At 37.2% G+C, this 576,716-nt stretch overlaps 1 protein-coding gene across 5 annotated transcripts; it reads right to left on the minus strand.

Annotated features, from left to right (window-relative positions):
* Positions 1-250: 250 nt before the first annotated feature.
* SLIT2 (slit guidance ligand 2) lies at positions 251-271,072 on the minus strand. Of its 5 annotated transcripts, XM_075709777.1 has the most exons (38): positions 270,897-271,072; positions 268,952-269,023; positions 267,667-267,738; positions 250,638-250,709; positions 115,775-115,846; positions 101,559-101,630; positions 97,578-97,649; positions 94,653-94,847; positions 93,439-93,450; positions 92,202-92,309; positions 74,161-74,232; positions 73,445-73,516; positions 72,846-72,917; positions 70,787-70,930; positions 70,494-70,657; positions 69,722-69,745; positions 66,091-66,241; positions 60,053-60,127; positions 56,811-56,954; positions 55,072-55,215; positions 53,763-53,929; positions 52,788-52,920; positions 50,235-50,303; positions 47,706-47,777; positions 47,410-47,481; positions 46,003-46,074; positions 42,812-42,975; positions 37,383-37,507; positions 37,154-37,251; positions 35,605-35,744; positions 22,705-22,798; positions 20,327-20,464; positions 19,995-20,235; positions 19,534-19,664; positions 11,629-11,783; positions 6,244-6,532; positions 1,584-1,795; positions 251-492 (listed from the first exon to the last, which is right to left on the minus strand). In XM_075709777.1, exons 1-38 carry the CDS (start codon positions 271,070-271,072, stop codon positions 251-253), a joined length of 4,599 nt encoding a protein of 1,532 aa, XP_075565892.1. The 5 variants fall into 5 exon arrangements, with proteins under 5 accessions (XP_075565892.1, XP_075565894.1, XP_075565895.1 ...); XM_075709779.1 differs by lacking the exon at positions 93,439-93,450 and having other exon boundaries at positions 92,202-92,340; positions 94,684-94,847; XM_075709780.1 differs by lacking the exons at positions 69,722-69,745; positions 93,439-93,450 and adding an exon at positions 94,142-94,153 and having other exon boundaries at positions 92,202-92,340; positions 94,684-94,847.
* Between the last annotated feature and the right edge of the window lie 305,644 nt (positions 271,073-576,716).

The raw sequence follows: 576,716 nt of genomic DNA on the forward strand, positions 1-576,716 counted from the left end.
ATCTCTGTTGCAACGTTACCAGGTCTTTTTTTTTTTTTTTTTCTTCAAAGCTCCTCTTGGTTATGAGAAGTCTCAGTTCAAGCACTTGAATCTTTTTTCAAATGAAGAAAAAGTCTTTATTCTCATAATAAAAATAAGTCTGTTCTGTATTTTACAATATATTTCAAATATTTCCACTATGAAGCATTAATTAGTCCGACGCGGTCAATAAGTATACAACATTTTCAAAAGACAAGTGTGACAGGGACACTTAGGAGGGACAATTTGTACAGCCACACTTCACCACTTTTTCAACCTCGTCCACAAATGACGACCCGTCAGTGCATTCAAAAGAGTATTTCCGTCTCTTGCTTCTCAGTGGTCCACAGCACTGCCCGGTTGAACATCCTCCTTTACATTCTAGTCTCGATACCTTCTTGGTCGTCTGGCACGCAGCATACCCTTGCTGCTTTTGGTAGTAATCTCGGATTCGTTCCCCTCGACAAGAGATTTCTGTAGAAAACAACATTTAGGATAAGAGATACACTTTTGAGACACAGGTCAAAGAGTGGTTGACATTGCTAAGGAAGATGCTGTGTTTCTAATTGCAGTTGGGATTGACATTTTAAAGTTTGACTCAGACTGTATATTGGAAACTAGTGGTTCTACCAAATGTAATTTGATTAATGCTGAGTTTTGTTTCCTATACGTCCTATTTTCAGTAAAGTTTATATTGCGTATATGTAAACCATAAATACAAAGCTATTACAATGACAAGAAAATTGGAAGCTTAAATCTTTTCCTCTTTTATAAAAATACACATCTTCTGTTCCTACGTTGCTTGCAGCTGGTTCTATTTACCATAGGGAAATGTTTCACAGAGCATGCAATTTAATTTATTAGACCTGGAGTTTAATATTATTCAAACTGTTATTTAATACAAGTTACATTCCACTAACTTCATAAATTACTGAGGTATAAAACCAGCTAAAAATGAGACATCTGTTAAAAGTTCTACAACCATATTCTTCTATTCTATTCACATCTATGTACAATACAAAATAAATGCCATCTGGGGTAAGGGAAAGAGAGGGAGAGGGAGAGCTTTGATAGACAAAGGAAAAAGAAAAAGGTAGGGGGAAAAGTCATCCTGTTTTCATCCATCTCACCTGCATAATTCGCTGTGATAAATCAGTTGAAGCTGAGAGGTCAAAAGTAGAGTTTGTGATAAAACTAGGAGCAGAATCATTGGATTTGGCTTCTCAGTTGCAGAAGGCAGAGAAACAATAAATACAGAAAGATACAGCAGGTAAAAGGTAATAGTTAATATAGTAAAAATGTGTTTCTGAATGAAGGCAAAAAAGAGAAATGTTTTCACAGCAAAACATTTGATGAAAAAATCCTCAAAATGTAAACAAATTCATGGGAAAAGTTTGATTTTTCTCTCATCGAGATAAATTCTTATGGTAAAAAAAAAGGCAACAAATGTGTGTATTGTGGGGAAAAAAAAGTTGGTAATGTTTTTGGCTGTTCATGTTCATTTTAATAAAAACCCCCTCTTTTCTAAGACCAAAACAACAACATGATTTTAGATTTCTTTTTACCTTTATCACAGCTGTCCCCCGTGTATCCGCTGCTGCATTCGCAATATGGTTTCCCAAGTCCTGAAAGCCTGCATTTGCCATGTTTACACCTGATGGATTGGCAGGGGTTAAACAGCATTTCCTCTTCATCACAGAGGACTCCCCCATGTCCCTGCAGGCATTTACAACTGTATGAAAACGCATTGATCGGCAAGCAGGTACCATGCACACATCTACAGGGGAAACAAGCCCAAGAGAATAAAAATAAATTATTCATCAAAGTTCAGGCTAAGCAACATTAACTACAAATACTTTGGACTGTACTTAGAAGAAATTGCTTTTGTTTCTGATGGACTTTTTCAGTGAGATGCAGTGAAGTGATTTAGAATTGGTATGCAGGTTTACACAAAACAAGGTGCAGTACAGAACTCTGTCTCACCAGAAAACAGCCACTGTAGATGTGTTATGGAAGACTTTTACAGGCCACAGTTATTAAACCCAACATTTCCTGTCTACCTAAATTTTCAGCATGCTTTTGAGAACAACACAGCAAAAATCAAGCCCAAATTTAATTCACTAGAATTAAGTAGAGAAAAAGGATGCTCACCTGAAATTCTGGTTCTTGTATCATTTAAAAAAAACCCGTTTTGTCACTCATGAAGTACGGGGCTCCGAGCACAAAGAGAGATCAGGCGCTGCCTAACTGAGACTTTCCTGACCCAGCAATGGCAGTTTCAAAGCTGACCACATGCTCCTCCGTCAAATACATCAGTCTGCATTGCCAGCTGCCAGTACCGTGGTCATACAATGTATGAGGCAGGTCTTCACTGAAAGCCAACAGCACTCGTGTGGTACTCATGCAGTTACACTAGATGAGGTTGCATATTATCAAGTCTCACCCAAGTGGCTAAATAAACTAGCTACTGTCTTGGTTGAGCTTTGGCAAACATTTGTGGCAGGCTCAAATCTTGTCATTAGACAAAAAAAGGCTGTGATTAACCCATCTGCTGCATCTGCTAAGTTCTGATGTACAGTGAGGGAACACATAGCTGGTCTTACCTCTCTTCAGAGAGAGGTGGTGGTTCCCAAAGGGAGGATGTTTAATTACCTGTTCCTAGGTGTAAGCTGAAGATTAGGGGAGTTCATGTTCTGAAAACATCACCAATGACTTGGAATAAAATCACCTCCCTTTGTTCATTTGGTGGCACAGGGTCAATAACTTTCTTCCTAGAAATAATGTTATTTTAACTGTTGTCTTGATATACAAGTTTTCTATCTACATACTGTTTACTAGGGAGACCACAGTGAAGACTCCTCTGTAGAGGGGAATGCAATCCTGACATTCAAGGTCACAGTCACCCACCCTAATGTTTCTCCTCTCTAATGTTTTTCCTCTCTCTATCGTAAGATCCCTGAGCCCACAACCTCCTTAGTAGGTTGTGGCAGCCACCTAAATAAATATATAAATAAACAAAAAGCTTTAGATTAAAAAAAAAAATCCCATTCAATCTAAAATAAAATCCTTTGTTTCAATTTGAAGATGGCAAAAATTCATATGAAATTGCATTCCATATTAAAAGAAGAGTTCTGTTAAGAACAACATCTCATTTTGAAATTTTTTAGATAACATAGTCTGTGTATCTGGAAATTTTTTGCTTTGTACTCCTTTAGTACAGTAAGAAATTTGGTAAACTTGAAAAGAATGCACACCACTAACTTTGACAAACTTGCATTAACTATTTAAAACTGTTTTAGTTTATAAGTATCAACACGTGCCACTCATCAGTGAAATCTACATTAAAATTCTCCATCTGTACCCTTAATTCTGTGCAAGTCCTTTAGGCATGGTGTAACTTGGAGGAAAAAGAGTATGTGAAGTCATCCTCATCACAGGATATTTAAATGGAAGGCACAACACATAGCCTCCATTCACATATCCAGTTTGGGATTAAAAACTGCAAATATAAAACTTAACTAATAGCTTAAGCACCTCCAACTTCCCTGTTATGCAAGAGTCTATACTTTTGAAGCAACTATGTTCCCTAAAAAACTCCAAATTGTTCCTGTGGTTGAAGTCTGATATTCCAAGACTGTGAGATTAAGCAACTCAAAATTGCAGGCTTAGACAGTGTCACAAGGCAGATAGCTTTTGTTTCGTTTCATTATGTTTAGCATTTGATCTGTTCACTGTTTACAAAACAACCACTTTTAGGAAATCTCATGTATGAAGTTACTCAGGTGACACTGACATCATGATATATTCTATACAGGCTGTTTTAGATATCAAAGCAATCTGTGTCAGGCTCTTTGGTAAAGTTCTGCTTGACTTAGAAGACGATTAAATCTTAGCTAATGCCAACTCTCATACTTTTGCTTCCACCTGTTCTTTGAAGCCCTAAATTTCATCTTCAGACTGTACTGAAAGGAACGTCAAGCTAAGTGCAAACTCTCGGGCACAGTTTCATCTTATCTAATTTTAGGTACCTAGTCAGGCACCCAAGTTAGATATATAATTGCCATAAGCTCCCCACACAATCATGGAGAGAAATGAGCTTATCCAGAGGGTGATTAGACCACTTGAGGTCTAATTTACTCTTTAGAAATGTGTTTATTCCTTTACTGACTATAGAGCAAACTTTGGTCACTATGTTCGTAAGTCAAGCACTGAGATTTAGGTAAAATAAATCTAAACCTTAAGCCTTTTCATGGTTTGCAGGGATCTCTAAAAGATCCCCTACATTTTCAAAACAGAGATTACAGTGACAAGTCTGTTTCTCAGATAAAGTGCAATGTTATACTGTGTTAAACAGACAAAATGCATCTATTCAATAGACAGGATTTAGAGATGAATCAAGAAATACGGAATCAAATTCCCCAGGAACTAAAGAACCACGAAACCCTCTTTCACTCCAAATAAACAATTTTGGTTTGGCTTTCTCTCCTAAAAGCTCTCAGCAATGTACACAGCTGAAACAAACCCAATACTTTCAAGAGCTAACAAAATAGGAAGTGTTCAAAAAACGGGTAGACGTGGCACTCTGGGACATGGTTAAGTCTAGTCTACCCTTGATTGGTTTAGTGTGGACTTGGTAGTGTAGGTTAATGGTTGGACTGGATGATCTTAGAGGTCTTTTCCAACCTAAATGATTTGATGATTCTATGAAATACTAAAGTTATGCTCAATTCCGTCGTTGATACTGCCTGTATCCGATACTTGCCAAGTTTTGTAATTTATTGCAAAAAGAACTCAGCTTGGGTGTTGATGCGTATAGTTATAAGAACATATATAGAATCTAATTTTTCAAGGACACTTCAAGGAAATCCTTTGGTTTTTCTTATTATAGAACTTGATGGTTACAGTTCCATGTTATTTTTGACTCCTGAAGTATAAAATGGATGTGACAGACATCACATTTGTATTTTTTAACCTGCTGTGACTTCCTTTCTTTATCTCTTAAGTTACTATGAAAGAGGACAGGGTAAGAAAAAGACCCAAGAACAATGAAGTACTATGATGATATGCCTCAAAAATTAACTGCTGTGGCTTTGGGAAGAATTCAAAACTTAATAGTACTGAAAGAGTCCATAACCAATGTAAACAATGCTAACTGCATTGTAAAGCATGCTAACTGGTGTATAAAGCTTTAAAGGGTCAGACTCTCCACACACACCATGTGAAAAGATCACTTAAACATCATTTTATATGGGAGTTGAAAATCATCTTATTAGAATATCTTGGGAAACTCAGGCCACTGGTCCTCAAAAGTTATATAGGCCAGAGCTCTGAAAAAGCAGCAGCCAAAAGATCCAAGCAGGCTTACTTTAAAAAAAAAAACAAAAACCAAACCCAAACCTGATATGTTTGCCAAACTGTAGAAGAATAGTGGTAAGGGCAAACAGAATGACATCTTGTTGCCCATGACCAATAAATCCTGAAGAGCTTTGAACTTCTGAAGTTTCTTATCTTCTTGTGCTGGGAGACCATGAGCCAAAAAACTGAATCTGTCTCTATAGTAATTTTAAAAGATGGATATGCACAGATATCAATACTCTTATATACACATATATACGTATCTTTCGCTCGCTCTCTACACATATTATATACACAACCCTCTCTATAAACATACATAAAATGCCTAACCTAAAAAGTTCTAGTCAAATCACCAAAAAGAATTAGCACACACGGACTTAGAAGTTCCTGCTAAAACCTGGGGTACTGTGAAAATACAAAAATATTAGATATATCTATTGTATCAAGTTTTTAAAACACATTAGAGAATAATAATAACTGTAGTTCCTCATTCTATACAATTATAAATAGGCAAGTAGATTTTTTTTTTCTATTTGCAACTTCTTCTAAATGATTTTTGTAACAAATGTTATACCAACACTTGCATCAGTGTATCTCATTACAGTAGTCCATACAGAAGTATGTAAGAGCATATCCCAGGTTTTAGGCAGAACTTAGTGAGATGTATATATCTGCTCCCTTAAACTGGGGACTTTTCCTCATTAAGTTTATGGGAAGAATATACTATAACTGGGATGGTGTTTTCACTTTTACATGCCCAGGATATTTTGTTTCTTGCTGAAAAAAGTGTGAACTTGTATGAAAAAAATATATATAACAGGAGGCTTATATGCATATTATACTACTGTTCTGTCTTGAGGAAGGACATACTTATTTCCAAGACACGGGTCATTAGTTTGTTGATCACAGAGGGGTCCAGTCCATCCTCCTTCACACTCACAGGAAAAGCCTGACTGGCTGGTAGCATGGCATGTTCCATGCACACAAACTTTCTTATGACAAGGCTCGCAACCTGGCAGAATTCCCACTTGCAGTGGCACATTTCTGAAGTCCTGGAGTTCGCTGTTGATATACAGATTACGGATGCAACCATGGAAGCTGGTGCCGTTCTGTCCTGGAGATTGACGTAAAGCTGCTATGTTATTTTTCACAGGCATCCCTAGGAAATTAATAATAGCAAATAATCAATGTAGTCCTTGGTACAATTTTCTATACCATTTTCCCTATTTTTTAAACCTTTTTTAAAGAAATATTTATTCCTAATTAATTATTCTTAGATATTCAGCCTACAGCCATGAGCAATGATCTAGTATTTGTCAAGCATGCATGTAAACCAGCTCCAGACCCGTAAGTGTCTAGATCCAACTAAAAAGAGGTATGTAGGACTTCATACAGGAAGCTCGCAACGGTGAAAAAGTTCAGATACATGCCTGGTTTTGACCTAGTGAAATCAAGTCCAGGATAGTACATAGCTTCTGAATCTTGGAAAAACAAAAGTTGTTGAAATGTAGCAATTGATACATGATTTTTTTGTAAGCTGCTACTCAAATCCAGAAGAATTTAGTAGGACCAGCTCATCAATTTGGAGCTGGCATACACATTTCAAATGTGAAATTCTGCTAGTGAAAATTCTTGGAAAGAAAAGCTCAACAGGAGGAGGTTCCATTACTTTCAAAAATATTTTTGTTCAGTATGTCTCAAAAACAGATTAGTAAAAAAGCCACTCATAGTTTGCCATTACAGTTTTAAACAAAGATAGTCAGTAATAACAATAATTCAAAATACTTATGTGTAGATATTTCTAGATAGTGCAAATGTCCCTGATGCTGACCATTTTCAGAATAATTCCTCTGCTGTAGTCTGTAACTGTTACAGGTGTAATTGAAGCAGGAGGTATATGCGATGTAGTTATCCTGTTGTGATCAGTTAATCATTTAAGACTAATTCAGAAGGAACATTACTGTTAAACATTTTTTCCTTGTAAAAATGAAGTTTCTTCTACTCCTACCCCCTGCTTTTTTTCTTTTTTTTTTTTAACTTATTGCCAACATATTGGCCTATGTTAGTTAGTCCTTAAGATACTACATTCAAATAATTAATACAGAAATGCCTATATACCTCCTGAGACTAATAAGTAAAGGAAATCAAAGTGTACTGAGCATTAGAAAAAGATCTGTTTACCTGAAAATAAATATGCTTATTACCTGCACAGCTTTATTCATAGGCAAAATTAACAGTTTTCATTCTGGTACTTAGTAAGGTACACAGAAAAAGGCAATGTTCTGCATAGTTGCTCCTTAACCATATAAACTGATACTTCTAATGGTTTTATATAGTTCCTCTGAACATTTAAGAGTAATGCAGAAGTGCTACGCAACCTAATGAAGTAGACCTGCCTTTCATTTAGAGGTTATTGTAATTTCTTTTGTGCTAAGCTTCAGTGATTATAGAAATGAACAACATTGCATCTATACTGCTGAAGAGCCTAATCTTCTTTGATCTTAACAGTTAAGTAAAATAGGCTTGGGACTATTATATTAAAGGACTCAGACTGCAGACAATCATGTTTCCATTTCCTCAAAAGTGCCATATTCTCAAAATCCAGGGACAAGGCAGAGTCATCAAGGCCTCTTCACCCTGATGTCTCTTGAAAGCAACACTCAGCAAATGTTTAGGCATATGGCCTGAGGTATCCAATAGCAAAATAGATGCACTGAATTTATCCATTGTAAAAATAAAAGCTGCATAAAACTAAGTACATCAATGCAATACTAAACTATATGTTATACTTGTAAGCATCAGGAAATTTAGATATGATTTCTGGGAACCATATCAGCATGTATCACACCAGATAATATGAGGTATATCACATGTGATTCAGAGAATTTTTTGTCTATGATCTCTAATATGGGAGACATTTGGAAACACAATGCAAGCATATACACAAGCTTTTAGCGTATACACTTTTTGCTTCTTCTAGCAAGTTACCAAGTGTTAGAAGGCCAACGTGTGTGCAAAAGCCGCTCATATTCTTTAGCAATATTTCCTAGATAATTTTTAGGTAAAGGTTCTTTATAGTTAGGAAAGAACTGCCATAGAAACGATGCAGACAAATATTTCAGCCCTATTTTCCAAAAGGTAAGAAAGTAGTTCCTGTACCCCGTTACGCTTTTGATCACTGAACCTGACTACAGGCAAATTACCAAATTACTGCTCAAGGAGGCAAATTGTAAGACCCCTATTAAATAACACTCATTTTGACAGTGTTACTGTATGACTATCTCATTCAGAAGCTTCTAGAACAGAGCAGGCACAAGTGAAAAGCAGCTGATGCCCTACCTGTCTCAGAAATAGGGACTTCCATGAAACAAGGCGCTACTCTCAACTAGTAAAATATGCTCTAATTTCTGAGAGAAGAATATGAAGTAGAGGTGAAGTCTGTGACCCCTGTGAAGAGTTTTTGAGAAGAAACAGAATGTCCCTTAAGACTTTTTACAAAAAGCCATGGGCTTTCAATATGATTTACTGATATCTGTTATAGAAAGACTGAAAAATATCTAGCATGTGTATTCTGACCACACAAGAGAGCCATACAGTTGGAAAAAAGGTCAAAAAAAAAAAAAAGACTATAAGTCGATTAGCCCACTTTCTGTAAAAAAAATTGAATTACCCCTTCCAAACCAACCCAAATACTGTGACCCAAGATTAACTTTGTCAAAAAAAAGAAGGGGCGGGGGGGAGAGAGAGAATGAGAGAGAGAAAAAAACATACAAGGGCTTGCTGTCAAGTCTGAATTTCATCCTGCCAGCTGAGGTGATGCTTACCAGAAATGCCATTTTAACAGGAAGGTGATAAGAGTAAGTGTAAGCTACATGATGATATAGGTGTCAAACTAAGACTTTGGCAAAGATAAAAATACTGCATAAAATCCTAGTGAGAATTTGAGTTCTTAACTGATGGAAATGTGTGACTGAATTCTCTAAAAATTCTAGATACAGTTGGATAAGAAAAAATTGAATGAATCTCAAAAAGATGGGTAATATACACAAGTGAAAGTTAACTGTCTCAAGAGTTTTACAGATCATAAATAGATAAACATAGATAAAGAACAGAAAAGTTTAAGAGCTGAATATCAACCTAGATTCTAATAAGATTAAAATTAGGTTTTTTGCTTTACTTTGTAATAATGTGCTTCTAATGATGGTTTTCATTCTGTTTTGGACCAACATTTTCTATGACAGCAGAAATAATTGTCTGCTTGGAGCCTGAATGTGAAGAATAGAAATAGAAGTAACACAGGGCCTCTCTAAAGAATACGCACTAGGATGAAAAGACTCCTGCTTTTAGGAATCAAACCACTGAAGGAAAAGGTTACTTCCAAAAATTATGTCTTCTGATACTTCAAAATGATGATGCAGATTACTATGATTTTTGTAATTGAGACACAGATCTGCAAGGTGAAGAAGCAAGGAGGAGAACCACTGTGACAAATCAACAAGTTAAGTGTTAGCACAGCACAAAATAAATGTTTATAGTTGGCAGTCTAGCCTCATTTCATTAAAATGTGCCCATAACAGACAGAAGGATGATTCTGCACTAAGCTCAGTCTTCAAGAAGTAGTAAAATTGGCCTTAGCAGTCATTAAATAACAAGCTGATGTTGACAACAGAAGTAAGCAAGCACACAGTATCTTATTAGAATCTAGGACCATCTCTCCTTCCAAAAATCTGGCATAGGACACTATGTAAACAACACTGCAGAACTGCTACATATGAAAAAATGCAGATGTGCTTCCACAAGGCAATCCTCCTTCGAAGGTTCATGATATGAAGCAATTTTAAAGGCAGCTCATACATTTGATAATTTTAATTCTTTTCTTTGCTGGTCTGGGGAGTGATGACTAATGTTGAATTCTATCTTGTACTTCTTCCCATCTTACATGGAAGGAGGCAATCACAAAATCTGAAAAGATTTGACAACAAAGCTGAAGTGTTTCAAGGGAAGAATGGGGATTTTCAGAGACAAAAGTCAACTTACCCCTCATCACTTGCAACTGAGGCACTTGTTATACTGGTTTTATAGGAGAAATAGACGATTCTTGATCTGAATCAAAGCAGCTTCCTGTTTTTCTTTCCCATTAGAGATATATCTAAGCAGCTACCCTGAGCTTTTCTGTATATTTAGAAAGAGGATAAACAGTACCTTTGCTAGAGAAAATAGGCATCTCATGAATGTACTACTGGTAGCATAATTTTTTGCAAGGACGCAAGATGCTCAAGTCTAAAAACTTTATTCTCAGACACAAAACAAAATGAAAAAGAAAGAAGGTATTCTTTTCTTTTTACAGAAAGAACAGATCAGAAGACGACTCCTTGCATGTCTCCTATAAGAGCATACAGTTAAACTAAGTAGAAGATGAAGACTGGTAGAAGATCAGCAGTATTGAAAAACCATGCTGACTCTCTGATCACTAAGAACTTGGACTTCCTACGAAGGACAGTAGGAAGGCATGCAGTGGAGGCTGACGTTTCTGACTCTTTTACCTAGGTTATGCAGGCCCATCAGAAATTCAACAGAAACTGCTGGTTAAAACAATGGGCTTGAATCCATAGTTCTACAAAGTAAATTGCAGCAAATGATCAACAATGTTTCAAATAGTTTATTTCCACAAACACCTACAGCCAGTTTTACTGAAACAAACAATTCTTTCTTCTCAAAATAAAACAAAACCCAAACCCTGCCACACACTGTGAGGCAACTGTCCACTTGGTTCCCTTCTTACCTAATGTCATAACTCATATCAGCCCTAAGCAATAAGATGTCCAGACAGAAATTATACTTCATGGCTTTATACCTTGCTGTCATTTCCTGCAAATATTTGTACAGTGAAATAGAAATGTAAAACATCATCAAAACAGAATGCTACCATTCTACACTTTCTGAATAGGCATTACTGCATCTTCAGGTAGCTAAACAATGTTAAACACACTTCTTCAGTATAGTAAAAAGCTACATACCAGTAGAAAATTACAGATTTTTACAGTGGGCATAAAATATCCATACTGATAAAAAAGCAACAGGTGCAGTTTAAGGACATTCTATTTGTTAAAATTGAAACTATCAAGATTAACTGCTGGAGTTTCATCTTAAGGTGTTATCTCAGTGAATGAGTCTCTTACCGTGTGTTTATTAATGTATGTTACCAGAATAAATTAGCTATGATACTGTTAATAAGAAGCAGTAAGATACTCTTACCTCCTACATACAGTGGAGAATCAAAATTCAGAGTGGATTGCTTGGACAAATTGGTAATTATCTTGGGGCTTCCTCCATCAATAGATAAAGACAGAATCTGATCCATAGCTAGCAGCTCCACAATGTGGAAATTGCCATCATTAATAGTTTCCACACTGCAAAATAAACATTAATATTAACTTTACACAGTTGACGGTCTGGTTAGAACAGTTTTCGGTCTTCTTCCCCTTTAATAGTTAATACAGCTTCAGAACAGAACTTCTCCAGGACTGCAGTCTCCTGAAAACTAGATTTTAAGCAAGGACATGCACGTATGTTTAAGAGCTAATACAATATAATACCCCATCAACAACACTCTATTAATAATATGTATTGTAAATTAATAGCCCCTCTTCATTCAAAGTTATTCCTGTCTTCATCAAGTAATGAACTGTGTAAATATAGGTGATATTCTAAACATCAGTCAACATACATTACTAGGCAGGAAGCCAAACACAAAAAAAGGTTGGAGTTCTTCTGCAACAATGATCAGAGAGCTGGAACACCTCTCCTGCGAAGAAAGGCTAAGAAAGTTGGGGTTGCTCAGCCTGGAGAAGAGAAGGCTCCGGGGAGACCTTATTGCAGCCCTTCAATATTTAAGGGGGCTTCTAAGAAAGATGGAGAGAGACTTTTTACCAGGGCATGTAGTGATATGGCAAGAGGTAACCATTTTAAACTAAAAGAGGGTAGATTTAGATTAGATAGAAGCTATAAATAAAAGAAGGTAACGTAAAGAAGAAACTTTAATATGAGGGTGGTGAAACACTGGGACAGGTTGCCAGAGAAGTTGTGGATGTCCCATCCCTGGAAGTGTTCAAGGCCAGGTTGGATGGGCCTTTGAGCAACCTGGTCTGGTGGCAGGTGTCCCTGCCCATGGCAGGGGGGTTGGAACCAGATGATCGTTAAAGGTCCCTTCCAACCTAAACCATTCTATGATTCTAATGTTATTCCAAGATATTATTTGTGCGCACGTGTGTACGTGTTGTGTAGTATTGGGTTTACATATTTTGCAAGTCTGAACGACGGAGTTGACTCCAGTGATACATAAACCTACTATTTCATGGAATATGGAACTGCATCTAAGCTTAGTCCTGCCAGACAAAAATCACACCGTTAGTCCAGACAGCTCCACTGACGCTAGCAATAAAGTAATTTGTTATCTTTATTAGGCATGGTTATTTCCATGTGTTCAGCTTCTGGCTAGCACAGTGAATATTATATTCATTTTTTTTTCATGCCTACATATACCATTTCCTTCTGCTTACTAACAAGATATGAACCCACTAATAGGAGAATGCCCAAAAGGTGTCATGCAGAAAAGGCTTGTTTCAAGCACGGTGCTTATGCTGTGTAAGGACAAGCCTACACAGGTACAAGAAATGGCTGCCTATGCTTACCAGCCTCAATATCTACAAAGCAAATGTTTAAGTACAGGGTAATTACTCTGCACCTGAACACAGTTTAAGTACATCAGAGAAGAAAGAATATTATTACTCAATGCTGGGACTGAATATATCATTGTACTTACATTACTTCTAGCCTGTTTTCCACTGGAGAATTAAGAGCTGAATGTATGGCTGCATGGAAGTTATGACAATGAGCTGTAGTCCAGAGACCAGACATTACAACCATTCCCATGAGAGCCTTTATTTGCTTCAGGGCACCATCAAATAAGTAAGCGTAAGCCTTTGAAAAAGGTTATTTAAATGAACCAATTGTATGATAGCCTGAGATGGACTGAACAGTCAGTTAGCTCTTCTCATCAGGAAAGCAGCATAGCTGAAAGGGATTAGCTTCCTAAATCTCAAGGAAAAAATCAAGCAAATTACCTTATAACAGCCTTAGTGACATTTTAATTAACCTAACTGCTTTTGTCCTGGAACAGATCAGCAGCTTTCACATGGTTGTTTACAGCTGTGACACATCAAATAGTTTCTTAGCTATTTATTTCTAACTTGTGCTGGTTTTGGCTGGGATACAGTTAATTTTATTCATAGTAGCTACTATGGGGCTATGTTCTGGATTTGTGCTGGACACAGTATTGATAATACAGGGATGTTTTCATTATTGCTGAGCAGCGCTTACACAGAGTCAAGGCCTTTTCTGCTCCTCACCCCACCCCACCAGCAAGCAGGCTGGGGGTGCACAAGAAGCTGGGAGGGGACACAGCCAGGACAGCTGACCCCAACTGACCAAAGGGATATTCCACACCATATGATGTCACGCTCAGCAATAAAAGCTGGGGGAAGAAGAAGGAAGTAGGGGGGATGTTTGGAGTTATGGTGTTTGTCTTCCCAAGCAACTAGTACACATGATGGAGCCCTGCTTTCCTGGGGATGGCTCTAAACACCTACCTGCTGTTGGGAAAAAGTGAACGAATTTCTTGTTCTGCTCTGATTGCATGCATGGCTTGTGCTTTACCTATTAAACTGTCGTCTTCTCAACCCACAATTTTTCTCACTTTTACTATTCTGATTCTCTCCCCCATCCCACCGTGGGGGAGTGAGTGAGCAGCTGTGTGGGGCTTAGTTGCTGGCTGGGGTTAAACCATGACACAACTCTATGTGAAGAGGCTCAGCTCAACACAGATAAAAGATCTGCATGGTAACATGCATGCTTTACATAAACTCAGTTTTACGTGAAAGTGCAAACACATAACAGAGCAGACAGTGGCAGAATAAACACTTTTTGGGAGTGGGCAGGAGGGGGACTGCCAGGTTCTGTGTGGGGAAGGAAAAGGTCAGGGTTCATCATTCCTGAAGAGTAAGGCGTATTCAAGGTATTAAGAGGTTTTTTTGCTGTGATCAAGCAATAAGAAAAGTCCCAGCATTAATTTATTTAACACATTTCAATGAATCCAGGAAAAAAGTTGTGCTAAGAAATCAAAATGCATATGACTTCTTAAGTAAGCAAGAAACCCTAATATAATGTTCTTGTTCCAAGGAAACATGTTATTTTACAACTTACTAACCTTTCACACAATAGTATTTAAAAAGATGAGAGCAACACAGAACATGCATTTTTATAGCAAAAGGTCATTCCAGGGATGTATAAAACATAATGTGTAAAGGGAATGCGTCTCTGTTAAAAGTGATTATTAAAAGCTTCTAGTTTAAACTGTTTTACTGCTAAAAACTTACTGCAGAAAGAGGAGCCCTCCTAGGTAAGGGTGGTTTAAATTAAAGGGGAAATAAACACAAGGCATATCTGTGCAATATTTCCTGCCAATGCACTTACATTACTTCTAGCCCATTTCCCATTGGAGAAATGAGAGCTGAATGCATAGATCGTAATGAAAAGCTGTAAGAAAAACTGATTTAAAGCTTCTGGAACTCTATAGAAGAAGAATGACTTGGGGAGAAATATTCCCATATTTCCAATAAATATATGGTGAAAACTAGTTTACAGAATGAAAAGGTTTGGGGTTTTTTTTGTGTAAAGACATTTAACATTTAAAAATGGACGTCCAGACAGAACAAAATCCAAGTGGATCAACTGTTCCCAAATAACAATCTCCAATGAATTACTTTTCTTTATTGGTCTTGGCACTGCCATCATCCCATCTTGTTACTCAGATTGACTGATTAGTGCTTTTGGGATGATGGCTCTTTCTGCAGTCAAATCCCATTGGTAAATCAGTTCTCATTCGCTCTACGCAGCTAGACTGCTGTTATTGTTGATTCTCCATATTTATCACGATTAAATCATCTGTTTGCAACTTTGTTTTGTTGCTACTGCAAGCACCTCTGTAGGCTTTACAGCTCCCATTTGACCCATTTTCAACAGACCATTTCTTGATTGCTATTTATATTATAAAACTTATATTTGAATCACTCTATTGGCTGTTTTTTTTATTTTGGCCTCTGTTTCAGGCATCTCATCATTGTTCAGTGGAGTACGACTTGTCTTATTCTTTTTCCTATACTATCCATGAATCTTCAGTTCCTTAATGAAATCTGTAAATCTCTTGACAAACTTCTCAGTTTTTTAATTTCCTTTCTGTCCTTCTCACTGTAAGCAACTTGCCATCTTAGTCTGCAAACTATCTACCCTGTTACCAAATCATTCTGAAACCTCATTGTTCTTAAACATTATGAGTTAAAATGCTCTTTTGTCTTCTTCTGACAAAACATAATACATTAACTTGCTTTCTTTTATAATTCATCACCTATTTGTACTGGGTCTGGCTGCGATGGAGGAGTTATTCTTCATAATAGCTGATGTGGTGCTGTGTGTTAGATTTATGACCAAAACAATGCTGATAACGCACTAATGTTTTAGCTATTGCTGAATAATGTTTGCACAGTGTCAAGGCCTTCTCACTTTCGCCCCCAGTGAATAGATTAGGGGTGCGCATGAGGTTAGGAGGGAACACCACCAGGCAGATGACCCAAACTAACCAAAGAGATATTCCATGCCATAGAATGTCATGCTCAGCAGTAAAATGGAGAGGAAGGGGCGTTTAGCTAGGTTAGCCATCTTCTGCTTGGGAAGCAACTAAGCATCGGTCTACCCATGGGAGATGGTAAGTGATTGCAATTACAGCACTTGTTTTGTTTTCTTTCTTTCTTCCTCCACTTTTCCTTTGGTTATTAAACTATTTTTATCTCAACCCATGATTTTTCTGACTTTTACTCTCCCTTATCACTTCCCCTGTCCCACTGGGGGTGGAAGGGGAAGTGAGTGAGCAGCTGTGTGGCACTTAGCTGCCTACCGGGAATAACCCCTGACACTATTTCACAATATTATTTTAGCGATTTATAATTTTGGTGAACTTCAACTATTTCTTCTAAAATTTTACATGCTGAATTGTGCCTGGAACTGATTTTTATTTTTCTAAACAGACCAGATAGTTTCCCAAACTGAAGGGAACACACTCCTATCTTACACTTCTATTAACCCTGCTTTGCAGGTTGTGACATTTGGCACCATGTCTATCCATTTGTCATCTTTCTGAAAATTCACTGAGGCAAGGTGTTAAAATCTTGAAAACATGGAAGTCTCCAGAAATGGGAGGGCTAGATCCCCAAATTCTTTGTCCATGATAGCTATATTTCAACACACAGATGATTAGCACCTTCCCTCCTGCTGTACTTTTGGGCTGCAGTAGTACTTGCTGATCTGGGCTCGCCAACCCTTTCAAAGAGAAGGTATTGCCTTAGCTAGATCAAGGTTATGTGGACAGAGAAAGAAACTGTGTGGTTCTCACTGAGAAGCAGCAAAAATTAGGCCTACAGAGAAAGAAAAGAAAGAGGTAGGACTGGGCAAGAAATAGATGGAATAAAGCAAGAATCAGAGTAATGAATGGTAGTGGATTGTAAGAAAAACAGGACTGGAAATTGAGTCAAGGAGAAGACTGAGAAGGACGAAACAGAGAAAGGAAAAGTGAATCACTAGGTTAATGTAGATGTGTCTGTGAGCAGTTTTTGAGCAAAGTTGATCAGATCTAGCTGGCTTAGAAAAATGGAGGGAAGGGAGGAAAGAAACCAAAGGGAGGGACTGAAAGAAGGACAGGAAACATAATAGGACACAGCTTTAATAGCTAATGAAGGTACAGAAAGACAACATGCAATGAATGGGTGAAAGGAAGGTAAAGAGCTGAAAAAGGGCAGGAAATGTCACAAAGATCCTAGGAAGGTAAAACAGTAAGAACTGGAAACAGGGATGGCTAAAACCAGAAGTTAGAAAAACAGGAATAGGTTGGAAAGCATGAAGGGATTAGGGTATGTGTAAAAGATCCTGTGCTACACTATACTCCTTTCCAGAACCTGAAATAGGAAATAAATAATATCTAATTTGTACAGTGATCGCTGGATGCACAAACATATACGCATGTGGAAATGTATACATGGCTTCCACCATACGCACTTCCCTCGAGGACAAGAGACTTTATTACAACTGATCTCAGTACCACTGACAATTTTCAAGTATCTCCTAGAAACTCACCATGATTCTTATTTGAAATGAAAGGGAGGTTGTTAACAACAACAACAATAATAATAACAATAATATACAAGTGTGTATATGCTTCACTAAACAACTGTGTTAACCCTGTAACACTTCACTACATTTCCCATCCCTTTCTTCTGCATTTTTCACTGGTCACATAATTCAAAACAGCTGATCAACTATGTAGGGGAGATGCTTCTAATTGTTCTGTAACACTAACCTAATTGGACTGTTTGTTAATTGATTACTTTGTTATTAATCCCTTCTACATTTACGGTTTTTAGTTTTACCTGTATGAGTAATGTTTTCCAATCTTTTTCTACAAAACTAAAATGGGCCAGTGTGAATTACCAGTACTTCCAGTATATTCCAGTAATACTGAAGAAAGTGTTAAATTGATGAGAAGGAAATATATGTTTTAAATGGGAAGAAGTATTCTCGATAGATTAAACAAATGGGAGCAAAAATAACTTGAAATTACATATGATCCTGATTCCTATTCTCAGACAGCTGTACCTGTCAAAAAAAAATAATCAACAAAAATAATTAAAATCCTGACAAAACAATCTAAACTTCTTTAGCACTATCCCAGATAGAAAAGAAAAATCTTATTTTGAATTGTAGTCACTGAGAAAAGTTAATGTTTCATGCAGTTTCAAATTTGTGTGAAATACTTCAATCTCCTGTAAAGTCAAATCCTATTTTTAATATATGAAAAATTATACAATTAAAATATGTATACTATTTCCACATGTTAAACCATTTCATGGAATTGTAAAAAAACCTTAAGAAATACATATTGCATCAGAAAATAAAAGCAACCTTAAGATGCTTATTGTAAAAGGCTATGTTTTTACTAAACAGCTTTATATTGTAGTTTATAGGAATGAGTTTTTTTCTGTGGAATGGTTTTAGTAATCTACTAAAACCACAGTTCCCTTGGTGTTATTACCTAACAAAGTTTAGCATTGTTTCCCTGCTATATAAACTTAAGCTTTTGATTTTATATTGCCATTTGAGTACAAGCATTTCTAAAAATCATTTATTTTCAATGAAATGTCCCTAATAGAATGCAGAACAATGTCAGCTGCTATAAACTCTAGCAAGTAAATATACACTAGATATAATTTTGCAACACAAAAGGTGTAAACACAGCAAAAAGAAGATTCAAGGAAAACTCATTTAACACTTCCCCTTTACTTCTGAATGTATCTGTAGCAACAATAGGCAATCAAGGCCAAGAAGTGATGCCTGTTGTCTTTTTGCTCCCTCTTGCAATGTCTGTCTGCAAATTCTTGAGAAGTTACATAAAACCTCCCTGGAAATTCAGGTGGTAATTTTTCAGAGAATCAGAGAAATTTGACTTAAAAATCCCCTGAAAAATTATGCTCCAGAAATGGATGTGGATTCTGTCTCTTAATGACTTTCGAAGCACAAAACATTTATTTTTCAAGGGTAGTGCCTTTTTTCAGAATCAAGTTTTTAGCTTTCTCTTCACTTGCCAGGGAAAAAGTCCCACATTGTATGCCTGCCTAACACAGAAGAGAAGAGAAGCTTCAATTTCATTTCTGCTTATGCAGTATAGTTCTGCACTTTACCCTGCACACTAGGAAATTATTTGGCAGTAAGATCATGGAAAAAATTCCACTTCCACAAGTGGGCTTTACACAAATGTATAAATATTCTGCTGAAAGCTAACTCTTACTCAGTTTTAATGGGTCAAATATATATTATCTTTCTGACATATCTGCATTAGAGTTATTTCCTAAGCCAAATCGTGTTTTTTGGCAATGGTTTTTAAATGTCTGACAATACATTCATTTGCATATATTTCTTTTAACCATCTAAAAATGTGACTGATATAAGGAATTAACACATGTTTTGTTTCAGTTAGAAATTCGTTTCATCAGGGTTCACCTGTAAATAGCAGAGGCTGGATAAGATCCTGTGTCATAACTGACCCTCACTCTACCCCGGTACAGCTCTACCGCTATGTGATCTTTATCGCCTTTGTAGAGCAGGATCCCACTGTCTTCATCTGTTGCAATCTAGTTAAAAGAAAGAAACACTTAGAAAGTACTAAAAATAAATATTAAATCAAAATGCTGTATTAAGTGAATCTCTGAATTTACTGCTGTAGCCTATTACTTCACTACAAAATTCTTCCTTGAATGACAACCTGAGAAAATTCTTTCTCTTCCTATCAATGAGCCCATCTACTTCAATATGGAGTTATTTCAGTGACTCTTCTAGATTTTTAGCTCAAGCTGTGAAAAGCTCTTTCAGTGAGCCGATAACAACTTTGGCTAATTTTCCACACCATAAAAAGTCATTTACATTCTTTTCCAGATCAGAATCTGCAACACAAGCAATCTTACCTGTAGAGTGATATTGGTTTGGGGGCGTATCTTAGCTGAAGGGATTTGTAGATAGGATTCTTTGTTGACAAAATTTATACTGATCAGCTTTTCACATTTCTCACCCTGGTAGCCTGATAAACACTGACAGATTGGTTCACTCTCTTTTATGATACACTGGGCTCCATTTTGACATTCATAATTATCACAAGGGCTGGTGCGAGGCAGAACCATTGGTGGTGAAAACTCACAAAACAAGCCACTAAATACAAACAGAAAAAATTAGTATTTCCAGAAAAACCCAACTTTGACAAAAGACATACATGTTTATACTGTCTTCAGATCTTTCTCACCTGTATCCTTCTGGGCAAATACATGTATATCCATTAACTGCATCAGTACACTGTGCTCCATTTTTACATTTGTTGTCCTGGCAGTCATCAAAGTCAATATCACAATGCTCACCTACATATCCAGGTGTGCAATCACATCTGTGAAACAGGAAAGCAAGCGGGATAGCACAGTGCCTTTTAACAATACAGTGTACTTACGACAAAGTTAAGGAACTACTGAATTGTTTAAAACTCACGGAAAAAAATGCATTACTGTGACTTTGTGTGTAGAGACTACGCAGCTTAATCATGCTGTTATATGGGGAATCTACATATGTAATGGATACAGGTTTGCTAGTTACACACGGTTACTCATCTGCCATTATATTGAAGAATTGTGGTTTAAATCTAGAGAGCCCTCATGAATCATTTTGATAGTTGTTCTTGGAATTTATGAGTAATGCAGAATGTTACAGGATGTTGTAAGTGGCTGCGAACACTAAAAATAATCAATATGCTTAGTTGCTGAAACCAAGAAAAATAATCCAAGCCTTGTATTATACTGATGGATATTTTCTTTGTCAACTGAACAGCTATGAATGGACCAATGCTCCATTTATACAGTTCAAAGGTTATGCATAAATTTTTCCCCTTGAAGTTCCACCAGCCTGATAGACTATAAATAGTTCCATGGTTAGTGAACTAACAGAAGTCTCAAAACACATCCTCTTCCCTCCCTGAGCCCCCGCTGAACTAGAAACAGCATATCCTCAAGACAGTATGTAATGTTTTTCTGGTTTCCGCCCCCCCACCCCCCCCCCCCCATGCAACTCTCATTGTTAATGCTAGCGGCATTTCTTTAGGGAATTCTCATGTATTAGACTTAGTGAATACCCAGAACTCTGTGAAAAATGAATGGAAAAGATTACAAATTCATGCATCCTCACGATTTTATTTTTTTTTGAATTAAGATGTATGTAATTGATTTAATTAGATCTTGTGATTCCCTCCTTCGTGTTGTTTGTTTTAGTATCTAAAATTTGCTCTAAAGTGCCAGAAGTGATTTAAATAGCTGTGTAACATTAAATTAAGTATTTCAGTCAAATGTCTCAATTTTTATTCAACATATATCATAGAATCATAGAATGCTTTGGGTTGGAAGGGACCTTGAGAGATCATCTAGCCCAACCCCCCTGCAGTGAGCAGGGATTGAACCTGTGACCTTGGCGTTATTAGCACCACGCTCTAACCAACTGAGCTAACCTTGGATAAGAAAAGTGAAAAAAGAATATAAAGAATGCTATTAAAAAGCTGACTAAGTGAGATACATGCTTGACATTGCTATTTTCTGATTTACAATCTCAGAAAGTAACCTGGAAATTTGATCATAGAATCATAGAATGGTTTGAGTTGGAAGGGACCTTAAAGACCATCTAGTTTAAACCCCCCTGCCATGGGCAGGGACACCTTCCACCAGACCAGGTTGCTCAAAGCCCCATCCAACCTGGCTTTGAACACTTCCAGCAATGGGGCATCCACTTCTCTGGGCAACCTGCTCCAGTGCCTCACCACCCCCATAGTGGCAGTAAAGTATAAGATGCCAAACTAGGTTTACTGAAGCAGCATGAAGAAAATAAACGTAACACAACAATTTAAATCCAACAAATTTTCTATTTTTCCGTTGAAAACTATAATCTTCACTTCATGTTCATTTTAATACTTAGATATTTGACTATTTTTTGCCATATTTTAAATAAAATGTCATTACATAAGTAGTAGGAATGATAATAAATTATCTGATTTTAGCACAAGAGCATACTGTGCATAAAACAGGTGCTTTTGACAATTGAAAGCTGCAGGTTTCCTGTATTTATTAACTTAAAGCCTATTAAAAACACTCTAAAGAGTGTTAAATAGTGCATACTAATTAATTATGATAAGGTTATGGCATAATTAAAGATTAGTTTTCCTGGGGATGGACTCCTTTAGTTTGTACCTTCCAGTGTGCCTTCCTAATAATCTCTTTCACAATTACTTCTCAGAAAGCAGTATAATTATTCCACTTCAATTAAATGCAATTATTTTCCTACTGTCCAAGCTACTAAAAGGGTTTTGTATAGACTGTCACATAGACTAACTGCTCTAGCCTGTGTTCCTATTTAAAATCTGACTGGAATTAGAACTGTTAAGGATCCGTAAAATTCAGTAAAACATATTTAAGATAATAATGCAGAACTATATGAAAATAATGGCCTATTCTGCCATAAAGCTTGATAATAACTGAAATTAGTATTTGAGAACAGAACTTGCTTCCACTAAAACAAAAGGAAAAGAAGTTAAGCAGGATAAAACCCCAGAAATTTAGATTCAGTTGGACTGTGACAATATTTTAGACTTACTTGTATCCTTTGGGTGTCAAGATACACTTTGAGTCATGCTGGCAAGGATTCAGGTTTTGAGCACAGAAATCTAGTTTCTCCTCACAGAGCTCACCTGAAATATAATGTATGGTGTCAATTCAGTGAAAATATCCCAGTGACCTGAAAATAGCTGTTTCTATTTTAAAAGTAACTGCTACAATTTTGTTAAACTGAAAAATGCATACTTCATGATATAATAATAAATACTACCTTTATGATAAATACTAATAAATAAATACCAATAAATAAATAAACCAATAAATATTAATCTTTCTGATAACTCCTTTATAAAAAAAATTAGTTTAATGTCAATCATCTATCCATGGACATAAATGATGATTTTGTGAAAAAACATTTTTTTGTGTACAATGTTTATGTAGCTCTGCTGTACAGCGAAACTCTAGTGATTGAATTCCTTCTTGCCAGGACAAACAAGCCATCAATAAGCTTTTCTCGTATTTATTTCTAAGCTCATTACACACAGAAATACCCAGGTTTCCCCTATAAGTAATCTATTACCTGAAAAAACCCTGTTAATATCAGCGCATGTCAGTATAATTCCAATTATCCCAAAATGAAAACTTGCTTTCTACTTTTTCTTAAATATGACTCTCCAATTTTTGCATTTGTTAATGTACCATAATTATCTATCATCTGTTCTGTGAAAAGAAAAGAAAAAAAAAAAAATCTACGTCAAATGTCTACCCTTCCCTGCTGCTAGAAGCCTAACAGTGGATCTAATTTCCAACATGGGCTGTATAATCTATAAAATATTTTAATATGATTAAAATATTATTTCATTTGCAACTTTATGACAAGGAAATACAGGTGTGTAAACAGATCAACAGTCTATCTCCCTGACTGACTAATCAGAAGATATTACGAATAGTGCACTCGCAAAGTTTATCACTGGTTTGTAAGATAGATACACTTATTCCAGCATCCATATGAATAATATATGTATAATCAACAGGTATAAACCCTGTGTCTGCTGAATTTAGGGCCTTACAGGTCTATCAGGCCCTAAAACTTATGGGAAGGAGTAGGGTTGCCCCTTGTCATTTGTCAAGTAATAAAAGATGAGCTACTGAGCAAAGAGAAGTTGAACTAAACACCAAAATGAAGAGCAGAAGATAGTGGATGAGCAGATACTTTCGCTGCTCAAGTTGAACTTTCCTTCAAAGAGGCACAATATTTGGTATCCCTCAGTTTATTTATCTGAGTGTGGTAGTGGCCTGCAGTGTAGTTAGCTGAAGAATCAGTATCTGCTGGAGGGCAGCCTGAGATTAAAATAGCGTATAATGGCTTCACCTCTTTCCTGTAACTGTTAACACAGTACTGAGGATAAGGACAGCACCACCATGAATACGGTATGGGGAAAGAAGGACAGACCATTTAGGAACACAACTTGGGTAGAATCAGGAACAGGTAGATTGGAAAAAGGGAGAAAGGTATAGGATAACAACATTGGAGTGGAGATTTTGGAGAGAGTATATGAACGAAGATATCTTCCAGAATACATACACATGTGTGTACGTGTATCAGCTCATCAGCTCATCAGCTACTGCTGTCATTAAGCAATAAGGTTTCTGACATTATACACTGCTCCTTGCCAAATGCCTAGCACCACACAGAAGCTGCCTTCTTGCTTACATGGGCTTCTCTGGAATTATAGAAGTACACATCATAATAAACTGAAAGCAACAGTAGATGGTTAAAGGTCTATTTGTCTTTTTTTCTTTTTTTTACAGGTTCAACAGATCTCCAGAGAAATTTGTCCTTTCCACAGTAAGTGTGCTTACATACTAGTGTTTAAAATTGCATATTGTGAATATGAGTACTGACTACCCAGGACTTGAGACATTGTTTCCAGGACTTATCTTTTAGGTTATGTAGAACTTATTTCAAATGATGGACAAATAAACCAAAATTTAAAAGAGCTGAGGAACAGTCTACATTAAAGCAAGGACAGAGAAAAAGGCAAAACTGAACCAGAGCCAAATATGGTTATGCTGGATAAAAACACATCTGAAACATGTATGCTAAGTGTGATCAGACATGGGACCTTTACATCTTCAAAAATGAGAGAAGCCAAAACCAGCTGGACAAGTACTTTGCAGCCATCCAAAAGATCCAGACTGGTTCTACACAAAGATTTTTTAAAAAAAAAATAAAAAAATAATAGCACATTACCAATTTGCAAGTAGTGCATTTTCCCTACAAAACCAAACAGAACTTTGAGTGAACACAAGAAAATGGCCTTCAAGCACAGGCTACTTAACAGTCCTCAGGAAAACTGTCAGTAACAATGTGACTTAGTCAATATATATAGGAAACTGAATGAAGATCAAATGCAGGCCACTGAAGATGACTAATAAAAAGGATTTTAATTCTATCCTCAAAGCCTCTTCAAACTCTCAATGGACTTATTAGTCTGGAAATGTGCAACTGTTATGACTAGGTCAGTGCACAAAGAATCTTGAAATACCATGGATTCTTTGCATCCCATGACATATCAAACATGAAACAGATCCCTTTCTCTTTTCAAAGGGTTTTGTTCAAACATACGTATATAAGAGGAAGTAATTCTTCACATAGCATTTAGTCAATTTGCAGAATTTGTTGTAATAGCTGAAATCTGTTTAAAGACCAGCAACATTTAAGAGTGAGAGATAAATATGGGAACAGAGAATTCAGATTTTCAGGAACATGGAGTGGAATAATAAAAAATCACTGTTTTTTTAACCTAGTTTATACACATTCCTATGGCGTAGAAATGCATATATGTGCGTGCATATATGTGCGTACATATATGTATATATATGCATAGATGTACACACACCCCAATACAAACATCTTATTATGGCATATAGTCTATATTAAATTACATGCAGAACTGCAAATTATATGAAAACCCGATTACAAAGAATAAAAATATGGCTGTTCACTACTTACAACACTTGGACAAAAACACCTCTAAACATTCCCAAGATTATTAATTCTAGCAGTATATCAGAGACTTTCTGAAAGTGACATATTGAGCCTGTCTTTCAAGCAGGGCTGGAGGTTTGCTGTCCCTAGTTAGAATCACAGTAAAAGTTCAGTGGAAACCCCCCAAAATACCTAGAAAAAGGTAAATTAGGACTGGCATAATAGCAGCAAGCAATCTCACCATTGCTGTCAACTTTACTGAACTGGCATTGATTTTGATACAGGACACTAATTGGGCACAGACCTCTGAAATTTCTTGTGTGGCTAACAGCTTTATTGAGTAGTGTCTAAGCCTGCCCATTTTTTAAATTTTTCCACCCCCCTTCAAGGTACTTATAAAATACATGATTTCTTAGTTAAGAGTACATTGCATTTTAGTAGTCATAGGTTGATGGCCCTAATATCTTCTGAACTACACTGAAAGCTGAATCACCTCATGAAAAGCTCAGGGACACTTGAAAAGTCTTAATTCCCAAGTTGTAGCTGTGAATCCTGCATAGAGACTGAGGGTCAAACTGGAAGTTTAAGTTTGAAACAGGCTTAGAGTTTTGAAAAATGTCCACTTCAAATCGTAAGATCCATGTTACACTACCAGGCCTACTGCAGCCAAATGGCTTGCAAACATCATCAGGTATTTTTGAAATTATGGTCAGACTTTGATATTACTACTCTGTAGAAAAGTGCATAGACTGAAAAAGAAGAGAAACAATGATTCAAAAACTCACGTCTTTAAAAGACAGGTCTTTTTGTGCTGTGACAGCATAAGAGGAAGGGAAGTTTCCCCTTGCATTTGCAAATTGTATGCACTGTGAAATAAGTCAGAGTCATATCACTGGAGGGAGCTTTCAGTTAAACAGTCGGTTAGCAACTAGCCTAGGGAAGGAAACAGGAATCAAGGAAAGGACATGGTAAACATGGCGGTCCATGTAGTGAAATAATAATGTAAAAAACCCTATGAACAAAAAAGTCAGTTTTATGTAAAGTACAAAGTTCCATTATAAAGAAAGAGTAGAATTCATGACAGACTTGCACGCAGGATCAGTAAAAAGAAAAACAAGAAAAATTCAAGATGGAATCCAAAATATGTACATCAGATACTGAATTTCTGAATGAAAATAAAAATACCAGAAGAACAAACCAAAATAATCCAAGTGTGCGGTCTTCATTTGTACTGTTAACAGATTTATATTCTGAATGGAGCATTCCCATAACCAAAATATAACTGTTTGCAAGGAAGTTAATAGAGAAGGTAAGTAAAAATATGTGACATGGAATCTGAACCACTGAAGAATTGTTTCTGTAAAGCAACACCTCTTTTAGTGTAATGAATGTTATTCATGAATAATGTGTTATTCAGAATTTAACTGCGACAAGGTGAAGGGGAGAAAGTAATTTTGCTGAAATGAAAAGATAGTGATGGAAGTGAAACACTTCATTGAAGGAAATATCAGATTTACCAAGTTAGTCTCCTTAGCTTTACTGGAATGAAATGTTAGAGAGTTCCCTGATTTGGGAAGCATAACACAATGTTTTAAAAGCCATACTTCAAAAGAATGAAAAAAGATTGTGAAACAAATGTCAAGGAAGTTTAATACCAATGTGTGTGTACATACTTCTATTCATCTAATAATATTGTAATTGAGGCTTCTGTAAGAGCTTGGCTAAGTAATTATGTTTTTGAAAGATGGGAACATTTCTTTATGTAGGAAAATAAGCAACAGACTAGTTTGTTTAAAAATAAGCAGTGGATAAAGTGTCAAAAATCGTATGAAAAGCTTCCAAAGTTTAATTAGAACCAGCAGTAACTCTCCTCATAAGACATCTTGCTTAATTATTCTAGGGAGTCTGAATTCTGGTATGGAGTAGCACTGCAACCAGCTAACCAGCTGAACTCTGTGTGGTCAGCACAGCCCAAATGAACACAACCATCCAAGGTCAAGACTGGAATATTTACAGAGATTTTGTAGCTACATATAGAGGATGATGCAGACTTAAACAGCCAGGCAACTGTTCATAACTTAAATACTGATGCTGAATTGTGTGTAAACCTTGATTAACTAACCAAAGTTATAAGTTTGCTAGATTCACAGGTCAATTTAGTTTTCCTCTGTGTATATTAATTTGCTCTTATGACTTAGAATCATAGAATCATAGAATCATTTAGGTTGGAAAAGACCTTTAAGATCATCCAGTCCAACCATTAACCTACACTACCAAGTCCACACTAAACCAATCAAGGGTAGACTAGACTAGACTAAACTAGACTTGATGAGATTATAAATCACAGAAAAACTTAACTCTGGATTTTCCAATATATAAAGACACATAGTACAACAAATAATGAGGAACAATGCAATGATGTGAAAAAGGATTTACATCATTGTTCTTTTGAATAGTTGGGCAATAAGTTCAAAACACAGTCAAATAAAGCAATGTCAGACACTATTTCTGAATGAATAGGAGAGCTCTAACACAAATGGACATGGGTTTCTGAATATAATAGTACATTGCTAATTACAGGCAAGCTTACTGAAGAAACAAGCTTACAATCACTAGTGTATTAGCAAAGCTGAATAAGATATTAGAATAAAATCTACAGACAGAATGTGAAAGAAAGAATGGTCAGTTTTAATTATCAAAATCAGGTTTTTGCTAGAAGACTTATTCACTGTTCCAAAGCTAAAATAACAAATATATATTACATACTTACTGGTAATTGCTAGAATAGCAGGATTTTATATGTGTACATATATGTCCATTCCAGCTTCTGAGCTTGGTTGCAATGTATTGTGAGTCAGCTTCTGCAGTATTCACGTTCTATCAATTAGGTATTATTATCTGAGCCTTTGACTGGAGGTCTCTGTTTACTTCTGCCTCAAATAGCCAATAGAGTGTAGGGGTGGTTGGAAAATGTCAGTGCCATTTAACAAACTATATATAGAAAAGTGGTGAATTTTTATGAAGTCTTGAGTTTGATGAACAGTAGACAACATAAATTATTTAAAGTCTTGAGCTCACTACTCAGAAAAGACAAATAAAAATATCTACTGTATGAGGGACAACATTGCTTACAGCCCCAGTAGGATGCAGTTTATAACCAGAAATCTGAACATTTTGTTGGAATTTAATTTTAAAGTCAAATTCTAGATCCGATTCATTGCTGGACTGTTCCTATCTTTCACCATTGCTTAACTCTGTTCATCTAGGCACCATGCTTGTGGATCTCAGTGTAAGAAGGGGTGGGCTTACTTAGTTTAATATTTCTAGTTGTTTTGCATATGCTGTTTGGCAACAACAAAGAAATAGTAACTTTAAGGCAGGTAAGCTGTAAGACAATTAAGGAAAACAAAAGGATGGGTCATAGACCAGAATCAGTAACGGCACTGATCAGACTAGACTAGTAGCAGGTAGCTCAGCTTGCCAAGGATATCATGTATATTCCCCCTTTATGAAAATACAGTGAAACTACTTTAATACTCAAGCTTTTAATATAAAGTAGTCATTTGACATATATTAAGCTAGATGAGAGAGAAAATTTTACAGTAAGTGATGAAAAGCAAAAGCAGCAAAGGTATCTATTCTAAGAAGCTGTAACACTTATGTGTAGTTCTTACAAGAATGATGATTATGATCCTGATTTAATGAAATAATTAAAATTTTTATCAAGTTTGATATGACATGATTTGCATTTGATTACTTGCATGCTTAAATTTTAGTCAGGTACTTATTTGATTACCACGTGAATTGAAAGTAGTAACTCAACTCCTTTATTGTAGTAGCAAGAAGGCCATGTAATGAAGTTTTGAAACATATAGAAATATATATATCTGTGTCTAGGGCTTGTCTAAACTGAGACGATTACTTAAAATTATCTCTTTTTTTTCCTACTACTGTCACAATTCAAAAGATGACCAGCATGGTAAAACTGACTGATCCTCCACGCAACTTACAGACCATTCATAACTTTCATGTTCAGCTGGCAAGCTAATACAAGTGTGTATCACATACACATCTGCTTAATTTTGGTGCTGAAATTAGTTCACATCCCCTGGGTTTTTGATAATTTGTTTGTGAGAAATTTGTTCTTGATGTAATCAGTAATTTTAATATGTTATAGTTCACACTTGTGTAACACATTTACAGTGAGTACAGTTCTGTTCGGGATTCATTGCCTTTCTACCTTTAATCACATTTAAAGACATTTAAACTATCAGCAAGACTAATTGCACACAGGTAACAGCTGCTTCAACTTGAAATGGAGACTTGAGTCTCTTCATAGTAGCATCTTCCCTTTACATTCCATTTGAAAAACTATTTTTCATGATCATAGAAATTAAGCTTTTTTTAAAATTTCCGGAAGTCAGTCCTAAAATTCTGTAATTTGCGCTACTGGAAATCAGTTACAAAGCAAACTTTTATCCATGATTCACAGATTACAGCTAGTTATTGTAATCTGCTTGGGTTGGGTTTTTTTTTTGGGGGGGGGGGTTGTGGTTTTTTTTTTTTCCCCAATTAAAACCAAGAATAATAAAGTAACAAAGAACTCAACTTTTATATTTATTTATACTGAGCTTGCACTTTTTCTATTTTTTCTAGGGACGAGTACTCTTTTATAAAATCAACCAGTTTGATACTGGGGCAGTAACAGAACAATGTAGAAAAAAAACTTAGGAAGTGACAAGGGAAAAACAGGAGGCTATCTTTGCTGTCCAGTTAAGTAATAATAAAATGCAAATACGGAACATGTCTAAATGGAATACAGCTTTAAACATGGGACACCTGTGGATGGAATCACTTTCTGGACATGTCTGGTTCTCTTCATCAGTTACAGAGAGAATTTAGGCTCTGAGTTTAAATTGTAAGAATTATTTATCAGACGTCTAAAGTAATCAACATAGATGGTATAATTGTAGCCTTGCTCAACATGCTATTTCATAGATAATGAAAATATTTTTACTAGTGAAATATTATACTTCTTTACAGACTGCACAATATATTTCTGAAATTAATGGCAAATACACTATGAGATGATTCATTTTAAAACTAAATATGTAAGTTCATAAATATATCGTCATGATTATGTTAGCTCTCAGATTGTATAGATGATTCGATTGTACAGAAGATGGTTCATCTCTGTTAGTGAGATAGGTGTTAGGCAGAAACTTAAAAAAAAAAATTAAAAATCAGCAATACCCAAAGTTAGTGTCATAAATCCCTCCACTATTACCTTTCTTGTACCATAGCCTCAGCTTAATGCAGTCATTTCAGATTCTATAGATATTTACAGCACAAAAAGGTCACAGAAATGATGAGCAAGATTGCCATTTTATACTCCATCATATTTTCTAGTACCATAATCTAACAAAGAAATTAAAGCAAAACAGTGCTATAAACCAGAGAATACATTAGAATGGAACCAAGGTATGTCTTTAAGGTGATCAGAATAAAGATTTCAGAAGATCACCATGTAAACTTTTTTGTTAGTCCTATCAGTGGCTGCCCAAATTTCTAATACATCTGAAAAAAAGATAATGAAGGTAGTATTAAAGTATTCCTGCACAGCGATCTGCATCTCAACGACATTCTTCTGACATGTATACACAGCAAGAGCCAAGTGCCTGATTTGAGGATTTGCAGTGAGCTTTCTAAATTCTATCTGTATACGATTTATTTGGTCATTTGTAAGAACTGAAATCCATGCACCTTTAAGGAAAGGAAAGTGAGAAACCAAAGTAAGTGAAAATAGGCTTAAAAGACAACTGACCTTTTTCCACTTCATTCAGATTAGCAGCTTGCAGTGACAAAGACAGAAGAGACAAGAGACTTTTTACATTGTAATACAACAGCATAGCACATTAAGCTAATGCACAACTATAGCAGCAGAGAGGTTGATATAGCAAAATGAAGCAAGCTTCAGAGTCTCACCTACAGCAGAGCAAAACAAACAGAAAAAGTAAGAAGTACATGCCACTGGTGGCATAAGAAAGGTTTTACTTCTGGATCAGTTAGATCTATGATCTAATGACTGATGATAATGAGCAAGAGAAATGATCATCTGTAATCTATAGAATGTACATAAAATGACCTGAAGTTTACTGGACTGAGGTTAAAATAAAGGAGATGATAATGTTAAGAGAATAGCAAGGTTAAAGAGTGCAGGACATAGTGAGGTATTTGAAATGTTTTATTTCTCCAGGTTTCATCAGACACTTTGAGTGCTGATTCCATTTGCTTACTGCTGTTTCAGAGTTACAGTCTGTGATCTTAAGAAAGCTCATAGTATAGTGCAAATACCATTCTTTGTCTTTCCACCTGTAACTGTGGAGGTAATTGTAAAACTTAACTGAGGCAGAGAAAAATGGATTCCTGATTCTTAAGCAAAAAACTAATAAGCGTTTTTAATCGTTCGTTTTTAAATCAACACCGTGTACTTGAGAAGTGTCAATTTTCAAGGGATTGTTAGAAAAGTCAAAAAGTGACTTTTGGTTTTGCACTGCAACATTCTTTATAACACTTTTCATAGTTTTTGTGTGTATTTTCAGATTGAGATTCTAGTAAGCCTTCCACATGAAAATAAAACTTTAAAGAAGAATGATTTACATTTCATACCATCAAGTTTCAGCTGACTTCTTCCTTATACTGTGCTACTGAAATGTAAAGCATGTTTGCAGATAACCATTCACCCCCAAAAATATTCTGGGCTGGTGCACTTCCACATTCAGTACGTATATGCTGTGACATCTTCAACACAGACAATTTGAAGTATTGCCAACAGAATTAAAAGAGAACAGGACAAGCCTACAGTGGTATTTTCCCGGTATGTACACTGTCCCAGTCTCCAGCAACTTACAGCTCAGGGACTTTCTGAGCTAGAGAGAAGTATCTTTGTATTTAAAAATCTTTTTACCTACTGAATATATAGCCTGTTTTTCTGATTGTTAACCTACTTTTGCCCAGCTAGTACATTGATTAATTTAGTGAAAAATACCTTTCATAAAAAACCACATCAGCAATACGCATATCTGATTTTAACCTGTTAGAACAGATACCAAAATCCAAGTGTTTACAAAGTTCCTGATGAAAATCACTGTATCCATATTGGACAGGGATTCCATTAGTTATCTTTCAAATCAGGCTACAGGCCAGAGAAAAAATCCTTTAAATAATTTGGTACCTACTACAGAGCTGAGGCAACTGTAAGATTACTTTATATTCTGAACACTACCATTTCTAGATCCTGATGTGTCCAGAGTACTGTCAGTCTAATTCTTAATACTGAAGGTTATTTAATTATTATGAAAGAACAAGGATGATGGATGTGAAGACCCCTCGACTAGCTCAATGTTTTATATTTTCTCGTTACAATTAATCTCAAAAATGACTTAGAATCTCACACATTGTGTCCCATCCACAGATGCTTTGTAAGATAGATAGTATATTGTAGAATACTGTACTGTATCCTGTGGAATGAAAAACCCGAACTTTTGCTACAGTTTTTGCCCAATTTATCTATAAAATGAGTTGAGGCTCTGGTGTTGTATGTTTAAAAAACCACATGTGTCTTTGTTTTTGGTAAGGTGTTGAAAAAAATCGGATGAGATAGTGTAAATTCTCAACATTTTTAAAAAAACAGAACAGCTAAACTTACTGATTACAAGTAGATTGTTTTGATTTATTTTAGAGCTGGTGAGAAGATTCTCACCCACTCACATGACCTACTGACTTCAGTAGCGATTATGAGTAGGCATTGCATCTGTAAAAAACAAATCTTTTTCTGAAAGAATTACAGTTAGCAAACACTTGCCATGTAAACTCATAGTATTTTCCTTTTAGAATTATGCACAATTATGAATCAAATTAAAAAATATACTTTCTGTATTTTGACTGAAGAAGCACAACTGCAATACAAACATCAAAAATGTTACCAATGTTTATGCTCCCCTTTTTGCTCTAACTGTATAGGTGTATAGAGAAATGCTACAATTGCTGTTTCAGTTGTAAATGTAAAATGTACATTTCAATTACAATGCTACAGAAATGCAACAGGCACACTGAATCAAAGTTTTAGGCTAGCAAATATAAATAAGCCTTTGTATCCACTCCATGAATATTTAATACAAAACAGTCCTTCCCATGGCATCCTGTGAATACAGCAAGCTATTGACTCGAGCAGTTAAATGCATCTACAGCAATGTCAAAAATGAGGACACGAACGACACAGGTAAAAACACCTGCAAAGCTGCAGAGGAGGAATGCACATGCAAAATCGTCTACTACCTAACAGATACATGAAATATCTTAGCATGAAGCCACTGAACAGGAATACTGGACTGATGTGACCTTGGTTTGCTTTCTTCCAGCCTACAGTAAAATATCTGATCACATTTTTAAGGGAGGTAGCAATTGATCCCAGGGGAGTTGAAGCTTGACTTGCATATAGCTGAAATATAGTTATAGGAGAAATAGCAAACACCTGTCTCTACTTATTGATGCTGTTAGCTATTATTTGTTTCTAAGGCTTGAATTGTCAATTGCTGTTAGGTATTGAGGTATCAGTACCTGGCAAAACAGTATTTTGTCTAAGCAGATTATGTCTGTTCTTCCAGATGTGGACCATCCACTTATTATTAAATACCTTATTCTGCCTACTTACACTTTTAACCTGTACTGCTGTAAGTATTGTAGCTTATGCTGTGTGGGGAAATTTCTACCAAACATTTACCCAGCTGAAGTACTGGATGAATACATATATTAGATTATGAAGTTCTATTTCTTATACCTGTGTTCTATTGTCTTCACTCACTGTGGGTTTCCAAGATTTAAATATTGACTTTAAATTTGAATACCCTAAAACATTTGAGCAATCCAACAGGTTGTAGAACTAATCATGGAAATACCTTGGATTAAAAAGGAGTTAGCTGTGTTTCCAATAAATTAAATTAATTCAGGAGTTCACGTCTCCTCCCAGTTTTTCAGAGCTCAAATTTAGTGCCCCCTGAGGATAGTGACAAAGTCATCGGACAGAGGCAATAGGATTGATTAAAGTAAAGATACAGGATGACTGGGTAGAGTCAATTCCCAAGTTATGGTGGATTTTACATTTCTTTTTTATACATTTCAAATCACCATTTTGCGAATTTAAGCTCTGTGTTCTCCTAGTGGTCAACTAGCTAACAGAAAATAGATTTGTCTAGTTAGAAAAACTATAAAACAGATCAATGTAAGCAACAGATCATACTACTTGTTCTCCAGTGTTGCTGATCTAACTATCCTCCATTCCCACAGAGATGGTGACAGCAAGCAAGAGACCCTCTGTCTCAAAGAGAGGTGAATGCTTTGGCCTGGCTGTCAACTTGATAGAAACACATAATTAGATGCTCTCTAATGATTCTTGGGTTTTTTTTGTTTGGGTTTTTTTTGGTTTTTTTTTTGGTGCTAGAACAAAAAGTGTCACACTCTGCATTAATGTTTCTAATTTAGGGCAGGACAGCATTCAGGGGTGCCAAATTCAGTTCCCTAATGGCACAGACAGATCCTTTTCTGCCCTGTTAGTAACATGAAGTATACAGGATAAAAGCAAAATATTTTTCAGATCTCTACAGTTACAGAGGTTCTTTATTGGGGTGTCTGGGTTAGATAAACAGTAGGGAGTTACACATTTTGAATGATCTTTTAAATATCAAAATTCTGTAATTGCAAAACTAACAAAGGAATTAATGAGTGATCATTAAGTCTACTTTTGACTAAAAACAATACAGGAGAGAAATATGGAGGGAACCCTGGCTTTAAGTCAATTGTAGAGTAACTACTAATTCTCCTACAAACTGAAAAATACTACTGTTCTGCTAGGAATTCTTGAATTACCTGTACTTTCTCTTATACTCCTACCTGTATATTCCGGTGGACAAAGGCAAGTATAGTTATTAATTCCATCCACGCAAGTAGAATTATTCTCACAGTCATTGTCTTCACAGTCATCAACATTTACTTCACAGTTTTCACCTTCAAATCCATCTGCACAAGTGCACCTGTAATACAGAAAACAAAACTAATCACATGGACATTTTAGCTGGAGAGACCAGACAAGAAGTTCTGTAATTAACAGGTACAATAATTCATAATGACTATCCCATAAAGGAACATGGTTGATATAATGTAAAACACCATATAGTAAATGTTTATTTTTCATATTTTAAATTACAGAAAAAAGGCTTCTAAATTTGTGCCTTAATCTTTAGTTTAAGGAGCTTCTTTAATTAAATCACTGAACATTTCTTTTGAAAAGCGTGCTACCTTTATATTATAAGATTAGATTATATTTCTTACGGAAAGTGATCCTTTTTTTTTTTTTTTAAAGTTAAACACATGGAAAAGACTGTGGAATCAGGGATTAGTATGCAATAATAGTACTACACTATCGTTCAGTTAAATGCACCAATATAAAGCTCTGTTTAATGTTCCATGCACAATACGTGCATTAATATATAAAAACAAAGTCTGTATAAACTCTTCAAAGCAGTAATTTTTTTTTGCTTTTACATGTGTTTATACAAAACAAATACATCAAAATAGATAGTAAATGTAAAAGATCACTGAAACATGACTACACATATAGTTTCCTGTAATATTCACTATCTATAATTTCTGTGGCTTTGATTATAAGATTGCTTTGATTTTCAAAATATATAGTGTTTAAACAAATAAATGAAAAAAGTCAAATTCTGAGACGACTGTCACTTTAAATTCTAGAGGCATAGAATTAAGATGTATATGCTTAAATTTTAATAGAAAACTATTTAATCTTTGGGCAGAATTTGCATTAAAACATAAGAATAATGTCATGAATTGTAGGATAATGAATTGGATCTTTTTGAAGTATCATTTCTAACAGGCTTGAGGTGTAGATTGTTAAACGACTAATAATTTCACATAAGAATGCTAAAGAACTTTATTTCATAATTCATGAAGTACATCTGGAGTAATTGTACTGTGTGATTAAATAACTCAAGATTAAAAATGCTCACAGCATGTTTATCTGCTGGCATAGTGAGCTTCAAATGAATCATTAATTTTCTGTTTCACTGGGATTTACATTTTATCATTTACATGCTGTCTGTTGAAGCAATACACACGACAACAGATGAATTGCGAGATTTTTTTCAGCAGGGATCTAGCTAGCTATTAATTAGCATAACAGAGTCAATACTATGTTGTCTTGACCTGATATGCCTTAACTAATCACAATCATTTGTTATTAACAGTTTCAAAGCTTTAGAAGCTTTCCAAGGACGGCGACATGTTCTGAAAACTTCAGAAGCACTGAAAATCTGCCTTTGTGGTGCACTTACCAGCAAACAGAGAGAACCCAAAGATTAACACCGAAATTACTTCAGCTCAGTAGTTTTCCATCCTGTTATTACAATTGAAAACAACCTACCAGAAACCATCTTTTTCTCCTTCTTTCAAATGACAAGTTCCGCCATGGTGGCATGGGTTACTAATGCAAGCATGAATGGGAATATCACAGTCTTGACCCTATGCAGGGAACAACAATTATAATTTAAGAAGAAAATACAGACACTAGTGGAAAGGAGCTTAACAACTTAAAGGTTGTTAAGGAGAAGCTTACATTGCAGCAAGCTTTTTCCTGTTTATTCAGTGCCTACCTTGAAACCATATGGGCAAGTACATCTATAGAAGTCAACTGGATCATTGTTGCAGGTTCCATCGTTTTTACATGGATTTGATAAACAGGGGTTACACTTAGCAAGAATATTAACATCCACAGGCCCTTAAAAATACAAATGCGGTAGTCAGAAACAAACAAGTATTAATATATATTTGACAGGATGTATTTACCATGTTGCTTTAAATTTTAAAATGAAATTTGTACTTTAGACGTTGTGGTGTTTCTATATGAATGGAATGCTGGACTGTCCTTAAGTCTTTTGACGTGACCAAATAAATTTGGGATTGGATTTTTGGCTTAATTGTCAGTTTTTTTTTTAAAAGAAGCTGACCCCACAGTGATTTCTATACCCCCATTCTCTGAAATCTGTGCAGTTCTGATCCATGATTATTACCTTCCCTTTGTATTAACAAAATGAAGAAAACAACTTCAGCTTTTGTCTCTCTAGGGGATAAAAATTGCCTGAGAGAAAAAGGGCTATCACAGTTTGCAGTCCTGCCCTTGATGGTGTTACTGAGAACACTATTTTTAATGTATTTTTGTTTTAATTTATTTTTTATCTGCAGGGTCACAGAGATGGCAAAATGAACTGGTAAAATTATGTGTAAATTGGTTGAACATCTGTGAGCTGTAATGTAAATTGCATTGTCCAAGCTACCTCACTACAAATAGCTCTATATTGTGCCTTCCTCCCTTATGGAGTCAGCCATGGTTCTGTGAATTACTGCATTAGTTGAGCCCACAAATAATGCAAACTGTAGCATGAATCTATGTGCAAATGAGGGTTGTAATCCATGCTTGCAGTCTAGTTTCTTATATTAATGATTATAACTACAGAATTCAGAAATGAATATTGACAAAATCTTAAGTTTCAGAAGCCAGATGTAGAGCTGTGGCCTACATAAATATTATCCCTATTATATAAATGTCTTTTAGTTATTTATTTATTTTTCTGTTGTTTTACAATTTTAATACAGCCTTTTCATGGTGAATTTTCAAGTTAGGAACCATCAATTTTTAAAATTTTTTTTTTTTGTCAACCAACCAAAGAAATCACTGGTTATTCGTTAAAAATTAGAAATCACCTGTGTATAAATAATGACTCATTTTCATACACTGTGATAGACAAAAGATTGATTACTGTAAGAGAAAACAGGGATGACTTGGCCAAATGCCTATTAAAAGAATGAACATACATACTCTACTATCTCCAGCTCTATTGCTTGATGGTCTTACTGCCTCCAGCTTGATTTCAGATTTCAACTATGAAAAAAGCTTTTAGTTATCCACAGGTGATTTGTACATTTTAAGGAATAACCAGTGATTTCTTCTAACTAGACACAAAACCCAAACTCCTGAGATGTACTGGTAGAAATGCCTGATTGCTTCATAACAGGCTTTACTCAAAATGTGCCAGACTGCAAAGTTTTCCAAGCTAACAGGGCACTTCTACTGAGATATGGGGTTTTGTTTTTTTTTTTTTTTTAAACTTAGATTTCTTAACTTTCTTTACTTATGTTTCTTTGCAAAATTAGTCTCAGATAAGTCATTATAAAGCAGCTGGCATGGAAGGAAGCTATGTGATAATAAGGATTCAGTATGGGGTATGAGACAGGGAGAGACTGACTTCTTTAAAATTTTTTTTTAAAATCTGCAGTTGCTAGTATCCTTCTGTGTCACAGCTTGCAAACAAATACAGAGAGATGAACACGGTAATCTGTGATAAGATGCTTATTGCCAAAGCCACAATCTACATGGATCATTGACTATTCTTGTCTTCATTACCTTATTTTGAAAGAGAAATCTACTCCTGATTGAAGTTTCTGTTAGACCAGCAGAGAGCAGAGGTAGAAGAGTTGAAACAACCACCATAGAATTAACATCTAGAAAGTCTTACCTGTGTACTCTAGACTACTGCTGATTATTGCTAGAGTACATTAAGAGGGTCTGTGAAAAAAATAAGGCACATACTAAAAAAAATTAAAATTGTAACACTGCTGTTGCCTGGAAGTCTATGTTTCCTTGCCTCAACTGTTTATTCTGAACATCATATCCTCTTTTCTACTTCTTATGCAGTAAAATGCTAATTATTTGGCATGAATTAAAAAACATTCAGTAACTAAGGTTATTTTCCTAAATGGATTAGCAATCTAAATTTCACTTCTGAAACAGAGCCAGAAAATGGGAACCTACGTCTCAACAAGATAGTAAACAACACTGTATCTGATTTTGTGCTGTAAGTGTTTATTTTAAACTATTACACATGTAGTATCCAATAAAAATTAACATTTTGATTTATCATTCTTCGGTTGTAAGATCAAAAAATGGAAATGTTTCAGATATTTTTACTGAAGTCTAATGGAAAGGTAGTTCTGGAACCTATTTTCATTTGCACTATATTGTTCCTTTCCTTGTTCTGCTTGCATACGTTAATAGACTTGTATATGAAAAAGAACTGGGTTCATAACCTACTGTTAGTTTTTTCATATTGTAGACATATATATTCTTGAATAAGTCCTAACTGGAAAAAGATCCTCAAAATAAAATAAAAAATAAGCAGTGTTCTTTTGCAAACAGTGAAAAACTAACCATATTTTATTGACAAACATAGACACACACATGTAGCTATCTAATATTTTTGAAGAAAAACATGACACAAACCCTGTCAAAATCAGCTTCACGAGAAACCTGCTGCGGGAAAAACTTTAAGCTCTAACTTTTTATGACTCAGGAACTCCTATTCTCTCTTGCATATGGCCTCAAAATCAGTATCTACACTGAGTCACTTATATTAATGCTGCTAATGAAATCACTGATTGTAGAACAATGCAGTGGAAAAAACCATTTCAGTCAGACAATTTTCAGACCTCAAACCCAGGCTTCTAAAATAACAAAACTGTTCATACGACACGTGAAATGATATATCATGAAGAGTCAGCTGTAAATTCATCAAAGGGGAAAACAGACAGTAAACATGCGTGTCTTAGGAAAGAAGTCTGCTTGAGGTACACAAAAGGAAGGTCAGAAGGTCCATTCTTAATCAGATCACCCATTCCAGATCTACTTATAACCTTACCTGGTATCAGAAAACCACAAGGCCCTGGAATCTCTAGAGGCAGGGCATGGATGGTAAAGGGGTAAAAGTAAAAGATTGAGAATCTGTTAGAGGCCATATAGAAAAAGAAAAAAAAACCACCCATAAACCTAGAAAAACAACTGAAAGAAGAAAATACTACGAGATGATTCTTGGAGTAAAAGAATTCATAAAATTAGAGTAAGGTACAGTGATTTTATGGAGCTCTACAACTGAGATGAGACTTCATTTTAAAATGTTTATTTTCACTGGGAACTATTCATTTTGTAAGGCAAATTCAAGCACCCATTTCACTTTCAATTGAATCCAGAGATACTGATAAGAGGGAATTACACACTACTCTCTTCCTGTAAATATATACACAATAGCAGACCATGAACAGATATATCCGAAGAGTCCTCTCACTCATAGCCTAAAATTTTGGTTCTAATAGGAATATAGCATCTTCCTAATTTCTATTCAGCAGTTCATTTTTAAGCAAAAGATAAAATTATTTATCTTTGAGTAACAGACACGTAATGTCTTACAGGGCCATCATGTCATTGAAAAGCTGCTGATTTGCAATCTGTAATTATGAGCACCTTCATAGGACAGTGGCAGGAAAACTATTTTCTCTCAAAGGTATCTATAATACCAGATCTCCACTCTTGGAGGTGAAACAAATAGAGTTCTTACCCTGCATAATAATATAAAGGATATTTTCTGATGGGCAAGAGGGAGTAAGATATACTTTCTGGATTGTCTGACAGAAACACAACAATGATTGTAGGCAGGGGTGATATAGTTTTTAAAACTGACAGAGCTGGAAAATAACCAAACAAGTCCTCCACGTCCCTGCAAATATTCTTTCACTTACACCCCTACAACAGTGTGTAATAAGAGCATATCTGCAATAATGTTCAGTGGATGCTTGTAGAGAAAATGATCAGATTGGCCAGCAAATGTCCTATCTAAAACCAGACTAAGGGACGTTGCAACAGATGAGTGTCATATGCACTGAACAACAGCATGACCTCAGAGATGTACTGTTGAAAAATTGCAGGAAGGATTTGGAGGGAAAGACAATTCATTGGCATCACAGGCAACAAAATGGGTTCCAGTGGTTTTTGTTTACAAAAAAAGTTTTTTTGACAGAAAGCCTAAGGAGAGAAAACTAAATAGGATGAACATGCAGTAAAGAACAACTTTGGGTGAGACAAACCCTGAAGAAGTGCCATTGTTTTTTCAAGGAAGAAATTATGAAGGGATTAAGCTCACCTTTGAAGATACAATAACAGATGAATAAGTCAAAATAGCTGGGAGATTACATAGACTGTGACAATAAGTTACCTCTACAAGACTTAAGATCATACTTATCTGATGCCTCAGAAATAACTATAAGCTTAGTAATGTCTTACAAGTATAAGCATACAAATTTTGTTGTGGGTTTTTGTTTTCCAATTGGGGATTTCAAGGTTTCTGAATCAGGACCATGAAAAATGAAGCTACAGCAGAAGTTTTCTGTGTTTCCAAAATATTTAAGGAGGAAGAAATGGATGGAATAGAGGAAGATTAAATAGTAAAACAAACCAAGTTTTCTCTCACATGTGAGTAAAAAGGGTACTTTTCTAACAAAAAAATCGTAAGGTTCAGAAAAAGAACCTAGGAATTAACAGATAATAAGTTGTGATATAAATGCCAGCAACACTGGTACCAACATGGATAAACCTCCCCATATAACCATATTTTAGAATGAGACCTCTATAGAGGTAATCACATCCCTTTACCTACCTACCTACCTACCTACCTACCTATCTATCTATCTATCTATCTTTTTTTTTTAAAAAAAAAAATGCTTTCTTCTGAAATATCAGAGACAGAATTCTGGACATATTGCTGCAATTACGTACCACTGAGATAATGCAGACTGCAAGGATGATGGATGTATTTACAGTTTTTACTGTAAACAGTCTGAAGGAAAAGGATATTCTTTGGCTAAAAGAAGTGTAGATGTTTAAACTGTAGTTCATGACTGAGACAGTACCAAGTACCTATGTACATCCATATACTGAGGAATACTGTACTGCAAGTCCAAAGACTTTTTTTCTCCAGCTACTGTTTAAAAAGAAATAGGCATTGAAGTCTTTAAAATAAATACAGTTCCTGAACGGAACTGATGGCCACATCCCTCAGTATGAGGAGGAATGATGACAAGGCTGAGTGAAGATGCTATAATAAATACACTTAGAAGAGCACACAGGACTCTTATTTCACAGCTCAGCTATTTGTAAAAATTCAAAACTGACACTTCAAAGAGAAAAAAACAACAGTACCTTCGCAAGTAAATTTTTTAGAAGGAGTTGTGAGAAGAAGTTTATCTGCCATTTCTCCAGGACCAGCACAACGTGCAATACCAGGTTCTTTGTATTCTGATTTTACCCAGTCAGACAGCCACTGCATGTTACAGTCACAATAAAGAGGATTTGCTCCAATAGCCCTACGGAAAACAGACAAACAATAAGGGAATAAAATTTTAAACTGGCGCTTTTAAAAAGAGAACCCAGAAAACAGGCTGGCAAAAAAAACTTCAAACCACAAACCTGCCCTCCCTCCACCACGTTGACCCTCAGAGCATGAAGTATCTGGATTTGGGTTCTGAATCAAGAAGTGACAGTTGAAGCAGTAAACTTGGTCCAGAAACCTAGCTATGCTTAGCTGCATTACATGTGAACTTTGGAGAGCTAATACTAACTAGCTCTGTTTCACCGTCGGTATGTAATAGCCAAGATCAGCTGCATCAGCAGAATGAAACTGATACTGGGAAATTAAGTTAGCAAGAATAAAGTATTTCTTCCGAAGCAGCTAAGGCAACCCCACAGAGTTCCACCCAGATATTTTTCCTCTTCAGTTTATGACTCCCAGGCTGGTACAAACCATCTGTTTCTAAGCTTCCAAATTTGATTTAATTATTTCCTCTTTGGAGCTCTCCCACTGAACTCATGGCTATGTGCAGAATTCTGTAAGAGGTCTCTGCTGCGTAAGTAAATAGAACTGCATTATCCTAGCTTTGTGGTAGTTACGTAAGAATTGCCCCACTGTGAAAGCAAATCCATTTCTTTAAACAAATCTGATTTTTTTTTTAATTAAAGAACAATTTAGCTACAGATTTTCAGAATTAATTTCTGTAAAGGCTATTTAAGTGTCTATTTTCTCTGCTAGAAACTATAAATACTCTTAAAACTGTGAGAACAATGATAAGTTGTATAGTTAACTTGGAGGATAGAAGCATTGTGCTATTCTATAAAGATGTGCTCATATTCCTTTTAAGAAATGCAATAATCATAGAACTTTCAACAGATAATCTCGACATGTACACACAGTCAAATGGCAGTACTAGAACATCCTCCTTCTCCAGGTGTTTCAGTACTTTGTTTTAGATTGTTCCACAACCTTGGATCAGTGGGTCTTCTAGAGATACAACAAAATCTTTGGCAAGCAAAGGCAGTAGAAGCTACCACAGCTGAAACACTCTTTTCTGTCACACTGAGCAGGAAGCCCTCTCTTAGTTATTGCTACATACTTCCAGCTGAACACAAGAAATGATACATACTTGTTCAGTCAGGCTTAAGTCAGAGCAGTAACAAAAATCAGACCTAGTGACAGGGAACTTCCCGTGCAAGGAGAAATACCTAGAATTTGTCCACTCCATATCTGCAGGAGTGAATATCAGCATGAACTGAGATAACACAATTGCTCTGCTAAAATCGGAACGTTAGCAACTGTCCTGGTTTCGGCTGGGACAGAGTTAATTTTCTTCCTAGCAGCAGGCATAGTGCTGTGTTTTGGATTTAGTAGGAGAAGAATGTTGATAACACGCTGATGTTTTAGTTGTTACTAAGTACTGCTTATGCCAGTCAAGGACTTTTCAGCTTCCCATGCTCTGCCAGGTGCACAAGAAACTGGGAGGGGGCACAGCCAGGACAGCTGACCCAAACTGGCCAAAGGGCTATTCCATACCATATGACGTCATGCTCAGTATATAAACTGGGGGGGTTGGCCGGGGAGCAGCGATTGCTGCTTGGAAACTGGCTGGGTATCAGTCGGCGGGTGGTGAGCAATTGCATTGTGCATCACTTGCTTTGTATATTATTATTATTATCATCATTATTACATTGTTATTATTATCATTACTATTTTACTTCAATTATTAAACTGTTCTTATGTCAACCCAGGAGTGTTTCTCACTCTTACTCCTCCAATTCTCTCCCCCATCCCATCGGGGCAGGGGGAGTGAGCAAGGATAACTGGTAGCCATTAAGAAAAAAATAACAGCAACAACAATCAAATCTATGTAAGTTTTACTGATATTTCATACAGATAAGCTAGTGTAATAGTAGCATTTGAATCAGTATCATCAAATTTCTGAGAAATGGTAAATTAATGTAAATGTCCAATACTGAACTAGAAGCAGATAATAAAGTTTTTAACAACAGCAGCTGTTCAGAAACAAAAAAACCAGGTATATCTAAAGGCACTAGTCAGCTTACTCCTCAATTGCAAGCAAAGATTTAATAACTATCCATAAACACAACGAGGTTTACAGATAGGTAACTTGCTCTAATCTAGGTTCCCATTGCAAATTAAAACCAGGAGAAGTATTGCCTCAAATTATGTTCTGAAATCAGAATATTTAATGTCAACTTAACAGACACTGATACAGAATCATAGAATAATTTAGGGCACTCCGGAGGTCACCTAGTCTCACAAAGCAGGGCTCACTCCAAAGTCAGAGCAGGGTTGCTCAGGGCTGTGTCCAGCTGAGCTCTGAAAATCTCCAGGGATGGAGATTCTTCCGCTTCTTTGGGCAACCTGTTCCAAAGCTGAACCACCCTCACAGCAAAGAATTTTTCATTATGTTCAATCAAAGTTCCCTTGTTGCAGCTTGTGACTGTTGACTGTTATTCTTCACTGTGCACCTCTGAGGAAAACCTGTCCCCATCATTGCTATAATTCCCTTAGAGGCTTAAAGACTAGGAGTTCCCTCCTTGACATCTCCTTCTCCAGGCTAAATAAGCCCAGTTCCTTTAGCTTCTTCTCACAGCTCATATGATCCAGCCACCTCTCCACCTTCCCTGCCCCTATCCTGGATTTGCTCTGGTTCATACACATCTGCTTTGTACTGGAGAAACTGTGCACGTATTCCAGATGTGGCCTTCGGAGGGCCAAGCAGAAGGCAGTGACCACTATCCTCAACCACCTGGCTCCTTGCTTTTTAATTCAGCCCAGGGTGTCTTTAGCCTTCATTGCCGTAAGGGCACATGGCAGACGTTCAATTTGCTGCCCACCACAAGGCCCAGGATTTTTCTGCTGAGCTGCTAGCTGGCCAGTCCCCAGCCTGGACTGATACATGAGCTTATTCCAGAGCAGGCCTTTGCCTTTGTCTTTGATCAACTACACGAAATGTGCTAAATGTAACACAAAATGTAACATCAATGCAAAATACAGTTAGCATCTGAATACTCACAGGTGTGATAATGCAGAAAGATCATTAAAAGCTCCTTCAGGAACTACAGAAATATCATTTCCATGTAAAGACCTTAAAAAGAAAATAAACAGAATAATACGCATGCATAAAAATCATCAGGTTAACTGCAAATTTCATCTTTGGTAAACAGTTTTCAGCTTTTCACTTTTTTTTTCTTCTAGCTCCTCAGTGTTTCCAGCTGGTTTTTTTCTCTTTTTTTCCGCTCTCACTGGCAACCTACTCGTCACTTGATTTTTTTCATCCTGAATTTTCATAAGAAATGTTAATAATATGATTCTTTTTAAGTGCAAGAATAAAGGTCAGCAAAAGTAGGCACACTTCTGCAAGGTACTGATGGGATTTAGGGATAGCAGAAGAGTTATTATTCTGACGTTTTCAGCAATTCCCTGAAATTCCCATTAATTATGTTCATACATATTTTTAATCTTTCATGGACTCATGGCAAATACAGGCATTGACTGTTCATTAATGTAAGTATTAAGGTTGTTGCCCTAATTTGATATTAAAGAGCTAAAAACCTTATTAAGTATCAATACCGGGACTAGTGTGATCTCTCTTGTAGCAAACCTGCACAAAAATATCTCTCCTTTTCTATAAATTCATTGTTACATGTATATCTAACACGTACAGAATTATGGTTCTTGAAATTATCAATATTTATTTAAAATAATTGGCATTATGTGAGCACACTTAAATAATGCCATGCTTGAGACATTTAATCCAACTAAGCTATTAAATGGTTATAAACTACCCAAATGGAGGCAAAGATTACACGTTCTGCTGGGGACTTTGGAGAAAGAATTTTTGCAGTATCATGATTGGTTTTTTTCATAATGATAAACTGAAGCTGTAAACTAGACTGACTGTTCTTTATTTTCCTTTGTCCCTTTTTACGCCCTTTCAACCATGTTTTTCCTAGTGGTAAAATGGAAGTTTTCTTGGAACCAAAAAATAATTTTATTGATTTTCAATAGTAAACCATGATGCAAAGGTTTTGGAAATACTCTCATATTAAATGAAACAAAGAAAAAAATTTATTTTTGGAATAAAAATATTCAAAATTCAACTGCAACCCCCCCTCATATATACTAAGGAATTTATGGCTATGGCATATTTGTTAGACTTCAATGCTTATAACAAGGAAGAACATAACACAAAAAAGAAATACAGCCAAGATTAAAGAGCAGAAAAGAAAAAAGTGAGAGTATACTACTTTTGAGAATATACTACCCCAGAATGAAGCCACTTAGATTTTTAAGGCTACGAAATTATCACTTCTCAAATACTTGCTAGGTTTTAAAATCTAGTAACTTCCTACAGAATTGCTATCTGTTGTACAGAAATAAAAATTCTAGAAAAAAGCAATGGTTAAAAAATAATACTTACAACAACCTAAGTGATTTCAACCCATCAAAAGTCCGTGCAGGGATACACCTCAGGCGATTGTAACTGAGAATTCTGAAAATACATAAAATACTGTCAGCAAGTATATCAGCCATTCAGTAAACAATACAGAGCATGAGCAAAACCAGCTTTTGCACACATAGCTAGTTAGGAAACGAGTTATTTTACAGCCTCCACAACAAGCAAGCTTTAATATCAACTAAAAGCCCTTTCTTTCCAAGACAAAAAAACCCCACTGTAATACTTCCGAAGAGTCACTGTTACATGTTTAAACTTACAAGGTGAGCAGCTGAGTCATGTTGCTGAAGCTCTGATTAGAAAGAGTGCTGATTCTGTTGTTACTTAAATCTCTATAAAAAATAAATTCAGAAATTCAGACCTTAAAATGACTGCCCCAGTCCTGAAACACTGTAAGTTAAACTGACAGACACATTATTTTTATTAGTAGAAGTAGTATCATCATTGGTATCAATATTTAAAGCAGCACATAATTTTATTTTCACATGCCATATACAAGCCCAGCAAGTGTTTAGCTTGATCAATGAAAAGCATTTACATTTCAACACAGATGAAAAAGCAGCGCAATGCATTCTTATACAACAGCAATGTCCATCATGCTACTGAGTTAATAATGCAATCCTATATGAACCCAAGTATAGAAATTAAAGTGATGTTTTAAAGTGGAAATCATTCTAGTCATGTCCCTAATGACACCTAAGTATCATCTAATGCTCTACTTAACACTTACATGCTGAAGACATCAAAGCCCAGAGCTATTATTATAAAGAACACTACCTAAGATTTTTAGAGAAAGCCTTAACATCCTTCTTGTTGTTCAATATTCTAATGAATAAAATCTTAAGCGTAAGTATGATGGAAGCTGGAGTAGTATGCTGGTAGCTTCAAAGACACTAGCTTCAAAGAAGCTTTGAAGGAGCTGTATTAAATGTGAATACTGCTTGTTCTTTATTCTCATATCGTGCTTTAGTTTTCATTTTATGTTGACGATTTCACTATTGTTTACTGTATTTTGTGGTGAAATACAGCATTTGTTTCTGAGGGGACCTTGATATTTCAACTTAAGGGTACTGTTGAATAGCTATGCAACATATGTATCTCTCCCCTTGAAATTTCATGAAAGCATGTAAGACAATTGACTCCTAATAGTAAACATATTGGGCAAGTATAACAGAGCAATGTATTCAAAAGAGAAAGAAAAAGTTAGAAATAAACAATTTTCCTTGTTAATCTGGAACTCAGGAAACTCATATGTAATTCCTTGTTTGGCCACAGAAAAACTATGCAGCATTTTGGTTTTCCAAACACAGCTGAGGAACATTCTCAACTTCATAACAGCAGTATGAGGATACGTTCAGAAGAGATTACAATAATGTGCCCCACAGGTCTGATAAATAGAGACTGTTAATACTCATCTTATTTGCATTTTATTTACTGTTAATGTATAATTTATTGTATCATATTGTGTGTATTTTCTGATTAGGATGTAAAGTTATACAATTTCTGGCTGTGTTTGTCAAAAATAGACCATGTGTACTTAACCTCTGTGATGGAAGCCTTGTCCCTATTACTCTAATTAACCTCATCTCTAGACATATATTCAGTCTCCACTGATACTGTTACTGCACCCAGTCCAATCTATACACTTGATTCTTGTACTGAGGTTCCAAAGTTTGTATTTTCTGTGTGCTGCAAGTTAGATCTTGTATAATTTCCCTAAACAATCCATGAAGATTTCCTATAGCTTCTATGCTGTAGACATTTGAGAATATTCCAAGAGTTTTTCCTGATGTTATTTGCAAAATACAAAGTTTTGGAAACATGTTTTTTCTAAATTTGTGACCGTGACCACTTCTGTCTAGCATGAGGTAAATAAAGGAAATCATGTTCTTGTTTTTGAATGCCAAACCGTTTTAATTTTTGCAGCAAAGCTCTAAACCCAGTCAAAAAGAAATTTAAGGGATTTTGTTACTCCCTCCACGTTTTATTCTGATTATAATGAAACCACAAACTGCTTTCAGAATGTTACACAGTTCAACCTCAGCTGGTATAAATTTTTATATTCCTAACAAAGGCCATGGAATTACAGTCATTTAGTTCGACAGTCTTCCTGTTTCTCTCACTGTACTTTTACAAGGTACAGAAGTCATATTCAAATCATTCATGAAGTAGAGGTAATAAATTTTAGAGCAGCTAGTGATTTGCCTCAAATCACAGAGTGAGTCAGCAATAGAGTTGGGAGTAAGGCATTCTAGACAAGCTCTCTTCTTGAGTCATTAAACCATGTATTGTGGGAGAAACAGAAATATATTGTGCGAGAAACAGAAGGGGTTACATTCAAGTGTTACAACAGCTGTATGTGCTATTCCTATGTGAAGCATACCATGGAGTGAAGCGTATCACAGAGTGTTTCTTTTGTAGATGAAATAATTCTACTTCATTTATGGAGCTGCGTAACAAAATGCTGCGTTACCCTAACACATTTTGTAAGATCTTACATCTCTTTCAGGTTAACTATAATTTCTGCCTATTGACTTTGTGATGTAATCACTGGAATGAAGTACCCCTGTTTATAAAATGTGACTGAGTATATTATATGTAGGACGTGATAAGTAGAATAAAATATCCTCCATTACAAAATGTGGTTGGGTATTATATTTGCTAAAAGATATGATACATTTTATGTTTTTTTTTTTCTTATAACTAAACCCAGGTATAATGGAGTAGGATTTTTTGTTTTGGTTTGGGTTTTTTTCATTCCAGTAGAGTGTTGCTCTAAAACTACTTACATGAGTGTTAAATGCTTGTAGTTGGAAAGCTCTTTTGGAACAAGGGTAAACTGATTTCCATCCAAATAACTAGAATAGAAAAATAAAACAGAGCATTATTTTTTTGTCATTAAAACAGTAGCATCTTCATCCACTAATCTTAGACTCCAACAGTAAAGTTAGTAACAAATGAATACATAGTATTTCTGTTTTATAAGAAAACTTGCTTACAAATTTTGGTTTTTAGAGACACAACTGAGGACCTGTAGCCTACAATCCAAATGCTATTGTATCAGATATTATGAATATTATGAAGTAACAGTAATAACAACCAACTCTTGCACAGTCTTTCTATTATTTTGTAAAGACTTTGCAAAAGGAGGTCTTTATCATCTCCATTTCACACCCACCTACAGGTGAAAAGTAAATCTGACTTCTGCAAGTCACATTAAATGTGGATTTTGAGCCATCGTAAACAAAAGAGACCTTGACATTGCAGAGGTAGTCCTTTACAGTGGAAAGAGCAAGGGCTGGTCTCAGCTCTAACAGCATTTGTCATGCCTGCAGTTCAGGTCACCTTCCCTAATTTCTCCCTGTATATCTCATGATATATCAGGCATGACATACTACAAGCCTGTTCCTATGGAGTATGTTAGGGACTAAAGACAGTAATCAATTACCCTTCAGTAGAAAAGTTAGATTTTTTTTTTTTTTCCCCTCTTTGTAGGTTTACAGCTCCTGTATTATATTGCCTGCTCTTCTTCCATGCTCACAGTTCTCAATAACAGACTTGTTCATCCTTAGAGTTAACAGGTGCAGAGCCGTCAAACTGTATCAGCACCTGAGTTACAGGCAAAGGAAGGTGACAAGCCTTGCCTAAAAAGCTTCCAGTGTGCAGCCAGTCAGTACAAAGTGCAAGTGGAGGGGCTCTTCATGTAACCAGGGCAAGTAGTTTAGAGATGATAAGAAGTGTTGAATTTACCCGATTCTCTGAAAGGGAGCGGACAGTGGCAGGAAGATTAAAAGTCTTTAGTTTCTCAACTGGGGCAAATGACTTACTGATGGCAGTATTATGGTGGTATTATTTGTGTCTCCTGGAACCCAAGTGAAAACTATACCTTCATTATCCCTATATAAAGAAGATATTTTAGCCATCCAAATATTTGGAACACACTTGAGTTAAGAGCAGCTTCTGATAGAGACATTTTTAGATTAATTTTGAGCTTAATATCTTTAAGTATGCTGCAGCTACTGTGAAAACTTTTCTCTTGACTAAATGGATGGGCTGAAACACAGTTAAACTTAATGAAATAGCTATTTACATCTAATCAAAAAGCTTTTTTTTTTTCCTTTTTTTTTTTTTCTTCCCTTGGACCATGCCTTCCTTAGGGCTGCTTGCCAAATCCAAAATATGTGTCTCAAGAAGTTTTATGCTTACACTATATTAATGGAGTTACACAAACAGTGGTGAATGGGGCATGGGCTCATATACTTAACTATTAATAAAGAAACCAAAAACATTAAAACTTTTTGAAGGAGTAAGTATTCTAAGAAAATTCTTTTATTGACAGATAAATTAGGATATATTGCTTTAGCTTCATTAGAACTGAAGTACTACAAGTATCCACTTGGCTGATAAAAATTCCTCCGTGTTCAAATGAAGCAACTATTAAGATATTTTATAAAACACATGAAGAGTACATCTTGGAAGCGTTATGCATGCTTGAAGAATCAATCAGTATGCAACTGCTAACAGGAACCACCTCTATTATCCTTTTGAAATGCTGCAAAATTGCATGCTTAGACACTAATTAAAGCATACAAAATTGTACACAAATGAGTTTTCAGTCACAGTCAGGGTTCCACTTGCACTTCCAAAAGTATCTCTCTCTAGCTGCTTAATTTTACATTGCATTGATGCCTTCACATTGTCGAATTGTATTTATTAGGCCAGACTGTATTTAATTAAGTCATCTTCAAGAAAAAAAAACATGCACCAAAACCTAATGGAATAAGTTATAGGTTTATATAGCTGTGTGCTAATTTGAGTTCTTCATAATTTCTCTTCATTAATGACTAAAGCTTTTGGATGCTACTGGTGGACATTTCAGAATCTTCTATGTAATACCAAGTGGTAAAACAGTAAAACTTTTAGTGGCTTAAGGTACAGAGTTATGATATCGTCTGAAAAAGCACTACATTAATCAGTCATTATGAAGCATTAGTAATTTAATATTAAATACGTGCCATAGGTAACACAAACCCAACTTTTTTTCTTGTCAATAATTTCTATCTGTTTCTTTCAAACTTGTGACCTAATCTGATCAAGATTCAAAACGGATGAATAACCCAATTTTTAGGTTTATATTTTTCCCTTCATAATGCATAAAAATTGACTCATCTAGTCTTATGAGTAGCTTATTCAGTTATTATCTTCAAACAGTATGTGAGCTCTCTTTTTATGTCAATGTTACTGTCAATCTGCATATTCATTTTCTTCTCCCCTCATTCTTGAACGTGACAATATAAATCTGATATTGATTTTCATAAAAGGGGAAAAAATGTGCCACTTACAGTTCAGTTACATCTTTTGGGATGCCTTTAGGCAAAGCTTTCAGGCCTTTGTTGCTGCAGCGAACTACTGTGTCTAGACAAGTACATTCTGCAGGACAGCGGGACAGTGGAGAGCAGCTATTGTCATCATTTCCTGGTTAATAAAAACAAACAGATGCTAAGCTTGCTATACAAATGTCACTGTAGTATTGGCAATAATATCCCGCCTGGAATTCTTGTAAGCAAACATGATATTTCTACGTTACGATATCTGCAAGTAGGGAAAACTTTAAGTCATCTCTGTAAACCACCGTTCCAAGAATTTACATTTCAAGTGACATTTATGTAGTACAATGTTGTTTTACTAGGAAAAAATGCTATTATATGGAAAAAAAAAGATCATTAAAGAAAGAACAAAACTTAAAATGAAAGATAGTAAAGGAAAATACATGCTGATTTTCAAAATTAACAAATTATTAAAAATAAACAGTTCCTTTAAAGAAAAGTTACAGCCTTGAAAATTGACAAACTAATAATGCAATAAATGGAAGCAAGTATGAGAGAGATGCAAGAGAGCAGCCACCTTTTTTTTAAGCGTTGAGGGGAATTCTGACATTCAGGAAGTTACAAACTAAGCAAAATGGCATGTTATTTGAGCAAGTAGCCTGAAAGAGCACTTGATTCAAGCATCAGCATTTGAAAATATTCTCATCTGAATGACAACATTTGACCAATTTATTTGATTTTTATATTATCTCTAAATTATGATTTACAGTATTGAACACAGGCAAGAAAAACTTTTGAAAACATATATATAATAGCTGTGTGCTTGCTGATCATCCAAAAATGTGTGAAAGATTTTTAAACTGACGTAGAAACTGAGCATGAAGCACAGATGAAGTTATTTAAAGCATGACATTTGGGGATCTATGGGAATCATGCCACTATACATACGAAAGCTGGAATTATAAGAAGTTCGAGTATTGATTTTCTTACCATCATCACATGTAAAATCCTGAATTGCCACATCCTGGATGGGAATCTCTTTGAGGAAGTAGGGTTTTTGGCAGCGAGGGTTCCCCGTCACAATGCGTTTCTTCCTTAGCCAGTCTCCAAGCCACGCGAGATGGCAGTTGCAGTTGAAGGGATTGGCCAAGAGGTTTCTGAGAACCACAGGAAAGTTTACTTCAGATGACACCATTTTTTCATCCTAAGTATTCTATTTCTATTTTCAAAAAGCTAAGCTTAAATACCATTCTTCAAACAATACTATGTACACACCATAGGTGAAAGGTGTAATTTAGGCTCTGTGTGGTGAATCTTGATATAACTCGTTTAGAAATAATTTAAAACTGTCAAAGACCTGATTTGTTGTCAAGCCACTCTGTACTGATAATGCAATAATTTTGTATAGAGATGAAGTCTGATTACTTTACATTATTAGCTTTAACCTGACAACAGCTATTCCATTAATTTGTCATCTCAAGATTTCCATCTTTTATTTGCTCCAGAGAATAAGTTTCCTATCTGAAGTGACAGCTAAGTTGATTACATGCCAGTTATAAAAATGAATTTATTTCTAGAAGTCTCAGTACTTTTGGCATCTCCTTACTTCAGCACAAACCTATCGACAATTCCATTATTTATAAACATGCCATCCTTAATACGCACAAATTAGTCACTTGGTGCAAAGTGTCACTTTTTATGTAAAAAGGGATTAAGTATTTTCCTGAATGATGCTACCTAAACCAGCATTTCTTCAGTAAACTTGAGTGGCAGCTTTGCTCACCATTTTCCCTTCCCTTAAATTACATCATATTTAAATACAAAAGGGATGTTTCTTTTTATAGAAAATGAGACTGAAGCCTCATTAGAAAACATGTATGAATTAGGAATCTCAGTAGGCAGAGGAAATTTAAGATAGTAATTGGACGGCCCAGCACAGAAAGACAAACAACATGGCGATTCGACCGGCTGCGATCGTGTGATGCCTACCCAAATTGTGGGTTTCTACCCTGGCTCAGATCACTGGGCTTCTGCGAGGGGGATGACTAGGACTTTTTCCTGCCTTCTCAGGCCCTTCCGGAAACCAGTCTAACGCTGCATCAAAGGGCACCATGAAAACATACCCTTCATGCATCCAAGATGGTCCAGAAAATAAACTTTCTCAAATATCCCTCTGTGAACTCTTTTTTCCCTTAACTTTACCTTACGCCCTGAAATTATACAGTAAACCACTAACAGAAACGTCCCCAAAATGTCAGAGGTTTAAACTCGGGTAAGGTAAAACACGAACGTGACTTACAACGTAGAGAGCGAATGCAGGGTGTCGAAGGAGCCGGGTGCCACGGTGGTGATCTGGTTGTCATACAGCGAGAGCAGACGGACCGAGCTCAGGCCCGTGAAGCTGTCGTTTCCCACACAGCTCACGCGGTTGCTCCTCAGCATCCTGAGAAAGGAAGGATCAGCATTTCTTACCTTAGCCCGAGCAGGGGCAGGAGCTGAAGCGGCGTCCTGAGCAGGGGCCGAGAGGTGCGACCCTGAAAGGACTGCTGCCGCTGGAGGAACCGCCAGCGCAGTGACCCCCGCGCTGCCTGTCCCCCCACCGAAGGGGCTGAGTGTCCCCGTGTGCATGGAGGGGACTGCAAAACAGGAAGGGGGGTGGGTAGGTTTCACAGAGGCAAGGCGTGTTTCCCTTACGCATCTGTGGGTTTTTTTCTTTCAATACCAGAATCAGTAATTATAAGTTTGCTAACTGACAATAAATTAAATTGATTGAAATTCCCCAAATTAGAGACACATAGCAGTCCCCTCTTCATGTTTCCAAGCCTAATGACTCCAGAGCTGCCACTTCCATGGAGCAGAAGGTTGTACCAGCTGGCCTCCTCCTGAGGCCCCTTCAACCTGAATTTTCTTAGGATCAATTCTAGAAACCACTTCTACTACATTAAATCATAGAATCATAGAATGCTTTGGGTTGGAAGGGACCTTGAGAGATCATCGAGCCCAACCCCCCTGCAGTGAGCAGGGATTGAACCTGTGAACTTGGCGTTATTAGCACCATGCTCTAACCAACTGAGCTAACCTGGCATTCTCAAGCATTTCAGTTAAATGAAATCAGGATACCCTGACTCCTCCTCAGCATGACTCTTAAGATTTAGTAAAAATTTCAGAATACTAAGCAAGAAACACCTATTCTAAAATCTCTCGTATTTCTGTAAATCATATGAGCTTTGAAGTTTGCTGTTTTCCTACCTGTCCATCAATAAATGAGTATTTTTTTCCCCACACTCTTGACTAAGAATAGCTGCTCTGAAAAATTTTAGCACCTGTAAATGATAGGCCTGATTTATTAAAAATACCCAATGTCTATGGACAGCTGAAGCCCCAAAGACCATTTAATCTTGGCTTTGCTCTGCTGATCAGGACAGGCTGTCTGAAGAAGGCCAAGAAGCTGAGGATTGTATAAACATCTTTTTTTGAGCGGAAAGAGCTAAACTGCCTTCATGGAAAGAATGAAATGAGTTCAAGCTATAGTGCTTTTACTCCTCCCTTAACTGTTGCAATGACATTAAAGTTACTTAGGAGAGAATCATTTCCCACATTTCAATATCCACCAGAATAATTTTTTCCTCTAGCAAAATTCCCAGTAATGGTTGAGCTGAATTGAATCAGACTCCATTACGTAAAATGTGTAATTCCCATGCAAAATTCTGTTACTTTGAAGCAGATGATTATTCCCATTTCCATTTCTGCAGCTGGATGTTTACCCATTCTCAACCGCTTCATCATTTTAGAGGACTCATAATTTCTGTAGTCAAGTAAGCACAACGAAGAATTTCACCTACACTATAGCCATAATTAATAATTAATGAATCCATATAATGTATGATAACTTTTTGTAAAATAGGAACAAAAACTAAGATACGCTTGAATAATCCATAGCTAATCCTCCAAAATCAAAGTTTTTAGGACAGCTAGAATATTACTTCAAAAATACCTGGCAGAAAGAAAGAATAAAAACACCCACATAATTACACTTACAGTGTTTTGAGACTTTCTAGTCCTTTGAACATTTTGTGTCGAACACTTTCCAAGCGGTTGCTAGTAAGCAATAGCTCATTCACACCAGAGGCTCCGTCAAATGCTCCTTCTTCAATATCAGTAATCTTGTTATTGCTCAGGTTTCTATTACACATTAACAGAAACAGGGGAAAACACGTTTTCTTTTTTAAATAGCCTAAATTAAAGGTTAAATGCTGCAGACTACATAGACTTCAAGATACTGAGTTGTTGTGTAAAAGAAACAAATATATTCTTCAACTTCGAACCAATAAAAGCAAAATTCAATGCCCTGCTAACTAAAGAAGTAAAGATTTTTAAAGCAATCTTTGGAAGATGCTTTTAAATAATGGCAATTACCCGGTCCATGCTGCTGCCACACAAGAACATCTTTTCATAATTTTGAATGTTGTCAGTGACTGTGTATTTTTTTCATGTCTCTAGTCCTTGTAGCATTATTAGATGAATTAATAACAAAATGATACTGTATGAGTACCAGCACAACTAACCACTCTGATTTCTGTATTTCATCTTGGTAGACACAAATGTAAGAAAACAGTATAAACAGTGACATATGTAAATGGAATGTGTGAATGTAAACAGTAAATGAAATGTTAATCATTTATGACATTAGTTAAAAAGGAGGGTTTATAAGCGTGATAGTTCATTTATCTGCAATTCGCATGCAAAGCAGATCAAAATGTGGGAAAATGACCTAAAATACTGCCAAAATATTTAGTGTTTATGGTTTTTAGTTGAAATATGGAAATTACATCCCAAATGGGTATTATCTGTACTATATCTATACAAAAGCATACATGCTCAAAACCACACATTTTCTTAAAGATTTTTCATGTTACTCTTGCCTCCTTTTGTTTTGTCTCATACAACCATTTATACATATTACAGAAGTACATATCTACACACTGAACAGTGTTATAATACGCTAGTGATTCTTAAAAAGCTCTTAAAATGCTCTGAGACAGTGTAAAATGAAGTGAAGCTAAAAATTTTTTATTTGATGGAATTAATGGTGTTGGGAAGAAAATCAAACATGATTTGATGTAACTTCTAGAACAGCATTTTGATTGTTCAAATCATGGAAGATACTATTTGTTAGAACAAAAATTCATACACTTGCCAGAATGAACTGATGCCATTATCTAAGACACAGAAAACAAGGAGTTGTGGCTTAATCTTGAGTGCTGACTGCTTATCTCTAGCCTAGCTGTAATTTAACATACACCTTGCCTGTGATGAAGGATACAATCATCGCTTTCATTTAGTTTCACAGTGGAGCTCTTCAGTCTCCTGTAAGGTGCTGCACAAGACTGGAAGCAAGAAACTCATTATTTCTCATCTCAGCTGGCTTATCCATGTCAAGCCCTTAGTTTCCTAAAATCTTATTTGTTGCTGGTGTAACACGGATAGTACTTCACCCACTTCACAGGGATATTTTAAGGATTGATGTTGCATAGCTAATCAATGATGCAGTGCATACGTGTGCTTTATTACTGATGAACCATCAAATCAATTAAACATTTAGGACCTAATTTTTCAATGTCATCTGTGCAGAAAGACCTTTGCGCCTATTTGAACCTCCAGAAGAAATATGAGCCCCACAAAAATACAGAATTCACTCATATTGGTATCTCTGTAACATCACTACCTCACTGCTTTCCAGTCATGCTTAACCAGTCACTATTATTCTCTAAATTGAAGAATGTTGTAAAAACTGATAACTACATTAGGAAGTTATGGAGCAGTATTATTAAAAATGTTAACTTTTCATTAACATTTTCTCAATTTTGTTCCTCCTTAATTATCCAGATTTCAAAGCTCTCGGGAGTTCCAGCAGACAGCTACACTAAGACTGATTAATAATCTTCCTTCTCCTTCTTACGTCTTGAACACCTCCTCAACTAAAAAGCAGCAAACTAGCTTTAGATGACATGAAATGTTTACTCAGCTACCTTTATAGCCCGAAAATATGTAATTACTGACAGTATATTCCCTTTTTCCCATTTTTTTAAATATGAAGAACTGATATGTGTGTGCATGCCTGTGTGTGCTTGTGTATGTATGCCACATTATTTTATTTATTTTAAAGGCACTCTGTAGCTGTAAAAAGTGCTAATCTGAGATACTTGAGAAATAAAGAAAACTGGGTATCTACTGTATAGCACCAAAACACTGCTGCGCCAGACATTTCTACATTCTTTTTTAAAGTATCTCAGTCCAATCCAAAGTGGCAAGGTGTACTTAAGTGGATAGGTCAAAAGCGAAGTTGGTGTTTTGGGTTTTTTTTTTTTTTTTTAATCTTCGTCTACTAACTAAAAAAATCAGTAATAAGTATTTAACTAACTGTGATCATGACAGCTGCCAGCAAGGATCTGGATAAGGCTAACAATAGTTTAGATAATACTATTGCTCCGCTTGAGATTTTGGTCACTAGTAATCTAGACTGACCTTTTACAAATGGTAGCAATTTGGTGACTACATTCAAAAAGCAGTGCATCATTTTCATTAATCTGATGTATTTTTACTTGCATTTTTCTTCACTTACTATTTATGTTTGGAATTAATCCTGAAAAGATTGAGCACAGAGTCACTAAGTCTAACTAAATGATCTACCCTCAAATACGTCTTTTATATAAGCAAAAGAAAAGGTTTTCATAAATTTATTTTTAGTAATAACTGCAACTGGTTAGATTATAAACTCCCCTTAGAACATGAACTGTGAACATGGACTTACATGGATGAGCTATCAAACCATTTTTTTTCTCAGTCATTTAATTTTGGTATTCCCTTCATCTAATGACAATTTAATGAAGCACAGAATCAAAGGCATGTCTTGAATGTGCTGAAAGAGGCAAAATTTCCTGGTTAGGGAGTAGTACAGGAAGTTACAAAAGATTACTGGAACCTTTTTTAGCAGCTTATATGGTGAGGTCCCTGCTGCGGCTCCATAACAGACCAGCTGGCTGGACACTGCAGTGAATGTGCCGGAGCTATACGCCACGAGAAGTTGTTACTGGCAGTGCCTAGTCCCATAGAGAAGAGCTGCCAACTCTGATCTACCTCAGTGATTACTCTAAACCCATTCTTAATTTTTTATTAGAACATACTGCATCTTTTATAGGTAAGAACTAAGAAAGGTGAAGAAACACAGCAAAGAGCTAATGCGCTATCTGAATAGACAAGGTCCCTGAAGTTGCACTTACATTTTACGCAGCTGAGGAAGTTTCTTAAAGATTCCTGTAGCTTCCAGGACTGAAAATTCGTTGTTATTTAGTCGCCTACAAGAAGTGACATCAATTTCAGAAAAAAATATTCAGGCATTGGTACAGAAAGTTCCACACTAAGTAAGCTGTTCAGACTGGTTTAACTGAATAGCTGGTATTCAACTGGTAGCTAAAGAACAATTCCATATATACTGACATTTCTAATTCTGCTAATTCCTGTGAATGAACATTCTCGTTAGTTAAACTTAGGCATACATAAGACATGCAGAATCAAAACCAGATCACAAAATATCATACAACTAAAACTGCAGAGAAATATAAGAAGATGTTTTTAATTTTTCTTCTAAGGGAAGAAAAACAAAAATGTAACTAAGGAAGGATTCCATGGCAACTTATAAATAAAAATCTTTAAGAAGTACATAAAAGCACTGAAGATTAGTTTACTGTTCTTTAAAGGATATCAGGTGGGGTCTGCCAGACATCTGGAGGTGCTCACAGAACACTATTTACAAGAATGAAATAATTACTTTATGCTCAATGCTTCTTTTGAATAGGGACTGAAACACACTGCATAGGTATTCCCAAGAATTTAAAAACACTTCTCCGACCGTGATTTATCTTGAGACCGCTACAACTAACACACATAAATTGCATAAGGAAGCATTAAATGCTGCTTTGTAACACTACAAGAAGGTATACAATGAGCAACAAATACTAGCTGGATGCTGATCCTTCCTGCCCAGGTATCAAGGCTGTTGCAACATAGCAACCTTTAGCAGCTGCTAGGTTAGGGGACCGTCTATATTTCAAAAAATATTTGCACTGACCTGGCATTCCCTATTTCCACTCTTGAAAAGAAAATGGAAATTATGAGTCTTAGATTCTTTATATGTTTTAATGGAGTCATCGTATTAAGGAAGGGAGTCTGTCCAGCTTTTATTTAGAGATCTTAAATAGGTAGGAAAAGACATGACTGACAAGATCACTGTGAAATGGAATTCAGCACAATTCTAAATCTGGAATGCTTTTCAGAATTGCCTTATTGCAAGACAAGATTAAAAAACCCCTAGAAAATAAAAGCAAGCTGCTCGTTCATCCTTCCTTCCTGCTCATTCTCAATGATAGCCAGAAGGGAAATTAAGATTGTAAATCTGAAGGTATGTCTGTACAATGGCTTCAGCATGGAACCAAACTGAGAGAAGACAGGAAGAGTTTTTTGAATATACATGGATCGTTTGTATACCACACTGAAGTACAAGGAACATGAAATTCAAAAGATGCTACCACCTCTGAAAATCAGCTGGATGACTACATGTGATTTTTTAGTGGGACCATATCAAATGAATTTTTTCACAGTGTCAGTTAACAAAGTTACATCATCATTGTAAACAGCCTTTTTTTCCCTGTCCATCAACAACGGAAGCATCAAGCGTTCTGTAAATGCTGACATCTTCAAATACTTTTCAAGTGCTATATTATCTAGTAGAATGACTTGTTTGTGAAAACATTTATTGATTCTAATAATTCTAATTTTTCCTTGCTGTGCTCTACTGCAAACATTTCTAACCCCACTGAAAATGACAATTTGATCCTTTCTGCAACAACCTTTTATATATTAAAAATAATTTACTTTGTCTCTCCCTCAAGTTTCCTTCACACAAATGCATTCAATCTTTTCAGTTTTTCCTTGGAAGTCTTCTTTTCTAGATGATTCTTATTCTCCTTGAAATTTTTTCGAAGTGATCCATCTCCATCTTGAAAAGTTAAGTCCTTGACACATTGTTGCCACTGATATTTTACTATTGTAATGTACAGTAAAACAATCATTTCATATAAATTACATACTACACTCCTGTACATACATCCCAAAATGAAATTTGTAGCAGTGCCCAATGACACTCCTTCATCTTCAATATGTATGATAACACCACCATAGCCTTTTCTCTTGAACTACTTGCTGGTTATTCCTCAATCTTCCACTTGTGGTGCTAATTAGTCCTACCTAATGTCATAGAATCATAGAATGATAGAATGCTTTGGGTTGGAAGGGACCTTTAGAGGTCATCTAGCCCAACCCCCCTGCAGTGAGCAGGGACAGCTTTAACTAGATCAGGTTGCTCAGAGCCCCACCCAACCTGACCTTCTCATATGTAGAATTTGAATTTTTATTTTATTGAAATTGGTCTTAGTCTACTATCAATATTACAGAACAATTTTAAGAATTTACCATGTGTTTTGAAAATTTTCAGTGTTTGAGAAGTTTCTCCATACTTCTCTATGATGGAAAAGAAGCATGGGTTGAATCACTGTATTGTGTTTGGTTAAAGCTGTCGTACAAATCCTATCTTCTCTCTAACTTTGTGTATATGGTGATATCACATATCATGCATAATCATTGAGGGTAGATCCACAAATAAAGGGATATCAAGAGTTACAAATTAGGGGTTTGTGGTCAGAGGAATGACCACATGGATCACATGGCATTTTTATAGCTGGAGATTGCTGGCTTTAGAAGCAAGAAGTTTTCATTCTATTATCATGGTAAGTGATACCACACACAGAGGAATCAAAATTATTACAGATGACCGGAAAATTAATAGATGTGGTGGTATCTTCCTTCTGGATCTTAATATCATTATTTTTTGAGCCCAGTGCTCTTTACTGGTAAAGACAATAATGATAGTTGTTACCTGTCAATCACTGGATATATACTTGTATCTGGTTTATTCAAAGAAAAATACTGAAATGTCATTCTCAAAACAAAAAAGCAAAGAAGCATTTGATGATGATGTCTAAATATTCCATTTCTCTGTTCTATTTGATGCTTTTTCCTGTTTTATTGACACAATGGGTAAGATATTTGCATGTTTTGGTACAACAGCTGAACCTTCCTGGAAGGCTTTGTACCACAGTGATATTCATGCTTTTGAAAACTATCTTGTTAGGATCTGGTATTGTATCAGCTATTGTAAAATCATTACAAATATTGAATATATAAGACTGAAAATATTTAGCGTTCCTCCTGGGGAATCTTTGAGTGATTTATCAAATGCTTCCTGAATTTTCCTATGTATTAGTATGCTACCTGAAAAAATTTTTATTTCTGGGGTGCATTTACAGGCTTGTACTTTATCTCAAATACTTCAATGGCAGATTAGACAGATCTTTCACTCATTTTCTGGAAGACTGTGAGCGCGCGACAAAATAGAAACAGAACAGCACTTGGCTCATTTATAAATTTTTTCAGCTTTTATAATTAAATATCTGTCTTGAACTGTATTATTATTTTCAGATTTTTTTAAAAACAACTACTCTGAAGAAATAGGTTTTTTTGACATGATATTATTGTTGCAATCTACCCAATCGATACTCTTTTCCTCACTTTTGATCTTCATTTCCAAGATGAATCTCGGCTCCGAACAAGAGCCTGCAGAAAATAATCTAGCCTTCCTCATCACTGTTATAGAAGCATCAATGTCATTTGACTCTGACAAGTATCTTTATCTCAAATTTGGTGGGTAAAAGAAAAGAAAGGCTAGCTAGCTGCTCTTCTCGTATATGCCAGTAAATGTTGTGAACTGGAAAGCAGAGAGTGGCCCTACGACTAGACCGGGAAGTCCGAAGAGGAGCAACAAAGGCAGTGCATCAAAGACAGGGAATAACAGGAGGAAACAAGAGAAAGAGCTGTAACTTTTGTATCAGTGAGGCAAATACCAGAAGAGCTAGAGCAACTGGAATTTTAGAGTTAAAAAGTGAAGAAATAATTCCTCCATCCCCTCTAGAATAGTTGCAAGGCTGTTGAAATTTTTATTACATCAAAAGCCTTGAAGAACAATCTGTGCAGCTTATCAAGAAGAAGGTTGAATAGTGACTTTGTTACAGTTTAAGACCATCTTACTTGGATAAAGTGCTGGATAGAAAAGGGCTCTTTAATGGCAAAAAATATAAAAGAAGCCACTATCGAAACTGAAGAGAGGTGGATTCCACCTGGAAGTAAATGTTCCAATTTTAAAAGATTTTAACAGAAGTGAAGGAAAATGATTAATTTCTATAACGCACTCAGAATCTCTGGTGGATTTTTAATCCACGGATACCTTCAAACCAGACTGGATGTTTTCTGAAAGAAGTGCTGTAACTAAACATGAATTATGTTTTACTCAAACACAATTTTTTTGTTGACTGAAATTTGAGAGTTTAGGATACACAGCAGAAGAGGCTTGATGATTTAATTGTTTCTTCTGAATTTAATATGTATGAAACATAGAAAGAAAACACTTGACAGTTTATCTTCCATATGTAAAAAAATGAATATGAAAACCAATTAAAATACTAAATTAACATTATTATTCCTTCAGAGCAGAAAGAATTAAACAGAAGTCCTGCTAAGAATCAAGACAATGCATGCTTGTCACTTCAACAACTCCATTTCTCATCTCTTGGTTCAGTAACTATGATTTTTACAACCATTACTTTATGATCTTCTCTTACACTTTAACCTGTTACCCATTCCATCAGTTTTTATTCTTCAAGTAATTCTATCTCAAAGTATTACAGCATAACATTATATACATTTGATGAGTATTTTCTGTCTTCTTGTGGACCTTCCTCCACACTACAATCTTCTTCCTTTTTCTTTCCTTTCTTGTTCTTCACCCTCTATATAGTATCCCTAGCAAATCCCATATAAAAAAAAAAAAAAAAAAAAAAAAAAAAAAAAAGAGAAGTATTTCTCCACTGAAATCTATCTCCCTTTGCCTAAGACTGTGTATCAATTTTTTCTTCTCTGGCACTACTTGATGAACAGTAAATCAACAGTGTGAACATGGCCAAAAGCCGAGCTTTGCTTTTCCCACACATGCCACTTTTTCAATTGAATTTGCCATTATTCCGGGCACAACTAGAATTACCACTCAGATTTGTAATTGGAACATCGCTAAGTTCAAATCCTTCTCCCAGCTCAAAGACAGACAAAAATCTCCAGCTCTATTTACACAATATTTCAGTTTCAAATTCCTTTTCCTGTCCAGATATTCAAAATCCTTAACTATGGTCTCATTATTTCATACCTCTACTGCTGTGCTGTTGCTTTGATGCCAGCTGCAGACTGATTATCTTTTAAGAGATGTGCTGTGCTGTTGCTCATCTCACCCCTGTGGGTCACAACTTGATCACAGTACTCCTGTCTCCACACCTCTGTCCCTACTTTACTACATCAAATGGAAGTCCCTCTCTTTTGCCCCTCAACATTCTTCCTTCTTTACACTAACTCTCCTAGGAAAATCAGCTATTTCCTCTCGCCTTTGCTCTGCCAATGATGGCCACTTTCACCTCCTGCCTTTCTGCTGTCCTTTGAGCATCTCTGCATTCCCTTTCATACTACACTTTGTACATGGGAAAACCTTGTAAAGCTGTCTTAATTTCATCTTTCAATCCCTCCTTGAAGACCAGTTCAGTTGTAATGCCTACAAATCATTCCCATATGGCACTTATTAGGCAAGTAATAATCTGTGACTTCTTTTCTGCTCATCTCTGTTCATTATATTATTATCTCATCTTCATAACCCAACTCGGTCTTGTTTGTCTGCTTTATCTTCCTCTGGTCTCCAGCCTGACACATAATGTGTGCTCTGCATAAGATCAATCAGCTCTGTTTTATTAAACACCTAGGTAGCACTTTTTAAGACAGACCCCTGGTTACTGGATGTCCTACTTGCTCTTGTAGTTAAAATAAAAAGCAAAATAAACCCTACTGCCTTTCAAAAAAATCTGAGTGGGTAGCTCATGTACTGGAGAACTAGAAACACAGAATAGTTACCTTATTTATTTATAAGTTTTTAAGGCTACATGGTACTGAAATGATGCATAAATATTTTTTATTAATATCTAGTCCTTTGAAGTGCACCACAGAGGTTACATTTATTTTTGTTGTTCAAAAAAGTAAAGCTGTGGTTTTATATTTGAAAGTTTTAGTTAATTTTTCCATAAGTGAATAATGCTTTATTACGGGTTCAACTTACAACTCTGCTGTGTACTGGGGGATGTGATCAGGAATTTTGTTGAGTTTCTGATTGGAGCAGTCCACTGTGGTCCCTTCACAGCGACATTTCTCAGGGCAAGCCAAATCTGCAAAGCAGTCTCCACTTAATTTGGATCTGTAATCTTCAGTGCCTGTGGAAGAGTCAAGTCAAAATACAGATACTGAGTCAATAAAGTATAAGATTTGCTTCTTGTGAGAAGGTTGAAAAGATGTCTGCAATGCAGATAACGGGTGGGCAACTTGGGAAATGTATGATAAACTTTGTGATACTGAACAGACACAAGGGCTTCAAGAGAGGGTTAAATATAGGGGCTTAAGATATGCTGGAAAAAGAAACTGTGACCAACTTCACATAACAGGATAACGTTAACTTGAGCTTTTCACAGCTGTACTTTCTGCTGATTACGTTGTCAGCCAATCTAGCCTTGTTTATAGCTAATCACACAAATGCCACTGATTCTTTTAGAATTTATTTTCTTTCTCTCTATCAAGAATAAATAGATCCTGAATGCCACCTTTTCTCTTTCTCTTGTTACAAATTTGTATTGTTGACTGAACTTCATTAACCCCTGTAATAAATTTTTTTATAGTGCCGATACTCCACATCATCTCAAACGCATAAGATTGAAAGCCCTGTTTTCAGCTTTAATTTAAAAAATGTGTGATCCTGACTTAAGCCTCAGCAGCTTGCCATGCTGTAGAAAGCTGCGTGACGTTCCATGGTGCTTGACAGAACCATGTTTTACTCATACCTCACAACCACATGGTTAGATCAAGCACAACAGAAAATCTCGCTACATTATCAAAACTGCATCCATTAGGCCAAGGATAAGAGCAAGGGAAAAGAGGAAGGAGGAGGTGTAAGTTACAGAAGCATTTGAAGTTTAATACTTGCTTACATGACATGGCATTCTTATTACTGAATGTCCAGTGCCACAGTAACAGTATTACTGTCACAGATTAAATAAAAAGTACAAAAAAAAATGAACCACATTGAAAGCTTCCTCCACCATTTCCCAGTCAAAGAAAACGTCCTAAACATATCAGGAGAAAACATCCAATAAGGAACTGAGGGTGGGTGACAAAGAAAACAAAAAGAAGCTGAAAGGACCTGTGGGTTCTTCTTGGACAAAGGTGAAAAGACTGAGACTAGTAGAAGGTGCATCGGGGCTGGGAGGTACATTGTGATTAAGCTCAGACACTGAACTTTACTTACAGCCAAAATGGTGAACTCCTGCAAAAGTAAAGATAGCCAAGAAGGAAAGAAAGACAGAGTAATCCCAATTAAGACAAAACCATGAACTAAGCTCTCATGTTCTCTACTCAACTTTAGTTTTAATAGATCTTGCTAAGGGGCACCATCTTCAGCAGAGAGAGAATAATTCATTTTAAGTGGCATCAAAAAATGAAGAAAAGATTGGGGTTAATTACAGATTTCATATAGGATGATAATGCCTCCCCATGCATTATTCTTCACTGTTTTGAATGTATTCTTTCAAAGCTGCTCCCCTGGACATATCTACATGTTATGCCACTTAAAACCTTAATAAACCAAAGAAACATAGGAGAAACAGACTCCTCAGGGGAAGAAAAAAAAAACCAAACCAACAGTCATCACATATTATGTTATCTAGCTTTTGTAAATGTAACACATATGCTATAACTAGATGGAATATTCCTATGAGCTAGCAGACGAATGATATTTTTTAAAATTAATTAATACTTGTATAACCTTTAGTCTTCCAAATGACTATAATGAAATTCTACTAAGACTTCCTAGTGTCTGCAGAGCAAGATCTCCCAGTGACATATTTAAAACAAATATAAAAAATAGTTAAGTTTTTAAAGAAATGCTAACATTTTTACAGTATTTACTGAAGTGTAAAGAAGTGTTTTCAGCACTTTTAAATACCCAGTATCAAGGCTACAAATACACTATTTTTTCCTCCTGTGTCTAGAGTATATCACTGTTAGCAGTTCAAAGTAAACAGCTAAAATATTCAGGGACAAGGTCTTCAACAACTGAAATAATTTTATGCAGCATCTCCCTGACAACCTGATAGAAGAGAAAGCACAGAAGCTGTATTTCAAGAAGCAAGTCTGTAGCACTTTTTGATTAATTTAATTCTTTTTCTTCTTTTTTTTTTTTTTTTTCAGGAATCGCATTTTTTTAAAGGCTATGTAAACAAACCTAAACTGCATGTGTGGCCATATTATAAACAGGCTGTGAAGACATCTGCTGGCAAGAAAACACTTCTAACTCGGAGACAAAAGTTGTGCTGGCAAGGTTGAGTAGAAGTCACTCTGTGGCAGGAATACAGCTGTTCTACTCATTAAGGAATTGAGTGGTACTACAGGTTTGAGAAATTGAATCCCCCTCTGTTTTATGCTGCTTTAAACCACATTTTCGTGGCTGCCAATGCTGACAAATTGCTGCCTTATTTTGTTTTTCATTTTGTCTTTTTTTCATATTCAAACCAACATATTAGTACGAGGGCATGAAGAACTTCACATGATTGCTGCAAATTTAAGTGATACATCACACAGCATTAGGAGAAGAGCTGTTAAACCTACCAGCTTAAAAGACAAAGATTAAGACCACTGCAGAATGACAATATACCTGTAGTACTTGAAAGAACAAGTGCACTGGTGTCATAATCAATTATTGTAGATATTTTTCTAGATATTAAACTATGGTAGAAAACCCTGCTTGCAAATCACATACTGTAATTCATCAATAGATTCATTATTCCCTTGTTTATTTTGCCAATCAATCATTTATAATCTGTTAGGAACATAATGCAAGTGCATCGTTGTTTTTTTTTTTTTCTATTAAGAAATCAGTGCACACACCTGACAAGCAAGGTAAAATAAAGAAAGAAACTTATTTCAAAGAGCTAGGGCCAACATCAGTAAATCTTTTGTGAAAATATCATAGACTTATTGTAGCTTAAAGCGGTGTGTAAATTGCTGTTTCACCCCAAGTCTAAAGTTGTATTTTCTTTAATGGAAAGCATTTCTGATTCATTGTATGCGTGTGACCACAGAATGCCTTTAATGAAGAATATCAGCTTTCTTTTCCAAGCATTCCACTTTGATTTCGTAAACAAAAGGAGGGTGAGCAAGCAGTAGCTGCAGCCAGTGTAGACCATGAAAGCAAGGTAAGAAAATTTTCACTCGTAAAACATTTATTTTTTTAAAATTGTACTAGCTCTTTGATGGTAGCATGTTTTCCTGTATTTAAAAGCAGCTCAGGAGCTACATTTTAAAAACAGTAGTGGTGGAAAGGCAAGGTACAAGGTAAGTAAAGGTGTCAATTGAAATATGAACTAGCAGGTGCAACCTTCTAAATAATTTGAGAGGTATAATTTTGGTAGGTTGTATGCAAATTTGTGAGACAAAAAAAGTAAATGGAGCTGCATGCTAAGCTCTTATGTTCAGAAAACAGAACTACTAGTAATCTACAAAGGAAAACTATGTTGTAGCTACAGGTATTGACTAATGTTAATACACATGCATCAGTTTCCTAAAAGCTATAACAAACTTTGCTTTTTGGGGGAAAGGGAGAGAGTATCTGCAGTTAGTCAATCTTACTGCAGAGCCAAACCTACCTGGAATGAAATACTGTTCTTTAGCTAAATAAAGAGAAAAAAAATAGAAGATGCACCTGAATGTCAGCAAGCAAGGAATGAGTTTTATTAGATTAAGTATGGACTACAGTTAACTACAGATAATTAAGTGAAAAAATGTGTATTCACAATGAGAGCTGATAAACAACAAAGTGTGAATAGTCATAAATGTATCCGGAACATGGATAACAAACAGTTCTCATCTGGTATTTGCACTGGAGACTGAATAAATTGTAGAATGTGAAATGCACCTGGAACAGCTGGGTACCATATGACAAAAGTTAGGATTTAGAGAAATGTAAGTAGGAAATGGAATAAGATTAGAAAAAGAAAACAGTAAATTTCAGTATGAGGTAAGCTCCCTGTATAAAATGAATATGTCATGTTTCCATATTTAGCTAGAAATTTTTAGATCTTTCACATACTCCAGAGCCTTGTGGAAATTTTACAAAATGATTTATGTTAGTGATACTTGTAGTGAATAACTTTAGCATTTAATTCTGAAGTATTATATATTGCATTTCTTTTGTTAGATTTAATGCTACTCAGAAATAGTGCCAAATGCGTTAACTATAGTAATGTTCCGTGATCCAATAGTCTATGACTTCCATGATTTTCCCCCCTTAGTCAAAGAACTAAAAAAAATTCTGCAGTGTTTAATAATTCCGTAGAGAGCCAGCTGCCTTCATTAGAACTTCTATAACCACTGTTTTTGCCAATAAAAGAAAAATAGCAGCTGAACTAAGAAAATTACCTGAGCAGCGGAATTTCTTGCTTTTGATCTGGCCGATCCTTTTGTTTGCCAGACGGCGGGGGCTGGTGCAACGGGCACCACTGGTCTCAATGGGGTTTGTATGAAGATAATCCGCCAGCCACTTCAGATGGCAGTCACAGATAAATGGGTTCTGAGCCAAATGCCTTTCATGAAGAAAAAAATTATAATTTCACACATTATTTCCCTTTGGTCTCAGCAGTTCCCGGTATTTTTAGTACACTGTAGAACATGAAGTCATACTGAAAACCAGCCATAAACAAGAGCATACATACAAGGTCTGAATTGCACGTAGGGGTGAGAAAGTGCCTTTTGCAATGGTCTGAAGCTTGTTGTCATACAAAGAAAGAAGATTCAAGTTGTGCAGATCTTGAAAAGCATCAACTCGCAGGCAATTGATCTTGTTGGCGTTCAATAATCTGTTTAATGGAAGACAATTATAAAATTGAAAGAATTTGCTCAGTGTTACTGCAGATTCAGCATTTTTCACAGATAATTCTTTGTGTGCGTCTGTAACCAGAACAAGAGATGTAGTAACAAATATTAATTGACAGTGACATAGGGCATTTCAGTGAATTGAAATATCTTACTTGGGTGATCTGAAATTATTCCTAAATATTTGCACCTTGGAGTTGAAATGCGTGGGTTTATTCAGCTAAAATCACATTTCTCGTATGTGCTGGTAGAACGTGCGTGTGTGGTATTTGTCTGTGCAAAGAAACAAGCTTAAAAAATCAAGTATCTGCAAGGAAAACTAGTTCCTTTTGCCAAATAAATAAACAAACAAAAAAGGATCTGAACACTGTGTTCATTAGCTGGAAGAGATGTGCAGTGGCACTTTTAATTATATGTTACTAATCAGCATGCTGCCGCATTAACGGAGTTGTAGTAAAAACTGGTGGCATGGAATATATCCAAATCTGTCTTGGATCCTTTTTCCTCTCCATCTTCAAAAGGAACCTTTTCTTCCCTGTACCTCCCAGACTTCTAAAGTTCAAACAAACAAGCCAATCTAAACCAACTCCTTCATGCTTTTGAAGAGGAAAAAAAAAAATGTCATTCAACTAGATGCATTTTTATAACCAAATATGTTTTATTTTTTCCCATTTCCAGCCAGAAATGGAATGGAGTGGTGGATTTGAAAACTAATGCTCTGACAAAAAGTTTCACTGCGCAAGTAGAAATTTACTTAGACTGAAACGTATTGTCTATTCTTGTCTATGCAAAGCATATCAAGCTATGGACTTATTTTAATACAGAATAAACAGAAGTTCAGAGATGTTGCTTCTTTTTTTTTCTTTTTTTTTTACAAAATCTGAACCATGTTCTTATAACTAAAATCTCTTTAAAGGAAAACAGGAATGCCCCCCCCTCCCCCCCCGCTACTAATTTCTGACTAAAATAAATCAAATTGTAAACCTCTAGGTGGTGCTAGAACTTGCATTTTCTTTGTATTTACTTACTGTTTCGCCATCTTCAATGAGTTGTTAAAAACAAACATTTTGCCAATCACTACACTATGAAGTCTGGACATTAAATAATTCTAATCAAGTGGGAAGAAGTTTTTAATTCTTTAAGAAGCAGCTTTAAATCAACAAGTCAGTTATTCTGGGACAATTTCTTCCACAAACACCACTGTTGTTTTATGGCCTATTTCATAAATTTCTTTTACACAGTACAACTAGTGCACAGCCTCTTGTGCTAAATATTGACAATATTTGATAAACATATCACCACAACATTCTTCTTTATTCCCAGTATTAAATCTAAACAGAAATGGTTTATAAGATTACACACGGAAATTTCCAGTGTTAAAACGAAATAGCAGCTGGAGTTCACAGAGTCAAAGAATCGCACAGCGAAGAGTGTCAGAAAACATTAAAAACCATCAATGAAACTGTACTGCAACTCTGTTCTTCCGTGGGTACAACTAGAAATACAACTACATAGCATTTCCACTACGTACTTTCTCTGTATAAAACATACAGATATTCCTTCTATGGTTCCTACACAACTTTATACATACTATTTGCTGTTTACAGAGCAAGACAGTATCATATCTTATGTGTTTTATCCTTATAAATTCCACACAGGAGAATAGTTTGATTTTAATCATTTTAGACTGAGATATTAACTGAGGTATGATCAAATTTGTGGATGAATGGCAAGCTGGCCTACAACAGTCTTGACTCCTTTTTGGTTTTACTTTGTTTTTATTATACTCTGATCTTACGTATGGGATTTCCCACCAGTTCTTCTCCAGGCATAAATCTCTCACCATGTTTACCCTTCTGAGTTATCCCAAAATAGAACAAATATTAAAAAAATACTCACAGCAATTGCAGAGAAAAGAGTCCTTCAAATAGGCCCTTTGGAAGTTCTGTAATTTTATTGCCATAGAGGACACTGTACCAGGAAATAACAAAACAAAGCAAGCCGCCATTATGAAAGGCATATGCTATGTCATTTTGACTCTAAAAATAAAGAAATTTCAATTTTCCTGAAAGGAATTTAACAGCAACAACTTGGTACTTGCAAGATCCTTGTGGTCCTGTGAGGTAGCAGGATCACGCATTTTCCCAAAGCTGTGTTGCCCAAAGAGCTCTCAGCAGAATCAGCACCTCACTGTTTACAGCCTTACCATGGGACCTTGGTAAGGGGATTTGCTGTTTGTAAGAACAACTAACTGGGGAATAAAAGAAATGTCTGATTTTGTTCAACTCTTTGCCATGAACGTATTTATAAAAAAAACATACCTTTTTAGTGTCTAGATGTGATACAAGTTTCAATTATCACTCTAACATTCTGAAATTATTTTCACAGCTTTCAGAATTGATCAAGTTTATACGAAAATTCTGCAGAGAGCCAAAAATTCAAAATAATTTCACTGTAAGAAATTTGCTTCTGTCTTCACATGTCAAACAGATACCTACAGTGAATTGAGTGAACGTAAGCCCTGGAAAGCATCTGGAGCTGCTTCAGAGATCTGGTTATTGCTCAGGTCACTGAAATAAATGAAATTTTATTCAATTAATTCAAGCTATTTTCAAAATAGCAAACGTTGAAATAATATGTAATTAGAATTAGGCATGGAAGGGAGAGAGAAATGAAAATATTTATGTGAGAGACTGCCGAAGAATTTTAATATAAAACCACTAAAATTGCCAGTACACTGAAACAAAATGCATGGTTAAAAATAGACCTTTCAAATGCTTGAAAAAAAATGACAAAAAGATTTACTTTTCGTAATAGCTTAAGTACATCTTATAAAGAACTCTCTGTTTGCTATGGTCACAGGATTATACAGCCTCAAAGGTATTCTAAAATAACAGTGGCTTATCCCCATTAATTTATTTTTTTTATAGAATGTTCACTATAGTAACATATTGCTTCTATGCAGAACCATACTGAATAATTTCAGTACTTGGTAAAGAACCATTATTATTAACGTGAGAAATATGCTATATGGCCTTAATAATCAGGCTGCCATATCAGTTAATCTTCCAGCAGTCAAACTTTCTTAAATGATCACACATTGACTGCAGTTCCTCTGCACGACCTTGACTTGTTTTTTTATTTTTTTTATATATGTGTGTGTGTGTGTAAATATGAAAATAAAAAAATTAAATCTAAATTATTTGGTACGTACATTCTTCGAAGCTTTTTATATGGTGAGAAAGCTCCAGGAGGTATGACCTTGATTGAATTTTGTTCTAACCGACTGCAAAAGAATAGCAACAACATAAAAATACAAAACCCAAGCCAAAAAGCAATCTAAAGCCATAACAAACTAGAAGGAATAGACTTTAACAAAGGTGGCTGCTTTTGCTTTCTTTTTCAGTATAATTTTTATCTTGAGAAACAAGGTCATTTCAGTTTTCATTACCAAAAAATCAGCTTTTGTCTGTAAAATCAAACCTTTTAACCTATAGAGTGTAATGTTAGTTAAAACCCAATCTTGATTTTCCAGCTAAAGAAAACTTATTTTCAGAGCACACAAGATTTTTGTAAAATATAAGCTAGAATTGTCATTAAAAAATTCAAATTTGAGTCAGTATTAATTGACTCCCAGTGTATTATTCACATACAGCAATTTTTTATAGTAAGTTTTATTTGGGAATGTCTAAAGACTTCTGTGAGTTAATCATTCAAATATGCAAACCGTAAGAAAAGGGACAAGAATGTTCCTATAGAACAAATAACACACGTTGCTACCTGCAGTAAGGCAAATGCCATATTTTTAAACATGCATACGTGATTTCTTTAGATACAGGACGTAACACATTTTCTTTAAGATATAATACCAGTATTGCACAGCCACATTTCTAACTTCTTTAAGCAAGTATTTTTATCTAGAATTGTAGTTTATGTTACTGGCCACATTTGATTTGTATGTATAGTGACTGTGACTGAAACTTGCCATACTGCAAAGTGTGAATTTGCTGATGGAAACGTTTTTCCAAGAATTTTTTGAACTTCCAGAGTTTTGTATATAGGAAATCTATGCTGATACAGACCTATGGCCCACTTGCCAACAAGTCAAAACAGACTCAACAATAAGCACACTTAAAGTAGAAATTACCTCTTCACACACCACAGTATCTCACAGTTATGGCAGTGCAAAAATTTCTATTATGTAGACATAAGGAATGAAACTGTAGTAAAAAGTACAACAGGAAAAGGCAGTATTATTCAAACTACATACCATGGTCATCTAATAAGCTTTCTATTTCCCTCTTTCATGCACAGGTATCAACTCTTACTATGATCTATGTACATAAAGACAATGCCAAAAATCTATTTCATACAAGGAATCAAAATGCTGTAGAATTTACTGCACTATTTTAAATTACTCGGACATGGACTCAGAATCTAAGCTCAAAAAGCCTTTTTAAATCTACATGCAGGAATATTAGCCTACTCTTTTCCTTTTACCCTTGTCCTATTAACTCTCTTCTGTTCAATTCTGCTCTGATAGAGAGACATAGGAGTCTCTGTGTGTGCAGTGTAACTAATAAGCTCATATATTCACTTTGAGCAAGCCCTTCCAAGAAACTATACTTACAATTGTTTCTTTTTGTAAAGTTTCTCCAGAGATCACAGTACAGCTGAACTGAAGAAAGATTTTTTGCTGCCTTCGTGAAGTTTTGTTCAGATGGAGATATTTATACATTTAATACTCAAAATCTCTTAAGTCTCACAATGCTTTACCTTAGCAGCATTTGTTCTTGAATGGCTTATAAAGAAGCCAAGGAAAAAAAAAAAAGCCTCAAAAAATCTTCCTGACACACAGAGAAAATCTCACTTCATCAGAGCTGTTTTAGACAGGGTTCATGTTTTAAAAAAGTCCTTAACTAGGAAAATGTTGCCACCTTGCTACAGTGTTCAGGTGTATTTTAAACACTGCAGGGAATCCCATGGCACAAGACTGTTAACTTTTTCCATAAAGACGATATTCTTTCATATGCTTTCTTCACCTTGGCTGAGCCTCTTGGACCCATGAAACACATTTTGCATCAGACCAGAAGTACTGACTAGGCTATAAAGGAACAAGGTCACTCTTCTCCAGCACACTTGAGTAGATGCAGAAGGCAAACAGCCGAATAAGTAAAAACTTGCTTAAGTTAAAGGTCAACACCAAGTTAGGCCAAACCCAAGTATTTTCTGTTCTTACACTACATTTTTAGCTTAGTTTCCCCAGAAAATGAAGATTATACGTGCTCATCATCTAGATAGTTTTCTACCCAGCTGGCTAGGTCAAAGAGAGGTAAAACCTTCAGATAATAAGTTTCTAAAAATTTCCGTATTTTAGCAGTGGGAAGGAGCTGAGAAACCAAATTAACCCAGCCATGAAGGGAATGGCAGCCATCCATCCATTCCTGTTACACACTCTATTTGGCAGCAACCAACTGCCTAACCACCAGGGACAGCCTGACCAGACATTTATCAGATGTGTAGCTTTGAAAACGAGCCAAAGAATAGCTTGCACAGGGAAACACGTAGGGCATACGCAGAACTGGAGAGGGAAGGGGGGGCGTAAAAAGGACAGGGAAGGATTAGGCCATATTACAGAGGAGGACTTGAATTGCTGGAGACAGAGACACTGGGAAAAATGCCTCTGTGTATATGCGAAAGACAGATATTGCAGTGGCAATGCTCCCACATGAGGCTGTCACAAGCCTCATTTATAAATGCTGCTTATTAGCCCATGATGTAGAGATTTGTAACCTAGTGCTGGGGGGGATCCAGTCTACTTTCACCTATCTTTAAACATATAATGCTCTTAACTAGACACGATACGGCATGTAACTCGAGAAAGACAAGGTCTAGCATTAAATTAAGACACAAAGTATTTTCCAGTTCACTCTTTTACTTTAAAAATATATTAGTTGTATAAACTGAAGTACCTTACAGGATACATGTATGCCATTTTTTATGAGAAGATGGAATAGCAGATTTCATTTACTGCTGTCCAATTTGTCTACAAATTATATGGTCCAAAACCTGAAGAAGTCCTAGTACAGTATATTTCTGAAAGCTAATTTTCTAGCAGTTCTAATAGAGCAAACTACCAATTCACTGGTGGATACGTAAAATGAACTCCATGTCAACGTTACCTAACATTTCCTTTTAGTGAGAAATTTATAGTCTAATAGACAGACTGTGCAGTGCTGGGATAAATTTACAAGCTCTTCTGGATAAAGGATTTGTTATAGTAGGATCATCTAAGTATGCCTTTTCTTAACTCACGCCAAAGTGTACGTGCTAAAACATATCACATTTTAGAAAATGTGATTAGTATAAAAAAGGAAAAATAAGATTATATAAATACAGAAGAAAAATCTTTTATACCCCACTTTGTCTGTAAAGAAAGTAAATCAAATTCACATTTTCAGGCTTTGTTATCCTCTAATCTTCTGCTTTATCTTCCTAGAATCAGCTGAATTTCACAGAGTACAAATTTGCATCCACTATTCCAGAGAAAATCTAATTAGATATATTCCAGGGTCACAAAGCACAGATAGACTAATATCTAAAGGAAATTTGCATTCTACTGATAAAACCCATAGTAATTAAAAACTCCTTTATATTAATTCCTCATATTAAAAGAAACATTTTTAATTCTGGAATAGGATGGGTTGTAGCTATCTATTACTGAAAAAATCAGCTAAGTGCCCACAAATGACATGGCCAGAAGTACCATTATTTTACAGAAGAACGAAAAGCCAGTGTCAGTATTTTTCCATAGAACTTGTATTAAATTTTGTGCGCAACATCTCTTTTCAAAGTCATCCCAGAAGTCATTCTTTTTTATAAATGATCATCTATGTATCATAAACAGTGCCTTGGTGGTTTCTTTTTCAAAAGCCACAGTCAATTTTAGTAGCATATTTAATAAGATAAGATAATGGAGGAAGACAGTTAAGTACATGCTTCATCAAAGCTTGCCCTGCCTCATGTATAAGAAGTACTCTGCCCATCACCACACAAATGCTAATTAATGCTCTTAGTATTATGTCTCCTGCTCCTTTTAGAGTTTCACTTCAAAGAAGTCCTGAATCAATACATAAGTGTTTTACTGTCTTGTAACACTGCCAAACTGGTTGAAACCTTTTTTGAAGACCATTCCCTAATCTCTCCTATCCAGGAAATGTACTGTGAACATTTCTTTTTCTAAATCTTTCCCCCCTGCTAATCACTGCGGACGCTGTAATGTACAACCGCCTACTATTCTAACAAAGGTGCTTCTGCAGTTGTGACTTCCAACCTAATCAAATCAAATCATAGTAGGTCCCCAGCCAGTAGACGGATTCTTCCCGCCCTGGTCCCCAGAGAGCCCTGTGACATGTAAATCACTCGACGCTTCCGAGGAGGATGCTGTTCTCTACTACAAGCCTGCAGCACACCATTACTGATTACTACTTCTGCACTTACAGAGACAGACAACATGCTTATTTATACTGACACTTTTAAACTAGCTTATTTTCCCACTATAAAAAGTCATTTCTATGAAAGACTTCTGCACCAGGAAAGAGGGCAGACTGGGAATGAAGAACACCCTGTTCTCTACAGATCATTTTTATTTTAAATCATGCCGATGGGGTACAATATACTAAGCCTGCTTAGTAGAGAAAGGTAAAAAACACTGCACAGACATGTGCTGCACCTAAATGCATGTTAAGGGGTCAGAAATATATCTAAAAACCAGTATTTCGTAACAATAAAGTAAATTAAAACATCTTCCTTAAGAAAACACAAATTTTAATATGGAGCAGTGAATTAGCCAGATATTTTATAATTAAACAATCAGAACATAACATCTCGATTAAGTAAATTTGGTCAATACGATAGTGGCATTAGCAGTTAATTAATCTATACTTTTAATTCCAGTATCTACTCATTTACGAAAAGTCTGCAAGAAGCTTGTCAAGAAATCCCAAAAGAATTTTTACTACAGAGAAGAAAGTGTAAGCTGTGCAATGAGTCTGATGTATTGCACAGATGCTGATTATACATGGTAATAAAATTGACAGCTCTTCTTTGCATTTTCCCCATCTGCTTTTAAAGTAAATGGCAAAAACAGCTGTCAGAAAACAGAAAATAGATTTCAGTGATGGGATTCACTGCAGCTCCTGAATCTGAAGAACTGCAATACACAGCCAACGCATCTCTCATCATATGTAACATCTGCCAGGTTTTTGGGGTTTTTTTGTTTGTTTTTAAAATAAGGAAACAGTAACTATCTCCCTTTGTACAGGAATCCTTGAGGCTATTAAACAACATACCTTTTTTTCTTTCTCAACAACTGCACCTCCAGAGTGCTTATACCCACTAAATGTCACTTCTAACTTTAGCAGCAAAAGAATTCTGTTGAAATCTGTGATATCATCCATGTCTAACAAAACAAAAGATGTATTTTGAACGACTATATTACTTGCACTTTAGAATTTCAGGCTCTAATTCTGTGTACTAATAAATCTGGTTGACAGTTTCCTAAATATTTGCATATAAAGAATCACTGTCAATGTTGCCCTAAAGCTTGCCAAACTGTTCACATCCAGTCTAATTGTTCTATCAAGTATTTCCTCAGGGGATTGACTGTAAATGACAGATGACTCCTTAGTCTGCATTACATCAAAAAAGTAACAAGAATTGTCATTCTAAAGCTATTAAACAATTCATTGCATTTACTCAAAAGCAAGTCCCAAACCTGCATCTGTTTAATTTTTCATCACAGAAAAGGCCATCTCATGCTCTGAAATAATGATAGCCTTTACATTCCTTAATTGTTACAGATTCAGGTTGTAGGCAAAATGCAGCACTTTTTAAAGAACTATTAGCTCAATACTTTGGCATCTGTCAGACTGTGGCTCTCGTGCAATTACCCTGAGTCACCTAGAGTCCAGTTAAAGCCTCTCTAATTAGCCTATTTTTGATGAGAGTTGTTATAGCACAAAAACTACTTGAGCTGTTCAGGGTAACTGTATTAAGTTCACAAAAAATAAATGTAATCCTGCTATACTCTTGGCTTATCACAAGCAGTGACTTGTCAACCTGCTCTCATTGAGCAGAAACACTGCTAGCTTGAGAATCCCATCATCATGCAAGACCAACAGAGTGGCAGGAGTTAACTACCTGTTAAACAATACATGGACTTACACCATAAATTTGCCACAAAAATCTAAATGAAGTTTTTTTTAACTGAGAACACTTTTCACAAGTGTTTGCTGCTTACTGGACCATGTATTTAGCAACATGTAAATAACAAAGAAAGCATTTCATTGATGATGAAACACAAAATAGTGAAAAGTCAGTATCCATAGTTTCTTTTAGAGTAATTTCACTCACATTATTGCTGAGGAAAAGTTACCAGCAGTGAAGAGCCATATGTGAAAATAAAATCTAAGAGTAACAACACCTTTGGAGTGTGGCACAGCTGTCAGAGATCTACGAGGGTTTTTCTGGAAGAGCTAGATGGGCCTTCTCCAGCTTCCCTTCATGCTGTATAAAATATTCATTTATTCCATGCTTGAGTTATTTTCTTTCCCTTGGCAAAGTACAGAGAGGTCCCTCAAGGTGCCTCTTCTACTTCAATACCCACCAGAAACTTGCACAACCCCCCCCAGAGGTGGAACGGTGTTCATTCTGGCTAGTACCTACTTCCAGTGTCTCTGGAAACCAGCACTGGTTTCACATGTTTCTTGTCCAGTTGCATTCTGTGTCTCTATGTCCCCTGGACTGTTGAAATTATCCTCTGTCCCCTGAATTTAATTAGATTTTAAGATAGGACAACAGGGTATGAAGAAAGCCAAAGATATAAACAATGGCAGCATAGTACACATGCTAATAAAGAACAGATTAAATATTCTACCTACAAAAATGTCTGACAACTAAAATAAGAGAGTCATAAAAAAAAAAAGGCATAAAGCCACATGATTTACCAGTAATTTTCAGATTAGGAAGATACTTGAGTAAGAGCATGACAAATCATTTCTCTTGTGTGTGTTAAGCAGACAGGATTAGCTATCAAATTAGCAAAACCATCTATTTTTGAGGCAGTCAAATGAATATATTTTAAGTTTTGCCTGAGAAATATTAAGGTGGGAATCCCAAGGAGCAGGTAAATGTAATTCAGTGGAATCTGTATTGGCAAATTAAATTATTAAGGTAAAGAAGTTAATACCTCAATAGATTTCTTTGCCCAATTTTAATTTGTTTCATATTTACTCAATACACTGCCTCATGGATAATGCATTTTTCGTTACTCACATGTAATTATTGTGTGTTTATATGCATAACATCATATGAAAGATGTTAAGATTTTAGCAAATTTCTACATTTTTTGATAAAGCAAAGAAACCATTTTGTTTTATATTGCAATGGGCATAAATACTGGTTTTGCTAAGAAATAATGACCTTCCCACGATCAAAGAAAAGTATATAGAGACAACTGTGTTCACATCATTGATGCCACAGATGAACAGTCTAAATGGAGTGTCACTTATGACAGGGAGTAGCAAGTCATAAAACCTTTCTATTAAAACTATGAAGTAGTATTAGTTTTATTTTCATGTAAAGATTTTCAAAGTTAATGGCCGTATTTGCATTAGCAGACTAAACAGGGCCAGGGATGACCTGTAAAATTAGGTGCTGCAGAATGTGGAAAAGTTCAGTCACAGTGTATATTGATACTAAAATTTTAGTTTCATGTGAGCTGTTTTGCACCAGATATTCCATTTCATTGGGATTCTTCTTTGGTCCTCCTCCATATGTAAAGCCATACTCCTGTGAATTCTTTTGAACAAACTTCTAGGGAAAAGATAAGTGTATAACTAATACACTGTAACTACTAATAATGCATCTAAAAGTCATGTACCCTTATTTGATAGAAACTTCTGGACATACATATGCAGTAACTTTTAAGCAAAACAGAAGCAAAAGATCTATATTTCACTGAAAAATCAGAATGCCACCCCAGTCCACTGGTAAAAAATTTGAATGTTAATTCCAATGCATTAAACAGGATTGGTCTTAAAAACATTGGTCTTAAAAACCTTTGGGAAGAGAAGATGATGAGAGAAGATTTGAAGAAAGGTACACATGAAGTACAGTTGAAGAGAAGTATAAATGAAAACAGTTAATTTTAAAAGCATGGCAGCTATATGAAGTTGCTCAAAAGTTTGGAATATTAGATTAAGACCTGAGAAAATATTAGTCAGATCATGTGAATTTGTCAAAGGGGGATTTAGTAACACCTCCTTACTTAGTTATGTATCTTTTAATGCACTTCAATCTGGAAATTTCTGAAAATTCAAAAACTGGCACATTTTTCTGGCTTCCTACTGACCAAAGTATGTATCAGTATTCATAAGCAACTGAATACTATAATAATTATTTTAAGTTTTGTATTCATAAGTAGACATCATCTTTTCACTTGACACCTGCATGTACTGGCAGTATTGTACGAATTTGTTTCAGGAATTAAGAAAAGATTTTGATAAATCAGAAAAGTTTCAAAAAAAGCCGTAAGAATAATTAAATGGCTGTGAAACATTTGAACAGTAAGACCAAAGAGATCTATATATTTAGGATAGCATTGGAAAGTTAACACATTTTCTGGAAAAAGATAAATACGTTTATAGAGGATTCTTGCAACTAACTAAAAAACTTAATGATACACAGTGAAACAAGACCAATGACTATGTATACATATGTGTATTTACAGAAACCAACTTGGCAAAACCTTTCCAGAACTTCACTGGATGTGCAAGACTTCTGGCTGACAGCCTACCTGTTTAATAGGTAAAAGATACTTATGAGCTAACATTCTGTATAAGTCCTAAAAAGACCAATGTATTGAGTTAAACTAGAGAGCAGAAACAAATGCAGACACTGGAAAACAAACATCAATTTAATGTCTCGTAACTTATTGCATCTTCCCCTCAGTGTTCGGACCCATTGCTTTCAAGCTGCGCAGATGCAAGGTTTGCTTTCATTTCTGTCAGGCTACTGCAGACAGCCGAATCACACTTTAAGCTGCTAAAAATAGAGAAAGCTGCCTTATCTCTGACGTTTCAGAGTTTTCCTGCTATGTGTGTCTTTGAACTGTCTTCAGTAAATGTTCCTAAACCCTTGCCAAGTGACTTTTCTCTGCAAAAGGTCATCCTTAGAAGCATCTTTGCATCTCAGTGTAAAAATCTCTGTTCAATAGCTATTTATTTAAGGCTGTACTTTGGACTTTTAGCTAAAGATGAATTTTAAAAGACAACAGAAATGGTGAAACTGTACACATGCCAAGCTTAGCTTGTAAAAGATACATACGTAGAGCTCCCAGTTCTCAAATAAAATTCTGCATTTACGCAAAGCACCTCCCCAGTGTCTACAGTGTGATCAGGTCACCTGTCACTCTATCTTGGTTAAACTGTATCTGTCAAGTTCCATTCTGTCAGATCTCACTTCCTTTCCCCTCTTTTCCTTCTTCTTTTTCCCCTTTCTCCACTTTCCCTTTTTTTTTCCCCCCTTCTCCCTTAATATAATTTGAGTGGTACTGTGAGAAGCAATCTCAGGAGCTTTTAATCCTGCTTAATAACACACGGCTCACAAAGATGTAGTTAAGTGCTTGGCACAATACACAATCATTAATCAACAGACTTACAAAAACAAAGTATAAGGGGGAATGGGATGGAGAAAGATGAAAACATGAAGAAAAATAGTAGAAATCAGGAAGATAAGGTGAGACAAGACTGAGGAGACAAATTAGGAAACTATCATGGGAAATGTAAGTAAGGTTATCAAGAAACAACCGTACAGCTTCTAGTTTCGGCATTCAAACATTAGAAAGCTCCACTCACAAGAAAGAACAACTTTATCTTGAAGGCCATAGTAATTAAGAAGTCAGTGACTTTTTCACTACACTAGATTATGAAGGTGAATTGTTAAAACTCCTGACTCCTACATGTTTTTTTCATTTCATATATTATGTGGTTTAGGGTCTTTTCTGCCCCTTACAAAGACTAAAATTATTTATACAACTGTTGCTTGGTTAACAGTGGCAACACTCCAGTCACCCTCCCCTCCAGCAAACCTTCCTCTTCCCCAAAACACCAAGGTAGTGACTACTAGCCTTCTAAAAAAGCAGCAAATTTAATTAAGTCATTCCTTTGATTACTTAAATGTCTTTAATATCACAAAAATGAAGAAAAATTAATTTAATTCCATGCTTATTTGCTTAAATAATCATTTATACAAAGCTGTGGTCATTAGAGCAGGTAATTCCTCCCTTCCCATTGCACTTATTGCAATTGTATTTATTTTTTTTTATTCATAATACTACAGTAAGGAAAGAGGTTTGAGAACCACTTTGACTGGTAGTTCAAGCCACAGAAGAGAAGAAAAAATCAGAAGAATGATGTAAAAGCAGCATTTTCACGAAGCAGTCTAGCTCATTAATGGCTTTTTGGCCTCTTCTTTTGAAATAAGAGCCTGTCACTTACACCATTCTGAGAGAAGGTACCAGTACAATTAATAGAATTGCTGCTGGGTCACTATTTGTAAGGTTTCTGATAGTCTGTTTGAACACGTGCCAAAAAGTCTCTATTCGAAGGGAACCAGAGTTATTTCTGCCGATCATTCAAAGAATTTTCACGCAGAAGGTGAATTCTAAAATGCAACCAAGTGAAAAGAGATTAATGGTGCTGAAAAACTAAAATGTGGAAGGAATGCCTGCATAGAGGCTGATAAATGCTATCACCATTAGAAAGGCTATACTTTCCAAAACCAATTAAAGTAACAGTTTTCAACCTTAAGAACGACCTTTAATGCCCTTAATATATGAGCTGTATGACAAAGGAACAAAGCGCTAGGTGCATTAGACCACTGCAGTTGGTTAAGCTCAATAGACTGAACATGCCAATGAAAGAGCATCCCATAAAAATTTCTGGAAAAGGGAAGAGGTTTAAACAACAAACCCAAGTCAACTCAAATTATGATGTTTCTAATGAATGAATAATGTATCATGCTTTGCTTAAGTCAATGGAAAAAGGCTAAAATAAGGCACACTAAATAAGTTTGAAGACTATTAATACGTAACATTTATGGGCAATGTATTTTGCCTCACAACATTTACAATACAGACATTAAAATAATAGGGCTATTGTGAATTTTTTAAAGTACCCAAAATGTTTCCTGCAGGTCACTCATGGTTTGAAACCTTTGCATTTGGCCCAGAGGCAAAGATGCATCTGTGCACCTTTTTAATTCTGTGAATTCCTGCAGAATTAGTAGGTGCACTAAAACTGGGGGAGTCTTGGTGTGCAGCCAATTATTTTGTTTTTTAAAGTATATATGGAATATGAAGTATTTCTTTCTCAAATAATATTGCATTGATTGGATGGACCCTGAAAAGAAAAGCTTAGGTATTCTTATTTAGCTGTGTGTGAGTTTATTTAGATAATAAAGGGGAGAATTAAGTTTGTAGAAAGAGCGTAACTGGTACAGATACGATTGTACTAAGTCAATAAACATTAAGAATTACATTTACTGAGATGCTGAATACTTAATTTTGCTCTGAGCTTTACCACACCAGAAGGGAAAAAGAGAGGACACCACAGGCTTTATTCTCCTTCCATTTTCACTGGCAGCTACTTGGAGATAAGCAGTCCTGTTACTGAAGGCATCTTCCCAAGAGGCACTTGGCAGACAATGCATTGCCTGCTAATTGACTTCACACAACGGGAATTGCTAGTTTTAGCCAACTGATTTCTGTACCAACTGACAAGTCAGTCAGAGCAGTATGACAAGACCCTCTCGGCAACACCCTGACGGTCACCAGTAAATCCAACTGCATTGGAATGAAACAGCATTTCGGCAACTGGCTTCTGCCTCATCCCGGTCCTACCATCACAAAATGCCTGCTCGTTCCTCAACCACCTCAGCTACCAGTGCAAACTCATTTTCTCTCAGTGGTTTAGGCTATCACACCAAACTCAGAGACGTGAAGGCTGCAGCGCAGTACAAGCACATAGCTTCCTTGCCAGCGCTGCTACAGAAGCTGTAGCCATCAGCAGAGAAGACAGCTCCTACTGTCTGAAAATGTCATCCCAAAACAGTTGTCCAGAAGAACTATGAAGGCAATGCAAAGTCCCGACATCAGTATTAGACTCTGAACAGAAAGCCTTTTCTTTTACTTTTCCACAAAGAGCTAACTCAGAGCTTCAACATGCAAAATTTTACTCAACAGAAACTGTTGAGCCAATGTTTTAGACTTAAGAAATTCAATATTCCATTTAAAGGGGGTTTTAGCACATTATTTAGATACAGGTAATTTATGAACCCCCTGGGGAAAAAAAAAGCATAAAATTGTCCACATGGATTGCACGCTTTAAACCTGCAGTTTAATTATATACACCAGAAGGACAGAGAATAACAACATTATTAATACCACTTAGATTTTATGCAGCATTGTCCCAGATGGACTGACAATGTAACAAATATAAAGTATTTTTGTGCAGAAACAGATCAGACAACATTTTATTTAAAGGAAGTTTGTGTTGGGCAAAGAGAAAGAAATCAGTGCTTCATAGGGTACTGAGGAGTTGAATGAGGTCAGAGAGAAAGGATGGAAGAAATGGATGGAGAACATGGCAAAACATCACAAAACCACAAGTATGTGTTGAAGGCAAACTTCACAAGAACCTCAAACAAAAAAAAAGGGATTATGGACCTTCAAAAACTAAATATGGATTATATTCTTATTAAAAGTAACCTGCTATCCATATAAGAACAAAGAAATAAGAGGCAGAAATGGATGGAAACATGAAATCTCACAAAAATAAGTTGTCAAATTTTAAGCAACTCTATAAAGGAGGGATGACAAGGAAGTTTAATGTCAGCCTCACGGGAAAGGTTATTCACATGAGATACAACAAAGCAAAGACAAAAGGCAGGAAAGATGTAAGCACCAAAGGTGTTTGTAGACCATGAAGTTGGCTGAAGCGTAACATGACAGGCTGGTAGTAGTCTGCACTGGATTCTGCAAATACAGCCTATAAACAGGTGACAACACTGCAGGCCAGAGAAACTTGGGTTAGGGAATTCAAAAGTATTATGGATTTTTCAAACGTTCCTGCCAATGAAGTATGTTTAGAAGATCAGATGACAATGTTCAGTTGAAACTGCAGAAGAAGATTGACAAATATGGAAAAGTACTGAAAAGACTGGACAATATCTGGCGCATGTAAAATATTAGTATAATGCCAATTTTCTTGTGTTGTGCACAAGAATCTGGTGATGGTAGCATTATAAAGATGAGTGAATAAATAATTATTTGGCTGTTAAAGCCTGTACATCCTTCAGACAACAACAGGGAACTAGCACATTTCTCTTTCCCTCTCTCCCTGAGAACTAGGGAGCTCCTGCCAAAGCATGTGCTTAAAATGGTGATTAAGATAATACAGCCATGTGTGTGGGAACTGTATAATGATGGTGGAAATACAATGCTCACTATACCCTTCTGCCTTGCATTCAGCAGCTCCTCAGCATTCTCAACATTGCCGTGACAGCATGGTCTCATCTCTTCAAATGTTTACTGTCAGCTACCATTTTGGCATACTGACAACATTATCACATAAGGAGTAAGTGAAAAACCAGATTATTTTATGGGATACAATCATTCTTTCTAATCTAATCTCAAGAGGTTGCTATAAGCAACAGTTGCAAAGTACTTCTTTAAAAATGAAGCTTTAAAACACTTTTTATTGTATGATAACAATATAGGAATGTCACAATCTTTCTGCATGTTGAAGTTAGTTAAAAGCAGAGGACTGAAGTCTTTCATAGAGCAGCTTTAAAAAGTAACATACAACTGGATTCAATGTTCAGAAATGCCTATGGATGGAATAATAGGATTACATCTATGAACTTGTGGTTCCTGACAAAACTCTTAAGAGCTGAGAAAAAAGGCCTAGGACTCTTCATGACTAGTTCAATGGAAAATATGGTGCAATGTGTGCAGGCAGTTAAAGAAAGCAATTTAGGTATTGAGTATTAGGTTGCAAAAGGCAAATGAAAGAAAAATTCTGTTAATATGAAGTGATGGTTCACTATCATCTGGAATATTGTATTTGACTCTGGTCATTGCAGGTCAAAAAAATTTAGAAAACAAGGAGTTCAGAGCAAAAAGAGGTGATTAATAAGACATGGAAGGTTTTGGCATCCAAAAAGATTGAATGGAACAGTTAGTTTAGAGAAGAGATGAATGAGGGTGGCATGCAAAATAGAAGGTGGCAGGACAAATTATGAGCCTGAATGCATTTTCCCTCCCTCTACAAAGACAAAGTAATGAAATTTTAAAAGACTATATTTTAAACTGGAAGATTTAGAGTGCAACCCCTTCTCCCAGAATTTATTAGCTTAAAATAACATGAAGATTAAGAACATAGTAGGCTTTAAAGCAGATTGGATGTTTCAAAGAAAACCTTTTTTCCTGAAAGCTATGCAAATTTTCAAGTTTCAGAAAAAGAACCCCAACACACATTGGGAGCAAGGAAAATATCTGTCCTATTGGTGTTTTACTTCTGAAGTTGTATATTGCTGTTTCTAAACCATTCTTCAGGGACAACTGATGCGGGCCACTGGCCAGGATGGAGTGCTGGTTTGATCCAGTCTCATAGACTTCCCTCACTTCATTATCAGTAAACCCTTTTTTATGCCATAAACTACCCATTCTCCAACCTCTTCTCTCTCTCTCATTCTCTTCAATTCTAAGATTGTAAATATACCTGCACCCATGACAATCATAAAAGAACTATCACTAATTATTTTCCTCACATTAAAGCAATTAGTACAGTGTAAAGCTTTCCCCATACAACCATTGAAATACACTTATTTGTGAAAATTTCAACTCCACTTCAACCTGTTGACAAGGAAGCAGCAAAGGTCATGTGACTGTCATCAAATACTCACAAGATCCTCTACCCTAATTCTTCCACTCAGTTTATCCCTCAGTTTCAGAGCCTTTCATGTGCCTTATTTTCTTTCTTTCTTTTCCTGTACAGTTCTCTCCTTACCTTCTACTCAACTCTAAAGTTTTGTTCTCACTGCATGGCACGTGCAGCCTACCACTGGCTCAAATCATATCTCAATCCTTCTGTCTACTCTACTCAAAAACTAAGTCAATCATTGAAGTCCAGTTTTCTCATCACACTGGCATTCACTGGTACATATCTTTTTAACATAAAATAATTACTGAAGTATGGCTTTCTAATGTTCTATCTCTTCTTGCACCAGATTTTGAATAAATGTATGGTCACATGTCTTATGGCATGAATGATGTTATTTAACTGTGCAAAATACTGTGATCTGCTTTTCATTTAGCCAGCACTTACAAATTAGATACAATACAGACAGGTATCAGATAGCTTACACTGTATCACTATAAACAATATACACTGTAGGACAGTATATATACAGTACATATTTATATGAGCACGCACACATATTTATCTATATTAATGGATTATGGATCTCAGAACGTGCAAAGGTCTCACTCTGGGATTTGAACACTGCCCAGTCCAGCAGGAAACATTCAGCTTTGGTTAGCAATCAGTTAAATGCTTAGCCAAATGCTGGATGTATTGTTACATGGTTGCTTTTACTCTCCAGGCCAATAAACTGCTGAAGATCATACCAGTCCATGCTTAAAACTCAACAGCACTTCTTATATAGAAAGTATAGTGAACAGATCAGTGGAAAACACCTCTCCATCTGGTAAATTCCCACTTGCTTTTACCTTATACACGTTTCTTTTAACAGTGAATTCAGAGTCAACTAGTAACTTCTACATCCTATCATTTCTTAGGGAGTGATGACCCAGAAAATAAAGATTCAGGAACACCCTTTCAATCTCTAGTACCGAATTTCTCAAGGGAGTACAGATGTTAACAGCATGTACCTCCACTACACTATATAGGTCTAGAAGAGAGCGATACAGAAGTCAGTCTTCCAGTGTCTGTAATTGCCTTTCAGTGGTTAGCACTGGTTAGCAGCAGAAATATAGCGAGGAATGTTTGAGACATACTCCCTGCTTCTTTCTTGTAATATTTTTCCCCCTTCTCTATGCACACAGATGTACATATGCAAGTAAAAAGCCAGTATGCAACTAAATAATGAAAACAGTCTGCGCAGCCTTCCCCGGCACTGCACATGGATTTTCTGAAGTAGTCCCTTTATTTGCAAGCAGAGTGTTTTTTCTGAGAGGGGTGAAAGGTAGAAGTGTTGTATTATATAGCCAAATGACTGAATTGGGTCAGGTAGGGTCAGCCAGGTCAGTCTAACAGCAGTAACAATGAAATGACAGACATGATTATTATTCACATCCTAAGAAGAAACCACAGCACTTCCAATTCTGTGAAGTTCAAAAACACAGGTCAGATATCAACAAGCCATGAGATTGCCATGAAATTGTAAAATTCTACTTTATCTTTTAAAATGTTATTGTGGAAGCCTGTTTTTAAACTTTCAAGAAGATCTTATGTACAACAGATAGGTAGATGTATGTTCAGGAGACCTCTTCCCTTTCAATTCAGGCATCTGTTCCCCTCACATCCCTTACCCGAAATTCTTAACATCATCTTATATCATCAAGATGCTCACAAGGTTTTTATTCTGAATACTCTCTCTAACTCATTTACTTCTAGCCAGAACCTCCTTACCAGGCTGAGGGCACACCTACTATCACACTACTTCCCTAAAGGGAATTCCCAGTTTCCCTTCCAAAACACTGCCTCTGCCATCCCCAGCATAAAAAGATGCTCATGTGGCTGAGTCCCTGCCCATCTTGTCAGCAAGCTCACCTTTTGCTTTTGTTCCTCCTTGCCACAGAAGACAAAGTAGCAGTAACTTTCCTTCTGTGCCCACGCAACCTCTCAGCCACATCGCTCTTGAAGCCTACAAGCCCGATAGCACCTTTGCTATGACTCTGCTCTATGGTCAGGACATTGTTGTACTTTTTGTAAATGTTTCTGCTGTATATGACATGTCAAACAACCTTATCAGTATGCATACTCTTCTATCCACAAACAAATGGTATCAACATGATGACTATACCACAGATCCCATTCAACCACCTTACTTTTGCTTTCTCAGACTATCCTCTGAGGATACCACTTTAGCAGAATACTTATTGTGGGTGGTATAGGCTGCTGATCTTTCATGCAAAGATATGCTTCTCTAATAGGGAGTCTGATGAATACAGTGCCTGAAGGTAAGTGTTGTGGTTTAACGCTGGTAGGCAGCTCAGCCCCACACAGCCACTTGCTCACTCCCCCACAGTGGGATGGGGGAGAAAATCAGAAGGGTAAAAGTGAGAAAACTCACGGGTAGAGATAAAGACAGTTTAACAGGTAAAGCAAAAACTGTGCACGCAAGTAGAGCAAAACAAGGAATTCACTCCCTGCTTCCCATCAGCAGGCAGGTGTTCAGTCATCTCCAGGAAAGCAGGGCACAATTGTGCATACTAGTTACTTTGGACGACAAACACCGTAACTCCGAACATCCCCCTCTTCCTTCTTCCCCCAGCTTTTATTGCTAAGCACGACATCATATGGTATGGAATATCCCTTTGGTCAGTTGGGGTCAGCTGTCCCAGCCGTGTCCCCTCCCAGCTTCTTGTGCACCCCCAGCCTGCTCGCTGGTGGGGCGGTGTGAGGAGCAGACAAGGCCTTGACTCTGTGTAAGCGCTGCTCAGCAATAATGAAAACATCTCTGTATTATCAACACTGTTTCCAGCACATATCCAAAACATGGCCCCATACCAACTACTACGAAGAAACTTAACTCTATCCCAGCCAAAAGCAGCACAGCAAGAAGCTCTGAAGACAACGGGGTTTACAGCCTGCAGTGAAAAGCCACTTACTTGCAGAAAAGAAAATATTCCTAAACTCCTTTAAAACCAACTCAGAATGCAGTTTTAACTATGGATTGTGAATAGTACATACAAAACTAACTCATAAGAGACCATTAATGTCTTAAATATTTTCATATACCCGCATATTCCTTTTAGATCTGAATTTGAATATGCATTCCAAAATTCGTACCATGTATAATACATGAATTTATACAAGTAACAAAAATGAATACATAGGAAAGAACTGTTTTCTGCAAGCTCACAGGAAAAAAAGTCAGATTACGCACATTTCAGTAATGGTTTCTGGAAGGTTTGTTGGGATCTCAGTAAGGCCCTTCCCACGACAGTCCACAATGTTGTTACTACAGGTGCATGCAGTAGGACAATGCAAGACACTGCAAGAGGGAGCCATGAAGGATTGGTGACCTGCAAAGGAAAAGAGTTTCTCCTAAACTTGCACAATACTGTCAAACAGTAGTCCAGTTTACCTCAACAGTAAAACATCACATTTTACACTTCCTTGAAAAATGTAAGGCAGAACTTATAAAATAAACATTGTAGTACATCAATACTTTTGAACTGCATTAACTTAAATACCCAATTAATAGGAACATGTTGACACAATACTGAGAGATGAAAGACAAATGCTCAACTACTGTGCTAGCACTACATCATTTTTCAACTTCTTTAGCAACTTGCATTCAAAATCATCTTATTAAAGAAGACTAAGTCTGACCCATTTTTCAGGTGTATTTTATTTATTCTGTGGTTTTAAAAACCAATTATTGATTTATTTAGTTTTCAGAATTTTGTGTAGTATTAAAAATGCATGTAAACAGAAATGAATGAACTTTGCTACAAAAACTGAAGGTGTCCTGCTAGTTATGTTCTGTTTGGCAAATATTTGAGTATAGTCCTTCAGTTATGTATCACTCACAGCCAATTTTGGAGTTCTGATGTTTTCACTCAAACACATAAATAAATAAAAGCTTTGACTTCACAGCTCATATTCTCACTCTCTCTGTTAGCTCAACAGACTTCTTCCTCCCACAATCTAGCATTCTTACTTAGAAGGCTAATTTACACCACTTCCCCCCAACCCCCAAGTTGGTGGGCTTTATGTTAAACTTGGCATTTATAATTGCATTTAAACACAATCACTTCATATTTAGGTATGTTTTAGAAAGTAAACAACTTATTATATTTTCCCGGAAATAGAGAGACTGCACATTTCATATTAATGCACTCATTCTTGTATCAATTTAATGATACAGAATTGCTGTTTTTTAATGATACAGAAAGGCACAAAGAGATGAGAAAGGCATGAAACCCTCTTTTTCTTTCTTTTTTTATTAAGGTAAGAAAAGCTGGAGACTGTTTTGAGATTCTCAGCGAAAAAAACTTCTTGACTATGAAATCACAACTTAATCTAAGAACTTTCTCACTGTATTTAATGTCATATATTAACATAGGAAAGGTACATTGATAATATAAGTTGCAGCCAGTGCTGTTCCTACTTAATACTTCAAATAACAACTGCTCAAGTTTTAAATTACTGAAAAGGTTAGTCTTTTGAGACAGTAGTTTACAACATAATCATTTGATTTCACATTTTTGTATGTGCTGCAAAAGTACAAACAGCTGCCAAAACTAGTATCACGTACTACTTTTTTTATACTAACAGGCAGGAAATATTTCATCTGCTTTTATTAAACAAAAATACAGTGATCCAGGGAGAAAACATGGTTATTCCCTTCCTCAAAATCAGCATTATAATGACCAAGTTATAAAACTGTTCTTGACACTTGGGCTCTGCAGCCATACCATTTACAAATAAGTTACATGAAGTGATCTTGTTAGGAGCCCTTTTAAGTGTACATAAAGGCAGAATTAATGGTAAGAATACTGTCAGCATTTGCTGTGCGAAGATGGCAGTGCCTTACACTTTGATGTCAGAGGCTGTTTAATAAGGACAGAACACTGTGCTGTCCATAAAACTCTTTTAAAAGCATAGATCTGTGCAAATTTTGGCTTATTTGGCAATAAGCTTCTGGGGGTCTGCAGAAAATCAACCAGTAGAAACAACCCTTCTGAATCGCTGAAAAGACAGATAGCTGTATTCCAGCTGGTTTTTAATGTGTTTGAGGAAACTTGAAACAGTAGTCAAAGTTTACAAAAGACTTTCAATTAGAATCTAAAAATATTTAAGTAAGAAAGATAAACTTGCCTTCTTCCTCATCTAGAAGATATGAATAAAGGAAAAAAAAATGAATAGAGAAAATGCGATTAGTAACAAACCGTTAGTCATTTCATTCTTTCATATCAGAAAATAATCTGATGCACTAAAGCATACAAATAACAGTCAGAAAGTTACTTAGGGATTCAGAATATTATTTAAACTGCAGAAAATAACAACAAGAAAAAGCAACAACCTGTAAAGTTAAAAAAGAGTAATTCCTTATTACTAAAGGTCTTGTGTTCTCAGTCAGTGCACCTTTTATTTCATTTCCCGCATCTCTCCCCCGTAACTATACTTTTAGAAGGCCATATAGTCTATGTGAATGCAGCATTTACACAAAATTTGTAAGGACAGAAGCACCCCCACACAAGATACAAATAGCGACAAAAATGGTTAGTTTCTTTTTTAATGAACATTGAAGCTCGGATTATGCAAAAGCTAGCAAAAGTCAACACGCGAGCCTAGCAACCCTGAGCCGTTGGTAGGTGTGTTTTAAAACAGGACTCGGTGAGTGAATCCGTTTCCCTTACCGCTGCAGACAAACTCCCGTTTTTGGACTTCCGCTACGTTGTGTCCCCGGAGATGGGACGGCCCCATGCACTGGGTGTAGAGGCCCACCCGCGGCCGCTGCCGCAGCCAGTCGGACAGCCAGGCCAGGTGGCAATCGCAGTAGAGGTTGTTGGAATGAAGACGACTGCATGGAGAGAAACACGTCAATACCTTCAAATTAGGAACAACAAACAGAAAAGCAACCAATTTGCCCCCTTCAGCAAGCAACTATGCCAATTTATTAACAAAAATTGTTAATGAGGGATCAGGTTTTCACATCTTTCACTGTAAGTCTGGGAGTTAAATGATAATAAATAAAACTATACAAGCAGCAAAACTACTTTTTTATTTGTGGTCTAATTAATTGGAAGAAAAGAGGCAGCTTTCTAATAAAGTAACCTATCTGTAGTTTCTTTTCTCTTGTCTAAAAGAAAGAAGTAAACACACAAGAGCTTGAAAGCTGCCCTGGGACTCCTTAGTCCAGATCTGTACGAATAGTGAATAAGGCAAAAATGTCTCAAGTAAATTACCCTATAGTGATAATATACTGTCAGGAAAAAGAGTTAATAAAAGATGTGGTTTCCAATTAGATGTATCTGTAAGTCTGACCATTATTAGTCTCTATAGAAACAGCCTGCAAAATCCCTTTAACAGGTCATATTCATTTTCTGCTGAACAAGACAGAGTAATAACTCAATATAAAACACCTTCTTTCACATCCCTTTTCTGATTTCCTCTCTTTTTGTTTCATCACAGAAAGGGGGATTAGCTGCTTTTGGCTCCTAGGGACCTACGTTCTAAGCAATGCCTGAAATTAAAAGACCAAATGGCAGCAAGCGATGGAATTAAGTAAGTCGCCTCTGTTGGCAGGGTCCGACACAAGACCATGGCTCCTTGCCAAGTGGCAAAAAGCACTTTGCCATTGATAAAATATCAGACAAATGTATTCACTAAATTAGGTAAATTACTTTTCTCTGGCTCTTACATTTTCTCAAACTACAGAAAAGGACGTCCACAGCTATAAATCAAATCCTTACTCAGAATCATCCATAACAGAGTAATGTCATTTTGGTCCTTTTTAGCTGATGTGCTCAATCCTAACTAAATAACTGGAAAGGAAGTGGAAGAAAATCAGAATTTAGACAACGGGTCTAATTAAACCATTAAAAAGAAAATCTGTAAAGCAACACGAAATGTGTAACCAACATAAACAAAACGTTTTAACTAACTTACTTTTTTTTTCCCCCCCATAAATGACTAGAAATTAAAGGCAGTGTATTTTCTTGCACTAATTCTTGGGTGGGAGCTTTGCAAATATAGCTCACAGCACAGCACACTCATTCAGTACAATCTGTGGCCAGCTGTAGGCAAGAACACCATTGCAAATCAGAACTAATGCCGCTGAAACCAATACAGTTATATAAGCACGTTCTGACTGCAAATGGGCTGTTACAGCTATAATCTAGGACTCTGTGTGTCCATTTTCTTTTGTTTCTAAAATAAATTTTCAAAAGATGAAATATCCCACCAAAAAAATGTAAATGTTGCTAATTTGATTCACTGTAATTTGTGGTTCAGAATATAAACTGTATTTGAAGGTTTGAAAGAGGTACAGACATTCATGTTTCCAAGTCTCAGACCCGAAAGAATGGAAAGAAATTCTGTTCTCAAAATAGAACTGAGGCCACCAAAAGCCCATGGTCAGCACTGTTTAGGTACTCTTGTATTTGTCCAAGCAAGAATGGATAAATTCTGTTATGAAATCAACCGAACTACTCACCTGCGTGAAGTTTCTTCAGTTACAAATGGTATGTTAACTCGAGTGAATAGCCCTACCGATTTCAAAACAGTTGTGCAACCCAACGTGCGTAACAGAAAATGTTAAATGTTACTTTGTAAAAGTCGTTCTTTAACAGTAACAGCTACGCTCGAACTCTGATAGAAACATCCCATTCCTTTTTGATTCCCACTTCACTGGAAAATCCGTTTCAGGACTAAACCTTGATATATTCTGGTTTTGCCACTCAACACAATATACATTTATTCTTAGTTCAGTATAAACATACAGAAGAAATAACCCCAAACTGTACCACTTGCATACACACTCTTGTCACTGTGTTTTGTTTTAGAAGCCTGAAGTGTTCTTCTGTGAAAGTCATAACCTCTAAAAATGGGGACCTTATTGTAAATGCTGACACAACTTTAATTATAATAGCACTACCGGATGATGCTATAATTTTATGTTACAAAGAATGTTGGAGAGCCAGTTTAGTTTAATTAGGTCTGCTAGCAGTACAGTAATAAAAGCATAAAGATTTCCCATTTATCACATCTGACAGCCAATCAAAGATTCTTCCATGTTCCTAAATGAAATGTGACCCATTCAATAGCTCAAAGTAAAACAAATTTTTGACTTTCAAAAAACATCAATTTCTTTCTCTATACAGCTGTAACATACAAAAGAGAATCCCCCCTGCCCTCATCTTTCTTGTTAGAAAGTGAAGCTTTTCTGTGACTGAATACACGACTCTGGAAAATCCAGCTGGGAAAAGGCCATGAAACCATTTTCATAGACTTATCCATCCCACATCCTAAAAAAGCTGATGGAAAAGGATGCAACTGCTTCTTTATCTCCTGAGCCCCAAGCATCAGCTTTGGGGTCACTTGTTAGCTTTACCTTTCTGAATTAGCCACCCTACACACACACACACAGACTTCACACTCATCAACCTCATGATACCTCAGTTTTTTTTTAATGAGCTTATGCTTTCTTCGCCTGTATACGTATTTACAGACCACTGACAAAACTTGGTAGAGGTACAAGCGATATACTGGACTCACAAAAATGGCAGCCAGCTTCAGTGGGACTACTTACAATGTTCTGAGTTTGGGCATGTGGTTGAAACTTGCCACGGACAGTCGAGTGATGTTGTTATTGTTGAGAGTACTGCGAAGTCGAGAAGAAGCATATTAACATGTTACAGTTACGCCACATTTACTCCACTTTTAAAAAAGGCATAGCTAATGAAGATCACGGTGTACTGTTTTTAGGGATGGGTATCGGGAAAAAACCCATGCTTTTAGATACACCCTTCCTCCCTGTTCAATCCCTGGTAAAACACTGTGATTTGACTATTCCATTAATAATCCTAAGTAATTTGAGGTCCCAGTAACCTACAATGCACTCAAACGGAGCTTCCACCAATGTTGAGAACAAGCTAAGCTTGTCATCCTGATGTGAAAAAGAGGTTCTTGGAGAAAACGCCTCGATTCTAGGACCCTGGGGTCTTTTTTCTAGCTTCTGCGAGTCCGTATTTTTTGACAGAGGATACAAGTACAAGATCTGCCTGGTTTTTCAAGAATTTTAGGAAAAGATTAACTCTGAGCTGTAATTAGGTTTTACATGGAACAGAGTTGCTATAGATGATCCAGAGCTGCATGAACAGTAGGGGAGCTTCTGCCATACAATGGAAAGAGTCAGAAATCTTAATACTTTAGCAAATCGATAATTTAAATTTTAGACAAGGTGCCTGGAACTAGAGTTAGGAACTAGGAACAAATCTTAGCCAGTTGTTGGCTAGCACAGACCCATCATACTCAGTAAGCGTAGTTCGTAAAGATAATGAAACTTTATGAACGATTCTGCAGTTAAATATTGTCTTTAGGCTGCAAATAAAACGCAAACAAGCTTGACTCCAGAACAAGGAAACAAGAGATAGAATTTACAGTTTTGACTTAGAGATTACTCACTTGAGCAGAACAGAGAATGTGCTCTGGGATTTTAAACACGTAACTATGGCACTAATAAATAATAATGCCCACTGACCAACCCTTTTTTCCCTTTTGAAGTAAGAACTGGTTTTTCTTTTTTTGTTTTAAAGCACAAAGTGTAATTTGTGCTCATTTTGAGTAAATTTTTAAGTACTCTCTGATCCTGAAACACAGAAAGGTAAATTCACAGCACCTTGAACAGTATCAGGCTATACACCTCTACATTAACCAAACAATTAATTACTGGTGCAATGTGCTGTATTTTACCTTTGTGTGCTTACTCATTCCACGTCCTAAATGTTTTCTTCACTGTGCATAAGGGATCTCCCCTGTGTGCCCTTAAGGGTACATAAATGAAGAGGAGAATAATCAAAAGAGGAAGAAAAAGGGAGAATCATGCCCATTTTCAAAACAACAAAAATGAAACAACAAAAAATGGCCAAGTGGGTATATCCACAGAAGGTGCCTTAATGAGTAAATGACAATCAGTAAATCTTGGGAGGATTTTCTTACAATGTCCACATGGTAAATGACAGCTCCCATAGTTCTTTCTGCACGACTTCTCACAAGGTCTTGAAAGCATCTCTTTTCAATGATGGGAATGGAAATCAGTACATACTTCCATAGCTGTTATATCTACAAATGTTTTAATTTTCAATTTCAGATGTTTGATGTTTGATGTTTGCCTTGCTATTATGTATACGTGAGATATTAATTTATTTTTGCAAGGGTACTGAAAATTAACAGGAGTAGGCATAAGGGATACATAAGGAATTAAATAATTTTCCTAACTATTTCTATCTAATGGTGAAAATGCTTGCTTTCATTACAGAGATGTAATTAAAAAGAACAGTTGGCTCAATACTTTTACCTAAGCATTACATATTATTGCAAAGAGTGTGATGACTGAAAGACATTTTTTTTTAATTTCTTAGGTACTTGAATTTTTTTAATACGACAGCACTATGTATTTTCCCATAGTCACCGTTACCCCAGTACAGCAGATTTTCCCTTTTAAAAAAAAAAAAAAAAAAAGAGAAAAAGGAAAAATAAAATTTCACAGAAATTCACAGGGAGGATTACACCTATAATTGCTTTCGTCTTTCAGAATTGTCAAGATTTCAGGTTGATTTTGTATCTTTAACAGTAACAGCCTCTAAGATTCTGCAATTATTAAAGCAATATGTAAGACCTGTTACTTTGGTAAACATTTCAAACTGTCACTGAACAGGATTACAACCTAGGTAACTTTAAAGATTATTTAAAAGCTTTATCATATCCTTATAGTTTGAAGTAATAGACACATTCTGTGCTTAGATAGAATAATTAACTACAAATGAAAACAAAATATGTAGTCTTATACACTACTCTGCATATATAGTATGGTCTGATCTACGTATCTTTCATTCTTTAAGCTATATTGGAAAGGAAGCTGAATTAGATAAAAACCCTTCAGTACTGTTTGAAATATCTATCTCAATTTTTTAAAAACTTAATCTCTACATCATTGCTTATCACATAATTCAGATAGTGAACATTTAATTGTATATTTGAATAATGTTAATATTCTATGTATATTCATTCACAAAATTCTACCTACTTTTCCAGCAGACTATTATTTTAACAGGGTTTTTTTCCCTTTTTGCATTCATTGAAATTGATGTGAAAATTTTACCACTGACTTCAACTGGCAAGGATGACCTTTTTAGAACACTAAAAATTGCAAGCATTAAAAAATGCAGAAAATATTTGATTTTTTTTTTTTAAATATACATGTAACACTTTCACTTGTAAAGAAAGACTTGCATTAAAAAACATAATAACCAGATTAAGCCATCACTGGAAAAGTTATTCTGTCATATATATGAGTTCCAAAGATAAAAATCTCACAGAACATCAGGTTTACTGACAGAGAACCAACAATTCATGAACTTCACAATTAGGTGTAATATTGAACCTACAGTACATTTTACGTGGCTTTATACCAGCAAGTTAACAATGCGCTAAAATCAAATTTAGCTGTCAGATCCATTCACTCATAAGAAAGACCAAGTATTGCTTAATAATAAAAAACTTTACCACCAGCAGCTCACACACTCTTTAGTTTCTTAGACGTGCAGACGCTACCTATTGCCAAAGAAGCCTCTTTACTTCCGTCTTAAAAAAAAGCCCCCCAAACCAAACCCCTTCCTCACCCCTCAAGGTGCTGTGAATTACCAAGTGTGATTCAAACTACCACGAAGTAACTCACTCATACTCTTTCATTTCTCTTAACACAGAAAGCCCAGAAAAAATGTGACATCTTGACTGACAGAGCAAGTATTTCAGGAATGTGTCCTGTGCCTCAGATTCTTGGCGAACTGCGGCACTTTGCTCATTACAGTACCTATTTTCAGGTCAGAGGTCACTGATGATAATTTTGTTACCTTTATCCTCACTGATGGCCACTTTGAGACACTGAGAAAAAGTATGCAAAAGAGTATTGCAATACTAACCTCCAGCGACATAAAAAAGGTATTTTTCTACACAGATATGTATGTATACACATAAAATTGAAAATGTTAAAAAAAGCAGTTAACGTGGACATGCTAAACATCTTAGCACATGACAGTAGTGTTTGACAGAAAAACACCTCTTTGAAAACATCCAGCTTCTCAAATATATATAGCATATTGTTCCTTAAACAGTGTGTGGAAGACCAAATTGATGTCAGAGTATACAACAAAGGCGATCCTGAAAATGTTCAGCCCTTCAACAGTGATGGATAATTTACAAAATTAATTGGATTCATTAATACTGCCCCCCCAATTTTCAAAGGAAATAGATTCTTTTCTTACAGTATCTGCCATCTGCTTTTTTTTTTTTTTAAACTGTGTTTAATGGCTGGCTGGCTTGCAGAGTAAAGGAGTATCTCTGCCTCTCCACATCTTTTTTACCATTTTATAGCCCATCACAGCGGATTATTTTAAGACACCTTTTCACTAGACCATCCTGACACCAGGCTGCGGCTCGTAGATAAGCTTTTACATTAGCACTCCCCAGATACCGAGCTCTTGCTACAAGTAAGAGATACAGGAATACTTACAGCACTTCCAGGTCGCGCAGAGCCCTAAATGCCCCGTCTTCAATACAGCTGATCTGGTTGTAATCCAGTTGCCTGTGAAACAGATTAGGAAAGGTATTTGTAAGGGAGACGAGCGCTTAGGTGCAAAGACAGCCTCCTGACGGGCCGGCGGAGCCAGGCCACGCTAACTGAAACGCTCGCGCAAATACGCCCGTGCGCTTGAGCCTGTCACACGGCGCGCTGGCCTGCATGCTGCCACAGAAATCCCTTTTTGTTCTCAACTGCCTGCGCAAAACCAGCAGCGCTGGGAAAGCTCCAGTAAATAATAACTGCACCTTATATTAAATGCCAAAGGAATGCAATTTCATTACCTCAAGAAAAGCTATCCATTAAAAGCTCTCAGCGTCATCTTGCTGAAACAATTTCATTAAGGTAAAGGACGGTAAATCACTTAATGTCACACGCATCCCCTCGGTGACCTAACAGAATCCATTTATCAGAGCAGCCCAGCTGCATGTTAATTCCGCCCGCCGCAGCAGGGACCGGCAAGAGCCACCACTTTTAGGGGTCTCGCTGCGTGTCTGCATGCCTGGACTGGGTGGGAGGTGCGGGGGGGCGCGGGGGGGGGGTACCATAATTACCTTCTAGAATATTTCCGTAAGTAGAAATAATAGCGTCCAAGGTATTTACACACCCAGTTACTCATCTCCTTTAATTCTGCTCCAAATGAAACTAGCATTTCTGCTGTAACCTTCAGTATGTGGTTTTCTATGTACTTTGTGCTCTCTGCAATTATATGCAGATAGGATGTTGGACCGGAGCGCTCGAATTCTGGACATAAAACTCAGCAATCCATCCCATATATTATTAATCTTTAAGTATTAAGTTATGAAAAATTTACATTCATTTCTCTGAAGAACACTATTACCTTTTCAATTCAAAACATTGATACAGTACATACTGCCCAGTTTAAAAAGTCTGCTGAAATTAACAGCCATGCAAATACAAAACCCCAGTTTCTCTGCTGATAAAAGCTTTTCCTATAAATAGTGCCACACGTCTTGCGCATTTGAGGGCACGACTTGCAAAGCAAAGATGCTACAACCTCACTTTAAACAACCGGGAGATCTTCTCCAAGCCGGTAACTTGTCAGTGTCAGATAATATATATGAGTAAGTGTGTGTGAACAATACTAAGAAAATGAACAAAATACAAATGAACTCTGCCCTTCTGTCTTCAATTATATATTAGCTAGCAGAGCTAATGAGGCTTTTACTAAAGCATTTTCTGTGATTCTTCTGAATCTATGATAATGTTTTACTTTATTAATGAATCATCACACCCACTGTTGAGTGTAATGTACCAACTTCTATAAAGTTCTAGTTTCATCCACATTTTTCATCTGAATTACTACTACACAGGAATAAAATATTGTTGCAACCGTAACAGTGTCTGTGTTTCTGTGTACTGAAAGCTAAATGCAAACTATCATTTCCTGAATATGATCTTTGATCATTTTGGTGCAATGTTACAGCACTGGTGCTGCAGTGTTGGAATATTTAAGCCTCCTTTCTCAGACTCCTTCAATTTTTACTAACGAATTTCATTTAACAATTAAGTTAATAGCCCTTTTATTTTAAAGAGGTAAAATATATACACAGTACAATTCTCTAACCTCTTGAACAATTTATCAAAGCTATTTAAATTAGTACAATGGCATGAAATGTTACCCTTGACACAATACAAGAGAGAAATTGTTTCCAGACAAATTGGAAAAATCTTTTAATGCCATCAAATTTGCCTAATGCAGTCTGCAGGTTAATCTGTAAAAGGGTGAGCTGTATGTTTGCCCATATCTTATTATCCTTAGCTGTCAATGCATAAATCAGTGCTGACACAGCTTCTTCTAAATCATCCATATTATACACAAAGGAAAATCTTTTAACAGTAGAGAGAGCACTTGAGCAAATCTTGTCCTACACAAACTAAAAGGCAGATTTCTTCCACTAGACTGGCCGCAGTTGTGGTGCACCTGAAAACTTTTGGACTTCTTCCTTTAATGAGTCACCATGACCACTACCTTAGTGACGGGTGAGTTGTTTTCATTTAAATCTTCTTGCTAGAAAGATTAATTTGTTTGCACTGAACTAGTTAGTTGGTTTTGGTTTGGAGGAAGGGAATTTTGTGTGTAGGAGAGGAGAAATATTTCCTACTTTTACAAATTACTGTCTTTGAAAGATACTACCGTCTTTCTGCTTTAGATGATCTTCTATCAGTTACGACCGTGATATAAAACAATCAGACACACACCATGAAGAACAATTGGCATGATACATATTTTTTAAGCTATGAAAGGTACACGGTTTTGAAGACTGTGTGCCTGGCTTGAATAGCAATTTATGGTATTTGTGTTAAGGTAAAGATATCCAGGGCATACATAATCCAAACAGAAGACAATATTTCACAACCAGTATATCATTAACTTATGACGTCCCTCTAACGGATATACTGAAGCAGTCGGAAATTTTTTGGATAAGACCGGTTCCTGATAGCAAATTGTGTGAGTGCTATGACTTAAGACCAAAGCAAGAATAACAGAGAAAAAAAGCACATACTTCTCTAATTTTAAGTTATGTTTTATAATTTGGTTTTAGCGTAATGACTTTCAAAACCACACATAAAAATCTACAGTACTATAATGAAACTTTTCTCACCACTAAGTTATTGAGCATACCAATAATCCTAACTCCATTTCAGAAAGCTTTTTTTCCCCCTGTGAGTTTCTTTTCTTCTTTTCAAATTACTGAAACACCCTGAGAAAGAGAAGCTGATCAGACATGGACCAGCAACTCTGGCTCATCCTCATCCTTCCCCTCTTCCCACTCTCTCTTCATCATCTTTCCCCCCAGCCCATCTCCATGTTGGGTCTGTTCTATGTGGGATCTCTCCATCCCTTTGGAATGTCACCACTACTTTCTGCCCCCGCTTCCACAAAGCAGCCGATTACCTTCGGCAGTGTCATTCCTGTGAAGCTCATAAAATGCCAAATAACAGTTGTTGCATTCAAAATCTTTCCATTGTCACAGAGAATTAAATAGGTTTTGCACCCATATGCGCAGCATTACCTGGGTATTTCATATACTTACTAATCTTCTGCTATTTGAAATGTTAATGTTTATGTGAGTTCAACTATAAGAACTAGAAAGAACTAAATAAAAAGCATTCATCTAACAAGGAAACGTCTGCTTTAAAATGTTTTTTATTTATTGCTTTTGCTGATACATCTTACACTGCAGAAACATGTTGCTAACTTATATTTTCTTCCCTTTTAGCATATGTTGTCTACCAGATAATGATAAATGTCTAAAAATAAACCTTGTTATCCCACAAGAAGAACATCTAATGACTAACAGAAGATGTTGCATACATTTGAAAACTACCACCCTCATACAGAAAAAACTGTTTACCTGACTGACAGAAAACCTTCTTTCCTCATTCATGGAGGCTGCATTAAAAGTTGTGACAATTTCAGTCAGTCTGCCTGCTTCACTCCCCTGTTCTTCACAGCTTGAGGACACTCTGTGGTCTCATGCAAGAGACGCGCTGTGCAGCTTTACATTTTTCTTCTTTGTTCAGAAACTATTACATTCCTTTAGTGTATCAACTTAATGGTAAACATTGTTTAAAAAGTCATCAGAAAAAGTCAGAAGCCTTTCTAGATCCCTATGGTAGCTTCCTCCCCAGGAAAACAATTAGAAAATGTTTCTTGTTTTAGCACATTGTACACTGGATTTCACATCATCAAAATTTTTCCTTGGGAAAAGAACAGAGTGCACAATATTTATCACTGCAAGACAATTTTTGGAAACAGTCACTGTTTTTAATGTTTCCTTGTATTTTTTACAACAGAACTGAGTTATGTTTCCTATTTATCAATTGCCTTCCCAGTTTCAAGAGGAATCAATAATTTCAGAGGCATTAGTTGAGAAAGAGGTAACAAAATCATTGAAGAATTTATTCTAAGTTTTTATCAAACTTCAGAGAACTGCTTGGTTCCTGTGACTATTACTATTTATTGTGATTATTCTTTCATTTGGAAGCCAAGTGCTTTTTTTCTATTTGCTGTTTATTTTGCTAATGTAGTTCATTTTGTTCTTTGCTGAATTTTCCCTGTAAAACATTTTGAATGAATACTTTTTTCCCTAATATAAATAATATAGCAAATTATTAACCCTTTTCTTTTATCGCAAAATTAAAAAGCAAGACTTACAAATTCTTCCAAGTAAGGCAGACTTACTGAATGAACTAGAAGAAAGGGAGAACAGATCTCTAGTTCAAAAGCTCCATCCCCTTTACCTAGCATTCTACTTGGCTAAACCCACAAGCATCTTCCAGGAGCAAAATTTAAAAAAAAAAAAAAAAAAATGTCAAAATGAAACAGGAGAATGGCATGAAAAGGAGGATGAACACAGAATGAACAATCTATGTGTTATGTGATACAAAGATACTATCAGATCAGTATGACTTCACAGAAATAATGCAATTTAGCAATTAGATGTCAAACAGTATCAAGACTATTCCAATGTGGGGAGCAAATATATTCCTTTTCTAGCATGGAAACCATATTAAGCACACATCCCATGAAAGTTCTGTTAGAGTAGTTTATTTAAATATTAATTAGAGAAACTTTATCTGTTGAACCATTTCTACTTAGTTACTCTACAAACCAACAAACCTCCTTGCAAGTTTGCTCGACATAATTATGTCACCCTGTTTAGTAAAGCAGAGGCAGCCCGACTTTCCAAAGTAGCGTAGATACAAAAGGGCCTAAAGGCTCCTGACAGTCCAACTAACTTTTGCTTGAGACTTTAACACTAAACAGAAGCATAAACTACTTTTCTTTAAAATTCAAATCTTCAAGGAGGATTTGCATTATTCTCAGTACTTGACATAGCCAAATAAAATTTAACAATAAAATTGAATCCAAGTCTTCCTACAATAAAGTATCAGCTCAGTTCAAATTAATCTACCTCAATTTGCTTTGTATTATCACAGGAAAATCTATGGGAAACTACATAAACCACAGCAACATTTGGTACTTCTCCTAGTAAAAGCACAGGCCACATTTTTCATTGGGGTAAATTCAGATGCCATGTAAAATTTAGTGTAAGTATTGGTACTTATCTTAGCAGATGAAACCACACCTACTTCAGCTGCCTAGGTTTTATTCAACTAACATTTATTGTCTTTCAAATAAATTTCAGATAGATTTTTAGATTCTACGTATTTTAGACTTTTCCTCAGTGGTTCAAATGCCAAAAAAAGACTTGCAAGGAAGCTCTTGATTCACATTCAGAGATTTCTGATTTGAAACTCATCTTCAAAGCCAAATGCTCTGCTTGATTTGAAAACATAATTGACTTTAACATTTCATAAACTAATTTGTTGACAAAAAAGAAACTGTTTTCAGCAGGCCCAATTTTAGGAAAGTAGTCTGTAATGAAAATAACAACTTTAAAAATAGTATTGAAATGGTACTTATTTAAACAGTCTGAAAGACCAGCTCTTATCCCAAAGGCCACAAGATCACTGACGTGTTTGACAAGAGTTTTAGGAGGCACTAGAAAAGTGTATCGGTTCTTTTTGTCATTCCTCCAGAGCTATCTTTGACTAATAAAAAACCTAAGCATACACTCAGTATATTTCACTAACATCCTGTGAAAATCATTCTTGATGTATACCTGAAACACAGGTGGCTGAACAGACTAGTAGTTGAATTAAGATTCCCACTAAGAACAAGCATGAGCAATATGCCAATTCTAAATTATTAAAGCATGTCTTAGACAAGCAGTGCATTTGGATTAGCACTTATACAGATGGATAGACAAATATACTTCCAGTTGCAGTGGAATTCTGTGCATGATCTGAGAAGTAACTTTAGATTGGATATTAGGAAAAATTTCTTCATGGAAAGGGTAGTCAAGCATTGGAACAGGCTGCCCAGAGAGGTGGTGGAGTCACCATCCCTGGAAGCATTCAAAAAAGCGGGTGGACATGGCACTTTGGAACATGGTTTAGTCTAGTCTACCCTTGACTGGTTTAATGTGGACTTGGTAATGTTAGGTTAATGGTTGGACTGGATGATCTTAAAGGTCTTTTCCAACCTAAACGACTCTATGATTCTATGATTCTATGATTCAGCAGTACTTTGTGGTTTTCGACTGCTAATAAAATTAAACTTCAAAAAAATGCCCAATCATTGCCAATGAAGATTAATACAAAATTCAGTTATGCCGTTAGTCACAATGCCAGTTTTAAATCTCTCACAACAGGCATAAAAGAGGCATCAGGGCAACACCAAGTAATATTAATCAAGGTTTTGGACAAAAGTTAGCGTAATGGGAAAGACTTTGAATGGATGCTGGTGGCTGGCTGTCTCTCCACTAATTCTCCATTTTCCCAGCCATTTTAATCTGTCAAGCTACTACATTGCCCTGCAGCCTTTATCCTTAGGGTGACAACTACAGTGTCCCCCACTTGCTGGGAAAAAATGGAACTGAATGAACACAAAGGCACCAAAGAAGAGGGTAGTCAGAAGTAAGGCCAGACCATGGCAAGAAAAACGGGGCACAAGAAATTTGCAGGAGATACAATGAAAATCTTCCTTGGTATTTTTGGTATCATTTGATGTTGCACATATTTCGCATCACAAGTCTGCCATGATGTTGGTGGTGTATTCCTTTCCAACCTCTGCCAAATATTGATTACACAGCAGAAGAGGAAGTTGGAATCTTAGAAAATTTTATATACTTCAAACGGAAATACCATAAGATAGTTTGATCAAAATTATCAGAGTAGAGGTCAAAATCTACTTCGCAAAAACTGAGCATAGCACTACTGTTCTTTCAGTGGTGTTTCACATTTGCTTGTTTTTTAAGCCAAATTATTTTTCTTCCTAGTAACCAGATTCAAGAAACAACCCATCCAAACTTATAATCTGTGCAGCTAAAGCATTTTCTTACCATCTTACATACAAATAAAATTCCTGAGGTTGGGGAGATTTTAAACATCTTTCACATCCAGTGTGAGTACTGTATCACCAGGGATGGTTATGAAACCATTATTAACATGTATATTAAAAAATCTGTGTTTAATTTCCAATTTATATGATAATTTCGATTTATTTTTAAAAAACAGTGGGTGCCACTGTTCTCTGAAGAACCTAACTTCTTAGTGTATATTTTTCTCCCTGAAAAAGTAGCAAGTTAGGAGTAACTTTCAGAATTATATTTCCAGAATTTGCACCCTAATTTCTGTCAAGTCCCAGATAAGCAGCTATACTAAAAATGGATTATTCTTCAAGTCATTGCCCTTGAACAGGAAAATCAAGACTTTGAGATAGACCAGCTAGTGTTTTTCCTACATTTGAAATGCAAAAATACTGAATACCGGGCTTCCAGTCTGGGGAACCTGTACAAAATAACTTCCTTCATTTTTCATCACTTCTGAAGAACCTGATTCATTACCAACAATTGGTCTTTTGTGAGATGACATCTGATTTGTGCATCCGGTCTCAACGTCCCCAGCAGAAGACAGACACTGACATGCTGGGCTGAGTCCAAACAGGACCACCAAGATGGGAGGGCTGCAGCAGGTGACATTTGGGGAGAGGGTGAGAGAAATGCATTTGCTCAGCCCTAAGAAGAGAGGGCAAAGGGGGGATCTTACTGTTGCCTACAACTGCCTAAAAGGAAGGTATAGACACAGCTAGACTCTTCTCAGTTATAATACAAGAGACAAGAAACAAGTCGGAAAACAGGAAATTCCAATTAGATACAAAGTCAGTTTGCGGGGGCTGACGTTTTTTGGGGCTTTTTGGTTTTTTTCGTTATAAGGGTGTGGCAGGTTTCCTGGGCTGTCAATTCTCATAATACCTTGCCCATTTTGCTTTTATCTTCTACAGAATCTATACTGTGACTGTTATTAAGAAGATGGCCAGAAAGGAAATATCATGGCCACATTTTATGAAAATTAGACAGCTGCTTCTGAGAAACATCAAGAGAACTCTAGAGCTAACATATTAGCAGGAAATCAAAAGCTCATAGTGGTGTCACCAACCTTAAAGGAAGCAATTTCCTTCAGATAATCTGCGTTATCATCTAATTCCCTTTGCTCTCTGAAGACTAGAAGAACACACTTTGGATACGATAAAATGTTTTCCAAAATATTCCAACTCCTGATTTGGATGGAGAAATATTTAAGGGGAGTGACAGAATGCTGAGTGTCCATTCAGGAAAATAAAATATGTAATCAGGTTAACTTCCGTGAGATTTGTTAACTGCCTTTGAAACGGCTTACTAGAGCTACTGTATGGGATGGTTGCCACTCATTGCGTTTTAAAAAAGCCTCTGTAATTTAGATTGAAATTGATGTAATTAATGTTGGTACACAAAGTAAATCCTGAATTTACAACATGTTCTAACACAGGTTGTACCTTCACCTATCTCTTCCATAACTTTGGTAAACATCTTTAACGTTATGCTCAACTACTAGGCAACTACAGAAGAAGTGCTGAAATTAGAACAAATACTACATTCTGTTATGACAGTTCTCAGTAAGCATACACAAATATTTGGTTCCCGGACCTTAGGTTAATTGCCCAATAGATTGCTAAATTCCTTCATTTCATAGTTTCCTTTGTTTGCACAGTGACGCTTTCTACACGTATCACTCACCACTTATCTCCTTAATTTTCTTGAACAATGAAATAAAAATAGCACAATTCTTACCATCACCCTTCTCTTAAGTGTAATGTCCAAGGCTAGATGGAAGGCTAGGCTTCAAATCTCCTTCTTGCCTAAGCTTCTGGAAAGGCTCAATGGCCTGATCTAGTTACCTAAACGCTGTTCTAGAATCCACCCGACTCACCCCACAAACTCACTCGTCATTCTGATGCTTACATCTATACCTCAAATAATATAAGGTGCTCTTCTTGAATGACCAGGCACGTAGGTAGCATTTACAAGACAGAGAAATGTATTTCTTAGGACTTTCAATTGTAGTGGGATCATAAGATATCAGGGTTTTTTTTCCCTTTGTTTTTCCCTGGGACCACCAATAAAGGATGTATCTGTAGTATTTATGTTATCACAATAAACTATATGCCACAGATATGATTTGGACTTTGAGGCAATGCCACGACCCTTATGAATGTTTTTTTTTAGTTCCCTCTCAAAATAGAAAGGCTTTAAAGGGTGGATCTACTGTTTTATGCAAGTTTTAGACATAATTCAGGATCCTTACCTTCAAAATGCACACCAAGATATAAATATTATCTTAGCTAAAGATTAGCATTCTAATTAAGATGCTGACTGGAACTATCTCACAATGTATAAGTATATTTATTACATTCTAAAATACTGCCTTGTCACTAGAAAAGTCTCGATGATGCTGTTGTTCTTACGAGCAAAGATCCTTTCTGTAGCTGTATCAATTTTCAAATATAAAAGATCATGCAGAAAAATGCAGGCTTCTCCCTGTAGCCAAGCCTCTTTTAGACCATGAACAATGACCAGACCAGTTCTGAATAGAAGCTCATAAAACATCAATTAAACAAATTAACAAAGCTACTTTGAGAAGCATTTGCATGTTTTTGAACATTATAGATTTGAGCATGTGATTAACATGTGGCTCAGAGGCTGGTGCTGCCAGTGGAATTTTGGTTTTTTCGATCATGGGGAGGTTTACATGGCACCAGGCCTGCTGGTGACAGCAGCTATCTCCAAGGGGGAAAAGGATTCCTGCACATGAGTTGGCAGGGCTCATCGAGAGGACTTTCAACTAGGTTCGAAGGGGGAAGGGGACAGAAGGCTCACTAGAGAGGAGCCCAAGGGTGGCATGGTAATGTTGGGAGTGCATTGGGGGTGAAACTGATAGCCCAGCTCAAGTGCATCTACACCAATGCACGCAGCATGGGCAACAAACAGGAGGAGCTGGAAGCCATTGTGCAGCAGGATAGCTATGACTTAGTTGCCATCACAGAAACATGGTGGGATGACTCTTATGACTGGAGTGCTGCACTGGATGGCTATAAGCTCTTCAGAAGGGATAGGCAGGGAAGGAGAGGCGGTGGGGTGGCTCTGTATGTTAGGGAGTGCTTTGACTGTATAGAGCTTGACAGTGGTGATGATAAGGTTGAGTGCTTATGGGTAAGGATGAGGGGGAAGGCCAACAAGGCAGATGTCCTGTTGGGAGTCTGCTATAGACCACCCTACCAGGATGAAAAGGTAGATGAAGCATTCTACAAGTGGCTGGCAGAAGTCTCACAATCGCTAGCCCTTCTTCTCGTGGGGGACTTCAACTTACCAGACATCTGCTGGAAATACAACACAGCAGAGAGGAAACAGTCTAGGAGGTTCTTGGAGTGTGTGGAAGATAACTTCCTGACACAGCTGGTGAGTGAGCCTACCAGGGGAGGTGTCTCACTTGACCTGCTGTTTACAAACAGAGAAAGACTCATGGGAGATGTCATGGTTGGAGGCCATCTTGGGCTTAGCAACCATGATATGACAGAGTTTCTGATTCTTGGTGAAGTAAGGAGGGGGGCCAGCAAAACCACTACCATAGACTTCCAGAGGGCAGACTTTGACCTGTTCAGGACACTGGTTGGGAAAGTCCCTTGGGAGGCAGTCCTGATGGGGAAAGGGGTCCAGGAAGGCTGGACATTCTTCAAGAAGGAAGTCTTACAGGTGTAGGAGCAGGCTGTCCCCATGTGCCGTAAGACCAACTGGCGGGCAAGACGACCGGCCTGGCTGAACAGGGAGCTTTTGCTGGGACTCAGGGAAAAAAGGAGAGTCTACTGCCTTTGGAAGAAGGGGCAGGCAACTCAAGAAGAGTACAGGCAACTCGTTAGGTCATGCAGGGAGAGAATTAGAAAGGCAAAAAGCCAGCTAGAACTCAATCTGGCCACTGTTGTAAGAGAATACAAAATGTTTCTACAAATACATTAACAACAAAAAGAGAGCCAAGGAGAATCTCCATCCTTTATTGGATGCAGACGAAACATTGCCACCAAGGATGAGAAAAGGGCTGAAGTACTTAATGCCTTCTTTGCCTCAGTCTTTAATAGCCAGACCAGTTATTTGCAGGGTATTCAGCCCCCTGAGCTGGAAGACTGGGACAAAGAGCAGAATGAAGCCCCCATAATCCAGGAGGAAGCAGTTAATGACCTGCTACGCCACCTGGACACTCACAAGTCTATGGGGCCAGATGGGATCCACCCGAGAGTACTGAGGGAGCTGGCAAAGGAGCTTGCCAAGCCACTCTCCATCACCTATCAGCAGTCCTGGTTCACAGGGGAGGTCCCTGATGACTTGGAGGCTTGCCAATGTGACACCCATCTACAAGAAGGGCCAGAAGGAGGATCCAGAGAACCACAGGCTTGTCAGCCTGACCTCAGCGCTGGGGAAGATTATGGAGCAGATCATCTTGAGTATGCTCAACAGGCAGGTGCAGGTGAACCAGGGGATCGGGCCCAGTCAGCATGGGTTCACGAAAGGCACGTCCTGCTTGACCAAACTGATCTCCTTCTATGACCTGGTGACCTGCCTGGTGGACGAGGGAAAGACTGTGGATGTTTTCTACCTAGACTTTAGTAAAGCCTTTGACACCGTCTCCCACAGCATTCTCCTAGGGAAGCTGGCAGCTCATGGCCTAGGCAGGTGTACTTTTGATGGCTAAAAAACTGCCTGGATGGCTGAGCCCAGAGAGTTGTGGTGAATGGAGTTAAATCCAGTTGGTGACTGGTCACAAATGGTGTTCCCCAGGCTCAGTTTTGGGGCCAGTCTTAATATCTTTAGCTTTTAGATGAGGGGATTGAGTGTGCCCTGAGTAAGTTTGCAGATGACACCAAATTGGCTGGGAGTGTTGATCTGCTTGAGGGTAGGAAGACTCTACAGAGGGATCTGGACAGGCTGGATCGATGGGCCAAGGCCAACTATATGAGGTTCAACAAGGCCAAGTGCTGGGTACTGCACTTGGGTCACAACAACCCCATGCGACGCTACAGGCTTGGGGAAGAGTGGCTGGAAAGCTGCCCAGCAGAAAAGGACCTGGGGGTGTTGGCTGACAGCCAGCTGAACATGAGCCAGCAGTGTGCCCAGGTGGCCAAGAAGGCCAACAGCATCCTGGCTTATATCAGGAATAGCGTGGCCAGCAGGAGCAGGGAAGTGATATTCCCCTTGTACTCAGCACTGGTGAGGCTGCACCTGGAATACTGTGTCCAGTTTTGGGCCCCTCAGCACAAGAAGGACATTGAGGTGCTGAAGCGTGTCCAGAGAAGGGCAATGGAGCTGGTGAAGAGTCTGGAGCACAGGCGTTATGAGGAGCGGCTGAGGGAACTGGGGTTGTTTAGCCTGGAGAAGAGGAGGCTGAGGGGAGACCTTATTGCTCTCTACAACTACCTGAAAGGAGGTTGTAGTGAGGTGGGTGTTGGTCTCTTCTCCCAAGTAAGAAGTGATAGGACAAGAGGAAATGGGCTTAAGCTGCGCCAGGGGAGATTTAGATTGGATATTAGGAAAAAATTTCTTCACGGAAAGGGTAGTCAAGCATTGGAACAGGCTGCCCAGAGAGGTGGTGGAGTCACCATCCCTGGAGGTGTTCAAAAAATGTGTAGATGTGGCACTTTGGGATATGGTTTAGTAGGCATGTGTTGGTGTTGGGTTGACGTTTGGACTGGTGATCTTAGAGGTCCTGTCCAACCTTAATGATTCCTAGTTTTACTTTCATTAAAAATAATCCAGCCACCCGGCCAGGAAACATGCAATTAATTATTACTCTACCCTTAACTGGTTTATTGGTGGACTTGGTAGTGTTAGGTTAATGGTTGGACTGGATGATCTTAAGGTCTTTTCCAGCCTAAACGATTCTATGATTCTATGATTCCATGAACATAATAGTTTTTTCCATTGAGATGTGGTAAGACTGTGTTGCAGGGAAGAACCATATCACGAACATGGTTAAATAAAAAAAAAAAAAAAAAATTCTAAATATTATATCAACTAGGCCAAACTCTTGGGCATTCTGTTAAATCTGTGAAAAAACACCCTCCTAACTGATTTGTGTACAGTGCTGCAGGCAGCAGAATGAAGCGGAGTCCATCACAGGAAGACAAAAGCGCAAAGGGGTTCCTGTCCAGCCCCCTTCTACTGGCGATATGATATGATGTCGTTTCCTTTATAATCACAGAACACTCCATTTTCAAAGTTACACAACTAGAAAGTTCATCTTTCTTTAACAGTGGCAACTTCAATTAAGAAAAACTATTTCAATAGAAATTACATAAAAACCTCATATAATGGCTTAATACTTCCCTATTTTTATTGATGCCACATAAGATAGCAATTATATTTTTTCACAGCTGTATCACATTGAGAGCTCCCTAGTCTTTCTGGAACCCACTACTGTATGCCCCCTGTCTTTGTTGGTCGTTTTTAAGTGATGAGTCCTCAGCTTACAGCAGGCGTTATAGCTTTTGAGTGCATGACCCTGCATTTCCTACTATGTAAGTTCATCACAATCTTCAGGTCGTTCAGCTCTTTCAGTCCACTAAACTGATCTACCACTCTAAACAGGAAGTCGAAAAGTCACTGCTTTCCTTTGTCTTGAAACTCACATACTTCCACATTTAGAAGCCATAAGAATTCAAAACTTGCCCATGAACTTCAGGGTCACTATCTCCAGGAGACTGAGTATCTGTCTTTTAGAAAGGACTTATTTTACCACAGAAGAAAACTGTAAGAAAAGTAGTCACAAAAGTACAAAAATATATGCTAGCAAAACTAGATAATAGCATGATTTTTCTTTCTTTCTTTTATACAAGCTAACAAAAGGCAAACTCTTAGACCCAAGGCAAAACTAATTTTTCCACATGAAACAATGAGATGTTTAAAATAGCCTGACATTCAAATATTAAACTCAGGCTACCATAAGAAAATAGTTATAATGCCTTGTTGTATTCGACTCCATTTCAATGTTTTAGATTTCATATAAGCAATTTTAAGATGCTTAAGATACGTTAAAGTATTTTGCCAGAACAAACGGTACGTGGTTTTTTTTTGCAGAGATTCCTTAAGCAGCTATAGAAGTGCTTAGGAAAAAGAGATCTCGTACACCAGAAGGACACTGTATTGACAAAGCATTACTATCAGAATATATGTAAGAAGGAGGAAAATACTTACAGATTTTTTATGTCTACTGCTCCTCGGAATGCCTTCCTTGGTATCGCTTGAATCTGATTTTCACTAAGATCACTAAGGAAAAAAAAAAATCAAATTACACTTAAAACCTGCCACATATATTTCTTTCTGTGTATAACAATGTTTCCAATGAAGCTTATTTTATTACCTTAACTGATTTGCAACTGAAGAAAAAGAAGCAGCAATAATACTCAGTTTATCTGTGTTGCACTAAGTAGCTCCTTTACAAAACAACAATATATAGGCCAAACAAAAAGCAGAAGCATTACATAATTTAACAATGAAGGCCAAACTGATTTAGTTTTTAACTGATTGATTTTACTTTTCAATGCATTCCAAACACATGACATCAAACGTTTGATAGTATGTTCAACTTTATGCAAGGAAGACTGAAAACAAGCAAAAAGAACAAGTAGCTAGCTGTTGAGAAACAACACCACCCAAGCTGTATAACATCTGAGATTAATATATTTCTGAATTTTGTTTCAGATTGGCAAGCACCATATATTTTAAAAGAAGGAATTAAAAAACATCCTGCAGCAGATATCTAATGCTCCTCCCCCAAATCCCTGCATGACCAGCTGTACCACGCTATCTGAAACTAGTATCTTTTCCAGAGGAGAAATACTCATAAATAATTTTTTGCTACCAATATAAATAACTAACCCTTTTTTCTGAAATTTAGAAATACTTTTGGCCTTCACAGTTCCATACTGGAAATAAAACCTAGAGAACTGAAGTAAAGACAGGAGCAGAGGAGATGGGGTGGGGCGGAGAAACCAAAACCAAACTAGAATCCAGAGCTTTTCATGTATAAACAAGTAATTCAGTGCAACAGGAGACAATCAGGAGACTGAAGTCCTTAGTGCTCTGTCTACAATGTATGTAGTTTGAAGGTTTCACTTCAGACTATGGTTTGGCACCCTGGACAAAACATACCTACCATGCACATGGTTCACAAATGTCTGAAGGCTTTCAAAGGGACCTACCTACCTTGTAGCCTTAAGAACACAAGAAATTATATGAAGATGCTTGGTTGAGCATCTGAATGAAATTTAGAAACAAATCAGATGCATAAAAGCTGTGTCTACACTAGGAGTTTCAGTCAGTCTGCAGAGCAGAACCAAATTTCATTTTGCTAAAACCAAATCAGTACCTTCACTCCAGAAGCACATTAAATGCACTCCAAGCCCTAACAGGAGAAGTAAAATTGCACAACGTCTTGCTTTTTAGAGACATCTTTTCAATTACCTTTTCAGAGCTTTTAGGAGAAACATTGCAAAATGGTGCATAGAAATACGAGATCTAGCTCAGATGAAGTGAATAAACAAAAATCATTTAGTTGATTAGATATACACAGTCATGCTTTTGACATATTCTTTCCCTAAAAAATAATCTAGCATGAGCTCATGTTTCCAGTTATTAGTAATCACTCTTGGAGATCTCTTTCAGATTTATGAACTTAAAAAAAAAAAAAAAAAATTATTTGAGGACTTTATAAAACCCCATACTGACTGAGTCTAACAAAATTTGTATCAATATAATCCTTTTGAAAATAATTCTACATACATTGACAGCAACTTTGTTTTATCCAATTCACTGTCAATTTATGGAAAATCACATTCTATTTACTAAATCTTTCATAGTTCGTGCATCTAACTGCACTGCAATATCTTGCAAGTTATATTTAAAAGTAGACCCAATTTTACTATTATTAACTGTGTGTGAAAAAAGAGAATCTGTGAGCTGTGATTTAATTTTCAAGCCACCTAAGTAATCTTGAAATGGGATGTGACTGCACTGCTCTGACAATAAATTCAATGGCAATGAATGAAAAAGCGTCCTTCAGCATTTGTTACGGCAACATGATTTAATAGTCTACTTCCTTTAAAAAAATTCCATTATAAGTATAAACAGCAAATATCTATATTTACACTTCTGTTTAATTGACTAATACATTTTACCTATATAAAAATTGTGCATAAAGTGGTTAAGTTAGCAGTAGTGATTTGTATCATGATCAATGATTAGTTTATAATACAGATATATGTACATATTTATGTAAACCACTGCCATATGCATAAATATATACTGCAGGAGGTAATGGGTAACGGTGCATTACGCTTTTTATGACAGTTAATAGAGTATCATCATTCACCATTTGATATAACTTAAAAAAGTGGAAGATTAACAGTATTGAGAGAATATGTAGATTATTTTTAAAAATCTAATAAAAAATATCAGTGGTCAAAATCTTTCTTTCCTTGACTAAATGCAAATCTTAGCATGAATGCAAGGACTTACAAGTAACAGCTATGGAGCCACGTTCCTCAATAAACAGTACACTGAGACTGTATGTGTGCACATGTATGTCTGCGTGTATGCACATGTGAAATAGAGCAGACTAACAGCATACTAGATTTACTGCTGGGTGCACAGAGTTAACACCAATTCCACGTAGCACAGGCTCACGGAGACTAAAGTACGCTGTTCCCTGCTAATTTCAGCACATTTGAAATATGAACTACTTGACTGCAAAGGCTCCCCACCTTCCTGTGCAAGGCACTGTTTAAAGCATCCCTCTAAACGTGGAGAGGTAAGTCAGGTGGGCAAATGTCATTTTCCAAGAGAAATTTTTTTGCAATGCATCTGCTGGTTTGCAAAACTTTCTTGGAACTGTTTATATAACAAAAGTGTAAGTTACTCATTCATTCCTTCATTGCAAAATTCTACCTCTCTTATAAAAACAATGATTTTCAACACACAATTTATGCCTACTTGTAGCAGAAAAGTTTTTAGTAATTATTTATTGATTGTTTCAACTTTTCATCTGCTCAGTCTAAAAAGGTTTCTTTATAAAACCCTTGAGGGGCTTAAACAACCATTCAAGTTTTTCTTCTTGCATAAATTACACCCACATTTCACACTGCAGACCTAGGACTCAGTAAGAAGTTGCTATGTGGTCTTTTTTGATGTTTTAACTCATTCCACCACAACTGTTATATTACTGACAAAAAAGAAAGTCAAAAGCAGCACATGGTGCACTGTGACTTTCTGGGGAAACGGGGAAAAAATCTATTTTGCAGATAAAACCAGACAATTTTGCAGGCCATCATGTTACATTGATTTGACTTTGCAGTTTATATTTTGCACTGAAGAAAGGAGCAAACCTCCTTTTCAGACTGATGGACATTGTTTTCCTGCACTAATAACTGTGTGAACGTCACCTCCCATTTCAAAAAGAGGCAGCATTTGGATACCGAGTGTAATTTATGATGGTACTTGGTACCCCTGACATGAAAGAGGCCTTAAGCATTTCAGTAAAATTTAAGCCACTAAAGAACAGAACATCCTACTTTTACAGGAAAAAATCTGTATTTTTGAAAGAAAAGGCATGAACCTGTCTTCACATTTGAAACCAGCAATCTGACTGAGATACTTTCATCGGAACAAATTATTCTCCATTATTATTGCAGCCCAAGACCTTACATCAAAATCCAGCATACCTCTGTAACGGCACAATTGATTGAAAAATGTTTTGTATACAGCTAGAGTGAAAAAGCCAAGGCTATCCTACAGATTTTTTTTTTTTAAATACAGCACAATGGTCTAGTAAGATGTTTTGATGAATTCATCGTTATGCAGATTCTAGTTGTTTTACTGGCTTCTTTCAACTAAATTGTTCTTGACTTCATTATATCATTCCTAGCGATATATACTCCAAATTATTAAGTCTGAAGTGGAGTACCTTAGACATTGACCCTTCAAGAAAATTCCTTAGTGCAACTTTGTGGGCTTCATTCATTGCATTCACTAACCAGCAGAGCATCTTCAACCACCCAGCCTCCAACGCACCTCCCCACTCATAAACTACCAAACCACTGCTCGGGGCCAGAACTGCCATATCTAACTTCAGTCTCTTTTAGTTTGAGATGTCTTCAAGCCAAAAGGTGACTTAGTAATATTGGGGTTAAATAGATTTTCACAGAAAAAGCCATCTGGGCAAGTTAGGCTGGCAGCAGCTGAAAGTGGCTCTTCAGAGAAGGCGCAGATGAGCACCCGTGTTGCTCTAGATGCGACTGCACCATCCTGTTTCTAGTGGTTTGTTTCAGGTACGTTTAAGCTGAGTAGATGTCAATTCTTCTTCTGAGTTGTCGTATTCGGGCTGCAACCCCATGTTCTCAAAAGCAAAACAAGAAAACCAAATCCATATACCAAACCAAGCTGAAGATACAGAGGAGAATGCACAAAGATTTCTGAGTTTTTGCCCAACTATAGTGATTCTTTGGAAAACTTGCATACTTTTTTTTCCCCCACAGAAGATGAAGTGTGTGTTTCCAAGTCAGAGACTAAATAAGTTGCACCTAATTTTTTTTTTTCTTTTTAAATTAACATTATCTATCCAAGTATTCAAACTCAGCAATAAAACCAGAAATACTATAGCCTCTCTAAGATCTGTGATCAAGTAAGTCCTGGAATTATTGTGCTTACATAAAATATAATTTCTTTTCAAACAAACTGGGTCAAGGCAATTTACATGCAATGTATACTGATAATCACATACACCTCAGCTTTTAAACCAATTTCCAAAGATTAAAGGTTTAATTCTGGTATTTTCAATAACACTACAGTAGAACTTGTCTAATTTGAAATTATGCCTGAGAGAATGTAGATTTCTGTATTTCACAATATTAACAAAAAATAAAAAATATTAACAAAAAAAAAAAAAAAAAAAACCCAAACCTCTCCCCCCTTGCCCCCCCAAATCGGCATCATTTTATGTTTTGTTTTGTTTTGTTTTTTTTTTTCCCCCTGGGATACATTAGTAATCATAACGCATTACGCTTTGTGGAAATAGAAGACCTTGCCAAAACCTTGCTACTACTGAATCCTTCCTAAGAACAGGATGGAAATGGTACATTTCTATTTATCATATTTACTGGCTAGTAGATAGAAGTATATCAGTAGAAGTATATACCCCAACCTAGAATCCTGCTAACATCTGAAATACATACCAATAGAATATAATAACCTATTCCCACAGAAAACTTAAAAAACTTATATATGCTGTTGCTTTTTTATCTGAGGATAAAGCCCTCAGATAACCTGATGTTAATGAGCCTGATAGAGTGCTTCAGCTCTTAAAAAATGCAGACAGTACTGCATTGCAGCTATTTTATTACTCACCATGTATGGTTCCCAGTTGAATATTCCATTTACCCTTAAAAGGAGTGCTAAATTTTTAATTATATAAATTGAAACACTACATATAATATCTATATCATATGCTGTTAAGGCTGTATCACAGTTTTCTTGTGTGGCTAAAATCATTGTTTGTTCTGAAACAATAAATCTTCTGAAGATGGCAAACCTGCTTGTAAATTTAATTACTTGTAATTTTATTTTCCTCTATGGTTTAACCTCCCTCTGTGTCTGACCAGCGATATCATAAATCTATACTGTCATTCTCTACTTTGTAAAATACTGAGTACTGAGAATGAGTAATGCATCTTGACTTTTAAAGGAAAAGGCAGAAATACTGAGTCAAACTAAATATTGAATACTTATCACTCTGTTTACGCCAGTTCATAAAAACAGTTCAGAAAGTGGCTATTCCATGATCAGCATCCTTAATAATTACTTAAATATATCTGACACAAATAAAGTAAGCCTTGCCTAGTACTTCTTTCTTACTGGAAAACAACAGTTTTAACATTAGCTAACTATATTCTGTATGAAATCCCCCATGCCCGTACAGGGTAGCAAACAATCATAGATAATGAGACCACAGGGCATTCAAAGAAATAAACTGCATAAGAAGTTCTTTGAATTATTTGACTGGAAATCAAATATATGAATTTGGATGTGGGGATTTTCACTTGGAATACAATGGTGGTGAAAAAAAAAAAAATTTAGAATAGGATAGGATAGTCCAGTTGGAAGGGACCTACAATGATCATCTAGTCCAACCAGAAGATTTTTGTGGAACAAGTAACATCTTTTTTTAATGACTTTGATAAGTATCCATTAGATATTCATCCCAAAATAATAAAACTAACTAAAAAATTCATTTATGAATATCAAGCGGTCCTCTTCTTTTCAGCTGTTTTCATTACGATTTGCTTTTTCCTCAGTACTATTCAGTATTCCTACAACACACCTGTACCTGAGCACACCTTAAAAAGTACAGAAATTTAGGTGGCAGGGAGAAGACAGACACTACTTGTTCACTGAGGAGCTCTTTTCAGAGTGAGTCTGTGAAACCTGCTCCAGCACAGGCTACTCGCTGGATTCTGGACTTCATTAAGATGTCTGTGCATGGCCCGGGACACTTCTCCAGCCACAGTCACCTTAATAAGGGCATGCCATCTAAAATCTTGAACCTATTCCAGAGCAAGACTGAGGTTTGCAAGAGCTACTATGTATTCCCCTGTGTGGTGGGTTGACCCTGGCTGGATGCCAGGTGCCCACCAAAGCTGCTCTATCACTCCCCTTCTCAACTGGACAGGGGAGAGAAAATAAAACTAAAAGCTCGTGGGTCACGATAAGGACAGGGAGACCACTCAGCAATTACCGTCACGGGCAAAACAGACTTGACTTGGGGAAAATCAGTTTAATTTATGGCCAATCAAAACTGAGTAGGGTAACGAGAAATAAAATCAAATCTTAAAACACCTTCCCCCCAACCCCTCCCTTCTTCCCGGGCTCAACTTCACTCCCAATCTCTCTACCTCCTCCCCCCCAAGTGGTGCAGGGGGACAGGGAACAGGGGTTGCAGTCAGTTCATCACATGTCATCTCTGCCGTTCCTTCTTCCTCAGGGGGAGGACTCCTCACACTCTTCCCCAGTGTGGGGTCCCTCCCACAGGAGACAGTCCTCCATGAGCTTCTCCAACGTGGGTCCTTCCCATGGACTACAGTTCTTCATGAACTGCTCCAGTGTGGGTCCCTTCCACAGGGTGCAGTCCTTCAGGAGAAGCCTGCTCCAGCGTGGGTCCCCCATGGGGTCACAAGTCCTGCCAGCAAACCTGCTCCAGCGTGGGCTCCTCTCTCTTCATGGGTCCACAGGTCCTGCCAGGAGCCTGCTCCAGCACGGGCTTCCCATGGGGTCACAGCCTCCTTCAGGCACATCCACCTGCTGCAGTGTGGGGTCCTCCACGGGCTGCAGGTGGGTATCTGCTCCACTATGGACCTCCATGGGCTGCAGGTGGATATCTGCTCCACTATGGACCTCCATGGGTGCAGGGGCACAGCTGCCTCACCATGGACTCCACCACAGGCTGCAGGGGAATATCTGCTCTGGCGCCTGGAGCACCTCCTCCCCCTCCTTCTTCACTGACCCTGGTGTCTGCAGAGTTGTTCCTCACATATTCTCACTCCTCACTCCAGCTGCAGTTTGTGTCCCATTGTTTTTTTTTCTCCCCCTTCTTAAATATGTTATCCCAGAGGCACTACCACTGTTGCTGATGGGTTCGGCCTTGGCCAGCAGCAGGTCCATCTTGGAGCCGGCTGGAATTGGCTCTGTCGGACACAGGGGAGGTTTTTGGCAGCTTCTCACAGAAGCCACTCCTGTAGCCACCTGCCCCGCTACCAAAGCCTTGGTATGCAAACCCAACAGACCCTGTTTTTGATGTTACAGAAAATGAAGTACTCCGCCTCACTGGGAGGCAGTGAAGACAGCAAGCAGTAAAACCTGAGCTCCGGGAAGGCGAGAACATGCTGTGCTGTGACAGTGTAAGACAAGTGAGCCACAGCCCCAAGTTTCAACTGTGTCTTTGTATGTCTCCAGAGAAGGATGGAAAGAGATTATTTCATATTATCATTAACACCGGCAGCTGCCTCTATTTGCAAAAGCTGCTGTAGCAGTGTGCTTTCCAATGCAAAGAGTATAGAATGAAATGGCAAAGTAGCTTTTTGTGTTTTGCTGGATCTCTGATTTGGATTTTACTCCTAAAATGCCAGAGAGTTTTCCACTTCCTAAATTTGAGAAAGAAATATATATTTCTACTCCATGTTAGGTGGTTTGCGTTATCATGAAAAACTTTTGATCAGATTTTTTTCTGCTGCTCATGAACCTTCATTTATCATCACACAACCATACTCTTAAATTGCAAAGTTCCAATATGACTAGGAATTTAATCTAAGACCTTTTTTGAATGCTACAGAGGCACGCTTTGGCAAGCACCAGTTTTATTGTATTAGGATAAGGTATGTAAGCATGAAAATTATTCTCAGAACTATGTAACAAGAATCAAACCAACGTACAAAGTCTTCAAGAATACAGATGCTACTGAACTATTACATTATGATATAAATGCAGGGAGAGTATCCTGGAGAGATAGTTCCTCTAAAATTAATAGCTCAGGTGAACTGAACCTATTGAAGTATATTTGGAATTTCCTTGTGGTAGAAATGTATCACATTGTAGCATGAGCTTACTAAACAAACATGAATGTTTTAATCTATAACACAACAGGTTTTTATCCCATGTTCAGCAAGTATATGAATCTATACAAACAAGTAAGTACCTTTCCCATCAGTCAAGTGAGGCTTATCCAGTTAATTGTTACAATACTGACATATGTTTGGCTTTATAGAGTTACCATATACACATTACTGTACTGCATCACTTATTTATGAAGATATACCAAAATGGCTTCTCATGTTCTTTTAGCAAGGCATAGCTTTTTGGCTGGTCTACAGATCAATTAAGACAGACAGAATAAGGAAATGTTTAAAAAAATATATGCTTAACAGCTCAGTCTAAACTCTCGTTCTGAAAAAAAAAAAAAACAAACCCCAAATGCACCAATTCTGCTGTACCATTGTTCTTTGAAATGAAATGAAATAAACAATTTAGCCTCCTATTAATATCAATGATTTTTTTTATTGTTTTTATTCAGTAAAGCATCCAATGTAGCTATTCCTCTTCATAATGAGGATACAAAAGGAGTCCAACACTACTAGCAGTGGCCGATACGTCTCTAGGCACATATTTATCTCCTTGTGAAGATCAAAAATCTGAATTATAAATTCTAGCATTAGTTCTGTAAATCATTATTGTTGGTCATATCATAATTTCAACCTGCGTCCCATAAAGGGAATAAAATTTCACATCTGAGAAAGGTATTATTAACCTCCTTTTACAGATGGAGAAACCAAGGTAGTATACATCATTGTAGCATATATTAGTACCATGCTGGGGAGCACAAGGCAGATGAGAAAAATTTAGATCACAGAATTGCAGGTTCTCTCTGCATCACTAATTTCCATTTGCTCTGTTGACTCCCTAGACATTCAGATGCTGTACATAGTAGACACATAATCTATTCCCGTGCCAAAGCAGGATCACTCCCTATGCCACGGTGTGCTACATTGCCCAAGTGAGTATTTCATATTTCACAACATAGGGAAATCACCACTGCAATATGGACAGAATGATGAGAGTCACAGCAATTTCTATGGTAAGGAATGCATCTTCCACTTTTCTAAGAATATTCAGACTAAATTTCCCTGCTCACTTTCATCTCTCAGTTTTTAATGATACCACTTTTATTTGTATCACCGAAATTTCTTTCATTCTTAATGCTTCAGATTTTTAAACATTATCAATTTATAAATCTATAACTGAATGGAAGTGTACTTCTTATTATAGCTATTGGTATATTATTATTTGTATTATTTAAGCAGCAAATATCTTTACCCATTTTACCTATTTATTTATCAAAGCAGAGGTGCAGATCATTTATGCATACAGTATAGAATATATATACACAACAAAAGAGAAAAACTAACAAACTAAAGAATAGGAGTACTGGCAGCCTGATAATCTCAGAGTTTATCACTACCTTCAACCTTAACATTTAGGATAAGTAATGAAAAATTTAGATTATGACAATTAGTGCTAAACTTTTTTTGTTTGAGAAGCAGCCTGAATCTCCATACCTATCCAATATCATATGATACTGACTTCTTTATAATTTTGAGTATTAGTAATTGGTAACTTCTGCAGAATGAAAATAGCACAGAGTGCAAATACCAGGCCTGTCTTACTTCTTAATAGGATCACATTTTGGGTTTGGAACAAGCCAAAACCTCCAATCTCAGTCTTGGCATGAAAGTTAATCTATGGGCCACAAAATCAATTCTATTCTACAATGTCTCCAAAAGTGCACTTAAATCAATTTGTATACTCTGGTACCATTTGAAAATAATTGCTTAAGGAGCTTCACCATTTATTCTTTATTGCGCTAGAGTGTCCTAGTGTGGCAAATGCTGATTGTAAAATAAAATAGGAGTATTAGGACCACACATGTATTTTACTGGAGTCTTAGAAATTATTTTTGAAAAGGAAAGCAGTCTTCGTTAGTCTGTTCCACTAAATTAATATGTAATTCTCCTTTGCTTAGGACTATCAAAAAAAAAATAGAAATAATTACATGTTGTAGCTCCTAAAGAGGAAAGGACCACCCACAATTTCAAAGAGAGAGAATTGCAATACTACTTCAAATTTGGCTTCAATGTAATCCTTTTGATAGAAAGAGACCCTTGAAAGGAAAACCTGAAGCTCTTAAGAACACCCCCACCCCCCCAAAGAAAACCGTGCCGATTCTTTATCCCCCCTAGAGTCTCAAATTGGTCAAGCTGAAGAAAGATACTGAGCGACATTTACTGACTGCTGCTGGTCACGCATCTTTAATGGCAGTACTGTTCCCTTAACAGTGCCTGAGACAGCAGCACAGCTGTGAAGGGCGAGGGCACCGCTGAGCTACAACCCCACTTGGAGTTTGCAGAGTGGGAGACGACTTTAAGCCATACAGGTGTTTCAAAAATCATAATTTAGTCCAGCCAATAACTTGTAAAGCATATATGGGTATTGTTCATGCATTATTCCCTCCTTTTTATTTAACCAGGTTGCAACTGAAGACAAAATAGAAAATAACTTTAACCTTTATGTGTTAGAATTTCATACGAGTCCACAAAGACCATTTCTTTCTAAGGAAAGAGTGAACATTCTGCTATTTTAATTCCACCAGTCTCTGATAGGTGATTTCGTAATTAATTTTTAATCAACTACCACACTTGATAGACTTGAAAATGCACTACATGTTAAGGACTTAAAAAGGATAAAGCAAGATGCTGCCAGGTAACTTTTCCTTCTGGTACGTTACACACTCAGCATATGCATGGCTGAAACATCCATTTGGCTTGGTTTGGGGATCCGCTCACATTAAGAATAGATGAGATGGCATACTTAACTTTCCAAAAGACCTCTTCAACAGTATCTGAAAAATCTATCACTACTTTTCTCTGCAACAAAACTTCTTTTTTAGCAGGAGTTTACAGCTGTCAACATGTCTTTAATATTTAATATTGTTTCACCTGCTTTGGAATTGAAGCCATAAGCACTTTTAGAAACTGATTGAAAGGTTGTCTGGTATGTTGTCTAGTTTCACTACACAGTCTATAACCCCGTATATTCTCTTCTGAAATATCACTCAGCGAACCATGGCATTTCGCTCTTTGTTCAAAATGGAGCAGAGCGCGTTCCTGATCCAGCCTCATTACGGCATAGCTGCTATTCCAATACAGGTAAGTAATAATTACATCCCTGGACACAGACATTTTTCATCAAGTATAGTTCCAAACTGTTAGCCTACAGTTCCAAACTCAGCCAAGCTGAGTACTCCAAGTGTTTTCTAACAGTAAAACTAACCGTGAATAGTTTGTCAAGGGACAGCCAAAATTTGGAGAGTAAACTAGAAAAGGTCTTGCAGATCATTAATGTTGAATGGCACTGTGCTCATTCTTCCTTCACTTGAGTCGAATGATGCAATTTGGGGATTGTCTCTTGAGACGGGCTGATTGCTTAACAGACAGATTTACTGTGCACTCTCAGCTTTATGCAGTATGTGTGTAGTCACATAATATATGTGAAACACTGATGCTTCAGGCTTTGAGGCTGTTGCCTGTCAGTGCCAAAAAGCACGCTAAGAACAGTGAAAGAAACCAAAGCAAATCATAAAAGGATTACCATGGATGATTAAAAAAACTGACAACAGCTAAGCTACCGTCATAATTACTGCTTATCAAGATGACCAATATTATATCATTGTTTTCCTGGGCTTCACCCATCTGCTTATACCCATCTGTCATTTCTTATACTGTAATATCTTTCACAGAAACACTTTGTTTCATTTTACGGGGTGCTGGTTGGTGGTTTTTTTTTTTTTTACCCTTTCTTTGTACAGTGCCTAGCACCATTGGGTTTCTGGCCCAAAGAATGAGGACTTTAAGCTGTTATGAGAGTAAACTCATAATGGAAAGGATGACAGAAACATGTGTGTTCATATCATCCTCCACTGATAATGAAATACAGAACAGTAAGAACAATTATTGAGTAACTGGACAGTTTTTTTGGACTGGATTTTTTGTTTATTCTACGTCTTGTGTGTTGTGTATGTGCTGGTTAATACAAATCAATTAAAAGCTCTTAGGAAAAAAGGGAAAAGTAATTGTTGGGAAACTTCAGGGCAATTACTGATATGAATATTGAAGTATTCTGGAAGTAAAACTTCACACTGACCGGGATTAAACGACTTCAATACTCTAGCTGAGCATCTCAGAAGTCTCAAGTCTCAAGTTTCTGTTCAAGCACTGCAGGCTTTTCTTTCTTCTTGAGCCTGCTTTCTCTTCCTGTGGCTGTTCCAGCCAGTTCTCCCAAACTCCTTTCACCACAACCTCTTTCCAATGAATGCCATGCAAAGAATTGGAATTTCAAGAGATGGTTTCCTCCTATTGTAAAAGGAGCTAAGAATACAACAGAGGCAATACAATCAGTCTGCAAAACAAGAACAGTGTACCTTAGCTGAACACAGGGGCCATTTAGAATTGAAAACCCTTGTAAAAATGGCAAAAAATGTATGCAAGCAATAAAAAGTAAACTGGTAATTCCAGAATGAACTGATCACAACCAATTTCTTCATCAGTAGCAAACTAGAAAACACAACCCAGGAAAAAACCTGGATCAGAGTGCTCCCAAGTGTAAGAATGTAGAAAATCGCACTGCATGTTACAGCCCTGGCTGTACGCTATTGCCACAATACCAGTACGCAAATTACATTTAAATGTTCTAGGAAAACTCATCTATAAAATAATCCATGCAAAGCTGAATTTAATATTATTTTTTTAAAAGTTTAAATTTTATTGCTACTTCTGCCATATTTATCTCTTTTCCCCCCCCTCAAAGTTACAAAAAAGTTCAGCTGCTTGCACTAGTAATAGTTTTCATTCAGACTTTTTTTAAGCTTAAGGTCCACAAAGCTCAGATTTTCTGTTCCAGGACCACACTTTTCCACTGACACCATCAAAGAGTGGCTGCTCTTAATTGCACTTCATCTCCCCTCCTTCCTTCAGACTTTTTTCCTCTATCTGTACGTTTTCAAGTCTTTTTTCCAAATTGCTTCCATGCAAAATTCTTTCCCTTCAACCATTTTCCAGACTTTTCTAAGTAGCTGATGGAGCTTCTGCTCAAGTAAATATCCAGAAAATCCTACTGAGAAGCCCTAAAATTACGATAAAAAGTGACTGTGTGTGTGGTGTGGTCTTTTTAGGAGGGGGGTTGTTTTGTTTTGCTATTTGGGGGCACAAAGGCAGTTGGATGGGGTGGGTATCAGTTAAGTAATTGCCATCAAATGAGAGCACAGCATACCTAGGATGAAAAAGGGTGACACTGATGTCTCCATTCACAAGCTATTATACCCTCTTGTGGTGAATAAACAGATGACTTCAGGACAGAGAGGTGTAGGTAACCATACAGAGACTGAGGACAGTTATGGTAATGGGAAGAAAGAGCTATTAAATGTACTTTAAAAAAACCCAACAGACAATACATAAGCTTCGCTATTGCTTGAGGACTAATTCTGAAATATACCATGAAACATTTAAAGACTTAAAATTACTGCATTTTGTTTAAAGCATAAATTTAAAAAAAATGGGATTTAAGAAATAAGCCTAAATATAACAACACATGACACTGCACTAACATCTTGACCAGACCATCCTGAGTGCCACAACACACAGCACTTACAGGACAACCACCTGATCAGGCGCAGACAGCATGGGTTTACGAAAGGCACGTCCTGCTTGACCAACCCGATTTTCTTCTATCACAAGGTGACCCACGTAGTGGACGAGGGAAAGGCTGTGGATGTTGTCTACCTAGACTTCAGTAAAGCTTTTGACACCGTCTCCCACAGTATTCTCTTGGAGAAACTGGCTGCTCATGGCTTAGAGGGGTATACTCTTCGCTGTGTAAAAAGCTGGCTGGATGGCTGGGCCCAAAGAGTTGTGGTGAATGGAGTTAAATCCAGTTGGTGACTGGTCAAAAGTGGTGTTCCCCAGGGCTCAGTACTGGGGCCATTTCTGTTTGATATCTTTATCAATGATCTGGATGAGGGGATTGAGTGCGCCCTCAGTAAGTTTGCAGATGACACCAAACTGGGTGGGAGTGTTCATCTGCTCGAGGGTAGGAAGAATCTACAGAGGGATCTGGACAGGCTGGAACGATGGGCCGAGGCCAACTGTATGAGGTTCAACAAGGCCAAGTGCTGCGTCCTGCACTTGGGTCACAACAACCCCATGCAACGCTACAGGCTTGGGGAAGAGTGGCTGGAAAGCTGCCTGGCTGAAAAGGATCTGGGGGTGTTGGTAGACAGTCGGTTGAAAATGAGCCAGCAGTGTGCCCAGGTGGCCAAGAAGGCCAACAGCATCCTGGCTTGTGTCAGGAATAGTGTGGCCAGCAGGAGCAGGGAGGTGATTGTGCCCCTGTACTTGGCACTGGTGAGGCCGCACCTGGAATACTGTGTCCAGTTTTGGGCCCCTCAGCACAAGACAGACATGGAGGTGCTGGAGCGTGTCCAGAGAAGGGCAACAAGGCTGGTGAAGGGTCTGGAGCACAGGCGTTATGAGGAGCGGCTGAGGGAGCTGGGGTTGTTTAGCCTGGAGAAGAGGAGGCTGAGGGGAGACCTTATCACTCTCTACAACTACTTGAAAGGAGGCTGTAGGGAGGTGGGTGTTGGTCTCTTCTCCCAAGTAACAAGTGATAGGACAAGAGGAAATGGCCTCATGTTGTGTTAGGGGAGGTTTAGATTGGATATTAGGAAAAATTTCTTCACGGAAAGGGTAGTCAAGCACTGGAACAGGCTGCCCAGGGAAGTGGTTTGAGTCCCCATCCCTGGAAGTACTTAAAGGACATGTAGATGTGGTGCTTAGGGACATGGTTTAGTGGTGGACTTGGCAGTGCTAGGTTAACAATTGGACTCGATAATCTTAAAGATCTTTTCCAACCTAAACAATTCTATGATTCTGTCAATAATAGCCATTAAAGGGAACAACAACATCTCGGCCCTACATAGCCATGCTTTCTGCTAAAGCAGTCTGTGTAAATCCATTCATACTTGTAAGCAATTCATTAAGTGTTTCACCAGCTCAAAACTGCTAGGACATGTATCTTACAACAAGAAGTGCATGTATCTGTACTCACTCTTTTAGCCGAGTAAGAACAGACCTCCTCTGAGAACGGGACCCGCTCAGAGCTCTGAGGTGATTGAATTTAAACGATATTTATACAGATAGCTGAGAAGGTGTGAGGATTTGCTTCTACACAGGCTCCACTGCACTTGCTATCTATTGCCATATGGCTAATTCTCTCTCATGCTTATTCTTCTGTTGCAGTTCATATTACAGTATACTGTTTTACAGACCTGCAGCTTCCAACATCTGTAGCAAAGGTCCCAGAAATTGATTTAGAGGCTGAAATACAAGCGTATCCAATCCTGCTTCTCCAGAAGGCTATATATCTTTGTTGGAAGACTGACACATGGTCCCCATATGCACTGGTGATAACACAAGCCTGCCAGGCACAGATGTACTTATAGCTCCAGAGAGATGCAATCTAATGATGGATAGGAATAACCCAATCATATGAACATTTGTATTTGTAAACCCTACCTAGTGCTACAGACAATATGTCTACATTTCACTGCCACATTTCTTCAAGGATATCAAGATGTTCCTAAGGTATGACAAGCATATGATGAAACTTAATGGTATATAAGATAGAGAGACTGCTTTCTGAAGCACAACTTAATAGTTGGAAGTTTTAAAAATTAATTGCTCTTCTGGCAAAGCCAAAGAAAATTAAATTAAATTAGACACTGGAACTTTTTCATTAGAAGGCTCTGGCAAAATAAAGTTAATAGATGGAAAGCTTTCTGCAATTAAAAGTGACAGGTGCATTGCTTTCTCTAAGCTTTTAAATCACATCTGTCAAAAGGCCTACTAAAATGCATTTTTTAAGCCCCTTCCAATATACTCAACTTTTATGAATCAAAATACTGTAGAATTATTGCAGATATATCACTTAAGAAAGTCACGGCTTTATGGCAGTTAAGAGCTAAAATTTCTGTAGAGTTATACATCTAACGTATTTTGGACAATGTATTAAATCACAGAGTAACTCTGTATCCCATTCCCATTCACCTCATTTGTCAGCATGATATCCTGCTTTAATTCTTAACCAGTGCATGAGAAACACACAACTTGATTTCCCTAATTTAAAACGAAGATGTTTATAGTAAATTCAGGTCAGTCACAACTTTGTTTGAATTATCTATTCTACATGTTTAAGGTGATTTGGAGAGAGATGGACATGGTAAGTAGTTTCTATATACACCTACTATTTACCAGTATTTACACCTCCTTTGAAGAAACTTTTTCAAGACAGAAAGTGTCTGCCTTGAAAACAGGCAGAAAAGTTTGAGTTCACCTTCTGCTGTGACTCCTACAGAGTGAAACACTGTTTTCAGTGAACACATGTTCCAATAGTGTGAGCAAAACCACTTACTGCACATCTTCCCTGCCATCCCAGACATGCCTGAGCCAATCATAGAATCATAGAATCATTTAGGTTGGAAAAGACCTTTAAGATCATCCAGTCCAACAATTAACCTTTAATGGTTCCTCATACCTCACAAAAACAGGGAGTATTTAAACAGTATTAATATTTTTCGACCTTAAAAGAAACCCAGCAAACCCAAAACGTAAAAAATGATCATTTCTAGGGTTTTTTTGGTTTGGTTTTGGTTTTAATTTCGGGTTTTTTTGTTTGTTTTTTTTTTTTAAACTAATCAATAATGCTAATTTTGATAGGTTAGGAATGAAGTATATTTAAGGGAATGCTCCTCATCTCCACCAATTCTAAAAACAAACAAAAGCATTACTCTTCAAAGCTCTGAATTATCAACCAAATGAAAATCTATTACAGTCTTGTAAGATGGACTGTGACAACATGAAGTGTATAGGTTATGGTACAGCACCTTCGGAGATGTAGGATGGAAAATTACACTAATTCAGCTCAACATAGCTCTTATTAAACCGCAAACATATAAATAATCTCATCCCAATTCAGGAAAGCACTGAAGCATGTACAATTTAAAGTATGTACTTAAATCCCATTGAATTCATTGTAACTACTCACAAGCTTAGTGTTAAACATGTGATCAAATATATCTTTGAATCACAAACTACTTACTGAAAAATGGCAGTGAACATGACTTAATTACAGGTTTACCTAATTTAAGCATATATGAACAAAGACAAAATCCTCCTCAGACAGAGAGACAGAACAAGAAAGTAAGAAAATAGTTTCCTCTTCCATAATTACTCTATAAATTTCCATCTTACCCCATGACAAACTATCATTGTCACACCACAAATACTATTTAAGTCAACTGGACCATGTACGAGTCCTTAACAAAATAATCTTTTATTTTTAACAAAACCCAGGGTTTTTGTTCTGCTTTTTGTGTTTTCTTTGGGGGGTGGAGTGGATCTTGCCAAATTCTCAGTTATCCCCTGTAAAAAATGGGAATTTCTTTCTGAAATTGCAAAGGCATCACTTCTCCCTAGCACTCCTTATGACAATGTTTAAAGGATTTTTCTGAGACAGAAATCTCCTCCAGCTCCTGGCCAGGTAGAGAAAAGCTTTGGGGTAGAAGGTCAGTATTTCAGGAGGATTGACCATTCAAGATAATACTATACTTCAAAATTTTGTGCCAGGTCTGCATCCCTGCAGAATAACACAGGAACTGTGCTACCAAGGATAGGGTGGTAGGTGGTAGGTCTTCTGGGAAGAATCAAAAATAGTGAAAGCATACAGTGGAAGAGCTACAGTAAACACAGATAAGAATTCATCTCTGACTTACAACTGAGTACATCTGAGAGCTGGACTGCAGTGGTACTGAGTGCTTCAGATATGCGAACTAAAAATACACTAAAACCACCAAAGGAACCGAGGAGTCATGAGAATATGTCTACAAATGTTTGCTCCAAACAGGGATAAAAATATTCAAATATTTTCCCTTAGTATCAATTTCAAGTAGGCCGTGGGTGAGAATGAATGTCTGCAATCTGTGAAAACGAAAAGATCAAATTCAGCATTCAGTAGGGATACAGAATATCTAATTAAGCCCTGGATCTGCAGAATAAATTTTTTTTTTGCAGTTTCTTCTTCCGTATCTCTTTTGCCCTCTGTTAACCATCTTCCAATCCATGTCTATAAATAATGACAATAAGCCAAATTTTCCTCACTGATACCACATATTACACAAATATCTGAAGGGAAAATATGTCCAGAAATGTTTTGATGAGCTGTATTAATTGAACAGTTTAATCAAACATAAACAATCAAATAGAAATATAGACTTGAAAAGAGGTATTAGATAACCCTATCCTAAATAGAACTTAACATCCTGGTACCCCAAGGAAAAGGACTGACCAGATTCAAAGCCAGCATTCAAAACAGCATGACCATACAAAATAAACCATAAGTTTGTGTGTCAGTCATTAGATTTTATTCAGGTATTAAGTCCATGTTTAAAAATACATGCTCTGATGAACTTTAAGACACATATTTTATTCTCCTGAATCTCTGTTTTAACTTTCCTTTTCCTTTAACCTAGCTGAAATTTCATTATAGATACATATTATTTATAATACTGATTAACACCTCTTTTTATATAGAACAGGAAGAAGAGTCTTATATAGACTTCTGCATACCTATACCAATTTCTGCCTGTGGTGTTTTCTTGTTTTGTTTTGTTTTTTTAATTAGGGACACACTTGACTTCCAGTGGGAAATTACTCTCCACGTATGTAAGCGTATGTATGGTACAATGCCTGACCTGAAGAACAGGCAAACATCTCACCGGGTGTGTTTTCCACAGTATTTTCAATACTCACGATTCCCTTTTCCATACATACAATCTCTATTTTGTGTTGGTTATTATTCCCAGCTGAAGCAGAGATGACATCTTAGCTTGCGGTTGAACAGGGAATTGCAGAAAAAGCATTTAAATACCCAAGGAGAACTGCCACATTTTTTAAAAAATAAAACCAGGATAAACCTCTGGGGTAAATACGCTTAATGATGAAAATCACAACAGCTAGGATTACAGTATAAGGATTTCATGTTACTAACAGGTATGTGCATGTCTAATTGTGAACGTCTTTGTCTTCTTTACACTTATGAGCAGATAAAGTTTACAGTAATAAATCCCTATGCTGAAATACAAGTGAGCCTAAGCTTAAGATTAGGAATCTAATCTCCATCAGAAATAAGATATAGGTATTTAAAATGAATGGGAGGTCAATTTGCTATAGGCAACATGACATTCTGTATTGTACATAATGCATACTCCTGCACTGCAGCTGAAGTATTTCAAACTTGCAAGCTGACACAAAAAGCAACAGGTTGAAAGGAGAGTTTCGTTAAAAGAAACAGAAAATGTCAGCAACCATCTTTGACTTCAAGTTGAATTTTGGTCATACAACTCCCTGGTATTTTTCGCTTTGCTTTCTTAACTAGTTCCCCTATGGATTAACCTCTTCTCACCTCTGCTGCATCTACGCTGCAAGATGGAGCTGCTGGACAGTTCATTAGAGCAGCTCCTGCTGTTTCTTCCACCGAAGAGGAGGCACCTCTAAGTTACCATACCCAGGCAAGCCCAGGTCAACATGCCTCCTAACAGCTTCTGGCAGCTTTGATCAGGCTGGTGGTTCATACAAGTTTCACAGGCAAAGAAAAAAAAAAAATGGGCAGAACTTTGAAATATTTCCTGCTGCTCCTTTAGAAACCAAGTACCATCACTTAGTAATTCACACACTATACTGGTATCTCCGAGGGGGGACAGTGGGGGATGAGATTTGGGGCTTTTTCTGTGTGGCGTATCTTAAAAGAAGAAAAGATATATTTAAATGCAACGCTTCAACCCACTGCTAGAAAATTCGTTTTGAAGAACTCTGCTAGATAGAGATTCAAACGTAATATTAACCATAAAGGAAGTTCCCCGATTCGATATTTCAGCTGCCTGTCTCTTTCTGAGCGTGCAATCCAGCCCGAGGTTTAGAAGAAGCTTTGCTTTTACAGCCTCAGCTTTGTAAAGAACTTGAGGCTGCGCGCTTCGATTTTCCAGCATTGCTCTATGTGGCGTGGTGGCAAAGAATGTGAAACTGCATTTAGGCACTTGAAACGGCCTCCTTGGTGTCCAGCAACACTTCCCACTGCTCGGCTCGGTCTCTTTCCTTGACACCTCTGGTGGCCAAGCCAAAAAAGTCAACAGTCTGCAGTAATGAATGAATACTCCAGGCCCCTTTCATAATGGTAGAGCTGATTGAGGCCCTGTTTGAGAGGCCTTACCTCATTTCCCACACATTTTCTGACCCATTTTGTCTGCCTTTTCTCAGAGGGGCTTTGCCTGTTATATTGTGGGCTAAGCAGTAAACTAATTATCTTGTTCAAATCCCTTTGCAACGCTTCTAATCCTATTAGTTGTAAGAATGTGTGAATACTGATTGCACAACTTAAAAAAGGGCGAAACGGAAAAAGAGACAGACACAGAGGGAAAAAGCCAAAAGGCAGGATCCAGGAGGATCTGCTAGGCACTTCAGCCTTTCAAGACTTGTCAGGACGCCCAAGACTCCTGTCCATCACAAGACAGGACACTAAACGGGACAATTTGCAAGGTCCGTATTTCCATTTTCCGTCTGCCTGTCGCATCTGCCCCAGAGCCACCGCTATTATCCGAGGCAGCTCCGAGCCCTTTGCTCACAGCAGAACTTGCTGACCCCTGACTCCGGTTAACAGTTACATTTTCTCTCTTTCCCCTTTCATAATGAACATTTTAATGAAGGGGATGACAATATTACCATGTGTCAAAGAAGCCATATGAAGTACAGGAAATGAATGAATGTTCGTGCAGGAATCTATAGGCCCTATGAGTCCTATTTCTTTTCTTCAAAGAAGCCTCACAAGTCTTATTAAAGAGCCCTCTCGCCCTCTCCCTCAGCTGAAGATACAGGAGTGGTTGCCTCCTGCTGTCCAGTACTGAGTGAACTTTAATCACTTTTCCTATTTTGTTCACACTGGGGAAGGAGCCAGGCTTCAGTGAAAAGCCTGCAGTCACAGTCGATGTTAAAGAGCATGAAATTTATCTGACTTCCATAAAAGATGAGCTCTGCCCTTCCATTCCTGCTTTTGCTAAGCTGGCTGCTCCGGGGACAGCCATTCTCTCCTCCAAAAACAAATATTTGCTCTTAGCGTGGATGGATGCTGCTGCCTAGGAGCGCCTTTTCCCTTGCTTTTTAAACTGTAAACTCAGTTGTTTCCACCTACAAAGACGACTTGTGGTCTTGGGAAAGAAATTTAACTTTATCATTTAGACATGCTGTTTTGCAAATGAAGGTTTTAAAAATGCAAACAGTTCCTGTTTTACATGAGTAATAAGCTCTGGCTAATTGGTTACCATAGAAGCAAATTCACCAGAATTCACAGAAAGCAAGAGAAAGATTTACCTTTTTTTCCCCTCTTTCCCCACAGAAATGCCTATGTCAGTGCAAACCTAGCTTTTAGGACAAAATACAAAGTTTCTTTTCTCATATACTGTACTTAGAGATTTGAGACACCATTTATCTGATGAAGATTAAAATAAATTGTATTATTCCATCGTATTCCATTATTCGGTTTAAAAACCCTAACATATAAAATTGGCTCTACAATCTTTGGAAATCTTACTTCCATTATTTGTACAATGCTTGCTTCCCTTACAACGGCAAATCAACAACACATTTGTGTAGAAGTTGAAGGATAAGTCTTACAATGCATCTCTTCTCTAAGGATCAATGCATTATAAACGAGCATTTTCAAAACAACTGACTGTGTGACTTCAGAAATGCGTATTTTAGAAGTGGTACCACTTCTGTGTCATTTCATCACTTACATATTTCAAATACAGTAGAGAAATGGAATGCAAAGAACACAGAAAAAACTCCAGAAGCAATTTATCCCCAAAACATTTTATGCATATGAAAAACTGAAAAGCATTAACAAAATTGTATCAATGGGCTTGATAATAAAAAGATTGTGTTAAAAAGGAATGAAAAGTGGTACTGATCCACTGACCGTCCGCTCTGCATGCCATAACCCCATCTAATCCCCAATTGATACTGACAACTACAATGACAAGGGCTAAATTGGAGCCATAAGTGGGACTAATGACACACTGCCACTTCAGTATGTCAGCAATTTCCAGATTAAAATTAATACCACACAAACGTTCTTCTGTAAAGCAGAGACTTATGAAAGGAAAAGAAGCACTTCTTTAATAGTAATGCCTCCCAAAAATGTGCCACAGAGGCTGAGATCAGCTCCCAGTCCCCAGCAGAGGTTAGCTGTCCATCAGCAGGAACGAGATGAGCAGGGAAAAACTGCTCCTGCTGTACTTTTAGTTGTGACCACCTAGGGGCACTCAGCGTCCTAGAAATGTATCGCAAATCTCAGTTTTTGATCCAGCACCATTCTGGTGTAGAGCACAAAACATATTCTCTATCAAGCATCCTGCCTTATATTCTACTTGAACAACAATGATGAGTATTGTTTATTGATACTTTATTACTGGCAGATAACCAGCCAGACAGGCTTGTTCCCTCTAAATGCTTCTAAAGAGCTTTTTCTGATAAAGGCTTTAATATACCACGAAGGTTTTCAACCAACAGGCAAAAATATACAGACCATATCTTTTGAGAAAGTGATTTCACATTTTACGTCTGGACTTCTTCCAAACTGCAAAGCAACTACAAACTGCATGGAAAGCTGTCTGGAGGGAATTCTCTTAATTATAATTCACTACAGCTTTGAAAAGAACATAGCAAAAATGGAAATGAATATAAAACCGAGAAAGCAGCACAAGGTCAAGAGAATTGCAATTTTTTTCTTCTTCACATACATTCTTCCCTTTCTACTTCATATTTTCTATACACAAAATGTAAACACAGACAGAACTGTATTTCTATGTTTCGGGATTCTCTGAATTCTTTCAAAAAAAAGTACTTGGTATAATTAGTCTTCCAAATTTTCCTCAAAAAAACCTTAAATATGTTTGTTGAAGCAATTGGCAAAATAAAGTTTTCGACCGAAGCAAATGGTTCGTTTAGGCTAAAATGCAGCAGCCTACTAGCCAATCCTATCTGATATTTTATGGTCAAGTTTTATAGTATGAAAATTCTGACTTTCTGCCACATTTTTTTCTGTTCAAACAGGGTTCACTTAACAAGCAGAATGCAGACCTGCTGCTTTCCCTTGTGGCCAACTTCACTTGTTCAAAGTCTTTGAGAATCTTGGAACACGGCAATAGCTCTTAAAGGAACTTTGGCCTGCAGCTGTTATTAACTAGCTTTGGACGTATGGACCTCCGTTGACAAGCACCTCATGTAGAGAGGTTAAAAAATTGCTACCATATGCTTTCAGCTTTTTTAACCTACAATGTAAAGGCTTAAAAAAAAAAAAAGCAGCAAAACCCCCTTTCACTGCTTTAAAAATACAAATCAATTTACACATAAACTAACACTTCTTTCTATCTTATACTGCCTTACAGTTATGAAATATATATTTCATTTTTACAGTGGTACTGTAGTGTTCCAAAGGCAGGAGCTGATTTCAGTGAAAGGAACAACTGGTTATAGGTATAAAGATCTCAACAGGCTTTATTACTGGACACAAATTAAAAACCCCCACACTCCTAAAACCAGCATTAAAAAACAATAAAAATCTGTGTCATGAGAATGTTTCTATTGCACAGAAAAGCATTCTCTCCTTAATGAAAGCTAAAGCTAGCACTGCTTATTACACCTTTACTTTGGCCTTATGCGTGTATACATTATGTTAGTTTTCAACTATGCGATCCAGTTCAGATCTGAAGGAGGATCTGTATGCCCAACTCCTTGTCCCTTTTTTGTGGATAGATCAGCTGGTTTACTAAAAGATAGTATCTCTCTGGACAAGCACAGCCTCATCATGTGAGTAATACTTTCCAGAGAACCTTTCTTACTCACTCACTGAAGTACTTGTACCAGTCCTTATACCATACATAGCCTGAAATGGATATTCAATATTTTCAACCTTATTGAAATGAAAAAAACTCACAGTTGTTTGCTGAACTCTTATGTCTCTGTTCTATGGATTCCCATGGGATTCTCTAAAAATACCTTAACAGTGTTTAGTGAAGATCTTAGTGAGACTCAGTTCAGCATACATCAAAGCTGAGTTCACAGATTTCGGATTCTACAGCTACTGTACAGATTTCCTTAGTTACTGGAGGAATACCACTGAATATCAAAAGAAGTTTAGTTTTTAATTTGAAGTTATCAGTGGGTTAAAATGCCTATCCGGACTGGTAGATGAAAAAAAAAAAAATATTACCATGTAATCAATCACCTTATGCAAGACAGTTTTCCATTCACATTGTAGCCAAATATTCTAAGCAGTAATCAACAATAAACCAGAAATATGTTTACCTACCTGTTTCCCAAGAGATGGCTGGGGATGCTAAGTCCTGTAGCATTTGATACTATTTACCACCCAGACCTGCTCTTTAGTCACCAACACAGCCAAATTTGTCATTTAAATTAATAGCTGGATCAACAGTTAGTGCTTGAACTTGCAGATCTGCTTTACCACTTCAGGCTCAAAACCATTCATTTTCTACAAATGAATTCTACCCATATAACAACATGATGAGAAATTGCTAAGACTTAGGAAATACAATGCTATTGAATGTCCATGTACACTTTCACCTTAAGCTGGCCAGAAGGACTTCTTAATAAAGAGAACTTGTTATCTATTATTTATATTATATTGCAGCATTTGTCAACTTATGGAAACATTTCTTTCTGATGAAATTGCACTAAAATACCGGGGGCGGTGGTGCATTTGGTTGCTTTTGTGTGCTTGTGTAGTTGTGAGGCTTTTTTTAATCTGGCTTTTTGAGAAATTCCTAGACTTTCCATGTCTTCGGGATTGCACAGGTTTACCAGACAGGCACCTCTGAAGGGAGGGATCCCCATTCTCCACTAACGGCACGAAGACCTAACACAGAAGTTCATCCAAGTGTCCCATCTCTGCGACTGCAATATTCCCCGGCACACTGCCAGGAGCCTGACAGCCTTGGCCTGGGGGGGTTCTGGGGACCCTCCGTCGGAGCCCTCCCTGCCTCCAGCTACCCCAGCCATGCCGGCGCAGCCCAGGAAACCTGTTGGGAGCAGGGCAGCCCTGGGAGCCTCTGCTCACGTGCAAAGAAGTCAACCAGAAAAGTTTGAATTCTTTCAGTTTACAAAAATGTTCAGGGTGGACCTTCCAGGAGTAATTTAAATACCTCTAGCTTGTGTTTTCTCTTTGAGAAAAAAAAAATTTAAAATCTTTCAAAACACAAGACACAAGAAGATCCATTACTGTAAAGGTCCCAAAGTGAACTTTCACTTACTGGAACTTTCACAATATCCACTAGATAATACGCTATTTCTAACACACTTTTCCCCCTATTTTGGCTCTATGTACCATCAGCCCATTTAAAAATTAAAAACACATAATCAAGAAAGAAAAAGATGCATTTTTACTGAAAATATTGAAAGTATTTCAAACATGTATAGGCAACTATAACAGAAAAAACAGAGATGCTTTTCAAACCTTTCAATAAATCTCATGTCATTTTCCAAAAGCATTATCAGCCAACTAAAGCAACCAATTAAAATTTATCTACCATCCCATACTGATATATGCAGGCTACATTATCAGTAAAAATAGGATGGATATTCTGATTGGCTTTCCTCCCGATATACTATGACGATTTAGCCAGACGTACATGGTGTAAATTATCTCCCTTTACTTTTCTTAAACACTTCCTTGGTATTGGAAGTTTACTGCTTTTGGAATAGGGACCTTTGTTTTAACAAAAGCCAAAAAACAACAAAAAAACCCCTGTTGTATACTACTGTCTTCATTTGTTTCTCTATGTAACACTATTGAGTGACTCACAATTATTCTAGTCTAAAAAGTTGTCAGTACTTACAGTAAGTCCGTTACAATTTCTTCAGTATAAGTAACCCAAGGATTTTAATTAAGCTTGGTAAAAATAGGCCACAAGTCTTTACTTAAAATTCAAAGCATTTTGCCACTGGTGATGAGAGTGGGAGAGCCACAGAAGGGCAAAACAACATCTTGACTAGTTTAATAATATTTTTATATTTTAACTAAACATAGGTTTTAACTCTGTTTTAGAAGTTTCAATGATAAAAGTATTCTGGGTCTTAAACATACTTGCAGGCATGAAACAGAGTATTTAATAATTACATTGTACATAAAATATAAGATGCAATAAGCAAATAGCTTCTTCAGAAAACAGACCTTTTCATTGCAATGTGAAATCTAACATTATTTCCTGTATATGATGGTAAAATGTATATCTGAGCAGTAACAGAGCTAAATACAGGAGAAACCTGTAATTTAGGAGGAACATTTGCTTTATCTAAAGTTAATAAAGACACCATGGCCTAGATACAGCTCTGTTTTCATCACTGAAAGCCACAGTAAGTTTAAGTTCTTTTACTGTAAATTTGATTAATTCAATGAACTCATTCCATTACCTTAAAATATGGTATTCTTTACAAAAGCAAGCATGTTATATTTTATAAAGTTATTTTGGCTGTATCTACTAACTCTCATAATCTGGTTGAGGGGCCCAATTCGCCAGCTCCTGGAAAGCATCAGAGTCTTGATTAAGGTGGAAAAAAAGACAACAAAATGTCCTCAGACTAACAGGATTGTCAACATACGGCAATTTATTTCAACTTCTACCTTTCCATTCAGGTTTTGAAGTAGTAGTAGTACCATTTCTAATGAACGTATGAAAAATGCTTTAATTCCTTAATTCATGCATGATTTAACATCAGTACAGATTTGCCAATATAAGCAATTCTTGAATGAGAGGAGAAAATATAGTTCTTTAAAGAACAGGCATTCTTTAATGGATTATTCCTCTGTGTTGTTTCCTGGGTTTAGATTTAAATCAGGGCAACTATTGCAGCAGGCACTACCATTACCAGGGGTTGCTAATTCCATCTCACACAGCTAACCACCATGCAGGCTTAGCCTATTTATCTGAACGTCAATAGCACTGTACAGTGTCACACAACTGACTAAGCAAAGATTGAAAATCCACTAGTCAACAGGCATGTCTTCATGGTCACTTGCGCAAGTATTACGTTTCATGCCACAGATACCATGAAACAACTGTGCGAATATACTTTATGGGCAACCAACAGCTTTTTAGAGTAAATGCAACCCAATTTCCTGTTCCAACAAGCATTAGGAAGTTATTTCACAGAGAGGTGATAAGTAAATATCATTAAGAAAATTTATGAAGGTTTTTTTTCAATAATTATTGTTTTCCTATGTATAATTCTTTTGTTACTTATTACATGTTAGCAATCAACTTTTCAGGGATCCTGGCATGAAAGCTCTTTGGAGATTTCAGCAGTACTGCAAGGCATAATTATCCCTTGTATCTGCACAATCTTAAACTAATTGCCCTCACATTTCAAATGCAATATCAGAAGCCATGTGACGGTTTAAACTGAGCTCTGCCTTGTGACCAGAGCTCTATCCCAAGAGGCCGGCAACAGTGTGCATACATCTTACTCCTTCAAACTTGCTTTCATAGCTTCATACTGAAGCATGTTGATTGACTAGTTATGAGAGAGAAGGAAAAAGAAAGCAACAACCAGAGTCATGCTAACACCTTCAACAACTGTCAGGGATATTCTACTTCATAATAAAACATGTCTCATTTCGACACATGTGTCCAAGAGTTATTTCTAAAGAAAAACAACGGAATTGTTAGAGAAGTCATCATTCTGAAGTCGTCAGATAAATACAAATGACAAATGTGCATAAATGAAAATAATGAAACTCCAAATTCTGACTTTATCCTTTAACATGGTTCTTTGACAGCCACAGGCTTTGATGGGATACCAACAGCAAAACACTAAAACCAATTTCTGCTGGATTCTGATAAGAGTGATCTCTCCTGCATCTGAAAAGCAAAGCAATCATGAGTTTTGAAATGAGAGCAAAGATGTGTCATACATGCCATCAGGGCATGTGCAAGTTCTACAGAAACAGCAAAAGAAAAAGGAAACTAGGCCAAGAGGAATTTCAGATCACTTCATGTCAGTTTTTGTCTGTGGCAGATATGATATACTGCATTACTGAATCACAAGATGCTTATCAGCTTAAATCAGCTTTTCTCTTTCCTTTCCACAAGAAAAAAAAAAAATCTATCATTTTTATTTTTGAAATCTTTGGAAAAAATTACAAAACTTGAAACAAATGGAAAGCTAAATGATAAACTCAAAATTAATAGTTATTATTTCTGTATTTAGCATCTCTCTTCCCAATAAAGAGAATAGAGAGTCACAAACATTCCTTTAAGATTAACATAATTATAACCATTTCACATGCAGGGGCCTAGAGACAAACTGCAATCAGTACCAAGGTTTCTGAACTCACCTTTCTGTCCACTCTGTTACAACCTTGTTTCCCACATACGTCAACCCAAGAGTATTTCTTCTAAAACATTTTCAACTTAAAATTTAGTACAGAGTTGAGCAGCAGCAGCCAACCTAGCAAGCACTGACTTAAAGGATTCAATTTGTAGGAAGTGAAATACAGTTTAAACTGCGAGACATTAAGAAAAAAACTTCGATAGTGACTCCAAGGACAGCATGTAAGCATATGTAAAGAAGAAAAGTTTTTGAAATACTAAAAAAAAGTAGTTTCCAAACATTAATATCAAACTCTTTAAACCTCTGCAATCGAGCAAACTATAGAATGCTTCAGCAACTGATCTCTCAGCTTTGTTCTCATTTATTTAAAGAATATTATGAGATTACATATTATTAAGAAATTCCATGCAAATATATTCTAGATGATTGTGCTATGCTTCTCTACTTCACAAATTTAGGAAATACTAAAATCCACTCTGTAACTCTATTTTAAAGAGCACTGAAACACCAAGAAACATGGAGGTTTTGCAGTTGTAGTTGAGGGTGGAGGAGAGGAAGGAATAGCATGCATCTGCACCTCTGAAAAAAGGAATTCCCATTCAAGAATTTAATTCTTGACTCTCTGAAATGTAACATGGTGAGAGTATGAGTCACATGGGAATTTTTCATCATACAATTCTGTGCTTCATTTCTAGACACGAGGTACTATTTTACCAAACAATAACTTAAAAAAACCCAACCAAAACCTCTACTGCATGTAAAGCCATTGATAATTATCCTAATTACTTAGGTAGGACCCTTATTTGGTTGAATTATAATCATGGCTTATGGCAATATATAGATTTTCTTAATATTGACTGAACTGTTTTCCTCAATTTCATAAAAACTGGCTCAGAGACAGAAAATACAAAGTTAGACTGTAAAATATGTATTTCAAATCAATATGAAATAGTCCACCAGCTCTAACAATTAAGACAACGCAGAAAAAAGCAGAATCGAATACTGTTTTCAAAAGTTTTTAGTGTTTTAGTAACTTGTATAAAGCCTCAAATAGGGGAGATCCCCTCCCTCTCACAGGCTATAACAAGGGCTGAGCAAAAACCGTTGTAAGAAAACCAGAAGACTCAAGAAAACTACCTTTTTGGCAGATACTGTTAATGAAAGCCTGTGCCTACGATGCAAAATTTAGAAGCAGGTCTGGCCCCCAACATTCAAGTCTACTAGTTCTAGTGGTTAAAGTCTCTTCTACTTGGGAAATGATCTTGAATTGAAAGCATCTGAACCGACAGCCACCACATTAACTCTTGAAAGTACTGAATATCTAAATCAGAATCATATGGGCTCTTGGTTAAAGCAAGCTGTGCCTGAATCTGGCACCCAACATGGCAGAGATTAGACAATTATTGACCAGCTCAGAGAGTCTGAGAAAAACATTGAACAAAGTATGATTACGTGTCAACATGCAACCATAGTTAAAGTACCTACACATGCAATCAACAGGGACCATACACATCTTATTTGCATCAATTGTAACACAGAGACCTGTCCAAACTTGCACTCTTACAACATCCTGATCTATTACTAGTAACCTGCAGGAGTTACTCAAAGCATCAAGACATCACATGACTGCTATTGTCCCAATAAACCTTCAGGAAACAATCCGACTCCATTATTTTTATGAGGATGTGATCAAGGTCATTCATTGAAATGCCATTTCAGCAGAGCATTAGGGCTCCACTGACATCTTCTCCAGGAGCCCAAAGATTGCTAGGAAGCGGCAAGTATACCATATTTCAGTATTTTCTCCTTGAAGCCTAGATTACGTCTCCTGGAAGTGCCTAACTGAAAATACTTGTCTGAAGTAAATTCAAGTTTCCTGTATTTGTGTAAAGAAACCTAAAAGGGAAGCATGGGAAACAAATTCACAAACAAAACATGTCCAAGGGAGAGAGGCACAGTCTTACTCTGGAAGGGCTGCTGAGGACTACAAAACAGAGCAAAAAAGGAGTCTTTGAGCAGGGCTGTGGTTTTTAAGCTCCCAGAGAACTTCTCAGGCAAGAGATGGAAAACGCCAGGACCATGAATACCAGGTCCGCAGAAGTAACAGCTCTTTGGAGAATGCTTACAAGCCCTCAGCACTCTCTTCAAAACCTGAAGATAAGTGAAGAAAGTCTCATCAAATTCACATTGTTCCCTAAAACAAGCCACAATTTCAGATTTCACCATGCTGTTGAGATTTCCCTTCTCCCTTTCCCAAGGGTGAACAAGGAGGAAGGGAAAATGAGGAAAAGCACATGCATCCCCTTGCAAAACTTTCCATGGAAATCACTTAAGTGTAGCTGTCAGAGTGGCTCTCCGAGCTGTCAGAATGCCTCCTCGTATATCAAAGTGGGAATGAAAGCAGGTAGCAAGGAAATCTGTAACAAACTCCTACTGAGTCAAACTATAAATTTCCATACTAAATTACACAACATTTTAGTATTATTTTCCCTATTACAAACAGTGTCGTCCCTAAAAGTAACTGTAAGACTTTTGAAGTCCTTTCCTGGCCATTATTAACAGTCTTCACAGTTATTCTCCAAAAATAATATTCCACATGGATTTATTTTACTATTTAAAAGCAAAGTTTTTAATTCAGAAAGAGAATACTCACCAGATCCAACCTTAACTTAAAATTAAAAAATTTCATGCCAGTGCAGAATGGAAATGAGGATTAATTTCCCCATGGAAAATACTTAACATACATAGGATAGTTAATGGAAACAGAACTGCACTAATGTATTTTACATTATGAATACACATACATATGTTATTACTTCACACTTACATCGTGCCCCTTATCTGATAATCCTCCAATGTGTTTAAAATATTAATGACTTTATCCTCACTGAAGCTCTACTATTCTGGAAATATTTTCCTGTTGATCTACTTCCCTCATGCGAGCTCTCTAGGCACACACTACTGCATTGTATCTGTCTGGACAGTGCCTATCAATACCATGGAAAAACCATCATTAGCAAATTCACAATAATTAATAATTTACCCTGGAACACTGAAATTGCACACTGTGTATGCACCCAGAAATTACTTATACGCCACAGCTATTATACAACCATATCATATTCCTATTTCTATCTACTTATAACCCTTCATAACCCTAAAGCAAAGCTCTTTCTACTGTGTTACACACCACACAGAACTACCATGCAAAAGAACACGGCCACTATTTCAGAGAATTTGCAGCTGAATTTGAAGTAAAAAGAGTAGGTAAGAGAAGGAAGACAACAGAATGTGATTATAAAGCTGCAGGTTAGCAGTATTTATAAATAAAGCTATTAAGGCACTGGCAAGTTCTCTTCTGCCCCTCTTACAAAGATCAGTTATGTGTGAAAGCCACTTAACTTGGCCCAAATGGCTGACTAACAAAGGGGACTTTGAACAGGATAATAAAACCACTCTTCTTCACAGATAAAAACATGCTTTGGGATTACATACATTGTTTACTTATATATGGACTATTTATATGAACATTATATAGACTAGAAAACAGTTTTAAATATTAAAGTTTCCCAGCATATAAATAAGGCTTTTCTATAAATTATTAGGATATTTAAAAGTTACATTACTCTTCATAGGGTATCTACATAGGTAGAAAACACTGGAAAAGTTGGAACTGATGAACACAAAATAGTATTTCTTAAAAAATGCTGGACTGTCAGAATTTAAAATACCCACTGAGACAGGATTCATCCTCCTCTTAGACTGAAGAAAACTTGGCCTATGGATATATATATACTGGTAAATTCACAAAAGAGCTGTCCTTCCTTTACCATCAGACTTACATGCTTTGAGATATAAATAAATAAAAATTCACTTTTAAGATGCTATTTGTAGATCTTTTCTATAGGTTAAGTCAGAATTCTCATCTCACTAGACAATCCTAGTGAAATATTTCATGTACTACTTACAACAACAGATTACCAAGTAGCTGTAAAGACCTCAGTCTTTCAGCTACCTGAGAAAAAAGGTCACATGTGATTTTATTTCATTTGGTATTTGAAGCTGGTTTGTACAATATGTTCCCATCTTTATCTCTACCAATGCATACGCCAAAAGAAGATAAACAGCTATCTTATCATCCCCAAAAATGTCTATCTCTAGGAGGTTATCTTACATCTGGCTTTCTGTGCAATCCTTGGAAACTGGACATAAATGATTTCAAGCAGTGCTTGGAAGGCTTTGGTTGAGCAGCAGCTCTGGTCAGACTTTGTAACATAAGCCTTCATCCTTCACTTCTGGAATCACAGCGTTCAGCATCTGTATCCGGATGCCAAAAACTAAGAAGGCTGAGAATCCTCGGATTATAATAGGTTTGCATTACCACAGTTACCATGAGTATTGCTATGCCTTCAAAGAACAGGAAATAGTATTATGCCAAGTATTCAAAGCAAGCATTTCATTGCCAATCCCTGGAAGCTACAGCAGAGTTACTTCTCTGGCTCAGCAAACTTATATCATTTATACACATATGTGAATTAACTGGAGTAGTGCTCATTAGGTTATTTAGATTTGCGAGTGGACACACAAGCATTTAATGGAAGTAAGAAATAACATATCCATCTTATTAGTTTAAGATTAGGTAAACAACTTCTAAAGAGAAAATTCTTAATACTTTCTAATGCCTGGGCTGTGTATTGTCTTTGTGCTTCATTATCAATTCATGGAATGAAAGAAGCCTGCACTTTTGGTTTCAAAATTTTTCTCATTCCCTACTCTATAGCTTTACTATATCAATTCCAGTAGTACATATTTTGACAGATTTTAACCAGATTACGTTCCTTTTGCTATAAGCTTCATCAGTTTCTAAGATACAAACTGCAGCATCGCACTTCTCAAGCCATGGTCATTCAACGAGATTCGAAAGACCCTTCCTTGCTGAGGCACTGAATACATAATCAGTGTGAGCTAATGTAGGGAAAGCATTGTTGTAAGCCTGGAGGAGGCAACACTTGTATTGTCGTAAATTGACTAAGCAGTATCAGAAGACAAGAAAGAGACTTTGGGGGAAAAAATCCAAACCAATAATCAACCCAGAAACTCATTATTTAAGAATAATGATTCTGTACTGTAAAATACAGTGTTAAAGTTTGATACACTTTATATAAGATACCAAATAGCCTATACTGACAACAGTTCACAGACTGTGAATCATTATGGTATATTTTCCCACAAAGCAGCACACAGGCTTTCTAAGTTAATGTGGAAAGAAAAAGACTGAAGTGCTGAACTTGTTGACCACAGAAGTAGACCCACGACCAACTACATCTTAATCATATACAATATTTTGCTATATATGCAGATGCATTAGTATGTTTGTATTCAGCATGTCACAGCAAATGGGTATGCTTGCAATAGCTCTAAGATACCTTGCTCCAAAACCCTATGAGAACACACTTGAAAATTTACAATTCTTACTCTTTTGCTTTCTAATTCAAATCTTCCCACACAGAATTGTACTTAAAAAATTATTTCATCAAATGAATATTCTACAGTCCCTGCTAAGTCAGTCTTCAGCCATGAGTCCATTTGTTCCAATTTTCTTCAAGCCTGTTCTTGGCTTCAGGTGTTACATAATAAATTATTTATGTATTCCATAAAACTGCTTACCTATAAACACAGTTGCGTGGAGAGGGTTTAGTAAAGCCTCTGCAACTGCCCACAAATTGAATACAGTAGTAATAAAGGAGAACTGTGTATAAAATAATTTTCTGTGGAAGAAGAGCTGAAGAATCCTCTCAAAGAGTTAAAGCAGAGGCTCTGAAGCCAGAATGTTTGTATACAGAAACTACTTTGACAGCATTTGTAATCTTTAGAAAGTTACTTAATGTACGTTAACTTTGTACCTTAAGCAACTAAGATGCTTAAGTATTTGAGGCTTCAAGAGTGTGGTGGAAAATGGACAAGCAATACATACACAATGCTTTCTTCATTATATAGCTTGTCAATGTTATCCTGGAGAAGATTTACCTATCAAAGTCATAACAAATGCAGTATCTGTATATTCTGATGGTACTGAAAAACATCCCTTTAAAAAGGAACAACACAAGCAAGGATGTGACCATATGGGTTTCTGGCAATCACCTACAGAAAGAGAGGAGTTTTGGAAATACTAATGACCTAAGTGTCTTGTGAGATGTACACAGAAAATAGTTCTGATATAACATAAATACATTTCACCCTAGGATTTGTTATTTAAAATTAATTTCAGCAAAGAGAAGTCCTCACCTGGCAGTGAAATGAGTTAGATGACTTAACACATATTCTCCACTGCTGCTTTCTATTATTTTAGCTTACAGAAATAAAGAATAACTCTGGCAGGAAGGGACATTCAGAGGTCTGTGGTCCAACTCTGTGGTCAAAACAGGTCTAATCAGATCAGGTTGCTCAGGCCCATACCCACTGGGTCTTGAACACCTCCAAGGAAAGAGATCCCACAATCAGTCTGGGCACCTCCAGTGTTCAACCACCCTTCATCATGAATTTTCACCCCCTAATATCTCATCAGAATCACATGTATTCAACTTCTCTACTGCGTCTTGTTCTATCACTGTGCACATCTAAGAAGAGCATGGCTCCATCTTCTCTGCATCCTCTGATCAGCTTCCTGCAGGTAGCAATAAGGTCTGCCTTCATCTGCACTTCTCTAGGCTAAACAGACCCAATTCCCTCTGCCTCATGTGCTCCAGCTCCCAACTACTGCGGTGTGATCTTTTTTGAACAAGGAGCCCAAAACTGGACACAGTTTTCTGATTATTTGAGAATACACATCTGAAAAGACTGCTGACTGAAGTACAGCTTTAAAACACACCCTAAAAGGAAGACAGCATTAGTATCCTACAAAATTTTTGAAAATCTATATCATCTTTCAGATTGTATTTTCATAATTAAGTATTTTAAAGATTCAAAATTAATCTAAATAAAAATAAAATACTGATTAGAATTTTTGAATAAACTATTATGTATGGTCATAAAGAACACAGTTCCAAACAATGCTATGGATGGTAACATGCCAGCAGAATTCAAATAAATCCCAATTATACATCTTTCAGGCACTAGATAAGTAAGACATTAAGATGACCATTCCACAAGATATGTCAAATAGAATCTCTGTGGAGAACACTTCAAAGGCCAGTGTCCTGCATCCATAAAATCAAGTTTAAATTATGTTCTGTGTGGGTCTTTTACATGTGGTACTATTACCATGAACAACCAAATTCCATTAGGGATCTATGAGCAACTGTTTTCCATTTTTTATGAGAGTGAAAAAATATGCTCTTTAAATAGATTTTAATTTTTCTTTTGATTTTACAATATTAATACTGATAGACATTAAAGGTTAGCGGAAGAGAACTGATAGAGCATTTCTATGCACTTTTATCTCACCTCCAACTTAGGACATGATCTTTAATCCTGGTACATACAAAACTTACCTTGATGCAACTTGTTATTCTGTCAATGAACAAAAATTGTAGGATCAGGTCTATTTTGAATTTCTCTGCTTTTTTTTTTTTACTTGCTATATCCAGTTTCATAACTGTGAAGAATTGACTTTAAAGTGAATAGTGAAAGCAACGCATCTGAGCTGTCTCTTCCTTGGAAGTCAGCTTACATATTAACAGAAAATAAATTAAACTTATTTAATTACAAATTGCCTACTACCAACAACAAATTATTATCCTCTTGTTGAAAGAAGAATAAAGTAATGCTCAAGTCTCACCATCTGTACTTTTTGGGAATTGTTTTTAAACTGTTTCCTCTAACTATTACTCATCACGGGTCAACTTAAATGGAAGTACCTTCTCAGAACCACATCTACTCATGAAACAAGAGGGGAAAACTGAAAACGCATGGGACTTGCAAGGCCTTTCAGTACATTTCCACTTTTCTTTAGAATCATAGAATTGTTTGGTTTAGGTTGGAAAAGACCTTTAAGATCATTGAGTCCAACCATTAACCTAGCACTGCCAAGTCCACCACTAAACCATCTCCCTAAGCACCACATCTACCCGTTTTTTTTAACACCTCCAGGGATGGTGACTCCACCACCTCTCTGGGCAGCCTGTTCCAATGCTTGACTACCCTTTCCGTGAAGAAATTTTTCCTAATATCCAATCTAAACCTCCCCTGATGCAACTTGAGGCCATTTCCTCTTATCCTATCGGTAGTTACTTGGGAGAAGAGACCAACACCCACCTCACTACAACCTCCTTTCAGGTAGTTGTAGAGAGCGATAAGGTCTCTCCTCAGCCTCCTCTCCTCTAGGCTAAACAACGCCAGTTCCCTCAGCGCTCCTCATAAGAGTTGTGCTCTGGACACTTTAAGGCCCCCCTGAAGAAAATCAAGACTGCTCTTTGACAACATTACTTTATATGAACGTACACCATGAACTTTCAGCAAGAATTGTCAAATTTTGCAGATTTCCAGATGTCTTTCACCCCAAATGATGCATTTCTCCCATGCACCTGGAACCTGACCAGGATTTAGCTTTCAAGGTCGTTAAAGTTTTATACAACTTCAGTTAGGGCAGACAAGGAAAAATTAAAAACATTTATCTCTTTCTACCTTCAGTGGCAATTGGAGCTGGATTAAAATGTTTCCTGTTTGCAGCAGTATTAAGTACACCATTTTTCTAAGAGCAGAAGAGAAAAACTAGGCATTTCCAGTGAGTCTTGTAAAGAGACTGGTGAAGAGGCCAGATTTACTTGCCTGCTGCCAGGCTTGCCTGAGAAGTGACAAATTTTCCATGGGATACTTAAATTCGTTTGTATTTAAGTTTGGTAAATAAGAAAATCTTTGCTTGTCCTGCTCTTAATGGAATTGCTTTAACATTAATGTCCGGGCATAATTTAAGATTTCAATGAAGTACTGTAGAAATCCTATAGAAAATGATAAAGTGTGTTCATGAAACCAGAGTGTTTCTTTTAACTCCACAATCTTCAGTAGTTTAAAAGGGGTTTGTCCTTTTTTGTTTTTTTTCTTTTTTTTGGGGGGGGAAGTATTGTAGAAAAAGAAACTCGAACGTGTATTTACATTTTGTTAACTGGATTATTTCTTTACAAATGTTTACTCTAGAGAAGGCTGGACACACAGCTGCCCAGTTATGGCAGTCAATCACTCACCGAGTGTCTGAGACCTGTAGCTTTTCTCTGAAGTCAATAGGAACAGCGAGTGGTCAGTGCTCTGAAAATCAGGTCAGGTTTTTCTCCTTATTGTTTGACAGCTTTAAAAATGTTTGCTAGATGACAGATACGTACAACTTGATTTATAGCATCTTCTGCCCAACCATCCCCCTTTTTTTTTAGCAATTCTATTTTTTTTCTCTCCCCCACTCCCATCATCCTATACCCTTCCCCAGTAAACCAGTGATTTCAATATGCAGTTCTCAGAGCTACAGAAAATTGTTAACTTCCTTACAGTACTATGCTGAATATAAGCTACAGCAGATGAAGTAGACCTTGGTACAGTAAAACATTCAAATAAATGCTAATTTGACTTTCCGGAAGTATGTCATCAAATGAAACCTTACATATAGATGTTCAAATTTTCTAAATATTTTCTGAGTGTGCTAACCCTGGAAGCATGCACTCAACAGGACTGATATTACTGAACACAATAGAACCAAGATTTCATTCTCTGATTCACAGCAGCTACACTGGATTAATCACAGCAGTTAATTTTAGGCACCTACATATAACGTTGCAAGAACAATATACTCATTACTATTTATTAATGCAAATGCAAGTTTTTCTATAAAATTGTTCAAACTTTTTTTTTTTAAGCAGCAACAGAATGAGGAAAAAAACATTCACTCTCTTGCTTCCTCATTCAGTGGCTTTTTTCATTTCAGTCACAGAAATAAATTGTTTTCAGCAAAACTTGTGTGACTGCATTTGTGCAGGTGTAACAGGACACGACTTGCCATACCTCTATTACAGGAGAGGGTGAGAAGAAAATTTATAACATCTCTTTTGAAACTTAATTTAAATTTTCTAATCCTCATGATTTTGGAAACTGGTCTAAAAAGTAGAAACATAAGCACACAATACTTTTCCACCTCATTTTCCTTTCAAAACTAATGGAGTAGATTGCCTTTCCAGTCAACTGAGCTCTTTTCATCAAGTCATGTTGACTACTTCTTCCTTTTTTTTCCCCCAGAATAACGTTACTATCTTGTAGAACTCTATTTGCTAATATGCTCAGCTTAGTAAAATGCAAGTATTTCCTTTACAAAGGTAGTTTTCAGTCTTTCCACTGAACTGCTGTTCAGTGCATACATTAAGATTTGCAAAAATTTTATTTCCTGAAATCTAATAAGCTTATGATGTTAGTATTCTCCTAGCCAATTCCTTGGAATGCCAATTTTCAGCTACTAGATCCACATTTTCCTATTCTCACATTCTCAAGTTTTAGTAGTATGCAGAACTAAAAACTAACTTTAAGTTGCTATAGATCATCTCACCAAGTTTACACTTAAATCAACCTGTCAGTGGGCAACATTACTGAACTTCTTGACTTGCAGAATACATACTCTAAGTATTATTTCAATTATAAAGCTATTAATTTTGACACAGGTGGGCTATTCTTGGGCCAACATTTGTGGTAATCTCATTTGGTGTCATCTTGAGGGCTTCCCACTCAAGATGTAACTTTGCTTGCTCAACATATTCTTTCATGTTCCCTCAAGTGTTCGCAGCTCTCATTCTATCCAGTATCACTTCCAGGGCCAAATTTTTCACTCTACTAATACAACCATCTGCAAAATCTTACTGATACTTTCCTTTACCCTCTACGTATGTATGTAGACCTCAAACTGCTACTCTACTCACATGTGCCAAAACCCACATGAACTTTCCAGAATCTTCCTCCTGATCCTGTCACCATCTCCAGCTGCAGGTTAAATTAATCTCTTCACTACTAATATATGTTTCAGGAAAGAAGTGAGCAGTAAGCAAGCCTTTGAAAATCTGCATGAATAATAGGAATGTTATTTTCATTGGTTTTCGGCTGAACAACTGAAAAGAAATTTCTAAAATGCATTGGTAGTGTTCCAATTTCTCGCATACACAATGACTTGTACAGTCATACTCTTCTGAAATCACAGTACTATCATTTACAGGAGTAGATGCATATAAATATTCAAATGTGAAAAAATTGAATTTTTCAGTTTTTTAAAAATTTTTTTCGTAGAATATGAATATGTTCATTTTTTTCCCTCGAGTTAATTAGCTTTCTTATTTACAAGGAAACACCATGTTCTATTACCATGAAAAGATTGTTATTTGGGTAAAACGCCAAACAGAATATATTTGTAAAAGTGTTGTAAATAATTTCTGTAAAAATAACTTTGGATATGTTTATTTTGGATACAGCTAAAAGCTTACATGGACATTAAATTAACATTCTTTGAAGAGTTACACAAATGTTAAAATTTCTTTCAATTCCTGTGGGAAGCAAGAAAATAAGCACTGTTATTTCTATTTTATGGCTAAAGAAACACAGACAGAAGTTAAGTGACTTGCCCATAGCAATGCTGTGAATCAACGTCAGTGCCAGGACTAAAATTTATGAGTTCCTTTTTCCAACCAAGAATGCTAAGACACACACTGCTCTTTAAAATATATACTATTTAATATTTATTACTACAAAAATATGCAGTGTGCACCTGGAATTGGATTAGTATAAATATGAGTTAATGGTTTATAGTCCTTTGCTGTTAGGTGAGTTGGTGGATGGATAGAAATACTATTGGCTACTGAATTACAACTTTACAATTATGCATTTTAGGTCAAATTAGTATTCTGCTAATCATTTGCCTTGCCTTAAAGCTCCTCCTTCCTTAGTTGAATGAGGTCCAGTGACAATCACTGGCATTTGAAAATTGCTGCACTGGGTGGTCTTGATTCCTAATGTAGCTACACGTATACCGTGTATTTCGAATGTAACCCTGAGGTAGCTCACTTCTGCTAAGATCAATATTCCTATTTATAAATAATGTTGTTGGTTTTTCACCTGTATCCAGTAGTATCTGCTGTATCCAGTAGTATCTGGAGGCCACAACTGAAAGGAAGGCAGAACTGCCTGGCAGCACTTAGCAAGTGTGCAGCAAGAAACGGATTCAGGTAGATGAGAGAAAAAAAGTAAGGAGGAAGCAAGAGCGGAGACAATTGAAGTCGTTCATGCCAGAAGTCTCAAAGATAGTCAGGAATTCAACCTAAATTTATTGCTGCTACCATTGCCTAATAGACAGCTTTGCCCCTCAACTGGCATGCATTCTTCTCCCCTGAAGGCCCAGGTACAAAATTTTGCTTTCAACCTAGGATGACCCTCTCCATAGGGTAACATGCAAAAGTTCAAAATGCAGTTATCTGTCAAAGCTGTGCCTGAATAACTCTCGAGTGTTGGCCCAAAGTCTATGTGCCGTTTAATATATACATGACTAAAATTAGGCAACAAAACAAACTTCTTCAACAACTGAAAAAATGCAATTCCAGGTGAAGATGCAAAGGAGCCAACAAAATTCTACTGGTATAGAAAGAGGTAGCACAGATTACAATGTCTAAGATTAAATATACTTCACTTCATTATGCTCATAATACCTCCCTCAAACACATTCTTAAAACAAATTAATCTCAAACATAGAATTATTTCACATAGCAACTGGCACTTAATGGTGTATGAAAATGTAATTTGCAGTTTAAATTAAATCTTGTTAAAGTGCTTATCTGAGTGACCTACCCAATGAGCTTGAAACATCAGTTAATCAATGAAATAGCGATAACACTGTTCTAGAAGTACAGAACAACCTACGAAAAGTACAGAAAGTACAAGACGGAACAATCTGTGGGCACTACCTATTTCAGTATGAACAATGTATATATGTGCAGGAACTTGATCTTGCTACAGGGGATACTGCACATGACGTAATATATTCCTGCAGATCAGCTAAGGAGGATCTTCTCAGTACTGACTAGCCGTGGGACAGAACAGAAACACAACAGGAGCTGTTTAAGGGAGGCTGAAGGAAGAGACAGCAAAGAAATGTGTTCAGTTCAAGCCAAAACACGCAAGAAAATCACAACAAAAAAAGTCTCGAACAAAAGAACACACACGCTGAGTCACAAATTTCTTTCTTACAATTTAAAAATATTTGAGCAGTTTTGCCTGTCCATACTACTGTGCACGAACCCAGGAATATTTCCTGCTTAAGCACTATGCCTTCTTACACACTGCAAACTCTCAGTAATGACAGCAGTAGTATCTATTTGTATTAACAACAATGCAATTTAAACCAACAGCTGCTGCTAATTTAGTAAAACACGGATTTAAGCCCCTTTTGCCTTTGTATCTCTCTCCTCCACTTCTAAACCTATTATTTTTCAACCCTGCCAAAAATCAGTAGAAACCAACTTAATATAAATAAATAAATATGTAAGAATGAGTACTCTAAAAACTGTTTTCTCGTCATCTTTACATCAATAATGTCATTTTGATTCTTTGGTTTTATTTGTTTACGAAAGGTTAGCCAAAATGTCTATACATTAAGCATCTAAGCGCTAATACAAAACAATAAAATATCTTTGGGGTTTGGTGTATGAGGTTTGACTAAATACTTACAACGTTCATAGAAGTGAATAAAAATCAGCAGATCATTACACCTGAAAGGTTTCAAGATGTCCACTCAATTTGACAATAAAATAACATTAAAGCAGCACCTATAAAAGCCATAGATTATGAAGACTGTCCGCTCTGGTGTGGGGCTGATTCTGTGAGCCCAAAGCCTTCCAAGCAGCAGCAGTCAAAACACCTCAAGGAAAAAAACTTGTCACACTACAGAACGACTATATCTGAATGAAGACAACATGTCAGTGGTGGAGTTTTCTGACCAGTCTCAAAAGACTTCACAACTCTCGTGAATATTGTTAACTTCACAACACAGCTGTTTTATTATATATAAACGAATCACGATGTTGCTAACCTTCTTTGGCCAGTGAGGCAGGAGGGAACGTTCAAGGAAACAAGGAAGAAGAGAAGGAAATTCTAAACTCAGAAATAACTTGTAATTAATAAGGGAAGGGCAATTATTTGGGAATTCCCCTGGCTTGAAAAATTCTCTTATCTGCTGTATCAAATACAGGAAGAAACAATTATAGGAACTCTGCTAGCTCTGCATACAGATGACTCACTTCAGAATCACACAACTACGGCATTAGGATACAAGTTACTATTAATGCTCTCCATGCAAATATTTAAAAATTTCCTGAGGCAGAAAGCTGTAAAAACCAGAGCCCAGTAATGACAAGCTGCATTGTACAGATGGTTATGTAGTGTCTTAAAAGTCCTCTCAGGCACACTACCACTCACACAGTTTTAATTTTTTTTTTTTTTAAATTACATCCTATCTTTCTTTTAGCAGGAATGCAGTCCTGTTTTACAGATAAGTTGGTGAGGAATGTAAAATTACATTAAAAAGACTTTATAAGAAAGGAAGTTGCAATTTTAATACATTTTTATATGCATTATAAAGGATCCTCTCCTATTTGACTTTTCTTTTTCAAACTATCAGCATACCAATCCTCAACAACACTGTTATAAAAATAAAGAAAGAAAAGATTAAACATCTGAAACAAAAAAGAGTTGGCAACTTTTACTATTACTGACATTGACCTTACAGGAACACAAGTACCTGCCACAGAGGGCAATGCAAGTATCCCATGAACATTGATAATTCATTTCACAGCACCTCTGGAATACAGTTCCTTACCTCATTATGAGGTAATTCAAATTAATTACTTCACATTTTATATTATTTTTTCTGTTATAAGACAAAAAGCTATTTGGCAAGCCACCTGCTTTGATCAAAGTATCTGATTTAAAAGAAAATGAAAATTGAATATGAAATTCTTTGGCAAGAAAACCTCCTGTGTGCATAAACACTGGATTTCTTAATAGCATTATTTACATTAACATCTGTTCTTTTACAATAGCAAGTATTTGCCTTTACTTTTCCTTTGTAATTTTTTAAGCACCTCTTATCTTGCCACCTGAAAATTACTGGCATAAATTAAAACACAAGTACATCAGAATTTCAACTGCAGATTTCTTCCAAGCCAGTGAAAACAAAAAGCAACAACAGCAGCCGCAAAAAGAGAGAGTTTGGAAAATTCCCTCATACATGTAAACAATATTAATACTTCTCAAAACTCCCTATGTAAAGGTTTCTTGTAGTTTAGTATATGTTTATTCTGCACCTCTATTCAGCCATGCTGAATGCAGCATATAGACTGAACTAATTATCAAAAAGGAAAACGTCTTTGTGGCTCAATCAGGGTATCATGGAAGTGACATACAAGATTTTAATTAGAAACAGTGCAGTACTGCTAGCCAGATTCTCAATCTCATTTAAGATTTTCCAGCACAGAGAGACAGTTCTATTAGGAATACAGCTACTTGGAACAGGAGCACAGCCAACATAATGCTAAGCAATAGGATGGCTTCCCTAACTTTCACTAAGACCAGTCATGCCTCTCAGCACCCACCATCGAGGTTATAAAGACATCATTCCTCATTCAAATGTGTAACGGTTCTCCAACAGACTGAGCCTGACTATCTCAAAGGGGTATTTTGGATTGCTAATCTATTTGCCTGGAAACTGGGATCATTTATTTTATCTGGCAACACAAAACCTAGAGATAATGAAGTTTTTTTACGAAACTGATAAATAACTTGATATAGGTAGAAAGTCTTGCTCCACATGTTAGAAACGGTGTGCATATATATGTGCGTTTATATATATATAGATAGATACATGTGTATACACACACACAGACACACACACATATTCTCCTTCTCTGCAAAAAGTCTAGATTACCAACTTTCCTGAAATGAAGAAAGGAAATTCTCTGATACAAATGCTTTCTCAGTCTAGGACAGATCTGTTTACTAAGTTTCTAGACATGTTTGCTCAACTTTCCTGAAATTAAAATCTTAAAAGACATTCAATGAGTTGATCAAACAGGGGACTTGCTCAGTTTTGAAGCTGCATGAGAAGGGGATGATAACTAGATACCAATTTATAAGCGTGAAAACCCCTGCTAATATTTACAAAACTGAAGTGAATTTCCTCATACAAGAGATCCACTGGTTTCAGTAAGATTGCACTTATCAGTATAATTTTCTACATGCATAATTTCTGCAACACCTATTCCTCACATGGAAGCCAAAGAAATGTCGTATTTTATGTAATTCCATTCAAAGCTGAAGAAAATTGTAAGAAAATGTTTGTAAGTAAAGAACATGATTACTGTCCACATATAATACTGTGTAACTCAGGCATGGAAGAATTCTTTCATCGTGGCCAAAGATTACCTTCTTCAGATGTTTGCCTCCTTTGAAAAGAATGTTTGTCTGCGTGTTGTATTCGTGGATCTTTGTATATACCACAAATTGGAATGAAAATCTGTTTAACCAAAAGGTCCAAAAATAGAGGAACTGGCGTAACACTATGTCATGGTTTAGCCCCAGCCAGCAACTCAGCACCACGCAGCCGCTCGCTCACTCCCCCTGCCCCGGTGGGATGGCGGAGAGAATCGGAGTGAGAGTGAGAAACACTCCTGGGTTGACATAAGAACAGTTTAATAATTGAAATAAAGTAAAATAGTAATGATAATAATAACAATATAATAATAATAATAACAATATACAAAGCAAGTGATGCACAATGCAATTGCTCACCACTCACCAACCGATACCCAGCCAGTTCCCGAGCAGCGATCGCTGCCCCCCGGCCAACTCCCCCCAGTTTCTATACTGAGCATGATGCCATATGGTATGGAATAGCCCTTTGGCCAGTTTGGGTCAGCTGTCCTGGCTGTGCCCCCTCCCAGCTTCTTGTGCACCTGGCAGAGCATGGGAAGCTGAAAAGTCCTTGACTAGCATGAGCAGTACTCAGCAACAACTAAAACATCAGCGTGTTATCAACATTCTTCTCCTACTAAATCCAAAACACAGCACTATGACTGCTACTAGGAAGAAAATTAACTCTATTCCAGCCGAAACCAGGACAGACTAACAAAAAGCTGTCCACTACATTGTTGGAGGGTCTTTTGATAGGCATTGAAACTCAGCAGCACAGGCACATCCATTTGGAATAATAAACAAAAAAAAAAAAACAAACCCAAACACCATACACTACAGCCATCACTACGTTACACTCAACAAAATTCTAATCCCGTTTCTGCACTGCAGGCAGTTTTCCAGCCTTTTCAACCAGAGAAATTTTTCTGATATACCCCTGCTTTGAAGTATCTGTATACTTTATGGATGAAACCCAGGAATCCAAGGGAAAGAGAATGAACATGAAACCCACAGAATGGCTATCTACAAATTTCTGGAAATGGTACTCCTTAAGCTGTAACATCCAAATAAGCACATCTGATTTTGAGCCATGACCAATAAGCATGGCAAAATAATGCTGTGTTCTAGAATCTAACCTGTGGCTTTATTCTCTGCCTTTGAAGGAAGTTGTATTCCGTCTTCTCCAGGAATTCTAAAAAAATATGATCCTTTCAGACACAAAGATGAGGCTAGCCTTGCCGACCATCCTACCCCTTCCTCCCCTTTTGCTCACGCTGCTGCACTGCCCCATTTCCTAACTCCCAGCCCCACTGTCCTGCCTCTTCCCCTTTTCCTGCCTCACCACCTTTATGGTGATGGACAAGTCAGTTAAGTGGCCTCTGGAGACATTTCAGTATTTTCTGTGTGTGTTCTCATCTAACATTCAGAAATTATGTGGGAGGATTATAAAAAAGCATAGTGAGAATAAATGGGAAAAGAAAGGAGAATTCAGAGATGCTGTCTGTTTTTCAGTTTTCAGAGAAAAATGACAGCATTATGTCACTGCTGAACTCAACATCACATTAGCAAAGAGCAAATTCAGGCACAGGAGCAAACAAAATTAAGATGGCTGCTACTGTCTTTCTGTTGGCGGAGGAAGGATCTGCTCTCTTCCACGACAGCAAAGCCTTCCCTCAATGAGCTCCAGGGAATACTTTGCTATTCATAATAGTCTCAGTCCTAGAACCTCTAAAAATCAGCACAGAAGTCAAAATCACAAAATATCGTAAATTATTTTTACTTCGTAAGCTTAGCAATATGAACTTGTGTCAAACAAGCATAAAACTTGATTCCTCGCTGTGAATTGAATTTTATTATGAAGACAGATTTGTGTATCATAGATACGGTCTCTCTAATGCCACCTTTCCTTGGCCTTCACCTTCTTACAGTAAATCTACAGCTATTACTATTTCAAAGTTATGATTACTTCAAAATGCTAAATTTCACAACTGAGAATACAGAGAACATTTATGGTGGAGAAACTGCCTCCACACCAAGATAGCTTTCTGCATTATTATTTTTCCTATGCTTGTTGCTTTGGAACTCGGTACCCTGAAAAGGCTTGACAGCACTAAATTTTCAAAAAGGAGAATTTATTCACCTGTTTCCTTAAAGAAAACCTAGGAATTTTTACTTTTAGTGAACAGCTTCAAAATCACTCTTCTTCACCTGTACCCAAAAGTGAACTTGAAAAGACTGGGGAAAAGTAAGTGTAATAGTGCAAAGATAAAAAATTAAACAGATTTATTTTCAGCATATTTTAACAGAATATAGCTCAGGGCCAGGAAAAGAAAGAGATGGGCAAATGTGTGTCCTGTTAATAAAAAGCACCAGACAGCCTTTTTAATAATAAGATCACATCACTGTCTTACCATGTCAGAGCACAGAAAACTCTAAGGGCCGTATCTTTTCACAGATAAGTACAAACTGCTCAGAGCAATTAACGTTAATTAATGTTACTAATTAAAAGTCTAGACAAGCCAGGCCTCTCAGCCTGGAATGTTTTTGCCGGACACTTAATACCTGCAGACTTCAGCCGTGGTGATGGTCTAGTAACACTTGACGAGTTATCCTGAATACAGCCCTTGGAGCTTGTTGAAGCTTTGTGTTAACTTTGCACCTGCGCAGGGCCCCCAGCCTCCAGGAGGCCATGTGGATCAAGTGCTCCTCTAACTGGGGTTAGTCATCTGTATCAGAATCGCAGCAGACTCCCTCATAACAAAGTCTCTTTTTTGTTGTTAATTAAGACAGTACCAAAAAAAAATAAAGTTACTGATTCAGTCATGAGGGCTGAATGCTCCCAGTAGGTAGTCTTTTCACAATTCAGTTTCCCTGATGGGACCTGAAGAGGAAATGAAACAACAAATTGTACTCCTGATGATCTAAGCAGAAGCTGCAATTCCACAGGGAGTCCTGCTAGGTCAATTAGTTCATCATGCTAACAGAATAGCAATCCAAAAACCAGTGTCCCACCAACAAAGGTTTGAAAAAGTGAAGTTCAATGCCCAGTTGTAAGGCAGTCTCCAGTAGATATTATTGTTAGGTTCAGTAAAAGCACATTTACTGAGTATAAAAGTAGGGCAACGGGACTGAAAAGCCAGGGGGATATTCCCGTACTGCTAGATTCATTCATGTGAATGCAGCAGAAGCAGTCCACCTTTTTAAGATCTCTAATGAACGCTCCTTGTACAAAAGAAGTTCATCTCATCAAAATGTTTCCTTCTTAAATTAGTTATTGAAGAGGTAAGTACCTTTAAGCAAGCATTTCTCTGAAAAGTCAAAGTGCAGTGCTGCACCTGTTGTTTTTTTTCTTTTAAAGCATTTCGATATTCTGAAATCTTAGTATTATTTCATGTTCTGTGCTTATTGCATAATATTGTTTTACAAATATCTGGCAAAAAGAATTAACAGTACTTTTTTCTTACGATGCATCCAATAAAACTGTAACATAATAGATGGCATTTAAATTTCATTTTTAAAGCAGCACTTAGAAGAAATATATGCACCTGTGCTAAGTTTTTTCCCTTTATATTTTGAGTAAGAACTTGATACTTCAATGATAATTTTAGAAAAGGCAAGCACTGTTTTTGATGCCAGAAGTATAAGTCTCAAAAGAAAAGATGGCCTAATCTACTGTTTAAACCCTAAATTTTCACCTATAGTCCTGTGAATGTCACCAAAAGATTCAAGCACCCGTTTTGTTTTCTTAACCTATAGAATCTGAATTACAGAACTCATTTTTACCAACCTCACAGTGCGACTCTGGGATTAACAATTCTTCTGTGTTTGGGAACAGAAAGGACTGTAAATTCCAGGCAGCTGTACTCTTTCCATCTGCATATACTGATGCAAAATAGTAGTTTCACTCAAACAGGTCAAACATAAGATAGTTAAAGTGGCAGATTGTTGTCAATCCTGTTATGTTTACAAACAACTACTGCATTTCCTCCTGCAAAGCCACTTTAGATAGTCCAAGGTTTTAAAAAAAATTTTAAAAAATTACTTTTATACTTTTTTCCTATACACTGGTCACAGTTGTAAATGAGGAAGTTGCTTAAGGAAAAACAGATTATTCGGTTCTGGTTTACTTTATTGCTATCAACTACTACAATATTAGACCTTGGTGCTTTATTTACAGAACTCCCCACTGACAAGAGATAGCGCTGCATAATAAGCACACAAATGCATTGCAAGACCACATCTTGAAAGCTGTTTTTGTAAAACGCCTTCTGGCTGCAATATTTGAATGTACTGTACGCTGACAGTCAGTAGGGACAACAACACAGATGTGCTTTGTTTGGCTCCTAATGGATTCAATCCCAAAGAGCATTAAAAAGAGAGAGAGAGCAGAAAATTTAAGCTTTACCTTTTTACGAAACTCTGATCATGCACTCTCCTCTCTGGCCATGTGGGTTGGAATAGGACAGAACAGTCTATTTATGGGAGAAGGCATTCTTTTGAATGAATGATTAAAGCCATGTTTTATATTCACAGAAAATGATCTTTATTATATTTAATTTTATCGCCTTAAGAATAGATTTAATTTTAAAAAGCATGTACTGAAATGTTTAAGTGAAGACTATTTGTGTTGTCTGTCTAGAAATAATACTTTAATTGTTTATCAGGCCTGTAGAGGTTTCAGAATTGATTTAATTAGCTTATTGTAATTTAAAAAGCCATTATTTACTTGCAGTATCTTAAAATAATTGGAGCGTTTCTAAAGAGCAAACATATGTGACTGTTTAAACAAAGTCACAGAATTTGATGCATCCTAAACTCAGCGCTAGCAGTTAAGAGTATTAATGGTAATGCTGTTGCCAGTAGGATTGTCACATAGAAGATATCAAAGCAGCACCTTCGGATGTGATAGTCTCATTTTACTCTGGAAATCTGCATTTCGATCCAAACACAACCAGAATATCACTACAGAGATTTGATCAATTACACAGCTGTGCTGATACAAAACTGAAACTAGACAAGAAGATAACCTAATGGGAGCAACCGGTAACGACCACGTTCCATGAAAACCTGGTCTCTGTGAAGACATTTGCTGTTTAGAACAACTCTTACCTTTCAAAGATGAAATGATGCTGACGCCAGTCACTTTGCAGGGTGCTCTGGCAGGAGGACCCATGTGACAGTGCAAGCAAGATGATGAGCAGAAGGTAAACCTGAGCTAGACTACAAGGTTAGCTCCTAAACTTACATGCAGTAGCAATTTCTTTTACATTCCTAGGCACCATGCTCTGCTGTCAACTCTGAGACTGTGTCAGGTGGGACTCAGAATACAAGCCAGGAGTGCCTCACATGGATCGACAGAGAGTATGTAAATATAATACAAACATTGTAATCACGGTCTTAAAGTTTTCCAGATGCCAGCAAAGAAGCAGAAATAATGCCACAGACACTTGTGTGAAACACCTTGCTAACACCAGGTTATACCAATAATTCTTGTCAGATGACAGTTTAGTTTACACACATGAATATTGATATCTGATCTTTTTTCATACATTGCAGTAGAAAGGATGGAAAGTGGAGTCATAACCTTAGGTTGATTACATTCATCTTGACAGAACCAGTTCTTCACCTAAAAAAACATTCAGTACACAAAACCCACAACTTCTCTTCTTTACTAATTCTCTTAAACTTTCCTAGGAGAGACAGAGAGATTCTGTAAACTTACAAGAAGGACAGGCTGCTGTGTCCTTATTGTAAAGTGTCCTTTACAACTGATGATGCTTCCATATGACAGCTGTCAGGGGCACTAATTATTGCCCTACAGTCTTCACATTTGTGTGCCTATTAACAATTATTAGCTCACGGAACTTCAGATGATCGCTTTATTTCTATCTACAATAGATGCCACACTCAAAAGCTTGGTCTGAGAACTACTTAAACAATGGTTTGAAAGCATCGCTCATAAATTTCAGACCGTCATTCAATTGCATTTGGCATCATTTTAAATGACAGTTTAACCACACAAGTGGACAGTTGCTCTAAGTAACAAGATAGTCATATGATGTTGGCTACTTAATTGGAAAATGCTTTAGGTCCTAGACTCTCTATTGTTTAAAAATGACCATGATTTCACCTGATTGTGGACTTCAAATTCAGTCTAACATACAGAGAAATTGTATATAAAGAATGCAAACATCATGAATGGCCCTCATCAATGGACTTCTCTGGAAAACAGTTCTTGTCAAAACATCCTGTCTGATGGACTCATCAGATCAGTTGACAAAGATAACAGCATTAATACAAGAGACTTCTGTAAACTGTGTAACGCAGGCAGTGATATTGCTTTGACCTGGAGCATAAAAGAAACTCTTCTGCAAATGCACTACTTCTGGTTCCAACATTTCTAAATACTGTGTTGATAAAATGGGAAAGAGAAAACTAAATTAAATGAGACCTAGAAAGCAGGCTCTGTAACAACAATACTTTAGATGTCAAATTGCCTACTCAGCAGAAGTTTACAAGGTTGATTGAACACTGACACTATGAAAAATTTTAAGGAAGATCCTATACTTAGAATCTGAAGATAGATAACCCATAGAAAGCAAGGTACATTTTTAATACTAAACAATAAATAGAAATTGGAAAAGCCTACTGGGGAAAAAGCAGCTTTTCATGAAGTCTTTACATGAACAAATCTTCTCTTTTTATAAAATTTTCTTTTTAACATCCCTTTTGAAAACATGCTGAGAACCACTTAGGTACTTAAGAACACTCTACTAGCCAATTCTGAGATTTTATGCTTCTTGCCTAATATGTCCTGTGAAATTGCCTTGTGTAAGCAACCAGCAGTGGACATATAAGGAGAAATGCAATCAACTTCTTCAAAAAAATGTAAGCATTATGCCAAAATGTATTATTTGTCATATTTATTAATTTCTGGAGCAATGAGGCTAGTGGGATTTCACTTGGTGGTCTCAGCTCTTCTCTGTTTTCCTGTCTGCTACACGTCCATATCACACAGTGTTCCTATTGTTCACACAAGTCATTTCATGCATCAAGAATATTGTGATGGTTCTTGGATGAGTCAGTATATTATACTGATTTACTTTAAGAAAGGGCTGAAACATTGATGTAAATGACAGCTTGGAACACAGATATGATTTCATAATATAATGTAGAAATTATCTGCCCTTGCTACTAGTTAGTTACAAGTTACCCGATTATCATGCTACTTACATTTGCAAAAAAAATTTCAACAAAGGAGCTGGAATTAGAATTTTTTTTTTTTTAATTTATTTTGGCATTTTCAATTTTGAGCCGAAACTATCGCCACAAAATTAGGTGTGTCAGAAGCACAAAAAGCAATTTGCATAGACATATAAAACAATGTAAAACCTCAGTATCACCTACACTTTCTGCAGCTATCAATGAAGCAGAGTAACAACTGATGTCCTTTTTATGATTTCAATGCAAATAATCCGGGCCACTGGATATGCCACAGGCAAATTCCACACATCTTCCTCACGCCCATCTCAAACTGGATTTACGCAAAGTCTACGTGCAGTCAGTGACAGAAACACACAGCCATTCTGTCCCATGCAATCTTCAGAGCGCTTTACTGTATGGAATTGGTCTCCTTGCTTTTCATAACGTACTTATATTTTCCTTTTCCCTACAATATAATCAGAATTGTATTAAAAGAATGCAGAAGATCACTACTTTTCGGAGGCACCCACACTGCCTTTCAGGAAAGGAACCAGAGAATTTATCCAACACTTTTTACAAGATATTTTTAAAGATGCAGAAGAAAAAGGAAAGACATCTAATACTAAGTGTTTGACTTTGATTTTACTTTAAAAGAGTTAGAGCAAAATGCTAAGGACTAAGTAGTGTTTTAACACAGAAGTGTCAAAATACTTTTAGAATTCAGAAATGTTTGCGGGTGAAGAATTGCTGAACAGAACACTACACTAGTTCTTTTATTCTATGCATAAGTATCCCCTGCAGTGCCATAGCAACTTTTTGATGTATTTTTCAAAAGGTTTTTCAACTGAACCTACCAGGTGGTTTTAGGAACTCAAATTCATGTGCTGAAGCCGTGTGCCAGCAGTTATCAAAGAATGCGTGGCATGCATCCTAATATTCTTACTGTGAAATCAGTCTGTTTCTATATTTGTGTGCATATGTATGTGTATTTTCATATTCATGGTCCAAATCTTGTGACACTGCGAATGAAATGGTGTAGCATTTTACTACATTTATGTACACAGCAGTGTCTCACTGACTGAAGCTTTTAAAGGAAAAACATTAACTGAATCCACCAGAATGGTTTGAAAAGCAGGCTTTTCAGTTTCTACTAGTCTAATAATAATGCTTTTTCCAAAAGAGATGTAAAATTTGGTTTAACTCTAAAAGAATCAGTTCACGTAGTTAAACAGAACAATTGTCTCAGGTTTCTACTTCCAAACCACAGGAGGTTTGACTAAGTTAAGTATTTATTTACTTCAGGTATGTAATATATTGAGAAAAGTACCAGCAGACATGAGTATTTTTGTACAAAAACTACAGGAGATTCTCTAACTCTGTCTGGCTTTTCTTTCTATCAAGAAATGGAAAAGGGAGAGAGAAAAAATCCTAAAACTGCTTTTCTTCCAGTATGGGAAGTGGCTGGAAAATTATCTCTGCTCTCTAGTTTTAGATAGTCTGTTCTTAACCAGAAAAAAAGTTTGTTCTTTTCTTTCTCTGTGTCTGAAGTAGTCTTTGTAGCCAATGGCAACTCAGTGCCCTTCCTTTAAAAGAAGAAATCCTATTACTCATTTGAATTGGGTGGTCATGATGTATAATCACAGAAGGGCAGTACGAGAGCCAAACCAGAGCTCCAAGTGAGATGATGCGCTGAGACATAAGGAAGAACAGGCCTAACCTGTCCTTAGTGGGAATCCCCAAACAGAAAATTCAGCCAATTCCAAAACTGGATATACTTATCAGCAAAATTTATATTTACCCTAAAATAGGTTACAACACACATTGAGAAAGAGCATGTTAATATTAACTAAGGCTTAAGTGTATCCTTATTTAAATTATTAAAAGAAAAACATCAAGTAGTCTAGTATTTTATTCTTGAGTTCATGTAGTTACCTGAGCTTCCAATAAATGTATTTACAGACATTAAAACATTAAAGACACTAAACATTAAAGGAAACCTTGGTCTCTATGCTCTATTCACTGGCTACTGATCACGTTACAGAAAGTAATTATTACAACCTAATTGTAATAGGTTGTAGTATCTAGTTACAGCCAACAATCAAATCTGATACAAGAAATATCTAACTCTCCTCGACTTCAATCTGAATAGGAATGGGGATGGGGGAGAGCTCCATGGTGCCACCTCTGGGGCAGTGCAGGTTGTAAAGCTTCTTGTTGCTTGCTCTCCACAGATTCAAGAAACTGAAAAACTGGGTAAATTCTGAAATACTGCAACCTGTGGTATAGAATACAGCACCTCTACAAGCAAAAGCAACTGGACCAGGCAGCTTTCTGGAAAGTCCTTCTCCAGCAAAGGTAAGCTCAGCTCCTTGAATTTCTTAGAAAACAACTCTCAGTGAAGCTACACCAGAATACCTGCGTGTTTCCACTTGAAGTTTTAACTGTTGAAAACTATGGCTAAGCATCTGGGATCAAAATTTACGGCAGCACCAATGTATTGCTATATGCCAACTGTGTCTTTGCAGTTTCATCAATTCATACAAAATCTTTCATTTTAATTTATTTAAGTAATTTAGTTCAACAACCAGCTCATCTAAAGCTGAACAACTAGAAAATGATTCTTCACTTCCAAAACTGCATAAATTTGAGATGCTAGAGGACAGCACTTACTAGCTCTACAAGCTGACAGGACAGAGTATTCATTATTCAAACCACCTTTTTTTAATGGGTTGTGGGTTTTTTTGTAGAGCTAATATAGAAGTTTCTACTAATAAATACAATTTTAAAAAGCTAGTTTTCAGCATTTTAATACAAATAAAATTTTATCAAATATATGACATTCAGCTATATCTAATACTTAATGTCTGCAGAGTTAATGCATCGTTTTTGGCAAAATGTGTAAAACCGCAAAGATTAAATTCAGTACTAAATTCCAAATAAATGCGTTTGAACTACTACTATCAAGTAGTTTCAAGGGAGACAGACAAAATACACACACTAGAGAATAAAGCCTCCACCTGCAATCCCATCCACTTGCCAACCATGCCTTCTGCTGTTTCTGGCAATTGCCAGTATGAGTTCTACCTCTTGCCAAAGGTCACTAATTGTCTCCAAGCATTTTCTCCCACCACTGTAAGATACATTGTGATTTCAGACTAATGACAAAGACTGCATGAAAACTGGCTGAAGGCTGGAGTAGGTACACGTGGCTGACGCGGGGGAATGTCCACTTCTAACGCATAAAGGAATCTGCTTTGCACCACCACTGGTTTTTTGCCTGCAGTCAGCTCTTAAGAGCTGCAAAGCCAGAAGGCAGTTTGGAGGCCATACGTAGTGTAAGAATAATGATTTCTGTATAGATAATAATTTCAGGTACATGAAGGTGTACTCCAGAGCCAAGCTGAGTAATTAGATCCAAAAAACCAACCACCTTAAAGCCTCCTCACGGTGCTCTTATCTGCGTACAGTCATTGTGGCTTACAAAGCAGCATGGACAGGAAAATGGAAAAATCTAATGCAAACCATGACTAATACAATTCTTAACAAGTAAAAATCTAACTATGGTTAGCAGAAAGTTCTCTGAAGGCTTATGGGGAAGTGTAGGCAGAAATACAAAATTGAAAGTTGTGTGCAAGGTTGTTTGGACAATAAAAGCACATTAGTTTAGCAAAGAAACTCAAATAGGATTAAGTTAGAAATTATAGTGTTTAATTTCAATTTGTAGCAGGACAGAAGCAGGATGATTTTTTTCTTAATTTTTAGCAGCCTCTCCACCTTACAGCTCCCCCTAACTTAACACCAATCCTGGATGAGCACTTCCACAAGGAATTGTTTAATTCAAGTATTACAGCATACTGTGTAATACATGCTCTGAAACCAACCCACAAAAATTTAAGAAAAAATAAAACACATGTACATACTTCAAACACATGTTCTAAAACTAGAGGTGGAAAATTCTGTATCGCACTCCTCCTTTTTTGCTAATATATCAACTGAATACCTACAAATACACAACACTAATTAACATACAATTCAGAGCCATTTAGATGTGGCTCAAGCATTATCTCCTTCCAAATGTATAATATCATTTACCTTGCTCTTTAGGCAGTCTGAAGAACGAAACAGGCACATTAAAAATTCTCAGTATAAAAAGCAAGTTGTTGAAATACAATCTTTCAATATTTATGTTTCACTGTTATGCCACAACAGACTGTAGAAATACACATACATCTACAATAAAAATAGGAGTATGCAAAGTAATACTGACAAAATTCCATTAACTTCTGTTCAGAGAGTGCAAAAGACCCTAAGATCCATTTCAGCCTTATTTATATAGCAGTATATTAAAAAAAAAAAAGTCATGCTTATTTGAGCTCTCTGCATTGCATGAATTTCACAGCTATGCAATTTTTTCAAGTATCAATCTTGAAACCCTATTCTTACCTAAGTCATTGGAAATATATATAGATGTATACAGCATATATGTACAGCTGTGTATATAGATATCCACAATCACCATCAGTTCAGGTTTTACATCAGTAATGCAAAACTGCAGAAACAGACACAATGATGCACAAAACCAGCTTATCTGCATGTTTACAGAATACTAATAAAGGCAGTAATTGTTACACTGGGATCAAATTATTTGCAGCTTTTGTTTAATAACAAACAGAGAGCAAAGTTTCATGCTATGCTTAATCCAGTGTCACTGTGGACTGCTCCCTGCAGTGTCCACCCATGCATGTACAGCCATCTCCCCTGCATCAGATCTAGCAAACGTGTGGCCAGTCTGATCAGACTGCTGATCCAGAGAAAAACTAATCATGTTTTCTTTTTGGATTGTCTGCGGATCCAGCTCAGTCTGTGCTGCCTTCCGTGCACCAGCAGCACAGCCACAGGCTCAGGAAGCGAGAGGAACAGCACCTTTCAGAAGCAACATGCCTTTATTAGGCATCTGCCGCCATGGGAAGTTGCATCCCCTGCAAAACTGAACCAAACAGCAGACCAAATCTGGCCACAGGAATATGTGGTAGTAAATCACATGAACACAGGATCAACTTCAACGATGTGCTAATGCCCACTGTGCCTATGATGTTATCCACTAAAATGCTGTTCATAAAAACATGCATTAGAACAGCCTCATCCACTGTGCTTCAGGACCACACAGACTTACACCCTTTTCTTTCTGAAATCAACTGTAAACCCCATTATTCAGGTAACACCAGCAGACTTAATTCTCCAGTGAGTGCCTAACTTGATCCAGCTTTTTCCGTGCTTATGTTTTACTGTCAGAACCTCTAACAGATTTTAGTTTTTTTGCATGAGTACCTATAACGTATGTTGTGAACTGTTAATATCAATAAGCTAGAACAAAATACCACATTATCTTTGACCCCTGAGTGTCTGGATTTAAGCCAGTATACTCATGGGAAAGATTTTATGGAACAATCAATAAAGGAGTAAAAGACAGCACAGCATCTCCTCCAGAGGAGAAAACAGTGGGCACACAGCAATTTAAAAACCATGCCAATAACAAGAAAGGAAAAACTAAAGTGGAAAAGGAAACCCAAAACACAGCCTCTCAACAGAGCTCCCAGTGGAGTAGAAGACAAATTCACAGAGTCTCGTTTTTGGTATCCAGCTGAGATGCAGTAAGAGGCTCTCTCTAAGTGCTCAGCGCTCCCCATCAGCTAGCTAGAGAACAAACACAACTGTTCAAAATAATCCAAGATAGACCAAGTGAGTAGTAAACAAGTATCCAGTGCCCTGTAATGCGATCAGCTACCAGTCTCTCCTGTTTAAGGAGTAACCAGCATGTCCTGTCCTGACCTAGGCAGCTTAGCCCCCGAGAGCAGAACGACTCTTCCCCTTCTTAACAAACTGCACGGGAATTCTTAAGGTTTGTCTCTTGCACATCACGTTATTCTCAATGGAGCTGCTCCCAGCTCTAACACCTGCCCACAATCAAGGCACTGACGAAGTGTACACAAGCACACAATTACATTACTGCTGCTAGCACCCTACCTCTCAAAAATCACGAAACTACTCATGTAACATGCACACAAAACAAATCTGAGAAATGACAAGAAAGCTTATCAAATTATTCCGATTGCAGAAATACACAAGGATGGTAATAGTCATTAAAGACTTCTAAATATGGAGAGGATCACACCGCAGTGAAATAACTAACTTCAAAAACGTTAGGCTTGTTATCACATACTGTAGCGAGCTTATTCTGTTTTGCACTTGCAAAGTTGAAAAAAGGAAAGCCACAATGAGCTGTCAGAACCTAACAGCACACAGGCACGGGAGTGCTGCATCAGAGGCCTCATCCTTACTCCAGTTAAATTGTGACACAGCAACGCTGATTTTAATGGGCTCAGGGTGGGATCCCACGAAGAGTTTCTGTCACCATCAACCCAAATCAGAACTCAGTTGCTTTGCTTGAAGCAAAAAGCTGGTATTCACTAATCCCAGAAGCCTTCCTCCGCACAGTAATGAATCTTTCAGGGACATTTGCTGTGTAAATATACTGTTCAAGCTATACTCCTCTTCATAAGCCTTTAAAAAGATCAATAAACTTTCTGTATACATACAATGATAATCTTCCTACGCCTTTTGAAAAATATTAGTGTCTTACATATTGAAAATATTCTGCAGGATTTAAACATACATCATAAATTATTCAAGAGAACCCAATTCTAAAAATAAACACATTAACAAGACACTGCAGTCCATGTATACTTTCGTAATTTCTCCAGAGTTAAGCTTTCAATGCATACAACACCTACACAAGACGGGTGAATTAGAAAAAACCACAATACTCACTTCTCTGATTTTGGCCATATGTTTAAACAATCATTACCAATTTTTGTCATTTGAAGATCTAAACTCCTGAGGAGGTACAAGGCAAATATCCAGTACTCAAATGTAATCATCACCCAAGTAAGGATTTCACAAACTGTATTTCAATGATTTGAGGTCCCAGTACAATGAACAAAATTAAATTATTAACGGAGTTTTTCACAGTTATTTGTTAATTAATCATTGTATTCAGAGACGAAAACTAGTGCCACAGGACATTACCAGAATACTATATCTGATGCATATGCATCATTTTTTTCATAGATTCCTTGTGGCAGTGCTACCTTTTAAAATCCTGCTCATGTTTCATATCACTGCACACCAATGCACAACCACAATTGTACTATTCTTTGTACATACTAGAGGACATAGATAAAGTCTATACAGTAATCTTCTGGTATTTTTTAATATTACAAATTGTAGAAGGAAAAACCCCACTGTGATCACTGAACCATGTCATGATCCTTCCTAGAAAATCTCTGCAGAGATAAAGATAACACAAACTAACCTTTAGAAATCAGATGAGGGACACAGCTATCATAACAATGGTAGCTGAGTTCAAATGCTCAGTCTACAGGGAACAGGAATATAGCATACTCTACAAATAATTTTTATTTCTTTATTTAATCCAAGTGGAAATGGTCTTTTCAAGCCTCCACTTGCAAGCTGGAGCAAAAAAAGGTAGATATGCCCAATGGCTTTACTAACCTTTGCATTTTCTGACTTCTTTTAAATTTAAATCAAAAGACAGTTCTAAGATCATCCGAATTGAGAGATCATTGCTGTACTAACACACAACAGGTTTCATCAATGTCAACAGCAACTTAGGAGCAATTTGTACTTAAACATTATTATGTTGAAGACTAGCAGCTTCCAGCAGAAGCATAGGATTCTACCTTCTACATACTTTCGGAGGCCTGACGACACATCAGCATGTGTAGAAGCTCTGCCTGACTGCTTTTCTAAGCAAAAAGTGGAATAGAAAAAGCAGTCAATTGACTCTGATTTCCTAAGAGTAAGTGTTTTCTCCACAAGCTGATAACCTGAAAATGCAAGATCCCCAGAAAGAACATATAAAGTTGGCAATCTGAGACATTTTATATGACATGCTCAGGGGTGGGGTATTAAGCAACCATATAAATGTGTTTGTAGTACCCTTAGAGACAGACAGAATGAGTATATCCGTAAACATAAATTCCTGCATCTATGCTACTACTCTGAGTCGCATTGTGTATGCGTGTGCAATGAATGCAGTCCCAGAAGACATGACATAATAACATGCAAGTAGTGAAATAAATTTTATCTTCCTGTAAATATGCAAAAGTGTCTAATAATTACAATCGGGTTTTTGTTTATATGTGTTACCATAAATTAGAAATGCTTCGCCTTGTCTTAGCCATGATTGTATTGACTGTCTCTGATTCAAATCCAAAAACTACCCACAAACGTGTTTTAGTATCTCAACCTTTTACCTTTATTAATATGGAAATTTTGTTTATAGCAGTTGAAAATTTTTTTATGCATACCCATCAGCATATTGATAAGTGCCTAAATATAAGCAGCTTGAGGGTTTTTTTCCACAGCACCAACAAACTCCTCTGTAGGCAGCAAGAATTCAGTGCTTAAAAAATAAATAACTAAAACATACCTAAATTTGAGTTTGGAAATCACTTTCTTACTGAGAAAGTTGCATTATTCTACTTAGAAGCATGCATTTGAATAAACTTTTCAATTCGCTAACTGAAATGCTTCCCCTCTGCAATCTTCTCTAGTAAAGGATATAGATAGACCATGAGTAAAATGTGAGCTGCCTATTATGTGCCTGGGACTCCTACTGACTGACTCATGAATGACTGTACCTAAAGGAGCCCTCTTCAAAGACCAAAAGGAGATCATGTTCTTGAAGAAAAAAGTATCATTACCATAGAACAGAGAAGTTAGTACAAGTTTTAAGAACCTTTGGCAAGGAGAAGTGTATCTGTTATATCACATATGTGAATGCCTTGAGGAGAAAGATTAAAAAAAAATCTCAAATTATGTATGTGCAAGGTCTTTTGATTAAGCATTTCTATTTTCCTTCTGTCATCTTTCCTGAAATTACGAGGTCATGCGTTTGCAAATTGTCATAGAAGTCAAAGTGACTTATGTAATGGAGCAATATTGTAGAAAAAATCAGTTTTTTTCTTCATTTCTTTCTAAAATCTCCCTTGCACACTTACAAAGGAGTTTATGGGTGTCTCACAATGCTCCACAGCATTCATGAATACATAAACAACATATTTAAGATCTGAGTAGATGATCTGAGAAGAGCTAAAACAAAGCATGAAGCAGGAAAAAAAATAAATTGCATCTCATGTTACTGTGACGCTGAAGAGGCCTCTTGGCTATCTGAGGCATTCTGCACGTTATTAAATTTTAGGATGTTTTGTCAATACAGTTTGCTGATAACATGAAGGCAGTAGATGCTTGGTGAAAGGACTTATATTATGTTTTAAACAATTTAACTGATGCTGCTCTCTGAAGTATTGCAAATAATGAAATTTTCACTGCTGAAAATGCGTTGGGTTTTTTTCCTCAGGTCAGGCAAGAAGCTCAAGGCCTATAGGAAGACTTATCTTCATCTCATAGACTTTGCTGGAGCTATGTCAATTCATACAATCTAACGATCTGGGTTTTTGTCATTGCTTTTTTTTTCTCCCCCCCCTGTGGTGAAAGAGATTTCAGATACAAAATTGCTTTTAACTCTAAATTATATTTTTGGGTTAGAGCTTCTCTCTTCTGCCAAACTTTTCATCACATTGTTATAATGTTTTGTAAGGCTGCCAGATCCACAGAGAGATGAAGATCAGACAACCCTCAGACAATTAAGCATTCTTTGAAATACCATTAAATAAATTAACTTAAATTGACTTTGAGATAACTATAGGAGAGAGATCCACAAATTATTAGCAGGATAATTTGAGGTATCAGACCCTTTCTAATTCTCCTGTTCACTCCATCAGAATGAAAGAAGTTAATAATTAGTTTAAGTGCCTTCATTAAAAAAAACAAGTCTTCCATGTTCTTTCTGGGATCCTGAAACACAGCCTCACAGAGTATAAAGCCAAAAGGACCATGGGTCTCACCTCTCATTCCTTTCCATCACCATCCTCAGGATTTACCTGCAAACTGCATAATCCTAAGGAGAAAAGGCACTGTTGTGGTTTAACCCAGTAGACGGCGAAGCACCACACACCTCTGTTTGCTCACTCCCCACCCCCCCAGTGGGATGGGGGAGAGAATCGAAAAAAAAAAAAAGTAAAATTCATGGGTTGAGATAAAGACAGTTTAATAGGACAGAAAAGGAAGGGAAAATAATAATAATAATATATAAACCAAGTGATGCACAATGCAATTGCTCACCACCTGCCAACCGATACCCAGACAGTTCCCAAGCAGTGATCGCTGCCCCCCAGCCAACTCCCCCCAGTTTATATACTGAGCATGATGTCATATGGTATGGAATAGCCTTTTGGCCAGTTTGGATCAACTATTCTGGCTGTGCCCCCTCCCAGCTTCTTGTGCACCTGGCAGAGCATGGGAAGCTGAAAAAATCCTTGACTTGTGTAAGCACTACCTAGCAATAACTAAAACATGAGTGTCTTATCAGCGTTATTCTCAAACTAAATCCAAAACACAGCACTATGTCAGCTACTAGGAAGAAAATTAACTCTATCCCAGCTGAAACCAGGACACGCACTTATAAACTTGATTTTAAGTGCAAATCTATTTATCCTTTTAAAAATTAGCTTGCTTACTGCAACTTCCTAGTGTTTCATGATGTATCCAAAGGCAACAGAGCCCCTCAGTAAAGTACTAAAAAACTTAGATGCAAGTAATGTGTATTTGCAGATTAAAAATGCCTACTTTTAGCAGCTGTAGCTTACCACCATCCTCAGTTATCAATGAAATGAAAACCAGGTTGTGATAAACACTGATTTTTTGCTGTTTAATGAACAAAGAAAGACGTTCTCAGTTGCAAATTGGTAGTCAGTAGAAACCATGGACCACTGTCTAATATTACCCATAACCATTTAAAACACAGATTCTTACACTTTTGAAATCACTTGCTCCTGAACAGGGACTTGCAAAACATGCAATGTCATTTTAAATTTAGAAAGCTAATAGCTGTCTCTTTTGCTGACTCTGTTCTGGGTCTCTGTGAACCATGATCATTAAGTTTTGCTGGGACAGAAAGATCACTTACAAAGGAGTTGGGATGCGAGGAAGGTAGTCATCTTCTCTTTTTGTTTCTCCCCAAACCAGTCTTCAAAAGCAGAAGCAGCCAAAAACTCTTGCAGAGCAAGCTCCCATGAAATAGGCTCCTGGCCCCGTTACAGCGTTAAGAAGCGCAAAAGGTTGAAATTAATGCGTCTAGCCTCTGTAAGCTCTTTATCAACAGCATCAACCTACTCACTGTTGAGCAGGTCAATGACAACTAGGTGGAAATATAACAAAAGGTCAGTCATCCCTCCCAAACCTTCCCCCATCCCCAGAACTGCTGGCAAAGGCGTTTCCTAGATAAAAGGTATGAATCTCCTAACCAAACAAATGTTTTCAAAAACATAAATAAGAAAAATTAACATACAATAGCCATGAAATAGAACAGAAACAACATTAGGGTTAAAGAAAACTGGATTTTGTTGGCACAATATAGAGCACAGAACTAAGTAAAGATTAAGTAAATTAATCGCTTATGCAACCAAGTGGAACTTTAACTATAGAGCAGTAAAAACACCTCATATAAAGGCAAAGGCATTCGGGGTATCCACTAATTCAAAAGACTGTTAATCTTCAAACTTGATAGTTAGAATGAACCTCCCCTCTTTAAACCCTAGGGGTTAGATATAGCTCATATGAACTGCTGAAATGAGAAAATGCAAGGCATGTATTAAATATCCCAGAGGCAGCAGTACTTAGTCCTCTAACAGGCATTCAGACGAGCTCTTTATACCTGAATGCTCCAGTGAGCTCTTTGTGTGTGCTATACTAGATGGTATTTTTACCATGACATCAACAACTATATATCATCCCTCTTTTTCTCTTCTGCACTCAGTACAGATTAATCTGCAAACCTTCTTTTTCTAAAATGGTTTTTATTCTCTTCAGGAAGCAAAACAAGGAAGTATTAAGAGAGTGCACTTTTTATACATTCCAAAGAGAAAAGTTTAAAACAAACAAAAAGGATCAAGTTTATACAGAAACTGAAAAAACTGAAAAGTTTCACGTCTGAACAGAAAAAAAAAAAACAAACCACAAACCCACACAAATATTTATAGAGGGAAATACGACAGCTAAGTTCAATAAGATGTTTAGTTACGAAAACAAGGGAGCAGCAAAGGTATCTCACTGGGCTTCCAGTGTATGTGATGTGGACTTCTACAGGGTAACTAATCTAAACATAAACTTTCTTTTATATTCAGAGTGCAACAGAAATTTATTGGATGCAAATGATCAAAACAATTGTACATTTTCTCAGTATTAGGCAAATTATACCCATTATTCATGTATATCTTTGATTCCTTTTTTTCCCAATTGACTTAAAGAGAGCTTAGATGAATAGCTCTAAATCAGATGTCTTCATTGCAGAGAACACCACTGTTTCTTAGTCTTCATGGGAGCTTGCCTTTCCAATCCAGCAATTAAATTCAGTTGCAAAGTACAAAAACACTTAGTTATGGAACTTTTATTTTATTTCAATAGGACGTTGACATCTATGGGTCTTAGTGCAACCACACTTCAAGATCAATAGCTTTATCAGCTCTCGGATCTGTTCAGGGCCCTGCACATATAGAAACAAAGACAGTACTATTCAACTAGAGAAAAGTGGTAAGAAGAAAAAATAAAAAACCAAAACATGTTTATATCAGGTGTTACCTACTACTCATCTGGACTAAACAGAAGTTTTACATCTACTTTTAAGGGCAGATGAAAGGATATATCTAGAATGCATTAATGACCCCAGGTTCTTGTTTATAACCTGAAGATACAGAAATTCATTAAATATTCGAGTTCTGATGCACTAATCCTACTGAATTCTCAAATAACGTTAACACATTTAAGTTCATGGATATTTATCGCTATCATATTTTAAATCAGTAAAGAAAGTTAGGTCTTAATGCAACAAATTCTCACAGCTGTTTTAGCAGCAGCCAAATCTGAAAAGGAGCTAGAGAATTAAAAAAATGCCCTAACACTCTCCCAACAGATGTTTACTATTATCTCCTATATGAAAAAATAAACCACAAATACTTAAATCTGAAAATATAAAACCTTGGAAGATTTCAAGAGTAGAGGGAGACAGTCCTACATAATTTCTTGCTTAAAGTCAACTTCAGCTCATACAAATAAGTATCAGTGTAGCTGATACTTCCCTCATTACCTTCACAGGAGGTACAACATCCCCTGTCATGCACAACTTTCAGTACAAATAATTACTTATTACCTAACAGCAGATAAAGATGTCTTATTGTCTAAATACGGTATGGCACAGGCAATGGGATCTCACCCTGTAACTGTTACCTCAACTAGTTCCGTAAAACCTCTCTGTAAATTCACCAGAAAAGATGGGAGGAAAATGGTGGGAAGTAACAGTATTTCATTGAGAAACTCTAGAATTTCTAGTCACCAGCCATACATAGATACAAATCTGCAAGGATTAGTGAAACTAAAAATCACTTTTCACCAATGCTATTCATATTTCTTGTAATCCACAGATTAATCCATCAAATAAAACATTAGATGACCAATTTTTTCCCCATCAAAAAAAAACCTGTATGCCTAATCAAAACTTAAGTGAGCAAAACTAGAACCAAAATTTTCAGCAATATAGGGTGTGATCATAAGTGTCAATGAAAACAGATTTTAAAATTTTAACCTTAACTGAAACTGCTGTTTTTTCAATGTCACTTAAGTATATCACCCAAATGAGAATTAGTATGAATTTTAAAGATGACCATTGGCTTTTATGAAATGTTTCACTATCATTTGCAAATGCAAAAATATATCTGAAAGAAAAGCAAACTGAATAGCGATGTACAAAACAGAAAAAAATTGAAGTTTTCCATGTTACAGAAAATTTTGATATATCAACATTTTACATCTTCACATTTGTATTCAGGTAGAACTTCAGAATTCAAAAAAATCTGAAAACCCTTCACAAGTATTCTAATGTTCCCAGTTATTGAACATTTGCCAAGTCCTTTATTTCAACATGCAGAACTTCATGTCTTCCCAATTTGTGATTTTTTCATGAATGACTAATAGCAACAGCCAGTTCTGAGGCCAAGATACTTTCCTTCAACCATCCACTCGCCATTACTCATGGACACAAAATGGCATTATGAACTGAAATGAGTGAGATACACCAGCTGGCTGAAGCTAGTAACTCAGCAATTTCTAGTAGCTAGACTGCAGCTGCCACAATGTCCCATATCTCATCTGATGCAAAGACAAATCAAAAGGGGGCTTGTAAGAAAGATGGAGAGACACCTTTTACCAAGGCCTGTAGCAACAGGACAAGGGGTAATGGTTTTAAACTGAAAGAGGGTAGAGTTAGATCGGATATAAGGAAGAAATTTTTTTATGATGAGGGTGGTGAGACGCTTGAACAGGTTGTGCAGAGAAGTTGTGGATGCACTGTCATTGGAAGTGTTAGAAGTCAGGTTGGATGCGGCTTTGCACAACCTGATCTAGTGAATGATGCCCCTGCCCATGGCAGGGGGGTTGGACTAGATGATCTTTAAAGGTCCCTTCCAACCCAAACCATTCTATGATTCTACAGCATTACAGAAACTGTGATCCTCCAGGGAATGACAACTGTAGGAGAGAATGGGAACAAAAGCTGCAAAAATCCCCATAAGGCAAAGTTTCAATTTAAAAAGAATTTTCAAAAGTATAATTTCAAACTAAAACCAGCTTTATTTAAAATATTTGAGTGGTTTTGATGGATAACTCAGATTTTCAGTGAAATTTCAGGATAGTTTCATACCATGCCACTGATGCACTTCAAAGTTCTGTTTCATATGTGATATCATAGAATTATAGAATCATTTAGGTTGGAAAAGACCTTTAAGATCACCCAGTCCAACCATTAACCTAACACTACCAAGTCCACCAGTAAACCAATTAAGGGTAGAGCAGTAATTTCATGTTTCCTGGCTTGGTGGCTGGATTATTTTTAATGAAAGTAAAAACTAGGAATCATTAAGGTTGGAAAGGATCTCTAAGATCATCAGTCCAACCATCAATCCAACACTAAACTGTGTCCCAAAGTGCCACATCTATACGTTTGTTGAACACCTCCAGGGATGGTGACTCCACCACCTCTCTGGGCAGCCTGTTCCAATGCTTGACTACTCTTTCAGTAAAGAAATTTTTCCTAATATCCAATCTAAACCTCCCCTAACACAACATGAGGCCATTTCCTCTTGTCCTATCACTAGCTACTTGGGAGAAGAGACCAACACCCACCTCGCTACAGCCTCCTCTCAGGTAGTTGTAGAGAGCAATAAGGTCTCCCCTCAGCCTCCTCTTCTCCAGGCTAAACAACCCCAGCTCCCTCAGCCGCTCCTCATAACGCCTGTGCTCCAGACCCTTCACCAGCTTTGTTGCCCTTCTCTGGACACGCTCCAGCACCTCAATGTCTTTCTTGTGCTGAAGGGCCCGAAACTGGACACAGTATTCCAGGTGCAGCCTCACCAGTGCCAAGTACAGGGGCACAATCACCTCCCTGCTCCTGCTGGCCACACTATTCCCGATAGAAGCCAGGATGCTGTTGGCCTTCTTGGCCACCTGGGCACACTTCTGGCTCATGATCAGTCAGCTGTCAACCAGCACCCCCAGGTCCTTTTCGGCCAGGCAGCTTTCCAGCCACTCTGATGATCAATCAGAGTGATCAATTAGATGAATGATGATGATCAATCCTTCTCTTTTTAAGCCCAGTAATAACAACACTTTGAAAATGGTGTTATTCTTAACTCTAGGTGTCCTGGTTTCAGCTGGAATAGAGTTAATTTTCTTCCTAGTAGCAGGCATGGTGCTGTGTTTTGGATTTAGTATGAGAAGAATGCTGATAACACGCTGATGTTTTAGTTGTTGCTAAGTACTGCTTATGCTAGTCAAGGACTTTTCAGCTTCCCATGCTCTGCCAGGTGCACAAGAAACTGGGAGGGGGCACAGCCAGAATAGTTGATCCAAACTGCCCAAAGGGCTATTCCATACCATATGACATCATACTCAGTATATAAACTGGGGGGGGATGGCCAGGGAGCAGCAATCACTGCTCAGGAAACTGTCTGGGTATCGGTCAGTGGGTGGTGAGCAATTGCCTTATGCATCACTTGCTTTGTATATTATTATTATTATCATCATTATTGTATTATTATTATCATTACTATTTTCCTTTATTTCAATTATTAAACTGTCCTTATCTCAACCCAGGAGTGTTTCTCACTCTTACTCCTCCAATTCTCTCCCCCCATCCCATTGGGATAGGGGGAGTGAGTGAGCAGCTGTGTGGTGCTTAGTTGCTGGCTGGGGCTAAACCACGACACTAGGAAAAATATATTCTCTCTCAACTCACAGTAATTGATCTTTTTTCTACCTTTAACTCTTCCTGCCCTCACACTGTGACCCCCATGTTTGTTTCAGTGCTACCTGACTCCTTGAGCTTCTTTCTTGCATTTGAAAATTATGCCCACAGTATAGAACTATCCTGCAAAAAAGCAGAGCAAGAGACATGCATGCAGTTGACCTGGTGTATACATTGTTCCTCACATAAACATTACATGCACATAATTCCTCCTCCTTTTTATTTCCTCAAAAGAAAGGTTTCTGTTTCAGACTACCAAAATATCTTTTCAACAAGTTTGATTTACATACCCTTAAATTTTTCAATAAAGATATGGTCCTATATGAATACTTACATAGGTCATTTAAACTTCCTGGAAGCAGATTAAGTTCTTCCTTTTCATGAGTGGTTTTGTAGTAGACTCCCTTTCTTATGGAGACTTTGGGGGATGAGAAAGTTGTTTCTTCACTGGATTGGACAGGAGGAGCCTACAACCCATCCCACAGGGTGCCAAGGAAAGCCTTTTCCTGCACCCACTTGCAGCTCAGATGGCCTGAGCTGCAAATGCAAAGTGCCACACGATATACCAGGAATTCTTTGAATGTTATTTGCCCAGCCAACAGGATTTCCAAACAGCCAACTATTTTTCCCCAGCATCACCCCAAAATATACCCCATCGTCTTCAGCAACTCAAATACCCAATATGGGATTTTGGATGGGGGATTCCAAACCTCCTCCCCAAGCCATACCCCGATTCTCAAATCTTGCTGCTTTGGCAAGTTACGGAGGCCGAGTGCTTCACATTACACTCTTGGCAACATAAAAGCAAAAGAATTCAGGTTAGTAAAACAACATACTTTGATATAATTTTTAAAACACCCTGAATCTTTCATATGCCACTGAACAAGTTTCTTCCTGAAACATCACTGGCTTCCACCATAACGCAGCCATTTTTGTAGGGTTTTCCTTGCCACCTAGAAAGAAGAGTGGTTTATTTCATTTATTTATTTTTTATTAACTAACAACAGATTTCCCAAATAACTCTGATAGGAATACTTGCATGTTGTATTACAAACTTACAGAAACTAAAAAGGGCCCAGTGGAAAACAGGTGGCCCCAATTTTACTCATCACTCTGGGACACAACTAAAACTCAAGAGAAAAACAAAACAAAATTAAGAAAAGCAGATACAAACTCTTCCAAGTTTATTTTCTTTGCTAGCGTAAAATCTAAAGCAATGATGATACATATATGACCCCAATTCTTTCCTCATTTTCTTTGTACAGACTGGCAGATTACATATTTTTTCCTTTTTAAGCCTACAGAGTATGCTATACATTATGCAAGTGTTTTACATTATAAAAAAATTACCACACATATTGGATTCTGTTTTATGGTATCGTGATTGTTTAGTCTGTACAGCTAATAGTTCTCTAATACTTCTCTCTCACTTAATAAAAAACTTAATCCTAAAGATTTCCTTTTATTTTTAAGCGGAACGTTTCATACTCATATGAGACATCAGAGCAATAGCTATCCACAAAGTTTCACTTCATTTCAGTGTTCATAATATCCATTTTCTAGTTGTTTTACATTCACATGCATTTAAAGAAATTTTTTCCAACAAATCTGCACTGCTTCTATTAATCTCCATTGGAAAGCTTCCTTACCATACCAAAGCTGACAATAAAACCAGAAGTATGAGATTAAAAAATTCAAATAGGCTCCAGCTAATGGAGGCTAAATCCAAGAGCAAAATCCGTGGCTCAGTTTTCATTCACTGCTATTTGGAATCTATATGAATGTAGATTTTTTTTTCCCTTACATGTTTCAATTGCTGAGAATCTTGCTTCCCACTGTTTCAAACAATGGAGGCTTAGAGAGCAGAAACAGTTTCAAGGGGTGGTGCACATTTAACTACTACTTCCCAGCCCTAAAAGCACACAGTAGCTTTTCTCTTATTTGGACAAAAAGACAAGGAGGCTAATTGAAAACTCTTATCTTGGCCCATTTCTACTGCTTTATCTCAGTTAAGTACAAAATAGAGTTTAACGCAGGAATCACTTCATAAAATTCTGTCTCTGAATACAGTTTTACTTAGTAACAATTCTGTGATCTGGTTTTCGATAGCTATTACTCCAGTTAAAAATGAACCTTTTAGTTTGGCATACAATGAATCTGTAGCTGCAGTTGTATTTTAAAAACAGAGCTTTAATATAACTTCATGCACAACTAGACACAGTTATTATTGCCTTCCTTTAAACTGCTCTTCTCTCATAACAGTCCAGAAACTCTGGTTTTGGGTGCTGAGTGACTCATTTTTCTTGCACAAAGATTTCAAATTCATAATGAATAACGAACAGTTTGTAAGATTTTATTTCTGAAATGAAATCCATACATTATTCTATTTGATTTTTTTTGTGATAGTTTGATACTTTGAGATGTAATTTTTTGTGATAGTTTGATACTTTTATATGTAATTTTTTCCCCCATAGTGTTCGTACTAATCTGATTCTGTCTTGTAAGGATGTGAGAGAGATCCATTTAGAGTTCAAACTAGTCGTGCAGGTCAAGCTCACTAGTAAATTCAACAGCAAGCAAAACCAGAGGTAGACTCCTACTGACAGACCTCTCTGTGCTCTGGGTAATGACCCTGACACTTGTTCCAATCATTGCTGAAGTTAAGGACTGAAAACTGCTCATGTCTACTGTACTTCTTCAACTGCAGAGCAGGACATATCTATTCCCATGGGACTCTGTGGATGTCATGAAGCACATACCACATGAGAATTTCACAACTGTTTAAATAAAGTGTGATTGAAGCCTCCTTGCACATTGTTAAAACTTTCCTGCTATGTCTTGATAGATGATCAGAAACAAAGTTGGCTTGTATAAATATATACAGTACTGCTCAAAGTTTGTATTTGACAATAAATGTAAATTCATCTAGGGACTATATGTCATTTAAGACCCAATGCCAGAGAACTAAAGAACCTTTATGACAGGAAATTCTTAAGGAAACTCAGGAACACATATATATATGATCATATAATATATTACACATGACCGTGAGAATTATAGAATGACAGCATATATAATAGGTTGGGTTGATTAAAGGTCTGGGGATCTTCTCCCCCTCTTTCAGTTCTTGCATGTCTTTAAGAGTGAATTCTGTTGAACAAAGATACTTTACATATGCAAGTATAATGTTTTGAGTGACTCTGGAGGGAAGATATGCCATTTTCATACGGAATATCACAATTGCTGGTTTTATACAAAAGTCCAAATATAGCTCGTTTCCTGTACTGTATTTATTCTGAAAGCTAGTTTGTTGTGAAAAATCAGGTGTACAGCCCAACTTTTCTCACAGAGTACTTTTTTGGGAGGGAAAAAACCCCCACACTAAGAAAAGCTAAAAAGCCAAATGAACACTAAGATAGAAAAAGTTGCTGCAAAAAATTGAAACTATATTCTTATTATTTAGCTTTCCAAAGACTTTTAAATAAAATGGTATTAAGGCAACAAATACTTGTGGACAAAAATTTAATTTTAACAGAAGTGGATTTAATTTTTCTGAGGAAAAGAAACTTCTTTTGCAAATCAACCATCTATATCACCTTAAATATCTACTGCAAGAAACTGAAATTTATTTTATATTTCTGATTTTCCTTATGTATCTCTCAAGTCCCTCAAATTTAGAGGCATATTTAGCTATGTTTTGAGATCAGTAATTCTTCAACAGCTTCCTTGTTGGATCACATAATCCTCTGTATCCCCTAGTTTCACATCTTCTGTGTAGATTTATGTTACAGAATTATCTCCCTTGACCAGTGCGAACAGTACACATACATTATCCTCACTGATCCTTGGTGATCTTTCAAAATTCCTTGCCCATTCTCCACTAAAATTTCTATTTTCAAGGCAACTAATGGTCCAACCTCCGTAACTTCATTGAACAACTAATCCTGTAGGACTGACAGGATTATACTACAGTCTTTGCACTATACTATAGTCACTACAGTTCTCTGCACGGCCTCCAAAGCAGGAATAGAAATACAACAAATGAAGCTTCCATGAGGTCCCTGCAGCTCCTATTTCCCTCTCCCAATAAGCCCTGCCATGTCTACATTTCATGTGTTTTCCCCTCAAGAGTAAGCTCCTCATTCCCAGTAACGGAGTGGATCTTCCCCCATTTAGCCCAGCTTCTGCATGATGGTTCCTGGGTCCTAGAGCTACTGGTTTAACATTTTCTGTATTAAACTGCATTTAGCACCTGTGGGTTCATGCAGCTAGAGTGACTGAATCCCTCAGAGTTTGCTCACACTGTTTCTATTTTCCTGCACTCAAATTATTATCCAACTAATTCAGGAAAAAAAAATATGAAGAAGCTAATTTAGATACTTAAGTAAACATTGTTACATCCTATAAATGTACAAAACAAGCAGACAGAAATAGGTGACCTTTTAGAACTCTAACAGGCACTTCTTAAGAACAAAGAGGTCCCAAGTTTTATAACATCATAGTTGCTCTTTCCAGCTGAACATAACCTGCTTTATTCACAAAATCGTCTACTACACTACACTGACAAGTTGTTTTCACAGTGCCTAAAAGAAGAGTTTAAGGACTTGAGTAAAGATTTTGAAAGTATGGTTTTATCTACAGCAAAACAAAATACTAAGCTGCTACTGCAGTTATAAACTAATCATCTACACTCAAAGTCAGCAGAATTAAAAAGAGAAAAAAAAAAAGGGGGGGGGGGGGTTAACCAGAGAATGGCATTTTATCCATACACATTTACAGAAATTGCTGGTTATCCCAGTAACCTGGAGCTATGCTCCAGGCAATCTCCCAGGCAGCAGATAACAAAATCACTTTGGGATTCCTACTGACACAAAAGATGTTCTTTTAAGACAGCCTTTTGATTTGAGAAGTTAGAAGTATTTGATACAACAGCTGCGAATCTCATTCTGTGGCAAGACTGAATCTGCTCTGCTTATGGACCCCCATATATCTTATTAAATTGCATCAATGTGGAACCACAGGACGAAGTTTCCAGCACACTAGCAGTGGGACAGGTAACTATGCTGTAATTTTTTTTTTATCCTAAATTTTTTTAAAAACTTTTGTTTCTCTGTTATACAGCTATTGGCTTACATATGACTAGACGTTACATGTGACTATGTAAGCTTGGGGGTTAGTAACCCCAGGTCACAACCATTATTCTATTAGGGATGACGGAAAGAAACAAGTGCACCGTAAGTCTAATTACCTCTTTCATTTCACGCAGTGCTTACAACCAGGCTAGGAAGTCTCACAGTCACTCTGCTCTCTCTTCTTTCATACCCTGGAGAAGTCTTACTGTTGCAGTCCAACTTGCTATCTTATGTTTACATCTGGACTTAAAGTCTTTTGGGAAAAGACCTAAACCCTTTGCTTCTGTGAACAAATTAAAATGTTTGGATGCAGGTGAAAAGAGGCAATACATGTAATTTATCCTTTAGTTCCAACCCTTCAAGCATTTTATATCTTTTTTTTATTATTTCAGAACTCAGTGCACAGCATTATGCAGTGTTCCTAAAATATTAAGATTAGGGATGCATAACAAATACATATTTGCCACTTAGATTAGTAAAGGTTTAACCCTAAGAGGAAAGGAGAAGGTTGGGTGTCAGGGAGAAAGGCACAGGGCAAATACATTCCAAAGAAACCGAAGTGTCCTGAGGTCTGTGCCAGCACAAAATTATTCCTGAAACCTCATGGAGCCAAGTCAGCAGTGACATCCTGATACACAGGACAATGTATTTTTATAATCTAATACCTAAATCACTAACTCAAAATAGTGGCAAAGAGAGAACTGAAAACCACCAGAACAGAAAACATATTAAATTAATACATAGGAATAGCAATCTTTTTTTCCACAGATCTTTAGCTTGTGCTACTTGGAGAACAGCAATGGCAATATTCAGTTCTCCAGCAAGAAAATACAATACCAGCCAACGTTTCACCTAATAATATTACAACAGACTGTTTGTATTCTTTGTGTCAAGGGGATATCTACTACCAAGAAGCTGTCCATGCTCAGGTGGTGTGCGCCAGCATATATCATATATATAAATAACATGCTTATAAACCCATTGAAAAGATTTAGCGTACTAGCTGCTGAAAACAGTCATTGGTTTAACATAACAGACAAAGAGCAAGTGAGATTATTTAGATCACTTATTTAGAAAGGTGGGTCAAACTAAATGTTATAAATAAGCATGGGATTGGATCTGTCCTGTTGACCAGCTTGCTCAAGATAATAATGACTGATTCACTCTGAAATGCTGTATCAAAGACAATTGATTTCTGCAATGTGAGGAAAGGAAACAGCATGATAAAAGGAAATGCATGTTAGGGAACACCGAAGTTTATTGAGCGTCGGGGCCAGACTGTTGTTTTAGCATTAATTACATACCATGTAAGACAAATCACCTCAGCACAACTTAAAGGTAATGCTCTTCTCAATGGTATAAGCTGAAGCAGAACCTAATAGTTAGGCTTCCTCCTTATTCCACCATTTTTTTAAATCACCAGCTAACCACCTTTATGGGCATCCGATGACGTTACCTCCTGGCTGGTGTGGTGTTTGTTTTTTAGCTAGATAGTCGTGCACGCTACAATATGCAGCTACACTGCTGCATTTAAGAGGTCATTGGTTTAGCATCAAAAAGGTCACAAAAAGCTATCGCATTGACTGTGATCCTCCTCTGAATCCCTAAGCACTCGACTAGTATGACTTGGGAGGTAAAGAAAGTGACTGGAAGGTTTTACTCAGTAGAGGGTTTCCAAGCAACCTTGCACAGTTGAGCAGCCTCAAGCAATGGGAACAATGGCTATCTTTGGCAAGGATCCATTAAAGGGAAGCCTGCAGCAACACCATTGTATTCCCACCACCAGCAACTATAAATACAGGGCTACGTTAAATAGGATGAGAAATAAAAGAAAAACAAACCTGGGAGTGGGGTGAGCAGAGGACTGTGCAGACTGACTAATTTTTGGCATTGTTTTAGCTCCCGTTCTTGCAGAATACAGTAAAAGGATTAAAAAGCATTGCTTAAAACACAAAACTTTGTACTGTAATATTTCTAATAGATTTGGAGTTTTGGTCTAAGCACAGTCCTGGCACACAGCAAAGATAACTACGTGTTGTGAAATTGCCAGTCAGTCTTACAACACATTACTAGTTCAACCTCTTAAAGCTATAATTTAGAACCTTGCTGGGACATTTTAAGGTAGGTCAGGCTTGACCTTTTTCACATTCTCTTCTGATGCTTACAGAGGATTTCTCAAAATCTAAGAAATCCAGCCCACACATCTGAGTGAACTGGTGGTGGTTCTGAAGTGATGAAACTTGGATGCCAGACAGCTACTCAGTGGTTTTAGACTGCGAATTACAAGATAGGTAGAAGAATTAAGACTATGGTGAAATATTTTTTCTTACAGCCATGTTTTTAATGAAACTGCTAAAAAGCATTTCCTTTTAAACACTACATTCAAATTATTTATGTTCTATGCAGCAACCTGATATGAAATCCCACAATTTTCTACCATTAGCATTTATGATCAATTTACATAAGCCTTAAAGCTTGTCTCTTTCTTTTTAAAAAGAAGCCTGATGTTTTAATTGAAATGTTTGTAAAGGTAATTCAGTATGTAGAGAAATAATTTAGAAGATTTCATTAAGTAACTTAATCCAACCGGACTTCCTTTGAACTCTTGCAGCTTCTAAGCAACCGGTTTTCTTTACAGCAAATACCCAACCATAATTATGGATTTTTTTGAGCTTTGCAGAAAGACAGAATCTTGTAATAGGAAACAAATAACTGAAATTTTGAAATATGTTTGGTACTACTGTTGAGTTTGTATTTGGTACTAAACAGTGTAGTTTATTTCCTACAATGTCAAGAGAATTACATTTGCAAGAATAAGTCATCAAGTATATTCCCTGTTTTCAGCAAATATTTTTGTGGCACACCTTACCAGAGTGCCAAAATATCTTGGAAGAATAAAAGAGTTGAGAAAGGTAAAAATTGTAAAACTAAAACTATCACAGGTTCTCCTTTGAAAATAAAATACTGGACTATCTCTCATGCTCTGATAGACTTAGAAGAAAACATAAAGGAACAAATCTGTGCAGTAAAAATAATCTATAGATAAGTGAGGCCAATTTACAAGCCGCAGCTGAAGCACTGTTCTTGTACCAGGAGAGGTGTTGAGCAGTACAATTTAACATTCATTCAGCCAAAACAAATAAATAAAGATGTGTAATGCTGAATAATTACACCTGTTGCTTGAAAGTTCTTTTAAATTTCAGGAGGGAAAAAAATCAACTATTTTTAACCCCTATTTTCTTATTTTAATGAAATAAAAAAAAATAATTTATCAAATATGTCTTAGATCTTTAGAACCATATTGAGCAATGAAGAGCATAATTTCCAATGAGTTTGCCATTATGCAAACTAGCTCTCCTTGCATAACAAATGTAAACCAGTGATTTTTTCTTTTTTTGCGTTATTCCAAATAAAGGCAGAATATATCTTCCTGTACCTTTCTATTATCCTATTACAGCAGATGGTGATGATGCATAATCAGATTTAAGAGTCTCATTCAGATCAATTTCTGTATTTTCTACCATCATTTAACCATTTAGATTGTTTGCAAACTGTCTTTAATATACAGAAAAGACATTTGCATCAAGCTGTGCTCACTCAGGCACACACAGAAAAGCTTTACACAAACTGAAGTTATTGCACAGTGAGTCATTAAATTATTATACTTGAAAACTTAACTTGCATAAGTTTGTACATACATTGAATCTTTAGTCTAAACTTAGGATACAGGGCTTTTTTTAGTGTCTTTCATCAGCATAAATGGTTATTCCACAGTTGGATTTCCACCCCCTCCTTTTAAGCTCTTAGACATCTAATCAGCCCAGAACCCAGATTAGGACTGTCATGTTGCGTCAGGAGTTTGCAGTGAGTACTCACTAGAGTGCCTTTAATCCTCCAAGGTTTACTCAAATGTCACAACCATCTGGAGGAAAAGGAGACTCCTTGCTGGGTTCCACTGACCACAAATTATTTCCAAGGAGGAAAAAAGACAATGGAAAGCAAAACCAATGCTAAATATTTTCTCCCCTCCCCCTCAAACACACCAAAATTCACCCACAGAACTACTTTTGATATCTTGAACAAAATCGGGAACAACTTCAAAACTTCACTAGAACTACTAATATTTATTAGAAAGTCATGTGTAAGGTTATTTTTGTTTGACAGGCCCATAAGAGCAGATAAATGCAATATAATGAGAATACTTCAATGAAAACTCATCCTAAGTGTTTGTAATTATTTTTACAATATATATAAACATCTTGTTTGGACTAGAGAGACATTATATTGCATTCTTTTTCAAACACCCTAAAGACACATTCCATGTTCGGAAAAAAATCATAGATTCTTTACTCCAGACCTTTCATTCCTTTGTAACTCAGAGATACTCATAAAATCACTGTGACAAACTTAAAATGACATAAAATATATGTTAAGTAACAGGGAGCTCATATTGTCTTAATCAAATTATAATAATATAATGGCAGCTTTACCACAGCTTTTATTAGAAAGTGGAAATCTGGCAAAGAATAAAAATATATAGCATTATAGCTTTGCTCATAACTTTTACTTCAGAGCAGTGAGGGGTTTTTTTTTTGGTACACCCAGTGCAAGCTCTTCCTGTCTATACGAAAGAAATCTGGATCTAGTTTTCCTTTTCTTTTAGGAAATAAATTCCTGATCCTCTTCTCCAAGGAAAGCCACTTCTTTATCTGGCATGGACAAGACTGGGAAGCCAGCTGCATCCCATTTTTTAAAAAACTGCATCTGCAGCCGTACTATGCACCACTTAGAATTGCTTACCTGTGCTCAATCTTCCGTTTTAAAAATTAAGAAAAATAAGGAAAGAAAAAGATATTGTAGGCACTTTTGCTCCACCTTTGCTATACTTCTCAAAGTGTCTGGCATTCCTGTCATTACTGCCTGCTTCTTCTCTGCACAATATTTCATGGTTTAAAAGTTAAGGGAGTGTGAAAACACATAACAGAAGTGGGGAGCTTCCCATGGTCATCATCAGAACTGGAAGAGCTTTTTTCCAGTTAACAAGTCACTGTCCAAATTTTGCCTTTTCAGCCTAATAAGTTACTTTAAAAAAAAAAAACCAACTCTACACAAACATTTTCAGAAGTACAAAGTGTATGTCAACAACATCTTTGGCCATTCATTTTCTGTAAGCTCACTTTCATGATTGCTCATGTAGATGCCACGGTATTGTTTCAACTCCAGAACTGACCCACTAAACATTAGGGTTGATTACTCAAGGTGTCACTGGTTTACTTGTAATTGCAATGGAGTGCCCTATTAATATAATATTATTAATATACCTATTTAGTAAAATTTCAGCCAAACTATATACCTATTTGCAATATATTCATTAGTCATCGAAGCTTTTATCCTCTTAAGTGGAATCCTTGATCTCCAGTATTTACATTCATGAGCTTGTAAGTACTTGCAGTGGAAGTTAAAGGAAAAATAACTCTCATTTCAGAAATAATGACAGCTACATCTTACCAACTCTGTATCTGCTTTTGCTTCACAAGCTGTAGGTACTACTTGAAATTAATTTCTGATACCTCATGATGAACAGTCCTTATGTGCTATGTAGGGCGGAATGCACTATTTCTTTTCTCACAGACACATGGCATGTTCAGTTTTCATTATAAAAGAAAACATGACATTTTCATTCTTGTCCATACTATATTACTTTATTTACTCAAAAGGAAGTACCACCTTCAGAACTGGATTTGAATTAATCATTAAAGCCAAAAAATGTTTTCTTGTAAGAAATACGAAAATGTCAGCTGAATTCAAAACACAAGAAAAAACAGGCTAATATTTTCAATACTTTTCTTTGAACTGAAAATGGGACGATGACAATTCTATCCTCAGATCCTTCAAAACAAAGAAAATAGAGGCTTACTTTGAGTTTTAAATCCTATCTTGCAAAAGTCAGTTTTATTTATATTCCTTATGTTCTCCCCAGGAAAGAAGTGCAATCTTCACTTCCCTGCCTTATATCCACTTACCAAACATTGCCCATTGACAGCAATATCACTATTAAGATGTACTGTAATCCAAACTGTGTAGACAGAAATTACATCAAAAGCAATTTTTGTAGTAGGGCATTTTGCATATATAATACAAACACTGATTACAGGGATCTCAGTTTAAGCAGTCAGTATCTGCTTCATTGATGCTTTACCAGAACAAGGCGCTTCGAACTACCTCTGTGTGACAGAGTACAGGTGACTGTGAAGCCTCATCTCCCAGACTTTTTGTCATTCAGTCATGCACTGAGCCCACAAATGGGTAATCAGGAAACAAAGATCCCATCTTACACCACGTCCAAGTACTGATGCTTCAATACCAACTTAGATGCTGGGCAGAAGGGTCATGTTGAAGGGTAAGGTTGCATATGCACTCACTAAAAGGCAAAATACAAGCAACAAATATTACGGTTATTTTTCACAGGATAGATGACTTTGTGTTCTCCCTCATTTAAAATTTCAAGACAGAGAGATGGGGCAGATGAAACACAGACCGACCTTGTCTGTAGAAGTCAGAAAGCAACACTGCCAGGGAGCTACTAATACAACCCAGTAAAAGAGTATGCTTTTCAACAAGTTTCCATATGAAAATAACCAGTGATAATTAATAAGGTGATAGGATGCTTTAGAGGATGAAGCAGCACATTTCATGTTTAGGGCCTATGCTAATGAAGGCTCTTTATGAATGTAGCATGTAGAAAGAATGTGCATTCCCCAAACATGTACCAACAGCAGCAGAGAGGATCACTGCTCACAACCTCCATGACCCGAATAGAGACAGATAGAGCAGTCAAAAAATTTAGAGAAAGAGGCATGTACTGAATCCTCAAGAAACACTTGCTGGTTGGAGAGACTGGGAGAGAGGATGCAATTCGAATTACTAGATACAATTTAGGAAGCTTTGTAATATTTCCTTGAACAGTTGACGGGGAGGCATGCACTGTTCCTACCGTACTTTATGCTAATATAAATTGACTTCTGAAATCTATTCCAGGGACGGCATTTACCTGCATATCCTGGGTAAACCAACATGTTTCTACTGTAAAATTCTTGAATTTCTCAACAGTTGTTTTTCAATGACACATTTGCTTAATTTCTAGAGAATAAACTGTAACTATGATATGAACAAGCTATTACTGCTTCATGCACTGAAAGCAGATAATAGAAGCACAGAACAGTGCACACACATCTTAATATTTAAGATAATTAATACATAATATTGAACTATATCTTTTAAAAATACTTAGTGTTAGAAATGTTCAAACACTTTGCTAATGCATCCTGTTGGCTTTGAAAAAGAAGTAATCCCAGATGTTTATCTTTTGATAAAGTGCATCTGATATAAATGAAGATGAGCCTTAAATGTAATATTTTCATATGAATGGTATAATTAGATTTTTTTATAAATCTTTTGAAAAGGCTCAGATCAACAATCAGGTTCATATCATCAATCAGGTTCAGATCGTTACAGCATAAATATTTTTAAGTCTGTTTAGTCACCAGATTCATCATACAACTTATTTGTTTCTTCAGGTGTACAATAAAACACTCAATCATGTTAGCCCCAGCAATATGCAGTGCTCGCTTCTAGCTGTCTATATAAAAAGAAGGCATTTTAAATAACCAATGTATCAGTGTGAAGATATTTCTACAGATGTCTTAGAAGACAGCAAAGATGTAAAAAAATTAAACAATTAAGGCAAATAAGGATGAGTATACTTATGATCTACATGAATGCAGAAATAAAACAAATATAGTGGGCAAATATACCAACACACCAAGTACTATGCACTTTAACCAATTCCTCAAAGGAAACAATTTAGGATTCAAAAATTCTTAGATTCCACACTACAATTAAACAAAACCGATGCTAGCACAGACTTACTGTTTCTCTGATAAAATGAAAAGATACTGAGAGTCCTCTCACAGTAAGTTGTGTAGATATTTCCTATTTCCATCCCATTTATATGCATAATAAATATGTAAAACCTGTACAGGGATTTTTTTAAAAGAAGCATTAAAATGCTTACAAAAAGAGGTTGGTTTATTTAAAAAAAACTGGGCAAGAACACCAAGCAAAGATATTCAAGGCTCCTTGCTCAACCACTGGAGAGATATCACCTGGGGGCTCTATGGAGAAAAAACACATTCCCTCCCAAGTTTCTCCCAGAAAGAGTCGTCTGCTCTCCACTAACTGTTAGCCTGTGTTGCCAGTCAGGTCTACTCATTTAAACCAAATGATAGGTGAAGAGCAAAGGAAGTGCTTATGTAAGTTTTCTTTCTTTATACAACTTTTTAGTGTAATCTAAATCACATTACTTATATGTACATTTTTCATTTATCAAAGCTGTCAAATGTGGGGAAGAAAAATGTTATGGTCTAGGAAAGGCAGGCAAAATTGCCATCCAGCAAACAATTCCAGATGATACTTATCTATCACCGTTTAACCAGATCATCAGCAATTACTTTTGACATACAATGGCACTCAAACACAAGAAGGGGTGCTTTATCTTATGATTTTTGAGCCTGTGATAAGTTTGTGAATTAAGGGATATATATAAAGCTCTTTTCTTCTAAATGCAATTTGTCTCACTGAATTCACACCTCAGCGTGAAAAGCTTCTTTTGTAATCTAGAGTGCATTCCATCCTTGTATAAATTTCTTCTATTTTTTAGTAGAATAATCAGAACTTTCACAGAACAGAAAAACACCCTTCAATGTAAATAACCTTCCTTATGGACTACAAAAAAGGAAAATGCAAAAATGTACAGAGAAAATGGTTTTAATTTCATGAGCAGAAAGGAGCTTTGTTTCTTTAAGTATGTTAAACAAGAAGTGAATCCTGATTCTTTTAAATTACTCCTACTGACTGTGAAATCGTTGGATTTGGGCTTTTTTTCTTCATCTTAAGCATTACTTTATTGCAACAACAAGAGTAAGTAATGGATTCACTGATGTTACCTCCTTCTGGAATCACTTCACAGGTGCTAAATTCCTTGCACATTTTGATTTCAGGAAATAGAGACCGACAGCACAGAGCGAACTGGCCAAAAGACACATTATGCTGGGCTAAAATTAAGACGGCCCAGATGGGTAAACACTATCAACACAAAAGACTACAACAGGTACTCATAAATCATGCAACAGAAACAAAATATTGGATGGAAGAGGGAGAGGGAACAGAATAATGACACAGTTGGTTTTGATTAAAATGGAAAAAAGCCTGAAAATTCTGGGTGTTCAACACACTGGCATAATTTCAGAAATCTATGTGACATCAGTTGCTATAAACCATAACGGTTGCCCAGAGAGTATCAGATTCCACTAGGAACTTCAATTTTATTTTTAGAATAGTACAACACAAAGAGGGCCCAATTTTTGCAACAACAATCAACAAACCTTTATTTTATGGCAGCATGGCAGAAAGAAACAATATGCCTTCCCTAAATATTAGTAACCATGTCAAGTGAATACAATCAGTAGTGTTCCACTAGATTAAACTTTCAGCTGGATGAAAACAGCTCATTTTATCCACTTGCTATTCTACTGAGGTTAATTCCTGTCTAAATAAAGAATGACAAATACTGAGACAACTTCTTATTTTCCAAGCTCTCGCAAAGAAGTATATTAAAATACAAAGAAATCCAAACAAGGGAAGGTAATAATCAATTGGACAAAAGTTCACAATGTTGAATCTGAAGGCGAATAATGAATTTTAACTGGTAATATATTGATAGGGTTAGGGTTGAGTTAAAGACTTGGAAGTAGGAAAAAAGATGCAAGATCATGAACCATAAAGAGACATTTATTAGCCAGATTTTGAATGTGTTGCTTTATGAGTATAATAGATAAATATCGTATGAAAATTAATTTAAATATAATGTTATTTGTAGGGAGGTGGTACGAAGGGTTGAGATGGATGCGTCCTTACCCTTTATTTATATCTATATAAATATATAGCTATATTAATTTATATTTATATATTTACAGTATTTATACCTGGCAAACTAGACTAATAGTATGTACCTACTTCATGTCCTACTTCTCTACAAGAGTTAGTATCAAAGTGCAACAGTTCCCAGACCAGTAATGCTAGAACCTGCTAGGTGAGTACAAATGGCTGACACAGAAAACCTTCCCTGAATGCATTTTTTCAAATGTTCTATGAAATACAGCAGTGAAGTCTAGCTAAAGAAAAAAGTAAAAGAAATCAAAACACAGCAGTAAGAAGTTGTTAAAGTCAATGGTTTCCATGGGAAGCAGAGAGAGTAAGCTGGATGGCAGCCTTTCAGAAGGTATCTGTAAGATGTTTAAACAAATGTTTGGAAAATAGAAACTTTTGAAAGCAATCAATCAAGAACATTCAGAATTAGTGGGGTAGGTGTAGATGCTAAAATCAGCTATTTTCATCCCAGGTACACCACCAAATCACTACATGCAGTTGTTGTACAGATTTATTTATGTTGTTTATTTATTACAATTTTATACCTTTATGACTTAATTGTATTTTAAAGGCACAGATCTGCTTTATACAGTGAAAATTTGTTGGAACCGAGAACCCCAGAAGGCATTACCCCATGCAGTTCCCAAAGAGCTCACCTTGTAGAAATAGCTCTGCTATCCTCTAAATTGGGCTACTAGGCAGCCATGCCAGATGCTGATGAATGCTTGAAAGCATGAGTGTGTGATCAATACAAGAAAAGAGACTGCTCCTTCAGCCGAATGAGCTAATAATTTTGCCCATTTTCCATGCCATCTTTTCCAAGCAATAGGCTATGATGATGGGGAACATCAGAGTAGCCACCAGCATTCAGACAGATCGAAAGCCCCATTTAATTCCTTGCCCCATGGCCAACACCAAAGATACTTGCGCACCACCTCTGTGATCTGTCATACGAAGGCTCTAAGGCAATTTACCAAAAGACACTTCACTAAAAAAAGCAAAAAAACATTGATCTATTGAAAAAGACTATGCTTGAATGTTTTGTTGTCAGAAGCTGTTCTACCCTATGAAGTAATAAGGAACATTCGATCAAAGAGAAAAAACTAATGCAGTTCAGACCGAATCAAGAGAAATATTAACCTCACCAGGAGAACCTCACCCTTTCTTTCAAGTTAGGTGATTTTATAAAGTAAGAGTGCAAATGAAGGTTGTTAAAAGAAAACAAGTAAAAACAGCTGGGTACAAAATCGACATGATTTGGCTAAGAGTAAGAAGGCCATAGGGAAAGTTATAAACTTAACACCCGCTACTGGCATTCCGCAAATCCCTTAAGTTCTGCAGGAAGACAGCACTGGCAGCATCATTCTGACTAACTGCTGTCAATTGACAAGACAAAGTATTTATAGTTTGATCTGTTGCTCCCTAAATAAGAGCAATCAGAAAGTATTAATGCCACTGTTAGCACTTACTTAATTTAAACAGCAGTGGTAAGTTTTTTGTCTGTCTCTGGACATCATCTTCAAGAGGGTACCTTAAAAATAATTCAGGTCCTGAGATACACTCACTATTACTTCCACCTCCTAACCATTTTTCATCCTTCAAAAAATGCAAATGTTTAGATCCATTAAGAATGGCAAAGCTATTGTTAAGCACGGCATTGCTAATTGCAGAGATGAATACAAAACCACTCAAAAGGCAATTATAAATTTTCTTTAATCTGATAAATTAAAAGGGGGTAAATTCTGCCATATAGTGCCTTTCAACGGAAGCCTGCTTATTTAGCACTCCTTTACTGTGAAAAACCACGACTTTTTTCCAGCATTTATTTTTGTCTTCTTGTAATAAAGACTGATTACAATCAGTTTGTTCATGAAATTTCACAGCAAGCATACCAAATAAAAGCCTTGTTAAAGAGGTATACTGTTCAAGTATATTTTCTCAAGAAAAAGGATATGCTACAAAAAAAATTACCTAAGTACACAAATGTTTTAGTTAAAATTCCATAATTAGATAGTAAACCTCAGTTGGAACCATCAGGCTTTATCTGAGTAATACATTGAAAGTTTCGTGAATTTCTTTCAAAAAGGAAAGAAACATACTCAGGAAATGTCTTCACCTTCGGAATTAATAAATTACTAAATATTTGTTCAAAACAATTCTCATTTGTACCAGATTAAATTCTTACTGCTCTAAGAACCAAAGCATAGTTTTATATAGGCTAGCTTTTTTCTTGACCAGGTTGCTTCCCTGATTTTAAATTGAGGGAATTTTGACATACCCATCACAACCAGGACCTGTAAAAACAAATCTAAGGCAATAATACAGGCCACCCATGGCACTGAAAGCATATTTCACCTAAGCAAATGGAAAGTTGCTTGGATTGTTGTAATAGCCAATGTGAACATTAGCCTTAATTGGTTATTATAGGCTAACATGCTTTAAGTGACAGACAGAAAAATATGGCTGTTTCAGTGACACATTAAATTATAGTAATTCTAATAATCAGTAATGTTTTACATTAGCTTTTTCCATCTTGCACTGATGAGACCACTGGTAAAACCAGGTCTGTTCCTGAGTTCCTCAGAAGATCCTGCTAATTTTTTTTGTCCTGAATGTAAGCACAGTGGGAGATTAGGTTTGGTTAAATTATTTCCTGAATAAATTTGCTAGGAGCTAGATCCAAGAAGATAATCAGGAAGAAGACAGAAAATCAGAAAGTTTCCTTCCTCCATACAAGAAAAGAAGCACTAACACAGGGAGAGAAGAAAGAGTAAATGGCCAGTATGTATCACAAAAGAAAAGATGATGAAGAAAAGAGATCAGTGAGTCAGAATAAAAAGATTTAAAATAATAATGGAGTTGAGCATTGAGAGCCATGTCCCTAACCCGTACAGCTGGGATACAAAAAAAAAACCCTGTGACCATTAAAGAAAAGTTAGGAAAAGGAAAGAAAAGTAAATTCATTAAGGGTACTCTGTGTTAACAATATCTGCATTCCACAAACTCAGTCATTGAGATTTTATCAGTTGTGGGAGCCTAAAATCAGGCTCCTGTAAAATTATGTGATTAGAACGCAATGATCTCAAACATGCCAAACATCTAGAAAATCCCACTGAGCTGGGTGGGTTTGGTTGGTTGCTTTTACTTACTTATTTTTCCTTAACCTACATACTCACTACATCCAGATTTTTATTACTGTCAGCTCACGACATGGTCCTAAATATATTTTTGACAAACATCAGACCAACTTGACCAACCTGCTGCAAGTCAATGGCTTTTCTTCAAGTTGTAATAAAGACCACCTCCAACAGATGTTGCTGTCACTACTGGTTCACAAAAAATGTCAAAACATGAAGCATGCAGAAGGACAAAGATTAACATCTCAGAACACAGCCATATTCCAAGCTGCGTTTCCAAAGACAGATTAAAATGATAACCAACAACAAAAACAAAAAAAAAAATCTTAGAAAGCTTAGAAAGTCTCTATGGAGAGTAAAAAACAAGAACTGAGACAAAATACCTTTTCAACTAATGGATTAGGACATTCCAGGTGTCTTGAAAAATTGCAAATTCCCACCTCCAAAGCACCTTCTTGAAGAGAATAACAGTCCTTCAACTTTCCAAAATGTTCACAAACAAACTATATAGCTTTACTGTTTCCATTTGCATAGTTTTTTAGACCCTTAAGTTTCATCATGTCAGCAGAGCTGCATTATTTAAGTTCAAATAAATTGGTTTTAGCCTGAAAATCTGACAACACAGTAGACTGTCAGGGTAGTAAACTATGAAGAACATGAGTACTTGTGACTAGCATGAATGAGCGACATGACACTGAACAAATCAACACGTCTCCCTGGGCTCTTACTTCCCATATTATCTATGCATGCTCTTGAGATTGTGGACTGTCTCACTGTACAGTTGCCAAGTGCTCAGAAAAGTGGATTTCTGTGAAAACCCACTGGCGTCTCTAGCATAATACAAATAATATAGTAATGACTTGTGCTTAAAAGAGCAGAAGAAAACTGAGTTGCATTCTTGCAATGCAAGGGAGAGTTATTCCCAGTATCTCCAGACAAATTACATCTGACAAAGCAGTACTCATGCAAACACAAGTCACCGACACATAGTCTCTTCTGGTATGCCACTAAGACAGAAACATTTTTGGGTGGTGTCCAAATCATCCAGCTATTACAGTTATGGTGGTGTCACAGTTGAATTTCTTTCTTTGGGAAGTCTGCTCGCTAGCACAAAAAGTCGCCAGCTTTACAGTTTCACTCCTAATTTTTGAGACAGTAGAATCTAAGTGATGATTATACACACTGTCTAGCAATTCATAGCTGAAATTCTTCTGCATTTCATATAAATATGCAAAAACTTCCTAGCAACCTGACCTATATTATTGTCCTGGTTTCACCTGGGATAGAGGTAATTTTCTTCATAGTAGCTAGTATGGGGCTATGTTTTGGATTTGTGCTGGAAACAGTGTTGGTAACACAGGGATGTTTTTGTTATTGCTGAGCAGCGCTTACACAGAGTCAAGGCCTTTTCTGCTCCTCATCCCACCCCACCAGTGACCAGGCTGGGGGTGCACAAGAAGTTGGGAGGGGACACGGCTGGGACAGCCGACCCCAACTGGCCAAAGGGATATTCCACACCATGTGACATCATACTCAGTATATAAACTAGGGGAAAAGCTGGCCGGGGGTCCGCAGGTGGTGAGCAAGTGCATCACTTTTTTGGTATATTCTTTTATCATAATTATTATTTTCCCTTCCTTTTCTGTTCTACTAAATTGTCTTTAACTCAACCCATGAGTTTTACCTCCCCCCCCGCCCCCGCCCCCAATTCTCTCCCCCATCCTGCTGAGGGGGACTGAGTGAATGGCTGTGTGGTGTTCAGCTGCCTGCTGGTTCAAACACAAATATTATCAAAAGAACATCACAACATTGTTCTGAAAATATATTACGAAAATTTTGTATTTAGCATTTTTTCCCCTCATATTTATGTTTACTGCCAAATGTAGATCAGAGGACTGGATCAGAGGGATAAAGCACACTAAATAGGTTACTGTCTTACAGGTCTACACTTTCTAATAAAAAACACTGAAGCTACATTGTGACTGTTTAAGATTTATAAATGAGCAAAATGTCCTAGAAAAATAATGATTCTTTTTCAGGCCCACATATGCAATTACCCCTATAAATGAACTCTCACCCCTGGCAGATACAAGCACTCATGCATGTTTAAGAGATTCATTCTCTCTTCTATTTTTCTGAAACATCTTTGGTAGAGAGAGCTAAATTTCTGTTTAAAAACATAAACATGGAAGTCAGCTTTGGCAAGCCTTTGACGCTCATGCCTGTCTCTTCATTATGCATCAGGTACATATGCCACACATCTCATAAGGCTTTTCCTCATTTGTGAGCCCAGAAAATCTGCTTGACACTTCTGCCATGAAAATGATTAATTAATAGAGAATGCTAGGAGAAACTGTACTAACATGTTGCTATTCTGTAGTTTGCTAGTATTTATTTCTTCTTTAAGAATTATTGTAACATACACCATCTGACATTGAATTTTTCATAGGATTGTATTTCTTAGTGAAGACTTAACTGTCTTATGCGCTCATCCACTGAATACCACGTACTGATAGGGTCATTCATTGAGCTATATGTTTCTGCTGTACTAGATCACTGCTTCATCAGCTGCACTGATTCTTTGTCTAAAATTAGTTGGTTTGGTTTGGACAGAGATTAGAGTAGTGATCAAAACCTCTTCCTGTTGGATGAAAAATGAATGCCAAGCAATCTGGGACTTGTCCAAAATTGTTTAATTTCCAATAAACAAGAAGTGTTGAGTAGGCACATGACATTACTGGAAACTGTCATACTGATCCAGAAGAAAGGGTAGTAATTAATTTAATGGTTTGAAGCATAAATCAGTGAGATGCCATATTCCTCCGTTGAGTTTGTGCCACCTGAAGGAACTACTCTATCACGTTATCATAAAAAAAGACCTTTTCAACTTTACTAGAAGTTTGCTGTGATGCTTTTCATTCAGAAAATACAAATTGAAGTGATGATCATCCTTCCTAGTGGGCTTCTGGTCCATTTACCACTTTAATTACATTTATCATGTTTCAATGTATTAATACTGCTAACACACAATACTTTAGCACAGGAAATACACAGAAAAGTATTTTTTTTAAGCTTTGGCAATCTGTACCGCGTATAACAAAACCAAGTGCACAAAAAAAGACAAGACTTTTCAATGTATTGACATTTTCTCCACCTAATCTAAGGACAGCCATAAGCAAGAGTTCTTGCTATAATGCCTTACCAAAAATCAACAACCTCCCACATGTCCTATGCCACTCATACCTACCCCAAGATAAAGAATGGCAAATGAAACAAAACAGCAGCTTGCCAGCTTTTGACATAGACTATATAGCTCTGAGTAAGCTAAGTAGGTTATATTTACTTTTATACTTTTTGTTTTTTTAACTAATGCAATCTTATCTGGTCCATTTGGTATTTAACTTTGTCTGAAGATAGTGGATATACTATGCAATACCAGTGGCACATCAATACTTTCAACCAAGCTAAATTCCTGTCAATGGCGTACTATGATGGGCACCTATTTTGAACTGCTACAGTTCTCTATCCTTTCTACTGGAATATTGATCTCTACAGCATATGAAGAAAAAAAATCTATACTCAGGTAATGAACAGAGTAGCACCACAGAATACACAGCATTTAACTAAATTTACAGCATCTACACTCCAAAGTAAAACTTGAAAAGAAGCAGAGTGATAGCAGATAGGATCTCACAGTAGCCAAACAGACTGAAGCAACAAAAGGAAAAGGAGAAAGATTAAAAAACGTAAGTAGTTTGAGAGGAAAATCAATGGGAAAGTTCTAAAATCTAGGGCTGAAACATCCAGCCCATTACTTGTCCTGATGATTCCTGTTCCCTCAGATTCAGCATCATCCCATAGGTTCACAATCTTTTAAACTCCATCTGTTCCTCAAGGTGACAGTATTCCTCTGCTGCTTGTTCCTAGTGCTTCGTTCAGCAAAAAAGAAAGGGCACTGCGGATCAGCAGTCTCTGGACCGCTGGATCATGCAGGTACGAGCAGTTCACAATAACTATGCCAAGCTCCCAGCTGGACAAACACCAGGCACATTGAATCCATATGTTCTGTAGCAGAGAGCTTTGCAAGTGTTTCTAATACCATAATTCTTCTTCAGTGGTAGCTAAGAGGGCCTCTTTCCAATTTTCTCTAAAAACGTTCATATTTGTCTTGTGTAATATCTTTAAAATTCATTCTCTCCTACATAATATATATTCATATAACTAAAATTCATAATCTGAAATCATTACTGTAAGAGTCCTACAGCAGGATGCTGTTAAGTTATAATACAATATGAAAAATTATGCAAATTAAGGATTTGGAAGGAACTCAAGAGCATCCCAGTATATCCTACCCATTCTAGAGAATTTCTGTTTTCCTAACTTCTCTTCTAAGCTCAGCTCTACTGAGAGGGGCCACCTTCAGTGGTCTTGAGTAGGCACTCCTCACAAGCGGCTTATCTCAGCAATCAACTCTACTTGTTCTTATATTTAACTCAAATATCTTTCCTACTTCCTCTCCTGATCAAAGTACCAGCCTTCTCTCAAGCTTTCATGTTTGAAAGCTGCTATTATTACCACTGAATCTTCTCTTCTCTTTTCTAAACTAAACTCTTTCAAGTTTATCTCATTCACTGATTTTACTAAACCTCCAACTTATTTTGTTCTCCACCAGACCCCTCTTTTAATTTGGCCACATCTTTCTGCAAGAGAGGTGCACTGAAACTGGCTACAGCACTCTGACTGACATGCCTCCATTATCAACTTGACCAGAATAAATAGCCTGCTGTGTCTACACTATGTCTGAAATGCAAATACTCTACACTAGTCTTAAAATGCAATTTATAGAAGAAACATTGCACTTCTGTATAACACCCTGGCTGAATACTGAGCAAATATGCAGCAACGTACTAATATCCTGGATACTATACTGTTGCTTCATAGGCTATTATATCTTATTTTAAATGTATTTGACATTTCCCTCTTAAACATAGCATTTTTCATTGAATGCATTTCTTAATAGTATTTTTTCCCTCATTTATAAACATTACTGATAGTTTTAGTTTCATGAGATCATTTTGTACATAAGTACTGTCTCCTGAAGAATTTTAGGCAGCAGAAGAAACAGAGGTCTTTATCAACCAGCATAGCAGTTTTGTGGTTCTCTGACCCCTATCAAATCTCACTCTTTTCTTAATGCTTTGAGACAAATTTCCCAAAGTCCAGCATATCCTTTCTTATTTTACCCATCCTATACTTGGATTCAACTCAAAACTTAGGATCTCCTGCAGCTAGATTCCCTCTCTGGCTTCTTCTCCTGAAACAGCCAGTGATTATCCCTTTCTTTTAAAAACTCCAATAATTTTGACATTATGCAACCCCAGATCATCGCTTTCAGGTAATCAGATTTTCTCAGTGGGTAATTCTTGGCTTGTGTGGGATGACAACTACGCAGAGTAATCTGTCTAAGCAGTAACTAGAAAATCATATAAAACTGATGGATAAATGCTCTGAGGAATTACAATATAGAATGGACATTAAAAAAAAGCAGAGAAGCACCATATTAATTTGTAGTCTCCCTTGCACACAGAGTTTCTAACAAATATAGATACAAAATCAGAAACTATTCACAACTTATCACCCCTTGGCTATAATTTTCAGATACATCCCTATCGTCTCCATCCTTCACCAAAGGCAACAACAGCTTGTGAGACTTTACAAGACTAAAATCCATTTTGGAGAGGCACTCCATAAATCTTTATCCAGAATTCATACAGACTTCAGACACAGGATGGAGCATCAAGAGACAAAATATGCACAACACCCACATTTAAGGGGACAGTAAAATCAGAAATACTATCATACATATTCACACAGATCCACAAATTCCAAGTTTCAATCTTTCTCATATAGAAGCTGTTCTGAACTAGCACCACCCAGATCTGAAGTTCTTCAGTACTTCCAACTACTGAAAAGGTTGCCATAACCTATGTCAGAGAATCACAGAATCGTTTAGGTTGGAAAAGACCTTTAAGATCATCAAGTCCAACCATTAACCTAACACTACCAAGTCCACTACTAAACCAGTTAAGGGTAGAGTAATAATTAATTTCATGTTTTCTTGCTTGGTGGCTGGATTATTTTTTAATGAAAGTAAAACTAGGAACCATTAAGATTGGAAAGGACCTCTAAGATCATCAGCCCAACACCAACACGTCTACTAAACCATGTCCCAAAGTGCCACGTCTACCCATTTTTTGAACACCTCCAGGGATGGTGACTCCACCACCTCTCTGGGCAACCTGTTCCAATGCTTGACCACCCTTTCAGTAAAGAAATTTTCCCCAATATCCAATCTAAATCTCCCCTGACGCAACTTGAGGGCATTTCCTCTCATCCTATTGCTAACTACTTGGGAGAAGAGACCTTTCAGGTTACATTGTAAAACAGGCTTGGCACGTTTATCTTAACTGCCCTTCAAACTACACCTTCTTTCAGGAACAAGCCTTTTTTAAAAAAAAAAAAAAGCATCAAAAATGAACACTAGCAAAATGCTTAAAATATTCTCTTGTTTTATGAAGTTAAATAATGAGATTCAAACAAGTCAGAGCTGCCCGTCAACATTAATTACCGTATTTGGCTAACAGCCTAAAATTCGTACAATTAATCCAGTGACGTTTACTTTGACCATTTTATTTGTTGTCTTAGAACTAACAATTTTTAAAGAATAAGCAAAACCAAAATTATTTACTGACACACTGTAAGGATTCTTCCTTTTCCATAATCATCAGAGTGCTCAAGTTTCACCCAAGTGTGAAAGTGTACACAGTCCTAAACACAGAACTGACTTCTGGGTGCAGGGTGGAATCCTTCATTAAATCCTCATTGGTTTCCATTATGTTTATTTTTTAAAAATTCATTTGCCATGGGTATAACCACCACACAGAAACATCTAATGCAGCAGAACTTTGTTAAATGCACACAGAAGATTTTTTTCATACCTTTTCAGCTTCTACAACATAAGACAGCAGCTGTAAAATTATCCTGCCCAGGTATCTGAGAAATTGATTCTACCTTGAGATGTTTGAAGTTTTAGTATGTTGTTGAACGAGTTTTAAAAGCTGTTTAAATGTAATGCATATGTTTATCAGACAATTTTTGCTTTCTAAGCTGGATTCTGAAGATGCTGCTCCAAAGCAATGGGCCGCTGTTGCTTCTTTTTACAAAAAAATTCTCTATTATTCTAATACCTTCCAAAACCTACTCACTGAAGTCAGAAGTCAACATGTGGGTGTGTTAGCACACAATAATTGCTAATTGTGTGCTTGGCTGATTATTGCACATTTCCTCTAAGATTCCTCAGCTATAGTAATCCTATACAGTCTAGCTTAGTAAACCCAGATCTTTTAGTACCTTGTTCTAAAATGTTTGCCCTTTTCTTCAGGAGTTATTTTTTATTTTTATTATATATAAAAAACTAAGTTCTTGGTACTATAGCAGACAAAATTAACACATCTCAGAAAAATAAAGAAAAAGACGGTGTCCTGGTTTCAGCTGGGATAGAGTTAATTTTCTTCCTAGTAGCAGGCATGGTGCTGTGTTTTGGATTTAGTAGGAGAAGAATGTTGATAACACACTGATGTTTTAGTTGTTGCTCAGTACTGCTTATGCTAGTCAAGGATTTTTCAGCTTCCCATGCTCTGCCAGGTGCACAAGGAACTGGGAGGGGGCACAGCCAGGACAGCTGACCCAAACTGACCAAAGGGCTATTCCATACCATATGGCATCATGCTTAGTACAGAAACTGGGGGGAGTTGGCCGGGGGGCAGTGATCGCTGCTCAGGAACTGTCTGGGTATCGGTCGGAGGGTGGTAAGCAATTGCATTGTGCATCACTTGCTTTGTATATTATTATTACTATTATTGTTATTAGTAGTATTATTTTACTTTATTTCAATTATTAAACTGTTCTTATCTCAACCCAGGAGTTTTCTCACTCTTACTCCTTCAATTCTCTCCCCCATCCCACTGGGGTAGGGGGAGTGACCGAGTGGCTACGTAGTGCTTAGTTGCTGGCTGGGGTTAAACTACAACAGTTACTGTAATAATGTTTATTCTACAGCTCAATGATTGCCCCAAACCAACCCACACATAACAGCCTGCAATCAGTACATGAAATTGTGACTTTTCTAAGAGCTGAAATAGAATCTTATTGCTTTGCTTAGTTATAGAGTTTAACATTTGTGTTTATGATCACAGAAGTTAGAACAGACCGCTGGAGATCATCTAGTCAACCCCCCTCAAAATAGGGTCAACTAGAGCAGGTTGCTTAGAACTGGGCCCAGTCAGGCATTGAATAACCCCAAGGATGCAGATTCCAGTACTTCCCTGGGCAAATTGTTCCAGTGCTTATCACCCTTACCGTAAAGAACTTTTTAAACTTTAAATAGAGTTTCTCGTATTTTGATTTGTGCCTTTTAAAGAATTCATTTTTCTTCTTAAGTTCAGAAACAAATTTTAAGTATTACTCATTATGCAATAATGAGTAATTTCTACTATGTCTTGTGTATCTTGTCAGTTGTCTAGCTCTTTTCAGGTACTGTAAGAGTGGAGCTGCTTAGGCTGGCACTGTCTTTGGTAAGGATCTACATTCATTTCTAAAACCACTATGATAATGCTTTTTCTTAAAGTTTTTGAAGGTGCATGTTGTGTCGAGTTACTTTCCACACTGTAAGACCATAGTGAAAATCCATACTACATGAGTTTGTTTCTTGATGAATTAGTCTTCCCTCTTGCTCTTACCTTCCAAAACACCAAAAACATACTATTAACTGAGATGTTCAACAACACCACGTGGCTTTTTTTGATTGTGAGGTAGTTCAGCTCACAACACTGAGCTAGTAATTTTGCAGTGAGGATGCTAGCTAAGTTACTGACACTGTTACAGTCCTTCAGTGATTCCTCATAAAATCCAGGTCTCAATAAACATGGAGTAGTTTTCCCACAGTGCACTGAAACAGGTGAGAGCTCTTTATCTTACTGCATCACAAGAAATACCCAAAATAATCTAAGGGGAGACAGAAAGCACAGATTAACTTTGATAGGTCTTTGCAGTGGGACTATTGATACCCAGGGCAGTAACTCCGATTGCTGAAACACAAAATCCAATCTTCCATGTTCTTTTCATAAGAAAGGTCATACACAGTGTAATCAAGTCAGTTTTTATTTGGCTGATCAGCTTTCTCAAACAAGAACAGAGGTATGTAGGGAGAACAGTCAACAGGTAAGAATAAAAAAAAAAAAAAATGAGAGAAATGGCATTAAAAAAGCCACGTTATTAGGCATGAAGAAAATCTTTTTGATCTGCTCCTACAATGTAACAGGACTAATTAAAAGGAAAAAGAATGCCATAAGTATTTTTCCTATTTTTATACAAAAATCATTCTCAAATAGTTTGACAAATAAAAACATAACTGAATACTTCTTATATATCCTTTTTCAGCAGTACTTGTTTCTAGCTCAAAGAAAAAACAAGCATCCTGAGAAAAGTACACTACTGACCTAGTTAAATAGCAAACAAAAGCAAGGGAGAGAAGAGTCTTCAAGTAGCATTTAATTGCAAAGGACCTTTCAAAGAATTTTTCATATTTTCCCAAAGAAATCCCCTGCAAAGTTGTATTTCAGCATCAACTTTACAATCAACTATTTTATATTGAATACAGTACCAATCAAGTTCAACATCAGTTCCGCGATTCATTGTGACTAGACTAAGGAATGTAAATGCCGCTAAGTGTCCTTCAAGTCTTATGTTAAGCTTGAGCACCAAATTCCTTTGTAGTTCTTCTAGGGTATTACCATTAGTATAGAAGGGTTAATAGCAAAGGCTGGTGATTGTTTAAAAATTCACATTATCAAAGTGGATTACATTGCATCTACTGAAGGGATCAACAATGTAAGCCTACACTAAGCCATTACTGCAGAAACAAAGCTTGCATTTTAAGCTTTTGGAAACAAGCATAAAATGGACAAAAGAAAAAATTCTTCTGATGTAAGAACAAGGCAAACACTACATGCTTTTCATACAGACTCACATTTTCAGAGCCATACAGAATACATGAAAATGGACAAATAGCCTCCCCAAAAAGCTCATCATGAACTCCTGACAAGATCAGCAAACTTGGAGAACAGGACAAAACAGATAACTGTAAGTGGTCAAATGGTATAAAGGAGGTCTTGTCTTCTCTTTTATTCTAGACACAACCAATTTAATTATCTTGAATTTAGGAATGAAGACTGGAAGAATCAAACATGCTTGGGGTTTTACATCCTCAGTGAAGCTCTTAATGTTCAAAGGCACTGAACACTGCAAATTTCTATTAAAGTCAGTGAAATATGAGGCTTCTCAACACATATCCATTTAGCTGGCCAGTTAGAACCAAACCTCATTAATTCAAGTTTGAAAATATTAACTGAATCCTTTAGGATTGCTTCAACACTTCTTCTTATGCTCCCTGAATCCATCGCTAAAATTAAAAACCAACAAAAGAAAAAAAAAAAAACAAAACACAAACCACCAAACCCCAGGCTGAGCATCCTTTGTGATTTGGAATGCTATTGCAGATTGTTTGTAAGTACCTCTTCCCAAACACTCTCCTACGGATGAAGATGCTTATTACTACTTTAGCTGCAAATAAAAGAGTTCAAGTTTTCTGACGAAGTGCTTGGCACAGTGGAAAATTCTGATGTTACAAAAGTACATGAATATAACTTACTCAATCTAGTACTGACTCATGAGTAAATCATTGCACATGCTAGCTAAATCACAGAAAACATCCTACCCTTCTTCAGAAATCCTACTCTTCAGCAGTGAGGATTGTTTTATATTAATAGCACAAACCAGCTTATTTTAAGCACCATTCTAAGCTTCTTCAAGACACAACTAGTCAGCAACTGAAAAGTTGTGCAAGTCTAAGAGTTAACATTAATCATAGCTGAAGCGGACTACTGCAGACAGGTTCTGTTTTTCTGAAGTGTTTTTAAACTGTTAACATGAACAGGCCTTAAGACATTTGTCTTCTGTGTTTAAGAAGAGCATCATTATTTAAATGATGCTTTTATGACTGCACAAGTAATGAAGTTCACACATGGAACAATAACTTTCCTAGCACAAGAAAAATGAATTCAGTGAATTTTGTTAGTTAAAGAGGTTGGTTTTGCAAGACTCAGACTGAGTACTGAGAACTCACCGCAGTTTTGCAAATTGGGCAATTAATTTAAACAGAGGTAGAAGATCTTTATACCAACTCTGATTCCCAAACTTTTAAAATTACAATCTTCTTCATATCTCCTGTAACATTTTTCATCTCAAACTTCAGATCCTCTGAAGGATCCTCCTCCTTCCACACTGTCGCCCTACTCATATTTTAGCAAATCAGAACAGATTCAAGTTTCTAAAGTTTCTTCCTCCTCCCATCTCTGATAAGGCGGCATGGCCTCATTTTCTCCCATACTCAGCCCAAAAGCAGCTGAAATGCAGTTATTGGTATTTCAAGATATGTAACAAGGTTTACATTTTCTGCCTGAGGTTTTTTTCTTCCTTAAGGGAGTGGAAGGGATACAATTGCATTTATAAGCTTATGCTTTTCTCATTAATGATGTTCCAGTATTTTCTTAAAATGTTAGCTTTTCCCTAATTTTTAAAATGTATTTATCAGAACAGTCAAAAAAAGTTATGCAGAAAGATCATACACAACTAAATTTCTTTAAAATTGCATCCATGTGTGACAAATTACATGTTTGGCTACCCTGTCATGTAGTGATGAGACAAATATTGATTGTGAGTATAATCTGCTTAAGAAAATTGGAAACTCAGAATATTGCCTCTTCGATTTCGCTTCATCTCAGTGGCTTAAATTTCATGGCTCAGAATATAGTCTTTTTGCTAGCACTTCAAGTATAAATTAAGCAACATGGAAGACAAATTAAAAAACATTAAAAAAAAATAGGAGAAAAATTGCCATTCTTGAAAGCCAAAAAGTTTTTGACATGCAATACAAAAAAATTCCACACTGTATTGTTTTCCCTTTACTCTTTCTACATCTTCTAAAAAGCTGATCAGAACAGAACAAACTGGTTGCAGTAGCCAAAAGCATTTTTTCTGACATGTAATCAATTCTTTGCCATGTGGACCACTTTGACATCTCATATCTAGTACACACATAAATAGGCCAAGATATGTCACTGGCACTGACCTAATACCCTCATTTTTCTGATTACAGACCCACTCTCCATTGTGGAGCTACACAGCAGTTTTTGTAGACAAGTAACTCAGAAGAGTAACAAGGAAACAGAAATAAGGTGTCTGTATTCCAGTGGGTAGGAACTGGGAAGCAGAAATGCAGTATTGCTCTAAAAGAATACCTAAACTTGGTTTTCAAGGAGACTTTTTAGATACAATTATGCATCACAGATAAGAGATAATACAATTATTTTGTATTTTTCAGAGTTAACATATTAATAAAAAACAAATACAACAACTACAACAATTTTTCACAGGTATCTTATGAGGCTTACAAGCTGACACCCAGAGATCTTCAGCCATATCCCTGGGCTTTTGCTGCAGTGTCCCTATGAACAGAATGAGATGGGACTGAAAGAAAACTGGGGGACAGGGAAACACTCTGTAAAAAGGTACTGCCTGCCTCATTGGTACTCCCCTTTATACCGCTCCTCTTCCATATACATAAGGAGTCCCATTCTTTTGTCTTTAAGTAGCATATTAACCTTCTCAAAGAAACAAGGAAAAGGGCAAAAAACACATGAACTGATAAAAGTCTTTCTAGGAAATTTCTCTAATTAACTTTAGATTTACTAACTCTTCACTTCCTTGCCTCAATTCTATTGTATTCACTACTCTTTCAGTTATTCATTAACATTGAAAAAAATCAAGTTGTCTAAAAATAAAAGTAAGTATTAAAAAGGGAATTCTATACTAGAGCAATTTTCACTCATCTGAATTTAAAACAGAATTGTAGTAAGATGCATTTTTTTCCTCCAAATACTCCTACCATACTTTTAAAATATTTTCTTCAATACTCATGCGAATAAATGTACTTCTCTCTTGCAATCTCTTTCAATCAGAAATAAAACTGGGATGCAGCGGTAGTACAGACCCCTCTTTTGCACCTCAATAGAATCATTAATTGCTTGCAAGGGTGAGAAGAAAGGCCAAAATTAAAACATTTTCAACAATAGCAAGCGGAAGCAAAATTAAACTGGCCAATTCATGTTGGCATTTAGGGAAGCGTGACCTCATTTTAGTATGCTGATCTCTGAAGGAGGTGAGGGAGAGTACACTGAACTTACACACTAGAAAGGGATACAGGAAAAATGCTTCTGTTGGAAAATGCATATAACGTAACTGCCTGTTATTTTAGATTATCTATCAAATATCTGATATTAATTATTTGAAGTGGAGAAAGTTCTGTCCACTAAACTGGCAACAGTGTGAAAAGGAACCTACTGGGCTTTGTTAAATGCTCAGCACAGTAATTCATTCCTGACAAGAGCAGAAAGAGCAACAAGCTCCTCCATAGGCATTGGCATAGAGAAATACAAGAAGTTTTACATGAGAAAACTGTCTTTGAAATGAAGAACTGAATCGTGAAGACAGTAAACAATACAGGCACAAATCAATCATGATACATCGCAGGGCAGAAGAGCAAAAAGTCCTTGCAGCACTGATACATCCCTCGGCACAAGCCACCAAACCAGCTCAATAAAGATACTGAACAGAAAAAACTACTGCATGACTCCTCCCGGTACCCACAGAGCAAAGGGACAAGTTGGTAGGAGAAAGAATAGGATGAAAATAACCACACTATCCCGAAGTCTAAGGAGGCAGACCTGTTGATGCCAACTGGCACCTGACCATGAGTACAAGCAAGAACACACACCATCCTCTTGGATGAAGGTGAATCAGGAAGCCATCACTAAGTCAATGAAGAGTATCTTCTCCACTCTAAGCTCAGAATTTTGTTAAATGAAGACCCCAGCCCCACCCTGGCTGGTGTGCCCTGGCCAAAAATCTAAAGACAGCATTCAAAAAGTAGAGGTTTTCCTTACTACCTCATCTCAAATTCAGCCTACACATGCCTAAGTTTAGGATTTTGATACATGGTACATTCATGTATCGAAACAATGATTTACATGCACCATAGCAAATGATGCAATAAATGCAATTGATGAGCAAGTAATGAAGAAAATAGAAGCAATGCTAGCACATTTAATCCCTGATAAGGAACCCAGCCATGCCTCTGGTAAATTTGAATGATTTTATTTCAACATGCAGTTTAAAGCAAAGAAAAATTTGAAGGTAAAGGTACAAAGTCTTCTCAGTTCATTACAACTTTGAACGTTGTATCGGAACTGGAGTAGCAGTCCAAAGTGTTAAATGAACAAAAGACTCAAGCCATGTAGTTCCATACCAAGGAGCAGAAAAATAGCAGGAGAAAAATTTCTGAATAGATTTCATCCTCCTCAGTTCAGGTTTATTAAACTCTACACTATTTCAAATTGAGTGATATATTGATCAGTAAATATAAAATTCATGAATAAAGACATACTGCTGCTGCAGGGGAGGAAGCAAGTTCCCTGATCATGGTGTAGCAATTCATTTTACTGAATTATTACAAAGTTAAATGAAACACAGACATTAGCAGCTAGGCAGGTGAAATTAGGGCAAATCTTAAGCGGGGTATGTCACTCATGCACTATGACTTTCAATGATAAGTAGTTTCTTTAAAATCTGTGTAGGCAAAGCCTCTGGGGATGAGGCTGGTGAAGCACTGGCCCAGGCTGCCCCAGGAGGCTGTGGGATGGCCAGCCATGAAGGTCCTCAGCACCTGCCTGGACAAAGCCCTGAGCAACCTGCTCCAAATTCAATGTTTGCTCTGCTTTGGGCTAAAGGCCTGCCTGATTTATCCTATAAATTCTGTGACTGCTTTATGAGCAGGATTCATGCAACAGTTAATAAACCTAAACTCACTTGGTTTGGTTTGATTTTATATTCAGCTATTAGTCCTAAATATTACTTGGAACTTTTTTTTTTTGAAGAGCAGCAAAATGTATAATACAGAGACTATGCACAAACAGATTAAAAAGAAAAAAATGTACTTGATTACAACAGAAATGAGTAAATTCCAATTTACTTCACTATAATGCTACCTTTATTCTAATGATACTGTTCACTTCCTTCCTAAATTGGTATAATATCAAAATAAGATTATATTTTCTTTCATTCAATGATAAAATACTTACAGAGAACATTTTCTTCTAAAGTAATGTGAAGTATTACTCCTGAAATATGGTTCAGTCTGAATAACTAACGGTACACAGAGCACACTCCACAATGATGGTAAAGAAATAGTTACTGTGCTTGTTACTCTGCCTTCATATAAAGCAAGTCTTTATTACAAACATACTTTATAATGGCATTGTATAAGCCACAAATGAAATGTGGTTTTGCTTGATAAAAATGTAAACATTTAATTAAAATAGATAATGAGTTAATCACAAAACATGATTGCTTATCATGTAATGCAAAAAAGATAAAGCAAATCATTACTCTATAAATAAATGTGCATAAATTCACACACGTTTTATTCTCAGTGATTTCCATTTTAATGCTCATGCGCTAAAACTGATTCAATAAAAAAACTGAAGGTGTTCCATCTTCAACATTTACTGCTTTAAGACATTACACAAAGTAAAATGAATAGCTTAACATTTTAAAGTTTCCTCTTTGCTCACACTGAAATCCTCCAATTCTAAGCCATTCTAATTAGGCACCTACTATTTAATATAAAAGAATCTCTGAACTTCAAATGGAGGCATCTGTCAAAAAAATCTGATAGTGTTTAAAAGACCTAACTGCCTTTAAGTACTAGTGTTTCTAGAGCACTCCTTAGGTGGCTTTAATCAAAATGCTCACATGCCAGACTGAAAATGTGAATTTTTTCATATGTATATAGTGGAATTAATAATATTTTTTTTTCTTTTTTTCCTCATCCTTTGGTTCTTTTTCCCCTAATTGTTTTTGAGCTGCTTAGGCTCTGAACTTGAAGTGCGGTCTCATAACCTCCCTGCTTCCCATTTGTGTGTTCTCTTCAGTTTTGTCCTGGTTTCGGCCATATTGACTGAATATAAATTGACTTCTGGCAATATATCCAAGTCACTAATACTCCTGAAATTTTTGGTCACATGTTAACTGACTAATCAGAAAAAGGCACGTAAGAACACACTTGCTGTTAAGTCATGCTGTGTTTCCTGGAATGCAATGAACACTGTGTGGATACATGCACTTATATGCGTACAATTGTGAAGGCATTATTTTGATTATAATAGTGATTTTAGTCATGCAATGAACACTACAATTATCTTTTAAGTTCTCAACCTAGTAAGAAAAATTATCTGACTCTTCTAAGTAATTATGCACTACAACTGAGTCAATGCATTATCTGGCTGCTAGCCACACAGGCCAAGAGAAAGATTCTTATCCCAAAGTTACAGCAATTACTACACATCTCTTGATCTTCCAGTGTATCTGCACATGCACAGAGTGTACATGTCTGCACACATATCAGTACAGGCTGGGGGATGAAGGAATTGAGAGCAGCCCTGCGGAGAAGGACTTGGGGGTACCGGTAGATGAAAAGCTGGACATGAGCCAACAATGTGTGCTTACAGCCCAGAAAGCCAACCAAATCCTGGGCTGCATCAAAAGAAGCGTGGCCAGCAGGTCGAGGGAGGTGATTCTGCCCCTCTACTCCACTCTGGTGAGACCTCACCTGCAGTACTGCGTCCAGCTCTGGAGTCCTCAGCACAAGAAGGACATGGACCTGTTGGAGCAGGTCCAGAGGAGGGCCACAAAAATGATCCAAGGGATGGAACACCTCTCCTGTTGAGAAAAGGCTGAAAGAATTGGGGTTGTTCAGCCTGGAGAAGAGAAGGAGACCTGGAGAAGTACTTAAAGGGGGCTTATAAGAAAGATGGGGACAGACTTTTTAGTAGGGCCTGTTGTGATAGGACAAGGGGTAATGGTTTTAAACTAAAAGAGGGTAGATTCAGACTAGATATAAGGAAGACGTGTTTTATGATGAGGGTGGTGAAACACTGGAACAGGTTGCCCAGAGAAGTGGTAGATGCCCCATCCCTGTAAACATTCAAGGTCAGGTTGGACAGGGCTCTGAGCAACCTGATCTAGTTGAATATGTTCCTGCTCATTGCAGGGGGGTTGGACTAGATGACTTTTAAAAGGTCCCTTCCAAACCCAAGCTATTCTGTAATTCTACAATGGCCAGAGCCAAAAGCAAAGATTCAAGCCACATACATCCAGCAAGAACCTGGCCCTGAACATGCCAATAACAAATTATGTTCGTGTTCCATGCATGCAAATTAGCGCAGCCTACAAATGGTCAAAATGTAATTTTTGCATTACAACTCCATAAGAATTCCACCTGATGAACTGAATTTGTCAGTTATGAGTACAGAGAAAGGCCTCCTCTTCTGGTCTGGGGTACCTAGTGTCCAGACAGATCTTCAATATTTACAACTGTACAATCAAAACCACTATAAATAACTGTAATCACAGGAATCTGTTGAAGAAAAAGTCTGGAAGAAAAGACAACATGAATCACTTAATGTTCATCCAGACAGTATTTCCATTTTCTTTTTTTTTTTTTTTTTTAAAGAACTTCAACAGTTATATCATTGCACATGCTAGCTAAATTACAGAAAACAAAGATACATATCAATTTACAGGCTTCAACATTAAAATGATAAAACATCCACAGCTGTGGTCAGATACACAGAAATAATGCATTCCCATGTAAAACATAGGAAAAAAAGTAAAATTCAGGAATGACAGACAATCCCTTTTTCCATTCCCTTAAAACCTTTTTAAAATTTGTATTACTCTTCAAGTGTGGCCTTATTTGTATTGTGCTCTTGACAACACTATAGAAGTGAGGATTTTGAATCAAAATAATTTGAAGACAGCACTTTTAAACCCTATTGAATTAAAAATGCAAAAAGCATGCAAATTTCTGCAGGATCAGGTATTGAATCTCTAGCATGTAGTGGAACAGAAGGCTGGAAGCCAGACCAGACATATAACCTACTCCCAGAAAACTTCTAGACTTTGGCATTACTCATCTTGCTCATCCTGAAGTAGATCCAGATCAAAGATTCACCTGGCAAAAAAATGGCAAGTATTTACTGAGATCTACATGTATTCATCTACTTGCACAACCTCCTACTAATTGAACAATCTGAAATAATCTGACAGGGGGACACATATTCAGCTATAAGTAACTATATTAAGAATACTAAGTATTATGCAAGTTAGTATATCTATAGTTTCTCAGAATTCCATGCATTTTTTCTTAATCTAACCCAAGACTTTATATCAAAGACTCCAGTACATATGTTTTTTCAGTAGCAAATACAAGTGAAGGTGATCTCTGAAAAGTAAATGCATCTCTTACAATATTTCATTTAAACTAGGGTCCATCATGTCATGCTGAAAAGTTACAAATACCCAAAAATAATTTTGACAGCATTTTTGAATAAATAGTAGAAATTAAAAATTCTGAGTTAATTGTTTCATAGGAAGAGAAAGACAGACACGCCCTCAGACCAAAACCACTCATCTTTGACTAGAACCAGACACAGGCGTTTTCTCATATGGTTACCTCTGTAACATGATACTTGGATTTGAAGCACATCTTTTCTGCCTACTGTTCTTCTGCACTTAAATCACTCATTTTACCCCAAAATGCTCTGGGTATTGTGTTATTTTTTTGAGGGGGAGTCTTGCAGAGGACAGCTTTTTTTTTTTTTGTATCTTATGCTCCAGAGAAAGAAACAGAATCAGCCAAAATAATAGTATCCTATCAATGTATCATTACAGTTTCTTCCTACTGGAAAAAGTTTGGGGTTTTGGGGGGTGGTTTTTTTGGGTTTGGTTTTCTTTTGTTTGGTTGAGTCTTTTTGCAAACAATGAATTTGCAATGCAATTCCAATGAGGACAAGCACATTATTTAAGCCAAATTACCACAACTTCACAAGAAAACATAATCAGATAATACCTTAAGATACCTACCTGGAACCAGCAAAATGCTGAAGAGGCACTATCCTCAACCTTCCTATCAACTCAAATCTCTTAAAATGTGCAACTAATCTACATTCTAATGGCACTGAGAGGGGGATGTCAGTAAGAGTGACATTTACATTACATCTCTGCTGGCATAGGGAAATAGTACCAGAATGAACACCCACATTATTTATATAACACCTAAAAAATTCCTATTAAGATACCAAAATATGTTCAGTTCAAGTCAATGCAACATATCCAGAAATATCTATTGCAAAACACTACAGTTCAACCTAGAAAGCTGAATAAATCCTTGAACTAAATTAATTCTGAATTTTCAGGTGTGGCACTAACCACCATCTACTCATAGAAAAGCTCTTTTTTAGTGGGACCACTCCAGAGAACCAGTATTATGACAAGCTACCATTTGTCAAATCTTGCTAAGAGATGTATCCATCTTCCAGGCATGAACCCACTGGGACTGCTTGTTAAACGTGGCAACTCTGGTGGTCTAAGCAGGCAACATGTCAGCTGGCTTACTTCTTAAATTGGTTGCTTTTTTTTTAACAAATGCTTCCACTAACAAAAAAGCAGACTAAATCAATGCATCTGTGTGTAGTCTAACAGAGTTTTGCCACCACTGGAAGCTGAAGTGCCAGAAGCTGCACTTTCAATACCTGGGAAGCAGAGATACCCCAGAGTTTGTTGAGAACACAAAAGGAGATAACTTGGACTCTGAAAGTGCCAAAATCTTTCTTTGAGAACATATATTTCATGAAGTTATACAGATGGAAGCTGAGAATCAGGCCTGTATGCAGTTCTTGACCAGATGCTTAAGTCTTTATACTTTGGACAAGCCCATTTACCTACTTTACAAAAAAGTAAACCAAGCCTCAAAGTGATTTATTATTGTTACCTACATCAATGACATGGATGCTGTGAGGTTAATGTTGCCTCTACGCTTGAAAATCCCGGGATGAAAGGCACAGCGTAAGACCAAAGTAGTAGTAGCATAATTAACTGTTCAGTGTAAAAGCTATCTTGGGCTTTGAAAAGCTATCTTTTGCTTTGAAACATGTGAATATCAACCCATTTCTGGATTAACTGGCTCTGCACAGTTATCCCATACAACCATAAAAATTCCAGACATGATACAGTACTTTCATTCAGAAACATTATCCTTTGTCAAGAGAATGCTATTTCCAATTTTGGGAGGAAAAATTACATTGATACAAGACTGAATAGGACTGCTTGCATTAATAAAGAGAGTTATTATGTAAGAAGGCGGACACATATGGACCAACTCACTCACATAAGCAGAAGGAACTGCAATTTAAACACAAAACTTAATGGAGAGTTACACCAGGAGAACAGTTGGTGCTGAGTGAGGATGGGGGCTGCTGCCTACTTCTGAAGTCCCTCCAGATTAGGCCAGCTGTGAAATGCACAAATCAAGTGTCAGGACTGGTCCCTGTTTTTCTGATTTTTTTAGTGATGCTATTTAAAAAGTACTAAAAAGTTGTGAGGGGGAAGGAGGGAGGGAAACTCTATGCCTTTTCTGCAAGTCCTCAGACATAAAAAACTTCAGACACTTACTTTCATACAAGAGCTCAGATACTTAAAGTTATTTCTAATATATGTTTTAAAAAAACCCTTTCAATTCCTAAAAAATACTCTAAGACACTTTTGCTAGTGGTTCTATTTCTAACACTGCATCACAGATATTAGATCTTGGCCTGACTGTAACAAATTTCTCCTCATAAAATTCAAAATGGCCTTCTTCCAAAACTAGCCTTCAAAAAAAAAGGAAAGCTCTTAATAGATCTAGCACCTGAAAGCTCTCTGTCAAATACCAGCATTTTATTAGTAGTATAAAAACACAGAATAAACTATTATTATAAATAAGTTCTATGTTTTCTTTGAGAAATGTTCTTATTAAATATGGGGGGAAAAAAACTTATTCCTGCACAACAAATCTAGCTCTGAATTATTAGATTATGTGTTTTTTCTTTTTAAATATATTCTTCCACAAACTGATGAATGTATGGTAACATTTTAATAAGTCATGAACTGCATAGATACCAATGCCATTCCAGCTCAATAAATGAACATATGTATGATGGGAATCCAGGTATCTTAAAGCTATGATGTATTAAGATGGCATCATCTTTCAGTTTAGCCATTTAAAGCTTCTAACCTGACAAACTGCAAAAGTTCTTTTAATGTTAATAACCAGATAATGAAGACTCCCAACTGCTGGGCTTTAAAGAATAATGTCAATTAGTAAGAAACACCAAGAGCTAAATCCACAAAATTAGTTCCAGGTACCAATACTCAGATGTTACTGATATCCTCAAATTTCCTGCTCAACTGCAACCTGACCCTTTACACAGCCCAAACCTCCATGACAGGGGCATTTATGTACAAGACCACCTAAGTTCTAACATTCAGACACCTGCACCCATACTAATGCCTGACAAAATGAAGCAACTCCCTCCCCAAACTACTGATTTTGTGCAAAATATAGCTAGGCATAAGAAAATCACTCTGTTTCAAAGAACAGATGAGTATCCAGGCTGATTTTAGTGTCTGGAGAGGCCATGCAGTCATTCTCACACCACCATTTTTGAAAAGTTACTTAAAATTAGATGTTCTTCATCCCAGGAGGTTGCCCTAATCACCAGGCTGCTTCTGAGCTAAATTTCAGTCCTCTTGTACAAACTACTTTAGTCTGCAAGAGCAAGCAAATACTCAGTAGAAGGAATGGAGAAAAGGAGAGGGGTGTTACCAATGGTATTGCAACATCAGAAAGCAGGATTAAAACCATGCTGCAGCCACAGCCGCATTTTTGCTAAGAAGTGGAACTTTTTTGAAATGAAACATTAAGAGAACTTAGTTCCAAGCCATCGAGTACGCGCGTAGAATGGTGTCCTGGCACACATAGCGTGTCTCCAAGATACAGGAGCATCTGAAACAAGCCTTCAATGGGAATGTACTATTTGTCTAGCGAGTAAATGTAAGAAGCCATCTGTCCTCTTAAGATAACAGTTAGCTTTTTCTTGTTTCTTGTGAGAAAAGCCTGTCTATCCCAACATCAAGAGAAAGTACACTGGTAAGAAAGCAAAGGAGAGTCATCCAACTGGTTTGGAATGAGAAGGCTTAAGTCATGCTGCTGCCCTCAGCATTTCCTACTGTTTCCCTGCCAGTTTGCAAGCTCCTAAGAAACACGGGGACCTGGGCACCAACTCAAGACTAGTGAGAAGCTAAATCCATAAAAATATGGGATTTCAAGAAAAATTTAGGGACATAGGTGAAAACTGCAAACCTAAATCATTCTCAGTTGGCACTTCAACTCTGTAGGCTCCACACTACCTGTAATACATCATGCAACCAAACTCCTGCCTTTATTCATGCCAAGAATCATCCCAGTCTTGAAAAAAGCTGAGGAGCATTGACCCAATCTTGTAGACTACACACTAAAACATTGTGTTACATTCTTTGACTTAATTAGCTTCAGATTCTTTAGGTAGTGAAACACCTCAGAAAACCCTGCATCTTGACTGTTTTAGACAGCCTCCAAGAAGTTAAGAAACATTTAGTCTCCTTGCCTTAAGAAAGACCTGAAGATAGTCTACTTCTAAGAAAATCCTACAGTGTAGCATGTAAATAGTGACCTCTTTTTTTGCCATTTTAGACTAGAAACACAGGATCCTAGATGAGGGTATTCTGTTTCAGTTGCGCTATACCACCTCTGGTCTATTTACTCCATATCACAGATGACCACAAATTCTCTCTCACCTCTATGTTTCAGGGAAGTATAATTAAAATCCTAGAATTACACTGTAAATACATTCTAGCAATAGCCAACTACTTGACTAAAACACAAAACAACCCCTCCGATCATAATAACAGTCTCTCACAAGAAAGTAAAAACATTATTGCTAAAACAAGGTGCCGAGGAGATTACTTTATCTTTTCAGGTATTCTGTCGACTAAATGCAGAGATGAGATCATAACTCCAAATAGTTAATAAGAATTGAAAACAGGATTATTTCATATTAATACAGAAGATATCAGGATCACAATGCAAGAAAAACATCACAACTAAAGTGTTAAGTTTTGCCATGGTTGCTGTAAAAAAAGATGCTACTTGAAGCCCATGAGCAAGGTACGATACACCTCTCTGTCTCAGCATCCTAAGAACAATGAAACCAATCAGAAGAGAGGAAAGACAGTTGTAGAAGTGCTGAAGAAAGAAAAAGGAATAATGCATTTGTAAGAAAACAGAAGTAATTAAAGTAATTGAGTTCTCTGCTCTTCTGAAAACAGTCCTACATGTTGATCCATAAATAACCTGAAACAGATAACCAGTGATATGAAATATATCACTCTTCAAAACTACTTGGGGAAGAACATAATACACACGCCTGTCTTACAGTGAAATAAACTTAAGGATGGAAATAGAACACTCTAGACAAAAGAACAGGAGTTTTTGTTGGGGTTTTTTTTGTTTGTTTTCCAGATACAGAAACTGCCAGATCCTTCAGCTAACTAACAACAGTCCAAAAACTACCTGAAAATCCTCAGTGACACACACTGCATTATTTGGGAGTGAGATCTTAAAAATAAGAGGCCAGTAGATATGAAAACAACTGAATGGTTTTTTTTTTAGTTCTAATGTCAATCTAAATAATACATGTTTTTCCAGTCATCATAAAATGTAAAAGGCAATAGTAGAAAAATAAAAACTTCAGTAGAAATTTTTAAATAAGGAATAGCTGAGGAGTTTCAGGAAATAATTCTAAGCCTTTTTTTAATAAAGCCTTTCTTTCCACCTTCACACTCCTCTTCATTATAAAAGTATTTCAGAAGGTTTGTAGTTCTGCACTATGCTGAATACAAATACATTTTTCTTCATTAATGATGTTTTCTCTATCAAAAGCAGGAGCTTGATGAACAGGTTGAAAGGCCACCTAACCTCACTGTTGCTGCTGGAACACTACCTTTACCTTTTGTCAAAAGCCATCCTATAGCTTTTCATAGTCATAATCAACAAAAGAAATGTTCCACCTGTTTGACCAATTACGACTTCAGCAGGATAGTAGTTCATGTATCCAACAACAGAATTAAAATATGGCAGATCAGAGCACCTAATACAGTGATGCTGTAACTTATATGCAGATCAAAAGGAGAATAGTCCAATGAGGGGAAAAAAAAAAGGTTGGTTAAGACCCTCTCTTTAACAGCTCAAGAAATGAATGTGTTCTTCTGTTACATTATTAACAAGAGCAATAGGATTGAAGTCACAATAGCGTAAATAATTTAGTTTTTTCTATAACCTAGTTTGTGGCTTAGCAAGATGAAACTAAAAAGAAAGAAGAAAAACAGTTTATCATCTGAAAGATTTCATCTGTGCATTAACCAAGTTTGTGTAAGAAAGTATTTCATATTAAGTATGATTAAATATTTCATATTAAATATAGTCACATCAGCAATAATTATTAGAATTACTATAGTTTTCTTACAATTACAGAAAAAATATGTTGAAAAGAGCTCTCCTATTGCTTACCTTGGGAAAGCATCACTCTGCCTCAGAATTTCTTTATAGCTAAACCATCCACTACCAGATGCTTATTAACCCATTCTTTAAAATGTCCACTGAAGTATATTTTCCAAGATCCCTGGTAGTCTGTCACTAATTCAGACATTAGAAAGTATTTCCTAGTTTTCAACCCAACTTCATCACTCCAAATGAAGTTGCTGGTGAGGAATGGAAAAAACAATTAATTGTTAATAACTTTGTAACATCCTTCTCTTACTGTCCAGTCTTCTCCCCTCTATGACAAGCAAAACCAACTACTGCAAGATTTTCCTCACAAGATACTTTTCCTAAACTTTGTAGTACTTATGTTCTTTTGAGACTAATTTTTCTACAATCTTAAAAACAGTTCGCCAAAGTAGACAGAGGAGCACCAAACAGGAGAGGATAAATCACATCCAGTGTCTTACGTACAGCATAGTAGGTCATAGCATACAGTAGGTCATAGACAGTATATGCCTTTTTTTGCAACAGAACTATGACTCACGATTTATCCTGTGACCCCCAAACTACTCACAAGTTATATTTTGCCATGCTACCTGTCTATGCTTTCTCATTTAACTTCTCCTTCTGAACACCAGTCCCCACTGTATTCTATGAGTTGATTTCAGATCTATTCAATACATCACAAGCATCATGAACTCCAATTTCAACCAAGGTGTTTGCAGCATCAGCTCACCACCACATAGCCTCATCCTTGTATGTTACAAAGGTAAGCTAACTCCATTACCCAGGTAGTTAAAACATACGTAGATGTAGGACTGCACTTGAGATGCCCTCTAGGCCTAACAATGAGTGGTTGATAAGTGTTCCCGAGAGAGAAGTTTCAGCTGGGAAGGTAGCTGATAATGGTTTATCTAATCCTATTTCCTTACATCATTTATGAGAATGCCATGAGAAACATAACAAATGGTACACAGGTCACATCCATGGCTCTATCTTTATCTAGAAGGCCACTTTTCCTGTCCCATTCCCACACAACACACTTAAAGGGCATAAACCACTGATGCCAATGACTGTACATCAGTCTACTGGAGTGCAACATGGCCTCACGTTGTTAAGACAAACACGTGAAAAAAAATTATGCTGCATCTCACTGGAGAGAAAAACTGAGCAGCAACATAGGTTCTCAGCAGCCTTACCCTCATCCTGACTTAGCTTCAAGCAGAAATGCACACTTACATATAAACATTAGCAGACTAGAGCTACCAGACTCACCTGAACTATTTGAGTTCCACAATTTATTTTAAAAAATATGTCACCATCATTTAGATAGATAGTGGCAAAGACAGCTTGATCAAAGTAATGTACTTTAGGGGATAACCCATTTGTCTCCACTTTCATCTCCTTAAATCCATTTAAGGAGTCAGAAAGAAGCTTTTATGACATGACCCTGCCAGCCTTGCCTTTTTCATCTGGATCTGAGAACAGATTGCTCCCAGATAGGGCCAGATTTCACAAATACATACAGAAAATAGTTTAACTTCGTTAGCTAACTCAAAGCACAGACTGGCAGAAGATACCAGTAGCGGATGAAGAGATGGGGGTGAGGAAATCTAAATTTAGAGTGAGGTCTGCAAAGAGATTCTTTGCTACCAGGAAGCCCCTAGACTTCCAGAAAGGTGGCAGGTGTTATTAGCCTCTGGAATAGGCAAGAGGAAATGGCGAACCCTGAAGGCAGAAGGAAATGCAATGACTTTTTTTTAACTTTTTTTTTTCCCCCTTCAACTCTAGCTATTCCTTCAGTGGCAATTACAATAACCTGCTTTATTATCCACCTCTCTTTAGAATTCAGGACACTTTTTCCCCCAAAATCTGTGACCTACATATGAATCTTAGAATGCTCCACTGGAAAAAAAAATGCAGTTTTAAAGTCATGTTTTATTAAAGGTATTTTTACAGCACAAAGAATAAACTAACAGCAGATTAATGCAAGTCATCAGAAGATTAAATACTATTGTAATTACAGCTACCTTCCCACAAAACACCTAAAATAACTATTGCACAACAAAAGTACTTTCATTAGAAATCAGGCAGGTATTTACCTGAACATTAAGAGACAACATAATTTTACATTAATGCATGCAATTAACAGGACTGGTGATAAAGTACTAGGACAATTTTATTATTTTAGAGCAGAATACCAGTTATCACCTATTAGACCTTTTCCACAGGCAAAAATACAGACTACAAAAATAGCATTGAATAAGGAACACAGTCCTGAGGAACACTTTTTAGCTTACAAATTCTAGAACTAAAATATTCTGTAATCTAAAAGAAATAAAGCAAATTACTTCACTCAGAAAACAGCTTGTGGTGACAATGTATCAGGCAACCTGATTCTATTAAATAAAATAGTTTTGAAAGTATTTTTCAATTTCATCCAGTTTGTGAATTCTGAATTCATTTACCAATTAGATGCCCAACATAACCAACGCAATCAGAATCAAACAGTGTCAAGAATTAGTAGTTTTTTCAGCATCATTCTGACATGCAAGAAATTACCCATACTAATTCTATCTCCTGCATTCACATCCATTTTTTTAAAATGTTGCTAGTTCCTAAGTTTCTTTATTACAGGTTACAGATAACTGACTGCTTAGCGCCAAACCTTTTGGAAAATTCAGTTATTTTAATATTAAGTTATATGTTTGGATGGTAGAGGCATTACTGCACATAAAGCTGGAAAAGTTATATAAAAAATGTTTCTGGAATTTTCTCTTAATTTGGAATTTTCTTCATGAGGAATTTTTAGATTCTGGAAAAGGAACATTTACCTTTGCGAGTCAGGTTATTAGAGGAAACATAGTAATTTTGTCATTAAAATACTTGGGCTCCATTATGAAAGGTTTAAATAAACAATGCTTGAATAAAAATTCTACTACTATCTACTGCCGAAGTAAAAAGTACTCAAGATGCTGAGACTCTTGCCAAAGCATAAAAAATACACCCATAACTTAACTGCCACACATAAGTTAGTCAATTCTCAATTTAGTAATTTCTAGATGCAGTTTTATTGGTCTCTTCTATTTTATATCTCTTGTGAAAAGTCCCTTACCCTATTACCAATTAATTTATTCAGTCACCCGCTTCTTTCTTGGCATTTACAGCTACTAAAACCTTGTATCTGACAAAGCAGGAACAGTGGATCAAAAACATTCAAAGACAAGGCCCAACATGTCCAAAAGGCAATATATAAAAAAACGTATAGACGTGGTGCTTTGGGACATGGTTTAGTAGGCGTGATGGTGTTGGGTTGACAGTTGGACTGACAATCTTAGAGGTCCTTTCCAAACTTAGTGATTCGTAGTTTTACTCATTAAAAAAATAATCCAGCCACCAAGGCAGGAAACATCAAATTAATTATTACCCTACCTTTAATTGGTTTAGTGGTAGACTTAGTAGTGTTAGGTTAATGGTTGGACTTGATGACCTTAAAGGTCTTTTCTAACCTAAACAATTCCATGATTCTATAAATGAAAAAGCTAGTTTTCCCCAACAATGACCTTCAGGAAGGGAGCTAGTATTTCTCCTCAGCTGTCTCTAGAAAAGTCTTCTCTAAAAACTCTTTAAGAGCTAGTGAACTATTTGCAGCAGAGAAGTAATTGAAAAAAGGAGAGTTTGCCTTTCCTCTTCCAAGTTGCCAGAAGCAGCCTTGCTTCTTCAGGAGGGGAAAGGGCCTCAATAGTGTGCTCCTCTTTCACCTTCTACTTGGGTCCCCCATCCACTTGAGAGCTCCAGACATCTCCACTGTTGCTCAGCAATTTCTTAAAAGGCAGCAGAATGAGCCTGACCCAATTCTGTAGGTTTTGCTGCTACCTGACAAAGCACTTAGGGAAGGTAACAGACAGGTCCAATGGAAGGTAGTAGCATATACTGTGTAAAGAAAGTTTTGCTTTCATTCCCCAAATCCTTTTTCCCTTTAACTCAGCTGTAACATTTGCAGCTATAAGTTCTGCACTATGCACAGAGCTCCCCAGTCTATGCTGGCTCATTTAACACTTACAACCACAAAAGCTATACTTTTAGGGCAAAGTCCACTATGCAGGCCACTATCTAATCATCCACAATCAAAATCTCTTAAGTTATATGGCAAGGTTACAGCAGGACACTGACATTTTATGAAGAAGCAAAGTGAAAATAATCATATTTAACAAAGAGATGCTTAAGGGTAAAAAACTAAAGATACTGCTTTTTTTTAAAAGAACAGCAGGACCCTGAGAAGGCTCTATTCACTTGACATTTTGGCATCACTAACAAAAAAGTGAAGAGAAGTTTTCACCCCAACTACAATACTTCTTATCATACTCTTAGCATAGTGTAATACAGTTGGCCATGGCCCATTAAGTTCAGATTCAGCAGGAAAAGAAAAGGAGGTTGACAAACTGGATGAAATCTCCAGGCAACATGGAAAAGAGGGCTACTTGTTTGAAGTGAGAGCCTAGTCTAAAAACAGATATGGTTCACAGCAGAAGATCCAGTTAGCAAGATAACATCACTTAGCCCCCTTAACCTGAGATGTGAACGACGTGGTAGATGTGTGCCTATGATCCACATGTGACACCTCAAGATTAAGTTGCAGCATTGTCCCAAAATTTACAGAAGCTGCCTTCTGGTTCCCTAGAAGAAATATAGGTATTAAGTTAGAATTCCAAAGCCTTCAATATATGACACTTGAGCAAAGAAAGATAACGAGCAATAATCATCTTCAGCTGCAAAACACAGTATTTGTCATGATGATCCTCGGATCCTGGGACTTACCAATCTGGTCTTCATGCTACAAAGCAAAGATCTTCAAGGTGAACCAATGAAGCTACCTGCCTTACCAGAGGCTTTTTTTGTGGGGTCTGGGGTGGGCTTCCCCCCCCCCCGCCTCCTGTGTATGGCAGAGAGGGAGGCAGGGGGAAGGACAGGGTGAGAGGAGGGTGAAACTGTGCCTGGCTCTGACAGGGAATGTTAAGAACTACATAGGCTTGATAGTTATTTTCCAGGTGGGTCTTATTTTGGTGGCAGATTAGGACAATAGGTGCTACTCTACAGTTGTTATACCAAACCAGGCTTTTCTCATTTAATGATTTTTCACATGACAAGAACAGGAGGACGAAGTTATTAAAAACAAATATGGGAAAATGCAATGTCTGAACTTCCTCTTGCCAGCACTGCTTCTATTAATACAGACAAATAAATCACTATTAGGTTATATCATACTAAGGCTTTATAGGAATGCAACATAACAGTGAAGCTTTCTAAAGAAAGGAAAACGACAAACAGTGGTACGTTAAGTTTCCTAATAATCAGTAATGTCAAGATTCATTGGCACCAACAGTTTAATAAATATTGGATTGCATCTACTTCCTGAGGCTTATGTGGTATCTGTAGCATTGCACCATAGCATGGGATATCAGAACACAGTGGGACTGTTTACTCTGTCAATCACTTGTCAATCTATCCAGCTTTCTACAAATACCCCTTGTATTTGGGAACTGTTTAACAAACCTCAGTAATTAAAATTTTTAACACAATGATAGACACATTTAGCAAATCTACTAAATTAAAGCCACTAAGATGCACAAGGAACAAAAAGTAATGTCATGGTTACCTTTCTGCAATTAGGAAGGTTATATGTAAAAAATTTCCTTTAGTTATTTAAAATACATGTTTATTTTTCAGGTATTATTTCCATTTGTTTAAAAAAAAGATGTATTAATAACCGTGTGTGCCTTCAAAGTCAGCGGGTAATTTTTGTTTTTCTCCTCTACTGCATGCTTCCCATAGAGAAAAAGTAAGAAAATACTTTCTTTTATACAAAGCATCTTGGAATCATTTATGGTAAAGAAAGCTAACCAGATTTTCCATTAAGAATGCAGAAAATTGTTCAGGAGAAAGTCATGTCCAGAAAAGACAGAAATCCAGACATCACAATGTCTATAGCTGAGATCACAGCACAAGTCACCAACAAGTAACGTCACACCAGTGATGAGAAATACTATGCTGAAGAAACTGAGAAGACAAAAAGCTTTCACTGCACCCAAGAATTTGATGAAGTTGATAACTGAAGAATGGAAGAAGCATGACTAAACGTGATATCCCCTGAGCTCTGACAAGTTATACAAGTGTCAGCAGAAATTAGTGCTGATATCTTATCCATTAAATGATCCTCTATTTCTTTGCACACAGTTTTTTCTTTCATTGATCCCTGACGTTTAGAAAGTGGATTTGACTAGCATAAAGCTCCTCCTGACTGCCCAGGAAACTTAATCTGGAACACTGTCAAATTATGGATTTGACTGCAATAGCAGTCAGTTTGTACCAGTGAGGAAATACAAATTTCTGTACTGAAATATTCTCTGTCCTGTGACTCTGGGTTCAGGTTTGGCAAGCTTACATTTCCTTAAGAAACAAAAAGTCCTGCAACTTTAACAGCTGGCCAAACAAATATCTGTCCACAAAAACAGGAGAAACCATAGCATCTCTCCAAATATAAATCTGATGATGACTTTACAAGGCCTGTCAGAATTCAGACATGCAAGATGAATTCTTCATCTCTGGAACGTTTTACAAATATTTTATACCTAAACAACATTCCTGGGAATTATAATCTGCATTTTCAAGTGACCATCTACAAAGCAAGTTACATAATTTGCCAAATTTCTTGGTTCTAGTTCACTATGCAGGCTGCACTGTTTGCTGGTATTATCTGCCGCTTCCTTCTTACAGAGCCATATTACACATTTCACACTGAAAAATGTGTGAAACCAGCAAACAACTTAGGTAATGAGAACAATCTGAGGACAGGGCCAATTACAGAGTTTAGCTCCCTCAGCCAGGATCCCATACACGTACATTACAACAGTACTGGCTAGTGCTGTGATAGGAAAAAAAGAAACTGGAAGGACCAGAAGGATTCTGAATTTCAGAAGGCAAACATATTACCACCAGACTGTCATTCACTTCAGAAACAATGTCCAAATACTAGGACATTGCATTGATCGATTCATGAGCCCAATTAATTGTAGGCCATAAAGAAATCTTCAGGGCTAGAGCTGGCACTGATAGGAGTGGAAAAGTGGGGAAGATTGATTCCCTCGTCATTATGAAAAATGCACAACATCTTTCATCTACAGACACATCACTATTTTTCAAGATTCACATGCAATTCACAGTATTGTTTCCTACATTTTTCATATGCTTCCCTTGGCACCAGATTTCGTGAAGATGCTGGCAGTGCCATCTGCAGCTCCAAAAGCATCTCCTCTGTCAACAGCTTGATCTCAGATGAGTCACTCAGCTTGGGCTAGCGAGCAAGGAGAAAAGCCTCTTAAGCCCGTGTAAATAAGTCAACTCAGTGAGCTGCATTAAACACCTTGCAAGAAACAGTCAGCCAAGTGGAGAGCAGGAAAGTTGTCTTCACCAGTTTGCAATTTTGACCTTGAAATTCTCAATTTTAAATTCTGAAATTCTAAGTTCTGCCACGGCCCCGATTCCATTGCAAGATCCTGCATCACCATTCAAAACAAACAAAAGATGTCTCACTCCACTCGAGCAATACAGCTCTCCCTAATCTTTGGCAGAGGAATCTGGAGAACCTGACAGAAAACAATCTGCCAGCCGCCAGTGCTGATACTCACCACAGGTATCAGTACCATATGGTAGACATCCACTACAGGACATGAACCTATTTAGCAGAGAAGCTAAGCAGTACATTTAGGAAAAGCTAATATGGAGGGTTTATGTGGGAATTGTTTAGATCCAAAAGCAGCAGACTGGGCTGCATCAAAAACAGGAACAGCAAAAAAGCTGAGCTTTGTGTTCTGGCAGTATTTTTCCCACTTACAAATCTGCCTTCTGAGTTAAGAGTTTTCAGGCCAGTCTGGCTTGAAAACTACTTGAGGATAAAAAAAATTACTTCGGAATTATATACAGATATTAACTAAAAAAAAAATAGGGTGGAATTATATGTTAACTTAGTGCAGTGCTAGGAAGCTCATGGAAGGCTGGGAAGTAACCGGCTCAGCACCCACAAGGGGGAGCCTGCCCTTCTGAATAAATCTGAACTCTTTCACTTCATTAGACAGTTCATGGTTATCGGACAGCCCACCAGTCTACAATTCAGTACAGAAATTTTTCAACAGGCTTTAGGCTTTAATCAGGGCTGATGTTTGCATAAGAGGAGAGTCACAGGAGAAGAGCAGGAAGGAAGTTGGAAGAAATTAAGAAATTGGGATGTGACCTTTACAAAGGGAATACGTACAATCTGTCTTAATACACTGATTTTTAAAAGGAAGAACCAGCCCAGGGAAACAGGAATGGAACACACATACTCAGAAGATATATTTCCTATTTATCTTGGTTCCTATAGTATGCCTATTTTCACTTCTAATCTGCTTGGAAATGACTAAATATTTGTTAGTATTTCCACTTTGGAACTATTTATCTTCATAGCCATGGTAATACACTCATACAAAGGCATCAGAGCTGCCAAATTCCTTCGTTACAATTTGGATCATGGTGTAGAGGCTGGGGTGTTGGCACTTGCATCTCACTGGACCCGTAACAGCAGACACTCATCATCATCAAGTCATTATCACATTTTCCCTTCATGGCTGTGTTTATTTTAAGAAATTCCCATGTGTTCAAACACTACCTAGGCTTATTCCAGAGTACCAATTCTATATAAAACTTCAGCACAAATAGGAATTTCCTTACTTTCCCTTTACAGTTCATACCCTTCTGAAGCAGTTTCTACAGATGCGTGTCTCCAACCCAACACCCAAGAACAAAACAAAAAAGCATAAAACAGACCAAAACCACATTTATCATACATGCCTCAAACCCCCCAAAAAGCTTACCATGTTCCTTTTCAAAACTAGAGTTAATTCACACCACATTTCCTTTTTTTAGAAAAGTCTCATATTTGGAAAGTTTTACGTAGTGTAATCCTCTCTAAACATTACACAATCTCAAAAGCACTGCTGATAAAACTACACCCAGCAGGATATTGTAATTAAGGATAAAGCAAAACAAAGCATCAATTAAAATGTGATTTCTGGTTATACAATATTTTCCTCTGGTAAGGAACTGGAACCAAATTCAGAACATCCTTTCAATCTTCTTCTGGACCACCCAACTTAGACTGAAAAGTTTTCCTTGTTTGTTCCTTTTTTTTAATTACTGGTCATAGCTTTCTGTGTACACTGTTTCTTCTCCTATCTACATTCACAGAAAATAGACCCAGGGTTTCCATATCTTGATTTAGACGGAAAGAGATTCCTAGCAGATCGATGCAAATGCATTAACCATGGTGTACCAAAATGATGATGAGCAAACACTTGAGCACTACGGACAGATTGATTGTCTTCCATTTTTATCTTCCTTTGGGCATACCAAAACTACTCTGCCTTTTTGTTTAAATACTTGTCAAATTCATATCGGACCTGCACTATTACTGTGCAGAATGAGATGTTACACCATTAAAAAGTTTTCTGCAACATTCACATTTAGCAAACTAATTGGAAAGTCATCCCAAGTTCAGAAGCCAAAATAAAACAAAAAGGACAAAGACAGTCATACAGCCATAATTAAAAAATGCAAGTGAACAAAAAAAGACAGATTAAGAACAGCAGACTTTCTTACAAAACAATCCCACCCACAGCTAGATCATGCAAAAAAAGAGGCACTGAATACTGTTACAGGAATCTAGTTTAAGTTCCATTTTCAACAAAGTACGCAGTCGAATAGCTTTACATGTCTAAGGAACCATAAACTGGAACTATAGCATCACATTCTTATTCTCTGTATGAAGATATTAAGTTCCAAATGCATACCTCTAATTCATCAAATAGTAATGCAACATTTAATGGATACATAATATTTTTCTTAACTACTTTCTTTTGGACAAACAAAGAAATCTTTTCAAGGCAGTCATCTCCAGCTTTGTTGCATTTTCCCTTTGACTACTTCTCAAAGACTGGGGTTCCTAGTTGTTTCTGGGGGGTTATTTTTTCATTCGTTTTTTGTTTGTTTTAATATGTTAACATCTTAAACATCAATAATGAATGCCCAAAGAATTAACAGTGTGAATGCATTTGCATACCCACACATTGCACACTAAGGCCTTGCTGTATGCATGAGAGGCAGAGTTATGAACACTGAAATTCCTGTTTCAAGGAACACACAAAACTGAGTGGTTATGCTAATAGTGCTTTATTTCAGGAAACAAACTTTGAAGTCTTTTACAGCAACAATAACATAATGATATGATGCATTTTTTCCAATATAAAAAACTTCCTACTTTTGTTTATTAAAAGGTGCAACAATACTTTGTACCTTAATCTAAATTTCTTTAGAGTATACATGTGAAATAATATGCTGATGACACTTCAATACTTTTCTGCTAGCATTGAAAGGCTCTCTAGGCACAATCCTACATTACAAACGATCATGGTGATCTGCAGCACTTGTAAGACAAATAGTCTTCCCTGGAGGAAAAGGCAAATCAGAAATCAGCATATTCCTAATACAGTATTTGCCACTTTCTGGTAAATGTTAGCTTTTTCATGTTTCAGAAATTTCTCCCTATTACCAACTCACTGTCTAGGGTCTATCCAGGTATGAGAACGACCACTTGTCAGCAATGCTTGCTCCATCTGACTCCATTTCACCATCCTAGTCAAACACATTAAATGAAACACAATAGTGCAAGCTGTCATACTGCAAAACAGAATTAGGCTGTTCTCCCCATTTGGCACCTTTGTGCATAAAATCACTAGGCAGACAGCTTGTAACAGAGTGGTTAGGAGACCAGCAGTGAATAAAATTAATGGCAGAAAAAGCTTCAATTTTCTGCTGCTACAGTGAAAATCCAGCATCCACTGTTACTCCTAAATGTTAAATCTTGTGAATTTGTAATTCCAGCAGACTGTCCAGTTCCATTTCTGGAAACACTACGAGTATTTTAACTAGAGTACCAAATACATGCCAAATAATCATTCTTAGGTCACCCATCTCAAAGACTTGCAACCTGCTGCAGAAATCTTTTCTTGACCAATCAACCTCCTAATTCAATTACATTTCTCCCAGTTTTGCTCTTTGTTCCCCCCATATATGCGCAGACACAATACTGCTGTTCTTCCACTATTCTGCTCTTGTATATCTAAGCTAACAGCACACACTCATTTTAAAGCCTTCCCCATAACTCAAATCCAGTTCAGTTTTATTTCATTTGACTGAAGGAAAACAGAAAAACCCAAACACAATAGGTTTTGCAACCTGATTACAAGAACAGACAAAAGCTCAGTTTAGCCAAAACCCTAGTGTAATATTTTTAATGTCACAACAAAATGGAAAAAATGCATTTGAAGTGAACGTCCCACATCAGCTAGAAAAGCAACTCACCTTGCTGTTGGTTTTGCAAAACTACATAGCATCATTAAAAGTGTTTTCTTTTCCATTTCCTGCAGTCTTTGATACATATGCAAGAACTTGTACGATCTTATTGTTTCATGCTGCACTGTACATTTACGGCCATTATTATCATTAAGTTTTTTACAATAGTTTTCTCCCCAGTGATCACAATCTTGATTTTGCCGTATGTATTTTGCATTTTCCATATTCGCCAGTCCATATCCACAGGACAAACAATACTGGCATACTTGATTATTTAAATCCCTTAGTATTATTCCCTTTAACAAAATTTACTGGTGTGCTGTTTACACAGTTTAGATCAGTAATCAACAGGCTACAAAACAACAGACCCAATAATAAATATTTCACCCCAGTGCCTTATCTAAAACTTTAACAGTATGTGGCACAACTGGCCATACCCCAGCAGCTTTGAACCTAATTTAGTATGCGAGATTTCAAAATAAAGGTGACAGTATGCTGCATGCTGTAAAATTCTTTCATCTTAACAAGGCATGCTAGCTGAACAAGTTTAACTGAGAGTAATCTTTATTTTACATCCTAAAAAAGTTGAACAATTTTCTGATTATTTCCTAGCCCGAGAAGTCTTATAACATAGTGAAAGATTCTCTTCTTTTGCACAGATAAAGCCACTTTTACCAGCCAGAACGGTGAAGATGACCTACTTTGGCATTTAGACCCTCAAACCTGAACGTGTCTGGCTACCCTCATTGGTGAGCCAAAGAGCGAGCAACACTACGGTTATGATTCTTTTTCTAGATTAAATTTAAATTTGCCATGTGCCAAACCTACGTACAAAACTAAAATTTAGCTGTGTCATGTGAGTGAGAAGTTTTGGCTTCTGCACCTCTGACATGAATGCTGTAGTGGAGATCAAGCAGTAAAGCACTCCTACCTAGATTTAGTAGGCTCTCCACTTCATAAGAGTTCTGTTTTTTCATTTTTAAAAATCACTGACCTAAAAAAAAGAGATTATTTTGAGTGGTATTTTTATTTTGTTCCTGTGTTGTAGGGGCATAAATGATGAGGGGAGTACTGTTGCTATAACAAATTATAGCATAGGAGAGTTACGCAAAAGTATTCGCTCTATTGAATTTACAGACACATGACTAAAACCAAGGAGGGAAGTCAGTTTCTTGTCTTTTACAAAGAATGCACATTTCAAGAAAACAGAGTATGACAGAACCAATTAATCATGGACTAGATTTAACACTAATGTCTAAGTAGTAAGGATCAGACAGGAACTTTCTCCAGTCTCAGAAATGATCACTGCTTTCCTGCAACATACCCGAGTATGTGTTTAAGTGTGTCATTTTTTTAGTTCACACAAATAACTTTAGTTCTCCTAAGCTTTTCAGATTTTTTTCCTCCCACTTTAAGACACACATTCATGCTCTTTTCTCTCCATTTAGCCTTCCATATCTTTACACTCTGAGAAGCAGCTACTACAAATACCCCTTCATTACATTAGCTGTTATCCTATCTTTGCAACCCTTCCCTGTGGGCCTTATCAAACTTGAGATACAACCTTTTCTGTTTCGAGGTCAATCAACTATCTAAATCCCTTCTAGCTATCTACCACTCCTACAAAAATCCACAGAAGGGGGAAAAAAAAAAAAAGAGTTGATGTTTCTTCTATCTCCCCTGTATTGAACTACTAAAATCACTGAACAGCCACCGTCAAACCTCTCCTCATACGTGCTACCTTATAAAGTTATGAGCAGCCCTTCTTTACAACTGTACGGATTACACATTCACAGTAAAAATAAAAATGTCATTGAACTGTCTGGGCAGAAGGGGAAATGAAAAGAATGAGGCAAGATTTTGTCTCTTGTACGTATTACCCTGCAAATCCTCGAGGAGTACTTAACCAAGAGATTTAGCCCCCGCGTTTCAGCCCTTTTTTTCTTCCCCCTAAAGATTAAGGGCTATGGAAAGAAGCCTTCAGAGCGTGGTCCTTTAAACACTCTGAGGCAGGAAGGGCCTGCACCTGGGCTGGCTGTAAAGATGAAAAGGGTTGAGCAAGTCCCAGCTTTATTCCCCACGAGGTGGGTCTGAACAGCCATTAGCAGAGCAGGCCCCTCAAGCGTCTGAGGGAGAGAATAAACTCCGCTCAGCATTCATAAGCAGCCTTTCCCAAATAAAACCACCAGCCCCAGCTCTGGTATCCTTACAACAGCTACAAGGATCAGGACAGCAGTCTGGGTTGTTCATCGCGGCAGCCCTTGCTTCAGCTCTCCTCTGAGACCAAATACTGCACTTTGTATATTGGCCCTTTTCCTTACGGTAATCGGGGTCCCTGTAGTTGGTACTTAGTTAATCAATGTGACCTGCCCACCGGGACTCAGTCCCACACAGACCAGCGTAGTTTCAGCTGAAGGCTATCAGTCTGCGTGTGGAAAGTTTAGCCTATGTCTTCCTGCACGCACTACTCATCTTAACCACTCACCAGCTCAGCAAAACTAAGATCTCTACCAGGACTGTGAAGTGAAGAGCGTAATCTAAGCGTGGCACAGGGTAAGCCTCTCTTACCGACCCGAAGCGTGTCCCGAGTACTCCATCTGACATGACAATTCAAGAAATGGATATTGCAAAACTTTCTTTCAATTAAAAACACTGAAAAAGGTACTCAAATAGTGATACACTGCTTTAATTGGAAATGGTCAAATATGTCAGACAAAGGAAACTGCAAGTACCTCTGACAAGTTTCTATCTGAATATTAAATTTCAACATAATAAATATATTCAGAGAAGTTTGAAAAACATTGAGATCCCACTGGCAGACAGAACTGACACTGCAGCTGTAATATTTCATCAAGTGTTGGACGGTTTATGTCATTTGTGTGAAAAAAAGGAACTTTTACTGTATCAGCAGATTCCTAAGTTTTCCAGCTCAGTTATTGACATGTGTAAAGGATATGATTATCAGTAAAACCAAAAAATATACCAAAGAATTTCTGGGTCACTAATAATCGAGTTAAGCTATGCTGAGTTTTCTATTATTAATCTATTAACATGCTTTAAAGTTGGGGGTTTTTATCCCCTAAGCAGAGACTGATTAAAAACACACCCCTAAAAAAACCCACCACCCAACAATCTCTAAACCTAGCTGTAATTTCAGTTTTTACTACAGCATGTTTATAAAAACACATCAGTTGAAGAGCAGCTGCTCTTTAACAAAGAGCATTTCATCTGGCTTTAGCTCTAGGATGCAAAAAACTATTCAAACATGCTTTGTAGGGCAACATTATTGCAACAAGCATTTGTAGATCAACGTTACAACAAAAAGCATTATTAGGACCAAGAGCAAATTAAAGCTTTTACATAGCCTTGACTTTCTTTGATACAATGGAACATATGAAAGTAGATCTGTGCTGGCTAAAGTGGATATGCATTTTTGTAGTAATGTTGTTTCCCTTGCCAATTTCCTACTCCTTTTGAAGAATTCAGACAGTGGCTACTACAACCAGTGCACAATATGTTGTCTGTTTCAAACCTTTTTTTCTTATAAAAACTCGTATATTCTTATCGAGAACATAGAGACAAATCTGGCAAAACAACAATCTTAAATATTTTACAATAGTAAAAAAAAATATTGGTTGATTCGTTCTATATATATTAGTAATTTTCTAGGAAAAAGTATGCTCTTTATAAGAATGTACACTTCGGGAATATTTTTAAAAGGAAAAATACATGTGTTTGAATGCTGTGTGAGTAACTTTAGAGAAGCTTTAAAATTCAATGCATTTAAAATACTATATAAATCAACATTCAGGATGAAGGGTCAACAGGGGTTAAACTGTCTGTCCTTCTTGACTACGTTCATAAATGTCTTTTCTAGCTGTACTTACAGAAGCAACTGTGGTGTAACTTGGATATTAAAACCTCCAAGGAAACCAACAATAAAAGCTGCTAAGAATTTCACAAGGGTTTTTTTTTTTTCCTTAGGTGTTAATTAAATGATCATTTAACACTGAAATGTAAACACAACATTTTCATCTACTGACAGCATAGCCTATTATAAATCCAGGGTAATAAACGTCCTGGTGTTAATACTCTGAACCAAGTTCCCACAACACACTAAGATGCCTTGTCGTGTCTAAGGTTAAGCATCTAGACACAAAACAAAGATTGTGCCTACTCGACTTCCAGTTCAATTTTCCCATCGCCCAGTGACCTAGGTAACACTTTGAGCAATAAAGAATAAATTTAATTTCTCCAGCATTTTGTGAGGATTAGGAACAATTGTTGGCCTGCAATGACTTTTTATCCTTGGATTCTTTCTCTTCCAGAGCATTCCCCCAGTTCTAAAAGAAAATTCTGATGGTTTAAGACACAGAACAAACAGAACTTTAAATTAGGCTTTTTTCAATCAATTGGAACTGTTGGAGGGGAAGCAATCAACCTTTCTTTAGACTTTTCTCAGCTATTCAGTTACTTTAGGCTTTAATCTTCCACTTGCAGAAGAAACCTACCATCATAGGGACAAGCCTCTATACTTTCACATTTTCCCTTGGCCTGATTTATTCCTCTTTGTATTCTTTTTTTTTAATCAAGATGACACGGCTGCACTTAAATGTCCACTCAGTGGAAGCTGAGACTTACAGATGTCCTCTTTATAACATTTCACACCATATTTCTGCACCACATAATAATGCCATTTCCTCCGACATGCCTTTTTACTTTTCATTACTTCCTTCACTGAGATTCAGTTTCCTACTTAACTCCTGCCTAAAAGGTTTCCTGTATCACAATATCCAAAGCTTTCAAGGTTAACCCTCCAGGAACAACCCAGGGACCAATTCAGACTGGACAGGAATATGGTTACAGGTGACCCAAAACCAGTTACTTTAATTTTCATATTAAAAAGCAATTATCTCAGTTCTCTGCTTTGACCACTATCTTGTCAACAGAAATACAGAGGATAATTACTTATGCTTGGGGCCAAAGAGGTCAAGGTAACAAAGCCATAATAGCCAAAGTAGATCTCTCAGTTACTCTGAATACCACATTATTTTAAAAGTGCTATGGCTTGAGTAAATTAAGGAATTATTAATATGATTCATGTTTTCGCAATAGACATTTAAATAGCAACACCTAACAGCATAAAAGATTTTGAATGCCACAGATATTTATGTTGTTCCAGAAGAATTGCCTTAAGCCGTATTTTTGTCTGCTTGGTGTTTAACATGATTTTCAAATTCAAGTTAAAAGTGACTATAAGTAGTTTTGGAGTGTGTTCTAATGAAAAATCAATAGTTATAAGTATCTCTATAGATGCCTTTTGCTGAAATTAGTCAACTATATCACTTGGTAATGCAGATTACGTAAAGATTTAGTGATCTGCCCAGTAGCAGAATTAGCTTACAGCACCAGAAGTCCATCCAGTTTGCCATTTTATCCCACAGCAAAGGAAATATTGCTTGTAAAAAAAGACATGAAATTATGCTTTTATAATTAAAGAAAAAAAGGCCAATTTAACCGCAATTTAAAGACACCTCCCAATTATCTCAAAATTAAAAATATAAACACCCATCTTGAGAGAGCCATTTCACAAGAAAAAAGTTTGTTTCCAATTTTAAAAATCCTACACTATTACTTCAAGTAACAACATTTCATCAGATTTCTGTATATTTGATACACCATTTTTTTCCTGTACAGCATCATGGCAGGTGCTGTGAAAATACAAAAGAAGGCATAGCTCAGGAAAAGCGCACAGATTAAGAGATTCTAAAACAAAAGGCAGGAAAAGTAATGTAGTGAAGTTTGAAGTCCAGTAATTGCACAGAGTGATAATACATTTTACTACATTTGCCTGACTACATTTCAAAAGTTCATTCTGGTTCCACCAACACTTTCACTCAGCTAAATCTAAGGCTGAATGTTTGCTGTTGCTAGGATATAACTACTGCAAGTTGTACACCAAATGCATATATATAATTCTTGTTTCTGTGCTCAAAAAACAAGTCACTTGATCAATTGTACCAGTTTTTGCAGAACTTGCAAAATCTCTAAGAAGTCATCTTGCCATTTCCAACCCAACATAGTAGGGATTACGTCTGAAGCAAAGCTGCAGCGGTATTTTTGTTTTGCTCACTACATTGTAAAGGATGACTGAGTTTTCAATTTTGAAACGTTAGAGCAGAGAATGAGAACTGAAGGTAGAAGCAAGTGATGGTAGGACAAGAGAAAAGATGCACATGTGAGCCAAGTTGCATAAACTATTCAAGCTCCTAATTCGCTTTTCTCTCTAGATTAAAAGATGAGCAGGTGACAGAGAAGCATCAATCAGTCTTTCTAATGTCTTCAAATGTTTATCTCCTAGATCTTCCATACAGGAAGTGAATGCCAGAGTCAAGGCATTACAAACCTAGCATGGAGGCAACATGGTTTTAGTTACTTTAGTTTCTTCTTACACGTAATGAACCTCAAACATTTTTAATATCTATTTTCAGATAGTCCTATCTTTACCTATGGATTGCAACTATAGCAAAAATAAAATTCACAGAACTGACAGCGGACTTGCAGCATACAGGACCAAATTCACTCCAGAAACATCCTAGACTGAGGCAGTAAGACCTTGCATTAGTAACAATGCACTGACATAGCAAAGCTATAATAGTGGTGCTTCCACACTACTAATTACTCTATTTATTAAGGGATTTCTTTTTAGTTACTGGCTTACAATACCACAAAGCCAAAACTGTATACTCGTTTTATATATATACACACTATATGCAGTAGCTCTTCATTAATAATAGTAATTTTGAAAGATACTTATTTTCCAAGAACTACAGTCACTGTTCAAAACCAATGCTAATAAAATAATGCTGGTAACCAAAAACTAACTACTATTAGAATTGGTATGTTCTTACCAACTTTCCTGTTCATGAGCCTATTACTTATTTAGATAAAACAATTTAAACCCATTACTCTTATCCAACTGCAGATCTACTTGCAAAAGAGGAGATGTTCACCGATATTGCCTTTTGAAAAGGGGAAACTCATTCTTGCTCCTCACTGGATTTTTAACATCCACAGCCACCTGTTTGCAGTTGGAGTAAGATTTCAGAGGCTTTGGGATAATGAGCATTTCTCTAATGAGCGATTTCTCCAGAGCTGTTAAAACAGATTCAGACTGAAGATAAAAATCTTCTCTACAAAATCGTGACTCTAGTCTCACTTGCCATGATTACTGTTAAAAGGGACATGACAAAACCATAAATTAAGCTTTAAATGCAGCTACCATGACAATAAGGAGACCAGCATTTAAAAGATATTTTAAAAGTCGCTGTTTCAGCATCTTACATACACCATCTTTTTTTCTTTTTTTTTTTTCATTCCTATCTGATGATTTTTTTTTTTTTTTTTCCTCGTGGCCAAGGTAAAAACAAAACAACACCCAGAAAAAAGGTATAAGCACAAATGATGCAAATCACAGGTTCTCCTGCAGCAGCTCAAAAACCAGACCTGAGCGCTGCCTGGAGAACTTTCCTCCTCTTTGCGTCAGCCACCCGCAGCCTTCCCCGCGCCCGGAGCGGGCAGCAGCGCTCGGGGTAGCAGGCTGGATGAGTAATGATGTCGGTCCGACCGGACAACGGTAACCCTGGCAACTGTAACCTGCAATTCCTGCCTAACCATTGTGGGATTTATTGTGGCAGGGGCCAAAGAGGCCAAGAGTAAAATGAAGCAGAGAACTATGGTGTCTGACACATCTAGTACCACACACTTTAATCATAGCTGGCAGAAATTAATTCAGGAGGAATTTTTGCAAGGGCCCCCCATGCAGCATGTTTTGTTGTTGTTGCTGCTGCTGTTCTGGCCAAATTTTTTTGGTTTTTTGAAGGGGTTTTTTTGATGTTTAGTATTTTTTTCCTTTAATTATTAGCTGTTCGGAATTTTTTTTGAAGTGACTAATAGACATCTCAAAACTGTGTATTAATCAGACTGTATTAAGATTTTTTTTTCCTTTAAAGGAGAAACATCTTATTCATAATGTTTATCTTCTCAAGTACATATATTAGAAGGAAAACATATCTAATACCAGACCACATCCGCTAGAAAGGTTGTTTTTTCAAAACCAATATTGCCTAACTTATACAGCAAATATTGGTCAGTAAGGGAACTTAACCTCATTCCAAGCACAAGAAATGGATATCAAAAGGGACAAGCTCTGTGCATGGAATTCAATAACCTTTACTTGTCACCAATTAATAAAGGTATCTTTTAAAACTGAATTTTCAAACAGCTTTGGGTCCAGCAGCTGGTATCCTGCAGCAAACGGCAATCAATGAACTGTGATCTAACCAGCCAAAGTAAGCAGTCAAAATCTATTTGCCTCAGATAAGCACTCACGAGGCTGTAGGAGTTCTCTGTACTAAGGTACCACTGCCAGTGCTGGACAAGTTAGTGTGAGTGGGCATACGGGTCACTGAAAACAACACATCCCCTTCTTGCAGGAGAAATACTTGCTGAACAAGGACTTGCACTACCCCAGGGGATTTACAACAGCACCTTTATTTTAACAGTATTGGATCAAAACAGAGGTTCATGTACATTTTGCTTTGAAAGATACCTTGCAAGGCAAGATTAATATACCCTACAGCACTACGCATACTATTTTTAGCGTTAACTACTTCCTATTGAAATATTTATGTCAAAACACCTTTGCAGATAACTCTTAATGGGAAATTCAGTTTCTGCTTTGACTAAAATTATCCATTTTAACTAGTTCCAGGAGATTTCTTGGAAGGCTGCTAGATCTGAAAGAAAGTAACCTAAAAAGTAATTCATTTAATTACCTTTAAAAATCAAGTGTCTTTACACACAGAAAATAATGCACTGTCTCTTTTAAATTCTCAACCTATAGCTTTCCTTTACTTACACTTCCCATCTGTCAACAAGTGCTTGTAATTTTATTACACTGTCCTGTAGTTTATGCAGAGTTGGTATTATTTTACAGAGTTCTGTTAATGGACTGGATAAATGGTAATGCTATTTAAACTAGTCTCCTGCTCCAGCAAACACAGCTGCAACTGTACTACTATTTCTAGGCAAACATCTTGACCTGAACACGCAGTGCTCTCTCAACCCGTCCAAAGAGAAATTGGAGCAGACAGCAAAGGGAAAGCATAGCCGGCCGCTGGCGGCAACCAACTGTGTCTAATCATAATTCATATACAGTGTACCCTCTTTCTTTTATATTGCATTTAGGCTACGCAACAAGCATATGTGCTTCTTCACCTGGCATCTCATTTACAGCCAAGGGTCAAATGGTAATTATTATTCACAGAAGCTCAATAGCATGTTGAAAACTCGCAGTACACACACTGATTAGCTGTTAAATGCCAAAAATAAATACTAAAACCAAAGCATATTATACATTTTATTGATCATGTTTAGAGAACTTTAATGCTCCTTAGAAATGTATTTGGATGTAGATACATATAAGCATATACAACAATACATGCAAAAAACCAAATCACTTTATACTCTTCATAGCGATCAAGCTACATAGAATCTGAAAACCGACCAGGAGCATTTGACTAGCATCAACCCCTTTGTTGGCCTGACATTGTTTTAAATTACCAGTTTAGTGTTAAGCGACCGTAGATTTTCGGTATTGTTCATATTTTCTTTTAAACATGAATACATTATAAGCAGACATTCACTTTCATGGTCTGATCAACAATAACCCTGAGGCAGAGGAAACTTAATACTGTAGAGCCAGCAATCTCTTACTTTCCACCATATACACTATGAGCAGTTGTGTGCTTTATGTCAAAGAACATTATAGATTTAAGACTAGCATCAATCAAATATACAATTCTGAATTAAATATATTAAAGTATGGTTTTGCCTGAAGTACGCATCTATTTTCTGCCTGCAAATTACAGCTCATTTCTATTTTATATCAATTAGATAACAACCATTACACTATAGGTAGAATAATAAAATTATCATAAACCCCTTTCATTTTCCTTCCTGATTCAAGTAATCTCTTTGTCATTGCTGATGGAAATTATAAGACACTCAATTGTTAATATATAAACCCACATATGAATATATTATAATATTATAGCAGAGTAAAATATTTTTGTTTGTCAGAACAAAAGCCTTCAGGAGCTTTCTGGCCTAGTAATTTAACAACTCCTTGCATCTACAGGGAAGTTCTGGAAACAAAACGTACATCCAAAGCAAAGGAAAGAAACAAAAGTACACAGAACTAAATGTTTATACTAGTAATAGAGTCATTTTCAGTTTACCATTTAATATTACTATGAGAAGGAAAAAAGCCATTATTTCACAATATTAAACCAGCAATCAACTAAAAAGAAAAGCTTCATTATACCATTTGTTCTCAAGAATATTTCCATACACTAAAGTAGAAACAAATCAAAGGAACCCGACCTGCCTCCATCTTCACTCCTGGGTTTTTTTCCAAGCACACAAGGGGTGAAACTCAATAAAATCAGCAATTTCAATAGCAGAAATCTCACCTGAAGTCTAAAGAAATGTGTCAGATACATATCTAAAACAGGGCTGAATTTGTACAACCTTTTCAAAGCCTACTTAAGCATGTCATGTTGTATCCCTTCCACACTACACACTGTTAAGTTAGATACCTTAAAGTTTATTTTGTTACAACTGATCATGTAGATAAATACAGAAATCAGTATCTAAACTTCATTCCACACTTCTACTGCAAGAGAAATAAGTGGATTCTTAAAAGGGCCAACGGGTCAAAACATTAATTTAAAAATGTAGCCAAGACTCAAACATTATCAAACCAAAGAATACAATCAAACCAAAAACTCATTACCCAATTTGATACAGTTTTTATTTAAGGTAAAACATTTCATAGTTTTTTCTTCTCAGGAAGGACTTCTCCACAGACCTACCATTTGCCAGCGCTATGTTTTTTTCTGGTCAAGCATGTACAGCCACAAAAACAGAACATCACAAAATCAAAGTGCTTATACAGTGCTCTATCTCTGGGTCAGAATCTCCACAGGTATTTTTTTATTTCTTTTACCACAGAAACCAAAACAGGAGAAAAACCAAAACAAAACAGGAGAAAAGGAAAGCTAAACTATTCTTTCAGCAAAACTTCATGACAGAAGTGGGAATGGATGAAACAGCATTCTGTCTCACACAACTATCAGTATCTAACCTAGATTTAAAAAAAAAAAAATCTTGCAAAGCAAAGAAAGAACTCAGCTTAAACAAAACATCAATGTTCCTAGATGCATTTTAGCCCTGTTTGAGGCAAAAGACAAAAAAATTCAACGCAAGACAGAATAACAGACCAATTCCAAAATTTGCAGAATAATAGTTATTGGGTTCTGCCTACTTACAGCCTGTATAACTTCGGCGTCCCCAGAAAGAGCAGTTCAGAAAGCAACTGGAGGTTATTTCTGTTTAGGCGCCTTTAGAAAGAAAAAGAAAAAGTTGAGTTAAATTCCAAGTGCTATAGCAATGCAATGCAACCACTTTGAGCAGGCAGCCCAGTGCTGTAGCAAGCTGATTTTAAAGACCAGAAAGGCTATGCAATGCTGGTCCATTAGCGGAGACATGGTCCAGCAGTAAATTTACCATGGACTAATTACATTTTCTGGTTTCCCCAACAGACCATATTACCTATTTTATGAAAGATTTTGAATCTCTGTAGTGTGAATCAATCACTAAGTCAGGACTCTATCCTGCATAAACAACCAGAAAACTAAAAATACAAAATCAGCAGTGTAACTTCAATCCCCCACCAACTCCCTATAATGAAGTACATGAAGTGTATAGTATAATGAAGCAGAAAGACATTTTGTGACCATGAAAAGGTTCAAGGGAACATGTATCAAATGCATACACTTAGTTAAGTAATGAGATAATGTATCTAAAGATCCATATAACCTATTTAAATAAAAAAAAGCAAAGGAAGCTGTAAAAGAAACCCTGATCAAATGTAAGTCAGAAAAATCAAAGAGTCCCAGCTTATATTTGGCATTACAGGGTTTTTTCTGCATACTACAGGTTTCTTTTTTTCCTATAGCTGTAAAGACTCACCAAAAGCTTAATTAAAAAAATGAAACACAATCAGTTGCACGTAAGACAGTACAAAAGAAAAACTGCAACTGGAATCTGGAAGGTACCCATTTGTCTATGAAGTTTCTCACTGAACATGCTGACCATGGTCAAAACTGCTTAGTTTGAGGTGACAAGTTCAAAGCCCACCCTATTATAGCCATAGGCAACAGAACAACCACTAGCCAAGACAGGTATGTTCCATCTTCATGATCTTTTTTTAAACATACAATGCAGATTATTCTTTCTAATGTGCTTAAGCAACAGCCCCAGAGCATATAGTCATACCAGTCAAGAATTCAAGCCCAAAACAGGTTTTTGGTTGTTTTTAAGCAATGCACCACACATGCCACCTGCCATTCAAGCAAAGAAATACACTGAAAAAGCTGTTTTGTCCCATCAACCTCATCACAAGCCCCAGTTTGCAACGCACAGTGCTTCTCAATACAGTAATTCAAGGCATTCCTGGACACCAGACTGCATGGTATTATCCGATTTTTATTTTGTCCTTACAGTGGTTATATTACATATGTGAATAGACTGCTACCAAGACATTCCACAAGGTGAAAAAGATATTGGACAGCAGTTTTGCAAAATTAGTTTTTCTAATTTCATAAAGCTTCAGAATTTCTTGATTGTTAGTCTTAGGGCTGAATTCAAACAGTTAAGCCTGTTTAGCCTCTCAGGGCTCCTTTTTCATAAACACTGTTCCATCTAAAGGTCCTTCCAATTTAAAGGTTTTTCCATAAATTCCCATATGGATACACACACTTACACACTCAAGATCCAGTTTTACATAGCTCCAAGTTTAGTTCACTTAGTTATTGCTCCTTTGAAGTTCAATGTGACTACTGATGAGAGCAAAATAATCTGAGAAGTATTCTTATATACCCACAGGACTGCTCCCACATTTCAAACTATAAGCAAGCAGTCAGCTTTTTGAGATCTAGATATCCATAATTCTCCAGTTTTAATGTCAGGTTCCTTTTTGCCAGTCAAGCACCAGAAATCCTAATTTCTTTAAGGAGAAGAAATTTAACTCACACATTTAGAAGATTAAAAGAGAATTTAGAGTGAAAGAAAGATCCTGAAGAGGAAGGACTACAGTACTGGGATAATAAAAAGAGAAATAAAATTCATTCATCCCTTCTCATTGCTAAATAGATAGTTCAGATGTAGAAGTTTAAGTCCATGATAACAGATCAAAAAGTATATGGGAAAACATGCAGGGTAAAGACTTTGGGAAGTTAGTCTCTAATCAGAAGCTATTCAGGACAAAAATTTCTGTTTTTTTTTTTTTTTTTTTTTAAGGACTCTATTAGGTTCAGATACTAGATAATAATGGTGAGCTGTAACAGAAAGGGCAATGAAATCACTCAGTATCTGGTTTTTTGTAGAAGTTCCATCTAATACAAAAAAAGGCACTACAGTACAATGAAGTAATATTAACTGATGACAAAGTTCTTCAGGCAGGCTGTCTTTCACTAAATGCAACAGTCTTACAAGGACACACTTAGCATCACTTTAGAAGGATACTTCACATGTGAAATACTTGTGCTAGTACATAACCTTCTACACAGGCAGTTAATACCTTAGACCAGGAGTTTCTATTATTACCTGTAGTTCATATGACCCACACAACTGAGTATACTGTTAACATACTGATGCATGTGCTGCTGTGCAGACTTTAAAATCTAAGTTATAGACAATAAACCAAGGTCATGAATTAACCTAACAATAAATAGCACTACCTTCGTGACTCAACAGTTTCTACCAAGTGAGCTTGGCACTTAGAATTAGTGTTTCAGCCTACATTTTTACTTTGCCTTTCACAAAATTAAAACATTTGTTCTTTGTGCACTAAGTGGATTTAGTGGATTACACAAGTTAAAGAAATTACTGATCTTTAATGTATTTTGTAGCTTCTACTTTAGTAATTTCATCCAACTCACTGGAGTTTCTTTTAGAATTAAGCTTTCTCTACTAAAATTCTGACCATTCTTATTGACTGTGCCTCAGAATATCAAACATTACTAATTTTCATGAAGGCAATAGTGGAAAATATGTCCTTTATCATACTTCAGAAAGAGGCTTCAGCTACTCTTTACATCAAACAAGTTATAACAGATACTTTCAGAGGGGTCAATGTACTGTTCTTGAATTTTTCAAGACTACAATAGATAGTTCTGTTTAAAAAAAATGCTATGAATTCACACGTGAGTGTGAAAAAGGATGCAGGTCAAATCTGGAATACATACAGTAGTATCACAGTACACAACAGCTTCCAGTTCAATAGTCACTATGAAGAGTTTTCAGTCTTGGAGACAGAGCCACACAAAGAGTCCAGAAAACACACTCCTATTTTAAAACGGTTCCCTAATATACGTGGTTCTCCAATATTTCCACTTTTTCAGGTGACCTCATGCTAATTTTGTCTGAAATAGCAATACCTATCCAGAACACACAATGCAACAAGAGTGAGACAGACATGACCCCCTTTCTCCCTGGAGCTGAAACCTGAGGTAAGCACAGATGGATCACAGGATCCATGACTATAGATTGCAAAGAAGTACAGCTACTGCCGAGTAAAAACATCCAGAAAAACTCTACCACGTTGTCTTTCAATGTGTGTTGGCAGAGACCTCACTGCAGCTAGCTAGCAGGCAGCGTTTCCCCTGGGACAACATGAGAAGAGAAATTTCAGTTGCATCAACTGAACTGCTCTCCCAGAACTGGCACGAAGTTCAAGGTCAAGCACTGGAGAAACAGTGATGAGATATTCCATACTGCTACCATTCAGTTTCCCAGCTGAGCTATAAAAAGTTACATTTCTCAAGCAAAGGCAGAGCTCAGAAGAGATGAAGTGTTAGTGGTATAAGCAACAGAAAATGTACCGGAGAATCTCTTCTAACATTGCAGTACCTTGGACTGTCAAGTCCCTTGGTAGTGGCCAGAAATAAATGGATGAGGGTCCAACATCATTTAATTCTTTTAATTTAACAAAACAGAGGCACAGTTGCAATTAACACATATATACCTTCTTTTTCTTCTGTTACTGAATGCATCTTTAGGAGGAGATTGGGCAAACTGACAGACTGGCACAGATAAGTTTTTGAGCTCTTCATGATGAATTCAAGCAAAGTCCACATACTACCTAAAGTACACAAAGTATTTTAAATACTTCAGCTTAAAGCTCCCAGAGCTCAATCTTCTAAACACAGTAAAGACTAGAAAAGCATCTTCAAAGTGAAGTGATGGAAGTATACAGAAGGATCAATTTAAGGACAAAGAAGGAAAATCTTTGACAGATGAACAGGTGAAAATACTTTTTAAAGGAACCTCAATACCAATAGGTAGATAAAAGGTAGGTATAGACAAGCAACAGGTTGCACTGTGAAGCAGACAACAGTAAGGTAAGCAAAAAAAATTGGCTTGATTTTAGTTACTGGCTCTAGAGAACAGGCTAGCTTTGCAGAAGTGGGTGCATATCTGGGTTTTTACTCATCTTCCACATGCAGCCAGAGGATATGTAGAGGATGACAGAGTTAGAGGTAAACTGTGGGGAGAGCACATTATGCTCCCAGTGACATGTATCCTAACCCACTGAAGTCTGGCCATGCCACCAATCCATGCTGATGTCTCTCTCAAGTTTTCATCCCACAATAATTGTGATCCAGTATCAACCATGCATGGGGGAGGACAGGTGGAAAAACAAAAAATCTTAATTACACTGTCTGCAACGTAATCATCTGCAATTGCTATAATCCACAAGCAGGTCTGTATTTGTTTCCCACACTTGTTACAACCTTCACTGTAACTTGCTTCTAATCCCATTGTAATCAACTACATACAGCTGGAGAAGCTTTATGAGACTGCACAGCCTCTCTGGGCAACTGAGATGTTCCAGTGCTTGCCTGTCCTCACGGTGAAGTTTTGCCCTTATATCCAGTCATAACCTCTCATTTCAATTTATGCTTGCTGTCTCACCACAGCGATGAGCCTGGCTTGAGCTTTTTGATAACCACCTCACAGTTACTGGAAGGCTGCTATTTTGTCCCCCACAAGTCGTCTTCCAGTGGGTTTTAGTTCAAGTAGATGCAATTCTAGCCATAGGCCCTCTAAAACAACAGAAGCCCTCAAAGATAACTTGAGAACTGATCAAAGTTAAGAGCTGTTCCAAGTAAATTATAAATCGGCTGTACTCTTTAATTAGAAACAGCCTATCCCATTGGGTGCATAGAGACTGAGAGCCTTCCAAAAGTCTAAATACAAGGCACAGATGCATTTTATTCTACCACCATTGCTTCAGGAAGAAGGATAGAAGTCTTCCAACTCACACAAGGTTAATGACAGCAGAAGTCATTATTTTTCATTCCTCCTTTGAAGTTAGCTGAGAAGTAAATACACAGTATCTGCGCATAGTAACACACAGAACTATAGAGCTTAGAAATTGTACTCTTCAAAGGAGCACATCCACACCTACTGTTTGTCAGCAGAAGACATTACTATCACACCCATTTAAAAATACCATGTATCATCTCTTCACTGAAGCTTATTTGCAAAATATGCATAAACTTTAAAAGCACACAAACATTTTTTTCATTAACTTTCAATTTTAAATGAAAGAACATGTCAGTAAACAGACCTCTGAGCGTTCGTGCAACAGCACTTTCTATTCACAATGACTGAGCCCACCAGGCTCCTCAAGTAGTTCCAACAGGTTACACGGATATGTATCTGCTGGGAAGGTCCAATATCAGTTCAGGCTTTATGAGCTCACAAAATACAGGATCAACCTACAAAATTATCCAAGTATCTTAAAACAGAAAGCTAATACACAGCACCCAAATCATCTCCGTGACCTGGTTTAACCATTAAGTCCTAAAAACCTCACCCTAGATATACAGGGACAAAATAATAGACATCAGAATAAGTGATGCCTATTTCCTCACCAGAGAACTTTATACAGAGCTTGACTTAGGCTTACATCTGCAAGGAAGGCAAGCCTTATTACTTTTCTACAAAAAAAAAAAAGTGTTGTTATATCTGCCAGAGGCAGAGAACATCTGTGTATCCGTGTCCAAAGCCACAATCTACTGAACTTCAACACATCTGGCAACTGCTGTCTGTGAATGTGACTTCAGTGAACATGTTGAAGGCCCAAGAACTAAGAGCTAAGCAAAAGATTGTGCCAGTTTTTCCATTAAGAATTCTCTGCAAAGGTCTCTCATCTCTAGTTGAACTACTCATAATCTCATTAAACCCAGCAATATCAAGTTTACTGACCACATGAATAAAAATTGCAACTTGAGAAGTTCAGGGCTGATCTTACAGCATTTGGATGCCTAAGTCAAAATTTTCCCCAGGTCAAGAGCCACTTAATCAGGACTCCATTTTCCAGGCTAAATAGTGACTAGCTAAGATAGATATCTAAGTTAGTTTCAATTTAATATCAAATACCAATTAGATATTTGTTTTAGCAAAAAAAAATTTCTGAAAGGAAGCAGGACATAGACACTACTGCAAACTCAGTTTCTTACTTGTATAGGCAGTGGTGAAAGTTACTTTGAAAACTACAGTCCTACATTGTACTAGTGTACACTACTTGAATCATAACGTATTTTCTGTCCATTTTCTTCTCACACGGGGATGATATCAAGTCCAAAATAACCACATTCCTCCCCTACCCCAATCAATTCTCCATACATTATGCAGAACACTATTTTGCACAGAGAATCAGGAGTCTATACTTTGCTTCTTTTAAGAGGTTTTGCAATATAAGCAGAGCTAGGACAAGTTCTTTGTTTAGTTAGGTTTTGCTTTTTTCTTTTTTCGCTAAGAAAAGAGAGAAACTAAGGCTGTTTTCTTGAAGCTTCTGTATTCCTTACTGTTTCAACAGAAAGGATATTTCTATAAATAGCTGGTCATTACTCTTATTAATTCTGCCTTTGGCATTAAAAAAAAGTGTGAAAAACAAAGCAAAAGCCAGGAAACTACAGGCTGGGCAGCTTTACCTCCATGCCTGGGAAGGTGATAGAGCAAAGCAGAAGCTATTTCTAGACACAGTAAGGACAAGATGATGACTGGTAGTAGTCAGCATGGATTTACAACTGGGAAAATCATGCCTGACCAGCCTGATAGCCTCCTGCAATGAATAAGGAACTTGACAGATGAGGGGAAGGTAGTGGACATTGTTTATCTTTACTTCAGTAAAGCTTCTGACACTGTCTCTAAAACAGTTGTCCTCATAGACAAAATGATGAAGTACAGGCTACAAAAGCAGATGGTGAGGTGGACTGAAAATTGTCTGAAGTACCAAGTTCAAAGGGCTATGATCAGTGGCCCAAAGTCCAGCTGGAGAACAGTCGCTAGTGGTATACCACAGGGTCAGTACTAGAACCAGTACTGTTCAACATCTTTATCCACAACCTGGAAGACGTGACAAAGTACACCCTCAGCATGTTTGCAGATGATACAAAACTGGAAGGAATGACTGATGCATGAGGTGTACACGCTGCCAATCTGAGGAACCTGGACAGGCTGGAGAATTAGTCAAAAAGGAACTTCATGAAGCTCAACAAACAGGAAATGCAAAGTCCTGCACCTGGGGAGGAATAACCCCATGCACCAGCACACAGTGGAGAACAACCCATTGGAAATCAGCTTTACAGAGAAAGGCCTGGGGTGCTGGTGAACAAAACTTCAGTTAAACTGAAACCAGCAATGTGCCCTCGCAGCACAGGCCAGCAGCATCCTGGGCTGTATTAGGAAGAGTGTTGCCAGCAAATCAAGGCAGGTGATCCCTCCCCTCTGCTCAGCACTGGTGAGGCATCTGGAGAGCTGTGCCCAGTGCTGGACTCACCACTACAGATAGACATGGACATACTGGAGCAAGTCCAGAGAAGGGCCATGAAGATGATTAAGCAAACAGATTGGAGCACCTGTCACAGAAGGAGAGGTTGAGAGAGGGACTGTTTAGCCTGGGGAAGAGAAGGCTCAGAGGGATCTCAATGTGTATAAACACATCATGTGTATAAATAAGTGATGCACTTCCTTCCCAAGTAAGGAAGACTGAGCCAGACTCTTCTCAGGGGTGCACAGTGAAAGGACAAAAGGCAACCGGCACAAACCAAAATACAGGAAATTACATTTAAATGCAAGAAAAGTCTTCGACTGTGAGGGTGGACAAACATTGGACCAGGTTGCCCAGAGAGGCTGTAGGTTCTCCATCACTGGAGACATTCAAAACTCAACTGGAAACAGCCCTCAGCCACCTGCTCTGATCGACCTTGTGTTAATCAGTGGCATGGGACTAGACAATCTACAGAGGCTCCTTCAAACCACCGCAATCCTGTGACGCTAATTCATTAGATTTTATTCTATCAAGTATACCACAAAGAAGGAAACAGAAGTTATAAAACCTCCATAAAGCAATACAGGATCAAGTATCACATGAGGCAAGGATGATCTTTGACAACACCTGGGATTACTTCCAAGAAAAAAAAAAGGCAAAGAAAGAGGGGAGGGGAAGTTGATCTATTAGATGGAATTTAGCTGGAGTTTGGACAGGTTGTTTAGAAAGGCAAGAAGGGCCTGCAGATAGTCTAGATAGGCTCGTAACTGCCTTTCTGGCATCGAGTTACCACAGTAAGTCTTCACTCAAGTATTTTTCTGTAGCACCTGTACAGGCATCCTGCCAAACTAGTCAGAAAGGCTGGTGTGTCTTAAAAAAATTAAGGGAGACTTTGCCACATTGTATTTGATTATCAGTCTAGACTATTATTAAAGACAAGCCAGCACAATGCACTACATACTATGAAGGAAAATAAAACATTTCTTCTGATGAAGTTTCAACCAGACTCTTCAGAGTAAATGAGGTAATCTAACAGTATGAGTCAGTGGCAGCCATGCAGCCAGATCCCTCACACATTTTGGAGTTTAACTGTAAGATTCCAGACAGAACTGTCACTTCTGCAGTTAGAGTAAGGAGCATCTTAGATGTTCTTTGAAATATGCTATATTAAAATGTAATGACAGCTCAGTTTTCACCTGTGGCCATCTAACATTAAACCTGTTTTTTTTTTTAAAAATATTGAACTGGCTCTGCAACAGATAACTATGATTTTTACAGAGTAAAACTAAGATGTATAGCTTTAATATCAGTGTTCTATAGCATCAATTTAAAATAGCTTCCAAACACAAAACACTATTTGAAACAAAAACATTGACACAACAGTTCTGTAGAATCAGATTCTGTTTCAACGTTTTGCAACAGTGCAAATTACCCATTTCAGAGGAAGCAAGAAAGAAGAGCATCCAGCAAACAATGTCACAAAGGATGAGCACAAAACAGATGTGGGAAAAATAAACAGCCTTCCTGCCCTGGAATTTGTAAAAAGGTCTGCAAAGAGCAAACAGGACTTCTCACTGCAATTTGACTTCTAGACCTATAAAAGGAGTCCCATGAGAAAAGACACTCAGATGAATAAAATATACTAAAAATAATAGTGAACATTTACACGGCTTTTAAAAGAAGAACATTGGTCTTGGGCTTAAAGTTTTATCAAACACTGTAGTATTCTGCAATCAAAATACAGCCATAATCTGATTTTTAAAATTCCATTAGAACACTGCATCTTTTTAAATACTCTCTTCAAAGACAGCCTTCGTCTATTTCTGATTTAACAGACATTTTTAGAAAAGATATTTGAAGTTGCTTTGACAAAAGTGTGCTAATACAGAATAATTACTGTAGTATTTTTTATTTTTTTAAACTATAAATACAGGTGCCCCAGTACAATCCGTGTAAGATGGTCTCACATTCCTCTGTTAAGTGATTAGCACCGCAGGCTTCATGGTCTCCTCCTTGTTCTAGGATGAGGAATGCGCTACACATTGCCCTTAAACTATGTAGGATTAGCTAAGAGAAGGATTTTTCACATCCATGATTAACAAGGAATAACTGTTCACTCCCTTCAGGGCTGTTCAAAAACATATTCTCTACCTGAACTCATTATTCTTCCGCTACCTATCACACATGCGTGAAGGTATTAACCCTTCAAATGCTCATATACCCAGACTGAAGCCAGACAGGTGATTAAGTATCAACACTTCTAAGGGGGAGAAAATCAAAGCATCAAGCAGCCTTAAAAAACAAGCACATGCATTAGCACCTCAGGTTGTAAGCAGTCCAACCTAGACCTTCCTGGCTGCAATAGTCAGAAACTATTCAGAATGTACCCCACCTGAAAAAAGAACTCTCAGGCTTCAGTAATGAACTTGCACACCAAGATGAAGACCAGGATCCGGTGAGAAAAGAAACTGGAGACTAACTTCTAGCCAAAGAGCTAAGAACTCATTCTAAGAGCTCAGTTACAACTTCCATGCCATAAAATAAAAGGTCTTACCACCAAAAAAAAAGGCTTTCACTGAGACTACGTATAGTCAAGCACAACCAGATGAAAGATCGTTCATTTACTGCCTGCTTTTTAGCTATGCTAGTGATACAACGATTCCTGGAACAACAGTGGTGACTCCACTGCTAACAGTATTTTTCACTGGGGGTCCTAAAATTCCACATTAGCCTTTAAACTTCAAAGCTAAGCCTCTATACATTGGAAAAAAATAATCAGGTTTTGCTTCAGTTAAAACTGCAAAACCGCATCATAAAAATAGACATTTGGCATTTTTTCCAGAAGTCCCTGCTCCTGAACTTTGATCATGCAGCTCTGTAGAAGTGAAATCTGGGGGTTTTAACAGTTCTTTTCTGCAACTGAAAAGGCTATATTCTACCAGAGATTCAAAACCCAGAAAGAAAAAGTTCAGACCAAATCATTCCGTGATTAATTTATTGACGCAGCTCATTGAAAATGTTGCTACTCCTCTTTTCAAAGTTACTATTTTCCTACTTGGAATTTACATTTTATGGATAGAGCTAGTCACATAATTGGAATAAAACTGCAATCTCATGCTACACATCAATACATAATAAAAAGTTAGCACATAGGTTTATTTTAATCTCTGGAAAGCATGTTTTATGCCACCAGTGATACAGTAAGTCTGCACCCTAAGAAAAAACATACGCATAATATAGTGTGGCCCTTTCCTAAACTAGAGAAACAGAGCAGTACTAGTTTATCTAGTCTATTTTGAAACAGCTGCTAATTCCTTCGATAATTGCCCAGGCCTGGTGGGCAGCATCACCCAAGACAAGCTGTATTTGTTTTTATCCTGGATGAAACACTTTATTTCTCAGTCCATCCTGCTACGCAGGCCTTTGTAAGATGAGATGCTCTGTAAAACACCATACATTCAGACACGGTAACTCTTAAGTGAGTTTCTGTTTTATAATTTCAAAACCTGCTAATACAGATTAATAGTTTACCACATTTATCAGACTAGGTTAGAGCCCAAACAGATAACTCTAACCATTTAATATGTGAAATACAGCTAAAAACTACTCTATTATACTGAATCCCATTTAATATCTTTGACAAGATTGACTCCTATGTATTGAGGTTATAATTAAGCCCTTGCTGCAGAAGCTGCAAATGTTAACGGTTTCACATATAGAAATATATCCAGAAAAGAAATCCAAGTAGTACTTCAGTTTGTTTACTAAGTAGAAAAAAAAATTTCCTTGAAACTGTGTAGTTGAAATATAGTTTTCCTTCTGTGCTGTGACACATTTGTCAATTGTTCAACCACAGCATGAACAACACTTTAATAATTTTCAGTACTACTCAGTCAAACGTTCATAAGTACACTCTTAAGTAAATGCTCTCTTCATCTTAAGTTTTAATAACTTGGTTTAATGTACATGTGGAGATGGAGCCCCAATAAATAGCAAGTACAGACAATTCCTCAGAATGTTATTTTAGAACTGTGTTGTTGAAATTTAGAAAAATGCATGAACTATAACAAAACATTTAATTCTTGAAATTATTTCTTTCTCTATCATTCAGTAATACATTGTAAGAAGTGTGAAAATACAACATAGATAGCATTCAGTTTAAAAGCTATTTCAAGTACCAACTTGAAGTTCAACGCTTACAGCATTCTTTTCTTGAACTCAGGATTTCAGCTTACTCGCACCATGTAGCTCAGGGGGGCTGGTTTTTGGGGAAGTATGGGGGGGTAAATATTTAGCTCACACATTAACTCAGAAGTTGCAGTTGTTCTAGGGCCTGAGAGAGTAACATTTTACCTCCACACTAGTTTTCAGCAGAAACAGGTTTCATGAGGTTTGTGGGGGGAGGGTGGGGGCGGTTTGTTAGCTTGCTTTAAGTCTACATAAATAGCTCTTTAGAACTGTTAAGACAATGAACAGATATTTTAGAAATAAATTCTATTAATTCAAGTATCAGAAGTGTAGGGGCTTGGCCTGGAAACTTTTTAGGCCACAGAAGCAACCTTTCTCACAAGAGTAATCAGTGGGACTACTCATGCAAACCAAGTTATTCACGTGGTAAATGTCTGCAGAATCAGACTCCGAATTAGCATTTTAGGGGCATACTGCTGCCTCAATGGATTATTCACAAATACAGGAAGAAAAATGTGGGTAGTTTTCAAACGATTGCTGTAAACTCTTCCTATCCCGACATCTTTTGGATGTTTAGCATAGTCTTAGAATGGTCATAGCTGGCATCTGAACTGCTAGACATAGAAAAATTATTAGGAAATTATGATTAAAACCAATGTTCGTATCAGCCAAAAGACATTTTTTTCCTAAATGAAAGGGTAACTGCTCTGCTACATAAACAAGTGAAGAGTATATTTAGCCCTCAAAACCCGACTACATTGTATTTCTGGAGTACAAAGAACTGTAAGGAAATTTTAGACTTAAGTAGCTTATAATAGAACTGGTTCAACAGTCTATAGCAGCTGTCTTCAAACAAATTTTATACTTCCCTCCAGATGACATTAGCTTGTAAAAACACTGGGATACTTTGAGCAGTAGCTGCAACACCACAGAAGGTGGTGGTCTTGGGGATAAAAATTGACTACACTTTTTAAAAGTAATTTTTAAAGCTGTGTCTAATAATAGTATTAGTTTTCAGAAAGTGGAGGTTTTCAGTTCATCTTCATCTTGTTTTCTGAAGAGACTATTTCAAACTATTATAAACATCACACCCAAGATGACAGCTTTATAAAGAAAGAAGAAACAAGCGTTCCATTTCACATTCACATAAGGAATAGTTTCAAAGGGTTTTGTCACCCACAATAAGCAGTGGTCTCTGGAAGTTCTTAAGTGCTGTTAAAATTCTCCATACCATGACCCTCTGTGCCTTTCTGCTATGAAGCATACTTGAAAGCCACGACCGATGCATTACTGTGGTCTATGAAAGAGAGGTTCAGATGACTGAAGACATCACACCCCAATCTTTTCTTTATAAGACCTGCCATGTACTGAATGGCCTTAAACTCTTTAGAGACCTTACTCATAGGAACACGGGCTCATCATGCAGGTTACTAGTTGATACAGGAAGTCTTGCAGATGTTAAATACAGGACAGCCAAGATCATAATTAATCCAAGAGCTGTTGACACCGCTTCAGGATGCACACAAAGGTACAAGCTGTCCCACTGACTGAAAAACAGGCTGTACATATGGAAGTTCAAAGAGGGTTGTTTCAGCAGACAGACCATCTACACAACACAACAGCCCATGTGATTCACCCATTCAAGATACTGGCTGTAAAGAAAACCGTATTCATGGCAGACTTACTAGCTCAGGCAGTGTTGTACCAAATTAGTTCGGACCGGAGCTAGTACCCGCTTAAGAGCTGAGCCTTCAGACAAGACTGCCGGAGATTATAACTAAGTGAATACTGCAGTGTCTACCCATTTATTTGACCAAAGACTTCTCAAAGAAGTATCCAACTAAAAGGCTTATAGCAAAATCACCTTCAGCTTCACCATGGTCTCTCCAGCAACTCACATTTCTGCAAACCTAAAACCTAGCTGATCAAGTTGCTAGTTTCCATCTCGTTTCCCCTCCCAGTTCTTAGGTAGTATGCACTACTATACGACCATTTTTTGCTAACTGAACATTTTTACTTTAAAACTACCGCAGCCCTGCTGCAGTAACAATCAGTTGTTACAGCAGTATTTACTGTGGTTTTGGTTTCCACTGCGCTTCTACAATTACACTGGTGTGACACAAATTCCTGTTACGGAGCATACTAGGTCTAAATAGCTTTGTGTACATACTACTATCTAGTGTACTAGAGATTTGTTGTTGCTTAACTATAGGAGAAACATTTATATCTACCTGAGAGAGGTTATACACAGATTTAATCAAATCGTATCTTAAGTAGTTTTCTTCTGAAGAAAAGGTTGAGAGTTTCTTCCCTCAGAGATTAATTTTGCAAAGTGCTTCAGGTCTTCAATTCCCACTTCCCTTAGAGGAAGTTGAGGATATTCAGCGTTTTGCATGATCAGATCTACACATGAGTATTCATTACGACTACAACACTGATCAACCAAACAGTTCCTTGGAAATCAGAGTAACTGGTCTAAAAAGAAATTATTTTGTACCTGAAATTCCAGTTCAAAACCAAAAAACCCAAAAGCACCACTTAACCTAAAGAGATGAATTTGGTTTTGTTCCCCAAAGGGAAACTATTGTGAAGGTCTTTTCTTCACATTAAAGAGAACACTGAACTACAGGAAACACATTTTAAAATTCAAACTGTATGCAGTACCACAAGATATTCCAACATAAGAAATACTACATGTAAACAATCTTATAAACCAAACTGAGTTTGCTTAAGTTGTAGCAAGATTCACTTATACCTGCCATTGGCATGCTAAAAGGACTGCATCAGGTATTTTTTGACAGTAGCCTGGCACATTACACTTACAGTGGAAATGTGACATCCTACACTTACACATTAAAAAAAAAAACACGAAAAAAGCTTTAAAGTGCTTGCTATTCAATGCATAAAAGAAAATACTTGAAGAAGTAACCACAAGTTTCCTGAAAAATTGTTTTGAATTTCAGAATCCCAAGGAGATGAATTGGCTGTCAGATAACAATGCGCCTTCATCAGATAGACTTGGCAGTTGTAAACAAGAGGAATTTTCTCAGCTTTTCCTCACAAATATGAAATATTTGCTCTTAGCCAACAGCTGGGGCAGTTTAAAGATATCCTGCATATATATTTAAATTACAAATCACCCACACACCTAACACCGACTGAATTTCAGCAAATTGAGGAAACTCTGACAAGTGCTGGAGCAGATGCAAAATAACTCTGAAGACAAAACAGACTCTGACTTTGAAGGTCTAAGTGACTAAACTGTCAAATGTCATAGATTGCCTGCTGAAGAGGCAACAAACATAACCCACAAAAGTAGCCACAATTATCAGGATTTCTCTTCAGAACAAGTATCTTATATAACTGGAAAATACCTACTGTTTTCCAAAGATTTTACAGATTTATAGAGAGAAAAACAAAAACACAGAAGAAATTAAATGGCAAAATGTGAACGCTGTAGACAAGCAAGTTTTAATTACTAAAGCTCTTTTTTTTTTGTATTACAATTCTGTATTTCAGAAATCCTACAATTAAATGCCTCAAAATTATGACATAAGTTAAAATAATTTTAAAAACATTGGTAACAAATCACATAGGATCTCGCTTCAAGACAATTAAGAAATAAAGTTGACTATAGACTGTTTTAAAACTTCGCAATCATTTGGTATCTCAGTGTCAAACCACATTCACAGTGAAAGCATGGTTCTTTTAATGTTTATTAATGTTTCATGTATGTGTACTTACTTTTGCAATATGAACTACAGCCCTGTTTAATTTTTTAGCTAGACCCTATAAACCAAATTTAGGAATGTGTATATATTATTCCAATATACCCCTCAGCAGGAGAAGCTGTACTAAACCCCTACACTTTGTACAAAGTTTAAAACACATTGTAAAAAAGCATTGCATTAAGTCTGTTTTAATAGGACTTTGAAAAAATCTGACTATGCATTTCTAATAGCAATCAATCTCATTAAAATTTATTCAAAAAAGGTTGCACTATATAATGTCACTTTCAATTTTTAGGTCAAAAAGTTACTTTGGTTTATTTGAAAAAATGAGGTAATTATCTCAAGTACATGATATTTCAACTACTATAGAAATATCATAATTACGCTGGTGGTTACTAAGTCTTTTGAATAGCTTTGTCTATATGACCAACCAAACCATAATGGTTTGTGGGTTTTTTTGTTTTAAACACACAGCAGCTGTGGATACAGAGCACAACTATAAGACAAACAGGATGTTTAGACCGATGCTGCTTTTCGATGGAGTAAAGTAGAAATACCTTTGTGAAGTTAAAGCAGCAGCAAATGAAAAAATAAACAAGACCACAGAGGCATGCTTAAAGAAAAGGTGATAATGAAAATGCTGCAACTAAGATGCCTGATAATGAAGACAACTACTCTAAAGCTCTGCATGAATATATATTAACACAGTGGCATTCATATACTTTCCTAGCTCCAAACTCAAACTATATCCAACAATCAGCATCTTGCCTTTAACGAGCCGGATGTCTTAAGTTGAACAATACATTTTAAAAACTGTTTCCATTTGAAGAAATGCAGCAAAATAAGAAAGCACATAGCGAAAATTAAGCAGCTACTATAAAAAGCTAAACCAGTTTGGGAATTACTCATTTTCTATGTCCTACTGCAACCAAGCAGGTGTTTGCACTTCAACTCCACCAGACAAGATCCTCTCATCCCCACAGTACTCAATCTTTTTTTTTTAAAGTCCAAATGCAATTAATTTTTGAAAGCTAACAGTTCATATTTTTTCTAAGCTTTTGTAAAAGCTTTAAGCATAAAAACCAAAGTAGAATTCAACTACTGCTTCATACTATGTAACAAGACAACACTTTATAACTAGCAGTTACTTCCAATAAGACATCGTATAAAACATCCAACGTCTCCAAGACTAACATCTAACACTGTACCTCAGAGAACAGGCTTTTTTAGGTGTATTCATGTTTGAAAAAGTCCTTGTATATTCAAGGGAAAATATTTCATAGTATTCAAGCTATTTCCTACAAGACAATTGCAGTTTACACTTCAAATCCAGACTGCTCATGAAAGCTCCCACCCGCCCAAATCCCATACATACTGCTTGAGAATTTATCTCTCTTGTGTCTCAATAAGGACAGACGTCCCAAGTTTAAAAAAGTAATTAAAAAAAAAAAAAAAAAATCAGAGACCTGAGTACCTTAACACACAACTGATTTGATAAAAAAAAAATCTCATACATTTAGAATTAAAAATACTTACAGCCTCTCCAGTTCTTTTAAATCCTGGAATGCTCCTCTCTCAATAGTACTAATCTTGTTCTCCATGAGCTGACTGAAATATAGAAATTTTTATATGTAAGTTTTAATAGCTCCGAGATAACTTGTTGCATTAACAGCAGTCATTTAAATGTGACCACATGTTCATTAAAACAGTACAACAGTTATTCTAGAGTGACATCCACTTTAACTTTCCAGACTCCTGTCATCAACACTCCACATGAGCTTATATACCCAAAAGGGGAAAAATAATCCTCAGCAAAAGAAATAGGAATTCCATTTGCTCATTTACTTTAAGAGTCCCAAGTTAAGAAGTTACACGTATGTATACATGCTGCGTGCACACACGCACATACATTGCTCTTCGGCAAGTTACAGGACTACAGTTGAACAGTATGAAGGCATATTGCCTTCATATAGCCTCACATGAGAATAACAAAACAAAAACACTGAACTGTGGCGTTGGGAAAAAACATCAGTGAAAGATTAAACAACAATTGTAATCATAACAGTAGTTTTGTTTTGTAAAAAAATTAAAAATTACTATAACATGACATTCTGTTTCAGAGAGAAATGGAAAAGGATTTTATACGACTACTTGCTCAAATCAAATAGCCTTAACAAATAAGCTAAGTTAATTCTACAGTATTTTAAACTTGGTATTAGTTAGATTTTTCCCAAAAAAACCAAAACCCCACAGAGTTTTACAAGCTTCATAATGCTTGAAACAAAAGCATTTACAAAAAAACTAAACCAAATCATTCCTTCCTCAAATTCACTGTTTTAAAAGTGTTTCCTTTTCACCCAGAAGCTGTAGAAAAGCAGTAATCATCACCTGAGACTTGCTTTTAAATTCAGTAAAGAAATAACTTTTTTCCTTAATTAATTCCCTTGTACTTCATGTTGAGAGTACCCATTTTCAGTGTGAACTGTGAATTTCCTTAAACTGAAGCCACTCCAACAGTTACCCAACCAACTTTAGCAAGTCTCACTTTTAAGCTACATGCCAAATTAAATCCTCAAGTTCTCATAACCTTAAAGGGAGATTAAGAATTTTTAAATAAATGTTATTTAAGGGAATCGCTAATTTATTCATGTCAGTGTACAACACATGGGGGAGGGGCTGTAAGTTCAGATACAGCAGCACAACAGTTAAAAAGTGATAACTCATCCAGCTCATAAACTGGAAGATAACTAGTTCAGTGGTTTTTAAAACAAACTGTAGCATCAGTCCTAAAAGGTATCAGTGACAGAAAAAGAAAACTTACAGAACTCGAAGGTGCCTTAGACCTGCAAAGTCGGTCTTGGTGATTCTTGTGATGTTATTTCCATTAAGATCCCTAAGAAGAATAATTTATAAGCAGCAAAATTAAAAAATTCAGAAGGTACTTTTAAATGGTTTTGTTTGTTTTCATCGGCACAGCATTTTCAGCAATTAGATGTAAATGAACCCAACGAACCATTCCTACAACTAGCACTGTGCGAGTTCCTGATTTCCAAATGACTGAAAGGTTTATCTGGAAAGCAGTAGTTTCAAACTTTGTCGTAAAAGAGCCTTACAAAGTCAGTTCTGCCTGCCATTACAAAGCTCACATTCAGCTTTAACGATATAGAAGAGACAAAACCTGTCTCAACGTGGTTATAACAGCATTTTGAAACCCACTAAAGCTACTAAATATATATACACGCCACAGTATTTGTTTGACTGTTACTAAAACTGAGTGAATGGAATCCAAGACAATTTTCACCATTTTTATGCAACTTTCAGCTTTCGCAGTATTGCTACGAAGGCAGAACTGGGCTTAACCTCCTATAGCAAACGTTAGCTTTCAAACAAGCATAAGGTTGTTGGAGGATATGCGATGGGAAACACGATTTTATGAAAACTAAACTCTTCACTTGCTGCACAGGAAGCTGTAGTGACTGCAGAATGCAAAGTACGTTCAGAGGCAACAGAAAACTGTATCTAGGCCCTCGCATTTCTGTTCATACTTCAGCACTACTTTCTCTTCTGGAGCTATATGCCCCTTTTTCATAACATTTTGGGGTCAAGATACAAACTTCTCTCAATTCCAATTGCCACACATAAAACCAGACTTCACAATTCCTGAGGTAGAGCCATTAGGAAGTGGCATTACATGGAAACTACCCTAACAATTACAGCTCGTTCCCAACGTAGTTAGGAAAAAAAAAATATCTGGGTTTTTTTTTTTTAGCGTTTATACCACATGCGGCCAAAACACCACTGTAAAGAAGCCGCACCAGTCTCAGCAGAAATGCATCCCAGATACTGTTCCCGAGTGAAATTCATCACTCGAGACGTGTGTTCACACAGCCACATTTGAATGACTTGGGAAGAAATGATGTGCTCACCTCTTCCACTCCTCAGACCCTCCCGAACGGCAGCCTGATACGACTGATACCCGGCCCCATGCTCGCACCCTCTCAAGGCCAGCACCCACCCTAGCCGGAGGGTCCACGAACGGTCCCAAAAAGGGGATGGGGGAGGAGGGACCGCAGTCGAGGCACAACTCGGTGCCGTCTGAGTGGGAAGCAGAGCGAGCCACCCCAGCGCGCCCTCGCCCAAAGGCAGATGCGTGCCCGCGCCGGGGCAGAGCCCCGCCGGGCTGCAGCTTCGGGCCCGGGCTGCGGGCGGCAGCGCGCGCCGCCCGCCTCCCCGCGCGGAGCCCCCGCGGCAGCCCGCGGCCGGCGGGGCGGGGGCGAGCGCTGCGCGCCCGCGGAGCTCCGCCGCTCGCCCCGGGGCCTGCCTGCGCCCGCGGAGCGCGGCGGGGCGCCGCGGCCCGGCTCGCCCCCAGCGCCTCGGGGAAAGCAAGCCGCAATAGCGAAGTTTGCCGGGAAATGGGCGCCGGCCGGGGGAGAGGCCGCTGCGCCGCCGCGGTGCCCGCCGCCCCCGCTCCCCGCGGCGGCGGGAACCGCGCTCCTCACCGCGGCTTCCCGGGATGAAAGGCAGCGGCCGGGAGCAGCGTCCACCTCTCCCGTGTCTCCGCGCATCGCCGCGAAACGGGCACCGCCAGCAGCAGGGGAAAGGAACGGACACCCCCCGCCCCCCCCCCCCCCCCGCCCCCCGCAGGGCGTCGGGACCCCAAACCGGGCCGGCTGCGGGGGCCGACCTCCGCCCCGCCGGCCGGCGGGAGCCCTGACGGGCGCCGGCGGCCGAGGGGCGCTCGCCGCCGCCCCGGCCGGGTTACTTACAGCCTCTCGGTGTTGCGGGGGATGTTCCTCGGGACGCCGCGCAGCGCCAGCCCGTGACAGTCCACGGTGCTCCCCGAGCAGGAGCACTGCGCCGGGCACGGCTGCGGCGCCGCCTCGCCCGCCATCGCCAGCAGCAGCCCCAGGGACAGGGTGAGCTTCCCCCAGCCGCACATCATCACCGCCCGCTGCCACCCGGCCGGGGCCCGCCGGCCTCGGCCCCGGGGAGGCGCGGGGCGCCCGCCCTCCTCCTCGCCGCGGGGAGCGCTCGGGCAACTTTCAGGGTGCGCAGAAAGCGAAGTCCTTTCTATCCAAAGCCGAGCCAAGAAAACAACCCCGGCAAAGTGAGGTGGGTGGCACCGATCCGCGGCTGGCGGCGACCTCGCTGGGAAGGGGGCCGGGCCCGGGCCCTCCCTCGCTAGCCCGTCGGGTGGCGGGGAGAGGCGGCACTCGAGTCTCGTCTTCGCACGCTCCCGGCGAAGGCGAAGCAAACCCACGGGCTCGGGGTCCGGCGGAGTTGGGCTGGCTCCTTCTCTTCTTCCTCGCCCCTTCCGAAGCCGTGACTCCGCTCGCAGCCCCCGGCGAGAGGCCGCGGAGCCCCGTCCGCGCAAGCGGCGCGCTTCCTGCGCGGCGGCCCGCGCAGCGCAGCGCAGCAGCCGCTCCCACGCGCGTCCCCCGCCGCGGGCCGCTCACAGCCCCACGGGGGGCGGCGGCGGGGCTGACACCGCGCACACACCGCCCTGCCAGAGGCGCCTCAGCAAATCATACCCCTCTCGCAGGCATTCATCAAACTGTCTCACGGAAGGAGGAGGGAGGGGAAAAAAAAAAAAAAAAAAAAAAAAAAAGTCAAACACACAAGATGATGTTGGGCTTGGCTTTCCACCCCCCGCGCCCCCTCCTGCTGTAAGCTCCCAAGCCAAGTTTAGCAGGAAAGGGCTGGTCCTAGAGCACGATAATAATAAGCAGCTCGAGAAGTGATTCGTTGCCCTGCTGGAAGGGAGCTCATCCACGACCTCCTTCTCCTCGGTGACAGATCACAGCTATAGATCCTCCTGTGATCCCGGGAGCACGGCGAGACAGAGCAGATGACGAGCGATGTGCGGCGGGAGCGGGAGGGCTGGGGGGCGCGTCAGTCCGCTCCCCGCGGTCTCCCGGATACCGTGGCTTTGCTGCGGCAAAGGCACCTGATGGGAAAGGTAGGAACTGCTCAGTCCTTCCAGGTGAGGCCAGTTCGGCAGCTCCCGGGGTTGCTGCAGGAAAGGGAGCAACTTTCCTCCTCTCCCGGAGCCCGCCGAGGCACAGCGCCTCGGCGAGGGCTTGCGCCCCTTCCCCCGATCCCGCCGGTGCACCTGAGCTGTCGGTGCCGGTGCCGAACAGCCCGGCCCGGCCCTCGGCTCCCCGGCGGCGGCGCTCCTCCGGCGCACAGGGAAGCGGCGCAGAGGCCGGGGTTGGGGGGTGGAAGCGGGAGAAGGGAGGCGACGCGCCGGCTCCTTCCCTCGCACCCCGAGTCTCTCCGCTTGAACAATAGGATGGCACCGCGGCGCGCAGGCCGGCTCTCCTCCCCGCTGCAAGGTGCCTGCCGCCGCCCGCGGAAAGCGCTCCCGGAGCGCGCTCGCCCGCGGAAAGCGCTCCCGCAGCGCGGCCGCCAAAGCCGAACCGCCGCCGGCACCTCGCCGCGCAGCGCCCCTCGCCCGGCCCGTCCCCCCCCACCCCTCGCCTGGCCCGGCCCGGCCCGGCGCCCCTCGCCCGCTCCCACGGAGCCAGGAGCGCCCCACGCGCCGCCCTATATAGGGGCGGCGGGGCCGCGCCTCCCCGGCCCCGCCCGCAGCGCCCCGCGCCGCGCTCACTGGCTGCGCCGCCGCCCGCCCCGGCCGCCCCGGCCCGGCCCCGGCCCCGGCCCGCCGAGCGCGGGGGGGCCGCGCGGCGGCGCCGACAATGAATGAAAGTTGGGGGAGCGCGGAGGGGATGGGGGCGGCCCCCCGGGGAGCGCGGCGCGGCGCGGCTCCCCTCTCCGCCCCCGCCGCCGCACGGGGCGCGGAGTTGTGGCGCGGACTTTCCCAGGCAGCCGTGGCCTGCGGGCGTCAAGCGCCCCGCGAGGGGGCAAGGCGGGGAGCGGGGCCGGGGTCCGCCCTGCTCGCGTGTGGGGTTTGCCTGCAGAGGGAGGGGGCTGGAGCGGCGCCCGCCGCACTTGCGAAGAGCTCGGGCGTCTCACCGAGGGTCCTGTTCTCTGCTCTCTGCAGCAGGCGCTACGGAGGGAGAAAGAAGATTTTCTCGGCGTCTTCAGTTGCAGTTTTAGTGTGAAACACACCGGAATCGCTCACGAATTATTTTCGGAGAGGAAATAAAATGGGCGAGTGGTATTCTACACGTTAAGATATGCCGAGTAGCAGCGTTAACACTGCGGTGCTCGTGCAAAAAAACCCACCGTCCATCTTAAAAAAAACTGTATTCTAAATACACACGATGTTCCTGATAAATTTTCCTGAAGTGTTGGGTTTTGTCAGCGCGCCTTGAGCATTCTTAGGAAAACACTAAATACATCGGCCTCTTAGCTAAATTTTAACTGGCTTTAGTTTTCTTTGCTTGTGAATTCAGTTCCATGCGATTTATAACAGCTCTTGAGACCCCAGTAATAGGTGAAAGTGATTTGTCTTTCAGAGATGGCAACCCCCAGCAGGGGTGAGTGAGCCTTCAGCAAGGTGTAGTTTGGAAATGCTCAAGGGAGCCCATAGTTTCTTTCATATGGCTGGGTCCAGCTGAGTCTCTTCATCCCTGGGGTCTCTGCTGCACAGTCCCCGCAAGAGGCTTACTGCCGCTTTTTGCCTGTTACCAAGAGGACAAATTCTCTCCTCAGAAACGCTATTCTAGATCCGAGTTAATCTGCTGAACTGGAAGCCAGCAAAGTTACTCCTGGCTTCTCTTACCGTAGAACGCGAGCCAAAATGAAAATGCTAAAAATGTACGTACCTCCAAAAAACTTTTATTTTTTGATCCATTTGTTTAGACAACATCCAGTAAATATGATTGTTGCACTGTTTTCAAATGCTGCTAACGGCACCTTGGGTCTTACAGAGACGCAGAGATACTCCAACTTTAGACTGATGCAGGAAGGAGAATTCAGCGACTGTAAGGGGAATACGTCAGCTTCTATGTATAAATGCTTTCCCCTCTTTTCTCCCGTTTGATTGTTTTAGGTCTTTACAAAGGATTTAGAAATGATTTTGCAACTTTCTAGCAAGCAACAGAAAAGAAAAAAAGAACTTAATCTAACGTATTGCTTTCATGCCTCTACTAAAATCCTTTGTCTTATAACTCCAGGCAGAGAAAAAACAGAAAATACAAATGTTAACCATTCAGTATTTTTCATTATTTGTTTCAAGTACCAGCAATGTGCCTAGTGCTGCAGAGGACACAAAGAGAAGAAATAATAAATCTTTTTTAGATAGTAATTCTCAGAAAATCTGAATCAATTCTTAAAGTGTTAAACATTGCTAAACTACTCATTGCAGAGCTGATTCAAAATCTAAACTGGTCTTAATTTAATACACTTTGTTTGCAAATATAAGTATACCAAGTACAAGCAAGATCAATTTTTATTCCTGTTTGGGGGGTTAATTGATTTTTAACATGCCCACCTTTGAAGCATACCTTTCATTCATTCAGATTGATTTTCCTGAGTGTCTTGCCTGCCAGCGCATTGAAACTCTCTCTTTGTGATCCCAACTCTTTAATGGGAGAACTCCCAATGTCTGAAATTGTCTGAGGACGAGGCCTTCTGTCAGAAACAGTATAGTATCACTGCTGGATATAGACCTTGCCCCGCAGAGTGCCCTGTGGCTGCCACAGTTGCCTGAAAAATGAATTCTAAGTCACTTCCAAAGTTATAAGGGAAAATATTCTGACAGAGGAAGAAGCTGGGGAAAAATTATAACAACAAGATATGTTAAAAGAAAAGCAATTAGAAACATTCATCGGTGGAAGAGCAAAAATTTTCTTAGAGCCGTTTCAGAAAATACTGACAGCAGCTAAAAGCAGTTTTCTGTTCACCAGATTTCATTGTACAACATTCCACCCTTTGGAGGGTAATCTAAGGGGATACTCAAAAAGATAAGATGATCAGAACTATTAGCATAAGGAGATCAAAGTCAGTAATAATAGGTAACATCTTCAGAACAGGATCCAGAACATCAAAACAGAAAAAGCTGCTGCTTGCAATTGAGGTTGGTAACAGTGACTACGGCTGAGCACAACGCTGTGTAGATACATCTGAGTGAGCTCGGTGAACGTCAGATCTGTGAGCATCGCTAGAGCTTTATAAGGACAGTGTGCCTGATAGATACCGAACCAAATGACTCATCGATTTGTAAATAACTGGAGGCCAACAAAGTGGTAGAAAAATGGCCAATAGAGGTATATCAAAAATAAGCAGTATAAACTAATGCAGTTGCCTTCTTTGACAAGGTAACTAGCTTTGTGGGTAAAGGGAAAGCATGACAGACGGTGATATTAGCAGGTCATTTGCCACCATGTGGAGTAACATTCTTCTAAGCAATCTACTTAAATATAGTCAAAATCTAATTGCTGGAACATGGACACTTAACTGAGTAAAAAACCCCAAGCCCTGTATTCAGAGCATGGTTGATGGTCAGTCTGGGAGTGTATAGAAAGTAGACTCTTTTAAAAAGCTGTTAAGACTGTTATGCCACTGAATGATTCCATTAGTGACTGAAAATTATGTATAACTATTAACAGATGATACCAGAATGGAAAGGGATGTAAGGAGTTTGCAAGGCAGAACTGCAATTCAAAATTACTTTGACAAACTGGAGAAAACACATGAAATTAGTAAATTTTAAGGAAGACATGAACATAACACTACATTCAAAAAAGAAATTCAAATGCATAAGTACAAAATGACTAGCTGGGCAGCAGCATTCCAGAGAAGGATATGGAGATGAAAATATATCATCTTAAATTTGTGATAAAGGAGATTCCGTTACAAAAGGCAAACATCATTACAGTGAGGTATATATTACATAAGGGAGGTAAGCAGTCTTAAATGCTTACCAATTCCTAAAGCTTCATAAAAGCTTTTGTCAGCTTTTATGGGTAGGATAAAGTGTTCAATTTTGAACATCATTCCTAAAATACGCTGTAAATAAAACAGAGAGACTCCAGAGGACAAAACTAAGAATAAAGGTTTTAACAAATATGAACTATGAAAAAAGTTTGAAAAAATTGCATTTACCTGGTTTAAAAACAAACAAACAAACACCCCCCCCCAAAAAAAACCAACCCAGAAAAAGGAGAGACATAATAATACTTCCCAAAATTAAAACATGTTTGTAAGCAGCCCAGTGGTCAGTTAATATTCACAGCCAGTAAGGGGCTTCATTTTCAGGAAGGAAGGTTTATGAATCAGAAAAGCTGGCAGTAAAGAAGGCTGTGAAACCCAAAAGGCGATATTGGTCTTTGCTTCATCCCACCCAAGCCAAATTTTTACTGGAAATTTTAAAACAGATTAAATACATACTAGATAGGGATTATCCAGATGTACTACATACAGTGTCTAAGTAGTGATATTAGCTAACTGGCCTTTCAGGTTCTTTTTAGCTATGATTTTCCATGGGCTGTTAAATAAGTAGCCTTCCAGCATTGTCAAAGAGGACATCTGGCTGTGTGTATCAGTTGCTTATTATTTATTATCACATATTTATAATTCAGGATCATCCAGCACTTCCGATCAGAATTGTGCTAGGAAGTGGAGTAGTACAACAAAAATACGATCGCAACCCCCTATCTTTTCCTTTTTAAGTAGACATGATGTATGAAAGGTAGAGGGAAAGTAATACAATCGTTTAAAAACTGGCAACTATCAAGCTAATGTGAAGTTCATTGGCTATTTACCTGTAAGCAAGCATAAATCTTGTGGAACAAGCAGTGCAGAGATGATGCTAGCATTCAGATCAGAACAGAGGAGGAAGATTGTGCCATGATCAGTGCAAAAGAAGTCATGAGGAGAACCTGAGCAACAAGCTAACATCACATACATGACGAAAGAGGGATGGGGAAATAAAAAAATAATGTAGGAAAGAAAAAAGCAGCTGGAGAAAAATAGGGACATACAGTGAGAAAAAAAAAGCATGAACTTGCAACAGAAGCATAGGGAAACCATGTATTGCATTGCTGAATAAGCATGAAAGCAAAGGACTTTTCTGTAAGAATCTATTACAATACAGACTCAAAGGGATAGGTGCAACCCACTGGAAACTGTGGTTAAATATTATTTAAATAGTATTCTGCTTTTAATCCTTCCAAACATTTACTACTTGTGACAGTCTCATTGGACTAATCCTAGCCTGTATTTTCTGAGCTTTAACTGTTTTGGTATTTTACAGTGGACTACAGCCTAAAGAGCAAATTGGAAATCATAAGTGTATCCACACAATATTTTAGCTCAAAGAAGATTTTATTTAGTTGCTAGCTATCTTCTCCAGTTGTTAGCTAACCAAGTTTTGAACAGGTCTGAAATGCCTCCAAATTAAATACAAGATTAAAGCAAACTCTAGCTGGCAGGAAGGGGGTATAAGACCATGTCTATGTTTGTACAACTTCTCCAAGGGAGCTATGGATCAAACTTCTTGACTTCTCTGAAACAACACCCATAATAAACATTACAACTGGTAGTAAATATTTCAGAAATGTATCCTTAATCTAAAGCTGGTGACCTGAGGTTTATCCAATATCAAAGGGACACTATCAAATTTTTAAGGTCACGGATTTCACACACGTAAAACCTTTAGGCTCCCGTGGAGCTATCTAGAGTCTCACAATGCTTTACCATAAAGTATGGTTGGAAATTTATTTGAAAAATTTCCTGGGTTTTAGGAGCCGAAAATTAAAACCTTGAATCACTCCATTATCCTTCTAATGGAATGAAGTGGATTTATTCCAGTTTCTCAAATAAGTAGCACTTCAAGTACGCCGTGCAGATCTCTTGTATAGCAAGATTCTCATTATAGTTTACCCCTTTATGAAAAATATTTACAATAATTCATGGCTAGGTCTAGAAAAATCTGGGGAGGAAGGAAGGAAATGAAAGTGTCGGAGCTGTCGTATCGCACGACTCAGACTATACACACTACTTTATTCAGGTTCTGTTTGCTTCACTTATGCTTAGATTTTACATGGCAACATGGGATTATTTCAAGATAGGCTAAATTTTGTTTATGCTTTCTAGTAAATTAAGTATATGAAAGGCTGCCCAACCAGCAATAGTCATGTGACACTACATACATTGATGAATCTACCTAATCTGTATTAAGAAGATGAATTTCCAAAGAATAAACAATTAGGATCCTGAAACTTAAAGGGACAATACAAGAAGTGCTTCAGCAGAGAAAACCAACAGAAGATAAACTGGTCTAACATTGCCAGTCTTTTCCCTCAGTTCTTATGCAAAAGATAAATCAGTTCATTTCATTGTTTACCTGAAACCCAGATTTGAGTGTTTTATAGTCAGTAGTTCGTATGGTGTATCTTCACCTACTGGTAAAAGTCTCATAATTCGTGCTAGCAAAGTCTTTAACCCTTACCAGTGACCTCTCACGTGCTTTCAAATGTAGAAAATCTGATAGCTGTTGTATGTCCAATACTCCTGTGACATAGATTAATGAACACACTATATTACTTATCTTGCATGGGATGGCACAAGGGACCTCATCCACCTCATGCCATTTAGGAACTTTATCATTTCAACTAGAAAAAGCACTTTTGTGATTTATGAGGAATTTGTATTTGAGAATCCCAACTCCCAATTTAGTGTGTGCGAATTCTTAGGAATTCATTACACGTTAGTGTAAAAGGGATTACTTGAATTACCAGGTCTGACATTTTGCATGAGACAGACCACTGAATCTGATATTTCTGCATGAAGGCTGATAATTTGTGCTAAGCTAATCATATCCTTGGAGTTTGGAGAATCTAGTCTCTTACCATCAAAAGTAACCAGGAAAAGTCAATCTTTGAACAATTTGGTTTTGGCTTCATTTTGGCTATTTGCAAACGGAAACCTAATTTTCACAGCGAGCGTAGTCCTGCTACTTTACACTCCTTTGTTTCAGTGTTAATGTCTGGCCTTTAAGTTAAATCGTTATTTTCCTTCCCTGGGGATTCCCACCCTGATGTAGTTATAAACAGAGAGCATATCCTTTCTCACAACTTTCATTTTGTCAGGCTTCCTCTGTTGTAACTGAATCTGAGGATAAAATGGCATTACTTCTTGAGATTAACTGTTACCTATTCCATCAATGCAACTCGCAACTTGCTTTCACTGTCATCTAGCAGCAGAGGTAGAACACTTGTTCCTGGCACAAGGGAATAAGTTACAGCTGATTTTTCTAAACTTTTCCTAATGACCTTTCCAAGTCTTTCTCAGCTTCTCTTCAGACTTTTGTAGAAACATATTTGTCCCAATGTAATTGGAAAGGATTTCTCCAGGTTCACCTTGTGGTTGTTAATATCACTGAAGACTTAGAAAACAATAGATTTTAGATTTTATATAGTGTTTCCTTCCCTTTCAGGGTCCATATCAAATGGATGAATTTGATGATAATACAAAGGGTACTTTTTCTGTAATTTTAAATTGCGGTGGCTGGTTCTCTTAAAAAGGAAAAAGTGGAAAATATCGTGAATGGGCATGGGCAGTCTTTGTGTCATTCCCCCCTGCCTCTCTGTGAGGGAATATGGAGTCAGTTCACTGTTAACTCTTCTGTTGGCCATACCAAGGAAACCAGACCAGAGCTGCAGTGTTTTCTGTCGTCTCTCTGAAGACTCTATTCTTAAAAAAAAAAAAAAAAAAAAAAATCTGGTTTGAAATCTTCCAGTATGTGTTTCAGTTGAAATAACTCTATCCACTGGTCTTGCCATAACCTAACATCCACTGGACATTTCTGTGTTTGTTTGGTGTTTGTAAAATATATATCTTGTGAGAGGAGAGAAGAAGGTTGGGTTTGAGGAGGGGTTTTTTTGGAGAAAGGAAGGAGAGGCTGCTTGTAAAATGTCTGAGTTGATAAGGACACTTTGAATGCTGAGATCTCTCAAACCTTCTGGCAGTTTTCCTGGAAGAAAAAATTTTTATAACCTGCTTTTGTCTAAGCATACAAAAACTTCCTAGCATGTATTATTTTTATTATGTATGTGTTCTTTATTTTTGTGTCTTTATCACCACATAGGATGAGATAATGTATTTCAGTTGTAGCTGATTAGGATTGAAACTATATCAGTCCTAGAGAGAACATTGCTGAATCTTTGTTTTCCACTTACTGCTTAAAAATGAGTATGTGAGAGCATATTTTTCCTGAAAGGAAGTGGTTTCTCTCTGTAGATAACTTAAGAGACATTTTCTAGAGAAATAATATTCAGCTATAAAAGCTGGTAGGTATTTTCAGCTGGGTATATTCTGTTCATAAACAAATTTTGACTCATTAGCCACAACGTTTGTACAACAATGGTTTAATAGGAACATGAAATATATTCCTCCTAGTCATGTTGGTGACTCAGTGTTTTCACCAAAATATTTTGCCTCTCACCCTCCTGTTGTTTTTGTGTACCTGGCACTGCTCTGTTGTCTGAAAACACAACAGAGAAGCAACAAGGAAGACTTTATTGTGGAAGCGGTTCCAGTAGGAAAGGGTTCTCGAAAGGAGAAGATTCTTTAAACAGAGCAAGAGGGTGATCTGCAAATATTTATTTTAAAACAAGTAACATTAAGGATGCATGCCCTTTAATGCTTGCATCTTGGATTATTGAACAGCTTGTATTCGAGCGGAATGAAGCAGACTCAAATGTCCTGCAAAAGACAGTAAGATGCTCAAGAAGAGGAACTGCGAGTCAGGCATTCAGCACTTCTGAAACAATTGTGTGAGTATAAGAGAAAGGATCAAGGCCTTTTTTTTTTCTACTGCTCCCTCTCCATTATACCTGTTGGATAGAAGTGAAGACACTAGGAAACAAAGACTACAGGGGAGAAGAAAGGCAAAAATACATAGCTTCATTTCCCAATGGAAAGGGTAGAATTTGTATTTCTGAATTGTAGAATTTCTCACTACCCAAATCTCCATTGCTAACAGCATGTGTTAAGGGTATGGAGTACAAGTTTCACTGCAGACCTTTAGAAGAATACATAATAAAAGGTATTTAGTCTGTCCATATTGCATATTAACATTTTTCCACAGCTCTAGCAAGAATCGTGAAGCTAATTCTAAGAAAGTGGAGTAGTGTGAAGATGAAGAGAGACAAGGAAATTTTTTCAGATGAACAGTTCTCTCACTGAAAAATGCAGTTGATGATCAACAAATGGTATTTGGGAATTCAAGATGATTTTATAAGCAGTGTTGACTGAAATAACAAGTGATGCTTTATTTTAGTTGAATATTTTATTTTGACATGCTCAAACCTAAATATTTTGATTTTTCATTTGAAATGATGAATGGCTGCCTGATTTTTTTTTTTTTTTTTTAAACATAAAGAGAATCAGAAAGCAAAATCCTCACACTAACCCAAATTTTCATATGAAATATCTTCCCCAGGTTTGGTATAGTCACTGAACTTAAAATTAATTAGTCACATAAATCCAGTCTCCAGTTTCCTGAGGCATCTATAAGCAGAATCTTTGGATAATACCTGGGATAAGTATGTAAAGAAGGAGGTTTTTATTATGTTAATGGTGGGAGATTGTTACAGTCACTTAGGGTGGAAGTCAGAAATGGATAAAGATCTTCAGCATTACAAGAAAGTTTACTACTGAGAACTGTGTGATTCTAGTACAGAATTCCACTAGTACTGGGAAGAGCCAGATATTCCTGAATGCAATAGGCAGCAGATTTCATTATCAAACAATTCCTGAACCACCAAGCAGTGATTCTACTGGTTTAGATTTGTTTGCTATTTTATGAAATATTTCTAGAAAAAATAGTCATAAAAAATAACACCAGATTGAATGATTGATTCTTTTAAACTTAAATTAAGAGAAGCAAATGCATAAGATCATTTGATATATTCAGGAAACTAGTTTATGAACCAGGTTGATCTGAGAACTCTGATTCCTTAAAGAGAAGAAAGTTTGAAATTGTTTTAAGTGAACAGCTTAATCTTGATCTGTATTCCAAGGATGTAAGAATGAGTGAGGACAATGGTTTCAGATCCAGACTTATGAATAAGCACCTGAAAAAACATGAGATGAAAGATGAAAGCAGAGATGTCAGACTTGAGTGTGTTTTATAATTCTGAACTAAAAGCAAAATGTTTATATCAATAAAAATAAAGAACAGAGAAAGGAGTGGGGTTCCACTGAGAGTGAGGTGAAACAATGTATTCTAGACATACTTGAAAAAAGACCACATTGTCTATGCTTGTACAAGCTTGATCATAAAGAAGAGATTAACACAGGCATGAAACTAGACATTTAGGGACACTTAAGAATTTAGGATATAAGAAAAAGAACCAGAATGATTATGGAACCACAATTCACTGTGAAGAAAAAAGCAGGCAAGATTCAAAGATCCATTGGAAAAGGTTATTTGAAAAAATTCTTATACTCCTTGGATGAACAAGATTATCAGACTATTTCTGTACATTAACGTACTTTTAAGGATAACTTGCAGGTGTACCTAAAGAATAGTTAATTTTTGCCAATGTGGATTACAAGTAGTTTTAGCAATCTGGGATAAGAAAGTGAAGATTATTTCACCCACTTAAAATTGCAACTTTTCATTTACATTTTTTAGGTGAGAACGGAGGGTTTAAACAGATTTTCGTCAGTGTTTTGAAGACTAAGATACTTGTATAGCTCTAAACACAGGAATATTTTTGTTGAAATCTACAGAGATCCTACCTTTTTTGCTGAAAATATAGACAAATCTGATTCCTCTCATGTAGGATTAGAGATCATGGCATAATTTCACTCATCATTTGAAATACTCCAGTGTCCTGATAACATGGGTACTATTCACCAGAATTCAGTTATGCAGAAAAATGTCTCTCATCTGAAATATATCACTTCCACCAGCAAAGTGGGCCTGATACTAAGGCAGAATATTAATTCAATTCTGAATAAGAGGGTTGTCTTCTGGCTCTCCTGCTAAAATCCACAGAATCATAAATATTCGGCAATTGTCTTTCTAACAAATATGAACATAACTCATGGAAAGTACAAAAGAGGAGTTTAACAACTTGGAAAGAAATACTTCAGGTTTCTCTTGGTAAAAGTATAAAGATTGTACAATCTGTATAAAGACTGTACAACTGTACGTAACCATGCAGTTTGTTTGCAAAGAAATTCACGTTGTCTGTGGCATCAGTGCAGCATACTTCTTTGCCACATCAGAGAAGTGGTTAGCTCTCTATTAACACAGTGATGAGGAATGAAAAGAACTTCACACCTACATTTGAAGCAGGAAGAAAGTTACATGAAATACAAGACATCTTTTACTGTGTATAAACTGCAAATTAAACATTGCAAAGTATTTGCTCCCCTAATACCATTTTTAACCATTTCTGTGAATGTTGACTTCCCCAGAACCAGTCTTTCAACATCTACAAAACAAATAATTCCTTTGATCAGGACTTAGCTTATTAGAACAAGAGTGAGACAGACTTGAGAAATTATTTTCAAGCTGCTAAGAATCCCAGATTATTTCAGCCTGGAAACTCCATTTACCACCTCTCTCACTCTCATTTTGCAACCTCAGCTATACTAAATAATTTTCTCAAGCTAATAAATGCTGAATTTATATGGCAGTCTTCACCTTGATTCTCCTCTCAATACTGTAACTGCTGCTCTTGCAGGGGCCTGCTGGGTTGTTGTGGTTTCTCTATCCTACTGTGGGTTTTATGTATTTAAACATGCTGGTTTCTTGTATTATTAAAGTCTCTCATTGGGGCAATATTATTGTACAGGAGTGTTGATTTAAAGAGAAGCCTTGCCGAACACACAAATTCACTGTCAGTAGCCAGCAGAAGGCAGAACAAAATATTTGACGCTTTGTAGTCAATTTGAATGCAATAATCTGATATTCTATCTAGCCCAGAAAACCTCAGTGGGACCCATGAATTATAGATCACCAGTACAGAGGTTAACAGCTGGAAAAAAAATACATACTTGCAATCAGTAGTTTCTGAATCATCACATATATTTTTTTTGTTCAAAGCATAGGCAAAATCTCCAGTGCCTCTGTTACTTCAGTCCTTGGGGTATATGTATTGTGATAATAAAAGCAAAGACATTCTCCACAGGGCTCCACTTCTTTCAGTACACAGAATAAGTGGTATTTAGTTGCTAAACAGTATTTTGCTTTTCCCTTATTGTTTGCTGTGTGGTCAGCAGTATTTCTCAGCTCCCGTATTGTTTTTCTATGTACACTAATCATATCCTACGCTGAAATCCAAGAGTGTTGAATTTTGTCCTGAGTTTTTGCACGTTGCTTGTTTCTCTGGCATCTGATGCAATTCATAAATATTTACAACAACTTTATGAGAAGCTGTTATTTAATCACCATTCTATATGCACAAAGAAATTAAGGTCTGAAGTTTTCACTAAATCTTAGGTGCCCAACTTGAGATGCCTATGACCCAAAGTTTTAGTCATTAGTATTATACAGCTTCTGCTCCACATTGTACTTGGTTGCAGTCCCACACAAGACATCAGCCCCTCTTTTCATTTAGAGGTTCAGAATCTCAGTGGACAAGGTTTGCAGCAATCCAGTGCTGACTGAGGGATACAAAAGCAATTTTTCAATGATTTATCATGTCTGATTCCCATCCAGATTCAGACAGAAGAAGATATATATTCTTGGCTTACCTCTGACAAGGACTACTCCCACGAAGACTGAAATTCAAGACGACTCTTCAAATCGTGACAAAGGTTTTAAAAAGGGCTTTACTGCCCTCCCCCCCCAATGAAAAAAAAACAGAGGGAAAAGAAAAAAGGAAAGAAAAAAGCCACAACGCAAAATCCTGAACCACTTTGAAACCGTTCCTAAAAATGAAGTGTGAAATAGTCCCACAGAGTTTCAGTTTGGTGGATGGAGTCTGGCAAAGTTTATCAGGCAGTGTGAGGAAGACCTTGTAATGACGGATGGTACCACCATCCCTGCCTGTAATAGAAAAAGTATAGTTAACGTTCATTTCTCTTTATACAGGCAGCTCTTTTTCTTTTCCAGAAACTTCAACATGCCGTTCCTCAACCAATCATGGTACCCATCTATATCTCATTCCTATGGAGAAGTGACCTACCTCATTCTCTCTTCATCCACTCCTTTGGTTTCCTTTTGCAAGCGGTCCTGGTGGAGGAGTGTGGATACAGCTGGGGAGTCAAAAGGGCATCAAATTGCTGAACAGAAGGACGTAATTAGACTTCAAGTGCAGAGCTATGTAATTAGACTTCAAGTGAAAGAGGGTATATAGTGTAAAACAGATCATTGCTTTTGCTTATAAATATAAATTAACCGTTTTCCCTGTAGCTTCAAAACCAATGAGGACGACATTAAGTCTCATGAATAAAAGACCTCAGCTGTATGACTGATAAGCAAGGAGTGAGGTTAGAAGGACAGAAGAACAAAAATAAGAACTGAATAACTGGAGAAAGGTAAGGAAGAGAGACCGAAGAGGTAGCTGGAAGAGATGTGCAATTTTTTTTTGGACTCAGTCCTTTCAATGGAAAAAAAAAAATTAGGAACCGAATGCTCAGCTGAGGAACTGAGTAGCCCGAGGGAAGTAAAGAGCTGAGCCAAGTGTTATGTGGTTGTAGGAAGCACAGTGAATAGACTGCTCTCGTCCACTAGCTCTGCGTTGGCCTGTTCCAGTTATACTGCATACTGCCCATTTCGAACAAACCAAAGTCAGCAAACCATGTAAGCAAGTGCTTAAATTAATTTTTAGTCTTCATTTAATAAAGATTACACAACATTGAACAAATATTATGCAACACACTTCTATTTCTCATACTTAAATATAGTCCTTATCTGCTTGGCTTAACAGGAGTGTTTCAGGATTGTAACACAGAAGGATGTAAACTCATGGTAGAGTAAATTCTTGGCCTCACTGAAGCCAGTGGTAAAACTGTTGTCGTCTTTCATGGGAACAGGATTTCATCGAAGTACTTAGCTTAATTTCTAGCTGTTGTTTAAATTCATGTGCCTCACAGACATTTCACTAGTATAGAAATCTCCTATAAAACAATTGTATAGTAGTACATTTTTCACACTCGCAATCTTTGTTTCAGATGGAAACTTTATAAGAAACTACATTAATGCCATAAAGTAAAATTAAATGAAAAATTATACCTAAAAAGAAATACTGAAACGTGGAAAAATGTGAAAACATTTTAGTAATTTCAAAAGCCTCATGAAGGCCACAGCATAATTTTCAGCCAAAATATTTCTAAAACTGGCAGCCCACAAGAACCCTGGAACACCCACGTGGAAACATGTTTTTAATTTTGGAGTAAATATTTTTCCTCATACACAGAAGTCTTTTCTTTAAATAGTATAAGACAGCCCAAAACAGGGAGGAAGTTAAGCATTTTTCTTGTACAATTAAAAATGAATTATACATTGTTAAAATCAAAGTTATTTCTATGTTACTTTTGAAAAGTTTAGACAAATAAACATTTCGGAAAGTGAAGCTTATAAAGCGAGGCCTTGGAAATCTCTTAATGTAGGGGGTTTAGTTTTCCAAGTACCGTTCATCTGATCATTGTATGTTTGGGCACTTGGAGGTGTGAACCTACTGACTGTGGACCTTCAGAGTCCATGATTGCAAACTCACAGACAATAAAATGTGGGGACTTATCAGTGTTGTGTGTCATCAGGGATGTCACTGGGAGCAAAGCCTTAGAGCACCACAAAGGAGTTCTCTCTCAAACTACAAAAGCATCTTTAGAAGAACAGTTATTTTCTTTGAAAGTTGTAAGCTGTTCCTAATCTATATTTCCCTGCTGCAGCTTTAGCAAACATTAAGATTGGCTTTCAGTACTTTGTGTATACTCAGTGGTTGAAGAGGACAAATTAGAAGTCCTAAAGACCAAAGTTAGTTTCCAGAAATTAAATTCAGCATCAGAACACAGAAAAGCTAGTCAGTAATAGTCTCTTCTCATCTTTTTAGCTTCAAACACATAAAAGAACAGCACCTGTTTCACACATCCTTCCTGCCATTTACCTTTTGTACTCTGCACATCTTAGGTATGAAAGACATATCTCTGTCTTCTCACAGCCCTGAAAACCAGCATTTTCTATCCATGCGACAAGTAGAGCAAATCAATTAATAATATCAATTTTATCACGAAGCAGCAATATCAGTTACTGAATCTTATTTTTCGTCTTTCAAATGATCTGATTTCTATACCATGCTTTTCCTAGAGACAAAATGATGCACTTCTTATAAAATAATTTTTTCTCTGCTCAGTTACATGTGGGGTGCTGTGTTGGTTTTTGTGATAAGAATGTTTGGTCACAAGTTTCCCAACTATATGCCAGAAAAGGTTTAGAGAACAGTAGTGATTAAGAGTACGAAAAAATGTACATGAGGAATGGTTGAAAGGATTGCCTACATAGAAAATAGTGCATAAAAAGGCTATAATAAAGTAGAAAAAATAATGAGTAGTATGAAGAAAGGCATACTGGGAGCTTCTTTTCTAGTATAAGAAAATAGCATATTCAACTGAAGTTAAAGTTGTCAGATTAAAAATCAATGAGAAGTATTTTTGTGTAGTACATAATTATTCACCAGCACTGTTAGTCACAGAAAGTTCCAAGGACATGCAAGACTGAAAACTCTTCACATATTTACATATATATTTCAAGATTGTCCAGAATAAAATTTTACATAATAATTTTGGAAGGTATTTCAAATTGCTGGCTTAATATCTCTAACTATAGATCACATCTATTTCATAAGGAAGGTTTGTTTACATTTGCCTTCAGCAGAATTTTGCCGAACATTTTGGGCAGTTAATAAAACAGGGCAGTGATGAAGAAGAAATAGTGGTCTAAACTCTGTTAGTCTAACCCAGCACAGCTCTTTCTTGTTGTGCCACCAGCTGCCAATAGATACGGTGCCAGCATGGTAGGCTATGTGATAGAATGCTGAAGAAGAGCAGAGGCAACAGAGCAGGATTGGGGGAACCCCAATAACCGAAGCAGAGAAGCAAGCCCCAGCCCTACTTGGGCTGTCCCAGGAGAGCATCCGGGTGGGGGTGACACCCATCAGGATGAGTCAGTGGAAAGGTTCTCCAGAGCACCTTTTGGACTGAGGGAGGTTACTGCCTATGGGACTCATTATGGGATGCAGGGAGGGGCTTTTGGGGATTGTACAAGACAATATACAATGAGAGGTTTAGGGGAAGGATCAAAGCTGGGAAAAGGGAGGGATCATGGTGGTTTGGGGAGGAAAAAGCATGGAAAAAGAGGGAAAAGGGGATAAAAAGTATGCACAAACAGGTTGCTGGTCAGTACACTTGTATGGCCCATGCCCTGATCGCTGCAGTCTGTCCTGTCTTCTCATTAAACTCTATTTTCCTGGGTGAGGAGCTGCTTATCCTGTGTGCGTGTGTGTGTGTGTGTAGGCTTAAGTGCCAGCACCTGGACTGGGGACCACAGGTCACAGTGTCCCTGCACAACTGGAGATGCTGGAGTGCATGTGCTTTGCATGACTGTGTATCTCAGTGTGTGATTCCTAGTGAATATCAAGCCAGACTCAGCAGTGGATAGGATAAGAGGCTTGGGAGCCCAGTATTGGAGTGGCCACAAGTCCAAGCTGGATACTGGAGAGACAAGAGGGTCTGAGAGTTGTCCACTGGAGGGACTAGGATGTCCAAGCCAGTTACTGGAGAGACTGGCTTGGTGTCAGCTACCAGTGTGGTCTTAGGTCTAGACCAGCTATCAGGAAGACCCCTTTGCATCTGTGTGCTTGTGAGGCAACCATGAAGCTGCCCACTACTGACTGGAGCTGGGCACGTGGAGCTGTGGCAGCCTTGCCGCTGCTCAGCTGTGAGATTCAGTGACCGTTAGCAGGTTCAACAGCAGGTTTCACAGAGGCAGTAGAAAATCCAAAATAAATATAGTTTTCCCCAATGGTGTTCTGGACAAAATAATAAACACTGACCAACAAGTTAGACATGCTGTTCGTCATAATGATTGCATTCTGCTTTTGCTGTCTTTTTCGGCTACTGTACGTTCATATTATGCTGAATTAGCCTTTGGATGTCACTACTTGTTATAACATCTTTAGTTTCATAATGCTCTACCAACATGAAAAATACTATAATTGTTTCTGAAAAGAAACCTGTGTTTACCTCTTAATGCTGCTTTTATTTATGACCACTGTACCTGTCTCTGACATTCTGAATCTCTTCATGGCATAAATTAGCAATATAATTTTTAAAACTGAAAGCTGCTCTGGAGCTTTTGAGAGGAGATCACATTTACTTTACAGTTGCTTGTTAATTGCTTTAGTGCATAAGGATGTACAACATATGTCCTGCAAAGAGACACCCATATGGTTGTACAGTGTATGTCCTGGCACTCTGTTGCCACAGACTAGAAAACAGACTTCTTTTTAAAATGCATGGCCCATTACATGATTGAAGGTGTGACATATAAAGGATTATAACTGACAACATTGAAGCCCTACACCTGTCACAGTGCTGTGTTAGGAAGGATACGTACGCTGTTTTGCTGAGAAGGGAAGAGGAGAGAAGATTGCTTTCAGAGAAGAAACAATTAAAAGGTATTTTATAATTTTGTACAGGAGAGATTTTCTTTCTCAATTGTCTGTTTTATTCATGTCAGTGTGACTCAGCTATAGCTCAGTTTTGATTCAAAGGTTATAAAGTTAAAGAAGTTAGTAGAGGAAAAAGTATAAGGGCATTAACTGGCCACGTGGAACCAGATTTTAAAAGGTAATGAAGCTTTTAAGGCAGCAGAGAGGTGACTAAGGAAATCTTTTAACAGTATCTACATTTTTACAGGCCTAAACCCTTTAAATAGTCTAGCTTTTAGCCTTTCAGTTTTCTGGTGAGTATTATGGCCATATTTGAGTATTTAGAAAAATGCAAGAATATGCCCGACCCTCAGAAACTCAACAGTTGTTGTGGACGACCGTCTTAGACTAAGGCAAACCTATTCCAACAAAATAATTGCACTTTAGCACTCGTATTTTATTCGAGGTTCATCTCCCTTAGCTTTGTCTTTCTTAATGAAATACTTAGGTAAGGAACTAGTCTAAGGAAAAGGTTAGTCTCACCTAACTTTAGCTATTTAAAGTGTAGTATTACTAGAGTCTGAGCTAGTCATCTAGGCTTTCACTGCACTACTTCACAGAGATAAGCATCTCCAGAACATGAAACATCCTACGTGTCTTAGAGATCTCTCTTAGGGCAGAAGGAATAATCCTGTGGAGATGCTCAGCTCTTTTCACTGACTGACTAGACACTTAAGTGAGGGATTTCTCTCATCTAAATTTAGACAGCCAATTTACAAGCCTGATGTTTCTAAATAGTTAATAAAAAGTGAAAGACATCTCTTCAGAGTGAGTCATCCAATCTGAAACCTGAGTCATGCTTCAGCAGTGCCTTTCTCTCTTCATTGACTACAGAGGAAGTGTAGGAGTACTCCTACGCTGGAATCATCTCTTACCTCAGGTATTTCATTTAAGTGCTTAGGTTATATGAGATTAATTAAGGTTTATGTGACATTTGACAGCATCCTGAGTACTTTGCTGGAGTACCTCTTCCAGGTTACAGTATCTTCCACATTGTGATCCTTTCTGACTTTTTGCTCACAAAGAGAACAAGAGTATGTGACAGAATTAATTTATCCTGTTTAATTTTCCCCATTGGTGTAAATTTTCCAAGGTAGCTTGTAACTGTAATAAATTCATCCTACTACTTTCCATTTGAATTGGGACTGGGTAGCTAAAAATCACAATGTAACAATATCTCATGATGCAATAGTCAAGCAAGCCATTTCCAAATTCTCGTGTTGATCCAGAAAATGGTATGATTTTTTTTTTTTTTCTCTATTCTCCTCATGGTTATAGTAATTTGCTAATTGAAGAGCTGGAGCACAGCTGAATTAAAAAGGTTTCTTGTGAAAGGTTATTTTAAAATTACATGCAGAAAATTTAAGTACTCAAAAATGTTTTCATCTTCATTTTCCAGAATTTTAAAATACCAGGCCTGATAAAATTCAGAGAACTGTATCAGAAGACACAAGTCAAGTAAGAGGCATTTAAGAAAGCAATGAGTTAAACCATCAAGTAATTATCTTCTTAAGGTCTTTTGTAGTCTTCCTACATGAATGTTTATTAGAACAAACTAACTTTTCAGCTTTATTCAGATGCTGCAAATCAAAATGCATTTCTTTCTTTAAAAATATGCTCATATCTAATTATAGGTTATGTAAATGTTTTAATAGTCACACATAGACTAATAACATGGTCACTATACTGTGTGTGTCTAAGAATTTTTCCTCTTTCAGACCTACGACAGACAGAAGAATACTTCCGTACTTTATTGTTTATTGCTTTTACACAACATCTTTCTTTTCATTTCCTCTGTTACATATAAAAGCATAATTTCTCCCTTCAGGAAGCCTCATTTGTTTCTAGGTACAGTCATTTACTGATGTAATACCTTTCTGTAAAGGATTTTTGTTCTTATATTTTTTCCACTTCATGTAATTTGTGAAGCCTTTCTAGATGATGTCACTAAAATAAATTATTTAACAAAATTCATAGGAACTGGTACTAAGACCATCCTCTTGTAAATGCTCAGAGGAAGCTTCTCATATGAGCAGATTATTCCATCACTGCATTACTGAATTCTTGCACCTCACTCTGAGCCATATGGTAGTACCTACTGCTAGACATAAGGTTTCTAGGAATTTCATCTAGCTCAGTAAGGATGCTAGAAGCACATGGGGTTCAATGTTTGTTGGTTCAACACTTAGCTGGTGCAAAGCAAACTATCCTTATACCTTTCCTGTTGGGCGACCTGTTGTCACCCCAGGACCTTTCTTGGGCAGTGGGCTTAAATGGTTGGGAACCCTATTTCCTTCTCTTTATCCCAACGACATCCTGCACAAGGAGTTGGAAGAAAAGAGATGGGTGACTTAAAACGAGTGTTCCACCCATATTTTTCTTCTTGAAAAATATTTTATTTACTAATATTTCCTGTGAAATGCAACTTAATCATGTTTACAGAAACAGTGCTGCTTTGATCATGGAATCCTTGCAATGATCTCATGATATCAGTTTTAAAACCTCAGAATTCAGCATTTATGATTATTTCCATTTTAACAGAAAAACAGATTTTCAGTTAATCCGCTATGAAAGCCCACTCTCCTGGCAGTATTGCAGACTAACATTTTTGGCAAGGATCACCGTAAAGAGCAAAACAGGGTTTCACAACTGCTGGCTCCAAGGAAGGCCAGCAGTAAACAAACCAAACTTTACTCACTCAATATACATTTTTTAAAGATTTGAACTAAAGAACAGTGAAATACAGATGTGACAAAGTTCATACATGACAATGATATGAGATCTATGTCCACTTATTATCTAAGTATATGCATTCAGAATGGCTAAGTTTTACCTTGAAGGCCACTAACAGGTGGCCAGTTTACTTGACAAGAGATGTAGTGTTCTTTAGTTCAGGTCAGAGATTTAGTTTCAAAGCTGGTCTTGGGTAGTTTTCAGGAGAGAAATTCTGCATAAATGTGACTTCAGTGCAAGAGAAACATAGAAAGGGGAACCTTTCTCCAATTCTTTCTTCAGACAAAGTTGTTTTGACTGATTTAAAGCAAACACCTACACATAAAAACATATACATATAAATATATATAGGTAGCTCACAGTCAACTGGTTTGGTGACAAAAGTCATTACAGAAATTTGTCACCCATAATATTTTCCATTCATTTTATTTCCTCTTTAGTTTTTATTTAGCCAACCCAAGATGGCTTAGACTATCTATATTTTATTTTTATTTTTCTGTATTTTATCTGTTTTGATTACACTGTTTAGGGTGTTTATTAATAGATTACAATGTAGTACTTAAGTTAAAATTAGCTGCTAGGCTTAATTAGCTGCTAGACCTGACTGAAAAAGGATCTAAAACTATATACGGTTCTTGTAGAAATTTAAATTAGCTTATATGGCAAAAATATTTTGTTGTCAATGGAGCATATTAAAGTTGTGTAAGTTTGCACCATTAGTCTGTGATTTGCTTTTACACATAAAGAATAACACTCCTTACTGTAATTTTGAGCTCTACTATACTATAGAGCTAGAAGCTTTACACAGTATTTTATTTTAGAGCACATTACATATGGAGAACAAGGAGACAAGGGAAATAATCAGCTGCAACGACAAAATCTTAAATAATTGAGATGGGATTTTTATTAAAAGCCTACTTTTTAAAATCAGATTTATTGTATTTAAAATTGGCATGTATATTTGAAGAAAAGCGGTTTGGAATGATATATTAAAAAAATCTAGAATTTAATTTTTGAATTATTAGCAACAAGCTATTGTTTTGAAAGGAGAGAAAGAAATAGTAATTGTATACAGCAAGACATAAAGTGGAATATGATATATTTATGATTTTGAACAAGTTTCAGTTTATAAACATGCCTAGATGTGACTTTAATCAAGTAGACCAATATGAGCCAATGGAACTACTTCTCCTTCTTTAAATTATGCAGGTGCTTAATCTCTGCACACACTCTCTTAGGAATGAGAAATGTTTTGGTTGTGAAACAAAGCTAGACCCTTGCTTTATTTATATCTTGAGACACAGCCTCAAGTCATTCATGGTAACCCACATAATGCTTTGGTGAAAATACACTAAAGCCTGCTAATATTTATTGTATAGCTGCAATTGACACATTGTATTTTAGTTTATGGTTTCACAACTTTTTCAATACAGATCTTATATTCCATTTAATTCTCCTCATTTAAAGTAGGCTTTTTTTTTCCTGGAAAACCAAATATAATTTTTAGCAAATTTATCTCAGATCATGGGTTTGCAAAATATATTGAATGTCAAGACATATTTTCCCATTTTCTGCAAAGGATCAGTTTCACAAAGTCAACAAATGGTGGATGGTGAAAGATACCTCTGGGCACTGTCTAGTCCCTCTGCTCAAGCAGGGTCATCTAGAGCAGTTAGCTTGGGAACGTGCCCAGTTGGGTTTTGAATATGTGCAAGGATAGAAACTGCACAACTTCTCTGGGCAACCTGCTCCAGTGTTTTATCATCCTTATAATGAAAAAAAAAAAAAATTCTTCCATTTAAATGTCATTTCTTTTGCTTCAGTTTGTGCCCATTGCCTCTTGTCCATTCACTGGCTGCCACTGAGAAGCATCTGGCTCCATGTTCTTTTTTCACGCTATGAAGTATTTATACACACTGATGAGATTCCCTTGAGCTTGTTCTTCTCCAGGCTGTACAGTCCCAGTCCTCTCAGACTCTCCTTGAATGGCAGATGCTCCAAGCCCTTAATCATATCCATAGCTCTCCTCTGCACTTGCTCCAGTATGTCCATGTCTCTGCTGTTACGGGGAGCCCAGCACTGGGCGCAGCGCTCCAGATGTGAGTAGAGGGGAAGGATCATCTCCCTCACCTGCTGGCAACTCTCTTCCTCATGGAGCCCAGGATGCTGTTAGCCTTCTTTGGCACAAGGATGCATTGTTGGCTCATGATCAACTTCTTGTTCTCCAGAATCCCCAGATTATTTTCTGCAAAGCTGCTCTTGGCCCAGCATGTACTGGTGAAGAACTCCTGGATCGCTTGTGCTCTGTTGTGTTGCTGCTCCAGCAGATCTCCTGGTAGTTAAAGGCTCCCATGAGGACCAGGGCCTGTGAATGTGAGGCTTATTCCAGTTGTCTGAAGAAGACCTCACCTACTTCTTCCTGATCAAGCAGTTGGTAGCAGACACCCTCCACTCACACTGTTCTGCTTGCTAATCCTGATGCATAAGCTCTCAGCTGGCTCATCACCCTTCCCCAGGGAGAGCTCCATGCATCCCTGCTGCTTGCTTACATGAACAGTGAGTTCTCCTTCATGCCATCCTGGCCTGCCCTTCCTAGAGAGTCTATATCCAGCCATGGCAGCACACGTGAGCTATCCCATCATGTCTCTGTAATCCCAATGAGATCATAGCCCTGCAACTGCACACAGACCTCCAATTCCTCCTGTCTGTTGCCCATGCTGTGTGCATTAGTGTACAGGCACTTCAGATGGGCTCCAGTCATGCTGATTCCTGGGAAAAGGGGAAGCACATTTCCCACCATGCTGTCCTGTCTGTATTTCCTTATTTGTGTTGCAACATTAGGGATGGCCCACTTCTCAGTGTTATTTTCTTGATTATGAGGTTTCTCTTGTCGACCTTTGCACCCTTTGCTTGCCAACCCTATCTGCCACTTCCTTTCTGGACTGGGCATCATCATCTCTTTCTCCCTCCATTCCTAATTTAAAGCTCTCCTCACCAGGTGGGCCAGCCTATTGGCAAAGATGCTTTCACCTCACTTGGTCAGACAGATCCCTTCTCTTCCTAGCAGTCCTTGATCCTCAGAGATGTGAAAACTAAATCCGTGCTGTTGACATGAGTTGCACAACAACCACCAGTTATTGACCCACAAGATCCATCCACTCCTCCTCAAGCCATTCCCCTTCGCTGGCAGGAATGAGGTTAAGACCACCTGGGCCCTCTATTCTTGGCCATCACTCCCAGAGCCATGCAGTCACAGTTGATATGCTGCAGGTCTCCCCTAGCAGTATTGGTAGTGCCCAAGTGGAAAAACTGCAGGTGGTGATAGTCCATGGGCCAAACCAGCCTTGACAGCCTGTTCACCACATCCCAGATATGAGCCACTAGCAAGCAGCGAACCTCCCTAGATGATGGGTCAGATCAGCAGACAGGGACCTCCATCCCCCACAGCAGTAATTCTCCCACTGCAATCCCCCACCACTTCCTCCTGGCACTGCTGCGTGGCTCAGGCGCAGCTGGCTCGGAGGCTTTGTGGGACACAGCTCCCAGCCCCTCATCTACTACCAGGGCACTGACCTGTTCTGTAGTTATAGAGGTGGCGCAGGAGTCTCAGAGAAGATCCAGTCAATCAAACAGCCAGGTTAATTAAAAATAACCAGCCACCAATATCTCCCCAGATAAACTTAGGCTAGAACTCACACTGGAAGAAAAAGGAACAACTTCTGTTACCCATGCAATTGATTCTCAGCTCTGTCAAAGTGATGTGCTGCTCTAACACCACTGCTGTAAGCCTATGTTCATTTAATGATTTGAAGACTGAAGCAAATGAGTGGGAGATTGCATATGTGGAACCAAAAATGTAAATTATGTTCTTAGTAACAAGTAGCTTTTCCCAAAATGCGATACAATTTTAAACAGCTCTGCAATTCTATCACATTGCATATTTTAGCCCCTCCCGAGACATAAAAATGTGAATAGTAAGGGAAAAACCTAGATAATATCTGATAATATCCAAACTATTTTAAATTCCTTTTTAAAAATATGTAATCAGAAGCTAGGTATATCCAAGCACAGCCCATAAACTTTGTATTGAGTAGAGTTTTATTTTGACACTATTTACCATTCTCTTCTGACATCCTCCTAAAGGTGGACTACCATTCCTTGGAGGACCTTGAAATTACAATGTGTTGCAATGCATTGATAGTGAGCAATTGTTTGATCCACAGTCCTCATTTTCTTTTGTATTATAAAAGCCTAAAGCACATAATATCACTCAGGTATAGCATGTAAGATTTTTGTTTGTTTGGTTGGTTTTTCTTCTTTTATTTTCTCACAAGCATAAGAGTTAAAGGATTTGAAAGTTCTGGAAGTATCTTCACAAGAACTACTTTTCAGTTAAACATAAAATCGCATACCTACATTTTAATCAAACAATCCTGTTGTACACTCAAGAAAGAAGTCATGTCCCCCAGATGTAAACATTCCTTCAAAAGTCAATGCCATATTCTATCAGATTTATTGGAAATACATTGGTTTTCCATGTAGTGCAAATAGAAGACAGCCATATTAACTTTTCAGGAATTCTTGTTTTCAAAGTTAACTGAAGTAAGGGAACCTCAAGTCTCTTTCTGTCTGTTAGTCTCACACCACACTGCATATCAAAACACAGGTTTCTACTATGGGGACACATAAAACAAGAATCAGTATAAATAAATTGTCATTCCTTATGGGTGACATTTTTCCTTGGTGATGAATATTATTTGTGGCAATAGGCAAAAGTAGAAAATCTTTGTGAAACAACAGGAGATTTTCTTCTTGTGATCACCAGACAGAGAAACAAGTACAAAAGTAGAACATTTAATTGTGTTTCTTCAGTACAACTGCCCATGATAGTCTTAAAAAAAAGTATAGTTTGGAGTCTATACAGTCTCATGTGCTTTGATACTGTTTTGTTTCCAGGGGACTTCATTGCAAATTTGAACTTATTACCAAAGAAAGAATTTTTCACACAGTAAACAAGGGCCAGGTAAAAGAAAGGGAATTTGGGTTAGGAAAACAGATGGTTTACCATCCGCAGAGCATAATAATTCTGCACAAAGGGAAAATTTCCCAAGTAAGATAGTAAAAGAGTGTTTGCTCCTGCAAAACTCTGAAGACTTGAAATAAAAAATTAGCTCAGAATTGAAAACATAAAGTAGTAGGAAATCAAATGAAAATAATAATAAGAAAAGTTTTCCTGAGGTGAAGGGGCTAACTCACTAATCCCATAGAGAAGTATTTTATATTTCACTACATCTAAGAGCCATACTGTAGATTAAGTACTCCCTTCCTCATCTTATACGAAATTTATGGATAAATCACTGCACAAAATAGGGAAAATCAGTTATGGTCTAGGTAGCATTAGTTTACCCAAACCAAATGTGAACCCTGCTGCATGGAAAGAACCAGCATAGAAGTTGGTAATCTGAGGGAATTGAATGGCTTTCATAGTGTATCTAAGTAAGGCATATATAAATGTGATACAGTTGAAGCAACCAAAATCTATTCAATGTCTAGACAAACTGTTAGTCTAAGTCTTAAAAAACTGTATATAAAACAGTCAGGCAAATGTACCAGAACATATTATATTGTGAACTTGCAGCAAAGGCTGGTAATGGATAACATGACCAATTAACCCAAAGTGGAGCCAGTAAACAGTAATTCCCATGTAAAAACTCCCGGAGTACTTTATATCACTTACATAACATACCACTCAAATACAAACTCTTTGAACAAAGGCTGATACAGCACACCATTTGGAGGAGAGGAGACGTTAATCGACAGTTTTATTTTTAGGAATAGGCCACAGGACAAATTCAGGCATACATTGAAATGTTATTGTACTTTGAAAAGAGATTTTAAGAAATCAGTTTATAATTTCCAATATGTGCATACATTGTTCAAACTTTAGTTTAAGCACTTTTTAGGGCAGCAGAGCCCGTACTGCTAGTAAATGGATAAATAGCTTAATAGTGTAATTGTTAAGCCCATTGAGTTACAAATGAGCAAACACACTGAAGGAGGTCTTGTCTAAGTGTCAAAGCCTTCACAGGTAATAGTGATGGATGAAAAGCAAAGAATCCAGTCTGACTTTTCTAGCCTGCCTTGATTTGCCCTGAGGTACCAATTAGGGGAATTTTTTTGTTTTTCATGAAAATTTAAGTTATGTTACAAGGAAGCAGCAAGCTCTAATAAATGTTAAAGCACACAATACCATTTTACGTTCATGATATATCTTCAAGTCCTCCTGTGAAAGGCACCCTCAGACCAAATGGCCAACAATTCTTCTCAAAGACGTAGTTTAAGTTTAGATAGAACAAAGCAACAACGAGTGACACAGAAGCTGAAGCTGTTCATCCCAAGGCTGTCTGAGCCCTAAGGAGTGCAGAGACAATTAAAGACATTGCTCAGGTCAGTGAGTGAGGAAAGCTTGTACAAAGGAAAGGTTGTGATGGTAGAGGAGATTACTTTCCAGCTGAAAGAGAGGACAATAAAATATCTTTGGCAATAAAACATCTTTGGCTAAATAAGAAAGAAGTTAAAAAGAAAAAAGAAAAAAGAAAAAAAAAGAAAAAAAAGAAACAAACAAATAATCACATGCCTACAAAAATGTAATTGAAATCCTCAAAGGCAAACCACTAATAATGTTATCAAATGTAATGCCTATGTCAAGTAAAATGATATGAACACGGACTATCAGCAGGGTATTTTGGTATTGATACTGGGCCCCATTTTTTTCCAGCATTTTCATCAATTACCTGGATGATCACACAGAATGCAACCTATGAATGACTTTAATTTGAGGCAGCAGCTAACATTACAATTATGAGAGCCTCAGTTCAGAGTTACCCTGAGAAATCTGAGGTCTGCACCTGTGGAAACCTCCTGAAGTTTAACAAGATTTTCAAAGTCCTCCATCTAGCACAGAATAAATCCCATGCATCTGTGCATGTTTGAGAAGTGACTGGCTGAAAAGGAGCTTGCTGAAAAGGGCCTGGAGGATAATATGGCCTCCAGGTTGAGTATCATAAGGCAAGGATGAGCTCCCATTGCAAGTGAGGTGAATCACGTACTGGGCTATGTTAGGAGGCACATGGCCAGCAGATTGAGGAAAGTTATGGTCACATTGATGTGGCACTGGTGAAGCTCCATCTGGAAAAATGTGCCTAGTTTCCCCCCAGTCCCCTGCTCTGGAGTGTTTCTGAAAACTGGAGAGGGTCCAGCAGATGCCTACAAAGATGGTTAGGGTCTTAGACCACATGGGCTAAAAGAAGACATTGTGGAAGCTGGGCTTGCTTAGAAGAGGAGTAAGGGTGACCTAGTAGCTGCCTAGAACTACTTAAAGGGATGTTACTAACATGAGGGAGTCAAGCTCTTTAACGTTAATGTGTAATAAAGTTTTGATATAACAATGGGCAAAACTCACTTACTGAACCTTGGAAGTTCAGATAAGATACTGGGAAAAACTTTTTTTTAGAAGGGTAGTACAGCACGAGAAAAGCAATGGAACTAAATTCTTGATTTGAAAATGGGAAAGGGTTACCAAAGAAAACTGTACCTGAAACTAATCTTTTCTTCAAGCTATCATTTAGTGTTTTGAGACATCACTTAAATATATTTAACATTTATGGCAAAAGCTTTCTCCTAGAGAGATCTTCCAGTGGGTACTTTGAAACTGACAAGCTACTGCTTCCCATGCTGTAGCTACTTAACTGGAAGACTTAGATCTATTCCATTTATTTAAGAAGTTTTAAGTTCTCTTCTGATGAGATTTTTGTCTCAGCCCTAGTTTTCAAGAGTAGTGGAAATTTACTTCCCTGGAGTAAAACTAGGTTCTGATCTCAGGCTTAGGGCTGCTTACAAGTACGCATTCCCCCTGTCTGACACAGCTGTGCAGGGATTCAAATCAGGCAGTGCTTTCAGAAGAGAATACCTAGTACTTTGTCTTACAAAAAGTATACAAAAAACTGTACAGCTAGGCTTAATATTAGCATAGCTTGCATAACAAACTTAGAATATAGAGAATTTTGAGTAAGTCAAAATAGAAACAAAAAGATTCATACCCAAGTCTCCCTTTTACTTACCGTGACCTTTCCAGAAGATATACTATCATTCCAGAAAACCTTTCATTGGTTTCTAAGTTATAAAAAATTCCATGTCCTCTCTAGACTCCTAGAAAAACTTTTTCTATTCAGGTTGTGACTGTATAATCCCCAATCTTTTATTTTGCCAGCTTGCATGACACCAAGCTTTGGAAATTTCTTTACTCAAAGTAATTTGCTATGCTCATTTGCTCTCAACAGAGGACTAATCCCTCTCTTCCTTTCAGGGGGTTCTATCCTCCAGAGTGTTATAGAGTACAACATCCAAAAAATTCAACAGACAACTTTCCTCTCTGCTTCCCAGGTTCTCTCTTTAAACATAACAGACTTTACAAGCAGAATGATTATCATCCATCACAATATCTGAAAAATTAAATCAGATCTGGTAAAAAATCAGAAAACCTAAATATAAATAAGAAGAATCTTGCCTATTGTACATAGGTACTCATGCAGATGAGCTCATCTACACCATCACAGGTATGTACATGCACAAGTCAGTATGGATAGTTTATCTGGATTGCAGATTAATTACTCCATATGTACAGAAATCGCTACAAAAGGACTAACTTCATGCAAAACCATGCCATCTCCACTGAGGCTTTTTAGCTCAAGTACAGCACTGTACAAGCAACCAGAGCCATCTCAGATACCCTTCACTGGATGTTGAGTTTGGGACTGAGGTCAAGCACACTGAAGCATTGCCATTAATTCCACACACTGGTGTCCCAGCTGAGTTCCATACCTGATTACAGAAAGAGGAACTCCCCTCTTCCCCATCTGTTTCTGGTATCAGCTATGCAGCAGCAACTAACAGCTGAAAGGCAGTTAGGAACAGATGCAATTTTCTCACCATTAAAATTCATGATAAAAACAAGCCAACCCAATGCACCAAAGTCTGGCTTTGTGTCCAATGAGTGCTTCAAGATTATTGTTTGTGTTCAAATAGGTAAAAACATAGTATGCTCTGAATCAGACTTAATGTACAATATAGCATACATTATGTATGGATTTAAGGAGCCAGCTGTAGCCTGAGAGGTCTAGTACTGAGCCAGAGCTAATATGTTGAATATACAAAACCAGGAACTGGGTGGGAGGTAAGTAAATTAGGAATATAATGCAACATGTATGTTGCATCACCTTCTCTTCTTGTCTCACTAGTTGTATCAAAGCTATAATCGGATTATAAGTAGTTCCAGTGACTGAATATATTTTATTTCTTAAGGAAATGACTGGATTTCCTGTATTATAAGCTATATCTAACATTTTTCTCATTTGCATGAGAAAAATAAGAATTCTTCAGCATATTGTGATAGTATCTGTTATTCTCCTGGATACACCTGTTTCAGTGTTGAAGATCATAGCCTTAAGCCACCTCTGTTGTCTGGATAAATATAACCAGTTGGAGTGCTACTGTAAAATATCAGTTATATTATAATTTGATGATACTATTATGCAAACACTTCTAGAGAATATCTTATTTTGTAATTTTTCTTCCTAAATATCAGCTTTTCCTCCAAGAGAAATCATGAAAACTGAAAGTCTGTGGAACCACTTAGCAGTTTAACTAGAAGAAGAAAATATATTTTAGCCAGTAGAAAAATAGAGCCTTTAGGTCTGTGTAATTTGAGTTATGGTGAACTAATGTTGTCAATGTCTGATAAAAGTTTCTTTGATCTACTTTTTGACAGGTCCACAGGTTTGGACCAGCTGCATTTTAACAATGTTTCTATGGGTGCTTCTCCCATTGCTTCTTTTCATTCAAGAGCGTTGTGCCACTAGCAATCCAGTCTACGCGTACAGAGCAAACTTTTAACTATGAAATTGAGTCCAGCTTGCATATTTGTACTCTGTTTTAATCACATTTTTATTATTTGAATTTAGAAAGGTCACTGACATCTTAAAAAACAATCCTTAAGAAAAAATAAATGTGAAGTAATTATTCTTCCTCAGAAGAGATAAGCTCAGAGTCCTTCAGATCCTTTTTCCTTAATCATGTTGTTAAAGGGAATTTGCCATGCAATAGAATGAATAAGGATGAAAGGCTTCTGCCAACATTTAAAATTTTAAGGTTAGTTACTGTAAAATGCTCAAAGTTAGTGTGTGCTAGCAAGCTGTGTAGAGAGTCCATATGCTTCATTATTGCTAATTTTGAATAAGAATGCTTCACATAAAGCTATTACAAAAATGCGATAGTTCTTTGGGTTTAATACATGAATTGAGTACTAAATAAATGAGAAAGATGAACTACTTTTGTACATACTATGCTACATTTTTTTACTATGTACTTACGCATTTATTCAAATGTTTGAAAAAGAGCCCTATTTCCTTGAAGGAGTATGAAGTACATAGATTGCACAGGTAGTGAAAAGTGATAGATCATTCTTGCCTTTAATTATAAGGATTCTAAGTGAGTGAGAAGAAACAAGTGCCAGCCTTTTCCCCTTGTGTTTCAGATTCTTTGACCTAAGTAGTACAAAACTATAAACCAGAGAAGAAAAAGATAGCTGATACCCACAGCTGGGAAATGGTGCTTTTTGATAACATGAATTTTTCCTGAGCTCTCCATAGAGTTTGTATTTGCACCAAATGTCTAGAACACAACACCCTCTTGCTACTGCCTCTGCCATATTAGGCTATTCATATGCACAGATCAGCATCCCTTAGTGGCATATCTGGCCATACATATGACAAAATACTTGTTTGTTATGGACCCAGTCCAGCTCTGACTGAAATAAGTGGAAAGGCTCATGTGGACTTCAGTAAAAGTTGGTTCAGAGTCCTTGTGAACACTAAGATTTATGACATCCTTAACATTTCATTTCCTCAATTTTAAGCACTTGGGTTTTGTAAATGACATGCTGGATAAATACATTGTTGTCACTTAGCAGACTTAACTGGTGTGTGAAAAGAAGTCTTTTATTTCCAGATAAACTGAGGAACAGGGGATTAGGGTCAGTTGCTCAGCTGGCATAAACTTACACAGATCCATGAATTTCAACTGGCCTCCCAATATCTGATCTGTCAGCAAATGGAATGGAAGAAGAAAGTTCATATTTGTTTGAAGAGGACATGTATGGAGGTGCACGTCACTTACCTGAGGATATAGCCTGAGCAAGAGAATACTAGAATACAGGTTTCTAGTAAGGTAACTAGTTATTTGACCCAAGATTCTCCTCTCTAAAGAACAGAAATCACAAATATAAACATTATAGAGCAATTTTAAGAAGTTCATGAAACACTAATATTTATTGCAGGAAAAAAAAAACCCACAACTTTTGGCTAATATCCTAATGGAATGATTCTTACAAATCATAACATTTAAATGTTAGGGCATTATTGAAGTAGTTTCTGTGCTGTTGTTGTTTTCTTCATTCCAGAGAGTCATATCCCTGTTACATTCACCCCAAAAATAGAGTTATGTAATCACTTCCATTCAAAACTGAGGTTTTTAAGGTATCAAAGAAATCCAGATCTAAAACATAGTTTTGCAAGTCTGCAAGGAAATCTTCCTGAAAAAAGTTTTCAGCATAGTATTTTCAACAGCTTTTTGAGTTGCACGTCATTAAACAGACATAAGGAACATTTGCTTTATTGCATTTTTTTCTATAAAAGCTGATTTTAAAAGAAAAGTGGATGTTGCATGCTGCTGTTTCACAGTCAGGACTAGGACCCTTTGTTACAAGAAATTATTTGAAAAAAAAGAAGAACTGGAATTGAGTAATCTAACAGTTATTTCCTTCTTCCATTATTCGTCAAAGGAATTTTTTCATCACCTGCCTCCCTTGCTAGTTGCACAATAGAAAAGAATTAAAGAAGCCGATCTGACCTATCACATGGTGTAACAAAGTTACTGGCTTGGCTCAGTGGGAAAAAGTTTCCTTGAAAGACTCAGTCAACCAGCACAGCAACATTGTTACAAAAACAGACATTATTAAACTGCTTTTTTAGATTAACAGGTATTTAAATAATGCTAATATAGCAATGGCGGTCAGATAGCTATTTTTTAAAGTGTTGTACCTGTAAGGTTTAGATGTAATTAAATTAACTGTATGTTCTTAGAAAAATATTCAGGCTGTAATTTTTACTTCATTGCAACTACTTAACATAAGTTATTGGCAGGATTTGATCAACAGTGTATGCACATTTCAGAATCTAGGATCAGCAACTTTCCATTCAAAACAATTCTTTCTATGCTTTGTGTTCTCTCCTCCTTTTTTTTTTTTTTTTTTTTTTATTTTTTTAAGAGACAGGTTGATCAATACAGAACCATGAACAATAGTGACTATAATGGATAATATTTAGGGCTTGAGCCTGCTTCCCCACAACTTAGTAGAAGTTTCTTCACTGACTTCAGCAGCAGCAGGGACAGATGCTAGGATAGCTACCTACATTAATTTAATCTTTCATAAGGACACATGCAATGCTTATTGATATGAGACGAAGCAGCTGCCTAACTCTTTTCAAGTTGTAGGGCAGAATGTTATCAAGACATTTACATCTGGCTTTACACCCTCAGTTTTATTACCTGTACAGCCTGATAGAGCAAAGTGAGGCTCAGCTCAGTATAATTTCTATAACTTGTCTTGAAGTAGTGGGGTGCATTTTGTAAACGAATCAATTTTAAAGCTGCAGGGGATGTTCTAGACAGTGGGGGGAAAATCTAGTCAATTTTGGTGTAAACAGAAATGGAAAAGAAAAGAGGAATGTATGCAGCTCTTGCACATGACTACCACAGCCATCTGTTTCACTTACCTGCATAATTGTCAGCTAATCAATTGTTAATTGTAAATGTCCAGTTGCTTAACAGCATTGTACCTGCTATTGCAACTCATTATCCCAAACGCTTTACAGATCTTCAGTCTCTGAATTATTTATTTCCAGGAGGAAACAGTGAGAGGAAGATGTCAAAGGAAAGCAAGGAATGGAGATACAGGTAAAAAGGGAATCCAGAAGGTAAGTGTAGGGAATCCAGATGTGGGTAACTATAAGATGTGGGTATGTATAAGATATATGTGGGTGAGTAAAGCAACAATGGCATAGGCATTTGTATGATCCATTGATGGGGACAGGGATGTGAGGGAGAACGTGACAGATGGAAACTGGCAGAGGGAAACAGAGGGAAACAAGCTTCTAGCAAGTGTAGGCAAAAAAGCTGAGGGTTTAGTAAAAGAGAAATCGTGTACTCTAGCACACAGGGAGAATGGCTGCAGAACATGCAGTGAATGTGGTCAGTGCTGGCCAGATTGCCAATGCGATTATCACAACCACTTCTAACTAATTCTTTCAGAATCTTAAATTATAGAATTGGTTTCTCAAAGTCTTTTTGGTGTATAGATGGTATAGCATACATGATATAACAATACATTTCACTAGTATTATAAGACCAATGACCTTTGTGCCCCCAAAATATGTTCTTGATAGGTGCCATTATCTCAGCAATCTATGGTAATGAGATTCTGATCGTTAAAAGAAGAATTTTGACATTTTTACTCTTAAAGATAGAAGAAAGTAAAAAGTAGAAAGAATAAGAAGGTAATTTAATCTGTGCTTCACTATTTAAATGCAAGTTTATATTTGAAAATAAAGCTTAGGAAATAATAACGTGTCCATGATTATTCTGTAATACATTTGTTTATTTCAAGAGATGTCATTTTCTTTATCCTACCTCCTTTCTCTCAGGAATTTGCTTACAGTTTTAAGAGCATGGATAAAGCAAAGAAAACGGCAAGTCCATGTTAAGTTCATCAGAAAGATATTGGATGAAAATTTAAAGACAGTCCAGAAAGAAAGAGATGTATACATTGTTAGAAAACCAACTGATTCAGCTATGTTTGAATACAAAGGAAAACTTAAAGAAATCTTAGTAAGAGAGCAATAAAAAAAAAAAAATCTCATACTCTAGCAATTTTGTCAGACATTCTCATGATATTTGCCTCATTTTGGAGATAATCCATGAACTACTCTTCTGACTCATAATTTATTAGGACTTATTTGTATAGACAGAATGCTACAGATATGGTTCCATGGTACAAGGAATGAAATAATTGTATCATCTAGACAGTCACTTCCCTGACCAGCTTAAGCCTAAAACAAGAGATGGTAGTCTTCATGAACTGTGTCAGAAAGTTATGATATGGCAACATTCATGTGATAGGAAGTAGCCCTACCCTGAAAGCAGTCTAGCATTTGTTGAAACAGAAAGAATTATTTCTGTTATCTATAGCATTTCATATACGATACGTGAATGGGAGGTATGAGTTTAGGAAACTTTATTTAATTTCTAATCCTTATTAATTTTTTGGTCTTAATGACCCTTCTGATTTAGATTTATCTCAGCACATCCTACATTACCATGGCCAGCTTCTAGGAACACCTTCCTCAGAGACAGAGTATTTCTCCAAGAATCTATTCTTCATTCCTGAGATGAAGTATATTCTGGTTTCAAATATATGTAGGATGTATAGTTTGAATTTGCTGTGTGGAATTAAGTAGTCTTCTCTGGACAATGCCGGACATGGCAGATGTTGCCTAGCTTTAGCTTAGTTTTCACATTTGTGGAATGTTGCACTTGATTTTGTAAAATGATACGTGATTTCTTGCAGTTTATTTTGGTTTAGGAACAGAGAGTTGGTATTTAAAAACATTGCTTTGGGATAAATAGAAATGGCTAAGCAAATTTTGCCCCCTGTACTCATTCTAATTGTCTGGGGGTTTTTTACTAGCTATTGTGAAATCATGCTTTGGATACTTTAGTAGAAATGGTGTTCCTTAATGACTTAATTTGCTTAAGCTTTAAAGAGTCAATTCAAAGACAACAAGCATCTTTTCCTGTGATTCAGTTGGGCTAATCAAATTTAGGAAGATTAGAAAATATAAATGCATATTTCTCATCAGCTCTCTTATTTCTAGAAACTTTCACAGAAATATACATACATAATGTCCGCTGTTAATGATGTACAGTAAAAAAATTTTGCCACACTTCAACATCAACAATAATCAGAAATTGCTTAAGCTTCATTACTGAAGTGACCTTATGTTGGCTCTATAATGTGTCAGAGAAACTTTGTATCTATCTACAGATTATTCTTCTAAGTACTTGATGAAAGAACATTAACAGTAGAACTGAGCCAGTGGCCTTAAAAACAACCAACAGAAGCTATATGAGGTATGGATAAATGAGTGAAGACAACATGCATTCCAGAACATTTTTCTTTCCCCTTTCATGTTGAAGGCATTTTTGAAAAGGATTTTATAACTGAGATCATTCAAAGAAAGGAAGAAATCTATGAATATCAGTGTGAGAAGAGAGCTCACACAAGGAAGAAAAGATACAAAGGTATTTCTGAACTGGTTGTTCTACACAGCATTCAGTGTCTGACATGTTCAGCTGTATGCAGGTATGAATAGCCATCCCATAAGCTTGGAGCCTTCACAGCAAGGTTACCATCTCTGAGTCAGATCAGTGTCTCCCAGATGCAGAACTTGAGGATCAGTGGTCAAAATGGCGGTAAGTTACTTTTGCTTTCCTGATTCAAGAGGCCCTGGAACCATTTAATCTCCACAGTCTAAACTAAAGCAGCCTGGAAACTACTTTAGGTTATGCCGACTTTTAACAGTCTCTGAGGAACTATTTTGTTATCTTGGGTCAATGTAAGAAAGCAATCCAACCTCAGTATCTTATATCCAGCCATTCCTCCTTTGGATATGTATATGTCAAGAGAAATTATATTTGGGCCATTTGCCCTGAATACATTAATAACCTACTCAATGAGAAGTACTCCATAAAATGGAGTAATGATGTATAAGAGATCATTAACATTCATTCCTCCATAATCTATTAGTGACCTGTTGCAATTGTGCTCTAATTAGCTCTTGATTTTGTTGCTAAGTCTGTCTCTTTTTTTTTCTCTCTCTAGCTTTACTTATACCAACAATTTTGCTGATATTTAGTACAAGATTTTAAGAACTGCACAGATAATAGATAGACTGGATAATATCTACCATTATAGATCTGAATAGAAAGAATTAAAATTTACCATATTCATCACAGAGTTTAGGAGCTGTCCAGGCTAACTGAGAAGAGCTATGAAATTTTTGTTGGTGTGTTTTTGTTTTCCAAGATTAACCTGATGCCGCAAGGATTGGTTGCTAAATGCAAAATGACACCAAAAGAAAATAAACTTAGCCTAATCCTGTGCATTTAGTGCTTGAGAGTTATGTATTTATCTTTGGTCAATGAAGTAACAGAATCAACAAAGCAGACCCAGAGGACTCAGCTAGTGTTAGAACCGGAATGTTGTATTTTGTACGAGTTAGATGTGAGATAGCAACCTTGGGGAAAAAAGCATTTAATATTCATTTCCCTTCTACTTTGCAGAAGTAATTTAGTATCTCTTATTTCCTCATTAGAAATACTGAAAGTAATATAGCAAGAACAGTGAGACAGAGGAGATAAGACTCTGTGCGAATTAAATATTAACATTATAATGAGATTAGATCAATGGTAAGAGTTTGCTTTTTTTAAAAAATAATCTTAATGACCCCCATGCAAATCAGGTGAAATCACAAGAGAACATGGCTCTCTGCAGGTGTAATACATAGCTAGAACTTCTCTCTCCAAAATGGGTGAATCAGGTTAAATTCATAAGCCCAAATTTAGTGACAATGCCTGGCCTGATATGGAAAGGAGCCAAGTCTCCATACGTTCTATTAACCTCTGAAAGATATTGAAAAATCAAGTAATTTATTTAAGAGCTTAAATATTAATATGGGTGGCTAAAGTGCTAAGGGAAAGATGAAGAGGTTTGCAAGGGAGAAATATAGGAGGAAAGGAGACTGGAGAATCCTTTTTTTACAAAAGAAAAGTAAAGGAGCTGAAGTTTATCAAAGAAGTTTATAAGGTAGGTTGGTAGTGATGCAAAAATATTTAATGGGGAAGAGAATTTGATTAGAGTGTTCTTTATCAGATAAATGCATAAGAAATTCCTATGCCTAATAGTTTTAAATAGACAAGTTTAGACTAGAAAAAACATACTGTATTTTTTGTAGCACTAAGAGTAATTAAGAATTGGAACAGCTTATGTATGTGCATCTCTGCCACACATTTTAAAAAACAGATTGAAGCTTTTCCTTCTAAAAAGCATACAGTTAAAACATCAATTAATTAAAAAAAAAAAAAATCTTCCAGCTCTTGTCAAGCAACCAAAGATGATGTCAGACTGGATGACAACAAAGTTTTATTCAAGCCTTAGAATCTGTGACAGAATTTGAACCCTGACTTTCCTTTGTACAAACCCTCCTCTACTCCTCTTTTTCCAAATTAAATTTAAATTTAGTATTGATTTATTTTTTTTTTAGAACTAAATCATCTGGAAGTTATATTTTCACGTCATATTCACTAGTGTTCAAGTGTTATTTTTAGGTGAAACATTATACAAATTCCTAAAAAAAAAGGAAAAAAAAAAAGCATTATGTTGGAAAAAAGAAAACATGTACAAAGAGTGAGACCAGGACAAGGGATAAAATCAACAAAACAAATGGATAAAAACAACAGAATGGCTGGGATTGGCAAGCCAATGGCACTGATAGTGTGAAACTCTTTCTATAAATTGAATGTTTTGATTATAGTTTTCAGGAAGGGAAAAGAAGATGAATGTTAAAGAAGTGATCAGAATTGAAGTGAGAGGGGGAAAGATTAAGAGAATGAGGAGGGGGTTAGGAAAGGCATAAGAAACTGAGAAAAGAAAAGGGAGAAGGCCTCTGATGATAACAGAGGGCTAGTTACCAGTGGAAACAGAAATTAGGAAAAAATGTTAAAGCCATTGGGAAAAAATCCAAGAGCTGGATTCTACTAATGACGTTAAGAGATTACAGGTGCTTCTTGATTCCTGCTTTTCTCTGCACGGAAGCAGGACATCAAGCTAGTGGCCACAGTTATTAAGCAAGAGCCAGTAGTTTTCATGCCTGAAAGTTTCACAATTGCACTTTTGCAGTTTCACCCTTGGTCCGTTTTCAGAATTTGATACTGCCTCAGTTTTCTTTCAGCAAAAATTTCTTCCACCTGGTTGCCTGTTATGCATCCCATTTTAAAGCCATATGAGAGGAGTTCAGTTCAGGTATTAATCAGAATTGGGGGAAGCCTTTCTGTTAACTCCGTATCCCGTTCCTTGTCATTTCCTCTGGTGTTTTACCACTAAGACTCTCCTCCTGTCCCTTTACTGCCAGTAATTCCATCCAAGTACCTGCTAGTAAACACCAGTCACCTCCAACATTAGGCCTCATATAAATTTGTTTTCTAACTAAATTCTGTTGCTTGTTTTGTACCTGTAGGCTGATTCCTTCGATCTAAAACATTCAGCTGGGCCTATATTTCACTGTAACTGTATAACCTGTAATGGAGCTCATCTCCTTTACAGCATCATCAGAGCCTTTGATGTGTTTTCTTAGTTATAGAAACAAACTAATTCCTAATTAACTTATTGCTGTAGGATTTTGGGCACTATAAGACATCTTCATAGCAAATAGTAGCTATAACCATATATTTTATTACTTTTCAAGAATGCATTAATACATTTTTGTGATGTAACTACAACCCTGCTGCTAGCTTTATCATGCTTTTAAAGCATGTGAATTTATTTTATTCCCCTTTTGCCACAGGAAAAAAAAAAAAAAAAGCCTGCACTTTCCCATTATCATTGCTACTAGACAGCTGAAAATTCTGCATATTTATGAAAAATGGATCAATGAGTAAGATCAAAGCATCCCTGTATTGATCATAGGACACTCTCATCTATTACTGTAATTAAATTTTAAAAAGTCATAATACTTAAAAATCAGTGCTCACCAAAAGCAGGTGAGCATGCCTCTGGTATTGACTTTGGTATCCAAATATATCCTAAGGGCACACTGTTATCGGCCAGTATGGAATATTCCTCGTATGTAAATAGGTGGACTGATGCTATAGCACCTGAAAAGTAATGAAAATGCACCAAAAGATAATTGATACAACCAAAAACTAACTGAAAAAAAAAAGTTACAAGTGCATTCACTATCATTCTGAGAGTCTTGGGGATTGATATGAGTTCAGCATGAATTCAACGGCTGAATATTCTAGGCAGCATCAACAGAAATGCATCAGAAAATTCAATCTGTTTTTCAAAAAGGAAATATAAAGGTATTAAAAGTATTTAAAGAAATTAATGTAATAAATGCATGGGAAGATTGTCTACAGGGCAAGACTGGGTTAGATGGGATTCCAATGTGCCAGGAGAGTAAATAGAAAAAGGAAGTCATAAAGTCCTTCTTTCCACTTCATGTTCATAAAGTATGTAATTTGGCAGCAGTCTGTAGGTAGACAAACACCAGGTCTATGGCTGAGCTAACGAACACTCCCAATCTTGAAGTCATTTAAATGCAACCACTGGGGCTATTACTCATTCCGTTTCAAGAAACAGGATCCCCAAATTCCCATGTTTACTTACAGGTAGTCCTCTGTCAGCAACACCTAAACTGTGAGGACAGTATAATGTGTATTTGAACTGTTCTGATTTAATACTTCCTAGCTGTTTTGAGTAACAAAAGCTAAATTAGTGCTTGATGCTTTATATCTGAAATACCTGGAAGTGCTCCATCTGATTTCAGGAGAATCTGGCCTGGACTGCAAGGGAGGTGCTGTAAGATCACTCTTGGCACCTCTTTTCCATCGTTGCCCCATCCACATTGTCAATGGGGTGACGTACAACAGTATCATTCTTCCAGGGCATCATGAAAGAGCCCTGGCTGATTTTAGCTGGCACGGGAAGAAATCCTGAATGCATCCAATCCTTGATGAGCCCTTGGTGACATAAGCAAGTGACACAAACACTCCATTTCACAATGCCTCCTGCTTGATGTGCCTGGAATCTGCCACCACTTATCTCAGAGGCTCCCAGCACAGCCTGCATCTCTACACCATGCCACCAGCTTACCTTCATACCTGGGGAACCTCTTTGGAAACTCTGTAATACCATCCATGTGCTAATTCTTGGCTGGCAACCCCCCAGGTGGGCACACCTTACCACCATACCTCAGAGGAATGCCCTGTGCTACACAGTCAAGGGGCTACACCCCTGACAACAGCCAGGTCCCAATTTACCACTGCAATGACAAGTGCAGAATCGCCTAGAAGGATGAGCACAACAACAGTATCTGCCCTCCTCTTAGCCCATATCTGACAGCATGCTCAGCTGTTGGGGCCCCTGTTCCAAAGTCACAAAAAGCTCCAGCAGAGTTGCCAGGTGATCAAAATATGCTTAGCAGCTACTTGCATGTGAACCTAAAATGACACCCATCAATCACGGTAAATCTTTCTGTCCAATACTACTACCAGCTTTTGTTGTCTTTGACCCTAGCCTCTTCCATAAATGATAACAGTTGTTACCTACCACAGCTTGTTCCCCTCTCCCACTTACTGACATGGATCAGCCCAGTCACTGGCATGACATTGAAAAAGGTACCACCTTTACCTTATCCATCATGCAAAAGCATAGAGAAACACTGATAAGGGAAAAGACAACAAAAACCCCAAAACCCTGACATTAATTTAGTTGGTCCTTCTGCTGCCACACCATTTCAGTCTGTCCTACCAGGATTTATCATGCTTTATTTCTTCAAACTTTTTCACCCAGTTTGAAATGGGGTGGCCTGGAAAGAAGCAAGATGGTGTTCATATTCCTATGCAATTTAAAGAGCTTCCCAGTTACCAACTGGCCTGGCCTATGACTTAGATTAGAAACATAGTTCAAAGCAGTCTCAGTCATACTAACTTTGTAAGGTCATTTTTCCAGGTTAGATAAAATACTTGTAGTCTCACAGAATCACTGAATCACAGACTGGTTGAGGTTGGAAAGCACCTCTGGAGGTCATCTCGTTCAACCCCCTTGCTCAAGCAGGGTCACCTAGAACAGGTTGCCCAGGACCTTAATATCTTTCTGGCTCAACAAGATTCTGACTGAGTCACACCTCTCAGGTTCCTGTTTTTTCTACAGGTACAGCCTGATTTCAGCCATTTTGTCAGTCCACTCATATTCCATTCCTGATCCTAAGAAAGTGGACTTCTCAGGGACTCAGTCTGAGCTGTTGGAAATCTTCTGGGAAGCTGGCCAAGCTGCATTTTGATAAGCGTGGTACTGTCTTTACATTGAGAATGCCTCTTTCTACTCATAGTCACTGTTGTATGACAACATTTGGTATCTGTCAGGAGTGTGTCTAATGAGCCTAATGAAACAAACCTTTATTTACCTCTGGATTGGTTTATTAATAATATCGCCAAGCACCAGGTAAGCCTACCCCTACCCTACCCTAAGGTTAGCTCTGTCACAGGCTTGCTCTGCCATACCTTCTAAGATTAGCCAGATAGAAGGGAAAGCATCTCTAGCAGAAGCTTCACAAATATATTTGTCACTGTGTCACTCTTATGGTGAGCAAGGTCATGTTTCAGCTTAGGCAGCTTTCAAATTAACACATTGTCTTAGTAACACATTTCCAAGCCAAATGGATCAAAAAATCCCTCAGAAATAGCATTACATAAAGTACTGACTTATTCCTCAGGAGCTTGCTGAGGTTAGTTCCAGGTTTAATCTGTCCACAGCTGAGGTCTTCTCACTTTTATTTCTTTCTCCTATCCTCTTGTCATGAACAATTTGAGCTATTGGCAAAAATGCATATTGAATATTGCTGACTACAAGCAGCAGTTATCTATCCTGAAAGTTCTTTACCTTACCACATTTGCCCAGTCATCATGGTCAGATAGTCCTTAATATAGGAGAGCCAAAAAAATTGTGAGTTTGTTCTTGGCACCTAAAATGAAATGAGGAAAACATTGCTTCAGCCAGCTTTCAGAAAACTTCAGAGAATACTGTAGGAGCTGCTTTTCTTTTGGTCTCTACAATCCCTACACTCCTTTCTTGGAGTTAGTATCTCTCCCTGTCTGCTTTAATCCATCTCCAAGGCCAGCTCTGGCAGTCTGTCTATGCTGGTACTTACAGAACACACCTAGAAGCATCCCAAATCTTGGGCAAACTCCCGTACTCACCTGCAGTTGCTAGCATTGCCCTCATAGACATCCTGCATCTGGGTTGAATGAAGATTGTCAGCCAGCCTCATCTGCTGGCATTATTAGGATCCTTCTCAGAAACTCATCAAACCAAACCAAAACAAACAAAAAAATCAAACAAAAAAACCCCACAAATGTGGATTGCACCAATCCAGGTCCCCAGTTAGTCTGGACAACTAATTTTAACTTGGGACTCTGTGGTGGGTTAGCCTTGGAACACAGCCAGATTCCCACCCAGCTACTCACTCACTTACTCACTCACTCCTCATTTTAAGTGGGGAAGGGCAGAAAATAGGGTGAGAAAGCTCATGGGTTGAGATAAAGAGAGGGAGATTACTTACCAGTTACTATTGTGGGCAAGAGAGACTTGGCTTTGGGAAAATTAATGCAATTTATTGCCACTTAAAATAGATTTGGGTAGTGAGAAATGTAGACAAACGTTGAAACAAGAATTTTCCTCCCCTCTCTCCCAGACTCAGCTTCACTCCAGGTTTCTCTAGCTGGCCCCAAGTGGTGCAGGGAGAGTTGGGGGCTATGGCCACTATGTATCAGTTCCTCTCTGTAGCTTCTTCTTCCTCACACTTTTAACCTGCTCCAGTGTGGGCTCTCCGCAGGCTGCAGTTCCTTCAGGAAACATTCACATGTTCTGGTGTGGGGTCCTCCAAAGGCCACAGTGTGGATACCTACTCCGGAGTGGTCGTCTCCATGGGCTGCAAGGGAGTATCTGTTCCAGTGCCTGGAGTGCCTCCTTCCCTCCTCTCATTCTGGGGTGGTGTTGCTCACTCTTTCTTCCCTCCTCCTCTCTCCATCTGGTGTTTTTTGCCCTTTCTTAATTATTTTGCCTACAGTGGGTCCATTGCAGAGCTGGCTGGACCTGGCTGTGCCTGGTACAGGGCAGCCCCTGGTCCCTCCTCACAGAGGGCACCCCTGCAGCCCACCCCATGCCAACACCTCGCCACAGACACCCCGTTGAGACTGCCGTGGGGGACACCGCATGGCAGCATACCTGTAGGTTGGGAGCGTATGGCTGGATTGACAGATGTAAAAGATCAGGTAAAGGAATGTTTGAGGATGGTAATTTATCTTAATTGAAATTTTTAAATAATAGCAATTTAAATGAGTGTCCACATATTTTTACTCAGTATAGTAATGTTAATAATTACTGCTGCTGTAGTGGTGCTGTGTAGGCCTGCAGGGGAGCCCAGCTGCACCTCATGAAACATCTTCTCCTCACCGGTCTTTATGCAGGGTCACGAGTAGTGTATGGTGCAGGCAAGCCCCACACGGTGCCGGTGTTAAAGGCTATATCAGATGAAAATTTATGTGAAACTTATGGCTTAGCTGTCTTCACAGAACAACCTCATTTCTGCTGAATGACAAAGGCAACCAAAGGGCTCTAGTGGTGCTCTGAGGTTTTGAAGTGGGGACGCAGCTGAGGTAGTTCATCCCAGGACACTTCACAGGGACAACTTCTGAGGGAGCAAATAGACATAGCTCAAGTGCTGGCTATTGTTAAGCGGAAATCAAAGGCATTTTTCTGGCTGATTTCAATGGGAAAAGGAGAAAATCCTTAGATAACACTCAGGGCTTTATGGAAAAAAAGCGTTCAGAATGAATCAGTACAGAGAAGATTAAAAAAAAGTTCACAAATTCTGAATAAAATTCTTTTTTTAATACTACAGTAAGATAAGACTTTGGACCAAACAAAGGAAACATTTAAATAAAAGCTATGATGAATAAAGGATGATAAATATAACCTAAACCTGAAAAACAAAAGGCAGAAAGAAAGAACAGGTTTAAAAGTAGTTCTCTAATTTAAAACTGTATTTGTATAATTGTTAAGATTTCTACCCAATTCCTCTGTCAGAATACTACATTGGACACATATGTATGAAATGTATTTTCCAGTTTAACCAGTTTAGAATGACAACATTCATTTTCTAGTTCACTGCAAAGTTAACTAATACAGTAAGAACTCTCTAAATGTAATAATTCAGTGGAGTTATATTTGTTAACTAGCTGTTACCAGTTACATTCCATTGGTTTTTTTGATTCTTGATATTGAATATGCTAATTGGAATAACAACCTTTTGTAGTTTCAGATCAGAACATAACTTTTTTTCTTAGTTTAGAATAGCTTTTTTGCAAAAAAACTAAACCAGATACAAACTAGAGGTAATACAAATTTGTACAATGCACAGTGCCTAGGGAGCAATATTAAAAAAAAATAAATAACTGAAGGTAAGCAAATAAAATTAAAATAGTAGTGTATTTATAATTATCTTAGCTGATATGTTTAATAATTGGTGGAATGTTTTAAGAAAATTATAATTTCTTCCCTCATCAATTTTCCACTGACATGATGTGAATTCTTAGTCAGATAAAAGGGGAGAATTCATCTAGAATCAAACTTATAGTGATGTATACATAGAGAATGGGAAAGAGAGAAAGTGTATATGATGTGAAATAGTATTTTTTATATATATGTATAATTAGTCTGCCACAGATATCAAGGAGTTGCTTTTAAGTTGAACTATTCCAGTATCAGAAATTATATTCCATAAAGATGTGATTTGTCATGTCCTTAGGAGGTTTTTTTGGCTGCAGCTGAAGGAACCACTATTTTAAAAGGTAACAAACCTGAAAATAAACTTTGGTAAAAAGAAGTGTAAATCTCTTTTCCACAGGTTTCCTGTTTCATCTTTGATGTTTGTTTGAGTTTCAGGAGAGACAGGAATATGGAAAGGTAGTGAGTATGTTAACAGAGTTAAGTAGAGAACAGAGTAATTGATATTTTTTTCACTATTTTCAGGCTCAGGGCTTATCTGAATCAACTAAAATTACTAGAGACATTAAAATATACAGTAAAGAGGACATTGTCACTTGTTCTTAAATGGTACATCAGTAAACTCCTCAGTCTCAGGAAATGCTTAGTCCTATGCCCACTTCTTAAAGCTATTGTCTTATTTTCCATGGTGTTGAAACCAGATGAAACTTTCTTTTTCTGACCCTAAGGAACTATTCTCCTTGCCATTGTAATTGACTAATTCTGTATTTTTGCCTTGTTCCCTAGAGCTTCAGATTACTCTGCAAACTACTTCCCCAGACTAAAATGTGCACGCTGAACTGAAGTGTACACGTTTGTGCACATGTTGACCTTTTTTAGGTGTTTGACTTTGGGGTAAGAATTGACAAGAGCACAAGGAGTCATTACTATTACTGAACACTCTATCTTATTCAAGGTCTTTCTTCAGTTAATGTATATGTATATGAAAGTAAAAGCTTTCAGTAGATATCTTCATTCTATTAAATTCAATAGTTCCATCACAATCAATGAAACAGCAGTAGTTTAGAGATGCTGAGAATTACTGAAGTTGGGATAAAAAATAAAAAGAAAACACTCGTAGAAGTTCAGGGAAAAGCAACCAAGCATCATTTTGTTCTCTATATTGAGTTAGTATATCTGAGTCTGTATTGTGAGCACTGCTTGTCTCCATCAATCCCACTGTAGCTCTACATTTAATAAAAAATATGGTTCTGAAGGCTTCATTCCAGTTTGATGTTTTGCATAAAAAAGAGTATTTTTTAAGATGTCCGTAACAAATTAATATACAAAATTCTTTAATTGTGATTTTTCAGGAATCCTTCCCCATAAATATCCTAACTTTGTCAGAGTTCCCTGAAGTTCTACTGAAGTCAATAAAGCAAAGCTCATCCTACTCCACATTCAGTAGGGCACTAAGTAGTGGTTGTCTCAACAGGGAAGATTTTTAGTTTTATTTATTTAGTTTTCCTGTAGTCAGCTTCTCTGCTATTATCCTCCATCCCTGTTTAACACACAAGATAGCTTTAACTTACTCTATTTGTATTGGGATTTTAGGATATATAAATGTTCCCAAAGTAACATCTAAGCTAACAAAAAGTTATCATCATCTGTTTCTGCAGTTTGTGCAGTTTTATATAGTAGCATGAGTATTAGATTCAAATTGTCACAGCTGATCTTCTGTGGGTTTGCAAATGCTGGGGCTCATGTAGAAAAGGTGAGTCTTGGGGAATTTAGAGTTTAAAATCCTTTTCATAATGGGAAATTATGAAAGAAGGAATCCTAGCCCAGCTTCCTCAAACTTCTCAGGCCCAGCAGTGGCCAGTTTCTGTGATGTTGAATTTTGTAGCTTTGCAGTTTGGTAGACAATACTTGTAAGACCTTTGGTCCTGGTTCTGCTCTCATTTGTATTTGTGTAAACCAAGAGCAACCTCAAGTTATCCCTGCTTTACAGCATTTTCAAAGAGGGAAGAGATAAGCCCCTATATATCACTTACCAGGGATCTTAAAAGCAAAGAGATTGTTTGGTGCTATGAAGATATTGTGATAGCTGTTATGCATACCAATCTCAGGCTATTTTAAGTTGACTAATTAGGGAAAAGTTGAATACTAAAGAAATTCTCTAGGCCCTCCTAATCTGCAATAGTATCAGGCTGTGCTTTATCAACTCACTGGGGCCTGTTTGTGAACTTTATATGCATGCTCCTAACTGCTTTGGAGGCACAGCTAAGTCAGGGTGGGCTTCAGTGTAGTTGCAGGATAACAGAGTTACACTATCTGCTTTTTGGGTGAGCTGATTCAGATTCTTCTAATATGAAAAGGTCTATTTTTATATAAATACAAGGAGAAACATAGTCTGTCAAAATATCTGTTCCATCCCTATAGTATTTGTTTCTTGCTACTGTTCCAGCTCTGTGGAGGTATCTGGGAATTTTAGATTCTTACATATGATTTGTTAGTTGTCTGAATAAGTGTAAAACTGGAAAAAAGCTATTAGTACATTTTCTGTCTTGCTTCCTCTCACATCTGAAATGACAGTCTCATTTTTAAGAGCCTATAGACTTGACAAATCTGATACCAGACTTAATGTAAAGGACTCTTTGAAATGTAATATTTTAGGCATGGAACACATTCATATTACTTTGCTAACCTTCCAAAGGCATGAGTTGGTCTGGTTTTTGTTTGGATTCTGCAAAGTCTCACAGGAAGCAGTTGGAGAAGACTCTGCTGGAGGACACACATTCAAAAAATATATGCTGCTCTGAGATAAGTTCTCGGTTTCCCTATTCTTCCCCTTTAAAGCTTGTACATAAATGAGAAATACATTGTCATTCAGGACTGCCTCAACCCAACCACAAGTTCTATGACTGACATTTATGCAAAATGTTGATAGACAAATTCCTTAGTTATTTATCAACACTAAGCAGTCCCCACAGACATCACTCGGCAGCCAAATCCCATCATGCAAGCATTCCTATTTCCTTTCAAAGCATTCATCTGTATATGGGAGCTATTTAAACAAATAAACTTACCTAGATATGAAAACACCACATTTATTAAAAAAAAAGGGAATACTTCATTTAATAAAATACTTTCGTTTGGATATATGAGAAACACCCTGCAATATGCAAAGAACCAGAAAGATAAGAATACCTCCCTCCCATATACATCCTTTGACTTATACAGAGCACTGTTACAAGTTCAAAATGTTAGAATTTTTAACCTGTGCACATACAGCTTCATCTGTGTGTGAGACTTAGTCATAAGAAAAGTGCCTGATGACTTGTGTTGCCTATTTGCTTTTAAGAAAAAACTTTTTTTATTACCACAAATATGGTTTCAAAGCCAAAGTTCTGTCTGCCATGTATGGATTTGCTAGAAAAAACCCTCCCATTAATCTTCCTGTGAAGCAGTTAAAGACCAAGTTTTACAGGAGCAGGATTTTTTTTTTTTTTTCTGAGGAGTGAATAAGGATTTCAGATTTTGGACTAATTTTTAATGCTTGGAGTACTTAAGACTGAGCAGCACTACACTGTATGTCCCACCTATTTATTAAATTACAAAATAATATATTTTATGCGATGTTTTTTAGCACCATGAATTGGCACTTACATTTGGAAAATGTTCATCTGATGCTGATCATATGCTGATACCAAATGAAAAACCAACAACAAAGTTTTCCTGATCAATTACTTGCTGGCAAGCTGGACTTCTGCTTGTCCCAGTATTCTTCAAGAGAAGATTTTAATGTTCCTGGATGATGATTTTGTTCATTTATTTTTTATGAGATGATTCAATTCAGGATACATAAGATATTCCTTCACCATCTACTTTTAAGACTTAAAAAATGCTGACCTCAGTCTGAATCAGATACAGATATCCAGGGGCAGAATTTGTCCCAGACAGCTACATTGGGGGCCCCTATTTGAGCTTTCCAGTGTTAGAACAGCAACGGGAAGTAGCTTCTCAGGAAGGGTTCTGTGTTATTCTTTTTAAAAACAAGTGTGGGGGAATGTCCGGTACCATAGTCATTTACAGGGGGCACATTATAAGACCTTCCTTACGTCAGCTCAGCTCTAGCAGGCAGAACAGTAGGTGCTTGGCTGCTCCTCTAATGCGGTTAGAATGGCAACTGTGGGGCAATAGCTGCGATTTATCATTTCAGGTGTCCTTAAGTCCCTATATAGCCACCTGCAGCTGCGCATGCATCTTGCCTCTAGTAATCAGCCTTGCTATCAACTTTTTCATGGAGGGCATTTTTGACGATTATGGCCAGATGCCTGAAGTACAGAAATGAAGCCCTGACAGAATTTTGGAGAATTGTGAGAAGGAAATCTAATTGTATTGACCCTGGGGTGGACAATAGAAGTTTAAAGAACCTACCCAAAGAAACCAATCTATTCAAAATCAGTTAGCTTGAAAGAATTTTGCTAAAATCTTGAACAAGGAGCAATAAAATACAAATAACATTTAAAGAATACATGCAGTACAGTAATCAGGAACTTAACATGAGGAAACAATCCTTAAAATCTAAAATATCGAAGTCCTAATGTCCCACAAAATTCAGATGGTCAGCCTACTAAGAAAAGACAAGCTTCAGAGTCTTAACAAATTAAGCATTTTGTGATACCCGTAGATGGGAACATCTGCAAGCAAAGGCTATCAGTGCCAGAGAAACACAGTTTCAAGACAGAAACGTTGCTTTATCTTTTTGTCGTTGAAACTACACCACTACAAATATGTTGGGTAGTTGTACCAGTTTCATTACTTACTTCATGGTTAAAACTGGGTGCAGTTAGTCTCAGTTAGTTCCTTGTGATTAAAGAAGATCTGACATGGACAAGGGGTTTGCCACTTCTATGCCGGTTTTCATATCAGCATTTCTCTTGCTTCTGTTTCCCTGATATCTTCTTCTGGCTTGCCTTGTGATAAAAGTCTGAAGTTATACTTGGAAAATCTATACTTAGAAAGCCTATTAGAGGTCTACATCATTTTCACTGCCTTATGAATTAGAAGAGGTGCTGTAAATCACCAGCCTAGACATCAGTTTTTATCCCTCGTCTCTCATCATCGTTCATCAGTTATGATACATATAGCTTGGATAAGTTACCTGAGTTAAAACAGAGGAGTCAGTCCACTAATATAGCAGAACGCTATTTCAGTCACTTTGCCATGTGCAATGTATTTTACTTAGGAAACATACCAGATGATGTGGTTACTCAATCATTCTATGGGATATTTATCCTCAGCTGTGTAAAGGAAACATGCCCAAATTAGCCTGCAACTTCGTATGGCCAGCCAGTTAACGTGCACGTTGTTCCAGACCAATACTGCTGTTCCTTGCTCTGTGAAAGTTTCATAGGTGATAGAGTGGCAAGAGGTACTTACTGTAGTAGGCAAAGAGATGTATTTTAGGGGAAAAAGGACAGAGATATATTGGCTATCAGGCTTCACTAGTCCTGCTTTTGAGCGTACAACATATACACATATAACCATACATAGTCTTTTTGCTGGTACGAGGGCAACAAACTCAAACTGGAACACTGGTGCTTTATAATTTCTTATTACTCTGAAAGGTGTTGGTGCAATGTGTCTGTGTAAAGTGTCTTTTATTAACAGAAAAAACCTAGTGAGTCAGCTCTTTTAGTTTGATCATCAAAGAAAGAAACCCTGAAGCAGAGAGACACAATGTATTCTATATATATATGAGTAAGAACTGACATTATTCACATATATGTGTTGTATGAGAAAATATAAAGTGGAAGTCCACTGAGAAATTAGAAAACAGATCGATTCATAATAATCTTAATTATTAACATTTGTGATCTGTGGACGCAATGATTTTTGAAGTCTGGCTCATAGTTTTCAATTTTGTGCTGTCAATATACAAATATTTACTACATTGGTTAGCAAGCCAATAGTGTGATAGGCTTCCATCATAACAGGCTTGTTTTCATTCACTTTTCACTTTGTTTAGCAAAATTGCTAGCTCTCAGGTTGTGGATGAAACTCTCCGCTTTGGCTCACCTGATGTTTTATTTCCACCACAGGCAGGTGCAGTGCAGAGCTACTACTTCTTTCTTGTTATAGGATCTCACCTTTGAAATAAACCTGATGGGAAGTCTGCAAGTATAATGACTCTGTGCCTGATGAATTGGGTCCTGCTCCAAGGAGAGGCATTGCTGCTATGCTGCATTTGGGAAAATGTAATTCAGAAGGTAAATTTCCCAACAGCAAGCTAATTCTTGTGAGCTCTTCCTTTAGCACATGATTTAAGGCACCCGAGGCAGTGCCAATCTTATGACAGCACATTCAGATAGAAATTTTCCAGGAAAACCTTTTTGACTGTGTGCTTGGATTCATAAACCCCACTCTTTAGGTTGCTAGAACTTAATAAGTCTGAGTTTCTTGTACCTGCAATTATACATTTTAAAATGCAATGGTACGTGAAGTTATTTTCTTTCTCTACCTAAACTCTTCCCAGATTTCAGATAAAATCAAGTATAATAATTATAACTGTATATACTTATACCGCTGGAAAATATCTGATTCTCTCACACGTAAGAAATATGTGATTCACTCAGATCACATCGGTTCATTAAAAAGCATGTGAGTTTCACCCAGAGGGCAACAAATGATATGTTGATAAATCTAGTTATCATAATTTTGTTAGATTGACTGTCACAATGGGAAAATACCTTACTAAAAATACAAGACTTTAAAAGAGAAATATAAAGCCAGTCTGCTATAATGAGGCTATAAAATATGTATGTGCATTTTAAGAACCATCCATTGCCCCTGTGCAGACATGTAGTGTACTTGTTATTTCAGGAAGCTAGTGATGCATACATATGTCAGAGAAGCATGTCATGCCATCTTCTCATTTCAGTCCACAAGAGACAAAACCAATTCAGCACTAAGTGAAACAAATGACGTATTCACAGAGAGTGGATTTTTATCTGGATGGTACCACAGAGTACAGCAGGTCTCTGTGCAGCTCACAGCTCAGCTACCTCACAGGTAGCAGTAATTCCCACAGCAGCTTTACTCACAGATACCACTCTGAGTAATGTAGCACATTGCTCAGGATAATAGTGAATAAGTATTGCAAGTGGAAGTTGGCTATTTGTTAGCACAGCTGTCTAAACCTCAGTCATTCACTTTGAGGGATGGGACAAGTGGAGCCTTAAGGCAACCACAGTTTCCATTGTCCACCTCTGTCACATCTGCTGCCTGTGTAGCGTACATTTTCCTGGTGCATGAAATCCTGTCTTTGGGGCAGATTGAATGATGGAGGGAAGAAAGTTGGCTCTAAACTAGTGTTTTCCTCATCCTTGGTCAAGCTGGGACTTAATATCCATGAAATAATCTGAGTTGCTTAACATTCATTGTACAGCTTCCTGTTCAGTTAGAGTCATTTATTTACAGACCCTTTACAGAGCAAAGATTTGGTGGCAAACTTTGGTGGGAAGGTGTGTGCAAAAGCAATGGTCAGAAGTAGTGCAAGGGTAATATCAGTAAATGTCATTATTTTTATATCTTCATTTGTATTTGGATTAAAACCCAAGATGTTCCCATTCAGAAAAAGGTATGAATACATGTCAGTATGCCTCATGCATCTGTGTGGAATAAGGCATACTATGGTTTATATCCCTGTTGCAAATCATGAAGAGCTTAAACTGGTCTCCCCATTACTCTGTGCAAATTTCTGAATCATCAGGGTTTTGGTTATTCTAAGGTCTCACCATCCTGCACCTGAAAACCCTTCCTAAGAAAAGCAAGAGGCCTCTAATAAATGTTCTGGCTTTGACATTTCCAATTAAAAAAAAAAAAAAAAAAAAAAAAGCATTCCACTGGAAAATTTCCAGCTAGCTTGACACAGAAACCGAAGAAAGGCAAACTGTGGCTAAGTTCTTTAGGTTGTTTTTTCTTTTTTTCCCCCTTTCTTTATTTTTCTTTATTTTTCTTTTTTTTTTTTTTTTAATTATTTATTAACAATTAAGGATACTACCCTTTGGACTAAATTTAGATGAGGAGCACTGGATTCTTCATCACCTCAAGTCTTCTGTCCAGGACAGGAAGTTGTTTTGAAAACATGTTATATATCAAAATAGAAGATAAGGCCTTTAAGATTTTTCTCAGCAAGAATCAGATACTTCTATTGAACAAGAATTTGGACTGTAATCAAAATAGTTCTTTTTGGGTTTAATATAAATAAAAAATATTGCAAATTTATTTTGCTAAGTCTTTGGAAACTCTTATTTAAAAAAAAAAAAACAGAACAGGTTGTGCAGAAACTGCTGATTTTATAAGAAGTTGGGGCCAGTATGTCATGTATTTAATTTTACAAAAATAGCTGAATTTCACAATAATCCAGTTGACCATATAACCTGGTGAGAAATATTTGTCCATTCCAAAGCATTGCCATTCACCTGATAGCAAATTAAAGCCATGGTAGATTGTTACAATCCTCTTTAATATCGATTACTATGAAAACAACTGCTTTATTCTCTGCTTGTTGTACTGGCTGTTACAGTATCACACTCATAATTTTGAGGCTTGTTTTATGGTCTGGCTTGTAGAGATTGTAAGACCACCTAAAATAACACAGGAAAAGCCAAAGAGAAGCAATAGAAGAGTGGTGGATGCCAACTCACGTCCCTTGTCACAATGAGATTGTCCATCACATACCCAAAGATAATTTCTTGACATCCCACGAAGGATTATGGAAATAGTTTCTGTAAGATCTCAAACTACCATATGTTTCATTCATTGCCATTCTAAAGGGAGTGCTGCTTTGACCTTTCATCCCCCCCATATATTGGGACAATATATTTTCACATCTGATTTCTACTCTGTAGAGACAGAAGGAAACGAAAGAATGGCATTTGACAGATAAATATTATGTTTTAATTTGTGCTGCTAGAAAACATTCTTATACCATGCTCATAAGTATAATAACTTGAGTAGCACAGAAGTAAGTCAACAAAAGGCCAAATAAAAATCAAATGTGTGAATCTGACAACAATAATGTAGTGCTGGAAAGAAGATTCCAAGGTGAATCATTTAACCCTTGCAGTTTCCAAGCCTGTCCAGTGAATGGCCACACTGTTTGGTTTTACTGATAAAGGAGCCAAATGAAACCATACTCCTTACTGAGTAAAAGAGGGTAGATTTTAAGCATTTGTTCATGCTCTGTGGCATTTAAGTATTAATAAGCTTGTCATGCTCATGCTGTCTGCAAATATTGTGCATATCTATTAAATTAATAGGTGTCATAATTCACAGGTGGAGAGAGCGTCTATACAGCTCAACTTACTGCATTACTGTATTATTCACCTATATGGACTTTCTCTGCTTCATATGCCCTGTGAATATCAATTTCCTTACCAGAACATGTTTTCTAACTGTCTAAATTCCCAACAGCTTCAAGCAGTTTTCTTTTAAAAAATAATCAGTCTGCCACAGAGCCTCACGTCTCCTTGGTGCCCCATTAGGTACAGATCAGGGCCAGTGGGAGCTTTTATGGACATCGTGGCTGTATCATTTTAAAGTCCCATACCAGTTGCCCATGCTGGGTTTGAAAATGAAACTTAATTCAGTGACACAGAGGAGATTCCAGAAACTATCTTCCAGTCTGATCAGGTTTTTAAATTTTGAATTTAAGCCAAGGAAGAAAGTAGCTACTTCAGATCATTTAAAGAATTTTTATGTGCCCTTTGTGCCCTGCACAATTTTGGTTCATGTTAACAATTATAATATTGGGATTTACAGGCAGGACTGTCATTCCTGTCTTCCTTTCAGCATTTAAAAAACCTTATAAAACATTCTAGGATGTCATCTTTCTAGAATGTACATGGTATATTTGGAATATAAACTGGGCTGTTCCTATGTAACATGCTTTCTGATATTATTTTGGCATACCTGTTTAGCTTATTTTAGGCTCTTAAATAACCCTTTTGATAAAAACCACCACCCATCAGGTATTCATGCATACAGTGACATTGTTTTAAGTTTTTAACTATACATCCACACACACTCACACAACGTATATTCCATTATATGTAAATGTTAGCATTCAGTACACCAGTGCACCCAGTTTGCCTACTCCTGTCAGTTATAGTCATACTCCAAGCAGAGATTCCCAAAACTGAGGAAATTGAGAAAAGACCGCATAAAGTCCATTAGGATTGAATTATAAATCAATTAGATGTTTTATGAATGGAATGAGCATGGATAGGAAGAAAAAAATACCCGTGGTAGATATTTACTTATATATGCATTAGCTATCCCTTTTATTTTCAAAGATTTTCTTCATTTCAATTGTATTGCTCGTTATTATTCTGAAAAAAGCTACTGGAATCAATAATATAAATTGTAATGGAAACAGTAACTGGCCTATTAATGTTTCTTTCCCTCTTTCCCAAGCATTGTACTGAGGTTAACCAGAGAATTCTTTTTCTATGCAATTTGATCTTGGTCTATCACCAGGATCTAAACCCAGGATAGTTTTCAGGATTTTAAATAGCAAGCATATTTGACAGGATTTCTTTACAAAATAAAACTCAGTATCAATATTCCTTTACCTATGCTGCACTAGAGAAGACAATATGAAGGGCATAACACAGTACAGTATTTAAAATCACACAAAGCAGGAACTTCCTACAACTGGAAAGGGTAAGACACTCTAGCTCTCTAACAGAAAATTCTTGAGGCATCAGACCAGAGGTGTCATAATATTTTGTTTTCTAGAAAATTAATAAAAGATTGCAGGGGAGGAAGAGAGTGGAAACACTGTCCAGTGCCACTCGCTTTAGGCAGTATTGTAGTTTAGACACAATATTACAGCAAGTCCCAAGGAGCATGCTGTTAAATTGTCCTACTGAAAAAAGTTCACAATTTACCTTATTACCATTTGCTGTGGACTTCAGGGCTGGGCATACTCTAAACCAGAAGGCACATTTAGGACAATCAATAAATATTTAAGATAATGCTTAAACAGATTTGACTAATTGATGTAGAGCTGAAAAAAAATTTTCTCAAACTGCCAAGAATATTTTTTCCTTCTGTACTTGTTAGCATTAGTATGTGGCTAGTATATCTAGAGGATCTATCCCCATCAGAATGGGACAGTGGTCTGTAAAATAAGGAAATATTAGATCTTTTATGGGCAAAGAGACACAGCTGATGGACTCACCTCCTAGCATGCTATTGAGACAATGAATAAATGTTTGAACAAGATTAATATTCCATTTTTCCCTCTCTTGAAGCAAAGGACTCAGTAAGATCAGGAAATACCTCTTCCTTTTCTCAGATTCAGCCCTTATTCCACTGATTTCATCACAGTCATAGAATAATGAAAAGTATCCTCTAGAGGACACGTAGTCCAACCTCCTACCCAGAGCAGGACCTACATAGATCAGGTTGCTTAGGGCTTGGACAAGGCCAAGCCCAGTCAAGCTTTGAATATCTCCAGTTTCCACAACCTCTATGGACAACATTTCCCAAAGTTTGATTATCCTTACAGTGAAAAAATATGTCCTTATATTTAACCAGAATTCCCATCTTGCAACTTGTGACTGCTGCCTCGTGTCCTGTCACGGTGCATTTCTGAGGAAAGACTGGCTCTGCCTTTCCTTTACCCTCCATTAGGAGGGTGAAGTTCTCCTAGCCTCTCCTGGTACATGCTGTGCCAGTGCCTTCACCCTCTTGGGGGCCCTCATCTGCACTGACTGCAGTATGGAATGGTCTAGCTGGTGCTGGGGAGCCCAGAACTGGGTACAGGACTGCAGGTGCTTTCTCACAAGTGCCAAATGGAGGGGAGGGATCACTCCATTCCGCATGTTGGCTGCACTTTTGCCAATACGGACCAGTATGCTGCTGGCTGCCTTCACTGCGAAGGCAAACTGCTGACTTTCAACTGATTAAACCTCGGGATACCAGGTCAACCTATACCAATGTACTCTATACTCAATATACTTGGTTGATATATAATTAGGTGTACAAAAAAACACTTTGTCAATAACTGAGTGAAGTAACACAACTCTTTTGCTCCATAATAGTGCAGAGTATCTGAACGGCCCAGCTTATTTCCCACGCCTTGCTCTTGATGCACAAAGCTGCTGTTTGGGCTTGTGCTGTTTCCCTACTTTGTGCCTTTGAGTAGAATATGGATTTAAGGACACTCCAAAAGAAAAATTTCCCTGCTCCCTAATTTTAAGGAAAACAGAACCAGTCTTAATTGCTTTCAGGTCTGCAGGAGTCTTTCCACTGGCTTGGGATCAAGATCTACAGACTTAATAGGCATTTACCACAGATCCCCAGGCACAATCTGATATTAAGCTGTTACTAAATGAAATTGTTGTTCTTTTTTTATACAAAACTTTGGAAGAAACATGGATTAAAAAAATGTATGCTTCATTTTCTCAAAGAAACAAAGGAGTTATGGACTGCTTTGCTACTTGCCTTAGGCTTTCAAAATAGTCTATATTATATCCCTTCTACAATCTGAAGAAAGCAGAACAGAGGAAAGATTAGAAGTATCTCTAGGCATAAGCATTAATGAAGTACTGGTATCTAGAAATATTTTACCAAAGTTATGATAGAAGGAAAACCATGCCTAATGATTTTCAAAAGCTATTAACACTAGCCAAAAGTTGTTTGGTTTTCTTTTTATTTTTCTTTTACAGTGTTTTTAAAATGCTATCAAATTAGGAAAACACTAAGGAGCTTTTAAAATTCTACTTTAAGATACAAACCAAGAAAATATTCACTTCTGCATCTGCATAATTTAATTAAAATTTTACCAATAGTGACCAAAATCAATAATCATGCAGCTCCATAATTACACAGTACCAAACTAATTCCATCTTATTTTTATGAATCGTTAACAACAAAGTCAATATCAGACACCTAATCAAAATAGAGGACCATTTTCCATTCACTTATGTATTTGATGCAGCACTCTGTCCTTCTAGGTTTACTTTTCAAAAGTGCAACTGACTTTAATGCCATGTTTAACGGCAATGCAATGAGATGAGAATAGGAATTTGTCACTAAGTTGCCACATTTCAAAAGCTCTCACCGGTTACTGAAAAGTTCCAGAATGAAGACTTTTTTTAGATGAATTATCCTACCTACCAACGTGACAATGGCAGAGTGAGTAAGGGAAAGTTGCCCTTAATAAAGATCCATCAGATTATGTAATGTTAAACAGAATTTAAAGATATTTTTAGTCTTGGCTTAACCCTGATGAAAATGTTGGCCGCAACACAGTAAAAGCCTGCATAGAAATAAATAGAAATAGATGCATTAATTAGTCGATAGCGTAGTTTGACTCGTACATTGAAGAATCAGAGCTATACACTCCAAGGAGGCTGACTCATTCAGAACAGCTGAGAGTAGTCACACATCTCTGGGAAGGCAGTCACTGATCACTGTATCATCATACATTGAGGGCCACAATCATGGAGTAGGAGGAAATTCGTATAGACGGGTGTCCTTTAGCTTTGATTGTGAGACCTATCCTTGCAACGCTACCTGTGCATGAAGGAGTAGAATTTGGTGTAGCCTACACACTACAGAAACAGGAAAGGGAAATAATAGAATATAATAGGATTGAAGCTTTTGAGAAACTTTCTAAGAAGACATGCATGCTTCAAAAGGTAGCCAAAACAGTCAGCTCATTGAAAGGAAATGGGTCACAAACCAATGCAACCTAGACTAACAAACTGTAAACACTTGAAAAACATTTTAAATCTTTAGACTAGTGTCCTGGTTTCAGCTGGGATAGAGTTAATTTTCCTCCTAGTAGCTGGTATAGTGCTATGTTTTGGATTTAGTATGAGAATAATGCTGATAACACATTTAGTTGTTGACGGTGTTTTAGTTGTTGCTAAGTAGTGTTTATACTAGCCAAGGACTTTTTAGCTTCCTGTGCTCTGCCAGGTGCACAAGAAGCTGAGAGGGACCGTAGCCAGGACAGCTGACCCAAACTCGCCGAAGGATATTCCATACCATATGGCATCATGCTCAGTATAGAAACTGGGGGGAGTTGGCCAGGGGGCAGTGGTCGCTGCTCGGGGGCTGGCTGGGCATCAGTCAGTGGGTGGTGAGCAATTGCATTGTGCATCACTTGCTTTGTATATTCTTTTATCATTATTATTATTATTTTCTCTTCCTCTGCTGTCCTATTAAACTGCCTTTATCTCAACCCACGGGTTTGATTTTTTTTTTTTTCTGATTCTCTCTCCCATCTCACTGTGGGGTGGGAGAGTGGCTGCGTGGTGCTTAGTTGCTGACTGGGGTTAAACCGCGACAGCTAGACTACAGTGAAGATTTTCTTGTCTATTTATGTCTGAAAGTCTGGTCCCTCTCTACACAGTCTCTTAAACACTCTCTCACATGAGCCAGTCTCTTTTTCAAGACGTGCAAGTATATATTTTAAATCAACGAATAGAATTTAATTAAAGTTTGCTAGCTTTAAAATTTGTAATTTGTTGCAGTTCTGGGCAGCTAAACTCCAGCAGAACTGAAGTACCACTGTGCTTGTGACATGGACACTTTTTACATGGAAAGTTTATCTGTATGAGTAATATTTTCTGGAAACTAACTGAACTAAGACACTAGGCATCTTCAAAAGTGCCTTTGAAAACACAAGGAAAAGCACATGCTCAGTTCTTTTCATGATAGACATAGGTTTTGACATCTCGCAACCCTGTTCCATCCCTTGAGAGTTTTGAAACCATATATCCTACAATTTTGGAAAATACCTTATCACCAGATTAGAGTTTATTTTGCCTGTAGAAGAATATTCAACTGTTCTTCTTAGTGCTGTTAAAAAAAAAAAAAAAACCAAACAAACCATAAAAAATATAGTGAAAGATTAGCTGGATAATGGATGGATGAGCAGTTTCTAGTCTGTAAAAAGGGAAAGCAGTGGGATCTAGACCCTGTTCAAGGCCTGTGTATGAATTTCATGTAGTCACTGGAAAAATTGTAGAAGTGATTCTTACAGTATGAATCAGAACCAAAATTGTTCTTTCTTCTTCCTGTGCTATCCAAAGTACCCTCACCACTAGGCTAGACTAATGGTTCCTCTGACTAGGGATCCTCAGCTTCTCTTTTATAACACGGCACAGTTTTAACAGGTAGCATGAAGTTCATCAAAATAGTCTATAGTCAAGTATGTACTTAGGTATTTTCATGCTGGATGCATCCCTGAGAAATACCCAGTTTTTTAAATACCTAGTTTCTGACTTAAACTTTCCCAGTGCAAAGGTAGAATTCTAGGCATCTAGGTAGCTCAAAGTGAAAGAAAAAAAGGACAATAAACAAAAGGTAATAAGTAAATAAGCAATAAGCGAATAAGCCAAAGGGTAATTTCTGGACTTCTAGAGAGAAATGACAACTTCTAAGTTACTGAGAGCTAGTAAATGTTCACCTATGGAGACCTGGTATTAAATAGTTTGCTCAAGTTCAACCTTTATTTGGACACAGAAAGGAACTCAGGCCTCCAAAATCCCTCATGTTGTCTTAATACTTAACCCAACTTCCTCTGATCATCAAAAATTTGTGGATTAATATACACTGAGTAAGGTATCTGTACACCCTAACTGGCATATGCTTTTAAGCCTGTCAGAATGTACATTACGTGAGTAAACCATATCAGCTCTGATTCTGAGGTTGCATATTTCAGATTATACATATAAGTCATTAAAGATCCTTAAAAGGGTCAAGTATTATTTGGTTAAAATGTTGTTTTATTCATTCATCTTCTTAGCCTATCCAATTTCTCCTTAAAATATATTATATTACATTTATTGTTGTGATAAATTGTTGTGGTACTGTTGTGACCTTAAAGAAGCCTCACTTTTTTTTTAAACTTACGTATTACCTTAAAAATAAACCTGCAAATTTTATCTAGAGTAAAATTATAGAATAGCAAGAAATCAAGGAAGAGTATCACTGGAAAAGATTTTAAATAATTAATAAAGGTAGATAATAGAATTTGTCTTTCAAAACCAGCTCTCTATATGTTTGAAGATACTAAAATGTGTTACTTTTTCATTTCAGTAATAAATGTTGAAAGTTCATGTCACACAGATCTGTAAGGTTTCAAAGTAAACAATAAAATGCTGCGTTGATATTGGGCTTTTGAATTTCTCATTTTTGGATTATCTCCATCTACATCACTGCAACTTAAAGAGGTGCTTAGATGGGAAAATTAACATTTTAAGCTATTTGTGACAACAGATCTTTGGAATCTAAATGCCTCTTGAAGTTCTAATATGGACTTCAGAACCAGACTTTTAAGTATTAAGTTACTATTTTTCAGTGATCTGTGATGTCTGGGATACACTGCTGTATTGATACACTTTACATATTATAAATCATATACCATCCGTTCCATGTTTGGCTTAGTATATGGTATTTTTTTTTTTTGGTGGTGGTATAATTTTTATTCATTTTAAACACTTAACATTTTGGAGGTGCCTGCTATTGTCCATTTCACCCAGTTAAAGTAGAGGAATGCATAGTGACAACTAATCACGGCCCTTATATCTACCGCTGTGTTTATACCTGTAATAGAAACTATATGCTACTGCTTTCTCACATCTGTGTGAATATACTGAGGCAGGTTCTGATAATCTCGGGAGTGAAGTTGAGTAAGGGAATAAGGAAGGGGTGGGGGGAAGGTGTTTTAAGATTTTATTTTATTTCTCATTACCCTACTCAGTTTTGATTGGTAATAAATTAAACTGATTTTCCCCAAGTCAAGTCTGTTTTGCCCATGATGGTAATTGCTGAGTGATCTCCCTGTCCTTATCTCGACCCATGAGCTTTTCCTTATATATTTCTCCCCTCTGTCCACTTGAGGAGTGATAGAGCGTCTTGGTGGGTACCTGGCATCTAGTAACTTCTGTAGGGTTCATATGCAGAAAAAAAACTTTCAAATGTAAATAACAAAATCTCTTATCTGCAATTAGGGTCTTGTGCATGATAATCTGTTCTGATTATCAGAAAAGTACAGGGAAGGTCAAAAGATCTGACTCTCAAATTATCTTACTCAGTGCTTAGTGACAGAAAAATAAGCCACAGATCTTTCCAGGTTTGTAGCTTTGCTGCTTTAGTCCTCAAGAATGCAAACTGGCATCCCTCCACCCCTTACACTGATGATGGGAGCTACAATACTTAAAACTCCTCACGGATCTGGAGAATAGCAGTATCTTCTCATGCAGTTGGCCAATTTTAGAATCACTTCAATAAGCAGAGATTCTAGCCCTTCACAGAAGAGAAATATGGAATCTGTAATGTGTTTACTTAGATGAAGAATGAGATGTTTTTATTTGGATGAAAGTATTCAGAGGAAAGTTTATACAACCTATTTCCAAGGACAAGTTAAAAAGTGCCAACAAAATTATAGCAATACCTGGATAATCAGTGATACTGTAGGTGGTTTTAGAGAGTCTCAAAGTCCAGGAAAGATCACAGATAATTCTTTTTTGAGATTGTCTTGTTAGGAAAAATAAATGTTTTCTCCTCTTTTTAGGCAGTTGTTTTTTTTTTTTTTCTTCACTGCCTTTTTCTTCCTCTCCCCCCTCCAAACACACACAACCTCCACCCTCAAAACAGAAGAGAAATAGTCGTTTCTTCCTCAACCTCCACCAATTTTCCTGACATTGTAATTAAAGAGCTGACAGGGAAAGTGCAGTACTTGCTGTGAAATGAAATTGTTACACTAAAGAGAGTCCTAGACAGCTCAGTGATAAGATAATTTAGATGGCAAGGGAAGGCAGCTAATGTATATGTGGGTATAAATGACAAAGAGTGGAGATTCAAGCTTTTGAAAACGTGGTTCAGACATCTCCTCTTGAGACTGTGGGGAAGAAGGTGCAGAGCTGTACTTTAAGCTTTCCTGCCAGTCACAGGTAGAAGCTGAGAGCTATTGAACAGGAGCCGCATCTGAATGAGAAAGTAAGAGACAGAAGGAAATTGATGGCAGGTAAGTGTTGTTAAAGCAGAACTGTGTAATGAGGGAAAAAGTAACAAGTAGAAAGAAAAACATGGTGGTTTCCTAAAGAAAAGGAGCCAAAGCATTTTGAAATATTGTTTCTTTTCAGATACAAGAAGGGATAATGAGAACACAGTAGCTGAATTGTAGGTATAAAGTGAACATTTTTTTCTTCTCTTTTTTAAGCAAAACATGATGAATTACACAGAAATGACTTTTGGCTTAGTCTGAAAAGAGACCTAAAATATAAAGATATAAAGCCCATTAAAAAGGGTGATTCAGGAGGACTTGAGCATGTGGTATAACATATATAAAAGGAGAATATCAGAAGAAAGGAATGACATTTGCAAATTTCCTGCCAACATAAACCATTTGGACGGAAGTGAAAGATAGAAATGCCAAGAAAATAATTACAGGAAACTTTTGAAGACTTTGTAGGTCTGAATGACAATCTAAACCAGGAAGTATAAGCACTACAATACCTATAATAAAGGATCTCCATTACTCTGACATTTCAAAATATGAAAACTATGAAATGTTCATGAAAGGGGTTAATTTGAGAGTCACTGTAGTATGTACTACTTGAACAGCCAGAGAGACCCACAGTTTTATTTGTTTGCTTCAAAGAAAGGAGACATGTAGATAAGTTATTGGTATGTGAATAGTCAATGGTGATGAAAAATTAGACTTAAGATACCCTAAAAGGTTACTGGAGAAAACTAAATATTTGAAGTATTGAGAATTTGTAAAATGCTTAAAAGGTTACAATTTGAAAATGTACAGACGTGAGTGATGTGGTTAAAAGAGAAAGCTGACAAGAAGTATCAGCGACACTTTAAACCAAGCCTAAAAAAAATTTGAGAGCTTTTGCTTATTTTTTTCTTTTAATCAATATTTTAGTTTCACATCTTTGCATGACCAGAATACCAGATCACTAGCTGTAGAGTCAAATTACAGTTTTAAGGAGTATGGTTTTTTATATTAGAGCCAAAGTAAGGACACACACATCTTGTAAGAAATCTTACTCATGAGAGATTTCTCATCTATAATTTTGTAATACTGGCTTTGAATAAGGTTGAAAACCAGTTCTGAGAATCTTTTAGGTCATGTCCAAACTATGTATATAGATTTTAAAAAAATTGTCTTTAATGAAAGATGTTTACAAAAATCACAGCTGAAACATGACTTCCTTATCAAATGTAGCTAAATCTCAGTTCTGTATACAAATTATAGACCAGTAAGTGTGAATAAATGCAAGCAGCAAAAGTCAAGGCAGTATCTGTTGAACATTCATAAACAGCCGCTGGAGAACTGAAAGAGTATTAATGAACTTGCATGTGGAGAATGCTAGTCTAATATCCACAGGCTAATGAACAATGAAATGTTGTTGAAGCAATCTGTGAGTAAAGGATAAGTGAATTTCCACCACATCATTTTTTCTTGTTAATGGAAAAATGCTTGAAGACAGAATCATGGTTTGCTTCTTATGCTTGGTATCTATAATTTAATAATGTTTTCTATGTAGAATTTAGTGAAATAAATTTCAAAGTGCAATCAGTGCCTAACATCTTTGCTTTTTCACCCGTGTTTCTTTTCTTTTTCTTCTCTTTTTGTAATTTTAACTCATCATTGTATTTCTTTTCATTTGACTGTTGAAATTCATTGTACTTATTTGTTTAGAGTCTCTGCATTATTCTTTTGTTAACGTAGCACAATAATCCTGAAATATTCACTCATTATAGCTGATGGCATCAAATCAGAATACCTTACATAGCAACCGTTACCAAGAAAGTCAACATCTCAAGCTATATAATCTGTGTTAACATTGATAAATGCTTTTTTAAATTTTTTTTTTAGTCTCATCTAACCTTCTTTCTTCAATGGGATTTTTTTTTTCCATATAGTTATTTATGATCTCTTAGCAGTAGAAAGAAACACAGTCTTGATAAGTGAAACAAGTCTGAGTAGCAGTCAAAAGAGAGCAAAAGCATGTTTCATTGCTTTGTTTATTATCTCAGAGAATTGTAGGAGAAACTGATTTGTAAAGTGTTTACGATGTTTATAAGCAAATTTAGATAGATGTTTGGCATGGACAGTTCTGCACCTATAAAATAGCACCCACAGAGAAGACATAAAAGAAAGAGGAACTTGATTAATGAAAAAATTTCCTTTATGCCTGTCTCTTTAAGTACTCCTGAAAGATGTTGGACCAACAGCAATGGAAGCAGGCAGAAGAGAGGCAGCAACAAAGTTTTCTGACGCTAGCCTATGGGAGCATGTAATTGGCATATCAGAATTATAGTTCTCTGTTTAGGCTTTGACCTGTCTGCTGCAAGTCCCTCCCTTAAATCCAGCCAGCTGTGATAGCAGTTTTGAGACATCATTAAATCTATCTATAAATTCTTATTTTTTATTTCAGTTCTGTGTCTAGGGCTCTCCTAATTCCTGTGCCTGTCCAGGTTAGGCCTTGTCTAGTCTTTTTAAGAGTCTGCTTTTCCCTCATGCTGCTCACACAGGGAAGTAAACTTCATTATGGTTCCTGTCACCTAAAGCACATTTCTGTCTGCAGACTTAATCAGCGTAGGGACTTAGTATGGTTAATTCATTCAAAAGAAAAAGTAGACTAACTGAATTTCTCTAAACCTTGGCTTGATTATAGTTAGAAAGCCACCTTATTTAACACTGTATTATACTTACTAACCTTGTGATGGTGATCTTGAGCTACAGTTTTATTCAGGAATAGCCACCCCTCACACACACACACCACTCATCTGTCATTCCATGTAATTCCTTAAAAGGGTTGGTACTTTTTCACGGTTCTGTGTAATTATTTTTTCTGCAATAAGCAGAGGCAATATCTTTTAAAATTGTTTTATGGTGATCTCCAATTTTTTTCCAAGTGAATAAGGATCTTACTAGAATGAAGTGAAATATAGTGCATCATAAGCAATTTTATATCAAGAATGAGAAATATGGAAAAAGACAGCTGGATTCACCAGCAGATTTCAATATCATTCACAAAAAAAGTGGGAGGAGAGTGGCTACTTCCACCCACAGCATGTAAAGTTGCTAGAGCATTTATCTGCTGTGCTGAAGTGCTGGGACCAAAACTGTCTTTACACTTGATTTAGAGCAAAGACTTGAACTTGGCTCTTCCACATCTCAAGAGAGTATCATAACTCTTGGCTTGTAGGATACTCTGGAATGAGTAAATATCAATCTCCTTTTGAAGAGTCTCTACTTCATGTAACTAAATATGAATTCAGGAAAAGAATAAGAATGACATTGCATAGCATAATCATTAGAGTACTCAACTGGATAGAAAGACAGCTGGATTCCAGCCTGTTTCAGTGAGTGGCATCTGCTGCCCATTGCTTTGTTTCTACTCCATGTTGTATTTACAAAATACAAAATCTCTAATGCCTGAATCCCCTTGCCTCTTCAGAAACTTTTATTTAACATTCTGAAAAGAACTGCTTTGACATTACTGCTTTTTTCTCCATTTTTTTCTTTGCTAAAAATGTGAAAATCATATTTGAAATTGTTTTGACTGTTTCAGAGATGCAAATTTCAGCAATAAATGGATGCCCCAAAGTGTTAGTTCTTTGGGTATTTTTTCTTGTCAAAGTTTAGTGAACAGTTGAAGTACAAATCAGACTACAGATGTTTGCAATTAACTTGGCCAGAGTTTTTGTTATTGTTATTATTTTTGTTTTTCATTCTTAAACACCTTAGCCAGTAACTGTTTATTTAGCACAGGAAGTCTACATGGATTCCTTTAACAGGAGAGAAAAATTAAACCCATAGTTGTTTAGGTTTTCTAGCACTTTAAAAATAGTTGTTCCAGTTTAATTAAATGCAGATTAGATTCAGGACACAAGGTTTAAACTTGCCTATTCTAATTTGTTAGAAGACAGATAAATGTCCTAAACCTGGACTGGCAAGAAAAATTCATTCCTCTCCCAGATTATTAGTCATTTAATGAAATGTCGTTGCAGAATTTTAAAATCTTCTAGGCCAGATTAATCAAAACAATCCTTCCTGCCCTGGGATCCCCTCACAGTTAACTCCAACTTCTTTGCTCTGTGAAGTTGCACTTGACTGGTCTGAACACCACTTCCACTTATTTTGGGATATAAGGAGATTATTTAAATTTATGTCACTCTCAAGTGTCCCAATCCCTCTAAGGCCTTCTATGTCTTTTGGCACATCTTTTGGCAGCTACAGTGTTAAATATGGTAAGCAGATACAAAGATGATTAAGGACTGATTTGGCATTTGTACAAAATATTTGAAAATGTGTATTCATTTAATAGTGGTTCAAAATTTCTACTTTTACTGTATATGAGATAGCAGTTTCAATTTGAGTTAAGAGTAAAGATAAATCACTCTCTATGATGATGAATTTGTCTGCTGGAATACTTTTGCTGAAGAGTGAAAAAAAAGTACAGGAGAAACTCTGAAGAGATTAAGGAACTTCTGTGTCTGCAGTAGGGTTTGAATAAAATAGCAGTTAATAACCAGTTTTGTTGTGTCTCAGTTTCCTTTGACAGTGGTAATTTCCTGATGCTAACCCATAAGAGAAGGTAGGGATGGTCTTCCTTAACTATTAAATAATATTTTGAGTATTTTTTTCACGTTTCATCAACTATAATCTCTCATTCCACCACTTTCTCTATTCTAAGAATAGTGGCTATCTGAATAAAACATGTTTTTATGACTCAAAAAGATGTAACTTTTTAAATGCTACCTGTTAATAATATGATCATTGTGTAGTTACAGAAACTTTTAGTCCTTTCCTTGTTCCATGTAAACTCCCAGCACAGTTTGCAGAAACTCCTTGCACAGTTGAAGGATGTGGAATCACAAAACAAACACAAGCATTCTGTAACACTTAAATTCTATAAACACAGAGTTTCTGCAGACTTCAAAACCAGGCCCTAATTTCAAGTGCACTGAAGTCAGAGTGCACTTGACTTTAGAAATCTTTGGTTCCTTTTATATTTCCTAAGTAATTTTGGCAGTCTTTACTGGTTTTAAAAAGAAGGTTCTCATCTCTTAACCAGGGATAATTGTAAATAGTCATGCTGTAGTCTCACTTTTCACAACGTCTGGTATAAAGAAATAGAAGGAAAAATAGAAGTATTCAGTAACTTTGACTAAAAATAGGGCACTCTTCAAAGTTAGATTTATGGTTCTGGTTTTGAGAGGCATTTTAATATCTCTCTCTCTAAGAGGCTCAGCCTTGCTCTTCTGCTATCACCAATATTTCCAACCTTTCTGCTGGTCTTCCCAGAGTTTTCATTGTGTTGTAGCTGAGGAGTAACTTTAACATTTCCAAACCTGTGAATTACCAACATTTGCTAAACCACAAAGTTTTAGTCTTATCCTTTGGGTTCTTTTCCTCCCAGGGTCTGTTTCTCCAAACCCCTTTTCCATAGTTTCATGATAGCCATGGTAGCTTGCATGTGTCAGTAACAGTGCACTGTGCACTGTTAGAGAGAGAGGACGATTCAAGATATTTATCTTAGTATAACATTTCTAGTATCTCTAAATATTTTAATATTGTTTTCTCCTCAAAGTAGATGCCTTGGGTTAAAGTCAGAACCATTTGAAGCATTACTTGGCTCAAAAAAGTATTTTCTGAGAAATTATTTCATTTAGAAGGTAAAACAAATGTTTCTCTTCCGCATCTTTCCCATTCAGCTATGCCACCTTCTGCATGCTAATTTCCATTACCAAAAGCTTCCCTACAATTGATTTGACATTTTAGAAAACTGTCCTCACAAGAATGAAAAGAGATAACTGAGGAGTAGCAATGAAAACTAGGATTTCATCAGCATGTGGTCACACTCCTTAAAATCTTGTTTCTCATTTGCAGGACATAAGAATTTTTAAGAACTAATTTTATTATCATTAAAATCAACAGTTTCTTTGCTGTCAACCCCAAGGTGAACAAGATACCCACTGAGAACTAAAAAAAAAAAAAGATATTTTAGCTTACCTGATCAACATAAAACCAAAAATCCAAGACAATCCTAAGGCTTATTGGAAATTTTTGGGCAAGGACAGGTGAATATTTTTCTTCCTCTATTAAGTTACATGAATGCCATATTTTTTCACATAATATGGAGGTCAAACTAAAGTAAAACATTTAAAATGAAAGATTTTAATTTTAAATAGACATAGGCTTTACATGAATAGATGAGGTCATGATAATCTAATAAAATAGCTTAATTGGCTAGTACAGTGATATATGCTGAAAAATTATTACTGAAAGCCGATATTCACTGAAACAAGAACAGCACAGAGAGGGTCCTTGGAAAAATGACAAAAGATTTGCTAATTTTCATGATACTTTGCAAATGTTACGGCTGCAGCTGGACCCATTTGTTCATATCTAGATGCGGAAGAGAACAAGCCTCAGCCCCTCACTCCCTTTCTGACAGACATTTTAGTAAATATCTTCCTCAAATGTGCTCACACTTTTTCTACCAGCTGATATAAGTGTGCAAGAAGACACAACCACCGACTAGATAGTGAAGCAACAATAAGTATAAAGTAGAGAAAACATATAAAAACCCAAAGGAGTGGGTAAACAAAAGGGCAAGAAATGTAACTATAGATCTTAATTTTCTGTGTTGTTTTTCTTTTCTGCAAAAGACAGTGATGTTATTAAACTACTGATTAATTTTGTCACAAGTATGCTAGCCTTCAAATCATCTTAGTCTTCCGGTACATCATGTTATTTGCCAGAATTAATATGATACACAGGATCACAGAATTACAGAGTTGTTTGTAAGAAGTACTTGTAAAGTATTGAACATTATGCTGGGCAGTGACAACCAGGTGCCTCACTTTGAAAACTAGATAATTTTTTAAAATAATTGTTAAGAAAAAACATTATGAAAAAATGCCAGTTGAACTTTTCTTAACACTTTCAGAACTGTAATTTTTTGGTTTGTTGTTTTTTCTTTCCAAGATGAAGACATTTAGGCATCTGATTTTTAATATACTAAAGTTACTTTTAAGGTAAGTAGGATATGAATATTCAAATTTTTTAAAAAATCAAGGTGACTGAAGATTCTTGAGTTGAGCATCCAAGATCATTAATTATTTTGGAAAATGGAGGGGCAAAGCTAGTATATACTGAACAATATAGTATTTATAAATACTGAACCTCACAGTTATTTTTTATGTTTCCAATATCTTGGTAATATTTTGACTATGACAAATTTGACTTCATTCCATTTGAATAAAATTGAGGTAAATTAGGGGTGTTATTTAAAAAAAAAAAAGAACTTATTTTATGATAGAAGTATGAATACTCTATGAAAAATCTTCAAGTCCCTATGCCTTTAATACAGATGGATAGGAGAGGGAAAAGGAAAGGGAAAGGGAAAAATCTCCAATCACTGAGTGGCTATCCAAAAGCCACTGCATGGTTTGGTGATCCAATAAAGTCAATCCCTGATTACTAGGGATACTTAATCAGCTGCAAACCTCCCAGGACTGCACAAACTCTATAGGAACAGGTTAACAGACAATAATCAGAAACAGGGATAAGGGAAAGGAAGTACTCTAAAATTACACAAATTTTTGCATCCATAAGTGAAAGGTGGTTATATAAACTGCAGTGAGACAAGTGCAACAGCGGACACTGGTTACAAAGAAATCTGCACTGCTTTTTAAAAAGTTACAAATTAGATGAAAATAATTGTGGTTACCTTCATGTTGTTAAAGAACTATCAAGTAAAAACAAACTTTAAGCATTTAAAAGCTCTAGGGATAGAATAATAATTTAAAAAAAGATATATATGACATGATTTGCTTTGGTGATTCTCAGCTTCATTTTATATGTCAATTTTTATGGCTTTACAAGCTCATTAGTACACCCTCAATATTTCCTGATATTCATAACACAACTAAAAAACTCAGTGAAAAATTTGTTCCATTAATTCATAAGATGCTCTTAAAATGTTATTTCAGTTCTGGGAATAGAACTGTAGCAAATACTATGCAGTCTTTAATGTTCATTTCTGTACAATACAAACACTGTGCATTTATTGCAAAGGTAGTCAGAGAATCTATCTACTTTTCAGTTACTTTGAATTTAAATGGTATAGATCTCCAGATAGCTCTGCATATCTGTTTGCTTGGAATACCTTCCCAAGAGAAGTGGTAGAAATTCCATCAGTAATATCACCCAAAACTACAAGATCAAATACTATATAACTGGCCTTTAACTGGCTGAATGACTAACGTTAAGTGTATAGTTTCTACAGCAAAAAATTTCAAGAGATTTTGGAACACATTGCCTTCCTTTGAAAACCATTTTCTGAAATCCCCGAGACTACTACAAAGCTGTCTTTGCAATTTTAATGTGAAAATAGACACGCAATAGATTCAGTCTTTCTAAGATTGCAGGTCAGATCATGAACTATTCCTATCAGCAGCTTTTCTTTCCCATGTCTCCTTTTTGACAAGTTTCTTTTTACAATAAAATTAACTGCTTCCTACATGAGAAAGCATTTACAGCCATTGTTTTGCTAAGTTTCTCCACTTTCTTTATAGAGAAATGCTTTGCTTCTCCCCGCTTCAAATATTTTGGATTTTTTTCTTAATTCAACCTCATGTTTGATTTGGAGTAGAACTAACTAATTAGAATATGGTAAAATTACACACTGTAAATTTGTTTTTCTACTTGTTGATGGTGGGAAATGTTGCTCTGCTGTGTTTTTTCACAGCATTCTTCATTTTTTTTCTTTTTTTTTAATATTGAAGCCATGCTATTTTAAGTAAGAAATTATTAAATGTATTAATTTATTTACCAGAGATTTCTTTCCTGCAAAACAAGTAACATTTCCCTACAGTTACCATACAGCAGCATTTAAAATACCACACATCTTTCTCAGTGCTCACAACAGGAAATGACAATTTTGTCTCAAATACCTTTGTTTACCAACTATCAGCAATATGGACATAGAAAGATACCGCTCCACTGTCACATTTTGATTATTCATTTAAGCTTCAGAGAGATGTAATATCAGTAATATAAGTTTTAGTATCAGAATGGAATGAAATAATGCTTCTGTCTTTTATTTTCCCCCATCTTTTCTGTTTCCTCTCTCAACTTTGCCAAAGGAATATACCCAGGATATCACTACCTTAACAGTTAATCAATTTTTAGACTAATGGTTTTCATGTCCTTTTGTTAGAGGTTCCCCCTCCTTTTCCTTGAGCAGCTGCTGTTTTCTCTGAACCATAGCAACCAGTCAAGCAAGCAGAATTAGTAGCTCCCTCAGAAAGCAACACCAATTCTGCTCCATACATGATCTAGCGAAGAGTGCTTCATAGCAACCATTCCCGTCCTCCATTACTAGGCTTATAAATATTACTTCTCATGAATGAAGCATATTATCAAGGAGGGCAGTGATATCAATCCAACACTTCTCTGTGGTCTACAGGCAGATGTAGTTGAAAAGTTCTTTCAGTGGTGCTCTATGTAGTTTGGATCCTAATGCCATAAAAGTAATCCTTTTTGTGCTAGGAAGAGGCCAGCTTGTAGTAGCAAAGAGCTTTGGAAAATGCCATGTGGCTGGAAAAGAGTAGCCTAGCAGGGCTCCTCTTCTTTGGTAGCTTCCAATTGGTATTGCAGCAGCCTAGCAGAAATAGGAGCAATAGGAAGTGATTATTAGTAGTTACTTCACATGGCTTGGCACCAGAAGACATTTCCATACCTTTTCCACAGTCTGTTGAAGCTTACCTGTCCCACCTGGAGAAGATATTACTTTAGTTTCACACTTTCTATCAGAGGCCGGGTAAGAAGTACCAGTGACTTTCAGATTTTCCTGCCTTGTGAGGGCATGTTGATGTGTCAAAGTAATAGAAAATTCTTAAGAATATTTTTGGAAGAAAAGTAGGTAAAGATAAATCTGCTACTTTGTTACTATTCTTGCAAGAATAGTTGTTCTTCCTTAAGCAAGTGTTTTAAGAGCATGAGTCTTTAAAAAGCACAAGAATAGTAAAGTATCTTATAAATTTAGAACCAATAGTTAAGTAAAAAAGGGATGATAATTTACATATGCTTACAGAATGGTTAAAATAAAATTCTGATTATTTTTTTTACTACATATCATCACTTCTTTTTGTATTTCCTAAAATGATTAATGATACTGAAAAGACAGGTAGACATTTCCAGGACTTGGAATGAAATCAAGTAACTACCTCAACAGAACAAGTATTGCTTTGTCTTGTATTTTTATCCAAACTATGATTTAAAATTTATAAGAATAGTTATGTAGTTCATTTATACTGTTGACTGAACGTAAATGAAAGTCACTGCTCTGGGGTATGCCTTATATGCCTTATTATCTAACTTGCATTCACAGATCAATTGGGAGAATAACAAAAATGCCTATCTGTTTTAAAGACTCTCAAGGAACTCCATCATTAAAAATTCAAATACTGTCTGATTTAAGGTAGGAGACAGCTCAATTTTAAAATCATCTATCCAATGAACATCAAGTGAATATATCAAATTAGCAAAAATTCTGCAAATTCCCTCTGGTCAAACAAACTGGTGGTTTTATACTGGGAACTTTCAGCAACACTTCATTGAGGGAGCATTAATAGTTCGTCAAACTCAGGATTAAGGGTTAGAAGAGTTCACGAGATGTTTGAATTTGTACATTTATATTTTCCAGACTTTGTTTTCTCAGGCTGAAATCTTTTGGACACTGAATAAAATTGATTTTACCTTCTTCAGATACTGCATTTTAGATGTACTGATGTATTCTGTCAGTTTCAATGCAAGAGACTAATGAACCTTGGAGTAGAATATTATTTCTGAAATTAAAAAAGAAAAGGGAAAAAAAAAAAAGAGGGAGCTTCAAGGCCAGCACCATGATAAGAAAAACAAAGTTCAGGCTCCTAAGAATGAATTCCTTTTGCTGCCAAATCTCTCTAAAGAGACCTACCTGTTCTGGATAACTTTGCATAGTCTGAGGTGATCAAAGCCCTGTGCAAGGAATAATTAATTAGAGCAATTGCCAGTGAGATGTATCTTTGCTCCTTGGTCATCTGTTTGTGAAAATGTTGTTCCACTATCTGAAGGAAAGCAAGAAGGTAGTCTCCCCTGGGTTACTGCAGCTGAGAAAGATACAGTCATTCAGTGAGGAGTGTTGTTATAGGAAGTTTCAACAGAGTGCAGACATACTTTCAAAGCTGCAGTGAAACTACATGACCTTTCAATTAATACATAAGAGGATAGCTGGAATGAGAGATAAAAAGAATAAACAGTGCACTGAAGTATTTTATTCACATATGAAATGTTTTTTGCATTTACCTTAATTTTCGGACTAGAAAGTAATTGTGGCTCTTCAGTTTTCTTCCAAGATTTATTTTTCACTGATGTTTGTGTCTCAAGTTTAATTAAGCTTTATGAATTCCTGTAAAGCTGGAAGACTTAGCAAAGGCTTAGATATGCTTGCCAGGCAAGAACACTGTTATTTTCGGACTAGAGCTGGTTTTAATGGGATGGTGGAAAAAACAGTTTATTGCAATAAGTGAATCAAATTCATAGTAGAAGCTACTAAAATATTTACAGCATAAAGAAGAAATAAATGATCTGGTAAGATGCTATAGTACTTGCTATGGATGTAAGTCTTAATATGAGGGACAATGATTAAAAAAAAAAAAGGAAGTTAACTAACCCTTAAAATAGACTGTAGACCATCTATATTGTGCTGCCTTTAGTCAGTAAATTATGCATACCACCATGATGACATCACTTTAAGGTCCTCAATTAATCTACCCCTTTTTATGATCTTTCACACCTTTAGTTGTGGTCAAGAACTTTGTGAAGGATGAAGTGGATGCTAATATTTATACAGCACTTAATGTAATTGGGTCCTGACCTGGCTAGGCACAACAGTTATATAAACACATCTTAAAAAAAAGGACAATTGCTGCAGGGCTCAGCATGCATTGGTTCCTAGGCCTGAGTTTTTCTTGGTCCTCTGGGCACAGGAAATATCAGATATATTATGACACACTGAGTGTGGTCTGTCAATAAATTAATATTTAACAATCAACAGAGATTAGGAACTGAATGCTAGTGTTAGAAAAACACTCCAAAATTCCAAACTAAGCTGCTTCACCAAAAACAATAGGCAAAGCCCAACAAAAACCAATTAACTTGAAGGGTTAAACAGACATTTGCAGAAGCACTATACTTAAGGTTTGAAAAATACAGGTTTAGGAAGAGGAGTGACCTAATATAGAAATGTTAAACATATAGTTTGAAAAAGAACCTCAGCAGTTGAATGGTGAAGGTGTAGGAAGGGGTACTTTTTTCTCTCTAGATATAGAATGTAACTAGAATTCTGACAGAGCGCCAAGTCTTGATTTTACTTGGAAAAAAGTAAAAATGTAGGTTAATGAACAAGTATAGGTTAAAGTGCTATGTAGGTATCTCTTAAGAAAGTTGTTGTTCTTTTCCTAAAATAGTCTGTTTCAAGGAAGTGTGCAGCTCTTTGGGTGTTTCAAAAATTTTTCCCTAACCCTGCAGCACCACCATAGAAATTCATGTAGAATATAGAATCACAGAATCATAGAATCATTTAGGTTGGAAAAGACCTTTAAGATCATCCAGTCCAACCATTAACCTAACATTACCAAGTCCACCACTAAACCAGTTAAGGGTAGAGTAGCAATTTTGTGTTTCCTGGCTTGGTGGCTGGATCATTTATAATGAAAGTAAAAACTAGGAATCATTAAGATTGGAAAGGACCTCTAAGATCATCAGTCCAACCATCAACCCAACACCACCATGCCCACTAAATCATGTCACAAAGTGAACACTTCCAGGGATGGTGACTCCACCACCTCTCTGGGCTGCCTGTTCCAATGCTTGACCACCCTTTCCGTAAAGAAATTTTTCCTAATATCCAATCTAAACCTTCCCTGGCACAGCTTGAGCCCATTTCCTCTTGTCCTATCATTATCTACTTGGGAGAAGAGACCAACACCCACCTCACTACAACCTCCTTTCAGGTAGTTGTAGAGAGCGATAAGGTCTCCCCTCAACCTCCTCTTCTACAGACTAAACAACCCCAGTTCCCTCAGCCGCTCCTCATAAGGCCTGTGCTCCAGACCCTTCACCAGCTTTGTTGCCCTTCTCTGAACACGCTCCAGCACCTCAATGTCTTTCTTGTATTGAGGGCCCCAAAACTGGACACAGTATTCCAGGTATGGCCTCACCAACACAGTCTCGTCTGCCTCACTCAGAAGACTTTAACTTTTTTTTTTTCTGTCTGCCAGTAAGTCATATTAAAAAAAAAACAAACCCAGGCTGCAGCTGGCAAGTACAAGGAGAGAATGAGAGGTACAGGTCAAAGTGTACATGCACAAACACCTCAAATACAGTGCCTGAGGTGACCAAATATTTTTTTGGAATGATTCAAGAATCTTTCTATCTCCTCATCACTGCAAGTGATACATTTATCAGTATACAAGCGACTGCATTTCTATATTCTGTTCAAGAAACTTATCTTCTAACTGTTGTTCTGACCTTTTGTTTATATGTTTATAAATCTAAGATTGAGTGCATGCAGAATCAAAGATGAATTATTAAAAATGATAGAAGACTGCTGAATGTCTTACCTCTTGCTTTTCAAAACTTTTAGTATTTGCAGTTGTAATTTTTTATTAGAACAATGAAACTTTGTGTATTGTATTATCTGGACCTTTGTGGAATGCCAGCCTCATCTCATTTTTGTCAGTGTTCAATGTAGGAATATAGTAGTCTGTATTAGAAAATGTAGACCATTATAATAACACTTCAAGGTGACATTCTGCTAATTCTTTTCTGATTTTAAAGATAGGTTTCTCTCACTTGAGATTGTCCTACACTGCTGCCAGAAAACTGGCTTATGTTTGTCAATAAAAGCTGATGGTACGAGCTCCTCTTTTAATAAATACAATGCATTTTACTAGAGAAGTAATGCTCCACATTTTGGGGGCTTTAAAGACTGAGTATTCTATATCCTGTTTAGTCATAAAGATTGAAATATTCTGTCATTCTTCCTTCCTGTCCTAACTCTGTCTTTCTTCTTTGATCCCTAATAGATCATCAGGGCTTTCTCAAGGAGTGTGTCTCAGGTTTAACTGTATGCTCGTCAGTTGGTCCAGTCAAAACCCACTTTTGTGCCACACAGAGCCCACTCTTCCCATTCCCTAGAAGACATATGAACATTATTGTCTAGCAGGCTTGTGCAAAGGCCCATCATGTTCAGCCTCCATTGTATCAGCTAACATGGTAGACCAGGTTTCTGATCATGACTGTCTCAGCAACATCCAGCTGATGAAGAACTCCCCTAATAGCAGCTGAGAAGAAAATCCATGGACACCTGAGGATCAGCTGTCATTATCCTGAGTTCAGTGCTTTACATCCCTACCTAAAGGGCAAGCTCTACCAAATAAAAAATTTGCTGAAAGAACTCTTTGGAAAAGTGTAAAAGGACTTGTTACAAAATTTCCCCATGTTCCTCTTGCAACAGCTTTTGCACTGCTGGGGTATTTGTTTTGTATATTGTATGGAAAAGTTTTGGGGAAGCCGGAATACTGAAGAGAAACTTCTTGTAGTTAAATTCCTCATCTCCACGTAGGAACTCTTACAGTGGAAGGAGTTTGGAGAGATGGCAAATTCTGCAGTGTATGTTTACCTATGACTCCTTCATGCTAAGGTCCCAGCCATTCTATTCATCTGATTTTTCACTTGTGTTCAGTCATGTGATACTGGCTAGATATCTTCCTCTTGTGGAGACAAATTAAGAGGAGATTCAGAACAAAGGGGGAGAGTTGTGTTACCTGACAGCTGAATTTTCTGTGCTGAAATCTATGGGTGAAGGCACCCAGCCCTATCTATTCTTTGTCTCTGCTCCTCAGGAGAAGTGTAACCATCTGGAAAAAGGAAGGGGAAATTGTGCTTGCAGTGGAAACTTATTTTTCTAAAAGAATATTAGATCTGCAGAGGGATATTTTGAGACACACACACTAGTCTAAGCTTTAGTAAACAATCATATTTATATAAAATCTGCCTGTGAAAGTATTGCAGGGTATAAAAATCCCTAGAACAATAAATCTTCTTGTTTTTCCTGATGGAGATAGATTCTAAGGTCATCAACTATAAGGATCAGATGAGTCTCACATGAATGCTCTGGCCCAGAGCTGCACTGGTAATAAACAGGATTTTTATTACATTTCTAAGTGCTCCATGACATGTGTTAAATTACTGTAGGCTTCACAAACTGCAGCTCAGAAGTGTTGTACAATTGGATAGTTCAAATTTGTTCCCTTTGCTCCATTTCCACACAGTGCCTCAGCTTCTCTTACAGGAGAAAACGTGCCTTTTGGTTTTTTTTATTCACTGTCTGCTCAGACCTGTTCAACTTTTACATGATTATGGTAAAAGAACTTAAGAATTTTTCACGTTGTCATAGAGCGAAATACTTCCTCGCTTGTATTTTTTAACTGTGATGGACCCTTCCATTTTATAGCAGTTTGTCTTTCATGAATCTAAGTTTGCATCTAAAGTGCAGGATGTAGAAGCCCTTCTCAGCTTGTGATAGCTAGATACATCTCAGCTTTCTATCACTCAGGATGATGACATGTACCCACCTCCTCCTGGCCATTCTGTCTAGGCTAGATCAGGGCTTAGTGTACCAAGCAGCACATCTGCATTTACAATACACCCCTGTCCTAAATGACCTCTTCATTCAACAGAAACAGCAATAAGTTTAGAGATACTAATCCCATGATCCTTATTCTTTTAGTTTTTAATTTAGATTAAACTTTTGTTAAAATCAGTGAGTCTATCTTTCACAGGGTCTCATTATCTGGGGGATGCTTCAAAGCCTAGTGAATCGATGTGTGTATTTGAATCAATGTTGGGTCAGAATGTTAACTCCATTTCTGTGTTTGCACATGTTCACTCCATTGCAAAAACCAAGACTGAAAAAATTATTATGATTCATTACGAATCAGAGCTTCCACCTCTCAATCAAGCATCTCAAGGAAAGGACACACAACAATAAAGTGTTGTGGACAAATTTAGTGCCAAACTTAAGTAAATGAGGTTTTTTTGTACCACCACTACAGGCAGAGCTAGGGACATATTCAAGTCTCTGCTTTTAATGAAACAAGTATGTCTTGAGTTTCCTCAGCAGAGCTGATTGCCTAGTCCTCAGCTTATACTTCCATTTTATTCAGTGCTTGGAATGAATACTAATGAAAATAAAATTTAAAAATTCCTGCATTGTTGCATTTAAAATCAGATCTCTAAAAGTTAAAGCAGCAGTATTACGGGGTGAATATTTTGCAGGTGGATATTCTACCAGCAAAGAGAGAAGAAACTTAAAATGCAGAACCACAGCCAGCCAGTGCCACTCCCTATAACTGGAATACTGAGAAATATTCAAAAATATTTAGTTTTCTTCATTCATTCATTGCAGACATCTACCTTCCCACTCTTGTAGAAAGAATCCCAAAACATAATCTGACCTTGAGGTAGGTGGTGCCTTATTCTGGCTAAGCTATTCTTGTGTGACAGAGAGATGAATATGGACTTTACTAGTCTCATCTTTTAAGAATTTTTGAAAACAATTGCAGAGGAAACAACCTCTATAATTTTTATTCAGAATAGTAACTCAATAATTAAATGTTAACAGTTTAGGTAAATTAGAATAAAAAGCCTTAGCAAATTGTTAGTGAAATAACTCTATACTAAAGTGAGTCTTTTTATACTTAGTGCTTGTTTAAAAGGAGAAATCTTGGAAAGTTACTGAAAAATAACTAAGGGGAGAATTTACTCGCTGTTCTAATCTCTCTCTCTTTTTTTTTTTTTTTCCTGGAAGCAAGCTTTTAAGCTTAGCTGGCATCATGTTAGATAAGTTAATTTGGTGTTATTTATATCTGAAAATCTGTAATGTTATTTTTCATTTCATTCTGACAGTATTGCAAAAAATCATTTTGAGTGTTATTTTTAGCTATCAGTAGAGAAATTTTCTAGGTGAAAATTATAAAATACTATCATGTGATTTATCATCTACTTACGTTAGCTGCTTCATTTTTTTGAATTTTATCCTTATTTACTCATTTCTTCTATTTGAGCTGAACTGTTAGCTAGAATTAGATAAATTTGATCATCATGCTTCTGTATATTTTTTTTTCAGGAACAAAAAAGCAGGAAACTCTGTTTCTTTAGCATTTAAGTTTTTCTTTAAAGTTAGGGCTTAACTTACAAAGCTGCTGTAGTTTTTTCCTGAAAATCACAGTAGCTTCAAGGATGCTTCTGTGATAGTGTCCTTGGTAAAATTTATATTTCTTTCTACCAAACCATCTCTCCCATATATTGGCCATTTGACAGATGGTTTAGCTTCCATGGCAGTCTTCCCTTGTAGCCATATTTTGGTCATGGCTCATATTGTTTCAGCTATTTGTTTCCATTAAAGAGTTCAATATCTATTTACATTTATTCTAAGCAACAGCTATTATGCCTACCAGCTTCAAAGAGATTTAACCCAACTATTAGCACAAGGGGGTTTCATAACTACAGAATTATGTTTCATTAGTCCTATCCATCAAAACATGATTGTTGGCGTCATGGGGAAGTTAAGACACTCGACATATCAAGTTCTAAGGTCATGCAAATAGATTCTACTCCTGGAGCTTGTCAAGTGCATCCAGCTGGAACACCCAGGGGTCAGGGACAATACTATATTATACGTTGGAAAGAAATATCTGCTGTTGCATGGAGAAGGAGCATATATTTGGGAAAACAGAACAAGTATTTTTGGAAAGAAGGAGAAGCAAATTGCAAAGAAGTCCAAACATGATGGATATTTACCCAAGGTAAAAGTGTTCCTCTGTTATAGACCAAGCAGCCGGCAGGAGGCATTGCATTATCTGTGATAAAATTCAGTCCCATATTCTGAGTAAAAATCATATTATTTTTTTCCTTGTGATGATCAAAATCTTTTGTATTCTATGTGCTCTATGGCAGTTTTGTAAGCCCGAGACAGATTAATCTAGTCACCTGTATGGGACCACTTATTTTAATAAGAAAATTATAATTCAAGTCATACAATAATTCTCACAGCTTTTTATTGTAATGTTTAAAAAAAATCAGAGTCCACCAGTAACTAAATCCTAAGAGTATTAATAAGATCTTTCAAGCAGCAAATGTATGCTGCCAGACTAAATTTTCAAAGGCAGGCCATTAAATTGGTCTCTTGCATGCTTTTATATGCAATTTTAACTCATAAACAACCTCAACAGGTACATAGGAGTATTAAGTGTGAATTGAACCAAAACAGAATTGCACTGCTTTTACTGAAGAGGCTCAGGAAAAGGCGTTGCTATATAATTTTCAGCCAACTTCACACACACTTGTGTGCGTTCCAAACAAGAGCATTTCTAGCTGCCTGCCATGGGCAAACAGTTTATGATTAGTAGATGCATCATATTACTCATTACACTTTAAAGGCAGATGGAGTCCATATTTGCAGGATATTTTTGGTCAATTTGTTTGGAGTCTGGTATTTGATATGAACACTTTTTGACTGGAAACAACACAGAAATGACTGATAGGTCCTTGCTTATAGTCCTCACTGTATCAGCATAGTGATTTTTAGTCTCTGCTACACAGACAGAATCAATCCTCCACAAAAGCAGACTCTTTTCTAACACTGGATATACAATAGTAAGAATGACTGTAGAAATTGCTCTGAAAGGCCAACACCAAGTTCCTAGGTATTGCAAATATTGACAATTCTATCACCAAGCTCAGAATGGGCACCACATAGAAATTAAAATAATTAAATAAATATTTAATTCCCAAAAGCTGTTACTCCAAGGTGTATTGTTCAGACAGTACTGTGTCTCAGTTTACTGATACCATGACACATTTTTGGGTTTCTTCATCCTAATTGTTAGAAGTGTTTTATTTTTTCAAGGAAACCTGGTGGGGTGGACAGCCTCTTAGATGTCAACTTGAAGAGTTACATCGCTATGATGTGATGGCTAGAGTTTTTCCCTCATTTTCTTTCAGTAAGTGCTCAAAGTTAAATTTCAAACTAGAGATATCTTTTTAATTGTTTTCACATGTGGATGACTATTCCATCATCCCATCAAGAGGACTTTGTCAGGAGCCTGTAGCTTTCATTCTACTAAGCAACATATTTTTAAGGGTACTAAATATCACTCTGCAGATCTCATTTTCACACCTTTCTCACATAGTTTGAGTTCTTAGGGCCTACTAAGGCACAGTAGTCTTGAAATAGTTAATGACATCTGTACAAGTAAACAAGAATTGTTCCCAATGGAAACAAACCTCTATTTGTATAACAATTGCTGATTCTTCTAAATATAGCCAGTTCAGAGACAAACCCCAGGATTTACTTTTTCTCCACTCAGGATCAAAGACTGAGATATGAAATTTTAGTTCCAGATATCAGTGCAGGATTTTCAGGGGTATTTTTCAGAAAAGCTGTGTCATTGCGTAATAAAAAAACACCCTCATTCAAATCTGGGCACTTTGGCATACTACCTCAAATACGAAAATGTTCAGGCACTGTTATATGAAAATCTGGGATTATTACTTTGGATGATCCCCTGTTAAAGATCTAAGGAATAATTAAATATATTAATGAAATATTAGTGATAGAGCAGTCTTTGATGGTTTGTGTATTCTGATCTCTTTGAATTTGAATATTGTAAAGTTTCATGTTAAGTCTTGTTTCTGAAAAGGAACAAAATTATTCTAAGATGCATGCCAGACTCTCTTCCCATAGGACAGTTGTGTGTGTAGGTTTTCTGAAGAAACATGGTAATTATGCTATATTTACTATTATAACTGTTTATGATGTTACTGGTGGGTGGGTGTGAGGGGAGTAGCTCCATGTGAAAATGCCTGTATTTTTTTATATATTCAGCTTTTTGCAGTAGCAAGACATCTCCCTGTTATAAAAGGATATTAAAGTTATAATCTGTCAGTCAACATTAAATATCTGTAACTCTCAGCAGCTGAGTTTGTTATGGAAGTTGGTACCCTTCTAGGTCTCTGGTGAGGGCATACGCTGCACCATGATACACTGCTTATCTCCAGGCATAGCTGTGCAAACAGAGGCTTTGAGAAGGATTTGCTTCTCTGACTGGGAGAAGACTGAATTCAACAGTTATTTTGTGCTACACATTGCAAAACCTATTGTTGTTGAACACAGAGCAAAAGCTGAAAAGAAGATGATGTCTGGGTTCCTGCAGTGGTCCACAGTCCTGTTGGGGTGATGGCATAATTAGCCTGGGTAGATTATTTAAATTTTCTAGTCAAAGCAAACTTTCATCTTCCCAAATCAACAAAAAAATAAGCAACTTAAAAAAAGGTAAATGTCCTATCTTTTGGGGCTTCTCTTCATCCCCTGGTCACAGTGTTAGGACCTTTTTTTCAGCTTTACCTGGTGCAGGCAAAACCCCAGTGCGTCCAGATGCCCTCTGTTCCAGGCTGGAAGCAGAAGAGCAGCCATTCATTAGGACCTCAGATTTCTGCTCTGACCCTCTACTCCCCTGAGGCCCTACTCCACTACGTGGAGTACATTTCACTGAGTCTTGAGTTTTCTCATTTCATTGAACTTCAATGAGTCTTTCATATTCCTTCTACTAAATTATCCCCAATTACATGACTCTTTTCTGTTAGGTCCCAGGATAAGTAAAAAAAAAAAAACAAAATAGACCCATGCTCTTCTTAAAGACTACACTGATATTACTTGTGAATTAAGTATACTATTTTATGTATTTATGCTACTTCCGTTAATTAAAATGGTAACACATCTTTCCCTAGGAAGTCTACAATCTGTGCATTTTTTCCCCTAAATTTGAAGTTAAATTAAATTGCAAGCAGAGAACAGATGAACAGCTGTCTGTAATAATAGGTTTTTAAGTGTTTTTCTAGGCACATCAACAGTTTTTGGTATACAGATAGGGAAATGGGACATATGGCAATGGTGAAGAGCAATTACAACATTTTTTGAACATGCTAATAACACATACATGTAATCACAGTCACTTTAAAGCTTCCTTTATTTGAAGCTCCTCATCTTCAAGTTGTTTTTCTACAATTACTTCCTAGCAACAATGCAATATATTACCATGTGAAGTGTGACTACTATTGTACCTCTTAAATGTCTATCAGAGGCAGTGCTTTAATAATATAAATTACCTCAGGGTTGAAAGCATATTTTGCAATGACTCTGTCTAGCTGTCAAAATCTTTATTGCTACACATAAAAAACAATGGAATTATATTTGCAAGGCCATGGCACCTAGGAAGCCTTTGTAGTGTGTTCATTAAATTTTCTGCATCAAATATTTATTTTATTATCAGTTCTTACCTCATTTTCTGCCAATGCTATTCCCTTAAAGCTAACCATGTTAGATCTTGAGTCTTCCTTTATATTTTAGATTTCTGTACGTCTTGACTAAAAATATGGCAGGAAAGTATTATATGGGTTTCAGATTCATGTGTACTTGCCAGTGTTCTCACTAGACTGATTGTGCATTTTTTCTTGTGATTATCGCTGTAATGATTCCTCTTTGTTGCTGCCAGATAAAAGCTCGATCACAGTTCAGAAAAGACGGGTGAAAGAGTGATGGGCTGAGTTGCCTGCACATGAATTGTGACCATTCTTGACTCTGGGAAAACTAGATTGATTGTAAGCAGAAAACAATTGTGTCCTTGACAGTATGACACACTGAGTGAATGCATTATCATATTAGCCAAGCTGATTAATTTAAAATATAATATGCAGTGTCATATGTTTTCTAGCTGGTATCCCCTTTTAAAAGCCATTTTCTTTGTTGTGATCACAAGAAGAATGAAAAAGAAACTATTCTTCTTTATGAATTTATACATATATCTCTTTTAAAGAGATAAACTGTATGAAATAAACATGTTATTTCAATGATAATGTGTAATAATGATCAATTACAGCAGTGATAATTATCAATTACAATTGGTTGCATACATATTAGGCAGAGGTCCCTGCAAACAGATGAACTTCTTGCTGGTTTGTACACTGATTTAAAGAACTGACAATTTAAATACACAAGACAGACAAGCGATATCCTTTTTACTTACAAAGATTTTTTTAATATCCTGAAGCTTCATGTAGATTAATGAATTGGTGCCTGTGTGTCAAGGGAGCTTCTTCATTTATTTTATATCAACCTGTGATCTGGACCTATGTAGAAGTAATCTTATTTGATGGAGTTTCAGGCAGCTGATTGGTTTGGTAAATATTACCAAATGCTGTAAGAAATTATTTTGCCAGCAAGCTATAAAATCTGTTCTATTTTGTACTGTCAACCTGTGAAAGAAAAAAGTCCAGTTTTCCAGGGTACCAGTTCTCTTGCTACTGTACTCTTACAGAGCTCTGCTTCAACAGAACACTCCACTTTAGAATGGAAAACTGCAGGTAGGGGAAACGGCACTTTCTTTTCAGTTCAAGGATGTTTTGGGAAAAGGTAAAGTGGGGAAAGAAAAAAAATGTTTTCATGTCATTTTATATGGTTTCTATGTGATAGTAAGACTAGTATAAGAGTAAAAAAAAAACCCCAAAATATATCAAAAATTGGTCTGAAGGAAGACTGTAGCATATAAAAAATACAGTGTTACCAAAAATACAAATGAAAGAGCATTGCTGGTGCTCTGACAACTTTACATGCATCTAGTGCCTTTGAAAATTTGGAAATCTTTTCAAAATTAGCTTTCTGTAAAATGTTTACAGATTGGAGAATGCAAAGGTAACTCACTAGATCACAGAGTCATTGTAAAAAAAAGTTTTAAAAACCTACAGTGCAATGCATTAGCAGTTTTCATGGGTTCTTTCACAAGTGCTTTGCACTACTTAGGTGTCCAGAATAATAGGAGACAAGAAGTTCGGTTCCTTGGGTAGGAAAAGAAGCTAAGGACCTCCCATTTTTTTTTAGTATTAAAAAATGGTCATGGGAGAAAAATATTTTTTAAAAGTGTAAAACATTAAATTATTTTATTTAACTGAATCCTGAGCCATTTGGAATATATTATGTTTGTGTTTACCATAACAAAGTAGACTAACTGAGATTATGTTTATCTATGAAAGGCTGTGTGTAGAATTCATTCATGAAAAATCATGGCCATCATGGTTTCCCATAACTGGAAAATATAGTCTTGTTACATCCTTATTTAAGGAAGGTTGGAAGAAAGTCCACAAATAGGTGTATAAAAATATCTAGGTGTACAAAATATATAGTGTGTATTAAAAAGGAAAGGAAGTTGATGGTTTGTGAATGAGAATATTGGCCATATTCAGTGACAGTAGAAGGGGGCTGGATTCAATACCTCAGAAAGCTGTCTTTTCCTAATAGGCAATGCAAAAATTCTTAGCTAGTAAGAAGGCCCATAGTTAATTTTGTTATTTTCATTCTTGCAGTACAAATACATGAGTTATTCTTAACATTTCATCTGGAAAACATATATAAATCAAATGCTCTGTACTTTTCCTGGTGTACCTCTGGTATTTGTAACCCTAAGTCAACATTTCTGCTGTTCGGAGAAAGTAATAAGTAAACAAGTGACACACAGTATGCAGAGTCTTATCCAGCTACGAAGGTGGCATTAGATGTGCAATTGGAGGAATAGAAAATGAAGCTTCTTTTTCCCCAAATTATTCTGTCTATATTGCTGAAAATATTTTTTCTGAATTCCTAGGCCATGTGGATGGATTTTTTCTTTGCCCCCTGTAAATTTTCTACTCCAAATGACTATATTTGTAATCTTAAATCATGCTGAGCAACTATTATTTGTCATATAGACCTATATCTTTGTTTATAATTAATAAGCATGGTATTTTGAAATTCAAATGTGTTCATGTGGTTTCCTTACATTATAAGTGTTGTATACATCACAGATAAAGAAGGTGAGAATCTATTCTAGGAAGAGAGCAAAGAAAGAAACAAATGCAGAAGTGTAGGGCTAGAATTTATAAAACTATGTCATATAACATTTGAATACTTAGTGAAAAGCTTTAAACGTCTTTGCTGGGGGAACACTGGATTATTGGCAGCTGAGTGAAAGACTGGCCATTTATAATGAGAGGTTTGAACAATAATAGCTAATGAAATTACTGATTATATAAAAAGCAGGCAGATTCTGTTAGGGGCTAAAACCTATAATCAGGTACACATCTTAATGACTCAGTTAACCAAGAAAGCAGAATACTTTCAGAGGATGTAGGAATCCTGAAAAAAAAACCCCCTTGTCCCAAGCTACTAATGCCTGCAAAACTTTGTCATTTTTACAGATTGCATGGAGAAAAATGAAGCTATTACTTTACAGGATTCGATTGCAGAAAGTAATGAAATCAAGTCCATGACAGTTTAAAGCATTGTGCAGGCAAAAATGGTAAAATCTGGTTTAAATATATCAATTAAAAAGCAGGTGTTGGTGATTGAGACTGATTTGACCCTAAAGCAAGCATGAGATAATTACTTTTAACTAAATATATCAGAGAGCTACAACAGTGTCACGAAGCCTCCGCAGGAGAAACATTATGCTTTTACCAGAAAGCTTCCTGCAGAAAACACTCACTGACTGTGAATGTCAGGCATGGTTTCATCATGTATACAGTTCAAGACCAAAACTGTAAAAAATTAGGAGATAGAGAAAAAATACAACTCTCTGCAAATGCCCCTTGAGAACAATACTAGAGATTTGTAGATTCATCAGTTTGCAAATGACAATGTTGGGGCCCCTGAGAATACTACAGTCATCTAAACACTGGTGGAGCTGCTAGCTACATCAAGCATTAGCCTGTATATATCTCCATCTTGTTAATAAAACAGTATTTGGAATCCAGTTATTTCAGCCTGATTTTCTCACACTCTTGTTAACATATGCAAAGCAAATATGCATTGTTACAAGGATAATTTATGCACCATTTTTCATTCACTGGGGATGTCTATGATTGGTGATAGATGAAATTTCTACACTTCATCTACTAAAAGCCATAAGAAATCCTAATTGCAGAGAGTATTTCCCATAATTATATGTCATAAACCTTATCTTTCTAATAATGGCCTCCATCTGCCCTAGGAAATGTTTTTGGGTTCACAGATCAAAGATCATTGAGAATCACTGCCCAGTGATATAAGGTATTCCTGAATCTATTGATGATGTTTCCCTTAGGAAAGTGTAATGATCAGATAATGTTAATACTGTAACATGCTCTTTTGTCAAAAAAATAATTAGAGATTTCCATATCAATATCACGACTCTATGGCCAGTCACCAGGCAGAGATAGCTTATTTACTTTCTGAACAATTTTTCTCTAACTCCTAGACACACAAACATATCCTACCACCACTCCAATCTCAGTACTTTTTTTTACAGAAACCCCCTCTCTTCCAAAACACTCAACCTGAGGAGAGCAACCACCTGTCAGTCTTTGGTCTTGCATTTCCTCATAAGCTTTTATTGCCTCCCAGCCAAAGCATCATTTCCAAGCAGCTATTCACTGATTGACTGGAAGGAACAGTTTGGCTATTCTTGTTGCCTTTGGGTGTCTCTACTCAAGGCACACTCAAGCTTCTTGCCTTTATGGACAGATCTAGACTGTGAGCTACTACCTGTGTGTTCATGTTTCTTTTCCTTGAGAAAAGATGACCTGATGCATTCTGCAGGCAGAGTTTGAGCTGGTCACTAAGCAGCTTGAACAGCTATGGGAGTTTGGTTTAAGTAGCAGCATGTTAGTACAGACACAGGCATGCTGTACGGACAGATTTCATTCCATCACTAAAAGCAGTCAGTATCCTACTTTACATCTGCCTGTAACCTTTAGCTCCACCTTGTTATTTATGAAATCTCTCAAATACAAAGGTCCTGGTCTGAAAGACCTCTCTTCCTTTCCTGCCTATGGAAGAAAAATATGACAGAGCTGGAGGAAAGCAGCTTGCCTTACCACATGCAGTTTGATCTCATCATGGACAATCCAGAAAAAGGGCTCATAGAAGAAGATCTGTGGGAGGACCTATGCTCGGACAAGTGTTCTGAACTGATGTTTGAGGAAGGATTTAAGATTACAGTATGTATACCACAGGGAATTGCTGTTTTATCTGGAATGTTCATGTTCATGTCTTTACTTTCTTGAGAACATGGTATCAGTAAAATCCAGGAACATCTGTTTTCCTGCAGTCTTCTTATCCTCAGCCATCTAAGCTATTGATTTCAGTAAGAAGTAACAACAGTGCTCGCTGTAGGACATTCAGTGTACTGAAGGAGGATTTCTTCAGGACTGTGGATACAAATCATATGCACCAGGCTGTCACCATTTTATCTATTGTCTTCAGTAACATTATCACATGTGCTAGCAGATGGAGACTGTTTAGAAGGGATGAAATTAATTTAACATGTCTTTATTCTTTGATTCGGTAGTTACTCTTTGGCAGAATCTTTGCCGTTTTCTAAGATTTGATCAGAAGTTGATCAGAAGGTTGTCTGACACTACACTTTTGTGCATCAGGACTGAGATATTTTCCAGGCATACTAATGCACATATAAGGAAAAATTCTGGATGGAATTTAATTTTAGTCTGTATATGATGAAGGGCTTGTATGTGGCATTCTAACTTCAGAGTCTGCTGGGAGTATTTTTTTTCCATTTTTACTGTAAGTTACTGAACTTGCCTACGTTTTTGCATTCTGCATACAGAAGTGTCTTTTCAGATTTTTTGGATCTTTAGAGTTGCTAGGGCTGTCATTCAGAAAAACAACAACAACAACAAAAAACCCAAAACAGGGAATTGTAGCTACTGAGAGCTGCCCAGGAACACAGCTGCTCATCTTCTAAGCACATGGACCAACAAGCACAACATAGCTCCTGCTTCTGTACCTCCAGCTCAGAGTCCTGATACTTAGTTCTGAAGCTCATCATAATTCTATGATCCCAGTATCTCAGAGACTGGTTCTTTCTGTTGACACAATATGACTGTCAGGATTAAAAGGAATTCTTTAACTAAGTTCCTCTTGCTGAACAGGAAATGAAGATACACATGTAACCTAAATATTTGGCTCATGCAAACTAGGACCTTAATCTTTTCTTTCCCTTCCAAACCAGATTTTTTCAAACTAACATATGAAATTCTTCATATGGCATAAGTTGCTATTTGTTTGGAAAATGTATTTTCCCCTTTTATTTTTAGAGAAATATCTGCAGTCAAAATCTCATTTTGTATCAGAATTCTTAAAAATAATGGATGATAAATAAAGAATTAAAACTAATAGTTATAAATAAATAATTATAACAATAAGTAAATTTTAGTCAGATTTTTTCAGATGTCTCTGGTTTCAGTAAACTTCATTCTCTAGACTTTTTAGACTATCCTTTTAAAACCAAAGTATGTCCCTAAACACAGTGTCAAAGGAACCATAGAGTAGTTTGCAATTCTGCATCTGAGTATTTTCATTGCAATCTTACATCTTTGGATTAGGTATCAAATATTTTGTAGATTTTAGGGAACAGTTCAGTTTCTCGTTATTCATGAAGAGAGCAAAAGAGTGAAATGTAGATGGATGAACTGATTACTAATAATTATGCTAAATTAATTTTTCCTTCTAGAAAAATATGATAAATGTTAGTATTAGAGAAAATTATTTTCTAAATCCCAAACTAATTCATAGCAGACACTCCCATAATGTTTTCATATGCCTCATTTTCATAGGTTAGGTGAATAAAACAAATATAACTTTAAGTAAAAAACACTACATGTTTCTAATTTGACACTGTCTTCTAGTTCCGTGATATAGATGTAACATATTTGGAAAAGATTCCAGACTGTTCTGGTTTTCCTATCTCAGTTCATTTAAGTTCATTTTCTTGAATTATATAAAAATATATGTCAACTTGTCCTTCATGCTGGGTGTTCTGATCAGCATAAATGTATTTATGGGCCATAAACTTCTTTAGTGGAGAGTATTATTCAAGCAGTAATACAGAAGAAAATAAAATATTTTATTCCTCAGCTTTACTCACTTTTCAGCTTTTGAGTGTTTATTGATTAAGATGCTGTGCTTACAGTCCTGAGGGAAAATCCCTCTTTTCATCCGCTCAGCTTTATTAATTTTTCCATATTGTTTTGGGTAGGACGTAAATCTAGGAAAACACGTTAAACTTGTGAGTAGTCTCTTCTCAAATAGATTATTCATGTGCCTAAAATTCAGCAGTATAAAGGTTTCAGGCTTCAATTGTCTAAGGATTCCGGGCATGGAAAAGGAGAGGGAGTTTGATTTCAAATTCCCTCCAACAGGAATTGAGGTTTGATCAAAGTAGCTGCACACTCCTCTATGAGACCAGCGACACTAGCATCAGTTCTGCTGGCCACTCTGCTACTGACATCACATTCGCAGGTGTATATAACAATTAGGAAAACAGTAAAAGAAGGTATTAAAGGACTAAATACCCCTTATAAAGCCAAGTAATCCTGGGAATTTTTTTTCTATTAGTCTTTGTAATTATTTACCACAGGTCTTGTAGTGGTTTGTTAAGAAATTTGATAAGGAACTCAAAGGTCTTTTACTTCAAAGCAAAATAACAATCAAGTTTGTGATACAGCTACTTTGTGACTGATCTAATATAATTAATATCCAGTGCATATTAATGATTCGCATCTGTGACCAAATTGGCCATTAAGATTTATACAATGTAACTAGGGAAGGCACTGCAGCCCTTTATGACACCTCTGAGATGTCCTGCCCTCCATTTTGTTTCATATTCTATTCAAAACAGAGCTATCAGAGCATCTGACACTGGTACCCACATAATATGTCTGTCTGTCTATCTATCTGTCTGTCTGTCTATCTATTTCCATACTCAAATAAATAGACAAAAATCTACATATATTTGTGTGTGAATGTGTACATATATATTTATATAGAGATATATCTGGCAGATGCTAGGAGGCACTTTCAATTAATTAAAGGGCGTCAGAACTGGCCCAGTGTTTAGAGACTTTCTAACTCATGCCATTTCCTAGAAATCACAAGCCATAATGAGCACAGTGGAAGCACACTAAGTTTGCAAAGCTTTTCCTCTTCTTTTCTTTTCTCTCCTCTTTTGTGCATAGGTTGGGTTTTGGGAGTCTTTTCTTTTTCACTTTAATTGGCTATTTTCTAATCTGAAGAAAGATAACTGCCTTTAGAGAACATTAAAACCATCTGAAACATATTCCCATGGTCAAAACCTAAAAATATATTTACTGCTTGTAACTGAGCTACAGAATCCAACATGTGAGCTTTGTTATGGGTCTTACTGGAAAGTCTTGCTTCATTTTAGGCTGATACTCTGAAAAATGTTGTGAGGAGACTAAATTTACTCACAGTGAAGTGGCAGATCCAAATAATGTATGGAAAATTTTCCTTTCAGAATACAGAAAAGCTAAATTTACAATAAAAGGGTAGTAAGTGCATATATTTAAAAAAAATTGTCTGAGCAACACTTTTTAAGGGTGAGAGGTAAAGAAAACTTAGTCATACTTGAAATATCATGATCCCCTTTCTCTTTCTTATTCCCATTTTGCACTCACAGAGTGAATATTATACATCTTTGCAGCAACAAGAAAATGCTCACTTACCATATATTTTTGATTCAGGATCCATATATCCGACTTACATTCATGCTGTCATAGAAATAAATATAGAACTATGACACATTTGCTTTTGATTGTCACTTCAGTATCCTTTTCACTAGAAAGCTAATCCAGGTTTACCAAGAAACTCTAATTTTGGTTAGGCTGGGCTAACATTAGCATACCAGTAAATACCACGTGAACTGTACTTGCACGTTTTTTCTTAGCTTTCAGAATTTACTACTATGGTTTCTATTATTTCCAGATGACAGGACATGGTGCTGAAAAGTATGGGAAAATATGGTTAAATTAATGGGCTTCCTGCAAACTAAATCATTCTCAATCATTGAATGTGGCTTCTGCATTATTGCATTGTTGCTTAAAAGCAAAAAGGCAAATTACAGTGCTGGAATTTCCTTAAGCAGATTATCCGATGAACTGATTCCTGCAGAGGTGGAGAAATGTCACATATTCTTATGCTTAATGTACTGCCTTCTCCAGAAGATCTTTATATCTGTGACAAAGTCACGGGCAGTGAATTTATATTCCCACTGGATATGTTACCATTATCACAACACATGTGTATAGAGATTCTATCTAGACTGAATGTTGTTGTTCAGCTTTCTTAATTTAAAAGAGCTCAGATGTTCTTCCATAGATTAAAGCTCAAAATCAGAATACCTTGGAAAGAGAGGTTTATTTTCTTCACACAGGAAATTAAGACTGGCTGTTATTAATTTTCAGATATCAGAGGGATGTAAAGAAAAAGACATACTGGGGCTTGTTAATTACTAGATCTTAGAAGTGTACGCACACTAAATGGTAGCCTGCACAGATCTATCAAAAAAAGTCTTTAAAATACATTTTTAATGATCTGAATGCTTCTTGAGGAATATATCTCTCCTAATTGTGATAGATGAGTGGGTCTTTTCTTTTAGATTTGGCAAGCAAATCTGGTTTTTAAAAGAAATGCAAACACATTGCTATAATTTTTTTGCAGATGCTAAAAGCTATGGATGTTCTAATATCTTTAAAAGGTGCTTTGAAGGTTATAGAGATGCCAAGGAAAATACACGCTGTGCCTATGGGAACATTCTATCTATACCTGGATTGATTGAGAAAGCTCTGCATTTGCTGCAGTTTTGCTTTCATTACTATGTTCTTCTGTTTTCAGTTTTTGTATGGACCCTTGTATCTATGTGAACGTACCTAGCCAGGTTGCTGTATTTGGTGCTTGCAGGTACATTACAGAATCCCAAATGTAAAGCCATTACAAGCAAGTACTGCAGGCATCATCTGCTGATACCTATTGGCACTAGCTGTAGGGTGTCTCCTTATCAGCACTCTCCCTGTGCATATGGTTTATACAGAAGGAATGAAGTATACTTTAGAGCTGGCAGGAAGGAACTGTTGTCAATACTACTGTGAGAGAGTGGAGCATATGGTGATCCCGTCATGCATTCCTGCATCTCAGCTGGATTCTCATGTAGGAAAGCAGTATGCATTTGCCTCTTAGCTGCTGAAGGTGGCTGCAGTAGCTTCTGGGTAGACATAGAATCATGAAATTGTGGGGAAGCAACCCCAAGACATTACTCAGTCCATTGATTTATCCAAGGCAGAATTATATAGGTCAGTGATGACAGATGTTTGTCGAGACTGAAGACACTGTTGATGAAGTTGGGTAGATACAAACTTCTTAGACAAATGCTTTACTATTTATAGCTGTCTAAATCTCCTTTACTTTAACTCCTTTTCTATTTACAACAAACACAGAATACCATCAACTCTGCTGCTCCTTACGGCAAACTTCCATATATTTGAAAATGGTTGCAAACAGCTATTTACTGTTACTGCCTAGCTGATGTTTCCCACTTGCATTAATACCTTGCACTCATCATTATTAAATACCTTGTTTTTCTTTTGGATGGCACCTCCAATTTGTCTCGATTGTTTTGAGTTCTAGGTGTATCCTTGGCTATACTGGCAGTCTTCCCACCCATGTCCTATCTACACATTTAATAAACCTATACCACATAACTAATGAGAACACTGACTCAGGACAGACCCCAGCAGAATTTCACTAATTACATGCTTTGTTTTGACACAGGACTCATTATAACTGCTTTCAGAATGTGATACAACTAGCTTTGTATCTTTCTTCTGATATTTTCATTGCGGCCATGCTTTGCTCTTGAAGATTATACTAGTAGTGATGAAAACTTGCTGAAGTCAAGCTACGTATCAGCTGTTTCTCCTCTACCCATGTAGTTTGCTGTCCTGTGGGAGAGAGAAATTAAACTGATTTGGCATTATTTCTTGTTGATAACATGCCAGCTGTTACCCATTTTTCTGTTTCTTTCTAGGTTTTTAAAAACAATTTGAATAGCTCTTCCAGTATTTTTCTAGAAGCTGTTAAGCTGGTAGTCTGTTATTTTCTGCCTTCTCCTTTTCCCATTCCCATTTCTTCAAACTATATGTTTGCCTGTGTCCCCATTCTTGCTAGTTTCTCAGAGATAACAACTAATGATACTGCGATTTCATCAGCCAGCTTTTTAATTACACTGCAGTGAAGACCAGCTGTTTCAACTGTTTTGAGAACATCTAACATCTAGATATTGCCTGACCTGTTCCTTCCTTATTAGAGAAGGAGGTCTTACCCTCTGTGACTTGTATTAATTATGACAGCCCTATGACAATTTCAGTAATAACTTGCAAAAAAGTATTGAACTCCTCACTTTTCCTGGATCAGTCTGTAATAGCCCCCCACTACAATAAGTAGTCAACCAACTCTTTCCTTTTATGGAAAGATTTCTGGTTATAATTTAGCTTCTTAGCTAAAGACTCTTGGTTTTGTGTTGTATCTTCTTCTTACTGTCTCCCTATGTGCTCATTCTACTTTTTATATTTGACCTTAGTAACCAGACCTAGTTTCCACTTTCTTTTTATGTTTGAAATTCACAAAAAGCCCATGATTTCATCAAACTCATCTCTTACTGCACCTTTAATCTTTCCTCTGTAATAGTATATTTTGCACTCATGACCTTAATATTGTTTCTTTACAGAACTGACAGTTCACTTTAATTTCTTTTTTCTCTCCTAGGACTCCTTGTTTACCAGTTCTATGAATTTACTGAAGCCTACTTTCTATAAATGCCTTGGTTTTGTTTGGTTATAGTTCCTCATACTTTTCCTAAGGATCATGAACTCCATCATTTCACTCTCTCCCAAGATATTTTTTGTTTAGGTGCTTTTAACCATTTCCTACCTTTTGAGGCATTTTCTCTTCATAGAAGCCTCCAATTCTTATATTTAAAAGCTGTTACTGATGCATATCAGTTAACTGAGAGTCACCACCTTTGCTATTTTCCTTTTTTACAGACTTATGGGCTATTCAAATTCAACTTTATTTGTAATCCCAGTGTTTTGGATGACTTCTGTTGTTGCTCACAAATCCCCTCATTCACCACTTCTGGCTCTGGTGATATACAGGGGATGGTTCCATTACAGCAATACAGTACTTTCACCTTTGCCATGATCCATGATATTCTCTGCACTTAAGAGAAAACGTGCTCTTAAGAGATCACATATATTGCCCTGTCCCTAAGCCTTCCTTTTTCCCCTCTTCATCTTTGCAGGATAAGTTCCTCCCTTTTATATTACTATTGCAGTTGTCTTATTATACCAGCTCTCTATTATACCTAAATCCTCAGGCTCCATTTCCTTCTGCTATACCTGCCTGCTCATGGCAGACTTGAACAGGCAGGTTATGGCTGTGGATGGTTTCAGGGACAGGAGAAGCAGCACAAGATGCAGGTTTCTGTACTCCCCTCATATTTCTTTTCTTCTGCCCTGCTGATAACTGGCCCAGGCACTAGGCACAAAAGCCTAGCTGCTGTAACCTTGTTTCCCTTTCACCAGGAGTCTCACGCTTTAAATGAGTAGACTTTCAGTAGCTTTCTGCCATGTATTTCCAAGTCCTCTCCTGCTCATAGTGAGTTAACCTGCTCCTCAGCAGTCCTCGTATTGCCTAGTCTTACACTCACATTATTCACTGATGTGACTCAAGCTGCTGACTTTGCCACTGACCTTGCATGGTTGAACATGTACTTTAATTATTGCTAATGTTGTGGTCCTTCTGGAGAGGGAGTATTGATCATAAACTTAAACAAATGGTCATATGTAAATTAGCTCATTATCTTTGATTTTGGTCCTGATATCGTATATGTCTGTGTCAATGGCTCCAGGCTAGCTACTGAGCCTTGTGACGTGAATCCCCTGCTTATTCTTGCCTAGTAGTAGATGCATTCCTTGTAAATATCTTTTTCTTTTTCTCTTCTTTTCTCAGATCTTATCCTGGCTGATGGTTCTGGTGCTGTGTTCTTCCAGTCAGCTGCCTTCCTATTGACCCCTAGTTTTGTAGGGAATTACACAAACAAACCAACCCAAAGAGCAAGTCTAATGTTTGGTGGATTCATCATATTGTATTACATTCCTTGTCAGAACAATTCACTTCTGTGTCTCTCTTGGCCATCATGAAATAGAAGTGTTTTACTAAATAAAATAAATATACAAGTGAATCAGGGACAGTACTGTCTCTGGTAAATTTATAGAAGCAAATTTACATATGAAAGTGACATCATCCTCATGTGATGTGATCTTACCAGTTTGCACTGGAATCGAGAAGTCCTGTAAAAAATGAATTTTACATTATTATACATTTATATCTTTATTTAAAACTAAACCAAGGAATTGATATATATTAGGCTGTATTTCAAGTGAGTGGTTTTTAGTCGGATAGCAGTAAAATGTTCCGTCCCCTGTGGGTTTTGTTTTCCACCATCCGTTATAGATTTTCTAAGCACATGCTGCTTGTTAATACCCTCTTCCCCTCTTTTCCAGTGGTTTAGAATGGACATACTCTCCTCAGCTCACACAGACACTGCAGCAGGAATGATACAGAACTCGTCTCTATCCCAGAGACTGATTTATTAGAGGATTTAATCTGGGCAGAGGAGACCTTTGCTACTTCCCCAATGGGAAAAATCAAAGTTAGAGAGCTAAGAAGTTGTATGACCTGCTTTTTCTCTTCAAACTTGCCACTGGTAGATTGTACTGAAACTTGAGACATTGCACATACATACAGATACTATACTGGTAGAGAAATAGTAACCTCACAGCCTGAGCTTTTTGGAAGAACAGACTGAGTGCATAAAAATCTGAGCTCGTACTTTGAAGTTTTATATGGTAGGACTGTAGATGTGGCTAAGGGATGAAGAAAATAGGGACTCAAGGAAGGTTTAACATGGAGAGTATCTTTGAGCACCTTGAATGTGTTATCATCAACGACACTTCACTTGTGTCTGTGTGGCTGAGAGCTTTTAACAGACTTGTTTGTTGGATTTGTGCCAGTCTGAATTCTTATCTTCACAAAATCTACAGTAAGGCTTTATACTGGAGGGCAGAGGGAGTGTACAGTAGGGGAAACAGAGGAGGAAAGTATTCTATCTACTCTGGTTTTAGTTATTCTGAAGTATTCTTTCAATATCTCCTTTTGCATCTGTTTGATTTTCCATGAACATAAGATTACTGGATGGTTAGAGGAAGGAGATGATGGCACTAGGGGGTAGCCATATTCCACACAAAAACTGTGAGTAACTGACCGCTAGTGTTGTGATTTAACCCTGACTGGCAACTTAGCACCAAGCAGCTGCTCGCTCACCCTTCCTGCCCCCCGGTGGGATCGGGGCGAGAATCGGAAGAGCAAAAGTAAGAAAACTCGTGGGTTGAGATAAGAACAGTATAATAATTGAAATATAATAATAATAATTATTATTAATTATTTTTAAATGGTGAAAAAACAAGAAAAGGAACAAAACCAAGGAAGAAAAAGTGATGCAACTGCTAACCACCCACTGACTGATGCCCAGCCAGTCCCTGAGCAGTGATCACTGCCTCCCAGCCAACTCCTCCCAGTTTCTATACTGAGCGTGATATCATATGGTATGGAATAGCCCTTTGGCCAGTTTGGATCAACTACCTTGGTTGTGTCCCCTCCCAGTTTCTTGTGCACCTGGCAGAGCATGGGAATTCTTTGACTAGTGTCAGTACTACTTAGCAACAACTAAAACATCAGTGTGTTATCAACATTGTTCTCACACTAAATCCAAACCACAGCACTATGCCAGCTACTAGGAAGAAAGTTAACTCCTTCCCAGCCAAAACCAGGTCAACTAGCTTGCTTGCACCTGGCTTTGATGAAAGACTCCATCATGGATTCCACAAACCTTTTATGATTAAAGTTTTGAGGAAAAGAGTTCTTCTTAATTTTTTAAATTGATTGATCTCTTTATGACAAAGGTATTTAATCAAAAAGATTCTGCTTAGCTCCAAGAATAACTGTTGCTCTTCCAATTGCTCATGAGATCAAATTGCCACAGGCTTTGCACGTTAAGAGAACAATAGGAGACCTAGTGGAATAGCACATCTGATGGTCTGAGCATGTATATTTTTTTAACAAAATTTTGAATACTCTCAAACACATTGACCACTCCAATTTGTAGGTTAAAATGTTCTCTCTCTATTAAATTCCCCCAGGGATCAATTATATCCCTAATTAATAATATAACGATATGTGTAATTGAGACCGAGGTGAAATTGGCACACAATTTTGTTTGATAACAGAACTGTCCCCTTCCTTCCCTCTTTAAATTTGAACTTCTGTGATAATATTTAGTTTAATCCTGTTGTGAAACTGCTATTGAATTGCTATTTTGAAATAAACTTTTAAGGCTTCTGAGAACACATTGTGTATGAAAGATACTATATAAATATATAGATGAGACTACATTTCTTTCCATTCTTTTTCTTCAACAGGATAAAAACCTATACTCAAATTCACTGCTGCTGGAGCAAACTTAGACTTACATGTCTGCTACCGTAAGTCATGTAAGTCTCTTACTGCTGATTTACATTGAGATCATAGTCAAGTGACAAATCCTAATGACTTATATGTGGTGTTTCCTTCTACAGCTTAAACAAATAAAATCTTTCTGGGAATTCATTTTGTTCTTCACTTCATAATGAGATGCAGCAGTATCTAATGTCACCTGAACCTTAGGAAGGACCCAGAAATAAGTGTACCTGTTCTATACTGTAAAATATTGTTTCAGAAGTTATTGTGGATGATGTTTGAACATCTGAATACTGGTTAACCAACACTCGTCCTTCAAAAACAAAATAGACCATTTCGTTGTAGAATGTGGAAACTGGGACAAGTGGCAGTAATGTCTAATTCCTGTTTCCCAAGCACAATTTTGCAAGCCAGAATTTAAAAAGAAAAAAACTTGATTTCAGATTCTTTGCAAGCCTGATATAGTGGGTATAATAAATCTCACGCAACTCAGCAGGCATTCAAAGTTATTTATGCCTCATGTCCACTTATTAGCTCTACTGAATGTTCTATGTTTAATGTCATAAACTCATCTCTCTGATTTTGCATGAATTTGCATATTCCATAGAATAGCTTTGGCAGCTCAAAGCCATTGGCAATTCAAAGAGGGAGTCTTCCCCCACAAACCAGAATGAAGGCAAGTTAGCAGAAGAATGTCTCTGGGAACCTTGTCCACTGTCCCTCTACTTAAAAAAATCCTCAAGACAACATTAATTAGAAACATCCTCTAGATGAAGATTCCTGAGCTTGTAATGATGTACAAGCCTGCTCTGCAGAGCAGCGTGAAAGGACAGTCATTCAAGATTCTTCATGGGAATTTGTAAGACCAGTAACAAGACCAGTTAGAAGGTATAGTGATACGAAGAAATAGGCTGTATATTACAATGGTTTGGACACAAAATTATAAATACTACCTACACAATCTTCACAGGACATTCAAGAAATGTTTGGGTTTTTTTTTCCTTGTACCAGTAGCTATGATTTTCCATTTTCCCCCTGAGGTTTGAGATCTGCTCCATCTCTTGTCAAGGGCTGTGTTACAATCTGCAGCAATAAAACTAGGTAAATCAACATATGGAAATAGTTTAGTTAACATGTTTTCAACAACACAAAAGCACCATCTGTGTTACTAAGACCTACTTGCATGCTAAAACAATTGATTCACTTTCTAGCTTCCCTTAGTTATAACTTATCAGTCTTATGGACTGGATTCAGATATTGTTTGTATAAAACATAATACAGCTTCTGACGATGACAGCACCCCAATCTGTGGTAGTTACATGCAAAACTGCTCATTTCAGGTCCATACCAAATATGCTATGTCCTTGTTCTTATACATGAGTCTGCTATTTAAAAACCCACACCTGTGAGTGCTTAACTTTCATGAAATTAATTTCCGTTTTCTCTTTAAGGCTAAGATAGCCTACTAATAGGCAAGGAATCATTACAAAATTTATAGTAAGAAATTTATACTTCAGATGGATGAAGAGTAATGTGATGTGACCTTCAATCATATGTCTCTGTGAATCAGTTGTTCATATATTATTATAAAAGTTAAGAAAAAAGACAAGGATATAAACTGGAACACTGTGCTTAATTATTTTCATATTTATTCTTGAAACAAGGTGACAAACATTTAATGCATTACTGGTTTCTTTAATAATTTTAATAACTAATTTAATAATTAATTTTGAGAACTAATTTCTTTACTAATTTACAAAAGTTTTGTATTTTTAATGAAGTTTAAAATGTCTATTTTTATTTCTTTATACTATCTCACAATGCAAAAGCAAAATATTCAAAGGTCAAACCAGGTATGTAAAAGTCATAAAATTGTCTTAACATATATATCAAATGTTACTTTTATTTTTCTGTAGATTTTGGAGACTTTATACCTAATTAGATGATAGCAACTGAATCATAGTTAAAGTTGTGATATAAACTTTTTTTTTAGTTGGTAACTGTGATTCTTATGACATCACATGACATAAAAAATTCAAACTTTAAAACTCAGGTATTTTATTTTTTTGTAAAAAAAAAAAATGCTAACTATCAAATAAATACTAAAAAATTATAAAACCTTCAGTGCTGAGAGCACTGCTCATTAAAAAGATACTTATACATTTGTCATAAGTCTCTGTAAATTATTCCCTTCCTATGAACACTATGATAGTTTCAGATTATTTTAATTTACATTTGTTTGGAATAGAAGTCACTAGCCCAGTTGCTGTCTTGAAATCTGGGAAGCAGCCCCACATCTGCACATATGCAAAAATTTTTCATTTTTTACTTATCTTTCTGGTCCTTGTCCCCCCCCAGAACTGTAGCCTGTGCATACCTTAGTAAACTTTCTACCATATATTTACCCTAGAAGTAAGACTGACTTTTTTTATCTAATCTAAATGAAATTTATTTGGCTCACCATTTTTCACCAGTTAGAAAATTATAATATACTGGAAAAATGAATAGCAAGAGCATGACAAAAATCTTACACTTGATAATATTTCATTTTGAAGGCGTATGAGCAAAGGAAACTGTGACAAAAAACAACAAAGTTGCGCTGATTCTTCTAAGTAGCCCAATAGACTACATCAAGCCCACAAAGTAAAAAATTTCCATTATGTCATTCAAGTTAGATGTTGCGTGAGAATTTACATTGCAAATAATAAGAGTAATTTGTTCTTATAGCTGAGGGTGATTTGGGAATCTATAGTGTTAACTGAACCTTGTGAACCACAGCATTAACAGTTCTAGTAAGGGGCAGAGACCGCTTCCATCTGACCTAGTGTTGATCGGCATATACTGACAGAAGTGAGCTCCAGGGAAGATGCTCCTATAAAATGGACAGAAGATTTTCTTTTCAAGTAGTATGATCTTAAATGGTCTGACAGAAAGTGTCAAAAGCAGGGTCCCTCTGTCTCTTTCATAAAAGAAAATGTTTCCTACAAATTGTTGATTTAATTTTGTACCAAAGCTCTTCCAAGCACTTTGACAGAACAGTCACTAGAGATAGACCCACTACAGACAGTCTGGGAAGACAGCCTCTGGCGTTAGTGTACCAGTTCCTGAAGGAGTTTCTTATTTACCAGTGTCATCTTGAAGTCCATTTAAGGTAGCAACTAAATCTGGTGCTGCTAATTGTTTTTTATTTTACCTTTCATATCAAATGCATGGCCTGTTATATGCTAATGAGGCGTGCTGACTGAGATATAAGCAATGTGAAACCAGTGAAGTAATTCAAGAACAGAAAAGAAGTCAGGCAACTAGAGAAACATATCAGCTACATCTACACAAGATTGCTTTGATCTGTGACCTTGACGCCAGGTGTGCCAACCCATCACTCTCTAACTGCAGGATTGCCTGTGGGGTGGCCACTAAGATGGTTGGGCTGGTAAGTCTGGGGGGACAATATGGAAGGTACACTGGTCTTTGCAGCATAGAGCTGTGAAAGGAAGCGTGGATATGAAATGGCAAAAGTCAGACTCTGCCTCTACTAGAAGACCTTCAGGTACAGCCTTTAAGTCTTAACACATTTTGTCAACATGTCTTCTTGCAGCTTCAAAAAGGTAGCATCACTGTAGTTTTCTCCTATTAGCCAGGAAGGATGAACAGACTCAAGAGGCTTCCAATTCCTAAAGCTAGATTTTATTAGCTAAAATACTAAAAAATACTAATGTAGAACACAAAAACCTCTTAAGCAGCAAGAAACTCAAACCTTCTGGTTCAAATATATAAAATAAGAACCACTGTAAACAGACCTATGTCTTGTGCATTGTACCCTTGGAAGAGAATCCCTTTTCTTCTAGTCTGGCTTTCCAGCAGCTGCATGTGGCTTTCTGCAGGTATACACCTTAAACAGTCTGCTTGGGGTGTCTAAGAATGTGTCCTTCTCTCTTCCTGCACTGAGGCTTAGCTGTGGATTTATCGCAGGCAAGTCTACTACCAATGAACTCTAAACTGTGTCCTTTCATTTATCCTGCTTAGCAAATCTGCCTGGCCCATTCTCAAATTCAGCATCTCCCAGCTAAGCCCATTATTTGTTCTCAGGCAGAACCAATCTTCCTTCCTCCAAAAATGGCTGACCCGAACCAAAATGCAGCAGTCCAGGTCACATAATCAGTCAGCTTTTCTTATTGCTGCTCAGCACATCCTTATTTTACAAAATATAATAAGCTGGTGCTATATAGCGAACTGTATAAAAGAAATAATTCTACTGTCTGGAATGGCCGCTCATTTTTGCTTACTGTCATCCTGGTTTGGCATTGTAGCACGCAAAGGTACAGTGAAATGGTGGGCTCTTGTTGCTTTCAGAGAGCCACTTGACTCCACGTACAAGTTGTATATCTTGGATACGCAGAGAAAACAAAACAGCCATGTTTGCATCTTACCCTGCTCTTACCACGTTCCTGTGAACTCTTACCGCTTCTAAACTACTGAGCAACTGTTCCCATGAACCTTGGCTCTACTTCAATGTTTCTCCTTCCATGAAAACACCACATCCAGACAGACAGTCTAAATTAACTGTGAGAGGTATTTTCTGGGGATCTGCCCATGGTAGAGGAGATGGGAAGCCCTGTACTTGTCTCACAGTGCACCTGTCTGGCACTCAGACTGTAACTACCACTGCGTAACGGAGTTTGTGTCAGGTTGTCCTTTGAAGCAGGTTCCTCAAAAGTCTTCTGAGAAGTATGCCTTTGCTGGAACAGGCAGTTTCCAGCAATTCAAATATTCATCTATTTCTGAATGAGGATGTTAATAAAGCATTCATACAGCAGAATTACTAAGCAGACATTTTGACTGTGTTAATGTCCATGTCATTTTTAAATCTATGTAACACGCTCAGCCACTCTGGGGTTGGACTTGAAGGGGTAAGAGGTTTCTTGCAAGAGGTTCAGTGATAAAATAGTGGCTACTGAGGTAGCAAGCCAGGTCTCGTTTTCATTCTAGCACTTGTTCATTCCCAAGTGGGTGGCCTGGAAATACTGAGCAATGTCATGGCCATCTGCAGCATGACTCCAAAGGGACAGTTCTGGTGTGCTTGTCTCTGCTCCAGCCTGCTCACCTTTCTCCAGAATTCAGAGAGGCACATATGCCTGTGTGCTCAGGTTGCTGAGCCTGACCCTAATGAATTCAATGTGTGTAGGAATACACACATCCTTCTCACTTGCTTTTGCTTCTATAGCCAGGCTGTCAACAGAGCCATGGAATACATGATTCTTGTTGTGAAACTTGCAAGTTAATGCTTGTGAAAGAAGAAATCTGATAAAAGCTCCAAAATGTGGTTTATTAACTATACAGAATTCATTGCCTTAGGATGACCATCTTTTGACCTCCGTTTCACAATTCAGTTATTGTAAAGTCAATTCAGAATTTAAAACCATAGTATTGTCAGTTTAAATATTTAATACATTTTTGTTTCTGACAATAAAAGTGTAGTGGAAAGATCCGTTAATTTTTTTTCAGGTGGAAGGAAAATAACTTTAATTAAGAGTTTAGCCTCAACAGAATAAATATTTAGTAGGTTTCTGCAATCTCATCAGGTCTATTTATACAAGGAACATATGTATGTATGTGTATTTATTATATATATTCCACTGCTGCATTTGTGACAGCAGTGAATATAATAAATATCACAAGTTTTAAGGTGTTGAGAGAACATTTCTATCATTAAGCTGCTGAAGCATACACACATACATCCTTAAATCTTTCGTAACACAATATATTCCTCAAACATTCCATACTCAACTTTTTGTCAAGTTTCAACCTTTCTATAGTATTTATGATTTCTTGAAAAGTCACACTTTTTCAGAGGAAGTGGCTGAATCAGATAAAAATAATTTTGTTTGCTAAAATCAAAACATGAAGTCAGATATTTGGATGATATTATGTAATATTGAATGGAAATTCCTTATATCTTTCTGCTTTGACATTACATATCCTTAAATTAATAGTTATACTTACAATAAATCCTGAGTACATGCCGTCAATACTTTTTTGTAATGTTTTCCTTCTATGAAAAAAATCTCTACATACATTTCAGTGCATTCAGTATCAGATTTTTTATTTTAATTTCTAATAAACGAGCTTGTTAATGAAATACTAACCCCTGCAGATGTTTCTCTAGCATCCCCTTTTTTGTCATGCATAAGGAGTCCAAAGCTGCGCCTGAGAAATTCTTACCTTATATCCAAAAAATAATTCTAATAGCTGGAAAAGATTTTAGGATCCTTTCATCTGTAGGTTATGGAGGCATTGCTCAATGTTTCCACAGAAGCCTGACAAAATGCAATATAATTCCGAAACTTCTTTAGCATCTGAAGCAAAGAGAAGAAAACTGTTTTCCTCAGTCTTCAGATCAAACGATGATACAGCCATAGCATATGCTCCTATATTATGTATTCTAAGGGGCTTTTTATGCTTTGATATATTCCTAACACCATTGCTGTCAAGAAGGTAACCTGACAATAGATCTCCTGCAATGAATAGCTAGCAAAAATATGGTTTTATTTCCATTATTCGAGGCCACAGAAGAGAATTTCTCATATCTGTCTAGGTGATACCCTGTCTCTGATAGTGGTTGGTGGGGGATACTTGGGGAAACAGTTTAAGAACAGGGAAATAGAGTGATGCAGTGGAAATATGCAGTGTTTCTTCCAGTGTAGGTTCTGGCAGCTTGTGGCTAATGGATTTATTGAACTAGCACCTTTGTGTTTACTAGATAGACCCTCGATAGACCAGTCTTCCATGGATTTCTGTAATTGCTTTTGTACCCTTTTCTTTCTTCTGGTATCCATAAAATCCTGTAACAAGGAGCTTCACTTTAATTATGCTTTGTGGGAAGTGGGAATAGCACTTCCTGTCATTATAAAAATTCTGGTCTTATGGTATTTGTATGTTGCCTTTTCTTTCTTTTTCTCTCTTTCCTTGCTAGTGGTAGGGCACACCTAGGCTGATGATGCTGAAAACTCAGGGAATGCACAATGAAGCTGGTCATATTGATATGAATTGGCATGCAAGCTACTGGCAAATGAGGGCTGCCCTGAAGGACAGAAGGATCTGATGGCTGGGCAGCAAGGAGATGTAGCATCCCTGCACTCCTGAAGGTCATGATCTTATGAAGTGGAGGCATAAAGAATAACAAAGAAATTTGTGCTCTTAGTTGGAAACTATTTGTTAACAAAGAAATCTGTGTTATTATTTGGAAAGTGGAAACCTTGAGATAGATTGCCTTGATTCTGCAATAAATAGGGCATGCACTGTTGAAGCTGAATGCCTTTTGGGAGGCCTTGCTTACTGAGTGACTCCAGAAGACCCTCCACATGGGCATCAAAAGGGAGCAGTGCGATCATTAGTTATTACCGTACTAGGGAAGATGCAGTATCTTACACATGCTTATATCATTGAATAGTTTGGAACTGGGTGAGCTCTCTGCCTAAAAGATGGCTGGTGAGGCTGAATATTCTGACAATGAATGATATGAAGCTGGATCCTAATTTGTTCCAGTCTCTAATCGTCTATGGAGAGGGTGAAGTCATTCAAATAATAGTGTGACTGGAGGGAAAAATCTCCCAAAAACTAAATAGCAGTTTAGTATGGAGAGACTTATTTGGCATGGAAAATAATTCTTTTTTTCCAGCCTACTCTGCACTATGGCAACAATAAAAAGCTAAATCAAACTTTTTCAGTCCCATTCTCTAAGCTTTATCACAAATACATTCAATAAATGTTATTGTCCTTGTCTATTTTTTAAATCATTTCTCCAGATTAATGACTTTCTCAAAATAAAATACGATTTTAGGGAAAAGAAAACAAAGGAGCCCTGCCTTGTCCCTATGCTGAATATTATATTCCAAAAGTACTTAATGAAAATAAATATAAGGTTTGGCAGTGTTCTGATTAAGGGCAATGTTTTTCATGTGTTTAGATATATGATTAGATTATCATCAGGAAAGATGACATGACTATGTGAAGCTTTTAAAACAGCAAATTCTACAAAATACCTCATGATTAGTGAAAAGACCATCAGCTGAATTAAATAACAGTGATTAGGAAGGAGTAGTTTTCACATTGCTTTAGGAGCCAGCATATTTTTCATTCTGTTGATTCTGTAATGTGGTCCCTTCCCTCCCCTTCCCTTGCCTTTTCTCCCCTCCTCTCCCCTCCCTTTTTCCTCACCTCCCTCCCCTTGCCTGCCATTGGCATTGGCATTGGCATTGCCATTACCATTAGCAGTAAAATACTGAATTGTATCTATGTGAATACGACTGATAACAGCGTAATCACTGATGGAGTGTGACGTATTAAGACCATAATAATTAAATCCACAGGTACCAAGCTCCTGTTCATGCAAATCTACCATTTACATAACTTCAGAAAAGGGAAAGAATACTAATTCCCAAATTCTAATTCTTTTGGAAAAAGCAACACTACAGTTTTCAAAATCTAGATCTAGATATATGAAGCAACACAAACAAAATCACACCTTGAATGTGGAAGTCCTAAAACTTTTAATGGAAATGGAGAGCAAAAGAGGAGTGGAAATATCCTTCTTTACAAGTGAATGTTTCAGGAGCATCAGCTGGGAAAATACACAACCACCTTGTATTTAGAAGCTGGACAAATGCTTAGTTTCTTCCTCTTGTTTGCGAGAGAAAAAGATCTACCAGCTTGATGGTAGCCAGAATGAGGCTGCAAATCCCCAGCTGCCAGGAACTTCTTGCTGTGTCATGACTGGCTATATAACACTGTGAATTCACACTCCTCATGAAAATGTCCCTGGGGTTAATATTTTTCTTATCATCTTGTTATGTACATTTTGCTCTGCTCTAGTTGGTGACTTATGGCTAATGCTTATGACACATCAGTAAAATATCATTAACATTCAGTTAAATAAATTTTTTCTGTAGCCAAAAATTTCATGTAAGCTTATGGCAGATTATTTTGCTAAAGTGGACATTGTAGTCCTGAGACATTCTTTGCAGGGGATGGAAGATGACTAAAGAAAGCATTCACTGAATCAACTCTAACATTTAGGTTTGTTGCTCCCTTTAAATTATCAAGCATTCTGTGATTGGTTTGGAATGCAGAATCACTTTACCACCATTTTTACTCCAAGTGCTTAGGATGTGTTCCTTTGTCTTTATTGCAAGTCAATCCATAAATGTATTTTTTAATATTTTCCTTAAATTCATTTTTTTAATTGGATTTTTTCACATCTGTCTTGGATGCTTCCTGAAGTGGCATTAAATTAGTATCTAAATCTGTCTCTCTGAATTAATTGATAGGAAGAATTTGGAAAACTGAACTATTGTACAGACCAATTTAATAACACATATTAATCACTTTTTAGCTTTTTTATATAACATAAAAGCTTAATGACTTGCTAGAGATCAAATTCAATTCACTGTCTTAGAAGTATGATTATGGGAGTAGATAGTATCAAACACAGCACACTGTCTTTGGACTGACAGAGAACTTTGCTTTGATTTAGTCTTTAAACAGTATTGTCTTCCAGAAAATACATATCAGATCACTTTTCTGACAAGTTTTATTATTAGAATATTTGGTTGTTCTTCTATTTTAGCTCCAGTGAGAGATGGAAAGAGGACTGCATGAATTTGAAATAAAACAGAATATGTGCTTGTGAAACTTACACTTTCAAAAGCAATGAGATATATAAATATTTGTTATGTTAATCTACAAAATTACTTTTATTATTTGACCCATATGGCTATGTGAATACCAGTGTATATAATTCAATCACATATCCCAGCATTACAAAAAATGCGGCCTTAGAACTAAACACATTTTTCTCTTGTGTCAAAGGTGAATCATTTCCTTATGTCTGAGATATCAGGATATGAAGGAAGATTACTTTCACAGACAAACAAGAGACAGCTGCCCTTGATAATGTAAGATTTATTCTTAACACTCTTTTCAAAGGATCCATTTCTGTCCAAATTTTCATAATGAAACAGGACTTTTCAAAACTGTGTATGAGTATAAGAGGCAAGGCAACGCAAGAATATATTCTTTTTGCTCTCACTTTGATGAACTGAAATTCACTCATCACAAAGTGAATTCAGATACAGCCAAATGTAATACAGTTTAGAAAGGTGAAATTAACTTTCTCAGTTTAGGGCCAGAACATCTGCCTAAAGTGCTAAAGGTATATGTATACACAAGTTCAATTTTGCAAGAACTTGATGGGAGGATGCTGGCTGATAATCAATCTGCAGGAGTTTTGTTCAAGTACACACAAGAATTCTGTGGCAGAGATATTTATACAGATATATTTTCCCTCTAATGTGTGACATAAAGCAGAAATCCACATTTTCTAAGTTGCAGAAAATAAAATTGAGGTTTTACATCTTTTGTCTTGTTGTTCAATGATATTTGAACAAGCTCTAGATATATTGAATTAAGTGCTTACTTCTCAACACCAGTGTGATGAGAATGATCTGGAATCAGAGCTGAAAGGTTTATTTGTCCTATAAACTTTTATTTGAGAATAATGAAAGATTAAGAAGTTGCAATATCCCTCTAATAGGAACTGAATGATAGACAGTTATAAGATGCTTTTGTATTAATTTGTTTTTTAGCTACTTATGATTAGTCTGGGGACAGTTTATGTGTAACCATGTAACAACGTATAATTAAACAATGCGTAACAATGTGCAATTAAATCTGCATTGGTTTTGTGAATATTCATATTAAATAAACTTTTGAAATTGTCTTCTGACAGTTTGTCAATTTGTGCCATTATGTGAGAACCGTACACTGTCTCCGGCTATGGGGGAGCTGTACGTTGTCAACAGGAGCTTGCCACTGTGTTCTGTGGAGCTCACAAATGAATAAGGTGACTCAAGTGGTGTTCAAAATAGTGATGTTCTAAACTTTAAACTGTTTAATTTATTCTAAGCAAAGCCATTCATGACTTTTTTATTGCCTGAAAGAAGTCACTTCGGTTAAGTATCTTACCACTCCCCTCAATGGTTAACATTGCTAAAGGTGTCTGTGTGTTGTCCTTGCAACATCCTTACTGTTATTGATGGTTTCTTTCACTCCTTGATATTACAGTGGACCAACTGCCTGCCTTATGAACATTCTTGTTATCTGATTGCTTACACCATCATCATTATAATAATAATAACGTTTCAGATATACTTTTGGTTGATAAATATACTTTAATTAAAAAAAAACCCTAGAACACCTTCGACCATGTCCCTTACCTTTTGATGGGGATGTTTAAGAGCTTTTCCTCTTGAAGAAACTAGTCTGCCATGGGTTGAGAAAGAATGTAGTCACAAGGGAAAACAGCTGTTTAAAAGGAGGAAATAAAGAGTAGAAACAAAAGGGCAGTTTTCACACAGGAGAGAATGAAGTCCCACAGGAATCCGTGCTGGGTGGGTGCTCTTCAACATCTGGACAAGGGAATGAACAATGAGATAAAAATGATTGTCAGCATTATCAAGTTATCAGGATAATAAATTGAGGTATCATCAAAAAAATTGCAGGAGAGTCATGCAATTCTGAATGAGTCATAAAATGGAATAAAAAATAATGAATACATATAAATGCAAAGTAATAGAAAAAAATCTCAATATTATATACAGAGTAACAAGCTCAGAACTGATTGTTAACATTCAGGAATTAAATCTTGCATTTATAATAGACCGTTCTATGAAAAATTAGTACAATGAAAAATACTGATCATAATGCAAAATCAGTAATAATTTAAAAAATGACAAAAAACAGAATGGGAAACACTGTAATTTCACTGAGTACATTGATCAGTATCTTCCATACTATGCACAGTCTTCATCCCACATTTTAAAAAAGTAGGTGTGAGAATTGAAAAAGTCTGGACAAGGAAAATACAAATGATGAGAAGGAACAGCTGAGTGGGCTTGGGCTCTATGTAGATTGCCTGGATGTCCCATTTTAGATGGAAAAAGAAAAGACCAATGAAGAATTTAACAGAAGGATAAAATCAAAGTGGCATGGACAAAATGCATAGGGAAAGACTGCTCCTTGCAGCCTCCACTACAAGAGCTAGGGAAGCATCAAATGGAATCAGTAAACTGTTTAAGGCAAATAAAAAAAGGAGGTACTTTTTCATACTAACTTCACTCCAGGACAAGACATATGTTAAGAAGGTCGTATGGGTTCAAAAAGTGACCCAAAATTTTACAGAATAAGCATTCTTTTGCATCCCTCTTGCATCTGCAATTCACTAAAGTCTGGCAGAAAGCTCTGGGAACTTGTCCTGTTCTTATGCTCTTCCCTATGCAACCCTTACCAGTCACCTGCTACAGATATGCTTTGGGTTTGGTGTGACATAAAAATTTTGCAATAATTTTCTCAAACATTTATGGGATATATAGGTAAGTAATCATCCCATTTTAAAAATAAAGTGCAGAAGTGATCATATTTGGCCAAGGTCTGCAGGCCTGGAGAAAAGGACCACCTGATGACAACCTGCAGATTGACTGTTAGACATCATCAGTGTGTCTACCCATTATACCTCCACCCATATGTTCTCAGATGTACTTCTGCCTCTAACTTTCAAGTTTTAAGAATGAGTCATTTATTTTTTGTCTGTGGGCATGTCTGCTCTGCAGACCGCCACATAGCTTAAAGAGACAAGAAAAAATTTAGCCAAAGCAGCAAAGAACTCAGTGTGAGCTAATTTATTCTGCTTCTCATGTGGGCTGGGCATCTGGTTTTCAAGTCCGTGTTGCCTCAGCAAGCCTGCTTCTGGTATCTCAGCTAGCTAATTTGAAGATGGCTTGGCAGTATCCCTGCATCACAGTCAGCAGCACAGATGTAACATGTGTGCTTACTTTTATCCAAATCTTCCATCCAAACCCCAGAAGGACCAGTTTTCACTTCACTGGTTTGCACATCTTGGACTGTAGTTTGTAGCTGCAGTCATGGCTACACCTACTGTTTGGTCCTGGTGAGCCATAAACCTGTGTTTTGGGATCCAAACCAATGGAGCTCAAGCCTGTGTTTTCACAAAACGCTCAGGGCTGATGAAGTTAGATTAATTTGAATTCAAAGCTTTTCATGTTTTTCATAGTATCTCTTAGATTTTCCCGTGAACACAAGAAAGGTATTAGAAGAGAAAAGAAAATGACCACCTGCAGCTTTTCTTCATCTTATGAAGTACTTGAAAGAAGTAACTCCACTGTGAGGAAGTTGAAGTGACCCTGCTAGCAGCAGGGGGGAGCTTCAGGGCAAAAGATCCAGTGACTATTTTGACTACAGTTATCCCTGTATTACCCACTGCTGTTGGCCATATAATTTAAGAGAGTCAGTTTTTTATACAGTAAATATTGTTGGTTTAGAATTCTACTGCGCTGAATTTTCAGGCTATGCCTGGAAAGCCAGAAAGCCATGCTCCCTCTTTTAAAGTAGGTATTTCCTATATGGGTTGTCTGATCTCACAACACATAGCATTAGTTCTGTGACTGACTAAGGGATTCTACTTCAGTGCATCCTGTACCTCCTATGAAGTGAAAATATAATCCATATTCATAACTCAGATTGTTTTTCAATTGTTTTCCACTGTAAGGACCAGTAAAAAGTAATTAAAAGTAATTTCTTCCACTCTCATGCTTTATTCTCCCATCCTGTCTCATTTGTAAGTCTTTCTCACAGTGTTAGTTATATTAACAAAAATCACACGAAAATCATAGCTAAAGAATTCAGCCTGGTTTAGCAGCAGAGGAAGTTTCCCACTTGTTTTTTTTTTCCCCCATAAATACATTTAGATGATAAATTATTCAGTGAATGACACGATGAAAAGATAATTCTATATGGTAACTTCTTTTTTTGATACCTCATTCCTCTCTCAAATATCCTTTAATAAAAGGGTGGTAGAAAATATCTGGTATATTAAGTTATCGACTCCAATTTGCTGCCAGTACCAGAATTGTAGGTTTACTGCTGTTATCTTTTTCTTATCCAATCTAGATTGAAATTGCTATGTAATGTTTGAGGAATTTCCTATCAGATAATGAATATGATTGTCAGCAGTTTCTTTCTGATATATTGTAACATATTGTCATTATTTCTTATTATACGCTCTTCGATTATCCACACACACAACATTTTATCAAAGTTAATAAATTCTTTCACTCTGCAGTGATTACAAATGTAAAATACTTGCAGTTTGTTATCATGCTCCACATTAATATATTGCTTAGCTTTCCTATGCCTACTAATTCTGTGCTGTAAATTGTCTCACTGCTTCCAGAAAAATCCTTATTCATTTTGAGTGAGGATGACAGAATTTGGCCTTTTTAATTTTCCTTACACTATATTTTAATGTCAAATAAACAGTTTAGCAAATTGAATTGGTACAATACATAATATAAATAACATTCTTGTCTGGGCTGAACAGTGACTGCAGAACCTTGTCATGCCTTTGAATATTTTGTTCTTTGACAGATTTAATGAATCAATTTACCTGTAACTGGAAATGGCTTACACTTCTCTTTATTCTCGTATACATCTGCCTGATCAATAAGTCCGCAGTGAAGGGGGCATGATGAATGGTTGTAAAAGGCTGCTCTTTGTACAAAGCTCAGAAGAGTAACCTTCAGCTTCAGTGTACAACTTTGATGATTTTTCAATGTAAAGCTTACATGACATTTCAATATAAAACTTACATGACATTTCAATGTTTGCTCCTCAGTAGCAAAGAAACTACATGGGTACAGAGATATGGGAATGACAGGGAATGACATTGTCACTCTTGATCTGTTCCAGTAAACTCAAACAGAAAATACTTGTTCTTTGTGATCACAATTTCAGCTTCATACTCACAAATTACTTCTTTAATAAATGCCAGAAAACTATGTTCATGTTGCAGTTGTAATAAATATAGAAATTTTAGTTTCTGCAGATGTCTTACAGTAAAATTTAGTTCATTTGAAGCATTATTCTTTCTTATTCTTAAAAAGTTTTCAGTTGAACGAAAGGTGGAAATAGATGTCACTTTTATATGAAATGGTGTCGTGGTTTAGCCCTAGCCAGCAACTCAGCACCATGCAGCTGCTCTCTCACTCCCCTTACTCCGATGGGATGGGGGAGAGAATCGGAGGAGTAAGAGTGAGAAACACTCCTGGGTTGACATAAAAACAGTTTAATAATTGAAATAAAGTAAAATAGTAATGATAATAATAACAATATAATAATGATATTGTATAATCAGCGTATAATAACAATAATAATATACAAAGCAAGTGATGCACAATGCAATTGCTCACCACCCGTCGACTGATACCCAGACAGTTCCTGAGCAGCGATTGCTGCCCGCCGGCCAACCCCCCCCCAGTTTCTATACTGAGCATGATGCCGTATGGTATGGAATAGCCCTTTGGTGTTTTTGGATCAAATATTCTGGCTGTGCCCCCTCCCAGTTTCTTGTGCACCTGGCAGAGCATGGGAAGCTGAAAAATCCTTGACTAGCATAAGCAGTAGTTAGCAGCAACTAAGCCATCAGTGTGTTATCAGCATTCTTCTCCTACTAAATCCAAACCACAGCACTATGCCTGCTACTAGGAAGAAAATTAACTCTATCCCAGCCGAAACCAGGACAATGGAAAGAGTTTTTGGAAATGTGTTCTGTGCTAATGGTTTACTACTTTGTAACTTTGAGCGCTATACCTTCTGCACATCTGTTTTATGGCTTCTAGTAACTGCAGTCAGCAAGCAGAATAAAACATTTTGCCTAACGATATTCTACTGTCCAAAAAAATTAATAAAATGGCGTTAATTAAAAAAGGATTCAAAATCTATTTTTATTAATTTTTTTTGTCCCCTTTGCTTCCATTCACTTTGCCTAAAACACAGCAATTCAGCATCTAAGTTGCAGGAAGAAATGGATCACAGTCATAATATCAGATCCAAGCAAACATTGTTTGGGACATGTGGAACTTGATTTGGACTTCAGGTTTAGGTCTGTCTCTAGGGTTTGACTTGTCTTTAGGCTACTAGTCTTACGCCAGTCATTGTAAGGAAATATTTCTTTCTTAAACTGGTAACCATCAGGCTTAGAAACAGGCCTAAATGCAGGCCAGGACACAGCCTTGGTGTATGATGCCATGCAAACATTTACTTTTTCTGTCTATGCAGTTTTGTTTGACTGCAATGGATCTGTTTCTTTCTTGGTTTGTTCATTATCTCACTGTTTTTCCAGCTATTGCAGTTTTTGGCTGCTTTAACAGTGGAGAGGAGTTCAGGAAATAAGTCCACAGGTTCTGTGCTATAATATTCTTCTTTGAACCTATATATAGATATTTTCTTTTAAGAAAGTCACCCTGGTTATTTTTCAAATTAATACAGAAATAACCCATTAAAACAGAGAGGATGTTTTGGGTGAGGGATTTGCTATCCAGAAGATGTTAGTTTTGAATTATCCATGGGCAGTTTGATTCACTGAATAATTCACTAGCCATGCTGTACAAGGGCATTAAAAAATCAGCAACTCCTTGTACTATTATTCTGGCAAGCTTCTTACAGATAAATTCAGGTGCTTGCGGAGACCATGTGAATGCTTGTTCTTTCTCCAAACCCAAAGATACATAAATTCATGTTTTTCCAAGTGCATTTATTAGAACTGTATTTTAATTTGCACTGAGGCACATACCTAAAAATTACTTTTTCAGCACCAAAGTTTCTTCAAATCTATTATTTTTATGTGAAAATAGGATGAACATTGCTATTCACTCAGCATTAATATTTGTTTACACAACGTGTTCAAAATTATTTTTAATGAATATATTTGTTTACAACTAGTGATATACACATCTGTTTATATTTTATGAAGACCTGATATCTTTTCATATTATCTTCAGATTTCTCATAACATTAATTCTAAAAAATGGAAGTTGATGTACATACATTTTGGTTTACATTGTCAATGTCTGAAACTACATCTAGAAACATTTTTTTTTTATTATAGAGACCTTATCCAGGGTTACTAACTCAAGCTTAGCAACTTTTCTTGCTGGGATCTTTTGATTTCCAGGAATCTGCAGAACCAAAGTAGGATTCAAACCCAAAATTTCCTTTTTTCCTCCCTTATCAAACTCTGAAGTTGGAGTTCTTAGAACTGTGCATGCCTCAGTAAGATGAAGAATGTAAAATCAAAGAAATATCCAGGTGATGAAGACAACAGTGTTTTGATGTGGTTTGGTTTTCTTGTTTTGTTTTGTTTTGTTTTTTTAAACAAAACATACATAAAAACTTTGAGGAACTGAAAATGGTTAACTCACAGAAAAAAAAATTATGCTTTCTGCTGTTCTTTTGGTCAGAACAGATGATACATGACTGAGGCTACAACAATGGGACAGGCTTAGTATGACTTAAGGCAAACTAAGAAACAGCTTGTTATCTATTAGACAACAAGATTAGTGATTACCTGGTCAGAAATCTCTACCTCAGCAGATACTCAAATAACCTTTGGGAAATTTAGCTTTAGGTGATGCAGTAGGAGTTGTTGGATGCTGCAGCTGCATTACTTCAAAAATCTTATCTAGCTGTGAACACTGCATAGCTGTAACTCTGGTCCTTAATGACTTGGACTTTTTGCTTGGTTTTGCTCTCAAGAATAAAGCTGGGCAACCAAGAAGTCCTTGTTACTGAAATATTTGCTTAAACCTTCCTTGTTCCCTGAGGTTTCACTGGAATGATTCATGATCTTGTTGTTCTTTTGCTCCTTTTGGAGATGTTCCAAATGTTAACTTTTACTTCAGGGATGAGTGTCTCTGTGTCTAGGCTCGTGAATCACAGAAAGCATGTCATGCTTCCCACTGCTGCCTGTCTGCAATATGTAAAAATCTGGAATCCGAGGTAAGAGAGTGGGACCATGTGAGGCAACTGTGGGGTAGGGTCAGTGGCGTTTTGCTCAGTTATAAACTACGAGCCGTAGTGCAAGTCAACTGCACGTGGAAATCTGTCCCTCTTTTGCAGAAAGTCCTGGAGATGTAAAAGCTTGGGAAAGGTCTTGTAGGGTCTTCACAGTTAATAGACCACATAGAAGACAGCAGACTCATGGGGTAGGCCTTGGATGATCCATGGCTTTAGAGTACCAAGGTTTTTTCATAAAAGAAGAAGCCATATTGATGTTTTCAACAAATAATAAAGAAATGTAAGAAAAGCTGTGGTTTGTGCTATGAAAGTTTTACCCCTACTGCTGGCTGAATGAATGTTTGCAATCTGGCCTTTTTGTGATTCCAAATATATTGATTTTCTACTTTCCTTGCCTGTTCCTTCAGGCGAAAAACAAAGATCAAGTCCTTGCACGGAACCTTGCAGCAACCATCTGAGGACTCCTGAAGGTTTTGTTCATTACCAAATTTGCTTATTTGGTGCACTGCTCTCTACAGGTCTCGCACAAACTCATCAGACAGTATCACTCAGTGGAGTGTATTGGGTTATGAACTGTAATGTCACATTGAGTTATGTCAGATGTGACACAACATGACCCTAAAAATATGACAGATAATGATGAGCAGAAAAGGACATTTCAAAAACTTCTGCCAAAGTAACTTTTTTTGTATTATTTATTTTTAAAACTAACCTTGAAAAGAGTCATTTCTAGAAAACAAAATTTAAAAAAGGGAAAAGGATTTCCCCCACAGAGTAATTTTTAACATCTAATCTGATGTAAATCATTAGTGGAAAAGAAGTATTTCCCATCGTGGAATATATTCCATCCACAAATAACAGAACTTCTATGACTATGCATGTCCAGCTGCTCTGTCTTCTAGAGAAAACTAACTTCCCTTCAGCCTGATGTGTGGGGTTTTTTACAAATATGGGGAGATTATGCTAGATATACATCATATGTTCCCTCTAGCTGAGATTGTTTTATACATATACATGTATGCTTTTTCTTAAGTTCCTTTCTTCAAATTGATGGCTCCCTAGTGGGCTTTTTAACACTTATGTGGTGTTTACCATCTTTACAAGATCTTTTAAATATGTGTGATTGTACTTAGCTTCATGAGGTGAGAGTGAACTGAATGGACAACAGATCTGTCAGTGGCGTTTAAGGTTACTTTTACAGGTCTCAATTTTTGAATATGCAGTGAAACTTCCTACATGTTAACATCTGATATAAATCCCATGACACGTGTTTCAAGGTCAGGCTGTTGGATGATATAAATGCTGTATATGGAATCAATGGCTCTGAGAGAGGTAATGCTATTTGCCGTACAGTTGTTGCTCATAATGCCAAAGATTGAAAGGTGATTCATGGTGCTATAAGCATGTTAAACTGTATTTATTATTATGAAAATTACCTTTCTGCAGTCCCTATAAATGATTACATTCTTGAAATAGGAGTTAGAGCTATAACCTTTTGGCTCTAGACTTTTCTCTGTAAAGGTTTGTAACACTATAGTAGTAGATGAGGTGCATCCAGTGTAAGCCTCCTGTTTCATCCCAAGATGTGGAAAACCTGAAGTGAAGGAAAAAATAAAGGGGGGGGGGCGCAGCTCTGGAGAAGCTATGTAAGGAAAACAAGGGTCTGTCATGGGAATATGTGACTTGTGGAAGAATAAAAGGAATTATGTTACCAGAATATACCCTCCTGCTCTTACTTCCTTAAGGAATGTTTTTAACTTCAATATAATACAAATCCACCAATTTTATAACTTTGTTTTGTTCATTGCAAAGTAGATTCCATTTCTTCTCCAGTTTGTCCATATTTCAGATACATCTATTTCTTCAGGAAAGGAAATTATTATAGGAAGTTTTAATTGCCTTGGTAAAACCTCCGTGGCTTAAGATGTTTAACACTTTTTGGAAGTTTGAGGCTTTTTTTCTGTATTTACTTAAACATTTATGTTGGTCTTTGCTAGCAACAACTGATGAAAGATAAGTCAGAGATCAATCCAGTATAGAAAATTGTTGTTGCTTCCTTCATAATCAAGCACAGTAAGTTAGCAATGAGTAACAGAAAAAAGCTGCTTTCCTATTATCAAATTATTCATATTCCATTCAGAAATAGAAATGCTATATTTGACTTCACTGAGTTTTGGATCACTTTAAAAAAAAAGTTAAAACCTTAAGTTCACATAACTTTTACAGGGAGGTAGAGACTGTGTTTTCAGACACCGTATATTTTAGTATGAAGGGAGAACATTTCTTCAAATCTTAGTGTTGTCAGTGTCCTGAAACCAGTAAAGTCCTCTGATGTTTTAGCATATAGTATATATGCTGTGGGTATATTTTCCTCCTGGAAGGGAGGTCAAGAATTCCTGCATAACTTGATTGACATCTGTAGTGAAATTGGCATTGCTCATTCTAGTTCTGAGGTTAAAAAACATGAGTTTTGGGAAGCAAATGTGTATTTTGTACTTGGGGTTTAAATATCCTCAAAGGAATTCTCACTATTTAAATCTGAAATAATTTGTCAAATTAGCACATGACTGACATTGCATGAAACACATTCTGACATTCTACAATGTGGAGTACAACAGAGTCATTGAATTGAATTACTACTGCTAGGTGAGGCATGAAAAGGCTTGAACAACATTGCATGAGTGTGAAGTTGCTAACCTAATGGTAGAACATGAAGGAATTGTTTCAACATATTTTTTAATGAGAGAAAGGGGATTTAATTGGCATATTCCTCTTGCTGTAACTGAGTTTACAAAGTATTGCTTTCACATGTGCTTTTAAAAGATCCACAAACATATGAAAAATATGAAGGCTGTTTTTAATCTACTGTTTACTTTTTGTGAGTACAAATACAGTACTGGTTTAGCTTATACAGAATAATAAATTAGGTGTCTTTTGTGTTAGTGCTTGTACTAACAGATCTGGTGCTTGCACTAACAGTAAAAACAACTGCATAGTTTGATTTGACTGTCATGGACAATATATGGACAAAATGAATGGACAAAAAGAATGCTTTTCCTCTTTTCTTTTTTCAGTGAAGAAAATATGTGACCAGTGTCCTTCTATGCCTTTTTTATCTGGTCACCTACTGAGATTAAAATTCTTTCTTTCTAAAGAGAGAGAGTGATGCCGGTAACAGTGACAGCTCTAATGAGAATCAAGTTACTTTCCATATATATTATAAGATGATATGATAAAACATTACACTTGAACAATTTTTGGCCAAAGGGAATGAAACATGTTAAAGTGTCCGGACTTGATATGAAGCAAAGAACAAAAGAGGTGTCAACAAGAGAGCTAATGCTTCCCACAGAGGCCAGAATGAAATTCTGGCTCTTCTGGCTTTGGGGAGATAGGTTGTTCCATCTCCAGGAGATGAATGAAAGCTTTGTTACTTCTCTCTGGTCTATATGTTAGATACTATGTTTTGAATGACTAATAAATGGTGTCTTGTTTTGTAAAAGTATTTCTCAACTACCTGGCAGAGTGGCAAAATTTCTGGCAAATTCAAAGCAAAAAACCCTCACAATAAAAGCTGTGATACTGAATCCAGTAGTGACTCTGAGACTCTTCTGGAAATAATAGAACTGTGTCTCTCCTCCTTGCAAAAAGGGATTACCTTCAGACTAGTACACTCTGCAGATACCAAAATAGGTAGTCAGGTTTACATCTTCTACTTACTTTAGATTATGATCCATCTGTCAGATGACAAAAATCATCACTGTAGTTCTGTGAAGAGGTTTAAGAACATTTGGACCCATAGGACTGAACACTGAAAGCTGTTGCTCTTGATTAAACATGGTTTTCTGTCAAAGTGAATGATGCCTATAACCACTTGATGCAACAAAACTGGGTCCATAAGGATGGGTTCCAGTCAAAGGAGATTTCCAGCTTAGCTAGCTTTTACTGGCCTAAATTAAAGCAGCCTGATAAATTAAATACTCAAATTAAAAGTCACATCCATAATGTATTAAAAATTAAAGCTAGATTAAACTCAGGCACAGGACACTGCAGCAACCACCATTCCATATATGCTAGCGTGGAAGTACAAAATCAGCCACATTTTCTGGGTTCATCTCCTGATTCTCAAAACTTCTTATCAAGCCCTTTCAAAGCTCAAACTTCAGATGACCCAGTACCCATTTCAAGCTCAAACAAGCAGTCTGACTGTCAAAAGAACTCTTGACTTTCGGTATTAGTCTTCCTAAAAATTTGGCCTCAAGTATGTGTATTGTACATGTTTAAATCTGTCCTTCAGTAACACTGAACAGTGAACTGTCTTGAAACTGTACACTGTTGAAATTGAGAGTGATTGTTTATCTTGCAGGTAACCAGCAAGCATCTGATAATGTTTGTGAAATCACTGATTTGTTACAAATTTTATATAAAATGCTCCCTTTGAGTGAATGTGTTAGCTTTTAGACTGTAATGAGCAAAATTTGAAGAGACAGGTTGAAAACATTTTATTCACACTGATGAATAGTTACCACCATAAGCAGCTGCATTAGAAATCAAAATAGATGTCTAAATACATAAAATATCTCGTGAAGCCTCTGCACACATTATTAGCTAATAACTATCATGAAATTGTTCTATAACCCTCATTTTCAAAGAGAGTCTGTGAGGCTGGATGTCATGTTTTCCATTTTTAAATCAACTTTTTGTGTGTGTGTGTTTGACAAGTACTAGATTACATCATTGCTGAATAAATGTTTAATTTAGGTGTCCTCCTTAGTGTTGTAATCTTTTTAGTCCATTTGGTCCTGAATGTTTCATGTATGTACTCCAGATCCTCACACAGGTCCCTAGTGAATGTAAAAACAGAAACACGTTGAAAATGGATGTTCTTTAAAGAACTAAATATGCAGCTAACACAGAAAAAAAATCCATATTTGACTGAATTGTGAAAGGCACTGTGCTGAAACTTTAATGTGTTTATCATGCATCTTCCAAAATAAATTGTCCTACTTTAATGCTGGTTCCTTAAAATATACATTAGGAGTTTTACTGATTAAATGGACATTGTCAGCTAGGTAGCTATGCAGTTTACTACTCATCTTTTTTGTGTGCATTTTGCTATTTATTGGAGAGATTTTTCACCACAGTTACTACATGAAAGCCCCAACCAGGTTAATTGCCCTTCTAACACTACTGCAGGCTGCTGTTAGGAAAATGGTTACATACATAGGGGAAGAATATATACCCTCCAGAGTTTGCAAGTACTAGTCATAGAGTCCACCCAAGCGAGTGGATGGCACTACTCTTCCCTCAAATAAGCAGCTGGCGAGTGGTCGGTCAAATAGCTGGGCAAAACTTTGACTTTCGGTACTAGTCAGAGTTAACTGAGCCAACACAAGGAGTGATCATTCATTACTGCTAAAAGCCATCAGAAAATGACTGTTCCCTTTTACAGAGAGCAGGAAGAGTATTTCTCACTGACTTAGAAAACTTCATGGGGCCACGCCTGTGCAGGTGCTGCTTATTCAGACTGTGAAGTAACACCCAAATTAGACCCACAAGGATGCCAAATCCATAACATATAAAATCCTGCAGGTTTTACCCAAGACACATAGACTTGCAGCTATTGTTCTTTGCCACAAGTCTACTGCAGACACAGAGGGGTTGGGCCAACAAAGGTTATGGCCCAGTAGATTGAACCTTACTCCTCAGTAGTTTCTTTACATCAGTGACAACTGGACAGCAGAAACCACTGCTGTGATAACCAAATAATGAAACAAAGCAAAAAAATTTTGCTACCAACTCTTTCAGGCATGGTGATTTAAGTTAAGTAACCCACATTGTTCCATTTCAGGCCTTTAGTTGTAACTCCCATGCCTTACGGTACAGTTCTTCACAAAATTGGTGAGATTCAGACAGATAGGCTTTCAGCTTATTGTATGTGGGAGCAACAGTACAGATCTCTGAAGCTAGAGCGATTTCTATTGACTTTCTGTTCTTTAAGAGATGAAACTGGGCAAATATGCTAGAAATTAGGAAAGAATTTGAGTAAATTAATCATTTACTATTATTATGAAGGTAGGATTCATCAGACAAAACCCTTAATACTTTAAAATATCAGTTACTTTGTTGGCTTTCTCATCCTTACATTTTTTTTCCCCTTTAGACAGTTTAGTTAACATAAAACTGCCTTACCAGTCATTATTCTTTGCCAGCCTCCCTCAGAGGGAAAATTACTTGAAAAACAAAATATATGAGCTGAGGTCAATAAAAGAAGTGGGTTTGATCCCACTGGTTCTTCCTCTTTAGCCAGAACTTACTCCAAGGAGGAATAAACAGCTCTTATTGCTCATTTCGCCACTGGTGTCTTTTAAGTACGTCTTCAAGAACACCAACTATTTGTGCAAGCTGTGAAAATTCTGAAGAATAAAAGCGGTGCTGTATCCCTCCCTTCTCCCAGATGGGAAGTAGAATAAGACAAGGCCCTGCTACGAAAAAGGGGAATTACAGAGTAGTTGGGCATGTTATTTGTAGAATGACTAATATTATTGAATGTAAACTCAGGGAAAAAGATTCATATAATGAATCAGATACTCAGTGTGAGCTGGGTATACAGACTATACTGAATATGTGTCACAGTCTATAGTGTCGCAAAGCAGCAAAAGCTGCTTGTGCTACAGTGTATCTTGAGGCCTGAAGAACCGATCATTCCTCTTCATCGTTTTCCCACAACAACATAGAATATTGTATTGGGTCTGGCTGAGATGAAGTTAATCTTCCCCATAGCAGCCCTCATAGTGCTGTGCTTTGTATTCATAGATAGAAAGGTGTTGAAAACACACCAGTGTTTTGGCCTCTGTTGAGCAGTGCTCGCACAGCATCAAGGCTGTCTCTCCAACATTCCTCCCCACCCCCCCAAGTAGGCTGGGGTTGAGCAAGATCTTGGGAGGGGACATAGCCGGGACAGCTGACCCAAACTGACCAAAGGGATATTCCGTACCATATGGCATCAGCTCAGCAACAAAAGCTAAGAGAAAGGAGGGGCATTTGTTATTTACATTTGTCTTCCAGAGCAACTGCTACGGGTACCGAAGCCTTGCTTCCCAGGAAGTGGCTGGACATTGCCTGCTCATGGGAAGTAGAGAATAAAATCTTTGTTTTCTTTTTTTGCTTCTGTGTACAGCCTTTCCTTTTTCTTTTTTTATTAAACTGTCTTTATCTTGACCCACAAGGGTTTTTTTCCATCTCATTTTCTCCCCACCTATCCTGCTGAGGAGGGGAGTGATAGAACAGCTTGGTGGCACCTGGCATCCAGCCAAGGTCAACCCACCACAAATATATTATTCAATAGTGCCTAGAGGATTGCACACCTAACTCCCACTAACTCCTCTTCACTATCTTAAACTCTAACTCAGTTATGAAACACAATTTCAGTATTATTTCAATGCAAATATAAACATTATACGATTGGCAACACCATGCTAATTTATTAAGTATGGTCCACCAAAAAATGTATAAAAACCATCATGGACATACTCGAGTCCATAGATAGACCTCTCTTTCAAGATTGGTCAGTGGCCCAGGCAACTTTATCTCCACTATATGTTATAGTACAAAGGAAAGCATATTGATAGGAAAAGCTGCACTGTTCACATTAGAGACTGTAATGGGATGGCATGTCACTTCTTTCAAACACTCCATCTCATGTGCTGTGTCTTTGCTTTCCCAGGAAATACTGATGGTGTTTCCACAGACTACCTTTGTCTGGGGCTCTGTGTGCTGTGGTTTGATGCATTGGAGCAAGAGTACTTGCTCTTCTTTTCTTTCCTCTTCCCCAGCCCATGGCCTGGCTGCTTATTCTAATCTGTGCACCACCGTTGCCTTGCACCTGTGCCAAGCTAGCCTGAGCAGCTGACTGTAAAGAAAAATGCTCCAGCAAGAGGAACAAGCATCATGATACAGACTGGGAGAGGCGGAGGGCTTGCTCAAGCTGCTGATGCTGCTGACACCCATTTCATGCTGTCTGGTCATCATGGGCAGTGCTCCCAAAAGCAAAGTCTTTGAGAAGAAAAGACAGGACAAAACCATGTACTGAAAAGACAAGAGCCATCTCTGGAGCATATGACAAAGTAAATGCTCCCTTTCGTTAACTTACAGGTCAGGGCTAGTCAAACCACATTTTTCATTCTGTCTGTGATAGATGTCCTTTTTTTCTGCCAATCTTTTTATTTTTTTTTTCCCCTCCTGAATTTAAATTGAATTTTGACTATTATAGGTGTGCAAAGTTACTGCCTGCTCTCTCAAGGGAGTTAAACTGTCTAATTTAGCTTTCCAGAATAGTATAAATAGGGAAGCCTAGTTACTCTATGCATGGAGAGGATATGAAGATCATCACGTTATGACCCAGGTTTAGGAATCTTGGTCTAAATCTAACAGAATTATCCTTTAAAATGATTAATAGGAAAATATTTTGGTTTTCAGTCAAGGAAAGCTTTAAACTCCTTATGTGATGTTGAACACATAGGCAAAGGAGTCAATTATTTCTGAGATTTTATTGCAGTAAAGTCTAGTCAAGAAATTGAAAAAAAAAAATCTGGACAAAATTATTGCTGTTACACTCTGAGTTATTTTCAGAAAGGAAAACAAGAGGACACAGGGGACCACAGACCTGTAAATTGCATTGTCGTACTGAGCAAGCTGAGTGATTAATACACTGGTAGGTCAGTCTGTAAGCAATTAGAGGAGGATATGTTGATCAGTTCTAGGCACTGTGGATTTATGAAAAGTAAATACAATGCATAAATATAGCTCTCCTAACAGATCTGTCTTTAAGAATGGAATAGGCATATTCTTCTTAAACATAACAGCTTCTTAAAAAAGTGAACATTTGGGAACAGAACAGGTTGTAAGTTCAAACTTGTGTCCATTTTAACAAGTAGGATCTATGCTTGAAGGTGATAAAATGGTTATATTTTATCTCAAATGACTACTGGATGTGGGAAACCTATCAACATGTTGAATTACTTGAAAAGTTCATGTATGTCACATGCCCAGAAGGCAGTGATTTGTTGACAGGAAACCAAAAGGGGTCAAATTATTTTACCTTGATTTAAATTTCAATCAGGTTAAATTTTCATTGTTTATCGGGGCAAATTCCCACCATATACTATGTTTCTTTTCCTAGGGTCACATTGTTAATTGTGTTAACATCTACTGATAAAACACTGAAGGCAAAAAACCACAGTTTTGAGGCCCTTCTCCATGTTACATCTACTCTCTGACACTTTTCCTCTTCGTATGCTCTTTAAGAGAACATGGACTATTTTTCCCTTTCCATGTTCCTCATTTATGAGAATAGTTTTCTCTTCTCCCCACTCCCGCCTGTGGGATAGCTAAAGGAATTCTGCTCCTAATCTGCTTCTCATTGTACAGTCTGTAAAATCTGCGGGTTTATGTATATCATGGAACATGGGAAACTTTGCCACAAACAGCTCTTTACTCAGTCTGCGCTCAGTGCCGCCATTCTCAGCCTGATTTACTATTCCCAGTTCTTGTGACTTGCTTATGACATTTATCTCTTTCTGTAAGTAGTTTGGAAATATGTTGCAACTGAATTTCATGACTGAACTGGAGTAGCCTAGTGGTATTGTTCTCATTATGGTTTGTTACTATTACCTATTATTGGTATTGTTAGCATAATATAAAGAAAGAAGCATTTTTAATCAAAAGAAATATAACTACATGACTGGACACAGTAAAAAATCAGTGTTGGGGATGATTTAGAATTTTATTTTACTGTTTAATTACAGTCATAAAATCCACCAGTGCAGGCTGGATTTATCACATATCATTGCTAATTTATTTTTGCTGAGTATTGGATCACTGAAGCTTAAAATTTATTTTTGCCAGTAAATTCAGTCGCTAACATTTTAATGGAAAGTGAAGAGGAAAGGTCTGTGAACATGAACAAATTCAATGGTTTTGAAGTTTGAATATGTACACATAGAAAATGTTTATTTCTACTTTTCCAGGAGTACCTATTGCACAGTTCTGCCAAACTATGTGGTGGAATGAAGAGGCAAGGTTTGTTATAGAGTAACTGACAGTGCAGATATTGAAAACAGCACTGGAAACAAAATTATATGCAATGATTTTCTGAGTCAGAGCCATTCTTAATATAAACTTTATCAGCATAGGCCTATGCACTTCAGAGGACTTCGGCAGGGATTCATAATGCAGTGAGTGAGCCTGTAAGGATCTCTTCCAATCTAAAAGGTTCTGTGAATCTTGAGAAAGAGCTCAGTCTTCAGTGCAAGTCCCACTCTAATGACAAACATCCTGTTAGAGCAAAACCAGTTCAACATTAAGTGTTTGTCATCATCTAAATGGAAAGCTGAGGTTTGTTTAGACACTTTAGCACAAGCGGTAGAGGTTGTCAGGCTCACATAAACATTTACCTTTATTTAGTGATAAGCCCATAGCTGAGAAGCTTATGGGTATTCATACTTGGCTGTGGCAGTTTTGTAATTATTTAATAAGGCACACTGAAGATAAGGTTATCATGATATAAGTGCCTGTAATCCCTCTGGGGTGTAATTGCCTCATGATAACCTCATCTCTTGAAGTTGTCTCTATTGCTAATACAAAAAATGTTTGTTTTCAGTGGGAACATATATTCTCTGATGCAACAGCATTAAACTGTCAGATCAAAATGTTAAACAGCAGTTGGAAAAAGCAGAAGGGTTTAGATGGATTAACTCAGCCCTCATAGACGGTTCACCAGATGAACTGAAATGATCCAAAGCCTTTTTATAATGAGTCAGGTTTTAAGTCTGGAAGTATCTGAAGAGAAATAGCTGTTTGCCCAGAAACGTGCTTTAGGTTTCTTAGACTGTACTAGTGAAGCTTGAGATTCATGAGAATGAGGAAATATGTTTCAAAAGACATAGATTTTGTCATGGTAACATCTGTGTCTTTTCTTTGGAATTCAGCATTTTGAGTAACAGATCGCCCATCCGGTAACACAGCATTTTGTATTGCATTGTAAATCATGAGATAAGCATTAATAAAATGCACATGCTTTACAAATAGGTCCTGGAGGGCTTCTCTTATATTTGTTACTACAAGGGATTTTCAAAGCACAAAAGTACATTAACTCACTTGAAATGTACCACCTGAAAGCTAGGTGAGACTGTCATGAAGCCTCCAAAATATACAGACAGCACTTTCCTCAAAGTTAGAGAAGTGTATGGGTGTCCTGGTTTTGGCTGGGGTGAGAAAATTTTCTTTCTAGTAGCTGGTATAGTGCTGTGTTTTGGATTTAGGATGAGAATAATGTTGATGATAGCACACTGATGTCTTAGTTACTGCTGAGCAGTGCTTACACAGAGTCAAGGCCTTTTCTGCTCCTCACCCCACCCCACCAGCGAGCAGGCTGGGGGTGCACAAGAAGTTGGGAGGGGACACGGCTGGGACAGCTGACCCCAACTGACCAAAGGGATATCCCATACCTTATGACATCATACTCAGTATATAAACTAGGGGAAAAGCTGGCTGGGGGTCTGCTGCTCAGGAGCTGGCTGAGCATCGGTCAGCCGGTGGTGAGCAATGGCATTGTGTATCATTGGTTTGTATATTCTTTTATCATTATTATTATTTTCCCTTTAGTTGCTGTCCTATTAAATTGTCTTTAACTCAACCCACAAGTTTTACCTTCTTTTTTTCTTTTTCAATTCTTTCTCCCAGCCCACTGGTGGGGAGTGGACAAACAGCTGTGTGCTGTTTAGCTGCCTGCTGGGTTAAACCATAACAGTCTTCTTGGCGCCCAATATGGGGCCCAAAGGGTTGAGATAAAGACAGATCTGATCAAAGCATGTTAAAATAAATTTGTTGTAAGCATTCATTATTAGCTTAATAGTTGCTGGTCACAATGTTGATTTATCTGCTATCAGAGCTGTTCTGCTTGTTCTCAGAGTTGTGTTATGGAACACCTTACTTGCTGTATATGTTCCTTGTTGTGCTGTTTCTCATGTCTGAGGGCCAGATTAAGGTTACCATTTTGCTGTACTGCATAACACTGGTTTACGATATGATACAATTACTGGTTGAGAGACTAATCTGGTATTTGTACTCAGCATTGCCGTCATCTCTGTACTTTGGGAACCATCTCTTGAAAACTATTAATAATTACACTCTTTACCTTTTCTCCTTGGAGAGCCAATTTATGGGGAAGACATGGGGGGACACTTTCCCCCACTCCTTCACCTTCCTCTTCTCCTCCAGGCTAATTATGATAGCTCTTCAGAATTTTGAATATCCTTGGGATGTTCAAACCAGCATGTTCCTATTGCTAAGTCTCCTGAATGTGTTTCAGGTCTTGCTTAAGTTTAAACAGTTATTTAAGAATACCACCCAGAGATCCTGAAAAACTAGTAAAATATTTGGAAAAAGTATGCTGTCACCCTGGCAACTCCAGAGAGACACAAATCACTGCAACGTGCTGGGGCCTGGCCCATGCCTACCAAGCCCTGTTCAACACTATTCAGTACCCTCAAGGGAAAGAGAAGGTCTCTGGATCTGGTGACAAAATGACAGGCACTTCAGCTGAACCAGACAATCAACCCATGCCATTATCAGTTGCCCCTATACACAAGAAGAAATGTTGGAAGCAAAAGTCAGCTTGTTTAGTAAGGGAAGAAGCTCTTCCCCTACTAAGGGAAGAAGTGGGTGAGGCACAGTACTCTGGCAGGGCCATCATGAGAACAAGAGGAGGAAGAGGTAGAACTCATAAATGAGGTGGTAACCACCAGTTCTCTGTCCCTGAGTGAGCTGTGAGACATACAAAAAAGATTTCAGCTGTCGTCCAGAAGAGGACATTGTCACCTGGCTCCTCTGATGCTGGGACAATGGGGTAAGTAGTCTGGAATTAGAAGGTAGGGAAGCCAAGCAGCTGGGTTCCCTTTCTAGGGAAGGGGGCATTGACAAAGCAATTGGAAAAGGGGCACAAACCCTCAGCCTCTGGTGGTGACTCCTGTCAGGCGTGAAAGAAAGGTGTCCCTTCAAGGAAGATGTTACATATCACCCAGGCAAGTGGACCACCATGGAGAGAGGTATCCAGTACCTGAGAGAATTAGCCATGCTGGAGGTGATTTATGATGGCGTGGAAAATGAGCAGTTATGCAAAGATCCAGATGAAGTCAGGTGCGCTCGACCCATGTGGCGGAAGTTGGTACAGAGTGCACAATCGTCGTATGCCAACTCATTGGCAGTAATGACCTGGAAAGATGGAGAAGGACAAACAGTAGATGAATTGGCTGGCCAACTCAGACAATACGAAGAAAGTCTCTCTTCCAACCTATGGGCCTGTGTCTTGGCTATGGAGAAACTGTCCCAGCAGTTCAAGCAACTCAAAGAGGGTGTGTCTTACTCCCCACCTATACAGACCAGTATCTCAGCTATTAGGAGTAAGTGTTCCTCTCAAGAGAGAGGATATAGGGGGTACACACCATGAGGCACCCTGTGGTTTTACCTGTGTGACCACAGAGAGGACATGAAGTGGGATGGAAAATCTACCTCAACCCTAGAGGCACAGGTACGTGAGTTGCAAGGAAAAACTATTACAAAAAATGGTTCTTCCAGGAAAATTGTAGCTCCACTTCCCAGTGGGCAGTTCTCCAGACAGAGTAAAAGGGCTGATTTTACTTCCCATCTTAATCAAGGGACTCTTGATTCACATTTGCAAGAAGACCCATCCCACAGGGAAGTCTGCTGCCTCCTTGGGGCCCAGGTTAGGGGCACTACTAAGAAACTCCCTAAGCTGGTAAGGCCCTCCGATTACTACCCATTGCTGGTTGTACAGGTTGGCAGTGATGAGATTGCAGAGAGAAGTCCTAAAGCAATCAAAAGGAACTTTAGGGCACTGGGGTGATTGGTTGCAGGATCGGGAGCACAGGTAGTGTTTTCCTCAATCCCGTCAAAGGCAGGGAAGAATGCTGAAAGGAACGGGAAAACTCACCTGATTAACGAGTGGCTCAGAGGCTGGTGCCACCAGTGGAATTTTGGTTTTTTCAATCATGGGGAGGTTTACACGGCACCGGGCCTGCTGGTGGCACATGGAGATCAGCTGTCTCCAAAGGGGAAAAGGATTCTCGCTCATGAGTTGGTGGGACTCATTGAGAGGGCTTTAAACTAGGTTCAAAGCGGGAAGGGGATATAACCAGGCTCACTAGAGAGGAGCCCAGGGACAGCATGGCAACATTGGGGGCGAAATCCATAGCCCAGCTCAAGTGCATCTACACCAATGCACGCCTCATGGGCAACAAACAGGAGGAGCTGGAAGCCATTGTGCAGCAGGATAGCTATGACATAGTCACCATCACAGAAACATGGTGGGATGACTTTCATGACTGGAGTGCTGCACTGGATGGCTATAAACTCTTCAGAAGGGATAGGCAGGGAAGGAGAGGCAGTGGGGTGGCTCTGTATGTTAGGGAGTGTTTTGATTGTATAGAGCTCGACAGTGGTGATGATAAGGTCGAGTGCTTATGGGTAAGGATGAGGGGGAAGGCCAACAAGGCAGATGTCCTGTTGGGAGTCTGCTATAGACCACCCTACCAGGATGTAGAGATAGATGAAGCATTCTACAAGTGGCTGGCAGAAGTCTCTCAATCGCTAGCCCTTGTTCTCGTGGGGGAATTCAACTTGTCGGACATCTGCTGGAAATACAACACAGCAGAGAGGCAACAGTCTAGGAAGTTCCTAGAGTGTGTGGAGGATAACTTCCTCAATGCAGCTGGTGAGTGAGCCTACCAGGGGAGGTGCCTCGCTTGACCTGCTGTTTACAAACAGAGAAGGACTCATGGGAGATGTGGTGGTCGGAGGCTGTCTTGGGCTTAGCGACCATGATATGATAGAGTTCTCAGTTCTTGATGATGTAAAGAGGAGGGGCCAGCAAAACTTTTACCATGGACTTCCGGAGGGCAGACTTTGACCTGTTCAGGACGCTGGTTGGGAAAGTCACTTGGGAGGCAGTTCTGAAGGGCAAAGGGGTCCAGGAAAGCTGGGCCTTCTTCAAGAAGGAAGTCTTAAAGGCACAGGAGCCGGCTGTCCCCATGTGCCGTAAGACCAACTGGCAGGCAAGACGACCGGCCTGGCTGAACAGGGAGCTTTTGCTGTGACTCGGAAAAAAGGAGAGTCTACCGCCTTTGGCAGAAGGGGCAGGCAACTCAGAAAGAGTACAGGGATCTTGTTAGGTCGTGCAGGGAGGAAATTAGAAAAACAAAAACCCAGCTAGAACTCAATCTGGCCACTGTTGTAAAAGATAATAAAAAATGTTTTTATAAGTACATCAACAATAAAAAGAGAGCCAAGGAGAATCTCCATCCTTTTCTGGATGCGTGGGGGAACATTGTCACCAAGGATGAGGAAAAGGCTGAAGTACTTAATGCCTTCTTTGCCTCTGTCTTTAATAGCCAGACCAGTTATCCCCAGGGTACTCAGCCCCTTGAGCTGGAAGACAGGAACGGGGAGCAGAATGGAGCCCTCATAGTCCAGGAGGAAGCAGTTAATGACCTGCTATGCCACCTGGACACTCACAAGTCTATGGGGCCAGATGGGATCCACCCGAGAGTATTGAGGGAGCTGGCAGAGGAGCTCGCCAAGCCACTTTCCATCATCTATCAGCAGTCCTGATTAACGGGGGAGGTCCCTGATGACTGGAGCTTGCCAATGTGATGCCCATCTACAAGAAGGGCCGGAAGGAGGAGCCGGGGAACTACAGGCCCGTCAGCCTGACCTAGGTGCTGAGAAAGATTATGGAGCGGTTCATATTGAACGCACTCAACAGACATGTGCAGGTGAACCAGGGGATCAGGCCCAATCAGCATGGGTTCATGAAAGGCAGGTCCTGCTTCACGAACCTGATCTCCTTCTATGACCTGGTGACCCGCCTGGTGGACGAAGGAAAGGCTGTGGACATCATCTACCTGGATTTCAGTAAAGCCTTTGACACTGTCTCCCACAGCATTCTCCTTAGGAAGCTGGCAGCTCATGGCTTGGATAGGCATACACTTCGCTGGGTAAAAAACTGGCTGGATGGCCGAGTTCAGAGAGTTGTGGTGAATGGAGTTAAATCCAGCTGGTGACCAGTCACAAATGGTGTTCCCCAGGGCTCTGTTTTGGGGCCAGTCGTCTTTAATATCTTTATCAATGATCTGGATGAGGGGATTGAGTGCGTCCTCAGTAAGTTTGCAGATGACACCAAATTGGGTGGGAGTGTCAATCTGCTCAAGGGTAGGATGGTCCTGCAGAGGGACCTGTACAGGCTGGACCGATGGGCTGAGGCCAACTGTATGAGGTTCAACAAGGCCAAGTGCCAGGTCCTGCACTTGGGTCACAACAGCCCCTTGCAATACTACAGGCTTGGGGAAGAGTGGCTGGAAAGCAGCCTGGCCGGAAAGGACCTGGGGATGCTGGTTGACAGCCGGCTGAACATGAGCCAGCAGTGTGCCCAGGTGGCCAAGAAAGCCAACAGCATCCTGGCTTCTATCAGGAATAGTGTAGCCAGCAGGAGCAGGGAGGTGATTGTCGCCCTGTACTCGGTACTGGTGAGGCTGCACCCTGAATACTGTGTCCAGTTTTGGCCCCCTCAATACAAGGAGGACATTGAGGTGCTGGAGCGTGTCCAGAGAAGGGCAACAAAGCTGGTGAAGGGTCTGGAGCACAGGTCTTATGAGGAGCAGCTGAGGGAACTGGGGTTGTTTAGCCTAGAGAAGAGGAGGCTGAGAGGAGACCATATTGCTCTCTACAACTACCTGAAAGGAGGTTGTCGCGAGGTGGGTGTTGGGCTCTTCTCCCAAGTAGCTAGCTGTAGAACAAGAGGAAATGGGCTCAAGCTGCACCAGGGGATGTTTAGATTGGATATTAGGAAAAATTTCTTTACGGAAAGGGTAGTCAAGCATTGGAACAGGCTGCCCAGAGAGGTGGTGGAGTCACCATCCCTGGAAGTGTTCAAAAAATGGGTAGATGTGGCACTTTGGGACATGGTTTAGTCTAGTCTACCCTTGATTGGTTTAGAGTAGACTTGGTAGTGTAGGTTAATGGTTGGACTGGATGATCTTAAAGGTCTTTTCCAACCTAAACGATTCTATGATTCTATGATTCTATGAACTTTATACTGATTCATGGATGGTGGCAAATGCCCTGTGGGTGTGGTTACAGCAATGGAAGCAAAGCAACTGGAAGTGCAGAGGCAAACCCATCTGGGCTGCTGCATTGTGGCAAGATATTGCTGCCTGGGTAGAGAACCTGGTTGTAAAAGTATGTCATGTAGATGGTCACATACCCAAGAGTCAAGCCACTGAAGAACATCAAAACAAACAGCAGGTGGATCAGGCTGCTAAGATTGAAGTGGCTCAGCTGGATCTAGACTGGCAATATAAGGGTGAATATACATATATATATATATATATTTATAGTTCAGTGGGCCCATGAAACCTCAGGCCATCAGGGAAGAGGTGCAACATACAGATCGGCTTGTGATCAAGGGGTGGACTTGACTATGGACACTATTGCACAGGTTATCCATGAATGTGAAATACGTGCTGCAATCAAACAGGCCAAGTGGTTAAAGCCTCTTGATATGGAGGACAATGGCAGAAATATAAATATGGGGAGGCCTGGCAGATTGATTATATCACACTCTCACAAACCCACCAAGGCAAGTGCTATGTGCTTGCCATGGTGGAAGCAACAACTGGATGGCTGGAAACATATCCCGTGCCTCATGTTACTGCCCAGAACACTATCTTGGGCCTTGAAAATGCAAGTCTTATGGTGACATGGCACCCCAGAAAGAACTGAGTCAGACAACAGGACTCATTTCCAAAACAACCTCAGAGACACCTGGGCCAAAAAGCATGGCACTGAGTGGGTATATCACAGCTCCTACCATGCACCAGCCTGTGGGAAAACCGAATGATACAATGGATGATTAAAGACTACACTGAGAGCAATGGGTGGTGGGACATTTAAACATTGGGATACATATTTAGCAAAAGCCACCTGCTTAGTCAACACTAGGGGATCTGCCAATTAAGTTGGCCCTGCCCAGTCAAAACTTTTATATACTGTAGAAGGGGATAAAATCCCTGTAGTGCACATAAAAAATATGCTGGGGAAGACAGTCTGGGTTATTCCTGCTTTGTGCAAAGGCAAATCCATTTGTGGGATTGCTTTTGCTCAAGGACCTGGGTGGACTTGGTGGGTAATGCGGAAGGATGGGGAAGTCTGATGTGTACCTCAAGGGAATTTGATATTGTGTGAGAATAGCCAGTGATTTGAATTGTATGATGTTAATTGCTGTATAATACTGTATGTCATCACTACTACGGTTGCTATATGCCATATCAATGGTATTATGGTAAGAATCACCCAGATTGATAAAGAATTAATTTTTATGAAACTGAGCAAAGTGCAGCGATAACAGAATCAGACAAGTGCAGCAGTGGTGGAACCAGAACTAGCTTCAGCATGCAACAATCCAACACCACACACCATCTCTCCTGCCCTGAAGGACTGTTATGACAGATGGAGCCCAAAGTCATGGACTAAATGAACTCAATGGACATTTTAGAGGGATGGCCCATAGACTAGGGGAATGGTATCTGTGTGTATATATCAAAAGACAAGAAAGGTGGTGGTGATTAATTGGAATGTATTGGAAAGTGTGAGACCTGAGCATGTCATAGATGGTATAGAATAAGGGGTGGATATTGTCCTGGTTTTGGCTGGGGTACAGTTATTTTTCTTTCTAATAGCTGGTATAGTGCTATGTTTTGGATTTAGGATGAGAATAATGTTGATAATACAGGGATGTTTTAGCTACTGCTGAGCAGTACTTACACAGTCAAGGCCTTTTCTGCTCCTCACCCCACCCCACCAGCGAGTAGGCTGGGGATGCACAAGAAGTTGGGAGGGGACATGGCTGGGATAGCTGACCCAAACTGACAGCTTCCTGCTGGATTAAACCAGAACAATGGGCAAGAACACTTCTCAAAGACATAGAGAAATAATGTTCCTGAAGGATACAAATCTAGGTCAGGGACACTACCTTCCTCTTGCTTCAGGCATCAGCTGACATAAATTTGCACCTCTGAGCAGTTGCTCACAGACGAGTGTATGACAGGCATACACGTTGTGTGTCCCCATTTGCTTTAATAGGAAGTCGGGTGGCCTGCTTCTACAAGCTGCTAGGTACAATCTCATAATGAAGTCAATGTGAGGTCCAGCAGACAGACCCTGCAGCTCCAGAGGCTGGAGGGACTGCATGGGGAAACCTTTCCCATCACATGAAGGGTGTTACAAATGGGAGGTCAGCATGGCAGGCTTAATGTTTAGGTTTCCACGCTTTTTATAGGCTCTGGCTAGCTGTGTGCCTGAAGATGGAAAATATTTGGAACTAAATCAAAAATTTCAAAACTAACCTTATATTTCCTTAGGATTTTTGGCATCAGTGGCTCTTTTGGCTGTGTCTGAGTGGAATAAGCTGTGTCTTTGAGTTTAGTACATTACACAGTAACATATTACACCTCTCTATTTTTTGTGCCTGGGAATTTCACCTCATCCATCTTTCACAATGTTCAGCAGAGACTTTTAAAAATCCCTGAGCCAGCTTTACGCAATTAATTGGAGACAGGGCCAAACCCTAGATCCAGGTTTCAAACCTAAATCCTTGTTCGGCTTGAGTCTGATGCTGTGCTGGGCCTAAATGAAACAGAATCAAAACACTCAACATTTAAGAAAATTTGAATTTAAATCTTATTTGTTTGGCTGAGACAGTATATCCTAAGTGTAAATTCAGGCCATTCACTACCTACCCCTGAAACAAATCTTAAACTCAATAGTAGTAGAATTAGTGAAAAAAGATGGCATACTTTAAACGATTTAAAAGTATATCTCAATTAAAGCTATATCTCATTTAACTTTTTAAAACATTTAAAGATATATTTCATTTAAAGCCTTGTCTCAGCCATTATTTTGGTTTGGTCACTAGATAAAAACTATTCAAATATCTCATATGTGTAGCTGAATTCCTCTGTGTTCCCTCTTTCCAGTTGTTGAGGAGCGTAGACTACAGTCTAGTTATTTGCTACTGCCCTAGAAGAACTAGAACAGTTTCTGTTTGCACAGAAATGTATGGCTTAGGAAAATATATGGGGGACAATTGTTTTCTTATTCTGAAGTATGTAATTATTTTTTTATTATTTATATATTTATATTGTTGATATGTTTATATTATTTATATATGTAAATTATTTAAAAATAATGAGGGTTTATTATAATTTTATCCATTTTTTTCGTAAATACTTAGAATAGTTCTAAGTCAAAACATTAACACCCCATGTTAACTCACAGCGTTCATTTTTCTATCTTAGTGTAGGACACACTCAGCTTCTTAGACAGGGTTGAGAAAGATATGAGCCCTTTAATTAATTACTAATTAACTGTTTCTCAGAGTGGGACAGTGACAATCAGGCAGTTTCTCTGGAGTACTAGTGTTGCTTTGGAGCCCTCTCCTGGAAACTGTACTTGTGAATTATATCTTGGGAAGCAATTAATGAGTTGTTCTTCATTTGGATCTTGCTTCAAGAGAATGAATTGGAACGTTTACAGCTGTGTGAATAGTGGAATAAAGGCACCTTTACCTCAAGTTTGCTTATTTTCTTATCTCTTTCTAACTAAAACTGGGAACCCAATGATAAAGTCATGATTGTTAATGATATTAACTACATAGTTCCTTTTTTGATGCTTGGCCCACTTCTTTTGAGTTTCCTGATCTGCCCACAGAAACTCCAGGAATGTCAATTCTGGCAGATGCTTTGGCTTGATCCATTTCATCTCTAACTTTGACATCCTGAGTTCCAATACACTCAAGAAACCAGCTCAGTTTATAACCTTTTCCATCTAGTATTTCTAGTATTTGCTTTCCTCTGTTTCATCCTACTTGATTGTTTCTGTAACTGATCAGGTAATGTATTACTATTTTACCCTAGGCTTAAGATTCATTCTGTATACACAAGATTTATTACTGGTATCAGTTTACTCAGTGTTTAACTGCCTGTTCCCTGATTGCATATTTTCCCACACATGAAAACAACAGTGATTTTGAAAGAGAGATAGTGAAACTTTTTTTTTTGAAAGAGAGATAGTGAAACTTTTTTTTTAAAAAAAAGTTACCTTTCAGTGATAGCTAAAGAATTTATGATTTATCTTTCTTTCTAAACTAAACAGGGAAACCAGCAAAATTCACTGAACATTTAGATATCAAATTAACAATTCTTGAGGTTTACAGAATGAGAAGATTCAGGAATTAATGTGGAGAGGATATAACTAATCCTGTCATCTTGTTCCGTGTCATTGCCATGCACAAAGTAGTCATTGTGCTGTCTGCACCTCTCAAGTCTTAAAGCCTGTTCATACTATGTCATTGCATCTCTTTCCAGCCTCATGGAAAGCAGGGGAGGGTTAATTATTTTGTCCATTTTCCTACTTTCTTTGGGTCAAAATTGAGCAGAAACGTAGTTCCCATCAGGAAAATATGAACTGATTAGCGTTCCATCTGTGGCACGCCTTGACTGCCAACGGATTTTTTAATTATATTAAAATGATGTACTTTGTACTTCGATATGAGAAGTGAAATAGGAAGCTAATTTCTAATAATTGCTTTAAAATGTGCTTTGGAGGAAATATGGAGATATTAACATTACCAGTAATACAATCTGAATGAGCTAAATGGGAGGTGTGATGAGAAGTTCAGGGCAGGAGGGAGCAGGCAGAAAGGTTGAAAATGTCATTGAATGCTGGCTGAGGTATCATTTCCCAAATGATAGTTCGGCCTGCCCCTGCTGTATCTGAATACCAAATGAATGCCTCAGCAGTGAGTCTGTGGTAATACTGATTTACTCATCACCATTGCCCCTACTGGTACATGGCTATATCCTTGGTATGGGTTTGCAGACAATATCCACAGTATAATTACATTAATATCTAAAATAATACTGTTTCCTTGTCTGTTCTACCTTCAGGAGTGTTCTTTGCTCCTAGCTTTACTATTTGAACTCCACTGCAATGTACGGTGTATAGCCCATGTTATATGGCTCTAAACAGCCACAGTGACTACAAAAATACAGCTTAATTAACATTTTTGTCAAAATATGCCAGAGCAAGAAGAAGGAAGACCTGTTTGTTTATCTGTGGGATTAAGTCCTCCAATGTCAGGACAAATGCTGTACATCTGAGAGCCACAGGAGATTGCCTAGGCTGCTCTTTCAGCGGGGTTCTTTCCAGCATTTTAACATTTTCAGATTTTGCTTTTTACTTGAATATACCTTTGTGAAAAAACAGGAAATTTGTGTATTTCTTTTCCTTCCTGTTCCCTTGCTATGATCTTAACTCTAAACAAAGTACTGCAATTAGTCTGAATTATTTTAGCTGTTTAAAGAACACTAATCAAGGTACAGTGGTATGGCTGATTTGGAGAACCCAAAAGAGACTTAGGTATAATTATAAAAAACTACAATGAGTTAAAATTAGGGTCAGACATTTGGAGAATAAAAGTGTCTGATTATATGTAACAAAACTAAGTTGCTAAGGAATTGTCAGTTACTAAATTTGTGCTGTTTGCATGTTTGTGTGTGTGTGTGTGCATGTATGTGTGTGTAGGATTAAGTTCATGAAAGTACCCTGTGTTAAATGAACTCAAATAGTTTGTCAGACACGACAATTTGTGTGGGGAAAACTGCTGTGAACACTCAAATCTTGTCAGACAAAGGATAAGCGATCCATAAGATGTAAAGCTGCAGGAAACTTGGCTTTGTTAGTTTTGCTGCTCACAGAAATACTTGTAATTGTTATAAATTGTTAAAGTTCATAATCTTGTTTACTGTTTCTAGCTGTATCTTTGACAGCTAATTCTGAATTTTCAGTTTTCTGAAAACTACATTTTATTGATTCCACTGAAAACCAGACTTAAGACAAAAGCAAGGCTCTGAAATGGAGTTTAAGAAACAGCTACATTAAAAAAAAAATCTCACAATTAAAATGTTTTTGGTATTTAATACCTCTAGTACCACTACAATTCTTATTACTTTGGATAAACAAAATGCCTCTCCAAGAACCTACTTTATTTGGCTTTATATACCATCTTCACTAAAATCCCAAACCCAACTTTTCTGGCAAAGTCTATACCAACTGTCAGAGTTATTGACGTCTTTAATCCAGGTTTGGTTTTGTCAGCCTAATACTTAAAATCCCTGACTTTTTCAGAGGAGTTTTTGTAATTTTAATGGCCTCTACAATTTCTGCCATGAAGAAAAGACTTTGGAATGGAAATAATTAATTGACACAAAACCAAGACACGAATGGCATCTATCTTCAAATATCAGGAGGAAACTTCAACACACCATAGCTCTCCCAGGTTTTCTGATCATTTTCTAAAACTGGATAGTGAGCACTGCAGAACATAGATGGGTTTGTAGTGTTATTAGCCTTTGAATCCCTATAGTCCTGACTGGCCCATAGCCAATCTCAAGCCCCAATTAGCCAAGAACAGCATTCCATTCATGCTTAAAATTCATAAAACTTAGAGTACATATGTTGAAACTCAACTAGAATAGTGTGGCTTACTTTTATTACACCCTGACCTCGTTTTCTACCTTCTACTGGTGTCACTTAGTGCCTTTATGGATAAGTGACTTAATGATACTTTATCTGCAAACAGTTCTCTTGTGTCTTATTTTATTTTTACTAACACAAACTTTTCTGTAACTGTGGCTTTTCATTGTAGTGAAGACAATCCTACAGAACTGTCTGATTATATCACCTCATAATGCTGAAAAATTTTAGGGAGGACGATTGACTGTAAAGAGACCATGAAGGTTCTGTTTTATTGTATGAACATGGTGAACCCCATGTTAGTGCAATTCCCTATTTTATTACTCACACTAGTATCTATGTCATCACTGACATCAGCATTAAGTGTGATCTGAGTACTTCCGTAGGGATTGCATTTCCTAAGGCTAAAATCTGAAGAATCAGCAAAGGCCCTTGAAAATGTAATTACATGTTGCAAAACAGACAAAATTATGGCATTGTGAATTTTCAGCAGGAGAGTCAAAAATATATATTGAAAGAAAACAATGGGGGATGTTGTTTCTTCCTTAGTTTAGGATTGTCCTCTAAGGATGTGTCCCAGACGTCCATCAGACACTCCAGAAAGACATGGGTATCCTGAGGGGCCCATGCCCTATCTGCCAGCTCCTTGCAGATATTCTGGGTACCCTAGAGGGTAAAAATGGCATGAGATGCCTGCATTTAGGCAGCAGAATCTGATCCTTGATGAAGCCCATTAACATGATTTGATCTTGGGTCAACATTCCCCAAACAAAATTACCTGAGCAAATGCCAGAAAAGTGGCAACATGAAGCAGGAAGCCAAAAATACAAAAAAGAAAGAAATTCTCACACTCAACTCACAGTAGTCAATGAATGGAAAGGGAAAATTATGTGTAAAGAACCTTTTGCAGAATGATGGTGAAAGGATACAATTAAAATACACTTTTCAAATGTTGGTCTCAACATTTGAGAGTGTTGAGATTTTCAATCTATGCAGACATTCTCTATGGAGTTAGCAAATTGATACCTTCTGAAAGAAAGCATTTGTCAAAGGAACGCTTTCTCATCTATTGCATGTTACTGATGGAGCAGTTTATTCTAAGAAAAGTCTAGAAAACAGAGATAAAAGATTCACAGAAAATAGCCTAAGCTGTAAGATGCAAAATCATGGAAACAATACAAGATTTATGTTGTACCTTACAGAAAAACATATATTTTTAAAATTATATAAAGTCAATAAAAATTTCCTTGGTGAAACAAACACAGACATATTTAAGGCATAACAAACTGAAATTTATTTCATTTTTTAACCCTTTTGAAAATTAGCTTTAGGCAACCTTACCAATGAAGATATTATTTTAAAATCAAATGACAGAATAACATTTTCTGACAGATGTTCTTTTTTAGCCTAAGTTATTTGATAATTTTTACATAAATCTGTTGCTAATTTCAGCTGACTCAAAGCTGCAGTTTTCAGGAAATAAATTTATCTGTTAAAAAAATTGCATTAACTCAGATGCAATTGAGTTAACACTTCTGCTTGATATCATAAAAAGGGAGTATTATTTTAGAAGGCAGAAGCCAGTAGCCTTTTTTCAGCCAATCATACAACGTAAACATTTTTTCCAACTCATTAACATGTCTTGGGAAACCAGATGAATATTTGTAAATAATTATTTCAACAGAAATTAATGAGTTCACTGTTGCATATCTTTGTATACATTGCCTCACCAAATTAATTACATTTATTAATAATGTTTTTCTCTAGGGAGACTTATATCAACCACTGAAGTGATTTAGACTATGTTTAGGCAGTAAATGTATCACAATTTTAAAAATATCATTCCATATTTTAAGATCTTTGCTAATAAAGGTAGCTACAGCCCTGACAGTCTTTTGAGAGGGTGATGAAGACTTAAAATCTCAAAACTGACAAAATATTCTATATTCTCTATTTATAATTTTACCATTGGCACCCAAAAATACAGATGAGATTCTTGAAAAAGGAATATCAGACAGAAAGATTTCTAGATGCTGATGAGATACTTTTCTTTTGTCACAAGTTACTGTGTAAAGAGTGTGCTACTAGGGCAAAGTAAACGGAATTCTAGTTGATTAAATAATCCTGTACCTATAGTAAAATTGTTAAGAAAGCCAGAGTAGGTACTCCAGAGGTCTCCCCCTTTTCATTACCAGATGAAATTAGATCTTTTTATACAAATGCACCTATACTGTGTGCATGTGTGTGACAGGGAGCATGAGTATATATGTGTGAATGCAGGATGCTAATTGTAAAGCGTATATATGAACTGAACACTAAAAAAAAATAGTAATATCAAATAATTGCTGTAAGAAGTATTACACTAAGAAAGGGCTGTTCTAGAGAATGCAGACAAGAAAGGTGTTCAAAAGAGGGGGATTGTAAGCCTAACACACTATAAACCACCATTTCTCAATTCCTGTTCTGAGGAGTTGGGAGAGGATCTTGAGGTTGCTGAAAGGGCATAAACCCACTGCTGTGCCTAATGATTGAAAAAAATCAAAGTTTTTAGGAGGGAATCAGGAGCACTTTTTGTATTAGTAGTGTCATTAACAAATGCTGAAGATAAACTGTGAATAATATATTTACTAATGTTGTATGTCCATCTTTCCTATTCTACTTTTGTGCCCTGGGATAAAAAGAGATAAAATAATGGGCACTGCTTCCCAAACTGACCATCTCTAAACATCACTTCATAAACAGGAAAACTAAGTTATAGAGAGGGCAAGGGATTGTTTTTCAGAAATGGTGAGTGACCACATCCCAGATGAAGTCACTGGGATCCCTGGACACTTACCTTTCAAGAGCTGTAAGTCACCCATGGCTACTGAAGAAGCCAGTGCCCAGACCAAGAATAGAAAACACTTTTCCTGTATTCTAGGTCTATGTTTCAACCACAAGTCCCTTCCTTGCGCTTATCTGCCAAACCACTACTGTAGTGATTTCTGGTTATAATGTCTTAAATTACAGAGCAAGCCAGAATTGGATCATTTCGGTTTTGCTAAATGGTTTTTATATAGATTGTCAGATTGGCCAGACAATTCATGTCTTCTTTAGAAAGAACCTGCTTTTTACAGAGTTCCTGTGGATGCCACATTTAAGGTTGAAAATTGACCCAAAAGACACCTACTTTGAACAAAAATACATGTAAGATCAATCATGTTTTATTGCAGCTATTTCACATGTTTATATAGTAAGGGGGTTATTTCAGGTTAAAAATTAGCTGAAAATATATTTATTTCAACAAATTCAGAGATTCTGGCTAAGAAAATGATGCTGCTTTGGCTAAAGCAATAGCTTGTGATAAGCATAGTTAAGATTCAAATAGAGACAAATAAGCTTAAAATATGTAGAGTGGTGGCAGATTTATTACAGTTTTAGTAACATTATTCAAAAAATATTGTCACTTTTGTATGCAATCCACTGTACAACTCTCAATGAATGTGCCACCCACCTACTCTTGAGAATATTCATGACACTGCTGCTAGACTGTATAAAGTCACTGTCACTAAACTACACCGGGGAACAAAGAAGGTTGACATTCTCATGCGCAGCTCTGCAAATCACATCATATTTGACATAGGCTTCAGTTGATGCAATCATTTATACTTTGAGTCCAGCACAGTATTTAACTCTTTTCTTGCCAGATAGGATGTTTACAGTTGTCGTGCCTTCAGTAGATTTTTAAAAATGTTTACCCAGTCTTAAATCATATCAAATGAGCAATTTGAGATCTTAGACAGAATATCCAAAGCAGCCCAAGAAGGAGTAGAGGAGGACAGCAAGGAGTAACCTTTTCTTTTGAAATTAGAGTGACGATACAACGTAATATCATGACATTATAAGACTGACACAATGATGCATTTTAATATGCTTTCTAATAATGCAGGGTCTAATAAGACCCTTTTCTTAGGATCATTTTAAATACGAGTTTCGTCTAGCCAGACCTCAGTCCTTGTGCCAAGCAGGCCCTTGCTGGGGTGGGCAGAGCTGCACAGAAGTCCCCCAGTGCAGAAGTAAAGGCTCATACAGCACAGAGCGTGGAGGGGAAGGGGTGATGTGTGGCTGAAGCCCCTCTGCTGATGAGCACCCTGCAAATCCTCTCTGATGTAAACAAAGTCCTTTTAGAGGACATTAACATTTCACTAAGCTATTGCCCTCAACCAAAACCTGAACCTTATTTTTGGTTCATTTGTTTGTTTTGTTGTTTTAATTGAGGTTCAACAACAGTGTCAAATACAGGCTTGGGATTTAGTTATAGCTTGAAAAAACCCTGTTTGGAATAGGTTTTCAGGTAGCGTTGAGGTCCAGCGTGACTCACTGTAGCTCTATTTAAATGGGAACACTACTGAGGAAATGTATGTCTCACTTGAAATTCGGCTTTGAGTTTTCAGTTTGCCTTTGCCTACAGTTAAAGACACCGGTAATAATTAAAACAACCCCTTCCCTCAAAAAAAAAAAAAAAACCCAACAAACCAATCCCCAGTCTGGAATGCAGCTACCTGAGATGCAGTGAATTATCTTTCACCATGTCACAGCTTTGGGGAACTAAAGTTGTCTCGCATGATCTTGTCATGTGTGTCTGAAATTTAACTCTAGAATTACCAGTAGGGCAACTGAGGGATACCTGTCATCTTTGAAACTCACAAGAGGTTTCTCAAAATATAAAATATGTGTATTTAGATTAGCCTATGGTAAACTCAGAGTTTCTAGTCATCCTTGTGAAAAGAAAGAAATGCTCTGAATGAAGCATTAGTACTGATGTCTTGTTACGTAGTATGTTCTTAAAAATAATTGTGCATCACTAAACTTTCATATGAAGGCAACAGAAGTAATGAAAGTCTATACCTAACAAAACAGAACTACTGGAAAGAATGTGAATCCCCAGGCTCTGGATCTGTGAGAGAAACAGAACTTTTTGAAGAGCCGGAGAGAAAGAGAAGAAGTAGGAAAAAAAAAGTGATTCATGCAGTCTTGTCTAGAATGCAGAATAAGTCTGTAGCTTAGTCTCTGTGTACAAGAAACCTCTCCAGAAAGCATTTTCTTACATATCACTGACCAAAGTACCACAGTCAGTTGCAAAAAAATTGGATTGCTAGAGACAGAAGATTTTAAATCAGTATTCTACTATTCTTCAGAACATCAACTCAGACATAGCACAATATGGCTTTAATTTGTAGAGAATTTCAGAGACGATTACCTTGTTGTTTTCAAAAATGGTTTTTCTTTTGCACATCCAAAAAAAGAGATAAATTATTATCTGACAAATAATAGGAAAAAGTTACTAATATAATTTATTCTTGAGAAATATCAATCCAGGAAACATCTAATGGCAGAAGAGCCAGTCTTCAGCTAAGTAAGTTGTTTACCAAAGTCTTAGGACCTCGTTGTGCCCTATTAACCAGATGTCCTAACCTGTTTTCCAACCTGGTAATGGCATTTTTTCCAATGAAGAGCAAGGAAGAAAGGCTTTATTATATAGCTACATTTAAAGACTATTTGAAAAACATCCATGTTTCAGTAGGAAACTTGGGACAGGGACAGGCTTCATCCCACTTAACTCTTAAGCACTTAACTGAGGCAGCTGGAGTTGCTTCCAGTTATCCAAGGCTCCTTGAAAGAGATAGCCATCTCCAGAGGGCAATTCAATTGACTTAGGATCTCTCTCTATAGTTCCACTGTTATTATAGTGTTTTTAAACATTACATTATATTTATGTCTGTTTACATAAATTATCCAAATTGTTCTCTGTAGAGTTGGGTACCAAGTTCTCTTCCTTGTGAATTGGTCCAAAGTCACAGCCTGGGAAAAACAGAATGAGCATTGACAACTTTTCAGAGTTTTCAGAGGAAATGAGCTATGATATTTTTTTAAAACAAATATTAGTATGACTGAAAGTTTTAAAATAAAATATAGGAACTTTTAGACTAGAAGGAGTATAAAGGGGATTTGTTAACAGTAAAACATAAGAAAAAATGGAAGAAATGAACAACCATCTGCTGTGTGGAAAACAGAAGTTGCTCTCACTAGCACACGCAAGTGAAGGAATCTGTGGCCTTTGTGTCTTTTTATTTTCCTTTATATTTATAGTGAGGAAAAACCCTAGACTAAGAAATCTGAGTCTCTCATATATGACAATGACTGCAGTATTTTTCTTTCCCTTTCCCCCTTCTTTATCAGCCAAATCTGAACTCTAGATCAAAAAACTCAGAAAGGCTTTTGAAAATGAGTTGTATTCACATTTTGTAAATCAGTGATAAAAAGAAGTCAGACTTTCTCCTTCTGGTAAAGTAACTAGTTTGTTTGGGCATTCTGTCCTTCCTGTTCAGTTTGCTTCCCCATATATTTTTGACAATATTCTGGAAATAATTAGGAGGCCTTGGAACCCTTTGGATGCCAGGTTAAAATCCCTGGGACACCATCTTCCCAGTAAGCAGTGTAAGTAAATTACAGGGCTCAGTAGGTGGTTTATGGTTAAAGGTTCCCATAAAACAGCCTGCAGCTTCTTGCTTGAGAAATAGTCATTTTTTTTCTGTGTTATTTAATTTCACCTCCCAAACCATAGGAAGAGAACTGGAATCATGACAAAATGACTGTTTGGTTGGGTTTTATTATTATTATTATTATAGCAGATCTTGCTATTCAGTTAATTGGTAGTACGCAGACAGAATTGCCTCCTTCTGTATTAATTCTCTGATAGTGCCAACACATACAAATCCCAGTCACACTGTTTAGGTCAGGGTGACAGGTCAGTCACACATCAAAGTAGGTTAATAGGAGCTCCATTAAAAAAAAAAAATCTTCAAAATAAAATAACAGATAAGATATCTTAGCTGAGTTAACGAAACTACAGAGTTTTGCTCATGATCTGTGGAGAGTGAGCAACTGATGTTAGTTGTTATTTACATTACAAAGTGTTAGTAAACAGAAGGCATGGATGTCTTGTGAGAATAAAGAGTCATTGCTGATGACACAAACATCATTATTTTCAGGGTGTACTGTTGGCCTGGGCACCTAGGAAAAGTGAAGATCTATTTTCCATGCATAAGCAACATATCACGAGACACGTGGCACAAGCTTTTCAGGAGCAAGTACCCCCAAAGTGTAAATTTCATTTTTTTTACACTAATAGCTCAGGCAGTCCTGTCTGAGTAATGAGAGGTGTGGGGATAGATACTGAACATGAGCTGTTCACTGCTGTGTAAAGAGAAGGAAAAAGAAAAACCAAGCCAAGCCCCATGGGACTCCAGTTCTTGGGCTGTTATTGTAGTTGTCCATGAGTATCTGCAGTTTGCTAAGGCTAATCAGATGTTAGAGGGGCATCTGCAGTTCACGGTGAACTCCTAGAAGCTGAATAGAGCTTATTTCCTCATGCTTGTTCCTACCCTAACATTTGCGGGTTGGAGTGTTTGCACATTATTTCAATGTGGCATTTGAGTATGATTTCATAAGAAAATGAGTCTTGGGACACCATCATGTCTGTGTGTTTGAAACTGTTGACAGATTTAAACAAAATTTGTCAGACAAAGGTTTCAGATGTATTAGGTTTCTCCAAGTTTCTTAAAAAACTAGGTTAGATGGAGGAGGGAGACTCTTTGGGCATGATTTACTTGCCTGAGCATGGGCTGTACTAATATTTGTGCTATCCTAGAGTTTCCTGCCTAGCCTCCAGCTACCATAACAGAAGGGCCCTCTCTGACTCTATCAGATACAAGGATATCTCAGAAAGAATTAGATGCCTGTGTTTAGGCATACTCTCTAAATCTCCAACACAACTTTCCAAACTGATACAAAACCAACATCATAACTCAGATATTATTAAACACTAGAGAATCTACACAGAACAGACTCCTTAGAAGTGCTCCAACTACTCAGAAAACCTCTAGTTAGAATTTGCAGCTACCTAGAAGAAAAGTCTATAGGAATTCCTGCTTCATGCTTCATGTAGAACTTTGCCAAGGAGATTAATAAATTTAAAGATATTCTCTAGTTTACAAAAGAGGATTATCAAACACCATGAAATTTCCAGGTTCACAAATATATGTTGCTTCCTGGAATGGGTCATTCCCATAAAAAGGTTTAAATTAATTTATTTTCAATTTATTGCATAAAACTGCTCATGAAACTACTTTTTGCTTCTCAGTTTTGCTACTTGAGAACAGTATCTAACTAAATTTCTTCTATGCAAGCTCTTTTTGTTTGTGTTTTAATTGTGATTTACAGGCAGCATGCTACTTTTATATTTTTGTTTGAGTTGAGACTACCTTCTTTAAGGACTCCAGTTTCCCTGATTCCATTATGTTCAGTTCTCAGCAAGGACTGTCTGGATGTATAAAACTTTAACTCAACTGTTTGGTTTTTTTTTTTTTTACATTGTTCTGAACACATACACACATATACACATATGCATATATATATGTGTGAGATATATATATCACAAACACACACACATATATGTCTATAAAAAATGAAGATTTATAGACATATATGTCTATAAAAAATGAAGCTGGAGAGACTGACAGTGTGGATTCATTCCAGAGGAAGTCCAGTTTTCTCCATAACATCCGTTGTGAAGACTTCTTATAGAGAAGTCCTTCTATTCTAAGTTGAATTAAGAACAGTTAAGGTGAAACTTTCCAATATAAGACTTTTCAGTACGTATTATAGAACTTTCCCAATTTTTGCAGTGTTCTGTAAGATGTGGTGTTTTTTAATGAAACTGAGAAAAGTACTCTAGAGTAAGGTTTAGTGAAAAGATTTATGTGTTTTTTTCTAATTTAGTATTATTTATAAAATATTTATAAAATGTTTATTACATTATGTTGCTATTACTGCAACAGTTCTGCGGAGACATTCCAGCACCAATTTGTGCCACAGAACAGGGATTTGATACTGATGCCAGAGAACACTTTTGGCATTGTTACCACCTTCAAGAAAATGCAACAAAATTTTGCTGAAATGCAAGCCCCTGAGGAATCTCAGGTCACACTTAATAAGTGGATTTTTCTTCAACCCTGATGATTAATTTTTCCTCAGTGGAGTATTTACACTCCATATTCTCTATTGTGACTGATCCTATATGGCAATAAGACTGTAAATGTTTTCTTCTGGGAAATTTAGTGTGCTCTGTACCAGAAATGCAGGGTTTGGTCGGCACTTTCATTGCAATAATTTTTCTTGCTTTCTGGAGGCTGCTTTGGTTCTCGGTACAAGAAAGGAGATGTTTTCCTTGCATGTTTCAGTGCTCGTGCTGTTGCATTTAGGGAAAAGGGGAAAGAATAGGTTGTGTCCTACCTGGAATACAACAAAAGAAGAGGAAAAGTTGGGAAGCTAAAGCAGACTGATGAAAATGTGACTGATTTAAGACTAAAAGACACTCTACTCACTCTTTATACCTTTGAAGTTCCTCAGATATGCAGATCACATTGGCACCCACACTGACACACCACTGGGTTTCAAGAGAGGGGTGCCTGCAACTGGCATTGCTTTTTTTTTCTCACAGCAACAAAATAGACAGACAGAGCAGAAGGCCAGTGTGTCATGCCTGCGAACCAGATGAAATCGGTAGATCTAATTTTAAGCTTACCAGCCTTAACAGTGTCCCTTCAATATTTATAAGGCTGCTACAAGTTAGAACAAGTTAAAGAAAAAAAGATAGAGTGGAAATTTGTCCATCAAGCTGAGCTGGAAAAAGTCTTTTTATGTAACCCATATCTTTAGGGAGAGGAACAAGATCTTAGTGCAGTCATATCCTGAAATTCTTGCAGAGTGATAATGTTGTGACATGAAGCAAGAATTATTAACAGGACCTGTGAAAGCTGGTATCTTTCCAGTTCTCTGTACTTCAATCTTCTGTCTATTAGCTGCTGCAAATGTTACCTTGGCATACATTACAGCCACATATTAATTTCTCATTTTCTCTTTAGTACCACCCCCAGTGGGATATACTACAATATTGCTATTTTACCTGACTATGGCATATAATCATACCCTTCAGTTGCCTAAAAATCCTAAAATAATGAGCAAAAGAACATCAATAATTCATTGCTAAAGTATCCATAAAGAGGAAGCAGATTGGCTTGTTACACTGGATTACTTCTAGTTTAGTACCGAACAAAAAAAATGTACCTCAAGGATTCAGATTTGTTCTTTTTTTTCTTCTGCTTTGTGCACAATGTCTTCTTTGTTGCTGGCAAATGATACACCATTACTAGAAAAAATCACATGCTCTACAACTTGATCTTAATGAAGCACAGATTCGTGGTCAAGCAGTGAATTGTACAGCTAAAACACAAAGCAATATGACTTTCTTGGATCACCTAATGAACTAGATTCTTTCTTCAGTTATGTATTTACAGGTCAAGCTAAAGCCCAAACTGAATTACATTACCTGTACCTTAGTAATTTTAGAAGTTAAAGCAATTGGATTGATTTTTTTCTCTAAATCTTTGCATTGAATGAAACTTTCAGGTGATATTGGTAACAAATCAGCATTTCACTCAGCTGATTCTTTAATGATTTCTTCCTTGTAACATGTTAAAATCAAACCGGCTTTTCTTGCATACTAAGTGCATTGCGCTTATGAAAAGAAAGTTAGGAGACAGTTGTACACTCACGAAAGGAAAAGGTTCTAGGTGTGCTCAGAACATGCACACGCCCATTTTGAAGGTCTACCAATAACCATAACCAAAGTGACAGGATTCAGATAATGCTCTCTAATTCTGTAGTATAATGAAATGGTTTCAGTGAGGTTTTGTCTCATACTAGTGTTCAATGTTGATTTTAGGCAGAGATTATTCAGACTTGACAGTGAAGAAGGATCCAAAATTGGTATCTAGAGACTAGAGATGATGATCATGAATTTTCTGATGAGCTGTGAAAAGTGCTTTTATGTGTACATATCTATGCATGTGCTTGTGTGCACACAAATATATACACATACATTGTCTTGCTAGCCATATAGTATAGCAATTATGTGGGCATGATAATGTAAACTCTTATCTTTCAATATAGCAAGATATTATTGATATGGCATTTTTATGATCTATAATGTGGCTGATAGAGCTACCTATTATTATATTCCCTAATTTTGTGGGCCTCCTGAGTGACATAAGTAATAATTTAAATATGTTATTATGAATACTGTCAAAGCTAAGCTATGAATATATTGGAGCTGAAAAGAGTGGAATATTCCATATCCTGCATTGCATAGCTGTGACAGTTAGGGTATTCTAATCCTGTTGAGGACTTTTGTTTGTAAAAACTGCATATGTTAGCTGCGTTCTTTATTGGGTCTAGTTTAGGATGATATTTCAAATGAACAGATGAGGGCGTAGCAGGGAAAAATGAAGACATGAAAGAAATCAGTAGAACTATATGACTCAAGGAAGATAATGAGGAGTGTAAGATTTATAAACAAAATTAAATAGCATTGATTCAATATCAGTACTGCTATCTTTTTCCCTTGGAATGCCAGCATTAGTGGGAACATATATATTTCATTCTAAAAGTTCCATTTTTAGCCACAATTTCAGTCAGAAATTCACAGAAGTTGTACCTTAGGAAAGCCTTCCACTCAGGTTCATCAGCTTTATTTAAATTTAAATTGATCAACTATTTCAGTGTAAGGAACATTCTAAGCAGTTCTCCCAAAAATTAACTTCTGTGCTGTAATGCAACTTGTCCGGTTTTGGTTTCATTCAAAACAACTTCTGTAGGCATATATTTTGCTATAGACGTTCATTGCCTCAAACAGGCAGGGGTAGTGTCATTAGACACTACACAAACAATAGTAATAATGATGGTGATAGTAACAATAAAATTAGAAATGTGTGTTTCAGGATCTTGGTGGAGAGAAAAACAGATGCACAAATACAAACTGAAATCCTCTTGTTCAGACCTATTTGCACTGTTTGGAAAAACATTAAATATCTATTACCCTAAAATTAATAAATTAATAATTAATAAATTAATAATTAACATTTCAATCAAAAGGAGAGAGCAAAGTAATTAATTCCACCAAGGTAAATTATTATGTTTTGCTTTCAATAGCCCGGAGGAAGCCTTTTAACCACAAGCCATTTCTTTTTTTTTTCTATTACATTTGAACATTTTATAATGAACATTTATGTCTCCGTGGCCAGCATACTAATATGGTCGCTATTGTTTTTTCCAAGTTAGTAATTAAAGACACAGATGTGTTTTACAGACCAGTGACATCTCACTCGACTGGTGTGGCTTATATTGGGTTTGGGCTGAGTGGGCAAAGCCTGCTGACATGCTGGAGCAACCCTCCTCCCCCCGCTCCCATTAGTTATCATTCGGAGAATGGCAGCATGCCTTGGGGAAGGCAGCAGGCATGTCATTCTTGCTTGCCATGGTTAGGAGCACAGCAGCTGTTTACCCCGTAATTCGTTGTACTGGCTCTGGCAGGCTTTTCAGAACTGAAAATGAAAATTTGCGTTTGCACTCTGTGCATATGTAGGAATAGTGGGAGGATCCAGGGTGGCACTCAGCACAGGAGGGCCACTGAAGTCTCCATTTGGAATAGAGATGGGCTTGAGGTTCAAACTTCAAGGCTGAGTTTGAATCTGAATTTTCACCAGTGCTATCACCACCACTATCTTGTGGATTAGAACATTCAAGAAAAAGAAGAAGAAAAACTGTGTTTTGTCTGTTTTTCAAATTATTATTTTCCCATTTTCTTCCTGTCTTCCTTTTTTTTGTTAATGTTTTTCTTGTCCAACCTACTCCTCCTCCTGCCCTGCAGGGTAGCTTTAGGGAGCATTACACAAGTAAGACTTTTCAATGAGATACAGGTGAATATAGTGAATTGTACACTTTACCAGAAGTTTTGAATTTAGTCCAGGATATGGAATTTTTTTTGGTGGCTAAAAAGATTAAGAGGAGAAAGACAGCAAAGAAATTAACAGAAGTGCAGAGCTCCCTGAACTCAGGATAATGGAGAGTTCCCAGGATTCATGCTAATATTTTTCTAAGATCAGAAGCCCACAAGAAAGTGATCACATGGAAAGATTAGAAATTTTCTGCAGATTTCACTCTTCTTCTGATCAAGAAAAGATTGGTGTGATGTACTGCAATATCTTACTTTTGCTACCAAGCCATAACTAGAAAAATTCTTACAAATCATCTTATTATTCCAATGTTGTGCTTTTAATATTCTAATTACTTTGCTGCCTTAAACCAAGGACATACTTCCTGGCTCCCATCCAACTTTATTAATATTGTGCTGGGAAAGAACAAAATTGAGACATGGAAACAAAAGCTCAAATGAAGAGAGGCAAGCAACCACTTGGGAATCATAGAGGGTGTTATTTCAGAGAAAACTGCATTCAACCAAAACCTGTTTCCTGAGGGTTTAGGTAAAGAATATCCAAACCAGTGCATTTTCAAAATTAATACATTTTTCCTTTGGACTTACTATGATGGCACAAATAAGAAACTATATATTTTGGACAAGTATATTTTGTTATGCTGAAAGCTGTGGAAAACAAAAATCAATTTATCTAAAGAAATAAAAGTATTAAAGTAACACTTGAAGTTCTCAAGTTTTTCTCAGGGTGACAAAGGATTTGCTAACTGAGCATTTTTGCTTTTTGCCTCCCTGCATCTTTTTCGCTCAGCCTCTTGCCACACCTATGATGACATTATGGCTAAGGAGGGTTGTTATCATAATTTTTAGGTAATAAGCTGTGGGTCAGTGAAGACATCTTTTCTAATGAAGATGTCTAGGTGTTAATCAAATATGTGTATTTTTAACTTTATGCTTCATGGACAAGCACAATGTTTTCTGGGTCTACTCAGTACTAAACAAAAGACATTGAATTTGCTCTTATATACTGTTGCAGATTTGGGCCTAAGTGTGATTCACCTAAGTAAAAACAGTTCTCCCATTTACTTCAATAAGCAAAGGATCTACCTGCTGCTAAAAATAATCTTTGATTGCCATGTTTTTTTCCAAGAACATTTTAAATTTCTATATTTCTGTTTAAATACAGATTTACGTTGATTTAGGTTAAATCAGGGGTTTCTGTAGTACAAGTATGCATTTGCAGGTTCTTTTTAACTATACTGTGAGTGTGAATTTCTTATTTTAAGAACAGCATAATTGGAACAATCAATATCAGCATGTCTACTGTTCCACATTACAAGCAATTGAATATTGAATTGGCTATTGAATACTGTTGATAAACACTGGCATGTGAGTCCGGTGCAAGGTTTGCTAGATCTGTAGCGTTTAACACCTTTACAGTCTCCAATCTATCCAGCTTTCAGAAAAAACAAAACAAAACAAAGCAAACCCCCCCCCCCCAAAAAAAAAAAAAAACCAATACTTACAAGTTTCACAAATTATTAATACCTGAGTTTAAGTTTGTAGTAGGTTGACCTTGCCTGGCTGCCAGCTGCCCACCTAGCCACTCTCTCACTCCCCCTCCTCAATAGGACAGGGAGGGGAATAAGATGGAAAAGCTAGTGGGTCAGGATAAAAACAGGGAGATCACTTATCAATTATTGTCATGGGCAAACCAGACTTGCCTTGGGGGAAATCAATTTAATTTATTGCCAATTAAAATAGAGGTGGATAGTGAGAAACAAAGACAAAAATTAAAACCCCTTCCCCCATCCCTCGCCTTTTCCCCAGGCTCAGCTTCACTCCATTTCACATCTCCACTACTTCCCCCCTGCCCTGAGCAATGCAGCGAGACAGGGAATGGGGGTTGTAGTCAGTCCATAACAGTTCCTCTCTGCTGCTGCTTTCTCCTCACATCTTGCCCCTGCTCTAGCATGGGTCCTCCATACATCATAACTCCTGTCAGGAGAACCAGCTCCTGCATGGACTCTCCACTGGCTGCAGCCTTCTGCAGGGAATATCCATCTGCTCTGCTCTGGGGTCCTCCATGGACTGAGAGCGAATACCTCCTGCAGCATGGTCCTCTCCAGGCTCTGGCACCTGGAGCACCTTCTCTTCTTCCTTCTTCACTGACCTTAGTGCTCTCTCTATAATTCTCACACCTTTTTTTTCCTCACTCCTCACATTGCTGTGCAGTGTTTTTCCCTTTCTTAAATATGTTTTCCCAGAGGCGCCACCCACTTGGCTGATGGGCTCAGCTGTGCCCTGCGGTGGGTCTGTTGGTGTCAGCTGGAACCAGCTGTGTCCTGCACAAGGCAGCGCCTGGTTTCTTCTCACAGAGGCCACCCCAGCAACCCCCCTGCTGCCAGCACCTTGCCATGTAAGTCCAATGCAAATTTCCCCAAGAAACATGAGAAACCTAAAAAGATTGGTGCTGTTGACTCAGGAGGTTACATCATCTTATGTAGCCAGTGTAAGTCCAATGTCCCAGAAGGTCTTTTCACATTAGCCAAGCTGTGAAATCAGAGACCTTCAACATTTGTGGTCACTGATGAGCCTATATTATGTTAAAAATATTCCAGTTATATTATTATATTAGCTACTACACAGTGCTAACAATTTGCTGTCCAGCTCTAAATAGGGTGCTAATTCTGTCCTGCACTGACTTTGTGCTCTGATAGCTTTTACTACAGAAATGGCTCTTACTCATGCCAGGCACCAGGCAAGGTGGGAATTTCATGTCATAAGCTAGACCAGAAGGCAGATAATCTGTCTTCTAAAGCACAGACCTATAGCACTGGTCTCAGAAAATTTCAAACTATTGACAATCCTAAGACTTACACTTGAGCAGTCCTGAGAGCAGTAATGCATATGCTTACAAATTTAGTAAGTACTGTATAGCTGTTCAAGTATTCCTGCTGGATAGTAGATGTCTGAGGCAGCTTTTCTGTGAGCCCCAAATATTTTCCATCGTATCTTTGTGCTTATAAACAAAAAATTGTTGTGAAAAGTTTTAAAAATATGCTTAACTGCTAACAGATTTTTTTCATGGTTGTTTTCTGGTGTGGTTTCTTTTGCTTTGTGTTGTGTTTTGGTGTTTTTTTGGTTTGGTTGTTTTTTGTTTTTTTTTTGAGGTTGGTAACATTTAAAGGAGTATATATTTTATTTACCCTTTGCATTTGTGCAAAATGGAATACTGTAAGAATAACAAAGAAATCCAGAAAGGGTCAGTAAAGCTCTTTTCCATTTCAGCATAGCACTACAGGAGATATTTAGTTCTGTAAATGCCTCTGTAGCCATAAGGATGCACATTTTCCTTTTGTTGTCTCTCTTCAGCAGAGATTCTGACTTTGATATTAAGTTCAAGTAAGACAAACATGTTTCCTTATCTGCATGTAAATGTTGGCAAGAAGTATTCAATAAAATTGATAGCTTCTATATCTCAGAGATTATTTACCTTTTATGTATTTAAATATGTAACAATTCTGAGTGATTACAGCATTTTCAAAATTGTTTAGACTATGCGTAAAATCACCTGCTATTCTCAGACTCCAAAATCTACTTCCTCCTCAGGTAACATTTGGGTAAGGATTTCCAAAAATGCATCTATTCTGTGAAACATAAAATAAAACAAAACTGAACTAGACAATATCTCACAGTACCACTTCTTCAACTGCTTGTGTTCACATTTTGTATTTTTGTTAGAAATTCTTTTGAAAAAGTACTGGGTTTAGGTTAGGGTCTTAGACAATATGTAGTCAAAAGAACTCCTGATCCTTGCTCTCATCTCCTTAATACCATAGTACAAATAACAGATCACATCAATAAAGTATTGTATTGATGTGCATTTCATAAAATCTCATCTTGGATAAAAAGATGATATTTTTGTTCTCACGTGTGATTTCCTTGTAGCTGGGAAACAATTCCATCACATGACACTATTTTTGATAGATCATAAACTTGATAGAGTTTGATATAGTTGATAACCTTGGTGGTAAAAGGATACAAGAATGAAAGAGAGAACCTACGTTAATGAGCTTATCAGGCATAGGCCAACAAACATACAATATGTCTAGTTTAAAAAGAACCACAAAACATCTTCTTTATTTAGCATCTCACAAAAGTGGCCATGAAACACATCCCAATATCCTACAACAAATTTAAACCTGCAGTAGCAGACCAAAGTCACAACTCTAATGTATCATAGGAAGACAGAATGGATAAGTAATCATTAATGTCCTAGATCCCCACAAAGGTGAAGAATTTGCTGTCAAGTCTCCCAAACTAACTGAGGAAGTAGACCACGCTCTACACTCAAGTGAGATTACTACCATCTTCCAATTTTTCCTGACTTTAACACCAGTGTCCCAGTCTTTAAATCAAACCTCTTGATTTAGATTTGCTGTCTGAAGACTCACACTATATATTTAATTTCTTACATTTTTTCTCCCTTTTCATAAGCATATCAAACTCCATCTTGAAATCATTCAGATTTCTTTTATCTAATTGGAACAATTCCAGAATATCATTCTTCACATGGTCAGAACTGTCTTCTAATTTGCTGTCAAAATATATTCACGACTAATTTATAACTTTTTTGATCTTGTGCTAGTGTTATTTTGTAACCTAAAGTAGTTAATGTGTATCTTGATGTTTATCCTCCAAAAGTGTTTGAAATGCCATCATACTCTCTTCTTAAGGCCTTCAGTTGAAGAAACGAAGCCATGGGAGCCTGTAAATCTCTCTCCACAAAACAGAGAAAATGCATGACTTTTCACTTTGTACTATTAAATTTCATTCTATTTTGCACTAGCCAACACTGTCATTTAATTCCTCCTACACAATGATCCTGTCATCTTCTACATTAGTGGAAACTCCCAACTAGTGTAGTCCACAAATTATAAAGACTCTCACCTGTTTCCCTCTCTGGGTACCTTGTCTGTTTTCTAGCTCTCATATTAATCCTGACTTGAAATAAGAACCTCCTATGGGGCGCTATCTAATTTCTGTACCTGAATTTAAATGGATTAACTCCACAACATTAAGCCTTCTAACAAATCTTACCAGAGAAAATTATACTATTTGATAAAATATAGACTTCATAATATTCTGAAAATGTGTCATACTCTATTTGCCATCATATTATAAATTATTCTTTCCTTCAAAATTCATTGTATGATTTAAAATTGTATTGAAGTCAACCTAACAGACTGATAGTTGTTTGGAACACTCCCCCCCCCCCCCCCCCCCCCCCGTTTATGAATAGAAATATTGATCTTCTCCAGTCATAAGATATTTACAGATCAGTTAAAAATCATGTAACTTTGGCAGTCTGATCCTGGCCAACACCCGCCCAGCCTCACCATGCACCTCTCCTGCAGGACTGGAAGAAAATAGAAGGTAGGGGAGAAGATCTGTGGGTTGAGATAAAGACAGTTTAATAGGGAAAGCAGATATCAGAATATGTGTTACCAGCAGTATTTTAGTCTCAAATGGAAAACACAGCACCATACAGGTTGCTATGAAAGAAGTTAACTTAATCTCAGCCACACAGTTGCACAGAGTAAATCCTCCAGCAAGCACAGCCCTAAGAGGGCAATTTGTGTCAACAACCTTACAAACTGAGTGCTTGAACTAATTGCACATTCTGCAGTTAACTATAGACTGATGGTGGATTATATAAATGTATTTGTTCATTATTGTTAAAGAAAAATGTTCTTTGCCTGATAGGTAATCCACCTTTGAGTAGCTGGAATTCAAATTCAAAGGTTATGGTCAGTAATGAAAATTGTAAGCTTGGTCATATATTCACTGAGAAAGGGACTTAATCATTATAAAGAGAAATACAAGTGCAAGTTCATTAGAAAATGCAACACAGCAAGTGATAAGCAACACCTGGAACTATCAGAATATTTTAAACGTGTTCCTATCTTCCTTTGCTGAGACAGAAATATCTTACAATTGTATTCATGCATCACATTTAAATGCATCTGGATGCCTTCTCGATCAAGGCAAAGAGAAAGTCATCATTTATATTCAATTTGTATATTTTTCATTTTCAGTTTTATACAAGATATGCAAGTGAGTACATTCTACTATGAGTGCACATAGAAATGTACCAATTCATATATAAATACCATATATGAGCAAATGCAGCCTCTTTTGCAGACAATTTTGGAAAAACAAATCCTTTGCACAAATTTAACTTGTAATAAAGGATAACTTGTTCATAGTGAATACTTCATGAAATAAAATAGATCAGAAGAGCTGTTACTTTCACCTTTGTCATTCAGAGGAATACTTATTAATATCTTTCCTACTCTGCATTTCACTGACTCCTATTACATCAAACCATATTTCACAATTAGGATTTTGCACTACTTATTACTAACTCTTGCTTGGCTTCTGTTTCTTTTATGTTTCATCTGTGTTTGTGGAAAAAAAGTCTTAATGCTTACCTTTAATTCCCTTAGCTTAAGGTGTAGACAGGTCTAAAATTATCTAAAAATAAGGAAAAAGAAAACTGCATTTATGTGTGGATTATCTGTTGTTCAGAAAAGGACATTCTCAGGTGAACAGCCCTGACTACAACTTGCAAGAAAAGCCCTTTAAGCTTTGTCCTTCTTTGCCTGTAAAATTTCCTAACCTGATAGGCTACAGATACGGAATTCTGGATATAATTGGCTTTGCTTTCCTTCAGCTAAAAACTTAATCTTCTTCAACTGTATAGCACCAATAAAGTGATGAAATGTATTGCAGGTTTGTGTTGCATTAAAACACATGAATTTTATTTATTTTCTTCATAACTTTTATCACACAGCTTTGGGAATAGTGAACACCTGATGCATTATCTATTTAATTAGATTTCTGTCTCTAGGTTACTGAAGTTCTAGATTTCTTAAGGCAAGTACCCCATTCTGGCTCCTTTTATAACTATTCTTTCTCAACCAAGAATTTCTGAGGTTTGTATTAGAAATATTATATTGGAAGTGAATATGACAGTGGCAGATCAACAGAGTATCTATTTGACAATAATGTTTCTGTGGTAGATTATCATGAATAATACATATTTAACTTATTTAGCATAGTCTGAAAAGTTATGCAAATCACATTAGTAAATTGCCTACAATTTTAGTTGTTTTGACAGAGAAGGTAAACTGTCTTAGCTGATACCCCACAAAAGTGACATGCAGGTTACCCACAGTAAATCTTTATGATTATTTTTAATTGAAAGATCTGGATTTTCCTTATTAAAGCTGGTTTTCATATAAAATGTTTATATAGTTGGAAACTCCGTGCTCTTACCATTATGTTAACAGAGTATCAGAAAATTAGTAAGCCAAACTATATAAACCTTCTGTTACCTGGAAATCAGAATGGTAGCAGTGATGGGAAATGTGGACTTACAGTGTGGACATCTGTGGTGTGTTTACTCAGGCCAGCAGCTAAGCACACACAGCTGCTTGCTTGCTCCCCCCAGCCCCAGTGGGACAGGGGAGAGAACAGGAAGAGCAAAAGCATGAGTCAAGATAAAGATAGTTTAATAAGTGAAGAGGAAGGCAGCGGCGGCGGCGGGGGGGGGAGGGGGGAGGAAGTGATGCAAAGGTAGTCACTCATCACCTCCCACAAGCAGACTGATGACCAGACAGTCTCCAAGTAATGGCTACCTCCCCCAAAACCCTCTCCCCTCAGTTTTTATTGCTGAGCATGACATTGTATGGCATGGAATATTTTGGCAAATTTAGGTCAGCTCTCCACGTTGTGTCCCCTCCCAGCTTCTTGCCCACCCTCGGCCTACTTAGCTGGAGGGCAGAGTGGAAAAAAGAGAAAGCCTTGTTGCTGTACAATTACGGCTTGGAAATAACCAAAACCACTGATGTTTCCTTAATACTGTTTTAGTGACATATCCAAAACACAGCACCCTATGGGCTCCTAGGAAAAAAAAATTAACTCCATCCCAGCCAGACCCAGTACAACATCCTTACAACTTGACATATCTGTCTAGTCAGTTGCTACAGAGAGAGACATAAAACCCTGTAAAGATGATGCATCTATACCTCTTTAGATCTCCGTCTCAGGTTGAGATGAAAAATCTCTCCTAAGGAAAACTAGGTCGTCCATAGATGAGGAACCTATAGACCAGGTGGACAAGAAGTTGATCATGAGCCAACAATGCACCCTCGTGGCAAAAAAGGCCATCAGTATCCTGTGCTGCACGAGGAAGAAAGTTGTCAGCAGGTTGAGGGAGGTGATTCTGCCCCTCTGCTCAGCATTGCTGAGAAACATCTGGCGTGCAGTGCCCATTTCTGGGCTCCCCAGTACAAGAAAGATTTAAACTTACTGGAGTCCAGTGCAGGGCCACAAAGATGGTTAAGGAACTGGGGCATCTGTCATATGAGCAGAGGCTGAGAGATCTGGGACTGTTCAGCCTGGACTCTTCTCACTAGTGTCCACTGATGAGACAAGAAGCAAGAAGCACAAATTAAAATGCATGAAATTCCATCTGAACACAAGGAAACATTTTTTTATTGTGAAGGCTGTCAAACACTGGCACAAGTAACCCAGAGATGTGGAGATTCCATCCATGGAGATATTCATAATCCATCTGGACACAGTCCTGGACAGCCTGCTTTAGCTGACCCTGCTTGAGCAGGGGGATTAGACTAGATGATCTCAAGAGGTCACCAAACTAAATGATTCTCTGGTTTTATAAATTCAGGTATCATCAGGAATTCCAATAGACGTGTAATTGTTGCTCAGAACATCAATACAGAACATAAAAATACATTTTTTCATAAATTAATATTCAGATTTAATGTTTATGTTGCTGTTATTCTTGCTGTTCTCTAAAATCAAATAAATATGTCGGAGGTATATTAGTTTAAGGTGTTAGGAAACTTGCTTTAGATTTGAGACATTCTATGCGTAAATGATTTCTCTGTTATAATAATCTGAAGAAGAAAGAAAGGAAGGAAAAAAAAATTTACTTTTGTTATCAAGGAGAAAAAGTGACCACAATAAATTGCAAAACATAGTCAGAAATAACTCCTGCTGCAATTCATTTAACGCTATTGCATACACAAAAAAGAACCATAGGCTGAAATCACCTTTATTCTTGCTTACATAAAGAACTAGCTATTTTAAGTGGTGCTGAAATAAGCATAACCAGTTGCAGTGCCAAGTATTACAGCAGTGAATTTGGCATATAGAGTTATTGCGTGTGATACATAATCTAACAAATTTCCAAACAAACATTCTGGAAACAATTACAAGTAAGCAAGCAACCCTGAGCAAATAGCATTGAAGTTTTAAATTGCATTTTGGTCACTCACGACCATTTAAAAAAATGTTCCACAGAATTTTTATGCCTAGAGGAAAAAAAGAGAGTTTTTGCTGTCTTGCCAAGTGAGAGTTTAATGTTGTGAATCATTAGGAAGCACACACATTAGTCTCAAAAATAATTGTTTGGTTTATAGTCACTTGAGGCTATAGTCTCAATCAGACCTCAGCCGTGGTGGGCTAGGAGAACATACAATGCAGTATAAATATAGTTTGTTGATATATCACTGACAGAAGCATATGTTACACCATTAAATTCCAAAACAAAACACATGAAATTGTTACCAAAGAAGAACAAATGCTATAACTTTTTAAAAATGTATTTCAAGTTACTTTAAAAATAATCTGATAAATTCATAGATGCATCCAAGTGACTTAAAAGAATATCAATTAAACAATAAATATGTTAATGATAAATAATAACTGTCATAGAACGTAACCTAATAATTTTTACCAAGGTTGAGCATGTTCCTGGGAGGTCTAGAATGATGTCTGTTCTTATTTATTCAACACATAGCCCTTCAAATATATGCAAGGTTATTAGTAAAGAAAAATTAATAAAGAAAAAAAAAACCTAGTGATTTTTTGAGAAGGTATATTTTCTTTGCTGTTTAGAAAGAGCTTGCCTCTTTTTAAAGACATTAGGCTCAGAAGACTCTTTCATCATAGGAGATGTTGTGAAATCATGACATCAAGAGGACCAAGAACCTCAAAGTTGAATTCCAGGGTATAGGAAGAATCTTGGGCCACTGCATAAGCTGAACAACTAATAACCAAAGATTTGTTAAGTTTTAGTATCTTCAGCAGTACAGTTCTGAAAGAAGCCACTTTATCAAACTAGGGAGTATCAATATTAATAATAATATTTTTAAATGAATTCAGCAGTTCAACAAAAAAAAAAAACAACCTGGTACAGATCAAAAGATAATAGTGTCAAAGCCATAACTGGTAGAATGATTTTCAAATATAAATACACTCCCACTCTTGTGGAAGTAGCCATTAAGTTCAGTGGGAGTAGGACAAGGCAGTCATTTATGCTATAGCATTTTCTAATGATGAAAATCCCTCTCTGAAAAGGGACACTATCAACGAGTCTCCTAGTGAATTTAGTAGTAAGAATGACCTTGGGATGTAGTTGTAGCTATTTTGCAGAAGGAAGAATTTCTCTCCTCTGTGTGGATATTTTGGCTCTGTTAGAGTGTGCAATTGATATTGGTCTTAACAATAAATTCATAGTTAATTTCTATCAGAGGAACTTTTAAAATCTCTCTGTCAGTTCCTACTATGGAAGCAGAAAGACTAATATCAACTGAATTACACAATCATACTCCCCCCAAAATATTTAGTTACCTTATGAATTAATTTTTAATCTACATTGTCTTGAACAGGAAATGCAGTGTTTTCTTTCTGAGATGCATCAACAAATGAATGATTTTGTTCTCTTGACATTACACTTCAGTAAACCTGTCTCATCTATATTAGTGTACCAAAATAGTGAACAGAAGAACATAAGAATAGAAGGGAAAGTAGGGATATCAAACCTGGTTCCTTCATAGATGGAGGCAATCTCATAGTAGCCCCATTTAGTCTACTGTATTACATTAATAGTGCACAAAGATTCAAACAGTAACCATTTCATGTTCCATGCCTTACAGGCAACAGAACATTTCCTAATAATCTATAGCAAAGTCAAGTATATTAAAAGATATAACCACTAACAGGCACAGCTGTTAAGTCCACAGTTCTATCAATATTTAATATTCTGTTGTGAGTGTAAACCAACTGCTAGCAGTGCAAAGTATATTACACTACAAGCAGATGGCATTCATTTGCTCATTGTAAACTTCACCTTTGTATAGGAAAGAGTAGGCATAATATATTTTCCCTTCAGTGCAAGCAAGTATCTTGTGGAGTGAACTAGAAGTCAAAGCTGGTATCCATTGTTAGTGCAACAGATGTGTTTATATCTAAAATACTTCTTTAAAACTATACTTTATTAATAACAAACATGACTGGGTCACAAAACTGTAATATCATTCACTGTAATGCCAACAAGCTTTTTCACAGTTCTCAGCTTTCTTTTTCCCTTTTTATCTTGTTTACTTGTTCACATTCCTGTATAATAAAGCCAAGGTTTTGGTTCCTAAATCTTAGCACTAAGAGGGGAAAGGAAACATGTACAGGGGGTTCAGATGATCCCCCCTCCACTATTATCACCCTGCCAAACACATCATTTTATTGCTCTTTATTTTAAACCCTTGACATTAAATTTGCAGCTAAACTGATTTTTTTCAAGAACTAATGGAGAGAGTTTGGAGTAAAAGGAGTCAGCTAGACAAACACAAAACAAAAGTGGGGTTGCTGATGTAAAATGTTGTAGTTAAAATATGTGAGTTTTTGTCTGCATGTCCTATATTCTAGCCATTAAGAAAAAAAGGTATAGGGAGAAAGAGTGGGAGAAAGAAGCTCTGTGACAGTTGTAGAAAGATGCACCGACCCCTGAAACACAGAATCCTCACTGGCAGTGCCTGGACACTTGCCTCTACCTTTCTCAGTGACCCCTACTGCTGACCCAAAGGTGACAAAACAGTGGAGAAATATTCCCTCCTCAAAGTAGGAATGTCTTCTGTTCATCTCAGCGAGACTAATGGTATAGACGGCAGGTGAGGAGATGACCTGGCTTTTTTTTATAAGGTCTCATCCTAGCTCTTCAAAGTGAGAAGTTCCTTCTTTCTTCCATTCATTCAGCACAGTGGAAAGAACTCTTTTGGTGCTTAAGTATCCAGAATCTAATAATGCTGCTGTATGTTCTCTGTGTTATTCTTGGCTGCAGCGAAGCCTCGTTCAATCTTCTTTTCCAAGCCTCTCCTCTTTCTAGCCCTACAAAATATGCAGTCTGAGGGTTTGCTGAAGAACGGGGCTTCAGGGTGCTCATTGTTCAGCAGCTGCTGGAAGCCATTTGAAGTAATGTCATTCCTTTTTCTCTCATCGTTTCTTTGGCATACATTTGGACCTTTTATCAAGCAACACTTTTTACATCTAAGACTATTTATGAAGTAACAGTTCATCTTACTCATGTTGTAGTTTAACCCCATTTAAGAAAAGTATCCCACAAGGCTTCTCACAACTATAGCAGAAACACTTGCGACAAATATTTCCTGTTACTTCAGCAATCACATACCAATGGTAATAAGCTACCTTGTCAGATTGGTGTTTTTGCAGTTTATAATGTTTTTATTGTGAATTGTTGTGCAGAGAACATGCATATAGGGCGGAGGAGGGAGCACATTGTAAATAAAACAGTTTCCTAAAGCATAAATTCATTGATGAATCATAAGAAAAGTATTCAAAGTACCAAATTTTCCTACTTCCCTTTCTAACCAAAGAATTGGAAGTTAAAATGACCCCAGAAGATCAAAATGAAAATAAAAATCCTACAGGTGACTGAAGAGCTGTCTGAAATTTGATAAGTGTATACCCTATCCTGAACTCAACAGATTTTAATAAGTTCCCACAAAGGCAACTGGGATTCAAGTGGCTGAACACCTATGCTCCTGGTAACTTCAAAGGACCTGGACTAGTGTGCCAGGGAGCAATGAGTGCCAGGTTGCTCTGTGAGGGAGGATGAGGAGGAGCCAAGGGTGACCCAGCACAGGTTGTGCCCTCTCCAAGAAGCACCTGACCATGATAGGTAGAGAAGGGTGCCAGTGACAAAGACCCACAGCCAACACAACAAAGGGAGAAACCAGGCCCAGGGTCTGTCCAGGAGGAGCAGAAGACAAGAATCAGATACTGGCACTCCTCCAGCATCACTGGGGCAGGAACTGATGGCCCCGGTTAGGCTGAAATGGGGCCATGGACAGGGTGGGGGGAGGCCCAGGTGAGGCTGGGCAGGGACAGCTGTCCCGGAGGGTTTAAATGGGATTTGAGGACTACACTAAGGTGGTGTTGATTCTGTTGAATCCCATCCCTCAGCAGCTGGAGTAGTAATTATGCATTCTGTACAACTATTTTTAAATTAATTGTTTTTCTTCTTAACATAATAATACTTTAATGTAAACCATCTTTTAAGCTTGCAGTTATATGTGAATACATAGAATAATTAATTTGAAACAGACTATACAAACTTCAGCTGAGGATTTGCCACAAGCCTCAAAAGGGAGATCTTATATTCCTTAATAAATTGTGATAGTACAGAGCCACGCTACATTCATTTATACATAGATATGAGGTGTATATGTCACAACTTTACATCAAAAGCTCCTCCTTCATGTAACCTTGTTAAGACGTTGTATTCTTTGGGATATGGCCTGCCAGTCTGTTATCTTCTGTTATTTCCAGCCACATGTGGTGTGTTAAATGCATAAGAAATAGGTATCATGCATAAGAAATTTGTGTCTGTTTGTAATTTTACACCTTGTAAGTGCATACCAGATGAAAACTTGGGAGAGTAGAAGCCTTTTGTTTACCTTTGCATGGAGCTGTACTGGCTTACCTTGTCATCTCCTCATGTCAGGGATTGCTGGGACAAAGATCAATATAATCTCTCATTGGTGGTTCAAGAGGTGGGAGAAGAATGAGTTCAGCTTGACTTTTATAAGATTGACGTGATCAGGATGGGTTGGGGAAGTACATGGAGGATGTCAGACAGAATATCAATCATTTTACCAAATGTGTCGTCTTCATCAGTTTAAAGAATTTGAACTCAGGACAGCTCTTTGCCTTTGCTGCTTTGAGTGAAGGTATGTTGCAATACACCTAACTAGCTTTTGGAACTTCTAACTGTCAGATAACTTTGCCATATTATCTATGACTTTCTTACTGCAAGATCAGAAAAAAATAACATGTAGATACAGTTTTAAAGCGTTCCCAGCTTTATGCTGTTCCACAATCCAGCGTCCTGAGCTTGAATTAAGCATTCCTATGTAAGCATAGGAATGTATGTAACAATGTTTTGGTATCCAACCTGAATACCCTTTTGTCAACAGCTGTTTTCATTATGACCCATAAAGCATATGACCTGACTAAGGAGTAGTCTTTCTCCTGTTGCAGTATTACTGTAGCTGTATAGAGCCCAAACAGTCAAACTATATCACCTCTCCCTGAAGTTCAACATACTTGGGCTTTTATTTTTCCCATATATTACAAAAGGGCTCTTCTGGCGATAGTGCAAAACATGTGTGTTGTCTGGGAGTTTGGAAATGGATAAGAGTAAGTTTCCATTAAGTCTGAGGGAGGCAATGAACTGTGTTTGTTTGTTTGCAGGTGGTTGGTGAACGGAGTTTCTTTTTGAATCGTTGCTTAAGTGCTAGTGGGTGTTTTTTATACCACTGGCTGTATGGTAAAGAGCCTCAGGTTGTGTGTAGATGTATTTTTAACATTTTCTATATGGAGATAAATGTTTTATCATAAAAGTTACTAGGCTGGCCTTGTTATCTTAACAGAGAGGAAGCTGTATATTTGAAAGATACTCCAGGAAGATATCTGTGTATTTAGCAGATTTAGTTTCTCAGAATGGAGTCAATCACTATTTGCTGAAATTTGACAGTGATGTTTGCAGTAGGTTTCCTCTTTAGCTTGGCTTAATATCATGTATATAGTACGCTATTAAACTATGTTCTCCTTTTCTAGCTTAACAACTTAAACATTTAATTCCAGATTCTGATTATCATAATAGCAGTTTGTGACTCAAATTGTTTCAAAATGACACACACCAAGGTGGATTGCCACCTTTTCTCTAGGGGAAATGGAGAACAGCTGGACATCAAAAGCTCAGGATCAGAGTCTGCCTCTAAAATAGTACAACATGGTTCTGTGTTGATATTACCTAAGAAAATTAAATTTGGACACTATGCTCTAAGACAATATTTTCTCCTAGATCCTCTCTTTGGCTTTACTTGCATAAAGTAAAATCAGCCCCATCACAGCAAAAAGGAGAAAACAATGGAAATAAAGTTTGTGAGTGTGCATGGTGAAATGAGATAAAATCAAGGACAATTTTGGCCTGTAATTTTACTGTCTATATAGTCAAATCATATGTTTCAGGACTGTTAAGCTCACAAGGTCATGAGTCATTCCACCGCTTCCTGGAAATTATGATATAAATTCTGGATATTTTTGTGTGTTCAGAAAATATCCTTTGCTTAAATTTAGATACTAAGCCTTGTCATGAAAATTAAGAAACACAAGTTCAATTATTCAGCTCAATTACTCTATACAAATGTAAAGTGGTGCCAGATGTCAATTGCATTAGTCATTATTATTATGGATTTTCTAATATTATTTTACTTTTCCTATTTAATTATGCTCTTACATGTTTTTGTTCTCTTTACTGTCAATTATTACCATGAGACATCGATTCTGGGCCTACAGGGAAAACAGATGAGTGTGGGTCTCCTGGCCTCCCATTTCTTTCTGGGAGCAGTACTAGATCCTTTGTGGATCCCCTTGCACAAACAATGCAGTGTGATATAAGTAATGAGGACCTATCACATTTCTCCTCTGTTTCCCCTCTCTTGCCTTTTATCTTGGGGCAGAAAAGCCATGGTCCTTCAGTTCATTCTACATAAATATTTGCAAGCCTAACTGATTTCAATGGTGATCTATCAGGATACAGCTAGTCAGTTTAAGTCAATTAAAATGCAAGATTAGAGGCTATATTTCTAATCTGTGCTTAAGAAAACTATCCCCAAACTGAAGCAAAATTCTGTGGACCTTAATACAGCTGAAAAGTTCCTACTCACTTGAAAAATTAGTGTATCCACTCACTTACATAACCTGCCTAATATGAATGCATTTTTTATTTGAAAAACAACATGTTCATTGCATTTTTTACTCCTCCATTAAATACCTTTATTTTGGACTTGTCCTTGAATAGCAATGGATCCATTCTGGCACATTCTGGACATTTCTATGGACACATATTTTTGTCATTTTATTATTCCTGTTTGTGGTTTGTCATAACAAAGCACTAGAGGATAAAATATGATCTGTCCTCCAATGTGTCTTTCCACCTTTTTCAGTGGCCTTTCTGGATTTGCCCTTTTTTTTACCAACAGCAAAACCTGGTATTTCTTCTGTTCTATAATGAGGGCATCTCTCTAAGAAACTGTTTCTCTGTCTTTTACTTGCCACCGGGTGTTCATGCTAATTACTGATAACTGTAAAATTTTCATAACTGAGTCATTAGATTCCTCTAGACTTTTTAATGTAAAGGCCCATCATTAAACAAATGATATGAGATAAAACAGTCACAAGGTTTATAATTGAGTAATCTAAAAAATGTTCTTAGAATAATCTAAAAATAATACCTTATATCAAACATCTGACATAGTGATAAGTGAGGTATGAGATCTATCAACAGGAGGAAAAGAGATTAATTCATGACCAGTCAAATTACTGAGTGCTATTTAATATCCTATTAATCAAAGCTATATCCTGGCACCTCCGTAAGATCTTACAACCTTCTCCTCACAGTCGATTAGTTTCCACAAGTCTTTATGGGAAGTGGTTTAAACAAAATTTAACATTGATGTTTCTGTGTGGCAGATTACAGAGAAATTCACATCATTTGCTTCTATCAGACTTATACACTACCTTGGAAATCTGCAAACTTTAAAAAAAGTGTAATGACTAAAGTGTGTTTGGTCTGTGCTCTATAGCTTAGGTGACTATTGAAAGAATTGTTTCTTCCTTCATTTCCCGCCTCATGCAGACAGTTGTGCAAGACATTTTTCTGTTCCTGGACTCCCTAAGTTTCTTTGGATTTATTCTCTCTCTTAGTTTGTGATGGACAGCTTTTCTGGTTTTGTGTCATGCAAATTTTTACCTGCTTATTAAAACATATCCCAAACTCATTAGAATTAATCAAAAACCTCCTGATTATTTCAGCCAGGTGTGGGTCAATCTTAGTTTTTCAATCATAACTAGCTCAAGCCAACCAAACGTAGTTCTCATCTCGAGCAGCACCATCTTTTGGTTTCATTCCATATGCTCTCAAAAAATTTTCTGCTATCCTTCAGCCAGCTTTATTAAACAACATATTTTAGCAAATATTTCACCAACACAATAATTTTGTTAGTTTTAACAATTTCTGTGCTATAACAGACAAATTAATTTAAATCTTTAAGTATATGCCTATCCTACTTCATTCTATGCTCTGCCTAGTTTCTCCTTGACTCTGTTAGACTACAGCTTCCTGTGTAGGTCTGTTAGGTACATAGACCTAAACTTTCTGCACAGGTCTATAGGTATGTTATAACTTTTCACCCTTCTTTCTTTCTTACTCCTTTTTATTTGTATTCACCTGTGCTTGCTCAAAACTTCTCTTTTCGTTCTTATTTTCAATTGAATTTTGAAATCCTTGCTCAGGTGGACTGTTTTCCACGACTAATAAAACATGTCATACTTGTATATTTCCCAGGCATTGAGAATAAATTTTTTTCATTGGAAAAATAGGTTCTGGACACCATCTACTACCATCAGGAAGATATTTCTAACATGTCTTGTACTATGCAGCTTGTGGATTCCCTTGACTGCCAGTATTGACCTGTTTTCAAAAACTAGATGCAGAAATAGCTGGTTAATGTTTAGTAGAAAAATTCCTATCTACTCTGGCTTTTAATTCAAAGATGCTTTGCTTTCTTTCTTTAAGCAGCCTCAGTCGAATACCTCTCTTTCTTTTCACTTTTCAGTCAAAATAATTTCAAATACTCCTGGTTTTGGTAAATTCCATTAATTCCTTATTGTTTTATTATTCTGTTCACAGACTTTTTTTTTTTTTTAACCTTTGTATTTTCTAGGATCTTTTTCTTTTCCAATCCCATTTACTTTCACCTATAGTCTTTGCCTTAGTATTTCCCCTCTCTCTTGTTTTAGATAATGCCTGTCAGTTGAAGCACACTGAAGAAAGTTTGGCATATTTAAAAAGTTTTAGTTATATAAAATTAAGTTTAATATCATAACTATTTTTTAAAAATATAACACAGGTTTTTTAATTTTAATTAGTGTTGATTTGATAATACAATGCAAAGTATCATATGATAATGACATTATTCCAACTTTTCTTTACACCTTTATCTCACAACTCCCTATACCCCACAGACACATGAGTTTAAGATGAAAGTGTAACAATAATTCATTGAATGATCAGTACTACCATGTACTTTTGCACTGCAGTGGAATTGTCTACCGTTGAAGAAGCAAGTCCTCAGCATGTCCTCACCCCCTGCTTCTGCTCACGTTGATGCCTTGTGATCACTTGTGAATGTGATGGGCGATGCACCCAAGTATTCATATCTCAGCCTGCTCTGAGGGGCAGCCTAGGAGCAGTGACATTGAATGCTTCACAGATAGAGAGGTAAGTCTGGCACTTACCACACCCCTGCAACTGTGCTTTGTAGACAATATAGAGGCAGAGAATGGTAGACTTTTTTCACAGCTTAAAGTACCAACAATGGCAATTAAACTTGTTACTATTTAAAGTTCAGTAATTTGAAATTTTTTTGAATGAACATGGAGAATCCAGAAATCATCTTTCAAGGTATTTGTGTGCTCTAACACTGGATACTTAGTCTTCCCTTTATACTTAATGGTGAGATGTGAGCAATTTTGCCCAGATTCCTGATTTAATGTTATTTCCGAAATGCTACTTTATCAGTTCATAGCACTGATGGAGTATAAAGCTTTAAGGAAAGAGATATACCAGACAAGTATCAGTGAAACTTAACACTTACATACTCTTTCTTAGTGTTGCTATTAATGTACTAGATGTGCTTTCAGCTATGTACCTCTGTAGAATTAGCAACTACGTTTACTTATTTTTTCATACACATAAATTGCATAAACCTGCTTCCTACTCATTTGATTTTCATAATCTAAACTCTAGCAGATATACTAGAAATACATAAGCTGAAAAATCTGCATCCACTTTACCCACTCTGTTTGAAATAAAACAAGTTCTAAATGAGTTACAGAAATCTGACAACCTAACAAAACATGCAGTGAAGCAAGCATTACTGAAATGCTTGAGAGACTCTGACCAGCAAAAGAGAAAAAAAGTGCAGTCATGTGCAAATAAGCAGAAGATAAGAAAGACAGATGTTGCATTGACCTCCCACTCACTGGAATTAGGTTGCCAGTTTTCTTACTCCTCTGCAGCTGTTGGCAATGGTCAGGGGGGAAGTCAGTGCCTAATAGGCATCACAGTAGGTACTGCCATAAATCAGATAACATCTTTATGGAAGAAGTCCAAATATGATTTGAAAATGTAAGGAACATCACCCTAGTCGTGCAGTCATTCCACAAAAGGCAAAATATGTTGTATATTTGGCAGAGAAAAGTATATGCTCTCAGAATTTCATGTTTCATGACAGAAAAGAAAAATCAAAGGCATGTTTTTACCAGGTTCTGACAGTGGCTACTGAAAGACAAGTTCTCTGGTAAGGAGTTCATGAGCAAAAATCCTGTCTCCCTTTTCATGTCTACCTTCTTGTCCTCCTCATGCCCCCAGCCTCCTGTAAGCAACAGGCAAAAGCACACGAAGTATGTAGCAGGATAAGAAATCTTCTAATGCAGAATGCAAGTAATGCTTTACATATAAATACTCTAGATGATCCAGTAGCCTGGCAGTGGCCCTCAGGCACTGAACCCCACTCAACAGCATTTTTTCTTCTTTAAAGTGCTGGACATGGAAAATGGTGTATGTTAGTCCTGACGTCTAAGATTGGTCTTCAGAGTACTAGTTTTCCCTCTCCATATCTGGAGAACTTTAAAAGTTCTTTCTTTTTGTGTCTTGAGCTGTTGAATGGCTTTATTCGAGATGCTCTGCAAGACTTTTGACTTAAGTAAAACAGCCTCATCCTCCTACCTAGCAGAGGCTGGTCTTCATATCTTAAAGGTAGGCATTGCTACCACAGCATAGAGAAGGAATATTTTCAGGACAACCTCATTAATCTCACAGCTTTTGCTGTGGTTACTGTGGCATTCAAGCAGCATTATGCTATAAACTCCCTTTAATATCCACTAAGACCTAACTATTCACTACAAAATTATGAGGAAGGCAAGCAATGTACAAAGACTTGGAGCATCATGGACAATGAAGAACATAAAGAAAAAGGTGGTTTTCAGCCTCCAGATACTAGGAATCTGTGTAACAAGTGAGACAAACTGGAAATTCTTGTTGGTGAGAAAAAAGTTATGTGGCTGGAATCAGTGAAGCCAGTTGGGGTGACTCATATGATTGTTATCCTAAAATCATGGGCTGTAAGTTTTATAGAAAAAAAAAGAGCAGACAGAGGGCATAACAGGTGGCATTCTTTATGACAGGCATTACCTATTGTAAAACTAGGTTTTGTTACTAGTTGCTAGTTTGGATAGTTGGATCCTGGAATAGCTGCAGATAAGCATGCTCATGAACATTGTCCAGAAAGGGAGATCCATAGGAGTTTGCAACAGACCACAGACTCACACCAAAACCATGATGTGTTCATTGTCTGTCCTTAATATGCAGAAAGAAAAAAAATGTATATTGGAGGACTTGCATTCAGAGAAATGCTGAAGGTTTCAGGCAGGCAGTAGTAAAACAACATTCAAGTATTTAAGGAATCATCGAGGACAATTTTCTAACACAAAAGGTATTGTAATGTAAGGTATTTGCATGGTTCACACACTATTTTGAATTTCATCACAAGAGATAAAGACAATGTAATAATCACTGGGTTAGAAATTGATGGTTTGCTAGTGATCATAACTTCTATTCAATGTAAGTAAACAAAAGAAAATCAGCAGAAATAACAGAAACAGGCCATGATTCAAAGGAGGCAGTTTGTCACATCTGATGAAAATTAAGAATATAATTGATACAGAGGAACACCTAAATAGAAAAGCATGAATAAGAAGTAGGAATTTTTCAAGGTGAGTTTACTAAATGAATGCAAAGCTATAAAAACTGTAAGAAAGAAAAAGGGCAGGTTTGGTTATACAAGCAAAATTAGCTAAGAATGAAGAATGCAGTCCTACCTGCAGATGTAGGGAATATTAATTCTGAAAATACTTGGGGTCACAGCAGGCTGGGAGGTCTTGGGATGCTTGTGAAAATAAGGGATAATGGAAGCCTTGGAAGAATGAATTAGGAAAAATGAGCAGTAAGCAGCTTAGGACTTTTATACTAACCTGTGCATGGGTCTTATACTGGAAAATAAAACTGGCACCCAAACTTTTGAGGAAAATCTAAAAAAAAATTACTTGGAATTATTTACACTTTTGAAAAACAAATTGTCAAAAGAAAACTGCATTCTGCACTGGACTTCTTTACTGTCTTCAGATCAAGGCAGGATGTGTTTCTGGATGAGATGCTTTATGAAAACACACTTAAACTTTAGTTAAAGAGAAGTAGCAGGGTTCAAAATAGGGTAACTGTATGAAAAGTAATAGCTTATGATATAAAGCAGGTCAGGTCAGACAAGATGATCTCTTGATTCCTACTAGTATTAATCTCCATGAATCTTTGAAAAAAGTGAGGGAAATATAATAATGATCCACTTAATTACAACATTTCTCTGATATTGGGAAGCACAAGTTGCCAAAGGGGTGATAAGTCTGAACTGATGTCAGTGCTGCTGCAAACCTTGATTGCTAAAGCTGACAGGAAAAAGAGGAATTTTAATTGCTGGAGTGCTTCCACAAAGTCTGCTTCTTTTTTTTTTTTTTTTTTTTCTTTTTTTTTCCCCTTAAGAAATATTAAAGCAAAACTTAAAAGAAAATTGTATCTACAGGGAAACAACATGAAATGCTTAAGTACACTGGCCACTTGTTTCATTTTCCTCCCTGATATATTTCCTTGACATGAGGGTAATTTGTCTTTTGCTTAATAAATAAGACAGAAAGTGAAATTCTGCAGTGACTTGGAGCAGGCACAATGAAAACACTTTATGTCTTTGATACGTTTTCTTTCTAATCCCCTTTAACCCATGTATATTAATAATAAGCTTTTATTGCCTTTATATGCTTTCCCTATGGAATTCATGGACCTAAGACAGTAAGAGAGAAAGAAAATATTTATTTTAATTGTTTATTTAAGATGCTGATTACTTGTTATTAATTGATTAAATTACTGATTATTAACTTTTTACTTACAGTACTGTATTGAGAGCTCTGGACAGCAGAGTTCTCTATTTGATCAGACACTAAAATGACTACTTAGTCATTAAAGAAATGTTAATACTAAGTGCTCATATCATGATAGTGAGTGAGGACTGCAGTAAAACCTAGGTAACTAAGAGTTGGGTGACAAAATGTCCTCCACCTTGTGCAGTAAGAAGTTCAGAAGATACCAATGAAATAAAGGCTAGAGAATGAGGATATAAATAAATAAACAGAAATGAAGAAAACTAGGAACAGTCCCGTGTATACTTAGTGTTTTGTTTATATATTTTAGTTATTATTTATGTACTAATTTAATTTGAAGAAGATTCAAGAGCGTTAATAATTGTAACAGTAAGAAGAGTAAGGGAGACAAACACAGCAAAGGCAGATTGGTAGTTGATACTTACCAGTTGCTGAATAATAATCAATAATTACATTAGTCTTACAGAAAAGTCTTTAGGAAATATTTGAAGACTATAAGAGAGTGGGATACTTTTCCATATCATTTCTATGTGTGTGAGAAAATATCAAGTTGTGTAATGTTAAAAGATGGATTAATTAATTAAATACTGGAAACAAAGATGAAAGAAAGACAGAGATCATTGTCCTAAGAAATCGTTAATTATGTGTATAAAGTTGATAAGTATGTAAGTATTAACTTCATACTTATAATTAATGGAATTAAGCTTTGAGGAGCTTTAAAGGAAAAGTTAAATTTGGGGAGGGTATTGACATGAATGAAGAAGCAGGGAAGAAACTTGGAAAACAAGGAATTGCAGGGAATTAAGAGACTCAAGAATCATAGAAGTAACTCAGAGAAGAGGGCATTACAGTCTGAATGGCAAGCAGAGAGGAGAACTTGAGATTTTGTATCTTATAATTTTGGATGCTAAGATTTTGAGTTAGAGGAAACACTATGGCTTAGAGGAATGCTGTTGAAATAAGGTTCATCACTGAGAAAAACAATATTTATTCTAAAACAAAAATCCCCAGAAAATTGACTAATTTTTTTTCTGCAACATTTTTGTTTAGTTTTGATACAGCCTTTCCTAAGATCCACCTCTTATCTTTACATATTCATTTTCCATCTCCTATTACTGATAATCTTTTCCAATTCAAACCAGTTTTAGTCTATCTACAATATTTTTCTTATCACAAATATCATTACTTGAGTTTTCTAACTACATGCACTCTCATGTCTACTCCACATTTTGTTCTTGTTCCCAGTGCTCTGCATTTTAAGGACTACTTTAAAATGTTTTCTGTAAATGCTTAGATGTTGATAGATATAAAACCATATATCTTTCAATTGCCTATTCTAAACTGTTGACTAACAATTCATTACCGCCAACAGATAGGGACATATTACTATGACTTTGTCAAGTACTTTGCCTTTCTCCTTCATGATCTGCTTACAATAGTTACAACACTTTGTATGAATATCTCAACTGCTATTTTGGCATGGAAGTATTCCAATATGTCTCTTGCAAGCACTAAAAGACAGCTTACTTTTCTGCCAGCAACTAAATGAAATAACTTTCATTAGTTTTCACTGTACGGTTTTAGCTGACTAAAAACCACTCTAATCAGTACAATTCATTCATTTAGCTGAAAGGCCCATCTACCTTACCTTAGGAAGGTAGATGGGCCTTTCAGCTAAATGAAAGAATAATTGTTTCCAATTATTTCAAATGACATGGAAATCCTAAGATTCAATGATCCTCTCCTGTAAATCTTTTTGAAGTGCTATTAACCAATCAACCATGGAGAAGACCAAAGTAGGGAAAAGTTTGCCAGAATCAAACAATTGGAACTGAAGAGGGAAGATATTTTCTATATTGCTAAAATATTCCAGGAATAAGCCAGAATTTGAATGAAAAACAGTTTGTCTAAAAAGAATGGTTCTGTTCCTACTATGTAATTCCAATACTCTTCCAACACAGTCAGAGGCATCAGTTTCAGAGACCCATTAGTCTACATTTTTTCTTCCTCTTTTCTTAGCTTAGTCCTCAAGACTGAAGGTCTTTGGAGAGGGTGATTTTCCTTAAAAAATTTCTAACCTTCTTCATCACTGTCTTTCATCGTCATCTCCTTGGGAGGGCTACTGGGGACTCATCAAAGGCAGAATCAAAGAAAACTCCTGGAGTTCTTTTTAGCTGGAAAGAAATTCTCGAACCTGGAGCCAGACGTCTCTGTAACAATGCTTTGGGTAGTGATGAAGAGAAATCTGGCATCTCTCTCTAAAGTCCCCTTGTTAATATCTTCAGGCTGTGTGGACCACTGCCAAATGGAACTTTCACCTATAGTCATTATCTTCAATGTGTGTGTTTGTGTTCCTTCTGCTGGAGAAATCCTGGATGTTTGTATGCAGCACTTTTTGAGTAGCAACTATAGAGAGCCACATGTATAAATAAACATTTTTGTTCTCTCTGTGCATAGATAAAGACAAGGCTCCAATTGAAAAGCAACTTAAGGAACAGCCTTTCCTTTGTTACATTACAGTAATTTGTTTGATACACAAGGAGAAGACAGACGGGAATGGGAGTTACCCTTGTAAAATATTTATATCTGTGGTCTGTGCATATATGTTTTTGTTACATTTGTAATGTATTTTGTTAGGCAAGTATACAGGACCTCCTTGAGAAAAAACTTTAATTCACATGTTGGCTTTTCTCAGTGCATACAATGAACTGCAATGAACATGCTGTTCTAAACTGATAGAAATCCACAAAACACATTAGTTGCTTTGTATAAAAATGCACCTTTGAAGAATTGTAAGTAAATTCCCTTAAAGGAAGCAAAGAAGAAAAAAAACCTCACAATTGAGATAAGAATTTTTCTTTATAGTAGTGAAAGTACTCAATGCTCAAAGAATGGAGATTAAATGTATTTATTGACCTGTATATCATTGTTCCCAGAAGTACTCAAAGGAATTACAAAATTTATTTCACCTTGTGTTTGTATGTCATACAATTTTTGAAGGAGGCATAATTAACACATGTTTTCACAAGATGATACAATAGAAGTCTTTACAGAGCAATTTTGAAAGGTTTTATAGTTTTAGAAGTCATATAACCATCAAGCAAGAAAATGCCATGTGAAATGAGTGACCAAAACACCTGTGATGAAACTGGAAAACCAAGTTTTTAATGTAAGTGCTACAAATGGAAAGTAATTTAGGTGCTCAAAGTTGCACATGTGAGTACTCAGCACTTGCAGAACTGTGTATATAGAAAACAGTCTGTTTGGATACATAGCCTGAGATATATTTGAACTAAAAATAAGAAAATGTGATGTCTGTTTAGGGACAATTAACAAATAGAAAAAGAAAATTAGCTTGTACTTTTCTAACACTTTCCCCAGCTTCAATCTTTCTTAGAACTAGTGTCAAGCCAGGGACTAAGAAAGTGCATATATAAGAAATCACAATGGACAGTCAATATTCTGAGATCATCTTTCCTATAGAGAATGAAAAAGAAAATTCAAGAGGAAGGAGTGCATTTCTAGAGCAGAGTGCCTTTGACAGGGCCCAGCTCCTGAGTCATGACTTCATGTTTCTTAATCTTGGCAGTAGAATAAAGTCCTTAGCAGAAGAACATTTTAAAGTCCAGATACATGACACTTCAGAGTTCTTATCATAACTTCTCTTTCTATGTCTACACGATTTACAGTGTTTGCAGATGGAAGTAATTTAATGCCATGGTGATCTTCCATCTAGCCTGTTTCCTTTCAGTGACCTTATGTTTACTATAAGAAAACACCAACAAGGTGTCTGATTTCTCCATGAAAAAATGGTAACTATTTAAAACAAAAAGATTTTATCCAACAGAATCATAATTCTTCCACTATCCCCATGCTTTAACAAAAATGCTCATTTGTTTTTGGGGAGTGTTTTAGTAGGAGACAGAGCCAGCTTGGCTTTGCTGCAAAGGATGCATTTAAAATAAAAGAAAAAATAAAGCAATAGTGAGAACCACAGGTTTTATGTTTTAAATGGATAGAGTTCTAGTTGGAAAGGAGTTGATTACATATTTCATATCATGACCTCACATTCAACCAGGCCTTCTTCACATGCACCCTAAAAACATCCCGCTGTGGTTCCTGGCATCTATGAAAGGTTGGTTGAAAGTGCAAACTAAGCATATTTCCCAAGAGCTTGGCCAGAGAAAAGTGGAAATAGGATCTTAGAATCCTTTTAGCCATCCTGGAGCTGGGCTCCATTTGGTCCACAGGCTAAAATGAACCGATCTCAAGATTACAGTATGCAATTTTAGTAACATAGTAAGTTTTTGTGGGACGTCTCTAGAGTACCTCATTGTTGATAAGAGAGTGGAATCCTTTAGAAAAATATTTGTCAGCCTTTTTCTTAAACTAAAATAAGCCACAGTCTCACATTTAACATAAATGTAAATGTTTTGTAAATGAGACACATTGAAGGTCCACCTATGCATTCAAGTACAGTAGTTGGCTCAGAAATTAATACTGTAACTTGTTAAGGAAGAAATTTGGCAGGGGGGATTATATAACTGTGCAGAGACCCAGCTTTATGGCAGTGAGGCTGTAGGCATCTCAAATAATGCATAGGTGTCTCTGGAATTCAATGGGTAATTACATTGCTCAGAACTTTAGTAGGTACAAGTTACATCAGTGGCACTATAACATACTATATCAGCTGTGATAATTCCCTATATTTTAATAATATATACATAAAATAATAAATTATGAGAATACATTGGTGTTTTTTAAAGGAAAGTAAGTCTATATGTAGCAATTAGAAAAATATAGTGACTATAAAATAATATTACTCCTTTAAAGGTTTCCTTTTTTTGGAAGGTCTGTCTATCTCTTTTTTTCTTAATCTTTCTTTATTGGTCTTGGCCAAAAATGTTCTTGGGGTTTCTATGGCTTCAGCAGTATGAAGCTGAAGTATATGCTTAATGATTCTAGTTAGTGGAATAAAGTATTGAACTGAGGAGGCACCTGAGCTGAAGCAGCTGAAATTCTCATGGCCTTCATTCCAATGGTCTATGAAAGAGATGCCAGGTAATCCCAGAATGGCTACTGTATTTTCCCCACAATGCAGAGTAATTATGTGAGGCTGGTTTTAAAATTGTTATTCATATGCTTCCCTGGAGAGGCATGCTTTCTCTGGACATCCGAGATTTTAGCTACACTGACAGAGGCAAACTCAAGCTTTGTGTCATGAACATACTCACCCACTATTCAGTAAGTAAACTTTGGGCTTATTTCAAAAACTGCCTTACCCAAAGTTCGGCCTTCATCTGAAGGGAGTATTATCTCATTGCAGGACACTTAAACTGCCTAGCAAGACTGGGAAGATGGTGTTTTGTGATCCAGTCACTTGTGAACAGCTAGAGTTTAGGGATTCTCATGCCTGAGCTAGAGCATGTCTATGACAGTGACAAGGACAGGGAGCTCAGAAAGCTCCCAGTGTAGACATAGGATAGCATATCTTGACAGTTACATAGCTAAAGGCTGCGAAAAAATAAAAACATTGCCTGCTGTACCACAGTCATCATTTCCACAAATGATAAAATCGTGTATTTGTAATTTTTCATGAAAGGTGAAAAGAAACAGTGTGCATACTTTTTTTCGTAGAAGATAAAAACCTTTCACTTCCCTTTTCCTATTTTCCATTTTTCTTTCTCTCCACACTTTTAAATCAACACCATCATTCTTACAAGAAGAAAAATAAGTTGTATAAATAAGACAGTAAGGCCCTCATAATTCACTTGTAGCCTTTTCTCTGAGATTTATTGGGTTTTCTATCACAAGTTGAGATAAGAACCACATTCCACTTCTTGCTTTTTGCATGATACACTACAAGATCTGTGCTGCTAAGAGCAGGGATCCTGTAGTTTGACAGAGGAACCTAGAAAGTATTAAGAAATGTTTTCATATGACTTTTATAAACTGCTTGAGCATTTTCTTCTGCCAAACTATCTTTCAGTCTGTTGCTTTCAGTGGTCACTTCAGTGCTACTTATGTTTGTTTTAGAAGTTTTCATAATCTTGGTATAACTGATTTTTCTAGAATTCACCTACCCTCATGTTCTACTTCTTGAGAAATAGTCCTCACCTACCTGGCCTTTTTGGAAACATCTTGTGTGGGATCTGGAGAGTAACTAATTTTCATAGTCTCTAGTTTCAGTTCGTTTGTTTATAGTGATTTTGATTCCCTAGACTTTGGCAGTCTTGAAAGAAAAAAAGAAGGTCATAGGAAATTCAATACATTTTAGCATTAGACAGAGATGAGTTTGACCCAAATTACCAGATCCAAATGCTTTGAACAAGTTCATATCTGATTTTTAACTCCATTGTAAGAAGAGTTATCCCCCAGATTCAACTCTGGGAATGCTCAGATTCAGAAGTGTGGGGTAGGAACTACCCTTTAGCTTGTTTATCTTCCTCAGCATGAGTTGCACTGTGCTTTTTGGTAAATCAGACCAGGCCTGAAGTCCTCAAACAGGCAAAGCTCCCATTATTCATCTGCAAATTTTGCCTTAAGACTGGATATAGATTACAGTATTCCAGTGATTTGCCAAGGAACTGAACACAAAAATGGGGCCTTTCCCTTCTTATATCTTTTATTGCTCATATGTGAAAGATAATAATGGGCTTTTAATAAGCACCTCCAAAAACCTGCACTTTGTAAGCTGTTGTATAGTGCAGAACAAATGAGGGATTTGTTCAGTGAAGCTCTAGAACTTTAAATCCATCTTGGACTCAATCACCTTGGACACCAGAGACCCAGTTTAAAGATGATTTGGACAGAGTTTCTTACTAAGAAGCAGCATAAGAAACATAACTGAGGTTGCATACTGTTTCTTTAATATCCTTTCTCATATGCATGTGAGTAGTTTCCTGCACAATGGGTTTGTGAGTGCAGGGAGAGTCATATTTAGACATGGTACTCCCTGGATTTCATCTTAATCACAGTACGAGATTCACGTATATTTTACATACATCCATACAGAGATAGGTTTTTGCATATACAGATAAATACAGACTATTGATGAATTATATTTTCTCTCTTTCCTACACTTTCTGCCTTAATCAGAAACAAACAGCATATGTTCAGATTCACATATTGCAGTGTTTTGCTACTGATCTTATCAGTGCTAATCTCCCTGAGGAATAGGACAAAACCAGGCAAAGTATTTATATCTATTTCTTCCTATTAGTTGGAACCACCCACCAGTTAAGGCTAATACATTTCAGATGACCTCTGCTGTGCCTCATGATGCTTTTGTGACCTGTGAAGTTCTTACATGAAAGGAGATATGAAGGCTGGGTGGACAAATTAATGTAAGAAAAGGGTAATTATAATTGATGACATATAGGATCTAAATCAAAGGAAGGAACCTTTATTATAATAAAAAGTCTGAGCAACAATTAAAACCTTAGTTCATCATGCACCAAAACAGCTCTGTAATTAAATTGTATCTTGATGTTTTGAACAAACTGTATTTTAGTGATTCATGTTACCTATACAACTGATTCATGATATTATATGCAGAATACGAATCAGAGTTGAGTATCAGTCTACTAATTTTGCTCCCTTGATTGCATCTTTATTGAAAAATTCAAACACAAATTAAGCCTGACTACTGTTCATATGCTAGCTTTCTCCACAGTAGTTCTACATTATGTAATCCCACTGGTTTTATACTCCTTCAGTAGTTTATAAATAGATTACATGACATGGGAAAGACATAAGATCCCCAGTGTAAATTACATTTGATTAATTCAATGTGAATACTATGCTCTCATCCATAAATATATGCATAAATGCATGGAGAAAGGAAACACTTCCTTATTACACTTTTTTAAAATTTTATTAGTTGCATTTTCAGATGAGCATACTAATGAAACAGTTTCGTTATTCTCAGTGGTATTATGAACTAAATTTGACCACTTTGTATAGTAGTCAGAGACAGATAAACCCTCACTAGAAAATCTGACTTTCTGCTTATGGTGCTGGAATGGGAACTTCATGTGCTGAACCCTGTTGGAATGTACTCCTATATTTGATAATTTTTAGACTTTGAAATCATTGATGTTACCTAGCTAATATAAAATTAATCTTTCCTCCATTATTATAGACAATATAATATTTAATGGCAGGCTTATGACATTTATCTGATAATGTATTTAAATAAAACAATCTAAACCTATTTCCTTCACTATAATGTTTCATTTTATCTGTAGAGATACAAACAAAATAAAATCTGTCCAATTGTAAACAAAACAATATTATTCCACCAATTAGCTGCCAGCAGAGACCTTGGAAGAGACTGGTGTTTCTTTGGGGTAGGAAGCCTCCAGGGAAGCCTCTGCTATAGCCTTCTATTTTTCTGTAATTGTTGTGTCTTGTCAGCTTCAAACAAGGAGTCATCCTAGGACTGGGTAAGTAGATATCTCAACCTTGCCATTTGGAAGAATTCCACTGACTGCATGAGAGTTAGATCAGGAGCCATTCAGTTTTCATAAAGACTGAACAAGACCACAATATTTCCATCCTGGTGACCGCACGAGTCTTACACAGATTACATCACCACTCCTGTTACCATCACAAGTAAAGTTGAGAAACCACTGGAAGGAAGTGTGTAAAAATGAAATAATGGAGCAAAGTGTCCTTGTAAAATGTCTTTTGGACAAAATTCTTATTTTCTCTTCATGTCAGCACCATTACTCTCAAAGATTCCTTAACATAATTATTAACACCAAACATATTTTGATGTAATTTAAGCAAGAAGCATAATGGTTGTGCTTTCTGCTCAGAATCAAACTGAGAATTAAATCCATGGCTGAGAGACAATAGGCTAGTGAAACTTTGAGGGTTTTCAACACAGATGAGATTAACATATTAATATGCAGTGTCCTACAACCACACAGGTTGCTGTTGATGGATTTTAGCAAGCTCTCTCACATTCTGTGGTTTTGGTTAAAACAAAGACATACAGCTTTTTCTCAATATAATCCAATGACAAGACTCAGAATAGAAGATGCAATGATCAATACTAAGAAAATAAATTTCACAAGGCAGAACAATGTGAAACCAAAAACATCTAAAATGAGAAACAAATGTTTCCAGTAATATAAATGTTGTGGGTTTTGGTTGTTTTTTTTTTTTAAATAGGCATTCTTAATTATTTTTTTAGGATGAGAATTTACATCAACATTTGATCCAATAACTCCTAACCGTAATAAATGCTGCATGTTGCAAAGAATTCCCACCAGAAAGCAATGAGCCTATGGTATCTGGAACACACACACAGAGGTCAGTTTTGGCTCAGAACAGAAAACATTTGACTCCCAGAGGCAATATTTTTGCTTTGAACATGATTATGCTGTTCAAATTTTGTTAATAAATCTGAACTAAAAATGTGTGTCTTAAGTAAGAAATGTCTGTATCAGTTGAAAGTTTAAAATGTCTCATGGTTTCTATCAGAGTTTTGGGAAGCTGAGACATTTATATTTTCCTGTTTACTGGACACATAAAGGTCATGCAATTCTTTCCTGTGATCAGTTAGGCAAAACTTCAGCTGGTCAAATAGACATAGTTCCTCTCAACACCCTATCTTTCAGAACCATCAAAAAGAGGAAATACACTTCATTTTTGAAGCAATATTTTGAAGGAATGTCCTGTCATTATTACCTTAAAAGGATAATTTCTTTGAATTTGGAAAGGATGAAAACAAAAATTATATACTGCTACAACTGCACTTAAACTACATAAAAGATTTAATTTTGATGTAGAAGAAAGAATGGGAACAAAATAGTGATATATATCTTTATCCGGTGAGTATTAAATTGTGGGCAGACTTTTCTGAAAGTTACCTTATTCCCACTGGACTGAAAACCCGCAGTCTTTACAACCCAGGGCTGGTGCTTTCCGCCATCCTCAGAAGGAAGATAAGCCTTGAGCCAGCACCCAGCTGTGACCTTTCCAAGGTGTGAGATTTAGATCTCCAGCTGTGTTCGAAATTTAAAGAGGGCAATGCTGTTGCTTAAACTGGGGCATCTGGTGCCATTTGAGCTCGCAGGTACAACACAGCCCCTACCCAAGACCTGAGCTCTGCGCCAGCAGCTGGACGCTAGGTGGGATGCACTGGAGTATCTCAGATGACACAAACACACAAAACCACCCAAAAAGTTATTCTTCCCTGCTCACCCCTGCCCTTCTGCCTCGCTACAGTGTAAATATATGGTGATCTCCTACTTCCAGGAGGCCAACTCTTCCCTCATCAGCATACATGAGGTCAACATTAAACTGAACTGTGTCACTAGTCAGAACTGCCGAGGAAAATTACAAGCCTGTTCAGTCAGTGTTTGGGTGGTTTTATGTGTGTTTATGTATTTCTGTATAAATCAGCTAAACAAGTTTTCTCACATATATATCACATCAGTTTAAAACAAGATATTGGCTTTCTTCTCATTCATATTAACACATCAAAGTGAAAATATTACTAGATTTTTAGTGCACCCTTATTCCTGGGATGAAATAGGTGCTACCTTACTGCTATTTAATATATGTAAATATATTCCCTTAAAACATATTGCAATTAAAGATATACACATATGCATAGTAGAGCATTGTATTAAACTGTCCTCCCCCACATTTCCACTTGAAGACGAAGCAGAAGGAAAAGAGACTGTAGTACAATAAATGCTTCCTCTGGAAATTAGCAAGCAAGACAGAGCTTCTCTCAGACAAAACTCATTTGTGCAAGGTTTTCTTCTGAGGGAGGGAGTGCCACCTATCCTCCAGCTCTTCTTTCCAACTTTATCTCTGTAAGTTTATATCTCATACTACTCAGGAAATCAAGGTTTTTTACCAGTAAGGCTTGTTGATGTTTCTATGGTAAAAAAGGAAGACCTGCGTATCAGCACTGAATGTTGGTAATGCTTTTGTGTGTTACAGTGGCTTGGGATAGCTTTTTTTTTTTCCCCCAGAACATGTTACTTTGCTCTGGTGATATATTTATGAAGATTCAATTCCCACAAACTTTTAAGCAAGGCACACAGTTAAACCCATAGGCTATTATTTCTCATGGGATTAAAGAATATACTTTATGATGGTGAATTAGTGGTTGAAGAGAAGAGCTTTTCTCTTTCTTAGGGTAGAAGTCAGATGCACAAACTCACTGCTAATAATTTTAGTGGCTCTTGACAAATGCAAGAGCATAAGGTCAGCTACATTCTGTCCATGTCTGTGTAACTCACCGGTGAACATGTATTACAGGTCTCCATCTGTGCTTACTCTCCACAGGATGTGACTGTACTAATCTGTACCAGAAAGCTTGATTACAAGCTTCAGCAGGTTTTGCTCTGAGTGCTGGAGCTTCTGTTCCAGTCCCCCGTATGACAACCAGGATAGCAGCTGTCACAGTCTGCATGTAGTACCAGCAGATCTCTGCAGACCAGCTAGCAATTCTGATGAAATACCAGAGGTACTGTTTTCTCAGGTGTCCTGTGTCCCCCTGCATGAATCTGCACAGGAGAATTTGGAGAAAATCCACCTGTGTATTCTGCACCCACTCCTTTTGGGGGCCACTTGAACGTCCACCATTCTCTCTCAAAGGGCCGCCCTTTGACCTTTGTACTGACAGTACACGTCTGCTTCCAGGATTGTGCTTTTAATTTTATTCTCCCAGACCTTAAATCCCTTTAAAGCATTCCCACTGACTTCAGGGGGCTCTAGATTAGGCACTGAAACTGTCACCCAGCTATTTTCTCTTGCTGGACAATGCCCAGTGAACAATCTTTCTGCTCTCGAGCCATATTCTTTTCCATGATTTCCTCTTTGGCTACAGGTTTGGCCAAATTTCTATACCTTTACGTTAATTTAAAATGTTCAAATCAATTTTCTATACATTTGGGGCCTTATCACCACCACTTACCTAGGCAAGTTGTCACCAACTATCCTTAAGTTGCACCTGGCCAAGCTTGGGCAATATTAATCTTTTTGTCAAGACTTAGTGTTTTTTCCATGCACATTCCCACATCTCTCACAATCTCTCTACTCTTGCTTTTAACATTGTTTCCCTGAACTCAAGGCAACTAAGACATCAGAGAATTGATGCTATTCCTCTGCACCTGGAATAGGTTATACCAAAGGGTTGGATGTGGAATTTTTTGTGGTGATAACCTCCTGCTTCCAAACACAGGAACAAAAGGTAGAATCTTGTTACTGAATAGTAACTGCGGGCAACTCAAATTTTGTATGGCAAGTACTATGCAGGGAATTGCCAAAGATAACCCATCCTCATGAGATTTTTTGTTCAAATATGCAGATCCATTAAGTCTGGCTGCAATCTGAGTGATTTTCCTATGATAGTTTACATCTCAAAACATTTGAAATTCTATATGCAAGATAGAAATTACAATTCCATATTATATTACATTTTCCTTCTGAAAAATACCTTTTTTTTTTTGCAAAAAGTATCAGAATACTTGTTCTCATATTTATTTTGTCAATTGTGCTAGAGTGAGCAGATTATTCTGAAGTGCTAAGCTAAAGGTTACCAACGAAGAAAAAATTTTTTTTTTATTCTTGACAGTGCCTGGATAATTGCTATGATACTAGCACATGGATCAACTATAAATTAGAAATGAAAAATTGTAGGCGTTTTTTGTTTTGTTTTTCTGTTGAAGATAAGACAAATTGGCATTAAATTACTAATTTGATGCCATGGTTACTTCTAGTTATTCAGATTGTTTTAATGAACAAACATGTTGATTTTGCTTTAACCCATTCTTACTCTGCTACCACTGTAACTACAGATTTCAGGGATAGGTGAGAGTTGGAGTTTTGGTGTGGGTTTTTTCTAGCTTTAGTTCTTATATTTAAGATAATTTTCATGGCTCATATAGCATGTCAGCATTACAGAGATTACAGCAAGAATTGTTTACCAACCATGTAAAAGGTTGAAAATATATTTGGTATAGGGAGTAAAACCATATTTAAAAGTAATGATCAGAGGCTATAAGCTAAGGTCAACGTAATTTATTTTGATTTTCAGAAAGCCTTTTGCAAAATCCTTTGGAATAAAAAGCTATTCAGTATAATTCCATCAGCATAAAACTGATAAATGAAGAGGAGAATCAAGTTCACAGACTAAGAATATATTATTAATTTCCAGCATGGAAAATTGTCAACAGTAGGAAATCTCATGCTCCTGTATTACGTACAATGTTTTTTGTTATACTGAGCAATCATCAGGGGAAGATGGTGAATAGTATAATAGAAAATATCTCAAAACTATTTAAGCCTTAAGAGAAACTACATGGTTTCTGAGCATTTTGGCTATGGTCCAGTAAAGCTCTTAGCACTTGCTTAATTTTAAGCCCCTGAGTGGTCTCATTGCAAAAATGCTGGATATGCAGCATTCTGTTGTGTGCATGTTAGATGTTGTTAAAACTCCAGATTTTTTTTATAAAAGCTTGCTAACAATTTTTTTTGATAAAATGCAATTAGCTGTACTATTTAGTCAGATAATGATTTTTATTTCTTTGAAGATCCCTCTTTAAAAACATAACTGACCTAAAAGCTTCCTCAAAAGTTCATAGCATCAAAAGTTATAGGAATTAATTCATTCTTCCAAATCCCCTATTTTGGGAAGGAAAGAATGCTGATAACACTATCAGCAAAAGCCACAGTTTGAAACTGTCTTCCACATTAAGTGATTGTAGGAAAAGCATATACAGTGCAAACGATATCATCGTTGATCTGGAGGGCTCTGCAGCACTGTTGGTCTGTCACAGACCTAATTCCAGCCTCATTTACAGCAGCTTAACTCCACTGACATCAGTGCCAACAGCACCACTGGCATTACCAATGAGATTGTTTGTAACTGAAAACAGTAGAAAGACAAAGAGCACAAAGAAGAGGTTAAAAGTAAATGAGATGTCCATTATTACCTCATGAATAATATTGCTTCCAGAGGATAACCTTTTTCATTTACAATCCATGATTGCATACTAAGACAGCGACTCAGTGAAAAGTCTTCTCAAGTGCTGCTCAGTCCACGTGGTAATACATATTCTGTAATATGTATTCTGAAAGGCATCATAGGATTTGGTATACTAAGTATCCTGCCACAAATACTGTTTTTGGCCCCATGCATTGATGTGAGTTTGATTTGGAAATGTCTACGGTCAGTTGTTATTATTATTTTCTACTTTTAGTCCATTTATCTGCAATGCAAACACCTGAAGGGAAGCAAGGGCAAACACATGTAGCTTAATCTCCTACACAGCCTAATAAAAAAGTCTTTTGCTGTCACAGTTCTGTATGAGGCAGCCATAGAAGTGTTGGAGTAGTTCTTAGGAGCTTCTGCCCTTAGCATTGCTGAGCATGCTGCGTAGGTACAGCAAAGGATGCTGTCTGCCCTTTGTAACATCCTCTGAAGTTGCTGACATTTGCCCACTCATTGCCATGGAGTTCTTTGTGCGGATCGAACAAGACTCCATACTTGCATAGCCAAATTTGGACTTTAGTAAATATAGTGATAGTGTTACACTGTTGGTTTCCTAACAAGAAAAAGTGTGTATGTGTGTGTGTATGTTTGCAAGTATGAATGTTTTAACAGAATACATGTACATGTCTGTGTGTTTCACTGCTATGATAGTAAGTGAAATAAATGGGTGCTGAACCCAGAAAAATTGGAGGCCAGGTTCTCTGCATATTGGAGAGAGGGCTGTAAAAAAACCCTTGGTCTCCAGAGGATCCAGATAGGCTCCTTTGAAGTTTCACTTATTGCTAGCCTGAGGGTCCAATTTTTTATTTATTCTATTTTGGAAGGAGTTAACTTGGAATTATCATTCAATGTTAAAAGATCTTACAAAAAAGCTAGGGAACTTTATGCATACTCATTTTCCAGTAAAATTGTTTTCAGAGCTCACATACCTCGGTGCTAAATGCCATAACTTTTCACACATTTCTCTACTGTGAAATGGGATCTGAGATAGCTATAATTTTCTACTGCCACAGATTCATTTCTTGCATGAGATCCTTTGAATGCTACAGCTTTCTCATAACACTTAGAACTTTACATTTCAGTTGAGGCCCATTATTTTCATCAAGTAGTCAGGTACATTGCCATACAGCACATATTGTGTGTCTACAGATAAGGACTTATGAATTACAGTTCTTTAGGTCTCTCTCTGCCCTGGCCTTCTGTCTCAGCATTTGTAGTGTAGTGTTATGCTGTAGGTTATGATCATTCTACTACCTGTAGCAATTTACTTAACAAAACTCTTTTGTATTTGCATGTGCCTCTATTGTGTATGTTAACTAGTAGGTTTTCAGTCAATTAGAAAGATCAGCTATAATGATATAGATGATTTTAAAGGTATAAAAAGAAATCTTATTTAGCACCAATTAAATGAGTGTAAGGAAAAATGACAGCTAGATACATGAAACAGCACTTCCATGTGATCCTTATTAGCACTTTTTCACTAGCACTCAAGTGCTTGAACGATGATTATGGTCCAATTATAACAGTAGTTCTAGGATATAAGTTCCTTAAAATGCAGGCTGGAGACATTCCTCTTATTCACATAACTACTTGGTGATGCCTATGCTTTTAGAAGAGCAAATACTATAAAAGAGTCCTTTTAAAGACCTTCAAATGTTCACTTATGTAAATCTGTTACAGTATTTCACTGTACATGGCTGCCTTTTTGGTGTACATAACAGATACATAATTTCCAATGGGAGAAAAAAAAAAAATCAGTGGATGGAATCCAGTGAAGGTCACTACTTTTAATCACAATTTTAACATTTCATGAAACATGGCCTACTATTGAGCTAAAAGAGTAGATTCACAGTTTCACAACTGAACTAAACCTACCAGTGATTTTTTCACTCTACACAAATAATGTTAGAAGTTTTTTAGCATTTTCAAGATTTGGGCAGATAGTGTGGAAAATGCTGAAATTTTACTGGAGGAAGTTTATATAGACATTAAATAAATATTAATTGTATTTTTTTTTCCTTAACTGGTATTTGGTAATTCAGAATTTACATTTTCTCTGTTTCTTATTGAAATGTTTTTAAACACAACTGGAAAAACTCATTAGTTCAGCCTTCCTTTTCTGCTGAAAGATCTTGATACAGCCAGCAAGCACTTTAGTGTTCTTCCACTGGGCAATGGAAGTCAAATTTCAGGATGTTTCTCTCTTTCTTATGACGGAAGGTAAAAAGTCTTAAACACATAAAAAAGTCCCAAATTCAACATGTATAAAGTTCAGGAATCTCTCCTTCAGCAGATGGCTGAAAATTGGGAGTTCAGAAAATAAAGTTCCATTATTACCATTATATCCCAGGTAACACATAATCTCATGGATACCTTTTAACTTTTTCTTGATGTAATGCATTTATATTGTTGGTTAATGTTGATGCTCTGAAAAGAATTTTATCAGACATCCCATCAACAATTCATCTTCTTTTTTTGTAACTGTATGACACCTGAGAAAGACCATATGACAGTAATCAGAATAGCAATAGAATTATCATGAATGTGTATTTGATGTTTACCATTTATTCTTCTCTTTTCAGTTCTTTTTACAAGAATTAAATTAATTTTGTGTGATTTCCTGGCCTCAACACTGTCGTGAGAATCTTGAATCAAAACTGCAAGGCTTAGACGCTAACATTAACAAGTAATCTGGCAAAAAGAAATACATGAAATTTATTCACAAATTTTGGTTGATGTGCTCGGGGAGACAGCATATATATGAGCCAAAATCCCTGCTAATTTTTTGGTTGCATTCTCTTTCTCTCCTGATTTTGTTTTGATGATTATTCTTAGTACTTCTATTCATGGGTATATGGAATTGTAGCTGTTTAACAGTGTGAAAGGTCTCATACTAGTAATTATGAACCAAACCTGTATTTTGGCTCAACTTTGTGAAGTCATTTCTGTGCTGTTTTCTATCAATAACATGGGAACAACCCATGAAATACTAGGAAACTGCAATATATTTTAATGCCTCTTCCTGGTCAGCTGAAACTTCCTTGATATTCAGAATAACCTTGGCAACACTTTTACGCAGAATGATGGCTCTTCTAACAAAGAGATGATTTATATGTGGCGACCATGTAAAAGTGCATAACTTCACTAAAACCAGAAAAACTATCCTGATTTATACCAACTGAAGGTCCAGCTCAAAACAAAATCAAACACAAACACACACAACCCCAATCAGAAAGACAACTCCAAAATAAACTGAGAATCGATCTTTTTCATGCATAAGGTTGGTTTGTTTGTTTTAATTTCTCTGAAGTGGTAAGGCTCATTTTGTCTCAAATGACAATTTGAGCACTGAGCAAGTTTGACTGAAAACCAATCAGAAACTAGCTAAATGAGAATACTACTTGTCTTGGGCAGGATGTTGACAATTAATAACCAACTGATTAGAACATAGGTCATTCAAATGTCTGTCTTGAGGTTTTATATGTAAGTGTTCTTAATGGTTACCTCATATTTTTGGGACAAAGGACTGATTCATATTACTGATTTAAGTATTAATGTCATAAAAAAAAAAAGAAAAGTAAAAATCCAGTCTGTGTCATGGAAAACATAATACTTTACAGATTATTTTCTCTGCTTACATTATGAAGATAAAGCAGCCTCAGAGCCTACCTCTTCTTTCCTGACTCAGGGCCAAATTTTCAATGGTATCTCACCACCTAAAGTTTCAGACTGGCACTAAGATTTATTGTTTTCTCTTCTAGATCTACTCTTGTGGGAAAAAAAAGCATTTGAGGGGTCACTCCTCATGAAATTATTTCTTTAAGAGGCTAAGGATTTCCCAAATCAAAGAGGTTCTATGGTAGTTAGCTGACATCTGTACAAACCAAGTGTATTCAGATACATCAGTCTAGCTGAGCTGATTACAAGTCCAGGACATGCTAATATCAACTGTCTCTGTGTCTCCTATGATAATGTAATCAATATAAGGATATTATATATCTGTATAAGGATGAATTTCTACATTCAGGACAATGACAATTTCCTTTGAACTCAAAGGCTAAATGTGTGTTTTTCCTCTACTTGCAGCACAAGTACATTAAGACTGCCTAATGGGATTGGGAATCTGGTTCTTCTAATAGTCTCCCATAGGATACGTGGTGATAATAGTTGTAACAGACATAGCAGCCAAGGTGCTATACTGATAAATGAGTTTTAGATCTGTTTGCTTGCACTCAGTTCCTAGCCAATGTTCACCACCCATGTAACTGAAGTTTGGTTAATGTGAGTAGTTATGGCTTGCAGTTAAGAGTTATTTCATAAAGAAAATTTTGTTGCTTTCAGATTAAAAAAAAAAAAAGATTTTTTTTTGTTGCTTTCAGTTAAAACCAGAAGCAGTTTGTAAACTTAAGGGTCCTACATGATACATACATAAAGTTTACATCCTTAGTGTGGACAGAAGATGTGTTAAATAAGTTATAATAGAGAATGACGGAGAAACTTAGGTACATGCATACATTTGAGAACATGTTTTGGTGTTTTCTCAGTTAAAGAACAGTGATGAAAAAAAGAATGATTGTGCATCAATCACCTAAAAAAAAAAAAAATTAATTTAAATCATCATCTATGTGACTTAACTAGCCAGTGCCAACAATATATCTCCAATATGTTTACACAATTGATTTGTTAAACAGTTTTAACAAACACATATGAAAATCACTATGCAGAAAAAAAGAATATCTTCACCAAGTAAAGTGCTCTAAATCTCTTAATCAACGTTGATCAATAAAATACATCATTTTAGCAACTATCCCTTTCTTTGTCAGGAAAAGCCAATAGCTTATTAAGGACATAAATCAGTACGGATCTCTCCCTGCGCCACTACAATGTGGACCTTTAATAGAAAATGTTAAAATAAAATATTTACTGTCAGTGAAGGTACTTGCTTGTTATGGTGTATATGATTACTATCTTTCTGTTTATATTTGCTTTGCTGGTACCTGAAACAAATCAATAATTTGCAATACATTTTGAAACAAGTTTATCTATCACCCATTTTTTTATTTGCTGTCTGGTACAATGTTATCACAAAGCATACCTTTGTAAATAAATATCTTCCACATAAAGACATCTTCCACATAAAGCTTAGCAGCTAAATGCCTTGATTTCTAGTGTAATGGATTTCACTACAACCCTACAGTTCAAGTAATATTGGATTTTAATTCTAAATGATACAGAATGTTAAGAAAAAGAAAGAAAATATGTCCTGCCACTCTAATGCAAACCTCTCAGTCACTCAGCCAGATTTACCAAGTACTGTTGAGATGTATCTCCTGGCCCTCTTACATCACTGCAAGAGCTCAGAAACCAACAAATTAAAAACCAACAGGCCCTTAGTATTTTCTTCAACTTCCACTGCAAAAAGGAGATAATCCAAGAAAGGCATGGGGATAATAATCTGACAGAGAGCTTATTCCTTCCCACAGACAATGCAATGAGGAATGGGAAGACAGTGAAAATCTACTGGATTCTGTGAAACAGTATGCTATCACCTGGATTAAAAACGAAATCAGACCAAAAGAATTTCACTCTAAGAACATATCTACCCTGATGATCACCCAAGTCAAGGTAGTGTTTATAGCCTGTAGAGACATGTCTGAACTCTTGACTTTGAGTCGTATCAAATACTCAGGCTTGCTGAGACACTCAGCTGATGTTGCTCTCTATACTGTTATTGATACTCAAGCATTTTTTAAACTAACTCAGGTTTGTCTTCAAGCTACAACCAGATATCTCGGCTGCAGCAGAAGCAGAGAGACAACTAAAGAATGGAACATCTGTGAAAATTGAGTGTGGAGGCAGCCGTTTCTAATCAATCTCAGGGTATGTCTACACTGGCAAACTGCAGCATGATGAAGGGATACTGAAAATAACAAAAGTTCTGGAATGAGAATAATAACAGCATATGAGAGTATCTACATGGATGCTAACTGCCTAGTAATGTAGCATTTAATTCATGTTTTTAATATAATCTTAACTGTATTTTTCTGGGGATGATAAATCAGGAACAAATACTCCGGTGAGGAGAGTTTTAATAGCTACAAGGCAATGTCTGAGGAGAAAAAAGCTCTTGGGAAAAGAAGAATCTGAATGTGGGAGAATTTGGGCCAAGGAGAGCTGGGCCCTGGCGCCGTAAAAAGACTCTGAGCTCTCTACAGTGGAAGAAGACTAAATATGTTTTGCCAAACAGGCCTTATGGAGAAGTGGGATGAAAAATAAATGGGTGGGAAGGAGAAAGGGGAATATCATACATCTTTTCACCAACTACTATAGTCTTTATTTCTTCCTCCCCCTCATTGTTTCTGTGGTGACTGGGTCACTCTGGTCCACAGAGCAGTAACTTGATGACACTAACAATGTAGTGACAGCTTGCTCTGGAGCCTTTATCTGGTTCCCTCCAGTAAAACTTTCCATTGGAGGGCTGCCCTTTTGGCATTTCAGTTCAAAATGGTTTAAGTTTCTCAAAGACAGTTCATGAATTCACATGATTTAGTTGCATCCTGTAGGCTGAGGGAGTATTGTTTCTGAAGTATTCTTCCTCTTAAGCTCTGGAAGTTCAGTCATATTACTAGTGAAGTCAGGACTTTTGTGAAGTCCTGATAATCAGTGTGGGCAGCTGGGAACATGTTTGTAATAGTTTCTGAACTGTTGATAAATCATACTGGTACTCCAGGATCAGTGCATATTCTGAGCAGAGAGAAAAAATAGAGAATTTTCCAGGCAATTTCCATCATACATGCAGCAAATAATTTCATTTTGAATAATCAAGAAAACAGCTTGAAGGCTGACATATTGAGGCTTTTATTTTTGTAACTTTGAAGGAGTAAATGACTAAATAAATGTATTTTTTTTAAAATATAGCAACTTATCTATTTTGTCCTCCAAGTCTTCATTAACTTCCAGTGGAGTCACTAACCTCTTGCTGATCACCTTCATGAGAAAACAATGCAAAATTCCTCTGGCCAGAAAGTCCTATGAGACGTCAAATGGCCTAAAAGTGTCAGGAGGAGGTTCTAAACAGCCACAAGTCAGAATGTTATTTAAAAATACTTTCATTTTTCACGTCTGTCATGGTTTAGCCCCAGCCAGCAACTAAGCACCACGCAGCCGCTCACTCACTCCCCCTGCCCCAATGGGATGGGGGAGAGATTTGGAGGACTAAGACTGAGAAACACTCCTGGGCTGAGATAAGAATGGTTTAATAATTGAAATAAAGTAAACCAGTAATGATAATAATAACAATATAATAATGTTAATAATAATATACAAAGCAAGTGATGCACAATGCAATTGCTCACCACCCGACGACTGATACCCAGACAGCTCCCGAGCAGCAATCGCTGCTCCCTGGCCAATCCCCCCCCCAGTTTATATACTGAGCATGACGCCATATGGTATGGAATAGCCCTTTGGTGTGTTTGGATCAACTATTCTGGCTGTGCCCCCTCCCAGTTTCTTGTGCACCTGGTAGAGCATGGGAAGCTGAAAAGTCCTTGACTAGCAAGAGCAGTACTTAGCAACAACTAAAACATCAGTGTGTTATCAACATACTTCTCATCCTAAATCTAAAACACAGCACTATGCCTGGTACTAGGAAGAAAATTAACTCTATTCCAGCTGAAACCAGGACAATGTCCAAACATACTTACCAAGATCAATTGGAGAAGACAAAGTTCTGTCCTCTAAGCCACAAAGTCTTATTCAAATCAGTTCCATAGGACAACACACATATGTGAGACCATTCATTCATATGTGCTTAGAAGCTTAAAGACACCAACTACCAAGATCTAGGCATATTGTTTAACTTTACCCACCCCAATGTGTTTCCTCTGGATGAACTGCAACAAAACTATGTCATGAAAATTAGGTTAGGAACTAAAAAACTTAAAGTTTAATCCATTACTTTGGTTAGCATACTCTTATCTAGATGTACCACTTATGTTTTCAAGTAACTTTACAGGTGGGCAAACCATTTGCACTGTCACAGATTTAAGTATTTGCAACAGTGAATCCAGAAGGAGAAATTGTACTTCAGGTATGTCAATTAAGTAGTCTTGAGGTAATCTTTTCAAAGAAGAAAGACAACAAAAAGAAATTGCAGGTGATGTTTTAGGCTTCTGTTTCTTCTGTCTGAGACTTTTTCTTAGGTTCCCTCAGCTAGATCTTTCTGCATCATTAATTAATTTATCTTTGCCTGTAAGATTTTGCTCTCTTTCTGGGTCTACTGCAGCCCACAAGTGCTGCTTAAAAACTTCCCTATTGTCACTCCTTCTGCTACAGATGTAAAAAAATTGATCAATTATTTTTACTAGCTTAGCCACCTTTTAAGATATTTTGTTGAATGATGTTCTTTAACTCAGCTAAGGAAAACACGCAAAGAAAGTATTTTTCTGAAAACCGGTCTAGATTTGGTTTTGTTGCTGTTTTTGCACCATGTGTAGGTAGAGGTTGGCTAGAATATGACTGAAGTGGCAATCTGAGCATTTCTGTGATTTGCTCTTGCTTCCCTCAACATATTTTCTAAAATACTGGGAGCATGCTGGGGCTGTTAGCAAACAGGTTTTATGAATGGATGAATTCTGCTACGGTCTAGCAATCCTTAAATGTTACATCTTCAGGGAGTAAATCCACCTCTGCTATTATTTTATAAACCTCAGTCAAGCTGAACTTAATGACCTGGCCAGTTATTTCTATGCCCCAGAGGGGGAAAAAATAACAACCCAGAGATTGTTCATAGAAAAGGTTTTAACGTATCAAGGCATTGTATATTTTGCTCTACCTTGTTCTCATGCAGACACTACTGTAATCCATGTCTTTTATTACCTGATAAACTGGAATATGGTGCACAGCTCCCAAAACTTTGTGTAAAGCCCCCTGTGAAATCATGGTGGCACAGCAGAGCACTGGGATCAGTAGAGCTAAGTACACTGCCTTACAGCAATAGGATGTTTGTCCATCCACCACAGAGGACCCCTACACAAAACTGTCTATGAAACTCTCAGATATTCAGCCATGACCAGAGTCAGAGCCTGCCTCATCTTCACAAGGATTACTAGAGAACTGCCCAAATGATGAGCTGCACAGCTACAGCTCTCACAATGTGCTAGCCCTTTGGCTTTTCAGTCAGAGCTCCTTCTTTCACTTGGAGTCTTTCCTCTGACACTACTGGCAAAGCCTCCAGATGAGAACTGCCAGCAGATCCAAATCTCCGAGCTATAAGCCACAGGCTCTGCCAGGCATGGTGCTCCAGCTGGCTTCTCCACACACGTGAATGCTCCCGTCACCATCAGGCCACTTGGAAATCTACCCAGTGTGGCTATGCTTGCTCATTCAACCTATTCCTGCCCTTCCTCTCTTGCCACAGAGAAAACAGGCTACTTCAGACAGCAGCAATGTCTCCGAGCTACTAGTGCTAGAAGAACATGCTCAAAGAAAAGAATGAAGGGGATAAACAAAATAAAACAAACAAACAAACAAACAAAAAACACAGAAGGAAAAGTCTGTAAAGCTTACATGAGCTTCCCATTTTGTCTCTCCTGAATACAAAGCATTCCTCAGGCTGTTCTCCTCCAACACTGAGCACACACTCCTGACCTTGGTTACAGTTTCAGCAAGCTACAAGACAAGCAAGATAACTCCTGCAAGCTGGACCAGCCACTGTTCAGCCTTCGTTCTTGCACCGAAGAAACACAACTCACTGCAGCCTAGGTTGTCCCAGTAAGGCATAGTTTTAGGACATGGACAACCTTAGGGACAACTCCCTAATACCTTCTTACTTGTAAGAATGCTTTCCTATCTTCATGTTGTTGTTACATCCTTGATCCCTACTGTGAACACATCTGCTCATAGGCTGGTCCAGCTTTTACTTGTGTATTAGCCCATTGAAAGTAAACTTTTAAGGAAGAGATGGGGCAGTGATGTTGACCTGGTGTGAGGCAGGAAGAGGAGATACAGCACACGTCTTGTGCTGAGTTTTTCTCACTTTCTATGCTACAATAACAGGAACAACTGAACCTTTCCTTCCAGTTCATTCAGAAATATGCCTAACAGCTTGATAGGGGCACCAGGTCTATTGCCTACCCAGTGTCTCTCACTGTGAAAAGATATCTGCAAAGAGAGCAGGAATAACAAACTAACAGCTAGAAAGTGAGTGAGTTCTGGAGGAGAACAAAGTGTACCCTTCTAAAGGAAGGGTGGATGCACACAAACATTTCACTCAAAGGTTATCACAGCTACTCACATAGTTCTTATTTTCCCAGCATTCTCAAATTTAACATTTTTGAGTCTGATGCCCTCAGGGGCTAAACACATAGAGGACAGTGACAATTTCTCTGCAGGCAGCGATTCTGGCACTGCAATTTCTTTGTCCAAAGAACCTATTCTCTTTCATGATTCTCTTATTCTTTTTATGGACATAATCAGGCCACTTCCAAGCTAGTGATCTCCTGCCTATTCCTCCCCCAGTTTCCCTGTCCCAGGGCCTCATCATCAAGCTGCCATGTTGGAGAAAAAGAGCCAGGAGCAAGGTAGAGGTATTCAGTCACACCTTACAAGCTTGCTCTTCTCAAAAGAAGGGCAAAGTTTTTTTGACTCTGAAGAAAACAAAGAAATTCCTTAAAACTTTTAGCAATGATCAGGATGATCATAAAGAAAATTTCCAAAGCTACTTTCAAATGTTGTCAGCAAGTACAGGAACAGGGCTGGGATGACTCAGGAGCTTGAAAAAGAAGATTGAAAGGGGGTGAAGGCCAAGGCCAGTATTCCTCAAGGAGTGTTTGCTGGACTGCTGGACGCACATGCTCAATAGCAATTTGAAACTTAAGCTTGGCATCAAACATTTGGGTTTGCTTCTACAGGACCAGAATGCATAGATCCTACTGGAGCACCCATTCTTGATGACACTGAATACTCTTGCCAGAAATAAAGCAGTAGGTAGCTGATGTTTGCCTCCTGATTTGATTGCCTGGGGAAGGAACATTTTTTGTCCATCATACTCAGATGCAAGAAGGATCATTGTCCACCATCCTTGCTGTTGGGTGATTTGGGGACTGTTGTGGTTTAGGCCCTGTCGGTAGGGACATCTCCCAGTGGGATGGGAGAGAGAATCAGAAGGGCAAAAGTAAGAAAACTCGTGGTCTGAGATAAGAACAGTTTAATAATTGAAATAAAATAATAACAATTATTATAATAATAGTAATAGTAATAAAAATTGTAATGAAAATGAGAACAAAAGAGAGAGACACAAAACCCAGGAAAAAAACAAGTGATGCAACTGCTCACCACCCACTGACCAATGCCCAGACAGTCCCCAAGCAGTGATCGCTGCCCCCCACTCCCCTTCCCCCCAGTTATAAGCTGAGCATGACGCCATATGGTATGGAATAGCCTTTTGGTCAGTTTGGGTCAGCTGTCCTGGCTGTGTCTCCTCCCATTTGCTTGTGCACCTGGCAGAGCATGGGAAGCTGAAAAGTCCTTGACTAGCATAAGCAGTACTTAGCAACAGCTAAAACATCAGTGTGTTATCGGCATTATTCTCATACTAAATCCAAAGCACAGCACTATGCCTGCTACTAGGAATAAAATTAACTCTATCCCAGCCAAAACCAGGACAGGGACATGGAAAAGGCCTCTGAGACCTGGGATGAATGGTAAGGAGAAGTCAACAACAGAGCACAGGGTGTTTTGTGTGTGTACTGTGGCTGTGGACTTTCCTGGAAGAATGAAATGTTGTATTATGTCCTACCTGTTGTCTGTCCTCAGAGCCACCTGAGGAGTAGTGAGAGAGGCTGATGATCAAAATGTTTGAGTTTGGTCTCACTGCTAATTTTGAGAATGTGTCACAGGGCTTTCCTGTGTCACAGCCTGGGTTCTCTGTCTGACCAGGAACAATGTTGTTGAATCAGAAGGGCCCAATGAATCCCCGAAGGAGTGGAAGCACTGTATGCTGCCAAAAGGGGCTGAAGGTCTGCAGTGTGGATACAGATGCAAGCTGGGATTCCTCTGCTGGAAATTGTCTCAGAAAAAAAGTCACAGAGCAGTATGGCTATAACCATACTTCTTCCTATATTCTGGCTTGCACAAGGGATGGTCTTATCTGCAATACCTGACACTTTTTGAATGACTGAAAGGTGTAACTGTCTTAGGAAAGTTTCTCAAGTGATGAGGTTTTTGGTCCTTTTCCGAGTGTGCACAAATTTCAAACTCTGGCCATTTGGTCATTATTAATTACAAGAGTTTGTAAGGCAGTACAAACACTTAAGGTAATGCTAGTCAGTGATGGACAATACTATCAATAGGGATAATATTGTTTAGCAGCTAAATGCAATTTGATTCTGACAGGTAGTCAGTTATAATGTCAATTATAACTGTTTCAAAATGTCAAACATAAGTAAAGAAAACCCAAGCAGAACAGTTATCATTCTTGAAAACTGCATGGCATTTTTAAGGAGAGTGATTGCCTTTTTAAATTTCAGCAGCATTAAAGTACAGAACAGCTGCTCAGTCACAAAGTGTGCTGGTTTGTGAATATTCTTGACGGTTTTGAACTGTGGAGGTGTTTATCTGTCTATCTGGAGAATATCATAAAAAGTATTCTTCCAGTTAGTTGCTAAATACGGCATTTTGGAAGCACAATCTGAAAGTGAACTCACTAGAAGTAATCACCATCTGTATTTTCCCCTTACTTAAACAAAAAAAAATCCTTTCCATGTTGCAATTAAAATAATTCATTTTGCATAGTTGTAATGGATCCCTCTTGCACTTGCTTTTCAGTTTCCTCCTCTGCAAGCTATTACATTACTCAGAACAGAATCTACTGAAATGAAAATGCTAATTCACTTTATATGAAACCGCTGTTTACAAAAGTGATGCAAAGGTAACCTGCTTCCCATTTGCAAGCACTTTGACACAAAGCAGACAAACACAACACAAAGCTGATAATTCATCCAAAGGTACAGACTGAGCTGGCAGTACTGTTGCCAATACTGTGCTGTGCTTTGCAGAATACTGCCACTTTCTGTAGCCAGTTCACAAAAGTGGGTGAGAGAAGAATGGGATTATTATCTGGGTTTTTTTTTTTTTAGTAATGAAATGGGTCCTTGGCTTGTTGTAACATGTCAGCTGAAAGCTGCAAAGAAGGTGTGATGAAATGGACAATTTTCTTCCTATTAACATAAATGTTTTGCTTCTAAGAAGTATGTAATAATCAAAGCACATTACAACAAAAGAAAGATTTTCTGATGAGATCTAGGGCTTTGAAAGGTCTAAAAAGAAGGCAGCCGGCTAAATTGGGACTTGCACTGAAGTTCATTATCTTAGTCAAGAACCATGGCCTGGAAATTGTAGCTTTACATGTCTGTCTTTTTACATTTTTAAAGTCCTCAAGCACCCCAGTCTTGTCAGAGGCAAGCAGTTCGGTGCTTATCTGATACCCCAATTGCTCTAGTTCTGATCCTGATCCCTCAACCAGCTGCTTCTTTTGAGACATTCCTTGAGCAGGTGAGCTGTTTAAAGTACTGTTTTCTGGATTTAGCCTAATCCTACAGCTTTTGCATGCTGTTAGATTCAGCACTTATACAGGTGTGGAAGTTCCAGGTCATGTCTTATTTTGTTGCCTTAAAGGATTAAATGTCTGTTCAACACCTCCCTGAGGAAAATGGTACTCATCGTGATCCATTCTAAGCATGCGGTTCTCATGTTTTGGGTTTTTTTTTAAGTTTGGGTTCAGTGCAGAAAGGAATTCAAATTTGTGGGTTGAGAGGAAAGAATGAGAATACCCCTTTATGTAGCCTTCACCTTAGAGTATGTGGCTAGGGCTAGAATGGAAGTAAGGAATTTTACTGAAGGACTAGTTATGGACTTCCCTCAGTTCCAGGGTCTTTCTCCATCTACTAGGTTACCTGCAAGGAGTCCTGATAGTTCTTGTGTTGTTTCTGATGCAATGAATTTGTATAAGTTTTATCAGAATGGCAGAGCTCCACCATGAAAGTATTTTGCATTCACATTTACCTATAGATGTGACTAAGGCATACCTTCAAGGACATAAGAGATTAGTCTTAGTCCTTCAAGAAGAAAGGGAAATAAATTGCAATGAGAGTCAGTCAGAGCAAGCTGCTCTGGAAAGTAAGCAAAAACAATTATGCCATTCCAAAGATGGTAACTTTAGTCTCATTGCTTTGCAGCAACTTCCAGCGTTGTACCAGCAACAGAATGCTAATGAATTTATACATATTTTTTAAGCTGTGGTGTGATGGAAGTTAGCTGAAGTTAGGAGGAACCGGCAAAATTTCCACAACTGGTAGAGGTAGGAAAGCTAGATCAGGGACATTTTAGGGGGCAGTGAATCTCTCTTACTCAGCTACATTGCTCTTCTGTAGGCAGTTTGACCCCATTTGGTGGACACCTTCATTGGGGATATCATACCTGTGTAGTGGAGCAGGCAGTATTAGTGGATGTGGTGTTAGAGCACAAAAGTATTTTCCTACAGCCCTGAGCGCATCATCTAAATCTCACGGAGATGTGGATATAAGACACACCTGACTCCTCAGCACTTCTCTACTTCTTAACAGCAGGTTGCCCTCCTACTTTCTTGCTATTTTAGATCCTTTTTCTGAAGTGATTAACTCTCCACATTCACTGTGGAGAGAACCTTACACTAGATTCTATTACTGCCCTGAGACCCAAATATCCTTTCAGCATGTCTTTTACTTTACATGCTGTAGTATTCTAACGTAAAAAAAATTATGGTGTAAAGGGGTTTCTTTGTCCAGGTTCCTATGAAGTAATTAAGAAGATGTTGAAGAGTGTGAATTCCATCACGCTCAGTGATCTGCACATATTGACAGCGGAACTTACTTTCCGTCATTGCAAAAGAATCCTACCCCTAAAATATCTGTGAAGCCAGGAAAAGAAAATCCGCAGATTAACCTCTATTAGGATTGAGTAAAGTAGGCAGAAAACAAGTAGAGACAAAGCATTTTTCTGCACAATCTCTTAAAAAAGGAAAAGAATTCCCTTACAAAGAATGGAAAACTCCTTGTTAGAGTTTTCATTGATTCCCTCTTTGGCCTCTTATGGAAAGAAATTAATAGCATAGAATCTACACTTTGAGGGTCCCTATAGATCTTTTTACACATTGTTCTTTAGAAAATTTAAACTCAGCACTGTAATAAATTGATGTCTTCCTGTCATCTAGCCAGATGAAACTGACATAAATTCCCATTTTTCCAGTCAGAACGGTAGATCTGACTAAGATTTCCAGGGCAAATTACTTTAATACTGGCTATCACAGTGTAGCATTTTTTCCTGCATGACTGTTATTGTTTTCATTGAACTATTACAATACCTCTGGGTATCCATCTAGAAGAGCACAAATGCATACATACATGCAAAAAATACATATTTTTAAATACAACAATTCTGAAGATGCACATTTGGCTTTTAATGGCCAACTTGATCTCAAGTACTACAGTATGAACCTTATGTGGGGTACAACCTATCCAGACATGCTTTATTGGTAGTTGAAACTAAAATTTAATATTTTGGGCTTGTTTTCTTAATTGCAGGTGGTAAGGAGCTGAAGAAGTTAATACATTTTGTCATTCTAATGGTCTCTTCTGACCCAGAAATATACCCAATCTAACATTTGCATAACACGACTGCAGATTTTATCTAGAAATCCTTGCATCAAGCTTAGCTACTTTTGGATGAGTTCAGTCCAGAAGCTTTTTCTTTCTGCACATGAGTCTTCAGATCTGTGTTTAGTCCTCTTGTGTAAATAAGCTCATTGATATTATCTTGGCTTCTAGAGGACATTTATCTGTACTGCAAAACTTGGCATTGTAACATATGATTGGCAGCCTCATGAAGAGAAGCCCAGAGCAGGAACAGCAGGAGTGTTGGAAGGTCAGGATTTACACTGGCTGAGCTGTGCTGGAGAGCTTGTACAGCACATTTGCATGATTTGCTGTGGAAATTACTCAGTTCTCACAAATATTTTGAGAAGAAAAAGGATCTGGATATTAATGGATTTACAAGAAATATTCACTAATCTCATGCTTTGAGATTTAGGTTGTTCGCAAAATACTTGTTGAATAAAGGGATTTTACTCATGAAAACCAAGAAACAGACCTTGAATAGAAATGTAAGGTCTTTTTGTTCCCACTGTGTAAAATCAGAGTGAATGGGACATGCTTCCAACCTGAAATCATGTTGTGTGGAACACTATTATAAAATCAGGACCTTTTTTCAATAATTATTTTATTAAAAGAAGAATAACAAGGAAAAAAAACTCAGAAGGAATGAAAAATAGGAAGAACAGGAAAATAGCTTATAGCTTTTTGCTCCCACAGAGACTGCTTCTGGAAACTAAGGTTGATTTTTTTAAAGCTAGCACAGTGCCTTATTTGGTACACTCTTCAGGAACTAATCTGGGCACAACCGATACAGGGGATCATGAAGGACTGGGAAGGAATGGTCATTAAATTGGGGAATCTTTTGCCATAAGATGCTATGAAGGGCAAAATACAAATTAACTCAAAAAGGTGGTAGAGGAAACGATGGTAGAAAAGCACAGTGGAGATCTTAAATACCATGGTCTGGATGCAGACTCCAACTCAGGAAGTTCTTAAAACGGATGATTACCTGGAGGTCTAGCAACACTCATGGGGAATGGTTTTATTTCCTGTTTCTAATACATTTTTCCTAATAATTTGCTCCTGGTCACTATAAAAGAAAGGGTACTAGGCTATAAGGATCTTTGATGTGACCTAATATGATAGTTCTTATGCTGTCTGTAGCTTTTAACCCTCAAACCAGGGAGCTTCCTAGTTAAGCTAGTTTTGATTTCTTGTTTGTTTGTGAATATGTCTGCAGATATCTTTCAAGTCACATGTACCACAATGTATTCATATATTCAAGGCAATATACCCTGCTTATTTTTCCCCAAAAGAGCAGAATGAGTAGCAGGGAAAAAGGTTATTAACTCGAGGAGGATCTTAAAATTATTTTTATATAGTTTGCCATTATCTATCCCCAGCTCTGGATTCTAACCCACAGCAAGAAAAGGAGTTAAAAGTTGCTAACTATACAAAATGGTACCATCAGGTAAGCCCTAATAAGATTCATTGGTTCTGAGTTGATCTGTCCAAACAAGGGGAAGATCTTTGCCAAATGAAGCATGAACCCAGAGTTTGTTCTGCAGCAGAACTTGGAAAAGATGGGATAAACAATATGTTGGTGGTGGGATAGAAGATGCAATATGGGGAAGATTCTGGGTATTGTTTCAGTCTTTGTGACAACTTTTCTTCTACGGTTATATAATCTCCTGTGTGCTGAAGCAGGCTCAGCCTTGGTTTTTCTCCCTGGTTAGTTTCTCCATAAGTATTTAGAGATGCAACTTGGAATTTCAACCCATCATTTAGGAGAAAAAGTGAGCTGTAATTCTAACTAGCTTCTGTACAGATATTTGCTTGGAAAAACCTTTTAGAACATTCACTTTTCAAATCTAGTCTTTATTTATCACAGAGCAACCACCAAAGCCAATTAATTATGAGGTATTATAAAATAACATGTAGGACATCAGAAAAAAGAGAAATTGGAGCTACACCAAAGACACTATATGAGAAGCAGTGCCTTAAGGGCAGGTCTTTCCTTAGACTCAGTAACAGTGAGCATTCTACATTTGGCCATTTACTGAGGATTGTGAAATTGTTTCTGTGCAGCTGACTTTCACAAAAAGCTTTTTTCCAAGGAATTTTTTACTTTCTTCTACAGCCTTGAAAGTAGCTTGTCCAGATGATCCTAGCAGGCATCTCTCACCTAATCAATCCCCTCGCACTAGAACAGCCATGGCAATTAATGGCACTTTGGTCTACCCTGGGTTTGCCTGAGAAATATTTTCTAATATCTCCCAAGGACTGAAAATAGCTTTTGTCTACCCAAAATCTGATTCTGAATAGAGGTAAGTAAGGGAAATGTAACAGTCTGTGAAACAGGAAGTCAGATTTGTGGCCCTCAACCCTTTTGCAACCATGTTTTGGGGAAGAGTCAGAGCAAGCTTTTTGTTTGTTTATTCTCAGGCACAGATACTTTACACAAGAAAAAGCAAAAGTTGCTATTTTGGGGTAGGTAAAAAAGAAATAGAGCTGTGGGGCACCTGAAGTGTCAGCAGATGAAATCCTTCTGTTTATCGTGCAGATGGAGGAGTATAGTTTTAACTACTTGACCTTTTGGATTCTGGATCTGAGAGTTTGATAAACAGTCATCATAAGCAGAAAGTGCCTCTGAGAGCACATGGTGAAAATCACTGGTGAGACACAATATATTTATTTAATCATCATGGCTTATATTGGATATCTGGGCTGGAAACCATAGCTTGAAGAAATGCCAGAAGGAGAGAAGTATATTTATTTAAAATATTTATATATGCCAGGGGTTCACTGCAAGCATGAGATTCTTCTAAGGGAGTGGAAAGGCAAATTGTAAATTATATATTCTAACACTGTTACTCTGAAAAACCATAACCCCCTTTTAGCTCTCTGGCTTTAGAATAGGGAAACAATGAAGACAAGGCCTCCTTTGAAGATGACAGTGTGTCATGTTATGTAATGTCACAGGAAGGTTGCCTATCAGACAAATTTGTGTAAGCTCTGACTACTGGGAATATACAAAATATAGAAATTAAATACAAAGTTGTTTAATTTGAGGAATTTTTGTCCTTTTGTGTGATTTGCAAATGCACTTATTTTTTTATCCTGATGTTTTCCCTAAGTGTTGTAACAGTTTGAAACAAAAATAGCCCCCTAATTTCCTGAGAATACAGATTCATTTTCAAATAAAAATGCATCTAATTTTGAGCAAAAATAATCACTGCTTTGGGGCACTGAAAATTTGCCAATTTACCTAATCTTAGAGTAATAAAATTGTAATAAAACTCAGAAAGTTTGCAAATCATAGAACATCACATGGTATATTTTGCAAGACAAACTTCATAAAGAAAATATTGCACAGGTTTATTCATTACTTTATGTATAAGAGATCTGAAAACCAGACATGAAGTAGACCATGTCTGCTACACTGTACAAGAAGTAGACTATGCCTGGTGGTTTGGTTTATACATTCAAAAATCCAACAAGGCAGGTGATCACCTGTTGATTCTTTACAAAGACCCTCATTCAAAATACTTTACATCTGAGGTTTGTGTGCACACTTATGTTCAGAATGAGACTTATATTTGCAACTGCTATTTTTCCCGCCCCAGTTACCTGAAAATGATTCTATTCCACTTTAAAGTATTTCATGTCACATATTAGTACAAGATTTTATGTCCCATTGTTTTGTTCTTCAGCTTTATTTCTGTATGTACCATGTAAACAACCACGTGACTCACACAGTATAGTTAGCATTTTGAAATGGTGTATCATGAGTACTCATGTTTGGTTCTCATGAGTTTAATTGTATGTGTAGTAGAAATGCTTTTTTTACTTTCTTTGTGGAGACCGCAGTGATGAAGCAAGAGATTTTATGTTACTTGTGGAATGCTTTTTGCATCTTTTAAACAATGGTCATATGCATTACTGGAAGAGTTGTCATTTCCAGTTGTAATTGATTTGCATGGCTGCCATGGTGTAACATGTAAAATCACAACAGCAGGGAAATATGGGAACAGGCAAGTCACCACTGTGCTTAATCTGGGATTGTTCGTTCATCATATTTTAAAGCTTAAGTTGCACTTGTCAGTTGGGATCATGAACTGTCTGATCCATTAACTACCCCCAACCCTTTCACTTTCTAGAGGCTGGTGGTATTGGTGCAGTGCCATGAATTTACTGGAGGACATTCTTGCCCTTCAGAGTTATGAAGACTGCAGGAAACCCTCTCTTGATTATTCTTTTTGAGGGTTAAAGAAAAGTGAAGTTTCAGTGTATTTTAAATACTTTAAAAGAGAAGTGGGTGTGGATCATTGGCGATGTTGCTGCTGGTGACATGTCAGTCACTCCATGAAGTTTCCTGCCTTGTTTCAAAAATCACTGTATTTCCCACGCATTCTTAAATACTCAAACTGATCCTGCGCTTTTCAGTACTGAGTCAGCCTGACCCAGTTTTCTCTAAATACGCAGTCCTAATTTGTTTGACTCCCTGCTACATTAAATAACATTCTGGCATGTTAGCAAGAGACAGTAATATCAATCTACTTAGGGTCAATGTGTCACTAGTTGGTTCCATTTGTGGGGATGCATGACTAACAATAGCATTGGTAACAACAAGTTGCCGATGCAAGGCAGATTAAAGATGATGTAAACTATTTATATACATCTTCTATAGCTCTATGGTTTCTTACCAGGGAGATCAGAGCAATTCCTAGCCAGAACTCAGGCACTCGCAGTAGTTTGGCAGAAAAATGTGGAGGAAAAGGAGACAGATGAGTACTGTGAAACATCCTGTTGCACTAATTTTATTTAAATATAACAATTCTCTGAAGGAACAATAGAAGGAACAATTAAAATAGGGTGATCCAAGCCGTGCTGCAATGTTTATGAGTTAGTTATGCCTTTAACTAATGTTTTAGACAGCTCCCATGTCCTGTGGTGATGGACTTATTGGAAACACTTGCATAGATAACACAGCTTCAGCCAAGCACATCTTCATTGCCAGGTAGCGTTGACTTTCATTCCTCTCTAAGCAGCACGTTCACCTGTTTGTTGAAGTTTCTGCACTGCAGATGAAATCTTTTGATGCAACTTCATAGCTGGCTGTTTGGTGACAGTTTAGCCACCTCCCCACTGGCCAGAGAATCCACTGAGAAACCCTCTGGCAGCTGGCAGCCCTGCGCATGGGGAGAAGCACGTGCTGGGGACAGTGGGGGCTGCTGTGGGCCCTGGGTGACCCCGCCACGCTGCAGCCTGGGCTTGGCCCTGGCCTGCATTTAACCAGTGTCCCTGGTCCTACGGCAGCCACGTGGCCACTGTGAGCACACACAAAAGACGTGCCTCATGGGTCAGCCAGCCATTTTGGAGGCAGCTGGGGGAGAAGCAGCAGGAGGGTGACTTTATGCAGGCTTAGGATAAGCTGTTGTTCCCTTCTCCTGAACTTAACCTTTATGGGTCATATGATACAATCCAACGAAACCTAGCACCCACCTCTGGGAGGAGGACAGGGAGGCGACCAGGAGGAAATCAGAGCTGGCTGAGAGGTGACCAAGGCAGGAGGAAATGGCAATGGATGGTGGCTGATTTCCTAGCAATGGGAGGCTGTCCTTCCAAAACATTACGCACAATAAATGGAAATTAAAAGAAAATCCAAGAGCTATACATTCCCACTTTGCTAATTCACGCTTACTTTACTTTTGTCTTGCTCTGTGCCTGCTTATAAACAGAAAGAAATGCAGGGCATAAACTAATTTTTAATGTAGTAATCCAGTGCGGCTTTTTCTCATCTGGGTCTAATATTTTTAATGCAGATAAATGACAAATGAGTTGATGATGACATCCTTACTAGAAAAACAGTAAAAATCCAGAAGCACAGAGATGAAATACAAAATATCCTTCAGCGCAGGAGTTAAGGAAGGGAGAACAAATACCAATAAATAAGAAGTTTCTGTTTGTTATGAAAGGAAGACACAAACATAATATTTGAAAATATTTTTTTCTGTTTATTTCAATTTATTTAAAATTTTCAACAATTACATTGAATACTTTAAAAAAAATAGGTACAAAATATTAAAAATAAAAACAAATTTAAAATTAGTGTTGACTTATTAAACAAAGAGTTATGTTGTGCTCAAGGACAGTCATTACTGCAATACTAAAATCCCTGCATTTTGCAAACTCATCCATTACACAAGTCCCCACAAAATCAAAGCTGAACTGTGCAGCACATTTGCCAGGTTCAAGAAATCAAAAGATTTAGACCAGAAGCAAGTTCCAGAGTTGAGGACACCAAATGGAATTTCCTCTTCTGGCCTCCTCTGACAGGAGTACAGAATCACACAAAAAGAAGCATGGTCTCCCACATAAGCAGATATCAGAAGTACTGTGTCTCTGAAATTTAAAGTCAGCACTGTAAACTGCAACTAGAAAAATGAGTGGCATCCAGTGCAGAGCAGGTAAATTTGTTAGACATGGTGGGAAATACGACCTGCAGCTTCCAAATGACAGCAAGAGGTAATTGCATATAAAACACATTACAAACAGCTAATTACATGGTGACCAAGACATGGGTAGTTTGTATCTCAAAAAATAAGGTGCAGTTGTCTCACCCAACACAAGTGAACAAGCTTCTGGCTGAAAAAGCTACAGTAGCTGAACTTCCAGGAACAATTAGGGTCCTAACAGGAACCCTAAATTTACCTGGAACTTTTTAGTACAAAAGTATATCTTTGGTAGCCAATAGATACTATAAAAACTGTCACAGCTCTCTCTAACCCCTCTTCAGGTTTTGGTGGTGGGTTTTTTTTTTTCCGTTTTGTTTTCGTTTGATTTTTTTTTTTTTCAAATAAGACCTCAGTGTGAAAATCAGAAAAAGACTTCCAAAAGACCCAGTGGAAATTACTGGCTTCCCTTTCCTTTCCTGTCTCCTCCTTCCTCCAAACAAATGGCCAACCTTTTTAATAATCTCCCTTCCTGTGTGGGCTGTGTTTCTTTTCTGACTCATGTCTTTGTCTTTTTGTCTCATGCATATACTTTGTTGGTTTTCCCAATATGAGTTTTGATCCCATCCTGAGGACTGTGAAGGTGTACTTGGTCCTAAGGCAGTTGTGAAAGATGTGGATGATCTGAGTTACAGCAGACATTGTAACAAAATCCAGAAATGATTTAAAATAAAAGAAGTGAAAGAGATCTGGAAAGAAAAAAAAAAAAAAAAAGGAAAACCAGATTAAACATAAGTGCTGAGTAACTGCAAAAAATCCTTTTTGCCAAAATCTATATCCTTTCTGTCTAGTTTCAACATGAAACAACATGAACGAACCTCTCTCCGTTCTTCTTCCTCCTCCATTGCAGCTTGTTGTGCAAATCAATAACACACGCAGAGAAAAAAAATCCAGTTCTAGTTATAATTTCTTTAACTCCTTCTTTTATAATCTGTGCCTGCCTCCTTGCTCTTTTTTCTCTGGCAGATGCGGAAGTGACAACCAGCTAGAGAGCAGAACAGACTTTTTAATTAAGATTTGATACTGGTTTCCTCTGAATTTGTTTAGAAACAGAATTTTGTAAAAGATGCCTGTCTTTAAGAATAAATTATCTCAGGAGTTGAATTTTCATTATTTCTTGCTAACATGTCTTTATTTGTATAAACTCACATTATCAATACAAGTTATAGTGTGAGAGGACAATGAGACAGTCAAATGATACTTACCATGCTTGCTCTCAAAAAAATTGTTTTGAATATTAAGTTCACATGTTTATCCTCATTTGCAATGATATAAAAAAAACAGGTGTGATAAGAGTATTTCAAGTCACACGTACAGTCTTTCATTAAGAGTTTTGAGATGATTGAACAATTTAGATAGTTCTATGCAAGACAAACACAATCTATAATGGATCAAATGGACAACAGATAATGGATATTTTTTGGCTACGTTGTGCTATGAATTTGTCTTCCTTTTCTACAAATATTGGTGAAAAGATCACAATTATTTTTCAAAGTATTTGATAGCCAAGGTTATTCACTGAACTACTGAGCTTTTTAATGAAACATCTTTGAAACTTTCTTTTCTGTCAGTATTGCTTAACTGAGACTTCTCCTGAAGTTTTGTGCTGTTTCCTGGATAATTGCAATGAATAAACTTTTCCAGTGTGGATTTGAAAATGAGTAGTCAAAGTAAGTGGTGATGGAAAGTGACTGCATGAAATCAACATATTTCTGCCTATAAATTTTAACAGTAGAACTGTCCTGTTGTGTGAGGGACTGAAAGAGTTAATGTCTCAAACACTGTGGTGAGGCAAGTTAAAGTCTGCATAGAGACAAGTTAAGGTCTCCATAGCGATAAATTGGGGTCTGCATAGCACCACAGGTGAGAAGGATAGGTGGGGAGCCGGGAGGCATATCAGAGGATGTGCAGTTCTGCCTTCTGATGGCCAAAGGTCATGTAGAGTTCATTTGAGGAAGGGGCTCTCGACCACCCAAAAGACCCCTCGTGACCAAGCTCCCCACAGTAGACCCTGCGCAGAAGATGGAGAACATTCTGGAACAAGCCTCAAGGTGGGTGAGACCAGAGGTGGGGATTAGACTATAAAAGACACAACTTCGAAGAGCCATGTGCACATCCCCACCATTGGAGGACCCCATGCTGCTCTGCTGCCGCTCCTTCTCTAGACTGGCCTCTCCCACCAGCTGCAGCATGCCCACCACCGGAGGACTGTCGCATTTATCATCGAGATCGCAGGATCCAAGGGTGGTGATCTCTCTCTCCTCCTTCTTTTTCCTTTCCTCTTATAAGTATTTGAATTAGAAGCCATGTTGTCTCTCATTGTGCTTTCCTGGTTTGAGTTACCTACTGTTATGCTTTCCAAGTTTGCGTTTTCCAGGTTTGCGTTTGCCATCAATAAAGTGTTTAATCAATCATTAGGTGGTGTTTTACCTTAATTTAGCCCAAGGGAATCACAGAACTTCCATGATCCTCTCTGGACAGCCCAGTTTGGGTCGTGACACCTTTGGGGAAGATACTATAAGGGGAACAGGCAAACTAAGAATTTGGGGATCATATGGACTCTGCTTCTAAAGGCCAATGGTTTAGGCCCTTCAGAGGGTTACAAAAGGCACTTGGCATCTTGGAAAATCAGAAGTCTGGCTAGAGGAATCCCTATTCTGCTAACCACAGTCTTCTGACTTGGAAAAGCCAGTAAAACACTGAATGAACCTTTACATTTTCTGGCAATTACTGACATTCAAAAGTATGTAGGCTCAAAATTAGCAAAACAATACCCTGGACCCTCTTTCTTTTTTGCTACATGAAACTATCTGTTTTAAAAAGTATCAAAATTCTAGCATTGATCATTCTTGGACATAGGTCATAGCTGTGGTGGTCTAAAAATACTAAGAAGTACAGAGTGTAGGTAGAGATAACCTTGTCTTGGATGAACAGGTATATAGATAAACTCTTGGACTTATGCTCTTTTAATTAGGTACTCTAAATCCAAAAGCCTGCTTATTTTTTAAACTATATCAACTGATCAAATAATAGGCATCAAAATTACAATTTCAAATTGAGATAATGGAGTAAAAGCATAAAATATGCAAGTAATTTTTAAATGGATTACTTCCCAATTTTCTGATAAAGTATGGTAATGTGATGAGATTTCTTGAAGTATTAATTCTTAATGATAAGAGATTCAAACTAAAGGACTACAAAATGCAAATTAAAGATTAATTTTATAAATGTCTGAGAAAAGTACATGTATTATGAAAGTGAGATTGTTAGCCTGCTCAAGAGAGCTATTTCTGTTGAAAAAAGTGCCCATTTGAAATCACATTATCAATGAAATTAACTTTTTTAGTATCATTCCTACTTCTTATTCAATTTGCTTTAAAAATAATTTCAGAATATTGTAACTTCAAGAATTTTTGATTGATTTAAAAACCTCAAAATTTACTGATTCCCTTTTGAAAGTAGAATAAAATTGAAATGCACTTTTCAATGCACTTAAAGTATGTCTTTGATTTTTTTTTTTCTTTTTTACTGCTGTGTTTTGATACTGGCTTTTTATTGTGCCTTGAATGGGGAAAGTAATGGAAATTACTTCTTGTGTGAGAGAGCCTCTTTTGCTTTCTAAAATGGTACCAGGTAATGCAACTAGTTTCTAATGTATTAGGTTGTATTTGAATTTCTAACTGTCTGACGAGTGTTTCTCAAAGAAATAAATATGCACAATCTAATAAAATAATTAGGAATTATTATGTCCAGTATGAAAATGACTACTCGGGTGGTTCCCTGGTTTTCAGGATGAACTGTCATGTAAAGTTATTCTGAAGCAAGGTGTGTGAAGGTATTTTAAAAATACTGATTCTCAGACTTGTGTCTCTTAACAGCTTCAGCTTCATCAATCAAACAGTTATCTGAGGCCTGAACTCAGGCACCCTAACTTACACATAAATCCCTATGGGTAGTGTTTTCTAATGGCTAGGAGCCTCTTAAGGAATAAAATCTACCATTTAAATACTAATAGTAGGATTTTGGAGACTTTAGGCTGTGGGAATCTAAGCTGTAGGGTGTGGATGATACTGGGATATAGATAAAGGCCAACTGACTGACAAACAGGCCTTAAAAATAAAGAGGTAGAAATACAATGAAACAAGTGTTTGGTTGTGCTGGTAATATGTTGGTTGAGGCCTAACCCTTAGTTATTTTGAGTTGATGCTGAAATTTTCATAAAGTAATAATGTGGGAGAAATTGTGAGCTTCTTCCAAGGTCAGTGGTATTTGCCAACAGTTTGCCAGTACCTGTCACCATTCTAGTATTTCCCTTCATGACCTCCTTTCCCCTATCCCTCCTTGATGTTGGTGTCCTCCAGTTGCATGCATGAGTAAAATAACAACTCTGCATTTGCATTTGTTGTGATGGTTATAATTAGCTCTCTGGTGCACACCATTCCAAAGTTATCCTTGTCTTTGTAACCTCCAGATTCTGTTACTGTAATTCATTCAATGTGGGCTTACACTTGAAGGCCGCACAGAAGCTACAGCTGGTGTGCTATGCAGAGGCCAGGTTGCTTGGTGATGATAGCTATAGAGAGAATATTAAACTTCATTGGCTCCAGATTTGCTTTCAAGATGTTGCTGTGGTCTATAAATAGCTTCTTGGCTTGAGTGTGTAGTGTCTGAGAACCTTCACTCTGCCTTTGCACTGCTGTCACAATTAAGGACAGCTCTCTATGTTTGGGGACATAGTTTCATGCAGCTCTCCTTTAGCAGGGACCCCCCTTTGAACACTTTCTTTTTATACAGGTACCCTAATGAACCATACATGTTCCCTAAATGTTACCTACCCAGCTGATTTAGGAAAGCTTTATTTCTAGGAATTCCAAATTTTAGTAGTGCGAGTTCTAATTCTTGCTTGTGCAAATTAGGAATAATTTTTTTTCTTTGTTTTCTTTTTTTTCTTTTTTAAAATATCTCTGATTGTTAAACTATACCCTACTGGTGTTGGCATTATAATGTACTGAAGTATAAACTTGTTAAGGCTTATAAATAGGGAAACCTATGTTAGTACTCTTAATCTTCATGAACTTTGCACTCTACATAATCTTAAACATGGTGTTCTTAGTTTTACCAACAAGGGTCAAAGGAAGCAGCAGTAACTGGTGTAGACAAATTGCTGTATGGATATTACACTTGGCAACATGTTTCTGCATCATTGGATTATACCGATAATTAAAAAAAAAAAGTCCTCAGAACTTTAATATGATCAGGCAAGACATCAACTTCCAAATCGCATGTGGATATTGATTTCAAGTTTCAAACCAGTCCATGTTTTGAGACTAATTTAGGAACTATTACACTTGAAAAACAACAAATTGGGTAGAAGTACCCCTAAGTCCCAGTTTGCTTATTTATCTAGGCACTCATGCATTCCTGCCAAATCTGGTTTTCATGAAAGTCAATTTATTTGTTCATTATGTGACATTTGAAACCATTCAAGCAATTGTGAGATGGGATTAAAGTCTCTGCTGAAATGATTCACTGATTGGAATGTTTTGGCCATTTTTGGAGGCAACATAAGACATGGTGATAAGGTGTGAAAATGCACTGAAATATTAAAGCCCCTTTATTGATAACATTGTCATTTTCTTGTGTTTGTACATTGTAAGGATTTTTTTAGGCACAATGGCCCTGACTTACTTAGAACCTGTAGATCTGGAAGACTGAAATTTAAGCCATTTTCAAAAGAAAATTATCTGATAACATTAGCTCTGTTCCCCTGCCAAACAAAATTCCATTAACCAGCTGAAATGGGACTTAATAACAATCACGTAAACCAATTAGTCTCAATTTATAACTCCATTAGGAGTGTTATTCATCACCACATGGCTTTACAGAGCTGTGCTTCCTTCTGACATTAGGCAGATTAAATAACAAATATGGCCTGGGGTGCTAAACAAAAATGTGAATGCAGATTGCCTAAGAAAGATTTACATCTCTGAAAACAGATAATGTTGAAATCTCATACTTCTTACACATTCAAAAGAGATGCTCTAGTCTTGAAACCCGAAAGATATCTATCTCTAACAGTATAGACAGCAGCTGGATTAATAGTTTCACAATGTTTAAGATCAGAGGGATATCTAAATTATCTGAATGTTGTCTGAATCACAGGCCATTCACTCATCTACCAATACACTGGTCCTAACAATGTTAGTAAGAAGAAAACATTCACATCTTCAGTAGAATAAAGTTTTTTGTTTTGTGAGACAGTCACTACCGCTGCCCCTGGGAATTGATTAGTCTTATTCTGGGATGAGCCTACTTAATAGATTGTGATCCCTGTTACACTAGACAGTAATAAAATACTCTTTATGGATTCCTGCCAAACTAAGTTAAGGACCTGGCTTGATCTGGTGATTAGTTTGATTCTGACCATATGACTTAGACGGCTAGATGTAGATTTATTGGTACTAGCTTGGCCAGTTTTCCCATTCACTTTTCCATCTGTAGCCAATCACCAATGCTCCACAGAAGAAAATTAAAGAGAGAGGAAGAGAGTTTGAGAGCAGAATTCTTCATGGATGGGCAGTTGTTGCCCTGAAGCACAACAGTTATTCACAGTTATTTTCTAAACGCAGATACTAAGGGTATTTTGAATGCAAAGTAGAAATTTGTGTTCCATTCCTCCTTAACATTCCTTTCCTTTTTTTTTTTTTTAACGTGCCTAGTGAAGAAAGGAAAAGAGCAAAATCTTTCCTTTCTTTCAGTGTGAGGTCAAACGTTTTAGTATAATCTGCCATTGCTTTAAGGAAAGTTAAATGTACAGCTCTCATTTGTTATCTCCAAGTGAAAACAGGGCCTGATGACCTTTGAGTGCGGACATGGCAAAGATGGATCAGAAGAGGCTCAGAAGGCCAGAGCCCTGAACTCAGAACTGAACCAAATGTACAGCTGGCTGCTCAGACTTTAAGTTCACATCCTAAAGACTTCTTTTTCAGCCTAGTGATTATTTCTGTGAAGTTCTCCAGAATATATTTATATCTTTCTTTGACATATGGGTACAAGAAATGCACATAGTGTTTTGATTGAGTTGTTAGTAGCGCTTTGTACAGAATCAAGACTTTTTTTTTTCCCTGCTCCTATGCAATACTTTCTATAACTCAGTTAGCTCTTACTAGCACAGCTTTGCACTGAGTCCATGTTGTCATGTTTATCTGCAATGACCTATAAATCCTTTTCTGACTCAGTGTTTTTTCAGAAGAGTCTTTCACCATGTAGACATAGCCTGTATCTTTTGCTTTCAAATAATATGCCCTATTGTATTTGAACATATTAAATTTTGTTCTCTTGGCCTGTGACTAGTTATCTGAGCAATGAAGACCACAATATGAGTAAACTGTTTTCATTATTTACTACACCATCCAATTTTTGGTTATTTGCAAACTGTACCATTATTATCTAGATCAGGGAAACACTGAATCAGTCTTCAGTGGGATAAGGAACCTCACAGAGATTTTGCTGCCCTGTGTGAGATAAGTCTCTATTAACAATAAGATCTTCAGATCTATGAGTCAGGTTTTTTTTCCTGTGAGATCCATAGAATTAAATATTTCAGCTGCTCTGGTTCCTTTTGATTTTAATACTAAAGGTTTGAAACAAATTGTGAAAATAGTTCTGTCTGAAAATGTTTTTAAACCAAATGTTGTGTATACTGTATCAACTTCAGTGTTTTAGAGAAGATGTAAAGGACTGTGAAATTATTTACTTTCCTTCTGAGATAGTTATTTGTATTCAGAAATGTGTCAAAAATGTCAAAAAGTTTTCTGATTTATTAACATGAGATTTTTTTCATTTGAAACATGCATACAGAAGTATGTTTGGAAAATGTTTTTAAATTTGGGGGTTTTGTTTTAATCTAACACTTTTTTCTTCTAAAAACATCAGATTTTCACAAGACAGAAAACACTGTTAATGCAATAGTGGCATAGTTATTGCATCAAGAGGGCTTTGGAAGGTACCCAATTTATTGTTATGTCTGGTCGCATTCAGTGCACTGAACTATCATGATCACGGATGCACAAATAACATAGGCACCTTTCATCTAGCCATTTTGCATGAACTACCACGGCCACACTTAAAGCGTCTGGTTGCATGCAATGAGAACTATCATGGCTAGACCAATGAGTCAAAGCAATTTATTAAAGCAACAGACACACAAGTTCTTTGGATTACTGGCGATAAATTCACTGGCTGCAAGGCACATGCAAATACCAAAGCACGGATAACACAGATGCATCAAAAGATATAAAGTGACTCTATACAGAGGTTTCTAAGTTTCACGGGGAGGCACTTGGTATAACCAAGTGTTCAAATCTTACCCAAAGGCATCCCGATGGGGGGAAAGAGAAGCTCAGCCCATCAACTGATCACAGAAGTCAGAGTGGCACACAATGGTATCTTCCCTAACATCCCCTCTCTCTTAGGTTAATTTATACCATTTTTCACCTTTCAGGTGGAGCTTGAGTGACTCTAGTCATACATACTTTGTTATGATTGGTGTAAAACTTTCTCGCTTCACTTTAAAGGTATAGGCTAGGAAAAATTCAAAGCGCAAGCTCAGTGAGGAGTGGTCACACCTTAGAGGCAGGAAGGTTTTGGGGTGGAGGTGTGTTTTGGTATTATAATGATATTATAATGAACAAAGTTTACCAAAGGGCAGCATTTTATCAAAACCATGGCAGGTTGTTGGCCCAGGGTCTCATATTATACCCTTTCCTATTGTCCTTCTTCATTCATCCATTGTTTGCCAATGTTCTCGCAGTGTTCCATTATACTGCACTCTGTTCCTTTGGTAAGTACATCTACAATAAACTGTTTGCCATATTCTGGCACAGTCAGGACTATACAGGGACTAAAAGCACCAGCAATAAGGCAACAAATGCTTCGTCTTTTCATGTCCCTAGACAGACCAAGTCTCTGGGCTTGACAGAGTGTACTGGGGAATCCAGGGGCACAGGAGCTGCCCCGGCTGGGCAGAATGCTTCACAGCAGTCCAATCTGGGGTGCCACACAGAGCCTGGTCATGGTGTCTCCACACCACTCCACCCTCCAGGCAGTTCCTCTTAGAGCCAACACACCAAGTGTCCCTGGTGTTGCCGACGTCTAAGGTTGCAGGCCCAGGGAACGTCTGTGAAATGGATTCCTTGCATGCCAGCTGCACTCCACCCTGGAGGCTTCTTCAGTGCTGTGCCTTTCCTAAAATTGTGAATCTAAGTTTAATCTCTAAATCACCTCCAGCAATTACTCCACAATAGTATCAAAGAGTTTTGAATATAGACTTTAACATAAGCTTTGAGTGTTCCTTCAAAGTGATTCTGTATTTAAAAAGTACTGTTTCCTGAGTTTTAAAGGCATTAATGCCTGTGGTCTATAATTTAATCACTGTAATCTACTCCACCCAAAGCTTGTTGATGGTTGGACTGACAATCTTAGAGATCCTTTCCAACCTTAATGATTCCTAGTTTTTACTTTCATTAAAAAATAATCCAACCACCAAGCCAGGAAACATGAAATTGCTAGTCTACCCTTAACTGGTTTAGTGGTGGACTTGGTAGTGTTAGCTTAATGGTTGGACTGGATGATCTTAAAGGTCTTTTCCAACCTAAACGATTCTATGATTCTACGATGGCACTTATGAGGTAAATTGAAAGTTTCTAAATAGTTGTGATTGCAGTGGGAAGTCATATGCATGATGTTCTGAAGTGATCTATTCATGTGGAATAGAATCCACATAGCAATCACAGAATGCGTTGGATTGGAAGGGACCTTTAAAGATCATCTAGCCCAACCCCCCTGCAGTGAGCAGGGACAGCTTTAACTAGATCAGGTTGCTCAGAGCCCCAGCCAACCTGACCTTGAATGTTGCCAGGGATGGGGCCTCCACTACCTCTCTGGGTAACCTGCTCCATTGCTTGACCACCCTCACTGTAAAAAATTTCTTCCTTATGTCTAGTGTAAATCTATTCTTCTTTAGTTTAAAACCATTACTCCTTGTCCTGTCACAACAGGCCTTGCTAAAAAGATATAACTGAACAAGAATAACTGAAGGCTGTAGACATTTTTACTATTTTCCACTGGGAGTGTTGTTATATATTTGATAGATTCTTAGGATATCAATTTTAGTCTTAATTCCACCAATAAATATTACTTATATAAACAAACAGACAGTCTCAGATGAACAAATGGGAAACTAAAAACTAGAACAGTGAATACTGATGGTTTGAAAAAGTGAAAGTTAACTAAAGACTAGCATTTTAACTCAAATTTTCTGACTTTCATTACTATGTATTAGAGTGACATATGTAACAAACAACTGAAAACTTGTGAACTTTCTTTAAGCTTGAGACAAGCGGGCTTTAATAGATTTTTTACCTTTGTTGGTATAAAGCAGTAGAAGATACTTTGATTAATTCCCACCAGATGGCAAAAAACTCTAGCTGTAATTGTGTTTCTACTTTGGTGTCTTCTCAAATGGTACTCCTGAAAGACAAAAATGCATTTTTACTTTAAGAGACGTAAGATGCTGTAATAATTTAAAATACTACAAATGAGAAAGAAGGACCACCTCATCAGGAGTTACAATTTTACTCAGTGTTATGTCAAAGCTGCCTCATTTGATTCAGCTCATGGTTGACTGGAATGGAATGAAAATTAAATGACAGTATTTTTCACTAAATGGTCTGTGATATGTAGGGAAGGACACAGAGAACTTTACAGCCACCATGGCTGGAACAAGAGGAGAATATGAGGGCAGAATGGAAGGCAGCCGAAGATGTGGACACAGACAGCTGAATTGTTAGGGAGAATCTTGGGTGCTGGAGAGATTCCCAATAGCTCTGCTGTTCCTCATGCAGATTTTTTTATGAGGATATCACATCTTGCCCACACACAAATGTAGGTACAGACCATATATGACCTCCAACAGGGAAGTTCTTTCAGATGCATCAGTACTGATGTGTGTTTCAAACTTTGCACACAGAAAATATAAATCTGGAAACACCTGCTTTCCAAGACATGGAGAAAACTGCAGGCTCAGAGAGAAGAGAACATAACTGGGACTTTTCTGGGTATATTTTGGGGAGTTTACAGATTGTTTTAATGTCAAGTCTAACCACATCAAGAGAGATCATAGACTGACACATGCATTTCTCTGTGTACTAGTTAATACTCCAGCAATGCACAAAATACCTAAAATATCTTGAACTTAATATTTTGTAATCTGTATTTCACCCACCTGTGGTTTCAGACCTTGTAACTTAAGCAACTTTGGGTCTACTAGCCTGAGGTAAAATTACAGTGATAACAGTGCCTGGTGGATTCAAAACAGGTTGGAAGTGTGTATGATATTTCCTTTAACTGAGGTGTCCAATGATTTCTTTTTTTTTTTTTTTTTTTTTCTCCTTTGCATTGTATGTTTCCCTTCCATAATATTGAGCTCTTATTCCCTCCCTGTTCCTAAATAACTTTCTAACAGATAGTGAAATGTGAGAATCTTCCCAAAGAGCTATGCTTCCCAGTTTGCTATGTTATACAAATATGCATATATATGCGTGTACTACATAGGTGTTCCCTGAACATGTTCTTTTTCAAGCCAGAAATTTTGTCTTGATTTAATTCAAAGAGAGTATCTATTTGTCCATAATCTCAATCTGTTTGCATACATAATACAGACAAGGCAAGGATACTCATGTGTCTAGAGTATCAAGATATGCTGGATCTGTTTTACATGCCAGTTAAGTTTCACATTTGGCATGTAACAGATTTACTGCGTGAGAACTGACCATTTATCTACAATATCCTAAATAGAAATATGACACCTGTCCAAGCTTTTCCAAGCAGCTGTACATCCAGGAGCAGTATAAAGGCCTGAAAGAAATTTTCAGGGAGAAAGTTCCTTTGGAAGAGTTTGCATTTTGAGCTAAAAAGTAGACTTAGGGGAAAAGTGAGATTTCCAGTGAGAATAATAACCTTTAAGTCCTTTATAATGGAAAATAAATGAAGACATTGTTGACTAATTTTATTTTAGTTGAGGTCCAACAGCTCTTTCAACAGGACTGACCATGAACTGTTTGCTCTGTGGGAGATGCCCTCAACAAGAACTGGTTTTGCTAGTATTTCTCCAGGTTTCTCTTTCCAGTCTCCAGCCATAATTCAGCAATCTCTTGGACTGAGATGGAGTCAGCTACTTTTCAGGCAAAGGTCCTGCCGTCAGCGTAACTGATATGAAATATTTGGCTTTGACATTTAGAAGTGTGGGGAACTGATAGGAAATGTGAATGAATACATTTATAATCCTTAAACTCTTATTTGCATCCTCTCTACTGGTTTCCTTATAGACACTTAAATTAATGTTATCCGTAAAAGTCTGACTTTTTGTCAGGTGTAAATGGAAAATACAAGTTCACTGTCACACTTATCAAAATGCATGAACTTATTTCTCTGAATGGAGTCACTGTAGAGGAGTAAAATGTAGGCTTTTACCATCTTTCAAAGTCACGATGTATTGAGATATGACAAAGATCTCACAGCTTTATAAACATAGCTATGTAATTTAGAATACATTGTCATTATATCTTATAAAAAGACAGTGAGATGTAGCAATCTAATTGCTATAAAAATAAAGCACATTTAAATGAGACAAATTTATCCTTCCCATTTGGGCTGTGCAAGAGTCTTAAAAATGATGGGCAAATACCAGATACTGAAAGTATCCAAAATTATTATATTTTCAAGTTAAGCTTATACCAATTCTTAAGACATACTTGGGTGGTTCTTGTCGGTTCCATGATCCTCTCTTGTGCTCACCTGTGAACAACCAATCCTTTCTCAGACAAAGTAGATATATTCCTCTATAGACATTAATGATCATGGAACTGCTCTATAGAAACTTGTGTTAACTTCAATACATCATCTAATCTGATTTTGAAGAACAAATAAGTACTAATAAGATACAATGACAGACTTTCTTAGATTTATGGTACAACTGTGCACTTGTAGAGGAAGGGTGTCTTTATCCTCAATTTATTTCTTGCCTTCTGGGGAACAAATAGTCCAACATACCTCCTCTATTCCCCTCCTCCTGACGGCTCCCGTTCAGTTCTCATTTTAAACTATGATGAATTGAAGCCATAGTTGCAATTCTGTGTAAACATGTCATTTCTGAATGTGAAAATTAGGAATAATCCAAGAATATGATTCGTATTATTATTCAAATCTGAATTATTCACTTTATTTTTGACCGCATTCTGCAATATTACCCTTAATAAATATTTAATATTCTTTTGAAGTAATATAAGTTAGCCACCTTAATTAATAACTTCCTGGACTTTGTCAAGAAAAGCTAAGACAGTTCTGGTAAATCACCAGTTATTGTAACCAATAATAGCTTGAGCAGAATAAACTGCAACCCCAATATTTTTTCTAATGTTACCTAAGATACAGACATGAATAATGACACGCTTGAGGTGAAAACTACAGTTTGTTCTTTGGACTTGATGCCAAAGTGAATGACATCAATTAAAAGCCTCTTTTCCCTTATATTATGCTTTGGAGCAAGCCTAATGACATTAATTAAAAGCCTCTTTTCCCTTATATTATGCTTTGGAGCAAGTCTTAAATTATAAAAATGTAATTACTCCAGTTTTAATTTGACAATATTGAGATAAAAATCAGACCTAGCTTACTATCAAGCATTCTGCATTTCTGGACCTCAGAAATGGGTGGGCACATCCCAGCCATTCATTATCTCTGCCAAAAAGGTAAGTATTCTATTCATTATTATTTCTCACAGGACAATGAACAAAATAAAGAAACTTTATGTAAGGTGAGAATTATTAAATATTTTTTTAGAGATAAATCAAAGAAGATCAAATAAAAAAATGCTTTTTAACATGGTTGGACAGTTAACTGGATCATGGACACAAGCTGTTTAGTTTATTGTCAGTAGACTTGTCACTCAGTAAGTTTTTATTGCTTAGCCATGATGAATGGTCTGAAATTTACATGTATGACAATTTTATTTTTACATGATAATGCAGCAAGGTTTCCATGTCTCATTACTGGACAGATTATGGCAACTTTTTTTCTTTATAATACCTTTCTCATTCCTACAGAAATGGATAACACCTTTCTGCTGGGGTGCCTCATTTCCTTTTTGTTTGGTGATGGAAATGGGTGATGTAGACAGGATAACAGGAAATAGATGGCAAACCACTGATGTATCCGCGTGGGAGAGTGGGTGTATAAGCTACCTCCTCCCAGCTTTATGCTCTTTCATACACATAATATAGGGTCTTTGGGCCTTTTCTGGACATCACTAATTGCCTCTCCCTGGCACAAGGAAGGACCTATTTTCCCACACCACTGGGCAGCCGCCTTTGCAGCTGCCTGAACTCAATGTTACAGTCAGGAGATCCAGCTTCAAAAGGTGCCATTTTGTAAGTGGCAGGTGTGCAATTTGCACTTGCTCCATAAGTGTCTTTTTCCTTGACAATCTGAAATTAGTAGCACAGGCTCAGGTGAAAACAACCCCTAAAGAAAAGAGGGAATGAGCCTGGGGCTCCTGATGTGTAGAATGACAAGCAAATGCTTTTCCCTGTGTCTTCAGCCCATATAGGAATGGTGAGAAAGAAACAGGGGAGAAAGCAACAGGTTTGGGGACCAGTTGTAGAGTAACAGGGTTAGATGTGAGTCCAGCAGCTTGTGGAAATATTTAAGGAAGGAATCATGACCTGTACTGTACAGACTATTACTGCTTGTTCTCATAGCAGTTAAATTAATAAAGTTATATCTTAAACTCATACCTTGAATCTTAGCTTTCTTCCTGTGCATCTAGGACAATGAGGCATCTTGTGGAGCAATAAATCCATGTCTGACTGACTTGTCTCATGGGCTGAAATTTAAATTTAGAAAGACAGCTTGTCAAAAATAGCTTGCCTGCAAAACAAGGGGTTATTACACTTAGTTATGGTCAAACAATAAAGCAAGGGTGGAATGACAAACATAGGAATGTTTCCTTATTCTCGTGGTAAATATTCTCTGGTTCCTCTAGACCAGCCTGCTCCCAGACTCTGAGGCAGCAGCAACTGAAGTTCGTGGACCATCTCCACTGGAAGCTATTTTTCTGGGTTCTTGGAATGTTGCTACCTAATTCCTGTGGGTGTAAATGTAAAATATGCAGTAACAGCCACTGAGAAATTGAGCCAAGGCTGAAATACTACCTAAGGTAGCAGCAATAAAGACATATCTGACATCTACTTTATCCTGACAAATTCTGGGAAAATATTAGTAAGCACTTTTGTGGACACTAGTTTGAGGCAGTACTATTTCTTGGCACTTACATTGCTAGAAACAGAAAGGAATACTTTAATCCTAGGAATGACAAATAACCTGTTTGCTTGTGGTGAGCCTGAATTTTTAGCAACCAAGTTTAAAACAAACTCCTGTCTCCCATGCTTGCCACAAAGTTTGTGAATCTGGTGAACATCTTTGCTAAATATGACTCAAACATATAGAGCAGATAACATCCATCTACAGTGTTTTGTATGAGCTACTCAACTGTTTGGTTATGCTGACTTGTTATGTCTAGATTCCTTTGGTGGGAAAACCAAAAGCAAACAAAAAAAATCCCCCCAAAACCCAAAACGACAAACTTCCAAAGATGGTGTTAAGATGTGCTTTAATCCTTATTTAGATTACTTTTGTTGTGCTCAGTGAATTTCTTACAATTTGTATTCTCTAATAAGATGCTTTAAAACATTGAAGTTTAGTTATTAACTACATTTAAAACAAGTATTTTAATTTGCTTGGAAATGAGCACCTTAAATCCCTGAAGCCCAGGTCTCATCAAAATAATACTTACCCACTGTTGTTGGCTGGTGAATGACAGTACTGAGCATATTGTTCATAGAAGGTGGTCATACTTTGCTCTCCTTATTAGCTTCAGTTTTATCTTTTTAATTTCCTGTATGTGTAACAAAAGTCAGAGGATTTGGCAACCACTGATATAAAGGATTAAATCCTCAGTAGCTGTTGGAGATGATGCAGTTAGGAAAACTTCTAATGAGCAGAAACTCATTCTCACTGACAGCATTAATATTTGATTTTCTTTTTTAGGATACATTTGTGTGGTCTACAGCTGGAACTATTGCTGGAACTCATACAAATATCTTTACTAACTTTCACCTGGTTTGATCAGTAATGGTGAAAGTACAGTTATCAAACCCTCTATTTGTCCTGCAGGGCTCAGCAGACTGTATTCAACTTTGTTCTGCCATAACTGTAATGGTTGTGTTATTATTCCTATCCAAAACTCCTGGCTTGAACCGCACAAGACATGGTTACACTTCGGACTGCCATACACATATTTGTAATTAAAATGATCAGTAAAGAAGTTAATAGGAAAAAGGATGCTTATGCACTCTTTTTTTTTACTTCAAAGCGCTAATATATGATGACATTTATTTACTTAGCTGCAATTGGCAAAGCCATGCTGTAGTCATTTCATTCATTTATGACTTGCTGTAGAGAAAACAGAAACTAAAAATGATAATAAAGCAAGCCACATCTGTTGGAACTCATTCAAAACAAATTTGTTTTACAGACAGTTAATTATTCTTTTCAAACAAACTTTGGCAAAACTAAGTACTTCTGTTTATAAGAAAAATCAAATTAGAGGATAACAAATTAATAAACCAGATTTTGGTCAGGAAGGCCAACGAAGTAGTTTACCTGACTTACAACGTGAAACAAACCTATGTCTATATTCTTATTTGGTAGTCTACAATACATATAATATAGCTATAATATAACCATTCCCATGCTATCCTTATTGAAAGTGTATGATCTTGTATAATATTGCAGCAATTTTCAGTCCAGTCTTTCTGGACTTGGACTGATTCATAGTGACATGTTAATGATTTTTGTATTTATAGCAAAGAGCTAAAATAGAATACAGAAAAATTGTGATGGATTATCCTAGCATAATGGTAAAATATTAATTCCTGATTGAAAAGGGAGCTGCAGAAAAAAAAAGAAAGTTGAAAGAAGAAAGAAGACAGAAGAGAAAAGAAAACATGAAAAAGAATAAAGAAAAAAAAGAAAAAGAAAAAGGAAAAAGTAAAGGGAAAAGAAAAGAGAAAGGAAAAAGAAAAGGAAAAGGAAAAGAAGGAAAAAAGGAAAAGGAAAGGGAAAAAAGGAAAAACTGAAGTGAATAAAAAAATCAAAAGCTGAAGAAGAAACAAAAGCAAGACAAAAAGGAAGAGAAAACAAAAGAAAAAGAAAATTAAAACAAGGAAAAAGAAAAAGCAAATTGAAAAAAAGAATGGAATAAATAAATCTTTTAACTGGAAAGAAAAGATCCATGTAAATTGGCTTTTAAATTATTTGCCCAAAATTTGCTGTTTTTTTTTTTAAAAAAACCCAAAACCACAATACTTTAAATTTGACTATAAGAAATATACTTGTATTAATATGTCTGTGTCAGCCAAGTGCTGGGTCTTGGCTTCTCCTCAGTCAGTGAAGTAGAACAAAACTTCCTCCTCAGTTACTTAGGTAGAACAAACCTTCATATCCATTTCACAGGGACATGGATAAGAGATAACAGAATATGCCAGGGGGGCAGTAGCTGTAATCATGATCCAGTATTGCTGTTTAGTTGCTGGCCGGGATGGAGATTGCAATAGGGGAAATAGTACTGTGCTGCTTGGAGGAGCATATGTGTTGCCTTTCCACATGTCTTATCAGGACTTCACAGGAGCAGTAACAGGCAGATCCTCCTAAGATCTGTTACTGCATGGATGTTTCTTCATACATTGAAATCCAATTAGGCATTGTACAATCCTAAAGCTAAACAATTACAGTTCAAAAACAAATTCTGTGATTGGAAAATCTGAAAAGCTTTTCTTTTTGACTATGTAAACTGTCTGAAATATTTGCAACAAAACTGATCTAGTCTAAACTTGGCATTCAGACAAGGGTAATGCAAGCACTGGTGAAGGTCTAGGCAAGCCTGGAAGGTATTTACCATTTTAAAATCAAAGCTATATGGCCACATAAATTTTTATTGTTTTGACTCAAAACTAAGTGGAGCTTTCTAATGGTTACTGAATTTGATAAACCCACCAAACTCAAGGACATAAGTTGAACCTGAGTGCTTTTGAAAGTAACTAATTCTATTAATACTGAAACTAATCCAATTTTAAAAGGATTTGACACAGAAAGAGTTATACCTTCAATTGCATTAAAAGCAGCAAGTACAAAATCTGCAAGAATGAAGACACACCTTTAATTGACTATATGTTCTTCCACTTCTTCCTTGGAGAAATAAAAATATTATCCTAGTCAAATAATCATCCTGATCTCTTATTCTGCTCCTAAAGTGATACTTCACATACTATAATATAGATTTATACAGTGCTTTATATGATGGCAGTTTTGCCTGTCTAAGACAGTTACCAGTCTATTTGACACAGGAACTGATACCTAATGTATTTATTTTCACTGTATGTAACAATTTTTATAATGTACAGGCCTTCAAAAAAGTTTTTTAATCCTAAGCGATTTGTCTCAATAAAATACTGGTAAATCTACTTTCACAGATAAAATACAATAGGAGAATACAGTTAATTTGATCATTTAGACCAAAGTATTTGCAATTTTTATTCCATTAGACATTTTCTTTCTGGGGAGAGGAAGATAGAAAGTAAAATAGAACCATACAATAGATCTTGCCATCCATAATTACTAATAATAACTCCAAGTTATTACTGTTTAGTTCAGTATTATTCTTGATAAACGTTTCTTCAAATGGCACTCTTTCTACAAATATAATGTGTTTAAGTAATATGTTTCTTGTTCTTTCCTAGTTATCTGTTGGGGATCACTTAAATTTGGTATTTTCAAATTTCCATTAATTTGTGATTTTTTCCTGTTTCCTCCTTTTCCTCCTTTTTTTTTTTGGGGGGGGGGGCACTGAATCATTTTATTAAGACAATATGTCACTGAGCTACCCACAAAAAACTTTTTCTTTACTAGTTTAATATTTAAGCATAGTCAATTTAATTTAGGCTTTATCAATGTCAGAGCAGCTCAGTGTTTCCTTCCAGTGAACACTGATGACATTAATTCCATCCTTCTTAGCTCTCCTAATTAAGCAAAATTCTCTGAATTTTTCAGTCCTTGCCTTAAATATTGCAGTTCAGCTATGACTTTTGTTACCTTATGATCTCAATTTCTTGCATATACATACCTAATTACACAGTCTTGTCCCTATTACTGCCCAGTTGGTGCCCTTATATTTTTCACATTGAAAATTAATGATTTATCACCACATTCTTACTGTGTCTTAATGTTTCTAGTGCATAGCTAGAGTTTAATCTCTCCTTTTTGTGAAAATGTGATAGAGACATAACTGTGAGTGATTTTTGCAAAAGGATTTAAAGCACCTTAGCACATTGTAACTACTTAGTCTAATTATCCACTGTATTTTTTATTTCCTCAAAAGAGCTCACTGGAAAGAAATAGTTTTCCTCTGCAGTCTTTATACATGTCTTGGTGTTCTGTACATTTTCTTCTGAAGAATAATTTTTCCTCAGCAATTACTTCATTATGAAGCAAAGCTCATCAGTGAATAAGTTATTTGTCTTAGTGCAATTTTTCAGAGGTTCATGCAATGAAGGGGGATTCTTACCTTCCAACACAGCACTTGATCAGAGTATTTTACTTTAGCAACATCATTTATTATATCATGTTTCTGTTAATGTGTAGTAGCAAAGTCACTCATTATAAATGCCATGTCCTAAAGAGAGTATATAACATAAAAATATCCAAGAATGTAGTGAGGTAGTACCAAAAGGTGTGTGAGGTCAAAGCTCTCCATACAGTACAGTAGCTTGCAGAGTTAAATTAAGGGAACTCTTGAGTGAATGGTGTAATGTAGATAAACCTGACAAAGTTTCCTACATTCATCTTTGAGTTTGACGTTGTTGACTTCTGGCTTTGCATGTTTTAATGCTGCTATAGAAGACTTTGCTAACACAATTCTTTCTAATGTCAATCCAAAATGCAAACAAACACCAATTTAGAATTTAGAACAGAATAGACTATTTCAGTTGGAAGGGACCTACAACGATCATCTAGTCCAACTATCTGACCAATTCAAGGCTGACCAAATTAAAGCGTGTTGTTAAAAGCATTGTCCAAATGCCAGTTAAACACTGACAGGCTTGGGACATTGGCCACCTCTCTAGGAAACCTGTTCCAGTGTTTGAGACCAAAAGACTATCTGGCTTTGTAAAAGACATTGCTAGCAGTTAGATAAGGGAAAGAAAAAGAGGGGTGGAAGGAGCTAATGAAAATCCTGATAGCACACAATACAAACAGTATGTTAGAAGGTCAAAAAAATCACATACTTCAAAAATGACAGCAAGCAGTAAGGATGCTGAGGGTGAAATGCTGTCTTCAGATGGCAAAATTAAGGCTGATTTAACAGCTCGTAGCGGACTCAACCAACAAACCACTGAAACTATAGAAACTAAACTACCATGTTCTTGCAAATGTAAAGCCTGGAAACCAAAACCCAACTCAGAACCAATAAAACCTGGAAAAATAAAAGGCATTGAATGCCAGTAATGGGCAATTAATTTACCAGAGTTCAGCGACTTCCAGTTTCTATTTTTATTCCAAGAAGATAAGGGGCACATCAGGAATGTTTGCTAGGAAGGAACTCTCAGGGTGAATATGACCAGACAAAAAAGATTACTGAAAAACTGTCATCTGGAGGGATTCTTAGTCAAGGGACAGTCATACCACACAGCAGCTCTGACAACACATGTATGGCAGTCTGGGATACACAGACACTTGCTGACATTCACGACGTAAAATAAGGCAGGAAGGATTCGGAGTCAGCCTTTTCTCATCATCCCTGAAGCATCAGCCTATTTAATAAACAGTTGTAACTGTAGTGTTCCCATACCATCCCCTCATTTCTGACAAAGCCTCACTCTAAATACTTGCAAAAAATTGCTCAAGGATTTGTTAACAGCTCATCACGTTTTTGCTAAAGGCTGACATGAAGAAATAATCTTGTTGCTTAATAATGTTCTCATGTCCCTTGACAGTGCTGTCCTATACACTGCCCCATTATGTCTTAGGCCTCCTATGGAATATTAAAGTATTTTTAAAGTACCTCTGGTATTCCCTCTGGATTTTTATTTCATTCACTTTCCATAGCTTTATATTCTACCTGCTGTAACTTAGATTCCTTCTCACTTGTGCCTGTTTCTTTTCCCATTCTGTTCCTCACCAGTCAACCTTCTGGAAACATTTGTTTCATTTGTTTTTTTTTTTTTTTTCTTCAATATTATATTTTTAATTGCTGTATTGTCCTAGCTTTAAGTGTATAGGAGCGTTTTAGAATTTTGAATTCAATATTAATTTTTAGTAACATTCTTCGCAAACATAATCTGTTTGTCATTGAGTCTTTCTCCAAAGATGCAAGCTATGTCATAACTAGTTGTAAAATCATTGTGACATATTAGCCTCAGGTTGCTGAAAAGTCTCAAACTGTTCCCTTTGCTACCTAGTTACAATATATTGTCTACTGCTTGACTGAACACAGAATTTTTCACTAAGTAGATCAGCAAAACTGGTGAATAAGAAATTTGGTTCATGAATCTGAGTGACAAGATATTGTTAAAATAACTGATTTTGTTGATCATTTTCATGCCACTCCCGTACAGAAAGAAAAATTTGTGAACACGTTGGGGGGCAAATAAACCAACAAGTTCAGGAAGGCACCAGGAGAGTTAAAATGAAACCTTTTGGTCACAGCTAAATACAAGATCGCGCTACGGGAAGGAATAGCAGGTAATTGGAATGCCAACCACGCAGTTGGAAAGTGGCTGCATGGTCCATATTGACTGCGTGGGGGTGGGCAAACAGGACCTCGCAGCCCAGCGTGACTTCCAAGAAAAGCCCCGCAAGCTTTCTTAATAGGGACCCAGGGCCCCATTGGAAGATCAAGTTTTACAATGTTCTTCTATGAAACTCAGATGATCCTCAATGAGGAACTGAAATTCTGGCTCCCCAAACACACAGATTTTCATTTATACTCATCTCGCTACTCTGTATTTTTATTGTTCACTGATGGTGACTAGGCAATAGTAATCCCATCTGCATATAATAAGAAATGACTTGAACCTTTCCTCAAGTTCAAGATTTTTAGTTGTTTTTGTCAATTTGCATGAACTACAAGGTTTTGGCAGGGACGGTGTCAGAAATACCACAAAATATATTGCTTCCCACAGTATTGCCAGCCTAGTTTTCAAGCCAAATAGGTTTCTCTAAGTTGAAATAAATTTTGCATGACTGTTCTAATTTGCAGATGGGTATGATGAATGAAGAAGTACTGCTTAAACTTCTCAGGTTCACCCATCCTATATAGCTTTTATTGCAGTTTGTTTCTTGATATAGTAAGATACTAGAAAAGATGGTAAGACAAGTAGAGCTGATGTGAGAGATGGGTATTATTTACCCATTTGAACCTGACTTTGCAAAATGATATGGAGATAGATGCCTTGGCTTACACAGTCCAGCAGGAATTTATAGGGGGAGCAATAACTTTTCCATGCTGTAGCTCTCTTGCAGACACACAGGAATAAATGATAAGTATGAAAATGTTGTATGCACTGCATGTGGGCAATGGGGGATAGGATGATAAACTACAGTCCTGGCTTTCCCCTAACGTATTAGTATTATGACACCATGCTCAACAACAAAAGCTATATGCTTTTTCCTCAATATTAAGATGGAATGAGGACTTTAATCATACTGCTTTCATAAAACGTGCTTGGGATGACAAGGTTTTTGTTGCTTGGTGCAATAGATTTGTTGCCAAAGCAAATTTCAGTTTGTAAATGCGGAGACTAGGAAGTAATCAGTGGGTCCTTGCATGCACTTAGCATTCTGCCTACATGAGCAAAGACCTCCAGTGCAACTGGGAGAGAAACACGTGGCCAGATACTTGCAATCAGCTGCCATGGTTGATGCGTCCAACTTACCAAAACAATCATTTTTCCAAACCACTCCCTGAGTCAGTGCATATGGACTTACTTTGCGAATTGTGGTTACAAGGAGGTTTATGCACAAGGGTATGCGAGGGGAAAGAGCTATGAAAGCTGCCACGTGGGGACAAATAAGTGGAGCACACGTGGAGCCCTGAATCTCAGGGAAGGAGACCTGTTCACCACTGGGTGGCTGTTGAACATCAGTTGAGACAGGTGATTCACGCCCTTCAGGTAACCACTATGGAATCTTCAAATTCTAAAATTGCATCTGCGCCACACTGACCAAAAAGTCCCTTTTGTCTGGGCCTTGAACCATTCTGCATGTTCCTGTAACAGCAGTCTCAGTTACTGCTGTTTCCACCTCCAGGTCAGCCATGGTGGCCGTTGTACTAAGTGAATTTAAGGTGATCCAATCCCCATCATATTTTCAACCCAGGCACTCTCCTCCTTTACTACCACTTGGAGTTTTCCAAATTATAGATAGGAAAGAATCACAGGGTGCATTTGCTGTACTTATAAAAATGCTCATTGTGGTTCTGTTATATTTTAGTGTGTTTACCTCAGTCATAAGAAAATTGGAAAAATAAAGCAAAAATGAATTTATAGTCAAATGATAAACCAATTTAATTATTAACAAAAAAAGGAAAATGCCAAAATATAAGCAAGCAAACAAGCAAAATAAAACTTGTAATGTGTTTCTGTGGTTCAGACAGGAGACGGAGAGTTGTTCTTGGCACTGTTGTGATTTTTTTCTGAGAACTTGGTTGGGAAACTTATATTTCAACTATGCATTTAAGTCACAGTACATTGTAGAGGGTGCAGAGGCGAGTCATTTCTTCAGCTTCAGTCCTGGATTAAAGCAACCACATATGTTGGGTTTATGAGGTCAATTCCAGTTTTTTCTCATATCTCAGTGTCCCAGGAATGCCTGAAAACATCTTGTTTTTCATTTCATTGTTGAAAACATTTGGATTTTGCTAAAAAAACAAGCCATTTACTTAAGATATATTGCTACTTTGAGAATTTTCTTTGGCCAAGATTATGAAAAAATGGCTAGTGAATTCAGGCACTAGTTTTTAAGGGTCTTTTTTCTTTTTTTCCAGAACACATTTAGGTCTCTCTGAAGGATCTCAAGTGGGAAACCAAAGATCATTAGCTGGTTCTTAAGATCTTAGCATTGTTTTCACCAAGTGCAATAATCTCTGAGGAATAAATATGCACAGCAGTCAACACCTCTTGGTCTGGAAAAAAAAAAAAAAAAGAAAAAAAAGAATATACATGGATTCTTTTAAATATTTGGGGGGTTTTGGTTTTGTTTGGTTTTTCCTCACAAAACAAATGCAGGAGTAATGCATTAATTCATTGCATCCTAAAAAACTCATTGCTATTATTTTGACTGCTATTTATTTTTTATTGCAGCAGTGTCTAGAGGCCCTAATCAGGAATCAGTGTGGGATATAACAGGTGGCTACTAACAGATGGAGAAAATACAAAGTAGCAGCAAGACAATTAAGCCTGACATAGTAAGCTTCAGTCACAGCGCAAGGGATCAGCCATTGCCACCTAGAAATATGGTAACTTACCATAGTCTTTCCCTTCCTAAATTAAAGAGTGGTCTCTAACTATTCAGGAAACCACTTAGAATAAGTTAAGCATGTGCTCAAGGCTCAAATGGTTTAAAGAAACCAGGAATTAATAGAAAGTAAGTTAAGAACGTGCCAATGTGATTTCCTGATCTGCTTACAGTAAGGATTGGCCCCACTTCCCTCTCCTTGTGAGGGTCTGTACAGCACACACAAACTAACCTGAGTGCTTACAAATTTGCACAATTTATTGTAGCTTAACCAGTAACAGCACTTTTGCTGAGCCATGGGAAATGCCTGTTTGCACAGTTTTCGCCTGGAACAAAGGCAGGACAATATGACTTGGTGTAAATTTTTGTTTCTGAACTAAAATAATTTTAATTATTTCATAGTTTTTGTTGGTTGACAGAGCAAAGACACAGGTTACCAAGGCTACTTAAAGCTTGGCAATTTGGTAAACAACAGAAACTTAATAATTACTTTTGAACCCTTAGTTCAAATGAGTTCAGAAAGGATTGGCTCAATATTCCTGTGTGCATGCTTATTACTTTTTTTAACTGATAAACATCAGCTGTTAGCTTGCTTATCTCATCCTACTCATCCTATTCTGCTTTTTCTCATCCTACTCTGAGTTTCTTCTATCTAAACCACTCCTTGCAATGTATGATCAAGGTCAGTCTCTTTTTCTTCTCTGCTTCATGACTGGTTTTGGTGATCTTCAGCTTGTCCCTCTCAGCAGATCACAAGGTTGACTCTAATAGAAGAAAAACCCCAAATAAAGTGAAGAAAGCAAGCAGGATGGGTAAAACTGAAGTAGACCAGAGTATACCTCATCAAGATATCCGTTTCTGGAGAAGGAAAAGCAAGTATTTTCAAGGGGATACAGTGAAAGCAGAAAGATTATTTAAAGTTGCTTAAAAATGATTACCAGTGATAAATATTGTTAGCTAAGATAAAAGTCTATCTTAATCATTGACTTCCACTAAAAGTAAATTTCCAAGTCCAGTAAATGTATAGCAATAAGCAATGTCCATTTTCCAAGGTATTTGACAATTGAAATTTGACAAATGTATATTGAAATCCTGATGTGAGACATCTCAGAGAAAACCTGAGAATTAATTCAAGGTCTTTGGGTCACACCTAGAGTTTCTATGAGAATTCATCTATGTGACAATGACTAGAAGCTCAAGTACACAGCAAGATACTTTAATTATTATTGTGTTATTTTGTTTACAGATGATCATTTTGCTTGTCATTTCCCCACTCCCAAACTACTTGGAAGTCTTAAATCATATTATATAATGTTTTTCTCTATTAAAAAAGGAGTAGCTGTAGGGAGGTTGTATGTTCCATTATATTTACAACTGTATTTAGGACGTCAGTCACAGCACCAAATGTCAAACTGTGGAAGATATTTTTGCAGCAGCATCTGGTTCTTCACAGATCTCCAGATGCTGCTATATTGGTGGTTTTGGAGTTGTTTCTGGGTCAGTTATTTTGGGATAAGAATTGGCTGACTGTTTTGTCCTCTTAAAAACTGTTTTCTTTTGATTCAAGCTATAATACTTGAGATTTAGACATACAATTCCATATAGAATTGTTTTATACTACAAAAAGAACTTAGGAAGGTTCACAAAACAATGTAGTACACGTAACTCATGCAGAATCCTTTTTATGCATTTTATTTACAGATATGGCCCATCGTACTCCTGGAACAATTCAGAAAACAGGGATCTATAACTATTAAACAGCAGCAGCAAAGTGCTTAAACAGCAATGAGACTTAAACAGGAATTAGTGTAAAAGCCATTGTGGTCATGCTGCTGGCAAAAATAATGCTATTCTTAGTAATGGGAAAACAGATGATGCTTTAAAATCCAAACCACAAAAAATGTAAAATAAGGTATTTGGACTCATCTGTGGATTTGGCCCTCAGCAAGGGACTGTGGGCAATAGCATTTCATAAGGAAGAGGGCAGGGCAGGAACCTTCAGAGCAGGACTCATGGACAAGGGCAAACACAGCTAACGTAAGTCTTTGGCACTTGTGGTGCCATGATAATGCTGATGCCAACACGACTTTTGGTGCACAGGATATCTAACACAATGATGCACATCCTGCTTACAATTTTCATTTCACAGCTCATCAATAAGGCTATAGAATGTACCACATATGCTACAGAAAAGCTATCTTAGACTGAGAAAGTCTTTAAAAAGTATAAGGATTGTTTGATGTATCTTTCTGTCTGCAAAACCACATCCTTTTATTAGAGTGAGGACAACAGAAGAAGAATAAACGTGCTTTGTGACATAAAAGAGCTCCCAAATTATGCCAAACTAGATTTCTTGTCCTTATTAATGTTATGATTTAAAATACCCAATTTTGGACCTTTTCGGAAGTTAAATACAATCCTGGTTCACATCGGGAGGATTATAGTCTGTTGTTTCCCACAAAAAAACTTTTTTTCTGCTAGCAAGCCAATGTTTTAGGCTTTTTGACTCTAAAGTAAGGATTTCATGTATCCAAATGAACACACCTGTGTATGACTGTGTCACAGTTTAACCCCAGCTGGCAACCAAGCACCACACAGCCTCTCACTCACTCCCCCCTGCTGGGATGGGGGAGAGAATCGGAAGGGCAAAAGTGAGAAAACTCATGGGTTGAGATAAAGACAGTTTAATAGGTAAAGCAAAAGCGACGCACACAGGCAAAGCAAAACAAAGAATTCGTTCACTGCTACCCACCAGCAGGCAGGTGTTCAGCCATCTCCAGGAAAGCAGGGCTCCAGCACGTGTAACGGTTACTTGGGAAGACAAATGCCATCACTCTGAACGCAGCCCGCCCCCGCTTCCTTCTTCTTCCCCCAGCTTTATATGCTGAGCATGATGTCATATGGTGTGGAATATCCCTTTGGTCAGTTGGGGTCAGCTGTCCCTGTTGTGTCCCCTCCCAACTTCTTGTGCACCCCCAAACCTGCTCGCTGGTGGGGTGGGGTGAGAAGCAGAAAAGGCTTTGGCCCTGTGTAAGCACTGCTCAGCAATAGCTAAAACATCCCTGTGTTATCAACACTGTTTCCAGCACAAATCCAAAACATAGTCCTCTGCTAGCTACTATGAAGAAAATTAACTCTACCCCAGCCATAAGAAGCGCACACTGTCTTTCTGCCATCAGCAAGTATCGTACTGTGGTAAAAATTGTGGATTTCGAGTAAAGGAAGAAAAATTTCTTTGGAGTGTTAGTTGTTAGAAACAGTAATTTGTTCAGCAATGGTTAGAAATTTAAAGCATTAGAATTCTTCTCAGAGATTAATGCTCACAGAAAATTTAATTTAGTCAAAGGTATACGATGAACTGACCAAATGTTATCACGTGATCTTCTAGATCATCAAATGCTCCAGCAGTTCATCGCAGTGATGATTGGCGGAGCTCCATTTTTATGCTTGTAATTATTTCAAACTATGTCATCTCGAATCCTAACACAAATGCGGCTCCAACCCGTGGTATGTACTTGCATGTGTGTGTTCCCACATACGTGCATGTAGATACCATTTGATTATACTCACAGCTTGGAGGTTACTGTTTACCTCAAGGTCATTTTTTCTGCACTGAAGATTACAGGTGAAAGGAGACGTGGTGGCTCATGGCAATTAGTGTAAGAACATCCAATTATGCAGCAACAGAGCAACCCGAATGTCAAAAATAGACCCATTGCTCTGTAGCCTTTAACCACACAAAAGTATAATTCAAATTGCAATCATGAATGCACCACTCATATGTTATTTCCCATGAATGAAACAGTTTGAGGGGAGTGTAATAAGAAAGATATTTTCAGAATACCAGACAGAAATAGTACTGCAAACACTGTCTACTCGAGGTTTAATCAATAGCCATTAAAGTTACTGGACAGACTCCTACAGGTTTCTAATGGGCTTTGGATTAGGACATCAATGATAACCCAGTCAATGTAACATATTTTTAAGAGACATGATGATTAGAATCAGATTTTTTTTTCAAAGCAAAAGAAAAAATACATAACAACTTCTTTTCCTTCTTCCTCCTACAGCTTATCACCCAACATCATTTGCATAATACTGTCATCATGCAAAGTGCAGTCAGGAGTATTTAAGATAATGTTTCGTATTAGGTAGATTATTTCATTCCAAAGAGTAAAGCAGCAGACTATCTGATGATGGCTGAAAATTCATATTTAATGAAAATATTACTTGTGAGGAAAACAAACACGGAAGCACAAAATAATTCAGAAGAAAAGATAAAGTCAAAATATACATAGGGAAGGTGCATAGAAAGTGGTACAATGAATATTAACATACAGACAATAACAAAAGTGGAAACAAAACATTGCTATTTTAATTTATATCAGATAGCCATGCTTTTCTGATACCAAATATTTAAATTCCTCATGTCTGAAACCAACAAACTGTAGACACAGTAATTCTTTAGAAATAATTTGTGAAGGTATTCACAGACACAACTTTAGTCTGCAAGGATGCTAAACTGATAGTTTCACTGCTGGAATATGTTTAAAGGAAGAATTTGGAAGAAGAAAGTGGGGACGAGATTATCATTTCTACATGCATTCTTCATGTAAACTGCAAACCTGTAGCACTATTGTATATTCTATAAAACCACCTACACATATGCTTTAAGCTAAGAATGTATTTAAAATGTCTATAGTCATTGAGGCATAGGTGTGCATTTAATGTCTTTGCTGAACTGGGGGGCAGCAAAATGGATAGCAAAGTTATGTCACAAGTAGAAGAAAACTACAGAAATAATGGCTGATATATAGAATTTCTAAGTAAAAAAAAGTGAAAATGTACATTGAGGAAAACTAGTAAAGAACATGACAACATATTTGTTCTATTCTGTACCTCTAAATTCTGAAAATCCCTCAAATTAAAATTCTTTTAGGAATAAAAGATGTCTGTACTTCAGTTTGTTTTCTGAAGTGAGAAATAAGAAGATCTGCACAAGCAAAAAGGGAGGTCAGTTTGAGCCCTATGTATCTGATGCTTAAGGAAAATATATTTACAATACATTTTAAAAATAACGTGCATAATTTGCACCAAAAAAAAAAAAGTAGCAAATTTAATAGAGCTGGTTAGTAGGGATGACCTAATAAAAGCTGATGCTGAAGTAAATATAAAAGCATTTAAAACATCTAAATTAAAACAAATTATTAATGAAAGAGTTTCCATTTTTTTTTCTCCTGCTGCTTCCAACACTAGCCTAACAAGCAAGACACTTCATCTTTCTTTGCCTCAATTTCCCCATCTGTCCAATGAGTCCTGAGGTATTTATAACCCTGGAAAGTCCTTTACAGTCAGCTGACAACAAGATGTTAGATAGCTGCTAGACTTTCTCAGCATGGTTTCCCACTGTGCGATGCTCACTATGGAGAACATCTGTAGTCTTAATCATAATGATAAATGCAACATTTTGGGCTGCTGAGCAAAAGAAGTGCTACATACAATGAAAGCACAGTCATTTGTATTCCAGTGACACCCACAACGTGCTAGCCACTGTTCTTACACACACACATACAGTCAGACAGGCCCTGAAGACTGTGTTTTTAGGAAGTGACAGCAGTGCTTTAATGACACGTCAGTAATTATACAGCATCAGAGACAACAGCATGATACATGCTGTTAGGCATAATACATCCTAAGCATGCTGTATCTATTCAGATATATTTATTTCATTTTATTCATTTATTCAGATACATTTATGGCGATGCAGAATCTTAAGGATTGTGCTTAATTGGAAGTACGTGTAAATATATAATTGTAAAGACTGATGAATACTAATTAATAATACTGATCCCTAAAAAGCCTAACCATATCAAATCACCATTATATGAGATACCATATAAGCATATATAATCAAAGATGGTCAGAGTCTTAAAAATTCACCTGGTAAATGAAACTAATGGTGAAGAGGGAGAAATGGAGTTATAGTGACATAGCCTTGGTTTTTTCACATTTTCTTGGTTTAGATGGTCTGTGTAGACCAGTTTGCAGCAGAAATCTGTTTTGCTAAGGGGTGCAAAATCACACATTGGTAGCATTAGCTCAGCTATTGTCAGCTTACAGACAACATTTTGTGAACAACTTCAGTTCTAGTGATTTTTATAGGGGACTGCAAAGGCTTCTTGTTAAAGTTTACTTTCTATTGCTCACTCTTATTCTGTCTTTAAATCAAGGGCATGTTCTGCCTAAGGGGAAAACAGGCCTCGCGTATATACTGGCTTACATCGTCTCCATTATTAATTAGAAATCTGATGGAGTAGAATGCAACTTCCAAACACATGAAGGATTTTGTTGCTCTTTTAAAATGATATTAATAGAATCTGAAGGGAAAAAAAAAAAAAAAAAAAAAAAAGAAAAAGACTAGAATTTCCCATAGCTTAATGAAGCAACCAAAATGACACAGGAGCTTCAGTTTCTCAACACCAATTGCAAAATATTCTCTTAGACCTCATGGATGTATGAGGCATTGAGGAAGATATGGGATTCTTAATGCTGGACACCTTCAAGCAGAAACAGAAGAGTGTCTGGGGGGATAAAAGGTTGTCCGTAGGTGTGAAACACCCTTCTTTGACAATGTATTTTGAAGAAAAAAATATTGAGGGTAAACAGACATTCAGTAAAGTACATTTTTTTTGTGGGAGAAAAGTGTCAATATAGAGATTTATAAATTCTTTCTTAACCTTGATTTCTATATAACTTTTCTACCAGTAATTCCAATTTTTATTCTCCTGCATTTGCAAAATGGCAGGTTGCCTGTTAACTATAATTTCTTTTAAAATTGCAGCTGCAAGTACCTTACTGTTGCTTTTAATGTAACAGTTCCTTTTCTCTCTCTTTCACCTTTCCATTTCATACTGCACACAGAGATTTTCCCTTTATTTTGAGACTTATGTGGACTTTGGGTGCAGTATTAGTTGAAAACATAGCCTTTTTTAGTTTTGGGGTTTTTAATCTAGGTGTATTTAGATGCAGAATATAGTGGATGTTTGGTGGTTTTTATGTGAAAAAATGAGGAATAAGATTTTGGCTAGGTTTTTTTTTTTTAATTTTTATTGAAACTTTCTGTGGGATCAGAAATTTTCTACTCTTCTATTCCCACTAATAGTTTTAACAGTGAGTTATTGTATGGGAAACTTACAGTGGTTCACCACTGACCCTGAAGTAAATGGATTTTACTGTTGATTTAACTGAATTCATCTTTAACCTTTCTGCTTAAATTATTACAATCTCTCAATGGGTAATTTATCCTCCTTTGTGGCTATTAAGGTGTGAATCAGTTACATTTCTATGGAGAGGAGTGAGTCTTAACTTTGGAAGTGTCCAGTTAAACCTTAATCACGAATAAGCTAGTAGATGTCACATCAACCTCTTTGTAATAATGATGTCTTTTTCTCTATGTTTGTAAAGGGAGAATGGAAAGGTCCTGATCATGACTTGACATTAGCACCATAAAAAGAAATCATTTCTAAGTGAGATATCTATGAAAATGTATAGAAGAACCAAAGTATAAAAAATGAACTACAATGCAGTTCTCATATTTTTAATCAACAATCACACGTTTTCTTATGTCTGTTACATTAAATATCCTGTGGTCCTTAAATATACAGCAAAAGCAACTTCTAGACTCACTAAAATGGCAGTTGTAATATGGTTATCTACTGGTTAAACATGTTTTCTGGAAAAGAAAATTTTGGACTATTTTCCATTTAATGAACTAAGAATACTTAAGAAAAAAGGGTATAGTATAGCTTTCATTGATTATACAGACATACAGAGAGCAAGAGTGGGAGGGGAAGGACTTGTAAGACTCCATTGTTTTGCTTTTGAATATAAAATCTTATTCCCTTTTAGCTATATTGAGGCTTTTTTGGAAGTAGTATCAAAGCACTGACACTTTCCATGGTTTGAATGGAAATTATAAATCTGACTATTCACTTGGGTGTGCTCCAAAGTCCACTGAATAGGAATCCATCCGTTGAATTCTGTACGTGTTATCCTAGATCAGGCCATAGTAATGTGTTGGTTTAAATTCTCCTCAGATTTTGGACTACCGCATGAAAAACTAGATCTGCCTATAATCAGGGGAAAAAGCAAGGCACTTCTGACATATGTAAGGAATCAAATCAAAACAGGAAGAAGAGAAAAAAGATGCCTTGAAACCACCAATTTTGCATTGCCAAACATTAAATTCCACTCCTGACATTTTTTGTGTGGTCCAAGATAAAAGACCTGAGTTCCTGTCACCATTTCCTAAGCAGGAAACTTTCTCTAATCTCCTGTCACTTCTGTGATTTGGTCTAATATTTTCTGAATTATTCTGTCATCTTTGAAGAAAAGTTGCTATACACAGACAGAGGCCCACCAGCACGCCAAATCTGAAAGCACCAATTTTGATGCTTCCATTGTAAGCACAATTAAATCACTTTTACATTGTGTTCACTCTGAGTACACCATGTTCAGGGTATATTTGACTTTGGCTATATCCATTACTCACCTGGATCTGTATGTAAGCTATGGCTGTTTTCTGTACCTTCTGAGAAACCAAAGTGAAGGCCATTGGACTACATGCAAAATCAGTACAGCTCAGTTCTACCATTAATAATAACTACAGGCTTAAGAAAAGTTGGAATAGTTAATTCCTGCTGTGTGTGGATGGAAACCAAGCGCTGGAGTGAAAACAATGCAAGTATTTTAACACCTGACACATTTGGAAGACCCATTCAATGCTTCTCTTGCCAGAATATTGCTTTTGCTGGTGAGCAACTACCATAAATGAATCATTAAACTGGAATCAATTTGCTGAAACAAAATGAATGTGAAAAAAAAATAATTAAAAGTTGTAGAAGAATGCCTGGAGCAAAGATGCCTTTACCATCTCTCCTGCTGGGAATGAATCATTGGCCAAAGAAGACATGAATTTACATGTTATATTAAATTTCTTATAACTACTAGACTGGTGCCCAGCAAGGCATCATTCTCTTTTACCCTTGGCAATCTGATTTGGAACTGCTCTGCACAATGCTGCCCCAGTGTTGAGGAAAGAATATCCACAGCCCTAGATCTCCATTGCCTGGAGAACAGAGCATTTCTCACCTCTTATATGCTGCAGAAACTCTGGGGCACAAGGGGACTCCTCCTTATTTCTTTACTATATATACATTAGATTAGGAACTTTTTTCACCTCATTTTTTCAAAGAACTTCATTTAATGGTTCCTTTTATTGTAACTCTAGTTCCCTTTTCTCTCTGGTAAGACAAATGTCTATGCAGAACTTCTGCATTATATTTAGGTTATGACCACAGACTCAAAGGCTCCTGTCCTGTAATATCACTAGTGTCTACTTAAATTCCTGCCTTGCCTATCCTGTCTGTAATGTGGAGATTTAGAGTGTTTGCCAGTACAGGTGCAATTAGTCAATGTTTACAGAAAAAAAAAAATGAAACCCTCTTAACCTGTGTTTTTGAAGATGCCAGATTAACCATCCCTTTTCTTGCTGCTGCTTTATCCAAGACTCTTCATCTAGCCTGGGACTACTTTACACTGTATGCAAGTATAAGAAGTGACTCCTCATAGAATTTTCTCAAGAATTCTGACAAAAAAGCACTTTTGTTTGCTGTCCAATAACTGTACTTCATCTTCAAATAACGTACTGATTTTTCACTTGCAAATAATGAAAAATATATGGATGTGAAACACAACAAGACAAAAAGATAAAAACAGAAGCAATGCACTGGATGTGTTCCTCCTTCCATTTCCAGAGTGGTTGTTGACAGGAGCAGACCAGGGCGGGTTGTGAATGACAGTCCTTGCTGATAATTGAGGAATTCTGTAACAAGGCTAGCTCAAGGCTGGTGGCTATAATTTCAAAGGCTAGTGATGATATTTGCAGCCAGTTAAAAAAATCTCAGTAATTCTTTGTGAATCTGGCATGTATGCCAATTTCTAACTTGCGTGTCACTAGTGACAGTATTTTAATAGTTTTTCGCATGTGATTATTTTTTTTTAGTACAGGTTTGATGTTCCTGTTTCAATTGCTATTAATCATGTTAGTAAAAATACTTAAGACAATATCATGAAAAAGTACCAGGATCAGATGTTTTTTGAGATATAGGACCAGGCAAGGTGATCTTATGCGGATATATGAAGATCCTGTCTTTGACAAAAGCAAGACCCACTGAAATAAGCCGAAAGAATTTCTCTGACCTTAATCTTGGACCCAATTTCAAAAGAGAATCCTACATAAATGAATCAGTATAGTAAAGCACTCTGCAATCTGTAAGTCTCCTATTCTATGCAATCCCCTTAATACCTACAACATTTTTTTTATGTCACATCATTAACGTACACAAAACATGTTTTCTTATGGGTTTTTCATAAAAACGGTTACAGAAATGATTGTTAAGCAAAATTTACCTTACAGTAAGACTGTCTGCAAACTCCTCTGCATAATTCAGCAGTAGTTTACGGAGTGACAGTTGTAAGGTAGTCCCATAAGATGAAAAGACATCAGAGGAAATAGTTTTTCAAGAAGAAAAGCTTGTGCACTGGTGTGTGACTCGCATTATTAACAAGGCTATCTTGTAAGATGGTCTTGTTAATAATAAACATATCCAGATATTTCACACTGTGTTGGAATGTTGCTTCTTTACTTAGCCTCAGTCATGAAAAGAAAAATGATTAACAGACATGAAACTAACCTTTTTGAAAAATGCCTTAAAAGGACATTGCAACATAGATAAAATACAAAACCACAGACCTCACAGATTTTGAATGCTGGAAAGCCTGACCATTCAAGAGGAAGTTTCTACTTAAGTAAACAAATGTTGGAAACCAGGGAAATATAAAATTAATGGCATGCAGACAACGTACATCTGCTGTCGTAGGCCTTCCACAGCCAAAGAGAAGTGAGACAGCTTGCTACCTCTTTGCAACATTGAATCTCTGATTTTTTAACCTTATAGACTGCATAACAAAGGAATTTTGACTTGTTTTCCAGGTTAAATGCTGACTATTGACTGTCTTTCATCTTGGTTGACAGAATAGATCAGGAAGAAACTCCAAGACAGCATAACACAAGCATATTTGTACCAAGTTTCCAGAAGCAGCACGAAGGTCTAAGATTTTCTATTCTCTAGAGATGTGTAACTGAACAATATGCAGAGGATGTAGTCAAAACAACAGGACAAATGGAAGTTAGTGCCTAGTTGAACACTGATATCATATCATTATGACAAATATAAGATCTGAGATCTGGAATTCTGACAAACCATTTTGGAGTAAGTCAACACCCACAGACTACCAAAAAAAAAGAACTCATTAGGTAATAGTTGTGATTTTCTCATATAATTTTAGAGTAACACTGTTCAAAATGAGGAAAATGAATAGACAGCATACTGTCTGTCTTAGCCTGCAAAATTGTGCAGCTTGCTAGATTGGGTTCATGATGCAAATTATACTTGAAAGCCTTTGTAATGAAGAACACTTGTTTATGTCATGTGTGTTTGATTTACTATTCAGCTATAGTCCCAAGTGGAAACTTGTGATTTAGGATTAGTCCATAACTAATGGTTTTGGATACCAGTTGAATAAATAAAGTTTCTCACTTTTACAGAGCTAATTAAGTACTGAAGAAGAGAGAATACTTTCCCCAAATTTCTACATTAAAAATAAAAACACTACAGTTCTTCTGTCTACATAGGACATGTTGCTATCATTCCAGTGTTGTAATAATTTAAACGGGCGGTAAGGATGGTGAATACTGACAGCATGTTTTACTGTGTAAAATGAACAACTCCAATTTTTCTTTTCAAAGAAGAGCTGTAGATTTTCTGTGTGTCTTATCACTGGTAATAGGAGATTCATAGGGACATTTAGAAATCTTAAAGTTCACATTGACAACCAGACAGAAAAAAAAAAAAGAGAAACCTAAACAAAGTAGAACAATATGAAAGCTCACCATCCCTATGCACACACACACTTTCTGAACTGAATTTAAATTTGACATGTTATTGTCCCAGTCTGCTTGGAAGAACTCTGCACAATATCTAGACAAAGAGGTTGAAGCTGGTCTTGGGTTTGACTTGTGTCCAAAAGATGCAGGTATTTTATTCGTTCTTTTTGGGTTAATTTCAGCCTTTTGACTCATGACACATTTTTGTATAGCTGATTAATTTGGCATAGCTCTTCAGGAAAGCATGTTATCCCTGTGCTGCTGGCTGCATTTCTTTTGCGTTAATTTATTTCTTCCATCTTCCATAGCAGCAATTGACTGTGAAGATGGAACAGAATATGCACAGATTTTTAATATTGAAGAAGCAAGAGATGGAGGAGAGAAGGATGAAAGATAGCAATCTGAAAAGATGAAACATACAGAACTATATAGTACCACTAAACATTGTGGTGCATACAATCCTTCTCCCTACACCTTAGTTCTTGCCAATAAACAGGGTGTTTAAAGCATGCATTTCAAAAATAATTGCTTACTATTCCATGTAGACTTAATCGGTGAAGTGCTTTCTCTGTGTGCTTGTTCATGTTCTCTCCAGCTTGCTTTATGTGAGACACTTACTCTCTCACCATGCCTTTAGAAAAACCTTTATACAATATAGTTGGAAATACATGTTAAGTCAGGCCCATGTACCTTGTTCATGTCAGCTGAATCCCTTTGAATTCAACATAAAAGGTCCATTCTCCACAGAACATGCACATACAACATCCTTTTAATCCCTTTTAATCCTAGTGAGATACTACCTGTGTAAGAACACTTCTCTCTAATAAGAACTTGAAGACAGAAGCCAACAAGAAAAAATGCCCTGTTTTACACTAAAGCTGGAGAATGGCTCAACATGGTTGAGGAGACCTATTTATAGAAATCATTCTGAGGCTATAAAAATTCAAAAAAACCTTATTTTTCTGCTTTGTTTATGGCAGTGACCTAAAGAGGCTAAAGGTCCTGGAGATGCTGGGAAGCAAATACATTACCATAAAGAAATTCCTCCCTGCACTCTATGGATTGCTACACTAACCTGCTGCAGGAAAGGCCGTTGAATGGCTATGTAAGCAGCCAAAAGATAAGAACTGAAAAGTAGGAATAAAATCATCAAGGCAGGAGCTCACAAGTACCCTTAATTGGTTTAGTGTGGACTTGGTAATGTTAGGTTAATGGTTGGACTGGATGATCTTAAAGGTCTTTTCCAACCTAAATGATTCTATGATTCTATGATTCTATAAGTATCCTCTACAAATATCTGCCTTAAGGTCTGTAATTAGTCTTCCATGTCCATTAGTGCAAGATAGGAAGCGATGAGTTGAATTGTTGCAAGAGTGATTTTGTCCAGAAGTAGAAGGAAATGTCCTAACTGTAATAGCACTTAAGTCTTAGAATAGATTGTCTAATGCTTTGTTTTGTGTTTCTGTGCTTTCAGGTCAGAGAAAGATTGTATTAGAGTATGTGCTTTTTATTAAAACGTTTTACATTGAAATTTTCAAACTTTTTCTTCTTGTTCCATCAAGGACCTTTATTAGATTTCTCACTGATTAGCACCCACTGGTGTTCATAGATGACTTTGAGGTGACTACTGTCAAAGTAAACAAAAAGGTAGACAAAGACCAAACAGTTTGCGAATTGACACAGAGTCATAATCGGAATACAAAGTATATAACCTGATCCTTAAAACATCATCCTGGTGAGCTTAATGCATGCATTCAGGTTCTGTCACAACACAAAGAAATAGCAGCAACCATAACAGTAATGTGGCAATGTTTTGCTTCACATATCTAACTCAAATTACAAAAACTCATTGTTAAATTTACTCAGTGAGGTATCATAAGATTTAGGGAATGACCCCTATTTTCAAAGCAGATTACAGTCTCAGTACTAGAAATTTTTGTAGATTTGGGCTACAGGATATTTACACAGAGAAATGGTAATGCAATATGTAATCTTTAATGATGGTGAAATCAACCGGAAGTGAACATTCATCCATATTGCTTTGAAAACATGAATATAGCACTGGAACTATAGATATTCTCTTTTTTTTTAGCAGGGCATTATGAACTGCATTAAACACAAAAATCTCATTTTATTCTACAAATTATAGCATATGAAAACACTGGGAAGCTCAGCAAACAGGGCCTTTGAAGTCTTAAACAGAGGAAAGTTATAAAACTTCCATGGGAAAATGACAAACTATTTACTGTAGGGTATTGCTCAAACTTCCATTATTTTTACAGGCCAGAAGGCAACAGTAATTTTTTAAAGCTCTTGTTGCAGTAGCAGAACATGCTCTTGCTTTCATAGCCTCCTTTCTCAGGTGGTTGCCACATGTTTGGCTTCTGTGCAAAGGTATATTATTTCATGACTTACCTCTCTAGCACACAGTTTGGTTGAGAATGTGGAAATTTCTTTTAGAATTAGAATGTTTAGCCAGTATGCAGAATAAATATAAACCAGCACAACAGACGCTAAACTGTGGATTGCAGAAGAGGGAGTAAACAACTGAAGAATTAGTTCAGATATAAATTCTGGCCACTGCTCAGAAGCTTTATAGCAGGCTGGAAGCATAGAAGCAACTATCAAAATGCACTGAGGGACTGTCCCAAAATTACTTTCCTAGAAGGGGAATTTTTAGTTGTAAAGAAGTCTGTTAAAAAACTCAGAAACTCATGCAAGTGATTTACAAGACCCAGTACTGGCTAACCCCAAGCCTTCAGAACCAGCCTTAGAACTGCAAAAGTACATGATTTGTCCTTTCCACCACGAGTAAATATTAGAGCCAAAATAGCAACCCACCCTCCACCCACCAAATATCTCTTCTAAGTTAATCTCATGGAAATCTTCCCTGAGGTCTAAAAATTTCAGTCAGCTTGTTTATTCATTTTGCTCTTTTGGGAGTTCTCTGGGACCACAAGCAAGCAAGGCCAGAAAAACACTGTGAGAGGCTGTTTTTATGGTATTTACCATCTGACCAGAAAGAATTATAGAAATCTCCCAGAGATGTTTACAAGCAAGAGCTTTGCATAGCAAGAGAACTTATGAGTGCTTTCACTACAACAGTTCATTTGCCAACCTTTTTAAGTTTCCCCTCACTAGAGCTGAAATTATCTCAACTCATGCTGAGGACAAAACTAAAGGCACTAGTGTAAAAATAAATGCCTACTGCTATATGGAAATGCGGCAAGGTTGAAAAGTGCTCATGTTCATGCTTTCAGTGCATGAGCACGTAGAGACTGAGGTAATATTTTCTTCAGTAACATAAGCACAGTTGCCTCTTTATTTTTTCCAGCCCTATATTTTGAGCAGTTTTCTTGTTTCACCCACCACTGAGTAACGCAAAGACAATATATTAAAGCTGTGTAAACTGTGTTACTCTTTTCTTCTGCAATTCCTAGTCATGCTGCTGTTTAAATTAAATTATTTTTTTATTGTCCCATTCAGGAGGAAGGAATCAGAAACTTGAGAGAAGACTGGCAATATGCACCATGTCATCTGCTGGGTTTGACTGTTGCTGCTAGACCAGCTTCCTCTGATGGTTTCACCACTGAGGTCTGTGAGCCACACACACACTGAGGTCACTTGTGCTAACCTCCATGGGACAGATTTTATCTGGTATGGCAGTGCAGACTCCAAAGCAGCTGCTAGTTCATGTCATAGCACATCTGGCTCTATATATCCTGAATTTTCCTTTTAGCAGCACAGCTGGCTGGGTGTATAGGCAAGACTGAGCATGGGGTCATCTGCTCATGAGGTATTAGCTATACCCTTCATACCCTTAACGTAAGTCTCAGAAATATTTTCCCTATTTTCTTGTCCCAGAGGCAGGACTTTAGTCTGTCTGGGGATGCAGTTTTTCATCCAGGGCGAAATTCTGTCTCCAGTGCTAGCAATTAGTATTTTCCTATTGATTTCAATTTATTGAATTTTTTCCTAGATATGCAGTGTAGGAAGCTGGGAAACACTAAGAAAATTAATCTTGTGGCCATTGCAAGCTTAATATTTCTGGTAGGAAATACATAATTTATCCTTAATTTATAATGATTCAAAAGCTTTCTTGACTCTGTCAATATTGCCATCTGTAAGAGGCAGGGACATGCCATCTTCTTGGAGTTTATTTTCTGCCTTTCTCATTAACATTTTTCTGACAAACAGTCATTCTTTATAGAATTAGTTGTAATACTTAAACAGAGTACCAGTCTCTTTTTGTACAGTCAAATTTTAACTCCCTATGTGGATTTCCATCTTTATCCTTCAAATATGCTTAAACAAGTAATTTCTTATACTAATTTAGATGCATACTTTTATTGATTTGCAAAAAGTACTCATGTAAGGATATATTATCAAGTAATTAAGTATTTATGAAAGGAGGGCCATAGGCCCTATTATAAAAAGTCTAAAAATAAACCCCTAGCATCAAATCTGGTTATCAGCACTTCTTTCTTCAAAAATGTAGAAAGTAAACAGATAAACTTATTATTTATCACCTTGTTCAATAGAACAGGATTCTGCATTATGCTGTAAGCTAACTTTAGCTCACCAAAGAATTTAAAATTAGTTGAATTTATGCTGAAATACTTTGCTGAGTCAAGGCCTAGATGGATAATCCATAATTCACAGATACAGTGAAAGGTTAGGTCTTTGAGGTCAGATTGATCTCTGGACTTCGGAATTTCATGCAAAAAAATTCCTTACAAGACATAACAGAGAGTGTTAAGTATTCAAAAGAGTATTTCTTTATACAGTTTCACTTCTCTATGTACTGTATTCACTAGAGATTCATATTCTCCTCATAGACCCTGTAATAAATTTTTACTTCTGATTTCAAATGCTGTGATACTTTTTGTAATAATAAACGTTGTCCCAAAGGGACTGTGAATATGCTGATCACAAAAAGCATCTCATGGGAGCTTCCATAACAATGAAATAAAGACCTTCTGGCTTCTCACAAGAAAGCGAAGAGAATCTCTCTTTAATATCTTTGTCTACTGTCCATTTTTCACACAACATAGTGACTTATTTACCTTCATGAAAGAGTTTTTTCTATTATATACAGAAAAATCCAGCTTGCTTTGTGTACCGGTTTAATGGCAGAGAGTATATTAATGAATTAGGTAATTTAGGAGCATTTTATTTTTAAATACAGTGCAACACTGCTTCTAAATATTCTTCCTTCAACTCATCCCTCAAATGAAGAATCTTGAATAACCTAAGTATTGTTCTAGATAAAATTTTAAGTTACTGTCTCACTCCTGTACCATGTCTGATCTTTTTGGCCAAATTTAGCTTCTTATATATTTCAGTCCAATATTACCCAAACAGACTCAGCTGCACTGCTAAATTTGGCTTGGAAATAGAGATCTGCAAGTTGGATTTCACTTCAAGCTCTGCTGATGGATCTCTTTCTTTCTCCTGTGCATATAAGTTACTCATATTGTCCCTACTATTAGAGTATCTGTCTGCCTTACAGTCTTCAGCTTATTTATCCTCACAGTCCTGCAGAGAGATTTGCTTGCACAAAGAAATGCATCACAAAGAAATCAAACAATTAATCTAAGGTCACAATAGTGATCCTCCACTACAGTGGAGGGAAATGACATCTAACTCTTCCCTTCTGTATTACTGAAGACTACCATTATCATTACACTGTTTTGGTATTCTCCCTTTGCTTTCTGTACGCCATTCTTAATTTAACTCCTGAAATTTTTCAGCCTTTACTTTTCCTTTCTTCATCTCAATTACGTACCCCATCTGGCAATGTGCCCTGCCTCTGAAACCAGAACTCTTCTTGCCTCAGTGTGCACTTGGCTTAATCCTTTCCTATAACTAAAAGCACCTGCCATTCCTTTTCCTTGTTCTGGACAGTATTTTGTAAGGTCTAAATACAGCTCTGCTTTGTCCCAGGGTGTTGCTTGCTTTTCATAAGATACCATTTCACTTCAAGATAGGTTGTAAGAGGACCCTGTTTAATAAAAATGAATAGCAAGAAGGCTGTTTTAGAAGAACATTTAGGTTATTCTTCACACATCAGAAGAAGAAAAGGAATTGAAGGTCCCTTTCTTTCTAAAAATCTTCAACCCCAGCCCACATAATACTCAGTAGTGATCTGGATGGCCATAGACTCAAAGGGATTTAGTATGTTTCTTGTCATTTTGCTGATCAGTGCTGCAGTGGTTTCATGACCATGCGCATTGGTGCAATGCAGGGGAAGGTATGCTGCCTTTGGGGTGGCCAGGTGAGATGGCAACGCAGAGAAGGGAACAGCATGAACAACTACAGCAACAACAAATCTGTGGAGACTGATGATGAGAGGCAAATTTTCAACCCACATGTTAGAGAGTGGGGTTTAGTGAATAGATGGATAGTTAAACCTGCAGCATTGAGGGGAAAGTAACTTCTGTCTTAACCCAGATCTGCTGCAGCCAGAATCATTTCTCTGGCCATGCCCTAATTGGATGCACAGGGAATAACACCTATGAGTCTCTAAAGACTGAAATAGAAAAATGCTCCCAGCATTTTGGAATTTTAGCCTTAGTTGTGTTCTTATCAATGTGCAAACTACATTTATCTAAAAGCTGTTATTTCAGGATCACAGTCTCCTTTCCTGTGATACCCGTGTATTATAAACTCCAAAGTTGTATATGCTCTGTGTTAGAATAGAGTCACCTATGCTCAGATAAGCCATTTTTAGGTACTGCAGGACAGAGAAAAAATGCCTACGGCAAGTCATGAAGGAATTCTCACAATCAGAATTGATCTTTCCTTGGGTAAAATTGCAATTACTGTTGACTGGAATTTAAATAGAGAAAAAGACTGAATCAAGCAAAATCTTAATAAACATTTCAGAAATGTGGTCCCATACACTCAAGTCTACTAAAAAAATAAACTGTGTTCTTACTCAGGTACAGCCATTCAAATTATGTTATAAATATATTAGTGATAATATATTTTGGCAAGGTTTTCCAGAAAGGAGCATAAGGACCTAAAGAGATTCTGGACCTCTAGGTCATTATTTTACATGGAAAATGTTATTTGGTTAAACAGCATTATAGGATTAGATTCTAAAGCATAGAATTGCCAGAAACATTGTTTATTTAAAGAGGTTTGTATTTCCTTTAATAACAATCATGGGATATTACTGTAGCCAACTCATATCATTGTTTTATGGCTCTAGACTTCAAAAATATCCTAGAGTTATCTTCAGCTAATGACTCCTCTGAGTTTATTGATTAAATTTATTTATATTGCATAGATCCATTGGGATTCAACCATCTCATCGTGTGATTGGAAAAGAGTTGAAGGAAGAAGCAAAAAAATCATCATTTTAAACCTTTGAAAGTGTGATGAATGAACAAATTATGAGCTTTTTTTTGCAATTACTAAGAGTGAATCAAAACCTGATTTTGAACAGAAATATTGGGACATTATTAAAACCTAAACTATAGGTATTTATTTTACTAAATAGTAGACATCGTTCTTACAAATCAGAAATATTAGAAGGGCAATTACAAGCACTTAATGGATTTTTTTTTTTCTTAGACTTTCACATACAACAGCAGTGTTTGGCCTACCCAACTTTGCAAAGGTGAATACCGAAAACACTTTTGCACAACCAGGTGCAGTAATTTGTTTGGGTCGGTGGCTTCTTTCCTCACACTCATCACAAGATTAAGAAAACAATGGTAAGATCAGTCATCAGAGTCTCTTCTTTCTGATGGACATGGAAGAACCACTTATTTTCTTTATTCTTTCTACACATCCATTCTGAGTGTTTTAAATACTAGTGAAAAAGGAGGTTGTCTGAAGGACTGAAGAAAAGCAAGACAGGACAACTCAGAGTTTAAAAAGAAAAAGAAAATGGCAATGGTACTTATACAGAGTTTCTAACAATTCTAGAATAAAACCTAACAGTGGAACAAGACACTAACAAATTGCTGTTTGCTCCTATGTATGGATTTTTTCCACTTAATGGATATTTATGTGTCTCTTATTAATTTCTTCCCTTCTATTACTTTCCTAGTCCTCTTCTTCCAATAATGATTCTCTGTCTCTTGCTATTCTTCTTGGGATTCCTAATTTCTCCGCCTGTTTTCAAAACCCGCTTTTTTAGGTTTTTTGAGTTTTCTGAAATTCTCTCTCTTCTTTTTTTTTCCCCCAAGAATTGGAAAAATGGTGCCAATTGCATCTTCTCCCTTGTTTTCATGAGGAGCAGCTAAGACCAGAGGAAGAGCTCTTATGAAAAGTTCTGAAAAGTTGGTAAAAGGGTAAACGTTTGCCCAAAGAAGCCTAGTCATTGTCAGAGCAAAAATAACTGACAGATGAAAAAACTGTAGAGACCATACACCCTTCTACATTTGGTAAGTCTGAGCTAAATCCAAACAGTTAGATATTATGAATTCTAAGAGGACATAACATCTCCTTGTTGATTTCTCCTCATTAGAAATGTATATGTATTTATTTCAACACAAGCCAGACTTTGTCATTAATAAAAATATGTTTCTTCCTAATTTTTCTTTCTCTAATAGTATAGTCAGTCAATTGTGAACTAGAATTAATATTCTAAAGAAAACAGCCAAAATATTCAATATCCTTTTTTTTTTTTCATAGTTGTGTTGCTAGCAGTCTTGCATATAGTTGATACTAGTCACATATTTTATTTTGTCGCTTCTGAAAGGTTTCCATAAACTTTGTATCTCAAACTGAGCTTCTAGGCATACCCAAATCAGGCAACAATAATAATTTTAACATAAGAAATAAAAATTAAATGCATTGACTTGGATATTTGGGTAATATTTCTATTATTTACAAATCACAACTAAATATATAATTATACTTTATGTTTAAACTACTTGAAATTACAGACACCTTATCAATTCTTTGTATAGCTGACATCTCTGAGTAGCTTCTTACATATCCCTTTATTGTATTAGAAATTTTCTAATTAGTTTTTAATATATTCACTTACTCATACACATGTGCACACATCAGTCTGATTCTCCAGTCCAGCGCAACAATGAAAGACCAGTTTTCACAGTGTCATCCTTACTGGCTTTGCTGAACTAATATTTGCTACATTTGTTATAACACGACTGTGTAGTGGGTGAGTATGTACATATCCACTAAACATACATAGTAGTTTATATTATGCAAGTACTAAAGAAACAAATATATCTTCAAGGTGGCTATGAAGCAGGAAGCCAAGCAAACTGGAAGGAGAAAACATTATTTATAACAAAGGAAAGCAAATTGTCAGTACTGTTATCTTTTCTCAGGATCTCTATTTAGTAAGTTGGTAATATAACAGAGACCCTAGGCTTAAATGGAGTATGTGTTGTTTACTATGTTTTGTTAATATTCCACAGTCTATTTATATGTACAGAATTAAACAGATCAGACTGGATAGGGTTAGTTAGCCCATGCACTGACTAAGGAACTTAGGCTGCCTAAGGCATTAGGCACAGGGGAATAGTTCTAAAGCATTTACATATATTTTATACCCACTAACTGATTAGATGAAATATTATAAGAGCCAAAGGTATCTGTCTCTGAGCAGAACCATCAAGAGTATTTGCATATAAAGTGTCATTTCAAAAGACAGACAAGCTGATTTGTGGTTGCTGCGTAGTTAGGTAGTAGGAAACCAGGACAAAATAGAGGAACAGAGAGGAGATGGGACTAAGGGCTCCTATGATGAAAGTACTCCTAGAAAATGTTGTCACTAGCTGTCAAATCCAGCATGTCCTAAACACAGTGAAATCCAGAACTGAGGATAAGACTGGGAGAAGGGAATGCTGAAATCAATAGTGTGTCCTTAAACCTCTCAGGATCAGTCCTGGGAACCATCAGCAGACTCTGATTTCACAACAGCCTGAATTATGTAGGTGTCCTCCTGGTTCCATCCCTTCCCTTGCACAGCAGCTCACTGCACCCTGATGGGAACCAGTTCAACACGCCCAGAGCAAGCTTTCTCAGCATACTTTCTGCATGGAAAAGTCTATCTTTTTTTCTTCCCCATCTGTTGTCAATACTTTCCAGATTCACCTGTTAAGTTCTGCTGAATAAACCTCTCTCTTTTTTATGCTCCAGTGAGTCTGATGGAGACCTTCACAATGATTTCAAAATGTAATTAAATTTTCTGATAATTTTTCAATAGACGTGAAAAGATAACAACACGTTCATAAGTGTAATGCAGATACATGATTAAGAGCAGCCATTCTTGTCATGCCTATGAAGTCGACTGCAGTGCACTGTAATACCTTTATTGTACCTGTTAATTTACTGACAGAGCAACACAAATGTGAATGAGACAGGAGCTCAGCTGATCATGTTTCTGAGCAAAGATGAAGGTTACAAATCATTTGGGATTTCAGCAACCAACCTCAGTGCAGTGCAGGTCACTGGAAGACAACAGGACACTGGTAGGTTAGCACTGGTCAGTGAACACTGAAGAAAGTATTTCAAATATATTACCTAAAGTCAGATCTATAATACCACCTTGAAGATATTTGCAAAATTTTTTATTTTGAGAGATGTTTGTGCTTTTGAATTTTTTTTTTTTATTCTGCAAAGATTTGCAAAAGAAGCAATGTGTCCAGAAAGTTTCATGACTATGAATCTGCTGGAAGTTTCAGGCTAATACTGTTCGGATTTGTCTGTTTAGGGATAGTCTACCTCTACTTAGGAAGCAAAAGTTATTACACATCAAAAAAACATAGCACTCACTTTTAGCAGATTATAAAAGATCGTCAAACACACAATTTAGAAAAGCAATTAGTGAACAACAAAGCTGGTAAAGAAATAGGGGAGGGGAGGGGGAAAGAAATGCAGGCATTAAATATCAGTGAAACAGGTTTCAGGTATCTGTAGTGGGGAAAGGTCTTCATTTCAATACAACTGTCACATCTAACTGACAAATTGTTTGAAGTTCAATCCAAATAGATACTTTGTGAAGAAGTGGTCTTTTGGAGTTGAAGTGTCCAGCACCTATAGGCTGTTAGCAAATTTGGCCATATTTTTTAGTGGCTGGACTAAGGAAATGAACAGTTTAAATATCATGCTAAGATCCTCAAAACATTTCTCAAGCTGATGCCTACATTTCAAGCTCCTAAATTCCTCTGCTAATAAAGTCCAAATGGCATGCCAGTGAACTTGCAGCTTTCCATCAGCTAACATTTCTTAGGTGCCTAATTCTCCTCCTACACTGTGTATGGAGTGAAAATCCCACTCCCAGCTGTTCCTGCTGGGGTAAAAGACAACTGAAGGCAAGGAATTGATAAACCAAACCCCAATCTTGCTTTATTATCTACATAAGGCTTTAGTGTTACTGCTTTTCTTTTCCCATGCCTGAAGATTTGGCTAAAGGATTTTTAAGTTTGCTTAATAATAATCAGGGTATTTATTTTAATAATATGTGAGCTTACAGCTTTTATGAATAATTCTCACCACTGCAAATTTCAGGTCAACATTGATTTTACTGTCTACATTCCCAGAAGTTGTTTAATTCTCCAAATAATATAAAGGCATGCTCATGGATTTACTTTGTTACCCCTTTGAAAACTTCATTTTTATGTTTGTTTTTGACACAAATGATCCATTTTTAAGCAGCAAATATCAGCTTGATAATAGTGCATAAAGTAAACTCACATTAATTGACCTACAGGGCATTAATTAGGCACAGATTATTTTAGTAAACATAAAAATCCCTTTGGCTTAGTTTGGCCTAAGTGAAACAGTCCAGCATACACCCATCTAAACAGGGACATGTGAGAGAGACATTCAGGATTACAGAGCTCTTCTTTCCACTTCCTCTGCCTCTCTCCCTTAGCTGATAGCACTTGCAGGATATGCTAATGTTGTCATCATTACACAGCCCCTGAATCTGCCTTTAGGGAAGAAAAAACACAAGCTGGAGTGAAAGATTTCTCTCCGAAAGCCCACTTGAGAGGTCACCTGAGAGTAACAAACAGAACTCCACTGTGTTTTCTGTCTTGGAGTATTTGTGAACTTATGAAAGAACCACGGAGATGTAAAGCAGCATATAGCTGAGCCATATCATTTCCATTAGAAAACATAGGGGGGTCTGCGGAGTTAAAATTCAAGGGCTGAATACAAGTCGGTCAAAGCTGTGAGAGAGGGGCCAGGAAAGCAAAAGGCAGCTGGAGCTGGGCTAGCTTCCAAAAGCAAAGCAGTAGTGATTGATGATTAAGACGAAGACCATATAGTATCCTTGTATTTGTTTGAGGATTTTGTTATAGGATATTAATTAACTCTTTATTGTGTATGGAGTCTACCTGTTAAAAAAAGCTTAGGAAGCATTAGGTTATTATTCATTATACATCAAACAGCTTCCCAGGTTGTTACTGGGTGATGACTTTTCAACATTCTCCCAAACACCAGATGTACTCCTAAAAGGCAAGATGTCAGTAACATTGACAAAATGCCCTGCACAGAAGTTAGGCTTGTCAGCATTTCAGTGTTGGGCAGCAGGGATCCCTCCTGCGGTGTAACGTATTGATGCCTGGGAGCCAGCTACCTGCCCTCTCGTTAGCACAAGGGCACTCACTAGCACTGTCAACAGTAATGAACATGACAGGGGACTGCCTGGGGGATACACGCCATTGACAAGGTGCCCTTCCTTACCAAACAGTTTGCAACCACTGGGTGATCCAATGACTGTGGTAGGGGCAACCTCTGACTTCAGACTGCCTAGAGCTATTATTCTTGTTCCTGTCTTGGAACATCACAGGTGTGATGTCTCAAGACATTTCACTGCATATGCTGTACCTTCTTACAAATGCAGTTCTGGCCCTAAAACCATTAATCGAACTATCTCTCAGTAGTGATTAATGAGAAGGCTCCTTCCCCGTAACTCAATGTGTTCAGTTCATTTTGTAAACACATCATCTCTTTATAGCTTCATTTGACATTAACAAAAGTGTATTTGTGACAAGGATTGCATTGCAAGCAAAACCACCTTTCCAATTAAGTACAAATTTGGAGAACAGAATGGAGTGAATAGAATAGTATTCTTAACATAATGCCCTTGTGCCATTGCAATGGATTTTTAAACACTCTCCTAGCATTACAATGCTGTCAGCTCAATGGATTTATAGCATACTGGAATGTGAGACACCGGAACAAACACTTAAAGCATGCAGATAGGTTTCAAATGATTCACATTTTGCAGTGTTTTGAGATGATTTGTCAAATTCTTTTCCATATTACCTGTACTCTCCTATTTTAGATTCAGCTCAAAAAGGTCTTCTGTATGTTCTTGACAGCCTCCTCTGCTTCAAAACAGGCATAGGCTAGAGCATTTGCTGAATTGCATCCAATATTTTGCAGAAGAGAAATAGTTTTGTCTTGTGGTTACTCCTTTCCAAAGAGGAGTTTTCAGGTTTCAGGCTTTTTTTTTTTTTTTTTTTAGTTCAGGGAGAATGAAAGCAAACACACAAAAATGTCCCAAGTTTGCAGGCTTGGCTGTGTCACTAACTCAATGTGTGGCCTTTGGCATATCATTTTGCATAAAAGCTGCTAGTGGCTTTTCTAGAGTCAGGAAGAAGGGCTGGCCCTGCAGGATTGTTGTTTTGGAGGAAGACTCTCTGCAAAGCACCTTTCCCAGGGAAACAAACAAACACTTAAGCAAATCACTCTATTAAATAGGATGAACTTTATACCCAAAACTCAAGTGTATTTGAAATTTGCTTGAAGCAAATATAATTCAAAACTTCAAGGTATAATTAAATGGCTTTGGTTGGGATGAATATGTGCTCATGGTAATTCTACTATTAATGAATTTTACTAACCCCTGATGATTTTCACATCAGAGCTGGGTCAGCTGATCTAGTTGGGATCATTTCTTTTCATTTCTTTTCTTAATTGTTTTGTCAGGTGGAAGAAACTCTACAGAAAACATTATATGCCTATTACTTCAAGGAAATTGTTAACATTCTGAACACTTTCCAAATTTAATAGATCTCTCTACAAATTGGTATCCATTCACAATGTCTTTTGAGGGTACTGCATTCACAACAGCACGTAATTGAAAACAACCCTTCCTGGTGAGGAATCACATCACATGATGTAATGACATTCAGAAGATATTCATTAGGAAAGGAAATGGTGGAACAAATATGCGACACTGTATCTTGCATTTATGGTTATATTTAGTCTTTTACCAAACCTTGTATTTCAAGGTGGAAAAAAAAAAAACAAAAAAAAAGTTTACAAAGGAACTTTCATTCACCAATTTCCACTATGAAATTGATCAAACACTAAGCAACCACTGACAAATATGGTGTAAAAGGGACATGATCAAGTGACGCAGCTGGATTGAGAATGTATAGGAGGTCAAAGATAGAAGTTAAAACAGGATCCAGTACAAAGTAGGGTGCCTGGCAGTTTCACAGTTGCCTTCTATTTTCTGGAATTTCACTTTAACAATCTAACATTTATTTAGATTGGGATGACTTAATCTCCTGCTAGTCTTCAGCAAGAGATAGTCACCCTAAGATTTCTGCTTTCAAGTGCCAGCTGTCTTTTAGACAGTAGGTTATAGAGGGTAACCTAGAATGAGAATTTAATCCATAATCAAACCTCCTGAGCCCTGTTGTGCTCAGGGAGCATTACATCCCCTCCATTAACAGTGGTGATACTCATGTAGAAAGCCTCCCACCTTCTCTGCATCTCAGGGAAGCCAGGTCCTATTCTAAGACAATTTAATTCTATTACCTTTCTTTTATGCCAGGAAGAGAGCTTCCTGAACCTCTTAAGTGTGACAGAGAAAATATAGTATTGTAACTAGAAAGGTTTGGTAATGATGTTTTGGTAATTTGTACATTTTTTATTAGAAAGGTTGCATCTGGTTCTGCCGTTGGGTCACGTAAGTAAAATGTGAAGATTAAACGCTTTTTTCCCCCCCTTCTAAAAGCACAGCATTAGAAAAGGATAATGTGAATTAGTTTCATAAAATGAGGGTGTATTTTTATATATGTGTAGATTTATACTCCAATTCTTCTGCTTAATCATTGAAACTCATTTTTCTGTCTTTAAGATAGGTAAAGTAAAAGTTTAGTCTCAATCTGGGAATGAACTTTCCAGCCTTCCTTGACAATTTCCTGAGATTTTGGAAAAATATTTGTTTCCAACTTCTGGCAAACTGTTAACAACAATGAGGAGAAGGCTGAGATACTGAAGATCTTTTTTGCCTCAGTCTTCACTGGCAACCAAGTTTGCCAGTGTTGTTCATCAGGCAGGTACACTTTCTTTGATCTTCCTTTTCTGTCTGACATAGCTGTAGAAGCCCATCTTATTATTCTTTGCGTCCCTTGCCAAGTTCAGCTCCAGCTGTGCCTTGGCATTCCTATCATCAAGTGCAAGTCTTGCCTGACCAACCTATTGGTCTTCTATTATGGAGTGACTACATCAGTGGACAAGGGAAGAGCTATGGATGTCATCTATCTGGACTTCTGTAAGGCCTTTGACACGATACCCCACAACATTCTTCTCTCTAAATTAGAGAGATATGGATTTGATGGGTGGACTGTTCAATGGATGAGGAACTGGTTAGATGGTCACATCCAGAGCATAGTGGTCAATGGCTCAATGTCCAGATGGAGAGCAGTGATGAGTGGTGTCCCTCAGGGGTCCGTATTGGGGCCAGTACTGTTTATTATCTTCATCAATGACATAGACAGTGGGATCAAGTGCACCCTCAGCACGTTTTCAGACAACACCTAGATGTGTGGTCTTGGAGGGAAGGTATGCCACCCAGAGGGACCTTGACAGGCTTGAGAAGTGGGTCCATGTGAACCTCATGAGGTTCAACAAGGCCAAGTGCAAGGTCCTGCACCTGGGTTGGGGCAATGCCCACTATCAATACAGGCTGGGGGATGAAGGAATTGAGAGCAGCCCTGCGGAGAAGGACTTGGGGGTACCGATGGATGAAAAGCTGGACATGAGCCGTCAATGTGCGCTTGCAGCCCAGAAAGCCAACCGTATCCTGGGCTGCATCAAAAGAAGCTTGGCCAGCAAGTCAAGGGAGGTGATTCTGCCCCTCTGCTCCACTCTTGTGAGACCCCGCCTGGAGTACTGCGTCCAGCTCTGGGGCCCTCAGCACAGGAAAGACATGGACCTGTTGGAGCAGGTCCAGAGGAGGGCCACAAAAATGATCAGAGGGATAAACACCCTTCTATGAAGAAAGGCTGAGAGAGCTGGGGTTGTTCAGCCTGGAGAAGAGAAGGCTGCGGGGAGACCTTATTGTGGCCTTTCAGTACTTAAAGGGGGCTTATAAAGATGGGCACAGACTTTTTAGTAGGGCCTGTTGCAATAGGACAGGGGGTAATGGTTTTAAACTAAAGGAGGGTAGATTCAGACTAGATATAAGGAAGAAATTTTTTTTAAAATGAGGGTGATGAAACACTGGAACAAGTTGCCCAGAGAAGTGGTAGATGCCCCACCCCTGGAAACATTCAAGATCAGGCTGGATGGGGCTCTGAGCAACCCGATCTAGTTGAAGATGTCCCTGCTCATTGCAGGGGGGTTGGGCTAGATGACCTTTAAAGGTCCCTTCCAACCAAAACAATTCTATGATTCTGTGATTCTATGGTACCATGCTTTTCCCACACTGTCCCTGATAGAGAGATAGCTCAAAATATTTGCATCTTAAGCAGTGCCAGCTCTAAGGCTTTTAGCTGCTGGTGATCTCAACAGAAGATTTTTGGAGCAGAGCTCTGAGTGTCTGTGTGTGTCTGTGTGTGTTTATAACACAATGGAGGTTTAAGAAAACAGTACTGTAAAAATCAAGGACAGTGTATGTTATTCCTTATCAAGAAAAATATCAAGAAAATACTGACAACATAGAGCATTTTGTTGTTACACACTGGAAAAGAGGAGAAAATGGCCAATAACTAAAGGACTGGTTTTTGCAGTGTCACATGACAGTCTGCAGTTTTGGTGACATCCAGGGAAATTCTCTGTGTGCTATTGCGTGCGCACAAGATACTTCCCGTTCAGGGCTGAGCTGTGGGATAGGGTACTGTTGGTCCACCCATTGCTAGCATGGCTATGAAGGACGCCAAAATTGAAAAGTATGGATTAATGCTGTAGATAATAATTATTGTTCTGTTGTCTGGCATGTTGTGCTTTCAATTATATAGTGCTGTACTTCTCCAAGTAAACTGGATACTGCTGGCTGGATAGTGGGTTTTTTTTTGCTTTTCTGAAATAACTGGGATTTCTGAAATCAATATTTTGTGAGAAAGGCTCTAGTCTTAGCAATGGGTTCTTTGATCTCATAACATATTTAGTGAGATACTGTGCACAGGCTGTTTCAAGCAGGGTATCGGGTCCATTCAGAAGTGAAGGTGCTGAGCCTATTGCCTGAGAAGGCTTAGTTCAAGCCAATGCTATGTGACCTTAGATAAGTCACCAGTCCTCCGAGTCCTGTTTCCTCATCTCATAAAATAGGAATAAGTGGTCTTTTTCTGTCTCATAAAGTAATTGAGCAGCTAAATACATAAGAAATGGTTGAGAGAGCTATAATAATAGGGGCCACGTAAGTACATAATGCTTCAGTAGGGAAATAGAAATGTTAGCACTGAGAAGTACTGTGCTAAAGTAATGATTGTTTGGAGTTAATGTACCTACTTCATGTCTTTTTCAGTAGAGAAAGAACTGTGTAATGTTATAGTGACAAAGTTCTGTTTTAAATTCCATGTGCCCAAGGCTTAAACTGTGAAATTACTGTAGCCACATCTGTAGTGCATTTAACCTAAAAAAAGTCACTGAATATCTGCTGTTCTAAAATAATGTTTTAAGAATTTACATGGATGTAAAAGGATTTACGCAATGCCATTGATGTCCAACTTTTAATACCCACTTTTCATTTCACAAACATTCATATACTGTTACTTTTGGTTTATTTGAACTGGGTTAGACAGGACTGAAAAATGCTTAAACGTGTGTATGTTGGTCTCAGCTTGTGTTTCTGTGCTTGGCTATTTGCTTCACCTTTTTTTCACCTCTTCCCAACTTTTTAAATTTTAAATATTTTGCTGAAGAACAGGGCTTTGCCAATTTTAGTCAGGTGAGGATCTCACCATTTTCTCTTTAGCTCAGCTCTCTAAATCTCCCTAAATCTTTTTAGGGACTCTGTTGAGGGCAACATCCTGGCTCCAGAGGCATGTCCCATTCTAGCTCCTGTTACACGAGACTCTTAAGTAAGGGTAAGTCATTTAAAAGCAGCAGCCAGATAGGACATTAAAAGAACTCCATGAATCTAAATGAACAAAACAAGGTCATGCGTATTCACAAATTTTCTTTAAGGACAAAACAAGCTATGGGCTGTTCTTCTCTGTCCCTGTTTATGTGCTATGTCCCCAGTTGCATTTAAGAAGCATTTTAGTCTGGTACTAAGGATATGTTTATGGGAATGTAAATTTTGTGGACAGAAAACATTGCAGTGCTTGAATGGTCTAATAATGTATATCCAGAGAGCAATGTGTTAACAGGAACTTTTCTTCCAGAACTTTCTTCTTAATGTGTGATATAATCCTGCATAGAAAGAGACATTACCTAAATATTGTTAAGTCAAAATTTCTGTTGTTGTTGTTTCCTTAGTTACGGAAGACACCAAAACTGCAATGAAGAGACACAACTAGGAAAAGCAGGATACTGACATATTCTTTGTTCTCATACAGGTTATATTTATGCTGGCAGGTTTTTAAGTAAATGTCTTTAATTCTTAAGGGGATCTGCCATTTTTTTGAACTAAAGTTTTTATTGAGAAGGGGAATTCATAAAGAGCCCTATTTTCATCACAAAATGAATTTTGCTTTAAAAATTGAAAAAAAAACCATTGAAAATGGCAAAGAGCTTTTCTGCATTTCTTTAAAAGTCTTACTGCTCCTTTTGCTGAAAAGGTGAAGAAAATAATTTATGAAATAATAATTTCATTTTTTACTGCATTTTTAACTTTTTCGTATTAGAGAAAGTAAGCAAATATGAATGTGGGGAGGGAAGTGTTCATCACTATCATAAATTTGTGGCTAACCAATATGGGGCATAGAAAATTGTATATGTGTACATAAACAGCAATACAAGAGATTAAGAAAATAATTTTCATATACAAAAAATTTATAACAAGGTTATAGAATTGCCTTCCAAAGGATTGGGCCCATTACTCTGAAATGTTGAAAGAAGATGAGAAAGGAAACAAATGAACCTGAGATCGCAGTACCTTCCTCCCCTCTGTGACAAGATGGATGGGATGACCTAATATGCCTTTTTCATTTCTGAATTCAATTACTCTGACACGAACTGTCCCCCTGAGGTAGGTGACTGTCTCCTCATAGCCATTTTACTTTCCAAATAGTTTCTCTGATACACCCTGGAAAGGTCTAAATGCCTCTGAAGCAGAGACATCAGGACTGCAAATCCAAGGAACTTTTGTTTTCTGGGCAGCAGCCAGATTTGATTCCTGGTAATTTTTCAGCAACTCTGGCTCTTGAGAATTGTTTTCACCAAATCAACTTATGCTGCTAACAGCTCTCTGTTCTATACCATAGTCAGCATGTCGTCTAAACAGACTATTATCCCAAGCCCTTGCTCACAGAAGGCTGCTACCATGGAGCTGACAAGAGGCCAAATGGTAGGCTGGAGAACTGCCAAAGTTCTCCTTCCCAGCAAAGCCTGGAGGAACCTTTGACATTTTTTCACCAGCAGGATAGTAAGACGTCCTTCAGGTCTAATCTCACCACCCAGTTGTCCCATGTTGAGGTGTCTCTTAGGAGATGGAGCCCTTCATCTTGCAATGCATGTACTGGTATAGTACTCCAGCACTCAGTCTTCTCAGATTTATCACAGATTAATACTCCTTCCTCTGTTCTTTTAGGCATCAGGAAAAAATTGTTTGCAAATGTTGTTTGGGCTGAGAGAATTTTTACAGTTATTTGCTTTCTCATAAGGGAAATCACCTTTTTCTTGTATCAGACATTTGTTTGAACTATGGGAAGGGATCTGGGAAGTAAGAAAGTATCTGCCAAATCTGTCAATGTTGAAATTGTAGACTAAATTTTACCAAGTTTTTTTGCTTCTGTGTACTCAGTTGTTGAAACATCATTCTTTTTTTCTCCTTGGTTATCTGAGGGGCAGGCCATCTAGGCTTCCTGTGAATTTCATACTTTGAAGAGAGAAATTGCCTATACTAACCAGAAAGCTTGGCACTGCATTGGCCACAACATTGAAATGTGATCACATTGAAATGTGAAATGAGTTTGATACAGAGCAGAATGTTTGTCCTAGTGGGAAAAGGAGAAATCAGCTTCTTGGGTGAGAATTTTGGCATTATTCAGTGCAATGAAAAATCTGTCTGTAGGTTTTTCACTTTACTGAAACTGAAGGGTCAAACAGGAAAAGAGAGGTTTGCAAAATTGATTTTCCGTCCCATAAAATAGATTTGTTTTAAAGAAAAAGGTCCAAAAACAGGACAAAATGTTTATATACAGTATTTTGCATGTGATTGTACTCAAATAACCCAATTGTTTGGGGTCAAGCTTTAAGCCTATTTACTTTTTATTATAAAAGAAAGTAGGTAGTTGTATATATTTTTGGATACTAAATTTGAAGTCAGTTCCAAAACCCACTCTGGGATTTGATTCATAGAAAACGTTAATTAGGGATCTTTTCCAATGTGACATGGTCTTCACTTAGAGTTTTTGATCAATTTTGCTATGAAGTGATTTGATAGACCCCGTTTGATTTGATAGACTGTTAGTTGCATCTGTAAGATCTGTGTGGCTTTTTTTTTTTACATGGACTACAAAACAATTTCATAAATATGGCACTTGATAACGTATTAAGCATTATTAAGTCATTCCAAGACTTTTTGCCCACCATACATCAGACAAGGTTCATGACGAGGTGAAAATCCATTGTGCGCTCTTTTTCTTTCCAGTCGGTCTGAACTGTGCTATTAATCTTACATTACTGGATATTTGAGAAAGCCAATACTTCGCAGCTGAACCATGCTGCTGTTAGTATCTGCTATTTCCCTTACTTCCTACACTTCAGATGCAAACATACTTTCATAGTTGTTATCTGCCCAGATTTTAATTCCATGTAGCAGATGATACAGAAAAGCATTTCCCCTCTCCTGTTCACTGAAAAACAGGGTAGGACTACCATTTTCAGCAGCTACCTTTTGGGACTTTTTTTTCTCTTTTGCAGAAAGTGATTCAGTTATAGTTTGCTTGAAGAGCAGCAATAAATAAAGATCATTTTTTATTGTCTAACTGGAGTGCACAGTAAGTGTAAGCACATTCCCATGCTAAGTATTTATACTTGCAGCTTATCAGTGTCTGAAATTGCACATCCAACTTTTTGTAAAACAGGACTGTGAAGACATATTGACTTGCACATGAGTCTGATTAAAGGTACTGTATAATAAATGAAGATTATTTTTACTTCTGCTTTCAAGTCCTGTTGTTGTTTTCTCTCATCCCTTTATGACCCCTCTGTTATCTTTAACATCCTGCAAGAAATAAACATGATCTTTGCCTGATTTGTAGGATGTTTTGTATTTTCAGTACATCTGGGTTCTCAATTTTTTTTTTTTTTTTTTTTTTTCCAGATCTGGAAAAAAGATGATGGTGTTGGAATTGCTCCATGACTCCCTTCTCTGATCCATTGTTTGAACTATCATTTTTATCAGACAGTTTCTATTCAATAAATCTACTGCGTCAGCCATCCCCAACTCTGATTTTTTTGGACACAATCCACAATTTTGGACACAATTTGGACACAATTCTTCTATTTTTCACAACAGAGAACTCTGAATAATATGAGAAGTTTACCTAACAGAATTGATTATCTCAGAGGTCTGCTTTCCTAAACACAGCTGCAGTTCCCAGTCCTGTCTGAAACATAGTCTGACGACAGCAAAGCAGACCATGAACTTATAGTACCTGGTTACCACATGTGCAGAGATTCTGATCTCCACAGAGAAAGTTCTGTTGTTAACATGGAGAAAATTTTCATGTCCTCTGTATGATTTTACATTCTATTGATATGACCAACCTTGTCTAGTTTGCAAATGAAGTATATCTTCATAAAGGTAAAATAACATGTGGCTTCCATTTTTTTTTTTAAGTTTTCTTTTTATTGCCTGTATATTTCATGACTTTTCCAAAGATTACATCTACTACATGTAAAAAGTTGTTCCTTCTACAATGGTCTTACGAAATAATCTAATTTGCAGTAATCAGAAGTAGTTTTATTCCTCCTGCATATGGTCAGTCTTCTTTGCCCATGGGCTGTTGTTTGGTAACTAAACTAAGCTTACTGTGCTTACCAGAACAGCCTCTACCTGTACCAGATGGATCCCACAAAGGCTCATTATCTCCAATACAGAACCAGAAGACATAGATAAGCTCCTCCCAGGGCCAGCTCAGTTTTGGCAGTAAGTCAGTTATGTTAGTGTAGCTCTTTACCCAATTTAGTTAAATGGCTCTACACCACATTCCCAGAAGAAAAAAAAACAGCAAACAAGCAAACAAAAGTTTAAGCAAAACCAGTTTGTGAAAGTAATTGTTCTGTAGGATAAGAATCTTTGAACATTATAAGAAGATACTTTTAGCATTGGCTTTTGAGCCACAAAGTAGAGACTTTTCTCAAGACATGGAAAAAATGCTCCTGCTAAGTATTGCTGCCGCTGCCATCTCCCTCAATCTGGGCGTGGTGAGGTTTGTAGAGTGGCCGCCTATTACAGCACTGGCTCTATGCAAACCTTTATTCTCTCCTTGCTGAGATCCAATCCCCCTGGCTCACATTCCCAGACAGAGCATATGCCTGCTCCCCATGGTGGTCCTTCTGCCCACTAACATTCTCCAGTTCCCATCCAGTGTGCTCATGCTTGTCTTTGCTGAAACGGGTCCTCAGGGACTATCCACACTTCTTAAGTTTATGTCTTTAACTCAGCTAATGGTTTTGCTTCCTTCAGAGGGCAATGGCAAGCTCTTGCTTTCTCTGCTATGACTATTAGAAACCTAGACTTTTGCCTAAAGCTCCTATATTAGAAATGTTCAGTTAGATGAAGTGAATAATGAATGTTCAAACATTTCTTGTTTTCGGCAAAAATTTAAGAATATATGTTAAGTGCTTACCTTCCAATTACTAAATAAATTCCACACTTTAATAAGGCTTTTATTTTATATGCTTGATGTGAAATTTGTCTCAGATAAGTTTTACACTTCACTACTTTTTGTGACTGATGCGCCAGAAGACTATCGCAGGTTACTTGTGACAGTTAAAATATAAAATAGAACTTCTGATCTTACTCTATTACTTTGTGTCATCCCTGAAATCAGAGTTCCATTTCTGAAAACATTACATCAAAGTCACTTGGCATACACCTTATTTATTCATTTTAGTAAATAAGCAATATATAATTTAAAACCAGATTATATCTTAGAATGTTATACCTTAAAAGCTGAAGTGTAAAATGCTTGCTCCCACTGGAGATTCATGACTGGCAAATCAGTACAGTTTATGACAGCCAAACTTTCTGAACAGTGTTAAAAAGAAACCACAACGTGAGTCTGAATTTGTGAATCCAACTCTAGAATTCACTTCAGGTGCTTTAAAACTCTCCTGCCTGTACTCTTTTTGTCAGACTAATGTTATAGTAATAATTTCCACAACTGCGGTTAGTACAGCAAAAAAATAGCCTGTTTTTTACTAAAAGCAATGAATTGGAGGGAGCTAGAAAGATATTGTGGATTTCAGTCATGGTCAGAGAAGAGGCTTCTCATCCGTCTTGTGGGAGCTATTACAGGATGCTGAAGGTGGGGCTAAGCAGACAGCAGAACAGGGCTCATGGTCCTTTAGAATAGGTCAGTTTAGAAGCAGAAATTCTGGAAGGAAAATAGAAGTGAGGGGAAATAGGGAAAGAGAGAAAGTCTCAGGGAGAAATTAAAATGTAGGGAAGGAAGTTCTGTTATTTTTTATGCACACTATAATGATGCTAGGGCTCTAGACAGGAGCAGGTATCTTGCAAATGAAAAGGTGGATATAGCAGTTGCCCTGAGAAGCTTAAACATATGGGGATAAAAAACATGATACTGAAGACAGTGGTTTGAAACACAATAGCCTGAACGTGTGGGAATGGTAAAAGATGTGTCACTGAGTTCAATAATAGAGGGGAGCTGAGGTGCATCATATATCAAATTCACATGTATCTGAGGTTCAAAGTATCACTATGCTCTGCAAAGGTCTTTCTCACCTCAGAACTGTAGAAAGAACAAAGACACAGGCAGAGGACATACTGTAGAGAAAGGAATATTACTGAAATCTCCGAGAGAAAAAAGTAGGAAACAATCTCCACTGGCATTTCTCTTTTAATCTGCAATTACTTTTATCTTACAGTTAAGCTGGTGATGTGAAACATGTCCTGCTTTACTGATGTAAAAGAACACAACAGCTGATTTACTTTTCATTCCCACATTCATTTTCATTCCAAGTGAATGATCAGTCTCCTCTCAACCCAAATCTAACTTAAAATGCTATCAGAAAGCATTATTTGGTAAATTAAACTAATTTGCATGTCTGTTTTTCATTTGTACTCCAACTGCAGCTACATTTTATGAGCACAGTACAAGGATACATATCCATCTCTATCAAATTCCTGACCAGTAAGTAGCTCTTGAAGACATTATTTGTGGTTGTTTCCATTTTTCACAAAAGTAAGGGCAGTTTTCACAATAAAATTGTCACACCAAAACCATTCCTTTTATGAAAACCCCACAACTTTCTAGCATTCAGAATAGTGAGGATACAGAGCCACCTGACAGCATGAAAGAGGGGTTGTACAGCAAACCATCACCCAGGACTTTCAGATTTTATATGAAAGAGTGAAACAATCATTTCACAAAGTGGTTTCACAGTGTACCTGCAATTGTTTATATAATTTCGTAATATTTTCAGATACAATTGAGGATGTTTTTTTCTTTTTATTCATACACTTACCTTGTCTTTTCCTGTAATCTGTTACATTGTTGTCCTCAATAACATCTTGTGCTACTAGTTACACAGGCAAATTATATATTGTATAAAGTTCTCTTTTATCAGTTTTATGTTTGCTGTCTTCCAGTTCTATTGAATGTCTTCATTGCTCTTCTGTAGAAAAGGTCTAGAAAGCATCTGAATGAATCCCTAATAATTCTCTGTATTTAATACCTCATTACACTGAGCACTACAAAGCTTGAATTACGGACTACAGAATACCATAATGAAATTCATGTATGTAATCTTCCAAATTATCTACTTCTTATATTCCAATAGGCATCTGGAAAAAATGTTAGTATTATTCACATCTGTCAAATAATGGGTTTTTTTCTTAGTAATAACAAATACTTGCCTTTTCTGCATTTTCCAGCTGAAAGGATTAAGCACCTTGAAACTGAAGATCTTTGAAACCTATGGGAGTTACAGTTGAGTAAAGGGAAAGTACAAATGTATCAAGTTCCTGCTACTTAAACCCTGTTTATTACATTACCTGGGGGGAGTGAGAGAGTGGCTTTGTGTTGCTTAGTTGCTGGCTAGGGTTAAACCATGAAATACATGTACTTAATTACCCTATAAATTAAGGAATTTGAGGGCTCATTCTTGAAATCTGTTAATCCATTGTGCATTGAAAACTGTGAGACTACAAACAGATATAAAGACTACTAATAAAGAAATAGATTGCTGGATATGTACCTGTGGTGTAGGGGGGAAAGGAAAAAAAAAAAAAGAGAGAGAGAGAGAGATTAGGAAAAGCTAAGTCATAATTTATGTAATTACTAATAATTGAGAGTCTGACATTTCAGCTAACCCAACATTAAACAATTTACATGCTATGATTTACCACAGAACACTTTGAAGAAAATATTTTTAAGATAATTGGCAGTGATTTCTTAGAGATTTTAAATCATACAAATGTTTTTTCTTTAGTGTTTGTAAAGGAATTCCATGAGATGCTTTCCAGTGCTAGATAGGCCATACAATGAAAAAGTTGGTATGGATGATGTTCACTACACTGAAGGGAGTTTAATTTTTATATTCTTCACAACAGACAGTGCTAGAATGTTTTACAATATGTTCTTGGTAATAATTTAGGGGATAAGGGAAGCCAGCAGTTGGCAACAACTTCTGAAGGCAACAATTTTGCATTGATATAACCTATGTGTGCGCTTTTTTTTAGGTTATTAATCTACCTTTCTCAAAATCAGTCATGTTGAGAAGGGTTTAAATTGGCCAAGAACTTGGACATGTTGCACTGTTAGTTAGTGTTGCCTGAGGTTTAAAAGAAAATTTAGAATAAAAATTAGATAATACTGACAAACAGAGGAAATGTTAGAAACACAATAGGTATTAGGAAGATACCTTGGCAAAACCAGGATAAACATATTGACTGATATTAACATACATAGAATTAAGTGGATTTTCTAGTAAAAGAAAGCATAGAATCAATGGTTAGCAGTTTGGTTTTTTGTCCAACAGACAATCAGTTATGAGTCACAACAAATACAATAAGAAATACAAATTTCAATTTAATAGCAATTAAGATATTTACTCTAAAAGGTAATAAAACATAGGAAGACTATCACTGTTTCATTTGTAACTACTCTCCAAGACAGAAAACATTTTAAGTAGAATCCCAAGGATTTAAAGCAGGGTTTGGTATTGACTGCGTGTGTCCAGATCCAGAAGACACCTCTTTTTCTCATGGCCAGTGGCCACATTATGTAGGTTTTCTATACTGTCTGAACTTGTAGCAACTTTCCTTTACCTGTATGGATTTTTTTGAACTTTTTTTGCTTTGTCTTAATAAATAAATAAATAAAATTAAATATTTTCCTTCAGAAAAGAGCAAGTATGACTCAAAATATTTTTAATGTAGTATAGCCTCTAAACACGCCATAGATATTTTTTTGCTAATTTGGAAAGGAGAAGGAGCAAAAAAATTTTGCTGACATACAAAGGAGCTTGAAATTGGTTAGTCATTTCTTTTCTTTTTCCCTCTTATGTCGTCCTAGCATTATACAGGAGGATTCTCTGGGATTGTACTCTGGTCACAATGCTGCAACCACAGCAATAATGAACAGGGAAAACTGGAGAGAATGGTGAAGTTGTTAAAACAGGTTACATCAAACCTGGGTGAAAGTAAAAGCAAAGTCTTCTGTGTCCTGGTGAGAGACCAGAGCTCCATCTCTGCCATTGAAGAGATCTTTTGTCCTTAGAGAAAGAGCATCCCAGAGTGCAAGCCTGTTTGGCCCCTGAGGCATGTCCTCTTCATGTTTCTAGTTCTGTGACAGATACAGGAAATCAAAAGGTGGGATTCAGTGAATTGTTACAAAGATCCTTAGACAATAGATGCCTGGCAGACAGAGGATATGAAAATTGTATTGCATTAAATGACTTAATAACAGTGAAAGTATTTCTTAAGGAAGTCCAACAGATCAATGGCCTTGCAGTTAAGTGGCCTTTTCTGAGAACAAACCATATATCATTTGAATGCCTTTCTCTAATCAAATCTGCAGAGACCATAAACCCTGGATAGAAGGACAGAGGAACTTGATATGACAGTGCTCACAAGTCATGCAGTCCTACCCAGGATAAATTTTCAGCTGAGTGCAGACCTTCTCTTTTTTCAAAGCTGTGTGTGTTTCCAGAAGAAACAAGTTTAGGAATTCTCCTAATCACTTTCTGACCTCAATAGAATGATTCCTACTGACTTTACACTGTACTCTATCAGCTCATAATTAACACGAGCAATACAGAAAACAGTAGATAATGCATGTATAGGAACAGAAGGCAGATGCAAATTTGCCCTTTCTTTACAGTCATCGCTTTAAGAAGAAATACTTTAAATTATATATTTTCATGTCCTAAGAACTCAGATGATGAGTAGAGTTGGAACATATCAGCATATAAAACCACTATACAAATGAATGTTAAAAATTTAAAATATAGTACACTCCCTCTTAAGACTTTATTGTGTATCCTTATGGGTTTGGGCATCAGCACACAAAAAGAGCAAATCTCTTGCTGTATTTCTTTTTATATGGCTAATAAAACAAAGATTAAAAAAAAAAAGTTGCATTAAATGTGTTAGAATTGCTTTTTCACAGATAGACTGCTATTTCCAGTCTCTAGTATAAATGAATCACCTTGGACTAAAAAAATCCATTTTTAGATCTGCTTCTTGTTTAGGCTTCTAGATAAACATAAGAGTAAGAAAATCTGTAGAGAGAGCAAACGGTCAGATACAAACATGGCCTAGAATAATGTTTCCATCTTTGCATGAGATTTACAGCATACTCGTACTGCTCTATGCTGTGACTAATACTGTAAACCAAACACTTTCTTTTTGATAAGACATTGTATTTTTCTTTAAATCTTGGACACTGTGGTAATAAAATAGGAGGTCATATGTCAGCAGTGAGTGAAAAGATATGTAATGACCATTACTGTATCATATTTGGCAGCCATACTGAGGTGTACATTGTGTACCTGGACCATTTTATACCGCTCTAAGGGCCTCTCTGGAGTGCACTGGTGAATATATATTTCTGCAGGAAGAGATCTGAGCTATGTACTAACCTTTTCACACTTGAATCCTATTATCAAGGTAAGAGCCGGTACATCAGAGAGCAGAGTCTTCCTGGGTACCAATTTCAGGCAATGGGGGTGGGGGAGGAAAGTGTCACTCAATAGCAAAGTTTGGCGAAGAGTCACGTGGCAGTATAAATTCACAAGTAATGTGGGGTCTAATCCTATTGTGTTCTCAGCAACTTTTCATCACTAGTAGTCCAAATTTGTGAATACAGTCATATTTACTTCCGTCAGTGACTTCTCACAGTACAGATTTGCACAGTATGCATTTGAAATTGAGCACATATACAAGCATTGTATGACCATGGTCATAACTTTTTTCTTCACAGTATTTAAAATAATTTAAAATTATTTGTTTAGTTTTTAAAGGCCTCAAGATGACATAGCTGGAAACAAGTGTTCCTGCACTTGTTCCTGAAAATGTGCAGGTATTGACTTAACAGTTGTGACCTCAAATTCCAGGAGATACTTAATGCCAGTGTCAGAGTATACAACTTCTTTTTAAAGAGAATAAACATATTTGTTAGAAATAGAATATATCTAAACACGAGAGATACACTTTTCAGGTGGAAATGGATGCTGCGGTTTCATGTGCAGTGAGCTATTTATTGCCAAAGGTGTTACCTGGATTTCAGAATTATTTCTACATCTCTTTTCACAATAAATAGCTCCCATGTGCCACTTAAAAAGACCATGGCATTCAGTTCATTTCATGCAGAATGAGCAGCTTGTTACTTAGATGGGATAGAATTTATTCCCATGCATCAATTTTTTCTTTCCATTTATGAAATATTTTAAGATGCCTGAGAAAAGATTTTTTATGCAATATGTTAATGAGTTTTAAATGGGCTGGACAAACTTTTTTCTAAAATAAAAAAAGAAATGTTTCCCATTAACTCATTTCCAGATTTGTTTTTGCTGTTATAAAAGCCATGCTTAATTTTTTTTTTTTTTCTTGACAAATGTTCTGCTCTGAGATCCTGATCTTTTGCAAGTGTTTGGACATATTTATTCAAATTTTAGGACGGACCAGACTCTAGTGCTGTAGAGAGACATATAAGGCTGGATCTGGATCTCTGTTCTTTATCATTAGCAGTGTATCCTTCAATCACTGACATGTGGTGACAACATAAAGGTAAAATGTTTGATTTTATCTAATAGTACATCTTCCTGGTTTTAACTTTCAATAGTTTGTGTCATTTTCCATATTTTGAATAGAAATCTAACAGGCACCTCTGAACCTGACACTTACAAAATTAAAATCTAGGCAAGTCCTTATGTAGCTGAAGGAACTTGTCTGAGACATCCTAGAGCAGAAATCTGCTTTCAGATCTGTGAAAGAAGTAGCAGTCATGACGTTAAAGTAGTCATGATAACAGGAAAAAGAAACCAAGCCAAAACAATAACTGACTGACAAAGTACATTCCTTGAGGGACCTTCTGCTGCTATTCTTGCACCTTCTAATAATCCGAAGGATGGAAAACAAAAGACTTAGCAAAACTTGTATTGAGCAATGAAAATAAATCTAGTATTGAAAAGTTCATAGCTTGAAAAATTGCTGAATACAGCACTAAAATAAACCTTCCTAAATTCAAGCAGCTGCTATTTGCAACCAGTCATATTTAAAATGAGTGAATATGCTTCTAGAAGGAATACACTGTTTTAAAGAGGTTGTTGACCTCCTGATGGCTGGGTACAGGAAAACCATGCACAAAATAAAGTGTTGAATGTTAAATAATGATGCTTCTGAACTCATATAATAAGCTTGCTACCTCATTCTTTATTGTATACTCGACAGCCTTTCTCCCAGAAATATCTGCAAAATAAGTAGCAAAACAAAACCGTATCCATCTGTAATTTCAATAGGTATGGTGCATACTGTTGCCACTTAGAATCTTCAGACTGCTTGAACTAACAGGTGAAGGAAAACAGATATTTTCTGAAATATGTAGCGTTAGTGTTAGATATTTCACTAACACTACATATTTCAGCCAAGATTGTGCTTGATCCTGCATATAGATAGTATGAATTTTGAATTTATTGTTCAACACCAACGGATTTCCAAGCACTTTAGATAAAAGTTCCTATTCTTTACAGACAGGAATCTGAGGCACATCACTGGTGCAAACTTTCCTGAGGTAACACAACAGGACACTGGCAGAGCAGAATCCCAGCCGGATATGTAGTCTTCAGCTCAGTGAGCCTATCACAGCAGTAGATAATGCAAATTTTACATTGTATTTTAATACTTTATGTTATATATTTATACATTTATTTATATAAATAAAGCTTTTCAGGGTCTCTTACTATTCAGATGTACTTAAGTTAGACAGGCAGTGCAGTTACACAGTTCTGAACCTAAGGAAGCAATAGGAAGCATAAGATAGCCTAGATTATTACAGTAACATTGAATACTATGCTTTTTTCCCCTGCTTCTGTAATTAGCAGAATGCTCATGATAAAACACATTTTTGTGCATGGATTTAGGGTACCTGTGAGTTGTTGTTAACCCTGCCACTACAAGAGACAGAGACAATGGTGAAGTTTGGCAGTTTACAGCTGACGTCTATGTAACAAGAGGAAATCAGTATTAAAGCTCTGCCTGTGAGTACAATAAAATGCATCAGAAAAAGGGAAATCACTTTTCCTCCCATGTTATTTTTCTAGATAACTGTTGCTAAGATGTTCTGAAACAGATAAAGTGATTTTTATTTTTCTCTTGGTTCATCAGGAAAGTTATATCTGCATAATTTTGTTTTTCCAAATCCCTCCTTTCATTGGGAAATAAAAACAACTGTATAAGGCCATACTAAATATCCATCTCTCCAATGGTGAGCAGTGATGGATGCCTGGGGAAGAGCAATGAGGAGAGGGTGAGCAGTCTGCAAGACTTCCCCAGGATGTTTCTACAGCTCTCTTCCCCTGTTGGTGATGTTACAGTGGCTGCCCCTGAGGAATGAACACATTAGCTTGCTTTCATATGAGCAGCTCTATAACCAAACTTTAAGGATACCCTCTTCAAAAGTCTTAGGTGCAAGAATTCACCAGAAAATACCACAGCTCTCTGGACATGTGTTTGCCTTAAGATAGAACTAAACTTTGTGGATGACCTCATGGACCAAGAAGCTGAAGAAATGGATTGTAAGGCATAATCTAAATTATAGGTGCCAACGTGGGACTTCATAACTCCATTTGCATCCTGTGCTCCACAGAGAGCACAAGTGACAGGATCACACCAAGAAGAAGTTTTTTGATAGCACGGTGTGTTAAGGTGGTGGAGCTGGAAGCTGACTTCTGCACTGCAGCAGAGGGTGGAGGACAGAGGCATTCACAGTGGGAGATGGCTTGTCCTCACCCCTGCACTGGCAATACTGTGGTGGTTCCACTTGCATGGAGAGCCGAAGGATCTTGGCGGCAGCTCTCCTGAGTCCTTTTTCTGTAGGAATGCAGGCAATGTGGAACAGACCACAGCAAAAGGGAGCAGTGAATCTACAGCTGTGGGCCGGGGTCTTAGTGGGGAGACTAGGAAGTGGTTGGGTGGTTTGGAGTATTCAGAATAAAACAGCAGTCAGAGATCCTCCTTGGGAGGACTTCAGTCAGTTGAACAGTGGGATTGGAAATGAAAGGAACATGTGGAAAAGAGTGTGAATGAGTCTCTTTCCCCATGTGAGTATCGTTTGAAGGGGGAAAGAAAAATGAAAGGCAGGAGAGGTTAAACTGACTGTTAAATAGAAGCACATTTCTTGCATATAAAGTTTTATTGTGAGGGTTGTGTTTATGGGCCTAGTGAGAAGGGCTGATTAAATGGCAGGTTAATAAAGGGACAGCATGTGGTTTCTGACCTAGGTGGAGAAAAGTTATAAGGTGGGAGAGAAAAAAGTCTGACTGAGGGCCAAGTATCGAAAGAGGAAATCTTACATCGACACAGCTCGTAATCAGTGCTCCTTGTTTAATATGGAGGAAGCTGTTGCAGAGAGGAAAAAGAAATGTGGCGTGTTCCATTGCCTTACCTTCAAGGCTAGTAAATTCATGACTGTTATCAGACTATAGTCAATACCCCAATACGCAGTGGCTATGACTTCTGTGTCCCTAAGTTTCAAAACTTCTAGCCCAGCACAAAGAAAATGTCTTACGGTATCATCAAAGACAAATATAAGGCTATAAAGAACTGAAAGTTTTGTAGGTAACCTTGTATGTTAAAAGTGATTCTTTTACATAGGTAAGTGGCCAAATATTGAAGAAAGAAACCAGCAAACAATTTACAGTGATGGTTTTAGTACAAAACTGTACAATGATACAATTATAATATCACTGGGTGGTAGAACTATAGACAATGTGAGCTTGATGTGATAGCTACTGTAGCATTTGGTCAAAACATGGTCACATCTCCAAGCATGTAAGACCTGGCATTTTATGTGTAATTTTCATACATCTACACTTACAAGAGTACTGAAGAACCCAACTAACTGAACTGGTTCCTTTTATTGTATTGGCTCGGCCTAGTGTCTTATTCAGTTTGAAACCCCTGCCATCATTGTCACTACTGAAAGCTCAAATATACATAAATTAGCAAGAATGGAGGTAAATCCATTTGCTGTCTGTGCATGCAACCACAGGTCAAACTGTCTGACGTAACCATGTTTTGCCAAAGCTTCTACATGTCTGTGAAGTCTGCGTTGGTGTCTGCCAGGCAAATTCCATCTACTTGCATCCGTGGTACTTCTCCTTCTCTGTTGACTTAGCATTTCATTAAATAAAACACTGTTTGACCTACAGTCTTGGAAATGTCTATTTAGTATGGCAAATTATAATTTCCAGTGCTTCATCAGCACTTTTGGCAAATACCACTGTTTCGGCAGAAATCCATTATTTTTATGGAAATTTAGACATGCTGCTCTATTACGGAACACAATGACAGGATGCCCTCAAGTGGCAAAATATAAACTCCACCCAGTAAAAATGAAAGTGGTTAATATATAGACATTCCCTACTAGAAGACACCCTGTTGGTTCACATATTGACACTCTAGATGTACTGAAATATCTCTTAGTCCTAAAATGATATAAGGAAATGAATTAAAATCACGTAACATAACCTTTGCAAGACAAGAATTGGGGCAAGAAAGAAGTTCCCAAACATGAAAGGTTGTCTAGCTTTTAGCCTATGTGGATTGATTAATTTCTTGCTTACAGTATTAACTTCTAGTTCACAAGACTAGCAAAATCTTCATATAATTTCTAGTATTCCTAGATGGGGACTAATAACTGACAGAGTAATTGCATGAAGTCTCATATATCTGCATTAGTTCAGGCATGAGTTTTCTATTTCAAAACAATACTGTACCAAGCCCTACGAAAGTGAGGTATATTAACATATTCATAAAGAATCACAGATGAAGTTTGATAGGTTCACTGTTCTTTGGCAATACAGCACACATTCACAGAAATCATTTTCTGAATTCATAGGAAGTCGGCTTGCACTGAACGACAAACCTCGCAACAACAACAAAAAGAAATATTCAGGAGTTGGTATAAATTTATGTTTTAGAAGTTCTTCAATTCTTAATAAAAATTTTAATTCTCCCCCCCTCCCCTTAAAAAAAAAAACAACGGAAGATTTGACTAACCTAACTTTTTTTTTTTTTTTTCCCCAGTAACCCAAAAGAGGCTTTGCAATGAACAGCATTACTACTTTGGTAATATAGTTAGTTTGTCTTATGTGAGAGAAAAACAATAGGTTTCATAAGCAAGCCAGAATATGCAACATTGGAATATTCATTAATAATTCAAATACTTCTATGATTACTCAGCTAAATAAAATAGAGCAGAACTTTGTGGTTGCTATTGCTTTCCCTTTAAAACTGTGGTTTTTAACTAAACAGATCTCATCTAAAAAAATACTGGAAAATAAGTGATAAGTGGCTCAGCTAATCCTAAACTCTTCCTCTTTAAAGTCACTATTTTATCTAAGATCTGAGGTTTCTCTTCATTAGGTCTCTAATCTTCTTAAAACCTCCTATTTCCATGAGAGCCACAAGTATTTCCACATAAGTTTTTTTAAGTAGGTAATTCTACATACATTCATGAGGCTGATGTGACATCATCCACACTGCTCAAGGACAAAAGACTTGTCTTTATTAAAACATTGTTCCTTTCAGTCGTCTTTTGCTAGGCTAAGGCCTATAGTATTTCTAAAAGTACCACACCGAACATTTTGCATGAAGGCTAAGAGGTTTTAAAACAATGTAGAAAACCTTATTCTGATCTTTGAAAAAAACCAGAAAATCTGTGAAAATTCATTAATGTTACCACAGGTGTGGGAAATGATGCTGGAATAATTCCCTTTTTGCACAACACTTATTTCCCTGACTCCCTGCTCAGGCGGCTACGTGCCCACATAATGTGGTCCTTGCCCTCTTACTCTCCCCTTCTGACTGCCTGGGTCAGTCTTTACATAAAAGAACCCAAGTTCCACCTACAAAGCCGTCTCTCTGTCTTTATTTTCATGGCAGACACTTTTATATCAGAGTACTTTCATCACAGTGGCACCCATACCAGAGCCACAATACTGTAGTTAAGGGTCTGTTCTTTGGCATTTCTATTCTAAAGCACTATTGTATGAGGTTGCTCAGCAGCTAAAATTCCTTCCATGCTGAGACTTGGCATACAAGTGCTTAGCTCAAAAGCAATTTAATTTTTTTAAAATTTTGTTTTTAACTCTCGGGTGTCCCTTTGGAAAATGTAAAGGTGAAAAACAATAAATGCTGGCTGTCTTTGAGTGATTACTGGCTTTGTGATGGTGTATGTGATTTTTACAAGGAAATATTGCATGCTGTTTGTCAGTAACGTAGATTAAATAGTTTTCAGGGACTATGTGAAATCCTTGAATTGCCCTTTATGAAAAGAGTAAAACAAGATACAGTAATAATTTTGTCTTCCGAATGGATGCTACACTTGCTAGAGTCTGAAGGTGCTCTCCTATAATGATAATTTTTAAACATTATAGTGATGGATATTTTAGAAGTATAGGTAAAAAGGAAGTTGATAAAAATCAGAATACCTTTAATATCAGAATAGCTTTAACCAGGAGATTTAGGAGATAAAATAGTAGCTACGTGGAATGAAACAGAATTCTGGCCTTCTCCTCTCCTTGATGAAACAGTCTATCTAGCAAGGTTCACTCTGAGGATTCCACACCATCCTTTGAAGCCGTTGTTAGGGGTTGCTCATAGTGGCAAGGTGTCAGGCTGATGGACTTTTGGTCTGTTCTCGTGTGGTTAAGAATGGAAAGGGTGCCGAGCAGCTTAATGTGGATTAATGGTGCCACTTTAAATTATATCACTGTTATTTCAGAAAAGGCAGGAAAACACTGAACCATGTTACATCAGCATATTGATTTACAGTTCTTATACACCCACAGATGTTACTAGTAATAGAAAAAACAGATTAAACACAAAGGGATTTGGGGTTGTTTTCCTCCAGCTTTTAAGAAGTGACCAAAACCTGGGGGTTTTGTTTTAAGAGTTGCTGGCAGATTATATAGTTTTCCAGGAATAGACACAGACATTAACTGACAGTGATAATTTTCTATTTAAAGAGGTTAGATGATGCAACTTGAGTATTTATTCCCACACTAGAGACAAGGTGAAGCTGAAACATCCCAGCAGGACACTCTCCTTGTGTACAAAACTTGACTGAGGGCAGAACTTACCCACTGCAGGAAGGGGTAACATGGGAAGCCATAACATTTATTTTGGACATCACAGTTTTGCTTGAAATCTGACACTAGGACACAATTTGCTGAAGGCATACTGGCCAGAATATTTTATTTATTCCCAAGTGTTAAATGCAAAGATAAATGATGGACACATTTTCCAGAAGTTACCTCATTGATCATATCTGAGCTATCTAGACTGCCTTAAGATGTGTGTTAGCCAGTTTGCATACTGGAAGAATGATATACAAGCATATGTGGCCCTCAGTCCTTGGTTTCCCAGTAAATCCTGTGATCCAGTAAACTAAGCTGTCCTGAAAAACCTGTTCATGCTCTGAAACTACTTTTTTACGTGTTTTCTTCTGAATAATACTCTTGTATTTACTGTCCCTTATGGCTTTGCTTATATAATCCAACATACCTCTAAAGATACAAGGAAAGCATTAGGTACCAAACGTTGTCTATTCTGAAAAATGCTTGTATTTATATGACACTTTTCTTTCCCAATTTTTCAGTATAAGCCCAAGGAATGTTGGGTGTATACCTTTGAAGGCATCTGTTTCTCCTGCTGGGAAAACAAACTGACAAATTCAAATTTGATGCTGCAGTTCCTTTGTGAGGATTAGAGGTAGGTGGAAAAACTGTGGGCATGCATAAGACTTGAGAATTGAAGAGTGGCTTCTTCTCAGAATCAGGCTGTGACCACTAAGCAGCTGGTTCCTCTAAGCTTCTCCTTCTGGGAATATCTAGCATTAATAACACCCCCAAAAATATGGAGGCAAGATACTGGTGGTCCAAGAAAAAAAACATGTGAGAGAGAAAGTCCGAAACCCATGTATCTATATTGGTAAAAACATACTCAGTTCCACTACCTTCCATTTACTAGAAAATCAAACAGAGAAATATAATTGGAATAGCAGCAGAACTCTAAAATCAATTGTCTGCAGGAACAGTAAAGGAAACCTTTTTGAATATCAGCCATCTATGCTTTTCTTTTTGTGTAAATACCCTCTTTTTCAAGCTTAGTCTAGTGTGATAATCAGCTCTCTTTTTTAACAAAATGTACAAAATATCTAAGGCAATTAGACTGCATTACTGTCTAATTATACCAAATGGTAATTTTCAAATCAGAGCTACTGTATTTTCTGTGGCTATACAATCACAAATTAGTAAGCCCTTAAATTAGTGGGCTTCTGCTGGAATCACTGGCAAGGTCTTTAAGCACAGTACAGCAGTGTGAACACACTTCTGTAATACACCCAATTAGTAAATCATTCTGTTACTTATTACCCAATTAAAGATTGGTTTTCTTTTTACACATTTTTACACATGTTTGTGTGAGTTTGGGTGTTTATGAATATGTATAGCCTATAGAAGTAAAACAAGAAGTACTCGTTTATAGAGTATTATTTCTGAATTATGAAACTAAAAAGCTCTTCTTCACACAGTGGATATTTATGAGGTTCTTAATTGTGTGGCAAATGCAGGTGATGGATGTGTAGAGATTAAAACCAGATGTCTTAGTCTCTTGATCTTTAAATCGTCAGCTAGTGGCACTCTTTTTTTTAACTAAGTCTGTTTAATCATTTCTTCTTTCAAAAGAATGTTCCATGTTTTTCTTTAATGATGGACTTTATTTCCTGCCTTACAAGCTGTGAAGATTGATGAGAAATTTTAACAAATTAAAAAAGAGATAAGGAACATTTTGATTAAACATCCTAATTGTTCGAAGAAGAGTGAATAAATACATCACAAAATGACAGGATAGGGCCACTGTATGAAAGGCTGAGAAAAAAAAACAGTAATGACATTTTTGTAAAGAAGTAATTACACTAAATGAGTCATTAAGAACATTCAAATTCATATGAATTATTGTAAGCACAGAGAAAAGTAGAGAAGCAAATCCATATAAGAAATTTGGTATAATGTATGTTTTTAATCTTTGGGTATGTTTTATGTCAATAAACCCCCAATTTCAATTTCAGTTTCAGTAACTTTTCAGTAACTTCGTAAAAATGCCATAGAATACACAGAACTATATCCTGATTTAGTTTCTTTCTAAATAAATAAATAATACTCTGAAGGTAAAATTATTAATACTAGTTATTTATTAGTTTTTTATCTTTTCATTGTAAAAATCACACTTTTCTCCCTCAAAAAAAGGTGAAAGCCTGTTTCTTCATGTTCTAGCCATAGGAAATGTACGCAAAATTATTGAAGATTCTCATCAGTTGACAACAGGGAGGAATATTTGGGAATATTAATTGATTGTAAGACTATTGTGAGCCAGTAACAGGCTGTGGCTGCAAAATAAAGATGAATGATATCCTAAGTGTTTCAAGAATGCATAGTGAAGTATCAGTGCTATAGTACTGATTCCTCATCTGGAATTCTGTGGGCAGTGATGATGGATGCTACATAACAAATATAAACCCAAACCTGAGTGAATTCAGAAAAGGGTCATTAAGATAACCAGGTGAATAAATTATTTACCTTATGAGAAGAGAATTAAAAAATCAAAGCATACTTAGTCTAGTAGATAGAAGACTGGGAGGGATTGCATTGCTATCTGCCAGTGTCACAGAGCTGTACTGGGAGCAAAGCCCATCTTCAGTGGAAGTAAAAGTAAGCCCAGAATCAAAATGGCTCTCTTAATTGGGAAATTAAAAAGTTTTTAAGAAAACACTTCAGTATGATTTAAAGGGAAGTATCGCAGTATGTTTATGTGGAACTTGGAGTTATGAATAGCGTATAGTGTATGTCATGGTTTCTTGTGCTGGGAAGGCAATGCATCCGGTGACACTGAGGTAAGCATGGCAATTGGCAGAGAAGTTGTGTTGAGGTCCTGGTCCCAAATCTGTTAGCTTAGCATCAACTGACTTGAAAAGACCCTACCATGTAGCAATTAATTTTCTGCTTTTGGTCCAAATAGTATCCATGCCCATGAAGATGCTTCCAGTGCTATGTTCTCTATAGATAACTACTATCTCAATTTCAGTATAAAGAACGCAAAAACTCTGTATGTGTTTTCAAAATTTTTCAATGTGTTTGGTGTACAAATCTGGACTGAAACAAGAATGAAAATATAGTCTCCTGTTCTTGGGTGGCTTCTCTCATTTACTGCCTCTTCTCCAGCCAGGTGCAGCCTGGCTCCTGCAGCATTACAGTACACCTAGGCTGATCTACTCACCGTTGAAGTGAGTATATGAAGAGCGAAGATAATGTAGTGCGGTGGCTGAAACTGATAGACCTTTATACATGTAAATCCAACATACAGTAATCAAGAGAAGGTTCATTTTGTGTTTGCATTCCAAACACAGCAACTCGAGTTTCTCTAGAGTCAAACTGTCTGCCATATCTATCTGTACTGTTCTTTCCTCCCCTGTGATAGGAGGGGAAGAACATGTTATTACCATTTACCTCTAGCATGGATGTATCCCTGACCCTTTTATTTCCAGCATACTAGTCACTGTACAGGCGGGGGGGGGGGGAAAATACTCCTTTGCTCATGGGTTTTGAAATCTAAGGAGTCCTTTTAATGTGTGAAATCTAGATGAGGGTTGCTTGAACTGCTCACAGCTCATGTACAATTTACAAGGCAACAGCAGGGACGTAAGCATGCCTGAATCTCCAGAGGGAGGTAAAGGAATGGATGGGTAACATCACACTCCTGAAATCTCACTTTGGACCTAAAAGTGTGCCCTCCTGGGTAATGGTATGTATAGGGTTGATAAAGAACGATAAAGTGTTTGCACTTCTCTAATGACTTGTGTGAGAAAACTTTTTACACCTGAAGTTTGGGAATGCTGGATTTCAGTTCAGACATGCAATCCTTTTTAGCACTTGTAGCTAGGGCTCTTACCTGTTACAAGCTGCCTGGCAGCAGCTGATAAACTGGGAGATACGGGTCATCTTTCCAGCTAAGCCACCCATCTAATGTTTGGCAAGAAATCTCAGGGGAAAAGGGCAATATTACAAATATATTTATGGGGATCGTCTAATCATTTATGCGTCAAGCTAGCCCTGGAAAATAAATAAGGATGCTTGGTTGTTTTCTCATGTGTCATCACAGCTCATACAGGGTAAGTGTTTAGTGGCTGAGCCTTTAACATTGGCAACAGAACAGGAGAAGCCATGTGAAAAGGTTAGCCAAAAATGTCAGCTTTAACTTTAGAGGGCTAATGCATTCACTCAGAACAGATAATCCATAGAACAGATATAGGACTAAAATGAAACCAGTAGGCCAGCTAGAAAATTTCCTGCATAGAGTTCATAAAGTTCCGACTCATTCCATATCAAAATATACCTGTTTCATAGCCACATATTATCTGGAAAGTAAAGCAGTCTGATTTGCCTTCTGCAGATGCTGGGTAATGCTGAAAAAGTCAAGCTGTTTAGGTGCCTGAATATGAAGAGTAAAGCTTTCCTTTAGGTACCTCTGTTTCACACATTTTGCCTAACTTAAAATGTCACAAAGCAATGGACATAAAGGACCTTTTCTGCACTGAGATTTTATGCACCTGCTCAGTCAAAGATGGGTCACCAGAATAGGAAACATTAGTATTTGGCAATTCAAATCAGGGACCAGAGCTGCTGCTCTCCTTGTATTCTGTCAGACAGATGGACTTGCAAACTACTGAGCTATGCAGACCCTGTGTTCTTCAGAGATGCTCCCCTTAAGGAAAACAATTGATTTTTTTTTTTTTTCCATCAGACAGCACAGTGAATGATGTTCAAACATGCCAATTATATATAACCTATTCATTTTCTTACCTTCTATCCTTCAGGTTGCTTTTTATAAGGTACAGATTTGAAAGTTCTCAGGGAAGAACAGAAGAATATTTTTTATTTACTTCTTGTTCATGCCCACTAACTTATATTACAGCAAGCTTCATTCCTTTATAGTAAATTAAACCTATTCACATTACAGACAGAATACCAGGTGTGATTAGACAAGTCATTTGAATAAACTAATACAATTCTTGTATTATTTGATGCAAAGTGCAATTTCACTGTATTAAAATATGGCTGAAACATATACTATACTATTATAATTCTCTAAATTTTTGACCATGCTCTTTAATTTAAAAATCCATTATGGTGCTTTTGAGTTGGACACCAGGAATATTAGGGTTTTTAAGCCTGTCTTTAAAATCATGAGGGCTAAACAGTTAAATGAAAGCTATTTTATGTATTTTCTTACGGCCTTGAAAGTGGTAGCAAGCTCCTGGCATGTCTGGGACAAAGGCTGATTTATCCAACTCTGACACTAGGAGAGGCTTTTCTGTCTAGGTACAATGGGGTTTTCCTCTTCAGCCAAACCATTCAAGGTCCTCTGCAAATGGCTGCAGCTGTCAGAAGCCAGGATTCCTGAACACCTCTGTGATGCCTCACAAACTCGGTTTGGGCAGACCATAAGTGTGGGATATTTGTACTTGTTACTCAGCAGAGTGGCAACCGTGTTTAGCTATCACTACTTTTCTGCCTCATCCAGGCAGGTCTAGTAAGGTGCCCTCTCTCACTGTCCTTGCTGCAGCACATCTTACTCAGGCATAAAGCATCAGCTGGAATTTTCTTCAGTTTATATAAATAAGTAAAGTCTTAATAAATGGTGCTGAAAACCCACAGTGCATATTCCTTTAGTATTAAAAAAATAGCAAATATCTATTAGGTGGAAACATTTTGATTTCCTTTTACTTTAGATCACACTGTAACATAATTTATTGCATTTAAATAAGCAATACTTATTCCTCTAACCTTGTTCCAACATGACCAGCATCAGTGCTACAGTTCTCATTAAAAAATATCATAGGTAACCAGTATGAATTTCTAAAAGTTCAGGAAGTGTGGTTTAAAACACATGTTGTCAGTTTGAAATTTAGTCACTGTAAAATAGTCAAGACAGTAGTAACTTCTGATACATCATGTCTTTTTGAATTGCTTTGCCACTACTTGATGGTTTTGCAAACATACACATCTTTTATACATTTTTTTCTCTTCTTTGTGAAAATACCACTGAAATTATACTAGAAGATAGAGTTTAATGGAAAGAACTGCAGAAATTACTAGCAAATACACCAAAAAAAGTAAAGTAAATAATAGATTTGAATTTCCTTCAGACAGCAATCCTAGGTTTTACTTATTACCACTTTTTCGTCTATAAGGGTTATGAAGGTTGTTCTATCCTTTATATAATCTCATTTGAAGTAAAATTGACTACAATATTAATCACTGGCAATTCAATTATTTCCATGTGTAGCTTTCAGGGTGGTGCCACAAAGGAATTAAAACTTACTTAAATTACTCATCTTTCCTGTTAGTAATTTGGGATTCTATGACATTGCCACATGATACTAGGGGAGAAGGACACTCAGTCAAAGAAGTGAAGAAGAACATACAGAAGTGGAAGATCACTTTACAAAATTTAGCCCAAAACTGAGCCATGCTTTATGGAGTAGACTTTGTGCTTCACTTAGTGTGAAATATAGAGGATTTCTTTTTCACTTTACCTATGACAATCATTCTAGAAATATCTTTATCATATGTAATTTCAGCAAGAAATTCAGGTATGGAAAAAAGCTGGTTTGTAAGCTGATGTGGCCCAACAATGATTATGGCTGACCCTTCCAATGACCATTTATTGAGCAAACAGGCTGTCCCTGTCCCTGAGGCTTCCCATGCTCCTGGGTGCTCTGAGAGGCACTGCAGAGGGGCAGGTGGATCTCTGAATTTCGGGCAGTGTGGATGTAAACAGCTGTGATGAAACTACAGCTTAACAAATGATCATCCCACTTGCCTGTAGGTAGTAGAATAATTTTCAAATGACAATAAAAAATAATTGTGATCTGATGTAAACATCCCTGGGGAGAAGCAAAAGGAAAGACCACAGTCAGAGCCAGCCATTCAAGCCAACCTGTGATTTTGCAGTGCTACAAATCTGATAAAAGTAATCTTTCTGAAAGATTCAGTTAAAACAATTATTGTTGAAGTATCAAATGTAGGAACAACTCTTTTTTTCTTATCTTTTTTTTTTTTCCCTAGTGCACGTTGCCCCATTGTCAAAGTCTCTTAGCATTCAGATAGTTTTAAGGCAGTGGAACAACTAATATTACCAACATTGAGCATTGGCAATGATCATACTTCATTAGCTAACCCTTAAACACGTTCAGTGAAAAGAATTGTCTAACAATAGGTAAGGTTTTCAGCTAACCTGGGTGAAAAGATGAGACTTACATGATTCTTTCCTGAGTGTTTAACAGAGGAAAGGCTCACTGGCATGATGCTAACTTTGAAGCTAAGGAGAATTAGATGAAAACCATCAGCCTCTGTTTTTCACATCATGGGTTTCAAGTTTTAAATGAAAGGTCCCTGTGACAGACACGTGAATACTTCTATTGAGTCAGGATTATTTTGCATGAGTGTCTATGAACACCAGATCTATAAGCCAGGGTAAGACTGCTATCAGGTCAGTACTAAAACCACAGCAGCACAGAGTTTCGTACAAGGACAGTGAATTAGGTTTTGCTAAAATCTATCATTCCATGATTGGACTATGACTAATTCCCATGCTTACTATCCAGTAAACTGTGCCAACTCTGTAGACACAACTCACAGATAAAGGGCAACAGACTGCAGTTTAGCATGACTGTTAGAAACTTCATCACCCTAGTATACTTAGAGGATACTCTCAGGCTGCCTTATGCCCACTATCAATTATCTTTAAGAAGGTACTCATGAGGGACAGATCTTTTTAAAAGGAGAAACTGGTGAATTATAGAGTAGTTTAATTTTAATTCCTGGAAAAAAATATTTAATCAAACAGATTATTTCTAACTACCTATAAGATAACAAGGAAATAAGTAAGACCCACCAAGCATTTTTTATAATCAAGTGTTGTCATTTTTCTTTTAATGGGCTTATGTATAGTGTCATATATATTGATGTCACTAAGATTTCTAAAAATATCTCTTATGGCTAGTTGAAACTGCTGTAAGATGAGCATGCAGATGGATAAAAGCAATTTCTGAATTTCATTGTCAACTTAGAAGGATGTTTTAAGTAGGATTTCACAAAGATCTAGAAGGAAGTTATTCAAGAATGTAATTAGTAGCTGTTTCATAGAATATAGACCCTGCTTACGCAGGCTTCACCAGTGGGAGTGACTGCAGGCACATATGAGTACTGTGCTGGGATTCCATGTGATCCTAACATTGGAGAAATAATCCTTGGAAAGATGGATACTGTTCAGCAAGGACAAATGCAGAGTTCAACAGGTAGAAATAATCAGCTGTCTCTCATAGGAGTGGAAGGGTCTAAATTGCAGTTATGCAGAAGAGGACATACAATTTTTAGCAGATCAAAGGCTGACTGTGAACCGCGGATGCAGCACTGCTAAGGAAAGGCAAATAATACCAGCATGTATAAATAATGTAACTGCAAGACAAATGAAGTGGCCCTTTCAAACTATGTAGTGCTGGCCAGGCCAATACTTGTCCTATCTTGGACGTAACAGTTCAAAAAACATTTTGACTAGCAGGGGCAAATCTAAAGGAGAGCAAAGAAAAGGATCAAAGATCACAGTGATGGCCCTGTTTGAACCTTTGAGTTGTCAGACAAGCTGCAAAGAGGAAGAAAACCATTCTCATGTCTGCTGTGGATGGAGTGCCTCAGTATCACAGAATCAGAGTTGAAAGGAGCTTTGAAATGTTCTTGCAGGCAACATCATCCCTTCTAAATATATTCCGTGTTAGACCTTGAGTCATTAGTCTGAGCAGAAAACTATCGTAAGAGTGGCTACTCTGATATTTAGAAACCTCCTTCTTAAGGAATCAGTCATAGAAAACTCAGATGGCAGAATAAATTCTCATACAAAATGAATATATCCTACAGCATACTGTGTGAGGATTGTTAGTGTTCCTTGTTTTGAATATCACTTGTACATAAAATCCAACACTTGGATATTGGCAGGCTAAGAGTGTAGGCAAACCAAGAGAATTTTCAAGAATCTTTCAAGAAAATAAATTTTTCCAGTCACGGTTTCTCTTAGAAAAGATGCATATAAGCACTATCTCTACTCAACAGCCACTTATTACTTATTATTATTAAAAATGTGGCAATTTTAATTTAGTCTAAAATCAGAAAAGAAAGGTAAATATTACTTTGTACAAATCCTTAAAAGAAAATATAACCATTTAGACTACTTCTGATAAAATTAGGCCCAGCTAGTTAACCTTTAAACACAGAGAACAAGATAAACAACCTTTTCACGACAGCTTGCCAAGCAGGCACAATTTATTCTTACAATATTATCCTTATTACCAATGTAGCTAGACAGAATCTGATCTGATATTTGTTCTATACTCTGTGGAAAAAGTGTTACTTTATACAAGATCATAAAAATTATGCCTTTTAAATTACAGAAGAAAATGAACAGACAAATGAAGAACTGTGAATGAAGCAAATAAAGAAAATACCAAGTAGGCTAGAAAATATATTTCCCCTATTTAAACTCTGAATCTTATACAACAAATTGCACATTTTTTTATCCTAAAACAGGTTTTGCAAATAGGCTATAGTTGGTCCATCCTTTGCGTTTAGCCCCTTGTATTTTTGCCTTCTTATAGAGAAGGAAATTAGGAAAGTATCCTTATCTGAGTTTACTAAATGTATTAAAAAAAAAAAAAAATAGAAGCAAAGCATGGTCTCTCACCTTTTGTAAAATAGGCAGGAAACCCTTACATGCTCAATACCAACTGCCCATGACCATCTAACATCAACTGCAGACAGTCGAGACAACTCTTAAATCAAAAGGATGGTTTGGTCCACCATGCAATAACAAGCAATCTTTTGCTTTTTAAAAAGTCCTAATTTTCTTTCAAATTTTATTATATTTTTTAACAATCTTAAAGTTCAGTAGAATTTACAGCCTTCTAAGATTGTCCCCTTCCTCCTAAAACAGTGAGTTTAATATCCTCTGAAAGGGATAAATCCATCATTCTTGTCAGCCTCAATAATAAGTTTTCATTGAAAAAAGCAACTTGATAAAATAAAGAAGAGCAATAGTAACATGTCAGGCAACCTAAGAGAAAACATATATTGCAAAGTCTACTCTGTGCTCTTTTGAACCTTTGTAAGAAGTGATCTTGAAACAAGTGCTGCACTTTCCTTAAAGATCTGAACTGCAGAGAAAGGGTTCCTTTAGGATAAAATCTTTTGAACTTTATATATTTGAATCAGGTGTTTTATCTGGAAAACCCATAAGAGCACTTTTGCTACATGAATTTAGAACAAAACCAGTATATTTAATTTTGTGCATTTTCATTGTTGTTGGAGGATTTCTGAAATTTCTTAATTTTCTTAAGCTCTCTCTAAGCTTTCAAATCTTACAGGACTTCAAAAAATAGTTCACATTCCTGAAGTTTTAATTGAGCTGTATGCAGTTTTATGGAAAAGGAGCACTTCTAAAAGACATTTAAGTGTCCAACATTTCACAGGTAGTTTGGTAAAATTTTGTTTAAGGTTAACAAGCAATAATTCACATATTATCCTAACTAGAGAGAGAAACCAACAGATAACATTTTTTCTATTGAGAAAACAGTTCTGTATCACATTCACAAATAACTGTCATTTGAACATTTCTTTGCACCTGTGCTATATCCAGAATTTTTTAACACACTTATTTAAATTGTGTACTAGGTGAGATTACTCAGCCAGAAGAGAACACTCAGTCATGTAGTCCACCTTCCTTCATGGTACAGGCCCCTGGTCCTCCCTGAAGTAATTACTGTTTTAACTAGTGGATGACTTCTAAAAGCAAAGCATTTTAAGAGATGGAGAACTCACAATACTCCCAGTAGTCTGTCCCAGTGGCTAATAATTTTTACTATTTAAAATTCCTATCATATTGCCAGTTTTAATTTTTCTAGCAGTAATGTCTAGCTCTTGTTACATATTTAGGTGAAGTGTTGAAGAGCTTTTTATTAAGAAATTTGTCAGTCCCTTGAGATTCACTGTGATCAAATCTCTCCATAAGCTTTTATTTGATACTCTAAACAGATAGATTTTGAGTCTGTGACTATAAGGCATGCTTTCCAATACTTTGATCATCTTCCTGGCTCCATTTTTAATCATTTTTCTTTGGTGTATTTACAATCACTTTAGAGAATTGGGTTTACTCTAAAACAAGCATGCCTGATGCTTTACTTACACTACAAATTATGTCTATGATGTGCTCTTCATTCTGGCTACACCAGTGAATATTGTTTGTCAGTTTGATGACAGTGCTAGTCTTCAGTTTTATAGAAAGAAAGAGTCTGCTGGAATCTCTTTTCAGTGGAATTTGTTCTAATATGCATTTCGTACTGTTTTTCTGTCCATTCTTTACCAATTAGTCTCTCATTGCTTCCCTTCGTTGACTAATTTATGTTCCAGTACCTCTGGGATACATTTTCCAAAGTATCATGCCTTGGTGTGGTGCTCATCTCCCTTACAAATAATGGTAAAGGTCCTCCAGCAGAGAGGAGGAAGTGCCAAAATTTCTGAAAGAACTTAGCCTAATTTATTTCTTCTTGATACTTCATAATACATTTATTGAAATCTGCCTTTAAAACATGGTGCCACCAAAGTATTGATATATTTCTGTCTGCAAAGCATTCACTGAGTTAGTAGACAGCTCAGGAAGCAACCATGATATATATATCAAGATTATTGAAGTAGCAGCCTTTAAACTCTTAAAATCACCCTACAATTTAAATCACTCTGTGATTTTAAGCCCTCTATCTTGCTAGGGGCAATTGAAGTTTCAAATTTGCTTTGGAACTTTTCAGAAGTTACTTCTATGGGAGATTGGACAATGTAAGGAATTTAGAATAGAGATTAAATTTGCTATTAATTCAAAGCAGTTTTTCATAAGTTGTGTCAGTTATCCACAGTTCATGGTTATGCCTTTAAATTTCCTCTTGCCTCCTCATTAACTAGAGACAAACCTATTCACCATGTAGAATGGAGAGAAGACATTGTCCTTTAAATATTCTAATCTCACACTAGAAAATTAGGCATCTGGTCACTGTAAATGCACCTTTCTTATGGAAACAAGTAAAAGATGAAAACTTCTACAGAGGCCAGCATGATTCTAACTTCAGTTTCTCTGGATTACCAGATTAGGAAACAGGTAACAGTCATGTGTTATTGAGGAAGCAGTCAGATAAGTCTGATAGATATTCATGTGCATGATAGCATGATTTACAACTCTTACATGATTTTGTAGGGAAAATATTCAGAGGATGTAATGATAATGAGGAACAATCTGTCATCTTGTTAATTGCCTTTCAAACAGCTGTAGGCTGCCATTAGGCTACCCTGAGCCTCCTCTTAACCTGACTAAACAAGCCCAGCTCTCTCATGGTCTCTTCACAGGTCCCATGCTCTAGGCTCCTGGCCATCTAGCATGACTCTAAACTAGGGGGTCCAAACATAGATGCAGTAATCCATACCAGTGTGGATTTACTCACAGTGTCTTATTCACAATGAGAACACAGCTGGCTCATATGCTACCTGGTGTCCATCATAGTCTCTAGGTACTTCTCAGAAGGGCACTTACCAGCCAGGCTCTTGACTATTTCTTTGTTTATAGATGTCGTGGTTTAGCCCCTGTTGGCAACTGAGCACCACACACACACTCGCTCACCCTCCCAGTTTCTTGTGCACCTGGCAGAGCATGGGAAGCTGAAAAGTCCTTGACTAGCATAAGCAGTACTCTAGCAACAACTAAAAACATCAGTGTGTTATCAGCATTATTCTCATACTAAATCCAAAACACAGCACTATGCCAGCTACTATGAAGAAAAGTAATTCTATCCCAGCCAAAACTAGAACAAGGGAAGTTTAAGGTATTAACATGACTTCCATGAATTGCAAATATTTATTTCTAGATGCTTCTTCTTCCAGTCATACATTCCAGCACAGAAATTTTTAAAATAGAAATCTTAAACAACTGAGTTCCAGAAAAATATAAATAAATAAATAAATAAATATATACCCTGTGCCATTCTTTGTTGACAAAACTGTATTGACTACACTGCTATTAAGGGAGGTGGTGGCTGACGATGGCACAGCAAAATGCATCTTTTGAAATTCTTCATTCTTCCATGTGTCATTAAGTAGCAAGATGGGAAGTGAGGAGCAGGAAGGGAAAATGAAAGACTGCAGAGAGCTTATAGGAAGTCTAAAATGTAAGTAGGGATTGTTTTCTCCTGATACAGGGTCTTCATACTGTGCAGGTATGGACATCTTACTGAAAATCTTGACTTTTTTACTCTAGCTGGTGAGTTTTAAGTGAGATTCCAGATTTCATAGCTGAATATTTTTAGTACTGCTTGAGCCATAGTTTAAAGACATACACAGTTCTTTTGAGTCATTTCCTTTGCTATTTTGGAACTACCCCAATCCAACAGCCCTGTGATGATGTCTAGACAAGTAGGGGAGCTAGGAAGCCTGAGCTGTGCCTTTTAAATGACTGAAGAAGCTTGTAAGAAGCCCAAGTGGACTCTGATATGAAGACTAGAGGCAGGATACAATGACTGCCTCTGCTGGTGTATGTCCTTAGGGGGTGATCTAATCTCCTGGGCAAGTGAGATAAGTAAGCCAGTAGAGGTCTCTAATATGCAACATGTACGTTTTACACACTGCACCAATGGAACTTCTTGGAAGCCTTTGCCATCTGTCACCTATGAACATTCTCTTCCCAAAGACCCCCAAGGTACGTGATATGAGTCTTGGGACTATTGACAATATGAGGTCTTTGATATGCATCTCACAAGATCAAAAAGGTTTTTTCTCAGATATACTCTGGTGAATATCACTTGTGTTTTTCAGAGGAGAGAAAATAATGAGAACAGACATTTACAGGAAAGAGAATTTTGTCACGTGGCACATGTCCCCATCTTATAAAGGAATTTTGAGAAAACTGTAGGGTTTTCTTAGTGTTTCAAAGTCAATATGTTTTGTAGCAGAATGTTTTCCTTTCGTTTTTAATTTCTAAGTCTCTTTGATGTCAATTCTGCATGCTTCCATTTCTTTGAATTAAAGATGGTATTGGTCTGTTTTATTCTGTATTTCAAGGGTTTCTATTCTGAAGTGTTACTTCTTTTTACTTTGCTGCAGGTTACTTCAACACAGTATTTAATAGATTGTGCCCTTCAAGTGACTATCCACATTTCAGATTACACTTCCTTGAATTGTTAAACCAAAGTTTTGCAAGATAAGTTTGATATTAGAACCTATAATAATTCTTAACATCAACTTAATTATTTCTCTATACTTGCTGATTCTCCATAAGTTACAGCATATTATTAACTTAGAATCAGGAAGCATCCCACCATCCACCATTGAAATAGCCTCACTTGAGAGCAACTATATAATAACTTATTATTATTCAGCTATCCCACACTCTCTCACATAGTATTACTTGGAATATTCATTCCAGAATTCTTTGTAGGCTATGGATCATGAAATGACTAAAAAACTCACAAACATCAAAAGCCACAAAACAGTGATGTAGTTTGATGGTTACCACAGGGTTTGAAACGCCAGGGTTGCTCCACTTTTATTTTGGTGTCACTTCATTTGAATCAATGGTGTGATATCCTGGAGAATAAGGATGCAAAGGGTTAGTGCAGAATCCAGCTTTATTTAATCTTCATTAGTGATCTGGAGGTGGAAGTAAACAGCTCATTAATGGAATTTGCAGATGCTAATAAATTGAGAGAAGTTATGTACCTGAGGGAAGACTGCAAAATAATAAAAGGGCATCCAACAGGGGTTTAAAATGTGGACAGAAAATAACAATTTAGCTCAGGAGAGCTTATATTCATACAACTCAGAAAATAATTAAAAACACAAATAAGAATCCAAATTAATTCCATACCTTAAAGTAGAGAATGAGGCATTGCATCAGCAAAAGAATGGCTTTTCTCCTAAGTATTTGAGAAGAAAACCAGGAAACTACTTAGAATTAAAGCCTGTCATCAATGCTACACAAAACAGGTAGGCAAAATAAGTAGATAGAGGCATGATGCAAGATGTTTCTGCTTTAGGGTTTTCAGTAAGCTGATGATGTCTCTAACTCACTATAGATGCTCAGTGAATTCCAGCAGTGGATTTTCCACAACTTTGGTTGTCTGAATGTTCTGATTCTTTGATCAGTCTGGCAGGAAGGTAACTGGATTTAACCTTGATCAAAATTTATATGATAATATGCAGTTTGGAGTTTGCAGATGTACCGATTGTGTGTGCCTTTTGACCTTTATTAATTTTTATGCAATAGTAACGATTAAGAATTTTATTAAAATAAATAAATACAGGAATTGCTGTTAATAAATAAACAGCAAGTATTACATCCCTTTGGCCTACCAGGAAATCCTCACAAAGCTATTTCAGTCTTTTAGTAATTTTATTTACAGAAAAAATAACAATATTATTATGTTTTAAACTACCTGATTGGATAAAATAATTCATTTGAATTTCTGGCCTTGGACCTCAGCACCTGAAGACGTTTACATGTCAAAAAAAATTCAGCAAGATCAATGATTATGGTTGTTTATACATCACTTTTCTTCCTACATTAGGTTCTGTGTTTCCTCACTGTAGGGAATAATATCTCAGACACACAGAGAAATAAAAATTGTACTGCTTGCTTTGGCTAGCTGTAAAAACACAGTCATGAGCTCATCAGGACATAATGCCATTCAGATGTGAGCCTGAGGTTTGCTAAACATTGCCAATGATTTTGAAAGTTAATCCCTATGTCTTTTATATTTAGAAAGTTAAAAGCATAATTAAAAACTTCAGTTTGTTTAGCTCATTGTCCAAACATAATACAGGTCACTGTATACCTAACATGTTTTGCAGCAGCATCTTCCTTCCAGTAATTTCATACCCAGGGCACTTTTCTGCTTGTAATGTTTTCTCCTTGCTTATTTGTTCAATGTTCATATCAAACCAGAAAATGTTCCTTTTCTATTCCCAATACAACCATTCTTCTTTCTCTTCCGCCCGCCTTTTATTAGAATGATGTTTACTGCAGTAGCCCTTCCTCTGCTTTTCCCTTCCTCCACTAATTGCATTGAGGACTATTTGGAATGATTCCTTCTGTCTCTAAAGACTCTTTAAGATCAGATTAGTTGATCGTCTCATCATTTTTGCAGTCCCTTAGTTGGAGGTGGCCTAGAGCTTCTCATTTCGAGCTTGACTTAATATGATGTTCTCCTGTCATTGCTACTCAAGCATATGTATCACAGCTGTGAAGCTACAGAACATGCAAGTTTTGGCAGTTATCAAGCTTGCTTTGCATTTGAGGATGATGAGATAAAAAAGAGCTATAGCACCCTGAGACACGAATGATCACATATGGGGGAGAAGGAAAGAAAATAAAGATTGTGCAGGCTTTGACCTCAAGTGCACATTTTTGTGTGTCTGGTTGCCTAACGATACACATCTGTGAAATCAGCATTGTATGCCCTCTAAAAAAGGGCAGTTTAATTTGTTGATGTTATTGTGGAATGACAGAGCATGATTTGATCAGCATTTGTACAGTACAATTGAACTCAAGAAAAATGAGGAATACTGAAAATATGTAGGCTTTGCAGACAGGCAGAGGAGGATGAGCAATGGAATGGAATTTCAGCTAATGTGTGTGGTATGTCCGGAATCTTTATCTGAGATATAGTATTAAAATTGAATTTCTCAGAAGAAATATAGGACTGTCAGAGAAACACCACTGGCAGCATGAGAAAAAATAGTCATTGCTTTCATTCTGTTATTTATCTGCTTTACAAGCATAAATCAGTCATTATGCTTTAACACAAAATACTTAATATGTCACTTTCCCCCTATGCAATTCCACAGGTATCCAGTGAAACAATCTTCTTGGCTGTCAAATACACGTACCTTGGAATTGCACACCCATACATTTAGGGCCAGGTTCGCTGTCTTTCACCAACTGGAGTCCTCTCATTCATCACACTAGGTCAGGTCACTAAAGTAGCGCTGGTGGGCTTGCTTGGCTGGCTTCCCTGCATGGCAGCTGCAGAGTGCTGACCGTGATTAATTGTGTTGCATTTACAGTGCTATATTAATTGTTTTGCTTCACAGAAAAAAAAAACAACAAAAAAAAACCCCAAAAAAACCCCACACAAACCACCAAAAAACCTCAAACCCCAAACTTTCAAAACTGTTAGGTTTCTAAAAAGACACAGTTGCTGATTTAGTTTCTTTGTATCAGGAACCAAAATGTGTCAAGCAGTAACACTGCGTATATTGTAGCTGATGTGATACTCTAAACTGATCAAAAATTCATATTTATAGTTCAATATTGGTGTTATAACAGTGTTATAGCACTGAGAAATGGTATTACTCTCTTATTTTCTCCTATGATTATGACTCAGGATGCTGAGGATCATGAAGTATTTTCCAGCCAAATAAGCTAACAGTGTTTTGAAGATTTTATAATAAATGAATAATTAGGAAATATCAAGATTTATATTTCATTTAAGGTTTCGTATTTTCTCTAGAAAATGGTTTTTATCTTTTAAGTTCCCATGGTCAATAGCTTTGCATTTGTACAAAACCTGAAAGCTGAAGCCAAATTGGCTGAATGCCTCTTCCCCCCCCACCCCCCCACCCCCACCCCTTTTGGCTGTAATTGAAAAAAAAAACCATACTTTTTACAGTTTTAAATAAAAATATAGTCTTGGATTTGAATAGGAGCCTACAGGATTTATTTCCTTTCCATCACAAATGCTGAGTCTAATATGGTGCTCCTTAAAGCTAAACACAGGGTGGCGTCTTTGGCTGTTTTATGGCCAGAGTGCTTGGTACCATTCTGTTGTATCAAGTCCTACCTTGTTTATTCTTGTCAAAATCCATCCTAAAGCTTTAGTGTGTGATTTCACATAAGAGATTAATGAACCTAATACCTGTTCCCTACCAAAAAAGACAACACTGTTTCTCCTTTTCCCATCCTCAGCTAGAGGGTCTTCCCATCATCCTCACTGCTGTTCATCTGATAGACAGCGGGTGACCTGATGATCAGAAATTATTCACTTGGCGGGTGGAGGGAGGGAATAGTCTTTCTTTACTGATATCTGAATTAGTTCACTGTGGGGAAAGAGAAGTGCCCTTACTGACAGAAGGCAAATAGGCATGTATGGTGGGAAGGAGTTGCAGAGGGGAGAATGGAAATCTGTTCTGACAGCAGAGAGCATGAAACACGTTTAAAGTCTGGTCCACAGCTTGCTGGGTTAAATAGAAATGTTCCCATTTGATGGGAATCCCAGAGTATTTTGAGTCACATTCTTATTGATTTTTATGGTGCCCTCATAGTTATTACTCATAATACTCGTAGCTGAATGCCCTGCAAAGGTGTGAAAATCCAGCAATACACCATATTATACTGCTTTTTCTACTTTTAGTTCAGCATGGTCCAGGCAAATTATCACTTATTCTGGTTCTTCTCTCATTTCTGCCTATCAAAACATAAATATCTCTGTTGAAAACAATCAAATTATGGTGCTGCAGAAGTGGACTGAGGAAAGTGTCAGAGTGGTGGTTCTTGGTTGGATCATACCCCCTTGGATCTAGCTGTGGATGGGGTGACACAATAATGAAGAGCTACTCAGTTCCTTTTTCCTTTCTGTTTGGAAGCTTCTAGATCAAACAAGTTGTTTGTAGTCCAGGAAAGCTATTCTCTACTCAAAGTCTCTATTCGAAACAAAACAAAAAACAAATTCAATGCTCATGCTGGC

The sequence above is a fragment of the Pelecanus crispus genome, chromosome 4, assembly GCF_030463565.1.
Source record: "Pelecanus crispus isolate bPelCri1 chromosome 4, bPelCri1.pri, whole genome shotgun sequence".
Lineage (NCBI taxonomy): Eukaryota > Metazoa > Chordata > Aves > Pelecaniformes > Pelecanidae > Pelecanus > Pelecanus crispus.

Excerpts from the sequence above, each read along its gene's own strand:
- SLIT2 (XM_075709777.1), bottom strand. The coding sequence starts at position 271,072 with ATGATGTGCGGCTGGGGGAAGCTCACCCTGTCCCTGGGGCTGCTGCTG. Across the intron at positions 97,650-101,558 it reads CTGCGCGACCTGGAAGTGCT|TACTCTCAACAATAACAACA; the intron begins GTAAGTATTCCT and ends TCGACTTCGCAG. Across the intron at positions 35,745-37,153 it reads GGAGAAAAAGATGGTTTCTG|GTGCACTTGTGCAGATGGAT; the intron begins GTAGGTTGTTTT and ends TCTGTATTACAG.